This window comes from Crocodylus siamensis, chromosome 9, assembly GCF_052110815.1.
Source record: "Crocodylus siamensis isolate JL-2025a chromosome 9, ASM5211081v1, whole genome shotgun sequence".
NCBI classification, from domain to species: domain Eukaryota; kingdom Metazoa; phylum Chordata; order Crocodylia; family Crocodylidae; genus Crocodylus; species Crocodylus siamensis.
The window spans coordinates 71,517,338-71,979,622 of record NC_143403.1 but is presented as its reverse complement, the minus strand read 5'-3'; the positions used below and the strand labels follow the sequence as shown (position 1 = coordinate 71,979,622).

Here is a 462,285-nt window from a genome sequence, read left to right as displayed (position 1 = left end):
TTCCTGGTCGCCCAGGGGTGATCTGATCCGTGCACGCTGCGTGGGGAGGCTGGTGCTAGACGGGCAGGAACTTACTCGCTGGGCTTCTGTAAAGAGTCTTTCCGTGGGGTTGTGTTTTCCAGCCCGGAGCTGCCCCGAGGTCCCGGAGCACGGCTTGTGAATCACTCCAGGCTGTCATGGACATTTAAAATAGACCAAATGAATATGCCTTTCTCTGACCACCCCTGTTGTGGTAGCCCCTATTATTTTTAATTCTTTCCAGTTTAAAAAATATATTTTCTAGAATAAAGTACCCTTGTAACAAATGTATTTGAACAATTACTTTCCTGACGTTATCATTTCACCTAGGCTAACAGACGACAGCTTGGCACAATGACTGAACAGCAGTATATTTATACTTCAGAGCCATTAGGGGCTGCATCACTTTTTCAAACTACAAATCTAGTCTCTTTCCTTATAGTAAATATACAAAGTCTTCCGTCTTTGGGTTTGTCCACAGTGTTTCACAAGGATGTAGGACAAATACGTCTTGACACTTTTTGCATTATACAACATGAAGAAGGTTTGCTTACAAGAATGTGGACTACAGGAATAAAAGGATCAACTGGCTATTCTGTCAGGTAAACATCGGCAAGGATTATGGCAAAAAGTTCATAAGGATCTTGTAATAAATGGACATGGACATTTGTTTAGTTATTCACTTCTTACCTGTGTTTCATTTCCATTCATTCCACTGTTACACACCCTAAGAAGAGAGTTTGATCCTTGTCCTTCCTGCTTGCTGTGTGTGGGTGGATTGCTGTGCCCCCAAAGTCGAACGAGATCTCCAGACAGGCACATGAGCAATTGCTACGCAAAAACGTTGCAAGCGCAGGGTCCATAGCCATTGCAGAGTGGGTGGGACAGATTGTGGTGCTTCACATGAGCAAGGGTAAAAAAATATTCTGTGTAAAAAGGGAAATAAAATATGGTCTATAACATATGGTCTGAAATAAGCACTTGATGTAATAGAGTTATTCAAACCTATGAAGACAAAGATTTACTTGGAGGGGGGAGGGAACTATCTGATTCTAGTTAGTAATGGCATCTAGTGCCTTTTGCATGTAGGACACTAGCTTTAATCTAACCCAAAGTAATAGTGATCAAATGTTGATATCATGTGCCAGCAGTTTGGAGGCGGAAGTGGTCATTTTGGATTAGTTCCCAGATTTCCACATTGTTGTAGACTGAAGCGTTACATCTCTCTGAGCTGACACCTTAATCAAATGTTTAACCTTTGCTAAAATAAAAACAAAATCCAAACTGTATCTAAAAAATGTAGAAAAGTGTGCGAGTCACTCAAGCAGGCCACAAGCTGTGCACAGGCTTACAATAGAGAATTAGTTGCCATCCATTATCTCCATGCTGTTTCTCATCTCTTCTCACCAAAAGAAGACAGTCATTCCTAGAGACTAAGGTGAAACCCCTCTGCATTCACAATCATGTGGTTAAGCCTCAATAACCATATTTAAATATTTAAATATAATGCAAAGCATGCAACACATCACAAAAAAAACCCTTCCTAGGCCTTGTTGGAACTCTCCTCAGAAACACCAGGACCTAATACATCATGGTATACGTGGCAAGATAAGTAATTGTCCTGGAGGATATATTGGTCCAGGACTCAAAAGAGCCAGGTTCAATTACTGTATCCACTACAATTTGCTGGTATAACCTTGGGAACTCACTTGATCTTTCTGTCCATTTTCATATACATAAATTGGAGCAATGAAACATCTCTGTCTCACAGGAATGTAATATAAATTAATACATTGCAGATGGTGAGCATTCTAGATGTTCACTCTATATCAAAATATATATTCTCCCATAGTTGTGTTAAGATACCAATATTAAAAAGATTTAGGCACATTCTGGCCTTTAAGAAAGACTGCTCAATCCTTAACATTCAAAAAGACCAAAGGTCTGTCTGAGCCTAGCAGCCCTCTGGGTTGGCATGGTTAAGGGAGGCCACGCAACATCACACAAAGAGAAAAGGGATGATGGGACCAGCAACACAGCTCCTCACTATTGACACCCCAGCCCAAATGGTCAGGTAAGTACAGACTAGGGGCAGACTTGGGCAGGAGTCTGGAGCAGCAATCAAATTTATAATCCAGAGCTGCAGCAAGACTTTTTAATAATTGATGACCACACCCATTTTGCAGTTAGGTAAATATATTAATCCTTGCAGGATTGAGAACAGATAAATAGGTGCTACTAAGAATCATCAGAAAGAGATTCATCATTAAATAACCAATCCATGCTACAAAGTCCATTACAGCCAGAGAAAAAAACCAGATTTCTCTTAACTATTTTTCAAACCAGAATAATCTGGAATTCCTGGCATATAAAGGAACCACAACAAGGAATATATTCATCACACAAACACCAACAATATTAACATGCATGTTACTAATGTTTAGGAAGTAAAGATGCTGCAAGAGTATCATAGTCCAAGTCTAGATTTCCAGCATCAGAAAAGTGGCTGTTCATTATCTTGTACCCAGACAACAATTATGGATTTTAACACTTCCAGATGTTATGCTATGTCCCACTGTAACAAGTGAAAAACAACAGAATAGATTTGTACGGTTTAGTTTTTAAACTAAACATTTCTACGGATGCCGAGAAGATGCATGCTTGTGTTAGGATAACTACATTTAGAAGTGAAATAAACATCCATCCTTCAGGACATAAGTCAATCAATAATTGAAAAGGGGTTAGAGAGAGCCAGTTAACTGTATTAGTCTGAAGTTGGGCAGAAGGCAAGGTAGGGTGGCACCTTATAGACTAACTCATTCAGAGCAATGTGAGCTTTCTTAGACTACGGCCTACTTCATCAGATGCATCTGACAAAATAGATTGTAGCATATGAAATCTCATCCCTTGCTGAGCCAAGTTGGTCTCCAAGACACCACGGTGCTCTGCCATCTACCTAACTTCAGGCTAACTACCTCTCTTCCCCCAGACAGGTTATTCCACAATCATCCACCAGGGGCTTTCTCTGAGGTATACTGCCCCAGCTGCTGTCAGCCAGGCTACTGTCTTAGTTGGCAACTAGTACATCCATTTCAGTATTCCTGTATATTAAAAAAGTTAATATATTAATATTTTATTTTGGAAGATAGGCTACAGCACACTGTTAAAAAATCCTCTGCTTTTTTTTTAACTTGTTTTATATTCTAATTTTCCTCAAAGGTGCTAGATCCTCTTCACCAGAAACTAGTGGCTGGAGCTTTAAGAAAAACACTTCATATAGCAAGACTCCTGATAAAATCACAAGAGTGGTCATGCTGTTTACTCAGGCTGTGTGTGGGAACAGATTAATTTCACCCTTATTGAGCTCACAGACAAATTTATTTCCTGTTGGATAGAACAAGCCAGGCTGAAATCAGATCCTTGAATACTTTTTGTTTCCTCATAGACTGTAGTCTACCTGTTGGCATCCTAGCCTGGGTAGAGAGGGAAAGCTAGATATTTAACCATTCCACTGATGTAGGAAACTGTAAAACATGTGACACTAACTAGAGTGGATGAAAGCTTTTATGTGTAGAAAGTTCAAATATTACAACTGCAAGCTTGGTCCCATATCTTGAGTGCTATTGGACTGTATGTTTATCACAACTTCAGACTGCTGACAATTCTCTGTCACCTGCCTGTTGAATTTGTCACTCCTGCTGTATTGTCTTGAATGCAAAACTTTCCGTTGTTTCCATATAATGTAACAAAAGAATGGTTCTGTAAAAATTAGAACAAACAGAAGTGACAATTTGCATGTCTGCGTAAACATGCTTTAGAAAAGCTGATATGAACACACATATTTCTGCACCAAGTATTGAGTGATAAGCATATTAAGTGTTACAGGGTTATAATGTCTTTCTGAACTGTACCATACTGAGTCTTGTTCTAGGAAAAATGGGGGGAGTATAGTCTGACACAAAACTGCATGTACATCATTGCAGTAGTGTGTACACATCCTTCAACACCCTCTGGAGGGAATCCTGGAACTCAGTCAAATGTAGGCCATAGGTACAACTCCAACTAATAAGCAAGGTGAATCTCTATTAATTCTTAGCAGGAGTCAGGGCCAGCTCACGGGGGCATTCCACTCTTTAGGGTCAGCTCCCAAATGCCTCTTTAAGACGTTTATCCTTTTTTTGCTTTTTGACAGGAGGCAAAACTAAGTTTATTTTAAAACTCTAATGCTGGGCCTTGTAGGCCTAGCATAGGGCCTATTAGGTCTATTTTGATTTGGAAACATAGATGGGATGTGATATGTACAAACATGCATTAATTGGCTAGGGAATTAAATAGAGGGCTTGTACAGTGCACCAGAACACAGGCTTCTTGTCCCTTTCAATACCTTCCCTGCTACACAAAAAAAGTAAAAGATGGGCAGAGTAGAGCGACAAAGAGTTCAAAGCACTCTGATGTATGCCTGAGATCACAAAGGAAGTAAGCATCCTGGATTGCTTATTGGAAAGTCTCCGGTTTTTAATCAACTTTTAATCTTGCTTAGGCCCTGGAAAGCATTCATTAAATTGTATAGCAAACACACACAATCCTACAAGCAGCAGGATCCAAAAAACTACAGCAAGGGTATCCAACTTGTTAAGCAGCCCACTTTTGACATAACCTCTACCAAGAACAGATGATGTTTTGTTTATCTGAACAATCCTATCTTGGGTTTTTCTATAGCTCACAGAGCCAGAGTATTGGAGCGCTAATTAGGGCAATGGATAGACTTAACTAATGATGCATTCATAGCTTGTAATCATACCCAATTTTCCTCCATGCTATTAATTTTCACTTTCCAGATATCATTACTACATTTCAGATTTTTCATTGGACTCATAAATTACAATACAACATTGTTTTCAAATACAGAAAATCTGATTGTAGAAAATAGAGCATTTTTATGTGTTCCTAAATAAGATGTGGTAGTTTATTAAAGTCTTGAGTGTTTTTCATGGGTTGGCAGTCAGTTGTGCAGAATAGTCCCAATACATTTATTTATTTTCTGTGTATCTGTCATTAATTAAATTTCTACTTACAGAATTAGAAGTGAACAAAGAACAGTTTTATGAATACTTTGAATATATACAGAGCCTTTCATTCAAAGGGTTGTAAAGTTAAGTACACACAGCAATACTGAGATGCAGCCATGTCTTATTTGGAAAGCAGCAGTAAATCCATATTCAGTATATACCAAATATTCAGTATGTACCACAGCAAGAGAAGAAAGCGACATTTTTGGGGGAAAAAGGAGCCCAATTACAGAAAAATCCCAGTCTTACAGGTGCTGTTAGAGCTGTTTGTGTACAGCAGACAGGAACATAAAACTCTCTCGTCATACAAAGGTGCAGCTTATCTTCCAGAGAACAATGAAGGGCTGGGACAGTCCCGCTAAACTGGTCCCAGATAATGTAACTTGGAAGCATAGGGACTGATTTTTGTGCTGCAAAATGCTACCAAATCAGGATGGGAATAAAAAAAAGTGTAAAAGGACAAATAAAATTAATCTAGCAGTAACATTTCTATCTAATGCAACTAACAGTCATGCAAAACCCATTTATTTCTAGTATCTTAAATAAGAAGTTGTCCCCACCCCTCAGAGCCTATCCAAATCCACAAGGTCTTCATGACACAAGAAGTACCTTCATAGCTTTGTACTAGACCCCAATTTTCCTGTATCTTCTTCCTGGCTATGCTTGAGAAGTGCTATGCAACCTCTTTCTCTGCCTTGTCAGTTTGCTTCTCTGCATCTCACTTTTTTCCTTTGTGACAAACTAAAATAAGTATGATTTACCAGAGAGGGTAAATATGGAGGGGTCTTTATGTTCAAAATGCTCTAGAAGACATTAGTAGTACTATTACCCACTTCAGTGTGTCCAATACACTACTTTGAATATCAGTAAAAACAACTGAGGAGTACAATACCTGCATCATTTTGAAAGGCGCCTCCACAAAAATATCAAACTTCCTTCAGTTTTGCACTGGATCCAGCCTGCAAGCCATTCTCTCTCATCAGAAAAGATATGCATCTACTGACTATACACACTGAACTCTGAAAATCCAATGCATTCTGGATTAGTACAGAAGTTAACAGACTCATAAGACGGAAGTAGACTTGTTGCTATCTCAGGAAATTAAATGCTACATCCAAGGAGAATTGTGAATTTTTTTGCTGTTTTATATAATGTCAGCTCTCTGGGACAGTGGTTGTCATTTACTATATGTTTATATGACATTTGGCACCTCGACCTGGCTGCTTCTAGGCACATCCACAATGTAAATGCTCAGTAAGATTGTAGAACAATACAGTGCACCTCAGTCAAATCTGGTATTTTTGAAGATGTACCTGCTATATCAAAATCACTATAAAATGAAACAGCCAAATAAGAGTGATGTTTTGGAGCCTTGCCATGGCCATTAAAGATCTCCAAATCAGAGCTGTCACTGAAAAATTAATGTAAGCTGTTTATTATTAAACAAAGAGCCTCAATCTGTTTGAATGCATTACAAAGTGTGAAATGCACTAGCCGCATGGGAAGCACACTTTAATTGCACATTAACTGAAACTGTAAATTACTTTGAGAAATTAATGTTCACATAATGTAGCATAAGACCTAAGATATTTGAGAGTGTCGAAGAGTGAGTCACAGAAATAGAAATGGGACTTGGCAGGTCTAACTCCTGCCAATCAGCATGGCTGTTTTTTTACCATCGTAATGATTCTGAACCACAGTGCTCTGGCACCCCAGGGTGCCTTGAGATACTTTTGAGGGTGCTTTGGAAAGCCACATACTTCTGGGTGTGCAAAAATGATTCACAAGATAAATCCAGATTCTACTGAAAAATAAAGTCAATATGAGAGGTTTCCGTTGTATGAGACTCACCATTTAGTACAGCAGGTCTCAGGCTTTTTAGATGCGAGGCACCGCCAACAGACTGAAGGCACCCCTCACTAGACTCAAGGCTCCCCTCCACAACTTGTGTGAATCGAGTGGCGCCCATTTAAAGAACTAACGATGATTACAGCGCTTGACTCCTTGTAGAGGGGCCTAGCACTGACAGTGGGGCACTGGCCAAGCAGGCAAGAGCCTGAGCTTGCACTGCCTGTGTATCTCCTCCCACCTTGCGGCACCCTTCATAAGATTTTGCAGCCCCCCTCGGTGTCCTGGCACCCTAGTTGAGAATCACGGATTTAGTAAGATCATATTCTCAACTCCAGGTCTATTGAGGTCAAGGTCATTCTTAACTCAAGATCATACACAACTCAAACCTTTGCTGTTTTGCTTAACCACACTACAGAAACCTTCTGTGACGGCTCCGTCTTGGACTCCATTTTGTGGTATCGAAGAGCGAAAGGAACCATCCATTTACCCAATTCTAAAGCATCTGAATAGAGCTGAATAAAACTGGCCATTGCTGAGAATGATACACCCACGTGCAAAAAGACGGCAAGGTTGAGCAACAATGACATGACAAGCATAGTCAGTGTGCTATGCTGCTTCTCAGCCTGACTGGACCAGACCCAAAAGTGGTGTCCAGCCCATCCAGGGCCCCATGAGCGACGTGTGCCCTGGAAGCGGCGCGGTACAGCGAGGCCATCGCCCACAGGCAGCAGCGGTGGGGGCTGTTGGTGGCGAGCGGGAGCTCTCACAGGTGGCCACCGTGGCGGGGGCAGTGGCGAGGGCGTATGGGTGGTGTTGCGGTGGTGGGGAAGGAGGTGGCCTGCAGGCAGTGGTGGTGGTGGGGATGTGGTGGCGGGGAGTAGGGAGCTCCCGCAGGCGGTGGCGGCGGTGTGGTGGCAGCGACCACCTGCAGACACTGCCAGCAGCGTGGGCAGCGTCCAGCAGTGACCAGTGCAGTGACCGCCGGCGCCGTCGGGAGCGCCAGGGGCGGCGAGCGTCGGTGGCGCTTCCCTCAGGGGGCGCAGCGCCCGTGTGAGGAGGTGCACGCGCACCCCTCCACCTCGCCAACGCAGCCCCCCGCAGCAGAGGGCGCGGCGCTGGGGACGTGGAGCGCCGAGGACCCGCGCCTGACGAGACGGGCCCTCAGGCCGCGGAGGGCGCGAACACCGCTGAGCTGCCTCAGCACAGCCAGGGGGCGGGGCAAGGGCTGCGCGTGCGGGTGCGCGTGCGCGGGGCGGGGCGGGGCGGGGCCTCCCGGCTGCCCGAAGAGCCGGGCCGGGCGCCGCCATGACGCGGTAGCTGCTGCCGCCGCTGACCCGAGTCCGGCCGGTGCAGCCGGCGCTGCTGGAGGGCCCATGAGCCTGAGCGAGCACTCGATGCAGGCGCTGTCCTGGCGGAAGCTCTACCTCAGCCGGGCCAAGCTCAAGGCGTCCAGCCGCACCTCCGCGCTGCTCTCGGGCTTCGCCATGGTGAGCGCCCCCCCGCTCTCCCGGGCCAGTGCAGCGCCTAGCACCGCGCGGGGCGGTTTCACGTGTCTTTCTGCCGCCCTCAGCACTGCTCCCGTTGCAGCCAGCAGGTCGGGCTGCGATGGGACGCGTGGTAGACATGAGGTCTTTTATGAAACCAAACCAGATTTTTGCCCCCCAAAATTGTTTCGTGGCCCGCGACGCCGCGCTCCTGTTCGACATCTCTTAAGTCCTGCCCACGAATACGGCGGGGGGGGGGGCGATGCTCCGTGGGGGTGCCCGGAAAGGGTCTCGAGGTCCCCAGGGTGCTGTGGCACCCTGCTCCCTTGTCATCTTGCTTGCTCGCTTCTCTGCCACTTGTCCCGTTGCTCTACTCTGGCGATGAGGAGTCCTGCTCGTGTAGCCGGCGGTGCTGTGTTCTGCTTTATTTAACTCCTCTTCTTTTGTTTTTTTTTAAATTAGAGGCAGTTTCCTCAGGATAGGTTCGAGTGAGTTGCAGTGCTTCACGTAGGATAGGGGGAGCGAAATAAAGTGCCTTTTGAAACCCAGTTGGTAACTCTGACAACCTTGGAGCCCTCTCATTAGAAACAAAACAACGGCTCTGCCTTCGCAATGAAGGCATGCCGCTGATGGGGGGGAGGGAATCCAACTTGTGTATGAAGCATTTTTCCTAGCGCTTGCCCTGCGTAATGCGAGCGGCTGCCGTAAATGAAAGGGGGTAAGACAGTTGTTTTTTCCTCGTCTTCCGTTTTGAAGTGTTTGATGGCACCACTGAGAATACGTGAGGTGTTTTTTTCTCATGTGTGACACTCTTTTTCCAGCAGCAGCCGGGAGGAAGGGGTATTAAAGGGGGAGGGGAGGGGAGAGGGAACCTTGCATTTCATGGATTTTTAGGGTCAGAAGGGACCTCGGTAGATCATCGAGTGTGACCCCCTGCCTTGGGCAGGAAAGAGTGCTGGGGTCAGATGGTAATGAAATCCCAAAGAAAAGGGGGGAAAAAACATGGGGCTAAAGGACAAATTCACAATGTTTTAACTTAAAGACTGATTCATGTGACTGTGTCCCTTTTAATTGCCTAATGTTTTTCCCCAAAGATTGCAATATCTCCAAATCTTATTTTTGAAAGGAAGATCTTGGCATATGAAATATCGATTAAAACATAGATGTTTATGTTTCTTAGCATCTAGAGAACCCTTTAATGTTCTCTTCATTCCTGAAAAGGTTTATTTAATATTACTATTTTCTTCTGCATATATTTTAGAATGCCTTTTTTTTTTTTTCTCCTTTGTTCTTTGTTCATGTGGGCGTGCTCCCTGTTATAGCAGCCTGGAGCCAGAGTTATTTGAAGTGAGAGCTAACGTAATGGTCTACAACAGGGGTGTCCAACCTTTTTGAATGTGGTGCCGGATCATGAACTTTTTATCACCCAGTGAGCCAAGCTATATTCAAAGACCTCACAGGAAGCAATATCACATTTCCCGCCCCCCCCAGTACAGTATTTACTTTCTGTTCCCATTGCAGTACCTTGGGCCTCAGAAAACAGCTTGGAGGGCCACCGCGGGTCATATGTTAGACAAGCCTGGTCTACAATACTATGATTCACTACTTCTATAGTCTGTCATTCAGCAAAAAATGCATCACATCTAAATCTGCGTCTTACAGGTCTGGTTTTTACACTGAATGAGAGAAGCAAAATGTTTCTAGCTTCTTAGGTTTATATTGTAGTTAGAACAATGGCACTTAAAATGAGGATGCTGTTTCGAAACACAGTTACTAGTGCAGAACAGTGTCCTGACGGTCAAATAAATGTCACTGTCGTTCTTCAATGGCTAAAAACAGAATACAACTCTTCAGAGCCATTGGTAGATTGTCATTCATTTGACTGACAAGCAACTGTGTTAGAGCAGTGGCACAGATGAGTTTTTTCTCACTGGGTAACATGCATCAGGCCAACAATTAATGTTAGTAGCACTGCAGTTATTCTTTCCATCTGCACATTCTGGTGCAGCAGAGTAGTTTTTCACTGCAGCTTCTTGTCTCGGTGTTTTGTCCTAGCTGTGATAGGAGGTGCAGGGTTTTTTGTTCATTACCACCTGTTTTCCATATCTTAAAAAAAAATTTTTAAAAAGGGCTGGGGGGTAGTATGACAGATTAAATGGCTCGCAACTCTGGAATTGGTAGGAAATTTGTAAGACCATGGAGACACTGCTTGTTTGCACAAGGAGCCCAACAGCATGATCCTACTTAGGTCCTGGATTTGTTGTAACTCTATGCAGTATGGACCATTTCAGACAAACAAAATAAATCCTTTGCTATGTTGTGCTGAGGGTGTGACTTCTGTGTTTGCACTGTGTAATGTCCTGTAGTTGCCAAGTAGTACTAATTACCCTGGTAACTTAGGATAAACCCACTGTTTGGTGTATGAGCAGAATCTCTCTCGTAGTGAGAAATGATTGTGTGAATATTCATCATGTTTGAACGTTCAGGAAATTGCCTCTCAGCGTCAACATTTTGGGGTTAATAAGCTGCCTTTGGGAATCAGTTCTTGACTCTGTTCCTTCCTTGTTTAAGTGAGACCCCCAAATCCTGCTATTAGTGGAGAAGACCATTTAAAAGTTTAATTTAAAAAAATCCTTTCATTTAAAAATGAAAAATTCAAGAAGCCTACAAATGTTTGGTGTCATGAAAATGTTTCTTGTACAGTTAAGCATCCACATCTTGTTTTTGGAAAGTTTTCTGTGAAAACTTAGGGGCTAAATTCTGTCTGTGCTGTTGGCATCTTAAAGGTCTTGGTCTTTTTCAGAGGGAAGATATGTGCCTAAAGCCAGCGGGTGAGTGTGAGGGCTGATTTTTAGGGGCTGCCAACATTACGGTTCAGCCATGGAAGGGAACTTTAATTAGAGTTTAGTTTTAACTCAATCTGAGTAAGGCTGCCCTGCTTTCTGCTTCCTACCCCATCTGCTGCTGTGCTTCCTGCCCCCTTCCTTACCTGCCATGTGCCCCACACGGGGGCTGCTCATGCCACAGGTTGGCCACCTGTGCTTTAAAAGATGGCTTACTGCCTCTCCTTTGTTTCTAGTTCCCTCTTAAGAGCTTGGAAATAACGTTTGCCTTTGTCCATCATGTGGCTGTGGTTTGTTTCCAGTGTTACAGAGATGGTCGTGGTCAACTTCTCATTGTGGATGCTGGAGCATTACTTGCTATGTGCAGTAACTATAAGCAGAGTATTCTGTTCTTCTACAATTAAAGCTGTTTACTAAAAGAATATAGTCTAGACAAAAAACGTGTGCATTTATAATCCAGTGCTGGTGGGTTATAGCACTAGTTTTAAATCCTGGGAATTTATATACTTAAATTATCGTTTCTCTGACTCTTCCTCCACTTGTTGCTTATTTGTACTCTTACATTTTGCTTTGCTTGAGCATTGAAGACGGGCTAGTCAGTACTGCCCTTTAAACAGTGTTCAATTGGCAAGTTCTTATGAACTAGTGCAATGCTATGGTATTTGGGTTGCAGATACTATAGGGAAATTCTTAAGTTTTAGTAGTCCTTGAAATAACTTCATGAATGTAAAAAGATTTTTTTTGATAAAGGTACTTATACTGCAATACAGTAACAAGACTACTGATTTATGTATGCAGTTCTCTAGCATCTGGGAGGTATTATCTACTGAATGATATTGATGAGCTTCTTAAATATAACTGGTGATTCAAACTTCGACTGTGTTGTCATCTAGCTATTAGTATACAAGCTTTTGCATCCAAGCAGTTTAAGAGGAACAACCCACTCTTGCCCTTTTGAAGTGTGTCAAATACAATCTTCTGAAGTCATTCCTCAGCTGTCAAGACTTCTAAAAACAGAACTGCACCAATAAAGATTTAAGAAAGTATTTCTATAATCCATATTTAATTTGCAGCTGCACCCAATCAAGATTAGAGTCCCAAGGGGCCTAGATCAGTGGTTCTTGGTTTAGATGACGACATCTTCCCTCCTCCTCTTTCTCACGTTTGGCTGATTCACAGATCTGAAGGCCATGGAGAGCAGCTGTGATGTGAGATCTGGTCTATGCCAGTGCAGTTCTGCAGGGCACATGAATCGGGTTCTGTAGCTGTACTGTCACATCACTACTGCAGCAGTCCATCGCAAAGTTGACCATAAACTTCTGGGACTGGATCTTCACCTTACCCTGATTGGAGAACAGTGCGGTCCCCAAATCGTTTTGGGGGGCTGCCTGTGTGTATTTGATAAAAAGCATTGTGAAACCTGAAGGGTGGGTGGGGAAACGAAAACAGCAGATTTATATAAATCTTTTTATAGCCAACTGAAAGATAACGTGGCTTTGAGTGTGGCTGAGTTGCTGCAAACACTCTTTTTTTCCCCATCTCCTGCAGGGTGTGTTTGGCATGTTAAATCCATTGAGTTTTACCTAGCTGTGCATTAGTGCTGGTGTTTGATGTTAACACAAAGGAAAGAAGACACGAGTGGGTCTGTATTGGTTGTGACCCATATGGGTCGGGCCCATTACCCCAGAGGAGCTGCTGCCTTGGGATGGGGCAGGAAGTCCTTTATAAATAGTTCTCAAATAATACAAATATGCGTGGCTTAGCAAATTCTGTTTCTTTTCCTCTTTCCGTAGAAAGTGACTAGCTGACTTCTGAACCAGATGTAAATGTGTGACTTGGCCAAAACCTTCCTGAAACAATGGTCCCTGTCCTTGTTCATGCAGATGGGAGCAAAAATAGATTACGTTTCCTCTGTCTTGAAGTATAGACCCCTGCTCTAAAACTCAGCCCTGCAGGAAGGAAGGGCTGATGGCAGTTTGTTATCTTTAATCTCTCTCTTGTTTTCCTGTAACACAAGTGGATGTTCACGGTTACCTTTATCTTTCCCCTTCAAATTCACTTTTTAAGTCCTAAAGAGGTGCATGTATAATAGCAATCCCCCTTGTTGCTTGTGGGTGCCTCTTACTTGGTTTGGAGAGTGTACAAAGCTCCTGTTTTTCTTTAGCCTATTGTTTTCTCATTCTTTGTTTTGCACTCTGCCAGCTTTTGGCTTCATTTAGTTCTCATTCTCCCTGGGCTGACTCGCTCTTTATTCCAGTCTTTTTCTCAGAAGAAAATGTTCCCCACATCAGTAGTGAAACTTCAAACCCTGTACTGTCCTGGAATGAGTCCAGATGTTAACCTACAGATCTGTGCCTTCCAACACCTGCAAATGGTGCTGAAATGGGAAGCAGAATATTAATTCACTGACTGTTGCCTTTGTGGTGCTGAACCAAGGGGCAGGCCAAGGAAGTCGTTTCTACCAAACTGCAGTAGATACGCAGACTTCTTTTACAGTCTCATGTCCAGCTGCAGCTTCTTTCTAAGCTGTTTTTTATTTTTCTGTTGCTGGGGGAAACTGTTATTACTATTAGTAAATTGTTACTGACTCCTTGCCAAGCATTGGAGCGCTGATTGCTATTGTCAGAAACACATAATGTTGTTTCTATCCAAGAGCACTTAAAAACACTGTATGTTGTTAGCAGAAAATGTTCGTTAGGCCACTCTGTGCCAAACTGTGCAGTAAGGGACAATGCAGCATTATACACAAGGAAATGATTTGGACTCACTTCTGAACTGTTAAAGTGTAACTGGAGTTGGCTTACAACTGCTTCCACAGGGCAAGCTGTCCGTGTTTGCAACAATGGGACAGGGTCTTCCCTTCATGTCAAATCAAGAATTCAAATGGGGATTTTTCAGGGGAGTCAACAGTAGTTATGTGCCCAAATCCAGTCAAATTTTAATAAGATTTGGCTGCCTGCCTCCTGTAGGCTGCTTTGAAAGGCCAGTCTCAAATTTTGACAGTGTAGGCCTTAATTTTGTCAAGCAGCTGTATTTCAGTCTTGGGGCGTGTCAAGGGATGCATTGGATCTTGCAGGTATATCAGTAAACTGACATGTCACAAGGAAAGATATTTTTGTTGCAGTCATGATGGTTGCAGAATGGGACTTGAGGGGGAAGGTGTCTAAAGGAACCTTTAACAGGGAAAAAGTGTGCTTGTAGCATTTAGGATTGATACCAATACCACCACACAGGGCACTGCTGCCAGTGGCCCAAGTGCTGGCTGAGCTCCCAGGTCCCTTCCAACCTCTGTCACTTCCCAAATGGTGCCAACTCATGCTCCCTTTCCAGACCAGCAGAAATCATCTCCCACCATTGGTCTGCTGCTTCTCGACTAATCTTTTCCTGGCTTGGCACCCGAAAGAGCTAGTTTCTATTCTGCTGGTTTTTCTGGGCGATAGTTGTGTTGGTCCAAGCTAACCAAAAGAGTGGTACTTGGACCAGCTGTAAAAGTGGTTTGACACCTAGTTGAAACACCTGTGCCTAAAAAACACCAAAACATGGAACCATCCAAGGTAATTCATTAAGTAGGGCATTTATTGTGAGTGAGAGGAAAATAACACCCTTCCTGCTATGTGATTTATTTGGTCATGCCTCTTTCAATGGCGTTACAGGTGCATGACAGAAATCTCCTATGTTCTGATACAATTAGAGGCTTCCTGCACAATTAAAACTTACTCTACTAAGCAACCACATTAGTAGTATCCTGTCTCTAAACTGCAGGTACCACTCTGCCCTGCCTTCTGCCTAGTTTCAGACTAATTGGGCTGACTACCTCTCTGTTCTATAAACTGCAGGTCTTGCCTTTGTGGATGAAGCTAAGGCAGGGGTAGGCAATCATTTAGGGCAAAGGGCTGCTTATTGAGTTTTGGCAAGCCATCAAGGGCCACATGACAGGCAGCCGAGGGCACATGCATATTAATTTTCTGAATTTTTTAGGGTCCCCGTGGGCCGGATAGGATGGTCTGTCAGGCCACATCTGGCCCGCAGGCCACGTTTTGCTCGTCCCTGCGCTTAAGGTATAATTTATTTACATTGGGTTACAAGGCATAGTGCGTTTCTTTAACGAGATCCTTGAAAGAATCCAATGCCATAAACATGGGGAGAAGGCAAAGTTATAACACATCTGCCATGGAGAAAAGTTATTTTTCCTGTCACCCACTTCTCTACTTCTCTATAGTTTATTGTGTCCTAATAGTCCATCTCTGCAGGATCAGATACAGAGCTAAAAGACTGAGTCTAAATGCTGTTTCACCCAAACTGGTTCCTTAACAGGTTGTGTGCACTGGGGAATATGTATTAAATCAATTTGGAAACAGTGTTGGAGCTGTTAGATCCAGTACGTTCACAATTCAGGATTGACTAATTGTACACAAAAAAGAGGAAGGAGAATTTCCTTCCTCTTCCTCCTCGTGTTCATGCTTAGACAAATGGGTTTGGAAGGAGAAACGAGCCTCCTCTTGAACAGAGGTAGGCTAGAATTATAAAATATTGGTGCCTGACTTTCAAGATGAGACGGTTTTAACTAGCATCCCATGGAGATATCAACTCACTGATGTGAGACTTCCTCTTCAAGCGTAAAGGAATTTAAATAATGGATCCTTAATACGCGATTTCCTAAAAAGCATCCAGTCTTTTCCATCTTATGAAGCTTGCTTTTTAGTAGGCTTAGAGTCTGGCTTCCAATGTGTTTAAAGTATTAGCATAGAGGATCTGAGCAATTTCTAAGTAAAGAGATGTTTTTGAGGTTTAAATAGATTTGCCACCTTAGCTGTCAAGCTCAAGACAAGCACTAGTAAGGTAATGGAGGAAAGGAATTGGATTGATATGCATAGAAACAAGATCCTTTGAATGAATTTGGGCTCTACAGGTAGAATGTAGCTGCTTGGCTGCTGACAGTGCTGGGTAAGCCACAGCATCCTGCTGAAGTCCTTGGGACAGTAACGAGCAATGCTGCAGAGAGAAGGTAGCATTGTGATTGAGAAGCTACCTTTGCACTCAGTTTCATCTAACTCCAGTTCAGTGTGGTCCAGTTGATGCTTTTTGTCTATAGGACAGTGTTTGAAAGAGCTATTCCTGGTGAAAGTGCTTCATGCGGTGTCCAAGGGAGTGACTGCAGAGACAGGTGTGGGTATTCCTTTCCTTGGGCTTGTTTTTCCCCCCAAATTTTATTTTTCACAGTTGAAAAACCGTAGGTTGTGTGTTTTAGGTTTTTTAAAAACAAATATCACTGGATACCAAACTGTAAGCGATAAGGGACCGCCTGTTCTTTTCACAAGTGTATTGTAACATGTGGAATTATTTACTGACCGTGCTTGAAACTCTCATTGAAAAAACATTTTTGGCAGCAGACCTTGAATGCATGTTGAAACAAGTTTGTCTAAAAGCACAGGTTGGCTAATGCATCCTGTGCTTTAGCTGTTGGGATTTGTAGTGTCATCAGATATCTCAGTGTAGACATGCCATGAAACTGGACATCTAAGTAGACTAAGCTTGATGCAGCTAAGACAAAGCAGTGAATGTTAAGTGTCTTGTTGCTACTTGTGGCCCCATTTTGTCTTTGCTTCTGTAGCTTGCTCTCTTCATCGTGCTCATCCAAGAACCTGCGTTTCATAACGTGCTTCATTTGACTAACCTCTGTTTTGTTGTGCCAAGTACTTCTTGGAGCCTCCTTTGCTCCTGCATTTGCGATTAAGCGGAGGAATTTTAAATTGAGAGTCCTGATATGAGTGGAAGCAAGGTAATCTTTTTGGTGAAGGGCTTCTGTTGTTTGGGAATTTGTGTCCACCCCTTTTGGCTTTTTTGCTGAAGTGCTTTTGGAGTTGGAAGCACCAAGGTTACTGCCAGTCGTTCCATTTATTTTTTATACTCTTTACAGCTCAGTAAAAGGTAGATCTGAGAACTTGTCTAAACGGAGTGTCCCGTTTCACAACGCAGACCCCAGATGATTAAATGTTTCAACTGCAGCCAACATGAACAGAATCTTTTCAAATGGAAAGCTTTCTTGGTTTTCAGTTTAGACTTTGCTGCGGTGTTTGGAGCCCAGACTTTGCAGCATTGTGTATGAGAACCGGTGAATGATGTTGACAAGTGTGTTTTTCATTGTCCCAGCTTGAATGGTGAGAATGAAACTGTATTGTTAAATGCTGTATTATCCTAAAATGGAAATGTTTAAGCCTCCTTGTGCATAGTCAAATACTGTACACTTTCGGATATTCCTTTACTCATTTTTATTTCTTCTTCCTTTCCAGGTGGCTATGGTAGAGGTGCAGATAGAGTCCAATACTGCCTACCCTGCAGGTCTTTTGATTGCTTTCAGTGCGTGTACTACTGTGCTTGTTGCAGTTCATCTTTTTGCCCTCATGATAAGTACCTGCATCCTTCCAAACATAGAGGCTGTGAGCAATGTGCATAACCTCAACTCTGTAAAGGAGTCCCCTCATGAGCGCATGCACCGGCACATTGAGCTCGCCTGGGCGTTCTCCACAGTCATTGGCACTCTGCTTTTTCTGGCAGAGGTGGTGCTGCTGTGTTGGGTGAAATTTCTTCCGCTCCAGAACCCTGTTGTTCCAGTCCCTAATGCCACTTACACCATGACCCCTGGAAAGGCAGCAGCCATTGCCTCAACATCCATCATGGTTCCTTTCGGATTAGTTTTCATCGTATTTGCGGTCCACTTCTATAGGTCGCTGGTGAGCCACAAAACAGACAGGCAGTTCCAAGAACTGAATGAACTTGCAGAGTTTGCACGGCTTCAGGATCAGCTGGATCACAGAGGCGACACCATGCCACCTCCTGGCAGTCATTTTGCATAAAACCTGTACTATTTTCTTTTTCTCTTCTTCTTTTTTTTAAATCTGCTTCTCAGCTTCTGCTATGTTAACTCCCCCATGCATGAATTGCCTGTACTGTCTATTTGTTTTCAAAGAGAGATTTAGAAGCACTGTTTCAGTTTTTCACAGTAGAAAGCACCAAACATTGCACTATCCAGTTATCCAGAAATGCTATGACATGTAGAGGGCTGGGTGTTGAGGCATGGCCATATTGAGCATGCTTTTCTCATCCCTCCTCCTGCTGGATTATTCAACATCAGAAGGAAACAGTGGCTGTGTAAATGTGTCAGGAAAATTTAAATTCTAAGTCTTGGTGTTCAATGGGGTGGGTTGGGAAGCCTGATTTCTCCCTTCATTTGATGTTGGTGTTTGCTAGAACGTATTGCTTGTCCAGTACATGTTGCATGGGAAGATACAAATTACTTGGGACATGCAGTAGTTAGCACTCTGCTTCAGTGCTAGTGCTGAGCTTGCTAAAAGTCTGATCTTGCTAAAAGATGCTGGAAGTGAAAGCTTTCCCTACCTCCCTTTTCCCTAGGCCTCCCCAAGTCGTATTTTGCTGCCAGGTAATTACTCCTAGCACCATTTGCTGTGGCAGCTATGAGTTATCTAACCCTTCAGGACCAGTCTTTTTATGATGTGATATGAGCCACATCAGTAGGACTGAGGCCCTACCTGTATTCTTCTTTGGAAGAAAATGTACAGAAAAGCAATAACTGCTGTAATATCTTTGAGCCAGCACATGTTATCTGAAAAGATAAAAGTGCTTGTTTCTATTTAGGAACCTTTTAAAAAAAGAAAAGAAGAAAGCTAAATGGAAATTATCACTGGACTTTTTTTTGCTTGAGAACTTGTTGCTAGTAGTGTGATTGGGGGGGTGTTTATTGGGGAGGGATCCTATCCATGGCAAAAACTGGTAGACACCTAATTATGTCAGAACAATTGCTGTTCTTCCAAGCCAAAGTAGCAATTATTTTCTACTTTTTTGTATAAAAATATATTTTGAATAAATTCTCTGCTACAGACAGTAAAAGGCACTTAAAAAGTCTGTGTTAGATTCCCAAGTAATTAACTATGCCTTGGTTTTGTTGGAAAAAACTGCTTGCTCAAATGTTGGTGTATTTAGGATTTTAATAATTTTTGTCTTCTATGATCATGCTTCCAAGAGGTGCTGGAAGACTACTACTTTCTATATAGATTTATTTATGAAAATGGGTGATTTGTAATACTGCTGCTTACTTTTTTTTAGACACGTGCATCTTTAATAGAATGAGGCTACTGTTTTTAACTTCAAGCTGTTATCTCAAATTTCAAAGTTTCTTCCTCGAATATATTGTATAGTTCCTCAGGTGAAAACTTCTTTTCACTGACTTAAATGAGAAGGGTTATTTTGCCTGAGGACTGCAAGTTTTGTCCCTGATTCTTTCAGAGTGGGTTTGATTCCAGGTCTGTTTACGAGTAAATGTTTTTTGCAGGGTTTTCCTGACATTGCTGAAAGATGAAAGTGATTTGGTTTTAATGTGAAAAGGAATTTTTTTATTTATTTATTTTTTAAATCCAGGAAATACTGATTTGTGACTCTTCAAATCCACTGGAAAAGAACAGGGACCCCACTCAGCTTATGCTAGAGAGGGTAATCCTGGAATTTTGAGATTTATTATATCAAATTCAGCCTGATGGAAGTTGTGCCTTTTTTATGCCTGGTTTAAATTTAGTCCATTACACCCAGCCCCTTTATTCCCAGATATCTCAATGCGCTTTATAAATAAGGTCCTAATTTTGCAAAGAATTCCTGTCACTGAAGTGAATGGGACTAGTTTCTTGGAACCACACTTGCTAGACAGGCTACACCAAAAGTGCAGTTTATATTCAGAAGTGATGTCAAAAGAGGAGTACCATGGTTGTCTTAAACAGTCTTGGATCCAGTATACTTTTGTTAATTAGCAAGAAAAAAAGAACGCTTCCCAAATGCCATCCCCCACAATTTTTTCTTGGACTCTGAAAGTTGAACTGGATTCATTCTGGTTCTGATGTTGCTGGCTTATAGTCTTTGTAGCCGAAATAAAATGAATGATTTTGTTTATGACCAGAATCCTTCCAGTTGTGCCACAGCTGTTCCATCCTACAGTGCTGATGGGATTAAATTAGTAAACATTTACCTCAGTTGTTGGAGCAGCACTCTAAACCAGTTATGCAAATTGTAGCAGCCTAGGCCTAAACTCTAGTCCAGTGATTCTCAACCAGAGCGGCGGGACAGAAGTGCAGGCTACAGATCTTCCCTGCCTGGTTCTGGCAGGGAACCCTGAGTCTAATGAGAGGTGTCTTGAGTCTGTCAAGGATGCCTGAAATCAAAAAAAGTTGAGAGCCACTGATCTAGCTTCCCATCCTCTAGTAAGATTGACAGTACTAAAGCTAACAATATCTACCTTTTCCTGGGGAAACTAGCTTTTTCCAAAGCCATTGTAAAGCCAGCCTGAATTATTTGCACTAGTGTACAAAACAGAATCAAAGTGACACTATCAAGTATGGACATACTTCCCGCTGAAAATGTTGTGTCCACAATTGCAACTCGTAAAATGATTGTGAATGAGAAGTTAGCACTTTTTTTCCCAGCTCGTTCCATGTAATCACTTTCACTGTTTGCCTGGACAAGTAGTCTGTATGTTGCAGGTCTTTCATACAGCAGTAGAGGAAAATGGGGAGCTACAAGTAACACTGTCCTTTTAAGTGAGTGTCATTATGACCATATGTTTTCTGACTATAACTGCACTTTTAAACACAGCTCTTGTGTTTCTTCCATTTGACAACTGGGTAAATGGCAGAGTTGTCTTGTGCAGCCATGCACCTGAGTGGCAGGCAAACAAAAGGCCAGAACTTACATTGCCAAGTGTGTGCTCTAAACATTAGAGCACACCATTTTGGTTTTATTCCTTATTTATACTAATGGTATTAAGCATTTACCTCAGACACTTTAAACATCAGTTACTGTATACAGCTTTTACTTGGCTATAAATGACTTTATAATAAATAAAAATATACTTGGTTGGCATGGTTATTTTATCTTGTCAAGGTGCCAGACAATGCACACCTTCAGTACTTGCTGTAACCCCAGATTCCTGTGGATGTCCTCTTAAACATGTTCAGTGTTTAGTCATTCAGAGTGTCAGATACCAGGTTCTCTCTAGTCTTCTAGACAAAGGCATAATCCTTTCTGGCTGCTAGTAAGCATAACAAGCTTAATATAGTCTCAGCATGTTTCCTAATTCTGACACTGCTTGTTTCTTGGGCTCTTGGGATGAAGAATTATGTTGGTATTATTCTCTATGGAGTGTCTGAAAAAGAAGACCCTTACTCAATTGAGAGCCAGGAAAAGTTAAAAGAACGGTAAACAAAGTGATCGATATTTGGAAGTGTGGTGTAAACAGATAATCTCATGATATGGTCCCTGACTCATAACACTGGCTCTTGTTCTTGTTGACTGATTGCAATGCCACATGCAAGTAGTGTGCTCTGGTACATACCACCAACACATACAAAACCTAGTGGCAGTGTGCTAACCAATATAAAAATGAAGCTACTGGTGTGGCTCCACTGACTTCAAAGTAGCAATCCCACTTGAAAGATATGACTTACTGGGTGTGTCTACACATCACCGTATTTTAGTACTTCCTTTTGGAAGTACTAAAACACGGCACAGTAACTGCCCCTACTGCACCTGTACAGGCGGCGCATGTGAAGATTTCCCTGCTACATTGCCATAGTGGTGCACTATAAGCAGGGACTGCGCTGCTACAGCAACATAACCATCGCGTGTAGACTCCCATGAACATTGTCTCTGCAGGGTGGCGTAGTGCATCACTATGTCGCCATACGGCAACATGTAGGTGCACGCACTGAAGACCAGAAGGATGTGATGATAGACTTGCTGCTAAAATCGGCAGTGGTGAGTTTTGGGCACAGAGTGGTTAAATTTTCTCATCCTTATTTGTATTAAATGTAGAGAGAAAGATGCAATCTTATATCAATGGCGGGGGTGGGGGGGAATTAGAACTTTGTTTGTTCCAGTGCCTGTTTTGGTTTGTTGCAACATCCGTTCCCAGATCTGTCAGCCCTGCTTGACATTTGTGTGAAGCTCAGCTTCTGTGTGCAATGGTGGGTTCTACCATAAGTGTCGTTATGGGAGGTGAGAGGGGTGCAGGGAAGAGGTGCAAGAGAGGGCATTTTGTTTTTTTTCTAATGTTCCAGTTTGCTACAGCATGTTGGAGAAATCTTGCCTCCCATCTCATGTGCAAGTGGGAAAAGGCCCTGAAAAGAAGTAACTTGTACTGAGCTAAGACATTGTGCCCATCTCTCCCAGTTGTTCAATGAAAAAGTTCACTCTGCAGAAGTGAGTATGGTCATGTGACCGGTGCAGCTGGGTGTCATGATCTGGCTAGACTGCAGTACTGAAGCTAAATCAGAGGGCAGATTAAATAGATGATGCAAGTGTGGCTCTATAGGCTGTGCAGAGAACTCTAACTCCAATTTACCTTGTTCATCCACAAAAAGCTTATTCACTCGGGCTTGAATGAGAATACTCCTCAAAGGTGCAAAGGCTTAGTCATTGCATTCAAGCTCAGCTCAAAAAAAAAGTATCCTGTAAGATAGTGGGGTGTTTTTGAAAAGAAACCAGCACTGTTGGGTCAGTTCTATTTAATTAACTGGACATGGAGAGCAGGGATAGCACCTGGTGCTCTTGCTTTAGAGTTAGCTGTTCCACTGACGACTAACTTCATGCCACTGTGATGCAGGAGTCCTGAGTCTGAGTCAGGCTGCAAACCAGACTTGTGTTTGTTTAGTTAGTATATAATCCAGCAAAAAAATTATTCTTATAAAGTGCCAGGACAGCTACCAGGAATTTGTAAGCTGATTTTTAAATCCAACAACTACCATCATTGAACTGTACTAGGAAGAAATTCAGGCTGCTGTAACTGCTTTCTTCTGCGGCCACCAGTAGACATGGTCTTGTTCTTCAATAGTAGGCTGACAACTGTCAGCCATGTCTCCGGCTGATGTGAGTATGCAATGCTGGCATCTGCGCATCCCTTATTTAACACTAGGACTAAATTAACTTAGTGTTTGTGGCTTGAAGAACAGAAAATAGGCATCTTCCAAGATTCTGCCATGACTCAAATTCTTGCAACTGGAAGACAGTGTAAAGGGCGTGTGCTTGGCTTTCAGTCTATTTGACTGTATTGTATGCCATTAAAACAGCCTAGAAGTTGGTTTCCTGTTTCAAAAGAGAGAGCCACTAACTTTAGTATATTTGTGGGCAGGATTATTTCTTCCTACAAGGTCTCTTCAGCTTCCAAACTCACAAGCAAAATAATTCATTTGGAAATATGAATACAGAAAGAAGTCCACACAGACAGTTTAGAGGTGCTAGCAAAGTGTTTGGAAACAGAGTGAGCTTGCAGATCTCTCTGCTTTACAGAACACCGCCTGATATGCTGCTATACAGACCTAGGACAGTGTTCCAAATGAGGAAACCAAGGACTGCATTCTCTCATCTCCCAGCATCCATTTGATCTTCTTGGCTGTCATCAAACATTCCCCAGACCTCTTCTAAAACACCATCTGGATTGGCCAATTCAATCTACATTAAAACACAAGTGAATTATGGTATATAATTAAAGAAAGGTCAGTTTTTGTAAATGCTGATTACTGGAGAGATACTGGAGAATATCCCTTTTAGTAGGAATTCAGTTTATCCTGCAGTGTTTCCAAACAGTACTTACACTTTCCTGCTTTTATTAGGATACCCAGTGTCTATTTCTCTCTCCTTTCCCTCTCTGCAGAGAATATGAGTGCTGTTGGCAAGTACACAGTATTAGCCAAAGTGTAACCAAGTCTTGCCTCAGTGGTTTGAATGGCAGGTACTACCAGGTACTGATATCTTGGGGTTTTTTCTCCTCTCTGTGATGTGCTAGGTGGCTGCAGTCAACCAATGAGTGCAGTTGTACTAAAGGAGACTAGAGGTCCCCCTAACCTAGTAACCTGTTGGTGGTGCTGAGTAGGATGGACACTGCTTCAGACTGAAGGTAGCTGTGGTAACTGTGTAATACCTAATGATTGCAGTTTCCTCCTGAATTCATTCATAGCAACAACAGATTCCATATGGACTTGGAGAAATAAATGTTACCCAGCTGTATGCTTTAAAACCTAATGGGAAGCACTTACCTTTGGGATTGGATACTGAGTAGGAGCTGGAGCTGCTTCCCTGCCACAATCAATCATAGTGCCAGATTTTGGCACATCTGCAACCCAGAAACCTTCAAACAACTGTCCTTTGTCCAAGTAGAAGAACTTCCCTGGACCATGTTTCTTTCCATCTTTCCAGGTTCCTTCATACCGATTTTCATTTGCTATAATGATGCAATAAAGAAAAGGAACAGATAATGAAATGGGCATGCTTTCACCAGGTGACCAGAGGTGAAACAAAACACAACATAACCTGGATAAACTACCATTAATGTAAGTCTTTATTCTAGCTCCACTTATAGGAGTAACTTGAGGAGACAGAGTATTGCATAGCAAAGTTCACAATAAAGCAGAGTTAGCAACCCTGTCTTAAAGTACAGCAAACTTGCACAGCTACTTACATTGGACTCTTGTTCCTTAAGACCTGTTAAGTCAGAAATATCAGGTGACCTTTGTGTCCGATGAACGTAACCTGAATTTCAAATATGACTTTCAAGTAACTTTTATGAATGACCTACAGACCAGGATATTCATGTGCCTATGTAGTGCCAAGAAATGTGCCCAGTACTAGTATGCCATATGGACACGTGGTACCTCTTTATATCCGTTTTGGCTGTTTAATAATAGGACCATGATTGACAAGAAGCACTTCTATAGGATACAGAGTTACAAGGAAATGAGATTCCTACTTGGGTCAAAAAGTAGCCACAACTTAAGGCTTTGCTTCTGAGGGAGGTTGGAATCATAGAAAAATAGGGTGGGAATGGTGTTCATCTAGTCTAACCCCCTGCTCTAAGCAGGACCAGCCCCAACCAGATGATCCCAGCCAATGGTTTGTCCAGCTGGGTCTTAAAAACCTCCAAAGGTAGAGATGCCACCACCTCTCTGGGGAGCCTGGTCTAGTGCTTCACTACCCTCCTCATTAAAAAGTTTTTCCTAATATCCAACCTAAATTTCCCTTGGTGCAACTTGAGCCCATTGCTCCTTGTCCTGTCATCTGCCCCCACTGAGAACAGTCCAGCTCCATCCTCTTTGCAAGGCTGCTTGTTGAAGGCTGCTATTCGATCCCCCTCAGTCTCCTCCATACTAAATCGGCCCAGTTCCCCCAGCCTCTCCTAGTAAGTCCTGTCCCCCAGCCCCACAACCATTTTCCTTGCCCTCTGCTGAACTTTTTCCAATCTGTCCACATTCTTTCTGCAGTGAGGGGCCCACAACTGGACACAGGACTCCAGATGTGGCCTCCCCAGTGCTGAATAGAGGGGAAGAATCACTTCCCTTCATCTGCTGACGGTGCTCCTGCTAATGCAGTCCAGGATGCTGTTAGCCTTCTTCACAAGGCCACACTGCTCGCTCCTGTTCAGCTTCTTGTCCCCTGCCACCCCCAAGCCCTTTTCTGCAGAGCAGCTGCCCAACCAGTCAGCCCCCAGCCTGAACAGGTGCATGGGATTGTTGTGTCCCAAGTGCAGGACTTTGCACTTATCCTTATTGAATCTCATGAGATTTCTTAAGATCTCTAAATCTTAACCCTACCCTCCAATGTATCTGCTACTCCCCCCCTCCCCCCAGCTTGGTGTCATCTGCAAACTTGGTAAGGGTACACTGCATCCCATCTTCCAGACCACTGAAGATATTGAACAAAGCTAAGCCCAGGACCAACTCCTGGGGCACTCCACTCGATACTGGCTGCCAACCTGACAGCAACCCTTTGAGCCCAACAATCCACCCAATTTCTATCCACCTGACAGTCCATTTATCCAACCTATATTGCCTTAGCTTGGTTGCCAAATGTTGTGGAAGACCTTGTCAAAAGCCTGGCTAAAGTCAAGGTATATCCTGTCCACTGCTCTCCCTACATCCACAAAGCCAGGCATCTCATCATAAAAAGCTACCAGATTGGCCAGGTCAAGTGACTTCTAAGCCCTTCTTTCTAGCTGTAATGTTTTGGGCCAAAACATACTTCCAAAATCATGTTTTGTTTTTAAGCTACTTATAACATGGGCTTTGAGGACCTTTGGATTTGAACCGCTGGAACTCCAGCCTCCTGTGTGATGGCAGTGGCAGCAGCAGCAGCTTTTCTGAGCTGACTGCAAAGGATGTGAGGGTGTCTGGAAATTGCTAACACTTGGTAAAAGCAACAGAAGAGAATCGGGGATGTGCTTTTGAACACATATGTGACAAAGATTAGATATGGGTTAGGTTTGTAGGAGGAAGTTCAGGATGGCGAGGGTGCTGCACTCTACCTTGGCACCTGCTCTGCAGTAGTCTCAAAAGGGGCCAACTACTCAGTCTGTGTACCTTTACATTCTCTCATGTCATCAGCCTGGAGTCCAACAAATCATGGGGTCAGCCTGGCCAACACTCTGGATTGATTGAAATGCACTGGGACTCCTTTCTGTTCCCTTTCCAAGGCAGCTGAAACACTGCATTGTTCACAGCCTTGTTTTCTGCTGCCAGTGAGCAATGGTCTAGTTTTAAAAACCTGTCTAAAGTGGAGCCAGAAAATCAGTGAGATTCCCAACTCTAAGATCACCCTCTCCAGGCATTGTGCCAGCACAAGCAATTTAATCTTGAGCTGCAGCTCATCATGACCTCCATTGAAGAACTGCTTTTCTTCCTATTGCAAAGCTTCCAGCATGTGAGCCTGCTTCCAGGGGCTGAGCTGAATATGTTAAGCTTGTGGGCATGAAATAATTGTGCTGCCTAATTTTAACCAAGAGAATCCAACTTATAATCAGTTCTAAGCCATGCTTGAAGTAGCACGAGCTCCGATAGTGAGTAAATATGCCTTGAGGGACATCTAATTTGTAATCCAGAGGTGGGTAATATTAAGGGGACCAAAGCAAATGAGCTATGTAACTTATACATGGGAGCCTGGTTTTGTTAATTTAATTAGGATAAACCGCTGGGTTAAGGTGACTTTACATGATAAAGGCAATCTCTCTGACTTAGATGAAGTTCATACTAAAGGTATTGCCTCTCCTTTTTCTCTGCTTTGCTGAATCAGTATGGAGTTCACTTGAGGAACTGACTGGATGGACAGCAGCATAGGAATGGAGATTGCCTTCCAGGACCATTTTAAGAGAAACTCTCCTTATATTGGAAGAAGATCAGGATTCTTGGCTTCAAGTTCAAACTGATCTAACTCCAAGCAGAACAATGAGCCAAAATGTCTATATTTAACCTGAGATTGCCTGCGACATTCCTGGTTCTGAAGGGTTCAATGTTATTTCCTATAAGGCTGAGCTCAGAGCTTACCAGTGAATACAGGGCTTTGGAGGGGGCGGGGGTAAAATATAACAGCAGGGAACGAGGGGCCCTCAAATGATACTTGAAACCAAAAACAAAAAAAAGTAAACAGACCTTAGAACTGAACATTGAAAACCAGATTGTGTTTTGCAATGCCCCCATTTAGAAAGTTCCTGGTTTGCTATGACGAGTTCTTCGCCCATCCTGGTAATTTAAGAATAAACAAACTGTGCGGTTTGTGCTGGCCTGAGTCACAGCATTGTTCTGGAGGGCAGCATCACAGAGGAAAAAAGACGAAAGAATCTGACCCAAGGTCTGAAGACAAGGAAGAGATTTGGGGGAAGAACCCATATTCCTAATACAAGGACATTATTAGGGAAGATGGTGGGACCACCCAGAGATCAGAGGTTTGTGGGTGTTGGAGGTCAATATGCAGTTTTCATATCCCAAGTGAAGGAACTGTTGGAACTTACATAGGCGAAGCATTCCCTGCCCGCTGTGCTGGTCTTTCAGCCATTGCCCTTCGTAGATGGATCCATCCTTGTAGTACATTCTACCCCAACCACTTCTTTGCCCATTGCTCCATTCCCCTTCATAATATTCGGTGTCTGAATAAAATCTAGTTCCGTAGCCCTAAAATGACAAGGTTTTGGTTCTCATTCCTTCAAGCTTAAGCATTCTCTGCATTCACAAGAGGCAGCTTATCTAGTGCATGGAGGCTGGATTCTTGGGGACTGCTTCCTGATAGCAATAATGAGCAAGTTAGTGGCCTATGTGTTTAACAGCATCTTGAATACATAGCGACATTTATTGAAAAACTATATAAACCAGAAAACCCTCATGTTTTTCACTTCTAGAAGGTGTTCAAAATGAATGCAAGGTTAGCCAAGTGTAATATATTTTTATTTTGGAGTTGCTCAAGTCCCTGATCCCCTTCTCCTGCCTGATCTACTGCTCTGCTTCCTGAACCATCTGTTGCTGTCCCCTCCCTGGTCCGCCCCAAGCCACACACAGAGGCTTCCTGTGCCACTTCTGGCATGTATGCTGCAAGTTATCCACCTTTTCCCTATAGCCTGGAGGTGAGTTCAATGCCTTCAAGTTCCCACAAGCCTTTTGAGAATCATGCTATTTATGAGCCTGTTGAGGCAAGGGCTGTCCCCTCCTTTCCTTAGAGTTTTATTACTACAATATATGTTCCAAAAAAAAACAAATCTAGAACTGTATCCACGCCCAAAACAGGAAACCCTGGGGATTAAAAAAAATCAGAAAATGGTGAAGAACCAGAACAAGGCTTGATAGCTAAGCTGTGGCACAAGAAAATGTCTGTAGTAGTGACTCTACAATCCTCTGGGCAAGGGGAAAAAAAAAACATGATAAAAGCTACATTGCTTTGAGGAGTGGTCTCAGTTTGTCTTTACTCCAAGGATCTGCATTGTTCTGACTCTTTTCCTTCCTAAAACACAATGTCCCAAACACCCTAAATTCCCCCAAACAACCTTAGTGTTTCCTTCCTTCTCCACCTCTCTGTTTTTTTTAGTTCCGTAATTAATTTAGCACTATCAAAAGCTGTTGGGGTGGCAGCCATGGAGAATTAAGTCTGTTTTGTCCAGTACATCTTTCCAAGCCACTTCTGTGCTGTCCCAAGCCAAAAGACCTCAACCCTGTCCCAGAGCAACCATTTTGGGACTAATAATTCTCCAGAAATTCTGACCTCCTTAGTGTCTCATCTGAAATGACAACCGGTTTGTGGCAGTGGTGGATTTTGGTTAGGAATTTCCTCAGAGAAGACCACGTATGTTATTTTATACAGGAAGCACCAGAGTTGTTTGGCTTAGGTATGTTCACCTGTTCCGAGGAGTCAAAAGCCTGCACTGCCCCAGAGATTTATATCCATCAGAACCATTTACATGGTGTTAATGAGTTTTCCCACAGAAGGAAAGCGGTAGCTTATCTCTGTAGAAAAATAAAATCAGTTCTGGAAAAAACTGATTTGTCAGAATGCTAATAGCATTGAGCTTCATGGATGCAAATGGAAAGCTTTCATATAACGAAAGGGCAAGTAAAATGAGGACATCGTCCTAAATAGTTCAGAGAAGCTCAATCATTCAATATATATCTTCAAAGAATGAAAAATGAGGCCTCCCTGAAGAGTTGAGAGCCATGGAAGTGCATGCCAATTAGATGTCACAGAGGCTGTTAATTTAATTTGAAAACAGACACAGAGGGTAACATGAAGTTTTCATCGGCAGATCAGGAAGTGTTTCTAAGAGGATTTTGCCTAGGAAACGGCAGTAACTTTTTTTTTTCAAGGATGACTTCCTTGGTATAAAGATACGTATGTATTCTCTGGCAACAATCTATTCCTAAAAGGACCTGTGTTACAGTCATAATGTATTGTGATGATTTGTGAAAGACCTATGTCGACAAGCTATAGCTTCTTGTAACACTTACATATATGCTCTTCCAACAAGCCTCGATTACTCAGTTCAAATGTGGAAGTAACTACACAGGCTATGAGGTTGAGCAAAGGCTATAAAACGTCTTACTTCTACACCATTCCCTTGAATATGACCTAGGTTTGTAGTCACTGCTGTGTGCAAGTCGTTTGGATATGTATGATCTCATTTCAGTTGTTGGGGAACAGGTGCCTACACTAACAAGATTTCCCAGTACAATTACCCCTCCTTGCTGTGAATTTCATTAGATACCAAGGATTCAGTGGTCTTGGAAAATTAAATGTCTATAGGGCTATGACTTATAGAAAGAACAATGAAGGAAAGCTAGTACTTCTATTGCCCAGGCTAAGCCTTTTCCGCAGATAATGCATTTTAGCCTCCAAGGCTGGCAATCTTTCAACAGCCCAAATGTCAATGCAAAATATAATGAAAATTAAAACTCTGAGGACAGCTTAATCTCATTCCTTCTCTCAGCAGCTACAGAATATTTCTTCTCCACTGCTGGCTTTGAGACTGACTACATCTTCTGTATCTAATATATAACAATTAAATAATGCTCTGAAGAATTTGTTTTGGAAGCCAAAAGCTCATAAAGAATTAGGGGGAGGTTCATGCTTTGGACCATCCTCTCAGCATGCCAACAGAACTTTTTTTTTTAATGTACATCCAAATCTGGCCCATGATTTTGTTCTCGTATCCAGACATCCATTAATAACCTCTTGCAAAGTAACCCTGTATAAGAGCCTTGGGGGAAGAATGGGAAATCACTTACACATTTTTTGTCATTTTTCCACCAGCCTGAATACACTTTCTTATATCCTTTAGTTACAGGATCAGGAATGCTGTATGTTCCATATCCATCCCGTTTTCCAAATTTCCAGTCACCATTATATATTGCTCCTGTGCGTTTCCAGATCTGCGTTCCTTTCCCTGTTTTAAAGTCCAAGAACTACAGTAAAGCATAACCTTTATTATTAGAAGCATTTCTGAAGGCATTCAACACAACAAGATCTGGGCACCTTTACAAGATTTATTGTGAGTCATTAATTATATCAACAGGAGAGACAGAACACTGTGCTCTTCTGCTACCCACATCTTTTAATCTACCCAGTCAGCTAGGAACATTGGTTTTACAGTTTAATCATGTATGAAAGCATAGAAAAACAAGTATGGCCTTGCAATCTTTCCTAAATGAAGCCAGGTTACTGCTTATGATTCTGACATACTTTGTAAGCTGCATGCACTGTTGATCTGATCAGAGCCTTCCTATGCAACTCTCATTGCTCAGTGCCTCAGTTTATTGTCTGTGAACTGGATATAAGAATACAAGGCTAATTCCTTGTTCCCATTCTTTTCTCTCTGACTACAAGATCTTTTGTGCAGGGGCTCCATCTTTCTCTGTTCACCACCTTGAACAGTAGGGCGCATCTTAAATGGAAACTTACATGCCACTGTATTACAAAAAAACATGATATTAAACTTGAAGTCAAATTAATCAGAATGCCATTCATGTGCTTGCTGTTTTGGGTGGGATATATTCACAGATTTTGCAAGTAGTCGGGAAGAACAATGGAAGTTTATACATGTGCTCTGGGTATTGGGGGTGGGGGAAGAGGCACTTTAATTGGAGTGTCTCCTAGAGCTGACCTAATTAAAGCACCCAGAGCATCTTGTGTATCAATGTCCCTGCCCTTAAAAGTGGTGGTGGGATCACTTTATCTAAAGCTTGTCGGATGAGCTCTAAAGTGCCCCTGCCACCATTTTTAAGCATGGGGGCACTGATACATGAGATGCTAGAGTCTGCTGCAGCACAGTAATTGCCATGCTCCAACAGACTTAAATAATTGAGCCTGCTCCCATCCACTGTAATTACAGCACCTTGGAGCAGCCTCACTGCACATGTATAGGCACCCAATAGTTTGTAGTTTCATTGTAGTTCTTCCTTCTGGCCATGCAAGGTCACTGCCCCTGTGAGATTGGGAGAGCAGATCTGTTTTTCTTTTTTCTCATCTTATACTCCATCACTGGCATTCATAAGCCATGACTAAGGTTATGGTTTTGGCACAGTCATTTTTAGTATGTTTCATAGCAGAGGTGTGAAAAACAGTGGGCTTTAGTTGTGGTAGGTATATTTCTTCACAAGAAAGGAGAAATTGTGAGGGGGCTCTGTCACCTGGGGTAGATCAGGAACATGGGGTCCCTCTGTGGGTGCTGACTGAATGCAGAAGAAGGAAAAAAGGGATAACAATCTACGTTTTTGTTTGCATTCAAATAGAAAAAGACAGATGTTCTTACAATAGGAAATATGACTGAGGAGAAATTAGTACAGCTAGATTTAACAATCAGTTCACCTCAACTTATGTTCTTAAAACCATTTCATTTTTTTTAAAGGTAGAACTTCACCTTTTAACATATTAAGGTTGAAATGATAGCATCTTTCTATCCTCCTATCTGCACGGGCACCAGACACCAGCCCTGACCAGTCCATATCACTTTCTTTAAGGTCAGGACTTAATCATAAACCCTTGATTTTATATTAAATGAGCGAATTAAATTAACTGAACTCCAACTAGCTTCAGGCATCAAGGACAACAAAAAGTCCTTTTTCAGATATGTGGGGAGCCGGAGGAAAAGCAAGGGCAATGTTGGACCCCTGCTAAACCAGATGGGGCAACTGACAACTGACGCCCAGGAAAAAGCCAACCTATTAAATAGGTACCTTGCGTCAGTCTTTCATCAGTCACACGGGATGCCCACGCCTGCTATGGGACAGGGAAATCTGGGTGTTGGGGATCCCCTACCCTCCATCAATGCTGACCTCATGAAGGAACACCTTGAGAAGCTGGATACCTTCAAGTCAGCCGGCCCTGACAACCTGCACCCCAGGGCACTCAAGGAGCTGGCGAGCGTCATAGCTCAGCCCCTGGCACGGGTCTTTGAAAACTCCTGGCGCTCTGGTGTAGTGCCCGAAGACTGGAAGAAGGCCAATGTGGTGCCGATCTTCAAGAAAGGGAGGAGAGTGGATCCGGCTAACTACAGGCCCATTAGCCTGACTTCTATCCTGGGGAAGATCTTAGAAAAGTTTATTAAGGAGGCCTTCCTTGAGGGACTGGCCCAGGCTAACATCCTAAGGGATAGCCAGCACAGGTTTGTTGCGGGTAGGTCTTGTTTGACCAATCTCATTTCCTTCTATGACCAGGTGACCTATCACCTGGACGAGGGAGAAGAGATTGATGTCATATATCTTGACTTCAAAAAACCTTTTGATCTGGTATCCCATGATCACCTCTTGGCCAAACTGGCCAGTTGTGGCCTTGGCTCCACCACGATCCGCTGGCTGGGAAATTGGCTCCGTGGTCGGACCCAGAGGGTTGTAATTGATGGCAGTCACTCATCATGGTGCCCTGTGACCAGTGGGGTCCCTCAAGGCTCTGTCTTGGGACCCATCCTGTTCAACATCTTCATTAATGATGTGGACATTGGAGTCAGGAGTGGGCTGGCCAAGTTCGCCGATGACACCAAACTTTGGGGCAAAGCATCCATGCCAGAAGATAGGCGGGTGATCCAGGCTGACCTGGACAAGCTCAGCAAATGGGCGGACAAGAACCTGATGGTGTTTAACACCGAAAAATGCAAGGTTCTCCACCTTGGGAGGAAAAACCTGCAGCTTTCTTATAGGCTCGGCAGTGCTACATTGGTTAGCACTACAGAAGAAAGAGACTTGGGGTCATCATTGACCACAAGATGAACATGAGCCTGCAATGCGATGCTGCGGCTAGTAAAGCGACCAAAATGCTGGCGTGCATCCATAGATGCTTCTCGAGCAAATCCCGGGACGTCATTCTCCCCTTGTACTCGGCCTTGTTGGGGCCGCAGCTGGAGTCCTGCGTCCAGTTTTGGGCTCCACAATTCAAAAAGGATGTGGAGAAGCTTGAGAGAGTCCAGAGGAGAGCCACGCGCATGATCAGAGGTCAGGAAAACAGATCTTATGATGACAGGCTGAGAGACATGGGGCTCTTTAGCCTGGAAAAGCGCAGGCTCAGGGGTGATCTGATGGCCACCTATAAGTTTATCAGGGGTGACCACCAGGATCTGGGGGAACGTCTGTTCACCAGAGCGCCCCAAGGGATGACGAGGTCGAACGGTCACAAACTCCTGCAAGACCGTTTCAGGCTGGACATAAGGAAGAATTTCTTTACGGTCCGAGCCCCCAAGGTCTGGAACAGTCTGCCAGCGGAGGTGGTTCAAGCACCTACATTGAACACCTTCAAGAGTAAATTGGATGCTTATCTTGCTGGGATCCTATGACCCCAGCTGACTTCCTGCCCTTTGGGCAGGGGGCTGGACTCGATGATCTCCCGAGGTCCCTTCCAGCCCTAATGTCTATGAAATCTATGAAATCTATGAAAGACTCATTTGTTTCCACTTAAAAATTCAACACCTCCCTGTCTTCAGTGCATTAGGGTTGCAAATTTATTTTCTTGTTATTAATTTTGCCATCACACAACCACAAACACATTTACTAAAAAAAATTAGCTCAAAATGAGCTGGTAATTTATAATACCTAACCTAAGTGTCTGAATACTTTTAAATTACATTTTCCTGTAAATTGAATTGTAACTTGAAATCTTACCTTAACATTTTAAATTTTGACCTAAATGTATCATACCACATGCAAATACATTGGCCTGCAGAAGTAAGTTAAAAAAACCCCAAAAACACAAGTCCCTGCAGAGGATCATAACAAATCTAAAAGTATATTATAGTTTCTAGGAAGCAGTATTTTTACCATGTTTTAAATTGTCCAGCCATTCCCCAGTATAGTGATCCCCATTTACAGCATAAATAGCGTGTCTTAATCCATTTTTCTGGGCTTTCCTGTCCCATTCATTCCAGAGAGGCTCTGCAGTCCTAGGATATTTTACAAAGGGCATGTTGTTCTTAGCTAGAAATAAAAACAAAAGGTTGTTAGACATAAATCAGACATTATCAAAGCAGGTACTAACAGGACGTGCAATTTCCAAGCCATTTAGGCTACTACTGGGAGGGGATGGGGACACTGCCTTCCCAGTTGTCAGCATCTCTTCTTCCACAGTCCCAAGAGAAAGCCTAATATGTGTAGGTGTTTTGCATGTAGCAAAGGGATCTGCATACGGTTTCCTTTCCCTTTGCCTGGGATGAATAGAGAATTGATTATGGCTCTTTGACCTTTTTAAAATAGCTTGTGTCCCTTCCAGGATATAGAGGATGGTCAGCACCGAGATATGGCTTAATTTAATCTTTAAGGGCCTATAGTGGGGTAATGTTTTAAATGGAGATGATAAGTACAAAACATATTTTGGGATACAGAAAAGAGGCCAAAATATATTAATAACTTAAAGACACATGAGAAGACATTTGTGATAATCACAAGTAGACTTGCTACCCTTTCTGTTATGCATCTTGTGATAACTAGTGTTTTCAAAGGCTCAGCTACTGGAACCATATGAATATGTGAGACTCTTAGCTTTCATTTGAAAATAAAGTTGAGTTTCTATGTTCATGGTTGAGGAGAAATATACTTAAAAAGAACAGCAGGAAAATAAAAAGAACACAATGCATTTTTATGTTGATAAATTTATTTTTAAGTAAATAATTATTACTTGGGGTGAGACGTCTGATTCATGATTTCTAAGATTTCTGAACAGCAATGCTGCAAAGGTCAAGTACAAGATGCTTTTCATTATAGGAGCACACTGCGGAAATACACTTCAGACAACTCAAAGGAGATCAAGATTGCTACAACATTAGAACATGGACCTAACCTCAGGCTGCTAACCTGCTTCTGAATAAATAAAGAGTTATTAAGTAATTAAATTAATAAATGGTAATCCATGGCTCAATTTTCAAAAGTCATTACCAAAGAGTAGCTTCCATTGATTTAAATAAAGATTCAGGAATTGCAGCTTTGGCACCTGTTTTTTTTTCCTTTTGCCTTTTTAAATTCATGGCTTGAGGGCACATTTGGGCACCCCCTGGGCCTGTTACAGCCATAGCATATTGTAAGAGCAGGTACTCCGGGAGCTGCAGTTCCCCAGTGGGGGGAGACTGGGAGCCCAGAATGGGAGCCAGCTTTGGAGCTGTATAAAAGCCTAAGCTGAGTAGGGGAATGTGATAGAGAGAGAAGTACCTTGAAGGGTAAGATAAGTTGTCTCCCTCCATTTCTTTCTTTTGAGAAGCTGGAGAAGACTGTCTTGGTTATTGACCAAGTTGTGTTAATTTTCTTGTTTGGGTATATTTTTTCTTACTAAATAATGGAAGGCCTGAGGAAAGAGAATGCAAATGGACTTGTCGCAGGACACTCCCATGCCCTGCTCCTAGGGAGTTGTGAACTTAAGGTGGGGAGGTGTGTCGCAGGGCACTGAAGTGCCCTGCTCCTAGGAAAAGTTACAGGTGCTGGTTCCAGCTGACCGAAAGGGGACAGGGCCTGCCCTATATAAACAGCTAAGGCCAAGCAGGCAGTTCCCCACTAACGACCATGGGAGAAGGTGGTCTGCTGAGTAGAGAAGCCCAATGGCCTGAACAGCTTCCGTGGGAAGAGACCGGGGAAGGAAGTCCTGGTAGGGATTTGGGATGATAAATTACCTGATGGCCTAGAGTTTGTTTTAGCCAGGAGGCTTAGCTTTGAGTTGGAGCAGATGGGCTCACGTTTTTGCATTCTGTTGTTTGTTGTGTAAGACCAGAGGACCAGGTGAGGCTGTAGAGGTTGGAGGAGGCCTGGCGCTGGAGAGGGTATCGCATTTTGGGGTGTATCAACCCCGGCCCCAGTGTGGGCAGTATCGTGAGGGTAAAGCCCCAGTGCAGGTGCAGGCGAGAAGCCCCAGTGGGGCGCAAGACCTGAGAAGGGTGTCTGGGGCCAGGCACGACTATGGCCACCTGAACCTCGATTGGGGAATCACGAGGCAGGGCCCCAGTGCGGGCAGACAGCCGCAGGAGAAGCCAGGGGGTGCCAGTGAGGGCGCAGGCGGGCAACGGAGACGAGCCCAGGGACCTGCAAGGGCACGGTTGACTGTAGGACTCACGTGTAGCCCCTAAGGCTAGAGTGCACTGGGGCAACTAGACAGAGCATTGGCCAAGTTACATCAGGGCACCGTGTCAAAGTAGATAGAAAAGGCAGCCTCCGCTAAACATTTAATGACATCAAAGACGTGGCGGGCAAGATTGGTGAGGGTGCGTTGACACCAACTTGACTGGTAGGGGGCGCTAGGGGAGTTCACGGCACTCCTAGGTTGCGCCCTGTCACAGGACTAAATGGAGTTTTATTTGTACTCCCTCAACCAAGAGAAACTGTACATCAGCTGATTAAGGAAGCTTGTAGCTCACAAAACATTCAGGCCTTGCTATTTGCTAAGATGTGCATTTAACTCCCTTTCTTTGCCTTTAGAGGCCATATGAGTTGCTGCCATAGTTTTAAGGTAATGCAAATATGCCATGCTGTATTAACGAAATGGCCATCCTGTAATAACTGGAGTCTAGCAGACCTACCCTGATTATGAGCTCAATTGTTGGAAAAATGGCTGAAGTTCAATATAAGTGACAATAATTTGTAACAACACAGCTAGTAAAAGAGTAGGAAAGGAAGACGGAAAGGTTGGATCTGAACAAACAATGCAAGATTACAAAAAGCCCTTTGGAGCAGAGGTGCCCAGTAGTACATGGCCCCCCTCAGAAAGAGGGCTGTCACCTGAAACGCATAAAACTTTCCATATGTCCATCATCTTAGGCCCTCCCCAGCAAAAATACAAGTCAGTACCTATGCCTTGGAGCAAGGAAAAGGAAGATAGAAGCAGATTTGCATATTTCATAGACAATTCCCTCTCATTCTGTCCCATCAAATCAGCATCTTCATGTCTCCCCCGCTGAAGCCGTTCGTAATTTAGCTGCTTCCTACTTGTCCATCCTATTACATGAATATGATTTTGAATGTTCCCTTCACTCCGGCAAAGACGGGAGCCTAGAACATCTGTTGGCTCAAAGTCAGCCTTTGCATTTTCCTCTCGTACTGCCCCGCTAGGTGGAAAAATGTCCCCTTCAAAATGTACTGTTCCTGTACTCACCTACTTCAGATCACTTGTTAAGAAACGCCTCCACTGTGCTACCAATGAAGAATTGCTACTTGACAGTAACCTAGCACCTGGTATGACAACTTCAAATTGCTGTGGACAATTGATGTCATCCATCAATGGACTGGACAAATGGCAAGTCTATCCTAATGGATCCTGTTATTACTCACTCATCCTGCCTGGTATTTTTTTTGTTTTCTGTTTGTTTTGTTTCACCCATGTGTTAACAGCTCATTTCCAGCCTGTGGGCTCTGAGAGTCAGGAGCTATCATTTTCTATGTACTTATACAATGTTAAGTACAATGGCCTACCAACCTGGTCCAGGCATCCCAGTGCTACTGCATACAAATAAATAATAATAATAATAATAATAATTAGCAGTCCCTACCTCAGTGCCTCTACTTTGTCTTTGTGAATGAGCAGCACACTTAAACATACAAGGGTGTTATTTTCCTGGACACTTCAGAAAGCAGGATTCCCATATTTTACTACCCAGTCCACTTGAAGCCTTCACAGTGTCTATTTAACTTAATTTACTACACAAGCAACTGGGGTCTATCTTGTTATGCACAGACATCATTGGGTTTTTATGACATCATGGTAATTATACAAGAAAAGCTAGGCTGGGTTGTGTTCACATCTTATCCCAAAAGATCCTGTTAGTTTTTCTCTGTTGTGCTATGTATGCTTAAAGGTATCATCAAATGAATATAGCCCTGCAAGTATACCTCTTTCTCCGTGGAATACTGTATGTAAAAGGAGCAATCGCGTGTCCACCATCTCAGAAACCATCACAGAAACATACTGAAGTCAGAGTAACAGGGTCATGCAGCACCAGGCCTTGTATCTGCAAAGTGTGCAGTCTTTGCTGGTGCTTTGTGCTGAAGACCAGCATGAGGGTGAGGAGGGTGGAGTATGAGTTGGAGTGTCTGCTGATTTGTGACAAACCTTAGGCAGTAAAAACAAGGGGTGGGAAGAGTCCCGCTGCCTTGCCTGACTTCACTGGAAGAGCAGCAGAGGAAACTGAATCCCACCTATTTGACTGCATGTGTGTAGATACTTGTACTGTCTGAACAACTTACAAATACTAGCATGACATCCTGTGAGATAAGGAAGTATTATTGGCTTCTTGTTGCAAAAGCGGAACCAAGGCATGGGAGGATTGGCCAGATAAACACGCTGTTCCTTCAGACACACTCAGATTAGACTTTTTCTACACGATCCACAATGTTCAGTGAGGCAAAGCATCCTCTCATCTGAGGGCAGGAACATGACTGTATGTACTCGGAACAAAGTCAAAGCCTCTCGTGCTTCACTCCAAGAGCACCACAGGTTGCAGCTACTTTAACTCCAAGGGTTGCAGCTACCATTTTTCCCCACCCCACAAAACAAAAATCACAAGAAAATTAAATACAGTAACTTATTTTAATACATTTCTAGGTTACAGTTTTAAATAAATGTGTTAAAGCTAAGAGTTTCATATAAGCAGCAATTCACCTCCATTCTGCGTATTACAAATTTATCTCTTAACTGTTTCTTTCAAAATTCCACCCGTAGAATACAGATGATTCGACATCGCTGTAGAAGGGAAAGTCATTTCCTGCTTTGATCTCCAAGTCTACAGGATGAATGTTGTATTATTGTTGGATTCTGTGTTAATTTTATATTGAGAACTCAAAATAACAAACATACAGTAACTCAGTGTTGAGGCTGCAGGTTTAAAAAGTTAAGAAATGCAAAACAAATAGATCTAAAAAATAAACTGAGGGTTTCGAAATGTTGTTCTCTGCCATTAATGGCTGGGAACTGACAAATTATTGTGCTGCAGTTCACAACTCTGACCAGTAGATGCTGCTGCTCCCACTAAAACCATCTCATTTGCTCTGCCATCCAGACCAGTTTTGTAATACTCCTTCCAAATCCTGCCTTGTGTTCTTACAGCACTATTTTTTTTGTTGTCTAATAATTTTGTCTCAATTCACATGGCTCCACAAGAGGCCTAGACTTTTTTTGCTTTTTCTTTCAGGAGGGTAAATCAGGCAAAAGCTAGAGGTACTCCACAGGAAACGATTTTTGTAGCTTCACCGCTGACCTTCTAAAGGGCTGTCTCTTGCAATTTCTCTGCATCACGTTCTCAGTGTCCATGTGGTGCCAGAATCCCTTTGCAACCCCAAAACCCCACAATTAAATCAGTGAGAAGAAGTTTAAGAAGTTTACACTTTAAGGCCAGATTTTCCGAACTGCTTAGCACCCAACGTACACCCAACTCTGCAAGCTGTTCTGAAACTCTGGCCACTTTTAGATGGCTCCATGGACACTGAGCTCCTTTGAACTTTCTAGCCTTACATACAGTTCAGGAGTTTGAGCGATAATAGCAGCGCGTTCATCTGGATTGCTCTAGCTCTGCTGAGAGGATCTGTGGGTTTGGGCTCCCAGTCAGCAATTGAGACCAGCACTAACAGGTGCCCTGCAGTTCTGCTGGGCTGCTGCATACAACTGAGTTCTCAGAATCAAGCAGGCTTTTTTTTCGCCTTCCTTTCACTCATAGCTGTTTAAATTTAGGCTGTTCTCTGCAACAAAGTTGGGGAGCTTGGTTCTTGCTCCTTCACCTCCTTTTGCCCTCATTTCATGGGTAACTGGCAGGAGAAGGTGGTCTTGCTAATTTTTTGTTCCACAGCTGCCAGTGATCTCTCTGCAACTCTCATCAATTTAGATGTTAATTGCTACAGTGGGACCGAGCTAGCAGCTTCTTACAGAATCAGACATTCCCCAACCTTAGCCCCAAAATAACTTTAATTTTTTTTTCCTATATAGTCTGTTGGACTAAATCAGAGGACAATGAGATGGAGGAAGACTCCTTTCCTTTTTTTGCATCCCTATGACAAGGAATTTAGCAGAATTTGCAGACTTTGTTTGAATCTAACAGCCCCTGCCCTGAGCACTTCTGCTATGGCCTCACATTTATGACAGCTGGCATGTCAGCTGTGTCCTTTAGCACCTGCACCACCCCAACCCCAAGAGAAGGACTAATGCAATCGGAAAAATCTTGACGTTAATCAGTGGGAACCTCTCTAAAGATAGCTGCCCCTTATTTTCCAGCCATTCCAAAGCAATGCAAAGAGATTAACAGGTAACTGTTAGCCCATGTTTCTAGACTAAAATAATTTCCATCTCCCCTCTTTTAATAGCAAATACGTGTAGACTAACCTCAGAGTCAGTTCAGAGGTGATCTGTTTGTGCGTCCTGCAGCGAACCGCCCAGGGACGGCTGGAGAACTACAGCATGATAGCAGCAGGAGCTGGAGTCTGTGTAGGTACTGCAAGCTCCAGCTGGGGTAGCCATAGCAACTCAAGCAAACTTTCACAACAGACAAGCCCATTTCTGCAGGGAAGAGATGTGAGAATTACATCCAGGGAACAACACTGTCAGGGTTTAAAGGCTCCATGAGGTTCATCACAGAGTTGGCAATCAAATCTAATTGCAGTCATTACTGGAGCAGTAAAAGCCTTTTTTTTTAAGTAAAACCTTGGCATTCACCTTGTGTATAGGTATCTATGTGTATAAATTTATATTTGATTTGTATTTAAACTAGAAAATTGATTGCTTAAGATAAATACATGCATTTTCCTTGTCCTTAGAAATGGAGGTAAACAGGTAGTTTCACTTATACAGGTCTAAAACAAATTCAGTGAGTAGATACTATTCTGTTACTTCACAGTCATAGCATATCTTTATTTTCAAAAAAGACTGAAAGCATTTAACAACTTCCAAAGAATATTTCCAATTTTGCTGGTCTAAATAGCTTCCCTTGGTGATTTCCAAAGGCTGGCCGCTAGCATAACTTCCATCGGGAAGCGTCTCCATGCGAGAGAAAACGCAGACTGGAAGGGATACCTTCCAGAGTAGGAAAGGGGCCTGTTCAAATTACCGGCAAGGCTCATATTTGATCTTTGAAAAGTGTTCCTACAGTGGGGTACCAATCTCTTTGGGGTGCCTAGGTGCTTTTGTCATAAAAATAGTAAACTTCAGCCCTCAATAATGAACTTCAACCCATGTTTCCATAAAGTTAGATTTGTTGTGGTTTGTTAAAGAGCAACGGGTGATTCCTCAAAGCTACAACTCCACTATATAAAAACGCATTTATTTCCTTCAGAGTGTCTGTAGGAAAGAGATGAAACCATAACCTTCTTAATATGACAGTTCAGTAGCATCTGACAAAGTCAGCTGTTCCCCACAGAAGCTTATGGCTCTGAACCAGTTAGTCTCTAAGGCTGCTTGCAGACACAAACAAAACAAAAACCACGCTTGACTTTAAATTTGGTGTGCTCCTGCGCTAAGCCCAGCACATGCCCAGAAGAGACAACACGTTACTTCGACCCAGCTCTGCAGCGTCTGCATAGATCTAGTGCTTTAGTGGAGCTTTTTTGGCACATTTATCAGCTATTAGATAAAAGTGCCAAAAAGCCCTGCTGGTGCATCCAATCCATACAGACACTGCAGAGCCGGGTCAAAGTAACACACTGCTTCTTCCAGTAAAGTTTTTTTTTTTACCATGTCTGCAAGCAGCCTAAGGTGTTATCCTGCCATGCCCTCTGCCTAACAGTTCCATAGGTTAGAATATACAGGATTGACTCACTGACCTAAAAATCAGACCACTGAGATATCCTGAGGGTTAAGGAACTTAAGATCCATGTTCATTTGTGCTGGTATTTAAATGACATCAAACGTTGGGGCTAAGTTCAGAAGTCAAAAAACTCAAAGCTGAATTGATTCAGCCGTTGCAGGTTAGTCTACGCTGTAGAGATTGAACCAATAAGCAAATGAACACACATTCACTTTTGATTCAGGTAATGCAGCCTCGTGTCTGCAGTGGCTCATGCCAGAACCTGGGGCATACTAGAGCACTCCTGCCAGGCAGTGCCAAAGGGAAGGGAAGACAAAAGGCCCTCCAAGGCTTTCCCCCCTCTCTGCTCAAGTGGAGAAGATGTGGCCAAGCCCTAGCCTGGAGCTAGCTGGAGGGTCATCAGGGTGGGGGCGCCAGCCAGGCTGAGGAGGGGTGGGTGGGGACAAAGGTAGTGGCATTGAATTCATAAAAGGTTGAACAAGAATAGTTCTTTCTCTGAAGTGAGCATTCAACACAGCTTGTCTGTGTGTTCACTTCTTCCTGCAGTACCCAAGGTCTCTGGGATTTGCAGTGCCTCTGGGATTTTTAGTCCACAGTCACAGCCAACAGTAAATTTAGCAGGGCATGGCAGCTCTGTATCCAGGGGAAGGGGAGTTTAACCCCCCTCCCTGGCCCCAGGCCCCAGGTCCCAGCTGGGGTTTGCCTGGGGTGGCCAGTGAAGCAGCCAGTGAGCTAGCCATCACTGCTCTGGCTAGGGACCAGAGGGGCGGGGCCAGCCCTGCTCTCTAGAGTAGCCAGCACAGCCCAGCCCAGGACTGCAAAGCATGTAGGGATACTGGGGGACTCTGACTTAACTTGAACCAGGAAAGGGGTCTGGGACAGAAGTTTCATAAACTGGTTTGACCTAAATCAGCTATATCTGATATTACATTCAACCAGGTTTATCTTAAACCAGTTTCAGTCATTTTGCAACTGGTTTATGTGCACTGAACTTCTGTTCTGTTACAGGTTTAAACCAGTTTCTGATTCCTTAAACTGGTTTATGTGTAACTTCTGTCCCTAGCCTGGATGTTTACCAAAACCTGCATCATTCTCTTTCTGAAGGGCTTTTGCAACAGTTTGATTCAGTAGTTTCTTAGCCTTCACATTATAAGTGTTGTGTTGATTTTGTTTTGCTTATATTTTCAAACATTTATGAAAGTGTGCTTGAAAGTAAAAGGATCTGAGCATTCTGTACATATACGCCACAACAGTTTTAGTGATGCAACAGTAAAGCAGGTTTTAAAATACCTTTTGGGTCAAAGGCTCAAGGGAATTAAACACATTTATTTGTCATAACAGTAAGTAGCCAATTCTGGGGACTGGAGTTGATAGCCTGGGAGACCCCTTCTAGTCCCCTCTTCCTGTCTTTAATACCTTGTTTTAGATGTTTTCTTCTGTATATGTTAATCAATCCATTTCCAAATTCTGGCATGAACTTTTGAGCTTGTTTACTCTGAAAATAATAGGCCAAAGACTCTAATTCAAAACTCTAAAGCCTGTTGAACTGTTTAATTTTGTACACAGCCAGGGTCACATTGACTTTTTTTACTCTTGAAGATGCTTTGTTCCACTGAAAATAACAGAACACTGGCTCCCCACTGGGACAGGTATAGCATGTGAACAAGTTTACCAGATCTGTCGAGGACCCTCCTTTCTGTCTCTTATTTTCCCTGTATGGTCATGGCCAAATTGATGGAATGAACAGGGCTGATGCAGAGTGAGGGTGAAGGCAGAGATCTGAACACACTTGAGGACAGAATACATAAAAGAGATTGTGTCAACATTTTAACCCATTTGTGTAATTAAGACATCTCTGATGGAATAGGAGAGAGTGAGAAAGAGTCTGAGAATTAAAACCTACATGAAAAATGTGAACAGGGCAACTGCACAACAGTGTTAGCTCCTGATGCATCTGTCAAGTGCCAGAACGTCTATTCTAAAATACTCCCCTACTAACATGCCTATGACACAGTGGTTATAACATACGAAGAACCCCAGGAGCAGGCGGCTGATGATACCTACTTCTGTGTTCTGGTACATACCTGACAATGATTAATGATTGGAATAGATTACACCATCTAGGCCAAAGTGCTGTCTGTCTCGCATACATTAGAGCTGCTGACTCTACAGCAGATGTTAAATTCAGGGAGATTAAAAAAAACCCTACCCAAGGTATGCTTCGAATAGGGGTTCAATGTTTGTGCCTCTCTCAGCAGTGCTCACTCGCTCCTTCCCTACCCTTTGTATTCCAGTCACTGCTTCCTGCAGCATCTACAGCATCAGGTGTAAGCCCAGTGCTTACAAATGCTCATGCTATACATTTCTTAGTTAGTCTATAAAGTACAAATCTGCCCTGCCTTCTGCCTGACTTCAGACTAACACAGCTAACTACCTCTATTCTATTTGTTATTAAAAGCATAAATGCTGCTAGCGTTGGAGACAACACAGATCCCATGAGAACTAAACAGCAAAAGGTTAAAGCATGTGGTTCACATTCGAGGAGAACAGAGCTTTTCTACTATATGGGTAAAGTTTAGTTCAAGCACATTACAGCTGTCTTACTGGAAATCCCAGACTGCAACAAACACCTGGAAGACCTAAAAACCACCACAAACCACAGCAAGACCCACTCCAAGTTTCAAGAGGGTTTATATGACATTGCCTTCAGTAATATAAACACATAATAGCATGCATATATTTATTAAATAAATTAAAGCCTACCAAAACATTATACCGCATGCACAATTTCTCCCTTGAGAAGAGGAGGAGAGGAAATTAATCATACATGACAGATGTTCGTCAAATCACTTAATGCACTGTGGGAAAGTACTCAGATATCCTTAGTGATGATGAGGGGAGTATAAGAATCTATACAGAAAAGAAATAAAACAATTTGTGCTGGAACTGGGTTAGTTTGTTAAAAATACAGGACTTCAAGAAGTGTAGAGGCACTGGTGGACTTTGGGGGGATGGGGAATGAAGGATGATATACCCTAAATTCTATGCTGTAGTGCTGTAGGGAGTGTAGAGACTAAGAGACAAAATGTCAGCTGCTCAACTGTTCTGTTTAGCTAAGAAAGAGTGTGCTGTTTTGCTATCTCAGCGGTCTTCAACTGTTTTTCATTTGCGGACTTCTTCGAAAATTTCAAATGGAGGCGTGGACCCCTTTAAATTGTAAGTGTGGGTATTCACATTCTTTTGATCATTTTTCACAGACCCCTTAGACATCATCTGCAGACCCAGGGGTCCGTGGGCCACAGGTTGAAAACCACTGTGCTATCTCACTCTGGTGGCCAGAGTTGTATACTGTTTGCTTTAAATAGATAGGTTGGATGATTTCTAACTTCTTAAAGACTGGACTTACAGTAGCTTTGTGTATAAATTACCTTGCTCCATTTGCCATTACAAGATGAGTAAACTACAAAATGGAGTGAAGTGATATGGTTCACATGGAAGTTAAATGCAAAGGAGAAGCACAGCAGAGAGTCAATGTAAAAATTATAGAAGGAGCTTTAGTGCTACAGAAAAAGGCCCCATCCTTAATTAAAATATAAATATTGAGATATCTGCAGATTAATTATCCTCAGTGGGGTGATAGTATGCACTTGTGGGATAGTTTTAGGCACATCACAAAATAAATGTCAGGCTGAAACAAGGCACATAATTCCCACAGAATCTGTAATAGGAGTGTAAAGTAGTTCTGCATGTAACTGAATACAGGAACACACTGCATTATACGTAAATTAGAGCAACAGCAAAAGTAGCTCTAACTTTAATTCTCTCACTTAAGCATGAAAGGTACAAGGAATACCAATGCAGTCAACCAAATTTTAAATATTTACACTGGACAAAAGATTTCCTGTAATTAAAAACATCCAATAAAGAAGTAAGGGAAGGATTTCCTCACACCACTTCCTCAAAACATCTTTCCGGAGAGAGCATAGGACATGAGTGAGGATGATGGCCTTATGTTTACAGCAGTCTTCAAGCCGATGAAAAGAAGGGGCACGGACTCATGGAGGAACTAGTAGGGGTCTGTGCAGTAATACCAAATAGTGGCTATTAATTGCCCTCCTTGTAAAAAAAGTGATTTTATTAATTATTTTCTTTATTCTAGTCCTGAAATTCTACGGCAGATAACAGTGCCAAAGGATCTGTCAGTTATTCATCAGTGATCACAAGCAGCAGTTACTGGTAATTACAGTATTCAGACACTATACTTGTAAGATATGTATCCTATTTGTTTGTCTTTTTAACTTACTTGCTTAGGTTTTTGTTTAATTCAGGGTGATTGATACTGCTGATCCTATGTGAGATCTGCAGCTACAGATAGTCTATAATTTGGAGGAATAAACAAGAACAAGCAGCTTTTGCAGTGATCTCAAATGCACAGCAGAGCACTTTTAATATACTTTTTATTACAAAGTTTCCCAAATAAAGTAGGCGTTTAAAATTAAAACAAAATAAAATATGAAAGCAAAAGATTAATATTTAACATTTAACATATTTGGACAAAGCAGAGGTGTAGGTTTCCTTGGATACATATGTTATGAGCATGGCATAAGATCTTGTATAGAAAAGGCTGGGGTAGGACTTTCTTTTTCTCTAATACAGAGTGGTTCCAGTTAATAATCTATAGTATTTAATATTAAAAAAGAAAAATGTTAAGCACTTTTGTTTTAACGGTTTACTTCAAAATTACTTTATGGTACTAAGGATAAATGAAACCCTGAAGCATTTTGCTTTGAAAATTATATTCCCTTCATTCTACTTACCCAAATGCAGGGCATAACTCCATACACCTGTAATGGATTATGTGTACGGGGGTGGGGGGTGGGGGGGTTGTACGTCAGATTACACCACTAAAGAATACATTAATCTGCACAAATTCATTAAAGTCCTTCCTTCAGAACTTCTGTGACAACTAAAAGAAGTAAGACAGAGGACTACTTTAGTATCTACCTCTCTGAAAACAAATCTTGACTGGTAGGCAGTCTACAGTGGAGACAGGTTTTACTTGTACTAAATTGCTGTATTATTTGTTTTAGATAGTATCTCTTGGTGATTAACGAGTATTGTGTTTTTATTTGAAAGATTCGACCAAACTCTGTTTTGTCAACTTCAACAAGGAACGATACCTTCTGGCAGGAATAGAGAATATTAAGTGTTTGGAGGGCTGAGCATAGAGCACAAAGAACGCAGACGGAAACATGCCTTTGGTATTGTTCTTGGAGCAAAGTATATTGCATCTGTAGGATTTTACAATTAAAAGCAAAAACAGATACTGATTTGTCCTTTCCAGACAGCACTATTGTGAATTCTGTTAAAAGCACTAGATGGCAATCATGCACCCTGTCAAATCCAGTGATGATGTCTGCTGGTGCAAGGCACCACCTGAGTTCTGACAATATTCATGGCACTATACTACTTGTGTATGCATCACCATAAAGGAATGAGCTAAATCCATCCTCTCTATGCTCCTTTTTGAGAAACCATACTTTGAAAGTTGGAGAACTGCCTCTTAAAGAGATCATGAAACACTGTATGCGTTTAGAAATAGAATCCCTACAGAATAATTTACTTTTAAAAGAGTTGTGCAAGATTAATGTTTACACAGTTTAAATCTTCTGTGTACAAGTAGAAGGAAGGACAAGTGGAAAGATTTGTCAGTTTTGTTCTGTGGACATGGCCACATTCAATAACAATACAAAATATGGAATGATAAATATCCAACAGAAGCCTAGCATGAACTGCAAATTATTATGATTATTTAATACATTTGTCTGCAATCAGTGTATTTGTATATATTCCACTTCCTAAGGGTAGAATGGTGCAAAAGTAAGACACTTGCTGCTGAAGTTAAGCTCAGAAACTGGTTACTGAGGTCCATGACCATACAAAATCTTCTCACATAGACTGAAAAACTTGACTAAAGGTAAAAGATAGTCATAAATTTAATGTCAGTGTCAAATGGCACTATAAATTAATGTCATTTTAACTGTATATAGCACAAGGAGCAGCTTTTCAAAACACCTTAAATAAAATGCTGATGAGATTTTTGGAAATAGATGCAGTTATCTGGAGTCCGCAATTCAGCATCAATGTTAGTTTTAGACCAGGATGTATCCAGACTTAACAAACAAATTCTCCTTATTAAAAAAAATGGCCTTTGTAATATAAGGCATGGAAGTTGCCATTAACCCTTTTTAACCCAGTAGTTTAACTACAACTTGTTGATTTGGGATTGAAAAATGAAAATCATGTTGTAGTCAGGTGTTTGACGCAATCCATTTTATTTACAAATCCGTTGCATTTACTCCCCCCACTCCTTGCTTTGCATGATGTGTATTTATTTTGGGTAGTATCATGTGCCTGCATTTGGGGGGCACTACCATTTTAGATTCCTGGTTCTAAAAGGAGCTGAATTTACTGCCATATTTATTATCAATGAGGGGCAAACATTACACCCAACACATTTCAAGGACCCAAGAACAAATTGAAATACTGCCAATACAGATAACTTCTGTTGGATTGATGTTATAGTGGACTTTAAGTAGTTAAGTCTTGAGTTGTTCTCTGTTTCCTAACATAAATGTCATTTTTGGTGGTTAACCACATTTTGTGTACAAACATTATTAAAGCAGAAGTAGGCAAACAGTGTGAAATACTATGCTTCAAGCTGTCGGAGGCAGAAGAATCTACTCATAATTAGGCATGTTGTGGGATAGCATTCCACAATGAACAACGGGCTTAAAAATATTTCAGATTAAACCAAGACACCTTTTCTTATCTGTATGAAATGAACATGCAGTATCCAAACATTGCACGACTGCTGAATTTGACAATTTTCGCAGTGATAATGGACAAAAATTCTTAGATGGCATTCTTTTTTCCTGCGCTGCTTCAAAAATAACCAATTAACCAAAGTGAAATCTTAAAACCAGGCAAAAAATATAATCATTGCAGGCTGAGAAGATAATGCTGAGAAGTTTTTAAATAAAGTTGTGATAATCATTACCACAAACATATGTATACATTCTTTAAGATGAAGACTATAACAAGTAGGAAGCCAAGGATTACGTTTTGTTATTATCACATTAAAAAAGAAGAAAAACCAGGGGGTGACATGGGAGATTTCTGGACTGTAACCAGCTATGTATGTTGGATTTAGAGAAAAATACACATAATGTGTCTGTTCACAGTTTTGTTTTAAATGCCATGATTAGCAGGATCTTGCTGAGGATTAGAGAGTTAATTGTTGGAGTACAAGCTGAGCCTTTATTGACTTTCACCTACAAAGGGGTGGTGTGGGAAGGCTGGCTTTCAAATCAGTGCCTCTTCCACCACTGCAGTTCTCCCAGACTGAGAAGTAAGTTTAAATCAAAAGAACTTAAAGTAAGAGGGTTTTAAAACGTGTTTTAATGCTTAAATACCTATATGTTCAGAAACAATGACAGGATCTTAAAGAAAAAAATGCATACTTTTTAAAGATGATTGTAGCCGTTTAATAGAGGCTAATTCTAACTGGGAGACTCATCAGAATATGTTTTTTCCCCCCCCTTGCCCATTTCTTCCTCTTGCAATATATTTACTTCCTATTTTTTTCCTTTTTTGAAGGAAGCCGAGATTGGTGAGGCTAAATCAGTTGATTTGTCTCAAGATACTGGAAATCCTTTTTTTCCCTGGCAACTGTATAGTGTTTTGTAACTTCTTCAATATAGTTTTAGAACACAGATGCTTTTGGTACATGCTACAAGATGCACTATCAGTGGAGAAAAGGTGAACCTGGGAAACCTTGAAAGCTTGTGCTTGAACTTGAGCATGTACTTAGCTGTCAGTTTTGACATATCCATAGAAAACCACAAGTATAAAGCTGGAGCCTTAGAGGTAGCTAGCTCGATTTCTTCATACTTTGCAGGGTTTGGAACGGTAAGATTTACAGAAGCTCTTCCAGGCCAAATTGCTACTAAGAACCTCATTTATATGTTATACTTTCTATTTTGGTGTTAGAAGTGAACATCTACTACTTTTACATGCATTTAAACAATTGTATTGTGTTACAAGTTGGGGAAAATTTCTGTTTGGGGGGTACTGAAAGTAGAAAATGCGCAGGGAAAATAGTTAAAATTAACCTTAAATTAATTCTTGCTGTTCTGTTAAGACTGTAAGCCAGTTAAAATGAACGCTACATAATGGATTTTAAACTCTTTCTCCGATTATATGATGGTGGGGATCAGGAAGCATATTTTGTGTACTGGATACTGACGACTTGTACAAAGGACCCCAATTGAGAGCAGGGTCTTCTGTTGTCACTGAGACTTCAACTGAACAAAACGTTTGCAACTATGGCTTTGGACAGTTGTTCATTTGGCTATGTGGTTAATTTTGATTTATTCCACCACTTGAGGACACTCTCCCAACAGGATGAACACCGACTGGCAGGGTGGCAACGTTTTAGGTAAACGTTAACAGAACGTTGTACTCCCTTGTTATTCAAGGCATAGGTTACATTTTTCAGACTAAAAGTATACCTAAAAAAACATGACCTACTAACTGACCTTTCCGTTCCTAGTACAGCTTGGAGAAGACAGGAAGAATGTTCTATGAGCAATTAAGTGTTTATTGTTAAAGCATTTTAAGGAGAAACCAATATCAAAAGAATACTACTCCAAATTTCACAATCATCCTTAACGTAAGTGATCCATTTCTGTGGGATCCTCTTGTAGCAGTGAATAGTGGTGAGCGATTGGATTCATTTCAGTTACATGTTAGGATAGCGGTGATACATCAGTAATTTCAGATCTAAAAATTCTTGAAGGAATGTTGCAGTAGTAAAAAGCAATCTTTAAGAAGCCAGTAAAGTAACTTATGACGAAGAAGAGTCCTTCATGACCAAAAACTTGTCCAGCGGTTCTCCCAACTGTACAGTTAGGCTAATAAAAGGTATCACACCACATCCTTGCCGCTGAGATACTTAAACAAGTTTAAAGCTTTCTGCCCTGTGAAAGGACAGAGTAAGTACACTTCACCTTGAAAAGCAGATGAAGCAGAAACAGGCAGGTGCGATATGCCGTGTGACTCGCTTTGCCTCCCTTCTCCCTGTCCTTGTAATGAGGTATTTGGCAGGCTTTGCAGATTCACTGCAATCAGAGCGCTTCTGCTTTGGCCTTGAACTTGCAACTGCTGGGCTGTCACCTGTGCGCCTTGCTTTGCCTTTGATAACATCAGTACATGTCCTCGCCGCTATTCATGTGTAAACGGACTGAGTGATTCATACACATCTCAGTTGCTTTCAATTAGAAGAAATCATCTTGATGAAACATCACGACAGAAGTGCACTGCTGTTTGTTCAGGATAAAATGTTATTTTATTTTTTCAAACCCTTCTAGAGTAAATTTGGGTGACGTATTCCAGCTTTTCTCTGCAGCCATGAGGGATAGAGAGAGAGATGCGTTATTCAAGAAGCTGGGATTTAAAACATTGCCTTTATTTTGCAATCAGTGCAACAAAAAGAGTAGGCAACCACTGCCTTCATCCTCAGGTTAATGGTAATGGGGGGAGCATTTTTTTTACAAGAAATCCTTTTTTATTCTGAAAAACTTTCAGCTGGGAGCAAGAGCTGAAATCCAAAATAAATTAATTCTGAAATAAAATGTACTCATTTGAGCAAGTTGTCCTGTTCCTCAAGTAAAATGCAGTGAGAGATTTCGACTATAAAGCCATACACACCTCAACTCCTTAATGTGTTTTGGCCAAGGAAACTGTTTAATCTCGAATGATTTTGCCAAAACCAACAATTTAGTCCTAAACCATTTAATTGCAACGCATCTTTTGTTGCAAGGTACTTGATAGACAGGGCAGTGACATATTTAAACAGAAAACATTGACGCTGAGGTCAAGAGAAATGAAGCAGCATCTCAGACAAGGAATCTCGTTATCTGGGGGAAGTGCCCGCAAAGCCGCAGGTAAAATGTTATCATGGAGGAGAAGGGATTTACAGCGCTTATATTCGCATATAAATCTGCCGCTGGAAAATGGCAGGTCAAGGGACAATACTTAGATTTCTAGATTCGAAAGAGAAATAACCCCAAAGCAATGCTCATTGCAATGTAAATGACAGCCCAGGCAGGGAAGCGTTTAATGACAGATCACTTGTTCTCATGGAAATGTGAAGAAAGGGGAACCTGAGCGAAACTATACCTTTAATTCTGAGGTACCTCTCAGGCAGGAAAGAGAAGGGGGAACCACAGGAATTTATTTTGTGGTATTTATTCAAGGCAAGTTGAGGTTGGATATTAGGAAAAACTTTTTCTGGAGGAGGGTGGTGAAGCACTGGACCAGAGTCCCCAGAGAGGCGGTGGCGTCTCCATCCTTGGAGGTATTTACGACCCGGGTAGACAAAGCCTTGGCTGGGATGATGTAGTTGGGGCTGGTCCTGCATGGAGCAGGGGTTGAACTAGATGGGACCTCCTGAGCTCCCTTCCACCCTCATTTTCCATTATTCTGAGGTAAACTTTGTTCAGGGTACATTAGGCATGCCCCTCGGAGGGACTGGCACGGGTAAATATAGTTTGAGAAACCCCAGTGGGCTTAACAAGCATGAGATGTGTCAAGTGCTCAGCTCAGCCAAGATGGTGGCACATCCAGGGATGTGTGTCAACATATGTGTCGGTGACCGTCAAGCCTGTTGACCATGGTGTATGCATAGGGTGGCCATCGTAGAGGACAGTCCAGTTGTCCTCTGTCCTCTATTGATACGAAACCCAACGCCTTTATGTCCCCTATTTTTCTGTTCATGATATGATATTTTTCTCTTCAAGATTTCTCTTGTTGTCCTCTATTTTTCTCTTCAAGATTTCTCTTGATGTCCTCTCTTTTCTCTTCAAGATATGATATTTTTCTCTTCAAGATTTCTCTTGATGTCCTCTCTTTTCTCTTCAAGATGAGTTATTTTTCTGGATGGCTGTCGATAAGAACAGCACCAGGGTGCATTTCTGTCAGGGCAACATCCCTTAGCCTTTCTCCAACACAGAAGTCCCCACAAAGCAGTGGGGGCTCGGGTTTTGAGGCACCCCAACCTCACCTTATGCTGGAGGTTGCAGCACTGAGATCTTGTATAGGGGTCCCCCACCACGAGTAGACCCACCATGTTGCTGCTGGGCCTTCTGGGTGGAAGCAGGTAATGGTCGTACCTGGCACTGAGCAGACTTAGCAACTTTCCAGGGGGAAGCCCACAAAGTCTCAGGTGATGAGGCCGAGTTTTTGTGGGTTAGCAGGTGAACGGAGGAGCTTGTGTATCTCAGGGAAATGCCATCTGTCAGTTGGGGAAAAATAAAAGAGAAATGTTAGACTACGGTTTTATCCTGAGGTACATTTTTCATGCCCAGGGAGTTTTAGCCTAGAAACACTTTTTTCATGAGGTAAATGTTTATCGGGCAGCACATATCATCCAACAACACGCATCTGGCTATCAGAAGATGGCCGTTCCTGCTGTTCCTCAGTCTGTGCTCAGTAAAATGTTTGAATGCAGATCCTCTGAGGTGGCCATGCCAGACCCGGGTCCCCACTCAGCTCCACATCTCTCCCACCTGCCATTTTGTGGAGGGGATGTCAAGTTCAAACACTTTTATTGTGAAGGAAATGTTAGCCAGGAACCGGTTTGGCTGCAAATACTTTTATTCTCAGGTAAATTTTGGTTGGAAGGGAGAGCTGAAACCTGCAGTGAATATTAAGAAATCCAGTAGGTAGACTGAAGAAAGGACTCTTTTTTTCCTGAGGTAAACATTACCTGAGGGTTTGGAGTTTGAACCACAAACATTTTGATTCAGAGGTAAATGTTGCCAGGAAATTAGCAGGAAAATGAGAGTGCTTTAGTTTGGGTTGTTTTTTTTTTCAGTCAATGGGTCAATTAAGCAAAAAACTTCTGGCAATCCAGTTTAAACTACAAATGATTTTATTTTGAAGTACATTTTTGTCCCCAGGGAGTTTTGATTTGGAAACATGATTATCCTGAATGTGAATCAAGGCAGAAAATGTAATTTGTAAACACCAGTTTGACGTAGAAAGGATGTGTTTGAGAGCCTGCCCTCTCCTCCTTGTCCTAAGCAAGGCACCTGAACCCAGAGCTGAGCCAAACCCAGGCTGAACCCCAACCCGCAATCTGGATTATCCTCCCAGGTCGAGCCCCAACCCGCAATCCAGATTCCCTTCCCTGGTCAAGCCTCAACCCACAATCCATATTATCTCCCCAGATCAAGCCCCAACTAGCAATCCAGATGATCTTCCTGGATTGAGCCCCAACTAGCAATCCAGATGATCTTCCCAGGTCGAGCCTCAACTAGCAATCCAGATGATCTCGCCTATCCTCTCAAACTTCCCCCCTCAAACAAAATGAAAGAGAATGACAGCTTGTCACCCAAATGTATTCAGTCAAGACCATGTTCCAACTATATGAACATTAAAAAAACCTACAATGAATATTGTCTCATTGCTGAGCCTACACAGCAGCTCTCTGCTATAAAATGGACTATTTCCTTCTTTACAGAGGGTGTGGGGCCTTCCCTTCTCTCCCTCTAGTGTTATTATGTATCCTCCTATTACCAAATATCATATTGGCCTTCTAATGTGGTGTCTATTAATTTAAAATCTCAATAATACTAATACTCAGAGCCATTAGGGAATTGTTTTTTTCTTGTGTAATTTCCTCCTCACTAACTGATCTTGAAATTTTAAACTTGTTTTAACATCCTGGTCCAAAGAGTAATTGATTCGGTCTTAAGAGACACATTAACTTTGAATCGAATGGAGCTACTCTCATAGCTCCTGTTCTAGAGATAGCTAAGCTGTAGACACTTCAGTCCTCAAGACAAAGCTGTTTTGCACATTTTGAATAATTTTCATTGTATTCATCCTTTCTGTATTGTGTGATGATGTACATTTGAGTGGAATCTCTAATCTTAAAATCTAAGAAGCACAGAGCTGAATTAATTGTACTCGGGACAGTTACCAAAAAGTAAAAATAAAGTTGGAAAGAGTTGGTGTTGTGACAGATGTGAGACTGCTCTCTAATGCTACGAAAGCTGTATGTCATCTGGTTATTATTGATACGCTTGCTTCATGAATATTCTGTGTTTAACTTTACATATCGGGCCGTCAGGAAAACAAGCAGAAAGAATGAAGAAAGGCTTAAGATAAGGCACCCTGAGATAAACAATCGAGGATTGTAAAGAGACAATACCCACAGTATTAACTGGGGAGGCTCCAGACATGTTGCAGAGCCAGTTTTTGACAAACAGAACAAAACACCTAAGAACTGAGCAGACAAAGGAGCTCTGGCAAGATAAAAGGTGAATCTCCCCCTCTCCAGGGACATTGCTGCTTTACTAAAGGTCTGTTTCACTACAATTGCCGCTGAACACAGCTCTTCCTTTTGGGAGTCTATGAATGTTGAACACAATCAGACTGACATAAGCACAGTGGGTATACGGAGTATTGTTGTCCAGGGCCTGGTCTAAGAGCATGAGATTTTTTTTTGTTTATGAATATATTTCATGGGAGTATGACATCATGATCAAGAAGGAGGTAGACAACAGACTCTCAACAGCTTGCACTGCCTTGGCAGACTCGACAAGTGAGCCTGGAATAGTTGTAGCCAAAGTCAAGGTGTACAGAGCTGTTATCTCCACCCTACCGTACGGTGCTGAATCATGGGTCTTAGATCACAGCCATGACCACCTCCTTGAGCACTTTCATCAGTGCTGCCTCAGCACCACTCTCAAGATTTCACAGATTTCATAGACATTAGGGCTGGAAGGGACCTCGGGAGATCATCGAGTCCAGCCCCCTGCACAAGGGGCAGGAAGTCAGCTGGGGTCACAGGATCCCAGCAAGATAAGCATCCAAATTTCTCTTGAAGGTGTTCAATGTGGGTGCTTGAACCACCTCTGATGGCAGACTGTTCCAGACCTTGGGGGCTCGGACAGTAAAGAAATTCTTCCTTATGTCCGGCCTGAAACAGTCTTGCTGGAGTTTATAACTGTTCAACTTTGTCCGGTTGGCAGTATTATGCCAAGATCCGGTGGCAGAATTATGTCACCAATATGGAGGTGCTACAAAGAGCCAGTACCACCAGTATTGAGGCAATTTGCCTGCAGACTCAGCTGCAGTGTGCAGGCCACGTGGCCGGGATGGATGACAACTGCCTACCAAAGGCCATGCTACACAGGGAACTGATGATAGGGAAACGCGACAGAGAGGGCCCATGCAAACGCTTCAAGGACACTCTGAAGAGGCCCTTTTCTGCCTGAGGTATTAACCACAAACTGTGGGAAACTCAGGCTGCAGATTGGGATGGCTGCTCCAAATAAAAAAGGCAACAGTCTTCTTTGAATGTCAGTGGAGAACCAGCATCGAGGAGAAGAGGAGCAGGAAGAAAGAGGCACCCTCATTTAGCAGTAATCAGCCATACATGTGTAACCATTGCAGCAGGATTTGCCTCTCTGCAATTGAACTGCTTAGTCACCAGCAGCCCTGTTACCTTCCTAGCATTATTGTCTGCAAAGAACCGCCAAGAATATATTTTGTGTTCCAGGTCAGATCAGCCAAATCAGTTTCAAATCATATTGATTGAGCAGAACTCAATCATTCAGAAAACCATATTGATTAAGCAGGCAAAACTCAATCATTCTAAATCCCATGTAGGGTGCTACAACTGGTGAGCATCCTCCATCTCAGGCTCTCACCCTGGGACTTCAGATATTTCCAAATCCACTGGCAGGCATCCTACTTGTAGGCCCAAGGCAGGAGGTCTTCGTATTCAGATACCCCCACACTTGATCTGAGTCAAAAGACCAAGAGCATGAGATCTGTTCTGGGAGAAGCGATGGCAAAGTCCTGATAGCTGAAGGGGTAGACTCAGAGACACTTGAGAAGGGGTAGAGGTGCAAAGAGCCCTACTAAGCACTACAGAGATTTGTTTTGTAATTCAAATATATTTCTATATATATATAGAGAGAGAGTTATATATATACATCCTCTATCATAAACTTTCCAGAGATGTTTAAGTTCAAGTAACCTTTTGTGAGGCAAATTTGAGTCAAGGGGAAGGAGGGAAGCACTTAAACCACAAAGCATTTTCTCTCAGGTTAGCAATCAGATGGGTGGATTAACCCACAACACCATTTTTCCCCTCAATAAATGGGGGAGAAGTTTAGCTAATAAACACTTTTCTTTGAAGGTACATTTCAGTTGGGGAAGAGAGATGCATTTCAGGGCTAATTTATGACCTCGTACAGAAACATATATGTGCCATGCTATTTGGTCTTTGAATACATTTGTACAACTGCTATGTTAGAAAATACGTAACTAGTCACGTTAGGTTGCTAGAACGAGTCAAAATCACTCCTACGTTAATCAGCTACAGCTAGATGTGACTAAAATAATGAGATTATACAACTGCTAGAACCCTCCAGTAGATAAAATGGGATTATGCATATTTCTGAAATCTTCTGCTCTGGCAATAAGATTAAATACACTTTAAATTCTCTGCAGAGATAACCAGATTACTTGCATACCATGCATGTTTGGTTAAATTCCTGCATATGAATCTCTTTGAAATGGATAAATATCTCACTAATTATTTAATTGTAGCTTCAAGTTTGAGGGTATCATTGTAGGCAGCATTAGTGCACATCAATATTGCTTATAACTGAGATGTAGGCCAAAGGCAAACCTGTATTGTTGCTTGGCAAGAGTTCTACATAAAATACTGCTTCACACGAACAGCCTTTCTCCAAAGTGCCCCACTTAAACGTTAAAAAAAAAGCAACAGAACGTGTAAATCTATGTATAACAGTCAACTAGTGACTCACCAAATAATATTGAATCCTCTCCATTTTCAAAAGACCTCCCAAGCTAGTCTAATTTGTAGTTGAGGAAAACATGTGATTTCCTGCTTTTGTGTGTGTTTCTTCTATAAGGGCCTGATGTAATGGGAGTCCAGGCAACAGTCTGACAAATATTTAACAAAGTTCCAAAATTATTACACAGGGCAGAGGATAGGGAAGGGGGGAGAAGGTAAAACTTTGGGGGAAGGGTTTACCTCCAAGAACTAAAGGAAATACTTAGTAAACCTTTCCTCACCCTTTCCCTATACTTAAATAACTTTGTATTCCTTTTTCTTTTGTACTCCTGCTCTCTGCAAGTCAATTCGTAGCATTTGATGAAGCAGGTGCCTATGAAAACTTGCCTCTCTGAACAAGTTAGTCTAGAAGGTGTCACTCTGCCTCACTGCTGATAATGGTGCAGGGAAGGAACATGCTGCCAGTTCCCTTTGAGGCCCTCTTTCAGGAAGCCAAGGTTCGACCTCTAACATGCACTGTCAAGAGATCTCAGTAGCCTGTTGGTACATTTGTTTTTATTTTTAGCACCCTGTGTTTTTTGTTTGTGAGAACAGAACATATCTGAGGACCAAATAATTTGCTCTTGTATAACTGGAAAGAAAGGGGACTTCCTGCAATGAATTTAGTGGCAAGAGCAGGATACGTTCAAAGGCGGAGGGGTTATTCTTACACAGGGTAGAAAAATATTTTGCCAGGGGAAAGTATTCCATTCCCAGGGGAATCAGAAAGTTTCTAATATGTAGTCACTCAAACTGTCATGCTGTGTGTGATTTAAGAAGTAATGGCCAAGCCCTTCCATTTTTTTTTTCTCAAAACCCCAGAAGTAAATCTAAATATTGCAGTATCACTCTGTGAAAGCAGTGGTATTCCAAAGCATACAACATACCCCGTAACACTTCACTTTGTATAATAACCTTAGTGTCCTGGGCCAAACTCCCCCTCCCTTCCCAGCTGTCCATGTGCCAGAGGTTGCTTCCTTCCTACTGTATTTGAGTGTTCAGAGACTTTAGTATCTCACTGGATTTGAAAATCATCAGAAAACAAAACTATCCTGTTCAAGTGAAGGAAAATAACCAGGGTGAAAAGAATGCCAACAATATGCTGTCCCTGACCATGATACCAGTTTCCATTTCATTATAAAGTTTACAGATGACCTGAGACAGGTTAAGGAGCTGCCATATAACTAAATTACTAGGGTGGAATAGTGTTCCTGTTATAAGTGATTTTGCATATGATACAAGTAGTAAACCTATGTACCTACAACAATGAATTAAGGAGATGTTTGAGTTTTGCTAATTTAAATTAGAACTTGAATATTTAATTTGCACCTGGAAGTAAATTAGCAGAATAGCTAAACAAATACAAGGTCAAACCAATGCAAGATATTTTACAGAACCAATTTGCTCAGCATTTCCAAACACAAAAAAATCTGTAAATTATTTTGTTATACACTAGTGTGAGAGGCATTGACAACTACAGAGAATTCAGAGAAAAGCAAGAGATGTCATCTTGGGGCTAGAAACCAATATATACAGACGGATAAGATGACTTGTTTTAGTGTCACCTGCCATGATAACATTAAAATTTGTCAGAAGTAAAAAACAACAAAGAGGAGGAATAATTAAATATGGTCAAAGGAGCTGTACATGGGATGAAATGATTACTATTACTAGTAATGCTTTTAATACAAATGCTGACTTGCAATCAACATGCCTTTCTATAGTTTAAATTGAGACATGAATGATACTGGTTACACAGACAAAACACCTAATTGCATTTATATCCATAAATTTTTATCTGGCCAGATAGTTAGGAGTTTAATCACTTGGAAAATCTAGGTTAAATAATCAGAAAAAACTTTCTGACCATGAAGCACACCAAGCAATCTGAATCTGTACCTCTTCACTTATTTCTGTACTGGAGGGTGTTGGCAGCTGCTAGCAAGCATGTCTTTGATTTACAGCAGAAAGAAGGGGAGATTTGGACCTTTAGGGCATTTATACACATACATTTTAGTGCCTGGACCTTGCTTCTGAACTAAAACACACAGAGACTGCTGCCATTTTCTGTGCGCTGACACACATTTTGCCACGTATACAACTGCAAGTGATGCAGCACTGGGCGCTTTTCAAAGTGCTTGCCGCTGCCGCGCTTGCGTATGTAAAAATGCCCTTACAGACTAAGTTGGAGATGTACAGCATACACTTTCATAAGCAGAGGACTTAGTTCATTAGCTGCTGTGGTGTATGGGCAATCAGACTTCACTGATCCTGATGGACTTGCTAGGTACCTTTCGCTGAAGTTAAATAAGAGCAATTAAGTGCCACTTTGGTCAGTGATAGTTGAACAAGAGAAGCCACCATCCAAGGCCTGAGTACATGCTAGGCCAGGGGTCAGCATGGTTTTTTGGTCAGAGTTCCCAAAACACCCACAACTTTGACTTGTAAGATGTTGGCATGCCAGGGGTGGACAGCAGGGTAACTGCAAGGGGCCCGATCCTTGTCGTGGCAGTCCACCCCAAGGCATTTTTCCACATGCCAAGCAAAATGCCTTTGTGCGCCACACTCTGGCACCCCCTGCCAGAGGTTGCCTACCCCTGAATGGATGTGTCTGGCAACTGAATGCAAATGTAGGAGTTGGATTATTGATCGGTTGCATCCATGGCTGCATGGACATGAATGTTTCAGGAGCCGGACACAAGGAAGTACGTCAGGCGGGGATGGGCAGCCTGAGTGCAGCTCTGGGAGAAAGCTACAGGACAGAACTTCTTTTAGGCAAAGAAACTCACTGAGAAACCAGACTTCTATTTCCAAACAAACCACCTCCTGTTGCCTATTCTTTCTGTGTACATGGTATCAGGACTGCAGACAGTCTCTGTAAATGGCCAGAGATGTTTACTTCATTTCCCTTCAGTCCTCCCCCACCTGTTTCCTCCATTTAGCTAAACTCCTGTGAAGGCTCACCCCCACAAACCAATATTTAAGGCCATCACAGTGTTTGCTCCCCTAGTGTGCTACACATCCTTATCCTTGTCCTTGTCCAACTAGACGAGTTTTTCAAGCCAGGGACTGTTTGCTGCCACATCTGTACAGTGGCCAAAAAAAGACCCCCCCAAAAGGGTCTGTAGCTAAAAAAAGACCCACTCCCAGCTGCTTTTTAGCTACTACTGAATTTAAAATGATTTTACACCTGACTTGCACTTGCAATGTTTCCTGTTAACATTAACCACTGGGCAAGGCCCCAAACACCCAGTAACTGCTTGGGCCAAGGGTCACTTGGGCTGGACCCATCACTGCAGTTATGTCTTCAGTAACAAGGAAGCATGGGTAAAACTGGGTCAGCTCTGTTAATGTGTGCTGTGGTCTCCCAAGGGGAGCTGTTCTCACTGCGCGGGACGCCTAAATATAGAACACGGAAAACCCTAGTGGCAGAGGGGTAATTTAGGTCAGGAAGGGAGTGCAGTGAATGGCCTCTTATAAGAGCGATGTTGCTGCGATGGTGCAGGGTTGATGCAAGAGGCAGGGATTTCTGAGGGGGTCTTCCATTGCAAAGCTCGTCTAACTTTATCCCAACTACAGAGCTTTTTATTTTTTATTTTGAAGAAAACTTTTTGTGCGTCTTGGGTCAAATTAGCCAGACCAGGTCCAAATCCGGTTGAATCATTCAAGAACCATAAGTGGTCCTGCTACTGGCAAGTATCCTCCACCCCAGCCTGGGTCTTCAGATACTTCCAAATCCTTTGGCCGGCATCCTATGTGCAAGCCCAAGCCTGGAGGCTCGGGGTTTCAACCGTATGGCCGCTGAAGCAAGATAGAGAGAAGTCTCCCATTTGCCTACAGTCGGCATGTAGCCCAGCTCCTCCCGCTGGAAGCTGACCATTGGGAGGCTGGCGATGAGGCTCTCATTAGGGTGCCCGGTCCGCAAGCAGACAAAAGTGCAACCCTCTACTACACGATGCCATTTTAACTGCACCACTTTGGTCAAGGCATTTCATCCGCCACCAGCCTGGTCCTGCCAGGTTAGGCACCGGAAATACCCACTACAGAGCCGTCCTAGAAAAGAGATCCTCGCTTCTACGAGGAGAGACTGAGGGGCCTGGATCTCTCCGGGTCTGTGCCCCCCACCACCCGAGAGGCCAGGTCTGATGCCGCCACGGTGACGTCAGCGCCTCGTGCGCCATCGCTGAGGCAGAAGCGGCCCGAGCCCAAGGGCAGCGGCGCGGACAAGGACGCCGCCCGCCCCACGCCCCACGCGTGCTCAGTGCCCGCCCCGGCCCCGGGCTTCGCGGGATGACGTCAGGTGCGCACGTGGCTCCCGGGCCAGCTGGGGGCTCGCGCCGCCGCCGCCGCCGCAGCTGCCCCGGCTGGGCCGGGCCGGGCCGGGCTCCCCGCACCATGCTGCTGCGGGAGTGGCAGGAGCTGGAGGCCGAGTTCCAGGAGCTGCAGGTGACGGCTCTGCCCGGCGGGGCGGGGCGGGGGGCTGCGGTCCCTTTGTGTCCCCGCTGCTCGGCGCAGGGCCGGGCTGCAGCACGAGCGGGGGATGCGTGGGAGCATGCCGCCCACCCCTCTGCCTTCCTCAGCCCAGCGGCTCTCGCTAAGCTCGCTGGTGGGGAGGGGGAGTGGGGTGTGCATTACAGGGCTGGCAAGGGAGCGGGGAGCCCCTGCGGGTTGCCTGGCATAGAAAGGTTTGATGCCCTGTTTCTTCTGGCCTCTGCCTCCTTTTATTCTTTTTTTTCCCCCCCTTTTTTTTTTCCTTCTCCGGCTGGGAAGTTACTGGAGAAAGTGAGAGGGTGCAGTATCGCTGCAATGTTTTGCTCATGAGCAGAGAAACTGAGTGGGTTGGGTCTGTTTTTTTTGGTTGTTTTTTTTTTTGTTTTTTGGCACCAGGGTATTTTAATTGTTATTTAGCTCTTGATCCTGCCCGTTGGCGTGGGAGGGCTAGTTGGTTCCTTAACAAGTTTGATGCCTAGCATCATGAATTGCCACTTCAGAGTGAAGAGTGTTTTTTTGCTTCTGGGGAAGTACTGTCTGGAGTGCGGCAGCCCTTCTGACAGCACCTGGGCAGAAATGTTGACGTGTGTGTTTGCTGGGCCAGGGCAAGGTGCGGTGGAATACCGATACTCTTCCAGATGCTGGTTCCCATTCTCATTCAGTGAGTGTGGAGTGTGTCACACCAGCGTAGTGCCTTGTACTTGGGAGAGGACCAGGTATTATCCTAGCTGGTGGTTTCTGGTGCTGTCTCCGGTCTACCACAGTTTCTTAGCACAGAAGGCTTTATTAGGCAGCATTCATCTTGTACGTACTCGGGGATGATCCTGCAGCAATAAAGTTGTCTTAAATTGCAGAAAGGCTTTTTGCTTTTTTGCATGGAAGAGAGACGGTGGGAATCCCATAGTATTTCTGGCTTGTCTTGGGGGCAGCTTTGGAATAATACTGTGATTAACCAGGGTTCTCATGATTTATATCCACGATGAGTCTCTGACAGAGATGGGCGCATGTGAAAGCGAGGAAGAAGTCTCCTTGGCTTTAAATGGCAATTAAGGAGCAAGCCTGGGTTGGTAGATGGTATGTAAAGTACATGTTTTGCTCCTGTGATGCTGCTGTAAATTATCCATGTATTTAGGTGGGGATGGTGAGGCAATATGTAATGTTAGGAAAATTATACTTCATGTTTCAGTATCTGCTTCCATACAGAAGATGGACAGCAAAGGGCACTTTATGCATTTGATACGGCTGATGCCCTGTATATCTGTCTCCTAAATGTAGCTACTGTATACCTTCAGCAGAAACCATCTCAGCAGAAACCAGGAAGTTTCAGGGAATAGCGTTAAATACCTTATCCTGCACTGCGAAAGATATGTAGAAAGCACAGCATTTATCCTGTGATATGTGATGGACTGTTTAGGGAACGCTTGCAAAATGTGCTGTGGTGCCCTATCTCAAGACTCAGGACCGTGCCTTTTATAAATGCGAAATACTACTTAATTTAAACATGACAGCAGCACTTAATCCCTTCCTTGTTATATAAAAATCCAGTGCCTTTAAATTGCCCCGTGGATTAAAAATGTAATATAAAAATATAGCTTTGTGTTCTCATATTGTTTAGGTGATTGACCTTTGAACTGTTAAGTGTAAGATGCACACAACTTTTGCAGTGTGCAGCGTGTAATCTTAAAATTGCATTTTTCAGTTCAGTTTGTCATCTTACTTAAAGTGGATTCACATAATACAACCTTGTATCACACTGTGAGAAGCTCCCACGGCCTGGTGGTTAGGACTGGGAGTCGGTTCTGCATTCATTACTAACTGCTATAGATTGCTATGATTTATTCTTGGTATTAAATATTGTGGTAGTGTCTACTCTAAAGGCACCAGCTGGAGTTGGGGCATCCTTGTGCTGGCTACTGTACAAACACACATCGTTTACCACATCTGTAAAATTATGATAATGATTATCTTAGAGATGTTGAGAACAATGGTTGGTCAAATGCATTGCAATCATCAGATAATACTGCTATAAAAGGACAAAATGTGATATCAATAACGATTACTGACATGTTTGTTATGCCCCATTATTGTCTTAGCCTAGAAGCTCAGTTTGTAATTGTACTTGCCAGTGCAGGAAGGACATATGTGTGTGGAAGTAACTGCTCTGTTCCAGTCATGGGAGCTACTTATAATTAATAACGAAGTGTGCATCAAGGAGAAGACTATATATTCTAAACAAATTAAACTGAATATTTTTTTTTCAGTTTTGCTACTTGTATTAAGCTAAACTCTCTTTGGATAATGAAAGGTACTTTGGTTTGAATATAAAGTTCTGACTAAACCCTCCATTGGTTGCAGTCTCTTGGATGCAGTCTGTTAGAGATGGGCTCTGTGTCACCCTTGAGGAACCCACCAGGAGATGTTGTCTTTCAAGGAAACGTTGCTGTGTTTTCTGTGCATGAAAACAGTGAAAGGTTTATTAAGAGCAAGAACTGTGTAGTGGTGAAAGCAAAGGGACTACACCAAAATCATGAAGTGGCTCTGTGTAGCATCTCTTATATCAGCCTTTGCCAACTGCGTGTGCTGCTTAAACTCTCCTCCAGGCTTTCATAATCTCACTTCATGATTACTGCTGCTTCCTTCTCTCAAGCCTCAACAAGCATAGCCTAATTCTGTTTTTCTGTCCAGTATCATCTGTTGTCTCTTTGTCATTTGGATTGTAAGCCCTCTAGGGCAGAGGCCATCTTTTGTCCTTGGTGCCTAGCAGGGTGACATCCTAGTCTGTGATAAGAGTCTCTGGGCATCATGATAATAAATGGATTCCTGGATCCTGTGATCTTCACTGCAGACTTTATGGGGAACCTTAAGTGAGTCAAGTCACTTAGATCTAAGTTTGCAACAACAAGTGTCTGGGGTACCTTAGTTTTTGAGGACCCAACTCTAAGACACTTTGAAGAAATCTGATAACTTTTTTTGTGTTTTGTTTCTTGTAAAGAAATCTAGAAAAGAGGTTCATTTAAGGTGCTGAAATCAGGAAATAAGGTGGTGAACCCAATGTTACTGGTTATTTTGCCTCCACTTTCCAGTCTGTAAATAGAAGACATGTAGTGAGTGTTTATAACCTGCTTTTGGTTGATTAACTCAATCCTCACTTCTGTTCAGCGTCTTTTGGATGTTGCATTCCCAAGCCACATCTCTCTCCTGGAGCCTTGAGGATTAGTTCTGGTACATAACACATGTTTTATATCCCACTCCTGCCTTGCAGTGCTTCTAGGCCTTCCTATTCCTCTTTGTAGCATAGCCACCCATTATCTCTGCCTACATGGGCCTTTTTGCATCTCTGGAACAAGTCCCATAGTGAGAGACTCTGAAGATGTTTGTGTATGTGTTAGGCACAGAAATATATCTATTGCAATATTCAAGCTTCTTTTACAGACATGAGCTTCATGTTTTTTAATGAAAATAAGCTTCATGACTTGCCATTTGTGTACATGTATGTATGTACCAGTGTAAGTAACCAAATTATGGTATGTTTCTATGTGTAGGAAGGACAGATTTCACTGCAACTGTTAAGCTTTAACATGCTGTTCTATATTAGTCACAAAAATAACTTGGGTTACTATTTTAACTAACCAAATAGAGAGGGAAACAACTTCTGTTTATACAAATGGCCAATCATTGAGGCCATGACTTACAAACTCAAGGAAACCTGCAGTGTTTGCACACCTGCAGAATTAGGGAGCTTCATGTGGGAACTTTCTGATGAAACTTAAGCCATTAAGTGCTTCTTATTGCCTACCCCAGAACTATGTACTAAAGTGAACCCTCCAGGAATGTATGTACTTGACCTTTTGGATTACTGTATTTTTGTTAATACAATAGAGTTGTGCACCTGCTGAGTTGTAAGTAGGTCCCTTTCGTACAATTTCCCAAGTTGTTTCTTAATCAATAATTTAACTGTCACATTTTGTTCTCTTGTGGACGTGGACGTGCCCAAGGCTGTAAAGAAGCTCTGAAACTCACAAGTTTTAAACTAACATGCTCAAGGCTTTGAAGAGTGATAATGAAGTCAAAGGGCACTATTTGTAACTGAAAATGGCTTTGAACACAGTTACAAACCCCAGCTTCCACAATGATTTAATGCCTGCAACGCAGAATTAGTTACAGTTGTGAGGTGTTCAAATGTATGTTTTTCAGCTTGTGTTGAAAATGTATTTCTTTTATTGACCTGGACCTAATCAACAAATGATGCATCATAACAAAACATGCTGCAGGCTTCTCCTGACTAATACACAGACGGGTTTGAGTCTTCTTTCTCTTTACCCTCATTAAAGGTAGTTCCATTGCACTGAAGGAGCAAAGCTGTCAGTGTTCAACATGGAGATCAAAGCTGGCCTTTAGTTCATCTCCTAGATATCTTAAGTCCTGCCATTGCATGCTTGACTGATTAAGGATCAAACCCTTGAACTGAATTCAGACTTGTAAGGGGAGATGAGAACACAAAAGATGAGTCTGAGCTTACTAGTTCTTTGCTAGTTTTGAGGGTTTCATGCAGCTGATGTACTTGCATTGCTGCCATCCAACACAGCACTAATGAAGGCTTCAGTAAATCAGGCCAGGTGATTTTTTGCCAGGATGACAGGGAGGGAGGGCTCTAGCCTGCTGGAGCAGGCAGAACATGTTACTCGTGCTCTCTTATGGCATCCACATGACAGTGAGGAATCCAGTCTTGATCTATGGACAGAATAGATGGTTTATGGTGTGTATCTTCAACGAAAAGAGGCTTTAACTTGCTCAGTGGCATTGTCATTGTCTTGTTTGGTTTAGCTTCAACCAGTTGCACTTCATCTATGAGTTGAACGTGTCCACATAGTGGGCCACTTCGTGGTTGTGATGCGGTTGAACATGGTGGAGGATCGGTAGTGGTGAAGCAGCTGTAGTATCTATGCTTTGAACGTTTCAGTGAGGATGAGGAAATGACCATGTTAGTCTGAAACCATGAGAAGCTGTGACGAACCCATCTTTTAAAGAGGGCCCTTGATACTGCATGGAGCGTTGACCTGTATCTCGTAACTAGAACGTGGTGAATTTGATTTCTGATCACTGAGATTGTGTTGAATTAGTAACAATGGTGAAGAGGTTTATATTTAAATAAGAGGATTTGGGGGGCTTTTTGCTTTTAAATTTCCAGGCTTTTCAAAACCTCCTTTTTCATGCTGCAGTGAAGCTGTGGCTCTTGATCTGTGATTTAACCAGTTGGTTCATAGCAACAGATTGGGATGAAAGGCAGGATTATGGCTTCAGTGTAGGATCAGACAGGAGGGGGGGAGCTTACTTTGAGTGGAAAAGCTCATTATGAAGTATAAATGACAAATGCAGACAACAGGAGAGAGTTATCTTTCCCTTCCTATAGGGCTATTTAAAATGAAATTCATACAGGCAACCTTTGCTTAATGCTGTTTTGCTATAACGCTCATTTTTAAATTGATACCTGATTTCACTTAGCGCTCAGCGAGTTGCGTTATAATGCTCGTGGTTGTTAAAAACAATTGTGGTTGCCATCTTGAGTTGCCAAATCCTTTTGGCTCAGTTTTTCAGGAACCAATTAAGGATGCTAAGCAGGGTTGTCTGTAATTGCTTAGACTTGGCACTTCCATGACATAGGTATTCTAAGAACTTTGCTCAAATAAAAATTAATTAATGATCAATGGAGCATTTATCTGCCTCTGAAAAATGCCTGCCTGCTTGAAACTGGTAGAGGGTCAGGTCAGAAGGAGCCAGAGAGCAGTTTGGGCATCACTGCCTCCTGGAACAAGAGGGTTATTTTTGTGTGTCCCCTTGCTCCCCCCAGTTTTTCTCCAAAGGTTTTTCTGGATTAGATATTGCATCACTATTTTTCTGCCAACCATATCTGTTCCCTTACAGGAAACTCACAAGGTCTATAGGCAGAAACTGGAAGAACTTAATAACCTGCAGACGGCATGCAGCAGCTCCATACATAAACAGAAGAGGAAATTAAAAGACTTGAAATATAGCCTTCAGCGGTAATGGCACGCTCTTGGGTGGGAGGGTTCTCCATATTGAGTTGCTGAAATGTCTATGTATTTGTTGTTTCAAATGCAGGATATGTCCTGTTCAGTTGTTTTGCTGGATGTTAGTCTTGAATCCCCAGAAAAGCAAAGAGCCTCATCTTACCACAGCTGCTTAATGTGTGTTTAAATTAACTGGCATCAGCATCCAGCCAAGGAAAGGGAGACATAAAAAAAGGCCCCCTGGACCCTCTAGTGTTAACCTTGGAAGCCAATACAGAGCTGCTCCCTTTGTAGAGCTTGCCTTAATCATCCTGTCACCTGGTGTGCTATCAGGCAGATGAAGCCTCAGTCCTTTAAAGTACAGTGAAAGTTGCATCAAATCACTGTCAGTCATATGGTTGCATCCAAAGGCAGAATTCAACCTTCAGCAGTGCTTGATTACTCATCTCCCATCAGTGACCGCAGAAGTTATAAACTTAATCCACTCTGTGCTGGGCTAAAGACATTGCCCTCTAGTGTCTTTCAAATGTGAAATTGAGAAGGGTGGAAGTAGGAGCCTCTTTCAGACATCAGAGGCTGCTACTTCCACCCTTCTCGGTTTCACAGTACTTGGTAAAACTGCAATTTTGGCTGTAAATGGTTGGCTCTGACAAACCACACGCAGCCTAGTAATGTTGTAAGCTCCCAAATTATAACTGCAAAGCTGTGTTCTTGTTAAAATTGCAGAACAGGTATTATGATTCAGAGCTAAATCTCTTCCATTGCTTCTTGGGGAGTTTTTTAAAACTACATCATGTCTTGGAGGAAGATTAATATTGTACCTGGTAACCTGGGACTCAATAATTGCTTTTGGATCCCACTAGAGCTGTAATATTTTTATCAGTTAACATTGACTTTCTAGTTCATCAACTGTATTTTCTGGTGTTTACTATCTGTGATGGATCTCCTGTAAAGAGTATAGCCCTGATTAGCTTCCTGCCACATCTCTGTTCTTTAGAGAGCAGACAAGGAAGAATTGTTGCATCTGTGATATGATGGATGGACTTCAAGTCATCTTCCAGCATCTGATTTATTTATTTTTTTAGAATTCCTTGACATGACCTGATTTATCGTTGTACTGTTTCAGCGCTCAGGTGGTAAAGGTTGAAGGTAGAACTCCATACTTCCTCTTGTCAGAAAACTGCATTTCCCTCTTTGTTTTGAGCTCTGGGATGCTGCTCCCCTACCTCAGTCACAGAGGTTACCAGAGTAACCTCTCTTCAAAGCTGGAAACAAACTAAAAATCCCTAGAAGGGCTTTCTTGCTTTTTGCATAGTTTGAAGATTGACGCTTATCCTCCCTAAGATCTGCCTTTAGTTTGCCTTTGGAATAGGAAGGTAAAGATGGTGAGCTTCCTTTTGATAATCTGCTGTTGTGTCCAGTACTGCAGTATTTCAGCACGTGTGATGTATGTTCCTCCTATCCCTCGGGTTCCCACTGTTGAAGGAAATATGAATTTTGTATGCTAAGAAGTAATACGATTGAGGTTAGGGCCACAAAACAATTGCTGCAAAAGCCCTCCTGTTGCTTTAATATTGCCTGTATTCAGCACTGCTTACACTGGCACCACCTGCTGTGTCCAAAACTCTTGATTTCAGAGGACACACAGCAGGAAGAGCAGATCAGGAGGTCCCTTTTCCCCGCCTTTCTCCATCTAACCTACTATTAATTGTGCTGGGACTAAATTGATCTCTAGGATTTAAATGAGTTTGACGTCCTTTCACTTGTGCCTCCGTAGGATGCATGATGTCAGTTTTTTAAAGGCTAGACAGTGTGCTTTTGTCTTCAGAGTGCCTTTCACGCGGAGCTTGTAGTTTGGATGGGAATTTTTTTTTAAATTTAAAAGGGCACTTGTCAGTATAGAACTTGTAAAAGCAAGCTAATTTTAAACATCTGCAGAATTGTTTTACATGGTTTAGAAAACAAAGTGGGTGGGGGGCAAGTTCCTTTTGAAAAGTGACAGCATTGGCCAGTATCTTTTGGGATACAAACACTGCAGCATCCTACTTCCTCGTAAAGAAAGAAAAGGTGAAACTACTTAAATACAGGCTGTAACCTAAAGTGAAATACACTTGCTAGTTTGTTGTTTAATTTAATTTTCAAGCTGAGCATTATTATTGGAGTAAAGCAACAGACTAAATGGAGAGGTAAACATATAGTTAACATGGAAATGGTTCTTCATTGTTCAGCTGATGCTATTAAAGCACTGGGGAAGCTACCCCCCCCCCCCAAAAAAAAAAAAAAAAAGTGTATGCATTTTAAAATGGCAAGGTTCTTTGGGTAGATGTCATATCTTTTATTAGACCAACTAAATAGTTGGAAAAAAGTTCTTCACAAGCTTTTGGACACAAACACCCTTCTTCAGGCATAGGGAGACTCTGCTGGTGTTATATGTTCTCCGAGGTAGAAAAGAAGCTAATTTACAACATTTAGGTTTGTGAAAATGCGTTTTAAGATGGCATTAGCTCCTTTCCACACGTGTGTAAAAAAGAAAAAAAAAGTGATTTTTGTGTTTTGCAGATGCAAACGGGCAGCTAGTCCTGAAGAATCTGACCTCATCCAGCAAATAAATACCCAAATTAAAGAGAGGCAAAATGTTTTCTTTGATATGGAAGCCTATTTGCCAAAGAAAAATGGGTATGTATTTTCTAGCAATTATTTTTTGAAACAAGAAAACTGATCTAAAGGCTCATAACAGTTTAGTTCCCAAAGCAGTGTAACGTGTCTAAGAAATCCATGTATGATTTTATTTTCCATAACCATAAACTCCTAGCTGAGTTGCCACTTTAGCAAGTAGTGTCTGCCATTGCCTCATTTTGTGCGAAACCCACATTTTAAAGTATATTTAAACTTTCTGTGCTCATGCCCAGATTTTTATTTTAAAGCCAAAAATGTGATTCCTGAAGAGCTGCTAGTCTGCACTGGGGGATGAAAATACATTCCAGTTGTACATATGGAATATCCATAACTATTTTCAAAAGGGACATTTTTGAAAAGGAAAAAGATACATGCTCAAAACCACAAGGGCATCTCCCTTGCACGCTCTTTGTGGTCTTCCTGTTCGTACACGATCCTCAAAGATGTTTGAATTATTTTTAGAAAAAATCTGAAGTGCCCAACATGTAATTTTAAATACTTCAGAGAGTAAATTAGATGCACATTTTTTAAACTTGTTCAACTAATTTTACATTTGCACTGTACCTGTCAGTGCAGAAGTGATGTTAATATAAACACAACAAAACCTGCCAGTCTGGCCTGAAGCGAGTCGTGAGCATTTCCTTCCATCCTCCAAAGTTGACGTCTTTCATAAAACAGGACTGGGACGCTGAAGATACGGATCCATCCTCCAGCTGTTTTCAGATCTATCCCCTACTTCCTGTGTGAACTTACTTTCTGAATGTTGGTTTTCCTCTCTTTAAGGAGGGCATAGTAATGCTTCATTTCCTAGCAAGTTTTGAGGTTCAGTTTTTTAATATCTCTAAGGTGCTTTGGATTCAGGGTGTTGCAGAACTGCAAAGAATGGAAGTGCAAGGTAAGATGAACCAAACAGTAACAGAAATTGCAGAGGATCTGATGAGTGACCGTATCTACTTTAAAGAGGGGCTGCAGTGGAGAAGCAGCGGTTGTTCAGAAGTATGTTTAATGTGGATGTGAAAGGAGCTGTGCTGGGGCTGAGGCTTTGCTAATCTGTACCGTCATTATTTGGAATATTCACATAAACACTCCCACCACTTCTCTGTTTGGGACTAAGAGATTTGTCTGCAGCTCCTTCTCTCAACTGTAGTATTTTATTGTCTTAATGATATTGGGATGCAGTCACAAATTGGTTTTTTGGTTTTTTTTGCAGATGTAACTTGTATATTAAAGTCTGTTTCACTTCCACCCCCAGGAGCATGTATCTGATTTTAACTGATTTCTTAGAGGCCTCCCACCAGGAACTTCTTACCTGAATTACTCATTTAAGTATTGACTCATTTTAAAAATACTAATACTGTGGATCAATCTGAAGAGTGATTGATGTGTATTCCCAGTGAGCCTTCAGCATTTTAAATTAGCATCTGTGGTTTTCTCTTGGTTGCTGTAATTAGCCAATCTGTCTTCTGGTTGTTTATCTTTCAGTTTGTACTTAAATCTGGTGCTGGGAAATGTGAATGTAACTCTTCTGAGTAATCAGGCAAAGTAAGTATTCTTTTGTTGTTGTTTTTTCCCAGTTAGTAAAAGACATATTGAAGTCCAGTTTAATTGGAAGAGCAGAGATGTCTTGGTTGTACAGGGTGCTGGTGGATTTTCCATCCATATTCCAATTTGTTCAAGATTTTGGACCAAATTTGTCAATGGTGTGACTCCATTGAGGTCAGCCTCACCACTTGTCAGGAATCAACTGGTTTAAAAATGTTTGTGAGGTTTTTGGGGATTTTTTTTTTGCTTATTTTAACAATACAAAGGGGCTTCCGTTCTGGTTTTACCATAAAATGGCATTGTAAGGCTCCAGGTACATTGAGTATCAGTAGCTTCTGGAATACATTTGGTCGGTTTGTAAGTGTGGGGGGGAAAAATAGTTGCGGGTTTGGTTGTTTTTGTTGTTGTTGTTTTTTTAACTGCCAGCCCTGAAACTGGCCCTTGGGAACTTAGAGCCCAGCTGGGTTTGGTCTGGCTTCTGCATGTCAGTCAGTAAAATAAGGCTCTGCATATGGGATATTTCTTTCGGTTAAACCTCCATAGCCACACTGTCTTCACATCACTGTGAGGGTTGAGCCCCTGTTGTCGTGCATATGGTTGCACAGGCATTATCGAGCATAGACTGAGGCCTCACTGGAAAATCTCATTTTGCCTTTGAGTAAAACTTTGATATAGGTTAGCAGTTATACCACCATAACTCATTTAAGCTTGTTCTGCCACAGTTAGTCTACTTGTAAAATTAATAATTTATTTACCTATGCTGAGATTTAAATTAATTCAGTGTATGAAAAGACTTTTCTGTCAGGTTTACTATGTCAGTAAGGGTCTTATGTCCACTGTACTGTGCTTCCATTCCTTTAGTGGTAGAAGAATTAAACCTTGTGGCCATTTTCTATGTGTGTGTGGTGCTTTTTTGTGGAGCGAGGAGGCAAGGGAAAACTGGGTGAGGAAGGCATAATCTTCAGGAACATTTTAAAACCAGTTGGCTGTTTCCCAGCTTACATGTTATCATCCAAGATTTAAAAAACCCAGTAATATTAGAGGCCTTCCAGTTTGTACAAAGACAATTTCTGTGTACTGTAAGTGTGTATGGCGTGCTTATAGATAAAACAAGGTCATTTCACCTGTAGAAATGTAAATCAGCTTGCAGTATTTGTCCTGGATATAATTTTAATTTGTTAATGTTAGAAATATTAATGCTTTTGCATTATTGCAATGTCACTCCAGGTTTGCCTACAAAGATGAATATGAGAAATTCAAACTTTATTTGACAATAATCTTGTTACTTGGTGCTGTAGCATGCAGGTTTATTCTTCATTACAGGTAAGATGGTATTCTGCTTTCTAACTAAGCTCTTTTACTGAAAATGCAATGGATCCCAACTATTCAGAATTAGTCCCTTTGCAACTTAGTAGCACAAGGTTAATAAGTAGACAGCAGTGTTTAATTCTCTATTTTAAGAGATACTATCAAGTAAAAAATCATGAGACTGAGTCCTGCAAAAAAAAAGAGACTTATTAAGTCCTATTTACATAAATAGGACTATTTATGCGAATAAAATAATTTGTTTGCACTTACTAATTGAATTGTTTTAATCCTTTGTTGCAAGTAACAGCTGAGATTTGATTTTTTTTCCTTCAATTTTAGTGTATTTCCTCATTATTCCCCTCTTCTTCATTTTGCTCAGTTATGACAGTAATGGGCTAATTAGTTTTGCTTTCTTTGTGAGCATCATAGAAGAGTGTTTGCTTAAAAAAAGACTAATATTTGAGTAGTGAAGTTTAAAAACATGACAACAATATCTCTTGGCCCCTATAGCACTTCCTGGTGATTCTTAAAAAAAACCTAACTTGGTTGACCCTTGTGTTCGCTTTGCTTTTAACTTTGCCATTAATGCAGGATCACCTGCTGAGAAAAAAATTGCACACGTTCCATGCAACATGCAAACACTGTTGGGTGTCTCTTGGCTTCCCAGACTTGAGGATGTCAAAAATAAAGGATTTTCCAGACCTTTAAAATTAAGTATGATGCTCTTTTGCCTTTTAGTTGATTGGATTTAGAAAGATTTAATGGAATCTCCTTGCTGAATTAACTTGGAAACACCTGTGCAAATTGGATCAGCTATTTCTTCTGTGGTGCAGATGCTTCTTCAAAAGGAATTAATGTCATCTCTCTCTGCCTGCTTCTCTGCCTGGAATCCCAGCTCTTTTAGCGCATTGCCCTTCCCCAGAATTATGGACTTTTAAACCCCTTTTTTCCCCCCTCGCCTGCCCTAGATTTATGTGACTTGTTGGTTTGAATAAAGGCACAGGGGGGCTTTTCAGCAAGTTTACTTCTGTGATCCTGCCTAAAGACTTGTGTGACTAGGGTCTTTCTTTCTGTCATGACACAAGAACTAGTTTTCATTTATATTTTTACTTGAGAGAGGGAGAACAATAGTGCTGAAATGGGTGTTTATAATGAATCATTCTTTTCTTACTCTCCTGCCTTTTTTCAAAGGGTGACAGATGAAGTATTTAACTTTTTGTTGGTATGGTATTACTGCACATTGACGATAAGGGAAAGTATTCTCATCAGTAATGGATCAAGGTATGATAAGATGTTTCAAAGTAAATCAAACCCTACGATTCACTTGGTGGGAGGTGGGGGAAGGGGCAGGGGGAACCATCCCTCAGTCAGTTTGGTATTAGAATTGCAATCCATTTGTGATTTAAAAATCCAGCTGAACTGGGTCTTTTGGATCTGATTTTTGTACATTAATTTTCAAATGCTGGGAAGTGTGCTTTGGTCCTTTCCTTCAAAATGCTGAAGGCTTTTTTATTAGCAACAAGCTAATCAAAGGGGCAGCACAGATAATGAATGCAGAGGAGGTTTTTCACAAATTCAATAGATTAACAATCCAAATATAGAATAATGTTTCACCCTTCTGTTAATAGCTCCCCACACGTTTTAACTCAGTTTTAAGGTAACACTACAGTAAGCTTTGCTATAGTTGCAGATCATCCATGCCCTTGATTCCATCCCCCTGGAATTAGCTTCAGACTCCCTCTCCCACAGACAAAATATGTATGTTATTAAGCTGAAGCTTATCTTGCTCTTAGTCATAAGGCTGAGAAGACTGGTTATGTAATTTTTCAGGATGCTTATATTTTTTGGAATTGCAGTATTACCTTTTGTACTTCAAATTAGTTGTACAAACCCTGATTTTTTGCTAAAAAGGATGATGTATAAAAAAGCTTGACCCAGAAGTGAAAAGAAAGGCATATGTTATTGATTTATATGCTTGAACTAGCCATGGTATATATTACAGTTAGTTCAAGCATATAAATCAATAATGTATGTCTTTCTTTTCACTTCCGGGTGAAGCTTATACCACATACCTAAAAACATTTGCTTAAACTACAACATCATTAGATATTAAAAGAGGATATCCACTCTAGTATTGTACTTCTATGTTAATACCAGTGATATTATTAAATGCTGCTGATTCGCTATAATATTCAAGTTGCATTTGGTAGGTAAAATATACAATCTTTTCCATCTTTCAGTTATATTACTTAGGCATCTGACAGCACTTTTTTATACCCAGTTTTCCCGTTTCCCTACAGAGAGAATCTGTACCTTTCTTGAAGAGATTTTTATATGGAAAAAGAATGGAAGAACAGAAAAAAAATGTAGATTTTACTTTAATAAAAAAATTGATTTTAGAGGAGGCGTCATCAGAAATAGATACATAAACCAAACTAGTACAACTCTGCCAGTCAACATAAACCAAGGTGACCGTGGGTTTTTTTAGATCAAGTCCTGTAACTGTAGCACTCCTAGGGGACAGACTTCCTGACCAAACAGATCCTTTCCCTTTTATCTTTGGCAGCACTGAGACTGGGGAATCCAACTGGAGAAGCCTGGGCTAATTCCTACAGCATTCTCAGGAAATGTTACTGTTAGTGGCATTGGACTTGGCCTCTCACATTCCCCCTCTTTCTGGCTGGAAATGCAGTGATAAAGAGACTCAGTTCCTAACAAAAGATGGGGAGATGGGACTTTTTCCTCATGCTGTTGTTTAAGTCCTGTGTGTATGTCACTAGAGACCTGTAACAAATGCTACAACATGCTGCACGAGCATATGGTTTTAGCAATGATTAAACTTGAGTATGATTTCAGGAGCCTCCTCTCCCAGCATCTTGGTAGTCATCCAAATCACTGCTTAAAAAAGAAGGAAGGTAACTAAAGATGGTAACAGGCTTGTTGCGTCTAATTCTTTGTGCTCACCAGTTGGAAACATGGTGCAATTCTCACTCCTGACTGAAAGCAGCATCTGCTCATTGTTGCTTATGAAAACCAGCGTGACGCCTGTGTGGTCTAAGTTGCTTCACATCCACTATAAATGGGTTCATGCTAGGGGAGGAGAAAAGATAGTGGTGCAAGACCCACAATGCGTAATGCAGATTGTAAATCTAACACATGCGCACACACACACACACACACACACACACCTGCTGTTGCAAATCCTGTGGCAGCAGATTGCCCAGTTTCCTGTTTTATTAGTTCCCCTCATTTGGCTTGGCGGCCACACTTTGAACAAGCAGCATTTACTTTAAGATCATGTACTCCTCCTTGCCCAGTAAACACCACTCTGAGACCCATATAACTATGAACTCCTATTTAATTGAACATAATAAATGACTAGGCCAGGCACTAAAGTGGTGATGGTGGTCGGAGTCCTGTGTTGACAGCCTGCTGCACATCTAATTAAGCACTAATGATTGAGGTGCCTTTTGGTTACTATAGGTTTAACAACAAGCTTGGAGCAGTTGACAACTAATTATCTCAACTAGGCATTATCCTCAAGAAAAGCCCCCTAGGGAGGATGTTTCCCCTGTGATATGCTCAACAGGGAGTCACAAGGAACCTCATTATGTGTGGTGGTTGGGAGTGTGGGGTGTTGCATGGGTGCAGCATTCAAAGAAATCAAAGCAGGCATTCTGGAATAACAAGGTGGTCCAGAGACTCTCAAGAGTGCATCCTGGTCATACTCCTTCATTACTGGTGCAACTACTGCTTTGTGACTTGGAATTGCAGGCTTGAACCCTGCTACAGATACAAGATGAACAATTGTAGGAGTAAGGGGTCTTGAAAACTTCACCCGTATAAGCAAGAGATTTGCTTCTAATTCCCAGGCAAGCTGGTCAATTGACTGGTAAAATGTTGTCAATTGGCCAGTCAGTTGACAGCATAATTTTTTTGACTGGTGAAAGATCAGTCAAATATTATAGGAAAGCTTTGTGCCCAGGTCCTGGGCAGCCTGCAGCCAAGTGCTCGGTGTGGAATGGGGAAGGTGCCACCCCAACCATCACTTTTACTGGGTGTGAGCAGGGGAGGAGGGAAGAGCACTCCTCCTCTGTGATGGCCAGAGACGCAATATTATCTGACTGTATTTGGCAATTTTTGACCAATAGTTGACCAGTCAATTGGTCAAATTTTATTTGACAAGTCTAATGCACAACCCTAGGAATTCCACTTCATGCAAGTGATTCTCTTGGGCACCAGTGATGATGTCAAATGATTTGTAGTTAACTGACACATCAGTGCTAGAAGGGCTGTATTGCAGCATGCTCCTGTACCTCAGTGGGTGGTCCCCATTCTTGTGACTGGGCATCAGTTGTTGGGTCCCACATGTTCCTAAACCACCTGGGTGTGAGTAGAGTGTATAGTTTGTTGATAGCATCTTGGCAGCTGCTGTCAGTAATATTATCTAATGTTACTTTGACAGCTGCTTTCCTCCTATGGTAAATAGTCACTCTGCATGTAAAATGCTTCCAGCCCCAACTCCTATACAGAGTTAGTGCACGTGGGGCGTTCTGTGTGTTGCAAACAGTGCTGCTGCTTAGAGCAATAGGAGCTTAGTCCTGTATTTATTCCTCCTCCTGGTGGAAACATGGCATTGCCCCTGGAGGGGTGCTCTTGTAATGCGCTACACATGTCCCCAGAGACTTTGGGAAGATGGACCTGTCTGCCACGTCACTTCCTTTTGCTAACTCCTCATGAGTTCCCTTCTTGCATTTTTGATGCATTCAGTAGAGTTTCAATAAGAAAACAAGATGGGGGAGTTCTGGCTCTATTACATCGTAGCTTTTTCTGCTGCTAGTAGTTGCATGCTAGCTGAGGAAGATCGAGTGTAAATTAAGCTCCCTTAACAGGACATTGTGAAGCTTGATATTCGTGAAGTGCTTTGAAAAGGACAAGGACTGTATGGAGGCCCTGTACTCCATTAGAAGTGCAGTTGCTGCATGTGGTAAATGGAAAAGCAAAAATAACCTAAACCAAAGTTTAATGTAGTCTTAACCAGCTCCCCATGCAACTCAAATGAGATGAGGCTTTTGCTGTCTGTGATGGGGAGCATTCTCTGGCTTGCTTTCTACCTTTTATTCCATTTATTCTGCTCCCACAAGCTTCTGGGGAACCTCCTGATAATCCTCTGGAGAGGAGGATGTGGCTTTCTTGAGAGCCTTTCAGAACTGCTCTGGACACTGGTCAGTCCACGGGTCTGTGGAAACGTATTGTAGGCCAAGAGGACTTGTTGCTTCTAATCCTTGAGTGGAAGGTTGTTCCTGCTGGGACTGGGTCAGGGAGGAGTGCGCCTGGTACTTGTTTGGTGAGTGAATAGGTGTGAGGTCTGCTATTGCTTGCCATCAGGTTGACTTATAGCTGTGAACTGCGGAAACAAAAGCTATGGTTATTTTTTTGCCTTCCAGCAGCATCTTATAACATGGAATTAGTTTGGAAGTGGGAGTTTTATGACTTCTCTGCCTTGTAAGGTGTTCCTCTTGGTCAGACTCGCTCTCTACATGCTAGAAGAATGATATTGCCTGTAGTCTCAGGTCAGAAATCACTCTCAGGATATGTGACCAGACCAAACTATTTGAGTTCAGTTTGCTCAGGCTGAAAATGTTCATCACGTCATGCCAGACCCTAGAGCCACTGTCCATTTCAGTGTTAGAAGAGTCATTTTAAAATTAAGATGTACCTCCCTCTGCTAATAACTTTGTTTGTTTTCAGGATTAAGGGCTGGTGGGTGTCTCATCATTATGTTTCCACATTTCTATCTGGAGTGATGTTAACATGGTGAGTTTTCTTTTTAACCTGATTTTTTTTCTTGGGGGAGTGGGGAGGACGACCCTCAGCCCCAAGTGATCTGTTTTAAACTGTCAGATGAGGCAGTCTGAAGGGGCCTGGTGCAAAGGTCTGTACTGGCACAGGATGGAAGCTTTGAACCTTTTATGCGCTTTTTCCTGACATGTCAGTTTGCCTGATAAACATGATGTTACAGGAGAGTTCACATTTGCCTTAAATAAGAAACCAAACCGTAGCAGCTGTACCAGTAAACTGTCTTTGTTGCCCATTTCCTGCTGTGTAGAAAGTGTTAAGAAATTTGTGAGAAAATAAGCAAATTAATGCCTTTATATAGACGGTGAATGGCATGAGCTGAATTTATATTTAGAACCCTTTTCACTTGGTTTATAATCTGGGTTCAGCAAAGTGAAAGTAACCTTCACACGGATGCTTTGTAGTGAGTTTAATTTTTATCTCCTGCTTTTTGAAACTTCTGCAGTGTTATCTTTCTTAATAAAGAAACCTTGGTTTAAGTTCTCTCATTTCTTACATGAAAATTTAATATAAAGATCTTTCCACTTACTTTAGGCACCATACAGCTTAATTAAAAATCAGACACAGAACTGCTCTGATTTGACTAATAGATAGAGACGGCATTTTAAGGTATCACCTAGGAATGGCTGATGACATGAATTGCCTACAACCCAGAACCGGAACTGGGATGTCTGGATATTACTGACGTCATAAGCTTTGCCATATACTCAGGTGTAAGTTAAGATTTGTACCCTATTAGCTGTTTTTGTTCTCCAGTATGCATATGCTCTGCTTGCTTTTAGCACTCATGGGCTCACACTTGACTGAAAGAAAGGGAAAGCCCCCTATGCTAATGATCTCTTAAACTAATACAGCATGTGTGTGTTTTTTGTTTTTTTTTTTGCTCTCGTAGGCCAGATGGACTCATGTATCAAATGTTTCGCAATCAATTTTTAGCATTTTCAATTTTTCAAAGTAAGTATATCTTTTTTTGCCAATGCTTAGAATTGGAGGCTTCTTCCATATTAGTGTTGTGTGCCTAGAGGAACCTGAATATTAATCTAAGTTAACTGATAATTTTATTAATTCTTCTTGGTGTTTGTGCTGAAGTAGCTAGTTCAACTTGATTTTTTTCCCTTGCTCCCAATGCACGAAAGGACTCGTTGTCTTATTTTCCAGGCTGTGTTCAGTTCCTACAATATTATTACCAAAGTGGCTGCCTTTATAGACTTCGTGCGTTAGGGGAAAGAAACCACTTGGATCTTACAGTAGGTGAGGTTTTCGTAATATTTAACTTGCAAGTACCTGTTTTTGGGGGGTTGTATTTAGCAGCTGATTGATTTGAAGCCTTATATCCCTCTTTTTCCTCCCCCCCCACCTTTTTTCCTGTTAACTCTGGGAGTGGATCAAAACCTTTGTAGCGTCATTCCAGTACCAGCCTCTTTCCTGTCTATCTTAATCTGACTCTGTAGGTGCAAGTGGTATAGATGTTTTATGACGTAAACTGGAAACATTCTAGTTTTACATAGTTTTTAATACCGAGCCTTGTCTGTGTTGCATTTACACAGAATGCAAAATTCCATGCTTTGAAAATTTGCAATCTGAAGATGCAACAAGCGATGATACAAGATGGTGCTGGAAGGTGATAGGTCAGAAGAGAGTTAAACCAAACTTAAGTTCCCTTCTCTCTTTCCCACCACAACTTTTGTCACAGTCTTTTCTAATATTAATTTTGTCCTCCATCTTCTTTTCCAGTTTAGGCTGAAGTGCAGCAGGGGGTGGTTGGCAGGACTTGATAGTCTCTGCTGGGTTGGAGTTTAGATTTCAGGGTTAAAATCAAGCCTAGGTGGGATATTGCTTCTGGAGAGTAATTCCAGGTATGCAGGGGTTGGGGTGATTGTTATTTATAAACAAGAATAGTTTTAGTTATTGTTAATAGCTTGGTTCCTCTGTGTAGGTGTGTATTGGCCCTTAAGCTCACATCCTCTCTTGTGTGTTTACAGAAGGATTTCAGTCTTGGATGTGGCGAGGGCTGACGTTTCTCCTTCCCTTCCTGTTCTTTGGGCATGTGAGTTGCACAAAGTACCTGCTGCATCTTACACTGTTACATGTGTACCCAAAGTGACAATCCGTGCTGTACCACTAGGATACTAGACATTGTCTTAGATCACAGTGCGCATAGTAACTGCATCCCAGAACTGAAAATAGTGTCCCTTGCAGAAAGATGCTGCAAAATGGTTGAAATTAAGACAACAAAATGTAGCCCAGATTATTCCAGAATCTGTAGTCACTAGAATTTGCTTTCCTTTCCTTTTGTAATGAGGATACATCTAGTTGATCTGTGTTTGAGATTACAGCTCTTCTTTCCTGTCAGAGAAGTTTGGCCTTGATGATGGTTCTAGCAATTAAAATAAACAGGATACTTCTTGTGGTTGTCCAGTAAGGCTTTCTTATTAGAAGGCTGTCAGTTCTACAGATGAATCCTGCTCACAGTCCTCCACAACCCATAACTTTCTTAGGACAAATTGGTCTAACTTTTTTCTTTCTGTTGTGGTTGCCTTTTAATTTGGACCTGCATTTAGGAATGAGAGTATTTTATTCTCTTTGTCAGGGGCAGGGATATATTTGATCAATGACGATTGATTGCATTTTGTAGTATAGGCTTAGATACAATAATTTTAAGTGCTTTAGTTTCATAACCATGCCCAGCTCCTCCGCCACCTAAATTTCTGCCCTCGTTTTCCCCACAGCTACCTATGCTTCCCAAATGCTACCCTTCTGAATACCTCGGGTATTCTCTCAGATTGCCTTTCTTGCTCTCCATCATGCATGAAGCTCCATTCCTTTCTTTGAGTATTAGCTAGATCCTCCTGCTTTTGCTGAATCTTTAGGGATTTTCCACAGAGCTTTTAAGTCAAGTGTGTGATTTAAATTTAATAAATATAAGGTCCATTCCACGTTGTGACTTGGACTGTCATCTAGTATCTGGTATGTTAAATGTTTGACTAGGATTTTCTTTGTTTAACTGTAGCCTCAGTCCTGCAGCCTTTACTCGCTTGAGTAATCTCTGTGAAATCTAAATCGAGCACTAGGCTCCCTGGGACAGAATAGTGTCCTGTCCCACTAGTCCCAGTTGACTGTACAGCAGGCACCACACACTACATGCTACACATTAGTTAAGATGATACAGCCTTCCAGATACCAAATTCTGATTAAGAAAAAGAACTAAAACTTAAGATTTTTTTCCTCTTCTAGACAAAATTACAGATGGAAAATCTATCCAGGATGAATTGATCATTCTTTATTTTTGTTGGTTTAATGGTTGATCGTAATTAACTGGGAACTAATTTCTACAGCCAATTTAAACTTTTAAAATACTTGTCTCTTTCTAAATGATGCTTAGATTTCCCCTGTTGTATTAACATTTGCTAATTTACAGTAGCTTGAAACTGTTTAAGCCTGAAATGCTTGTTTTTTAAATTTTTAATTAAATTGTTTCTCTTCCTTTTTTTCAGTTTTGGCAGCTGTATAACGCAGTCACACTTTTTGGACTTTCTAGGCATAAGGAATGCAAAGAATGGCAGGTGGGTGTTTGGAATCAAAATGTCACCTCTGTTTACAAGAGACAAGAATAATGGTTTCTAAGTCTGTTAACAGAAAGTAACATTTGTTGGAGTGAGTGCCCTAGTATCTGATATAAATTAATAACAAAAAGATATAAAAAAAGGAGACAGTGTCCATTTTATGATTGTATCTTTAAGGATTCCCATGACATTTTGTCCATGGTGCATCATTGCTGACATTGTGTACGTATTCTCTGGCATTCACATACTTGTATTGATCCAAATGAATCTGGAAGGGTGATGGGGGAGACTTTCTGGAGCTTGCCCAACAGTGGAGGGAATCTGGTGTGCTTTTCACAGCTAGCCCAATGCTCATTAGCTCTCTGTAGCATTCAGCTTTGTTTCCAGCTGTAAGGGAACAAACATTCTCCAGGATAAACTTCCTATTGTTGCATTATATGTGTAGCTTGTGTCTTATATGAATGGATGTTTCTCCATATGCTAACATATGGAATTAAATATAGATCTGGCATAAGCAACTGCACTGACTTTTTAGAACAGTTGTAGTATCCCAAGGCTGGACGTACTTTGAAAATAACCTTCACACCAATGTAACTAACTGCTTAATGTCAAAGGCAGTGAAGTCCCCTTTAAATAATCATGATTAAAATATACGCTTGTTAGTAGAGCATGCCTTTGTGCCATGGGTTCTTTATGTACCTTGGACCAGGATCTTCTTCCCTCATGTTCCTGTCACTGCTAACAGAATCAATATTTGTTCTATCACATCAGACCAGATATTTATGTGATTCTGAAATGTTTTTTCCCTCTGCTAATCCACCTAATCAGTTGTGCAGCCAGGTAAGTGATGATGGGATGACAGACTGAACAGTCTTTGCCAATTTCTCTAAGGATCAGAGTACAACATAAGCCATGAGAACTGGTTACCTCCTTTTTATTTACTTAACCAACGTTTGTCTCAGTTAGAAATGGGACACTAGAAAGCCGAGCTTTTATCCTATTGCATGGAGAAAATAATCTCACTTGACAGAGCTCATATTCAAAGGAATAGGTGTTACCTTGCACAAAATTTATACATTTATAGTGGCAGATTCAAATTGAGACTTTGTCAAATGATGCTTTGTCAGAACCACCAGTATTAAAGTGTGTGTAAGATTTTTCTGCTCTCAGAATATCTTTCTATAAGAGATGATCACTGTTTTATCCTTTTTCCTCCCCCAGGTTTTTGTCCTGGCTCTTACGTTTCTGCTGCTTTTTCTTGGAAACTTCCTTACTACTTTAAAGGTTGTGCACACTAAACTTCAGAAAAACAAAGGCAAAATGAAGAAACTGTGAAACTGGCAGGGATGGACAGTCAGATTTGGATTCTCATCTGCCTACTCCTACTGGTGTGTTTTTTTTTCAGACCGGACCATTTAAACTGCAGCTATATTGCAAACAAACCTTGGAAAGAATCCTGTTGGTGTTATGATAAGAACATGAACTCTCCCAGCACAGCCTGCTGTACAGTATTATGCAAGCACTGCTCTCCGATCTGCAGTCCTACTATTTATGTATATTTAATACAGAACATTTTTGCTTTTTGTTTTGTTTTGTTTGTGTGTATACAGCAGCATGCACCTGCCAGAAGAAATATAAGTATTGGGAGAAAGTGATGTCTACTGTAATTCCATTTCTCATAATGATCTTCCTTTTTTTCCTGTCCTGTGCCATTTCTGGAGCCCCAGGTACTGCACTAGCAAAACTTTTAAATGCTTATGGTCAACCAGTAGAGCAGACCAGCTGCTGCCTTGAAAGCTTTCTGAAACACATTTTTCAGTGACATATGCCAACTCATGTGTACTGTGGAAAACCTTGGTGATCTCTGTACATCTTGCTGCTCTATACACTTTTAAAAAATTATTTAAGAAATAGAACAGAAACCCATTTATTTTTTAAGAAAATGAATGGCTTAAATTTTATGTTTTGTTACTGACTTTGTTTGGAGGGAAGACTGTTGATATTCATCCAGAGAGATCAGGTAATCTGTTCAACCCTGAAAAGGGCCCAAAATAAATAATAAAATACACAGCTGTTTCACTACCTTTTTTTCAATAGTTTCTAGATTCTGAGGTTTTCTGAAACATTCTTCCTGAAAATGTCTGAACAGTGGCAATAAGTATCTAATTACTTTTACTCCTAATGCCATTACTGAAAGACACATGCAGCATATGTGGAAACAGAACTGATGAGAAGTATTAATACCTTCACTTGCATTTTTTCCTTTACATGGGATCTTGAGTCACCAGCTCAGTTTAATTGAACTTAAATCTTCCTCCAGCAGAAACGTTGAAGGGAAGGTGATACTTGTTCACATTCATTCCTTTTTGTTTCTTGGCTTTCTGACTTTAAACTTGCTTATTCAGCTGCAGCTAATTGAGTTGTGTTCCATGAATGCCTACATGTCCTAAAACAATTTATAGATGCTGTATCTTGACCTATATGCTGTTCAAATGCAGTGACCTCACTTGGGTTAGCACAAGGCACACATTGGAACTGAATTTGGCCAAATGTGGTGATGTTTAAAATGGGCCTTTTAACATGATCATATAGAAATATATGTGCATTACAGGCTCTCAATTGTTCCATTCCATTTGTTCCCACAATGCTAGCAAAACTGTTTCCTGACATCTTATTGTTTTATACTTGTTAATATATACCACTCAATGAATTTCTGCAAAAAGATGTAATTTTTGATAGTTTGTTTGGGTTTTTCCCCCAGAAAAATAAGCTGATACGTGGGTATTGGTTATAGTGTGATTAATAAATTGCAGTTCACGTATTTTAAACAACTGTTGCACTCTACTTTACAATACCACTGGCTTAAACCTTGTATATCCTGTAAGTTTGCTTTCGTAGACCCTTCACGTCTGAAAAGCAAATTGCTGCTCACTTTGAGAATAATACTAGATTCTATGGGATCTGACCAATAAAGTTTGTAATTTCTAAGAAAAAAATAACTTGAATTTTTAGCAGGTAACCTAACTTCACGTTCCATGTGATTAGGTTAATAGTATTCTGCAGAATGACAAAGTTTAAAAGAAACGCCTGTGATTCTCGCTCAGCTCTTTACTTATAAATTACAGCTTGCCCTGTATTAACATTTTTAATTCCTCATTACTAAGCACAGATGTTACTGAGATAAATGTCTTTTTCCTTAACAAGTGTGGCATAGCACTTGAACTCGACATTGGTTGATTCATCCTTTCTAGACTAAATGTGTCTCTCAGTTTACAGAGTATTCCATTATAAGCTACATAGAGGCCTCTGTGCATCTTAACTGAACCTGAACCATGTCTCCAAAAATCTGAGGATCAAGTTTAACAACCTTTGAATCCCACCCAAAAGAAACAGGAAAGTCCTTTGGAGTGGTCCATCGCATAACAGTGTGTTATGCAACCAAATGAAGAGAAATCAGTTATAAAACTTGCTGTTTCTAACTTAAAAAGACATGTGTAGCTTGAAAATTCAATATTTTAACGTGCAGTGTTTGACACGCTATGACTTGCAGACAAGATCAGCTGTTAGTTTCCTGAGCAGGAGGTTCCCTCTGACTTAGTGAAAAATAGCTGGGATACCTGCAGCCATTACTGAGCAAACATCAGTGAAATGGAAATTCAGCTTGAGGCAGCAAGGATGATTTCACCATGTAATAAACATGCAACTCCTATTTATGTTAAAACAGACACTGTTATGGAGTCAATTGCACTTGTTTATTGCAAAACTAGTTTTGCCCTATTGCACGTAATCCCTCTCAGGGGACTAAGTATCTACTTTAACAGGGTTCATCATTTCGGCGTTGTTTTGAATGGTGTTGAGTACACTATAACCAATGGTGTTGAACACATCCCTTACCATAAAGCTGACAAAGAGGCTTCTAGGTCAGTAGATCTGCAGAGCTGCCCTTGTAATACAGCTAGAGTAGAACTGTATGTATACATAGTTGGGGAAGTTGCTTGAGGTGGTTTCATACTTCTGTTGCTATAAATACAACTCGAAGCTTCCCTGAGTGTGATTGGCAGTCTGCTCTAACTTTGCTTTTCCTTAAAGAAAAGTACTCAGTTCTACCCTTTCTAAATTAGTCCGTTGGTGAACAGTCACAATAAATCAAAGCCATAAATGTCAAGGGCTACGTTTTAGAGGGGGGTGGGAAAAAACGTTAAGCAGTACAAGTACCAGCAGTCAAGCAGCCAGCACACAATTAAAAGATAGCAGGCTGATGGTCATTTGTGGTTGGGAGTAAAAGCCAGATGTCCACCATTAACAAACAGGGAAAAAATGCTTTCAAGTCTTCATGACAAGTACAACAGAAGTGCAAAAATATGAGGAAAATCAATTTTTAAAAACAAAAACAAAGTAGGAGTAAAAACGTAATGAAAATGGTCTCTGACACTGAACTATTTGGTAATATGCAGTTCAAGTGGTTGGAAGTTCTTTACAGTCCTAGAGATCTAGATCATAATATTAAGCACCGCTTCTGTTTTTTTTGGCGCTTGGCTTTTTTTATGGCATTCAGTGCAATAGTTGTTGCTTCTTTAAAAACATCCTCTACATTTTCACGAAATTTAGCTGAACACTCCAGATAAACTTCTGCATTCATTTGGCGACAGGTTGCTTCCCCCTAGAAGGAAAAATATACAAGTTAACTTGGACTTACAGTAGAGAGAAGTGAATATTTAAGAACAGGCTTTTATATGATGGAGGCAGATCCTTCTGTTTGTGGGGTAAGGAACAAGTGGTATTAGTAAAATTATGAAGGACTGTATAGAGAAACTACTGCTTTTTACAATTTTAATGAAGATGCCAGCTTAGCTGTATGATGCAGCAGAAAGTTCTTAGCACTGGCTCTGCCTACTTGTGAGCTGAAGGACACAGTTTCTCAAAGTGTATCCCTGAACAGAATGCTTGTTCTCATAAGCAGATGTACAAATTATCACCCAATTTCTCAGATCAGCACTGGAAGGTCAGGATTGTAATATTTATCTAGTACAGTAAAGTTGACCTGATCACAACTTTTCATGAGGATTTTCTGCTTTCAGACATCGGTGGGCTTCAGCAGTGGACAACTGCTGTTTTGATTCCAAAATTCTCAGCTTTTCTGTGCCTGGAATCAGAAGTCTCCTGTACTGCATGAGTGAACTCCTACAGGAGCTTGTGAGGCATCTGCTCCCAGCTCAGACTTGCTCTAAGATATTTAGAGGTCAAAGCAATAGTTCTAGATCTTAAGTTGAATGAGGCTGTCCTGTTGGAGCACCTGAATGCTACTGTAAGAAATTTTAGTTTGCTTGCTTGTAAAGGGTCTGAAGAGTTTGATCTAGGTCTTTATAAATCATAGTGGCAGACTCTGGCTGCAAACAGATGTCACCTTAGTGCCACCATGAACATTTTTATGGCGGCACAAAAGCCAAAAGATGTTACAACCCTGTTGCACCACAAATGCCCACATTTGTGACTTCAACTATACCTAGTACTAGTTTGTGCTAGCAGGGGATTCCCCAAGCACATGCATCATAGGCCATGCCCCAACTCAGGGTGCGTCTCTGCAAATGACAGAGCTCCTGGGCCTGGCCCTGTGGGACAGCTTCCTGAGTTATGTTTGTGGATGCTGCAGAAAGCATATCAGTTGTGCTGGGGGACATCCTGGCGCAACTGATCCTGCTCCAAAGAAGACATCTGTTGATGCTCCAAAACACAGAAACATGATTTCATAAGCTTCTCCAATTTACTGGAAGTAATAGTTTCAAGACTCATGGTACACAAAAAAATACCTTCTTGGAGTTGAGGAGGAATGATTGAAAAGCAGAACAGGTTAACAATGATGCAACACTAGTCTCTTTTCACAGCGTTTATTTAGCAGTAGACAGTTCCCCTTAATAATATTGCATAACCATGCTACACTATGAACTGAACTTGCCCAAACCTGAACACAGAATAGTCTGCAATGTTGCTAAAATGTCTCCTTGACCTCTGACAAAAAGCGAAAAGGTATTCTGAGGCAAAATAAGAGCAGGCAGACAAGAAGTCTTTCTGTGAGATGCAGGACAGGCAGTCTACCTGCCTGGCTAATTTTCCCTGTGTGTAAAATGAGGAAGTCAATATTCACCTAAGTCCTCCTAGTAATGTGCTTTTGGGTCCATGGATGGCAGATATTTGATAATGCAAAGTGTGATGTTTTTAAGCACTGATAAGCAGTAGCTTGCTGAAGCGACATATTGCTTTTGAGCCACAATTTGAGAGTGAATATTTTTGCCTCCAAAAATGTTTTCTGACATTTTTCTTGAAATGCTTCATTTCAAAAAGGGACTGCAAAACAGTTCTTGCAGACTTACTACTCAGTGTTTCTATCCCATAGGTTGTATCCTATATTCTAATGTATTTAAACTTCATCACAACTAAGGCCAAAATGTCACTAATGGAAGCAATACACTATCAAAAAACAAAAAAGTGGAGGAAGTCCATGCAAACTCAGTGGCTTGTCTAAGCCATCTATGAGTTCATGGCAGCAAAAGAGGCATGTTAAAAAAAGAGCAAGGCAGGACCAGTAATATGAAATAGTCTATTCTCGGTGGCCTGCATCTCAATAGGAATTAAAAAGCCCACAAAGAGCCAAGCCAACCTCTCTTCTTCCTAAGGAGGAAACCTTTTTTTCCCCCAGATTTGAGCATTTTTGAATTACCCTTCTAAAAATATCTAAATGCATCTAGAACCTTCTCCAAACACATCTAGTGTCTTTTGTTTAGTTGCCATGTTTAATCCCCCCACTTCCAGAAAAGGACATAAAACCTCACATACAACCCCACACAATTTATGCTAAAGTATCCAAATCACCAGCTTATCCAGTTTACCTGCTTTTGGAACTGTGGGTGTCCCTTTGCTACCTGTAGTTGCTATTCCTGATCACTCAGACCATTCCCTATTACAGTAAAGTAGGGAGACCTTTAAAACGCCGTCTTCTTTACCTGGGTATATGTGATGGGTTCCTGCTGAGAAGACCTGAGTTTCCGTAAATGTTCCTTGTCTTTTCGAAGGTCTGTTTTACAGCCGATGAGTACTAAGGGGACGCCCCGGCAGAAGTGACTGACTTCAGGATACCACTGGTGGCAGAAAAGGAAACATTTAAAAAAAGTTAGAATGATAATGCCAAGGAATAAAGTCAGTGTTTTATGTACATCTAAAGTCCAGAAAGGTAAAGAAGTCCTTCATCCCATGCTGTGAATGGAGTGGGATAGTAATGTGTTGTTTAAGGAAGTGTTTATAGATGTACCACCACCTCCCTGGCAAAAATGTGGAAAGCCTCTTTCCATTAAAGAATCAGTGAATAATAGTTCTGTGACTACAGAGTGTTAACTCTTGCAGTGGTGTTTCTATATACCCTCTTAAGTATTTTTTTAGCGTATGTGCTCAGGTCAAGATGGAGTAGTCTGCAAAAGCTAACTGCTTTTTCAAAGCACAAGCTTGTATTACCACCCAAGACGTGGGCAAGACAATATTCCTAATGACTTCAAGAAAGCCGGATTTGACCCCTACATAAGCAGACTGGTATATAAAATGTTATTGAAGCTGATATAGGAGAGAGAAGACTTCAGTAAGTCAAGTAGCTGCCAGTGCTAGAGAAAGCTGCATTTAACTGATATGATGAAGCCCCAAGCAGGACTGGATGCTGTGCAAACCTAGAAGTAAAATGCAGTCTGTGCCACAGCTTGCTTATCCATTATAATAAGCTCAGAATGCTCTGAAGACACCTGTGGAATCAGCACCAGGACTTTCATTTGCCTTTGTTAATTTGGTTTTAGTTACAGAAGCTCCTAAACTTTGCAGTATCACAAAGAGTAGAAATGCTAAACTCAACAGATACAAATAGGTGCTTAAACTTAGAATAAAACCAGCCTCTGTTGCACACGCATTTGGCATTATCATACTGGGCCATCTTGAAGCAGATAACTGCTTAAATACGTTAAAGAGACACTGACAATTTTACATTCCTAGAATTGGAGGGCGGGCCAATTCACTCTTCAGTGTTTAATGGCTTCCTTAAAAATTAGAAGTCCTCTTCATGCTGAGTGTTGTCCTCTTATTTCTAGACTGGGAGCAGGAATGATTGCAGCACTGACATTTGTGTTTCATGAAGAGAGAGCGGAAAACAAGAATGCAGAGCTCTTTATAAGATCTGCAAAGAAGAAAATAGATTTTTCTTTCTTTAAAGTCAAGAGTGGAACAGTGAATTGTAACTAACTATATTTTATAAATCCAGATTTACAATTTACAATGGAATTCTCCCTAATTTATGATCATTCTAAGCAACTGTAGTTCATATTTTGGACCTAAAGTCTGACAGTGTGGCTTCACAGATCATTAGGCTCCTCTCTAACCAACTGCAGCCCTGTCAGTGACTACATTTGCATAGATATAACCATGTTAATTGCAAAATAGCTGCAAAATCTGCCTGAGACCTGGGGTAAATAAAGACTAGGGCACACTGAGCTCTGTGCTGATGATGAAGCTATGTTGTTAACCGTTACTTGAGCTGGCTAGTTCAAAGCTCATGCAGATATGTTTTCCATCCAGCCTTACTTCTCTATGGTAACAATTACAGTACTCCATGACAGCAGCAGGCCCAGAAATAGGAGGACAACACTCAACATGAAGAAGACTTCTCATTTTTAAGGAAGGCATTAAACACTGAAGAGTAAATTGGACCTCTCCCCACCACACACAATTCTAGAAATGTAAATTCTCTCTCAGCACCCAGAAACTGGCAGTACCTCCTTGAACTTTGTCTTTCTGATGGCGGATCCTACCCAACAAGGTGCTGGGCATCCTAATGTCCCATCCCGCCTTGCAGGAAGGGGCTCACAAATCATTTGAAAGCCAGGACTAGGGACTGCTTGGAGAGAGAGAAGGTAAAATTTAATGTTACCATTTTGTGCTCTCTCATTTTTAGATCGTTTCTTGCTCTTTTCATTTCACATACAAAACCAGCCCTCAGTTCAGAACCTTGGAGCAGCTGAGGTTCAGATCCAAGCACTTTGGTTTAGGCCAGGGGTGGGCAAAATGCGGCCTGGGGGCTGGTTACGGCCTGCCAGGCCATTCTGTCTGAGCTGCAAGGCCCCTAAAAAATTTAGAAAATTAATATTTATCTACCCTGGGCTGCCTGTCATGTGGCCCTTGATGGCTTGCCAAAACTCAGTAAGCAGCCCTCTGCCCAAAATAATCACCCGCCTCTGGTTTAGGCCCATTGGTCCATGTGTGGTGATAAACCAATTTATCCATTATAATACTGGGGACTTGGCTTGCCAAAAGCATCACATTTATAGATGGGTTATCCTGGCACCCAGCTAATATATTACATTTCATATGAAAGGGTCAAACAATTATGAAGGAAGGTCTCTTACCTTAATTAAAACATTATCATAGCTGGTAGGGCTCATAACATCATAACAAATTAAGACTACATTTGCATTCTGGTAAGAAAGTGGCCGTAGCCGGTCGTAATCCTCCTGCCCTGAAACACAGAAAAAGAGTAATGATGACTTGGATAAAAGAAACTCATTTTTAACAGGTATTATAATAAGACTAATCTCAAGGCCATGAAGAATGTGTCTTTATTTCTTAAAAAGTAATTGTGTGGACTGAAAATGTACATAACTCAATTATGAGTATCTTGTTATTTTGAAAAGGCAAGAATGTATTGTTTAAATGCATTAATCCAATAGTAAAAAAGGGCAGATACGTGTGACCTGGGAAAACTCAGCACAAAAGCTTATTTTGTCTAATTCTTTAAGACTTTGAAACAACTACAAGTACAAACAGTGTACTGCAGGATCTGAAACGTGGTTTCTGGGAAATTATGAAAGCAGAAGCCTGGGACCAGTAGCTTATTGCTCATTATGTTACTCATGACTTGACAAGGCTCTTTCTCCTCTCAGACATGCAGGCAGACAGGCAGTGAAGGAAAAAGCAGGACCAGGTAGATGCTGAAGAAGTTTTAAATAGCCAATGCCTCTCTCCTAGGTTGGCAGATAAGAAAAAGTGATTAGCATGACAAGCGACTACTTTTCCTCAAATAGGGTATAATCCATGGTCTCCCAGCACTATGCTGTGCAGCCTGCCTACTTCTAAAAGAGCACCTAAATCTACACTTGAGTGGATTTTAGAAGGTACACAGCAGCACGAACTAACGTTAACTGATTTCTGAAACAGACTTAAGCAACAGATCGTAGCTGCTGATACCACCTGCAAAGTGTGATATGCATCCTGGTGCCCCACTTTGACCACCTGAGGCTGCCTTTCAGGAAGTCCCTCAAGCAGTGAAGCTCTTAAGAAACCAAAGATCCTGTTTTCAAAGGCCAACATTTCAATGCCATGTTTTCCTGGAGACACCAGCTGACATTTAAGCAGCCAGCAGAAGACTTTCTTAACAAGTTCAGTGCTGTCCCCCATCGCTCCACGCCCCCCCCAGCCACGTGTCTGTGAAACAGACTGTTCAAAAAGCGAGTCAGGAGTGCCAGTATTTACTGAGCAGAGGATGTGCCTGGTGCTGTTCATAGGTTCAAAGACATTAGGGCTTGAAGGGACCTCGCAAGATCATCGGGTCCAGCCCCCTGCCCAAGGGCAGGAAGTCAGCTGGGGTCAAGACAGAGACGATTCAAGTTCCATTAAATCCTGTAACTTGATTCCAATCATGGTGTTGTAAAGGGAGCTTCAGATGCAGGAAATCCAACCTCTCTCTAGAAAATACGAATTTTCTATCTCCTATATATAATCCCTTGGTGCCAGTTAATGAGGTATCATGTATGGGAGATCCCCACTGAAAACCCTATCACTCATCTTGCCATAGCTATTTGCATCAGGGGATACTGAGGTAGGACCCAGGTCTATGCCATGCTGAGAGCTCTTACTCTCAATACGTCACCGGATGCCTGCAAAACAAGGCAGGGTTGAACCCTTAAACTTTTAATCCAGAAATAAACAATTAAGGGTTGCCTTGCTCTCTGCTGCATTTATAGAATGTAAAATGACTTTGTCTCATTCTCCAAAAGCCACCTACTTGTTTGCAATAGATGTGCTGCAGTTTCTGGGAAATGTCATTTAAGCACATCAAGAGGGAAAAAAAGGAAGTTTAGTTGTAAAGCACTATCAGTATGTGTTGATTTGCATGCACACTGTTTTTACTCTTACATGTTTTGCTCTGAGCCTCCAAAGGTCGCTTTACGAAATCAAGCTATCTTCTACGGTGACTCAATCACTGATGGTAACCACTCCAGCTTCTCAACTTGTTTGCTGTCACTTTGCAGTAACACTGGTGATTTGTGAAGCAGATAGATGAATGTTCTTTAATACGCCTTGACAGTCTCGCTGGAGTTAGGGTATGAAGAACACGCTCTGTCAGGTAACCATGATGGAGATGCCCTTTTTTGCAAGTGAAACTAATGTGACTCTGAAAGTCAGCAGCGGAACATATGCACCAGTCCTTTGTGGCTTCATCTGCCTAGTCTAAGCTGACCTAGGTAGGCAGAGAAGAACCACATCATTATTTTTAATTGTAAACTGAGAAAATAACTCTGAGGACAAGAGGAAATGTACATTTGCACAGCAGCAAACTGTTCCTCTGCAGTTCTCACATGTCTAGAATGCCAAATGCAGAGCACAGAAAAAGCAAATACTCAAAAGTCCTCTGAGTGCCAACTAAATATTTTTTGGCTCCAGATGACTAGTTTATTTTTACAGAAGTGTGCGTGCTGCAGTGAACCTGTTGGCTGGTTACCATATTCACCTGCCAGAATCAGTACAGTCACAAGCATTCTGGGAACAGGGATCCAGAGCAGTAGCTAACTGCTTCAGGACACCATGTGCCAAATCCTCACTAGTATTCAGGCTCTTAACTCTTGCTTATTTTGATGAGTTAGACACCTAAATATCTTTGATCTGGGCCCATGTGATCCAGACTGATCAAGTACAAATAATATCCTGAGGCAGAGAGGATTAGGTTTAGGGAAAATACAGCAACAAATTGACATCACAAATAAACAATCTCACATTCCTCACATTTCAAATCTACCTCAGCAAATTGATGTCAGAGGTGGCTTGTGTACCGTGTACCACTGTCATTCTTTAACTTAAACCAATGAACAATAATGACATGATTGTGACTTTTGGTTTGTTTGCAGTGCCTGTGTTTGGCAAGAAGCTATTATTTACATGTTATTTAAGGAACCATGATCTGGGCTCTTAAATTACTCTTGGTTTGATTAGCTACAACGCAAGCTATACATGTCTTTCTTTTCTTTTCCCATAAGCACAACTGTAAGAATTTGTCAAAATGGCAGAAGCACCATATTTTTGCCCTCCTCCCTTGCACAAAACCTCATCAAAGATTTGACCTCACGATGGAGGGCAAGTCCCAATGATAAAATGGAGGCCTAGCTGTAAAGGGCTGAGAGAGAACACATTCTTGCTTAGTAATACTACACAGATGGTGCTCAAAGTTTCTGCAGCATGGATTTAAAAAGAGGTCTGCAAGACCAGCTAAAACAAAGTTATAGGATTGAACAGAAATGGCCATTGAGCTCACATGCAAAATCCTTGATTACATGTGATCAGTCTTGTGTATCCATTTCAGTTCTCCTTTCACTGTTAAATGAAAGAGACAAAACAATGTCAAATTATGAGACTGTGAATCTCCCCTTTGGCTGCTCTGAATTAACGGGAGAAAATATGACTAAGTTGTTTTTTTAAGACATCACTAATGTATTTTACACTATTTCTTTAAAAATTTTCAAAATTTATTTTACAATAAATGTTACAATAAATATTGTAAAATAACTGATAGTTAACATTACTTTCCTGCATCTCTGTGCCTATAACAAACTCACTGTTTCATTTGTTATGTATCTTTCCGTGAGGTCCCCTTTTTCTTGACAAAGACTTCATGCTTGCCCTGAATGTCAACTAACTCAATATGCCACAAGCTGATGGCAAAAGGGAAACGGAGGAGGAAATTATGCCATGAGTTGTTTCTCTCACTAGTGAAACTGCCAAAAAGGGAAAGTGACCCAGCCTATGAATTGCTCAGTCCACACATTGGTCCAGACAGACCCTTGATGCAATAGCTGCTCTGCTCCTCTGCAAGGGGACAGAATGAAAACTGTCCCTTACACGCAGCATGATACTTGCCATCCGGCCTCTCTGGAAACCTATGTACCACGTCACACACAGATTCATCCAGTCGGCTCTCAAAGGAGGGCATTAAACTCCCAGAACAGACAATTATATAATAACCTGCCCAACAGGAATACTTCTTTCCAACACTACCTAATTAATGCCTAGCTTCTGTCCCAAAGGGTGAAAGTTTCTCTCTCATATATTCACTGGAGAACACAGAACACCAGCAGTCTCCCTATGCCTGATGAAGGATGTTTGTGCCTGAAAGGTTGCAAAGCTATGGAGTTAGTCTAATAAAAGATATCACATCTACCCAAAGAGCCTTGCCTGCCTCATGCATTTTAATCCTGGTTGGTGTTACTGCAGTTTATGCCATTCTTACGAATATCTGAATCCTGGTAAGCTTGCTCCTTCATAAATATCTTAGGGCAGTGAGTTCTAGAGTCTTCATGCACTGTGTAATGAAGTGTTTTATTTTATCAGTTTGAAATGTATTGCCTGTATTTCATAATATGCTGAAAAGACTAAGCAGGCAGGGGAGAGAAAAAGAAACTTCTTTTCAGATTTCCTGGATACTTTAATTAGAAAAGCCATGTATAGTTACAAATAGGATACTCTCAGAGTGGAAAACTTCCTCTGGGACTACTGTTGACAGGAAAGACAAAAAAATATTTATGTAAAGCTAATTATCAATGGCATCCTATGACTACAGGCAGGAGTGCTGTTCTTCGTCTCACAATTAGTGTTGCCCATTGCTGCCAACCTGGAAGAGATTTTCTCCCTTCACGTAGTTGGGACACTGCATGTCACTCCAAAGGTCAAGCCAACGTGCTGTCTCAAATGAGGCACATTTCCTATTAAAATGGAAATGTAATCATATAACGAAGAACCTACGAAGTTAAAGGAAAAAACCTAAATTTTTATTTTGTTAGTCAAGGTTTTAGAGTTACTGCAAATTTGTTGAGACTATTTCCAGCACTCCATTTGGGAAGTTTTGGGAAACTAACTTTTTGGCAGAGATGAATCAAGCATGAAATGTGGCTCAACATTTTACAGATTTTCATTTTTTCTCACGACTCTTCTTCCTGGGTCCATGTTCCGGCCCTTCCGAAACATTAAGAAATCAGGCCCTCCTATGCCTTCATTTAAAAATTTTCTCAAAGCTTGATGCTAATCATCATTCTGGCCGCACAGAACTGGAAGGGACTTCATGTGGAGACTGATAGTGTCACTCCTTAATTAGCCAGACTGGGCACCCAGAGTGATAAGATGCTGAACATGCCCTTTTACCAAGCTGTGCACTCAGAGATAGCCTTGGAGTGAGAAACCTGCATCAGAAATTAAATCCTGAACTACAGCAGAAAGCATCAGCACTATTGGATGTTTCCTTACTTGACTGTCAGGTACAGGACAAAAAGGAGATTTAATTGAGTAAGTAGTTGCAAAGCATTTCTGCAGGAGAAACAATAGCTATTACAAACGCTGTGGAGGTTACAGTGCACTGACCGCTAACTTCCTGCTAGAGCAGGAAGATATTTCTGATAAGGACGATCATAGAGCAAGCAGCATGCAATAATACAGCATCTTGTAAACAATCTAAGTTCTAGCCAGTGTTAGTCCAAGTTATGATTCTTACTTAGTCCTAAAATGCTTATGTAAAATTATACACATGGAAAATATATTTCATGGGCATATTTCTCCTCTGATGTTACTTCTAGCACAGGGGTAGGCAACCCCTACCACAGGTGCCAGAGCATGGCGTGTGAACGCATTTTGCTTGGCATGCATGCCTCGGGGTGGACGGCAGGGAAGGGGCCGGGGCTGCGCTGCCACAAAAAGGATCGGGCCCTTTGTGGCTCCCCTGCTATCCTCCCCCAGCACACCATTATCTTAGAAGTTGAGGTTGGGGATGTTTTTGGCATGCTGGCCAAAAACATTGCTAAGCCCTGGTCTAATATTTCTATACAACCCTGCTGGTCATGTCTTCCTCTCAATGGGCGAGAGAACAGGTTAGAGATCTCAACATCAGGTCAGAATGCAGTCCTTGAAACAGCTGGCAGAGTTGAATCAGGCTTCATCTTTCAGAGGGAATGAGAGGCATGCAGCTCAATTTAATGTACAAGGGTGTCTTGGAAAGCACCTATAAAACCTGAGGTCCCCTCACACTCTATGGTACTGCTGGAAAATGGGGATTTCCTTCATTATTTCCACCTTCTATTGTGGTATGCGTCTGTTAGTTGCAGCCCTTCACCCCCAAGATGACTGATTTTGAACTTTGTGAAGTTCCTTCCAAATGAAAAGCACTCCAGAAATTAAGACTCTTATTAAAGTATCTTTCTGGTTGTGCACTTTGGTTGCCATCCTGTGCTAGACAAAATAGCTTCTGCATTTCTAACTCCTGCTTAAGGATGAGGGGGGAAAAAGAAATATTCAAAACTAGGTAGTTATTTATAAAGTAGCTTTTACTAAGTCTCAATGTTTTGTTTCATTAAAAAAAAAAATCAGCGTCTTGTTTAAATACATTATACAGGAATGAAACTGCTCCAATATTATTTAAGTTACTACTTGAATGCCAATATTTATCTTCCTTTTTCACTGGACAGGATAGAAATCTCCCATCATGACCCTGATATCATTTGTGACACAGAAGTTGGCTATTTTCATATTTACAGAAGTATCTAGGGAGTCTGGACTCAATCTCAAATTCTTGTAACTATTTGAATCTTTTCAGACAAGCTCTTCCATGACCCTAGTAACAGTTTATTTTAAAGCCATCATGTTTAAAATAGAGTGGGGGTTTTCTTCAGATAAGTCCTACTAATCTTATGTTAGCTAAACACTTCCTACACTTATATACTGAAAAGAGAAAACACCCACTGGCTGACATCCTCCACTTCAAGTGTTAACCTCTTCTTTAGCAACAAAAATGTTAATTATACACGCTTCGGGTCTTTGAACTGCCTTGGACTTCTACATACTACTGCAGTGTAAATGTAAAATGTAATAATACAGTTCCAGAGACATTAAATGGTCACCCATTGCCTAATTACTAGTTTAAATAGAAAATGAGGCACATTTTCCTTCTCACATGGATAAAGTGTATTTATGGTGTATGTTTAGTGTATTCTCATCTTCTCTGGAATTGTGTTCATTATAAAGATCTAATCTGACACCAGAAAAATAGTTTATCATCACTGATATGCTTTACATCAGAGGTATCTGAGATAAATAGGAAAAGAAACTCCAAGAGTGAGTAAGTTTGCACATGTAAGCCCCAGACATTAATTCAGCTCATTGCTATTCAAAACAGGCCACTGACACTGTTCAGTCTGTATCTGGAAGGACTTTCCTACTGGCTTTGAGACAATTTAAAGGGAAGAACTGTCCAATGGTTAGGTCAATTTCCAGAGCAAGTCACTTAGGCTCTCTATGCCTTATCCCTTTGTTACAGATGGTACTTCCATACCTCATGGTAGTGTTGTTATGAATAAATGCATTAAAGATTGTGAAGCACTCAGATATGACAGCCATGGGGCCATATAAATAGCTAAGAAAGACAGTTTAACTTTACTAATGCAGCTTACAAAATGGCATACCTATAGATGCCCCAATCATAATAAAATGCATCAAGGAGAATTTTCAAAAGTTATCAGGTGAGACTGGACACCCGTCTTGAGTGAGCTTAGTAGGCTGATGACCTGCTGAGTATCTTGCCTGTAAAAACGAGACCCTTGAGGGGCCTCAGGTTGGGTACTGAAAAAGGGGGCATCCCATAATCACTTGGCACTCTTGAAAATGCAGACCAGTATGCAAGTAGTAACTGGGTCAGCTAGTCAGATGGCAGCATGACCGGGATAAAATTAAAACTCAAGAGCCCAAGCAATCAACTTCTTTTTTCATAAACTGCAGCCAATATACTACGCTTTCAAATCATTTTACTTTTATGACTAAGCTGATTTCCACTGGGTTGTGGCCTGCACTTGTTCCTCTCTCTGCGCCAACAGAAATGCAGCATTTCCATAATTCTACCAGACACAGCTGCCACTGTGGTGCATCTACATTCATCTGATGAAATGATTTAGCATCCCTTCGTTGTAGGATATGACAGAAATAAAATCAATGTAATGGAACAGTGATCATGTAATAACATCTCCTGTCTGAAAACAAATACCTCGGCATTTACTTTTCAGAAGATCAAACGTCATTCTCCGATACGGTTCTGTTCTACTGAAAAGGTTTTTTAAACCTACTTCTTGTATGGCACTATCAAGATTTGCAAGATGAGAGACACAATTCTTGTCCTCAAACCTGCACATGAAGAAATCAATTGGAGTTTTGCCTGTTAGAAGAGGACTGGACATACTGGGCACATCTCCACGAGACACTATGGCAACAAAGTGTCGGCAGGCACAAACTGCGATGCCGATGCTACTGCGTAGTAACGAGCTGCTGCGCAGTAGGGTTGTGCCGCCGGGACCGCGCAGTTAGTACTAAATGGTACAGGGGGGAGCACATGTAGACGCATCTTATGTGAAGTAAACAACGAAGTTCAGGAAAGGTGAATCTGATGGGCCAGGCTGTTCAACTTGGGGGGACAATCTTAACAAGCAGATCTGTGAGGGTGGATCACAACATCCAGGGCTTGTCCCTACCCACTAGGCTACAGAGTCACGATCAGTCTCTTTCCTCCTCTCTGATCCAATTAATCTCGTGAATCTTGAATTCTTTTCAGCAAAGTGGAACAAGCTTTGATGGGAGGGGCAGAGCCTGCCCCAAACCCAGAGCAGCCTGCCATTTCGGGCACTCACCTGCAAAGTGGGAGACTGAGTTTAAACTCTCATGCAGAGGAGGACTGAGTCAGAGCCTGCCATGTGGTGGGGGCAAGGGCTCTAGCAACAAAAGGGAGGATGATGGCACCACCTCCTCAGATGCATTTTTTCAAGAAAAAAAGAAGATCCCTTTTGAGATATAACTTAGGTATTTAACTCCAGAGTGTAACACTCAATAAAGAGAGCCTGCTGCACAGTAGGGCAGATACTATCTGTATCATTTTGTTTCTTGATGCTCTCGTTATTAAGCACAGAGGAATTTCTTAAGAGAAATGTGGGCAATTAAGACCTTACTGCACTGGATAAAAAGTTTCCTGTAAAGATAATTTCTCTATCAAAGGGTACCACTAAAAGATGATTCAAATGCCTTACAGTGGATTCAAAAGCACAAATGCACTAGTATAAATAACAACAATCCCCTTAGTGGCCCAAATTCACCTTTCCATCACACACGTGTATATTGGGAGAACTCCACTCAATTTCCCAGCTCGCGCTGTCTGAAATGTTGAGGCTCTTACGAACGCGACTGGACGAGCAAGATTCGCTGACCCCGTAAATCGAATACAAACCGTTCCACGGATCCCCGAGAGGAAACCACAAAAAAACCCAAACCTATCAAAGTTTGCAAATACATTTAGCACTCGGGGCTTTCTAATTTGAACACTAATGGGTTTTTTAAAAACCTCTTTCATTGTTTTTGATTACACATGGTAGGAAATTAACGCATTTTCCTGGCTGATTACATTACATTTTGCTTCCGGGCACTGGATTTTTAATACCTTCAGATATATTTCGCTATTAAGTGCCACTTCCCTCGTCGACTGTACCATTAAGAACAAATCCATGAGTAAAAATGCAAATTCATTTAGGCAGCAACAGTCTTTTCACTAGTCGCAACAGCCGTGATTTCATTATTTCGGGGCGTTTGGGCCTCTCTTAAATTTCAACATGAACGCAAAGCACTACACTTAAATGGAACAAACTGACCCGAAACGAGCTTTGCCATCGGCCCAGCCTGGTCAAGCGTGGCAATGAGGATCGTGGAGCCCGACCCGAGTCGCTGCCCCCTCCAGCGCTGAGACGACAGCCCCCCGACCCCCCCCGCCAGGTGGCGACTGCCTCACCTGCGGTGTCATACAAGTCGAGGGCGACCGTCTTGCTGCCCACCTGGACCGTGGTGCTGTACTTCTCGAACACGGACGGGGCGTAGCGCTGTGCGCGAGGAAACGCGGGGATCAGTCTCCAGCCTCAACCTTCCTCGCTGCAGTCCGAGCCCATTGCCCCTTGTGCTGTCACCCGCCCCCCGCCCGCTCCGGCCCCTCTGTGGTGCCCGGCCCCGGGGGCGCGGCTCACCTCGGGGAAGGCGCCCTCGGCGTAGACCAGCAGCAGCGAGGTCTTGCCGCAGCCGCCGTCGCCCACGACCACCAGCTTCAGGCGGGCCGCCATGAGGCGGCAGCGCGGCAAGGCGGCGGCTGAGGGGACGGCCCCGCCCCGCAGCGGATTGGCTGCGGCGCGGCCGAGCGGCGGGGCGCGGCGGGGATTGGCTGGGGCGCGGCCGGGCGGGGCGCGCGGCGGGGATTGGCTGGGCGCGGCGGCAGTGGCGGGAGCCGGGCCACGTGCGAAGCCGTCGCGCCGCGGGCAGGGCCCGGGGAGCCGCCGCCGCAAGGCGCGGGCAGGGCTCCCCGCGCCGACTGGGGGTTGCCTTCTGCCCCGGCCCCGCACAGGGGGAGCTGCTCCCGCAGTGCTCAGCGCAGGAAGGGATCCCCCCTACCCCTGCTCGGCCCACCCTGCCTGGGGGCCCTGCTTCCCTCCAGCGCCTGACCCCATTTCCTTCCGCACCGCGCTTTTATCTCCCTGCTGGGGGGAGTGCGGGTCGTGGGACAGGGCCCAGCCTGCCGCTCTGGCGTGCAGCGAAGGTCGGCCTCTGCAAAAGCCCCCGCGCCCCCCTGCCAGCTCCTCCCTCCGCTCGCCTGTGTGGCTGCAGGAAGCGGCTTCTCCTCTCGACCCTTGTGACACGGCGGTGAGGTTTCTGCCTCCCCTGCGCGGTTGTGTCACTAGGTGGCCTTGCAGGCTGCGTGAGAAACGCCGCCCTCGCTCAGCGCTCGCCCAGCTGCCTTTTGTAGAGGGACAGGCGGCAGAGAGATGACAGCCACCTACCCGCACCCAGCTAGAAGCTGCGGGGTAAGATGCTCAAGGCGACTCAGTTCCTGCCGATCCGCTTTTATTCCTTTGAGTAAAAAGCAGCACGGACCTTGAAATGTATTTCTGTCTCTCAGAAATAAAATCTTATTAACCTGTGGGCTTATCCATGCCCCAAACATCTTGCAGGAGACTTTCCGCACTGAAGAAGAACATCTCAGCACATGGCTGATTAGACCTTTAAAGGGTCTGCGCTGGGCACCCAGCTGAAATAATGGATAGAAGTTAAATACGTTCGGTCACGTCTGCTTCTGGAATTACGGTGTTATGGGCTTTTAATTAAATTCCACAGCAACTGTTTCCTTTTTTGCCAAAGTTTTATGAAACGCACCCTCTCTGAGCTTACAGCGAATCCCTCTTTTCCTTTTCACAGCTCGTCAGGCCAGAAGGGACCTTGGAAGATCATTGGGTGCAGCCCCCTGCACGGAGCAGAAAAGAGAACTGGGGGTCAGGTGACTGTCTAGTCTCCTCTTGAAATAAGTGGGCTTATTTTGTGTGAATCGGTATTTAAGACTACCATATTATAGTACAGGGCTGTCTGCTTTTGGGGAGACCCCCCAGGGCTGCACTACTGGGGGGCATAGGCCATGTCAGCTGCCCCAGGTGAGGCATGGGCCACAGCACTGCACGCTGTGCAGACGTGCTACGTGTCTGCACCCCCACCTGCACACACCCTCAGCTCCCCGAGCTGCACCACACTGCCCTGTTACCGTTTCCCGTGATGCGTTTAAATCCTATACACACTCCTGAATCATGGACTGATTCTGGATTATTTAAGGCAACAGGAGTATTGCCATTGACTTCAGTGGGAGCAGTTGCAGGCCCTTTATTAAACACAACTCAAATATAATTAACAACAACTTTAAGGACATTTATCCCATTTCTCTCTCTGGCGTCTATAGCAGGCCTGGCACCAGAGCATTTGAGCTCCAGTTTTATTCATTTGCAGATTGTGAGGCAATAAGCATATCAAGACTTGCAATCACTCCAGTAAGATCAAGAACCTATCATTAGCAGTAAGTAAATGGTTTTGTCTATATTCTACTTTTGTTACAACAAACACCAGTTACCAAATTATGGTAAATTGGTGTTGCTCAACAATTCATGAATGGATATAACAAAGTTCTGCTTACTACAGCGTTCGTACTGTCCATTCAGATTGGACCCCTTCGATGCTAGCATCAAAGTGACATTATAGACACTTTTTAACATAACGATAAGAAAAGGGTGCCCTTGCGAACAAGGATTTTTGCCCTTAAGCCTGGGATACACAGCTATGCTACAGCATGCTTAGTGGAAGGAAACTCTATCAGGATTTGGCTGCATATTTATCAGGGGGATGGAGGGAGAGAAAGAAGAGGAAACCCTTACCCATCTTGTCCAGAAAATTCATGCTAGTACCCTATCAGCAGAAATGTTTAGACATGATTTAGCTCTGATCTGTATTTGCCCGGTACACTGCCTTTTAAGAATTCCTGTCACCCTCCCCTTCTAGCTGCCATTTAAGAAAACATTAAAAACACTACTTCCAGACTCTAGGTAACATATTGATGAGTAATGTCTGAGAACCTAGATATACATTTTTAATATGAAGAGATTTGACAAAAACTCTCCTTGCAAGTACCACTTTTCTATTTGCAGCATCCTTGAAAGCTGTGGTCATGTTTAATCTCCCAGCCATGTAACGCTGGAAATTAATGAAAAACTGTGGCTTGCCATGAGATTTCTAATAGAAAAATCTCTCCCTTTAATTAACCAACAAGGTGATGCACTTGTAAATGTCTTTTGTACACAAAACTATAATAAGAAATAGCAACAGATGCCATCTGCTATATACTCACATTATCAACTTGCACTAAAATGAGAAGACAAACACACACTTAATTTTTCTTTCTGAAGTAAACCTTTAAACTTACTTGTACTGATCATTCTTGGGCGGTTTTCTTTTATGAACATAGATGATTTCAGGACCTAACCCTGCAGACGATGCACAAACTTAAAGGAACTCTATAAAAGTCGCATTTGATTAATACGTGGGGGTGACCTACAGTGAGGCGTTTTACAGTCTCGACTTCTGTGCTTGCAGAATTTTTGTGAGTGTAATAAAAAACACCAAGTCACATTTTTCAATGCAGCGTTTATTTTACTATTTTTACCGTGTTTAACCCTTCAGGTCCTTACCTTGATTGTTTGATTCCCCTGAGTTTGCCAAGGCAATAGCAGTCCAGGGTCCTGGTAGCTACTGATTCATGTTCAGGGAAAAAAAAAAGGGCTGCTTTTTTCCTACAGTTGAACCTGAAAATGTGAGGTCATCGTACGTGCAGTGTCAATTTAGTTAGTATATAAAAGGTGCATATCTACTCTTCCTTCCAACTTGAAAAAGTGGAACAATACAGTGTAAGAAAAAGAGACACCTATTAAATTAGTGAAATTATCCACATGCTTGAATTAAGGATGTGCATAAGCCACTATGGGATTGGAACTTTAAATACCTGTATTTTTGTAAAAAGATCCAATTACCTTAATGTTCATTACTTGTATCAGTAGTGCTCAAAAGCCACATTGAATTATTTGCTGGGTGTGCATGGTACAAGGTGTCCAATCTAAATGAACAAGACAGACAAAAGGAGTGAGAAGAAGAGATATAACACACAGGCAGTGAGCACAATGTAATGTATTATTAGCACTGTTTTGTTCACTGTACACATACACACCTAGAAATTGCCTCTGATATGAAGAATGTAATGGACAAGACAAAGGACGGTAAGAGAAATGTGGGGAGAGAGTGCACTTTTGGTACCGTGTCCGTGCCAGGCCAGGGTGTATTCAGGAAGGAGGCTGTTTCCTCTCCGTCAGTCCACATGCCCAGCCACAGGACTACATCAGCTCTTCTCTTACAACGGGTTATCTATGGGACAAAGCACCCAAGCTGGATGTCATTTCATAGCAATTGCGTGTACTGTGCTAGTTTCCACGTGGAAAAAGAGCAGGTTTATTTGTTAGATATGTACCATGAAGTGCTGAAATAAAAAAACAATGGCGATGGGAGAAATTGTAGGTGTTACCATTCTATGGAGAGTGCGTCTCCACTTAAAAACCTGCCAGCAATAAATATAAAAAGTAAGAAGTGATGGATTTTCCTTTAAATACTTGGTTCTCTGGATTGCGATACAGACCCAGTTTAAATCTAGATCAGACTGGGATTTACTACAAGACGCATAAAACTTTAAGGTCAGGGGGACATGGGATTGGTCCAACCAGCGCACTTCTCTGTGATGATGCATCTGTTGTGTGAAGGCCTAACTGGCCATTTTAACAGAGGACAAGGATTGAATGGGTGCAAAGACTTTCAAACTCCTCTCTCCTCCAAGGTCGTGGGACTGCAGCATGTGGAGTTTGAGACAACACCGGGCCAGGATGGGGAATTCCACTTACCCTTACTGACCCACAAATCAATCTAACCGGTAGTAAAAGAGTGTATTTCATTGACAAAAGCTGTCAATCCAGTACTTTCCATTAGCACTGAAGTCACCTTAAACATGAAAATACACAGGCAACTGCAGTTTCCATTATGTTTCAAACAGTTCCAAGTTTGATTGGTCAGATCACGCATTTTTCCTATTGTATGGACAAATTGTCCAAGGTCTGTCACGGGTCTGGCAGGATCTGTCTGAATTCAGAGCATAAAATACACTCACGCAGAGTGGAATGAGCTAAAAATCAAAGAGATTCCAACCAGCCAGCAGGAAACTGTTGTTTCAATCACTGATTTTGATCTCGTTTTGCATGTGTGCTTCTCTGGCATTGTCCTAAAGACACGCACATAAATGTAGCCCTTACACTAAGGCCTCCTACTTCTGCTGAGTGTATAGCTGTATACATTTAATTCATTCTTGAGTAAAATCTAGCTTAATTCACCTATTTATTCAGACCCTTAATTTTTACTTTCATACATTAGAAAATCGTGAATGACTCCCTTCTTATTTACTAATGTTGGATTTTTGAATTTTTTCACTCAGGATTTATGTCAAGTTGTATGTGGATGGAAATCAGAATTAAATAAAAATAGACCTAAATACAACTAATTTTAAAATGTGGCTCATCTAAATATAAACAAACCTAAAATAATAAGATACATAATGAAGAAAGCAAGTTAATTAAATCTCTTTTGCATGTAAAACTAGCTGATTGAGTAAACAAACCATAGCGAATAAGCAGACAGATGTTTCTGGTCACCATGGACTACATCTTCAAAGGTATTTTGAAAATTCAGATAGGCACGATGTGGGATTTTCATACGTGCCTCCCCTTCAGCACCAAGTGTCTTCTGGCCTCTGTACAGTCTTTGTAAACAGACAGGATTGCATCAAAGATGCCGGACCCAAACACGCGTTTCCCCAGAAAACCTGCCTGGTCCCAACTTCAACAATCCCTTATGTAAAAGCGTGTAACATTTATTCAGTGTAGTATGTGACAGTATGACCCATCTATGAAAGATCAACTTAGAAAGCACCTTTATATGTTTAGGCTACCTAAACCTTCACTAATTAAAAAAAGTGGCACCACTTAAGCCATTAAAAAAGACTCACTGCAGCATATTTTAATTTGTAATGTGTTTAGGCTTTGGCATCAATTATTTTAAAATTTAAGGTGTCGGTCATTTTTTTTAAACAAATACATTTAAATAAGGTATCTGATTTGAACAACATATAAATAACATTCAGATATGTGGGATAGATCATTCTGGCCAAAATTAATACAAAAGCCATGTGCACTAAGCTAGGACTTGCATATACAATTCTGAAAGCGCCCGACATCCACTCACAGATGTTGCGCTTGTCAAGTTATCAGTGGGGCAGAGGAGGGGTGGAAATGTTCAATCTGAAATACGGTTTATAGAAAATAGATGTCAGATACTAAAAAGTCTCTCACATTCAGGAATATCTATAAAATTGTCACTAAAATGTTTTAAGCTACACGTGTCCTTTTAGAGAGACAGATTCAACATCATTATGTTTAGTGCATACAAGAAATAGCTTTAACACATGCACAGTATATTAAATGCATGTTATATTGTATATACCATTCAATGCACAACAAAATATATAACTTTGTGTATGATGCAATTGTTAGCATGATTCATGTTCAGTAAATGATAGCACATCATTTTGACTCTTTTTTTTTTGGACCCCAGGGGTTAGCTAATTTTCAAAGTCCTGCAAATTTTTCTTGATGAGGGATAGAAATTGATACTGAAGCCAGGTATTTTTGAGGCATTCCTACTTATTTACAAAGAACACAAAGTCCAGTTTCCACTAACACAACAGGACTCTGGAAAAGCAGACAGTCTCTTTGCTTGCAGCCTTTTTCAGTCAGGTCTCAGCCCCCCAAAAAAATCTCTCTAGGCTTTTTCTCAGGGCCACAATCTTGCACTCATTCTGCTTTCTCCTTGGCTGTCAGCTGCTTTGATCAGGTTTCTTCCTTCTGTCTTGCACAAGTGTGCCTCCACCAAATTATGCTCTTAACCTTGCATTTGTTCCCCCAAACAGGCAAAAGCATTTCTCCTCCAGGCTTGCTATGCACCCGTCTTCCGGGTGGTGTGTTCATTTTCCAGCTAGCTGGTTCCAGTAGGGACTTGTTCTGCTTTAGACACTTGCCCTGAAGGAAAGGCAGCTGGGGCACTGATCAGTCCCCTGAAGTTCTCCCAGAGTCTAAGTGTTTAAATAACACTTGGCCAAGTAGGAACTAGCTTGTGCAATTCTTTTGATAGACCTGCCAGAACTGTATTCATTTTCTAGCCCATAAAATAATGTGGAAAAAATAAATTTCAGCGAGATAATATCCCATCTGCCTTTTCATGTCTCGGGAACGAGAGTTCCCGTTCCACTTGGCTCCAAGTGCTTCACACGGTAAACCTGTGCAAAGACATTAGGTGAATTTGGTGCAGAGCGATTCAAGTGCTATCATATGGATCAGAGGGCACCAAGGAGGAAAAAAAGAAGGAAAGAAAGAAAACTGGGCCACCACACGTCAGGAGTGTGGATCTTGTAGCTGGTTAAGAAGCACAACTCCACAAAGCCAGTGGGGAATATTAAATAATGATGCAGCAGGGGGAGATTTGACTCAAACCACAGACTATTGCCTAGACTGGCTATTTAAACACGTGCCGGTCTTTTGGTTACTTTCTTTGGCATTGCACGGGTGGCAAACTGGTGGATTAAATCTGGTTCACCTGGTGTATTTAAGTGATCAATGTGTTATACTGTGAATCTCAGTTTCATTATAAATGTATGATTATGGAGAAAATCTTTCTGATGTGAATAGGGAGTAAAACAGCAAAGTGAGGCCAGTGAGCCTACGGACAGACTGGTACCATAGCTTCTTTACTGGGGGATGAGCTGCCCTATTCCTCGCTGGAACATCCCCTCCAAAGCCCAGCTAACAAAGGACTGCAATATCATGGAGTTGCCACTGCCCTGGCAGGGGCAACACAGCATTCAACGCCACTCACACTCCAGACACGGAGGAAAGGCAATGCTGAAGAATACACCGACATCACCTTAACTCTGCCCCCTTGGAGCTGGGAATTCGCTGCATATGCTCACCTGCATTTACCTCGCTAGTAGCGTGGTATTGAACGGCGACTGGCAGAAGTTCACCAAGACAGGCTGGCAGAGCTCTGATTGCAGTACAAGGCGGCCCAGGGACTAGTCTGAGGACTGTGCCAAGCTGTAGCAGAGTCAGGAGGAGCTGGGTAAAAACCCCACCCTTCATACGTGACCAATAGCATGGGCTGCACACGTGTACCTGGAACGGCCACTACATCTCATCCGAGCGCCCGGTACGAGAGCACAGGGCTCTCCCCCTGCCCAGGAGATTGGCAGCAGCGAAGCGGGTTGGGAGAGGTCTGTTACTGTAAGGACGGACAAGTGGCAGTACAATGCTGTGCTAGTCATATATTAAATTAATCACCATCTACAACCGTGCTGCATCCAAATCCTCAGTGCAGGATAATGTGGGAGGGGGGGGACTTTTTAAAAAGGGAAGATGGGGGAGATGAACAAAAGGGCTCTACAGATCCATCTGTGGCACAGGAGGCTCAGATAGGTGTGAAGTGGTTCATTCATCTCTGTGAGATGTTCAGCAGCTGAATGAGGACACCCCATGGAGATGAATGCAGCCGGAAACAATCACTCGGAGATATATTAACTGCTCCATTCATCTCGGTAGCTGTTCTTATGCCTCCTCCCACTGCCACTGTTTGAGAGCCTGGGGTAGGCATCAAGCAGGCCTGCTCCTCCCCCAGCCTCGGCCCTGCTCGCCTCCAATGTTCCTGGTCTCCGCTCTGCGCAGCGGGGCAGGTCTGCCCTAAAAAGCCAGCTCGCCGGGGCACAGGGAGAGGCATTTTAAGATCCCTCCAGAGGGATGGGGCCTCAAGATGCTGGCTCACCTGGGCACGGGGACAGGGAGAGAGGCAGGAGGAGCAGGGCTCTTTGCACACACATAAGAGAGCTGGAAGAGGAGCTCGGACAAACCCCAGGGGGGCACAGATGGTTGTTGGCCTGCAGGGGGGCTGAGGAAGGACACAGCCCTCCAGCTTCTGGCGTACACATTGGAGAGAAAAAAGATGAGCTGACAGACCCCTACCCATCTCTAAATTTTCCTTCCCCTGCCCTTCAACCCGGTGTCCCACGCACCCCCACCAGCCTTCTCGAGCCGAGGGGTTGTTCCCAGGGTCGAGCCCGGACAGATGAATAACTTACCCGGAGCCCAGAATGAAGCCTAGCAGGGATAAAGGATCCTTCATTTCATATTTGTTTTGGCACTGTAACGTCGGGTCTCGGCTCTGCTGGCGGGAAGTAGAGGGGGTCGATTGTTTGTAGTGATCTGTCAGGACAGCTGAGCCAGAAGCCAGAGCCAACGCGACATGCTGCTGGGGAAACTCAGGCAGAACTGCCGTAGCTTTGTCCTCGGCCAAGAGGAGGCACATGGAGAATAGTGATCTGGCCACACTCTGACCTGTAGATCAAAAGCAAACAGGGGATTCAGCCTTGTCTTTAGACAACAGGCATTTTTTTCTTTGCAGATTTTTCTCCCTAGAGAAAGTTCGCCCTTCCCAAAACTCACTGTAGCAACCCACACATCTCACAGCCTTGTACAAGAGTCAGAATGCAGGAGCATTGTTCTGCACCTGGTTAAATCCTGCTCTCCTCCCCCCACACCCCCAAACCATCCTAATTAGCTTATCTGGAAAGAGATTAGGTGACCAGTAACTTCCTGTAAAACTGCGGCTACCATTACACTGCAAACAGTTGTAGGCACTTGTTTCTTGAAGGCAAAGTCAGGCTCGAAAAAGAAATGTTGATACCCCCCCCCGAACTACCAGCACCAATACTTCTTTTTCCCAGTTCTGTATTTTAAATGTAGTATAGATGATATTCAGGCAAAGACACAGGACCCTGATGGAAGGATGTAAATACAGAATTACTTCAAAACTGAAAGAATGGGAGGAACAGAATTGAGAGAGATGTTGTTCACATATTTATCAAGGTTTGTATTGGCTTGCAAAAAACCCCAACACACAATGAAAAGACCCACAAACAGACCCACTATCAACTCTGATCCAAAACAATTGGAGGAGGAAAGTAGCATCTCCCCATCCTCGATTTCTCCACCAGCCGTGGTGGTATTTTCTATGATGTGGACAGCTGCTCAGTAGGAGCTGAACCCGCTGAGTGATCACATTTTATCAAAATGGATCGATTCCTCAAATATTTGTTGCACTACACACCCAGCACAAGGCACCAGGATACCTGGGGCTTGAGTACCTCCCTGCTCCCATGGACAAGTGAATAATCAAGTCCCCATCAGAAGAAAGGCAGAACAATCTTGGGAAGAAACCAGAAGACGCCATCCTCTAGTATCGGCAGGTCTCAAGCAAACCCTTACCCCTCTCTCATCAGGTTGGGGAGGGACAATGCTCAGGCGGCAGGAGACGGCGTTAGGATGAAGCCGTGTCCTCTCGCTTCCCAGAGAAGAGGTAGGCAGGTACAGTCGTGGCTTTCTGGGGTTGGATGAGACTTGCGTTGGAGATGGCTTGCCATAAGAGAGTGGCCTTCAAGTGCCACCATAAATGAAGTATTTGGGAACAGTCTTCCAAAAAAGGAAAAAAGTACAGAAATACTTAAGGGCGAACCCAATTTGAAACCGAGCACTAGAACAGCGACAGAAACGAGACTAGGGTTCAACTACAAAAACCAAACAAGCAACAGTCAATTATAAATAAGTCATAAGGACTGGAAAGTGAAGAAGGTAAAAACCCTGTAAACGGTAGGCGTTAAAAATACCAACGCAAGTATGATTCCTCAGATATGTCTGCACTTTAAGCAAGGACCACAAACCAAGGAAAGACGCCTTTCCAACCTGGTTGTACATGCACCTACTTTTCATTAGTACCAGAGCAAAAAAACCCCCGAAAAACAAAAACAAAAAACCAATCCCTTCTTCCCTCTTCTGGAAATGTTTGAGTCAGTAATTTGGAGGCTCAAAGTGCTGCTTTATTTCCTCTTCCCAGGCACGCCACTCTGCTCCTCTTTCTTTGTTTTCAATCTGGAGCTGTGCAGTGCAGCTGGCCTCTCTCCCATTTCTTTTTCCACAGCTTCTCTCCGATTTCTTTTCTCCTCTGCACGCCCCTGCATCGTGTGCGACGTGCTTTCTTTGTAAGCTACGCTGTGCACAAATGCTAGTTCTCCCCCTCCCCTGCCGTCGGCTCGTCTTTCCTCTGCACCCAGCCTCTTCAAGCGTCCCTTCCCTTCGCCCTCAAGCATCTTTGCCAGGGGCCCACCAACCCCCTGGAAAAAGCAGCAATTTTGCCAATGCCCCCCTCCTGTCTTCACGCTGCCTACTCCTCTCAACGGATCACAGGGAACGGACGTTCGCCTCGCCGATGGGCTGATCAGTAGCTACAGCAGAGACGAATCTACAGCTGCGTAGCAATTGCTACGTTCTGCAGCAGAGCGGGGCGAGAGCGGATGGGCCGACATCAGCTACAACTGCACATCCCTGCCGGCTCTGCCGACAAAACCCTGGTTTAGTACCACGGCTGGCACGGCCAGCTCGGCTATTGGCAACGAACACCCAGCTGGGCACCGACGGTGGTCATATGAAAGGGCCGATAATGCTGCTTGATTTCACGTCACAAGCAGAGTGGCAGGACACCAGCTGGACTCACAAGCTACACAGATCTGACATGAAAGTCATCCCGAGAGAAAGGAAGAGCCCTTGCGTGTTTTTGCCACAATTACCTTGTGAACAACAAGCCGGTTTCAGTGACAGCACTCAGTTGGCACGAGACCTGGTAGAAAACACTAAGCAGTCCCCCAAGCAGAATCAAGTCTGGGCTTATAACTGAGTCTCAATATGTGAATATGTTGATCCAAAACCGTGTCAAGTTTAACAACAGCAGTTCAAGTTCATGCCATTTCCTGACAAAGCACAAGGTCTATAAATACCACGATTCATAAAACATGGGCCCTGAAGCATTCATCTACACATTTTGGAGTACTTCACTGACTTCAGAGTACTGGTAGATTTTCAAGTCCTAGCGATTTATGTAACACCTGTAAATTGCAAAGGCCTTTCCACAATTAACAGCTGCCTGTGCAACACGGACTATTTTATTTATTTCAATGGCGAGCGAAGCGAGACACAACGATCTGTATGACGGGAGCTGAATTTCTTTTTCAGTTATTTTATAGCCCCAAAATGCTTTTTAAAAAAAAGACGACCAAAAACCTACTAATTCTCAGACTGCCTAGAATGATACACAGCTCTTACTTGATCTCTCTAGAAATAGGATGACTGGCCAAGGTTTAAAAAAGAAATTCAGTGAGGGCACATCCACACATCAAATATCAGCTGGATTTTCAGTCCAGACTTCAGTGTGTTACCTTCCATATGCAATGATATGCTGCTCAGTCTGTAGACAGGGCTCCCTATGCCAAGACAGCTGAAACAATGAAGTAGGCTGCTGATTTCAAGACTCCTGTAAGATCATAGGTATATCCTCAGCAAGTGTAATACAGGGCAGGAGAGAAAGGAAGGGCTGCCCCATTTGGAAAGGCAAAATTTGTTCAGTAATACCTTTTATTGGACTAACTACCACATCTAGTCCAATACATGCATCTCGCGTATCCCCTGGACCATCACGGCCACAGCAACTCTAGAGCCCTGCTATTTGGAGAAGGCATACTCTGGCTGACAAAGCACATACAGGCATCTCATCTGTCCTGTTCGGAAGGAGGGGCCAGCATTAGAGCGATCGGGATCACGTGGTAGCTGGGGAAGCATGCACAATTTTCAGTACAGCCAAGTGTATGTTAAGACACCTAGGGACAAACAAATGCATGCCATATGTGCAGGACAGGAGATTCAAAGTCCTTGCTGCTCAGGGTAGAAAGAGATGCATGAGTCATAGTGGAAAAGTCAACTGAACGGCAGCTTGCACTGCTGCATCACAGCCAAAAGGCCTAACGAAAGCCTTACTTGCATAAACAAAGGAAAGTCAAGTAGGAAAAGTCTGCATTCAGCCCCGATGCAAACCCTGCTGCAATAACTGTGTCCTGCTCTGGCGGGCACACCCCATGAACAACACCGAAAATTGGGGAAGGTTTAAGAGTAAGTAAAGACTAATTAAGGCCTCAGTTTATAGTATATTTGAGTCTCTCACCCTTTAGTTCAAAGAGGTTAACTGCTGATTTGACCACAACTATCTATATGGGAAGTGTTGTTGTAGCGGTGATGGCCCAGGAAATCACTGAGGTGAGGGTTTTATAATATCTTTTAACTGGAGTGTCTGTAGAGTTGGGAGAGACGTTGGACAAGCTTCTGGGCATAAAAATGTCCTCCCTCATCAGGACTGCCCAATAGCTTGCCCAACTATACAGCTGGTCCAGTAAAAGATACCACAACAACAACCACCCACTGCTTCTCATATGCCAGAAAAGAAACTTCATACTAGCAGGTGCCTTCAGATATGCATATGAAAATGGGAGGCTGAAGCTCAACCATTTCAGATAAGAATCAGCATGCGAATTTTTACCCGTGCGAGTAATTAATCACGGGAACGACTTTGAAGTTCTCCGGTGGATTCCCTACCACCTGCCATTTTTAAAATAGGACATCACATTTTAGAAAAATAGATGTGCTAATGTTCAGCTGCATCTAGAACTGAAGTCGAAATTAATTCTAGCAGTCCCATGGCCCACGTACACTTGAAGCCAGTCTAAGCAAGCCTCGGGCTTTGGGTCCTACGTCATTCGTGGATTTCACGGAAACGGGGAAATCCAGGATTATCTGCAAAATCAAAAGAAATAAATAAAATACTGGCTCCCCAGTGCCAGCCAAAGGTCCTCGCTGCCGGGAGGGGAAGGCACTGGCTGGTGGGGAGGGCAGCAGACGAGGCAGCTGCCCCTCATGCCCCACCAGGGCCTCTGCCGACGGCACCGCGGGACAGCGCCGCACCGAGCGCATCCAGCACGCGAGACACGGCTGCCCCTCGTCCCTCCTCCCCACGCAGCGCCTCTCCACCAGTCAGCGCCAAGCGAAGCCGAGCACGGGGCTGGAGCTCTGCGCTGCGAGCGACCGACAACAATGGGGGAGCCCCCTGCGACCCTTACGGCCCGCCTGATCCGCACATCAAGCGTCCCGAGCAGGGCAAGCCGCGCTGCCTTTACCTGCACTCTCAACGGAGCTGGCGTAAGAAACTACACAGTCGAGACTCAACGTTACCACTCACTGGCATAGCCACACCAGTCCAGGAAAGAAGTGCTGCCTTTTCTTTTTTTTTTCTTCTGCCTTTCACTTACAGTATTTCAGCTACTTCTTAGTCACAGGAATGCAGCTATCCCTGGGGTGCAGCCAAAAGCCATTTAAGACTGGCCCAGAGGCTACAGCTCAATAAAAAGGGGAGGGATATTATGGGCAAGAATAACCCTTTTCCTTTGGGAAGGGACACGGCATCGTTTAAAAATACCCGCTGGTCGCGGTCCCGCAACATCCTTGTGCAGCGAAACCAAGTCAGTAACTTAAAAACGAAAGTCTGGGCCGAGCCGCCTGGGACTCGGCCACGCAGCGCTGGGCTCGTGTTTCAGCTGCGTGCCTGGCCGCTGAGCCAACCACTCCCCGAGCGAGGCCGCTCTCAGCCGCCTGCCAATGACCAAGTTTCGAAATAACTAATATTTGACGAGGAAGAAAATACAACTCGAAGTACAGAAGCAGGCTGCAGCTGAGGCCCAGGGCGCCCACGCCCGCTCCCGAAAGCTGCAGGTGCTCGCTCCTTCGGGAACGCGAGCCAGGCCCTGCGAGGCTGAGGTGCGTTAGGCCTCACGAACATCCCGCGCAGAGCTGATGTTTTGCAAGTGTCCAACGAACGACGCGGCGGGCAGGGAGCCGGGCCGCACCCTGGTCCCGTGCCCAGTGGCTAGGCCCGGCCCGGCCCGGGGGGCGCCCGCCCCGCCTTTGTCCGCAGGCCCCTCTCCCCGCCGCGCCTCCCCGGCCCCTTTAAGAGCGCAGCCAGCCGGGCCCGGCCCCCCCGCCCCGCAGAGCCGCTCGCACGAAATGGCAACCCCCCCCCAGCCCCACAACGCCCGCCCCTCCCGGGGGAAGGCCCCCGCCCGCGTGCCAGCGCCCGGCCCGGCGGCCCCGGCCCCGCCTCAGGCCCGGGGCGAGGGGCAGATCCCCCGCTCCGGCCCGGCAGGGGCCGCCGCTTCACGTGCCCCAGCCGGCTGGGCGCGCAGCCCCGCCTGCGTCACTGCCCAGCGGGACGGAGCCGCCGCCATTACGGGCGCCTCAGCGCGAATCTGTTCGCAGGCCCCCCCCCGGGAAGCAGCGTTGACGGGGGGGTTTCGGGCCGGGGGCTCTTAGGGAGCCTCGGTGAGCTCGGCCCCGTGCACACAGCCTCCCCCCGCGTTGTTTTTTCTCTCTCTTTTCCGGAAAGCCCGGCTGGTCCCCAGCGGCCTGGCGCACCGGCCCTCGGCTCTGCTCCCTCGTCCCCCGCGTAGGCAGGCTCCCCGCTCGCGGGCGCCGTCGGGGCGGCGAGCGGCGGCCGCGCCCGCGCCAGCGTGGACCTGCAGCGCCTGGACACGCGCACGCAGGAGCAGGACTACTGACGAGCGCAGCGCCTGGCGGAGCAGAGCGCGACCCTCTCCCTCGCCCCTGGAGCGGCCCCTCTGGCGCGGGCACGCTGGCTACGGGCTGCGGAAGCCACTGGCCCCCTCCGCCTAGGACAAGACCACCTCGCCGCGTAGGCCTGGCAAGGGCAAAAGGCTCTACTTACCCGCGCACCACAGCTGAATGGCGGTCTGGAGGTGACGTTGTGTTGTTTGGCTTTTTAGGACAACAGGGGCAGATCTCTAGGATCTGTAGCACCACTTCTCTCGGAAGCCTCGTTTGGACACTGAGCCGTCTTTATGTGGCAGTGGTGTGGCACCAGAACCACGAATGGAAAAAAACCAAAAAAAGGAAAAAAAACCAGGCACCAAAAAACCCCAAGGCAAACAAAAAACCCTACAGAAAATGTTGTCCAGTGAGGCTGCCTGGCTGGATCCACTTAGGGCTCGCACTCGAGGCTTAGATCTACATTCCCGTGACAGATTTACTCTGTACATGGAGGAGGAAGAAGAAGAGGAGAGGAGAGGAGGAAAAAAAAAAAGGACATTCAGTGTTTTTCCACAGCTCCACAGACACTGAAAATGTCCTCCCTAGGTATTGTTAGCCGATCCATGTTAGTGTGAAACGCCTGGCTAACGTTTCCTGGATGTAAGCGGCTCGAAACACTTCTAGCTACAGAGACTTTGCTGTAGAGGTAAAAAAAAAAAATACTTCAAAAGCATCAACTGGTTTAGATCAAATAGACAAAAAACATCAGACATGCAAATGAAGGCTCGGAAATCAGGACAACTCGAGTAACATTAACATGAAAACTACACTTAGCAAGGACAGAATGGATTGGGTACTTACAATGTCAAAGAAACAAAAAAGTTTATCAAAGAGCTTTTTTTTGTTGCCACAATTCCTACGTCTAGATTAAAACGTTACCTTAGCAAAGCACCAAAGGAGTGAACTACGGAAAAAAACAAAACCGAAAAAAAAGAAAAAAAGAAAAAAACAGAACGACTGGCCAGGTATTAAGTGTTTCATACAGGAAAGACTTTTTTTTTTCTCTTGTTAAATGTATTGTTCGGCCCCTAGCTCGCCCTGCAGCTGAAAAACCCCCCACAAAAACATGTTCTTGACTGCTTTTTGCATTCAAAATTGTTACTGCTGACATAAGGGTGTGCCATGACCTAGTTACACAAGACAAAGATGGATTCCAAGTCATAGGGAAAAATCCAAATCTTTTTTATCTTCCTCCTTCGGCGAGTCCTCTAACAGGCTGCCAGGCACTACACCCCGCGCCGAGCCGCCCGGCCCGGCCCGGCCCGGCCCGGCGGCTCCCCGCGCAGGATCCCCTTTAGGAACAAAGGAAAGCCCAGTTGGCCATTTAATTCCATTGCAGAAAAATGGCTCCCTGATCTGTTGGCCTCTCCTTAGCTGTCTGGTGAAGGATGTTTTTAGATCCGCGTCTAATAACTCAAGCCCGATGCAAGCTGCGCGCCGATTGGCTGCGGGCGCCTGCTGCCTGCCACCAGCCAATTACCTAGCCGGGGCCAAATTACAAACCCAAAAAGCACCGGCGCAGCCGAGCCGAGAGGCAGCCGCCGGGGCCCCGCTTCCTCTGCCAGCGGGGACAAGATGGAAGCCGGCCGCTGATTGGCCGAGCCCCGCTCAGGACCTTGCCGGAGCACAAAATCGCTACTTTCCCCGCGGCTTCCCCATCCGCGGAAATTGACACATTGTCCCCGCTCGGAGCCGCCCTCGCCCCGGCCCGGCCCCGCGTAGTGCCCCACACTTGCCCCCCTCTGCCCGTCTTGCATTAGAAACACTTTGCACCCAGGTAAATGCAGCCTGCAGATTCCAGGCACCGTCCTGCATGCGGGGCCCCCGGGGCCCGGCCCCCGCGCACGGCCGGGGGAAAAATGCGCCGGCTTTTATTTGCGGCGGGGAGGCGCGGCGGGGCGGCCGGGCTGGGGGTTTTGCAGCGCGCTGCAGCTGCCGTGAATGTGCAGTCGGTGGAGGGCGGTTAGCCATTAGCCGAGCTCCGGAGTGGTGTATTGTGGGATGCCTGAGAAGCAAGCAGAAAGCACAATATGTGTTGGCTCGCGAAAAAAAGGAGGCAGGAGCCTTTCCCGAGCAATGTAATGTAACCAGCCCGATGCGAGAAGGAGCTCGCCTTTGGCGGCCGGCAGGCGATCGGCCACCCCATGCAATGTCTTTCAAAGAGATCCAGGCAGGAGAGAAAGCCGCGCACCCTTGAAGATCCAGGCAAAAAACAGAGTTCAAGTGAGATGGGGTCTTTCTTGTTTTTTCCTCCCCTTGGCTGCCTCCGCTCTCCCCGGGCTGGGGGGAGGCTGGAGATCCGTGCCCGGGCGGGAGCCTGCCCGGCCGCCGGGCATCTCCCCCCGGCTCGGCCGATCCTGAAAATGGGCTCCGTGGCCAGCAGGGTGGTGGTGGGTTTTTTTTAACTTTGGGTGTATTTTTTTTTGTCTCTCTCTCTTTTTTTTTTTTTTTTTTTTCGGTTGTGTTGTGTTTCCCCTCCAGGTCGGAGCCGCGGCATGGAGAACAACGCACCCGCCGGCGCGGCTGTCGAGAAGAGGAATCACCATTGGAGAAGTTACAAGTTGATTATTGACCCGGCTCTGAAAAAAGGACAGCACAAACTCTATCGTTACGATGGGCAGCATTTTAGCATGCCTGTGAGTGGCGGGGGGGCGGGGGGCGGGGGGCGCGTTTCAGGATTGCTTTTCGGGGAAGTGCTGGTGCTGGTGCCCCCCTCCCCCGCCCGCACCCCGGCGTGCGGCACCCCCGGGCCGGGCCGGGCTCAGCTCGCCGGGTTGTCACACCCGCCGGGAGGAGGGGGCGAGCCACGAGAGTTGCTGCCACCTGACACAACGTATTCAACTGTCAGCATCCCGGGCAGGAGCTGGGCTGCAGCTTCCCCTCCTGCCCAGTCCCAGCAGCATTGCAACCCGACACATGTGTGTGTCTGCCTCCTCCCGGGAGATGTCCCAGCTTCCTTGTAGATGGGGGGGGCTTTTTCATTATTGTTATTGGCTTCAATCCCAACCAGCATTTGTGCCTTTTTTGTTTTTATTCTGCTCCTCCCAGAACTCGGGAATCGCCCCAGTGGACTGTGTCCGAGATCCCAGGATAGGACGGATATGGACCAAAACCAAGGAGCTGGAGCTCTCTGTTCCCAAATTCAAGGTACCTGCCTGGCTTTTCCTGGGTGTTTGGGTTTCCTCGGGTATGGGGCTTGGCGCTGCCAGCCACTTAACGTGGCAGCCAGGTTCCCCCCCTTACCAACAGTCCTGCTCCAGGAAGGCAACCAGAAATCAGTGCCTGCCAGGGCCCAGGTGAGGGTTGGGGAGACAGCTTCATGCTTCTGGGGAGAGGTGTGTGCTTGTTGATCCAGGAGCTGAAAATGCCACTTTGCATGAGAAAGGAGCCATTTCCCAATGAATTACTGACAGGGTGGAGGCTAAATTTCTTCTGTGACATTGTTGGAAGACAGTTGCTCTCCCCCGTGCTGGGTGGCTTGGGTGTCTGGCGGGCCCCTGACCGCCTCCGCGTCTGCCTCTCCAGATCGACGAGTTCTACGTGGGGCCGGTGCCCCCCAAGCAGGTCACCTTCGCCAAGCTGAACGACAACATCCGAGAGAACTTCCTGACCGACATGTGCAAGAAATACGGGGAGGTGGAAGAGGTGGAGATCCTCTACAACCCCAAGAACAAGAAGCACCTGGGCATTGCCAAAGTGATCTTTGCCACTGTCAAGGGGGCGCGAGAAGCCGTCCAGCACCTGCACAACACCTCGGTCATGGGCAACATCATCCACGTGGAGCTGGACACCAAAGGTGAGAGGCCGCCTGGGGGGCTCCCCCCCCGCCAGCCCCAAAATGAGCGGGTCCCTGGGGCTGGAGGACTTAAAAACGCTGCTCGGTGCCTGCTGCTCCCTCCCCCTCCTGTGTCTCGGCTGTTCCCTGGGCCAGTGGCAGTCACGTGGAGCCGAATGTGTTGTCTGTTGCTAGGAGACGGGCCTGTAATTTACAAAATGCTGCCATCCTGTCCATGTCACCCGCCCCCCTCCCCACCCCCCCCCCGGCACAGGGCTTGGCGAGCTCTGCCCTGGCCATCGCCCGTGTCCCTTGGGGTGCTCTTCCCACCTGCCCTGCCAGTGAGCTGGGGAGGCTTGCACAGGGCTTCCAATATGGGTGCAAAGTTTCTTCCTTCCCTTGGAAGCTGCTGTGTCCTTTATAAAAGCACACCGAGCTGTGCCGGCCTGCAGCCTAGTCCCAGCTCCTGGCATTTCATTGATACCGAGCAGCAAACCCGAGGCTGGCAGGAAAATGTGTGGAGCATTTGACACTTGTACGTGAGTCCCTTTCCCCTTCTTAAAGGGCCAGTAGCACTCTTAATCCTCTGTGCGGCCCAGCCAGCAACATGCTGAATCGTCCGTGTAGCCCAGCCCAACCTTAGAAATGGACAGTGCAGCATCCAGTAAAGTCCTGAGAATATTTACAAGCTGCATATGATCACGTGTGTGTGTGTGTTTTGTTTTAATTCTCCCCAAAGTGTTAGTAAAGGACCTTCCAAAATGGATTTGTTTTAGAACCTTATTCCATTGCCAGCGGACATTTCTAACATCGGAGCATGTTGCACTGGTTTTCTTAAGAGCCCCCAACCCTTTTTTGTGCACCATGCAAAGTGAAACATCAAAAATACAAGGCACACATTTCAGTAATTGTTTAGCATGTTGTTTACATAGTACGTGGTATTTTCTGTAGTAGTTGGTGGGCAGAACGGAACGGTTTCTCATATCAGTCTCTAGTTAGTAAAAGAAGCAGCCACGGAAGTTTTAGAATTGTGTGTCATTGTCAAGTAAACCTTGACTGCTCAATGTGTATACTCGTGTGTTGGGACTTAGTATTTTAGCATCGTTTCATTTTTAAATCAAGGTATTTTATTTTTCTCTCCTCACTTTGAAATTCAAAGTTGCCAACACATCTTGCAATAGGGCAGCAGCAATCTTACAATTATAATGACAATTATTGAAAGGGATTCACGCAAGGCAAAATGTCAGTATTGGTGAGTGACTTTTTAAGCAAACTGATTGGAGGTTTTACTCCCTCCTTTGTTTTCAAGTCATAATTCAGGACTAAGTCGTGAGCAGGCTGTTGTTTAAGAAAGTTAACTTTGTGTTACAGAATGTGGTGGCCTCAGATGTGTCCATTACTTTGGGAAGGCAATGGCATGTCTGCATTTTTGTTTCTGTGCAACAAGCCATCTGTGTACCTCTAAATTTACCTTTTTCAAGGTTTCTGGCTACTTGATTTTATACTTTTTAAGAGAAGTAATAAGGGACATCAATGCGCTAACATCCAGCAAGAACATTAAAAATATAAAGCCAAAATACAGCATTAGCAGGTTAGAATATTTTTGGATATGCATCTTACTTCTCCATTTTTCCTCAATATTCAGCTCTTCAAGACCTGGTAATAGGATTTAAAAACAAATTAAAAATTAAAAATCAGTTTCCAAATTTTAGCAAAAGTAATAACAGCATAAAAAGGAGCGTGTATTTAATGATTTATTGTTTTTAATGCATCTGGCACAAGATTAGCTGCATAATTTTGACTCTGAGATGGAATCTCCCTATAGCCTAAAGCAACTTTTCTACCTTCGTTTTCTTCCACCTGGAAAATGGATATAGTAGTTAATTATCTAACTGCCTAGCTGTGATTGACAATCATTTGACACTTGTAAAGCTCTTTTGAAAAGAAGGTAGATAAGCACCAAATATTTATTTATGAAGTAGATAAAAAGAGTGAGTGAAGAAGCTTTTATAAAGATCCATTGCACTATTTAAAAATAATACTGATATTAAAAAAAATACTTTATAAACCACATTTGGATGGCAAGCATTATCATTTCATGATGATTCTGTACATTGGCCACTCCAGGCCACATTTCTCCATGCAAGTTGTCATGGCTTCTTTGACTTCATCTGAGTTAGGACGAGTACACACATATGGGAAGCCGTATCATGAAATTAAACCGTGTTGTACCATGTGTTCAAGAGCATTGACTTTGGCTGGCTTTTTCCCCAAGTAATGCAGGCTCACACAGACCAGTGCATTGAGATTGGGTGTTTGATCCTGCAGCGCTAACTCATGCCAAGTAGTCTCACGGGGGGGAAGCACTTGCAGACACACATGCTGCATGTGTGTGGGCTGCAGCCCACGCCCTGGGTTTATGCATTCCACTCTATATCATTTCTTTTTGCAATTGGATGTTGTTTCTTCATTAAAAGGACAGAGAGAAGAACCCCACATAAGATTAATCTCCTGCAATGCTGACGTAGGCTGAACTTTCAGTTTAAATAATTTTTCTGACGGTTTAAAAGAATCCATGGTTGGTATATGCAGTCTCCAGGGTATCGCTAAGGGTCTGCTGCTTTTGAAGTCACTTGCAGGCTTCCATTGACTGGAAAGCGTGCAGAATCACATCCAGAGTAATCGTGCACCTCTGATATTAGGAAATCGTGTGCTAGCTAAAATTCAGCAGCCTAAAAATGAAAAGTTTTGTAGCACTGCCTGATCATTATTTAGCATGTTTGTTTGCATTAGGAAAGTGCTAAATATACTTGATTATGTTGCAAAAAAGGTGCATCGCTACCTTCTTGAATGAGAAGCAGTAAAATACGTACATGGAAAAGACCGCTAAGTTGGCTGCAGATATTGGCAGGGTTCATTGTTGCACTGACTGAAACGAAGCTTTTATAAAAGTTACAGTTTTAAAATGTGTAAACAGTTTGGCACTGCTGAGAAGAGGGAAATTCCTGCTCCAGAGAAAGCATGAATAGAAACACAGCTGGCAAGTAGGATGAGAAGAGGGGAAAAAAAACCTGTTTAGAAACCTCCCTGTCCCCTGAGGGAGAGGAGAGTGTGTTACATCACTTGTCCAGCTGATTTCAAGGAACAGCGCTTGACTGATCTCACTGAGTGCAGACCTGGGCTTTTGCTGCAGAAAGCATGGCGTCGAAGGAGCTGGAGGGTGGGGGTGAGGGTCAGCGAGAGTGCTGGGCAGGGTGGGGAAGCCCCGGTGAAGAGCCTCCTATGTCGTATATGGTGTGTGTATTGTTTTGCTTTTTTCAAAAGTTTTCTCCCTATGGTTTTTTGTGCAGGTGAAACCCGCATGCGGTTCTATGGCTTGCTGGTGAGTGGTCTTTACACTCCTCAGACCCTTCCTGTAGGCAACGAACAGGATGCCTCGCCGACGGTGAATGAAAATCTGCAGGTATAGCGTGCTTCGATGCATTTGAATAGTACGTTGTAGAATCTGACAGACAGACAGGCCTTCACGGAGGGAGCGTCTCTTCTTGCATTGAAGTTGATTTTGTTCCCTCTCCGCAGAGGTGGTAGTCGTTCATATTTATATAGGTTTCAGTCGAGAGTGGGAGCGTGTTCCTCACAAGTGCTGTGTGCAGCATCGCTCTGGACAAGACCGTCTCCATCTTTGGGGCAGGGGTCTGTGCCCTGGTGGCAATGCGTGCACAGCCACTGGGCTGCAGTTCAGCTCGCTCGGCTGGGGCTGTCCATAGAGGTAGCCCCACTGTTCTGGGACTGGTGGCAGGTTCGCAAGGACACATTTGGTCCCTTGCATGGGCGACTGGTGCCTTACAAGTCTCGGGGGGCGCCGGATCGCCAACTGGGGCAGGGGGGTCCCCCAGCGGCCAATCACCAAGCCAGCGGCAAAACTGGAAGTGCGCTTCCAGTTTCGCAGTTGGCGCTTTCAGGGGGTGCACGGCCGATCTCCAGGGGTGCGTGTGCACCCGCGTGCACCCCCTACGCATCACCTGTGGTCCCTTGCCTGAAGAGCTACCTCCAGTGGGTGCATGTGTTTAGGTTTTGCTGGAAGGGTGTATATTTATTATTATTCTTTTTAAAGGTTAAAATGTCGTTCCTACCTGCTTCCTATCTTAGAAATATCAGGCACATTCAGCTTGGTTCTTCCCCAGGCTCTCTAGGGAACTGACGGTGTTTCTCTCATGCTCCAAAATGAAAAGATCATCGAGGTGTTGCAGCCTTAAAAATGATATCGCTTCTCCATTAGTCATCAGAGTCAAACAGGTGTTAACAAAAACCAAAGCCAAAATTTCCCAACCTGGGATTCCTAATGCTAGGGTCCCCGTGTACCCTTCTGTGCTAGGTTGCCCGCTCCCGCATAGAGCCTGTTGAGATCTGAGAGACGGGAGGGTCAACTTGCCTTTGTTGGACTCACTTTCCGGGTTGGGGCCCAGCCATGATGAGTATACCGAGTTCCTGTGACTTGCCCACATTTATTTAGGCTCCTGGTTGTTGAGTTAGGAGCTGAACTTTAGGCATCCAGGTGTGAAAGATTTGCTAAAGGTCTTAAACCTGTTAACCATAAATCATTTCCCTTCTTAGCTGCTCTGATTTCCTTCCTTCAACTCTTCTCATGCCCCAGTTGCACTACTTCTGAGGTTGCCACAGAGATTTATGCAACAGGCAACATTTGATTACTGGCTGCAAGAGCCAAAATGGGGGGAGGGAGAAGAAACTATTTATTTCTTTCCCCATTCAAGTTCAGTACCCCAATATAAACCCTCCAAATCCATCACTCGGCCAAAACCTGTGAGGCCTTCTCTGTATCATAAGGAGGCCTAGTATTCTCTCCCCTCCAGCAAGTCCCCTTAAAACGTGGGAAGAAAGAGGTTGCACTTTTACGAGGACCTGGTCCTACAAAGGTGCCAAGTGCTTGCTCTTGGGCACCTTCTACTCCAGCTCACTTCAAAAGGAGCGATCAGCGTTCGGCATTTCGCAGGGGCTGCTGCTTGCCACCTTTCACTGCGACTACTGGGCACAGTTCACAGTGAAACACCTGATGCTTATGGCTAGCAGTGAGCTTTGGGACACAGTCGCAGCCCAGTTGTGGTCAAAAGGTTCTCATCCACGTGTTGGGTTACTGGAATTTAATGAATATATTACTGGGGATTCATTGATTCCTTGACTGATTTATTCTTTTAAATTTTTTTTCCACCCATGGGAGTTTACCCACCAAACGATAGCTTTCTGGTAAAGCTATTAGGAAATTATTCATTAGATACCTTTTATTCGGTTTTTTATTTTTTTATTTTTATTTTTTTGCCATGAAACCTGCTAATACGCTGTACAAATTACAGTACGGTGGCTTGAAATGCCTTAATTTCCTTCCTTTCCCCTGTTACAGTTCCCTTAGCCTCCTGAAAGCCCCCTTCTTTGCTTGGGGTGGACCCAAAACCTGTTGAAGTTGGTGAAAAGACTCCCGTTGAGTTTGGCGTGGTGGGTTTTGGACCTGGTTTGCAGGTGTCACTAGAGGAGCAGTCCCAGACAGCAGCAGCCTAAGGCAAAGGGGATTGATACACAAGTGGGATTGTAGGAGCAGACACGACCTAGGCTGGCCTTTAAACCGTGTGAGGACACAGGTGGGAGATCTTTAAAGAGGAAAATGTACCAACTCCCTGATCTGTTTGGCTTACAATAGTCAAACTGTGCTGTGCACTGGCAATAAGCAAGCCAGCCTGATGGGAGGTGTGTGCGAGTGTCAGACAGGTGGGAGCCTCAGGGAAAGCCTGGCCCTGCTGCTGAGTTTGTAAAACCATTGGCATGCAAAATGTATGGAAACTATCAGCAGGTAATTCAAGGGTCCCATTTAGAAACTAATACTTGACAGGGGAGTAGCCAGACTACCATCTCAATAACTTCTCTTGCCTGGCTGGTCCTTTGTTTGTCTTGCTGTGATCTTCAAACCCAGTCCAGCACTCGCTACCTTGAGTGGGATTGGGCTCGTGCCTGCTGTCTGGCCTATCCACCTTCCTGAAAATTGCTTGGAGGTCTGGTGTTTGGCACAACACCAAGATGACAGAACCATTGGAGAGATCCCCCGCCCATTCGATTGGCTTCAGATTTGAATTGGACGCTTCCTATAACCCTCCAGGTGTGCCTTTGAAGTAAATCTCATTGAGGCAGGTGACTTGGCTGTTCTGCTATATCCGTGGATTTGTTTTTCAAGCTCCCTGATGCATTAGTGTTTGCGGGGTTTCTTTTTCTTTGTGAAAAACACCAGGGTTTTTAGGAGTTCAGACCCAAGCTCTTTCCATGTGGTAGAGAAACGTACCCCCTTTCTCTCCTGCTGGAGCTTCGCAAGCAGTGGACGGGGAGATCCTGCTCCTGCGGTCACCCCAACAAGAAGCCCTGTGGACTTCAGCCGCTCCCAGCCTTGCAGATAGGCCGGCTTTTTGGTCTGATTGCAGCCCCCGGCCCAGTGCGTGCATGCCTTTGGCTTGGCTTTGTTCACAAGTCAACTGGTTGACCCAAGTCTCTTCTAGCTTCAGAAAAAGTTCTTGGCCTCTTGTTTCAGGGGCACTTGTCTTTATTGACATATTTATTTATTCCCTAGTTAATCCTAAAATAGCCAAACTATTGGTGGCCAATTTGTATGTACTTACCTGAAGCATTTTCTGTGCACACATTTGTATTTATTTGATGCTCTGGACCTTTAACAAAAGAATAAATAGCATTTGCCCATTCTTTTTTCCTACAGATAGTTTCCTTGTGTTTTTTCCCCAAGTAACTACCTCTAGACTCTTTCTTAGAGATGCTAGCACTGCTGCTGCTGTTAAAATCAACAGGTAGTTTGGTTGGGCTACCTCTCTGGAAATCAGACAAAAACGGTTTTTAAAATTGCATTATATAGATTTTTTTTTTCTTTTTTTATAGCTGACGGAGTCTCTAAAACGCCTGAAAGACAGTAACCTTTCTTCTGCGGGATCATCCGTTACCCCAAACAGTAGCACCCCATTTTCCCATGACACAGCCTATTCCAGCTGTCGGCAAGACACCCCCAATTCATACAGCCAATATACCCCACAGTCCCAAGGCACCCCCCTCACCCCGCGACTGGGGACGCCGTTTTCCCAAGACTCAACCTATTCCAGTCGTCAGACGACACCGGTGTACCATTACGGACAGGACTCTGGGTATAAACCCAGGAGACACGACACAAAATTTACAGATGCCTACAACAGACGGCAAGGACATCACTATGTCCATAACTCGGCAGGCGTTTACAGGGGGTCAGAGCATCAGTTCAACACGTACAAATCTCATCAGCAAGAGCCAGTACAATATTCTCACACTCCTTCCTTGAGCCATTCTGGCTCTTCGAGTTACAAATCCGCCTTCTCTCCGTACCAAGCGCCAGCTGTGTTTCCTCAGTCGGAGGAGCAGCAGTTTCCCCAGACTTCCAGAGATGCCGAATACCGAAGGCCTGCGCCACCTCCGGCTGAGACGGCAGCAGAAGGTAGCGCCGCTACCAATCTAGATTTTGTCCCTGTGAAAGAAAAACAGGAGGAGCCCCCGCCCCTGCCAGAATCGAACTGTGTTACTGAACAAAGTACGGCGTCCTTCTCTCAGACTCCAGAAAGGAGCGAGACGCCCGGCACCCCAACCATGGAGTCTGAAATGCAGCATAACAGTTTAGACTCCAGGATCGAGATGCTCTTGAAGGAGCAGAGAACAAAGTTACCTTTCCTCAACGAGCACGACTCGGACACCGAGATCCGCATGGAAGGCAGTCCCATCTCGTCGTCCTCCTCCCAGCTCTCCCCCATCCCCATGTATAGTTCTAACTCCCAGCCCAGTTACAGAGGTCAGACGCCGTCCTCGCGCCCCTCCAGCACTGGCTTGGAAGGATATTAGTCCCACACCATTACCAGACTCCGATGATGACGAGCCAATCCTTGGGGCACCTGCCCTGGGCCCGAATTCAAGAGGAACATCAGAGGCCAGTATGACTCCTATTGATCAGCTGAATAGGACGTCCAAACCTGAGACCTCCGAAACCAAGGAAATGGTGCCTGGTGACCGGACTCCAACATCAGAAAAAATGGATGAGGTAAGTGAGACAGACTACGAAAGTTGAACGTGCATTGGGGTAAAGAGAATAGGGGCAGGCTCCCGTGTGCGTAGGTTGTGGTCTTTAGAGCCTTGCACGGGGGGAGCGTTGCATTAAAGCCTGGCATGACTCGGGCTGCCGGTAACGGGGTAGAGGAGACACGACTTGACAGCGCCGGTTGACAAGTGTTTGTGTTTCAAGAACAGCCCCTGCACTGGGCTGTTGCAGTAGAGAGCTCCAGGATTGAACAGGCTTAAGGGATTCAACTCCCCACTTGCCCTTGGGGTGACCCCCCACAGATTGAGTGGGACATTGGATTGCTACTGCTCGCCTTGTGCTTGGCCTGTGAAGCAACAGCTTTTTGGGATGCCAGAGCTGTCCATCTCCTCACCAGCTCTGATGTCCCTTTTGAAATCCTTCTCTCTTGGTCCAGTGGCTGTCAGAGCATTTGTACCACCGGGTTTGAACAGGAGGCAGTTGCCAGGTTGCCCTATGCTCTCTCCCCAAGCCACTGAACAGTGCAGAGGTGCTGACCCACTGGGCATGGCTTTGAATGGCAGGCAGAGCTTTCAGCCTCTAACGGGGCGTTTGGGGGTGAAGGACATCAGGAGCTTAACTGTGTGGAATGGTGCCAGAGAAGCTGCTTTGCAGTACGTGTTTCTTTGCTAGTTCAGTGACAATAAACGGGAGTAATTTACTACAACAGACATTTGGGCCCCAGGAAAAAATGTCAGTTATAGTCAAAGGATAGCCATTCAGGAGGGCCGGACCCCATGATTTTTTCTTATAACAGCAACTTGAGCAGGTGACAGTGGTGTATCATTTGAGTGCAGGGAAGAAAGCTATTCAGAGGCCTGGCTCGTTTTCTAGATTGTGTTCCTTTATTAGATAGCACCAGTGTAAAAGATCGAATGCAATTTTTTCTGCATTCATTTTTGAATGCAATTAAATTGAATTTAAGATCCATGCCATGTATTTCTTATTTGGCTGAAAATATTGCCATGAACTAGTAAACAGTTGCCCTACATTTCCACCCCAGAGGTAGCTGCATTTTGGGAGACTGCACAGCTGTTTTTGCACAGCTCTACTTTGCAAAGTGTTGTGGACTCTTTGGACGAAAGACGCTATAATAATAATGCAAGGCATGTCGAAATGTTAACAGGCTGGGAGAAATGTCTCCCTCCTGGCTTCTGGTTGTTTGTTTTACACTTGGAAATGATGCCAGCTATTTTGTGTGTGTTGTAAGTACACTTCCAAACCTCTCTGAACTTGGAGCTGCAGGGCTAGCCTTAGCACCGGTTCAGCTGTTGCTGTTGGGGCTCCATGCCTCGCGCAAGCTGAGCCGGGTTTCCCCCTCCTCCTCCCCCCTGCAAAACGCCCATGGCAGTGTGACTGGAAAGGAAGCAACTGGTACTACGCCTTTCCCCAATATGGTTTGGAAAACAGGTTTCTGAACCATCACACTGGCCCTTGCACATTGTGAGAGGGATGCTCTAGTATCCTGAAAACCCGGAACGATTTGCAGCAGGCAATTCTGTATGATCGCTTGAACACGAGGGGCTTGAATCTACTCTCCTGCCTTTTCTTGCTTTTTTTCTTCAACTGCTGAGTGTTTCAGCCACTATTTAAGAAAAACAAGTGAATGCCAACCAGGCATGTTGGGACTTTCTAACATCCCTTACCAGCCTCGGAAAAGCTTGCTGACCCGTTACACTGGCCGCCCATAGTATGGGGCAAGACTCTGCCTAGGCTGTAGCCTGCATTCAATCTTTGTCTCTTCTCGTTGAAATGCAGGTATCAGTTTATCTCTACAGGCTTTTTGTCCCAAGAAGAGCAGTTTCTAGGAGCCTGGTTTAAAAGTCAAAAAGATGGTGATGGCGTCTAGCCCCTGCAGACCTACATTCCTGCTGCCGTTTCCTAACCCACACAGCAAGCTTTTCTTTGCAGATCTGGTTGTTTCGAGTACTGTGTTCTTCAAGTATCGTCCTTAGCTCCTCCCGGGCATTCGGAAACCCATGCGCACCCTCCACTGCTTGGTTTGGATGCACAAGAACAGCTCCCTTTCCTTTCCCCCCCTTCCCATTGTTTTTCGCATTAGGAATGGTAGATCTTGGCTTCCCTCTCTCTCGCTGGAGGAGAGGAGTTGAATAGTGCCTCCACCGTGGGTTGAAATTTGAGCTGCAGCTTTCCAGGCGAGCTAGAAAGGAGTGTTGAGCCTTACGCTGTCTAAAGGGCTGGGAAAGCTGAAACTTGGGCTTCAGCCCATTGTGCCGTATCACTGCTCGGCTCCAATCCTTCAAAGAGCCCTTCAGCCAAGCAGAGGGAAGCCGGCACCTCATATGCAGTCAGCGTGAAGGGGGAGCGGGGAAGAGCAGAGCAGCAGTCCTGTACTGGGGACGGAGGCAGGGCCTGTAGTTCTCGTTTTTATGCATGGTAAAAAGGCAAGAAGTGGCAGATACATGGGACCTTTGTTTCCTTCATAATCCACTTTTTAAGCTTTGGAACGTGGCCTGATCCGCAGGCTGAGAGCACTCTCCTTAGCAGGTGGCACACTGGCCATGAAATCTCAGTACTCGTGAAGATTACAAAAAAAAAGAGTACTAAGGAAGCCTTTATATGAGGTGGCGGCAGCAGCAGGAGGTTTTCCAGGGACCGCTCCATCAGAGTGGAAGGAAGTTTTACTTGCGACTGCCACGGGGTTTGGCCCTCCATCCAAGTCCCATCTACGAGTAGCAAGACTTGTCCTGTAGCTAGAAGCACTGTGCGCTCCACATCCAGGCAAAGGGGCTCAGGCTTGCAATGACTGAGGTTATAATGAAGAAAGCGAGACCTGACTCCCATTAATGACTACTTCCATTTACCAGGCAACACCCCTGAGTTTAATTCCAGCTGTGGTCTGTCCCTCCCAGAGCTGGCCAGACTCGGCTGAGCGTAGCGCCACGCACCTATCTGCGCACACATTTCTGGTTAAGTGATTATGGTTCGCAGACAGTCTCATTTAAGACCAGCCAGAGGAAGGGAGCTAGGAAGGAAAGCCTGGAGCAGAGATGAAATGTGGGTAGAGAGAAAAAAGGGAGGAATCCTACACACACAAATCCCAAGCAGTGTTTGGGGAGTATCGGCATTGTCCTGGCCAAGGGAATAGAAACCAGGGTGTAAAGCCGGTTAGCTGCAGTGCTGGCTCAGGAAGATTGTGAAGCCGACACCAACCCAACTCTTCCTGTCTTTCTAGTAAACCGGGAGGTGGTGGCTGCAATCAGCAGTGTTACTTGTTCTTTCCAGCTGCGGGGTTTTGGAAGCGCAAGAGTTAAGCGTGCAACGTCCCAGCTGAGCCAGGGCGTGTTTTTGCTCGGCCTGTTACAGGAAGAGGCCCCGTGCGTGTGCTCGGGAGGGCGGGAAGATTAGAACAAGCCGTTTCCATGTTTTGACAGTGCCTTTCATGTCCCCATGCGTGGAGACACTGGGTTTTTATTCCGGTAACAATGGTGTCATCTGGTTAGACCTTCCCCAGTGCAAAATATCTCGGTGTCCTTGTGATTTGGATAAACCCTGAGACACCGTAACCTTGCGCGCTTTATAAATACGTGTGCTAGTCATGAGAAGAGGGCTCCTCTGCAATAATAATGAGGCAGCATAACCGCTCGGTGCTGCTGCCGTGCTCACCGTGACTTGAACAAATGGTTTGTGAGAGAAATGGAAACGGTACCAGATGCAGCAGACCTGTTGACACCTAGAAAGTGCTGCTGGAACCGGCTCCCCTTTCAGACCGCTTTGGTTTCCATGCGGCGCCTGGTTTTTTCTTTGTCAGTCGATGCCAGGGTGCCTCCTCGCAGGCCTGTGTCAGCTCTCTGTGACAAATCACATTTGCATAACAGCGTGGTCTTTTCCAAGCGATTTGAAGATGCTTTCTACATCTGAAGTTGCAGATCAGCATGAATTAAAAGCGCCAGACTCATTCCAGTACTGCTGTGCCATGGAAGTCCCTGAAGATTTGCCCTTTGAGTTCGGATGCAGTCGAGATTTGTTTCTGCCTGGCCATCCCGAGAGTTGGAAGAGGCAAATGTGGAAATACTAGACAGGGCAACTCGCTTTCACCCCCTTAACATCCCCCTGCAGGTTTAACTGGTCTGACAGTCTTCTTCCTTACCGCCTCCTGTTCAGGAGCTGCTGGACTCCTGTTCCCAAACCCGAATGGCAAGTGGATTCCTGATTTCAATCCTGCCATTGACAGGAGTGATTGTTCAAGGGAGGAAAAGCAATGCCAGCTCTGCTTCTAATACAGGAGCTACCCAGCCAGCAATGGGACGGCCCTGAACCGCCTAAGACGTCCTCTTTTCATGGCCCGTGCTGCACAGTCCAGCCGGTCGCTCTGGGTTTTAATGCTGCTGACCCAGGTGGAAGAGCCTCTCTCCTCAAGCGAGGTGCCCATACCAGGCTGGGTAGGATCTGCCTTGTTATATGTCAAGTGTAGTGGGATCCTTTTAAAGACATACAATCACAGCCAGCGAGGGCTGGAACGGACCCCAGGAGGTCACATCTAGCCCAACTCCCCCTGCTTTAAGCAGGACCAGCCCCAACTACATCGTCCCAGCCAGGGCTTTGTCTACCCGGGTCTTCAAAATCTCTGAGGATAGAGAGTCCACCACCTCTCTGGGTTGCCGGATCCAGTGTTTTAGTGAGAAAATATCTTCCTAATATCTAACCTAACATCCCTTATTGCAACTTGAGATGGTTGCTCCTAGTTGTGTCGGGAGAACATGCTGCTGTATAAGTGCGTACAGGCCACCCTCCTATTCAGGTTTGTTGAGGCTGGGCTGTATGTTTTTACTGAAGAGCACAAGGTATTTATTCAAGGCAAAAAATCCCGACAACGTAAATGCACATTTAAGCCGTAAGAGCTAGTAGGTTCAAAGCCGTAGTTTCCACAGTAACAGTAGCACAGCCCCCAGGCCCCTTGTGTGCACAAGTAGGTGTTATATAGGTATGTAACATATATGCACACCTGGGATCCAGGTTATAATAAGAGTGGGTATTGTCACTCGCAGAGGGGGTAGTTGAATGGATTTGCTTTAATTGTGGCAACCAAAAAAAAAGGCCTTGAGAGTTGTGACTTACTGCCCAGTCTCATAAGCACATTGTGTGATTCAAATACAACCAACTTTTCCCGAGTTCTCAGGCTTTAGGCTGTGCCAGTTGGAGCTGGAGACTGAAGAATATGTGCGTGCAACCGTGAATTTCCATACAAGCGACCAGCCGGTGCCCCCGGAGCAGAGGCTGGGACGGCTGCTCGGTTGTATGTGCGACTTCAACCGTTCGTGCCCCGCTCGTGGCAGTTAGCAAGAGCGTGCGCGTTCTCCTTCCTCTCTGGCCGCACGCGCATCTTCTCCCCTCGAAGAAAACTCCTCGTGGTGCGGGGGCCTGCAGGGCTGCAGCCCCGGAGCTCGAGGTTGCTCGGAAGAAGGCAGATGCAGAAACCCATCCCAGGCTCCCTGCAGCACAGCGGGACATTGGCCTTTTGCAAGTCCTCCAGTGCCTGCTGGATTGCAGAATGCGATCCTGCGCTGCCAAAGGGTCGTGCAAAATCTCTCCACGCTCCTTCGGGCAAGCGCGGCAGCCTGCGCGGGTTACGCGGCGCCTGCGGATGGGCTGGGAGAGCGGTCCTGTTGCAGGCACTGGTGCCCGTGCTCTTCCTCCGGAGCAGCATCGCGGGCCCAGATGTTGCAGGTGTCCGAGCCCCCCGGCTCTGTGAATGTGGGGCCCCTGAGCCTGGCTTCCTCGTGGGATCCCGAGGGGATAATGGTGACTTGCAGGTGCCTTTCCTCCGGACGCCTCCCCACACTGCTTTTCATGGAGGTCCAGCGCAGACCGTCACCCTCTGTGTCCGGCCAGCATCCTCTTGACTGACTGAAATGCCGGAAAATAAGCCATTGCTCTTCTGTTACTGCTGCTGAGCTACATGCCAGCGAGCAGGGTCCTGTTCCTCGTGGTCTCGGGTTTGCTCGCTGAACTCCCTGAGCCTTGCTGGAAGCAAAGGAGTCGTCTCATTATCACCACAGCTGTATTGTGCTCATAGGATTTTCCTTACCTGTGATGTGCACAAGTGAGGACCCAGCTTCGTTCTCAGTCCCCGCTGCATTGGTGGGACTGGTAGTTAACGACGATGCTTTCCTAACGAGCGGAGCCCATTTGGGAGGGGGCTGGAGGGAGATAACAAAGCGGGAGCCTTACTTTGGAGGCACACATGATTCCCCAGCTCTCCTCCTGGAGGATATCGTTAGGCTTGTGCACGCATACATAAAAACGTGTTTTAATTGAAGGTGCACAGCTCCATGGTTTTACACGGAGCCCTGTCAGCAAAGGAGAGGAGCGAAGAAGCTCATCTCTTGTTGGTGACAAAAGCAGAACTGGCAAATGCTTTTGAGTGTCGCTGAAAAATAGAAAGCACGCTGTGGTTGAGAGGCTCGATGCCTCTTTCACTCTCTGGTATCACGCTAGGACTTTGAGGCTTTGAAAGTTTGCATATCTAATAGAAGTGACATTACCATACCCCTTTATAAATCACTGTTGCCAATTATAATGATTCTCTCATTTAGTCTTCTCTCGGTGTTACCAGCTGTCGTTCTCTGAAAGTTTTCTGCCCCACGATCTATATAAAATTCCCTTTTCAGTAGTCCATAGGAATACAGCTCCGGTTGTGCCCTGCGAGATCGGTGCAGGTTCACAATACCCAAGTGCTTAGGGCTGCACTGGAGTATTTTATCTGCAGCCTCTGCTAATATGCTGGGGGGGAGGCGGTATACAGTCCCTTCCCACCAGGATTTCCCATGGGGAAGCATGTACCTCTGGGGCCAGCATGCACTCCCTTCTGGAGTTGCTTTTTGAGTTAGAGATTCAGGACCAACTGTCAGCGGGGGGTAATATCAGGAAATGCTGACTTGGCTACACAAAGGGCTATGATCCAGCCCCTGTCTTGTCAATGCAATCCTCTTCTCTAGGGATCTGCATTCTGCCCTTAGTAGATAGGGGCGTGCAAAAGAGAGGCAGCAGTGATTCCCACGTGGGCCGCGGCTGGCTGCCCAAGCCGACCAGAGAGCACGCTTGTGGGCACGCTGCAGGACTTGTGTTCCCATCCCGGAGCGAGCGGTCATTGCCACGCGAGCGGATGTTGAACTCTCACAAACACGCGGGCCAGACCTCCTGCTGCAAGGTGTCTCTCGCCGCTCTCTTTCGCCCCGCGCTTGAAGTTGAGCAGTAAAAAGTGACCGAGTGAGAGCCAACCTTTCGGTAGCACCACGCGGCAGCAAGCAGCGGCAATCAGAAAGGGTGCCAGCCTATTAGGTAATCAGTAGAAATATTGAGAAAATAACTGCTGGTAACATATTGTGCTGTTCTGCCTGCTGCCAGTACTCTCTTCTGCGTAGGGCTTTCAAGAAAGGCGAACAGCCGTTGCACCATGCACGCAGCGCGCCCTCTCACCGGCTCCACCGCGGGAGCAGCGGGTCAGCTAGCGCGCAGTCGGTTGCTGCTGCTGCTTTCCCTGGCAGCCTCTGAATAGACGCGAGCAAAGCCATCGGGGCTGGGCCCCACAGCTCGTCACCCCACACTTCAGATTTCGGCTTGGGGCCCTGTTTGCGCCTCACGTCTCAATGGCAAAACACGAAACGAAGCCAGCAAGCTCTTTACACGCTGTAGCGTGCCACATACCTGTGGACAAACACTTCTCTGAGCCGGCCACTGGCACGGGTCTCGCTGTGAAGCTGCCGCTCGTACAAAAGAAAATCCGTCTAGGGACCGAGCGTTTTGCTTTCGGCAGAAGTGAAAGGTTGAGAGGCCTTTTTAAAAAAAAAAAAAAAAAGTGCCTATTTTCACTGTTTCCGAGTGTAGCCCTGGCACTGGGTAGAAATCAGAGAAAACAGTGAGCCGGTTTGCTCTGAGAAGCTTCCCGTGCAGGAGACTATCTGGAGTAGATGGGTTGGGCTTCTCATTTGTTTCTCTAACTTGCAACAGGCTCTCTTCTCTTTGTGTCTTGCAAAAGAAGTTAATCTTGTAGGAGCAATCACTTCTAAGGAAGCTGTTGGTGGCTGGGGCTCCAGAGATCATTTTGTGCATAGAGGGCAGTTTGAGCAGTGCACAGAGAGAGTTTCATTTCCTCCTCTCTCCTAATGGCTTCATTTCAGTGCTTGAACTTAGTGCTGGCAGTGTTTCTTGTGGTTTGGTTGCAAAAGGGTCACACAGCTGTGCTAAAGGTTCCTAATCGCAGACTTCTGTGACTTGGGTCATTTGACTTTTGTGTTTTGTTAGAGGTTTAATGGGGTGTATTTGTTTTACATAAGAGCTGCTCTACTGGGTCAGACCAGAGGTCCATCTTGCCTGGGATGCTGGTGTCTCTCCGACAGCGGCAAGCGGGAGCTGCGTGATAGGAAGAGAATAAGACTCAGGGCATGTGTGGAGTGACCTGTCGCCTGCCCCGTCCTGCCTGTCCCAGCGGGTAATGGCTAGGGATGTCTTGAGCTCGGTCTCTGCCTTGACTGCTGTGTTTAATAGCCCCTGCTAGAGCTCTCCTCTCTTTTGTTGTACCACATATTTATATCTTATATGGAGACAATAACAATGTAATAAATCTCCCTTGCACCTTTGACCAGCTCTCCTGTTCTCTGCCCACTAACCCACTATCAAGATGAGGCAGTAAGTTGATTATCAAAAAAAAGAGCCCTGGAGACCTAATCTGATACCTGAACCAGTAGCCTGCAAGTTAGAGACACTTTCTTCTATTAAGACTTATCCAGAAAGAAGGATAATTCTGGCTGTCACGCCACTTTATGCTTATGTTCAGGCAGCGTCTACTTTTCCTGTGACTGCATGTAGTCAGGATGCAGCGAACGGCTCCTTTTTCATTCAAGCAGACCGGTGTTTTCCGTATCCGGGCTCCTTGCGGCTCTTCCTTTTCCCAGCCTCCTTTTGCAGGGCCTGTTCCAGCTGCTCCGTGGGTTTCCCCAGGCTCTGAGCATTAATCTAGATGACACCACTGGTATTTATACTGGCACTAAATGTGGCCAGATGACGTCTCAGCTGATGCTTGAGAAGCCACTTCTCGGGTCGTGCACCATTCAGGTCCTGGAGCTGAGCTGTCACTCGCTGGGACCCCAGCAGTCAGAGGATGTGATGAAATGCTCCAAGTACAGATAGAGCCGATGTTTGAGGGATGCAGATAATATGGGGAATCCTCCCCCCCAAACCTCTCCCTGCATCATTGTGATACAAGCTGTATGCTGGTGTCCAAGAGGCATGTCAGCCTGAAGATGCACAAGTCCTTAGCACTGAACTAAAATGTTCAAGTCCATGTGAAATGTAAAGAGAAGTCGGGTACTAGACGTTAGTCAAAGGAACGGGCACTTAAAGTGATGCCTTTTAATTGGGGATCCAGCTTGGAGTCTTGTCTTGTTTTTTGAAGGGGATGCGTCCAGTCCGACGCAGCCCCACGTTTAGATTTAAAAATGATGCTGAATTTCAAAAAGGCTGTGCAGAACCTAACAAATGCAGATGTTTGCACGGATCGGTGCTGTGCTGCGCTGGTCCAGCCCTGCACCCCTGCCCAGCCCTGTTGCAGGAGTGAGGCCTTGCACTGCATTTGCCTTTATGTTCTGACAGAAACCGTTTTTATTCCAGCAAAGTGCACTGCAGGCTTGCAGTAGGCCATGGGAGCCGGGAAGTGAAACTAGCTCTGTGCCAGAGTGACCCGTCCTGCCCTAGCACGCTTATTTTCCACCATCACCCCCAGCGTACAAGGCACTAGCAACACTCACGGCCCCAGGTGTCCCAGAGCTGCGGGATTTACATGGTGCAAGCTGAGAAAAATGCAAATATTAGAGAGTATAAAAAGCAACATGCAAATTAAATGCGTGTTTGTAATGAATAATCACTGGTCTTATTGCTAGACACGAGGGTTAAATTAGGAGCCAGAGTCATTTTAAACAGGTATGAGGTTAGCGTCCTTCCTGGCAAAGCTCTTGGCTCCACCAAGTTCATGTCTGCACCTGGTCACATCACTTTAAAGGGTCCAGCAAATTTTCTGTCTATACCGGTGGCTTCCGACCCTTTGAGATGCAAGGCACCTCTTGTTGGAGCCAAGGCACCCCTCGGACAATGTCAGCTCTTAGTTTTCACTTGGCTTTTGACCCCAGAGAAATAATAGAGCGATTCATCTGTTCGGAGAACTTGGAGAGCCCAGAAAGCGTTAACACCCAAGTTCTGATTTGACATCTCTAGGTTTTATCTCGTGGACCACGCTTGCACACCCAGCAGCACTCATGTAGCGTGGTGTCCCGCAGTACCCTTGAAAGGCTCTGGTTGGCGGCAGGGGTCCTGCAGCCCTTGGTTGAGAATCACTGATCTCTACCTTTTTGACCCCCACATTCGGCAGTCTTTCAGTAATGCCCTCCTCCTGTCACTACTTTGTAGTAGGATGCAGCATTAACATTATCTCCAGCGTCTTGACTGTATTGATTACAGTGTGGAATAAACTGTAGAGAGCTGCTGCTCAGTGTCGTTATGTCTAGAGGAAGGTAGGGTACATAAACTGAAGTAAAGCTATTGACGGAAAAGAAATGCCTGGACGCTTTTCTTGCTGGCCCCAGCTGCCTTCCAGCCCAAACGCCTGTGGACCCTGTGCTTTCAGCCTTGGCAGCTGATGGCCTGAAACAAGTAAGCGGGCTGTGACGGCCACAATGCTGAATACTCGAAGCAAAGGGCTGTCTTCAGCATGGCCTGAGCTTTTCCAGATTTGTATGCAGGTCTTTGGGTGCATCCTGTGTCTATTTGAGGTGGTCGTCTGCATTTCAGAACTAATAACCTGATTGAAAGGAAAGGGTTTTTGGTTGTTGTTTTTCATTGCACATGACCCCTCTGCCAGGGGCCTGGTTTATCCCCATTCTTGCCTTTTCCGAGCAGGTGTGTGTAGCCTGCCAACATCATATACATGGGCAGAACGTGCACCCCCCCGCCTTCCTAGTTTAGCACCTTCGGGTCCTCCGTGGGCACTGGGAGGCGAATGTGCACTTCCACAGCGTGTTTTAGGCAGGATCCTCAGTCATTTTAGCCAGGTGTCTTAAGCATCATTGCCTGGACAGAGAGGCCCAAAGCCATGCAGCGGTCCTGGGAAGGCTGGGACTCCTGGCTCGCCGCCGGTCCCTTTCCCGTCCTGTGTAGCCTGTTTGCAGTGACTCCTTCCCACGGTGACTGTGAGGCAGCTCTACCTGGATCGTGAGTTTGTCACAGGAGGCAGGGGAAACCTGGGGTTATCCAGGCACAGACGAGCACAGCCCAGCCAGGTGTGTTTCTTCAGGTCTGCATGCTCTCGGGAGGCTGGAGTGCTTGACCCTGCCGTGCCTTTGACCTGCAGCGCCTTTTCCACTGAAATCTGGCTATTCGAGTTTGCTTCTGTACTGGCTTTTATGGTTTGGGCCTGAGCGAATGCCGGTGGAAACGCCGTCCCAGGGCTGGGATGCGCTGGAACCATATTTAGTTTGTGACAGTTGCCACTACGTAGTTTATGTGCCGCTTCCTGTCTATATTAAGCATCGTTTAATTGGGCAGATATAATATCTGCAGGGAACCCAGGGGAAGCTTGTTATTCTGCTATTTGCGCTCTCTTGCTCCGAGTTCAGCCCGGCATTGCCAGCTGCAGTGATGTAAAGAGTCTCTGCTTCCCGTCTTCCTCCTGCTGTGACCCTCCATGATCTGGAGAGGAATAACATCCAGGAGGAAGTCGCCTGCCACAGCAAAGCCCCGGTTCATTGGGCAGGGCCGATGTTTCTGGCTGTAGGTTGCTATAGGCAACCGTGAAGAACGAGGGAGATCTGAAGTATATTTGCAAATAGTGCGATACTCCCCTATTTCCCTGCTTTCTCTTATTCTGCCTGACTTGGCTCGAGTGAGCACGGGGCAGTTGGGAAAGAAAAAAGGAAATGAAACGGTGAGGATGAGATTCCTGCAGAAAGGATACTGGGAATCTCGCTGAGGACAGCGGAGGTGGGGAAGTGCTTACCTGCCTGGCCCCTGAACAGGGTTTTCCATTAGGCGCCGTCAGATCAGAAGTAATTAAACCACTGGAAAACCCCAGCCTGGACTGGAAGGAGGGGCAGCGGGCAGCTGCAGCTTGCAGCCTCCCGGGCATGGCCGTTTGTTGGTCAGCATGCAGTCACGGGGTCAGGGACGCTCTGCAGTCTGTTCGGTTCATCCTCTCTCTGCAAAGTTTCCCCAGCAAGGGGCTGCCGGGCGCGTCATGCTGTGCAGGCCGGTCTCAGGAAGTGCAGCGCGCCTGCCAGATTCGGTTCAGGAAGGGCTGCAGTCAGAGCGAGCGGTGACTCTGGGGCGGCTCTCAGCAGCGTCGCAAGGAGCCAGCCGAGAAGTGAAAGGCTCAGTATCTCCTAACGAGTGTCTTGACCTAGCAAGTTCCCCATTTCTGCACTGATGCTTCCCCCGGGTTTCACCATCGGCTTCAGCCATTTCTCCCAAAGAAGCAATTTAGTGTGTCTGCTTTCCTGAGCATAGAGGTTTTGGCCCGCATGCCGCTGAAACATCAGGCCGGTTGCGACTCTCCTGCTTTGGAAAAGATGCAAGACTTTGTATCTTGAGCTAATGGGAAGGCTCTTTCCAAATACCAATCTTACTCGGTCTGGGCATTAAGGATGCGTCTGAGAAATGCATCTTATCCGAAGCAGTTGTGTTGGAGTCCTCGTGTTTCACAAGAGCGGCCCCATCCCATCTCAGATCGGTGTGGCCAGTTCTTCATCTTGCACGAGTGTCACAAGCCGTCTTCTCGGAAACCATAGTTGCAGTCGTTATGATTGCAGCCAGGATTATAGCAAAGCCTCAAGATCATCCTTCCCCTTCCCTTTAAAGAATTCTTCCCGGCCCCTTGAAGGAAGAAAGTGCCGTCCCGGCCGACAGAGAGAAGAGGCATGCAGGCGGCCTGCCGGCCCTCCTAGCTCCGAGCGGGCTGAGCAGGACTGCCCAAACGCTCGCGGGGAAGGGAAGGCGCTGGTGAAGCCCAGGCATACAGGTCTCTTGCTCTCTGCGCCTTTTTTGCTGTGTTTCTGTTGTGCCTTTTGGGGAATAGACCGCTCACGTCTTCGGTGCGAGAGAGCTGTTTTGAGTTGCTTTAAGGAGCTGCTGCTCACAAGCTCACGGACAGAAGTTTTCTTGAAGGGAAGTAACACAGCTGGGCTTGCTGGGCTTTGCACCACGGGATTCAGAGAGGGAAAATGATTTATCAAATGCTTTTCTCCCTGGTTGCCCACTGCATCCCAACACCAGTTTTGAGCTCCTAGCTGGGGAAAGCCCTGTGGGTGTGAACTGGCAACACATTATAGATCAGACTCCTTTGTTTGCAGACGGTGGGAGTTCAGCAGAGATGCCCGACCGGAGCCAGACAGTCCGACCGGTCGACGCCTGCCAGCCAGGAGTTGGTATCTCTGCAAGACCAAGCGGACTTTATAGGCAGTTCCCAGCTGGCAGGCTAGGACGCTTTGCAAGTTTATCTGCTTTATTCCATGTGTTGGAGAGCAAAAACTGACCTCACGAGTCACTTTGATGTAGCCACTTAAAATTAAAATGCTGCAAAAGCAGCAGAGAATAATATGAAAGTAAATTCAGAAGTCTGGGAAGTCACGCTCGGATCTAGCTGGTACTAAACTGTGTGATGTGTAGTGGGGGTGTTTGTACGTGGACTCCAGCCTGAGTTTCCATCTTGTAACTTTGATTCTGAAGTGCCACAAACTTTTGGTTGCTAAAACAGTCCTGGTGCGTTTCTGCCACTTGGGGACCCCACTGCGGCGCCCTGGAGCACGCGCGCAGTGTCGCCGGAGGTGGAAACGCTGCCGGGGTTCGCCTTCACCCGGGTGCCGAGGACTCCGAGTCCACCTCGCTTTCTTGCCCGCTGCAGTCTTCCGCAGCCAAGTCTGCAGGGGGGAAGAGGCGGCCTCAGATTCCTGCTCTTTCCAGCCTGGAAAGGCCTTAGATGCAATGCACTGATAGTAGAAATAATGTCAGTAAGCGACACAGAGAAACTCGTTTTGTAGAGATGCCCTCTAGGTCCTGGACCGGCTGGATTTGCCTTGCTTGTTCCCAGCACTGAAGCCCCCGGGCCTTACCTGGGCTCCCCCCAGCCAGCTCAGCCGCTCTGCAATGAAGCAGGGCAGGCTCCCTGACTGATTTAGCACTAGGGGGCCTCTTCACCATCCGTTTATACGTGATTTAACTTGGCTACAGCCTTTGAAGTTAAAGCACAGCCGAAATAGGGAAAGCAGGGCAAAGCGCTCCAAGGCTGACGAGGGACTGGCTCCCCTGGCCTCCTCACCGGGCTCCAAGCAAACAAAGCGCCCACCTGGGAAGCAGCACGGGCCAAACCTTTGCTTTCCTTTTCCTCAGAGCTTGTCCCTGCAGACGCCTGGGAGGCTGCTGTGCGTGACGGCATCCCAGGGGAAGCAGGAAGCGTATTCCCTTCCGGAGAAAGTGCCTTCCTTGCCAGGGATGTCACTAAATGACTGAATATTAAGCCCCCAGCTCAGCTCTTGTTCTGGAAATTGCCCGCTCGCAGAGGGAGGAAAGACTTGACTAAGTCGCATCTGTGCCCGGCAGCGACACTTGTTCAGGATGGGTGAGCCCTGCTGCCAGGTACATCCTCCCCCCACGCAAAGCCCCCAGGCGCTCCTGACCGAGAGTTTAGGGCCTTGGTCGCAGGGAAGTGCACGCCAGCTACTTACACCGGTGTCGCATCTCTTTCTGCGAAGACGTTCTCTGGTCTTTACTTTGAGAGACTGGCTCCCACTGAAGTCCCGCCGGCCCCAGGAGTTCAGCCTCCCGCTCGGACCCGCAGCCCCGCATCCTGCCAGGCTCCTTCACAGATATCGCCCCCACGCACACTTCAAAAATAGCATCCCATGATTTACATGCTAGTCTCTTGATTATTTTTGTTGTTGTAAGCATTCATCTCATGATTTGCGGATCGGGGGGTTGGCAATACTGTGTCCCAGCTTTTCACTGTGGACCGCCAGGAAGCATTTTCATGCCATCGTGCGTCCCTTCACCATCTTAGTTTCCTGGATTGAACTCTTCCAACGCTTCAGCCCAGCTCTTTCAACAATCTAATGCTTTTGAGTAGAAAGAAGACATTTGCCGTGAATAAGTGGCTCTCCCGCCTGTGTTGGCATTAGTCCTACACATTTCTTCGCCCCTCCCCACGAGAGAGCGGGTCTGCTGCTTATTAAAATGCTCAGGTGAGCTGGGCTTGGCTAGCCAACTTGCTTAGATGTTTCCCAGCGCCCTTATCCTGGCTTCTTGCTGCGCGAGGCACGCTCTAATTAGGAACCCGCACCTGAGCCTGGCACATTGTGAGACACAAACACGCGCCAGGGTGGCATTTCTTTACATAGCCGGTCGTCCTTGGAGGGAGCCCCGGCGCGCTGGGGAACCGCACCTTCCAGCCCTCTGCGTTTTGAGGTGGCAGCTGAAGGTTTCCTCTGAGCATTTAAATGAAGCAGTGTCAATTAGGGTGACGGCATTTGATTTTTCTCCTCTCGTTCCAGGAGGGCCCTTTCTGTTTTAATGAGTATGTTCATATTATTATTGCTGTTGTCCTGCTGCAGGAGCGCACCAGACTCTGATCAGTGCTAAGCAGACCACGTGTCCTTTCAGCAAATAACTAACGGTCTAAGGGCATAAGTGGGAACCAGCTAAGACAGAGCATGTGTCAAGTGAGATCCTGCCATTATTTAGTGCTTGGATTGTGGCTGTAGTGTCTGCCCTTAGGTTTACGGTGAGCAGTCAGGATCTAAAGAAGTCTAGCACATCGACAGCCTACCTTTCTGTAACCCAATACAGAGTCTGTCCGGGGCAAGCTTGTTAGCGTTGTCTGCTTTCCTTGCCTAGATTGCTTTCCACTTCTTATGGCACTTCCTTTGAATAACCCACGCTATGAAGGCTTATAAAAACGTAGACTTGTGCGGGTGCCCTTCTTTGATTAAGATAATTTGTTGTTAACACAAGTTACCAGCTAGAAATAATCTTATCATCATCTTACAGCTTATCTGCCCATATACATTTTTCAGTAGTGAAAGCACATGTGACAAAGGAGAAGAACAGGGAACCTTTAAAAAGCATCTTGACGCCCATCTTGCCGGGGTCATCAGACCCCAGCAGTCTTTCCTGCCCAAGTCCCAGGGGGGCTGGACCTGACGACACTCTGAAGTCATCGTCCTAAGAGCAGAGAGCTTGAAGCCACACTGATGCCATGCGGAGCCCAGTCGGCACGAGCGGTGGGTAATGTTGACCAGGAGCAGGAGTCGGGTGGCAGGATGGGTGTAGTGGGCAAATAAAACCAGTGGAGCTCTTGGGAGAAGACCGTTAGCAGAATTTAAGGAGACTGATATAATCCGTGTACTTCCTTGAAGAGCAGCAGAAGTCAAGAGCAGCATGCATGCCGTCTAGGCGAGATGCAGGACTCAAGTAACCAATGTGTCGGGTATTGGGAGAAGGCCGTAATCCGTTGTACCCTCTCTTGAGTATGTGTCTACAGTGTTGTAACTGCAGTGTAGCAGAGAAGTACCTGAGCTCTTCTTAAACTAGCCTTGGGTGCCTGGTTCCTCAAAAGAGCCCAAAAGGGAGTAAAGGATCATTGCCTCACTGTCTAACCAGCTTCTCGGGTGGGTTTTGTAGCCCACACTGAGCTGCATGTTGCCCCAGGCAGGCTGCCGCCAGCTTGCTGCCATCGCAGAGAACATCGGCTCCCAGACAGCCTACAGGACAGGTACGTTGATCAAAGAAAGGTTCATCTCAGGATTGCCGGTAAAATGGAGTAGCTGCTTGCATGTGTCATAAATAGGCGTTTTAGCATTTGTTTCAACCCCATGCTTAGCACCACAAAGCACAATGCACTTCGTGCTAGGTCATGCCGCTGCATCGTTGCACTTCCCGAAAGGCAGCGTGTCGCTCGGAGCTGGGCTGTCTGCTTGACGCGCGGTTCTCCCTGGCAGCATGGGCTAGAGGAAAACCAGACTGGCAGACACCTACAGCCAGCACCTCCCCTCTCTGATTTGGATGATGTGCGGCAAACCGTGCTTTACTGTCGGTGAAAGGGAAGAGGCTGGGTGTGTTGAGTGTGATTTTTTTTTTTTTTTTTTTTTAAGCGCACACATGCACACAATCAAGAAAATCGGTCAGGGCGGGATGTATGCAAGAGAACCACGAGCCACTGTCTTCCCTGGGCCACAGGCTTATCCTTCCCTTGTCGAGCGCAGAGAGCCGGCTGGCAGGAGCACACCCATCAAATCCTGTGCAAAGCAGTGGCGGTAGTCTGGTGGAAGGACCGGGGCTCTGGTCTTACTTTCCACTCCCGACGTGCTGTGCGACCTGGTTACGTCGCACAAGTGCCAGCCCCCAGTGCCGTCGCCTGCAGAGCGCGTGGGCCGTTTGTTTCAGCAGACGAATGCTGCTACGTGCTCCCTTCATGAAGCCTGCTGAGGTCTTCACTTGTCCAAAGTCCAGTGAAATCCTTTAAGTGCTAGGCCTTTTATTATTCTGCAGAGTTATAACAAGTGTTTCTTCACGAAGCAGTATTGATGCCTATTCTAGCTTGCTTGTGAAGCCTTCATGAGATTTGAAATTCCTAAGAATGTTGCCATTTAACTATGAAATATTTGGATTTGTAGTCAGTAGTTTTAAGGACTAAATTCTGCCCCCCATTCACCAGGAGGTGTAGACGAAGGAGGATTTTTGGCTCACTTATCGTATTAAAAAAAGTGTTCCAGTTGGTAAATTTGAAATAATTTGAATGACTGCTTTTTATATTCCACATGCACTTAGATGCAGGGAGCATTTTTTTAACGTGATAAAAAGGAATTTTTGTTTTTGAAACTACGGGAGAAGGAAGTTGAATGCAACATTTTGTTTTCTAAGATGCATGTTGTTGAAGGAGACGGAGAAAGCAAAACTGTTCCCTGGTTTCTGGGGGGGGTTTTGATTGCTAGCTGGAGCGGCCTGTGGACTCGCCACGTCTTGCAAGCAAGTGATGCTTTGTGTCTTCATCAATATTCATGAGCACTTATTACATCATGTCAAATGCTGTTTAACCCGCATTTCATTTTCTTAGTGCTGGATAGTTCATGAGGGATTGCTGACCCTGTGCCGTTCGCCGCACGGTTTTGGGGGAGCAGTCTTTGGCACTGGGTGGTGCAGGCTGCCTTGCACACCTGCACGATGGTCCCGCAGTGCAGATTTGAGCACAAGTGGCTGCAAGCTGTCGGGTTCAGATGACCTGTCAGAGGGCGTGTAGCTGGGATCTCAACACAAGTACCTGGTCAGACTCGTTTAACTTAAAACGAAGTGAATGTATGTGAAATGCACCCGAGTTAGTTCCAGTGAAAGCTTTGACGGGTGAGATGGCCACTCTCAGGCCTCGTCTTCCTGCGTTCACGCTGGCGAGCGCTGTGCTCTAGCTGGGCAGGCCACTGCTTTGGGCCATCAAGTAGTGACTACTTTTGGTCACTGCTCGGAGTTACGCTTGGCTCTGGGATCAGATCTCAAGATGTCATCTTCCTTTTCCTTAACCCTAAAAAGCTCTGCCTGTTGGCAGCTCTCTGTACTGGTATCGGGCATGACAGCTGCTGTTCCGGATGAGCAATGAGGGAGGCTATTTAAAACCAGTTATGCTGAAATGAATCTAAGCAAAGTTGCCTGCCTAAAGCACCTGTGAAACCTGTGCCAGGCGTATAATCAAAGACCTGTTTTGCTAACTCCCGATCTCACCAATGCAAAGTGGGGAGGGCAGTGCCAGTGTCTCGAGTGCGGCACAGCTTGATACCGTTGAAAATGGCTTTTGCTTTTCCTGTGGCAGAAGCGGGCTGCCCTGAAGTCCCTTACAAACTGGCTCTTTGAAATACGAAGATAAGATCCAGAACACGGCCCGAATACGGCCCCGGGGGCTGGTGGAAGTGGGGTGCCCAGGTGGTGCGGGTGCTGCCTGCTTGTTCATTCCCCCCGGGGGGGGACCGCTTGCATCCCGAGCAGAGCGGGTGTGGGGAGAGGGTGCTGCTGCGTCTCGGGCATCCCAGAGAAAACGTTCAGCTTTGTCCGCTGCAAACTGCTGACCCTGGCAAACCCTGGGTCCTGGAAGTCGAATAAAGGATCTCAGTACAGCAGTGTTATTTTCTTTGTGTCTTCCTTTGATTTCTTGCTTCTGTACCGTGATGTCTTTCTTCCCGTTCTTTTTCAGCATTCATGCTTCCCTCCCTTGAACAGAACTTTTCTGTGACTATTCATCCTCTTCAAACGTTTCACCTCTCTTAGCTTCCTTGAAAGCCTCTTTCTTCTAGACGACTGTCTCTTGATTTGACCTCTCTCTCCTAACTTCATGTGGGTTTTTTTTTCCTTTTCCCTTGGTGTCCCCCTGCCGTTTTCTTTCTTCTCTCACTTTCCAGCCCTTTGGGGATAAAAATATCCTGTCCACTCTCCGTAGTCGAGTGAATTGCCAGCCCTGCCGTTGTCAAAAGTCTGGAAATCTGCTGCAGCTTCCCCCCCGCTACAAATGTCAGCCTTCCCATTAAATTACAGCAGTCCTTCAGCCGTGCACCAACCCAAAACCTTGCGTTTGCACTTCTCATTTAAGCGTAGCTTAAAACACCAAATAAAGCTGTTTAAGGGACAAAGTTCTTTAGTAAGTTTGTTTCAGAGAAGCCAGGGTAGCCCTGTTGCCATTCATCTAATTTCACCTTGTAGGTAAGGCCGCCCAAGACGGTGACCTCTGGCTGAATTGGCCCTCGCAGGGTGGCGGGAAGCCAACGAGCACGTCTTTGCGTTATGCTATGAATAGCCCGACGGCGCGGCATTAGTGCAAGCGAGAGGCTTGCTGCTGATTTTTGGCACCTCGCCTTGCTCCATAAAGGCGGTGGCTTGGACTGGATCCTCGGGACCCGGCCGGCCAGCTGCCCAGTGCTGCGGTGGGCTTGGGCGCCCGTGCAGAAGAGGCGGGATGGGAAGACGGCGTCTGCCCAGGGCCACTGACGATGCAGTACCTTCGTTTTCTGCCTTCCTGTCTGGTACTCATGCTCCACCTTGAGGCCGTGCGCTGACTTTCCCATCAGGTCTCGGCACCGCTCGGGCGTCGGGGCGTAGAGCCACTTCTGTCGTAGCTCAGCAAGCCAGACGCGCCAGGCTCTGTAGCCAGTGACAGATATTTTACACTCAGCACCACTTTCGACTGGCCCCGGAGGCTTTTAATGACACTTTTCTCGCTTTGCTTGCTGAAAAATGGGTTTGGTTTCAGAGCAAGCTCCCTGACAGCCTGTCTGCCCGTTCGCCGTGCCCCATTCGCTGCAGCCCTGCCGCTGGGCATGGCAGCGCCGCCCCGACTCGCAGCAGCCCTCGTGCGCGGCGGGCCGTCCGCTGCCTCTCCAGGCGCCAGGAGGGGCTGGGGCAAGGCTGCGAGGTCTCTGAAACGCAACTGGAAATGTTAGGGAGTAAGTCGAGGGCTGCTTGGGATAAAAAGGGTGAGCAGCTGGAAAGCAGGTTGCTGTTCCCCGCCGCAGGCGCGCTCGGTCGTGCAGTGTCAGCCGGTCACCCGGAGCGTGCCGGGGTGGATTTGCACGCTCCCCTGGCAGTGCAGCACCCGCTCTCGGTGGAGCCATTTCCACCTGGGGCACAGAAGAGCTGCAACGGGGGCAGACACAGACTGCTGTTACCTGCCTTTCGGAGGCATCCCTTGCACCTTGCAGGCACTTTTACATGTATGCCGGTGGTTCCTTGCCACTTCCTTGCTTTTTTTTACCATCTCTTCTTTGCCGAGTGGTGGGTTTTAGGTGAGTCACGTTTGGCACTGCCTGGCGCTTCGTTGTTGAGGGACTTGCTGTGGTTGAAAGGTTTCCCTGCCCGATGTTACAAGGCTTGCATTCAGCCTGTTCTCTTGCACTAGAGATGATGTTGGATTAAACCTGCCTAATGCTTCACTTTTTTTTTTTTGCAGCTCTTTTCCAAGTCCCACCAGGTCCAGATTCACAATGGAGCTGGTTCAGCAGGCTTGCCGGCATGTTTGCCCCTCTGCAAGCACAATTCCCAGTTGCGAGCTCCCTGGCGGCTGGCGCAAAGCGGGGGCAGGCGCGGTGGGCTTCGACCGGTCACCGTCTCTTGGGCTGTGAGGTCGGGGGGCTCTTTATTCAGTTCACTTCATGGCAAATGTCGGCTGCTGCTTCTGCCTTCCTGCGCGCGACTCTTGGGAAGGAGGAACTGCTTGCAAAAAATGTATAAGAAAGTGGGTCCAGTAGTGTTCATGCATTGGCTGCGGTCCTACTTCTCAGTGCTGTTAGCTGGAAGAGGGCGAGCTGAAACTGGTGTCCTCCCTATGGGGTCAGAGAGAGGGGAGCATTGCTCAACGTGTTAGTACCAAGACCTGGTTAATAAGGAGCTTCATCCCACTGCGATTGAACTGCCTCTGTGTATCGTGCAGCCCTTGTGCTTTGTTGCTGGAAATCCCTACTCTGTTTCTGTATTTGTCGTGGGCGGGCTCTGATCCTCCTACCTCTGCTTCTAGCGTGACAGGCAGATTTCAAGCCTCGGGTACCCTCCTGGCCCGTGAGATCTCGTTACATGGGACCAGGCCCTGAATGGATGTAGCTGCCCAGTTACTTTTCTGCTGCATCAAGGTATCTCCGCCAGGAGCTTTATGAATCTCAGAACAAGCCATGCCCTTGATTTTTCTTTAATTTATTTGCATAATAGCACCCTTGACCGTTGAGGTGGGACTTAGTATAAAATGCAAAATCTCTTTCCATATTCTGTGCGGTTCAACAGCGTTTGTCCTACGTAGACACGGAGCCAGAGTTTCTTTCTCTTCCCTTTCTTCTGCTCAGAGGATTGCAGGGTTCGGTGTGCAATGCACAGACATTTTCAGTGGATTTGAGGTTCATTTCTAAGTCTGAATCACTCTGGGGTAGTTACAAAGCCTCAGTTCAACAGCAGCAAACATTTAATGCGAGACTAACGTCTTCCTTCTAGTGAGGGATAAATATTGACTGCAGGGGAGAGCTAGGGATTATGATTTAACTTATGCAAGCACTGCCTTATTGGATATCGGTTACCTTTCTTGTAGTTTATTCTCTGTTTTACAATTTATCAGTAGTCTATAAGTAAAGTCTCCACGTCTTTCCCACCAAGTGAGGTCTGGGCTGTGTGTGTTTAACTGAATGCGAGAGCGCTCGCTTGCAGTGTGTAGAAACACGCTGCATAACCTGGGTGGGGAAGGATGTTTCTCTGTCGGACAGCTTCTACCGAAGCACGTCCCAGTATTTCTTTGTGTCCTCTGCCACGTGCCCAGCGGGACCCACCTTCCTGTACGTTGCATTCCTTTAGATGGTTTGCAATTAAAACATGATCCTTGTTTCAAGCAGCCGTTTTACCTTCGCAATACCTTGACCAAAGTTAAAAGCCCGTGTTTCTTCTTCCTTCTCTCCTCTGCTGCAGGGTCAGCATTCGTCAGGGGAGGACATGGAAATATCCGACGATGAAATGAATTCTGCACCAATCACCAGTGCAGAGTGTGCCAAAACCATCGTGGTGAACTCCTCCGTTAACAACTCGGCTGTGATGGCTCCCTCAATACCCATGCCCCCGCCGGGGTTCCCACCTCTTCCGCCCCCGCCCCCGCCCCAGCCAGGCTTCCCGATGCCACCGCCTCTCCCACCGCCGCCTCCACCGACTCACCCAGCGGTCACTGTCCCTCCCCCTCCGCTCCCTGCACCGCCTGGGGTCCCCCCACCTCACATCTTGCCTCCCCTTCCTCCGTTCCACCCGGGCATGTTTCCCGTCATGCAGGTGGATATGATAAGCGTCTTGGGCAACCAGTGGGGTGGCATGCCCATGTCCTTTCAGATGCAAACTCAGATGCTGAGCCGGATGATGCAGGGCCAGAACACCTACCAGTACCCACCGTTCATGGGGGGCCGCATGCAGTTTGTGAATCTTCCTCCCTACCGCCCCTTCTCCATGGGGGCAGTCATTGGCCGCGGGCAGCAGTGGCCCCCGTTGCCCAAGTTTGACCCCTCTGTTCCTCCGCCGGGTTACGAGCCAAAGAAGGAAGACCCGCACAAAGCTACCGTGGACGGCGTCCTCTTGGTGATTGTGAAAGAACTGAAAGCAATCATGAAAAGGGACTTGAACCGCAAGATGGTCGAGGTGGTGGCATTCAGGGCGTTCGATGACTGGTGGGACAAGAAAGAACGTCTGGCAAAGGTAAGAGCTGTCTCTTGCTGTTGTGCGTCGCACCTCTGTGCACGGGGCTGTAGGGGAGGCCCAGGCTCTCCCTTCTCCCAAGAAGTGGTGATTCCTAGCTAGCCACGAGGTTTTCCCTTGGTCATGTGTCCTGTCACCTGCAGGGCTCTGGGCCAGGACTTCAGTGGCAGGCGGGTGTTTCCCAACCCCGCCGTGTAGTTGGGGGACTTCGACTAACATGAAAGCCGAGTGCAGGTAGATTAAAGTTGTAGGGGTCTCTCTAAGAAATACTTGAGCACAGAGTGTCTGATCCTCTCGTGGCCGATTTTAAGGTATATCCCAAGCAGTGAACTGGGCTTGGCAAACACCCCCGTAAAAATGGTGGCCCTCTGAAAATCAATATAAGCCTCAAAACTCTCCTTCTTACAACCTCCAGTTTGTTGCAATAAAACATTTTGCAGCACAGTTACTGAATACCCATCCCCAGTTTGCAAGAATCCCTGCCATGGGGGCTGACTGCAGCGAATGGTCTAATAAGATTGAAGTATAAAATTGCACTATGAAAATGAGATATGAAGTTAACCTACTGCCAATCAGGACTGCCAGAGCTGTTGGCACTTCAGGCCGTAAGCTGATCGTCAGCTGACATCTGGGGAAGCCTCCCTTTACACTGTGCAAGGTATAACGATGACACAATTAGAGGATTTTTGTAGATTTGAAACCTTCTTTAGCATCGGTCATTTTTTAGCATGACACTGGGTGAAGCAGGATTCTTTTGCAATGTCGTAATGGCAGCGGTGTAGCACTGCATCCACTGACACAGTTTAGAGGAAGGACTTAACCAAATAGCAGCAGAACCAGAGGTCCAAACCCAACCCGCACGCTGCCTGGGCCAGGGTTAGCTTCTCAGGCCAGCTGTTTTGAGGTGGGAAGACGGCCTGATAATCAAGCGCTACCCATATTCCGCATTTGATATTCTTGTTCGGTTTGCTCCTTGTTAGCAAATGAGCTGACCTTGTAATTGCCACTTGGCATTTACAGGGAACGTGGGAAAATTGCGTCCATTAACAGCAGTCCAAGGATTCAACCTTCAGATACTGGTTGTGAGGTCACTTTTTTGGCTGTTTGATAATGGATTTTTCAGATTCATTCTTTAGACTCCATTAGATCTAATACGAATCGGATCCTATTGCCCCTCGCTTCAAACCTGTCAGGTCAAAACATGTATATTCTCTTTCAATCCCCCCCAAAGTCTCATGAGCAAGTCTCTGAAGAACTAAAAGGTTCCAGTTATATATTTTCCATTTCGGGTTATAGCGGCCTCTGATGTTCTTTATCGATACGAACTGAGACCCTGGTAACCAAAATCAGACACATCGTTTTTCTTTGGCTTGTATCATTTTGGCCCTATCATGCTGTGCCTACGTTAAAACGCAAGGGAAACCTTCATTAACAGTCTTGGTTTCACTTACAAATTCTGTATGACAGCAAATGAAACCTAATCTTACGTAGGTTTAGGTTTTAAAGGCGTTTGCTTTCTGAATCCATGCAAGGCACACTAGTACTGTTCAGTGCAGATCGCTCCGTCATGACACGGGTGCAGCCCGGTTACTCGGGTAGACATGCGCACCCAGGAAGAACAGCAGGGACAAGTTTCTGGGCTCAGAGGACAAATTGGGACCGTTCCCTCTGAAAGGTAAGTATCCTCCTTTGCGGGTTGTGAGGTCCGGGTGCAGGAATCATTCAAAAAGTTTGCATGTTCACTTCTTCATCAGTGGACGTAGGAGGGTAAGTGATGTGGATCACGATCGCTTCTGCTCATGTCTTTTATGAGGCTGCCTCTTAGATCTAGGTCTGTCGTGTGTGTTTTTCTTTCTTTTCTCCTTTAATGTGAGTTCTGGGTTCGGTCTTCCTCTGCAAGTGGCAGTTTAGGCTGCCACCTTTCTCTGAAGGTGGCAGCCTGAACTGAGGCCCTCGACTTGGTGGTGCTGCCCAGTTGCCTTGTCCAGTGGTCTGAAAGGCTTTGATCCACCCCCTGTTTTAAGTGTGACCTGCCAGCGAGGGGCATTGGCAAGCACGGCTTGGTCCGGAGCAATACGTGGGCGCGGTGAGAACGTTCACTGCTTTCCTTCATCAGGAGCGGCAAAGACAGCTCCACACCTAGTTACTGCTCCCGGAAAAGGCTGCGCGGCACTGCGTATTTGGCAGCAGGAAATCTAAGACGTGCTCTGACTGTTTCTCAAAGCATCTAGTGTGTCACGGTCAGAGAAAACTGCTTATTAAAATGCCCCATGGAAGAAGATTATATACGGTGTATGAGGCGTAGCCAGGTCATTTTCCCCAGCCATTTTAAACCATGGCTTCAGAGAGATCCCAGACCCAACAGGAGGGATCTGAATGCGTTAAAGAGTTTTGCCGCCTTGCTGAGGTTCGCAAAGCTGACGCAGGCCGTCCAGTCTTGCCTGGACTTCATCTTGCCTGTCTCAGCTCTCTGCACCGGTTACCACTGGGAGCAGCTGAGGTTGCAGTGCTCCTGGACATCAAGTGTCTTCGCTTGGGCCTTCAGCACCAGAAAGTAACAGGCAGTTTTAAAAGCTGCTCTCAAGCTTGCCAGGTGAAATTTGGGCTGGTCGGCTTTGCTTTTTCTTTTTCTTTACAAACCCAAATGTCTTCTCAATAATGCGGTGATGAATTCGTTTTGGAAAAAGTGCAAATTGTCCCAAGCGGCACCGCATGCAGGAGGGCCATACACGGGGCACGCCAGCACGTGCGTGTCTGTGGACATGCAGCGCCATGTCACATTTGGCCGGTGGAAACCTGAGCAAGCGCATTCTGTACGCGACGTGTTCCCAGCTGGCCGACGTTCAGACTTTCGAACGAGCTCTTGTATCCCCTGTTTTGAATGGATGCGGCATCCTGGTGCATCTCGAGGAGCTGCCACCCTCAGGAAAACTACCTGTGGTCGTCCTTCCCAGAGCGCTCGAGCTGAGGTGTTTCCTGAGCTTGCGCACCCGCCTGCGTTTTGCCCTTCCTTTAAGTCTGGTTTCTCTCATGCAGGCATCACTCACTCCAGTGAAGTCAGGAGGAGAAATGGAGGAGAAACCAAAGCCGAAGGATCGGATCACATCCTGTCTCTTGGAGAACTGGAACAAAGGAGAAGGGCTGGGCTACGAGGGAATTGGCTTGGGCATTGGGTTGCGAGGGGCCATCCGCCTGCCGTCTTTCAAGGTGAGTCAAAAACCAGCGTGGCAATCATGGCCTCCTTCCTCCCTCCGCATCCCCAGGAGCTGGTAGCACCAGCAGCTCTTTCCCTTTTCTGCTTAGCTTGTTTCCCAGCTGCAAATATAAGAGTCGGGTAAGAAATGAGAAAGGCAGAATCTCATTGCTTTTTGAACCCAAAGTGAATACGTAACATAACATCCAGCCCTGATTACTTCTGCCCTCACTTCTAACCATTACCAGTAGCCTGTGGGAAGGGGGGTCTCTCTCCTCAGGGAAGCTGGGGGTTGCCTGGAGCAGAGGAAATGCTGCGGTGCTAGTTTAAAACCTTGCTTCTGCTAACTAGGACCCAGATTGCTCCCGTGGTTATGGGACCTACTTACACCAGGGTGGGCATGGGTCATATATTCCTTCATTAACACAGTTTAAACTTTCTTGCCAGGTAAACTGCCTAATTTGCGTTAGCAGAAAGAGTGTAAAGTTTGACACGTGTGGATTTTCAAATTGAGTGGGGAGGAGCTGAGGTAGCTGAAGCCTGGTTGCAAAATCCTAGGTTAGCACCGACCATGCTTAGCAGTTTCTTTGAGCTGCCTCTGGCTCTGTTGCATTTCCCCGAGCATCATGGTGGGTGCAAGTTTTCTTCAGGCTGGATTCGTGTATTGGCGTCAGATGCCCATGGGAGACGCCGACCTGATCGTGCCGAGATGGGTGTTAGTCAGGGCAGAATTTCATTCACAGAAATGTTATTTGTGACCAGAACAAAACTGATCAGTCGCTTTTGAGAGGCAGGTGATGCTTTCTGGACCTGCATCGCTCCAGCAAAATAAAGCCACTGCAGTGCTTGCGAAGTTGGTTTCTTGTGTTTTTCGAGCCCTTTGAGACATGCTAATTCTGTTCTTTGCTCAGGTGAAGAGAAAGGAGCCGCCCGAAGCTGCCTCCGCAGGGGATCAGAAGAGGATTAGACCCTCTACTTCTATTGACGATGAAGATGAAGGTTTGCAAACCCTCTGGTCTGTGATTGAAACGCAAAAGCAAATGCAGAACTGTATCAAAGCAGAATCCTTTAAACTGTGTTCGTTTCCAGTTTATCCACCACACCCCAGCACGGTGCCACTGATACGAAAGGTGTCGTGGAAGTCAGCCAGAAAAAGCTGGTTTGCCAGGCACTTGATTTTAAAAATCAGTAATTTGCTGAATTGGGACCATACCCTCCCCCCCACACACACTCAGCATTTTAAAATAGTGTGACCTTGGTAACTTATTTTGCTGCAGACAGAGAAAGCTGCTGCTCCAGGTGGAAGCAGCCTCCCGCCCCCTGGCTCTCCCAGAAGGGCCCAAGTCTTTGGCACCAAATGCCATCTTCCAGCTCTTTCAAGACAAATACAGGTTATATTATAAACTTGCAGCCTGCGAAGGGTGAACACTGTGCCCGTGCACGAAGGACAGGCCTAGGACGCAGCTACGGTAACCAGAGGGCAGCCAGCATAGCAATGGTTCAGCACAAAATCAAGCTTGTACCAGGGGCAGGCTTGGAAAGGAGGTGTGGTAGAGCAGTCTGGCTGGGAGAGGGTGCCAAGGAGTCAGCAGTAGCTGGACGGTGGCTGAGGTTTACTGAGCTTTTGCTTCCTTCTCCCAACTTTGGGCCCGTTCGGTTGGGGTGCCCTGGGGTGGAGCATGTCCCGTTGGCACGTACAGCCTCAGCGAGTGTCGTCACTCCAAGGTGCTGCGTACTACTTCACACTCCAGCCTTTTCTCCCATGTCCGCACTACTAAAACTCTCGCCCAGGCCCTTGCCACCTTCTCTTCTCACTTCTCCAGGCTTCTCTCGCTCACCTTGTCTCCTCCACATCAACTCCAGTCTCCGTTTGTCATCGTCCCGCTCTGTCACTTCACTTGCGCAGCTCCATGCACGGCTCCTTTCTCTCCATCCTTTCGAATGTGGGTCTTTCCACCCCCACCTTCCCAGCAGGGATCAGTAGTCCCGCTCTGCTTCTCCGCCCTAACCCCCTCTTGTGTCACCTTCTCCATCGCGTTCCTCCCCTCTCACCAGCTTCCACAACAGATGTTGTCTTTCTTTCCTGCTGCCCCTTTTGCATGGGACATCCAACCCGAGCAGGCCCAGGTCTTGCTCCCCTTTAAACTCCCTCTCGAGATGTAGGAGCATAGGACTGGAAGGGACCTTGTGGGCCAGCGTCTCCGGTCCTCTACCTTTGCTGGGGACCTTTTATCTATATGGGCCCACAAGAGGAGCCAAGTTTTGTGGGAGAGGGCACAAAGAAATACCAGGAAGTGCTTAGGTAGAAGCTGTTTGATAGAGAAATGTCACTGCCCACCTGTACTACACAGCATGTTTCTATGCAATGCAGGCGAGTGCCCTTTAACTCGGCTCTAAGGAGAGACAAGGGCACCGCCTAGGCACCAAATGTAAAATAAAGCCCAGGAAGCCTGTGATAAGTTGCACCGGCTGCTGGTCCCCCCAGGACACCTATATAATCACTGTTTTTGTTCATCTGTATCAAAATGAAACCCACAAACCACTAGACACCTGCCACAGTAACACTGCTCCTTTCTCGTCCACATACGTCCTCTCCTTCTGCTTGTTGCACCCACCCATTGTGTCATTTGTTAAATTGCAAGGTGAATTTGGAGCAGAGGTGGCCTTTCCCATAGCACCCTGGCCTTGCTGCTCTTGAGAGGCCAGTGTGAGGAGCTTACATGCGCTGTCTGACCCCTTCATAGTCTTTGTGTGAGAGTGTCCATTGCAACTGTCTCCTCTTGTCTTCGTCCACCAGAATCTGAGAGGGACAGAGATGTGCCCGACGTATCTTCCGACCTGTCCAAGAGCAATGCAGAAGCAGTAGGAGTTCGGAGGCGGCCAGCAAGACCACTGGAACTGGACAGCGAGGGGGAGGAAGGTGATGAGACTTCGGGCAAAGAAGAAGAATCCTCATCAGAAAAGGAAGAAGAGCCGGAGGAAGAGGGAGGACTGGTGAAAGCAGTGCCTAGCAAGGTGCGTGGCATTTCCTACCAAGGTTTTATTTAATTAACCTGGGGAGCTCTGCTCTCAGCTCGGAGACTCTGCTTTTGACTAAGATCAGTGTCTGAGTCGAGAGTCTTGGTCAGGAATCTCAGTAAATGTCATTCCTCGCAGATTCATCATCTGTTAATACGCCTTTTATTTGATATTATTGGAGCCGAATGGCAGCCACTGGTTTACTGGTGCACAGTCAGATTGTGTCCCCCACACCACTGCCTGCTTAGGCTGGTTTGTGCACTTGTTACCGGGATACTCTAAATCCTTAGGAATGTATTGAAGCAGATGCAGTTTTCGAAAAGGGAAAGTTGTCATAAAATGTTCAACTTCTTTCTCCCAAAGGAGGAAGAGGAGGAAGATGCTGATGAAGAGGAAGAGGAGGAGGAGGATGAAGAAGCAGGCATAGAAATGAATGAAAAGGAAGAGGAGCCAGACTCTGAGGAAGGTGAGCAGTCACTCTGGAAATGGGGGGAACAGGAGTTTGGGGTTCAGATTCATGGTTTGGCAGCAGCAAGGCCAATCAGGAGGCCCTCCTGTACCACCTTATCATGTATTTCTGCACACATTGGATACTTGGAGTAGTGAAAATAGTTATGAGCCTGGGGGACAGGACTGGTGAGGAGAGGCTGAGGGAAATGGGCTGATTTAGTCTGCAGAAGAGAAAGCTGAGGGGGACTGAACAGCAGCCGTCAACCTTTAATAGCAGCCTTTGGAAGGCGAGGTCCAAAGAGGCTGGGGCTGGGCTGGTCTCAGTGGGGGCAGATGACAGGACAAGGAGCAATGGGCTTGGGCTGCAGCAAGGAAAGTTGAGGTTGGATATTAGGGAAAACTTTCTCATGAGGAGGGTGGTGAAGCACTGGGACAGGCTCCCCAGAGAGGTGGTGGCATCTCTGTCCTTAGAGGCTTTTAAGGCCCATAAAGCCTTGGCTGGGATGTTATACTTGGAGCTGGTCCTGCTTTGAGCAGGAGGTTGGACAAGATGACCCCCCTTCCAGCCCTCATTTTCTGTGTTTCTATGATACTGTTTGGTGGCTTTTCCTTGGGAGCACAGAGCTTCAGAGCGACGATATTTCTGTTTCATGTAATTGAAGAATATGGGTTTTTCTGCATTGATTTTCAGACTTCTAGGAATAAGCTTTTGCCTTAAAAAAAAAGCCTGAAAATCAAGGTGGGGGGAGGAAATCCTGAAAGCCTAAGGAGTGGAAAGTAAGTTCTGTGGTTTCCTTTTATGACCTCTGCATAAACGGGAAAGCAGTAACAACTTCTTGTCCTTGTAGAAGATGCAGCGAGCCCCTCATCTTCCAAAGCTGAAGTCGAATCCTCTGATGAAAGCGAGGACTCCTCGGAGTTTGAGTCCAGTTCTGATTCTGATGAAGATGAGGAGGAAGACGAGGAGGAGGAGGAAGATGAGGAGGAAGAGGAAGAAGAAGATGAGGTGGAAGAGGAGGCAGTGGCTGAAGACCAAGACAGAGAAGGCATGATGGCTGAAACCGAGCTTCAGCCTGCCAATCAAGAACCACCCGATGAAGAAAAAGAGACCATCCTGGAGCTGTATCCGGTGGATGACTACATGGATGCAACCAGCCTGGAGCTAGGGGGACCAGCCTTGGTTGAAAAAACAGAAGAAATGGAAGAAATCAAGCCAGGAGAAAATGAATGTAGTGAAGTGCCAGAAGCGTCTATCGCTGCTGAAACGCTGGTGGACATGGAGCGAGAACAGGAAGAAAAGCTCATGCCGTCCCCGATCTGCGTGCCAGGTATGGCTTTTCACGGGGCTTTTTTGTCACCACTGAATCCAAGGACTGTATTCTCGCGCTGCCCAGTACACATGCTGTACGTGTCTCTCTCGTTCAGTCCTGCGAGGACTTGAAATTTAACACCACAGTGCTTGCCCCCGTAGGACAAAGCAGCAGCTTTCTAGCACAGACTTGTGTCTTTGGAGGACACAGAGCATTTTTGGTGGATTCTGGAGACAGCTGCAGGAAATGTGGGCAGGCAGCAGGGCATCGCGTTGGAGGCGGGCTGTGGAAATGGGGGTGAATTCATCTGTGCTTTCTTTTAAGACACTCCAGCTGTGTCACTCAAAAGTCAAGTGATTAGACCTTCCTGTGCAGATCAGCCATCCCTCTGCATGCCTTAGTTCAGGCTGGGGAGGACTTTCCCTCTGACTTTCCAGACACTTCCACACTCTTTTTAATTGCACTTGAAAATGTTATTTCAAGATGCCTGGTAGATCCTGCGCTGGGTCCTTTTGGCCTGGGCCCTGAGGAGGTAAATAAAATCCAGACAAATGAGAGTGTTACTGCTAGAGCAGCATATAAATTGCCTCATTGATACAATCTGAATGTATCCTCATTCATTACAAGGGCTTCCCATTTCTTTCACGTCATGTTCAAGAGCATTAAACTTCTCTCTTCCCTGCCCTGTTCCCATCCTTGGAGAGCTGAGCTCTTTTGTTGGCCCTGCAGTTAGTTTACCTCCTCCATTAAAAAAAATAATTGACAGCTCAAGGCTCTGACAACCTGTAAACTAATACCCTCTCCCGACATCCACTAAAGCTTTTTCTGGCCATAAAAAGCCAGCCGAGGGTTTTGTAAGCAGGAAGCCTTAGTTTTACCCTGTATAGTACCTAATGCTCAAATTAATAGTATGGTGTTTTTTTTTCCTGGTCCATTAGGGATATCTGCGGTGGCTTCTAATTACTCTGCTGTATGTGCTTCCAAAACGCGAAGTGCTGGAGCTTCGTAGCCTCCCCATGGATCTGAGCTGGCTGCGTGCTCGCAGCGTCTTTAGCACGTGCGCTGGGACGCGCTTAGTGACTGGGCGGAGGTAACTCTCTTCTCTTTTCCCGCAGTGGGGGAGTCTGAACCAGATGCCGAGCTCGAGCCTGAAGCACTAGAAGGTCCAAAGCCTGAATCTCACGGTGAAGAAGAGAGCACCTGTCCCCCGACACCAGTGGGAGCATTTGGAGAACCTCTGCCCAGCAAGAGCAGCTTCTTCAGCAAGTCCGACGACAGCGATGTAGAAGCGCGAGTGAAGGTGAGGGTTTCCTCTGCAGCAGAGGAAGAGGACAGACTGCCTCGGACTCCTGGACGGGAGGCGATGGTCCATTCAGATCCTGATACTCCCATACTTCCCGCTCATAAGGTGCCACCCTCCACGCTTCCCCTGCCATCCACACCCAGCAAAGAGGATCCTTTGCTCCCTCCGGAGAGGTTCCCAGAACAGCTGACTGTGACCAAAACATCCCTGGAGGAGGATATCCCCCGGACACCTGGGCGGGACATTGCAGCCAAGTCTCCGCATGTCCTTGCAAAGTCGCAGAGTACCGACACTATTCCAGTCACCCCCGGCAGCGATGGCCCGCTCACAGGGAGCAGCCTGGCCTTAAGTTCTCCCCAGGTCCCAGGGAGCCCCTTTTCCTACCCATCCCAGTCTCCTGGGATCAACAGTGGCATTCCTCGAACTCCCGGGAGGGATTTTAACTTCACGCCTACGTTCTCAGAGACCGGTGCTACCATTCCTTGCCTGTTGTCTGGCAAGAAGCCATCCGAGGATGAGCTAGATGAGAAACCTTTTAAAGAACCTCCTAGTGCTTCCTTAATGGTCAGCGTGAACAGTGTTCCTTCCCCCATTCCCTTCGCCAGCCCTCCCAACGCAGATTTCCACACAGACCTAGAGTTGCCACCCGTCGAGGTGGTCCCGGGATCAGCTCTGCCATGCACACCAGCAGACGGGAAGGTATCCCGAGAGGAATGCAAGGCAGAAGCAAAATCCGTTTTGCTCTTGCCAGAAGCACCTCTCATTGCTGCTGCTATTCTTCCTCCCCCTCCTCCTCCTCCTCCTTCCGTTCTGCCCCCCAAAAGGAAACCGGGTCGGCCGAAACGATCGCCCCCTTCTGTCCTTTCGCTCGATGCCTATTCTGGCAGACCCGTGGATCCTCCTCCTGTCCCAGTTGCCTTGATGGAAAGTGCTGTGAGCAAAGAGCTGCTGGGTGGACATCCCGATGCTTTTTATGGATTGAAAGTTCCCGAAGCGGTCACCCTGGACTTCAGGAATGACGGCTTCCACGAGAAGGTGCCCCCAGAGGCTGTAGCAGAGAAACTCCCGTTTAAGGAACTGGAGAACCAGTGGAACGAGGATTTCAAAGAAGAAGAGCTTCACGTGAAACCTAAAAGACAGTGGCGAAGGCAGAAGAAGACACCTGAGGACATCCCACTTATTCCTTCCCCAGAGTATTCCCCACCCCGGCCTGTCTTCAGGCCCCGCTCCGAGTTTGAGGAGATGACCATTTTGTACGATATTTGGAACGGAGGAATAGATGAAGAAGATATCAAGTTCATGTGTATCACGTATGACCGCTTGTTGCAGCAGGATAATGGTATGGACTGGCTCAACGATACCCTTTGGGTATACCATCCTCATATCCTTTCTCGCCGGCGTTGTGTATTCTGCAGAAATACCGTTTTCCATGCAGTGGTTATTGTTCTAATCATAGTCTTCCCTTACAGGACCCAATTAATTGCTGGCGTAACCGTAGACTTAATAGGATTGCATTTATTTATCAGCTGCGAATTCAGCTCACGAAGAATGTTTTAATCACAGAAGTGGGCAAGCCCAGATTTGGTGGACAAGATTTCTGATTTCTGTATTTCAAGCTGAACAAGAAGCAAGCACTGCAAGAAAATCTGTATGCACAGCCCTTCTTGGGAAATTGCCATTCCAGACTGAAGCTCTTCTGTCTGGGTCTAAACCAGACCTTTCTTAGGTTTGCCCGGTGTTCGTTTCTGTGCCTCAGCTGGAGGATGCTTTCGCTGGGGTAGAATTTGCTGTAGGAAATCTCACCATCTGCCCCCAAATAGTTTTCTTTCAGTGCTTGCAGCTTAACAGGCTTTGACTTAAAATAGTAATGATACGAGTGCTGACGTGTAGAGACACGTGAGCAGGTAGTCGAACAGCCCATGCTGTAGTTGATGGCTTTTGGTACTTTGGTGAGAGCAGTAGGATTCAAAGTGCTAACTGCTCATTGGCAACAATAAGCTTTAATGCGTATTTTGATATCCCTCTCCGAAACAAGTGCAAAGGTCCTGTAGCTGCCCGGACGTAATCTTAAAATGCTCATTACATTTTTAGCCTGAAAATACACATTGAGGGAAAATATCCCATCCCATCCCATTTGGCCACAGGTAAAATGGTGTTTTGTTTTGGGGTTTTGTAGAAAATGTATGTAAAACATGCCTCAGACTAGTAAGAGTGACAAAACTGGTACGGGCTTTTCTAATTCTTTGTTTTGTTTCCTAATTCAAAGGGCACAATTTAATGACACCACATCAGACTAACCTCTGATTCTCTGCCTTTTGGGGGCATATGTCATATCTTTGGAAAAGTATTTATTTTACTTGTTAGGGAAAATCCAGCTGGAGAGAAAATTAACTGTCCCTCATAGTTTTTGGCATATGGCCATTATAAAACCACTTATTTTAAAATATCTTTTGCCGTCCTCCTTTGAAAACTCAGTCACAAGAATAAATCTGTTATAAAATTAAAGGTAACTGGCTTCCACTTCTAGCGTTTCATGTGGCAGGGAAGGGGTGGGCAGGACAGCGGAAGGCAGACGTGATTTCCTTTAAAGAAGTTTTATGCACAGTGGTATTTTGGCAACTTGCATAATAGCGACGTTTGAGATTTTGAACTCTACCAGCAGAAGTTACTCTGCCACCAGCCCCACAGCCACTTTCTGATCCAGTTATAAGTAATCTGTAATTTCCCAGTGAAGCCTCCAGTACTACACCATTACATAGGTGACTTTATACAAGTATTATTTCAGGGCTTATATTTCTTACAGCAAAGCTGTAATCCAAGTTGTGGAAGATTTTCATGGCTGTTTGTTCTTGTTATAAGCGTTTTGATTCAATCCCACAGTGTAAGAGCCCGTGATATAAATGCAGAAAGCATCCTTCAGTGGACCAAAAGGGTCACGAGCATCATCGAGCACACGTTTATGGCACAAGCTCCCAGATGATACAACTCCACGGCCGTGCATATATCACTTATTCTGGAAGCGGGCGTGCTTGGGAGTGTAAACCAGCTGCCACCTGAATACAGATGTGTTTTAACATTGGCTGACGGACGTTTTGTTAAAAGATGAGGCATTTTCAAGGTGTAAGGAGTCGGTTATGTTTTGCCAGGTTAACTGTAGTCCCCAAAACCTTCTTTAGGTTAGATACACCTTTGAGAGTGAATGAAATAGTTTTTCAAGCTAATTATTCCTCATCTTTTCCTTGTGGTGGTAAACTGTGCTGGTTATTTCACTTGTACATCCAGTTTCCTTGTTCACTTCTCTTGCATTAACACAGCCTGCAAAGATGGGAAAGTTGTTTTTTAAAGTAAAAAATACAATCTCTGTTAGCAGGGAAAATCCTGCAAGTAGTTGGCTTTCCCAAGGGGAAAAAGACTAAATGTGGCTGGCTGACATCCTTTTAATTAATTTTACTTTTCATGCAGCTGGGGAAAAAGTTTGGCCAATCATTTTCTTCTTTTTCTGATTAAATATGAAACATTTAAAGATGCCGCTAACCAATGCGCATACACAAAGCAGCTGAGGACAGTCAGTAATGGGCATCCATCTGGTAATAGTTGAAATGGTTGCTGAACTCAAAAGCTCATTTTAAGACTGTATGGTGAAAATGAAGAGTGGTGTCAGTTTTTTGTCTTCTGGTTTGATGGTGCATAACAATGCTTTGTCTTCCTGTATTACCTTACCCTAGGACCTGCAAAAGAAAGACTCTTGTCCCAGCCTCCTAGTGCCAGGGTCTCACCCCCGGCAGACAGGGCCAGTGGCAGAGCTGGTCCCAGCCCTGCCCTCTGCGCAGCACCTCTTCCCAGACCCACGTTAAGGGGAGAAGAGGGGCTCTGAATGATTCCTGTTCTGTTTTCCAACCAGGGTCGCCTGGCTTTAGGTTTGAATTGACTGAACAGCTCAGAAGGGGTTTGGGAATGTGGGCACAGGGTCTGTCCGAGTCTATGGGAGCCTGCTGTCGATGCATGGACCTTGGGCTATTTTTCTCTGCTTCATTGTGTATCTTCATATTCCTTTTCTCCTTTGCTGTCCCAGAGCATCGCAGGTACAAATGAAGGGAGTGTGCCAGGCTCCTGTAGGCAGGCAGGGCATTTGGGGTTTGTTTACAAACCTGAACACCTCTCTTGTTTCTGGAGCCCATGGAGGGGGCCAGATTGTCGTCCTTGGACACAGATGTCCGTGCGGTAATGGCGCATCATGTGCAGCACAGATAGTGTCAGGATAAACTTGCCCCATGCTGCCGCATCCCCAGCCTAGCAGCGAGACTTTAGATGGACTTCCTCTGGCCATTCAGTCCCTCTTTGATGAGATGGCTAGCTAGCAGTGACGGTGGTGGCATTTGTCCTGAAGCAGATGTCTTGGGTCACGTCATGTCCTTTTCCGTTCTCTAGCCACTTGCTTTGGTTTTTTTAGCATTGGATGTGCTTATGCGCCTGCAAGAACCAACCTCTTGTGTTGGTGCTGCTTTCCATGCGTAGCCTGTTTTCTCCTTAACTTCATTCCACCTACCAGCTTTTCCACCCCTAAGAAGAAGAAGCGGGATGACGGGATGCGGGAGCACGTTACTGGCTGTGCGCGAAGCGAAGGCTATTACAAAATCGATAAGAAGGACAAACTTAAATACCTCAACAACAGCCGTGCGTTCGCAGAGGAGCCACCAGCTGATACACAGGTGAGGAGCTGCATACCACTGCTTACTCCCTTACCTTACCAGGATCGGGCTTGAACTCTTCTGTTGGCAACGCGGGAACAATGCTTTTCTCTCCAGTGTGGAATGAAGTTAGTCTCCCAGCCCAGTTGCAGGGGGGCCGTATTATCTTTCAGAGGTGAGAGACCTCCATTTCTCTTAGTTGAGCATCACTAACTGCTCCTGGGATTTGTATCATAGCTGGTTTATTCTTCCCCAAATGCTTGGGGACATTTCACTGGTAGCTGTACTGAGTCGGTCCTGATGTCCGCTCATATTTTGCGGTGCTTTGCAATGTTCCATAAATCTATCCGAAAGGCCGCATGAGGGTTGTGAGGTATTACGCTGCAGACAAGGAGCTGATACGCAGTGATTAGAGGCATGGAAGGGTCTCTACGTGATGATGAGGAGACTGAGTTGAATGCACATATATACACATTGGCCAAAGATAAAAGCAGGTAAACCGAGCACTCCAGTGCGCTAGAAAGAGCGGTCGCTGGGTGAAGCTGAAAAGCACTGAATTTAAGACGCAGGCCATAAACCACTGCTTGACACGAAGCTTAAATAAATAACCTACTGAACCGCTGTCCACCTGGCGTCAGGACGGCCAAGAGTTCAGTAGGGTTCAAGAAAGGATTAGACTTTGCATGGGTAATGTTGAAGTCTGGACTCGATTTAAAACGTTTGTGTTGTAAACCCTGTACGCTGAGGGATAAACTGGCCACCGACTGACTAGGATTAGGGAGCAACCTACACCAGGTGCACGTGAAGCAGAACTTGTGCGCCGCGAGAGACCTGGGCCTTCCCTGGAAATATCTGGCACGGGCGCCCATCGGCCTGGGCAACAGGCTGCACGAACTGTTGATTAGCTCAAGTCTGCTCCTGTGGCAGTGACGGGAGCCCAGCCTCTCCGATGCACCCAGCTGCTAGTCCCCACTGCCGAGAGTCGAGGGAGGGAGGGCTAGCCTTGCCGACCGGTAGTAAGAAATGTGCTGGTTGCTGGGGCACGTAACATGGCTCCTCTGGCTCAGGTTTGGCATCTCACCTGCCTTCAGCAAACGTGTGATTCAGTTTAACAAGTGGATTGCTCTAAATCTGACTTCTTTTTCTCTCCTTGATCTCAGGGAATGAGCATCCCTGCTCAGCCTCATGCTTCCACCCGGGCTGGCTCTGAGAGGAGGTCGGAGCAGCGCAGGCTTCTCTCGTCTTTCACCGGGAGCTGCGACAGCGACTTACTCAAATTCAACCAGCTCAAGGTAAGTCACACAGCCAGGCTTTCCCTCTGTGTGCTGGAAAGTGCAGGGGAGGGTGGGGGCAGACTAGAGCAAGCTGACGCAAGAAGCCGCAGCACCCCATGACTCGTAAATCTAGCACTGATTTTCCTGTGCCACGTTGCATTGCGTAGTGTTCCTTACTGTGTCCGGGAGCAAGAGCTCCTCAGAATAATCTGCGTCCCATGGCAGAAAGCTCTTTGCTGAGAGTGATTTGACTGCATGAGCAAGGGGGCTGTGATGGGTTGCTCCTAGCTGGAGGCAGTTTCAAGGCATTTGGCGATTTGAGGGAAGTTCCTGGTGGACTGGCACTCGCGTCCCAGAGAACACCTCTGCATTTGGGTACCCTGGCTTGTAGTCTTAATGAAGGACCGACCAGGCCCGGCAAAGCAGCTGTCCTCTCACACCGCAGCTGTGGTCTCTTCTCAGGACTGTGCTGTGGTGCTTCGGCGTGGCGTGCCATGGAGAGCCGGCTCTGTTGACCGTGCTGTTACGGTAGCTCTCACGGGGGGTTGAAACCACCTGTCTGTGGCTCCCTCACTGCGATGCCTTCTAAGGGCACTAAACTCATTTAAAATATTAAAAAGTTCAAGCCCTTGACACAGATGTGACGTTGGCCACCGGGTTCCCTTGTGTGCTGTTGGCTATAGAAACAGGCGTCTTAACCACATTGGCCCCACGGGCCCCTGGGCTTGGACAGATCAGTGGCAGTCCCTCAACCTTGTTGATCTAGCATTCAGATGACTAAAGGAAGGAAAGATGAAAGAGAAACCCATGGGACAGAGGTTGGTGTCCACACCCAGTGAGGTGGCACATGTGACAGGCGTTGGGACAGGCACAACCAGTGAACGGGTGGACCTGTGCTTGGGATGAAAACCGTGTGCTTGTTGCAACCAGGCAGCATGCACGAGCAGCAGAAAGCGCCCTCAAGGGTCTGCTTCAGCAACCTGCACAGCATCACGTAGTGAATGGGTGGCAGAGCTGGGAAGCCAAGAAAGGTGACTTTGGTTTCCACGTATAGTGGCTCGGCCACCTCCTTGTGACGGCTGGCACGGAGGTAAAGGACGGTCTGCCATAACTGCTGGGGCAGCCTCTGCATTTGTGGCCTGGAACATGCCGAATGCTATTTCTCACGTACTATGTGGCTCGTCATTGTGTTTTGTGGCTAACAAGGGCTTTGGGGGGGTGTCTGTACGCAGTTCCGGAAGAAAAAACTAAAATTCTGCAAGAGCCACATTCACGACTGGGGACTTTTTGCTATGGAGCCCATCGCAGCTGATGAGATGGTGATCGAATACGTGGGCCAGAACATCAGACAGGTAAACTGGATTTCCCCAGGGCTGATGATTACTTGCGATGTTGAAATCCGTACACTTGGGTATAACTTGTGTTTTCTTCTGGCTGTTTCTCTGTAAGGCTCAATACACTCTGCTCCTCTCCTCTATACGTCCTGTTCCCTGGAAACTGTTTGAGAGAGTAAAATACACAGTTACAGCTTCTTCTTAATCAGCGTACAGGATCTCATTGATTGTAGCATGTTGCATCCACAGGGAAATAAAGAAAATAAGATAAAAAAGGAAGGTTGTATTATTTTTGGCACTAGATATTTTAGCAACTGTGTTCGCATGCTGGGTGAGATGGTGCTTTTAAACTGAGCGATAAAGCCTTGGTGCTTTAGAACAAACCATTGTTTTACAATGTAGAAGGGAACAGGGTTTCTCAAAACAGAATTAAATCCAGGCTGAATCATTATCTTATTTTATGCTGCACCGTGCATTTGCAGAGCCCACAAAGCAAGGTTCGCTTACTGCTCCGGACGACAGATGAGAAGCAATGCAAACATACGTAGGACAGCTCCACTATAGCTCAGGTTCAAGATCATTTGCCCTTTAAAAGGCCATTCACCTAAAGGGACTTGAATCCACGTTTGGTGTCGTTTGAGCAGGGGGTGCCTGGGATGCTGCTCTCCCTAGGACAGCAGGATTTCCAGACTCACCTGGTTTACATCAAGTTTGCATTTTACTGCCCGCAGCAGGAGCTCAACCCCCCTTCGGGATTCGTAGCTCTGCCCTGTGGGGAAGCAATACTGAAAAAGGTTCCTGAAGCCGAGCTACCGAGCCCCAGGGGCCCTTGTGCCGAAATGCAGATCAGTGCACCCCAGGCCCTGGTCAGCTGAAAATGCAGGTGGGGGTGACCTTGTGTTTGAATAACTCGCTGAATATCTCTGAGAAAGTACGGCTGTCCTTTCTGCTGCACTAAATATGGACGAGTAAGATGAGCAATGCCAGTAATCGTTTATCTGTCTAGAAGACATATGGATGGTAATGTTAACGAACTATCTAGGTATGAGCTTGCTTTCTTTTTTTAGAAATTTGAAAAAAAAAAAGCAAGTCTAACATATATCTGAGATGTAAAGAGTATAAGAAGCTGTAGTATTTGCAGATCCTTCCTGGCTCCTCTGTAGTAGTTGCTGGCAGCCCAGGCATAAAGTGCCCTGCTCCGTTTTGGGGGTTGTCCCTTTGGTGGCCATGGAGGAGATGTGGCATTGTAAACTCCAGCCTTGGCAGATAACGAAGAGAAATGTTATTCTGACTATCGCACTTCATAAACTCAGTGACCCAGCAAGCAGCCCCCACAGCTGCATCATCAAGAGGAATTGGTTGTCCGACCTAGCTGCTTCTCCAGCAAGCAGGAGTTGGATTCTTTGCAATTCCCATGAGAGAGATGCTCCAAATAATCTCTGAGGTCTCCCTAGGTCGTGGTTTTGAAAGATAAGGCTGGGATTTCCAAGAATTGAGGAGAAGTGACACCCACCAAATCCCATGGAAACTCAGTGTCTCATCCCCTCCCACCCTTTTTGAGACTCCTGTCCTAGGTGTTGGCAGTTTGGATGTTAAATCTATGTCCCCCTGACTCCTTTTGGATCAGAAATAGTTTTTAAAATATAAACAGCAGAGCTTTGCTTTGTGCCTTTTTGAGTAACAGCACTCTCCCGTGCTTTACTGGGGATCTGCTGACCTCACATTCGGGGGTTTTTTGCAGGTCATTGCTGACATGCGAGAGAAACGATATGAAGATGAAGGCATTGGGAGCAGCTACATGTTCAGGGTCGACCATGACACCATCATCGATGCCACAAAATGTGGAAACTTTGCCAGGTTTATTAATCACAGCTGCAATGTAAGTACCACACGGCTCGTGTTTTGGGTGTTTGACTGCTGCTCATAGGTAACCAGTCCAACACTTAATTATGTGAAGGAGCCAGCTGCAGTGATGTTGGCCCTGGATGCATTAATGACCTGTGGTGGAACTGGAGCGAATCTAAGCTATGTAAGGAAGGGCTCAGAGGGGACTTTAAGCAATATAAAGTCTACTCAGGATTTGGTCGTAAAGTCTTGACTTCCTGAGTGCAGCTGTTCACTGGTTTCTAGAGAACGCGTTAGCACGAACGAATTAGTTTTAATTCACAGTGTGAGAGTAAAAGGAGGCAGGTAAAATGGTTTGCAATAAATGAAAGTTAGCACAAAGCTAAAAGCCCTGGCCTCGGAGCTGCCTGGGTTTGGATGTTTGTGGATGAACAACACTGTACATCTCCTGGGGGTGGTATATCTGCCTCCCCTGTGCCGTGGGCAGACTGTCTGAGCCCTAGATGTCATAAAACTTTAAGTCTTGGTGACGGTCGCTCCTCACCTGCGATCTTAGAGGCTCTGCACCCTGGCTGTACAAACTACCGTGACCATGACGAGTACCATTTGGAAAACTCTCGTTGTGTCTGGCTTAACTCCCCCTTCTAAACTTCCCATTCCTCCTTGATGTTGGGGACAATAGGGAAAAGTTGAAATCTTTGCACCCCAGACCCTGGAAATGGACTTGTGCCCCTCTCTGGAAACGACTGCAACAAATCAGCTTGATCTTTAGACGGCCTCTTTCCGCGCCTGAAAAATTGTATTTAACCCTTCTCCTGTTTTGTCATCTCTACAGCCAAACTGCTACGCGAAAGTCATCACTGTGGAGTCCCAGAAGAAGATTGTCATCTACTCGAAGCAGCACATCAATGTGAACGAGGAAATTACCTACGACTACAAGTTTCCAATCGAGGACGTAAAAATCCCGTGTTTGTGTGGCTCTGAGAACTGCAGAGGGACCCTGAACTAGCCCCAAGGCTCCTCGTCAGACTTGCACCTTCAGCCATGTCAGGACTGTGGTAACCAGGTGTGGTTGCACTTTGCCAAAAAACAAAACACACACACACACACACACACACACACACACGTGCACGTACACACACACACACACACACACCAAAAAATATAAGAAAGAGAAGAAAACGGAGCAAGTTTCGCACTTCTGTCAGGATCATGAATGAAAGCAAAACGCACACATGCACACAAGGACTGTTCATGTTTCAGGTGCTCTTCCTCTTCAGATCCAACATGCGCACAGAAAGGTGATTACCATTTTGTGGCACAGTATATCCAAACACTAGCTTTTCTCTGTTCGGTCCCTACTTTATCGCTCACAGAGGGGATAACGGTACCTTTTTTTTTGTCGTCGTTGTTGTACAAACCTTTGTCTTTCCATAAATGCTGCTACCTTTTTCTCATCAATTTTGTTGGTTGAAAAAGATATTCAATGTTTAAATGTGAAGCAGAGACTGAAAAATGCCATATAGGTTTGCTGGGAGCTTGATTGGCTGAAATTGCACAGACTTCTCAGAGTAAGCTGTAAATAAGTGTAAGGTCGATGTTACAGAGCCAGCCAGTGGCTTGGAGGATGCATGTGTTCGTGTGCATGGGTGTGGGTGTGTGTTTGGTTGTGTCCACGGTGAGACTAGCGATGAACTGTCCTGTCTTTTCATTAGAGATGAGCCTGAACAACCCCCAGACGTGCTGGGAAACGCTCAGATCTGTAACGGACCTGAGCTGCGAGCCTTGGGCTCATCTCTAATTTTCATACATCATGCTGGTATTTCGGGGGGATCAATACCTCTGCACCCATCCAGGAAAAAACAGTTGAGACCATAATCTATGTAACTAATACACTGAATCATTTACTCAGCCCCTATTTGCAAAAAGCAGCCCAACAAATGGCCTCTTCTGTATCCACATTGCTAGTGGATCTCCTTGTCTTGCCTCCGCAGCACTGTGGCTGAAATAAAACGATCATTACAGTCATTGCTCACAGTGTAGAAATCCTGCCCTCCTTTTAAGCATACACTACTCCAGCTGTTCATCGAGGATGGCACTGAGATTTCTTCTCCTGCGGCGAGCAGCCGATGGGTGGGTTTCTCCCGCTGATTTTTCTCCCAGCTTCTTCCTCTCCTGCCGTGACAGCTTCGCATGCGGCGCATACGAGTGAAACTCCTGCCGTGCTACTAGTGGACAGTAGCCTGCTGGCCTCTCTCACAGTCCCGAGCAAATGGTGCCAGGGTTGGTCCTGTTCATTGCAGTAGGACCAGGGGTAAGGTAGCATTCGGTGAGGGGAGCAGGATCTGTCCCATACTGCCTACAGCACGAAAATCAGTCGTTCTATTTGGAAGGCCTCTCTTTTAAAAAAAAAAAAAAGTGTTTTCTCTTGAGGATATATTTGATCATTGTAAGCGTACTTTGAAATGAAATCCTCAGAGTTACAAAAGGGGTTTCCAGTGCAGATTAGCCAGAATCCCACCGAAGCTTTTCTTTGGTTATGGTCTCACCATATGAGCTGACTGTTCGCCAATAGACATAATTAGTCTTTCAACCTATATTGAATTCTTTCTGCTTAAAAGTTACACTTCTTGTACCAAGCAATTTTCCAAATTAATTCACAGGGAAAATTCTCAAATGTAATTGTGACACCACCGTTATCACGGTAGCAAAGAAGCTTTTCCCACACAAAGCTGGACAATGCAATCCCAACCCCTTTTCTGGTTGGCGACAATTATTGTCTGACCACAGCTCAGCGACCGGTTGTCAGTAAGTTTCCTAGAAGCTCTCGCTCTTGTATACAGATTTCCCAGGCCCGCGTTGCTGAACGTAGCGCATGGGGAGAGGTGGGGGCTGGATTCCAGTTTTGTTCTTCAAAAGGCCTAGAGGAACAGGAACACGTGAGCTGATGCAAGCTGCCTTAATACCCTGCATGTCTAGCTCAGGACAGTGAAATTGTTCTTGCTACTGGACAGTTCGTAGTCTCTTGTTTTCGTGTTGCTTTGTTTTCTTCGATGAAATGCTCTCTTGAAAATCTCTTCTGCAATTGGATAGTCATGACCCAAAGGTCTACATTTTTTATTAGAAGCACAAATGGTTTCTGTCTGAGAGTTGGCTACTGTGGCTGTTAAATTAAACCAGACACTTTTTCTTGAGTATGGTTCTACTTACTTGCTCTAATTAGCATGTCTGCAGCTTGGCCTTTTATACTTCCAAATCTTCGGAAATGCCCCTAAGTTTCATGTATTTCAGAAAAGAAGTCCTAAATATTAAATTTTTGCTAATTTCTAAGCCTTCCTCATCCCATCAAACCAGTTTAGAAATGCATCCTGAGTCTGTGTTAACAATATAATGTGTCCTATTACATCGATGGCCCTGCTGGATTGTGAGAGATGATGGGTCTGTCTGCATTACGGAGAAGCAGACCGTACAGATTTTTCTGAGATTTTTAAAAGCAGAGAGTGAACATATAGTTTCCTCTGATAAAATGTCGAGAAGCACCTACATGGTTTAGGTTCTGAATTCAATAGGTTTCTAAGTCACTTAGGCACTTTTGACTCTTAAATAACTAACCTGTTTTTTTTCCAAAGTGCTGATCATCCTTCAGCTTCCACTGAAGTCAGCTGGAGCTGTTCAGTGCTTCGCACTTTTGAGAAAACCCGGTGTCTGTCTTAATCTAAATGTGGGCTCAGAGCATGAAATAAGACTTCTGGGGTCGGCCCCCCCCCCACATTTTGGCCTTCAGGTCCCAGAATACACAGCTTCCATCTTTGACCGAGCATCTTATGGTGAGACTTGTGGTCTGCAGTGGATGTCTTGGTTAATATTAAGCGAGCGACTGTAACCACCTGCATCTGATGCAGACGAGTTGCAGCTTTCTCCTTCCTGACAAGTCACCTGGGGGGTCATGGTGGGCGCTCAGCAGATACGAATGTGTTTGTAGACTGTTGCACCAGTTACACACATCTCTGATTCCTCCTCGTTCCTACAGCCAGTTTCTCCAAGGACTTGAGATGATAGAGCAAAAGGAAGAAAGCAGATTCTGTGCAATGTAAAGACATCAGCCGAAGGCTGACACAGCATCACGCCTTGCTAACCGGGGTTTGGTGACACCGTCAGAGGCACGTGTGCGATAAACGGATGTAAGGTGGACAGTTTCTGGGTGGGGGAGAAGAGCTGAGATTAACATTTACAAAACATTTTGCTTGGTGAAGGTATTTCTGGAAATGTGTGTCCTTCTGGAAGAGCACATCCCAAATTGTGTCCTAAAACCAAACCAAAATTAAAATAAGATGAATTGCGTTCCCTATTAAAATGTCACCCTTGAAAAGATCACATTTAATGTCTCTGCTGAATTAAACAGTCCCGGAGAACAGTGCAAACGTTTTGGAAATGTAACCACAAGTCTGATTTTTCCCGAGTGTGAATGAACTGGTTTGAGTTAAGTACGTAACGGTGTTAGCCGTTGGCATATATAGGAGACGCGGTCTGTGCTTGAAAACCCTGCATGCCCTTGCCTGCCACGGTCGCTTATCTCTTCGTTTCACACCCACGGTCTCCACTTCCAAAACCACGTTGGGTCCCAATAACTGATCAGTAACTATCGGGGCGGGCGGGAGGGATGGAGAAAAAGGGTCTCGTCTTGCAGATATTTATATTGTATAGAGCAGCTTATTTCTACAAGAAAAAAAGCATTTTTTTAACTCTGACAAAAGTATACAGCCGTTTCAGTTCTGGTTTTTGTGACCTTTTTCAGGGATCATTTCAGTGCATTTCTGTATAAAATTAAAATTTAAGGAAAAAAGGATTTTGAAGTTTAAAAAAAATGCATCTTCTGTACATAGGCAAACTTAAGAATCTTCTCTTCAAACACTGTTTCTTGTAGAAACATGTTGAAATTTTTTTGCTGATTTCTTTGTACTTCAAGAGCATGTAAATAATTTATTAAAAGTGACTATTGTAATTTGGAGTTCTTTTTAAAAAGATTCCAGCTCTAACTCGTGTCAGGACGACAGGGAGGGGGAAGGAATGCGTATCGAAAAAGAGCTGGCGGCATTTACAGCTTGTGTCAAGCTTTGTATAATGTACATTCTGTATAAATTTCTTTTTTTTGTCAAATAAGTAGATGAAATTAGAAGCATTAAGAAACTGAAGACAAAAAAATGCCAAGTTGAGGCTTCCTTTTTTTTTTTTTTTTTTTTTTTGGCAGTCTGAAACCTAACGTGCAAAATCTATTTATTTCAAGTGAGGAAATATGTATAGTCTATGAATAGACAACCTAAAATGTATTTAAGCAAATTTGCAACTGGATTTTTTTTTTGTTTAATGCCCTCCTTAATTGCCACTATTGTATTTGTCCAAGTGAAAAGAAACACATTGTAAAGGACACTCTAAATCCAATAGGCAGTTTAAAAAATGAAATCTAAAAACTGCCCTCATTCCTTGCTGTTTCATGGCTTATGTAAACAGGTTGTTTTAATTCACAGTGTGAAAGTAAAAGGCCTCCTTTAAAAGGAGGCAGGTAAAATGGTTTGCAATAAATAAAAATTCTGCTTTTTTTTAAGTTCCTTTTTTAAAAAACAAAACAAAACAAAACTGCTTTGAAGATTTAGGATTTCTGCTTTTTTTTGTTAAGCAAATTTATAAATTTAGGGATGTTTTGTGCATATAGAATCTGTCATCAGTATGTATCTTGTTTTGAAGAAAGTGTTTTTGTTGTGGATGTGTCATGCTGTATATATTTGTTCATATTTTTGTGAATTGAATACTATGTACCATTGTATTATAGTAACTTTTATAAAGCAAACCATAAATATACTGACTTTTCTTACAGAAAAAACGACGTTGTGCTTATGATTTTATTACAGTAGCGCCTAGTGGTAGGTCCCTGCAGAGACTGGGACTCACCAGTGCACCAGCCCAGTAAGGCTGCCCCGCTCCGAGGTGTGCTCATGTTCACAGGTGGGGCACGGCACAGGATTAGTGCGAGAATGTAGAGCCCAGCCCGTAGCCCTTTTCCACGTGAGTATTCCCATCGACCAACGTGCAATCCTGTACTGATGCACTAATGTACAGTCACATATACCACGCTGGTAAGGACTGACTCGAATCCCAGGTTGTGAGATTGCGCCCAGGCTTTGCACCCTCGTATCCAAGGGTCTCACCAATGAACTCATGGAAACATAGATGCCTAGATTTGCAGGCCAGAAGGGGCCGTTACGATCACCCAGTCTGACCAACTGCATACGTCTTCCTGAGCTACCGTTGCAAGCTGGTTTTCCCTTTACGGCTGCTTTTTAGTGCTTGTGGTTGATCGTGGTTATGTTGGAAGCGTCACGGAGCCACGATCTTATTGTTTGCATATTTTGTTTGCTGGGTTAAACCGAAAACGAATGTTGCCTGCCTTTGACAGGAGAAGGAAACCGAGCGGCTTGATCCATCAAGGAAGTGGCAGAGCCGAAGAGAACAAACATGGGTGCCTTGACGCTGTTCAATCATTTACCCCTTCTAATAATTATTTTTAATAGTGTGGCAATACCCAAAAGATGCTAGCTTCTCCACATGCTTGTCAGAAGAGACGGACGCTGCCTCCAAGAGCTTTCAATTGGGGAAGAAAATGCAGCCGGGGAGAGCAGGAGCCTGGGGAAGACGGCTTCCAGCAGCCGAGCTCTGGACTAAGGTGAGACGCCGTCTCCATCCAACTCCCCCTTCCTCGCCTCTACAGGGGGTCATAATGGCCAGAAATTTCACAGGGGAAGACACAGCCGCTTAGGTGCCTAGAAGGGGGGTTTGCCGTACGGTTGTGCAAGGCTTCTTCGAAACCAGCCCGTGCAGCCCAAGCCTGCTGTCCACTGCGCAGGGCAGCGCGTGGCCCCGGGGATGCTCGAAGCGGGAGGAAGCCCCTCCGTGGGGACGGGCTGGCGTGGTCCCACCAGGGTGTGGGTATTTACCTGGGGAAGGGCGAGCGGGATTTACCTGCTGGGCTCGTCCTGCTGCTCTTCCACCCCGTCCACAGGTAATGTGGCCAGGTCCGGCCCCTGCTCCCCTTCGCCGTCCTCCTCACCCCCCGTTCCGACCAGGCTGGAGCCGAGCAGGGAAGGTCAATCAGCTCTGCCAGGGCTACCTCGGGGCCAGGCGGACACGCTGATGGCCCTGGGTGAGGGGCTCGGGGGAGCAAGCGATAACCGCTACGCTGGTTATCCCCCCTCCGGCCTCCTTGCCAGCAGGCGAGGGCTCCTTCTCCCTCCATCCTCTTCCTTCCCTTCCCTTCACTATGGACCATTATGGAGTTTCTGACAGCACGAACGGGGATTTGCAAATGCCGCGTGTTTGCTGCCAGGAGCGCGAGAGCTGAAGAGCAGATGTCCACAGCATTCAGTCAGTCAGTTGACTTTTGCACTTAGTCATGCAGGATGGATTCAACCTCTTTGTTATGCATGAAAAGTGCAGTGTATCCTCCCCCAAATCACAGTAACGACTTTTTTTTTTTAGTACAACATTAATTTTCTAGGGAGCAACTTCTGTAATTTTGTTCAGGTTTTTAAAACTATTGGGCAATAGCTACATTGCACTGGAGTTAAGGTTGGATGTGTGTATCAGTAATGTATCGCAGGGTTGATGCAATTATCCCAAAAGCAAGTGCTATCACTGTGGAAATTCTCAACAAAAAAAGAAAGGTGACTTTTATGGCATTAAATAAGTAGTCACCAGCAACCCCAGCATTCAGACTCTTCAAACTTCCCCAAGTTAAAATCAGTTTTATTAGGATTAGCAGTAATTTCCCCTCCTTCACCTCGTAACATTGTTTTTAATTCAGAGATGCCCTCCAATGGTGATTTAGGAACTCAGATGAAGCTGATTGTGAAAAATGCATTTGATTTCTTTTAATTTTGTTCCTCCTCTCAGGACAGCAAGTTCGAGATGTTTCTGTTTCTGAACCAGAATAGGTTTAGATTTTGTGTCAGTTTAAACTTCACTTTGAATTTGCTTGCATTTGCAACGCCTGATTACGGGTTAATTGCCCAAGTGACTAGGAATTTCTTTGCTTTTGCTGCTGCTGCTGTTTTTCCATGCGTAGCTTGTGGCTGCTGCTGATCTCTTGCTGGAAAGCGCTAGATGAAATTATTTTCCACGTTTGATGTCAGGAGAGTCAGGTTTCCTCTGGCATCCTGGTCGGCTTCTATCGCTTCAAACAAAGACTTGAAGTTTCCGGCCCCAAATCCCTGCGCAGGAAGGAAAGGACAGTGGAAGACTGATGCACGCGGCAAACAAAAGTGTTGGCTGTGGAGTCACAGGGCCAGACCAAGCAGCAAAAGGCTGAGCTTTTGCGCCACGGGGATATGGATGACTACTGATAGAGAACGGGATTACTGCTAGATACTTCTGACTTCGGCGTGCTCCCACCACTGCCGGTCACTGCGGTGCTAGAGGAGCACCTCTTTGTGCCTCAGGTCTTCACATCCACGCTTGGGATGACAGCCCTTGTCTCTTCTACTAGGATTCCTGAGTTAATCTTTCCTAATGGGACCTGCTGTGCTAGCCATGGTGATTTACACATCAGCAAACGCTCAGTGACGCGTGGAGGCGTCTCTGAGCAGTAACAGCACTCGGGCAGTCATTCTGCGGCAGCAAGGGGCGAGGCGCTACCAGCACAGGAGACTCTCCTGGGCTAGCCTCAATCTCTCAGTATATCTCTGGGGTAGCCGTCTCCATGGCTGTCTGGAGAGAGGCTGTTTTTTCGCCCTCCTCCAGTGCTTCCAGGCTGGCAGGAGTGCTGCAGGGAAGGAAATCTCTCGCCCGCCATATAGTCTCCTTTTCAGAAGCGTTTTCACCGGCAGGCCAGATCCGGCTTGTGGAGCCTTTGGATCCGGCGTGCGGCTGTGGGGCCTTGGCAGCACTCTGCAATGGGGGGTGCTTCCTACCACCGAGACAACCCAGCACCCACCTGCCTGCTCAGGGCCCGGCAGCTGGAAGCGGTTGCCCACCCCTGCTCCAGAGGAACTTAGCTTTGCAGAAAGTTTGGCAGCTGACAGGTCTCGTAGGGCCTGAAAAGCTCCATGCTGCTTACAGCAGCTGCTTAGATCGGCTGTTCTGGAGTGCCAGGTCCTCTGCAGTGGCCTTGATGGTATTTTTTTTCCAAAGCTTTGCTTTTCAAAGCAGAGTGAGCTTGCAGGGACAGTGGGCAGAGGCACCTCCAGGACCAGGTGTGGTTTTTTTTTTTGGTTTTTTTTTTAATTATCATTTAAAAAAAGTCCTAATCTCTTTAGTTCAGATTAGCTCGGAATGACTATTTCAAACAGACCTGGTGGTTATAGCGTTGTATGACCTCCAGAAAGAGAGTGGGTCTATCTTGAACTGGTTTGGTGAAGATCTGGAGCAGGTATCCTTTCTCGTCAAAGTCAACTAAGATTTTCAGTTCCTGGGAAACAAAAGTAAGAAGATCAATGGGGTGAAGAACTGCCGAGAGTTTCCCACAGGGCGCTGGTGAGCGCCCGCGCCCAGTCGAATCCCGGCGTCTGATGTGAACTGACCACTCAGAGCATCTGGAATAAGGGTCGCATGAGGATTTTTGGAAGATGATAATTTAAGGGCAATCCTGTCCTGCCCCGCACTGAACGGGGGGCGTTTGCTTATGGAAAACACCCTTTCCGGCTCCAAAGGGATCTGTCGCTGCCTCCCTCCTCCCCTGAATGACTGCCCAGTCACTGGGTGGTTAAAACACTGCTCAGCTCTACCTGGACCCCAAACTGACCTCCAGTTTGTCGATGCTCTCCTTAACCTCGATCTTGGCAGTTTTCAGCCTCTGCCGCAGTTGCTGGTAGTAGGTGGCCGGCACTGACATGAACTCCATGCCGCGCTGTTTCAAGTTTGTGATCTACAGCACAAGGTGAGCGCCAGTTGGGTGCACGGGGGTGCTGGGCCCGTTGTCTCCTCTGCCCCACTGACCACGCTGCATATCCTTTCGGAGCAGCAGAGGCTTTGCAAGCTCAGGGCTTTGTCCTTGCAAGTGCCAGGAGCTGGTCTGGAGCAAGACCCCATGCAGCCTGGCAGGCAGTGTCCCACCCTCCTAATCTTGCACATGTTTCTACTCCAAAGAGTCACCAGATGCCAAGCTACTCTCGCTAAACTGGCCCTTGCAGTGGAAGTGGGAAGAAACGTGAAGAGTTTCTGGGGGAAACCGCTCTATGGTCACACCTGGGGACTTGCATGCATGGGAACAGAGAGAAATATGTTGTGAGAAAGGAGTTTCTGCTGTCCCAAGAGCCCCCGGCGCTCTGTGTCCCTAGCGGGACGGGAGGAGAGATGGCACCAGGATGTCTGCAGGATGCAGACCCAGTGTTTCTACCCACGCGGCCTCCACAAAGCAAGCACAGCCCAGGCCAGGGAGCCTCCCCCGCAAAATGCCTCTTGAAGGGGAAAGTCCTCCTGCCCCACCAGAGCTTGCCCCTTCTGCTCTGACAGCCAGCAACGGGGGTGCTCCGCGCCACGGGGGGAAGGGGTTTTGTGAAGTCAGCGCTGCACTGAGAGCCGCCAAGCTCGCTTCACGCGGGCTGCTGGGCAGGCGGGTGCCGGCCAGGGCACGAGGAACGCAACACCTGTGCGCTGGTCCGACCTGCCGCACCCAGGCGCCAAGCGAGCCGGGGGCTCTCAGCCCAAGTCTGCATCTGAAACCCACGCTCTTTTGTTCGATGCAAAGTAGTCAGGGAGGACGGTGGCCTTTGCCCTGAAGACCAACTTGAAAAGTCTGGGAAATCAACTGGGTTTCCCTTAAAAAAAAAAAAAAATTAAGTCGCTAGCAGCATTCAGCCGCCGCACTTACAGCTGAAATAATGTCGGAGGTATTCAAAGCGATGTGCTGGACCCCGGGTCCTCCGTAATAGTCGATGTATTCCTAGAAAGAGACGCGCGCAGTCAGTGCACGTGTGGTGTAAACGATGCTTGTGCATCTTCAAACTGGATTTTAGGCCTAATGCAAAACCAGCTGCAGCTGAAACCAAGGTCTCCTCTCAGACCTGCCCGTGGAAGGGAAAATTAAACACTCAGGCATTTTACTGGTAAAACTAGAGGTAGGGGCCATGGCAGCTATCTTCCTGGTGGTGCAATAGCCTTCCTGTTGGGCAAGCAGAGCTTTGTGGAGCTGTTGAACAAGGAGGAGCCCGAACCCAGGGCCCGCTCTGCGCTGCGGCCAGAGGCAGACCCAGCGGTATGTGGGGCCCTGGCCATCGCTGCAGCCGGGACAGACTCTTATGTAGGTTTGGGTTTGCACAGAGACGCTCCTCCGACCGTCCCGGTGGATTTTAACCCTCTCCATCGACCGCCATCAGCATCTGCCGCCCCAAGAGCCCTCCTGAACCGTCAGAGCTGAGACGAGCTCCTCGGAGCAGGACCTGAAAAGCTGTGAAGGGTGACGGCCCTACGTCGAGATCCACCTTTCCAGAGCGCTTACCTGAATCTGGGATTTTTTCTTGCCCACTGCAGGCTCGTTTATGGGCATTTTTATCGTCTCCTCGTAGTTGGCCACCACGATGGACCGGAGGGCGCTGAATTCGGTGTGCAGCTGTTTGTCATCCACAGACCAGAACCGATGAAACAGCAGGTTCCTCTGGTACCTGCCGGGAGGGGGAAGGCGGCTTTCACTGCGCCGAGCCAACGTTTGCAGGCTTCAGGCCTGGCCCGCTTCTGCCAACGCCCCCCAAAATACCGAGAACCTCAAATCAGCTAGGTCCAACCCGGGCTACTGCTGTCCCTGATGTCTGGCCAAATCCAGCCCTGGGTGTCACTGGGAAAGAGGACGACAGAAGCCGGCAAGCACGTCTCCCGTGCTGGGCTGGGAGGTTTGCTGGTGGAGAAGGGCACTGGCAGCCAGCGGTATGACCACTCGCCGTCCGGGTGGGCCGGGCTGCCCCTCGCCAACGGACAGCCCTCCCCTCGGGGCCCTCGCGGCGGGACGTGCCCCAGGGGACCCTGGTGCTGCTCGTGCCTGGAAGCACTGAAAGCGGTCCCCAGCACCCTGCTGCTAAGACGATGCCATCGGTAGAAACGGCAATGGCGACGGCGACGGGAAGGGAAGGGAAGGGAAGGACAGCGCGTGGCGGCAGGACCCGGGGGAACAGCTTTCCTAAGCGCGCCAGCTCTCACCACTCCGCCACCGGGACCATCTCCAGGTCGGGCTGGTTTCCCACCACGTGGTCGATGAAGCGCAGCTTCGTGCTTGGCCTGCCGAAGAAGCCCCGGGTCAGTTCGCGCCCGGCGGCCGTGCTCCTGCGGACACGACCGTTCACCTTCCTGGCGCTGGCCAGGTCAAAAAGGGAGAGAGGCGCCGGGGCCTCGGGGGCGAGACGCTCACCCGATGCAAGCCTTCCTAACCGCAGGAAACGCACTAGTAACCCCTCGGGGAAGCCCCTCTCTAGCCCTTTCCTTGGGGATCGGCTCTGCCCCGAGGACGCGAGCAGCCTGGCTGGACGTGTCGGGAGCTTCCCCGGGGCCGTTTCATCTCTGGCCTCCTGCTACCGCGTGCGACCGCGTCACCCCTGCATGCCCGAGCTCTCGGGCGGGGGTCCCCGTGCCCTTAATGAGACGGACCAGCCCCCAAGTCCTGGCACCACGGACCCGTGGCTTTGGTCGCTGAGGCCCAGCTTTAGCTCTGACCAGCTTGCTTTGAATCTTGTAGATGGAAAAGAGCCTGCAACTCCAAGCAACAGCAGGCAGGCGCGGAGCTGAAATCTGAAGAAGGTAAAACGAGACGTCCGGGGGCAGCCGCCCGGCGCTGGACCGTGCTGACGGCAGAGCGGGATCTGCGCGCCTCCCTCTGGAGACGGGAACGGCCGCGAGTTACTTACAGCTTTGGCAACAGCTGGTCCTTGAAGAGGGGAGCCTCAAAGCCGGGCAAGAAGAGCCCTCCGTAGTTCAGCTTCTCAACGAGCGTGTGGGTCGTGTCCCCGTACTGGGAGGGGAACACACAAGAAACATTGCTGAGCCTTTTCCTTTCGGCCGCGTCTCGGACAGCGTCCAGAGCAGACCCCTGCGCGCACGAGGCTGGTCCGGAGGGAGACTTCGGACATCTGGAAGGGCCTCCATCACTCCCTCCACTCGCCCCAAGTTAGCCACCGGCCCTGGGGTCGCTCCAGCCTAGAGCAGCCCCCCACGTGCTTCGGGGCCGCTCAGCCGCGTATGCAAACCGCCCGCCCGCCGGGGCTGCGGCCAAGCCCAGGCCCGGGGCAGGACGCGAAGCCCTGGGGCGCTGAAGCGGCTGCTCCCTTCCCCTTCCCCCCCGGGCGCTGCAGCCAGCAGCCCCGCACGGCCCGGGGACCGGCTCTCCCAGCCCGCTCACCGTCTGGATGACTGCAAATTTCACTCTCCCGTGCTTGTCCTCCTCCACCCACGGCTCTTTCACGATCGCAGCCCCGCGCTCCCGAGCTTCCTGTGAAGGAGAACAGAATTGCCACCCTGGACCAGACCTGCCGGGCCAGGCCGGGCGCTTCGGGTGAGGGTGCGCAGCTTCGACGGCGGCACCGGCTGGGAAGTCCTGGCTTGGCCCTCCCAGCCCGGCGGCGCTCGCCGGGCCACGGAAATCCCGCGGAGACCTGCTGGGGCAAACGGGGAGCGCTGCGATCCAGCCAGAACTGCACCTGGGACACTTCGAGACCAATTCACAACCCAGCTGCTGGGACCCCCTCGGATTTGTGGCTTATGTTTCTCCAAAGTAACCGGTTGTTTTGGGGCCAGGACTGCAGCGCTGCCTACGAGCACGAAGGAACGGGGCATTGCACCGACCCGACCCAGCGGGGGCCCTCAGCCCCGCGGGACGTGGAGATGCCCGGCCCTGCCTTCACCTGCACAATGAAGTCGCAGTCCTCTACTTCAAACGCGACGTCTTTTACTCCATCTCCGTGCTTCACTAAGTGCGCTCCCATTTCTGTGCAAAGGGGAGAGAGCAAACGAGCGTGTGACCGACACCAGGAACGCTTCCCGGGCAGGCGCCGGGGGGACCCGCGAGCAAGCGTGAGGGCGTGGGCTGGCTGCTTCCTCCCGGTGAGATGCAGACTCCGGGCTGGTTTCCAAAGTTTCCTTGGGACGTGGGAGAATTGCAGATTTACAAAGAAAGGACTGACATCCCAACGGACTGGAGAGCAGCGCTCAGCCCACGCTCGCAGCCGCCCTTGTCGCGAGCCCGGAGCTAAGCTCGCCCTCCCCGAGTCTTGCTCAGCAGGTCGGAGCCGAAGCAGGCAGAGACTAAGAGAGTTGGGCAGCGAGACAGGCGGGGAGGACGGCTCTCCGTACGAATCACAGCGCGGGATGTTCGGATGCTCTGGCCCTGAATCCGCCCAGGCCTTGTTTTCACTTACCTTCGTTTCCGGGGTTGAGAGCGGACGAGAGGACAAATATGATCTGAGAATTAGGAAAAACACGAGAAGTCAGCTTGCTCTGAGGAGTTCAGCAGGAGCGTTGCGTGGCAGGGCTGGGCTCGGTCCCTCCGAAAAGCGCGCTGAAGATGCGCGTGCCGCAGCCGCACGAACACCGGTGAAAATGTCCGCGCGGTAGTCGCGCCGCTTGAGAGTGAGAAAGCACCCGCGTGCAGACGTGGATGCCGTCTCGCCCCGGCAGCGAGCCCTGCCTCTGCCCGCGTCCCGGGGGCGCAGCGGATCGGCCTGACACCCCCCCGCGCGCCCTGCGGCGCAACGGGCTGGGACCGAGTCCAGGCCCGGCAGCTAGCGGCTCAGGCAGTCGCGCGAGCTGGGAACCGAGGCACGCGGGCACACGTCTTGCCCAAAGCGAGAGAGAGAAACCCAGGGTCGCAGCGCGCGGTTCCCAGCCCCGACCCGACCGCGGCGCGGCGCGGCGCGGCGCATCGCTCGCGCGGCATCCCAGGGCACCGCGCCCCCCGCGCTCTTACCTTGTCCTGCCTTATCACGTGGGACACCACTTCTCTGCTGCCGGTTTCCAGGCCCCGATAGGCCATTTCCTCAAAGCCCATTTTGTTACAATAATACGAGGCAGCCTTGGAAGCACACAGAACATGCACCGGGTTAAAAACCGGAGGGGTTCCCGTCCCGCTGGTTCTTCACCGGCCCTCCCCAGCCACGGGCCGCCTTTTCTGAACCCGCCCAGGCTCAGGCCTCAGCAAACGGCAGGAGCCAGACGCTGAACGAGCCGCAGCGTGGCCCTCGGGGCCGAGCGAAGCCCGGGCTGTGCCGGGGCCAGCCAGCCGCGCGCCTGGCGCTGCAGGCGTACAAGGCGCACCCAGCTTCCTCGCGTCGCCGAGCCTTTCACGGGCGACGGCCCTGAGCGTCCACACCGCAGGACCACGCACGCCGCGTGCCCCGGCTGCTCGTGTCCGCACGCGCCCGGCGCTGGGATTTTGGAGGGCACGTCCTAGGGCTGAGTGACGCCGCTCGGGGGCACGGCGCGCGACCAGCGCAGAAGGCAACCCCGCCGGTTTAGCGGGAGCCACCTCGATCCGCGCCACGAGCTGTTTTCTGGTGTGCGAGGATGCAGGCTCCGGCTGCGGGCCGGGGGGAGGGAAACCCTGCCTGCGTGTGTCCGGAGTCAGCTGCAGCGTCCCAATAAATGCTCTGATTTCTACCAGCGAGCGCTACGATGGCTTTCGGATGGCGAAAGCGCTGCTGCCCGAGAAGCAGCGCCCTGGGCCTGCCGGCAGCTGAAAGCCTGAGCGCCGGCGCGGTGACGGCAGGGAGCCGACGGCTGCCCCCCGCTAGTGCTGAGCCCCGCGCCCGCGCCCAGGGGCCCGGTCCTGCCGACGCGCCCGGCGGCACGGCCCGCCGCGGTTATTCGCACGCACCAAGGGGATTACTGGGCAGAGAGGGCTCGTCTGTCCCAGGGGCTGCGCAGGCCGCAGCGGGCTCGGCCACCAGCTCGCCTGGCTGAGGCTCTTCTGACTCGCTTACGCCGCGGCTCAGACTGGGCAGAGCTCGCCCGCGCGCGCGGGCTGACGCTGTCGCAGCGCCGGGCACCAGCTCACAGCACGCACAGGGCAGAGCACAGAGGCTGCTCGAGGCCTCGTCCCGATGAACGGTATTAACGTGACCGGAGGCTCGCGGCACAGGGGGTGTCCTGGAGGTCCGGCGCGAACGAGCCGAGCTGCGCGCGTGCCAGGCTCAGCACACCCGCCGGCGGGAACAGTGCGCCGGGCCCTGCTCCGCACAGTGGGCCTGGGGCAGGAGCTACCCCTGGCGACGCAGGAGAGAGCAGGCCCGGCGGGCAGAGCTGCCGGCTCGCAGGATGCTGCGTGACCCCTGGGATGCTCTTTCCAAACTCCTTACTGACCTCTCACGCACGCCCCTACCCTCACTGACATGCAGAGAAGCGTTTGCAGGCGTGGGCTGGCCCAGGCTGTCTGCACAAGTGCTTCCATGCGTGTGCAAAGAGTGAAACGCTCCTTTTGGAAGTGCAGCCTGGGACGGGGACCGAAAGCAGGTGCACCCCCTCGTCCCTGGCATGCAGTGTATCACCTCCAGCTGGCTTTCCAGTTGCAGAGGTGCTCTGGGAGAGCGGGGCTCGGAGAGGCAGACCGTGGTCCAGACACCTGGGCTTGATCGCCCAGGATGGGCTGGACCGAACTCCCTGCTGGCAGTGACGGTGGCTTTCTGCGGCGCCTTCCCAGCCGCCTGCAGAGAGTCACTGCGTTTTGTAACCTTCCCCTGCATCTACTGTCTGAGATCTTTCACTTCGGTGGGAGCTAACAGGACCAACCCAAACCCAGGAGAGATGGTGTAAATACAGTCCCTCATATGACACGGAAAGGAGTCCAGCAGCTCAACTTCACGCCAAAATCTAGCCTGTGGAAAGTCAAACAGTGAAAGAAAAGGTTTCTGGGTAAATCAATGGAAAGAAAAACATATGTTCCCCAGTTGTTGCAACCCCCATGCTGCAACGTGAAGCTAAAGCAGGAGAACTGGAAAGAGAAGCTGACAAGCTGAGTACAAACATGAAACTGGGTGATCTGCTTTTATTTTCCACACGCCATATAAAGGCAAAGAGACATACAAAGAAGTGCGACATTAAAATGACCTTTGTAATATTTTCTATGAATCTTGGACATGGTTAGAAACAAGATTTTTAATATGGGATGATTTATCTGCCTGTGAGATCAGCCAAAATCAATATCTTATCACTTCGCAAACAAGGCTGCCTTTGACTAAGTCCATCTGAACAAGTCCCAAAGGTTGGGAACGGGCAGCAGCCAGGAACTCCCTTCCCTTTCAAACAGGGGCGGCTGCGTATCTTTTGTGGGTTAACTTATTTTGGTTTTGCACTTGGTTGGAGGGGGCGGTTTTTAAACAATTTTTCTGAATTTCCGCTCAGGAATGGAGAAACCTGTGCAGGCAAACGTACCCATCGGCTCCCCACTGCAGGATGAGCAGCCCGCTCACCCGTTGCACAACGGTGGTCCAAAGACCATCCGGGAGAGCGCTCCACCCAGGGCAAGTGCTGAAACGCTTCCATCTGCGCAGGATCATCCCAGCCAGTCACTGACGGGATTTTAATTGGAAACACGTCCCCCGGACCGTCCCGACGCCACATGCCAGATCCTCCCCCCGCCCCAGCCAATAGCGAGGGCCGACTACGCCATACCCCTGCTCTCCAAACAATGACTGTGCAAGCGGGGAACAGCACATGCAAGCAAGCGAGTTGTCTCTACGCACCTGCTTGGCATTTCCAACCCAGAACGTGATCGAGTGGAAGTGGAGGAATCGGCCCCTTTCAGGCTGAAACAAAAATTCTGGTGACTGAACCATACTTCAGTGCCGTAAAACCACACGTTAAGGCTGAGGCTGTTTCTGCTTCAGCGTGGCGTGATGGGTGGGCTCCGTTACAGAAGTATGGCAGAGTTGTGCATTTCTTGTTCAACCTAAGTTAATTAACTCCTAGGCAAACCACAAATTTGAGCGCGGAGTTTTATAGTCTGTACAAAAAAGATCTGGATGGGACCACTGAGGTGCAAGGCTTATTTCCATGACTTCTAGCCAGAGGGACTTTCGGGCGGGCTGGGAAGCCGTACTGGGAGCTGACCCCCAGAACAAGCAAAGCAATTATTCTTCCTTCCTGAGCCCCGCACAGAACAAGTCCGAGTCATCTGGGTCAGGGAAGGCAGCGAATGGAGCGACCGGAGAGTCGAGCTCTGCTCCCAGTTCCTGGACTGGAGCAGGATACCGGAGAGTAACAGCAAACAGGACCTGTCCTGCTCTACGTGCAACCTCCACCGTTGTTCGGCTCCAACGTGATTTTGCTAACTTAGCGTTAAAAATTAATTTTCCTCTGGGAAAGCTCTTACCCAACTGCAAATGGGAAGCCAAATCAGAGGTGACAAACCCATGCTCAAAAAGGAGATGTTAACAAACCTCTTTGCAGTATTTCTTAACGTTAGCTGAGCATCAGCTATGCTTCCTTGCCTGGAATTTGACATCCGCCGTCTCCTGTCTCATAATTTTTAACACTGTTCATGATTAGTGGGCGTAGTTTGCAGGAAAGGCAATATATAAAGACAAGTCGTGCTGTATGGAATGGTATTTAACAATTAACTGTAACTCTGGCGTATGCATCACTAGTTTTAGAACGTTATTTCAGGTCTTAAAAATATTTAAATATACATTTATAGTATTTAGAGAGAAGTATTGCAACAAGTCCTGCTTATGGTTAGGCATGGATGGGTTAGATTTTAATTAGTAATCCTTTCTTCCCCCTCACTCCAAAACAGTGAGGTAAAACGTGTGTGTAAGTAATTGTGATTTATGGAGAGCAGAAGTTATGAAGCTAAGTCCTACGGCAACATTATGTGATCAGAGCCCATTTTTGCTTTTAATTCCACCCAGCAATCAATTAGTAATAAATTAATATAATCAGTACAGTATTAATAGTACCAAAAATTATTTTGGGAGGAAACCTATTCCATGCAATTGTATTCTTACCTTTTGTCCTTTGTCTGTGTACGTTGTCTAAAGAGAAAGAATACGTATACGTATATGTTAGCATTTAACAAATGCAAATTCATTCTCCAAATATTACAATCCCTGCTGAGTTTAGAGAAAGCAAGTTTACTGCATTGAGTTCCACATGCTGATTAAAAAGTTTAATTTTTCAAAGTATAAAAAATGTACCAGTAAATTCACAGAATAAAAGATGTACAAATACAGTGGAAGATGTACTCATCTTCCTCCATAGTACACTAATGGCAAAATTGAAAAATGAGTAATTTCTAAGCCTCACCATTTTTGGAAGTTGATTGGTATGATGGCACCAAGAGAAAGTGTAACTCCAAATGCATTCAATATATCTGCAGGGTGAGCGAAAGCCCCTCCCTGGCTCCACCTTCCCCAGCTTGTAATCTGAAACATTTTAAACCAAATTATTTACTTGGTTTGGACTGTAGTCATTCTGCCCTTGGGAGTGGGGGGAGTTCAATAAAACTGACCCTGGGGGTGAAAGGACCCGTATTTATTTGAAAAGCAAGAGGAGAGGCTGTTTATCAAATGCAAGACCAGAACCCCTGTGGCTCTAGCCACGTTAACCCAAGCAAAGCATACTACGAACCGATTCTGATCTCGCCGCCGCGTGAACCCAGACCCCCGTACTCCGGGTTGACACCAGACTTCGCTAAGATCAGACTGTGGCCCAGGCACGTTGGGTAGCGGGCACCAGCTCCTTCAAACAGCATGGGCGCAGTAGCACGGGTACAGGCGCTTGTTCCAGAAAGACTTTCAAATTTACTGGGAGGCTCAGCTGGATTGGTCAGGACGCCAGTCCTGGGAAAGCGCCTTTCAGTCCCGGGTTGCTTTGCACAGCCAGAATATTCTAGCAGTGACCAAAGTACCTGTGACAACCCCAGGTCACTGGGACCCGCAGCAAAATTACTCCTGGCTTCGCCTCTCCAGACTGCACGGCCTGGGGACCACCGCCTTGCAAACCACCGCTGAATCTGAACACCATTGTCATGATTGGCAGGCATGGCTCTTTGGGTAGACGGGATATCTTTTATTAGACCAACTGAGTCGTTGGTCTTTGCAAGCTTTTGGGCACAGTCACCCTTCGTCAGGCGTAGGGAGTCTCTGCTGGTCTATGCTGAAAGCTTGCAAAGAACTTTTTTCTAACTACTCAGTTGGTCTAATAAAAGAGATTGCATCTACCCAAAGAACCTAGGCCGCCTATGTCCGTTGACCGGGGCGGGCAATTATTTTGGGCGGAGGGCTGCTTACCGAGTTTTGGCAAGCTGTCGAGGGACACATTTCCCTCACCGGCGGAGGGAAGCAGGAACAGCCCCACAGTCCCAGGCCAGAAGCAGGGGCTTCTGGGTCCTGCTGTCAGCTTCCCCTGGGTGCTACTGCCCCTGGCTCCAGTCATCTTTGACAGGCAGCCAAGAACAAATAAATATTAATTTTCTAAATTTGTTAGGGGCCCTGTGGGCCAGACAGAATTGCCTGGAGGGTCAGATCTGGCCCGCGGGCCATATATTGCCCACCCCTGCCTTAGACCAACAGGGCTACAACCAAAAAACCTTGTCACTATTGGGTTTTTAACAAAGTTTTGCAGCTAGTGGGGGCAGGGAATTGTCTGCGGGCCAGCCCACCACAGACGTGGGCTATCACAAACCCTTTCTGATCGCAGAGTCCAGCCTGCGATTTGGCCAGACACTGCGGCATGATATTGGGCGACACCACCGTTAGTCACGGCGGGGAGCTGGGGAGTCTCATCTCTGGTGTCTGTTAGCGACTGGAGCCCCAGCGCTGCCCACGATGCTCTTCTGCTGGGCTCAGCTGCGCCTCCGTATAGCTGGAAGCGGGCAGGGGCTGGGGGGGAGGTAGCACAGGTGCAACGGAGAGCACGATCTTTGCCGACTATTGCAATAAACGCCCTCTGCGCCGGCTCAGGGGAGCGCTAGGAGGACCAGCCCGTCTCAGTCCTCGGTCTAGTCTGGAAGGCGCGGCGAGCGGGTCGAGAGTGCCGCGGGGCTCGGGCAGAAACGTGAATGCGCCTCGTCCGCGCCGGCTCCGCTTCGCTGGGTAAAGGGGCCCGGTAGGTGCGCGGCGTTCCCTCCCCCGCGTGGACAGAAACCAGCGTGCTGCAGCGAGGCATCGCCCGGGGCCGCCGCGAGCGAGGCGGCGTCTCCCGGGGCACGAGGACCCCCCCGGCCGGCGGCCGTGCATTCGGTTTTGCGGGCGTTGGTGGGTTTCGATGCCTCGCCTTGCACGAGGAGTCCTGCGAAGACCCAGCTGACAGCGCTGGGCTCTGATCTTTCTGCTGAGCCCTTGCAGCAGGTCACAGGATCGGCCCCTCCGGGCTGGCGCCCCAAAGCCGGGCCCCTTGGTGCTGGTGGCAGGCAGCCCGTCCCCCTGGTTGGCACGGGCAGGGGCGCAGCTCTGACCGAGTCAGCCCCTCCGGTGCAACCCCGCCTGCCCCGCCCCGCCCTGCAGCGCCTCGCGCCCCGCGCACGTGCTCTGCAGCCCGCCCCGCCCCGCCCCTTCCGCGTTGTTGACTGCCAGTTAGGTTTGCCCTGCCCCGGCCACCGTCGCTGCGCCCTCGGCCCCGCCCCCCGCCGCCGGCCCCGCCTTTTCGCGTTGTTGTTTACTGTGACGCGCGGGCTGTCCTGCCCCGGCCGCCGTCGCCACCTCGCTGCAGTGCGGCCATGGCGGAGCCGCCCGTGAGCGCGCAGGACGTGCAGAGCCTGGTGCGCAGGAAGGACGAGATCGAGGCGCAGATCCGGGCCTGCTACGAGCTCCTGGAGGACGTGAGTGTGCGCTGGGCCGCGTGTGCGTGCACGCACGTGGGGTGGTTGCGTGTGTGCCTGAGTGTATAGCAGGGGCTTGTGTGTGTATGTGCAGGGGTTGTGCATGTGACTGAGTGTAACAGGGGCGTGTGTGCGCGCACGTGCCTGGGTTTGCGTCTGTGGGGGTGTGCCTGAGTGTGTGGCAGGAGGTCTGCACACGGGTGTGTGTCTGCGTGGGGGGGGTTGTGCGTGCGCCTGTGTCTCTGCGTGCGTGCGCGCGCGGGGGTGTCGGAGGCTCTCGGGCAGTGCGAGGGTGGGGTCGGCGGTGCCCTCGAGCGAGCGTGCACGCGCGCACGCGCACAGCCTGCTCCGGGGGCCGGCGCGGAGGGGCTCCTCGTGGTGCTCGGGGCCGTGGATTGTACCGGGCTGAGACTGGGGCTTGCCGAGCGCGGCTGCCTCGCTCTGTCCCTCCTGAAACGCGGCGCTGGGGGCAGCGGGCACCATGCGAGCGCGCTTCTCCCTTGCAGCAGAAAGGAGTCGGGATGAGCGAGCCGCTGGTGGATGCGGAAGGCTACCCGCGGGCAGACGTCGACCTGTACCAGGTCCGCACGGCACGGCACAGCATTATCTGTAAGCAGCGCCGTCTTCGCGGGGCTTTCTTGGGGCCCTGGTGAACGATGCAGACCGCGTGTTGCCAAAGCTTGGCTTACGTCGTGTCCCCCGGGGCAACTATGAATAGACTTAGTGGCGTACAATGTCTGGAGACTCAGACCATGGGAAGGACACGATTCCCTAGAGCCTCAGCTTCAGTCGTTAGAGTGAAAAAGGTGGCAGGGCTCCGGGCCATGGTTTGCCCTTTGCATTTAGCTCAATTTGGAGTATAAAGAAAAGGTGAGGGAGTCGAGTTCGAGTTTTGTTTGTAACCAGGTTTGCTCCCTGCCTGGAACTAGGAGACAGGGCAGGGAATGAGTCGGTGAGTGACACTATTTGCATTAACGGGCAGCATGCAGAGTGGTTAGGACGCTTCTTATTCTGTGAACAAACCTTGTGTTTAATAAATAAAAATAATATAGTCAAATCTCTTATGTATACAACAAACATGGGGCCGAAAACTAGGTGATGTCTCCTTTGAATGAATCCTGGTGACGGATTTATAATGAATTGGTCCCTGTGTGAAAATACTTTGATGGAAAGGGAGTTTGGTTGCTTAATTTTTTTACGTTGCTGTTGATCTCTCCAGCTCCCGTTCCCCTCTAAGGGGTTATCCACCCCTAGGTGTTCTTACCGCTGTTATAACATGGCTGTCCCTGTGTGAGAGTGATGTTAATTCATAAGGAGCCCTGTTTGTGCACTCTGTGGCCACCGATTGACAGCTGTTTCGTGGCCCTGCTCACAGCCTGTATGCAGGGCAGTGTTCAGTGGTGACCGTGTTTATAATCTGGAGCTGCCCTGCCATAGGGGACCTGGTAGTGTACTGGGAAACACGGGCTGATTCCCATAGGGTAATACATCGTGTGCAGGAACACTGCGTGCTCATTCCTCCCATCTCTGAGTCAACCTCCCTCTGCCCAGGTCTGCAGAATGATCACAAGGCCGTGATGAGGCAGGTGGAAGAAGCGCTCCACCAGCTGCATGCACGGGAGAAGGAGAAGCGTGCCAGAGACGAGGCAGAGGCACAAGCCGAGGCAGTGAGTCGGAACCAGAGCCTGCCTCAGCCCTTCGCCAGAGTGAATGCTGTCACACCGGGATCTCCTGCCAGTCTTGCGGCAAGTCTGGTGTTCTTCCTGCCCGGGGAGCAAACGCCCGTGAACTGTGTTCTGTCCCAGAGACGGCGGGTGGTTCTTGCCACCTACCTGTAGTCAGAGCCAGGGTTTGAGCTACTGTTCTTCATCCTCCTTCTTGTTAGGTGCTCGGTACCTTTCCCCAGGGACATAATGTTTCATGGCAGCCTTTGCGGAGTGAAATAACTTAGTTAACGTTTATAGCACCTTGCAGGGGGGAGCATCCAGTGAGGGAAGTCCGTGTGGGGCTGGCATCAGAAGACGTGTACTGCTCCTAGCTGCACCACTGACGTGCTGATGGCTTTGGATAAGGTCGCATTAAGGCTGTATGCCTTAGATTCCTTATCTGTGTGACGGGGATGAAAAATAATACTGCCTTATCTCGCTGTGGGTTTGTGAGGCTCGCATGTTGAGAAGGGTCTTAAGACCCTTGAAGGGAGCACCTGACTAGCGCTTTGGGTGAGAGGTGCGCCACAAACCCTAAGCACCGTGTGTCCTTTGAGGAGGAAGATTCTTAGTCTCCTGCTTTCTCTCTCTAAAGGGATTACAGGTCGATGATGAGATCGTTGAGTTTGGCTCTGTCAACGCGCACAACTTCCAGACTCTGCAGAACATCGCCACTGTTGTGCAGCACAGTGAAGGGGTGAGCAGGTTACTGGCTTCTCTGGTCTGATGGGCTTTTCTCTAGTGATACTTAATAGAGTTCATTAGTCTCACGTCTCTGCTCCAGACACTGTGTGTCAGCTTCTGGGCTTGACTGTTGGTTTCATCACATGCCACCCCCAGGCTCTTCAGTGAGAGAGCTCACACTTAACTTCTCTTTCCTGGACTGATGGAGCTGGTAGTAATGTGAAGGCATCAGGCTTTGCTTCTCATGGAAGCTCCCCATGCCGAACATTTGAGAAGTTCTCTTCAGAGGTCTTGTTTTTTATTTGTATTCTCACAGGAGCCTGTGCTGAATGACGGCGTGTTACTTCACTAGTATTCATGGACATGCTCTATGGAGGAAACTTCCCTGCAGTCCTTCATGCCCCCCTGTAGCTAGAGGTTCAGTGTTACATGTGCGGTAGCTCTCTGGCTCCTATGCAGCCAGGCAAACAGAAGAACTCGGGCAGCGTGATGGGAAAAGGTGCCATTCATCTGTTTGTTCGTTTCAGAAACCGCTGAGCGTGAGCGTGATCCGTGGAGGCGAGAAAGTCCACCTTGGGCTTACACCAAAGCGCTGGGCAGGGAAAGGCCTCCTGGGGTAAGCTTCCCAGTATCTTCTGCAGCTTTGTCCATCTGCACTCATGCAACTCACCTGCCTTACGCTGGAGAATCTCACTGCCAGCCTGAATGGAGCCTGGGCCTGCTTGCAAGCACTCCGGTCTTCCTGCTCTGTCCCAGATCACTGTTCCCTGGGAATCCCCTTTGTGCTTCTCAGCTTGATGCTTAAAGCTAAGGGGACAGACACCATGTGTTGCCCTTGGGATCTGGCTTGCTTTGGCTCCAGAATCTCATATGTGCCCTTATAGTTGAAAGTCAGATCAATTCCTGCCCTTTCTGAGTGCCTCCTCGCTCATTCTCAAGGGGGAATCTTATGATCTGTCCAGCTGGTTCTGTTACCGAGGCTGTGCAATCACGGGTGCATCCAAGTACAACACATGTGCCCAGCCACTCGATGGGGGGGAATCATCACACTATGTAGATTGGCCCAAACTATGTTGTCATATTACTGGATCCTGTAACAGCTCCGGGTCTAATTCTTTTGCTGCAGGAATTGTTTATCACTTGTACCACGTGTATATGCAGAGGGAGATGGGGCCTTTGATCTTTTTCAGGGTGTAGCATGTTTCTTTCAACACTGTTATAACCAGGCTTTCCACTCCATGCAGGAAAAGTCAGATAGGCATGCAGCTATAGAGTATCTGTGCTGTGGAGCATAAAATGGTTGGGATTCTAGTCTAGCCCGGATCCTCCCTCTTCACAATATGGTATGCTTCTCCACTTAGCAGAGTGGATGGACATTTGCACAGGATGGGAGCCAGGCTCTCTTCAGCAAGGAGAGAACTAATACGGCAGAGTCTGTTGGTCGCTCTCTGTTCTGTGTTCTAATCTCCTCCTTGGATTTGCTGCGTACTTTGTGCTTCATTGAAAGGCACTCTAAAATCTGTTAGTATTAACTCCTTAAAAGCTGGCTGTTCCTGTAGGGAGAGCTAAGGAGATGTGTGGGGGGTTTGGTTAACAGGGGGAGCAGAGTGGAGCTAAGGCTCTTTACAGGTGAGTTCAGAATTCTCTGCAGTGATGCAGGAAGCCTAATTTAGTTCTTCATTTTTTTTTTTTTCCAGCTGCAATATTGTCCCATTGCAAAGATGACTGAGGCGTGGAAAACAGTAACCCTGAAGTTGCTTCTGCTTTTATAACCTCCGATCTGGTTTGAAGAGTTCCCTTATGACGTGCATCTTCTTGCTAAATCTAGAATGTTTGTGGTGGGCTCAGGGGCTTTGACTTCAAGTAATCAGATATACTGAACCTAAACGGGTTTCAGCACACCTGTGCACAGGCCTTGCTAAGGAATTGTACCAACTCGTAGGGGATCGTTCATAGAATTAAAGGATTTCACTGACGCTCGTATAAATGTGAGCTCAGATGCAGTCCAGGCTTCTCTTCAGTTAAACTTCCACAAATAATTCCATGCCCTTTATTGAGTATTGTCTTGTGTGTGATCACAAGAAAGTAGCTTTTGACAATAAAGATTTAAGCACTTTTTGTGATAATATATTCATTTTCAGTTCTTTCATATTCCTTCCTGGACAGGTGGTACTTTTTGTCAAATATGCGGCGATGTTACAAGAATCTCCTGGTAGCGTTACTATGTATTACAGCAAATTACCAAAACAGCTTCAAGAAATGTAATATGTAAAAAATTCAAACCATATGGATACAAGTTATTTTTGAGGTCACTACATTGGAAAGAATTTTTAAAAATACCCAAGTATTTATTCTGTTTTAAGTGAGTGAGTGGGATAAGGAAAGTTGGTGTTGGTGTGTTTTTGTGTCAATATATATTTTTCATGGTTTGGACTATGAAAATTATAGCCTCATTTTCTATTCCCCAACTTTTCAACTTGTAAACACTTTCAGGGTTTTTTTTTATTGGCTTTGGTTTGTTTTAAATGTGTTTCCATTTGGATTTTTAAAACATGAATAGAATTTTTTACCTGATTTCATTACAACTGTCATACTTTTTGGAAAAAAGTTATTTTCATGAATGCTTGATTTTTTTTTTTTTTTTTTTTTTTTTTTTTTTTGTCCAGGTGTACAAAGACAGTCCCTCTAAAGAACCAGCCAGAACCAGCTTGGTTTTAGTATTGAAAGATCAGGTTTTTTGTTCAGGGTCCATAGACTGCAAAGGTTTAATAAATTATTTATGTTATAACCACACTCAACATACTAGTCCTGTCTGTTTTACATGGTTTGAAACGCCTCCATGGAAGATTTTATAAGCCAGGGCAATTAGCAACTTCTTGATCTGTTTGAACTCTGAAACAAAAACACTGATAAATGTATCGGATTAAATATTTATGAATCCTTTGTAAGTGGGATCTTCATTGAAGTGTGACTGTCTGGCTTTTATTCAGGAAATATTTGTATTACCGCTGTGTAAACCAGTTTGTGGCTGGATAGTAAACTTTTCAAGAAAGGTTGATTTGCTTTATAGCGCTACTTCTAGGAAGTAGAGAGAGGTTTTGGAGGCAGTTGCCTGATGTGGATATACTGACACCTAATCTTATACTGATCTACACCCCATCTAGCTCTCTTGCCTTCTTTTGGGTTGCTCTGAAGTAGCTAAGGTCTGGTGATTAGGCTTGACCTCTTTTCTTGGAAAACGAATGTGAAAATGAGGTTTTCAAGTTTGACCTGTGGTGCACAGATACTGTGTTTGTCAATGTTTGATTGCAGGAAATGACAGTATGGGAAGTGCTGAGCTGTAACCCCTGCCAGGACTGAACCCATAGCTTTGACCAGTTAAAAGGATCCCTTTGTTAAAATGGATTGCTGAATCTCCTTGCCAGCAAAAGGAACGCAGTGAACTCTTTCCTGGTCACGCATAATGTAGTGGAGAAGAGCTGAAACCAGCACTAGTTGTCCAAAGATTTTTGGAGGGGGGAATAAAACAGCCAAATGAGCAAACGCAAGTATAGGGGCTTAATGCTGGGAAGAGGATTCTTCCTCTGTACTTGCAATTTTACAGATGCCGGTGATGTCCTTGGAAAACAGAGGTGACTGTACCTACATATCAAGCAGAGGTAGATGTCAGTGGAGCCCATAGTTTTTACCTGTAAAATACAAGGTTGCCTATGCACCTGTCTGATACAAAGCAACAGGAGTTACAGCACAGCAGGGATAAAATCCCATGCCACTTGCAACATGAGCGTCCGTGTATTGGTGGATTTGTTATTAGAAGTATGTTTCCCTTCCCACCTTTCCCTTCAGCATTTCCCCGGGTTGTTGCTAAAGTGTGGCAAAACGCCATATTTCTGATGGGCAAAGGGCTGATTGCTGCCCTGTCGGGCTTCACACGAGTCCGTTTGTGCCACTTGGGAGCTACAGAGAAAACGGAAGCCCCTGGCAAATCCCTGCTGAGGGATTCCCCCGCGTGCGAGAGCTGCCGGAGCCTCTGCATCCTGCACCCCGCTCCTGCTCTCCGCCCCGGGGCTGGGAGCCCCGCTTGCCCCCTGCAAGGCTGGGGATGGAGGTAAGTGGGAGCAGGGGGGCAGGTGCCACCTTCTTGCCAGAGCCTGTGGCTTCTATCTCAAGCCTCAAACCAGCAGGTCTTTTTCGGAAGCCTGTGGCGACCAGAGGGAATGAAAAGGGGCGACGGGGGGCCACAAACTTGCGGTGAAGGCTTAAAAAAAGCACGGATGCTGCGGGCCATGTTGGAGGCAGGGCTGCCACCCCCCAGTGCTGCTCTTGTGATGAGTTGTGTCCTACCAGTCCCAAGGGTGGGTGGACAGGGAGGCCCCTGGTGTCCCGTGGGGCTCGCAAAGTGGGTGCCTCTGTGAGCCTGAACGGCAAGGGGGCTGCCGCGGGGGAGCAAGGGCCCCCCCGTGGTGCTTGAATGACCCTCTTCCCCTCCACGCAGCAGCTTCCCCTGCAGCAGCTCCGTATTTCCGGCCTGCCGGCAGCGGTTACCATGGGAACGGGCATCGCCACAAACAGAAGCCGGGGCGAGCTGCGGCGGGTGAGTCGGGGAAGGGGCTGGGGGCAGCTGGGCTGGGCCCTGTGGAGAGGCCGGGGGAGAGCGGGGTGGCGGCTCGACCCCAAGGAAGTGGGGTGTGCGGGAGCCTGGCAGCATGGGGGGGCTCGGGGGGCCGGGCTGCTGCGGGAGCATCCCCTGGGGGCGGGCAGAGCTGGCCGGGAGAGGGGCAGCGGGGGGTTCCTGTCCTGCAGCTGGGTGGGCAGGCAACTGCCGGGCCTGGCTTCTGGCACGGGGGAGTCGCTAACGAGTTAAACCCTGCTCAGTCATGGGCCTCCCTCAGGATGACTGTGGCTTGGCTGGTGCAGAAAAATGTGCTGAGCTGGAGGAAAGCAGGCCGGGTGTTGGGGGTAAAAGCAAAATGTGTCGCCCATATGTGTGTGTGTACGTGCCGGGTGCGCGCGTGACATACGCCCCGCTCTTGGCACCGTGGCCCACTGACCCAGACCTGCACGTCCCTCCTGTGGCTCTGCCTGTAGGACTGATGCTGTGTCCATCAGGCGCGCTAAGGGACACGGGCTCAGAAATGCCTCCCAGGGGAAGAGGCCCCCGAGCCTGACACTGCTGGAACGGTTTTATGTTGGAATGGGCCCAAACTAGGCCCCTCCGTTCCCATGTTGAGCCAGGTTTCTTGGCTCGGATTGGAAGGGCCTGCTACAAACAGGCTTTAAGACCTGGGTTCCAGTTGCTTGCTACGTAGCATCTGTTTAGGAAATGTGCCAGGGAGGAACAGTTAAGTGCTGAGAACTGAGAGGCTGTGCTGGGCTTTTAACCCACTGACGTGTGTTTTGGAAGAACGTGTGTAGGAGCGGATGGACGATGATTCTGGTGAAACCCCGTTGAAGGGATCAGCAAGAGGAGGCACTGAAGATGGTGCAGATCCACCAGGAGCTCTGCAGGAAGAAGCAGCATCTCGGGAGGCAGAGTCACCAAAGCAGGTCACAGAAACCTCCCTTGAGGGGACGCAAGGTGACCCGGGGCCCATGGACATGGCGCAGGCAGACTCTGCTGCTCCCGAGGCACCGCCTGAAGAGAGCAAGCTGCGCACCATGATTTCACATGTGAGTCTGAATATAGCAGGCATCCACAGCAAGGTCCCTGCACCTGCTGCATGGGATGTCACAGAGAAGGGTACAGGAGGCTTGAAACGGGCTCATCACCTATAGTGCAACTTAGCACTGAAAGCAGCTTTAATAACCAGTAGGACTGCAGCGTACAAATGAGTGACAGTCCACGGCATGATAATTGGCTGAGGGGCTGGGGCGGCAGAGGGAATGATGTGGGATGGATGAGATGATTTTGCAAAACATGTATTGAAGCCTCTGTTCATTTTAAAGGATGCCGTAGCTGACGTCCTGGAGACTCCATCCAACGAACGAGAAGAAGCCACAGAAATACTGGAGGATGCGGATCAAGGTGAACAGCTTCCCCCAGCAGAGACTCAGCCTGAGAGCGTGGCTCCCACTGTACTCTTGAGTCCTGTCGGCAGGGAGCAGGTGTGTGATGCTGCTGAGCTCCCATCTGTGGGGAGAGCAGAAGAACCTGCAGAAACAAGGGGGACATCGGAGGGTACAGGACCAGATGAAGAGCAGACTCCTGCAGAGCCTCCACCAGGGAGCGAGAGGCTGACACCTCCACGCCCCACCAGCAGCGAGCAGGAAATGCAGCAGCTGGGTCAGGAAGGCCAAGAAAGTCACCAGAAAGGTCTGGGAGGCCAAGACCAGGGAAGCTCAGCGGAGCAGGAATCCCGGAGCAGTGAAGGAGGTGCTGTCCTGGGCCAGGAAGAGGCGGGGGCATCAGCGGTGTCCTCAGCCACTCCAGGCTTGTTGTTTGAGGAGCAGAAGCATGAGAAAACTCATCCGCTCGTGAGTATCTCACATGCAGTCCAGAGCCCTGCCACCCTCAATGGGAACACCAAGCCTGGGGATATCTGAGAGAGACTTCCCCCATGAAATCAGTGTTTAGCTTCCAGAGGGAAATGGCTTTGCCTATCAGACTCACTTTTTCAGCTGAAAGTCAGGATGCCTCTGTAAGGGGCTGAAATCCGGGTCCGAACGTTCTGCCAAAGCAGCTGGAATGGGTCAGAGGGCAGTTTGCTGCGGGGAAGGGTTTCGCTCTGGTGTGGCACCATGTGCTCCTACCCTTCACCGTAGGGGTGGCTGCATTTTGGAGGGCAGTGAGGCCACCACAAGCGAGGTGCAGTGAGCTCCTTCAAGGTGAAAGGTGCCAGCAAGATGGAGGAGACCGCTTCAGAAATGTTCTCATGCTGCCTGGCATAAATGAGCACGACCATGTTTTTCTTATAGAGCTTGTCTTGGGTGTTCGGTTACAACAGCAAACTCCCCGTTTACAGCCTGCTCGATGAGGAGAACAGGGTGATCCTGTATGTTTCCGCTCACACTGCTGTGATCCACGATGTTGTCAGGAACAGGCAATATCACCTGCAGGTACAGAGCGCCTTTCCTTCCCCGCCCTGTCCTACAAGGGCAGGCCCCAACCCCACAAAATGATCTGCAAGTACTGAATCCAGCAAGGGAAATGGAAGACTCCTGTACAGTTTGTGTGTATGAAATCTAGCTGGTGCCAGCTGCATTTTTATTCCTCTGTCAGTCAGAGCATTCATGAGTCCTGCTTATAATCAAATATCTCGCTGTCCTGTGGTGTTATGGTCTCATCTCACCTGGTTCTTATTTACAGGGGAATATTTACAGCCTGCTTGTGTTTGTGGCTATGGAGCCCCCTGCATGATTTGGGCAGTTCTTTATGAATTCCTTATTTTCTGCCATATAACATGCCCAAATAAAATAGAACACATACTTCTATTTTTTTGGAGGCTGTAAACCCCACTCACTGTCCCATTGCAATGTGCAGTTAGGGAAGGAGCTTCCCAGGGGCTCTGGAAATTTGGCAGGGGCATGGGGAAGGGAGGGAGTGGTGGCAGCATTGATGGCTATGCTCCTCCCCCCCCCCCGCAAAAAAGAAAAAAAAAACACCCAAAAAACAAAACAAAACAACAAAAACTGCTTGAGCTATAGGGAGCCCTTTTTGTTGTGCATAATGTGCACCCAATTTCCCTCAGCTAGTTCTGGCAGGCAAAGTTGTAAGTTATGTGATAAAATGCAGCGTTGATAACAGTGCTCTCACTTAATGCTGATCTCTGAAACAGATCTACATTAGATGGCAGCCTTGTTAAAGATGCTGTTTTGTTATGAACATTATGCAGTCAATGGCCTCCATGCTTCAGGCACAACATGGTCAAGACAGGAGTGAGGGGTTTATTGAAGGGGTAGAGAAAGGGGGAAGTGGTGGCAGCTAAGGTGAGTGTGAAGGAATGAGATGCAGGGCCTGGAGGCCTCTTCAGGTGCAGGGGAAAGGATGTGAGGTTTAATTAAACCTTTTTCTGCATCTTTCATGGCGGACTTCTTCTCACTCTGCAGGGTCACTCAAATTCTATTTCTTGCCTGTGCGTGAGTGTAGACAAGCGGTGGATTGTGACGGCTGACCAAGGACCTGATAATCTGGTTATTGTGTGGGACGCTTTCTCTGGGTAAGATCAAGCCCCTGTTTGTAAACCTTTCGATTTAGCAATTCCAGCTTCTGGTTCAATCTAAAATAACAGCATGGGCTAAGCGAGCAAGCAAGGAAAATGGACAAGGCTGCAAAGGAGCTGATGATGGAGTAGAGGATTCGGTGTAAAAGTGCCTCCATGCTGATGCTCCTTGGGATAGGTCAAAACCCCCTCACTAAGCCTAAGATTTGCAAGCATCCTTGCCCAGGGTCAAGCTCCTAGTCCTTGGAATTGCAGAGGACTAATTTTTCCTGCTTGAATGGCCGCACATGCACAGGAGTCTGTCTCCTGCTGATGTTGGGAAGGGTTGTTGGGATCCTATTTGAATTAGTTTATGACAGTTCAGGGTAGTTTGGGTAGAATTTTTTTCATTATGATGAAAAAGGGCTCCCAAAATGGCAGGCCATGGAATCTGCCTGGAGTGGGGAGGAAAAAAGAAAGCAAAAATGAATACAGCAAGAAATGCAAAAGTGAATACTGTCACTATACTTAGCCTCTGTGCTTGCTTTGCTTTGCAGGATTCCTGTGCACACTATATTCGGCCATCCAGGAGATGGGGTCAGTGCTATTGCTATTTCCCATGATGCTAAGTATTTGGCAACCATCAGCGCTGGCAAAATACAGGTAAAGGAAATGTTTTCTCTGCTGTGTCTTGCAGTGACTAAAGCCAGTGAACTGGCACTAGTGTAACTAAGAGGGGGATGTGAACTGGAGATCAGCAGAACCAGGGTGGGCTCAGTTTTGCAAAACCACCTTGGCAGGTTTTGATTTTTGTAAGTAGTGCATACTGGGCTATCGTTTCCATGAGTGCTGCCAAGTTCAGATGCAAGCTTAAGCCACAAATGGAGATGCTGTCTTTGACGCCTCTCTAACTGAATAACTCGAGTACAGCAGGAAGTCCAGTTGCTTTACGCTGCAGACAGGAGAACGGCAGGGATTTCTTTGTTGTTTTCTGTCTACATTGCTATTCTGTTTTAAGATCTGAGCAAAGAGGGAATGGGAGCTCAGCTGGAAAGGGAGTTCCCCTCAAAGACAATCTTGCTATACAATATACATCCCACTTGGAAGCCAGGAACTGTGCCAGGAATTAGGCTAGTGGGAGACTGAACTCAGTGTTGATGATGTCCCTTCCTTCTTTTTCATCGTTAGAGATCAGGAAGAGACAATCAGGCTCCTTTTCACCTGAGTCCTAAAACCACAGCTAGTATCATAATTTCCCACATGATCCTGCGCACTCAGGCCAGTCTACAGTGGTCCAAGAGTTAGTGGTTTGTACAGAGGAAGGAACAGCAAAAGTAGTTTATAACGTGTGTGAGGAGCAGAGACCCATCTCTCTCGCTTTGCAGTTCCAGACAGTGTGTGAGCAAAGGCTTGACAATGCCGGATGTTTGCTCGTGACTTGGCCTACCCTGGGTGTGGAGCTCTGCCACTTAGTGTAAACGTTTTGCTTGCCAGTGAGGCCAGGCTGGACTCGGTTTTCTTGGTTTCCCCTGTGACACCCCACAGCAGGAGCTGCTGCACTGTGTATGAGCAGGATTTGGCCTCCTGAGTTGAGTAGGTTGTAGAAAGTCACCTTGGTGTAACCCTGCTCTCCCCTTTGTGTCAGAGAGCATGCATTTGGAAGTGGACTTCGCCTGAAGAGAAACCTCAGTGTAGCATAGAGCTGGAGCCCAGATTTGGGTACCAGGTGAGTGATCTGGTTGTTAAAGGGGGTTGGCATTGTGGGAACCCATTGTAAAGTACAGAGGAGCTGGTCTCAGTTGCTCCAGTCCAGCACCTGGGGCTTGGGGCTGGGGCAGGGTAGATGGGGACTAAGCTGGCTTTGTGTTCTGGGGCTGTGCAGGGCCATGCTCAGCCAGGGAGACAGCCTCATGGCTGCTGTAGTTTCCACTCTGCTTCCAGTGATTCTGGGAGGACTTGAGAACCAACGACTAGCCATAAAGCAGTACACTGCAACCACGTCTGTGACTGCTGCAGCTGGGGTGACCTCTGGAACAGGTCCATTTTTCATAGTCTTCTATGTAGGGGCCTAGTTCTGTCCACTTGACATTCAGAGAGGCAAAGGAGAACCATAGTGGAACCGGGAGTCGTGCCCCAGGTGATGAATTCAGTGATGAGGGACATTTCAAACAGGAGCAGATAATAGTTGAAGCGTGGCAAGCTTCCCTGCCAGCGAGTTAGGGTGCTGATTTATATGAACACCATGGCCAACATGGTTTTTGACATGATTTTACCCTTTTACTTTCAGAACTACATTACTTTCAATCCAAAAGATCATGGAGAGTTTGTCAGTAACAGTAAAACTCAAGTGATATTTTATCTGTGGGTAAGTGGGAATGGTGGGGAATGATGTTCTCTAGACCTTGTGACACAAGAACAGGTGAATCCTGCCAGGGAAAAGTCAGCCCAGCACTTTATCCACAGACCTTGGACCCCAGTGTGCACTGAGCATGCGGAGGTCCTGGGTGGGAAGGCATATGGGAACGCTGCCTTCTCGGGAGGCAGTATGGTCTACGGAAAGGACACCTGCCTGGCTGCAGGATTCCTGCCTGCTCTTCCTGGTTCTGCCACTGACCTGTTGTGTGACCTTGGACAAGTCACTTCTCTTCTTCCTTCTTATATTTGTCTTGTTTGCTCCTCAGGGCAAGGGATGCTGCTCCCAATCTGCTTGCAGAGTGCCCAGCTCAGAAGGCCCCCCACCTTGGTTGGGCCTCTGAAGGCTGCTGTCATACAATAATAATAATCAACCTGATGCAAAGTTGGTGCCCAGATAACACAGCAATGGGCATGTTCAGTAGAGCCTCTCTTTTGATTGAAGTCTGTTTTGAAAATGATTGTCTCTGAGTAACCTGCTCTCTGTGTGTCTCCTCAGGACAGTGATGGGTTGCGGTACAGTGCCCCTCTTCTAACTGACAGAGTGAGTATTGTAGATGAGCAGCAAGGTTTCCCCTGCTTTGCTTTTCTTTTGGCTGTGATGCCTGTCTGCCTCATTCAGCAAGCACAAGGTCTTGTCTGGAGTGATCTTGCTAAGTCCCAGTGCATCACGGTGTGTCCCTGGGTCTCTAGCGTAGAGGATATGCTGACTCGTGGAGGGGATAATCCGCGGTGGGAGATGAGCTCAGGGTGGGACTCCGGAAGTCCTGGTATATTTGTGGCTGAGACCCACTGCCTTTGGCCTGCACGATAGACCTTCCTCTGCTGGTGGAGTGTCCCTGCCTTGGGACTAGACCTCAGCAGTTCCCAGCTCCCACGCTTGGCTCCCAACCACACTGCCTCACCTAGGCAGGGACCTAGAAAACCCAGTAACAACTCCCCACTCAGCCAGCTGGTCAAACATTTCTCTAATGGGACCATCTGCCACTTTGGACTCTTCTTTGTGGAAGACCAATACAATTCCTCTGGCCTGGGTAGAATTTTACCCCCTGGGGGCAGTAGCAGCAGCAGGCTGAAGGGGCCAAGTCCTTCAGCAGACACAAACAAGGCATTTTGTTTCCTATGAGGCCGTTTCAAAGGTTTTTTTCCTCCTGTTTTATAGTTGCTTAATATATTACCTCTCTGGAGGAGTGGGTCTGCGTACACCTTGCAGAGAACCTCATGGTTGCGGGGGGGGGGGGTCTGTGCTTCTTTTGCAGACCTTCAACAAGGTGGTAGGACTCTTCAGTCAGTCCATTTTCCATTTTAAGAACTTGCAAGCTTTGACGGGCACTTCAGGTGGGAAGCTGGTGGTGTGGGATGCAGTCTGCCCGCCGTCCGGGCCTGCCAACTTGTCCGTCAAGCCATATAATATGAAGGCTATTAAACTGATGCACCTGCAGAAAGATGCCCTCACTGTGCTGACAGTATCTGACAGGTAACAGATTACATCCTTCCTGGTTCACCATCTTGCACTTTGCAAACCGAGCTATATAAAAGCTCAGTGTATGTGGCTGGCATGTAAAATGTGTGTGTGTGTGTGTTGCTTTCCACCTGGCATGTACACCGTTCCACATGTGTGTACATGAAGCCAAACTCCTTGGGCAATGGATGGGAATGAAAGCAGGACTTTCATGGACCTGCTGGAGTCCGATGTGATTGTTCTCTGCGGGTTATTGTGTGCTGTGACTCGGTGGTGAGTTTTGTGGCTTACCTCAAACAAGTGAGGGTGACACGCTCGGTTTTGCAGCGTACTCTCTTTTGCTTACACACATTGTAAAGCTGTTTCTGTTAGGATTGCTTTCAGTGTCAAGGCGGGATTCTTAATAGCCCTTTGTGCAGCGGCCTTGCTCTGCTCCCGACAGGGTTTTGTTCAAGTGAGGCCGACACGGAGCACTCTTGAAAATCCCACTGAAAATGCTCCTCTAAGTACTGTTCCTCATAGCCGCTCATGTGCAGAGCTAATGGGCCTTCGTAATATTGTGCTCAGTTCAGGACTGGGAGCACCAGAAAACTTGTTGCTCACAACTGAACTATCTTTTATGAACATCCAAATGTTGCACTTTTAAGGAACTTGGCAGCCTGCTGGGGTTACATAAAAAGGGTCAAATTCCTGCAGGAAAACTCGATGGATGTCAGAGGACTTGGGCTGTTTCGCCAGCAGGGAGTGTGGTGGGAATGTAGAGAACCACGATCCCCAGTGGGATAAAGCAGATCTTTGCAACCCCTGCAGGCAGGGAGTGTTGGACCTTACCACCTTAGAAAAGCAATGGGGAAACTGAGTTCATTCAGAGGGGAAAGGACAGTGCTGTGTCTTGCTTAACCAATGCTGTCTGCATTTGTGAAACTCCCCAGTCCTGTGCCCCACACACAAGCACCAGGGCTCCCTAGTATCCAAGTGGGATCGGAGCAAATGGGTTTTGGCTGTCGGGTTAATTCCCTACCTTAACCAGTAGAGGGAACCAATACACACGCAACATCCGTGATCTGAAGGGTCCCATGAAGTAACAAGTCGCAGCACGTACCTTGCAGTGTAAGCCGTTTATTCCAGCCCCTTGGTACGGGGCATTACTGTGCTTTCCATACAACTGTACACTTTCAAAATACTGTCCAAGCATTAACTGCCCTTCACGGTGCTCCTGGGAAAGGGAGTGAGTGAGTGAAGTGATGTGACCCTCACGTTACAGATGAGGGGAGCGAGACATGGAATGCTTAAGTGACTTGCCCAAGGTTGCAGTGAGTCGGTGGCAGGCTCAGGAGCAGGACTTGGGAACTCTTGGCTCCTAGTTCCAAGCTTAAACCTCTAGACAGTGTCGTCTCCTGGGGAACTAAGCACATGTTTAGCTTGTGCGCAGCAACTAGAGCATCTTCAGATGGTAATTCAGTGTTGTGAGGCTGTGTCCAGAGGTTTAAGTAACAGTCTGGAGATCAAGACTCCTGGGTTCTGTGCATTTGTGGATGCATGGTTTATAGATGCCAGGGAGGAAGAGGGGATATAGATCCTTCTAGATATACCCTGTTCACATGCTGTGTCTTTAACGCATCTACTTGTGCCACTGCTGGAGACATGATACTGGGTTAGATGGACCATTGGTCTGGCCCAATAGGGCACTTTTTATACACTGCATTTTATTAGTTCTTACTAATACACTGCATTATTCCCACTACTTGGAGCGTCAGTTTTCTCCTGTGTGATGTGGACCTGACACAGCCTATCCAGCAGCAGGTCTCGTGAGAAAAGGTCTGATTCTGAACACTAGGTTTCCATGAAAGTCATTCTGTTGTCTTCAGTGGGGATAGCTCTGAGTTACATCAGGGGAAGTGAGAGCAGGATCAGGTTGTGAGTCTTGAAGTAACTCAGGACAGGGCCCCCTGAAGCGTGCTCCCTCCTAATATGCCCTAGGACCACAGAACATCAGCTTGCCTGGAACTCTCTTAAAAATGCTTTCCTTAATAGACCCGTGTTCTTCCTTTCAGCTATTTTGTAATGTGTGATGTCAAAGGTCACATCAAATTCTATGACGGCCAGCTGCAGCTCGTGAACTGGTACAGCCACTTCAACCTGGGGCCCATCTACTCCATTTCCTTTTCCAAAAGCCCTCCTGATCCCGGTAGCTGCCGCTCAAACTACTCCAGTTCTTGCACCATAGGTGGCCAGCCCTTTATTGTCAGGTGAGCATCCTCCTGAGACTGAGCTAACCCACTGCCTGGCGCAGAACTGTTGAAATGAGTTAGTGGCTGACAGGCTTTCCTGCTGTGTTTCTGCCTGGAGACCTGGGTGTGAAGCTGTGGCTGTTGAGCCTCATGTCTGCTGCAGCTTCTTGGCCCTGGCGGCCCCTTCGGGAAACGTGCAAGGGTGGCAAAGCACAGGGAAGCCTCACGCTGGCTCCTGCTGCCAGACTCCCAGTAGCAGTGGAGATCTCGGCTGGGGACAGTGGTTCTGCCTAGCCAGGGACTGCGGCATCTGCTTTGGTCAGGCAGGATATGGCTTCTCCCTCCCTCCTCCCTGGCTCTCTGCGCCAAATGCAGGAAACCAATCTCTCCCGCAGAACAGGTGGCTGGAAGGGCCTCCAGCCCTGCCGCGTCACAGCGGGCAGCATCTGGTACTTGCTTACAGAAGAGGGAGAGCGAGGAGGTTTGGGCTGAGCACAGGACTGAGAGCAAGGAGCCCCCGGGTTCTGTTGCCAGAGCTTCTCTAACAGCCATGGTGGCTTTGGGTGTGAGCTAGTAGGTGACCACGCCAGGAGTCGCACTCGTGTCGGCCACTGACTGGGGTGGGGGCTGGGACTCGGTACTGCTCGGACTGTGTATAGTAGCAATACTGAGACCTGAGTAAAGATCTCAGAATTTGTCCCTCTAATTGAAACCAGCCCCTCCCTTGCAGGCCAGCTGGTGACCACTGACCCGTAACAGTTTGGTGACATACCCGTCCCATAGTCTGGTTTGTGCGCCGTTCACCTGGTACACAGGGAAACTGCATTATACGCACTGCTGAGTGAATGGATGAGCAGCCATTCTTGTGCAGGGTGAGACTAGCTGTTCACACAGTTATCAGGAAGGAAGACGCACTCTTTCTAGTCTGCACCTGTGCAATTTGGCCATTGGCTTCTCTCTCACTTCATGCCAAACAGGAATTTTATCCTCTCCACGTTGGCTGCGACCGTGCTGCATGTTACGCCAGAGGGAACCAAGCTGGAGAAACTGGTGGAGGAGGCCAAGGAAGCTGTTAATGCCATCTCTTGCCATCCTACCCAGCCACTTCTTACCATAGGAAGTCACTGTGGGCTGCTGAAGGTGTGGGACTACCAGCAAACCCAGTACCTCACTAGCAGAATATTTACTGGGGCCAGCATCCAATGTCTGTCCTATGACCCAGAAGGTATTTTTATCTTGATGTCTTGCTACACGTTAAGCCTCAGGCTTCTTGAGATGACTGAACCACAGAGTAGTGATTCTCTGGTGCATGTTTTAGGTTCTTCCCTGGCGGCTGGTTTTACTGATGGAAGCCTTCGCATCCTTGATAGTATTTCTCTGGACGATGACTGTAAAGAGTTCAAGTACTCGAGAGGCTCGCTGACTCATCTTTGCTTCTCCCACGACTCCCAGTATCTTGCTACTGCTGTAAGTTTCTCTGTTGATGTATGGCTCTTGTCCTTGTAACATCTTCTGGTGGGACTGGAGCTTTCAGACCATCCCATAGTGTAATTCTGAGAGGACAGCTGGGCCAGGGGCTCACAAGCAGGTTAAATAGATGCTTGGCTCGGATGGTTTAATCAGGGAAGATCGTGTCTTGAGCAGGGGTCTGGACTAGATGACCTCGAGGGATCCCTTCCACCCCTACTTTCCTGTGATCCTGTGCCTTTGGAATGGTCTCCTTCTCTTAGAGCTGTTTTGCTCAGAGGACCAACTGTGTTCAAATGGCACCACCCTCCTTAAGAGACCTGCACCCTGTATCCGGTCAGAGCCTTATCTCCTGACTCCAGTGACAAAAGCACATTTTGACTATTCTCCACTCCTGTGATCCCTGCAGAACTGGCTTTGGGAGAGTGAGGAATCTGTTCTGGCTTTAATCACCATCAGGTGAATTAACCCGGTTCCTCATGTCAGTGTAATGGAGGGCAGTGTTTAAAGGCGCCAGGGCTGCTTTGGGCTTGTAGAATCGTAATTATTGATAACAATCTGTGAGTAAGAAAGACCCTACACACTCGGTCATTGGGTGCTCAGATCCACGGGGGGCTGGAAGTCCTGAAAAGCATGGTTTTGACTTCTGTTTTATAACTGCAAGTTGATCATGTTTGCTCTAGAGTCGTTGAGGCAAGGTGAGTCTCCCAGGTTCAGTGTTAGCAGACCCTCTGCACAGCAGAAGCCTGTATTTATATATCGCAGACTGGTCGGTGGCTTTGCTCAGAGCAAGGCTGAACTTCATGTTTGTTACTTGTTAATCACGGCATGTGTGAGTCCTGTTCAGATTCTTTCTGCTTGATCACATGTTTTATCATGTTTGCCATTCTGCTCCTTTCCTCTTTTGTGGCTATCTTAGCATGCAGCTAAAAAGGCAGAAAGGTTGGTGTGATGGGCAGACAGCCAGGGACCCGATGGACACACCTTTTATGTGACACTGAGATGCTTTTGTTGTTGTTACAGGATGAGAAATTCTCAGTGACTATTTACAAAGTAACCCTGAGAAACGGCAGAAAGTCCTGGGAACATCTTGCAGGGCTTCACGCGCACTATAAGCCGATTCGAAGTGTAATGTTTGGTGTCCAGTTGGACAGCAATGAACCCAGGCTCTTAAGCCTTGGGGAGGACAGACTGTTGGTAAGACATTAACCTGAAAGACAGCAAAGTGTACTGATTAGTGCAGAGGCTATGGAGGGAAGGACTCCTGGATCACATTCCCAGCCTGGACACAACATTTGATCTCGGGCAGATGACATTATCCCCTCTGTGTCTTTGATTACCCAGTGTGCTGAGGGGGCCTCAGAAATGCTTCTCCATCTCACATTTGGGAGCTGCTCCACCACTCTTGTTGGCCGTGAATGGATCTGTCCCTTTCCATGTCTGGAGGTCACAGCTTGGTGCTTGACTTTGCATCCTGCACTAATTTTTTTTGGCCAGGCAGCGCCTCCCTTTGACAGCCGGAACCCTTTCCAAGGCCTGCCTGTTTGCTCAGAGTCTAACCCTGTCCCTGTGCTCCCTACTAGTCTTCCTTGGGGAAGTGATGTTACACTGGGCTCGGACATATCTCCTCCCTGCCACTGTAGAGCAGCAGCAAAGGGTGTAACAGATCCAATCTGCAGCTCCTCCATGCTCCACGGGAGACTGTTACCTGTAGATGTGTGTTGCAGCCCAGCCCCCCAAAACCTAGTGCATAGGAGCACCGAAGGGGTCCCTGTGGAGTGAAGAGTCCCACACCCGGCGTAGGCTTCCAGATCCTTCCCACTTGCCCTTGCAGTACAGGCCTCCCCTTCCCACTGCAGGGGAATTCTTCCTCCAGATCTGGCCTGTCGAGGTGACCAACTCAAGGATTCAGCATGTTGGGGTGTGCGTGGCAGGAGCTGAGTCTCTTGGGGTTCCTGGGTGGGCATTGCACTAGCTTAGAGAGTTTGAATCCATATGGTGTGTAATAATTATGAAGGTGCAGGTGGGGGTTGCATCACAGCAGATTGCAGGGCTGCTGCAAGGGTTAAAGCATTAGCATTTTTAAAACAGAATGTGCTGGAGAGGCAGAAACAGCTGAATGCGAACAGGCCTGGGCTGCCCTCTCACAGATGCTGTCATGTGTTGTCTCCCCATCAGGTGGAATATGATCTGGGCAGCAGCAGCAAAGATCAGCTGGCGATCCTGAGAAGGGACCGCATCGAGCAGTGCGCCGTCCCCTTGTCTCTGGCCTGGTACCCGCCCTTCACGACGGAGTCCTTCATCCTCACGACTAACAATCAGTACAAAATGAAGCTTTATAATGCAACGACCAAAATGTGCAGGTACCTGGGAGACCTCTGCCCTCACTGAATTTTCACACTCGGAGGTCATTCTCTCTGCCTCCCCACTTCCTCTCTTGGGGGACGCCAAGTATTAGGGGACTCTGCTGAAAAGCTTGAGCTAAGAGCTCTGGAGTCTGTGGGCTGCATTCAAGCCACCACCAGATCCCACTTTCTAGAGAGGAGGAAAACAGTGAACACTGTAGCATCCCACATGGTGTTCCCCCATAACTGTTTGTGTTATCGTGCACCTGCGTGTCTGTCTCCAGTGTGCTTTTACTAGCAGTAAAGTCACGCCTTCAGCCTCACACGTGCAGTTCCATACCAGCGCACAGAAGCGTTCTAGAGGAGAAATGCATCACGGTCCATAGAGCAACTGAAAATGTTGTATTTTGCTTTAGAAAGACGCTTCTGGGACCAACCTATGGTTCCCCTCTTGAGAAGATACAGATCCTTCCAGTAACAGAAAGTCAGGATCCTCAGAAGCGATACCTGGCCTATATTGCAAAAGATAAGGTACGGAGTCCCTGTATGTCTGGTCAGATGTATCTGTTGGAGTGTTTAGCAGTGACATTGCATGCTGCCCCATCCTGCAGTTACCGCATCTTTCCTAACTTTCTCTCCAGGTGGGTCTGCAGATTTTGCCTATGGATGGTAACCCGCACAAATCCTCAGCTTTCATCTGCCACCCAGGAGGTGTCTCCAACCTTGCTAGTTCCTATGATGGATGCTATGTCTTTACAGCTGGGGGTAATGACCGCACCGTGATGAAGTGGGAAATTAATTTGAAGTAAGTAAAAGCTGAGAGAAGCGGCACACTGTGGTGTGCACTTCACACATCTGTGCAATCAACACAGCTAAAGAAAACATTCTCCTGGCAGTGAATGTAAGCCCATAAAGGGATTTTCATTCTCAAGGATCCCATTCCACCTCAGAAAAACTTCCAATTCAGACCCTGGCTATTTGTAGTCATTCAGGGCAAGGGTGAAGCGGTAGCCTGACTAATCCCCCTGTGTGTATAAGCGCTCTTTCTTGCAAGCCCTTTTATTACATAGCACTGACATTGCAGAATTGCTCCTGCATCCCACACTGCAGGTGCCTGTGTTCAAGAGACTTGGTGTAAAATGGCGCAGCACTGGTTTGCGAGAAGGGTTATGGTTAAAGCAGGGGGAGAGAATGTCCAGAAATGCTTTGGACACATAACAGGGGCTTGATTTTTATTTTTGTATTATGATTCTTTTTCCCCAAACGTGCTCAGCTCCCACGAGGCACCTCAGTGAAGTGACCAGATTCACAATATGAGCCACCAGGTGCTGAACTCACTGAACTTTGCTTTATCATGAAATCTCTTGGGAATTGCAACTGTGAGAGGCCTGATGCCTGGCAGTGCAGAAGCCTGGAAAGTAAAGACACTGAATGCCTGTAACACAGTGTTGCAGGCTGGAGTGGTGATTAATGCATTGGTGTGTATAAAACCCTTCATATGGGAGAGAGGCTGTGTCAGTACTTTGGAGAACCCTTCCTGCTGGTCCGTAGAGGGGGGGAATCTTAAAACCAGGCAGTGGGAGTGGGGGGTTCGGGAAGGAAGGTGGTTTCTGGAGGAAAGTGGCACCTCCTTCCTCTGAAGTAGCTGCAGGACAGAGACACTGGAACAGCACGGATATAATGCACCGCGTCTTCAGCTGGGAGCAACGGCATGTTCCTGGGAAGTCCCCACTATGTTGAAAGAATGGATTTAGCAGCCATAATCCTGCAGGGCCCCCCCCCCCCCCCCGCATGAGTAGACACACTGAGGTCATCGGGACTGCTTGCGTCTGTGAGGACCGCTTTGTGAGAACGAGGCTTTGCAGCCTCAGTCCCTGACTGCAGCAGGGCATTGAACACCATCCCTGTCTGTATGGCCCTTCGGTGCTGCCTTGGCTCAGGCACCTGGGATTTCCCTTTGCAGGCTTCCCACTGAAGGGCTGTGCCACGTCGGTGTCCGGGGCCTGGAGGGAGAGGCCTGGTTATACTGCTTGCTTGGTAAAGGTGACACACACAGAGGAGAGGCGTCAGAGGCTGAAGCCATTCATTGCAGTGGGGGTGTCAGGGCAGGAAGGATCTCCAGTACCAGCCTGGCAGCAGGTGGCTGGAGAGAGGTGCTCATACGTCCAGCACTACCTGCAACTGGGGAGCCTATCCTACATGGCAGAGCAACCTCAGGCTTAAAAAAGAAGGGGATGGAGCTTTCTGCTTGCAAGCTGGAATTGAATGGCTGTGGGGTGTGCATGTCTCTTTTTTGTAGTGCTGGTTGTCCCCCCGCGTCTAAAATGGGAATGTATCCTCCTCTCTGCTTTGTGATAACTCAGCCCTGCTGAGCATTGCTTTTCTCTCTGGCTGGATTCTTTTTTCTCTGCCCCCACCCTTTTTTTTTTAGAGGGCAAGGAATGGTGTGAATTTACAAAATTAAGAGCTCTCCTCCTCCAACTCCTTCCCCAGCAGAGGGGCTTTACTCCTCTGACACACACATGTACCTTGCAAATCACTGAGTTGCAACATTGCTCACTTCAACTATGGCAGGTCCTGATGCTTCCCTGGTGATGGCCCTGCAAAAGTGCAGTGCTAACGTTTGTTGAACCCGAGTGCCAGAGCAGAGGAGACCTGACTGGGGAAGCAGTGCTTTTGTTTATTTGTGTTTCCCACTTCATGTGCCAGTCAGCTGGGGGGTGGGGGGTGTCAGAAAGGACAACGTTTTAACCAAGGGGATAGAATATAAATGATCCTTTTTTATAAAGTTTGGCCAGCGTCCAGGCAACATTGAATTTCTTTGTAATTTGTTTTTGGAACAAAGCTCTTTACGAGCTAATTATCACATTATTGCTGTTTCTGGCATCTGTGGTGTCTCCGCTATGTTTAGTGTCCAAATAACTTAATTATAAAAGCTTGTCAAAAGCGCAGTGAGCAGTGCAACAAAGGTGCGGGGCACAGCTGGTTGTTACGCGTGGGGCCACGCGCACTGGCGTTACCAGTGTGGTGGCAGCACCCGGCTCTGTGTTTTGTTCCGTTTTCACTGTGGGAGCTGCTGCTTTTTTGCATCCTCACTGACCCACGTGGCTCTTCTGGCTCCAGCTGCCTGCAACACTGAAATGTAGAGCAGAGATGATAGCGCTCGAGCATTTTTAGCATATGTCTGCCAGATGTGGGCCACTGTCATTTGCTGGAGGGAACACAGAGCCTGGGTAACTGATACCGGTGACGAACAGGGAGGGAGCATGTGGAATGGTTAGAGCAAGGGAACACAAGGCGAGAGTATGTGTGTTCTGCCGTGAGCTCAGCACCTGAGCCCTTCATGTGTTCAAAATGCTGCCCTGACGTTAGCTACCATCTCTGGGAGGTACCATGGTTAAATACCAAACAATGAGGCTTCAGCGAGTCAGCGGTGAAGCCAGGATTAAAATCCAGGAGCTCCTGGCTCCCAGCCCTGTGCTCGTTCCTGTAGGTTTGGAGGACTAGTTAATAATCATTACTTCCCTGGGTACGTAAAATATCGTGGAGATCCTTGGATGAGAAGTGCTCATGCAGTGCGGGCTGGTGATGGAGGAGCACTTGGCTCGGGGCAGAACCGCCTCTCCTGTTTGCTCGGAGGTGGGCAGATCTGACTGACTTGGCAGTTGTAATGGGCAGAGGGGGGAGAATGACATCCCTCCTTGCACAAATGCATTCAAAGCTCTCCCTCTTTTCTCATCCCAGTGCTTTGGAGGCTGCTGTTTCCCTGGGTGGTGAGGATTTGATCCCATTCTACAACCTGCTGGATGGTGGCAGAGATGGCGAATTCTTCAGGGTAACTTAAACTCACAACAAACGTTATGTGGTAACATCTGGTTAAGATTTTAGATTTAATTCATAGCAGTCTGGCAATTTTTTTGTGTCCAAATCTGCTTTAACAACAATCTCATTGATATTCCTGTTAGTAAATCTTAAAAGAAGCTTATCTTCTGTGCCTATTGGGTAACTGCTCTTTACTTTATTTCACTTAATTCCTTCTCAGGAGCTGGAGGACTATTTTTACTATGCACAGCTGCGGAGCCAGGGCATCGATACAATGGAGACCAGACAGGTGTCAACTCACATTCCCTTGGAGGAAGTTCCTTTTGTAATGCGAGCAATGGGGTATTATCCATCAGAGGAAAAGGTTTGTGTGGCTTTGTTATAGAGCATGATTATGTTTATGGAGTATGTGTGCAGGCATATCCCGATTTCTGGACTTAAGCTGTTCAGTCTGGACGCAGGGTGCTATGACTGTGGTAAGAATTTGGCTCTTTACTTTGCCCTATGCATTTTTTTTTTTTAAATACTCAGTGCTTTTTGGGAACTGGGTGGCTCCAGGAACTTGAGATCAATCCTGTCCAGGTCAGGAGAGCTCACAGGTTTTCCTCTGATAGCTGAGCAGTGGCCTAGGTCTAGTTCCCAGTGGAATAAACATTGAAGCACAAAAATCATCCACAGAGGAAACGTTCTGTGCTTTGGAAGGAACTGGGAGGGCATGGAGAACGATTTGAGACCCACTTGGAGTGTCATCTGCTGGTGTTTAGCCATAAACAAAGAGGATCTGAAACTCCTGGCTCTTTATACCATACTTGAAAACCTCTTGCTCACCCCTTGTGCCTTGCAAGGACACTGAGAATAATCTTATGTGGAAAAAGCACCTATAGGTGTGTATGTTGCTGTGTTGCTAGATATCTTCCTTGGCTCATCGTGGGGGAGGATGGAATGTATTTTTCTAGAGCGTGGTGGCTGCAGGAAGCCTGAAGAGTATCTCTTAAGAAGGTGTAACAGTAATACATCTCAGAGCAGCATCTCAGTCAAGAAAGCAGACACTAAACCGCCTTGAAACTAGGCAACCTTCAATCCATTGCACAAAGCAGAGGGGACAAATCTAAAAGCACAGAGGGATCATCTGTCTCCAGAGCATTTTCATAAAGAAAAAGCAGAAGGGGAAAAAAAATCAGCATGGGCCCACTAACAGGGCTTCTGGGAATTGGTGCTTTTCTTTTGTGCTTTGCTCAGGCTGGTATGAAACTGAAGCCCAGACCAGCTCACGGTGAATTCAAGTTGCTGTTTTTGCCCGGCACATTCATAGGAGGAATATAAGTCCATATTTCCATCTTCCCTGGGCCCCATTCAGTGGAAAAACTTGTAACATGAGGACAAAGGCCCAGGGCTGAATGCAAAAGCTTCCCCAGGGAGCTCTTGCGTCAGCGTCCCTTCCTGGGGAGTAGAATGCTTGGTACGTGTTGGCACTGGGAATTGTCCCAGCGTTTAGCTCTGCTTGTCTCTGCAAGGAGGCTGGCTCTTCAAGCGGAGCACAAAGAAGGCATGGAACAGAACCTGCCTTTTGAGCAAACATCTGCAAGGCTGTGTGCTGCTCTGACACAGTGCCAGGTTTCAGGGAGACTGCTAGTGACAAGGACAGGCCTGGACTGCCTGACTGCCCAACAGAAGAGCTTCTTTATGAGTGATGCAGGGGAATAAAGGGCAGGATGTGGGACCCTTTGAGCAAATTCCAGCTCTGTCTTCTGCAGTTGCAGAGGGCCCCAGAGGCAGTTCAGCTCCGGATGTGTGTGCGCTGGGAGTGGGGGCAGGGAGAAGAGGCTTTCTGAAGCTCATCCAGGGTGTGCACATCATGTAACCCAGCTGTAGAGAGACGAGTCCTAGACACAGTTGTGTCGTGGGGTGGATTCACTGCTTTGTGCACTGACTGCCTGAAATCCCCTGACTGGAGATGCAGCTGCAAGGGAGGGTTGCAGGAGCAGCCACGGGGTACTGCACCTCTGCGTGGCATGGCCAGACTGATTCCCACCCCCCATCTCGTTTTGATTTCTCGACATATTTCACAACCAAAGATTTCCCCAGTATATTGCATGCCAGGCAAAATGCTTTCCTGAGACGCGAAAGACCCTGGAGTATTGCAGGAGTTGTACTGCTGGAGTGGATGTAATTTGTGATTGTAATGAACAACAACTGCTCTAAAGTGACATGGTCAGCTAATCTGAGGCTGGATTCTAATCATAGTGATACTTGCGCAAACCCCGGGTAGCTCAGCTGGCTCCCGTGGAAGAGTCTGGATTTGTCCTGGCATCGCTGAGATCAGAAGCTAGCCTCGTACTTTTAAAATAAAAGAAACCTTTTTATAGCAGTGTTTCTTGCCTTGACTTTTAGATTGAAGATATAATAAATGAAGTAAAATTCAGTGAGTACATGGCTACTGGGAAGCAGGTTACCAAAATCAATTTGGGAGATTTTATCAAACTCTACATAAATCATCGACCAGCATTTGGCTTGTCAGTTAAAGAAATACAAAGTGCCTTTCAAGTTCTTGGCTATGAAAATGAGAACGGAGAAAAAGTTATTAAGAGAGGAGACTTGCTACAGTTGCTTCAGTGTAGAGGTGAGCAATTATTTTTCCTGACATTAGCATGAGGTTTGCTGGTTCTGTCCCCCATTTCAAAAGTATCAGTGCCAGAAAAAAAGGGGAGTCAGAGACCTAGCTCTGTCCCTATGGTGTTACCCCATCTGTCTCAAAACTTAACATTAAATAATTAAACACATTGTAGTCTCCTCTTTGGAAATCACTACAAGCTTGAAGCACCCCCACTGCTGCATGGAGAGTTCCAGACCTTGAAAATTTATTAAAGTGACATTTTATACATTGATACACTCTCCAAGAAATCAGTAGCATGAATTGAAAGGGAATCCAGAGGTGAGTGAGGAAAGCAATTAGAGGCCTGGAATGAACTCTACAAAGCGGTACTGTTTGGCTTAAAAATCACATGAATGAAAGGGACTTGAACAAAGTAACCGAACATTATGAGTGATCCCAACCTTGAGAAGGTAAATACTGGTAAGGTACTTCTACTTCCATTTTTTTATTATAAGAAGTTGGACGTTCAATTAAGCTTAAAAGGCAGCAAGCTTAAAAACAGGCGCAAAGAAATATTGTTTATTCAGCAACAAATCAATCTGTAAAGCCCATTGTCACAAGGCTTCATCAAGCTGAAGGGCTTCTTTACAGAACTAGACATTGATATGAATGGTGATAACATCCACAAGTAGGTATACAAAGCAGGATAAAACATTTGTGTAAGAGAGAGAAACACTTGTGCTTTAGGACAAAACCATTAACTGGGTTGGGTCAGGAATACATTGTTCTGTGCAAGTTATTCCATATGAGCTGGCCAAAGAGTTTCTTGCTCCTGCTGTGAATGTGTGTGACACTGGCCTGTGCCACAGCCAGAGTACTGGACTGCATGGGCTACTGGGATTTCCTTTGAAAAGGAAATTGCAAAATGATTTCAACAAACCAGTTCCAGTAGAGCCCCTCCCCCACTCCCCCCCCAGATATGAGACACTTTTATAGTGCACAAGAACAATTTTCTCTAGGATTAAATTTCTTCCATGAGGATCACTCAGTATGAGTGATGCTGGCAGCACCTTGAAGGAGCCCCATGACTTTTTCAAACCATGTTACTTTGGCTTCCCACTATTGCTCCAGATGTGGGTTAGGTTTGCATGAAAGATATTGAAATCTTAATAAGAGACTGTTCGTTTTTATTTTACTGTATGCAGGGGAGCACATGACAGAGGAGGAACTGGCAGAGTGTCTTTCCACCCTGCTGGGCATGAATCCTGAGGGAGGAACATCTGAGCTAGGTACTTGTGACCCTGCAGGTAAACGTTTAATATTCTGCAAAGCACAGAAGTTAAATTTCTTTAGCTCCTTTAACACAATAATGCAACTTGCAAGCCCTATCGCCCTCTGTCCAACACCTGTCAAAAATGTGCATTTGAGATTGCAAGTGCAGTCGGAGTGCACGGATCAAAGATAGTGCATAGCCCTAACTTCCATGGGTATTGGATATTCATGCCCAGTCTATGAATCAAGTGTGCCAATGTGTAACAGTCTAAAATAGCATCCAGTGAGAGTTTTCTGCAGAAGATCTCTGCCTGCTGAAGGTGCTGTTAGAAGGAACTGCTTAGTGGCATAAGCCCCAGCCTTGATTAAAATAAAATCAGAGTAGGGTAGAAATACCACTGTTTCATTCTGAGGTAGATCCATTAGGTGCCGCACAATTTTCTGGCTTGCAGATGAGACTTTGCTAACCAAAGACCAGTATATTCTACACATCCCAGGCCGCCTTTGTAAGAATTAAAGCTTAAATCTGTTCTTTTCCCCCTACATTACTTGAAACAGGAAGTTGCTTTAGTCGTTAAAGCAAATGACTACAGTTTTCTGAAATCTGAATAACCGTATCTGAGATTGAGCACATTAATAATGACATTAGAACCATCTTAAAGGAATTCATGGACAAGGAGTGAAAATAACCTCATCGTGATTCGCACGGTCAGAACTGGAAGAGACCAATTACAGTGCTGTAGATCACTTAGTCTATGTCTAGTCCTCAGTGGCTGTAGGAAATGTGCTGCATCTCATAGGATCAGGCCCTTTTCTTCTCCTCACAGGAGATGTATCACTTTAACACTTAACACTATTTAAGACCTCTTTTGTATACCTTTGTAGACATTCTACTCCCAAACTACTGGTTACCAGTGTTCTTGATCGGGAAACTTGATGGTTTTGTCGGGGGGTGTTTGGCTTTTTTTTTTCCCTCTAGGTGCAGCAGGTTTGATTGAAGAAGAAATTCCAGAGGAAATCACAGCAGAGAGATTCACTGCTGATATTCTTGGCTTACCTATTCCTGAACCAGAAAAAAACAAACTAGAAAAAACAGATGAACGCATTAGCAGTGAAAGGTCTGGAAAGGTATAATTGCCACGGCATTCGTAGTTCCCTTGTATTTTTTTAAGAAATAAAGAGAATTTCAGGTGTATGGAATTCCAGGGGATCCTATCAGTTCAGTGTTATCAAGAGATTAGAAATACTCCCGAAGACTGGCCAAACAGCACTGTGGCTTGGGTGGGTGATTAAGAGGAAGTGGCTTGCTCCATGCGCAGGGGTAGGAAACACTTTGGCGGCCCAGTAAATGCCCTGAAAGATGCAAAATCAGGAAGGGTTAAATGAACTTGCAGCTAACGCCAGCATTGCAGCTTCCACTGCTGGTGCCTTTCCAAGGGGTAATGCTGCGGTCCTGCTCCCAGACCATCCAGGCCCATTAGAGATGCATCCGTTTCAGGGAGAAGGCAACCTGAACTGTTGTAGTTGCTTTATGCCATTAATAATCCTCCTTCCCAAGGGGGTTCTTCCTGTGCCTGGTAATGCTGGTGTCAAGGCAGGTTTACATCAGGGCTCAGTGCAAAGCTGTGGTAATGTATTCCAGTCTCAGCACGTTAAAGTTTGTTCACAAAAAACAGATGGTCAAATAGCAATTAATAAGTACAGTATCTGATGATATGCATTGATAAGTGCGGTATATGTTATGCCTGGATGGTTAATTAGACGCAGATCCAACAAATCTTGGTCAAAGGAAGCACATTCTATTTAGGGACAGAGATTAAAAATTGAGTTCCCTTTTTTTGCTCCTTGTATTTTGTTTTTCTCTCTAGAAGTGTTAATTCTAATTAGCTGTGTAATACCAATGGGACAGCATCTTACTTGGTGTGTGTATATAAACAGCATAATGAAGCTGATGCAAGTTGCTGTAGAAAGATTCAGTGAAGAGCTGTTGAGCACATTTCCTTCTTTACATCATCCTCAGCATCAATTTGAATAATAATGTAGACCCTTGTGAAGTGTTCCTTTCAGCGGCAATGCTTGTAGGATGGAGATTAGCATTGGATTGAGCAGAAAGAGCAGGATATAAAGGGTGTCGTTTGCTTTCCAGCCGCCGTGCAACGAAGGGTCCGATAGTGCCGGGATGTGATAGTAAAGGGGCGTCACTTTGCATGATTCCCCCCCAGTCCTCTTTATTGATGTCTCCCCCCCTTTCATGGATGGTGTTGATGTCTCCCCCCCTTTATTGATGCCATTGATGTCTTCCCCCCCTTTATGGATGCCTATATGGATAAATGACGCTATCCATGCACATATGCTTAAACGTCTCTCTCCGGGCCGTGCCTCGCGTCGGGTCCTCAGTGGCTCTAAACCGGCGCAAGTCCGCCGTCTCGGCGGGGTCAAGCTGGGGCTCTGGCTGAGCACTAGTCGCAACGTCTCCGCTGGGGCGTGCGCCGCACTTTCAGTCGTACGCCGCAGGCCCTCGCCCTCCGTGACCAGTCGCGCCACACAAGCGCTGCCACTGCACTGGGGCAATAAGCGTGGGGGTCAGGCCCCGGCGCAGTGGTGCGAGGGTCGGGGCGCAGGCCTGGCGAGGGGCAGGGGCCACCTCAGGCCTGGCAGGTGCCGGTGTTTTGGGGCGAGGGGGTCGGGCTTGAGGCCCAGGCCCAGCTGGCTGGCCCGCGGCCTGAGGCGCGGCGCGGCGCGAGCGGGACCCCCCGCCCGGCGGCAGGCCGCGGAGCCCGCGCTGGGCCGGCGCGTGCGCGGTGCGGGCGGGGCGGGGCGGGGCGGGCGGAGCCGGCGGCGGGCGGGCGCGGCATTGTGCGTGCGGGGCCGCGAGCCGAGCCGAGCCGGGCCGGGCCGGGCCGAGCGCCGCAGTCTCCGCCGCCGTCTCGTCGTCGGCCGCAGCCGCAGCATGTCGGGCCGGTCGGTGCGGGCCGAGACCCGCAGCCGCGCCAAGGATGACATCAAGCGGGTCATGGCGGCCATCGAGAAAGTGCGCAAATGGTGAGCGGACCCGGCCCGGCCCGGCCCGGCCCCGGCGCGCGAGACCCCGGCCCGGCCCGGCCCCGGCCCCGGCCCCAGCGCCGCCCGGCAGCCATTGCGCCGCCTCAGCGCGGCCCCGGCCCCGGCGGCCGCTCCATTGTGCGGCCGCGGCCCGGCTTTGTCTGCGCCTCGGCCCGCCCGGAGCCCGCACGCGGCCCGGCCCCCGCCCGGCTGCGGGGCGCAGGAGGCAGGGAGGGAGCGCGGGCCGGGTGTGCCGGCCCCGACAGGCCGGCGGCCGGTGTCCCGTGCCCGGGGCGCGGGCCTGGGGCCGGGGGCGGCTCTGCCCCAGCGCCCGGGCCGGGCCCGCCGCCCGCGCCCGCGCCTCCCGACCCGCACGGCTGTGCGACTACACACCTGTCCCGCTGTCGCCCGTCTCTGCACCTACACATCTGTCCACCTACCTCTGCATCCGTGTGCCTGACTATATTGATCTATCCATCTGTAGCCTATCTAAGTATGCCTCTGTCTGTCTGTACATCCATGGATCTGTCCAACTATACATCCGTCTGTCTCTCTGTCTGTCTGACTATACATGTATTTATCTGTCTACCTAACGATATGCTTATCTGTATATACATCTGTCGATCTATTTATCTATGCCATCTATCGATAGGCAGGCAGATAATTACATAATTATGGCGATCAGTTATGGCATAGCAGGGTGGTTGGGTTTTCTTTCCGCTTATTTTCTTGATATTTCCTTACACCCCTGTACTTGTCCGATCACGCTGTATAGGAGACTCAGAGGCGAGAGTGACAGAAGTTTGACCTTTTCTTCATAGTCGACAAAAAGGCATTTTTAAATCTTATTTCTTTCTTTTTGGCCGGTGGTGTTTTTTGTTTTGTGCTATCATAAAAATTCTGCTCAGATCTGCCAGGCAGGCTCATGGCTCCATGAGGGGAGTTTTTTTAGGATTGAAGTGGACTTGATGCAACTTAATCCTGCAGCGATGATTTGTTTCTGAAGGGTGACCCGGTAGAATTAGTGAGAGCTCCTGTTTTGCTCACTTCAGAACTGGCTCCTGTCACAGTTGGCGCCCGGGTCTGACAAGCGCTGATGTGTACCAGGTACCGACAGATTTGTTGAAAGTTTGCTGGGAATAATTTTTAGCAAACCCAGGGTCTCTAGTTGTTTCTGTTGTCTTCTCCTCTCAGACCAGTAGGATGGGAAGACACTGGGGACCTTCCGGTATTTTGCGAGTTAAACGCTTTTGGTGCTTTATACCCCCGAAGCAAGCACAGTTTGTGAGGAGGTGCGTATGCAGCGTGCCATGCGCGTGAGGACCGAACCCGCTTTTGAAGAACGGGGAACAGTTTATCCCCACAGCTTACTGTGGGAATACAGCCACCACAGGCTGCAATCCCAGCGTGCAGCGATCCCAGTTTGGATCAAGATGGGAGTGTTGCATAGTGGATCCCGTCATCTTTGAGTGCTGAACTTCAGTATTAAACCTGACTGCAGGGGCACAGCACTCTCCAGAAGTGACGGTGGCTCTGGTGTATGTTCCTCTTACTGGTGAAGGAGGACGTGCCGTAGCCTTGCACGTGAACGCAGGTGCACGCAGATGCTGCTGCGTACCTTACGGGGCTCGCTTGTCTCAGTGCAGGATTCGTCCCTTTGACAAGAGTACATTTAAGTAGTCAACTTGCTGTCAGAGGGACGTATCTTTAGATGTGTTTGCGAAGTGCCTAGCACGGGGAGGCCTCGATCTGATTGGAGCTTCTGGGCATTATTGAAACACTATGAGCAGGAATAAAGACTAGGGGTGCACCAATAACTATTTTTAACTAACCCAAAAGCGGACAGTTAACCATATTGGCTGATGCTGATCCAATAACCAATATTTAGTAATAGTGCAAGGCATTTTAACCTACTGACATAAAACTTGTTTTTGTTTGTTTTGCATTTCTAGCACATGCACACACACGCCTCCTGCCTGCTCCAGGCCTCGGTGAGGAAGGCGGTTACCACCTTATTCCCATGCATGTTGCCCCCTTGCCCACGGCTCCAACCCCCTCCCCGCGCAGCCCGTGACGCCATCCCAGGGGTGTAGGGCGGGCCCTTGTGCAGATAGCGGTGCTGGCCGTGTTTGGAGCCCCAGATCATGCTGCTGTGTCACAGCTGGTGGGCCCCGCACAGCTGAGCCCCCCTGGCCATGGGGTAAAGCCACTTTTGCAAGTGCACTTGGTGCCTTACCCCGCCGCGCGTAGTCCATCTCCGCAACAGCCCCAACTCAGGCCCCTGCTGCGCGTGTTGCATTGCAATGGCAGCGGCAGCAGGACCTGGTAACAGTCCCTTTGTCGCTGTGCGTGGCACCCTGTAACTGCTCCCTAGCGCCTGCCCTCCCGCTGCTCACGGGGACCTGTAGGCTGGGGCTGGCGAGGGCTCACCAGGATGCTCTGAGCACAGAGCCTTAATTATCAGCTACAAGAAGCTAAAAAAGCCAGTAACTAAGAACCTCATTTCTCTTTTTACTGGTGCTGATCCAATAGCCAACTGATATATCGGTGCACCCCTAATAAAGTCATTGACTAAATGGTTTTGATCTTTGCGGGATGTGCTGCCAAGTGTTACTTAACCGGGTTGCTTTAAACTACTCCATCAAGGGTACTCTGTTGTAGAAAAACCTCAGGTGCGCATCAGACGAGGTATTTGTGCTTAAAATCTGTTCCGTTTGAGTGTGCGGTGGAAGTGCTGGCCATCTATAGCTAAAAGGGATAAACCTTTTTTTTGGATAAAAATATTTATCATTTTCTACTAAGCCTACCCAAAGAATGATCCCAGGTCAGTGCATCTCAGTGGGTTTGCATGTTGTGTGTCTGTTTCTTACCCCCACTCTCCAAAATGCATCACTTGTTGCTTTCAAAAAGTTGACAGAAATACATAGATTTTGAGGTGGAATCAGTCGTTTTTAGTGGCACTGAGGTGATGTTGAGAGGCCTGAAGAAGGTACCATGATACCTGAAAGCTTGCCAGTTATTGGACCAACTGCATAGTCGGGATAGACAAAGATATCACCCACAAGAATTCTTTCTTCTCTCTAATAATGTTTATACGTTTTTATTGAAGAAGGGCTAAACATCAGACAGTTTGTGATACCAGGAAGAAAATTAAAAGTCTCTTCCTTGATGAAAATCAGGTGTCCTTATTAAAAAAATTAAGTATTTATTTACTAAAGGCATTTGTAAAATGTCCCTAATGAAACCATGGTGCATCATACGTGTCTCAGACTAAGCTCAGAAACCCCCCAAGTGTAGGGTTGAGCACTTCTCAACTCCCACAGAGCAAGTAAGGATGGAGACAAGCAGAGACGGAGCTAGCACTTGGACAGGAAGCATGACCCAAACAACGGGGCACTAGACCAAGACTGAGGAAACTTGTTTGGCTCTGGCTGCTCTTGACTTGCTTGGTGGTTGCGGGTATGTCATTGACCACTTTGGCTCATTTTTCCCAAGCAGTAATTTAAGGACAATGCTAGTTTTCCTGCTTTAATAAAATAGATTTGGAAATCTGTTGGTAAAAATCATGAGAAACATTTTCAGGATTTATTGTGGCAAAGAATCATCTGTGGGGTCCAACTTAAAGAGGGTTAAAAGTAGTGAATGTGTGAGTGAAGGGGCAAGCGGTGCGTTCGTTAGATCCCAGTACCTCCCCACTGGAGGATCCTTGTAGGCTCTAGGGATAGCTCTTCTGAGCGGTGCAGCTGGAGCATCTCTGCTCACTGTCTCACTTGGCCTGTAGAAATTGTGCGGTTTAACCCCTGGAGGTTGAAGAGATCATCTTCAGATCTTGCAGCAGGGCCTTCTCCCTTGAAACAATTTCCATTTGTAAGAACTTAAAAACTTTCCTTTCCCCTTTTCTTTCTCTCCTGCAAATGTAGTTGAAACATGGGATTTTTTGTTGGCACCCTGAAGAAAGCTTTTGCTGACTACCTTTTTTGGTGGGTAATTGTAGTGTAGCCATGTTGTTGGCTCCTACCAGTATTTTAGACCTCTCTTCTAATCCTGTACACAGCAGGATATATGAAAACAGACTGCAGTTGGGTCTGTCCAGCCCTGTTGCTCTCAACATTGTTAGCACTGGTAAAGCTGAAATGGGGTTGGTCTAATAAAAGATATCAGATTTACCCAAATAACATGGTCTGCTGAAATGGGGTAGCACTTCTAATACCGGCAGGACATCTATTTGAGATGTAATGGTCTACAGTGCAGCCTTCATGTGCTTGGCTTGTACTTTTTTTATGTATCACATTACACCCGAACGGACTGGTGGGAGTTATTGGGCATTTATTTCCAGGGAAAAATTTGGCCTTTCATAAATGTACCCTTTTGATTACTGTAGGCAACAGGCGCCATCCCTGCATTTTGGAGGTCGATAAAACTTGCATAAAAATACATTCTTACATATATAAGTGAAATGGTGGTTTTACCACTGGAACACGTTTCGGGGAAGAAAACTTCAAAATGAAGGAGAGATCCTTGGCCAGCGCTTTTGTCTGTTCTTTCTGAGGCTGTCACAGGTGTTACTTGAGCATGTTGCAGTAGGGCCTGGGGGCCCTTCTTGCTACGCACAGACACACCTATGGGCAGAGCCACACCTCTAAAGAGTGAACTCAGAATCCGTTTTCAGTGTTACTTTATGCATTTGGCAGCAGCTTGCGTGTGTGGTTGTAATTCTGATTTTCACCAAACTCTGTTGCAATGCAAGTGAGCGTGATGTGATAAATTCAGCGTTATGGCGTCACTTTGTGATCATCAGGACAAGATGGGGTATGCAGGTGGTGGTCTATACTGCTATGGGGACTATCATAAGAAGCAATTTGTGTTTAAACAGCAGACATGGGAAGAAACTAGCAAGCTGACTGATCATTTTGAAAGCCCCTTTTTAAGTGATGCAGCTATATTGGCAGCAAAGGCTTTCAGTTCTTGTTTCCTCAGACATTTTGGTTTTTACATATGGCACTCATGCAAAAGCCCCCTTGATATTTCATGTGTAAATGTAACACAAGCTATTCTGTTTTACCCTGTAATTTATTCCATTGATATGTGGAATTTGATGCTAATTTAACTTTGGGGGCTCTGAGGCTTTTTAATTTTCTTCTTTATTTCCAGAAAGTGTTGTCTGTTTAAAATTAGACCTTGAGTAATGTGATTACATAACTTGGGAGACGCACTGGTATCCTGGAACCTTAAAATGAAAAAAATACTAATATTTAATCATGCGTAGTGCTTATGTACCTTTGCCTGCCTTTAAAATACTGTATAAATAAAGGAACGCTGTCAACCTTTAAAATGTTTCACCCTAAAGTGTGATTTCCCCCCCCCGGTATTGTATCAACCAGCTTATAAGTTTGCTTTTCCTCCTGTGGATCTTTAACTTATAATCATCTCTTTTTTTTCAGTTTTTACTTTTCACCCAGAGGTAGGACTTGATATATCACTAGTTTCACTGTTTCCCATAACTGTGACAACAAGGAGGATTTAAAAATAGAAAAATGACTTATGAAGTCAGAATATTGACAGACAGACCTGGGCAATAGGAGTTGGAAATTACAGTGCTTTAGATGAATAACTCTCAGCTCAGTGGTCCCTTTAACAAAAATACCTAATGAGGTAGGTTAGTAGAGAGACCAGTTTTCTTCGTGACTATGTAAAAATGATAAAAAATAAATTGCTAATCAAAGGTGGCTATGTTCAAATGGAGTAGAACTGTCATCCAGGGAAATTTTGGATTAGCCTCTGAAAATAAGAGGCTTAAGTGTGTCCCACAGACAGTGTACTGTCACGTCCATTTTACAGATGGACATACTGGGACAGAGAGGTACATTATCTGGGGTCACACACACAGGGACAAAGACTTTTCCTCACTCCTGCTCTTGTGCTCAGTCAGCCAGCACATTCTGCCATTCAGACAGCGCCCCACACATTTTGGGTGTTACTGGCCAAATAAATGTGTATTTTATGTTGATTCAATTTAATGTAAAATGGGATGTTTCTCAGTTGCAGTTTAGGGGGGATTTTTTTTGCACAATAAATAAAAGGGAGAGCATTAGAACAGATATAGGGTTTGTGCTAACATGTCAGATGAAAACATTCTGGGAAGGTTTTTTTAGGGTAAGCATTCATCTTTACCTGCGTATGAAGCTGAGATCCCTGGCTTGTTCCTTAGATCCTAAAAGGTGTTTAGTGTTTGAAACCAGTTAAGTTTCTTCACCCCTTTCTAAGTTTGTTGCTTACATTGGCAGCCGTTTCAGTCAGAGGCTGTTAAAGAAGCTTGTCTTCTCTGCTCATATTAACACTTATATGTTCTATAAAGCTGCAATATTGCAAGCACTTACACATGTAAAAGAAAGTATATGTGAGTAGTCCCAGTCAGTTCATTGTTATTGCTCTTTATGTACATGTGCCTGCAAAACTGGGGCATTGGCATATTTCCATTGAAAATTATTTTTATCCCCCTTCTGTTGTTTGGATGACTGTTTTTTGGGTTTTGTTTTTTTTTAATTCTGTTAGTTGGGAGGTTGTTAAAGGCTAAGAGATTGCTTGGCAGTTTTAAAATAATTGAAATGTCAGGGCTAATTTTAATACGAGAAGGAAAAAGTTACTAATATAGGTTTCCTCCTGTGTTCTACAGTCTGTCCAGTGAAGATGCTGTGTGAGGCTGCTTTGAGATGCTAACAGGTATCTTGAACTTTTGGTTTTCCAGTGCAGCATCTCTGAGTAATATTTTGATGTAGGAGAAGACCGAAATATCGGGTGCTATTTATTCACCAAGGAAAAAACTTTCAGTTAGTTATTCCTGTATCACTTTTCAAAAGTTTTCTTAACTAGAAATACATTTAGGTTTTTCTATATCCTTAAAAAAATCTACATCATCATGATGTCTTCACAGTTCTCATCATTTACATGCTGTCATCTCCACACCCATTTTTACCATGGCTAGGAACAGAGTTCAAATCAAGTTCCAGTTAACTTCTGCCATGCCTTAGTTGTCTGTTGTAGATGAATTTCATAGATTTCATAGACATCAGGGCTGGAAGGGACCTCGGGAGATCATCGAGTCCAGCCCCCTGCCCAAAGGGCAGGAAGTCAGCTGGGGTCATAGGATCCCAGCAAGATAAGCATCCAATTTACTCTTGAAGGTGTTCAGCGTAGGTCCTTGAACCACCTCCGATGGCAGGCTGTTCCAGACCTTGGGGGTTCGGACAGTAAAGAAATTCTTTCTTATGTCCAGCCTGAAAAACGGTCTCGCAGGAGTTTATGATCGTTTGACCTTGTCATCCCTTGGGGCGCTCTGGTGAACAAACTTTTAATGGAGCTAAGCCACGTATACAAAACTGGAAATCAGTTCATCTGAACTGAAGCTTAAACAGTGTTTTTAAAAAAAGTCATTGTAGGGAAAGCCCAAACTTGTTACCGGAGTGCCATGGCTAGTTCCTTTTCTAAGCACAGAAGAGTATCCCTTAAAGGAAGACAGAGATCAAAGTTGACATTGCCTGCATTTTGGCCACTAACAATCAGGAGGGTGTCAGTGGCACTCAAATGTGATCACAAGCCTCTCTGAATAGATCACAAATGCACTGGACAAGGATCATCCAGCCTCTTCCTTCCTGCAGTGAACAGTTTTAAATATATACTTAAATGATAGGTTTGGCATGCAGCTGTCATGTGTATCTTTGTTTAAAAAAAAAAAAAGACAAAACAGAACTCAAAGCAGCATATGTTTTAGAATCTTAAATTAATACCAATTGTTCCTGGATAAGTAGCCAGTAGTGTTTCTGTTGGTTTGTAATGGATCTGTTTGCAGAAATGTATTTTGAATCTACAAACCAATAGTGATCCACTGTGCCTTGAGAAACCTGATCGCCAGCGACTAGGTGAAGTTTCTCTGGTGGTATGGACCTGCCTTTAGCGTTCTGCTTCTCCAGGAGTTTGGTTCCTGAACTCCCAATTTTTGGCATCCTCCCCATTTTGTATCTGCCTGGCCTCCCACAGCAGTGGTGCCCTCTGGCCAGATTTTCTTCACAGGTCACCAGTCTCGCTGTGACTGGGTGGCAGAGTCTGCACGGGTGCCGCAGGCTGTGCTGTCCGCTCTTGCAGCTCGTGCTCAGGCCCTGCTGGTCCAGGGAGCCAGGACCTGATGAATCTGTTTCTAGCCTTCTGCATGGCAGTGCGTAGTGCTTCTTAGTAGTCCTTTGTTTAAAAAATATTTGCTGTTGGTATTGAGTGAACACCAAAATCGTTACAAGGTTCTCTCCAAAAAAAAAAGTCATCTGGTCACAGTGCATGCAGATTTCCAGTATCAATAAGCACAGCTCTTGAGAGTAGCCCAGGTCTGAAAACCTCTGCTGCTGCATGCAATGTTAAATGACAGCTGTAACTGTTTTAACTTCGGTAGAAGTCTGCATAACCATATCTCTTGCCCAGGCCTCGTTACTGCTACTGCAGTCCCTCAGCCAGACAAGTAAGAGCCCTCAGAATTGTGAAGCAGTTTATTTGCAGGCTTCAATCTTTTGGTTTTGTTTTTTTTAAAGTGAATAATTGTATATATGTGTTTGAGGTGGTGTAATAGTATCTTACTGGAGTGATAGCCTATTTATATCCTTGAGAGCATACAGTGGTAGGTCTTTTTATTCTGAATATAAAGATTTTAATTTTAACTTCTCCTGCATTGTAATTTTGTAGGGAGAAGAAGTGGGTGACAGTTGGTGACACATCCCTCAGGATTTACAAATGGGTACCAGTAACAGAGCCCAAAGTTGATGATGTAAGTATCGCTGCACATCCTACAGGTATCTTGTGTTTAGTTGGGGTTTACAGGAAATACCCTAGCCCTCCCCAGATCTTGCAAGCTACGGCTGGGTTGGCTAGGTTGGTAGCACTTGAATGGAAGATCTTGAGAAATCTAGGCTGCTGCAGAAAGTGCTGTTGGTGATTCAGTAGGTGGCTCTCTTCTGCCTGGATCAGCATACAGGCTGTGCTCTTTACCATGTAATTCCTGGGGACATCATGCATGCAAAGGTCCTTCAATGGATCTTTCAGAAAAAGTCTCGGGCCTTTATCCATATTGATCAAAGTCCAGCTTCCAGGCCCAGCTCTGTCCTTGATTAAGGATGTGTTATAAAGCAAGCCTTTCTTTTTCCATGGCTTCATCTGACTGAAGACTTCACTGGCTGAAGATAAGCATTTCTGTAGTGTCTGTTATATTTAAAAGTGCCTTAAAACTGAACTAGATATGTGAGAAATAACCTCTCATGAATTTCTTTGTGGAAAAAATACAACCAGTATATGAACACGGTCATTTTTAACTCCTTAATAAGTGTTTGTGCTAATTGGACTATTTGTGACACAAGAGACAGTGATCATTGTGCTGCAGTTAGGTCGGGTTTGTTAAATATATTTCTGACCTGAGTGTTGCAATTGCTGGGGCATTCTGGGTCCACTTTCTTACATCTAAGTTTGCAGCCAAGAGGATGCTAGCGGTGTATTTTCCCAAATGTCCTGCATAGTACGCTTCTGTAATGGAGACCTGGAATGGAGTTTGATGTGGTTCCAGGGTGCCTAAGGCCCCAGTTCTGCAGTTCGTTCTGCATAAATACCTGCTAAGTCAGTGAGGTTCTGTGATTGTACAGAGTCTTTCTACATAGAACCAGTTCCAATATTTGGGTGGTAATTTGGACATATTGGGCAAATATCCCTAGATTTTGGGCCTACGCTTAATTGTCACCATCTCCTTGAAACTAGGTCATTCTAACATCTACGTCAAATGCTGCTTATCCCCAGTAGGCACAGTCATGCTGCTGCAGCAAATTGCAGTCTAGTTTAAGGTTAAAGGGTGTCTGCGTTGTTTCTTTGATTAAGGGGAGGTCTTTTTGAACAGAAGAAAAATCTGTACTGACAGTAAAGTGAATGGGAGAGGGTGCAAAATCTTTGCATGTTCTACTTGGTCTCAAGGATCTTTTTTGCACCAGCCCTTGGCCTGCTCTATAGGAGCAGACCAGGGTCCTCTTCGACTGATCATTTGAATATGACATGGGGGCTTCTTAATGTGCTGCAGTGTTTCATGGTCCCAAGGGAATATTGCCTAATATTTTAGGGATCGTGATATACTCCTCTTTCCCTTGCGCGTGCAGAAGAGATGATTTAGGAGTTCCTCATTCAAGTGTTACCACTTTGATCCTTCCAAAAAGAAAACCCAAGTATTTGGGAATGTGGCGTCCTTGATTCAGAGCAGGCAGTTCTGTACCTAACTTTCTGAAATGCGTGCACGTGAGTGTGCATATTTAAAGTGTTCTGCCCCACTGCTCCTACTGGAAAGCCATTCCAGAACCTCACAGCCCTGATGGTTAGAGGCCACCTTACAATCACCAGCCTAAACTTGTTCACGGTGAGTTTTTGTGTGTTCTTGTGCCAAAATTGTTGTTATGTTAAATAGTTTTTCCTCTCCTTGAAGTTTATCCCCTTGATGTAGTTATAGAAAAGTCCTAGCTCCTTCAGCCTTTTTGTTCCGCTAAATAAGCTGAGTTCATGCAAAGATTTACCTTTTCTCTATGTGTAACTTTTCCACCTATTCTGTTACAAGTTAAAAGAAGGAAAAGACCTATATTTGTCTTGTTGAATCCTTCAGGTTTTATTGAGTGCCATCTTGTTTGTGTCTCTTTGGAAGATGCTGCCTAACCCTAATGGGCTGCTGGTTTAGCTTTTCCTACATTAGAAGCTGGCTTTTCATTCTCACAGCAAGCATTGGTTCTCCACAAGCAGTGTAGCTGGTACTTTCTCTTTGGGGATTAATTACATCATGTTTTAATTGGAAATGTTTCATCCCTTTCCAGCCCCAGATTTTTCCCTGCTTTGGATGCATACTACCATCTTTCCCTTTGTATTAATGCTTGCAGCTCCTTCTGTTACTGTAGTGTAATGTGCTGTATGTTCATGCAGGACAGTCTTGCTGCTGTGAGTTGGTTCTTTCTCTCATGCTGGCTGATCTTTCCTACTCTATTATTAATGTAGAACCTACATTAGATGTGGAGTAGGAGAAAGTCTCCACGGCCTGGGTCAGCAAGAGGGAGGCAAAGGCCATTGTTTCATAGAAGGAATTCTGAATTACCTTTGTATACACATTCAAGAATTCATGCGAAGGTTAAGATGCTCCTTCCACAGGGACAGGTGGGAGCCCAGCCTGGGGAAAGCCCTGTCACCTCATGATATGGCTTTCCAAGGAGATCAGAGTGGAAGCTGAGGTAGGGCAGAGAGTTGATTTACCCATGAGCAAGGCTGCAGAGTCAGAAATTAAGTAAAGACCTTCTGATTCTTAGCACCTGTCTATTCTGATCAATGCCATTGCCTCCCTGTCTGTCTTGATGGGAAATCTTGACTTTGTCTTCCCTTTCCCAGTTAAAGTTTTAGCTGTTGGAAGAGGGAGGGAAAAGCAATAAAAACACTAATGCCCCCAAAGGCCACCATAATGGGTGCATAATTAATCAAAATGTGCACCTATTGCAGTACTTTGCTGAATTAGATGTCTTCAAACCATCAATAACAATATGCCATACTGGACAGCAGTCTTATTTCTCAAAGTCTCTGTCACCTTAGTGGTCCAGATGCGTGGAAGAATTCCACGTGAGCAGACACCATGTTGAGAACCACATGGAGAGCTGTTTCTCTGACCTTGTAACACCAGCATCACTGGTATTGGCAATTCTTGACTTGGGTTTATTTTCCACTTGAAAGTTGTGAGTGTGAGACACAAGACTAAAATGCCAAGCTTGAAAGTCCTACACTAAATGTGGATTAATCTCATTTGTAACGCTAATCTTTAGGGGATGTCTTTGCTTTTTCAGAAAAATAAAAATAAGAAAAAAGGCAAAGATGAAAAATGTGGATCTGAAGTGACAACTCCAGAGAATAGTTCCTCTCCAGGGATGATGGACATGCATGGTGAGTAGGAGAGCATCAGACTCAGCTACCTCATGGTACTGTTGTGAAGAACCATTTTTGTATTGCTCATTGTAACTGTGGGCATGATTTGCTCAAGCGGTAATTCAGAATAGAAGTAAACTGCCCCAAATCAATGCATTAGCATCAGCAATGTCAGATGCAGGGTCTAAAATAAGATGTCTTTGTCTGTTGTGCGTGGAGCCAAATTATACAATAAAAAGGGGAAGGGACAAAACTTAAATTCAGTGCGTGGTAGTGCTTTTAGTGATTACTGATTTCTTTTGAGCATGTTTGGTAACTTAGACTAGCTCCATGTGCCTGCAAAGAGTGTCTGTCCTTAAAAAGTTCACAGCTAGTGGCTTAGTGAAAGACCCCATTCCACATTTCACACCTTAATAACTTGATCTTGGAGCCATCAGATGTAAATAACTGCAGACTGTAGTAACCCATGCAAGAGAGAAATGCATTTCTCTATCACCATCTCTCTTCCCCACTTCCCTCTTGCCCCACCACCCCTCCCTCCCAGACTGAAAAAGGTGTTTAATAAGCTCAAAATTAGCTGAAAGAATTCTGCCTCAAAAAAAACAACAGAAACTAAACATGCAAATTCACCTCCAAAATCAGTCATCTGTAAGGCATCAAAGCATGATAGCAGAGGGCTGGAATGGAAGCTCGTTTATGGCCTTAATTGTGGTGGTCTATACTGCTATGGGGACTTTTGTAACACGCACGAGAGAAATGCCATGATTCTTAACTTAGGATTTTAAGGCACTGAAGTATTCTGGATGGAAGATTATAGAAGTGCAAAAGACATGGCTGCAAGACTTTATGGTTGATTATCTTTAGTTTAATGTGTACAGTAGGTTATGTCAAACAAAATTCCTAACTGAGCTGCGACGTGAATGGTCATAACACTGGGCAGTTTCTTTCTAGCATTTGAAATTTCAGCAACATTTTAAGTTCCTAGGAATCTTTGTAAGTAAAATTCCTTGAAGAATGTGAGTGTCTTTACAGCATAATTTGTATTTTGACATGAGCATATTGGCTTAATGTTATGAAAAAAGAGGAAGCTATGTTTTCAGATAGTCTTCTTTCTCATATCACTTATGTCATTTCTGTGTGTTTTTAACCCCGTTAGTTTAATGGAGTTTATTCTGATTCTCACTGGTGTGATGTGAATCAGGGCAACAGTATTCATTCCCCATCCTAACACAAAGAAAAAAAAGTTAGGCTCCTGAAATATCTGCCCCCTGGAAGACTTTTGCGTGATACAATTAAATAACAGAAAAAGTAAAATGTTTAATTTCCCACAAAGAAATGCAGGCAGTTTAACAAAAGCAACCTGCGTTGTCTACCATGCTGCAAGTTTTTTTTTTGTGTGTGTATGTTTTACCCTGGCTGGACAAAACTCACAGCTGAGCTGGACCAGAGGTGTGGCCTTCTTTGGATGCAGAGCTCTTGCTTTAGCTATTTGCACTTCTGATATCTTCCTGTTGCATTACTGGTCTGTTTGGCTCATAATATACAGTTTTGGCTTCTGTTCAGAGGCATATACAGTAAATACAAGACTTTTGTCTGTTAGAATACTTCTAATTACTGTACCTGCCTTGGTTGCCATATCTGCAGAGATGTACACTAGAAGTATGCTGCAGGGTTTACAGCAGAGACCATCAGCAGGGTACTGGGGTCTTAAGTGTAAAAAGTCCTACTTGATTATGTGCCTCAGTGAACATGAGCGCAGCCCAAAATTCCCTCTAATGTCTCGCTAAGAGTCTCAGGTGTGCAAGGCATGTGGGATTAAGATCTATCTTGACTAGTTTTTCAGTAATGCCTGAAAAACTAAATGCAAGAAAAGCCAAAATGTCCTTTTGTATTCACTTTTCATCAAGGCAGAATTTTCTTCCAGATGACAATAGCAACCAGAGTTCAATAGCTGATGCTTCTCCAATAAAACAGGAGAACAGTAGTAACTCCAGTCCAGCACCAGAGCAGAACTCAGCAACACAAGCAGATGGCACTGAAGTAAAGTCTGATGAAATTCAGACAGATCCAAAGGAGCAGCCTGGTTCAGAAGGTAATAACATGCAGATACCTGTCTCTGTGCCTATGGCTTTTCCAGTTCCGATCACCAGTTTAAGTGATTATTTCAGTTCAAAATTTGTCATAAGAAAGACGCTTAAATGAAGTGGAATAGACTGGCTGGCTTGTCACATGAAACACAACTGTCTTTCTCCAGCACCAACAAAACAATAAATATGTTGTGAGAAGTCAGCCGTGATGAGTTGCAGCAGTCCGCCTGGGATTAGCAGTTTAACTTATCCATAAACATTTCCAGTTGGCTTGCGTTTTTTAAACTCCGTTTCATTAACATTGCATGAATTGAAGCACAGTCCTTCGCATGGATTTTGCTTTCGTACATGAAGTCTCACTGAAATAATTAGCAATTTTGTGTGCTCTTGCTCCTCTGGAAGGCAAGAGTAATTTTGTCACTGACCTTAGGGGTGGCTGGATCAGACCTAAATCCTGCCTGCAGGTAGAAGTCCTGTGCCCTGAGGATCCAAAGAGGACAAAGCCTCATTTCAGAAATGACTTTGTATTTTATTTTCACATTGATTTAGAATTGCTTTCAAAAGCTTAAAGGTGACTTCCAAATAAAAACGTTGGACCTGTTCTTTTTTTGCTGCCTTATGATGCATAGAAAGGTCTGAATATCTTTTTTAACTTCTTTCCTATTTGTTTTTAAACATTGGGAATTCAGGTCCTGTCTGTGGTCACAGTGTTGATTGGGACTCCCCCTGGCGGGTGATCCGAGTAACTATGCTGCTTCCCAGGCCGCTGGCAAAAAGAGTTCCTTAGCTCAGTGGCAGAAGCTGTTCTTGTGGTGCTGGAGCTAATGAATTTGATCCCCAGTGATGACTCGTGTCATTGGGTATGTGATTACCAGTGATTATGCTTGGATGAAACTTCTGTTTGTGTTTAGTGTTGGAATGTAAAATGGTTTAGGAGTTCTTATTTCAAGTTGATTTCACTTCTTAAACAAGTCTACTCTTGCAGATACTTCTGACGAGCAGAATTCACAGTCTTCAATGGATAATTCCATGAATAGTTCAGAGAAAGCAGACATTCAGACCTCTGGAGAAAATGATATAACATCAGAGGCATCTAAAAATTCTCAGGTAATTGTATTTAAGTACAAAGGAATGTTAGAATTTTTTTCTTCCAAATTCAGTCAACCTTTTTGTAAACATGAGGAACCAAAGGAAAATGGTCAGGAAAGGAGCTGTGTGTTACCTTCATTTCCTTCACTGTGGTCCTAATAATACATGTAGGCCGGGGGTGTCCAAGATACATTCTGGGGGCTGGATCTTGCCAATAGCTGTCATCCAGCCTGTGGGGCTCCTACAGGGGCTTGGAATTTGAAGGTGAGACCTGCTGCTGAAATCTGGGATGTGGAGCAAGGGGGCAAAGGCAGCTGTGTTAACCCCTGTGGTTTCCTGATGCTGTCCACCCTGCTTCTTCAGGTGGGTTTGGATCTGGCTTATGAAGAGCCGTATAGTCTGGATCCAATGTGGGGGGCCAGTTCCTTGTTTAGTGAAATGCTAAAAGCTAAATCAAGATTTTTACTGATATACATTTTGGGCCTAATCTATTGAATCGTGTCTCTTTAAGGATGTTTTGGACACATTTATGTCCATTATAAAGCAGAACACTGAGTGCATCTGGAAAGGTGCAGCGTTAAGAAACTCAAAGGGCCAAATGTGGCTTGAAGCATGTATATGTACATACCTACAAAGCCATGGGTGTGGGGGGAAATGGGGCTCCTCAGATATTGTCTCTTTTGTATCCTCTCTGAGATGCCGGTGGTAGTTGGTTCAGTTGTTGCTGCACACATGCCCACTCCAAACCCCACGTGCATTGTCCTTTGCAGATTGCATTACTGTTAGCAGGAGCAACTTCCACGAGCGTGGTGTAGGCCATGGCTGAGTGTGCAGCTAAAGGAAGCAAGAGCATGACTGCTTGTAAATGCTGTTGATTTTGGAGTAGCATACGGTGGGCTTTGTGGCTGCAACCAGAAGTTTTTGCCCTGTGTTAACAAGGAAAAAGTGTAAGCAGATTGTTGGTTAAAAGGGTGATTCCTGGAAGTGTGTTCATTTGGTTACGTCACTTGCGTCCTAAAATGCTTTTTGAGTATATGCTCATAAGTTTTTTATCTGATGTCTACAGGACCTAAAATTCAGTTCAATGATAACATGAATTCTTTCTTTTTCCCCCCTGTTAAGGACTCTGAAGGAGTGCCACCTTCTAAAAAGATGAAAGTAGAGGCTTCCCAACAAAATGTTGAAGAGATTTAGACTATAGATTTTCCTGGTCAGTTTTTATGTAAGGTACATCAGTGGGCTTAATTATAGAACAACCTTACTTAAGCATCTTCTCTTGGATGAGGACAGAACTCCTAACTTTTCAAGTTACCAAGCAAAAATCCAAGAAAACCTAACAAAGGTTTAACTTCTCAGACACTGAAAACTTTTTCCTGTGAAACAAACATTGAGAACTTTTAAGTTACTGTCTCTGAAATGGTTGGAGTAAACAACTCAGGAGGGGTCTACGCACTGTTTCTAAAGTCAAAATTACAATTATGTTGCTGCTGTATTTTTTTTTCATTTCTCTATTTAACAATGTAAGATATTTAAGGATGGTACAGGTCAGGTATTAGCTTTCATGTGAAGTTCATTGTTCTGGCGTGATGTCTGCTTTTGTTTTGTGCCTTGTGTTCTGAAAACAGTGCTAACTTTTAAAGTTGTTTTGCAACTGTCTCCTTTGCAAAGTGACCTATGTTTGTATAATGCCATGTAGTAAGTTTTGTTTGATTTTTTTGGTTTTGTTTTGTTTCTTTCTTTTCTTTTCTTTTTTTTAATTTTCAATCCCTGGTGCTTAAAAATTAACAAAAGGAGATGAGAGAGATTAGGAAGCCATTTTCACACTTGGAGTCCAAGGAGACAAAGAAGCTTGATATTTTATTTTTCTGCAGCTACAGTGGACACCTTTTATTGAATGCACAGCATTCACAAATTGTAAATCTGGTCTTTTAAACACTTGACTTCAGCAGAAGTTAACAATTTATTTACCATTTATAGGCCGGATCTACATAGATAACGAAACGATTCAAGTAGGTTAAATATTAGGTCCAGATCTCTGTACTGGGTACAGTGTACATTTTACAGAAGGGTTCCACTATAAATAAAGGATCAAAGGGACTGATACATAGCAAATGTATTTGAAATGGTTTATTTTGATTATCAGGTTTTCACTGAACTGGATTTCATTGTACTGTTCTTTGATAAGATGTTTACTGATATGTTCCAATCTATACTGTATTGGGGTGTGTTGTTTTTTTTTTTTTTTAATTTTCACCAAATCTTTGTAAATAAGTCTTGTTTCCATGAACTGCGTTGGTAGGAAAGTTCCTTCCTTTTCGATTATGTTGAAGTCTGCTCATTCTAGACTTGAATGAGAGGTGCTGAGCATGTGCAACTCCCTTCGAGTCAACAGCATTTAGAGGTGCAGAGCATCGACAAGGATCAGGTCCTGAACGCCTGCTCTTGCAGTAGGCTTAGTACTTCCGTAGTGGTGCCGAGTCATCTCAGCACCCAGCAACAGCAGTAGGAATTACTTGTGTGAGTAAGGAATATTCACATGAGAAATATGTGTTGATGGATTGGGTCCTTAATCTTCTTTTGCTCGGTGCAGGAGATGGACCTGGTAATTCAAATCAAGATCCCACAGCTATGAAAATGGTTGCATATAGTTTGTAAGCTAAGAACTGTAGATATTTTTTAATGATAAAATTGCTTCCAGTCGATACATTTTCATACTTAGCTCTTTGTAATCTTATTTATTTCTGAATTCTCCAATGGTGAAAATGGCTTGAGCTTTGACTACTGCATTGCATTTGCAATTACCACTTTAATTATGAAACACAGCATGGGGCGGGAAAAGTGGGGAGCCAATGCTGACCTTCTATAAGATGTTTGCGGGATTCAACTCCAAATAACTTGCTACGCTAAGTTTGGGATTTTTTCCTTTATGTTGAAATAAACTTTTTGGATCTTAACTAAATAAAATTTGGTTGCAAATCATTCATGAAAGCAGTGTGCTCCCTAATAAGTTTTTGAATTCTCTGGTCAGATCATAAAGTTCATTAACATTCTGGAAATAAGGAAATAAGGAGCCAATAGTTATGTTTGCACAATATACATAATGAAATGGAAGAAGTATCTCTCTTGAATTGTGTGTATGCTTAAAAATGTGGATGATAACTGGTCAACGGCTATCAGTTTGTATGTATATTACACTCAGAATTAATTAATATTTTGTGAGAAAAATTCTATTTGATATATTAAATGAGTAAATTTAAAGAAATTCAAATTTTTAAAAACACTTTGATTCACTCATTTTAATTTTTAATACTAAAACGACATGAATCTGATGCCACCTTTGACAAGTAGTCATGTTTACTAATTGCTATCTTCAGATTGTTCATGTTTTTGATTTTTCTGTAAGTTTCCAAGGGACTAAATAGGGTGGGGAGGTTGTTTGTTTTGTTTTGTTTTGTTTTTTGGTTTAAAAACTGATTCCTGTACTTTAGGAAGAAAAAATATATAAATAGCACTAAAATACCTCAAATTTTTCATTAGGTAGAAACATTTATTGGCATTACTGACACCAACAGGTTAACTATAAAATTCCGTTTTTCTCCTCTGGCTTCTGCTCAGAACCGTGTCCATTGTTCTGTGGCTTGGAAAACAAAGCAGCATAACCATTTTGCCTAGTCGCTTTATTTCTAAAATAGTAACTTTTAAATTTACAGCTTATACAAAATACATTCAGAACTTTTTTTTAATCAGATTCTAGTGACAACAGACAATTGAACAAGCAGATAGATTTGGGTTCCTTAAACCTGTTAATGTCAGTCTCTTTCTTAGAGACTTTGACATTACCTGGTGTGAAGAAATCCAAAATAGAGTATAAGACTGTTATTAGTCTTTCTTTGAAGTGCCTAATAACACATATGGGCCAATGGATGTGAGTAAACACATTTTAATGCCAGAAAGTACAGATGGGATCAAACCAGAACATAGGATCCAAGCCCTGTTTAGGGTTGGAACCAGATCTAAATCCAGCTTATTGGCTTGGACCATCTCTACCTGAAATCTGTTTTATGAACTCACTGTAAAAGGGTGAATTGAAACCATTGCGATGTGGAGCAGAAGGGGAGTTGTAATTTACTTCAAGGTGACTGAAAGTTCTCATACAGCTCACGTTCTAGAAATAGTGCAAATATCATGAAGTGCTTCCTTGCTACAATGCTGAATGTTGGAGCTTCAGTTACAAAAACAAAAGAAACTAGAAGCAAGTAAATTAGTTGAGGTTGTGGAACACTTGGGAAGGCCTTCCGAATAAGAGATTTACTCAGCCAAACATTTTATAGCAGAACTATTCCTTGGAATTTTTATGCTTGGGAAAGTAGTTGTTAAACATTCCAAAAAGTGCTGGCACTTACAAAACAACAAAAAAATCAACACGGCAGTATACGAGATTGGTTTTGGGTGGCTATCTTCATACATAAACATTGTCATGTTTTGGAATGTTCTTTATATCTAAGGGCCTGTTAGAAGGTGTAAAGAATTTTTGTTTTCTTCAATACCTAATCGTTTTCCATCTTATGATTTATGTGTGTGTGTGTTGTACAGCAGTATAATTTTTTTCACTTATTTATTCCATCAGTAGCTATGGTTTGTACAATGTACAATGGTTTCATTTCAGAAATAAATAAAAAAAATCACAACATGAATGCTGCGTGAATAATTTTATCAAGGAATTTTAATTTTAAGCAATTCTCAGTTTGTCTGTTGTTTTAAATTTTTTAAATAAATAATTCAGTTTATGAATAGTTTTTAAAATGTGTGCATTCTATGGTCTCATTTGGCAATGCGTAAGACAGTATAACCTTCCAGTCTCTCAACGGACTAAAGTGCGCTGATATCCTTATAGCAGGACCTTCCTTTCTTGCATGAGTGACTTGGAGAATGTCTGGAATGAGCGAACCAGTGAGCTCACAAATCCAGTAAAATAGTAAGATTGCTACATCCCTCTGTTCCGGGCATGTGAAATGCCAAATACTACTTACGCTACACCTCTTCACATTGGGGGGGGGGGGGGGGGAGTTGGTTTTTGTTTGTTTGTTTGTTTGTTTTTTACAAAAACAAACATCATGGTAGCAGCATCTTTTTAGTGATTCTTTGCTAGGATGTAAGGAAGTCATCCGTGCAGTTCATGTCAAGGGATTGTAGACTAGTGAAGTTCTGCGTGTTTCCTTGCTCCCTGTTGGTTTGCTCTGCAGTATATGAAGAGGGCACGGGCCTTGTCTCTCCTTTCGTGTTCATATGCCTATAAAGCATCTCAGTTCTCACTTTGTTTAGTCTGGATAATTCTTCCAGGCACTTAGGACTCAGTAGAACTTGCTTCAAGTTTACTAGGACCCCACTCGGTTTAATGGAATCAGATGCCAAACGTGATGAACAGTGAATGGGAAAGTTGGGGGTATTTATAATATCCAAGTTACCCTTTTCTCAAAGAAAGTGTTAACTAATAATATTTAGCTTTTCAGGGTAAGCTCATTTTAGATGCCATTACTAAAAGAAAACCCTTTGCTTAGAAATGTGTCTATTGAGTTGGAAGCCAGCCACGGTGATGTCTGCAAATACTTTTACAATGTTCTCTTAGTCATGAAATATGCAAGTCACTTAAAGGTATGTTTCTGTTGAAAATCTGGTCATATTATCCCTGTCCCAAAGGTCCTGCATTTGAGTGCTTGTTACAGACTGGAGGGCCTGACAAGTTGAGTCTCAAAGTCATGCTGACCGGGTTAGCACATTGTTCAAAGCCTTAGTGAATTGCCCCAAAAAGGAGGATGCCAAGGAGGAGATTTTTCATGAAAAGAGGGTGCTTGCCTGCCTGTACAGAAAGGGAAGCTTTTCCAAGCTTAAGGACTGGTTTGTAAAGAGACCCGAGCAGGTTCAAGTTATTCTGTCGGCTGCAGAAGCACAGTTTTGAATTAAATTCTCTAGGCTTCTAATCCTGGCTGTGTCCCAGAACCTGGGTAGCTGTAGGTGATCCACCTTACCTCTCTTTTCTGTAGAGTGGGGAGATTCGCCTTCCCATGGGTCAGTTTGAGCAGAAGAGTTCCTAATTTGCAGCGTATTGTGTAAATGCTTAGTAGTTGTATCAGGTGTCCGGGTTGTAGCCTAGAGACGAAAGGAGTCAGAACTTGTGGTAGAGGTGATATCTTTTATTAGACCAACTAGATTTTTGCAAAAAAAATAACATTTCTAGTGGTTTAATAAAAGATATCACCTTCACTATGAGGTCCGATTCCTTGGTAGTTGTGTGTTAAATTCAAAAGTGCTTAGTCCGGAAAAGGAAGGTGAGCAAGGGGCCTTTGGTCTTGCTTCTCTGCACATTTCAAATGTGATTGAATTAAATAAACAGCTATCTCATCTGTGATACCAGTCCAGTCTCCGCTGGGAGGCATCAGCAGATAACGATGGGCTGGAACATTTCATTAGCACCGCAGCTGCTAAAAGAATTAACAAAAGGCATATGCAAAAGCAAGGCCATCAATCTGTCTCTCTCTGCTGTGGCCTTTGCAATTACCTCGATCTCTCCTGGAATGCCCTGTTCTAGAGCACTCATCCTTGAAGTGCAGCGTTTAGGTTGGGCAGGTCCAAACAGGCTTCACACAAAGAAAAGGAAAACACCACACCTGCAAAAAGTCTTTCCTCTGCATCCTTGCTTGGTTTCATCTATAACATGTTGACGTAGACCAAATACAAGAGGGGAAAATGCTCTGATCTGAAGGTGTCCTTCAAAACCTGTGGGACACAAGGCTTTTTAGGGATCACTTTAATTGCACCAACAGTATAGTTGGGAGAGTGGTTGGACAAGCTTTTGAGTATCAAGTGCCCTTTTTTGGGTTTAAGAAAGAGGCAGACGCAGGCTGAGCACATATCAAAGGAAGCCCACATGCAAATACAGACAGACTGCTTGGAGAGACAGGACGCACAAAAGAAATGCAGTGGACCAGGCAATCTGCTGAGTGGCAGAGCTAGAGCATTCAAGAGGGGAGGGGAGATATTTCCTGCAAAGTGCATGGAGATTCCTAACGGAGTCTGATAGGTTGTAATGAGCCATGCAGCCACTCTCTATCTAGTAGGGTTATTAATTTCTATTCTTGGGCCCGTCGTCTGCAGTTGTTTTGTAAATTCCCTTTGAGCAAAAGGGAAGAGGTTGGAGAAGGAATGGTTGTTCTGTGAAAAATGTGCTCCTGGTGTTCCCATGTTGCTTTCTGTAAGGGTTCATAGTTTCTAGAGTCGGAAGGGACCTGAGCAGATCATCTAGTCCGACCCCCTGCCATGGCAGGAAAGAGTACTGGGGTCAAACGACCCCAGCAAGATGTTCCTTCTTGGTCATTCCTCCTTCCTGTCTGGTTTCACCACGTGCTTTCCATGAGGACAGACACCTGGTATGATGCGTGAGTCCTGCATTCTGGGACATATGTATGTAGGACCCATGCACTCTGATGGGGGCGTTTTGTGGGGTGCCAATTGTCAGGGCAGTGGAGATGTAGTGACAGGCTTTGCATTTACTGCTAAGGCTGGGCTGTGTCCCATTTGAACTCTGTTGACAGGAGGGAGAGTTTTGCTGCTGCTGCTGAGTTGGGCATGTTTTGGGATTGCTCAAAGGCCAGGAATGCAGGCTTTGGGAGCATTTCCCTCAAGGTCTGACCTTTTTTTGATGAGGGGCTGTAATTGTTTCATAATCCTCCTTTATGAGTTCCAGCATGTAACAGCTGGGCAGGGGTTTTTTTTTGCATTGCAATAGGTGGCGTGTTTGTGTGGCTAGCTCCAAAATGCAATCTGTTTCTCTGCTGGTGCATCCTCGCCTGGGAACATCATTTTTCAGGCAGGTGAATTGCGTGTCGGCAATTTCATAGTTTCTAGGGTCGGAAGGGACCTGAGCAGATCATCTAGTCTGACCCCCTGCCATGGCAGGGAAGAGCACGGGGGTCAAACAACCCCAGGTAGGTGTCTGTCCAGCCTCCTCTTAAAGCCCCCCAGGGTAGGGGCCAGCACCACTTCTCTTGGAAGTTGGTTCCAGATCCTAGCCACCCTGACCGTGAAGTAGCGCCTTCTGATATCTAACCTAAACCTACCCTCTGCCAGCTTGTCACCATTATTCCTGGTCACTCCTGGCAGTGCTCGGGGAAACAGTGACTCCCCCAATGCCTGCTGGTCCCCCCTGACTAGTTTATAACAGGCCACAAGATCCCCCCTCACCCTTCTCTTGTGGAGGCTGAACAGGTTCAGGTCCCATCGCCTCTCCTGGTAGGGCCTGCCCTGCTGTCCCCTGACCATGTGAGTGGCCTCCTCTGGACCCTCTCCATGCTGTCCACATCCCTCCTGCAGTGCGGCGCCCAGAACTGGACGCAGTCCTCCAGCTGGGGCCTGACCAGTGCGGCATAGAGGGGGAGGATCACCTCCCTGGACCTGCTCCAGATGCATCTGTGGATGCAGGACAAGGTGCGGTTGGCCTTCCTGACCGCGTCCCCACACTGCCGGCCCGTGTTCATCTTGGCATCAATGATGACCCCCAGATCCCTTTCCGCCTCCGTGCTGACAAGAGGGGAGTCCCCCAACCTGTAGGTATGGTGCCGGTTGTTCCTCCCCAGGTGCAGCACCTTGCACTTGTCTGTGTTGAAGCCCATCCTATTCTCTTCCGCCCACCCTTGTAACCTGTCTAGGTCTGATTGTAGCCTGTTGCATCCTTCCAATGTACCCACGTCCCCCCACATCTTAGTGTCATCAGCAAATTTGAACAGGGTGCTTTTCACACCCTCATCCAAATCGCTGATGAAGATGTTGAACAGTGCGGGCCTGAGGACTGAGCCCTGCGGAGCCCCACTGCCCACGTCCTTCCAGGCTGAGAAGGACCCATCCACTACCATCCTCTGGGTGCGGCCCTCCAGCCAGTTGGCGACCCATTTGACTGTGTGGGTGTCTATACCACAGCCCCCAGTTTCTTAATGAGAATGGGGTGAGCAGAGGAGGTGGTATCCAGGGGCCTGACTATAGATGAGTTTTTTTGGTGTGCCTGGGGCTGTTGCTGTTTTTGTGGACACTGTGGTGGGCCATGAGTTTTCTGTACATAGTGGTTTGTAGGGTGTCATCCTGGATGCGGATTGTGGCATGTAGGCGTATGCCAGAGAGAATTCAGTCAAAGGAGGGTAGTTGCTGAATATCACTTGATGAATCCAGATGTTCAGCAGAGGAAAATGTCATCTAGGTAGTGCAGGTTTGATGGCACAGTTTTGTAAATAGTCTTCTCAGTGGCTCCTGAAGATGGTGGCCTAGCAGGGGAGGCATCTTTGTGCTATGTGTACAGAAAACTATTAGCACTCCATATATAGAAAAGACTACAATGTTTCAAGCAACCTGATTAAACTTGCACTAGGCAGGAAGACAACTGGAGTGAGGTGACCGGCCAGTCTCCAGTCTCCATCCCTCAGACGTGAATCTCTCGCTCAGCCGTTCAGGATTGCCCTTCTGGCTTGCAGGACTCCTAGTAGAGATGATATCTTTTATTACACCAACAAGATTTTTGCCATAAAAACATTTTTTAATTGCAAATGAAAGGAGAAAATCTTGTAGTAGAGGTGATACTGTTTATTAAACCAACAAGACTTTTGCCAACAAAATTCTTTAATTGCAAAGTAAAGTAGTGGCAAAAATCTTGTTGACATCTTTACTACAAGATTTTTGCCAAAATAATTGCAAATTAAAGAAATTTGTTAGTAAAAATCTAGTTGGTCCAATAAAAGATCTCATCTCTCCTAAGATTTTGGCTAAAAAATGTCCTTAATTCCCAGTTATTCTGTCCAAAATCTTGTTAGTCTAATAAAAGACTTCGCTTCTACTACAAGGTTTTTGCCAAAAATTTGCAATGAAAAAATTGGTTGGCCAAAATCTTATTGGTCCAATAAAAGATCTCATCTCTACTACAAGATTTTTTTTTGTTGTGAACTTGCAATGAAATAATTTTTTTGGCCAAAATCTTGTTTGTCCAATTAAAGATGTCACCTCTGCTGTAAGATTTTGGCCAAAATAATTGAAAATTTAAAGCTGGCAAAAATCTGGTAGTAGGGGTGATCTCTTTCATTAGACCCAGAAGATTTTGGCCAACCAATGCACATTTTTGGCCAAAATCATCTAGGTCTAATGAAAGAGATCATCTCTACTACAAGATTTGGGCCAAAAATTTGCACTTAAAGACATTGGTTAGCAAAAATTTGGTAGTAGAGGTGTTATATTTTTATTAGATCAACAAGATTTTGGCCAAAATAATTCCAAATTAAAGACATTGGTTGGCCAAAATCCTGTTGGTCTTAATGAAAGATATCTCTGCTACAAGATTTTGGCCAACCAATGTCTTTAATTTGCGAATGTTTAGCCAAAATCTTGTAGAGATGGTCTTTCATTAGATGAAGATTTTTGCCCCCAAAATTATTTACTTGCAAATTTTGGGCAAAAATCTTGTAGAGATGACATCTTTCATTAGCCCAAGAAGATTTTTGCCATAAAAAATTCTTTCATTGCAAGTTTTGGCAATAATATTGTAGCAGAGATGATATCAACAAGATTTGTTCCCCCCCCCCCAAAAAAAAAAAATTAATTTGCAATGGAAGAACTTTTGATGGCCCAAATCCTGTTGGTCTGATAAAAGAGATCACCTCTACTACCAGATTTTTTTTTCCCCTTTCATTTGCGGTGAGAGAGGGTTTTTGATGGCTAAACTCGTGCCGGACTGGTACGAAATGCCATGCTCCCCCTCCCTCCCTCCTTCCTGCAGGGGGCGGGGCGAGGCGGCGGGGGGCGGGGCGGGTCTGTGTGAGGCGGCGGGGGCGGGGCCAGCCCCGGGGGGCGGGGCGGGTCTGTGTGAGGCGGCGGAGCTGGGCGGCGGCGGCGGCGGCGGCGGGCCATGGCCGCGGACGTGCTCATGCGGCCGGGCCGGCGGCGGGCGGACGAGGACTCGTCGGACACGGACGAGGCGGGGTCGCGGGGCGGGGGGCCGCGGCGGGCGGCAGGGGCCGGCGCGCAGATCATCCACTCGGGCCACTTCATGGTGTCGTCGCCACACAGCGAGCACCCGCCCAAGAAAGGCTACGACTTCGATACGGTCAACGAGCAGACGTGCCAGACCTACCGCTTCGGCGGCGCGCGGGCCGGCGGCCGCCTCAGCATCGACGCCTCCCTCACCAAGCTCTTCGAGTGCATGAGCCTGGCCTACAGGTGGGCGCGGCCGGGGGCTCCTCGCGGCCTTGCAGCAGGGTGCGCGGGCCCCTCGCGGGCGGGCCCCTCCGAGCCGCCCCCGGCCTAGCGGGTGGGGCCCGGGGCTCGTGCCAGCGTCCTGGGCCCGACGTGTCACCGCTGCTGTCGCGTGCAGGTGGCTCGTCCGCGCGGGCGCGTCCAAGGGGTAAAATAGTAGCAGGCCATCATAGGGGCAGTATCTTATTGGACTAGCAAGACTTCTGCATGCATCATTTTCTTTCTGTTGCAAGCTTTTGGTCACTATATCTTTTATCAGACCAGTGAGACTTTTGCACGTACCATTTTCTTTCATCGCAGGCTTTCGGGCACAAATGCCCTTGGTCATGTGTCGGAGAAAAGATTGTAAAACTTCTCTCTGCGATTCACCCCATCCAGGAAGAGCGCATGCACGCCAAGTGGAGAGGCCTGACGGAGGGTTTTTCAACCCGAAAGCTTGCTAAGAAAACGCTTTTCCAACTATTCAAGTTGGTTTAATAAAAGATATCAGATTTACCCAAAGAACCTTGTCTGCCTGGGCAGAAATGAAATTTCATAGGATTTCACAGAAGATAGATGGAAAAACTCTTCTGGTAGCAGAGGACTTGGGGGTGTGGGGGTTGCAGCAGAAAAGCCCTCCTCATTGACAGAATGCAAAGCCTGTCAATATGTCTCTGCTGCTCTGACAATTTGCACCCCACAAACCCCCCCGTCAGAACGCATGGGTCCTACATGCATGGTACATGCTTATGGCTGAACACAGAGTTCTCTCTTGTGTTGTAACGTGAAGGAATGGGGTCAGTTTCAGGATAAGAAATGAAAATAAAAGCACCTGGTCTTGACAGGATCCAAGACCACGTTGAGCTGTCTGTCTGCAGCAGCTCTAGACTCCAGCAAGTGATGCAGATGCTCAGCCTCTTGGTATCAAAGTTAGCGGTATTGTATTAGTAAAGCCTCTTTGAGGAGGAATATGCAAAGGGCGGATTAAAGGTTGATGCCTGTTTTGGGGTTTTTTTTGCCCTATTCCAAATGAAAAAATTCAACAAGTATTTGGGGGGAAATTTTTTTTAATTTGCATTTTTTTTTCCTTAGCAGGTGTAAGGAATGGTGGTTAGCCAGCATGTTTCCTAACATTTCATTTCCTTTGTTCTGGAACTCGAGTTTGTTGTTGATACTTCCTGAATTTATTCAGGCCTGCAACTCAACTTCAGTGTTTCCTTCCCCCTGCTCAGTAAGATACCATCCTCATGCATATCCCCTTTGTCTGCCTTCCAACATGGAGGCAGGGAAAGAAGGGAGTTGTGCTGTGGAATAAAAGACTGTTTGGGAAAGATGAGCTTGCGATCCATGTGACACTGCTGAGATTAAGGATCAGCAGCAGTTTGGATCCACATTTTTAGATTTCTGATGAAAAGGGGAGGGGAGTTTTTGAGAACATATGCATGAAAATATTTTTTTTCCATTTATAAGCACCATTAGTTTGAAATCTACTCAAAGCAAATGTGTTTCTTTACCCAGAGTTCCTCTGCCATTTATTTTTCAAACGTTGCTGTATAAAAGGAGCCATAGAGGCAGGAGTGGGAGCAGTGAACTTGGCTAGGTGCGGAGGTTTATGAAATGCAAACTGTATTGATCCAACTGTTTTCTTTTGATTATTATCCTAACAATTGCTAGTGGGCAAATCATTTTCCTGTGGAGAGTGAATTTTCAATTATGTGTGAATAGATGTTTGAATTCATATTTATACACAAGAGAGTTGTGTGCTAATGTAGTAGAACCAAGTTGTGACACTGAAACAGAATTAACCAGACTGCCAACCTCAGAGAAATACAAAAAGGAAACCCACAGCACACAGCGGTGACGTAGCAAACTAGAACTTCAGCATGCTTAATTTTTTAAATCTCTACTGTCTGGTTATGTTAGGTTTTATACATTTTCTGTCATATCAGTAAGGTGATGCATAACATGAGAGAGCAAATATGGGGTGGTAATGGTGAAAAATTGTTATACAAATCTTAAATAAACTCTAAATTTTTGTAGCAGAAGTCATGATTCTGATGTAAAGGCCCTACGTATTGAGCAAAGAATATGGCAAAGTTTAGAAAAAACCTTCTTGGTGGCTCTCCAGTCGAAGGTTTGTCTTTGTGTAGGTGATTCTTAAAGCTGGTTAGGTGCATGTCATGAATTACCCTGTCCGGGTGTCTGGTAAGCAGGTGGAGCCTTTCTGTCATCGGCACACTACATGGAGAGCAAAGTTTGCACCTTTGAATGTTAATGTGTTTTAATGTTTTATGTAAGACTGTTAGGTGACCTGTCCAATAGATGTGTGGTGCATTTGGACATTAGTGACACTGGAGGCTTGTTCACCATTCAGGAAATGATGGATTGAGCATGCAGACAGCTCGTGTCCTCATCAGCAGTCTCTCTGGAGGATAAGGAAGTGGAGAAAATTGGACACTCATTCACCAGCAGTGCAGCTGCTCTGATGAAGAATTATGGGACTGAATTTTGCCACTTAAGATGCAGCTTGCAAATTAGTTGAAGCCACAGTGGTTGGTATGTAGGGAAACTCACTGGTGCTTCTGAACCTTTCCTGTGAGCCTTAGCATTTATTATGTTCTCCAGTAAAAAGGGCGGACAGAGATAAAGGGTATTTTAGTCTCATCTGGCACCTTTGCTGGCAGGGAAGTCCATCAGTGCTAGGCTTGTTTTTAACTGAGGGAACTGAAAGAGGAAAAAACGAGTTGTTCATAAAAGACTCGTGATGTTTACACTGTGCTGCTGCTGTAGAGCCAGCAAGGCAGACTTAGTGACTAGCTCTAGTCATAGAGCTGGCCTGACACAGCTTAGTCAGGTCCAATAACTGAAGTGCCAGGGTAAAGCCATATTTGTATTTCTTACTGATTTTGCACACCCATCACTAGTAGCTGGACATTCCAGCTCTTGATAGGGGAAAGCAATTAGTATACTATGCTGAAGCTTTGCCAGTCAGCTAGGAAATCAGGATTTAATTAAGTGGGAAGACTTGGTGAAGGGAGTCTGCTGTACCCATGATCTGAAAGTTTCTGTGTTTAGACTTAATCATGTTTCTGCAGGAAGAGCTTCCCAAAGCATGCTTTTAGTTTTGTCTCCTAGCTTAGTGTCCTGTAATACAGCTGTATACTGTTAAACAGCTGGCATGTTCCCCACTGAAGAAAGCTGTGTTTCAGGATGAGGTAATTTTTTCTTTCCTCTGCAAATAGAACAGGCAAAATTGAACTTAACCTTCTGTTGTATTTCAGTGACTTCACGGATTACTTGGTTAGAAAAGTCTAATTTCAGATCAGTCTCTTCACATGGAAAAGTAGGATAAGAGTGTACTTTCCATGTGCAGTTGAGGAGATCAAAACAGGTTTATAAATCAATGTCACCGAGCAATAGAAAGTGTATACTACAACTGTTACATGTTCTGTACTGTACACTTTATCTGAATGGCCATTGCTCCCAAAAAAAAGAAAAGAAAAAAGGCTTCTAGCTATAACTTACCTAGAACAGATTTTTTACCTTTCTTGCTGCAGAGACCAGGACACAGACCAGTGGCTTGAAGCTGCACCAAAATAGGTCTAGACTGGACACAAGGAAAATCTTCCTCACTGTTAGAGCAATGATGCAGTGGACTAGACTGCCTAGGGAAGCTGGACCTCTCTTGAGTTATCTTATCAACCCTCTCAGCAGCAGCACATTGGCTGCCATTGTCCCACTACCTTGCCTGTGGCAGGTTAAGGCGTTATGCCTTGTAGTTGTATCAGGGCCAACTGTAGTTTTACTAGTACGTCAGACAGTGGATTTGTATAGGATTGTTTGGAGAGGAAAGATTCTGCCTCTGGCAGGGGTTTGGACTAGATGACTTGTGAAGGTCCCTTCCAGCCCAACGTCTATGATTTTCCTTGGTTTATACTATAATATATATTATAATCTCTTCCCAGCCTTTTGTGGGCTCAGATCAAGTGTACTAACTGAAAAGAAAATTAGCTTTAACTGCACCATTCCTTCTAATTATTATTTCCAAATAAGCAATTGTACTTACAATTACATGGTCCAAACCTGTCATCAAACCTGACTTTCTATAGTATTAGGTCAAATGATATGTAATTTTAATACTTAATGTACCCCCGCCCCAAATAGCTTAACAGAATTATTAAAACGATCCAAAATGTCCTTGAGTAAAAATAGCATACAAAACTGGATTGTATTCTAGGAAGCTTCTAGCCATAGCAAAAGCCACCCCAATTATGTTTTAGAGCTCCTTTCTTTTGTGGGGGTAGAATCAGGCCTGAATCCACAAACATTTTGGTCAGGGAAGTACTTGCAATAGACAATTTAGATTTCAAAGAATTAGCAGACATCTTATAGTATCATAGTAGCTAGGGTCAGGAGGGACCTGAACAGATCATCTCGCCTGACCCCCTGCCACAGGCAGGAATGAATGCTGGGTTCACAAGACCCCAGACAGGTGATTATACAACTTCCTCTTGAATTTGCCCCAAGGTAGGGGCGAGGACCACTTCCCTGGGAAGCTGGTTCCAGATTTTGGCCGCCCTAACTGTAAAATATTGCCTTCTGATCTCTAACCTAAACCTGTTCTCCATCAGCTTATTACCATTGTTCCTCATCACCCCCAGTGGTGCTGGGGAGAAAGGGGCTCTGCCTATTTGCTGTTGATCTCCCATGATGAGTTTGTAGGCAGTCACCAGGTCCCCCACCTCAGCCTCCTCTTGCTGAGGCTGAACGGGTTCAGGTCCCTCAGTCTCTCAGGGCCTGTCCTGCTGTCCTCTCACCAAATGGGTCGCCCTCCTCTGAACTCTCTCCAGGCTGGCCACATCCCTTTTGAAATGCGGCACCCAGTACTGGATGCAGTACTCCAGCTGTGGCCTGACCAAAGTCGCATAGAGGGGAAGCATCACCTCTCTGGACCGGCTTGAGATGCACCTTTGGATGCATGACAAGGTATGGCTGGCCTTGCTGACTGTGGTCTGGCATTGCTGGCTCATGTTCATCTTGGAGTCAATAATGACTCCAAGATCCCTTTCTGCCTCTGTGCTTTCAAGAGGGGAACTCCCCAGCCTGTATGTATGCTGTGGATTCCTTCTCCCGAGGTGTAGCACCCTGCATTTGTCTACATTGAACCCCATCCTATTCTCATCTGCCCACTTTTGTAGTCTGTCTAAATCTATTTGCAGCCTCTCTCTCCTTTCAAGTGTGTCCACCTTGCCCCACATCTTAGTGTCATCAGCAAACTTGTACAGTGTGCTTTCCACCCCCTTGTCCAAGTCACTGATGAAGATGTTAAGCAATGCGGGCCTGAGGACTGAGCCCTGGGGTACCCCACTGCTCACATCTTGCCAGGTTGAGTGCAACCCGTCCACCACTACTCTCTTGGGTGTGCCCCATCAGCCAATTTTTTACCCATCCAACTGTGCAGGCATCAGTGCTACAGTCGCTTAATTTATTGCTGAGGATGGGGTGAGAGACAGTGTCAAAGGCCTTCTTAAAGTCTACAAAGACTATGTCCACGGCGACACCATCATCCAAGGATTTAGTTACTTGGTCATAAAAGGCAACCAGGTTGGTCAGGCAGGATCTGCCTATGGTGAACCCATGCTGATTGCCCCTGAGCATGATCTCCCCTGCAGGCCCCCCACATATGTGCTCCTTGATGATTCTCTCCAAGATGTTCCTGAGCACCGAGGTGAGGCTTACAGGCCTATAGTTACTTGGCCCTTCTTCCTCCCTTTCTTGAAAATTGGGGCCACATTAGCCAGTTTCCAATCCCCCGGCACCTGGCCAGATGAGCATGAATGCTCATAACAGCCAGGCCAAGGGCTCCGTGATGACCCCTGCCAGCTCCCTCAACACTCTTGGGTGGAGGGCATCTGGACCTGCAGATTTAAAAATGTCCAGGCCTTCCAGAAGATCCCTAACTACATCTGCACTGACTGAAGGCCTGACAGAGCTATCCCTAAGATTGTCCCTACCTCTGGTAGGTGGGATATCCCAGTCCCTGTTCAAGAAAATGGAGGCAAAGAAATGGTTAACAATACCAGCTTTCTTGTCTGGCGTAGCCAAAAGATTACTGTTTGCATCTTGCAAGGACCCTACATTGCCTGGTGTCCTCGTCTTGCTCCCAATGTACTTGAAAAAGGACTTTTTGTTGTCCTTAATCCTGGACGCTAGCCTGAGTGCCATCTCTGCCTTGGCCTTGCTAATAGCCCTCCTGCACTCCCAGGCCTAGGAGGAGTACTCCTCCTTGGTGATAGCTCCTCTCTTCCACTGGTTGTACGCCCCTCTTTTAGTCCTCAGGAATTGCTGAATGCCCTTGCTGAGCCAAGGGGGTTTCTAAGCACTCTTACCCCCCTTTGCTTCTCTCAGGGACTGTTATCCTTTGGGCTTGGAGGATCGCCCCCTTAAGGTACGACCATCCCTCATGGACTCCCACCTCCTCTACCGTCTGGGCCCTCAGTGCCTCCCCCACTAGTCTCCTAAGCTCATTAAAGTTGCCCCTTCTGAAGTCAAGGGCTTTAGCCTTGGTGTGAGCCCTTGATGCCCTGCATTGGATAGTGAAATTGAGCAGGTGATGATCACAATTACCCAGGTGGTCAAGGACCTGCAGTCCCCTCACCAGGTCATCCCCCATGGCCAGGACCAGGTCCAACAAGGCGTTACCCCTAGTGGGGCTGACTCTTTGGGATACTCTTACCACACTAACAAGCCAAAGTATCAGGATGTGGAAAGCTCTCCATTTCTAAAAGCGGACTGTTACTTGTTCAAGGACTACAGCAAAGAATTCACACTTGCACATACAGATTTGCAGATGTTCTCCATATATTGCGAATGGGACTCCATACTAACTGCATATTTTGTAGGATTCAGTAGCATTGTTGTCTCAACCTTCTCTTGGGTGAAAAATTTGTTCAGGACACCTCAGCCTTTCTGCTAGGTCTGAGTATTGGGACTGGCAGCTGCTGCTAGTGGGGTGGGTGAGGAGGTTGCTTGTGGAATGGTTGGTCTGCTGTGTTCTCTTATGAGGTCATGGGTGCAGATTTTGGGTAGCTACCATAGTCATGCCAGGAGGATTTGAACTTTGTAGGATTGGAAAGTATTTTATAGTCATTGAAAAACAGGTTAATAATATCACTGGTAGTGATGGTTATCTTCAGAACAGGTCTAACATGGGAAATGATGGTGCAGGGTGCTCAGTGGGATGCCATTGTGCCTCAGCCATGTCTTGAAGGGTCACTGCTTGTGGAGAGGAAGTTTTGCTGTACTTTTTGTTAATGTTGGAGTTCTTTTAATAAAAGTACGTAATCATTTTTAGTGTGATTTTTGAGTAGGTTTTTAAAAAATATATTCAATTTTTAACAGTTTGCCAGTTGCAGTCCATCTTATGCATCAATGTGAAAGGATGTCTTTGTAGGCCTAGATGCAAGTTTTTCTGTAACTAAGGAGCATCAGAGGGCCTCAACCAATAAGCACGTGAAAGGGGTTGCTGTTTAGTTAAGAGTGCTAAGACTGATGTTAGATACTTGTTTAAACCATCTGGATCCTGTGTGTTGAGGTTGTGCAAATCAGGAAAATGAAGGCTTAGACCAGAGAAAAAGATTTGCTTGGAAATTGCTAGCTGGGTCATTTTGAAATCTCTTCAATTATAGCTGTCTGACTAGAGAGACAGCCTGTTGGTCTTCTGCAGATGTAGGCCAAATTCATCATTGTGTCAGTGGATTGACATAAGGGATAGATTGATTCCAAAATGCCCCTGTCGTATGTCTTACTTTGTTAAAGCACCGTGTATTGTAGAAACTCCTTGAGCTTCGTCTCTGCCTTCACGTCCAGCAGATCTGGAATACCAAGGTTCATGAGACTTTCCCAGATTGTGAAGGCTGCCTTATAGGAACTACTGAATAGTGTCCTGATACTGAGCCCAGTTTGCAGCAGGGAATTGCTGTTGAGCTGCCTTGTGTAAAGTGTTCAGGAATGAAAAGACTTTCCAGGTGAAGACAGTGCTGCTTACCCCAGGTGCAGCACAATGAATGAAGACATTACACGATCTGGCTTATTACCTTGCTTCAGACAAGGGGAAACCATGTCTCACACTTGATATAGCTACAGGATACGAAGCTTAATTTAAGAAGGACTTACTTGCAAATTCCACTTATGTGACATTGCATATTGGGAAGCCATGCAAAAAGCTTGATGAAGGATGTTAGAAGTATTGGTTTGATTTTTCCCTAAATATTTATATTATGATTTCATAGATTTCATAGATTTTCATAGACATTAGGGCTGGAAGGGACCTCGGGAGATCATCGAGTCCAGCCCCCGCCCAAAGGGCAGGAAGTCAGCTGGGGTCATAGGATCCCAGCAAGATAAGCATCCAATTTACTCTTGAAGGTGTTCAATGTAGGTGCTTGAACCACCTCCGCTGGCAGACTGTTCCGGACCTTGGGGGCTCGGACAGTAAAGAAATTCTTCCTTATGTCCAGCCTGAAACGGTCTTGCAGGAGTTTGTGACCGTTCGACCTCGTCATCCCTTGGGGCGCTCTGGTGAACAGACGTTCCCCCAGATCCTGGTGGTCACCCCTGATAAACTTATAGGTGGCCATCAGATCACCCCTGAGCCTGCGCTTTTCCAGGCTAAAGAGTCCCATGGCTCTCAGCCTGTCATCGTAAGATCTGTTTTCCTGAAAAAATAACCTGAAAAAAGCTGCAATCAAGACCGGGGTCCTGCTGCGTCAAAGACTAGCTTAAAAAAAGCTATACAATAACTTGGCTTTCCTAGAAGTGACACAGCCTTTTGGATTGGGAGTGGCTTTCCTGAGTTCTGATCCAACGGGGGCCCAGTTTCCCCATCTTTGAGTTAGTTCTGTTAGAAGGCAGGGTGTACCTTATTTCTGTTTGTCACCCTCACAGAGATGTGGCGCAGAGTAATCACGTTTTTCGTAGAAGAGTCAAACCACATTGCTGATGCGTCAGTTTCCAACCTACCTTGTGATCTGTGTGTGGCATAGTAAGTCCATTATCCTATATTTTTGTGTAGTGAACAGAGTTCATTTTGTGGTTTAAGCATAACATGGATTTCATAATTGTTTATTTCTGGACGGTTTGCTAAAATAGGCAAAGGAGGGGAGTCGGCTTGTCCTTGGCTTGCTAATGCAATGCACTGTGCTATATTCAAAGCAGATGTAGGATAAACTAGTTGGCTTGGAAGGTCCTTTTCACAAAGGATGTGCTATTGCATAGTTCTTAAATGACAGGCTTTAAAGTGGACTCTCAAGTTTCACAACAACAGATTTTAGTGTCCCCTCCTCCCATTCTCTTCAACTCTTGCCCCTGGTAGAAGTGTGATAAAATGGCCTAAATGTGACAGGAAACTGAGAACTCCTGAATTATTATCGTTGCTCTGTTAATATGTGTGTGAGCTTGGATAAGTTATTTAACTCCTCTCTGTTTGTTGTTCTCTTATATGGAAAGTGATTTTGGCCTTCGGAGCCCAGGGATGATATGGGCTGTGCACTAATCAGTTCTGCAGATCACTACTCTCAGATTATTCTGATTGTGCAAATTCTTGCACTTTGGTTGGGTGCTACCTCAGAATGAAACAAAGAAGAATGCCGTGGCATCTGCCTTCAGCTACCCCAATTAGGGCAGCACCTGAGAGGAGCTAAGCAAGATGTGTCAACATAGAGTTGCTTGTATGGAGCCATTGAAACAGTTCTGTAACACTTCATGTGCAGTCAGATCGCTTCAGCATGTTGGGCTTTGCATTTGAAAGTCTTTTCCCACCATACCTGTGGAAAATAAGGTGCTCAACTGCGGAGAGAATTGGCAAAGTTGGATGAATTTGTTTTGGAATTTGCCGAGAAATGAGGTATAGAGAAAGGTACGTGTGATGGGGACCAAGGAAAGAGCTTTGTGACCTTGCCCCCCAGTGTTGCAGTCAAGGCAAGACACTAATGGCAGTTTGGAATTCCTCAGGTATTTTTTCCCTGTCCATGATGGGAGTATGGAGAAAATACGGAAGTCCCTGGAATGAATACTAGTGCAGCAAAAGCACAGAGGTCAGTCTCCCATTGAAGTAAGTTGCTGGGGTAGCTGGCAGGTAAGCAGTTGTGGAAGGCCTCGAATGAAAAAGTACCTTACTCATTCTGGAAGTGGAGCCCCAGGAGGGACATGCGGGAGTTGATGTTTCGGAGCAACAGGCCCCGCAAACCTCTTTGGAAGCTACATTCCACACAGCCTGCAGGTAGCACGGCTGCATTAGTGAAAACAGTATGTAACAGCAGTTGAGATGTGAAGTGAGGGCTTGGCCCAGAGTTTTGCCTGCCTAATTTTTTGCCATCTCTAAAATTATAAAACAGGATGAATATGTGGGTATAATGAGAAAAGTGAGTCAAAGGTGATGCTTATATTGTGAACTTGAGCGCCAAGGAAGATGATGGTAATTTTCACAGCGAGAAAGTGTCAAGGGGAGGACTTGAAGAAAGAAGGATGTGTGGTTATAGAGGAGAGAGAGATGCAGCTTACAGATCTGTCTGTTCTAGTAAATACTAGTCTTCAAAGAACACAAATCACTGAGTAACATAACCAGACCAGTCTTACACTAGTAATATGTTGGTGGGCACTGCTCTGTACGTGGCTTTCAGCATCAGTTAAAATATGTAAGCGGGCACCCACTCTCATGTGGAAATTTCTATTATATTTGTGAGAAGAAGCATAATTCTTTTTGAATTGAGGAGCTGCCCTGCTTTGGAAAAAGCAATGTCTAGCAACTACAGTGTTAATTCTGGGTTTGTAGATCCACAGGTGGTGAAAGGAGGAGGTGTTCTGCAGAGTTGGGAAAACTCTTCTGATCTCAGAACAAAGAGGTGCTCTGTTTTTCATAGTGACAGATTTTCTACCTGCTAGACTCCCAAGATCTCTGTTTGACAGGGCATTGATGCCAGAATAATTCTCTTCTACTTAAGTGGTCAGAAGCTGAATTTTTATTTGAAGCACAGTTCCTTTCTAAGGAGAAATGAGTTACAGTCTTTAGAATGAGTGAGTCTCAGTGCCTGTCAAGAAACCTGGTTTACTCTGCAAATACAAATGATCAGGCTGTTTGCATGATTTTTGCCCCTTGCTTAATACTCTTTGTGCTTTTCTGAATTTCTTCACATCGTGTTAAATGTTTTGTTTGCTTTTAAAATTACAATTTTGTAATGCAGTAGTCTGTCAGAAAAGGATTCATATCTCCACAGCAGCTAGATTTAGTAAGCACATCCCGATTGGATCAAAAGGAAACGGCCATAATGACCGCAACATGTCTTAAACATTGCACGTTGTTAGAACTTTCCAAGAAATACAAAGAAGTGCAGAAGGTCTGATTCAGACTCCAGACGGGGAGGCAGAATTCCTGGGTTCTGTCTCCACTTCTGCCATGGACCCATTTTGCAACCCTCTTCAGGTCATTCAACTGCTTAGTGCTTCACTTTCTCACCTATAAAATGGGACAATACAAAAAGTTACTTCCCTAGGCCTGGGGGAAGATTCCTTATCAAGCATCTACATGAGACCTGGCTGAATTCCCCCAGATCCTTTTAACCTTCCCATTTATAAATAATCTTCACGACACTGGTGAAGTGGCAAACCTTTATTACTGCTATTTATGCCTGCCTGTGTGGAAAGAGATTAAGTGCGAGTGGGACAGTATAGTGGAGTCAGGAGTAGCACTGTGATCATGCGGATTTACTGGCTCCTCTTCTACACAGTATACCACAAACCCTGGGCCAGGCATTCTGAACTCCTGGCCCTTACTGAAGTTAATGTAGGTTTTGCATAAGTAAAGAGTGCTTGAAGAATTAAGGCCCTACATGTGGAGAGCAGCAACATTTGATTGTCATGATTGTGGTGTTAATTCACAGCTGAAAAGGCAAGTGCCATGTGACCCAGAATAAAACACTTAATTTTTACAGCTGCATGCTTGTTAATCAGTACTGCCTACGATATCTCTGACTTTTCAACATACTCTTCCCCTCCCAAATCAATGTGCTGTCCTGGGGGAGGTTCCCTGAAAGTTAAGGGCAGCAATTGCCATTTTCCAAGGGGTGCAAATTGCCAGTTTGGGTTAATAACATCCGGTATATGCCTTCAGTCCCCTGCTGTTTCAAGTCTGCATCCCTTAATTGCAGCCAAGCAGATGGTTTGAGTCAGCCTTCTGCTGAATGACTCCTGTTGGGAGGATGTATATATATTACTGTCATTTTCTTTTGTTTCTAATGATCATTGTTGGTGGATTTTCTCCAGCCTCTGTGTCCCTGCTGAATAGTTGAGGGAATCATAGGAAGAGAGCTCTGATTTCTGTTTCCATCTCTGGCACTGGCTCAGTGCCCCTCATTTGTAAAAAGCCTGTACAATATTTTCAAGATCTCTCTCTTCTAAATAGGTTAGAATAAGAGGTTGTGAAGTTCTTTTGCATCCTCAGAACAGCAGGTGATCAAAGAGCAGGCCCATCCACATGATGTAGCCACTTTTATTTATGAATGATATTTTTCATATAGTTCATAAAGCTACACCACTGGATGTGATACCTCTCTTGGTTTATTATTCTAATTGCAAGTAATGACACAAGGTAGTTGATGTAGTAAGATATGAATTAATTGGTCAGGTTTTCTTCAACAGGAATTAGTTACAGAAGTCTGTTTAGACTTGACCCCTCATTACAGTACTCCCATGTATTCCTCCTTCCCACCCCTGGATCAGTGGTGTGGGTTGGTGCATTTTATAAGCAGGGCTCAGTGCTCTATTTAGAGCATTTAATAATTCAAGCTTGGGTAATGCCATGCCTTATTAGGGCACTTTATAATAATTACTATGTAATAAATATTTGAGGCATCTTCTGACTGTGTGTGACTGGGATCTAGGAACTCCCAAATTCTGATTTTGACTCTGACACAGATCCTGTGTCAGTAATTTAATTTTTCTGCCTCGATTTCCCTGTTGCTAAGGCAGCCTCAAGAATTGACGTGTTCTTTGCCTAGTTAATGTTTGCCAGAGGCTTAAGGATTAGAAGTGAGGACAGTCATTGTTAGTGAACCAAAAAGACAGCGAGGCTCAGTGCAATGTGTTTAGTTCTGTGGCTCCTGAGTGATAACAATTGGAGCAGCTCTGGACAGGAAGATTACACTTTGCACTTGTCCTACGACTGAGTGTTTTATAAGCTTTGCTAAGTTAATGCCGCATTTTCCCCAGGATGTAAAGGGTAAGTCATGGTAAGAAAGGGGAAACAATGAAGTAGGAAGGTGCAGTTACTTAGTGGGGTGTCGTTGGCCTGCCAGGGTTGTGATGCACTCATGCACAGTAAGTGCATGCTGTGCCACCACTTCCTGATTTCACCCTTGGGGGTGGGTGAAATGCTGCTGTCTGCAATGAGGTGACAGCTCCGATGGCTGGGTTTTTCTTGTTGTTTTTACTAAGTCTGCTGTTTGTCTTGCCTCAAATCCTTCTGGTTGGAAGTATCTTGCTGCAGGCGGGAGACATTCTGGGTTCATTTGGGATTGCTCCTCTTGTTTGTATTTTCTACCATGCCAAAGCAAACACAGCAGAACTTCATTATAAGCGATAGAGGCTCCTGCACTGTGCGCTCTTTCTCTAGCTGCAGATAAAGCAAAGAGAGTGAAGGGTTCCCACACTTGGACTGTCTTATAATCTGAGAAATGGAGGCCAACATTTCTAGACCCTTTTCTGGGAGATGTTGTATAAGGGAGCTGAGGAAGAGGAGACAGTGGCCTCAGTTAGGGTTCCAGAGAGGGCTGCCTGTGTTTCCATCCAAGCAAGAGCTGCCAGTGCACTACTCATGACAATCCTGTTTTGTTTCTTATCACATGCTTGTTACAACTTCTGTTTCTGTAAGGACAGATAAGCAGCCTGAGTGATGAAAGAACCCTTTCACCTTGAGTCAGGAAGTGGATCGTCTTATGTTTGATTGTGTGTAGACAGGGAGTAAATGGGGTCTTCCTGTGCAGGAGTTGGCTAGACTATATACAGTGATTGAACAAGGCTGTGCCTCTGGGATGACTTGTGAGGAGTCTGCCTGGTCCTGCTCATGCATAAGGTATTTAACCCTGAAGAACAAGATGTCATTTTTAGTTTTGGAAGTGAAACAGAAACCACATTGCTTGCAGCTGGGCTTTGCAGACCAGGGCCTTGGTTACCAGCCTGTATTCTTTCTATCTACCCACTTTTGTGCATGGCACTTGCTTGTGGGCCTCTTGTGTTGCCTGCTCCAGAGACCTTGCTTACACTAGTTTTCTAATTGTCCCATCTGTGCAGTATACCATGTCACACAGATGGGATCCAAGCAGCTGCCAGTGCTTTTCTCTCATGATCAGCTATGGCAAATACAACAAACTGAGCTTGGGGCTGTCATGCTAGATGCTGCACAAGCACAGAAGAGATCATCTTTCCCCTGCAGGGCTGGTATCTTGTCCTCTAAATCTGCCCCAAGCAGGTTCTCCAAAGTGGTGCTGAAATGGTTGGGGGCTCTTGCTTCGGTGCCCCCAGCCATGAAGCCAGCTCACCCTGGTGGGGCAGCGGGAGACTTAAACAACAGTATAACAAGACTGTTGTAGCTGTTCAGACCAGTTTCCCTTAGCTCTTTGTTTTCCCACCTGTCCGGGATGTTTACCTGGAGCCTGTCTCCTTTTCACTCCTTAGCTTTATCTATGTTCTCTTCCCTCAAGGTCTCCTAGCAGCTGGCACCATGCCCTTGGAGCAGTCAAGGGCATGTCTACCCATGTGAGCTATGCCAGTGTAGCTGTCAGCAGAGCCACTAGTGGAGGCACATGTAAGCTAGGAGAGGGCATTTTCCTTCCAGTGTAGCACCACCATCTTCAGAATGGCAAGCTAAGCTAGCTATAGCCCTCACTGTGTTGGCATAGCTGCTCTGCACTCCGGCACTTGCCACCCTAGTTGTCTAGTAGAGGGTAAGTCCAAGCCAGGAATTAGACCCAAGAGTCAAACCATGCATGCTGATATAGGACCCTTGCTAAGTCAGATCCTTCTGTACATCATGGTGCTCCTGCCTATCTGAAGCAGCATGGGTCTTACGGAAATGAAACAGCATTGCGATTGCACAGTAAACTCTAAAAATAGTTGAGCCCCATTCAGCCCTTCATTAGTGTGTAACAAATAGTATTTTCATGTGATGTGCAAGGAGAGCCCTCACCCTCTGTACAGCTAGACTCAGTCACGCTGTATCTTACATTTAGAGTTTAGTCTGTCGCTGACTTTTTTATTAGTTTGCAGTCGGTGCCATTTCCAAAAGAGCTTAAAAAGCCAAAGGGGAAGTTGGGCAGAATGTTTCAGTCCAATTTTCTCTCCCTTTTTGAGGCCCTCTGCTGCTCTGTTTTGCATGTTCCTTACAGAGAGACCTTTATTTTCAGTGCGAGGGTCATTTGAAGTGGCCTGAATTACTGACAAGAAAATAGATTGCTTTGTCCGAGTGCAAATAGCCTTGAGTTGGTGAGAGGGGTGAGAAGTCAGCCAAATGGAAAGGAAGTATCAAGAGAAGAAATATGTAGGAACTGCCAAACAGGAACAGGCCAGTAGAAGGGCCTTTTGCCATTTCTAGCATGTCCATCACCGAATGCAGATAAAATCAAGGCTTCTCTTCTCTCCTCCCAGTCCAAAGGAGTTCTCTTGAACTGATCATCTTCCAGGACAGTTTAGAGATCTATAATAGGAGATATACAATCTAAATTAGCAGTGATTCTCAGGCCTAATGGCTGGAGTGCTGTCTGCATATATGGGATGACATACATATTCTGGGCGACCACAATGCACACTCCATAGAGTCCCTGAAATATGTGTTAGGCCTATGTGGAGGACTTATCATTAGCATTGAGTCGCCGTGGTTTAGTCAGCCTGGCCTCTCCTGAATTGCCAACAAGAGGGCATGCTGCAGTGGTAAGCTTGTGATGCTGACACACCTGTCCTTTGGGGACTAGACTGAGGTCACAAGCTTACTTTGAGTCCACTGCCCTAGAACATCTCAGCGAGGATCCCTGAGCTTTACCCCAGGCCCATGTGGAAGAGTGCAGGTGCACCAAGGTTAAGAAAATGCAGGAAAAGCTTTGAAAAAAAACAGCTGCAAGTCCTGTGTCCTTACTCCTAGTCCAGTCTTGAGCCACCAGTTAACTCTCTCTGCCGTACCTAGAGATGAGCCTCCTGGCTGGGGAAAGTGCACCTTCAGAAGAGGAGACCTGACAAGAAAATGCCTGTTGGACACTCGTTCTCTTCTGTGTTAGATGTGACTTCGGAGTTTTAGAGGCCTGCACATAAGCTGTTTGCTGTCTAGTTGACATCTGATGTCCATATATCCTCTGTAGCTGTCTGAAGGTGCAGGCAAAGAACAATCTGAGCTGTAGAGTTTTACCTTCATTTTTTGGTGGGGCAAGAAGCTGAGGTCCAAGAGGAGTAAGTGGCCTTGCCTGTTCTGCCCTAGGATTTGCAGATGAGTGAATGACTTCATTAAATTTCTGAAGCTGTCACATCACCAGATATTTTCATTATGTCTTTACTAATCCGCTGGCTGTCTGGGAGTGAATTGCTGGCTTTGTCAATTGGTACTACAATAGGACCAAATGTCTCACTGACACTCGTCACATTATAGCATGATTAAGTACTACTTGATAAAGTTAATTGCTGTGAAGTGTTCCTGAGAGCCCGGGGCTGCTGTTGATGCTGAGCAATCCTACTTCAGTTCTTTGGTTGCCCTAGCCATTCAGTTAGGACAAAAACAACCGTAAACTTCTGAGAACTTCACAACTTTAGCTCACTTTCGTATGTAGCTACATCCTAACCAGGATATTTAGGTCCCTAGATATTGTAGTAGTGGAGTAATTAGAAATGTAGATGGCTGTTGTTTGAGAGCGCAGGGCACCCATACATGTGCCGGATGCTTGCTCTGATTGCATGCTGATTAGCACGTGTTGGAGTCTGCTGGAGCATTCTGATTAGTACACTCCAGCAACCTCCGCATCATGTGTATTCAGGGGCACTTTAAGTAAAGCTCGTCAAACAAGTTTTAGTTAAAGTGCCTCTGTCCCCATTTTGAAGTGCAGGGACACTGAATACATGTGACACGGGGGCATTTTAATTAGAGCAGCTCTCAGAGTCATTCTAATTGAAGCATGCCCCTCCCCCCATCCCAGAGCATGTGTAAAGATGCCCATAGGCACTAAAGGTGTGGCAAGATGTTATGGTTGCTCATTTGCCTCATTTTTACACCTGATTATTCCAATCACATGCAGCTGACATGAAAAACAGTCCAAGCACAGATCTCATGATGATGCAAAATGATTAGTCGAGTGCCCTTAACTCCCATGTTAAATCAAATCAATACCAGTCAGGACTCTGCATGGTACATCCTTTAAAGGCAATATCTAAGGTTATTGGAGCGGTCACGAGAGAAGAGAAATGCATCAATCTCATGCTGTGTGTTGCTCCCTTAAGGCTCTGACTCCTGAAGCCAGTTGGACTGTGTGGTGTTCTTGAATGTTTTTTAACCCATGTATATGAAAACAGTGGAAGCAAGACACCATTTATATATGGCCTTTCATTCTGAGAACCCCAAAGGACCCACAATTTTATATTCAAGATTTGCACAGACCTGCCTGGGTTGAGGTGACAGGAAGGTGTGGCCATCATATTGCAGTAGTGGAAGAAGTGCAGTATCTGGAACAAGCCACAAGGATCAGAACTCGTGGTAGAGGTGATATCTTTTATTAGACCAACTAGACACAGCACACACAGCAACAGTTCCAAATTCAACAGCTCATCGCAAGCGTGATCACCATTTTTTCACAAGGTGAAAGTGAGGCAAGGAAGGAAAATTTTTTTGCCCAAAGTCATGGACAAAGTCTATCAAATGAGATTAGAATTGGGACACAACCCTTTACTACCTGCTTTTTATCTTCAGGATAGTCTCTTTACTTCCCGAAGCATTAAGGAAAGACTTGTCATCTCAGGGAAGGTTTTCTCTCTCGGTTGCGAAAGTAGAAAGCATATTAACTATAACATAACCCACCTGACCAGTGTGTTTCTTAACATATAAATGTTTCGTTATCTCCTGGCACCAGTCCCCAGAAGGTGTGAGAATACGCAGGTTAGATGCTTTTGACCTTGGTTTTAAGCATCTGTTGGAAACAGGTTTTTTTGTTTTAACCCTTTGGAAACATGGCACTAACCTTTGTGTTTCTCTCAGTGGGGAGCTGGGCAGTATCAGAAGTACGAGCACTTCTCAGTAGTGAGGGTGAAATTCCCGTGGGGGATTCAGCACTGGGCATTCACCAAGGAAACACCTCCTGCATCTCATCCTCGCAGAAGGGGTAATTCAGCCAAAATGGCAGAGTGGTGTTCAGGGAGGCCCCTCAGTCTGTGTAGTTGTGCTTCTGACTGCTGCCTAGCACTTTCGTCGTTCCCCTTGCCATACACAGATTGCTCATGTTCCTGGCATGGCTAATCAGCACACGGATGGGAAAGTGTTAGGTGGGATTGTAGCCCTCGAAAATGAATCATACGGTACCAGTATTTTGTAGTATATGTGCATAGCAGTCAAGGAAGCTATGACATCTAATTCAGACCTTTCCCAGTGACTCCTTGTAGAGCCTAGGCCAAGTGGCACAACATCTGGGAAATGGGGTATTTTTGTGCCTGCCCAGGGTGTTGGGAGGAGTGACTAGTGCTCATGAAGTATTTTGAGCTCCCTTTGTATGAACTGTAGAGTGCACCACTAACACTGTTCCTTGCTTCTGTGGATGGATTATACCCGAGTGTTTTTTCCTTTTACACTATTTTCTATAAAATGCATTATATCCTTTACGATTAAGGGCATTTTTACACTTGCTTGGGAGGGACATTTTATTTAGAACAGCAATGAGAGCCACTCTAATTAAAGCACCCACAGTGTCTCATGTATTCCGCATCCTGCACTTCAAAATGGTAACGGGGCTGCTTAAATTAAAGCTCATTTGACAAACTAATTAGCATGCTCCACGACGCACTGTAATTGCAGTATGTTGGAGCAGCTACCTGCACATCTACAGGGACCTTAAGTTTTGAGTTGAAAGATTCTTCTAAAATAATTCACTATTTTTAAACCTAGTTATAAATAGCAAAACCACTTCTGCCCATTAAAAAGGGCCACTATCAGTGGCCACAGCGCAAGCTGTCTGCACCCACTAATCCCCACCCTCTGCCAGTGTCCTGAAATTGGGAATTCCCACGGCCTGTCCCTTGGCTGACAGCACAAGAGACATGGGGCAAATGTTGTGGTGAGTTCTGTGTCTCTGGCATGTGTAGGCTAAAAGTTAGTTGGATGCATTTCCCCCATAGTAAATTTTATACAGATGTAACTAAACAGCCTTCAGATAATGGCTTTCAGCAGCTGTTATGCTGAGTTTTTTAACCTGAAATTTAGAGGTGAAAGTTTTTTCATTACCCATCTTCTAAGCCAGGGGTTTTCCACCTGTGGTCTGCAGAGCCTGGGGGCTGCAGACTATGTCTGAAGAGTTGGTAAAAGAAAACTATGATCAATCAAAAGTATGTGAATACCCACACTTACAATTCAAAGGAGTCTGCACCTTCATCTGACATTTCCAAAAGCGTCCACAACTCCATTTGAATTTTTGGTGGGGTTTGCAAATGAAAAAAAAAGCTGAAAACCACTGCTCTAAGCTTTATAGCCCTCTTGTAAGGCAGTGCTAAAGGAAAACCTAAGTTCTATCTAAGGCATCATGGAATCCATTTCCTAACACATTTCCTTTTAGTGTGTTGGGTAGCTGGATGGATCCTGTCTCAGGAATACACGGAGGCATCAACATTTTTTTTGTTACTAAATGTAGTGTTGACCTCATTGCACTCCTGGCTGCAGTCACCTTATTTCTTGTTTCTGTTGTGTTTTAGTTGGTATGAAATTATTGCAAAGTGACATGTTCTGTTCAAGCCTTGAGCCTTCACATCCTACACTGGCAGTCAAAAGTCTGGAGTTTTCCAGTGGGGGGAACTGGGATGCAGGCAGATGCTGTGAGCCCTTGTTCAGCCCAGGAAAGCCGCACAGTCTCCCATGCATTCTTTTTAGAAGCCTGAAGTCATTTTTAGAACAAGATCCTGGTGGATATTTATAGGCCTGCCACGTTGTGCAGAGTATGGTATGTTATCCTCAGCGAGAGAAGAGCCGGTTTCCAGTTTCTCTGCCTGTTACACATGGTAAACAGTTCTCCAGCCTCCAGACAAGTACATTTTCCTGAGCAGCGTCTGTCCAGAGCAAGAGAGATGTGCAGTGCTCAGTGTAATTTGGTTTACTCTGGGTTCTGCGAGACTGAATAGGAACATTTTTTCATCATAACTCAGCACAACCAAATAACCTGTGGCCTTAGCTCAGGTCGGCCTACTTATTAGTCTAGGTCAATGCTGACCATACCACAGGATCTTTTAGTGTTCTCATTTTTCCTACAGTTGCCTGATTGCCAGTAGCCACCATCTGCCAAGAATTGGAGTGATGTCTTCCAATTCAGTAGTGTCACTATTTAAAAACAACCCTGTGATGCAAGCACGGTGAAGCTAAGAATCGGAGCAAAAGCCAAATGCAGAAATTTACCTGGGAGGGAGTGGAACGGTGGAAAATACAAAAGGACAATAGGGTCGCATCATTTTGCTGATATTGTTGACAGTTATTCGCATTGGCGAGTTTTCTAGAGACTTGAGGCATTTACATTTTTTCAGATATATGAGAGTTCGAGAAAAAACACCCAAGCCAAGTGAAGCCATAATCAAACATGAATCACAGAGTTGGTATGTCTGTAAATACTCATCAAAACACTTGATACAACAACAGCAAAGTTGCTGCTGTTGCCAGCGCGGCTTATCTGCAAAGCTGTTTGACATCACTGCTCCAAGTGTCCTCTGCGAGCCAACCCCGGCTTCATTGGCTGTATAGAATTGTCTTTTGCATCTCAGAAATCTCTCTAATCTTGCTTGAGCTGCAGATGAGGAGAAGGAAAAATACAGAGGGAGAATGGAGGGTGCTGGGATTATGGTGGCTGTTTTTAAAGGTGGAGGCGTGGCAGGAAGGAAGCTGAAAATAAAGCTTGTGCCTGGTAGTGATGCAGCAGGGAAAATCCAGTGCGTGTCCTCTCCCTCCCTGCGCCTGCCTTGGCCGAGCTCCGAGGTGAAGTGGTTGTTGTGACCCAGTGAAGGATCAGGGCAGCGTGATTGGGGCTAGGATCATGATTGAGTCCTATTTGTCACTTTAAGCAGGAATTTACCTTGGTTTTGATGAAAGAAAGTATATCCTCCTCCAGGTTGAAAATTCCCAGGGCTAAATATGTTCTGGTAGTTACAGTGAGAGTTTATACTGATACTTGAGAGAGCTGAGGGCATACCATACACACAACCAGACTGTTGTAACAATCCCAAAATCAGGCATATCACATTTATAAATGTAAGAAATTCAGAATTAGGGTTTCAATTAAAAGAAATCAAATGTATTAAAGTAAGAAATGTTTGGAGGAGGCACCTAAATAACTACAGAACGGAGAGAAGATAATGTCACGAGGAGAAAGCCCATCTTTTAAAAATCAGGTGCACATAAAAGTGCTGATCACAAATACTAAAGTACAGTAATCACGTGGTGATTAGGTTGTCTAATAACAGGACCGATGTAAGGCTTTTTGTGGTATCTGAACTGTGCTTAAAATTAAATTTCTTTTAAGTATAACACTAACTCTGACTTATCTAAATTTATAAGTTTTTATTTTTTGGGGGGGTTATTATAACATCCCAATTTGGCTTATTGATATTCTCATTCTTAATTCTTCCTTAATGTAACTTTTTATTTAGGATTTTTTTTTATATCATGAACGGTTTACCTAAAGGAGGACTGATGACTGGTGAACCAAAGGCAGATTAGTCAGGAAATTAAATATGGAATTGTTGTTTCTGATTGGTTTGTACTAGAACTGAAAGGTTATGCATCGCTCAGTTTGTTCTTTTGTATGCTTAAGGGATGTACCTCTGTCCCCATCTCCTTTCCAAAGTGCATTGTGGATTAGTTCAAAACCGTGCTGGGATCCCATTACCCAACTCTGATCTGCAGCCCCTTAGTGTGTCATATGGCTGATGCCTATTAGCAACATTATGGAATAATATGGGACAAAAGTTAAGGGACTGAGACCATGGGCAGTTGGAATGCAGGTGTAATTCAGGTAAAAAGAATGTGGCATTTCTTGCTCCCAGGAGAGGAACTGCTTCTGGCTTTACCAGTTCATCGTGTCAGGAACAAGTCAAATAGGAGACTTTTAAAAGACCCAGGGTGTTCATCAGTATGGGACAGACACTGCATTCTCATTAATCTGTCATTCTGGTGCCAGGTTCAGTGGCTTGCTGGAGAGAAGGGGATGGATTTGAAGTTTCACATCTCTAAGAGATTATCTTCCAGTTACATGGCCTCGAGCCTGCATTCTTTTGCAATGCTGAGGACAGCTGTCTGGCACTCTGTTAGGCAGTCTCCTACTGACCTACTGCTTCATAGGCAGAGAGAGCATGCCCATTTTGTTGCAAGAGTCAGTCATTTAAATAGATGTGAGGCTATGCTGCAGGTTAAAAACCATTAAAAAAACCCTGATTTCTACCCTGTTACACAATATTATAAGCAGTACTAGCAGTGGCACCTACTCATTCTTCAAAGCTGGACTTGTGTATAGTACGCATCCTGAATTATGCCTTTTCTTAACTTTGGGGGCTTAATTTGGACAACTTGGCATTCTTTTAATGAAGGTGTTGGTGTGTAGTTCAACATTTACTTTGCAGCAGTACATGGAGAACCCAATATCGGATACAAGCCCCAGTATGTTAAGGAAAATTTACAAAGGTGCAATTGCCGTCCTGAATTAATATGTCGGATCATTCAGAGTCAGCATTAGAAAAAATCTCATTTACTTTTCACCGTTTACGCATCTTATTTACATCTCACCTCAGATCACAAAAATAAATTGGTTAGTTCACTTCATATTCTCATTAGTTTTTCAGCTCATTTCATTTTCTTGTTCTTGTGTCCCAGAACAAAGGTACAATTTTGCATCACAAACACAGCAGGACAGTGTATGCTTAAAAACAATTGCAGTTTTATTTTCAAACTAAATAGAAAGACTTGTCTTTCTGTGGGTTTTTATAAGTCTTATTTCTACAAACCTAAGTACAGTGGAATTTTTAATGTCTCTGTGATAATATCTACAGGGATGCCTTGTTTTCAAAATCTGATGCGTTTCCCATCACAGTATGTGGCTGGTAAGTATGTTCTCATTGTTCCCTGGAAACATTATACATTAGGTGTGGTACTGTTATAAGAAAAGGAAAAAAATAGCAACATGTATCTGGGTGCCAAATGGGTAGAAGTTGATTCTATTTTGGATAGCTTTGTAGCCAACTTGGAAAGAGGTTAAAACATGTCTCTCAGTGTGTGATTACAATCTACACTTTTCCCAAAGCCTGATGAAGGGACTTGGATCCCAAAAGCTTGCAGAGAAGGACAGTTTTCTTGCCATTTCCGAGTTGGTCTAATAGAAGGTGTCATTTTGGAACTAAGAGTTCTAGTTTTTTGTATGTCTTCTTGTCTCAGACCAACACGGCTACCAAGTACACCCCTGATTAGTCAAATAAAAGTGCAAAGATGTGCATGCTGGGAAAATGATTGTACAGGTAGAAGTCAGCTTGGGTTTAACATGTGAACCTTTCTCTAGTGCAGTCAGCCTGAAGATATTAAAGCATTTCACAGGCGTTCAGTTTCCTGGTACCCCTTCCCACATGGCAAGAAAGCTTGTAAAGAACTAAAGAATATGTAGTCTTCAAAAAGCTTTTGCAAAAGTAACCATGCCCCCCCACACACATGCACCAAGACCGTAATAGATCACCTTTAACATTTGATTACAAGCATGAATAATGATCTTGTTGAAAGGAACCATACTTTGTAGAGGGTGCGGTTCTGTCCAGCAGGTAATAAATAGGACTGGAATTTGTAGGCCTAGTTTCGCATCCATGCTGCTGCTTCAGTGTCTGTGAAATAAACGTGTAGGTACCTAGTCCCATATGATAAATACTCTAAGATTTAAGAGACCAAGATAGCATCCTGTAGCTCATATGAGCATTTACCAGTCTTTTATAAATATTAAGTCTTAAGATGTTCCCATAGAGCAGGCAAACATTATCCGCATTTTACAAATAAGTGCATTAAGGTACAGAGGAGGCAGGGGGAGGTTTGCCCAAGTCATGTGCTGAGTTGATGGCCATGAGAGGTGCCCAGAAGTCGTGACTGCTACCCTCCTCAGCCACTCATTAGGTAACACTGGCTTCAGAGCCTTAGGAAGCCATTCCAGTTTTCTGGCCGTCTTAGGTAAACCAAGCTCATAGTGAATATATGACTGGTGGGAGTGTTGGCCAAAACCCATTCTTTGGTCACACTCATTAAACAGTTCCCTGCAGCAGGCTGAACGTTTTGTGTATTCCCTTTGCTGGGGGACTTCATCAGAGGTGTGTCCTAAGTGTCTGCTTGGTGAAGAGTGCTACAGGCTTCAGCTTCTTTAACAGTTGCACTGCCTTTTACGGAGCCCCTGGTCAAGGAATGGCCTCCTGTTTCAAGGCACTCTTGTTCTCTGTTGTGTCTCTTCACAGAACCCATTTCTTCCCAGGCTTTTTTCCTCTGCTGTTCCCCAAGCTGTCTCCAAACGGCCAGTTCAGATTATCTTATTTGGCCAGCTGTGCACCACAAACTTTTGACAGCATAGTTATCTTGCTTGGTCAAGGGTGTTATGAGGTGTGGTTGCTGGTGTAGCTATGCTAGCAAAAGGCCGTAGTGTAGACACAGGTATGTTGGCCAAGCTGAAAGGAGAGGTGGGGATGGTATCGGCTTTGCTGGTGAAGGAGGTGTTTAACAGCGTGCTGGGCTTAGCATCAGCATTGAGATCCAGGCTGTAGTTTGTGAAGTAGCATCTTTTGTGCCCTGGATCTGCTCTCGCAGAGGGTTGACAGCTTGGGGAACACCGAGACAAGGAGCTGCCCCGGTGCTTTCCTTTAAAATGAGCTCTGGCTGCATTCAGCTTTCTGGTTCGTGTGGATGGACAGTAATGCGAGTCAGCATGAGAGTGTGGCTTTTACACAGTCCTACGCATATTTGCTCGACAGAAGAATGTTTTTGTTCCACTCTCCTGCCTCTGCTCCAACACACAAAGTGTATAATCTGATCTACTGAATGAATCTTTGTTTGGGGAAATATTGTTAGTTTTGGCTCTTAGACAGCTGATGTGACAGGCCTAGCCCCTCAACAAAACTGAAAACTTCTCCTGTGCAGTTGTTCTGGGCAGAAGCCAAGCAAACCTTTTCCTTTTGTCACAGCAAAAACTAATCCATTTAACTGCTTATTTCATATTGGACAGTGCATTACAAACACCTGAAAAGAAAATAGCCTTCTCTCGGGGTCTGTACAGATTACTCCTGACAACGCAAAATGAACCAGCACTGAAGGGATCATTTTACTTTGAAGAAAATAGATTTTGAGGAAGCATTTGGTGGAGAAAGGGCTTTTAGCATGAGAAAGCAGGAGACTGTGATATAAACAGACAAATAAAATCTAGTCCTACATTTTGCTCCTATAACCTGAATGTGACTTTGTTTTCAAAACTGAAACGTGCTCTATAGGTGGTCTCTAATCTCACTTCCTTTTGTTTACAGCTATAATAGGCAAGATATTTGTGGTTTGAAAAGCGGCGCTTACAAGTATGTAAGAGCTACTTTTCAAGGCATCTTTGCTATGTATACTGAGAATGGTTTTGTGGGCAGCTGGGTCTGAACTGTGGAGTCTGAACTTCGGGGCCGGGAGATTTATGTTGAAATTCCACCCACAGCAGATGAAGACCAGGTGCAGCGTGAGTCCGACTGGAGAAAATAACTGACCTGGAGCACCACGTCCAACAAGCTTTGCTTTTTGCATTCTGGTTAGTTGTGAATGCTTTCCCTTAGGAAAAGGAGTGAGATCTTCCAGTGTAAAGCACAGACCTGCAGGTCAAGAGAGCTGTGGATTCTGTTCCCTGATATGCGGTGTGACCTTGGGCTTGTAATTTAAACTCACTCCTTCAGCTTTCTCATCTGTGCATAGGGGTTGACCCTAATGCCTTGCCTTACAGCAAAGGAGTGTGCTTGATTGAGACTGTTTGCAAAACACTGTCCACTGTATCCATCATTTATACAGGCTGCCTCTTCACTTAGAAATATTACTGGCCTGCCTGATTTGTCCTGCACCAAGTGCTCCAGTTTTATTTGAGGGTTTCTTCCCACTCATCCATATGCTTTTCTTCTAGCCATGCTTAATTATTTTAATTTATGGTACACGTCAGTGCAGAGGCAGAAAAGGATCACTGATGCCAAGATGAACATGGGCCAGCAGTGTGGGGACGCGGTCAGGAAGGCCAGCCGCACCTTGTTGTGCATCCACAGATGCATCTCGAGCAGGTCCAGGGAGGTGATCCTCCCCCTCTATGCGGCACTGGTCAGGCCGCAGCTGGAGTACTGCGTCCAGTTCTGGGCGCCGCACTTCAGGAGGGATGTGGACAGCAGGGAGAGGGTCCAGAGGAGGGCCACTCGCGTGGTCAGGGAGCAGCAGGGCAGGCCCTACGAGGAAAGGCGACGAGACCTGAACCTGTTCAGCCTCCACAGGAGAAGGCTGAAGGGGGATCTTGTGGCCTGTTACAAACTAGTCGGTGGTACCAGCAGGCACTGGGGGAGTCCCTGTTCCCCCGAGCACTGCCAGGAGTGACCAGGAATAACGGTCGCAAGCTGGCAGAGGGGAGATTCAGACTAGACATCAGGAGGCGCGACTTCACAGGGCAGCTAGGATCTGGAACCAACTTCCAAGACAAGTGGTGCTGGCTTCTACCCTGGGGGTCTTTAAGAGGAGGCTGGACAAACACCTTGCTGGGGTCGTATGACCCCAGTACCCTTTCTTGCCATGGCAGGGGGTCGGACTTGATCTGCTCTGGTCCCTTCCAACCCTACTAACTATGAAACTGTGAAACGTCTACCACAGGCTTCTCCAGACCCCTGCACGGTATAGAAACCAATCTTGAATTTGGAAGCTGATCAATATAACCTGCCTTTTCCCGTCCACCCACCCACCCACGTCCCTTGTTCCCTTTGTAGCCCAGCGAAGGTACATTAAACCTCCCAGGAAAAAATACTGGAATAGGATATCTGAGTGGGATTATCAGATGGACTTGAATGTTGCTAGACCAAAGCTTAGAACTGAAAGCAAAATGCTCCGTCCCCAGTCCCATTATGTTTAAGCTGTGGAGCTGAAGTGTCTTGGGGTACCAGTGCCACAATATTTCTTGGGACGAGGGATCCCTGGTGTCTTCACTACCGATGTCCCTTCAGTGAGAACAGTACGGCTGTTCTTCCATCCAGGAAGGGTTATTTTTTTGCTTGGTAACTAAATTTTTCATTTTGAAACCAAAATAACCATAGTGGTTTTCTTGCTGACTTCTTTGTTCAACAGCAGCTGCAGTCGGGAGGTGGGGGATACGTTAGCCTCTAGCAGATGAGGGGAAAGCTCTTCAGGTTGATTTTTAAGGCAAACAGCATAATATAGGTTCCTTCTAGTATATTAGGTTAGAGGGGACTCTGAATGAGAGCTAATTAACAAATGGCAAGAGCTATATTGGCAGCTTTCTGAGGCAGATTAGACTGAGAAACTAGGTTAGAAATGTCTTGCAGTGTCAAATGTGTGCGTACAGTAAAATTTATTTGGTTTATATTATTTTAACAGATTACCATTTCTTGAATGGAGCCTCCCCTGTCTCTGTCCTAATCTGTTTTATTAGTCAAGCATGTGCTGGGAAGTCCATTTATGTGCACAGTTAAGAATCACAAGCATGTCTCAACTGAAGACCGGAGCCCTGCTCACTGCATGGAGATAGTGCTCTAGGGACAGGTGTTGGGGGTGTGATGAGAATTCATTTCTCATAAACACTCTCTCTGGTCCAGTAAGAAATGAGTACACTTCCAGATCAAAATGGATGAGGATTGGAGTAACACAAGGACTCGTACACTTGTTATCCAGCTGAAGCACTGTTGTCCAAGGGAGAGACCTTTTACTGCATGTAATGGCTTAATCCAAGTTTCAGTGATGTTGGCATGAGTGGTTCCACTGCCTCCAGCAGAAGTTGGCTTGAACTTCTAATGAGTTTTTTAAATTTCTGATGGCCTCTAGCTTAAACAAGAAGTTGTTGAAACAGTCATTAGTTTTACATGTTCCTAACCTTATAGTGCAAGTCAAACTATTTGCCTACCTAGCATCTTCATGAGCCAGCAGTTTTCCCAAGTGTCTGAAAGAATTATGAGTAAATTTCAATATTGGGTGTGCTATCAGATTACCATGCATTTCAAATTATTGTTATAAGTAATTGTCAATGGAAAGCTCCTCAAACACATTTCAGAGAGTTTTCTGAGGGTTTGGTAAAGAATCGGGGGGAAAACTTCATGGCTATTTTTCATGTTAAAATGAGGTGTTAGACAATGCAATGCCATAGCCAGCAAAGCAAATCAAACTCTGGCATGCATCCACCAGTGCATCTCAAGCAAAACCAGAAGTGTCATTCTCCCGCTCTACTCAGCCTTGATGAGGCTGCAGCTGGAGTGGTGTGCCCAGGTTTGGGCCCCCCACTTCAGGAGGGATGTGGATAGGCTTGAGAGAGTCCGAAGGAGAGCCACCCACATGATCAAAGGCCAAGAGAGCAAGCCTTATGCGGAAAGGCTGAGGATTCTTCAGCCTGGAGAAGAGAAGGCTCGGGGGGACTTGGTGGCTGCCCATAAGTATATAAGAAGGGTGCACCAGGATCTGGGAGAACAGTTGTTCACCAGGGCTCCCTAAGGGATAACTAGGTCTGATGGCCACAAACTCCTGGAAGGCCGATTTTAGACTGGACATAAGAAAAAACTTCTTTACAGTCCGAGTGTCCAGGGGCTAGAACAGTCTCCCCCCAGAGGTGGTGCAAGCACCTACTCTGGACTCATTCAAAAGGCGTTTGGATGCATAGCTTGCTGGGATAATTTAACCCCAGCAGACTTCCTGCCTGTGGCGGAGGGGCTGGACTCAGTGATCTTGTAAGGTCCCTTCCAGTCTATGAAATCTATGAAATCATAATTGATCATTGTATGGCCTAAAGTGAATTATATATATATTACTTGCCAAGTGGGCTGCCCATCAGGTTTTTTTGGCCAATCAGAAATCTTGATGCTGAACAGAATGATTAAATTGGTATCTGTATGTTGTTAGCACTTCAAGCCCTGGGAGTGGAGGCCACATATTCAAACCAATGCAAATACGTATTGTTTTAAAGACAGTTTATTCTGCATTTTCTAAATGCAAAGCAAAACTCTTTACCCAAGTGGTGAATACCTTCCAACAATGTTTATCTGTAACCTTAGATTATTAAATTCAAATATAAAGTTCTGACACATTTATTTGTATTGATTGATCTGTATTTGCATTGTGTGTTCAGGCTTGGGCCCAGAACATCTGTTTCAGCATGCAGCATCACAGTGGTTCAGTGTTTGGGGTATGGTTAAGCTTTGTTTGGGTTTTTTAGGATCTTTGTATTGGAATGGTAAAAAATTGGAGACCGTTTTGTTGGCCTTAGGAATTGAAAGTCAGTTTGCTGTTACACAGTCTAATCAGTGTTGCATATCTTCCTGAACTAGGCCTTGTGACAAGTGCCTGAAGCTCTTTTTAGGCTGGAGGGGCGAACGTTGTGTTAGACAAACTTTAGGGCAGGTTCCAGCCTTCTTTGGAAGCACTTGTATTTCATGTGACAAGTAATGACCCTAACCCATCAATAACTTTCCCTTACTTTTTTTGTTTGTGTAGGTGGATGGTGCTCAGTGCAGAGCACTACTGAAAGTGGCCACTAGTTCATCCTCAGAACAGATGTGCTTTGGGCTTCATAATCTGGTTTAGCAACATGATTCACCCTCAACATGTAGGGACCCCCTTTGTGGATCAGAGGGGAATTCTGTCCCTGTGGCCAGCGTCTTGGAGGTCTTTTGAATAAGACTGCCGGAAAGAGCAGTGCTGTCATGTTAATTTGTGATTTGACTACAGAAGTGTTGACGGTGAACAGAGACCTTGACATTTTGTACATCAGCTGCAAAACTATTTTCAATAACTCTTGGCCTGGGCTAGATTTGATAGAGTAAATTCATACTTACTGTTTTGTTGTCACCACGCTTCTGAGTGGTATGTGCTCTGTAGCGCAAGTTGCTCTGCTATATGTAAGAAATGTAAAACTATTAGAAGAGTATATGTGCATCATCCTTGAAAACTCTTTTTTTACTCTTTATCTCACTGTGTATCTGATCTCTCTCCCTCTAGTTTTACCAATCATAACATGTACAAGTGCCCTTTATACTCAGGCCCCCTTCAGACATGGCACATCTACTGCTTCCATTAGTGTTCTTTCAGTGCAGGGACTGTACGGGATCACACTGGACATGACCAAGCCTCTTAAATTTTGGGGAACTTTGCTCATTCCCTGTTTGGGAGCTGTTCTCCCAGGGAGTTATATCCAGGGCTGTCCCTGGGGGGAGCGAACTGGGGTGACTGTCCTAGGCCTCGCACTTTGGCAGGCCCTGCAGAGCAGTGGCTCTGCGTCCAGCTGCTCACTCCTCCTCCCTCCCCCCCGCCACTGATGCCACCGCTGCCAATGACGGCAGCAGCTTCGGGTTTGGGATCTGTAGGATCGGAGTGGGGGCAGGGCCCAGCTTGGGCTGATTTACCCCGGGCCTCGCACCCTGCTTTGGTCAGCTGTGGTTACGTCCATGACTGTGGAATGACTGAGGGTCATGAAAATGCTGGCATCCTGTGCCAAGATTAATAGTTTGACTGTGTAATTGGTAAGAGGAATCGATAGGCATTTGCTTGCTTGTGAGAGTAGTGCTGCTCTTGAAGGCCAGGAGCTGCACTTTCAGCCTCTGGAGTTGAAAGTGGGGAAGGGGGTCTGTATGCCTTTCCAGAACCCAGAAGTCATAGACTTGCAGGGCTGGAAGGGACCCTAGGGATCAGCTAGTCCAACCCCCTGCACAAAGGCAGGGAGCAAGTCTGTTTCAGTCAGGGAGCTGCCCTCAAGTACTGTACCCAGGAGACTGTTTTCTCTCTCTGGCTTCCAGAGCAGAGATGGATGTTAGGGTGACCAACTCCCTAGTCAGGGACACAATTGTATAGCATGTCTGACACCCACAAGGGGAATGTGTTCTCTTGTTAAGTAATACAGTTGTGCGGGGAGAGAGGAAGCTGAAGCATAGGAATTTATATTTGTGTTTTCTGCTATTTAAAAATACCCATCTCACCCCCAAGTCTCATAGTCTGCACCAGCTTTTGGGATTTTTTTAGGAAAACTATCGCAGATTTACACCTTTAGCTCAGAGTGCCACATGCAGGTCCCGTGGGAACCATGTTAAATGTAACAGCCGTGAAATTGTCACTGACCTATTCTCTGCCTGTTAAATCAGTCTGATCCTTTTGGCGCACCTGCTGTCTGGGCTCTGCACCTGGTTCACTGGTTATACAGTTTAAAAACAAAAACCCACCCTGGGCAGATCTTTGAAAAGGAAGCTACAGTGGAAAGGTTTCTCTCTGCATCCTAGGGCAGCACCTCATCTGTCTGATACGGATTACAGTAAGGTTACAGCTAGCATTGTAAAACAGAAGTTGGAATGAAGAGGAAACTAATTGGCTTGTCTTTCCCTGTGAGCTTAGCTGAGGCCTGGCAGCTGTTCATTGGCTGTTGTAGCGGTTGTGGATTACCTGGGTAGCAATGTCAGCTGCACTGCAAACAGGAGAAACAAAGGCAAGCTGAATAACCCAAGGCAGCAGTGATTTAAGAGTGTCTTGCTGTTGGCAAGCGTGGAGCTCTCTCCCAATACCCATTACTTTTGTATTAGTAATGGGTATTGGGAAATCTTTACTGTAAGTCCCGCTGAGTTGACTCATGTAATATTAATAGGCTTCTTTAAAGAGAACTTTGTACGTGCACATAGGTACATACACATGATGTTATATATAGACCGAGTAGACTGAGTACGGGGCTGGACTCCCTCAGGAGTCAGCTGATTCAAACTGCCTGTACTTCTGTCTGAAAATTACTTGTTGTCATTGAAAGTAACCAATAAGAAGATAAAATTCAAGGACATTAAAGAAAAATATCTAATCTTTTTGGTTTGTTCACATCCTGTGTTTCACATGTTCTGTATAGTTGGTTGTGGTGTTTCCCTTGGGTAACAGGTCAGTTGCACCTTCCTAATAATGGTTAGCAAAGCTGTGGAAGAAGCCTTGGAGCCTGGAGTTCCCTCCCAACCATCCCAGTTGGCTGGGCAGCAGCAGGTAGAATAGTGCTTTGTTGCAAACCAAGTTTCACTTGCTCTGTAGTTTCCAAGTTGGTCACTATGGTGTTTCTACTAGTTGTCTATTTGCCTTAAAAGTCTGAAAGTCAAAATGATTGTTTTTCTGTTTTATTTCAGTGGCAAATTGGTTTCACCAAAATGGAAGAATTTTAAAGGCTTAAAACTTCAGTGGAGAGATAAAATCCGTCTCAATAACGCTATCTGGAGGGCGTGGTATATGCAGTGTAAGTAACTTTCATAATGCATTTGGTTTTGTGTAACTATCTCACATTCAGTAGAGAATTGCTGAAATCACTCATTTTACAACGAATCCAAGAGATCTGCTGAGGTCCAGATTCTGTCAAGAGCAGTCCTGAACTCCGGTCTCCATGGAATTTAGTATTTTGGTTGGAGCCTGAGGTCCACCCCTGAGTACAATGCAGTCTGCAATAACCTCTACCCTACTGATGATCTGGAGGGGACTCCAGAAGGATGGATGGGGTTCCTACAAAGCATGAACACACCCAGCAAGCTTGGGCTTTTTTCTCTTTCAGATCTGGAGAAACGCAAGAACCCAGTGTGCCATTTTGTGACTCCACTGGATGGCTCTGTGGAGGTAGAGGAACATCGCAGGCCAGAAGTAAGTGAAGCTTGAGTTCCTGTTTAAAATGGGGCTTCAGCAGCATCACGTTTCTTGTACCTCCATCTTGATGCAAAAGCTCCTTAGCATTATGTTGCTGCGGTATCCTGTCTGTAGTGAAAAATATTAATGTGTGCTGTTGAGCCAGCTGTTATAAATCTACCACACCGGGCTGCTCAGTATGCGGCCCACGGTCCATTTATGTCTGTGGATAAATGGGCAGTCTAAGTCTGCCCTTCACTCTGGTGAATCGTATGTTGTAGAGGTGAAGTTCAGATAGACAGTGATTCTGACAGGCCAGACGTTGTCTTCCTTCCTAAGGACCCTTTTCTCGGTGTTCCTGAAGTCAGTGGAAGATGAGGGTGCAGAGGAGTGATTCTACTGGATCAAGCCCAAGTGGCCTAATGATAGATTTTTCAATATTATTTTTTATTTAATTTCTTTGAATTCAAACCAGCAAACGATTTCTGCTTCTCTGTCAAGGAAACAGTAAGCACGAGAGGGTGATTTAGGTCTGCTCAAGTTCATTCTGTTTAGTTACATGCAGACATACACGCAGCCCTCTGGCACCTGGCAGAAAGCTGGCAAGGCCCTTGATGGGGCAAAGTTTAATTTGTGCACCTAGTACCGTGAGACACTGCAAAAGCATAAACCCACCTGTTGAACCTGCAAAGCAGAAATGGGCCACAGGTGCACATGTGGAAGTGTCTTGATACTTTTTTGAAATATGATGTTTGAGGTGAGGCCTAAGCTGGGAAAAACAGGAATGTTGCATGAAAGCTCTCTCCAGTCTTGTGAACTCACCCTACTGTCCCAGCATGCTGCAGAACTTATGATGCCTTGAAAGCTGTGTGCTAAAGGCTTAATAGTCTTGGTATACGTGTGCGTGTTCATGCAGCCTTGTAAAACACCACCTCCTTCAGAAGAGGGAGTCGCTCTTGTTTGTTTGCTCTGGTAAGTTTTATTTCATAATTGTCCTGTCATGAAGGATGGATTGATAGACTTTGTACCTGGGCTAGTGAATTTCCATACCGTTTCTGTTTTCCCTTGTTAAAATCCACAATAATCCTTCCAAAATAATTTGCTGTAGTATAAAGCATTTTTTCATTTGTGCCATGTTGTTTTGAAATATTGGTTACCTGTAACCCATTGATGTCATGTGCTGTGGCACTTACTATTGAGTATTAGTGCTTGTTTGCTAGTTATGTGAAAGCTGACATGGTTCTTGTGTTTCATTTGCCCTGCGATACCTGGATTTGAACACAGCATCTCTGCTGGCTTATGAGCTCAAATAGAATTAGTGTGCCTACCTTGTATACTCAGTTTGTTTGAAAATTGGTTTTGGATACTTTTTAAACATCTCAATGTGACTTGTATGCCTTTGTTTTTTTCAGGCCATTGCGACAGAAGGGGAATACTGGAAACGAAGAATTGAGATAGTCATCAGGGAATATCACAAGTGGAGAACATACTTCAAGAAAAGGGTCTGTCTTTTTGCACCTGCAGAAGTACCTTGTGTAAAATAATTGCTTATTGTTTCATTAGCTGGATAGCTGATATTTTACTAGCATTAAAAGGTGGTGGAAATTCAAATATATTAGTGTATATATTTAGTCCACTAATGTCTCTAGAGTTATATGCATAGTCCAGGGATTAAAAATTGCTTGTCTGAAGAAATCTACTCTGTAAACAAGTTGCTGGACCAGGCCTTTTTTGAGTTTATTTTTAAAAATCTCCTTTGTTCTTCCTCTGCAGTTACAGAAACACAGAGATGAAGATCTGTCAAGCTTGGTCCGGGTAAGTACTGTTTGTGATGGAGGCGACAGCATTCCTGTTTTTGAAGCTGTGACAAGTAGTAAAGCTGTAGTAGCATGGCAGCTGGTGGTGTCTTAAACCTAAAGCCTAATGCTGATTAGGAAGAGGGCACATTTTTTGCTTAGAGTTCAGTTGTATAAAGGGGAACTGTTAACATTTTCTAGATTAAACTGGGGGAAGGGGGTTGCAAAGCTTTAGTCTAGAATCCTGTGGCAGGAGAAGAGAAACAATGAGTTCAAGCAGATACATCTCTTTGACCTACTATGGAAGCTTGCCACTGGCACCGTTATGCTCCCTGGGGAACTGGAAAGGAACACATTTTGGACAGCACAGCAGAACCCAATGAGTTTTTCTGTCATATGGTGGACAATTACATTTAAAAGGTAGGGAGATGCATAGAGGAATAGAAGCATGTACATTTTAAATTCTTAGGATTAAACCCAGAATTTCCTTCAAGTGTACTTCAGGTATAAAAGGGTCACAAGGAGGACTGTTTAGCTCTTTAGCTCTTTGTAGCTAAGCATAATTCCAGTCCAGATTTGATTCTTTGTTATATGTCCAGAACTGCCCAGCAGGTCAAAGAGCTTGCTAAGATTCTGATTACACCTAAGCTATTTCTCACAAGATTTCATTGTAATGTTAAGGGTCACTTAAACTCAAGAATCAGTGAAACTCTTGAGTTGCAAAACTCCACATATCCAGCGAGGGGGAAAAGCACTGGCAAAGCCACCATGGTTTTTTTCCACTTCTAATCGCCACCTGGAATATGGGGGAAATTTCCCCACAAGGTATATTGTCATCCAGCAGCAAGACATTTCACTGCAGGTGATTTGATGTAGTAGAAGGGGGAATGTCAAACCAGATGATTTTTGATGGGCTCCATGTCATAGGAAGCAGGATGCTAGAGCAGGCTAACAATTGGTCTAATCCATTATGGCTCCTCCAGAATGCTCTTGGCTATTAAAATGATGGGGTGCAGGGGAGGGAAGTAAATAAAAGATTTTCTGACTGCTGCTCACATAACTGCATGTACTAGTGGTGGCTGCTTAAAACTACGCTTGTTTTTCTTTCTTCTGGCAGGATGACGATGTGGTTCCCTGGCAAGAAAGAAACTATGACAGGGAAACCCCTGTCCCTATGGAGGAAGGCTCCCTGCTGGACGCGGATATGCTTATGTCAGAATTCACAGACACCCTCTTCTCCACGCTCTCTTCGCATCAGCCGGTTTCCTGGCCAAATCCCAGGGAGATAGGTATTGTGTTTGCTCTTACCTGGCAGGGAGAGCAACTGAGAGATTTTGTATTTGTTGTCTTACTTCTCTAGCCTCACTTATTTTTGGAGTGGAGCAAGTGACCTACTCTTTCTGCTGATCTAGTCCCCTGAGCTGTTTATACTTGCCATGGTTTAACAGTAGTACCCAGCATAAACATTTTAAAGGCATGAAAAAGGTTCATCAGGGTCAGGAATCCTTTGCTGATATTTCCCTTAAAACTTTCTTTTATGTCTCTATGGGCACTTTTACACGTGCTTTGGAGCTGAGGGGGCTGGCACTTTAATTAGAGTGGCTCTGAGAGTCACACTAATTAAAGTGCCACCGTGTCTTATCTAAAGACCCGATGAGTTTGGGATGAACTTTATTTCAAGCGTCTCCACCACCATTTTTAAGCATGGGGATGCTGATACACTAGATGCAGGAGGTTGCTGGAGCATACTAATTGCTGTTCTTGACTAATGGAGTCTGCTCCATTGCACTAAATTCCAGCCTGTCAGAGCAGCCTCCGTGCTCGTGTATAGGCACCCCATACACAAGTTAATTTCTAGTTGCTGGTGTACCATCCTGCATTACCTTACATAAATCTGTGTATAAGTTTTACAGAAGAACATTGATGCCTATGACAATGATTTTTTTTTAATCTCAGATCTTATTTCCTTTATGTTGAAAGGAATATTCTTTAATTTCTATATCTCCATAAACTTACAGAATAAATCCCTGTCCCTATAGACATCTATCCAAATATCTATTCAGTTCCATCAAGCTGTCACTTCGATTAAGGAGCTGGACCCTTCAGAAAATGACCATTGCTAGCCTCGGTCTGTTTTATTAGATGAAGTCTTCCATCCCCAGCAGGCTTCAGTTCACATTTTTGTAGCCAAAACTCAAGACTGCACTTAAAGGACCTGTTGCCTAAATTGCTTCAGCTGGATTTCTCTGCACGGAGTGCTTACAGAATCTGGGCCTGAGGCTTTGAGTGTTCCACGTATGCTTTGTAATTGGTCTGCGTGCTGCAAAGTTGATCTCTGTCTCTCTTGAACTTCATAGGACACTTAGGAAATGCTGACATGATTCAGCCAGGACTCTTTCCTCTCCAGCCAAATCTGGATTTCATGGATACTTTTGAACCTTTTCAGGGTAAGAATTAGGGAAAAGAAATGAGTTTACTGTATTTGTGAATATTATGGCAATTTATAATGTAGTCACTAATGGAAAAATAAATAATGCAAACTAATATTTACTATTTTGATTAAAGTATGACAATAAAGTCAGAACAGATGTGCATTTGAAATCTATTTTTAAGCACTTCAGTCTAATAAGCATGTAGAGAAAGACCCCCTTAAGGCTGCAGAATCAGTTCTTTGCTTCACTGGGTTTTGAACACATTTTGAGATTCTATGTTCCAAGACTTGGACATGGCAGAAAGCTGCATCTTCAAGAAAAAGTGGTATTTGGACCTTTCACCACTGAGTGGTAGGGCAGAACTATGAAACCTAATGCATCAGCAAAGAACCTTAAAGCAGAACCTTACTCATTTGTGACTTTTAATCCTCACGCCCTCTAGTGATACCATCATCCGGCTCTCCCCACTTAACACAAATGTAATAACGAAAAGGCCAAGACTCATCCTTCCAAAACCAGATTTTTTCTCTGATTGACTCTAGGACATTTACTGGTAACCAAAGGTTTATTCACTGACACCAAACTTTCCCTGTTAAATATATTGATGTAGTCTTTCACATAAAGCAAAATTCATGTCTGTAAGCCATCAAAAGAGAGATAAATTGGTGGGTAGGCACTGTGTTGCTCAAGTCCACAGAGGTGTATGTTGCTCAGTCCCCTGAATTTGTATGGCATCTCATAAGAATAGCTGAGAAATTACTTCTTCCCCCAAGAGTTTCTTATCTGAGTGAGAAAGAGACATCTCTTTGTATATATGAGTAAAGCACATTTTGTCGTACAGAAAGGAAGGGGTTTCAGTTGTTCATTTATTGTTGATTTGCAGCAATTTAATTTGTGCCACTTTAGTTATGTCCTGCCAAAATAGGGAGACCAAAAGATCTATTTATATATTGCCATATTTCAGATCTCTTCGCCTCCAGTCGTTCCAGTAATTATTTTCCTTCTGCGTCTGCTGTTCCTACTGTCAGTTCTGCTACAACAGATTCTGGCAGCCATGCTTCCCAGGTAAGGAAGTTTAATGTGTTTTAAACCGTCTAGATGCAGATTCTTGGGAAAGTCACAGAATTTCTGTGAGCCTCAGTTTTCCTGTCTGTAAAATGAGGCTGTTGATAATTGTCTTGGAGACTTTCTGCCAAGATGAGTCAGGGAGAAATGGTCAAATGCAGAGGAAGTTTCCCTCTTCCAGCACTCGGTCAGTAGAGGCTAGCTTTGGCAAAGCAGGCACAGCTGGCGGTAAGAGGAGATGCTGATAAAAGCTGCTGTTGGCCCATCTCCAATGGTGTCCATTCATTTACAGTGGTTTTTTTCTTCCACCAGTCCCCTGTCCTGCCCTCGGGTTCTTTACCCAGCACACTCCCAGCAGGAAACCTCAGCGATGAACTGATTGCCTCATCGGTCCCTGCTTCTGTCATTCCTGACGTTGGTGCTGACCAGTGTTCTGGCATTAGAGGTGGGGGATCTTTCATCCAGCCGGCAGATTTCAACTCTGATTCATCTCTAAGTGGCAAGCCATCATTCGTGCAAGTGTTCCAGACTTCAATGCCATTACTTCAGCCTTCTGCCTCACCGCACCAGACCCCTCTGCCTGCAGTGCCTCTGAATGCTGGCTTGAACTCCCAGCTCTCTGCTTTCATGGCTCCAGAAACCCAGAAATTTGGCCTCTGCACATCTACTGTGATCACCCACACTGCTTCTGCTACACTGACCCACAATGCTCCTGCCACCACCTTCAGCCAGAGCCAAAACCTCGTCCTGGCAACGCAGCAGCCAGGGGGAGGAGTGCCTTGTAACCTGGCTTTACAGACTACTGTCATGTCGGGGCAGCCCCAACCCCAGCTGCAGCCTCAGCGGACTTTTGCACTCCCCAAAGCTGTTCCCCTGGCAAATGCTGGGACTAGGCCCAGACAGCCACAAAAAATAGTGCCTGCTCCGAAGCCTGAAACAGTGTCTTTAGTGTTAAAAAATGCCTTCATTGCCCCAGGTGAGCTTCCAGGAGGCTTTTCTTTCTCTCTTAGGAGGGGCAGCATGGGAGGTGGCACATTTGCTTTGGGGGTATAGAGTGACATGTTTTGCTCTCTCTGATATCAACTGCCCTGAAAAATCTTCAGGGCAATTAACATATCAGCTAAACGCATATTGGTCATTGCATTTACCCTGATCCAGAATTCAGGAATGTTGTTGTGCAGTGAAACCACTACTTTGCCTTTCTTGTAGCAATGCTAAGCAGAGACCAAGTTCCTTTCAGAGGGTCCTGAATTAATATACTAGTGAATATACCACTGAATTAGTATACATGCAGAAAGATTCTGATTCCCATTTTACAGATGGGAACACTCAAGCTAAGAATTAAGCACTGTGCCAAAGTGCATCACTGTCTTGGGCATCCTTCCAGGATAAATGTGGTGTGCTCTATAAAGATTTTTCTATGAAGGCATCTTTGTCTGATTCCATAGCTGTTACTTGCTGTAGATGACAGACAAATGAGGGCACATAACACCAGCCCCTGTGCTCTACCCTGTCTCCTTGTCTGTTTTGAGTTCACCACAGCATTGTGGTCCTAATCTTGAAAGCGTTCTGTTGGTTGGGATCCAGTGGTCTTAGTCTCTGCCTCTTCAGCACACTGTATCATGACTAAGGCAAAGGGAGACCAGGATGAGAGGAGCCTGGGGTGAAGCTCAGCAGTTTGGGTCTTGAACTTCTCAAGATGAGCCTGTTTCTTGTCATATTCAGAGCACAAAAGGTGTCTCTTCATAGTGCTTCACTCTGGGGTAATGCAGAGTGGCAGCAAAGTCCTGGAGGGGAGGGAAGAGGTGTGTGTATGTTTGTGTATGCAGAACCTAAATACTGCAGTAATATTTCTAGTAGAAATAGCTCACTCACAACCAGGATCCCTGGTTCCAGTCCCTAGAGCAAACTTGCTGCTGACTAATGGAAGGACTCTGTCCGCTCTGATTTGGTCAAAACCTGATGGCTTTGCTCTGAACTTGTTGATGAGGGGAAGACTGAGGTCACAGACTGCTTGTGCTGTCTACCCACTGATGCCAAATTGCAGCTGCTTTAGCCTAGTTCCTAGGAAATTGGTATTGGTCAAAAATCATATGAAACTGCTGTGTTGGGTTAAACAGCTGCGTAACCAAACTTTGGCCTTCTGAGAAGCCACCTCAAGGAGTGAGCAGATGGGGAATAAATGTAGTATGTGCACAAGCAAGTGTGAACATGGTGGATGGCTATGGGTAGGTTTCTGTCAGTGGCCAGTGGACCAGTTTGTTGTCCTTTTAATCTCTTTTGGGTGGTCTGGGGAACCAGAACTGAATGGTAAGGCCACATCCAGATGAGCAAGGCTGTGTGATATGTGGCACCACAGATGCTGCACATTCTGGTGTGTAGAAATCAGAAGATCCTGGGGTCAAAAAGCCACTCAAAAAAAAGCAGGGTAGCACATGTGGGGGCACAACACCCAAAACTGGAGCCTGGTTGGCCAGAGCCATGCTCTGGCTTCCAGCCAAGAGGATATTTCCCTTATTAAACAACTGTGAGAATAAGCTGGATGCTTCCCTATCATTGCTCTGTTTATGAAGTGCACCTGTCACAGCCTCTGGGTGCATTTACATCTACGGTAAAACCACACAGATTAAAATACTGCATCTGTTGTCAGCTTGCAGGTCTAGACACTACATGATAACTGAAGCTGCTAAAGCCCTGTTTTGTATCTTGATGCCATCTCGTGGCAACGCTCTGTATTGCAAGGTGATCTTTGGAGGAAATGTACAATACCCATACTGTACCCCTTACGTCCTGCTTAGAACATTCTCCTATTCAACACAAGTTTCTTCCCTACAGAACATTTTCCAACTCATTTTTCTCAATAACTGTTCTAACTTTAATTGTGTATTCTTCAGCTGCCTTTCAGGGACAGCCCAGAGCTGTGATTGTAACCCCAGCACCTATAAAAAGAGAAGGGATTTTGACTCCAACCATGTCTCAGCCAAACGTTGTAATTGCACCAGCTGGAATCACCAGGGTAAGAAGTTCTTCCATAGGATTGTAGTTTTCATGCTGTGTTAAAGTATGGTTAGGCTTTGGAAAGTGACCATTTATAAATACCCTGTTATTACGCAGCAGAGCTGTGATATTCACACTTGAATTTACTTATTTTTTGTTTTAAATTCTCTATAGCTTTTAACAACACTGTATTCATGCATCTTCAGGGTACTGAGCTGGTTTGTTTTCTGGCTCAAATGTCAGTGGAATTATTAACAGCCACCATTTGCACAGATGTGGGGTTTTATTATTGTCTTATTTTATTGAAGATGCAACAGATAAAATCAGGTTTGAGTTTTCCAGTTGCAGGTCCTCTTGAAGGTGGAACTGTTTATCCAATGGATTGTAAGCATGGGGAGGGGAAGTGTCTGGCAGTCTGATAGGTGCTGACATACTATAATATTTCATTAAATTGTTGGACTCTTCCCAGAAGTCTGACACCAGCACCTGACAGTCCCTATTAAGCCTAATCTGGGGAGTTTGTTTCGCCAGATTGTTAAACATGTCCTGATTTAATACTGTAACCTCCCAGTGAAAGACAAGGTGGTGAATCTTTGTATCTTCTTTCCACAATATTTCCATGCTCTTCCTAGGCTCCTGGGGTGGCAGAATTCCATAGTGGCATTCTGGTTGGTCAAGCACAACAAGCTCCAATTACCCAGCAAGCCCAGCCTGCTGTCTCGCACCTCTTCTCTCCCAGTGTAGTCCAGGATGCACTGGTGAAAGGGGAGCAAATCCCTTCCCACAGTACCAGTTCACAAGTCCCCTCACCTACGCCTAGTAAGTCAAAGAGAGACTGCAGCCTTCTTTCTGCTCTGCATGTGCATGTATAGGTGGATATTAGCGAAACATGTATGTGTGTAAAGCTGTCTTTTGGGTGGCTTGTAAAATGTGTCTGGGGCAGTTGAGGTCCTTACAAATCCCAGGAGATTTTTATCGGAACACATTTTAAAGCCTCTATTCCCTCCAGCTGCAGTATTGCACTCCAGCAATGATTGCATTTTCAGTGCTTCGTGCAGTGATTTTACTCCCATATTTACGGTGAAACAGAGAAAGCAATTTGGAAAGAGTCTTGAAAAATGTTCTGTTTAAGCTTGTTGAGCTAGTACATTGTATCACTGCAATTACAGCTTTCTTCAGAGGATCTCAAAAAAAATTAATTGTAATTAAGCAGAGAGTTGTCTTTGGTGTATGTCATGATACAGAGGGTGTGGTTTAGCTTTACAGCTGCTGGGGTTCCCTTCCCTTAAGAGCCCTGGTCTGAATGTTCATCTCACTAGGATTGGGAGGAAGGACTAGTGAAAACCTTCTATTTTTCTTCGGCATTAGGAAAGGAGAAGGTCAGTGTGTGCTAGTTGGTTTAGAGCAGGGGTGGGCAATTTTTTTGGGCAGAGGGCTGCTTACTGAGTTTTGGCAAGCCATCAAGGGCCGCATGACAGGCAGCCCAGGGCAGATAAATATTAATTTTCTAAATTTTTTTAGGGGCTCCACAAGCCAGATAGAATGGCCTGGCAGGCTGCATCTGGCCCCTGGGCTGCATTTTGCCCACCCCTGGTTTAGAGCCCTGTCACCCACCTCCACCTTCTTAAAGTTTGGAGGTCTAAGGTGAAGTGTATTGCCACATGGGATTCATTTAGCCATTTCTGATTAAATTGTTGGGTTTCCAAGCTATCCAAATATATCTCCAGTGTGTTGGCATTACAATGCTCAGTTCTGTAGAAATGAAGCCAGTGGTGATGTGGGTAGAAGCTGCTCCTCCACAGGTCAGGCTGTTTCTGGCAGTTGCTGCATAAGTGACTTGATGTTTCCATTTTGAAGGCCGAGACTGTCAGAACTCAGGACAGGCCTCACCCTGCACCTCGGAGCAGAGCCCCAGTCCTCAGTCTCCACAGAACAGTTGCTCAGGAAAAGCCACGACCAATCCTCAGATGTCTGCCTTTAAGGTACATAGTCCACCCCTATGGGGCTCTCTCATTTGCCTCTGTAGCACAGTGATTTCCTGATTCCTGCCATGTGTGACTGTGCAGTATATAGTGCTGCATGAAATAGGGTGTTTATCTGGTTGTGGCACAGTCTTCATTACACTTGCATTGCTGTTTTTCATTTTGACTATCATTGTGACTTCCTGCTTAGTAATGAAATCAAGTCTGCCTTGCTCCTCAGTGATGTGTTATCTCATGGAGACGGGAGTATGCTGTCTGCTTGTCCTTACCAGCCATGACATCATTTCCAGCAGTGCTTCCTGGAAGAGCTACAGTTAACTGGGACATCTGTGGTTTTAGCCTTTTTTTTTCTGAAGCAGAGCTATGCAGCTGGCAGCTGGCAGCCCATCAGCCACATGCAGCCTATGAGGGGTTAAGGTGCAGTCTCATGGCTCTCACCTGGCCACTGCTCTCTCTATTGCTCTGGCAGCCAGAGCCCCCAGACTCCCTCATCACTCCTTGTGCTGCTTTGCGCCAGGGGGCAGGGCACAGCATCAGGGTGGGGAGCTCAGGGTGAGTCTGGGGCCATGATTGGAGGGTGGTTTGCACAGTGCAGTAGTTGGGGGAGTGCATGGCGAATGGGGCTTGGAAAGGAAACGCATCTACATGGTGTACCTGGTGCAGCCCCCAGGGCATGTGGCTCCCAGACGCTTAAAAGTTGGACAGCCCTATTGTAAATGATTTCCATTTGGTCTGTGTACGTGTGGTGGGGTTGTTGGGTTTTTTTGGGTGGTTTTTTTTTTGTTTTTGTTTTTTTTTGGGGTGGGGGGATTGTTTTTTCTGTTGGGAGTTCTCCCATCTGTTTGGTTTCATGGACTTTCAGTCCTCTGTGTGTTTTTTCTAAAGTGATTAATTATCTGAATGGCTGTGTTGAATTTACCTGGGGTCTTGTCCCAGGTCCTGATCAAAGTGCAAGACTTGGATGCTCTAGACTTCATTTAAAGTTTAATGCTCATTAAACAGCAAGTTGCTTAATGGAAACAGAACCCTACCTGATTGCCTTTCCTGCCAATTTCTTTATTAGTAGTTTTTGGTCACGGTGGAGTTTTCACAGCTGCCAGGTGCTTGCCTTGGTGTCCTGGCCCCTTAAAGATTTATTGCAACATGGTATCTCGATTGCTTTTCATACATGTAGTGTTTCTGTGTGCAGTAGAGGTGACTGTGCTTCACTGGTGGACATGTTCCTGGCTGTGTGAATTGACCCTCTTAAAATGAAATGCACTTTTTACAAAAGCATTGCTACAGATGGAATTTAATTGAGATTCCAGCCCAGTAAGAAATCCGAAAAGCCATCCTTGCTTCTTGTGAGGGCAGCTGTCTCCAGACATGGAGCAGCTGCAGCATGAATGGGAATTAGGGATTCTTTCTCAACCCTTCTCCACCCTCCCTTGTGAAGTTTTCTTTTTTCACTCTCCTTGAAATGCAGCACTTTACACCTTCTTGGGAAGATAACTAAGTGCTGCATTCCAAGAGGGTTAGCACAGTGGGATCTGCTGCATTGGAAGCCCTTTGAAAATGCACTGAAATCCCTCAACTGTAAAGTGCATATTGTTATAATCACAGTGACTATAAGGCTTTCTCCGCACTGATTTCTAACTTTGATTGTGTTCAGTGTTGAGGAACATTTAACCAAATATCAGCTAGGGTGCCATGGGATTTCTTAAGAACCTTTCAAGAGTGCCATGGGGTGCTACGCAGTGTTAGCACTGTTAGGTGTGCAAACATGATTCACAAGATAACACCAATCCATAATGTTAAAAACCACCCTAACCTATTGTGAGCTTTCTGCATTGTTTACAACAGAAAATTGTCCTGTGTGTTTTCTATAGCCAAAGAACAAGTAAAAACTAGGAGCTGACATTTTCTAGGGGTGCCTCAAGTGTAAAAATGTTGAGAACCCCTGCTTTAACTGGTTACAGGTAACAGCCTGTTTATACACTGCCATAGGCAGAATAGCAGGTGAGAGAACACACGTGTGGACTTGAGCTCCAGGTAGCCATAAAGATTTCCTTGCCTGTGGGGAGCTAGTAGGATGGAGGACTGTCTGCCCAGGTTACACGTGGATGGGAGTTCCCATCTGTGAAAGAAACAGAACATGCTCCCTGAGTTGTAAGAAGTCAGCCCATTGCCAGACTAGGCCTTCAGTAGTAGTGAAACACATCAGAGCCATGGCTATCGAGAAAGTTTTAACCCTGTGCTGTACAAGCACAAATGTTTACAGTGCATCCATATGAAAAGTGGATCACAAGCTTTCTTATATGTTTTAGTGTGGCCTTGATGCCAGTTGCAACCATGAAGCGTGTGTTGTCCTTTGGGACAAGAGTCAGTTTTAAGTGCAGCAGCCAAGTCAGATTGCTGGAAATCTTGGCTGTGTCTCACAAACAGATTGTTTTTTATTGAAAGGCTTTGATTGATTGTACAAGAAGTTCGGTAATGAAAACCACAGTAGAATCTAGAATATTATCAACACTGCCATCTGTTACTTTGCGTAGAAGAAAGCAGCAGCCGCTAGATGGTGTGGTGTCCTTGGAGAGCAGACTGAATCAAATTTTGTAGCAGATTTGGCATAAATATCTGTGAAACGGAATGTTTTGTATTTGAAACATTATATATACCAATATGGTGGTAAGTAGCCAGAAGGTTAGCAATACTTGTGGGTTAGTGATCTTTCTAAAACTAAAAAGAGATTAAACCAGTATGGGGGTTGAATTTAGTACAGTGAATGATTCTACAGTTGTTTAAATTGTTACTTGCATGTTATTGACATTCCTGTGATGCTTGCAGTATTGGGAGAGTTGAGAGTACCACAGTAACTTTAATTCCACAAAAGATGAAATTGTAAGTGACCCTAATAAATAGGGACAGAAGCCAGTAAGCCAGCATACGTTGAGCTCATTTTATGTGTTTATACAGAATCGAAGAATAAAGAATATTTCAGCAGAACAAAAGAGAAGGTGTAATATCAAGGCTGGTTTTAATACACTGAACAGCTTGGTGTCCTCTAACTCCAAATCTGTAAGTAACATTTTTAACATAGCAAAATAAGAACCGTGTAGTTATGGAAACCAGTAGCCATTTTGAAAAAAAAGATTATTAATCAACCTGGACAGCTCCACTCTTCACTGGAAAATACAAAGTGCAATTAATGAATTTAATTTCATAGTTCCATAGTTGTTAGGGGCTGGAAGGGACCTTACAGATCATTGGGTCCAGCTGCCCTGTACTTGGGCAGGAAAGACTGCTGGGTAGTTACTTGAATCATAGGAGTTAAGAGATGGGACCATAATGCAGTAAGAAAATAATCCATTATTACATGTCAGATAATGGGAGAGCACATGCCAGGTGTTGTGGTCCTGATTGTACCACTGGTTTGATTCCAAAAGCAGAGGAGTTCTATTTGCTCAGGGGCTTTAACTCTCAGACTTAAGGGGAAAGAACAGAAGCTGGGCACTGTAGTCCTCCTTGCTTCTGGGACTCCTGGGTTAAGGGCTTGATCACATTTGCTGTACAATAACACTTTGAACATATTTTGTAGAGCTTTGTAGAACTTCATGGAATATTTTATAAATATTCCATGCTGTTTCTGGTTGCTAATGCCCAGACTTCCAAAGATGTGGAGGTGCCCAGTTGAATTTTCAAAATTGCCTGAAGAGCATAGATGACCAACTCATTAACTTGGGGCCTAACCCAGGAATCAGCAACTTTTGCCCTGCAGGCCAGATTCAGCAGAGGCATTTTATCCAGCCCATGGAGTGGAGAGGCTTTGGCACTCCAGCAACAGAGAGCTTTGCACACACAGCAGCCAGGCAGCAGGGAGAAGCGGCAGTGGCTCAGTGGAAAGCGCCAGCCTGCCTCTGACCCAAGGCAGGTGGTTTCAGTCCACTGCTTGTTAACCATTGCTAACCACTTGCCTAATCTGTTTGGACATTTTTGAAAATGCTATTGAACCTGTAATCTGGCTGTGTGCACTTCAGAGTTTTAAAATGATTGGGTCTTATCCCCTCCCAGTGTTTCATATTCCTAGATGGACAGAGAAAATCAGAGCTTCCTGTATTTTCATTTCCCAGTTGGTTTCTCAACTCTGAATGGACTAGTTCAAATAACTGAGTGCCCATTGATACGGCATTTTTTCATCTGTTTAAACAGCTTTGGTAATTAAAAAAAGGGCTAAACATGGGCTGTTCTCATTCCATGTGTGACTTTAGTCAGTTTTATTTAAGCAAAAGAAAAATATATTTAATTGCAAGTAAACGAATCTGATTTGAATAAAAAGTCTTATAAAAAACTAGATTATCTGCCTTGGTACAACTGCAGACAGAGGCAGCTCCTAAAATAGAAACCAGTAGTACTATCTTGGTCTCCTTTGATAACAGCTTGACCATGTTCCCTTCTGTTTAATAATGTGAAAACCTCAAAGCCTTTCAGATCTGATGTGTTCTGAATTACCTCTGCAACTAGATACATTTAGTAATGTGCTAAATATATCAAAAGAGGTATTGATTCCTCTTATTCAGGTCTTATTTAATGTGGGAAAATAATTTGTGAACATTTAAAATTGTTGAAATATTTTCTTCAAGAAATTAGCCAAAGTCTCATTTGGGGAAGAGAGGGCAAGCTGGATAGTGACTAACTGTTCAGGATGATACTGAACAGTTAGTCACTGTGCTGTGGCACCTTGCAACCATAAATCCCAAAGTTCTTTAGCATGGGCAAGGAGTCTGATGATAAAGGGGCTGACATGCTTTTGTAGGTGTTATGTTAAGTTGGGCCAAACTCAGCCTGCTTAGATGAATTCCAGAATAACAGTTTTGCATTTGCTTTGGCACAGATCAGCCATGCAATCACACTCCAAAAGACTGTGGAATATATTGCTAAACTACAGCAAGAGAGAATACAGATGCAGGAAGAAACCAGGCGTCTCCGGGAAGAAATTGAGGAACTGAATGCTACCATCATGTAAGATGTTCTCCGGAAATTGTTATTGTTGCTTCCTGTGCAGCTCTGCTTTGGTTAATAACAGTAGGCATTTGTATCAGGTAGTATGCCAACTGGCAGTTGGGCATTGAAAATAAGCAGAGTATCAGTGGATTACAATGAAAACACAAAATAGCTACAAAATGAGCATTGTGTTTATCTTCAGTAAGCTCTGGGCATCAATGCAGAAGTGATAACATGATCAAAAATAGATTGGAATGCTTCTCAGTACTGACAAATGAGAACTATTTTAAATCAGAAATCCTACTCTGTGCAGCAGCATAGGTGCAACTGTCTTTTGGTATGTAAACTTTCCTTCTTGGGAACAAATATGGTTGAATAAAAAGGGCACAAAAAGTGACATCAGGAACTGACTCAGTCTGACCGTGGTCAAATTACTTCACTTTTCTGTGTTCTAGTTTCCATACCTTTTAAATGGTATTTTTGGGTCCATAATGTGCTTTTATTCATAGAAATATTGAATAATATATAATGAGCAAATAAAACCCCCCTAATATTTTAGGACATGATCACAGCAATTCATCTGATTTTAAATTTATCTTTAAACTGAACCATCTTCTTAAACTTTAAAAATTTGAAGAAATTATGCAATATTAGCCAATAAGTAAGTTTTTCTCTGCTTTCTAGTTTTACTGTTCTTCTTTCTTGTGAAGCAGAGACAGAAATCTTATTTGTTCTAGGTCAGTGGTTTTCCACCTGGAGTCCACATACTATGTCTACGGGGTCCACAAAAGATGACTATGATCAATCAAAAGTATGTGAATACTCACACTTACAATCCAGAGGGGTCCATGCCTCCATTCGAAATTTGTAGCGGTCTGCAAATGAAAAAGGTTGAAAACCACTGTTCTAGGTTATATTTTGTTTCTAACTCTTGTTATTTATAATAATAAAAAAATCTTAATACTTTGAAAATCTTCCCTTTGCTAAATGGATGAGAGCAGAATTGATAGGAAAATACTGTGTTGCACAACAGAGGTTGCTGAGCTTAAAAAGAACTGATCCACTAAGAAACAACATCAGTTCTGGCACTGTGAATGGATACTTGCCTCACATTAGCTTTTAATGTAGAAGAGAAGTGTCACTTGTCTTCAGAGACTTGACCTCTGGGTTGGTTTTTTTTCAGATCATGTCAACAGCAACTCCCTGCTACTGGGGTTCCCATAACAAGACAAAGATTTGATCATATGAGGAGTATGTTTGATGAGTATGTGAAAAACAGGACCCTCCAAAACTGGAAGTTTTGGATTGTATCCTTTCGTCACAGCATTAAATATAGAGTTTATATTGAGCAAACTCTAGGTGTCTCATGGGTATGGGTATGTGACTATCAGACAGGAAAGGGAGTTAAGAACTTTAAAATAAAATCAAAAGTGGCACTGTCAAAAAAAATGCTGTTTAAGTTTCTTTCTGATAACCACTAAGGTTATTTAGTATCATAGTTTTAAAATTTCCAGTTTCACTATTTATCAAAAGGGGGGTTTTTGCCCTTCATTGGACACTGTCAGGCATAATTAGTTTCTCTTTCTGGTGCTTGCATTAGTTGCTCTTCTGAGTTGCAGACACTTCGGGGAAAGGTTTTTTCTCTCCATATATGTGCATAAATAAATTTATTATTTTAAATGCATAGTCTCCTGAAAACACCAGGTTTTTATGTGCTCTTCAATAAGCTTGACCTTCTGCTTCTGACAGGAGCCTCAGATTCCTGTAGCTTTCCTAGTACAGGAACTTCTGGGATAGCTTCATATAAATCAGAGAAATAGTAGTCTTTAATGGGTATAACTGAAAATGACTCAAATTAATGGCTCAGCTTCTCAAGCATCAGTTTATTGGTTCTATATTTTTACACTGCCCCAAATTTTTCAATTGCTGTCAAATTTGATACTGACAAGGCTGAGAGCATTATAGCAGCCATGTAGAGAATACTGGGTGTTTTGGCAGCTTGATGGGAGGCAGTTACAGCTTCTGGTATCCAGGATGGTGTGGGGGGAAGTTGGAAAGCTGGAAAAGGACAGAAGTTAGATGCATCTCCTTAACACTTCAACGGAATATGGTTCAGTTTGGGGGCTTAAATGCAGGATGCTGGTTTTCAGATTCAACATCTTATTGACATGAACTGTTTTTCAGTGCTGCTGTTTATTAACTAGACAATCTGTAGCAGGAAGAGAGCAGTGCAGGAATGCTTATCAACTCAGGTGAGAGATTTTCTTCAGAATTGTTAAGGGCTGGAAAGTTAATTTTTAATGGCTTAAAGTATGGGTTCTGGAGCCTTCTTTTTATGACATGGGAAGGAATGCGGCATTCAACACATTTCGCAGTCATACTACAAAGGAATACAGAGGGTCCTGCTTTTAGGTACTAGTGGTAATTTTTCTGGTCTGTTTTAATTAATTTTCAGCAAAAGGCTCCAGTGACTCTGAATATGCATTGCATTATTTAAAAACCAGTCACCTGTAGGATGCACAGGGCTAGAAACACGATGCTCTTGCTAGGTGTTTTGTCTTCCTTTTTCTTTGCACTTTGGGCATTTTTACACGTATTCTGGGAGGCATAGGGTGGGGGGCACTTTAATTAGTGAGCTGCAGTAATTAAAAGCGCCTAAGCATCACGTGTATCAGCATCCCCATGCTGAAAAATGACAGTGGGGTGCTTTGAACTAAAGCTTATCAAATGAGCTAGGGTCTGCTGGACTGTGTTAATTTCCACACCCCAGCAGGGAGCAGGATCCCTGCACGTGTGTAGGAGCCATTTGTTCCTCTATCTCAGTCAGTTGGTTTATAGTCTGCAAATGAACATTAATAGCAAATTGATCCTCACTTTTCCATTTTAACAAAGTGCTGCTGAAACTTTCTGTCCTGCTCCCCTCCACTAATATGTGCATATTTTCATAGTTGGTCAGGTCAGAAGAGACCTGAGCAGATCATCAAGTCCAACCCCCTGCCATGGCAGGAAAGAGTACTGGGGTCAAATGACCCCAGCAAGGTGTTCATCTAGCCTCCTCTTAAACACCCCCAGGGTGGGAGCCTGCACCACTTCTCTTGGAAGTTGGATCCAGATCCTAGTCACCCTGACAGTGAAGTAGCGCCGCCTGATGTCTAATCTGAATTTAACCTCTGCCAGCTTGTGACTGTTATTTCTAGTCACTCCTGGCGGTGCTCGGGGGAACAGGGACTCCCCCAGTGCCTTCTGGTCCCCTCGGACTCGTTTGTAACAGGCCACTAGATTCCCCCTCAGCCTTCTCTTGTGGAGGCTGAACAGGTTCAGGTCCCGCAGCCTCTCCTCATAGGGCCTGCCCTGCTGCCCCCTGATCATACGAGTGGCCTCCTCTGGACCCTCTCCATGCTGTCCACATCCCTCCTGCAGTGCGGCGCCCAGAACTGGATGCAGTACTCCAGCTGCAGCCTGACCAGTGTGGCATAGAGGGGGAGGATCACCTCCCTGGACCTGCTCGAGATGCATCTGTGGATGCAGGACAAGGTGCAGTCGGCCTTCCTGACTGTGTCCCCACACTGCCGGCCCATGTTCATTTTGGCATCAGTGATGACTCCAAGATCCTTTTCTGCCTCTGCCCTGACGAGGAGGGAGTTCCCCAACCTGTAGCTATGGTGACGGTTGTTCCTCCCGAGGTTCATCACCTTGCACTTGTCAGTGTTGAATCCCATCCTGTTCTCATCCGCCCACCCCTGTAACCTGTCTAGATCTGATTGCAGCCTGTTCCTCCCTTCTAGCGTGCCCACATCCCCCCCCCATCTTAGTGTCATCAGCAAATTTGAACAGGTGCTTTTTACCCCCTTGTCCAAGTCGCTGATGAAGATGTTGAACAGTGCGGGCCTGAGGACCAAGCCCTGGGGGACCCCATTGCCCACATCCCTCCAGGTCGAATAAGACCCATCCACCACCGCTGTCTGGGTGCGGCCCTCCAGCCAGTTGGTGACCCATCTGACCGTGTAGGTGTCAACGCCACAGTCCCCTAGTTCTTTAATGAGAATGGGAGCATGTTCTGTGGGAGAAGGGAATGGGTGTAGTGCCTGGGTAGTACTCTCAGAGAACCACAGTTTACCTCAGTAGGAAATGCCCCTAAAGGAACTTTCTAGCAATTGGATTTAACCTGTAGTGCACACTGATACTTACTAGGATATCATCCAGTGAAAATTTACAAGTCTGTATGTGCCTGTAGTTTCCAGGGGTGAGAGGTGGTTCAGAGAAACCTCTCTCACCATTATGAAATGACTGTAAAGGGAAGATGGAGGTGGACATTTTCAATAGCAATCTGAAAAGCTCACATGAAGGAAGCAAGTGAATAATCTTGGGCCACTAGAGATAGCAGAATACTCTGCATTGTATCTTTATATGGTACTCAACCATCACAGGAATCTGTTAGATTTATCTTAATCCTTTATGTCAAAAGGTACTGGAGTGCTGAGACTGATGCAAGCTTTATTCTTGCACATTGCCCGGGTTTTTTGGGTTTTTTTATTTTTTAGAAGTTGTGAGAGATGAAAGATAACAGTAGTCTCTAGGATCTTAGACCTTCAAATCCATGTGGCTCTTTCAGAAACTGTTTTCACTGACATTCATATTACGTTCTCGTTTACTGGGAATTTTTGACGTCCTGCTCTGGAGTTTTCCACTAGCATAGCAAATCAGCATGGATGTTTCCTATGGTAGGATGGCCCATATTGCAAAAGTAAATGGCTCAGTTGAAGAGAGCTGTAGTTAATTTTTATTTTATTTTGGTATCTCAGCTTTCTTTAAACACTGAAGCCCCTTTACTGTGGAAAACCTTCTGTTTTCCCCTCTTAGCACTTCTATTATTTCCTTTAACTCCCAGTGATTTGCAGTTCAGTATTATCATTAAACCGTTATTTGAGTCCTTCAATGGAATGGTGTCTACAACCAGCTTTGAGGACCTGAATCAGACTGCAATGGCATGGCTGGATCAGCACTGCACCCTCCCTGTTTTGAGGCCAAGTAAGTAGAGTTCTAGCTATCTGTAGTTTAGTGGCACAGAAATTGAAACCATAATCACTAGTTTCATCTCTGAAGGTCAGTATAGATTAGGGAAAGAAGTTGTGACAGTGTAGGTTTTTTCCCCCTCAAACTTTTTGTATTGTTGCAGTGGAAAGCTAAGAACTGCTGCTGGCCATACATTTTGGCTTTGAGCATTTGTTGCTGTTATCAGTCACCAGAAATCAAATGTAGACTCAGCTACAGCATTTAAATAAGGATTTCAGACTCTCTGGAGCTGGGATAGAGTCCAAGGGTCTGGTTCATAATGAAAATAGAGGACATGTTAGATCTATGTTCAGTTTTCAAGTATCAGTGAAGTTTGCATATGATTGACACCCATTGCTTGTTTGTCCTCTATAAGGACACATCCAGTGCTCATGTTTATGGTTATTTCTGCATAGTGGTACAGGCAGTATCAGAGCAAGCTGGGATATTGTTTAAAAGAACAGTAAAATGGTAGACCCTTTGTAAACATGATCCTCTAGACAAAGTAATTGCATTTCCTTGTCTTTGATGGTATATTTGTAAGGGATACATCATGTGCATATGTACTGCAGGAGCATATGTATATTTGTGTATTACATCACCTATTACATCATAGATCATGTTCATCCTCACTGCTAAGGGCATGTGTATCTGTTTGCATTCAGCCTAATTTTTTTCCCTTGGTACTTTGTTCTGGCTTTTTATTTCAGTGGTGCTGAACACCCTTCGGCATCTAAGTACAACCACCTCCATTCTGACTGATCCATCGTGCTTGCCAGAACAAGCCACCGAGGCAGTTAGTAAAATGAACAAAACAGCTGGGGACACCTAACAACCAAAGAAGATGTGTTGCCTATCCAAGATGTGGAGAACAGACCCGCAGGTCTCCTTCAGGTGGTGCACTTTAGAAAAACTTCTCTCCATCGTGTAAGACATTGTCCAGGGCATGCAGCCTCTGTCTTCTGAGTATGCAGAGGTGCAGTGCAACACTGTCTAATGTTTGGGTTCCTCTCCAGTGCCACGTTAGGTTCAGCTAAATGAGAATGCCAAGCTCAGGTAAATAAGCAGGCTAGAATCCTGCAGGCAGCAATAGATCTCCTTCAATGCAGCATGCATAGATATGCAGTAAACGTCTTTATATGACATGCCTTTGAGTACTAAGCTCAGTGAGGTGTAACTCCTGTATGATAAGGAATGATCTGTTAAAGGGAAACACACTTTCATTTCATGAAATGTAATGTACTTTTCATTTTATTACCAGGTATTCAACTTCTTTGTTATTTTACTTGAACAGTAAAAGTTGATAAACAGAGTGATCAGCATATTAATAACCAAAGGAGAAAAATGTCCATCAAAGATGCAAAATCATGGTAAAGTACTAGAATTAAAATCTCAGGCTCTGTATCTACTTCTGTTCTGTTTTATATATTTTCTCCATATGATCAGCTGCAGGGCATGCTTTATTTCCTAGCAAATAAAGTAGCTAATATTTGTATTAGAATTTTTTCTAATGTAGCCATTGCAAGCGAGTAGCAGGACAGTTTGGTGAGTGCCCCTTATCTTTAGTTCACATGGGTTCCATACGTGTCAGCAGAGGCTGAAGTTCCATACAGGTTCAGACTGTGAGCTTTTTTTCTCTTACATGCTGCAGAGCTGAACTCTCTTCACCACAGCGTGCCCCTAACATGTGTGTGTGCAGATACTGTGGTTATACTTCAGAGACTGAGTTTGTGACATTAGGAAATTGGCATTTATGTTATCACAGAAATTAGACTAAAACCCTGTATTTATAAACTATCCTTCACTCTCATCTTTTTCTTTGCTGGTTCTCCCTGCCCTCAGCATCCCTTCCTTCCATCTTAAATTCCTGAGTTTTAGTCTAAAGCTGTAGTGCAGAGATGATGTTCAGTGAAAGACTTGGAACACTTCTTGTTTGCTATCTGAAATATTGCACGATGTTTTGTGATGCACCCCATGGAGCCATTGGATGTAGGGCTTCAGCAGCAGGTGTTCTCCATGTGCCGTCACCACGGGGACAAGTGCCAGGGGCAGCCAGGTCCTAGTGTCTGCCTACCTCTGACCCAGGGTAGGTTGTTCCAGCCCACAACCACAAAAGGTTGCCTGCCCCTGACTTTGATGGTTCCACTGCTTTCTGAACTGTAGTTATTAGGAACCAGAAGAACAGTACAGATAAGCCTCCTAGTATCTTCCCCTTCAGTTTCAAAACACTGATTTGAGATCATTGGGTCTAGGATGCCACAGTATTGAAAAAGGGAGTAGACTGAATTATTTTAACTGTATCTTCTAGAATGTGTCTGTGAAAGTATGTCAATAGGAAGCAAATCTTCTTGCTTTTTCTGCTATACAGTTTTCCAGAGAGGGCGGGGTGTTGAATATTACAAATCTGTCTACAAAATAAATTACTTGTTTTTCCTGTCCAGACAGTATTTCTATCCTCAACTTTCTACAGGTAAGGTTTTGCATAGGCAGAACCCCAATTTTGTATGCAAAAGGTGTTTGTGCATGCAAATTGAGAAACAGGTTGCTAACTGTGTGTTGTATCCAAATGTTGCACAAGATCATGAGGCTGAGGCAGCTGTGAAAAAATAAACTCTAGAAAATTCAGGCTTAAATTTTATTGAAATACTGCATAGAAACACTCATTATTAAACAGTGAAGTGGCTTTTCTAAATAGGTTTGTAGCTAGATATTTTGTACGGTGTGATAGTTAAATGAAAAAGGCAATATGTTCTGGGATTCATCTGAATAAGAGGTGCTGTACACATGTAAGGTATTTTCTATTTATATCTAAATTCATCCATCATTTTATCAATGAGCTTGAATTTCTGTCTAGCAAACTCTTTAACCTTCTGATTAGCTAGGGGGTTTCCTTCAAGTTCCTCATTTACTGGGCTGTCCTACTGAGAGAGAGATGCTTAGAAATCCTTTGGCAAAATGCTCAGGGCTTGATCACTTTTTTTTGTGGTACATTTCAGAGGAAATTTGGTTTATGGGTGCTGTTTTTAACATGTTCTCTAAATGACGCTGTCTCCTATCTGCTTTGCAGATATTATCTCAACCTGTAATAAATCAGAGGTAATTATAATTCTTTTTGTTTAGAAGTCTATGAAAAGCTCTTCAATATCATTGCATCGCTCAGCAGATTAAAATTGGAGAGACAAGGTTTATTTTTAGTGACTGGAGAAGTGGACTCCTAGCATTTCTGCTTTGCACACCTAGATCTGCTCTCTTTGTTGTTCCTTTTTGAATTAAAAAATGCTTGGCAGGCAGAAGGGGAAGGTGTAGGAGGATGAGGGTTGAGAAAAAATACTTCTAACCATTACCGAAAATGATCCAGCTCTCCGAAGTCTCTGATTTGAACATGATGATTCTCGCTCATGCTTTTTTGAAAACACAGGAAAAGGGAGGTTGTGTCTCAGCAGGGTACAGGTTCTAGGTACTGTCATGAAAAGAGCTTGACCCCAGCATGTATTACTTACAGCTAAGAGGAAATGTGTACTGGAAGCTTTGACTTCATTAGTCTTTTCTCCAGTTAAGGGGTTTAAAATACATTTTTCAAAAGATGCGTTTCTGTCTAGACTGGTCTTTTACAGCAGGGGTGCTCAGCCTTCAGCCCACAGGCCAAATGTGCCCCATAGAGGTATTGCTTCTGGCTGGCAGGGCTCTCCACAGGTCAGGAAACTTGGCAATGGTGTAGCAATGGCAATTAATACTGTCACCACTCCCTGGCTGCCCAATTCCAAAGCCTGTTGGCCAGATTAGAGCCAGACCATGCCCCATTCCCCAACATGGGGCCAGGCCAGGCCACGCTCCCTTCCCCATACTCAGCTGGATTGGGGCTGGGCCATACCCCTTCCCTCTGCATGGCTGGATCGGGGCCGGGCTGCCCCCCCACCCCCTCCATGCAGCAGGACGGGGCCCCACTGCATCCTCACTAGGTCCTGGATCAGGACCACTGGCCAGATCTGGCTTGCAGATGGACTGGGCATTGTCCATCCAGTCCACCGGGCAAAAAGTTTGAGCACTACTGTTATACAGTATTAACTAGTCCTAAATTGAATCTGCAAGGCACCAAGAAGGTCCAGTCTTGCAGCTAGAGCCCGCTGTCTGTCTGCTGTTTACAAAGAATTTCAGGTGACAGTCACCATCTACCTCTCCGTCAGTGGATCTGTGCTGGGAATTTCCGTCAAAAAGAATCCAGAGTGCAGAGATTCTTAGTTTCCCTAATAACAAGACTCGAGTCATACATTAGTCAAACTGAAACTAGTGGGGCACATTACAAAGTGGTCCGTGAGTGAAATATAATGGCCTAGGAGATGTAGGAAGTCAGACGTGATGGTCCCTGCTCATCTTAAATTCTAAATCTGTGGAACGTCACGCATTAGGAGATGTAGGTTTGAAGGCTCATATGTTTCTTGCCAATAGCATGAGTACAGGGAGCAAAAAACATCTGAAATGAGGATGAAGGATGAAGATAAAGGGCTCTTCTGGGCAGTACAGTCACCTCACCAAACCAGAGGGATTTCCCTGCAGGAGAACAGTGCTGGTCCTGCTGGCAGGTTCTGTCAAGCTGCTGGAAGGGAACGCTTGGGGAAAATGTTGAAGTTTGGATCATCCGCCTGAGTCTGCCTGCTCTCTGGAGGTGTCCCAAGCACCCTAAGATTTTTGCCCTGCCATTGAGTACCATAGGTGTGATGTGTCGTGATCCAGCCGTTTCTCCTTCCAAGAGGATGTTCCATGGAAAACACAGTGAGCAGGAGATTGTGGTCTTCCTGTGCCTTGTGTGAGCAGCCAGATTAGTAAAGTGAGGTGACATTTTCTATAGGACCAACTGTTTATCTGGGAGATGATGGCTTTCAGGTACAAAATGACTTTCCTTAGGTCTGCGTGCCCCACTTGATTATTTTCTGGAAATAAGAACAAAAAAAACCCCAAACCAGCAAAACCCCGGTGTGACTAGGCAGCATCTTTGTATCTAGATCTCTGCATCTGCAAGCGCTTGAAAAGGCAAAGGCCAAATAGATCACTGCTTAGCAATCTCTGATTGTCTCGCGTCAGTTCATTTGCTTTGCAAGTGTCAGCGTTCGACATTCCAGTACATGTTAGGTGTTGTCAAAAACTAAACCTCAGTGAGATCAGGCAGGGGTTGAGAGCAGTTTACAATATTCAGGGCAGGGAGATGTGATATAACTGCAGAAATGTTCCATGGTATGAAACTTTTGTAGTCCAAAATACTTGTAAATGGTTTCATCTTTTCTCTTTGTTCCTGGGATGGTTAATTCTTGCCTTGATGGTGTCAGTTGGTAGCAACTTCAAAGAAGAAAATTATTGTCCAGCCTCATAATGGTTTTTAGTTGTTTTTCTATTATCTGCAGTTAGCTTACAGTCCCTGCCGCCACATTTGATCATGCACCCTGATAGCACAGTAAAGTGATTGAAATAAAAATGTCATTAAATCACATGGTCTTAGGGACCCAGTACTGCCAGTCACTGAGTGCCCTTAACTCCTGTTGACTTGAATAAGATTTTTGACTGGGTAAAGTCTGTAGGATTTGGCCCATCACACTCCCCCAGTAATTTGTTCAATGTAGATTTGTGTGCTGCAGCAAGAGCCTTAACCCATTTACCACTGACTTTGGTTAAGGCTCTACATCACCATTTTTCCTGTTCATTAGACATAGTTTGTGCTATGTTATAAGGCTAGAGCAGAGTGGTAGTATACAAGTAGTTGTATATGGATACAATGATCCTGATATTATGGTATTAAAAGTGGCGTACCAAGGTATTTAATATAATGACTTGTGGCTGTTATTTGAATCACTTTTCTATCTAAACTCCTTTAAGCACAACTTATGAATAAGCAAGAATAAAGCTTTGAAAATGAAGAAATTAAGGTCAGAAGCAGACCTCCTCTTTAACGGTTTGTTGAACAAGTTGCTTCTTTTGCTTTCATAACAGTTTGAGGTTCATTTTAAATGAATCGATTTGATTTTTGTTATATAAAAGTTTGGAAGAATGAGGATTTGAGATGTGCTCTTGCTTCAGCCTTGTTGTATAAGGTTTTCTGTTCTCTTGCATGACACAACCTCCGTCGTGCTGCTGATATGTAGCACTTTTCAAGTAGATCTGTTAAACTGTGCAATGCATTTTTTATATTTACTACCAAAATAATAAATGTTATTTTTTGGAAGAAACTCTGCCTGTATTGCTTTTTCTGCACATTTGCAGCCCTTTTGAAAGAGCTAGGACTCAGCTTGGAAAAGGGGGAGGGAATGGGTGGTGACATACTTCCACTTTCATAATGAAAGCTCTGGTCACATGAAAAACCACTCTCAACAAACTGAAGCTAGTTGAAACGTGGTCATGTTCCCTTGGTTCCTTGGGCTCTGCTGCCAGCCAGCAGGATTCAGATGTATTCCTCAGCTCTGCTGGATTGCTGTCACTTGGCTTCCTCTCTGTAAAGTTTATAAGCTTTCCTGGGCTTCTGGAGTTTTGGTATTTTCCTTGGGCTTCCAGGCTTGATTGATGGTTCCATAATAGGCTGCCATGCACCTGTGGGGGAGAGACCTGGCCTCTCTTCTGGTTCATGTGTGGGGCTGTGAATTTAAATTCTAGTTAGCTACACTCATGGAAATCCGCTGAAGCCAGGGAAGAAGGTGCACAGGTGTCACGGTGACCCCATGTAGTCTGCAGAATCATGATTTCTGGTTATAGTGGTTCATAACCAGGAAGGGTCCCAGCTAGCTTCTTGGGCCCCAAGCTGATTTTGCAGTGATGTCAGAAAAAAAAAAACTTGTTACACTGTGAACTTTAACATGCTAGTTAGGCATTCTGCTTAAGGACAATAATTGCTGATTCCCACAGTGCTCCAGTTATGGTAACTATTCGGAGCAGAATCACATTTTATTCGCTCAGTTTCTGAGGCTCAAGTACACCCGTCAGCGAACAGTCAGGAAGTAGCTTGGATCGTGAGACAGAACGCTCGAACCAATCTAGTAAGTCTTTTACTAACACCTAGAGTTGTACACTAATGTTTAACATTTTTCATGGCACAATTTTCCAAATTTATCGAGGGTCTGATTTCTTCCCGTCAAAACAAAACAGGACCAAGCTCTGATTGCTGTTTTCTCTGCTTTAACAAGATGATAGAAGAGCCAGTGTCCCCAGCAAACAATGGATTGGATCTGTTTGCCTCCTTACCTGCTTTTGAATTCATTCCTATGCTTGTAATTCCAGGATGGTCCCAGTGTGTTGCTTTAAGCTAGAAGAAACATTTAAGCTGCACCATATACAGCACTACTGTCTTGAGCCTGATCATATTTGCCTGAGGTGAGGGGTTTGGTACAGATTCATAGCCACCCAGTGTAGTAATGGCTAAGCAGCAGATTCCACTGAAAAGTGATGAGGTTTGATTACAGACACTTCCGTAGGACAGGTACAGACATAAGGGTGGTGAACTATTTACATTATAAAGCTAATGAAAAAGAACATCATTTTAAAGGAGTGGGACTCTGAGGTTGCAATATGGATCCTTTCCTGAGCAGCTGTATGACTTTTAGTGAGACAGTTTGTATGTCTGACCCACAGTTCACGTCTGCTTGTCTTGCTGCCATACTTTCCCTTATGCATGTCAGCTAATGGGGATTTTTCCTGTTGTGTTCAATGGAAGCAGTATTGGACTGTGATGAGTGTTTCTTAAATGTGCTAGGTAAGTGCAAAGTAGTGATTTCTTTCTTCTTTTTTGAAGGGGTTGACGTTTTAATATCATTACTGATTTGTGGTTTTGATCTCAGCTTTCGTATCTTCTAAGAAATCAGATTTCTTCAGCTCTGCTTCATCAGAGCATCTTTTGTTTAGGCTTTAAACATACATTTAAGCCTCACTAGCCTTCATCAGAGCATCTTTTGTTTGGGTTTTAAACATGTATTTAAGCTTCACGAGCATTGCCTGGGACCAAATCAGTTTGGTAAAAGATGGCCCAGAGCAGGGAGGGGAAGAAGCACACTATATGAGTACAGAACTAGCATCCTAGGTCCTTAAAACTCACTTAGCTGCTAATAACATGAACACCACTGTTATTTCTGCAGCGATGCTATCAAACTTCTCTGGTGGATCATCAGAGGAAGCTGTGGCTAGGAGCTGTGTCTCTTTCCTACTGAGCAAAGAGATTTGAAAGTGAAACTTGTAAGAGCAGTCATCTCTACCAAAAAGCAGTGAGCAAACTTATCATTTTACTTCTGTCCCTGGACCTCTAAATACAGTAGAAATTCTCTGGCCATATGACAAATGGCCTTGTGTTTCATATACTGGGCATTAAGCCAAAGAAAATTAGTGTTAATCAGAGAGAGCATTTGGGGCACAAGTCCAGTCTTTCTCTTTCCTACTGGCACCTTTCCAACAGAACCACGTCTGGGCTTTTCTTTTTCCCTTGCTGGCTGTATGTGATGCAGATGAAGGATCGGTGCAGATGAAGTTGCTCCACCTTTGCGTGACCTCTTCTGTTCTCATCCCTTTATGACCTTGTGCCTGCAAGTACTTCATTTCTTCCTTTGTCTGGATGTCAAAACCCACCTGTATGGCACCCAAACACCCCATACATGTCAGGGTCATGCTGTGAGCACCTCACGCAGCACTGCCTCTACAGCCGTCGCTCCACCTGAGCATGTTTGCCCTGAGCGGCTCAGGAGTGAAGTCGGTCACTGCCTGGGGCCAAGTCAGGCCAAGAGGGAAGTGGGCTCGGGAGGGGAGGGCCCTTCTCTACCAGCCAGTCCCTCAGCAGGAAGCTGCCACTTCTGGCTGCTTCCCTCGACTGGCAGCTACTGCTTTGGGCTTGTCTTGGCTAATGGGGCCTCAGCTAGGCGCAGTGGTCTAGGCTCTTCCCTTTCCATGGGCCAGGAGCCAGACTGCATGTCACTTCTCCCACATGCTTCTCAGGGGATTACCCCCATCTTTCTGCACAGGCTTGAGTCACTGGAGTCACAGCCAGGGCTGGATGCAGCTTGAGGGGCTGTGCTTCTGCCCCAGCTTCAATCTCCGTGTAATTCATCAAGTACTGGCACCCCCGGAGCTGCTGACAAGGCAGCAGCCCCAAGCTTAAGCCAAAAGAGAAAAGCAATAAAAGAAAGTCCCCCCTCCACCAGCACCGTCTTCCCACAGGAGGTGGAAAGCCCTGCGCAAGAAGAAGCCTGCGCATGTGGCCAAGAGTGGGGAGGTGTGAGGGGGATGTCAGGAAGGGAGAAAGGCAAAAAGCACAGCCCTCACAGCTAGTGCGCATCCACTGCACCCAAATAAACTTTTTTGTTGGTACGGATGTGTTTGAGTTTTTGGTTGGTGTTTTTGCCGGAGGAGCCAGTAGAAAAATGTGCAGCCAGGACATGAAAGGTTCACTTCCAAGGAACAGAGCAGCCAGCAGCCCTCCCTTCCTCCTTGCTGAGACAGAACTGAACTGCCTTGGACCCTGTTGCTTGGCCTGGGTTTCAAACAAACCGTACTCCTTTCTTAAAGAAAAACTTTCTTCCCTTATTTAGTTATTAATGCTGTTCAGTTAAGTAGTTAAAAACAAAGGGAGGAAGCAAAAAAAAGATTGTTTGCCCTCCTGGGAGGATCAAAGGATTTCTCAGCAACGCAGAGGTCCTTGGTCATTTATGCTTCAGGACCCTTGAAAAGCAGCAAACACATTGCATCCTCAGGGCTGCCAACCTGAAGACCCACCAGGGAAGGGATGGCATCTTTCAGATGGCACCTTGCATGCTCCTGCTCCATTGTACCACTGTCCCACAGGCACTAGCTTTTATGAGAAGATCTGGAGTCCTGTCCAGACCTAAAGCCTACAGGCAACCTTCAGAATTTGCCTCTCCCCGTTCCTTCAGGCATCATCAGAGACCCTGACGTACAAGTGAGTGCTGGATGTTACCCTTTGCAGCCACCACCTGATTCATTTCCCCTTCCCTTGTCAGTGGCCCTTCTCACAGAAAAGCCTTTTGGAAAAAGAACTGGCCTCATTGCTCCATCTAGCAGCTCCTACGTTCTCTACAGAGGTCAAAAGCCCACAGGCTGCATGCACGCTCCAGTGAATCCTGTCATGCCAGAAAAACTCCATGCATGTGTTGCACCTATGGCAAGATCCACCCTGACCCCAGCATCTCAAAAGATTACAGCTTCTCTCAGGTAAGTAATGGATTTTTCCTGTAGCAAGAGACTCTGAAGGTCCTGGGGCATTGTACTTATGGCAGTTATATTAATCTTAGCACTCTGCAGGGTGATGCGCTCAAAACTTACGAGCTGAACTCATGGCGGAGTGAGGTCCTTTGGGACGGTCTGCAGCTGCTCTACAAGAAAGACGGTCAATGGAAGTGGGAGGACAGATCCAGCCTGATCTCATCTTGCTGGACACTCCCAGCAAAGCATTCTCCCTGAGCAAGGACCCTTGTTTTGCTGGGGGGGCAAGAGTGGGCACTTTGCAGTTCTGAACCCAACGATGATGTACAAAGTAACTTAAAAAAAAAATCAGAGTTTTTTGGGTTAAATTAGATTGCTTTTGAACACATTTTCTCTTTTAAAAATAAAAATATTTACTTGGAATTTCTAAACTGGCAATGTATGTTAAGGCAATGTATGTTAAGGCAGAAGCTAACTAAATAAATAGTAATATTTGAGTAGTATGTTTGGTGTTGAGGTATTAAAGTCAAGCTGGTGTATTAGAGGAGGTCATTGGCCAAGTGCTAAGGCAAGGCTTGACAGAAGTAGTTCCTTCTGCAGATGCAAAGGAAGTATTTACCTCATTTCAATTTGTTTAATTCAAATGTAGAGAAGCTCACTTAAACTTGAGAAATTAATTGGGAATGAATAGAGCAGGAAAGCTTGTTACCTTTCTTCCAGTCCAGGCCTAAAAAACTAGCTGGCATAAAATAAGATCTGTCAGTTCTGAAACCTTGAATGATGTGGTGACTAGAAACAAGTTGCTTCAATTTACTAAATTCAAATAATTTTCCTTTTATTTAAGAAAATACTTTGTTTTAAATGCAGAGCATACCTTGGTAAAATTACATACAAAATATTCAGGTAGTTTCCAAATATCCAGATAGTTTTATGAAAGACAAAATGGCACAGATGTTTCTGTGCATTTTAATTAAATTCCAATTTTAATTCAGGTGCAGATTAACACACATCACGATTCAAAATCATCTCCTAAGAAAGAAATGAATGCATCATTCCCCATTTAATCATAAAATGTAAATGTAAAAATAAAGTTGTTTTAAGGGGTACAATTGTTTCAATAAATGTATAAAGTATTCTCCTGGTTGTCAAAACTAATTACACAGTTAGACCAAAAATCTGACAGGAAACAACTACACAGCACAAATACAAGCAAGACTGAAATAATTTTAAATCAAGGTGTCCTATTGCTGACTAAAATCCATTATTTAAATCATTTTAGGTATATTAATCTGCCCTGTCAGTGCACCTAGTACAAATAAATACAGAATAAATAGATTTACAATAAATATCAATAAATTAAAAATGTACGCTTTAAATATTTAAATTTAAAACAGATCCTTTACTAAAAATATAAAAAGTAGGTAAATTATTCATTCTGTCTCTGACATTAAATTAATACGTAGAATCATTAATTAACCAGAAACTCAGAACACCCCAAATTTAAATATTTTTTCTCTAACCCTGTAAGGATTTTTCAAGGGACTGATATGCTTGGTTCATACAGGTTACATATTCCTTGAAAACCTTCCAGAAGTAAATTTGCTTGGCCCAGTCACTGCTGTGATGGATATCGAGACATTTTCTGCAGTTTTGGTGATTCGTGTTACCCAGGTGTGAATATGTTGTCTTCATTTGGTTGGTAATTGCTGTAATGGTGGTACCTATGTTACAAAAAGTAAAAATACTTTTGCTGTGGTTTAAAGAACAGTAATAAAAATGCAGGATCTGGTTATAGTTGTCTGCCTGCTTTGGATCACAGGCCGAGTACTGGAGCATGCAGGCCGAGGTAGTCAGATTGACGTGACTTTTTATCTCAGTACACCTCTCCTGTGGGACAGCGGAAAGAAACAACAAATGAGATGTTTTATATTATTCCACGGTAGTTTCCATCACCCCTAAGTAACAAGCACACTTCATTTTTGTTTCAGTGCACATATATTCAATATCTGGATTAATACTTATGGTCCTTTAAATGAATATATATAAATAATAGGTAATGTTATCTGCTGTATTTATAATATATGTTTATATATATAGTAAAATATATAGTCTAGCATTTTCTATCATATGTCCTTGTTTGCTGCTATTCACTTTGACAAATTTTAACAATGTGTGTTGGAATGTCCCATGGGAGAAATTTCAGGCTGATCTTTTTTATTTTATTTTATTTTTTATTTTGCAAAGTCTCACCAAAAATAATGGGTGGTTTCAAAAAAGTTATTTTTGGAAAACCGTTTTTGCCTTAGTGAAATGTTTTGAGAAGCCTTATTTTTTTGGAGCAGGGAATTCAAAACTGTCAGGGACATTTCCTTTGTCAGTGATGTGCCTTTGCCCATTCTCAAGAAAAACAGAGCCCCCTCTTTGGCCAAGGTGTGAGAGTTTTTAGAAAGTGTAATTATTTCATGCTCAGTTGCATAAAGAACAAGTGATGGATTTTGGAACTAGCTCAACCAAGGTCCCTGGTAGGTGCAACCTGTGGGGCGAACAGACTAGGAAAGCTAAGCTATGAGAAACAGGTGGGCAGAGGGAAGGAGATCAGGACTGGAAGCCCATTGAGGTGGAGAAACGGAGGCATGGTAGAGTTTGGCAGTGAGACTTTCTGAAGGCTCCCACCCCTCGAGCTGCCTCCCACAACCCAGCCGCTCCTGCATTGCAGCTGGACTGCACCTGCACCAACAGCACAGGTCACCTGAGCACACTTCATCCTGGGACGATAGAGGCTGAGCAGGATTTGCCTTCAAATTGTTCCTCCTTCCTGCTGGGGTACCTAGCACCAGAACCCGGAGTATGGAGGCTGTTCCTTTGTAGTGTCCGTGATCCCACAGCTTACACCCACGATTCGCACAGGAGAAAGCTACCTAACTCAAACCCAGGCTGAATAGGATAAAGAACTAATCAGGTGGACCAGAGATGGCTGGGCAAGGACACTGGGACTGAGAGCCATGGGACAAGCAAAGGACAGGGAGCTTGAGATAAGATTTAAGAGACAGAGGAGTGGGGTGCAGAAACAGACTGGGGGCCAATTGAGGCAGGAAAAACAGATTGGACAAGGATACAGAGGGACTCTGGAACTGGCTGACAAAGGAAAATGGGGCAAGAAGCTGCGGGGTGGGAGACTGAAATCAGACGATGAGCTCAGGGATGGGAAAGTTGGACTGCAAGCAACGAGTCTGCATTTCCTGAGTAAGGGAATAATGCAGTTAACAGAATATTATCGTAGTGTCAAGCCCCTCAAAGTTTGTAAATGGTGGAATGAAGTGGGCTCTGTACTGTTGCTGTGGCCCTGTCTCCAGGTGCAGTGCCCCCACCTATGTCTGGTTATAAGGTTGCAAGTGATGGGTTTGAGGTTGCGGCCACATCAGACGACCAGGCACCAGATAATGATAGCTCAGGGGAAGAGGACTCCACCAAGAAGGTCGGAGGAAGACTACAGCTAGGAGAGGTCTCTAGGGTGGGCCCAACACCCAACAGAATTACTCAGCTGGAAGTGACCAAGGAAGCTGAAAGGGAGCTGGTGTCCGGGGATCTGATATGAGGGTAACTGCAGTGATGGATGTGCAGGGGATCCAGAGGGTTCCCAGTGTCAGAAGGAATTAAAGTAGGGTCTTTTTCCAGATCAAAAGGCCTTGCTGGAACTGTTGGCAGAGGGGAACGGGCAGAAAGAAGCCTTAAGAGAAAGGGACATAAGGAAAAAGTTGGCAGCAGAACCTAAGCTTGGGAGCAAAAACTTGGTACCTACTGGAAGTAATAATCAAACATGCTCTTCTTTCCTTACTGGACTCTCCAAGCCGTACTCTCCTAAGTGCTGTGACACCGCTATATGTTAAAAGCAGTTCGGTCTAGAATACAAAGACCCGATTCTGTCTTCTTTAGAAACAACCTGAACCAAGCGCTTTTCCCAAATTGTCTTAAGTTATTGTAAGATATTAAAGAGCTTTCTGGAAAAATAAACACCAAAAACTACCTTATACTTACATAGTCTTGAAACAGTTTGGTTGCCTTATTCTTAAGCCAGGCTAGGGGTTCCAGTTTTATATTCCATTCTCGATTTGTAGCTATTGTTGGCAAGGTTGTACTTCCGCTGATCAGTCCAAAGACAATGATGAACCCAATGATTTCTGTGTACAAGGATGAAAAAAAATACAATGAATGCCATTGAACACCTCTGAATACATCTTTCATGCAATCTCTGCTTTTCCATTTCTTACCAAGCCTGCTAAAGCACACGTATTTCAACCTGGTAGCAGTTTCAGACTTGGTCAGCGCTTACCAAGAAGCATAGGGCATAGCAAACTAAAATTAAAACAAACCTGTCAGGGACTTCATGGCAAATGAGACAGATGAGTGCCTGAGCAGAGCGAACACTGGCTATCTTCAGTTTTCAGGCAACTCTTGGCTGTGTGTGTTAGCCATGGATTACAGAACGGTATTTAAATTCTATCTACATTTTTTAGCGTTATAAAAAATGTTGCCCTATACGTCAGCATGAAAAGCAGTTTCCTAACATTGGTAGTTTCCTTTATGATAAGCAAGATCAAATCTTGACTACAAGTTTCTGAAGCGATTGGTATCTTCAGGTTAAGGAAGGGAACATCCCACGGTCAGGGACGCAGACTAGGAGTTTGGAACTCTGGTTCTGATCCCGGCACTGCTCATCGTCTTGGAGCAATCTTCCAGTGCTGGTTTTTGGAGAATCACAGCCAGTGAGGGTTGGAGGGGACCTTAGCGAGTCATTTAGTAGTCCAGCCATCTGCTCAAAGCAGGACCAGCCCCAACTAGATCATCCAGCCTGGGCTTTGTCAAGCTGGGTCTTAAAATCCAAGGATGAAAGTCCACTACTTCTCTAGGTAACTTGTTCCAGTGCTTCACCACCGTCCTTGTGAGACAGTTCTTCCCAATATCCAACCTAAACCTCCCTTGCTGCAGCTGGAGCCCATTGCTCCTTGTCCTATCATCTACCCCCAGTGAGAACAGTCCAGCTCCATCCTCTTTGCAACCCCCCTGCAGGGAGGTGAAGATTGCTATCAAATCCCCGCTCAGTCTTCATACTTTCATAGTTAGTAGGGTGAGAAGGGACCTGAGCAGATCATCAAGTCTGACCCCCCGCCATGGCAGGAAAGAGTACTGGGGTCAAACGACCCCGGCAAGGTGTTCGTCCAGCCTCCTCTTAAACACCCCCAGGGTAGGGGCCAGCACCACTTCTCTTGGAAGTTGGTCCCAGACCCTAGCCGCCCTGACCGTGAAGTAGCATCTCCTGATGTCTAGTCTGAATCTCCCCTCTGCCAGATCGTGACTGTGACCGTTATTCCTGGTCACTCCTGGTCGTGCTCGGGGGAACAGGGACTCCCCCAGTGCCTGCTGGTCCCCCCTGACTGGTCTTCTCTTCTTCAGAATAAATAAACCCAGTTCCCATAGCCTCTCCTCACAAGTATTGTGCCCCAGCCCCCTGACCAATTGGCTATCAGTGAAAAGGGTATGATAATCAGAAAGGGTGGTTGTTGAATTCATTAATATGTCTCCTAAGGTACTTTGAACTCCTTAGCTGAAAAATGCTGTATCTTTATAAAGTATTATTACAATGTGCAGTTTAATATTTTGCACTAGCGTGGCAGCTTCTATCCAATAACCTGTGCTTAGCAAGTGTTACTGAACTAAAATACTTAGTTTCCCTGCAAGATGGGTAAGGATTGCACCCATCTGATAGGTGAAGACTGGAGCACAAGCATTGTTCAAGGTCCCAAAAAGCAAAACAGTGGCAGAGCTGGAACTAGAACTCGGGAGTTCCTGGCTTGCTGTCCTGTACCCCTAGGAGACACTGCTGCTCCCATAGTCAGATAGCTTCTTAAGCAGTCCTTTGCTTGGGGGACTAGTGCTACCAAAATCCATGCACCCATTAACAGAGTGCAAGTTCCACCTTCTCCTCCCATGTATGATCTTGTCATCTTTTTCATTAATGGAACAGTCTGCGTGGTATATTTTGAGGCAACATTCGATTTTATATGGAGGGGAAAGCTTGCCATAGCTACCAAATGTGGAGGGTCATCTGTTAGTACCAGTGGGTGGAACAGACAATGCCTGATCCAGATTGCTGCTTCGTCTAAACCCAAAATGATGCCACCAAACGAAGCTATATGTGTATACGGGACCACGATCAGGCCCATAGACCTTTTGGTCACATCATGAGGTATATCTCTGGTGGATTAATCCAGTTGTCCTGATGAATAAGGCAGGACTCAGGAAGTTCTCATTCAGAGCAAAACTATAGGGGTACACCCTTCCCATTACCTGGCGAAAGAAGCCTGATCTGTGCATCGTGGAGGATCACATCACTCAACACTCGACCCGCTGGAAAGTTTTAATCAAAGTACTCAACGGGAGCATCGTTGAAGCGACCCAAGGTTGGAGATTCCAAGATGTCACCTCCAGTGCCCGAGTGTCGCCAGCTGAACACATTTATTCAGGATCAGAATAAGAACTGGATTCAAAGGAGCCTTTATCAGATCAGTGTGACCCTAACCAGGGGTTTCCCTGATGCATGGAAGGGATCTGGATCTTTCATTCTCCCACACATGATGTGCCATGCCATTTGGTCTGAATCTGTTGTGGGGTCATGCTGCTTTTTGCCTTGTGAGGAGACCTCAGGGAAAAGCTGTCTCTCCAATAGGTCCCTGAAAAGGGCACTGAAAAACTTTCATGGGGGACTGAAAAAGGTAGTCACATTTCCTTGAAATCATAATGCTAAACGTGAAAATATAAAGTGATGTGAAGAAAGTAAAGGCAAATGAATCTGTGATAGGGGAGAGGAAGTGACAGATTAGACTCCGATAAGCAGTGGAAGAAAACCTCATAAGAAACAAGAGGTGAGCTGCAAGGATTTTCCTTCAGTGTCAGCATAATCAATCTTTCTGTTTTCCCCAAATGGCAAAATGTGACCCCAAACTCAAGGACTAGTGTGCCTCAGAGCTGAACAGATAAGTGCCATGGCCTGTTGGAAAATATTTATGCTTATGAGATGACCCTCCCAATTCCCTTATCACCAAAAGAAAAGGTTTCTGCGTAGGTGACCTCAGAGTGCCCCAAATATGGAATCAAAAGCATGGCCTCCAGAGAATGGAAATCACCAAGGTTGAAAGCGAGGTGCAAGTTATAGTGGAAAAAATAATCTGTTGCATTCGCATAAGCAGGTGGAATTACTATTACTCTGCTGTCGTTTTTTCCCCCTGAGGCACAATTGACAAGTTGTATTTCCCCAACCTGGCTTCGCGAGGGCCAGGTGGGAGGTGGAGGAGCAGCATCTGTTTGGGTGGGCCAGTGTTTTGAGGTAGGACTACGAATCCTACCTGTTACGTGTTTGGCTGGTGAGCCTTGCTCACAAGCTTGGTGTTGAAGCAATTGCCAGATCTGGAGTCAGGAAGACTTTTCCTCAAGATCTGATCACCAGGGACTTAGAGAGCTGGGGCTGTTGCCTTGCTCTGCAGCACAGAACGAGGATCTCCTGGTCGAATCACTAGGGTGCACCTCGCTTAACCAGGTCCCCGTTCCACTTACGGGAACTAAGACCGTCGTCAGTGAAGCTGCCCAATATTGTCTCATTGTTTCCTTGCACTCCCGTGTCTGCCTGTATTATAGCATACCTCAATGATGATTGTGATGGTGCGTTATTTGTATTGCCGTAATGCCTAGGACCGTGACTAGGATTCCTAGCACTGGTGGCAATATGCAATAAAAAGAACGGCTTTCCATGGAAGAAATCCCCTCTGCCACTGTAACTCTGCTTCTCAGTGATTATATTAGGTTTTAATGCATTTCCCATAGGAGTTGGGATTTTCCATTTGCACAGTTGTACCACCCCAGGCAACTATCTTGTGCGTGTGTGTGAGTGCACGTGCGCCTGCACACATCCGTTCCTTATCAGTGCGTGCTAGCGATAAGCAATGCTCAGTTGTGCTGATAAGGCGACAGATCAGCATCTGTCCAGCGCCGGTGGAAGTGGGGTGTTCCACGGCTTAAGTGGCGCATACAGCAGAGCGACTGGAAACTTGAGCTGCTGAAGTTTTAGCGATAATTAAGAGCTTGTGTGTGAGATGGGAGAATCTGGAGCTGCTGTGTAAATGCAAGAGGTGCTAAAGTTTCACTAACTTTTAGAAATAATTTTCTCCTTAAACGGAGAAATGTGAGCAACGTTCAGCAAGCAGATGGGTGAAGGGGGCCAGCCCCCACCAACAAATAAACGAGCCAGAGAACACTCCCTCTTACGAGGGCTACGCTGCCGTGTTTGCGATGGGGGAGGTAGTCCTGTACAGACATCGGTTGATCCCCACACACCTTGTGGGGGGCAGGAGTGTTACAGATGGGAAGATGCAGGTGCAAAGACGCGCAGTGGCTGGCTCCAATCCACAGGGAGAGCCCACGGAAGAGCTGGGATCAGAGCCGCAGAACTCGGGCCAGGCCTCGCTGGACACAGCTACAACTTCAGGAAAGCTGGTATGTTCTCCGTCCAGCATACTGAAGAAAGTGAAAATGAAGAGGGGAAAAACACCTTATTCCCAAAGCTCTGGTTTGCCCTTGAGGAGTAAGGCAGCGCAGCGGTCACAGGCCCGCTCTGTGCCGTCATCGTTGCATCTCCTGGCACTGGCCAGGCAATTATTTACAGGCCAGTGTGTACGCTGCGCCGGGCGAGCCCGTGGCCATCGTAGAAATCACCCCGGGGGATTTTCAGTGCCCGAAAGAATTGGTGCTGCCGGGTGGCCTAGCTCACCCCCTGGGAGGAGGCGGGGAAGCAGCTGCTGAGCCCAGACGCGTGCCTCCGCAAGTGTCACGGGCGCTTGTCCATACTGTCCCCCCACCGCCGTACCAGCCGGCAGGTGTGCAGACGTGCGCGGGCAGCTCCAGTGTGCGTGCGCAGCTGGCCCGAGCGTGCAAGGCGGTGCATCCTCGGGGCTGGGCGTGCCTGGAACACTACCACCCGCGTTGGCCAGCAACCAAGTCTGTCTCTTAGCAACCAGGACGCGGTGCTGTTGCAGGCCGTGGGACTCGTGACATCGCAGCCACGTGTGGCTCCCCGTCGGGCACAGCCCATGGCCGGCCTCCGCGCCTCGGCCGCCGTCGGGGCGCAGCTCCGTCGGCTGCACCTGTGGGAGTTCCCCGGCGGCACCGGGAGCTGGGTAAGGGCTGGCGCAGCTGCCTGCAAACCCGGCGGCACCCACGCCCGGGCTCTCCCTGGAGAGGGCTGTGGGCCTGGGGGTAGCCTGGAAAGCTGTATGCAGTCTCTTTAACCCTCGACAGACTAGGCTGTCCAGGAGAGGGGCTGGCCTTGTGGATCCTGGAGGCCCCTGGGGAGAGCGGCCTCACACACCTCCAGCCGGGGGACGCAGCTTGTGAAGCCCCCCGCCCCACAGCGGCGCGGAGGCGGGATGGCTCAGCCCCAGCCCCAGCCCCAGGGAGTCCCTCTGTCCTTGCTCCCCTGCGGACGTGCTCCTCTGCCTCCTTTTTGTCCCATGCAGAACAAATCCTGGTTGGAGTCGAGGAAAAAGGCACCTCGTGGAGACGTGGCCCGAAGAGCGGCAGGTGCAGCCCCGGGCGAGGAGGCCGACGTTCCCGGCGAGGAGAGCCTGGAGGCTTTGATGGAGTTTGTGAGCAGCCCGGGCTCGCCGTGGGCCCTGCCACCTGACTGCAGCCCTGAGGACCAGCACTTGAAGGGACTGGCTGTGCAGTCCCCACAGCTCATCCAGGACAGCTTCATCTTCTTGTTCTTCACATCCTTGCGGCTCGTGGACAAAGGAGTGAGTGCAGCCACCGGGATCTCCCCGATCTCGGCATAGGGAGAGAAGCTGAGCATAAGGTGGGGAGCCAGGGGCCCCCGAGGTCTCAGCCGTGCTCGCCTGGGAGCGCTGGCTCCGGATGGGTGCTGGGTGGACGCGGCCGTAGCACAAAGCGGCCTTTGCGCTGGTGCTGGGTGCCGGCAGCCTCCACCGAACGCAGTGGGAGCGGCAGGAGACCAGCGCTCTCTGGCTGCGCCCCAGGGTTTGGACGAAGCGCGGCTGTGATGCTGCTGTTCCCACCGGGGCAAAGCCACGTGAACTTCAGCACCCCGCCACAGCAGGTGCAGTCAGGGGTCTTACCTGGCCCGCAGGAAGCAAAACCAGGGTACGCTCCCACCGAACCCCAGGGGAGTGTTGCCAGCGTAAGGACCGCAGCATCAGGCCCCAGCATTTGCCCTGTGGGTTTGCATCATGGTGCTAGGATGTGTCAGTGCATCAGCGACAGGCAGCTGAAGGTGAATTTGGATCTCTTTCCAGGTCAGTGAAGTGGATGACGAGCTGCTAAAGTTTCAGAACCTGGAAGAGCTTGTGCTCAGCGCGAATAAAATCAGCAACATAAACTCAGCCAACCTCCCGAGAACGCTGAAAGTAAGCAAGCTGGGGCCTGTGCATCCTTCTGGGGTAAGGCCGTGGAGGCAGGACAGGTCGAGCCCCTCTCCCGCCTAACACACGGCACCGACAGGCTGTGCTGAAAGCAGCGGCACCGAAAACCAGCGTCAAAGCGCCCGGTCCCCCAGCTGATTCTTCTTTCCCTGGCAGGTCCTGGAGCTCTGCGGCAACAAGATTGTTGCCTTGCAGGATCTGTGCGCTCACCCGCCACCACGGCTCCAGCACTTGGGGCTGGGCTACAACCTGCTTGGCTCTTCGGAGGATGGGCATCTCACTGAGCAGTTCTGGTAACTCCACACGCTGAGCAGTGATCACGGCAGGGGTTAAAGTAGTCGGCGTAAGGCGATGCATCGGGATCTGCGCCGGCTCACTGTGATTCGAACTGTTGTTTTTTTTCAAATCTGAGTAACTCAGAGAGCACCGCAGTAATGTAGAAGTGAAATACTAGCTAACCTCACCTACTCACTCCTTTGCCCCGATGCCTAGTTTGACAACAGCTAGGCCGCTGGTGTACAGAGACTACTGCTTGTCATGCTGACCGCTGTAGTCCCATCTCTTATTCCGATGTCTGTACATCACCCGGCATAATGGGAGACCATGAGGAAAGCGCCGAGGCACTTGGGTGGTACAACGAAATAAGTGCTAACCGTGGCACTCAGTGAGGGGGGTTAGGAAACTGGTTCCCCTCTATAGGAGCTGCAAACTGTGGCCATAGGGCGAGGCGTGTAACACAGCAACGGGTAACTAGATTTCAGGGAGAGTCTTGCTTATGCTCCAGACTGCAACCAGTGATGTCTGTGCACGCACCCTAACATTTGTTCTGTTCCCTTTTAGGCCAAATCTTCTCTCTCTTGACCTAAGTTTTAATAATTTTACTGATCTGCTGGGTCTAGTCTCTAAACTGGCCACTCTGAGGAAGCTGCGAGTCCTCGTGCTGCAAGGCAATCCGCTCGCTCTTATTCCTGGTTACAGAGGTTTTATCATAGACAGCCTGCCCAAGCTCTGCATCCTGGACGACATGAGCATATTGCCTGATGAGAAGCATCGGTTCTGTGGCTTGTCTAGTCAGCCAGGTGAGACTTTGTTTCGTAAGTATATCAGTCATCGTTATTTTTGTCAACAGGTGACTAGGTTGAGTGGATTGAGGAATCCCCTCAATTCACTGACTGTAGAAGCAGAGGGTTGGAACGGGCCTGAAAAGTCTTGCAGCCCAGCCCCCAAAGCAGCCCAGAGTGACCCGAGTCCCTCATCAAACTCCAACCCATCGCCATTTCAGTAAAGAGCGCGTGGGAGTGGCTGCACCACACGCTCCGTGCAAGGAGAGACTCAGTGGGAGATGTCAGATTGGGAACTTGTAACCTCTTGGTTAGCGGGTAGATGCTGTCTCCTATGTCCTTCTCTGCTGATTGAGAAAACAGGGTTAATGGCTTCCTCTTTTCCCTTGCTCAGCTTACTCCCCTGCTCTCTGCCTTAGTTTTCCAAGCCATCAAATTAAAACCATTATCCCTGGATACCTGGCTCACAAGGTGGGTGCTAAGGTTTAATTAACCAATGTCTTTAAAACGAATGGGTGGAAGGGATGCCTCATCACTGGGTTTTTAAATCACGCTGAGTGTTAAGGCCAGTTGTGTGTTGTCTCAACTCTTCCAATTTTCATGCTAAAGCAAGTTGAAGAAGGACGAGAAACTCGTTATGCAGCCCATTATTTTACTAGGCCAGTGTCGCTGTGTTCCCAGTGCTGCAGCTTGCACACTCATGGCTTCCAGTGACATCGGTAGGAACTTTTCACCGACATCAGACACTGCAGAGATGGTGGTGTGACAGGCAGATAGCCAGCCAGCCCTGTTGGATGGTTAGACCAGTAGAACGGATCGGACCGCGGCTGTAGGTGGCCGAAATAATTTTTATGGGGAAAGAATTGCAGGTGAGAAATTGGTTTCCCAGAGGGGTTGCAGGGAGAGATGCGGAGGGAAAAGCTTCTGGGCCTGCAGCCTGCTTTGGCTGAGGGAGAAGCTTTGTTGGGGTGAGTCTTGCATGTACTCACCAAAGCTGTGCCCCGCCAGACGTTGGAAAGGGTGCTGGCCCTTCCTGCACGAGAGCATACAGGCCAGCGACCTGGCTGGAAGCCTCGTAACAGCCCAGCTAGAGGGTGACCCGTGTTCGTTTGTCTGGACGCAAGGATTTCAGACCCGCAGCCCAGCTGCTGTGAGGTGCTAACCTGCCTTCCTAGCAGCATCAGCTTTTTGCTATCCAAGGCATAGGCTGTCTCTGGTTAAGCATTACGGCCTCGCCTCAAGTGAATGATGACCCCAGGCTGAGAGAGAACCAAGCTGGTGGGCTGTAGACTTGTATGTGATTTTGGGTCGTGTTTTTGCCCTGTAGGTTGGTGAAGAATGAGGGTCCTAACTTGAGAAGCTTTTCCCCACATGCTGAACTTCCAGTAGGAAAATACCCCACGTGTAGGCGGCTGCATGCAGGCACCTGCCCGCTCCCCAGGACGTGGGGGTCACGTTCCCCTCGGCAAGGGAGCCCTTCTTCAAGCTCAGGATATTTGTTGCTTATGCACTTGGGCTTGCTTCCTGGAAGCGGGGTGATCATGCCAAACTGTATCTGGGAACATGGCAAGCCAGTGCTTGAGAAAAAGGAGCTGTTTGCATGGCTTGTGAGTGACCCCACGTGGCCTAAGCTCGCTATGGCATTAGCAGGCCACAAGCTACGGGGAGGCGGTGGTAGCAGGGATGGGTTGCTGAAGCAGAGGGTTTTCTACCGCTGTCCTAAGAGAGCTCGTACTCTGCGTGCTTCCTTTGTCGCCTTATTTTGGGACGTGCCCCTGGCAGCTCAGCGGTTGGATTGTCTTCTTTTCAGAGCTTATGGTAAATGAAGCACAAATAGTCGTGACGGTGGGGAAAATCGAGGGCATCCCCTGCCCCACCACCCTGGAGCAGCTGGAAAGCGGCGCAGACTCTCCAGTGATTGCCTACAGCTATTATGTGACGTATGAGTTCGCCGAGGGGGAAACCAGCAAGGGTGCTAAGAGCACTGAGGTCTGTGTGCACAGGGATTGCAGCATACAGCAAGGGAACTGGGGGAGGCAGAGGGTTCGAGGGATCGGCAGCCTTTTACCTCCAGGTCACACAGCCTGGGTCAGCAGTGACTGAAAGCTGTTCCCATCCAGTGGGTGTGCGAAATAAGTTTGGTGAGTTCCCAGCAGCCCGGGTCTGAGGGGACACCACCTATATCGCAGAGAACATGGGCCTGCAACTGTCTCCTTTTGGAGATCTCAGCAAAGACGATGACTTTGGAAACTAACTTCCCATCGCCCCTCTGGCGTTGGTCCCTGACAGCGCGGGGCAGCCGTGCTGCTGATTTCTATTGCCAGTCTCACCCACTGGAATAGCTCCGGGCCCTTGAGGCTTGTGAGCACCCCAGAATCTCAGCTCCAAATGAAAGAAAAGTAAGTTTCTGGTTTTCTCACTGCGGAGATCAATTTCAAACTGTGAACCAGAAAGGGAGAAAAGGAAGATAAAAAGTGCAAATGTAATCTCTTAAAATGTTGCAACATAGCGGCCCTGGTTGATGCCTAGCTAGGCTGCAAATGTGCCCTTGATGTTTTTCCACCGCCTTGTGCAGACCAGCCCCAAACCGTTCTGAACCGACTCTCTCCGGGCCCCAGCCCCAGCCCCGCGCGCTGTGCTGCTCCACCAGGCTGTGGTGTTGAGATAAGTTTTTTTGGGTAAACGTGATATCTTTTATTAGAGCAACTCAAATATTTGGAAACATTCTTCTTAGCCTCAGCCTGATGAAGCGTTTAAAAACCCTTTGTCAGGCTGAGGAAGCATCTGCAGCTGGTGTGAGCTCTTCCTGGATCTGCCAGTGCTTCCTCAGCGTGACAGAGGGTTTTCAAACCCAAAGGCTTGCTAAGAAGAATTTTTCCAACTATATGAGTCGGTCTAATAACAGATACCACGTTTACCCAAAGGACCTTGTCTGCGTGGACCAACACGGCTACAACCTACACCCCTGTACAGGGGGATGCTCTTATGTATTGAAGTATGTGGACTTAGTCCCCGGGGGCATCAGTAGGACCCTGCGCAGCATTACTGGCCTGCCAGTGCACCTTCCCGGGGTCTTGCAATGGAGGGAGACGGTGGCCTGGTATTTCAGCGCTGCCCCTTCCTCCCCTTGCATCCTGTGTCCTGCTGCAGTCTCAGCCATCACCTGGCCTCTCCCACAGCTGCTTTTCATGCCTTTCTGTTATAGGTACCCAAACTCCGGGAGAGCTGTGCTGCAGCTACCGCATACCCCAGGAGTCCAGAAAGGGGCACCCATGAAGGGGATGACGTGCAGTCTCTGTCCCAACAGGAGCCGTCTGCTAATCCTGGTAACCACATCAAGCGAATGCGGGGAGTACACCATAGTTTCATAGTTTCATAGTAGCTAGAGTCGGAAGGGACCTAGGTAGATCATCTAGTCCGACCCCCTGCCTTGGCAGGAAATAGCACCGGGGTCAGATGACCCCGGCAAGGTGCTCATCTAACTTCCTTTTAAAAATCCCCAGGCTAGGAGCCTGCACCACTTCCCCTGGAAGCTGGTTCCAGGCCCTAGCCACCCTGACTGTGAAGTAGCGCCTCCTAATATCTATTCTAAACTTACCCTCCGCCAGTTTGTGACCGTTATTCCTGGTCACTCCTGGCAGCGCACGGGGGAACAGGGACTCCCCCAATACCTGCTGATCCCCCCTGACCAGTTTGTAGCAGGCCACAAGGTCCCCCCTTAACCTTCTCTTGTGGAGGCTAAACAGGTTCAGGTCCCGTAGCCTCTCCTCATAAGGCCTGCCCTGCTGTCCCCTGACCATACGAGTGGCCCTCCTCTGAACTCTTTCCATATCGTCCACGTCCCTCCCGAAGTGCGGCGCCCAGAACTGGACGCAATACTCCAGCTGCGGCCTGACCAGTGCCGCATAGAGGGGGAGGATCCCCTCCCTGGACCTGCTCGAGATGCATCTGTGGATGCATGACAGGGTACGGTTGGCCTTCTTGACTGCCTCCCCACACTGCCGGCCCATGTTCATCGTGGAGTCAATGACGACTCCAAGATCCTTTTCCGTCTCCGTGCTGGCAAGAGGGGAGTTCCCCAACCTGTAAGTGTGGTGCCGGTTCTTCCTCCCCATGTGCAACACCTTGCACTTATCAGTGTTAAACCCCATCCTATTCTCATCCGCCCACCGTTGCAACCTGTCAAGGTCAGCTTGCAGCCTATTGCACCCTTCTAGTGCACCCACATCCCCCCACATCTTAGTGTCATCAGCAAACTTGAACAGGGTGCTTTCTACCCCCTCATCCAAGTCACTGATGAAGATGTTGAACAGTGCGGGCCCGAGGACCGAGCCCTGGGGGACCCCACTGCCCACGTCCTTCCAGGTCGAGAAGAACCCATCCACTACCACCCTCTGGGTGCGGCCCTCCAACCAGTTGGCGACCCATTTGACCGTGTGGGCATCGACACCACAGTCTCTCAGCTTTTTGACGAGGACAGGGTGAGAGACAGTGTCGAAAGCCTTCCGGAAGTCCAGAAAGACTACATCCACAGCAACCCCTGCGTCTAATGATTTGGTGACCTGATCGTAAAAGGCCACCAGGTTGGTCTGACAAGACCTGCCACTGATGAACCCATGTTGGTTGCCCCTGAGCATGCATTCCCCCGCAAGGCCCTCCTGGATGTGTGCCAGGATAATTTTTTCAAAGAGCTTACCCGGGATTGAGGTAAGACTAACTGGCCTGTAATTTCCCGGGTCCTCTTTTTTTCCCTTTTTGAAGATAGGGACCACATTGGCCCTCTTCCAGTCCTCCGGCACCTCGCCAGAGCACCACGAGTGCTCATACAGCCGCGCCAGGGGTCCCGCAATGACCTCGGCCAGTTCCTGTAGAGCCCTAGGGTGAAGATCGTCCGGACCAGCGGACTTGAACACGTCCAGCCTCTCCAGAAGTACCCTAACTAACTCCTCGCTAACCCCTGGCCCAGGCGTGTCTCTCCCGGGGCCCGAGGGGGCCCAGCAGGGAGGTGGCTGAACTGGTCCCTACTTAGGAAGACAGAGGCAAAGAAATCGTTAAATATGTTAGCTTTATCATCTGGCGTGATGACTAAGTTGCCCATCGTGTCCTGCAGGGGCCCCACATTACCCGGGACCCTCTTTTTACCCCCTATGTATTTGAAGAAGGACTTCTTATTGTCCTTAATCCGGGAAGTTAGTCCTATCTCCATCTCTGCCTTGGCCCTCCTGACTGCCCCCCTACATCCTCGGGCGACTGTAACATAGTCCTTCTTGGTGATGACCCCATCTCTCCATTGGGTGTATGCCTCCCTTTTAGCAAGGAGACATTCCCGGATGCTCTTAGTGAGCCATGGGGGTTTATGTGCCCTCCTGCTCCCTTTGACCCTTGTTGGGATTACCTCCCTTTGGGCATGGAGGATCGTCTCCTTAAGGAGCAACCACTCACCTTCGACATCTGATTCCCTTCCCCTCTGGGTCCTCAGCGCTTCCCCAACGATCCTCCTTAGCTTGTTGAAGTCAGTCCTCCTAAAGTCTAGGGCTGTTGCCTTGCTGCAGCCCTTTGCCACCTTACGCTGGATGGTGAATTCCAGCAAGCGATGATCACTGTCTCCCAGGTGGCCCATCACCCGCAGCCCCCTCACCAGGTCATCACCCGTGGCCAGCACCAGGTCCAACAAGGCATCCCCCCGGTGGGACTGTGCACCTCCTGGGTTAGATGGAGGTCCTGCAGTCTGGCTAAGAACCGACGTGAGCGATCAGACTTGGCTGACTGCTCCTCCCAGCAGATGTCTGGGAAGTTCAGGTCCCCCATGATGACCACATCCTTAGCCCTCACTGCCTCTGTGAGCTGACCCAAGAATTCCTGGTCGAACTCTTCTCCCTGGTTGGGAGGTCTGTAGTAGACTCCCACCGTTAAGTCTCTCTCCCCTGGACTGCCTTTTACTCTAACCCAGAGCACCATTCCCCTTGCTATGTCGTCCGCTGCCTCTTTTGAATGTGTTGCCATTAACAAGGTGCCCAGCGAAGCAGGCCACAGCCAGCTCCGTAATCAAGACCAGGCCTATCAATAATGAATGGGGGTATTAGTCTCCAGCAGGTCACCTGATCCGGGGCGGGTGTTGCTGCCCAAGCAATTCAGGTGAATGCAAACCAGATCCTCACGTCTTTGAGGGCTGCTTTGAATCTGTCCTTTCATTCAGCTGGATAGTGACAGTATTACAGGGTGGAGCTTACAGTGCGCTCCGTAACTGTAGGAGCGGTGGGCAGGTGGCTTGTTTCCATTGCTACTGTTGTGTTTTCTTTCCCAGCAAACACGCACCAAACTCTTCCAAAGCCCTGGGCAGAAACTATTGAGTGCAGCTACAGGAAGGAGCACGTGGTTACAGACCTTGTAGCCCTGAAGGGTTACCTGCAGGCTGGCACCACCGTCACCGTTATGGAAGAAAAGGTAGATGCCCTGCACGGTCTGGTTGCAGGGGGCCGAGTCAGGCTGGGAAGGGAAGGAGCAGTTCTTGACTGTGAACTGCAATGCCGACGTTCCCCTTTTCGTATGTGTTAACAAGTTCCCTCTCCTAGAGGAGGGCTTCTTGTGTTGGTCCCAGGCCAAATATTGCAGCACGAGAACCAGGCTCTTATGTCTCAATAGGTGCTTTCGTGGCCTGTTATTGCATCTCCGGTTGAAAATGCAAGCAAGAAGGGGAAGGCAGGGAAGGGCAAACAGAAGGACAGTGTCAAGGTAAAAGGATGAGAGACTGGCTGAGCTGACAAGACCAGCCCCTGCAAAGAGCAAGGAAATATGGGTGAAAAGGCCAGTTTACTTTTAACAAAGCTGCCAAGCTCACCGCTCCCCATCCCCGAGCAGAGACGACCTGTGTTTCTGCAGGACCCCTCAAAGGGGTGCCGACGCAACGGCTTGCCTCGTTCATATGATGGTTTTGGTTCCAGCTGGGGGCTGCCTTCAAAAATATTGGATGGAAAAGAGAAAAGCCCACCATGGGAGCCAAAAAAGACGAGAGCACATTTCCCCATCCTGTTGGGGTTTGCTTGGCGGAGGTCGTTCCCACACGCGACTGCGCCCCTCCTCCCTGGAGTGGCCAGGTTACAATCAGAGCTTTCATTTTTGAAAACCCTCTTACATGTTTCCAAAGCTCTTGCTAAAGCCCCCTTCACCTTCTTAGTCTGGGAGCGTGGCATCTGATGGCAGCCCTCGCGCTCAGTCCTGATTCGGGATGCAGAGCGCTGAGCCCGTGGTACCGAGTGTGTAAGCCTGGACTCGGGGGTGTCTTGATACCATCTCAAGCCTCAGGGCACTTGCCCGTGTTTTCCCATCTGTGCTGTGCAGGATGCTAAGCCCAGGGATAAGCCGAAACAAAAGAAGGAAGCCGCAGCTGAGCTCCGCAGCAACCCACCCATCCTGAGGACCCTGGGGTCCAGACACGTGAAGCTGGAAAGCCTCTTGGCAGGCGACAGCCCTGTGGCAGTGGTGTGCGACTTTGGAGTCCTGGTCCCCGAGAGCGTTACTCGACCACCCTCTCCAAAGGAGAAGGTACCAGCCTGCCCCCAGGACCCCGCTGCTTGCGGAGGCGCAGTGCCTCTCGGGATCTGCCCCAGGGCTTAGCTTGGTTTCACAGGCTAAGCTCTTGCCCTTGAGCCCCGTCCCGCTCAGCAAGGAAACGCTTCTGTTCTGCAGGAGGGAAAGAAGGGCAAAGACAGGAGCAAAAAGCCGAAACCAGAGGGAGAAAGCACAGCGGGCCAGAGACCCACGGCACCTGCCAAAGGTAACCGGGGGTGGGCCCGCGTAAGCTGTGACCATTTTTACTGCATGCACGGGAAACCCAGCTTGGCCTGGGGGAGCGGTAGCACGAGCTTCCACCCCCTCCCGGCTGCGCAGCAAGGTCCTCGCCCGGAGGACGCGGGGGCTTGCGCTGAGCTAGCGGGAACCGCTCTCGTGCTTACGGTTCAGCTGCGCCGGACCGGGGTCTGCACCCGCGCCGCCCGTCCGGGGCGCGAGCAGGTGCTGTACGTCTGCCTAGTCCAGGACGCGGACTAGCTGACCGAGGCGAGGGTGCTGCGTAGCAGCCGCGCACGGCCAGGGCTGACACCCAGCGCTCTCGCAGCGCTTTGCATCTGCAGAGCAAGATGCCCAGTGGACGGAGGTGGTCCCTGGGGCATGTGAAGGGGGAGTGACTTGACCGAGGTCGCACAGCGAGTCTGTGGCAGGGCTGGGCCTAGATCCCCAGGCTCCTGCTTGGCAGAGGGCTTCGCTGGACACATCCAGGGGGGCTGCGAGCTCCGGGAAGCCTCGCCCAAGCTGGGTCCCTGCCCAGGCACGGCCGGCGTCAGCCCGTCCCGCGCAGCCGCGTGCGGCAGACCGCCTCTCGAGCTGCTCGGGAGCCGGGCGCCGGCGGCGTCCGCCCCCCCCGCTGGTTGCACGGCTGCGGGGGCGAGCGCCGTGCCGGCAGCGGCTTGGCGAAGCCCGCGCAGAGAGCGGGTTCCAGCCTGGCGTTTCTTGCAGGTTTAGCAGACGAGGGCCTGCCGGGGCGGGGAGGCCGCAGCGCCCCGGGCCCGCCGCCCGGGCCCCGCTCTCCAGGACCGGGGCAGCCGCGGGACGCTCCCGAGGCGGCGGCGGCGGAGGCCCGGCCCCGGCCCGCGGCCCTGGCCGTCGACTTCCACGTGCAGCTGCTGCGCGGCCGCCCCTGAAATAAACGCCGCGGCTCGTGTGGCGCGGGGCGGGGCGGCGCGGGGCCGGCGGGAGCGGGGCGGGGCCGGCGGCGGCGGCGGCGCGGGGCCGGCGGGACCGGGGCGGGGCGGGGCCGGCGGCGGCGGGGCCGGCGGGAGCGGGGCGGGGCGGGGCCGGCCGGGCGGGGCGGGGCGGGGCCAGGGGCGGGGGGCGGGGCGGGCTGCCGGAGAAGCGGCCCGTGCGGGCGCGGCCGGCATCTCTCGGCTCCGTGGCTGCTGCCTTCAGCGGCGGCGCCGGGCGCGCAGGTGGGCGCCGCCTCTGCCGGGAAGCGGGGCGGGCCCCGCCGCTCCAGGAGGCTCCCGGCGGCGGCGGCGGCGGCGGGAGGAGCCCGCGGTCTCTCCCGGCGGCAGGTGCGCTGAGCCCGGGGCCGGCGCGACGGTGAGTGACGCCGAGGCGGCGGTTCGGCTCCTCTCGCAGACGGCGCGTCTCTTCCCCTGTGCGGGGGCCGGGCCCTGCCCCGCGCTCAGGATGCCTCCCCGGAGCAGGAGGCTCGCGCCGTACGCCCTCTCGCTCGCCGTGCTCGCGTGCCTCGCGTACCTGCGGAAGGAGGCCAGGCCCCCGGAGTCTCCGGCCGCCCCCGACCCCGGGGGCGCGTTTTGGGCCCCCGGGCAGCCGGGACCCAGCCGGTGCTTGCCAGACCCGGCCGTCGCCAACTCCTCGCAGGCTCTCCCGGAGCTTCACCGCACCTTCCTGATGTACAGGCACTGCAGGAGCTTCCCCCCGCTGCTGAGGCCCACGCGGTGCAGCCGAGAGACCTTCTTGCTGCTGGCGATCAAATCTCTCCCCATCAACGTGGACCGCCGGATCGCCATCCGCAACACGTGGGGGAAGGCAGTGCCCGTCGGCAGCAAGCCGGTCAGGCTGGTGTTCCTGCTGGGGCGGGCCGAGGCCGCGGCCCGGGCTCGCCCGCTCCGCCAGCTGCTGGCCTACGAGAGCCGGGAGTTTGACGACGTGCTCCAGTGGGATTTCACCGACAACTTCTTCAACCTGACGCTGAAGGAGCTGCACTTCCTCCGCTGGTTCGCGGCGGACTGCCCGCACGCCAGGTTCGTGCTGAAGGGCGACGACGACGTCTTCGTCAACACGGACAACATCGTCGAGTTCCTCGCAGAGCTGGACCCCGAGCAGGACCTCTTTGTCGGAGACGTGATCCACCAGGCCCGTCCCATCAGAGACACCAGGGCCAAGTATTTTATCCCGGAGGCGATGTACGGAATGCCCCACTATCCCCTCTACGCCGGCGGGGGCGGGTTCGTCATGTCCCGAAGGACAGTGCTGCGACTGCAGCTCGCCGCCGAGGACACGGCGCTCTTCCCGATCGATGACGTCTTTGTGGGAATGTGCCTGGCAAAGATGGCCGTGACCCCGGTGAAGCACCCGGGCTTCAAGACCTTTGGTATCCAGAGGCCGTTCAATCCCTTTGATCCCTGTTTGTACAAGGAACTGATGATCGTGCACAAACTCACCCCGACCGAGATGTGGATCATGTGGGCGCTGGTAAAGGACAACAGCATTAGGTGCGCTCGCTCGGTGACGCGCGGCTACAGGACCGGCTGAGAACGAGACTGCTGACGCCGAGCGGGAGTGAGATGTGGACTGCGGTGGTAGCGACAGGGTGCTTAAACTGATTAGAAACAAAGCTGCAGTGGAGGGTGCTCTTTTGTTTAACAGGCTGTAGCGGGATGGTAGGATAACACTTGCGGAGTCGCGTCTAGCGGGGCACGGGGCACGGCACGGCCGAATGCAGCGCGGGAAAGGGAGAGGTTAGCCTGGGGACTCTCCTTTCCTGTCCCACCCAGCCGAGACGTCCCGGTTACCCGGTGCTGTTAGTGTCTGCGTGGGGGGCGGCCTTGGCCAGGAAGTGGGGACTGAGGTTACGATTCAGCGCGGGCTGCCGGGCCCGTGAGAGCATGCGCTGTCTGGGGCTGTCAGTCTAGCAGACTCACTAGCACCATGTTCACCTTGGGGGTGGGAGGCAAAGACCACGCACAGGAAAAGATCCAGAAACTCCCTGCTTATGGACCTTGTTGCAGCCCCCGCAAGCAGGCTACCCAACACCAGCCCCCCAGATACCCTGTAAACCCATCTTTGACTTACTTGCACTGGAGTTTCTGCACACGAATGTCTGACACTGGGGCTGGGAGGAAAAACCAATCTTTGGGAATCACTGTAAACATTATGGCTTTTTTGGTTTTTTTACAGCAATAAGTAATACAGTTTTGAACACGTTTTCTTTCATGGGGGTGGGGAGCTGTTAGCTGTCGGCCACCCCCACCAGAGCTGACGGCTCTGAAGGAATCGAGCAGACAGCGGAAAGCACGAGAGCCTCGCGCCCCGGGAAGGGCCAGAGGGAGGTGGGGTATAAAAGCCTGGGCAGGCTCTGCTGCCTCGAGGCTATCTAAGAGCAAGACCAGTACTCTGTGGCGGTGGTGTAGTATCTCTCGGTTTCCAGTTCTGTGAAAAACCAAGTTGCTTCCTGCAGCAGGACAGGGCTGGGGCTGCATTCAAGGCTTAGTACGGTGCACGTATGCACTGGACTCCATGTCGTGACTTTCCACGGCCAGGCAGGGGTGGAGATGAGTGCTGTCCCGGAGGTTTGCACAGCGCTTGGAGGATCTCTTGGGGAGCTGAGCCACAGCAGGTTGAGGGCTGTCCTTGGGCAGACTGGAGCGGGGTGGGGTTGACACAGCTGGGATCAGAAGCAAGGTTTCTGCCTTTCCCTCTATGTTTCAGGGACAACTGTTCAGGCTACAGCTAGTTCAGAGGGTTTTCATGATTTGCTGGGCTCCTGCATGCCACTGCTGCTCTTTCCCTTGCTGCTGTCAGTCCCAATGCCCCTCCTTAGTCACAGCTGCCATTTGGAGGCCAGCTACGTTTTGCATCTGCTCTAGGGCTAACGGGGTGTAACATGAACCATTACACGTAATGCTTCTGTATTTGTAATCAAGGCATGAGCTGAGGTGGGGAGGCTTAATGCTTGCTTTGGGGAAGGTAACTTATTACCAGACCTGGTGACTTTCTGTGCATGCTTCCACACATGCGGTTTGTTGTAGCCTAGAGACGCGGGTGTCTGGCTCGTCACAACAGGTGGAGGAGCTCCAGTACCTTTGTTAAAACTGCTGTGTGGTGTTGTTCCACCAGCCCATGCCTAGTGCAGGCCTAATTGCCTCTCCCAGCTGTCTGAGCAACTGAATTAAGCAGCAGTAAGGTGTACACAAGAGGTGGCTTTGTCTCATCCATGGGGGATCTTCCAGCCCGCCGTGCCAAAATCAGAGCTGTTTACCAAGGCGCTGGGAGACTGCTAGAGCAAAACCCAGCTGCGAGGCTTCCCCTTTCTCTAAATATCTTGAAGTCTTTTGAAAGTATTCTTAGCGTCCACGTATATTTGATTATGGCTGCTCCTAGTACAGCAATGCAATTGCTGGGTGAAAAAGTTTTCCTTTGCAACTGTGTTTTGCCTTTTGGGGGGGTGCACACTCACTGCCTGGGCAGCAAGCGCAGGGAGAGCGTACCAAGGAGCAGGTGGTGGTTTTTGTGGGAGGCCTTTTCTCAGAAAGGGACCGAGGTTCTGCTTTCCAGCGGGATGTAGAGGAGAAGGCCGGTAACTGTCTGACAGCAATCTTCCACCCAGCAGCCTAGGACTAAGGGCTTTACGTGCACCTTGCAGGCAGGAGACACCTGCTCCCAATCACAGGCCAATTCAGCAAGATCTGGACCTGCAGTTGTGGACAGTAACTGTGACGGCCTCTGCTAACTAAACTGCAGCTGCTGAGTTGTTCGCATGCTGTGGTTGGAGCGGCTTGGCCCTTGGTTGCATTTGGCTCTGTGCAAGCAGTTGTGTGAACATCTGCAAGTGATTCTGCCCATAATCCTCCACCCTAGAGCTGTGGTCAGGGACCAGTGCATGCTACCACGACTATAACTAAGGAGCAGTAAACTAATTTCCTTCTAATTAAGCACAATGTGCTAGGACAGCATAGGCTGCAACCGTTGCCTCCTCTGTGTCCATTCTGAATGTGCAAATCTAGTGTTCATCCTCCCCAGATGGATGCAGTAGAGTGGTGAAAACTTTTTTTTGGGTAATGTTTTTTTCTTTCTACACAGAGAGAACAAGTATGTGGATTTGCACAAAGGCCATTGTGTAAGTAAGGAAAGCTTTTATTTGACCAACTCATGATGGTTATAAGTTGCCTCAGATTAAAGTATGACCGCAAAATACTTTGTAGTGTAGAAAACCTTCTGTTACCTATTGTTGTACAGGGAGGGGAAAGGTAAGCAGAGCTGAGGGGTGTCCTGGAGGATCAAAGAATTCTCAGTCTCTAAGTACAGATGGCAGAAACATGTGGAAGCAGCGCCCCGTGTCTGCAGCCCGTGTACAGAATCCACTGGTGTAGTCTTTGGACAGTGTCACGACCCCTGGGAGAAGGGGCCTCTATTGGGAGAAGGGGCCTCTATTGGTCCTTGACAATGTGGCACTTGGCAGAGGGGTAAAATATCACTCACTGATGCAGAGAAGTGAGTTGCTGAAAACCAGTTACTGTGGAGTGATGGATTAGACTTATGCTGGGTTTATTAGGTCAATAGTAAAATATCAAAGCCACAAGAGAATTTGGGAAAATAACTTCATACAGAAACACGAAGTCAGCAGAAGCTACAGTAAGATATGACTGTAGTAAAAAGCTCACATGAAGTTCCAGCATCCTGGTCTGTAGTGTAACCACTGCTGGCAGAGGAGAAAAGAAGGTTTTCCTGCCGTTTGGGTTGGTGGAAAGCTCCCAGTCCTGAATGCAGCGTTCTGCTGTGGGATACTGCACAATGGCTGCAGCTGTTTGTGGGACCTCTGCCTTCAAATGCTTCTTTATTAAGCAGGCAATTGCCACAAGCTTTCGGTTTTTAGGTAGTGTGGGTCAGCAACAAGCCTTCCTTTGCTACCAGCAGCTTCTCTGTGAATCACAAGTATTGCATCTGCCTAGTAGTGTACTGTAAGTCTGTGTGCAGTTGTTGTATTCTCCTGAGGAGTGGCAATCCCGTGTGTCCCTGAACCCAAACACTCTTAGGCAGTCCCTTGGCTATAATTAAGGGCAGTTTAGACTTCAGTATCTTGACTCTTTTTATTAAGAGGCCTGAAGGGGAAAGAGTTCTGCTGTGATTTGTCAGAGTCCAGATAACTAGAAAACCAGGATTTAAAACAAGTGAGAAAGTGTCTGTTTGGGTAACCGTTCTGGAAATGAAATGCCTCTTGTGGAGCTCAGGTATTTAATGATGAGATTTTACAGGCTAAAAGTACTTAGATTTCAGCCAAAAATGTAGCTTAAATTTACACTTAATAACCTTAACAAGTGGGCAGTCCCACTGTCTAAGTCACCTGAATCAGGCCCTCACATTCACAGATTCAAGCACCCAGCAACATGTTACTCTGAAAGGCGAATTTCACAGTTGCACAGTGGAACACTTGAATAAAAATAGATTATCTGTGCCCGTAATTAACAAGATAAATTACAAAACAGAAACTTCAACTAGCTGGAATTGGCTTGTTTCATAAAGCAAAAATCACTGGAAACAGCCTGCCCCACCACTGCTAAATATAAAACAGAGAACCCCTCTTCATTATCCAACCTCTAGTTTAAAGCATGAGAAGTTCGGGATGCCTGAATCCGCAGGCATCATCCAATACTCCAAGGTGACACTTGCTTTTTTTCAGTCCTCCCTCAGATAAGGCTCATCTTTGCTGCTTTCTGAGAGTTGCGATCCTTCCTCTCCCTTCATTTTAATGAGCTCCTCTGTTTGCACTTCAGCTAATTTGGACTCTGCCTTCTGCGATAGCTGCCGTACTTCTTGCACATGTGTTTTCACCAGCTGAATGTGGTTGTAGGCTGTCACAGAAGCTAGATCTGCACCTGAAAGCACAGAAATCTAAGTGCATCACTGCTGGAAGAGCTCTTGACACCATCCATTATGGCTGATTAGGCTGGAAATTGAATATCATGTTTATATAGCTTGTGTTTACTAAACTGGATAACTTAAAAGTTAAAATATTTGTTCCTCTCACTGTTGAGAGAGAGGTGAATGTGGTAAATACTGTTTGCTTATCTTAGTTCATATTGTGGTATTACTTGGACATTTCCCCCCCCCATTCTCACCAAAGGTTATTTCTGACTAATGACAAGTCAGATCAGGACCTAAGCACTGTTTTCTGAGAAGTCAGGGGACCAAAAGACCACAATTTTAATATCAAATGTTGGCTATTTTTAGGCCCATTTGATCTGTTCCAGCTGTAAACTTGTAGGCTCAAGGTGCACAACTGCCCTAGGACAAAACATCCTCCCACTTTATTACAACAGGCTAACATCCAAGAATATTTTAAAACAGTGCTGAAACGTTCAGTTGTCTCACGCAGCAATCTAATCAGAGCAGTGTCACATTGTGAGACTCATTATTAAAAGCGCCAAGTGCTTCAGCCAAGATAAAGTGCTCTCTGAGGACTCAGATCTAACAACACGCATGTCAGCTGTGCATATCCCGAGTCAGTCACAACTGCATTTTTTCCCCATAAAATGCCAGTGGCATGTGCCAAGAACTGCCCATTTGACCCAACATGCAAGAACAAACTATCCCCAATCCCAAAATACCTGACTGATACGCAGCCTCTGCTGCCCTCTCTGAAAGCTGCAAGGCAGTCATCCAAAAGCCCTCCAGCTTCAGGTATTCCTGCTGCTTTGTCGTCATCTGTAATGTGCATGGGGGGAGACGCTGCATCACTACCTGAGCTTACGTTTTGGCGCGTGTGAAATGAACCATTTCACCAGGGCGAGGGCTGCATGCCACAAGCGTCGACAGCAACTCCTTACCTCGGCTCTAGCTCCTATGATCACCTGCCACACCCCATCCACCTCCTGGGAACTCATTTTCCCCAGCAGGGTCGTGTATCGCTGATAGAGGGACACCACCATGTACACGGCCTGCAACACAGAACACGCGCAGAGAACTCTTTGCCGGCAGCGCTTACAGGCGGGCGTACGCCACGTGCACGGCTGCAGACTAGCTTTTGCCGCTCTCTTGGGACGGGTGCTGGCAAAGGGAACCCATCTCGCGCGTCCCCGCGTTTGAATCCCTCGCAGCACGCCTCGCTCCGTCTGTCGGCGACCAAACCGCGTTGCGCCGGGGGTTCGGCGCCCCTCGGCACCCCCCGCTCCAGCAGCAAGGCGCCGGGAAGCCGTGAGGAGCGCGTCGCTGCAAACCCCAGGAGGAAACCGCCTGCCCCTACCTTGGTGTACTCCGTCAGCGCTTCGATGAGCGCGTGGGTGGCCTGCGAGAGCAGCGCGGACGTGCTGTCGGTCACCGCGGACACCGCCCGGCGCACCAGGGCCTCGCTGCTGAGCGCCGCCGGGTCGCGCTGCTGAGGAAACGCCAGATGTCACGGGCCGGGCGGCATGGAGCCGCGCGGGGGTCGGCTGCGGTGAGTGCGCGTGAGCCCGCGGGGCGGGGGGGGGGCCGGACCCGGGGTTTGGGAGGCCTTTTTTTCCCCCTATGAAAACTCCGCCCGGCCTCGCTCGGGGGCGGCTCCCGGGGCGGTTACCTGGGCCACGGGCACCGCGCACAGCCCCAGGCCCAGGCCCAGGCCCGGCGCCGCGCTGCCGCGGGGGGGGCGGGATCGGAGCCGGGCGGGGCCTGCGCGGCCCCGCACCAGCGCCCAGCAACGTCGCCCCCAGCGCGCCGCCATCTTGGTGCCGGGCGGCGCCCCGGAAGTGACGCCCGCCGTGCGCCCCGGAAGCACGTGGCGGGAGGAGACACGTGGCGGCGACGGCCAGCGGGGCGGGGCCTGGAGTGCCCCCCTGCGGTCGCGGGCTGCCCCCGTCGGACCGGTCCAGGACGGGGAGCGGCTCGACGCCTCGGGGCGGGGGAGGCCTGCGCTGTGCTTGGGCGGAGCTGAGGGGATGGATCAGCCCGGGCGGCTTCATAGCGGCAGGGCTGGCAGGGCCGAGCCCAGCCCCCGGCCTAGGGGCGGGAAGGCAGCTGGGTCGCAGGATCCCGAGAGCTGAACATCCGGCTGTCTCTTGCAGGTGCTGCCATGTGGCCCCCCCCGCGCCCGCGGGCAGAGCCCAGCCCTTCCCTGGTGCCTCCTTCCGGGCCCGTGCGCGCGGGTCCGGCTGCGCCTGGGTCAGACCGCCTCGGGCCCGTCCGACACGGGCGCGGAGACGCTCCGCTGCGGCCGGCTGCGAGGGGCCGGGCCCGGCCCGCCCCCACCGCTCCCGGCTGGCGTGCAGGCCCAGGGAGTCGCGCTGGAGCGGTGCCAGGCCGCCTCCCCCACCCGGGAGCGGGGAGGAGGCTGGACCCTGGCTCTGGGCTGCCTGCACCGCTCCGGTCTTTCTTGGAGCGGGACTGAGCCCGGGGGCAGAATGAGAGAGCTGGCGGGCAGCAAAGGGGGAGATGATTTTAATCTTTGTGTCTTACAGCAGGAGACGTGGCTGCGCTGGGCGCGGAGGCGGCCCCAGGAGCAGGGCTCACGGGGTGCTGCTCGCCCATGCTGGGGGACAGAAGAGACTCTCACTTGAGCACCAGGAAGTACGTGGTCCAGCCGGCCAGCAGCAGTGCCCCGATCAGCACCGTGTAGCTGAACAGCACGAAGGCCAGGAGCTCCTTCAGCACCTTGAGGAAGTGAACAGCAAAGGGCTCCTGCATGGTTCCTGCGGGCCGGGCCGGGCGCGGGCGTCCGCCGTGCCCTCTGCTTCCCCGCCGGCGCCTCCTGGTCTCTGCGGAGGAAGGGGCAGGGTGAGTGCCTGGGGAAGGGGCTGGACGGACTTAGCAGCACCTCTGAGGTGTGGGGCCGGGGCAGGCAGCTCCTGGCATGCTTCCCCTGCCTCCATTGATCCGTGGCCAGGAAGCTTCATGTTTGGAGCATTCGCTGATGGCGCATTAGTACCAACAAATGCTCCGATCAAAGCAGTCGGTCCCTCCAGGGAAGATGCTGTTAATATTTAATATGATAATTGCTTGTAATGGCCGCACAGGCATAAGCGGAGCCTTTTGTTTAGGATCAGGGGAAAATTTGGGTTAAGTCAGAGTTTGTTCAGCTAAAAGCTTCATAGCTCACGTTAAAAATAACCCTTCCCTGTAAGGGGATGGGACCAAGATGTCCCGAGCTCATGTCCCGTCCTGCGGTGACTGTGCTAGGCTGGAGCTGCCACCTCTGCTAGTGAATCAGTGGACACATTCACCAGAAGTTTTTCCTCTTGTAACGTCCCCCAAAATTCTCCCCTCACCCCCGCTGCAGGGTCGCTCAGCTTCCATCAGAACATTACAGATCAGAAATGCTGTCCCTCTTCATCATGCGCACACACAGGAGACGAAAGCAGGGTCAGGATAAAGCTGCCCTGATAGGATTATTTCTCTCCCAGACAGTAAAAAGCCTGGGGCGCAAAAGGACTTTCCCTCCTGCCACCTAATTTTCAAAAGAGCTGTGGCCAGAGCCCACTCCCCCTTTTTTTTTTCCTCATGAAATTTCTCCTTTGTTCTCTTAATGGTCTTCTTAAGGGTCCCTGGTTGCCTCTGCCTGTATTGGGTATAAGACATTGCGGGGTAGACCCTTGCTCTAGATCCTGGGGATTTCTGCGCAGGGAGATCATTTCTCAGTGTTTTCTTTGAGCTTTGTTTTAGAACAAAACGTATGCTGATGGGGAGAGAAATCTCTGCTTACCCGGAGAGATGGTTGAATCCACCGCTGAAAGTTTGTTCTCCTCCACTGCTGTTGCTGTGTGCTCTCCCCTCAGTGTCTGGCTTCTGAGAGGTTTGTGATGTATTTTGATCCCTTCTGATCTGCTAATCCGGAGAGCAGGAGGAGTGAGGTTGCGTTTACAGGCTGCCCAAGGATGCTAATGGACTAGGTGTGGTCAGGAACCGATTATTATCTATGACATAGACCCTTTGCTTTCTCTGTGCTGACGGCACAATGGGGCAGAACCAGCCAAACACCAGTGTTGCCACGAAGCCTCGGGAGGTTTGGTAAGCTGCGGCCCCTATTTGAGAGCGCCTGCCCCTTCCCCGCTGTGCTTTTCAGCACCCCCAGGATGCCCCGCAATTCTTCTGTAGCAGTCCTGAGGGGCATCTCGCTTTGCCACTTGGGTTCCTTGGGGGTCAGAGAGGTTATTGCGTTTGCTCCCCCAGTGTAGGACTGTCTGTTGTCTTAGAGCCTCCTGTGCCCAGAGGAACTGTGAGGAGGAGGACACTGGAGCGCAGCTGGGGCTCTCCAGAGATCAGTGCAACATGACAGGCTGGATGGCTGTGGGCGTAGCAAGTCCCACCGCGCAGTGCCAGAGGCAGGCTGGCTGGCTTCCCTGTGGAGCAGCACCAGCCCCATTCTGTCTGCTGCCCTTCCAGCCCGTGCGCACACACACAGACTGTTCCCAGCAGCCAAGGGGGAGGTGGTTTTTGGTTTTTAAACCCTGTTACCAACAAATATAAAACAGAGAACCCCTCTGAAGTCAAGCTCAGCCTGCGCTTAGCTCGTTGCTTTCTGCTGATCTGATTGGAAAGGTAAGGTGCATCCTGCTTTGCTCCTGAGCAACTAGACAATTGCAGGCAGCAGAGAAGCAAGAGCATCTCCTGCAAATCCAATCTCTTGACATTAGGGCTTGGCAAATGGCCTCTTAATTGAATTTGGATCTCTTGTTATCAAATTATTACCCGGGTGGCCAGCAAGGCCTCAGACAGCGGCAGGGGATAATCAAGCTACTCAGGAAGCCTGTTAGGAAATAATTGCTCCTCCAGAGAATTGGTCAACTCCAGCCTTCCTTGCTTTTTCAGGGAAAGGCCATCAATACCTGGCCTCTGGTTAAGGAAGTCCTCCCCCCTCAGCCAGGACAGCCTGAGCTTGGGCATTGGGTGATATGTGATGAGATGCACGCTACAAATGGTTTTTGATGCGGCAAAGCCAGCGACTGTTGTCCCCGATGCGCTCGTTTGTTGGTATGAATGAAGAAGGTAAGCACTGGTTTGTTTTTAAATTCCCCCTTTTGTGAATCACGGAGCTTGGCTGAGCCACAGAGCCTGGGCTCTTTCACTCAGCCTCTACATAGCATCACAGACTCAGTCTTGAGCAGTAACAAAGATGCGGTATTGTAGGAAAAATGTGAAGCCAAACAAACTGGCCTCTGAGTAAGCCCGTGAAATTTATTTATTTTTCAAAACCCTTGTTTTTTGAACCCAAAAGCCTTGGTGTGCTCTCAGCAGTGCTCTCACTTAGCTGCTAGCTGGATGGCTCACATGCAGTTTAACTGTAATCCAAGGCCCATTGCCATGGTACTGCAAGCATGCTGCGTGATCTGCCAAGCCTGTGGCCCACAGAGCAACTGGAATGTGGGGTGCCCAAACCCTTCAACCAGTGCAAGCATTTAAGGCTGAAGGGACAGGCAAGCTCTTCGGAGACAGTGTCAGTGCCTAGTGCTGTGGAGGGGAAGCTTTGCTTTTGTAAGGGAGTTTGCCACATGCTTTCCTGCCTCAGCTGGATGACCTACACATAGGAGTGCAGGGCTAGAAGAGGTTGTGCGTGCAGCGGGCCTGTGGGGGCAACAAAGTAAATGGAGCCAAATGCCCACGTGCCACGAGCTGCGTGATGGTAGGGAGAGAAGAGGGGGCCACCTGGGAGAAAGGGCTCTCAGGTGGGCATTCCGGTGCAGCTGCTGGTGCGTTGGTGGGCCAGGACTTGTGTACAGGCAAGGATTTATTTATTGTGGGGTGCTGCTGTTTATTGGCCACCTGCAGAGCTCAGCCAGGCACCCAGGCTTTTTGTACCCTGCTTCCTGCATTCAAAAGCTTGTCTGACATTTTGCAGTGTGCAATAAAAGCTATGACACTACCTGCTTCCCCAAAAAAGCCTTGCCTCTCTTTTTAGAGGAAGAACCCTTGCGCTGAGGCTAATGCTCCTGAAGGGGAAGGGGTGGGTGTTGTCAGGCCTTTGCAGAACAACTCTGCCGTGTTGTGCTACGTGGCTGAAGCAATGCTGCTTCTACCCTCTCCCTTGGGAGCCTCCCACAGGCTAATCTCACTCCCCTGTTCTCTCCCCAATTCATCTGTCAGCCTCCTGAGGGTGCTGCAGGGGCTGACTGCCAGACAGGGTAACTTCTGCCAACTGCAAAGCCCCCAAGCTGCAGTGTGTCAGCAGCTGGAAGCATTGTTGCAGCTGTAGCTGTAGTTGTACTGAAGCCAGGGCCTGTTGGGTTGCTGCTGCTCCTCACACTGCACCGCAAGCTCCTTCGCCATCTTGGTCCTCAGCTCTACCAGCCCTCCTCACCCCTGCTCCACCCTGGTGATATCGGGCTGCAGCCCCCCTGTGAGCTCTCCTGTGCAAACTGCAGAGACCAGCACCAACAGAGCGGGAAACTGGAGAGGCCTTGTTCTAAGAATAGGCCATGGCTGTTATTAAAAGAGAATTTGAAAACATAGCCTCTTTCTTTGTGTGCATGCACACACCATTTGGAAGAACTCACTGGCAGCAGAGCCTCTTATCTCTCCTAGTGCTATGCAGCTTCCAGCCCAGGGCAAGCGCCAGGCCTCTGCCTCCAGGATCGCTGGGACTGGCCACCTGTGTCATGCCTTTGCTGCTGGCTGGGTTCCCCTAATAGTTTGGGGAAGGGAGAAGCACTACCATCCTGCCTGGGCTCCTGTGTACTCCGAGTACCTACTCCTCCCAGGATAACTGGCTCTTCAGACACTGCCTCACTTAGGCAGTAGCAAAACAAAGCACCGTCAAGCCTCACTCCTGGCTCTGCTGCTGTCTCAGCCCTTCACAGGACGGGCAGCTGATATAGTTTTTCTATTCGCCCCTTGGTCCTGGGCACACAGGCCCCTTACAATGTGCTTGCCAATAAGAAAAAGCACTTAGGCCTTCCCCATTGTCCTCTCATTACTGCCCAAACCCCAGCTGCTCTTTGCTGCCTCGGAAAACATAAGGAGAAAAATTGGTCAGGGGAGGTAAAAGGTAGTGTGTTGCCTTTTACCACAAGGCCAGATGGGGAGGAGAAGGTGGAAGCAGCTCTGGACTAAACTGCAGCGAGTGTGCCTGCTCCCAAGTGCTGGACACCACTGGGCAGTGGGGTTGCATGTTACACACAAAAAAGGTAGGGCTCAGTGCTGGGAGTTTAAGGCATAAACCATGTGGACAGGCAAGACCCAGAGCTCCCTGCTCGTAGGAGCACCATAACCACTGGGTCAGGACAGTAGGATGCTGCCACAAGGTTATAGGGTAAGAGGCTGCACTGTCCTTCCCCAAGTTTGTGCAAGCGCTGCACTTAAGCACCCTGTGCCATAGCACATGGGGTGTCACACCTTAATGCTATTTCAAGGAAGCTACTTCCTCCTGCTTGCAATGCAGTGGTAACCCTGGTCAGAGACCAAGGGTGCAAAGGCTGACAGATGAATTGGGGAGAGAACAGGGGAGTGAGATTAGCCTGTGGGAGGCTCCCAAGGGAGAGGGTAGAAGCAGCATTGCTTCAGCCACGTAGCACAACACTGCAGAGTTGTTCTGCTGCTTACAGCAGCAGCAGGGGACAGACCAGAAACTAGCACCTTCCCTCCACCTAGCTCCAAGATCACCAGATGCATACTTTAGTCACCATTTATTTCCTCTCCAGCTGCTTGTGGCTTAAATGCAGTGTTCTGTACAGCAAGAACAGAACAGGAAATGCAAGGAGAGAAGTGCAACCATGATACCGGCTAGTGCAGAAAGGACAGTCCCCACTCACAGTCCGTTCTCCAACTACTGCTGTTTCTCTTGGCCTTTTCACATCCAGCTGTGATGGCCAAAGACAGTCACGTCCCAGGCAGCCTTGGAAGGTGCTGATGCTCCGATCCTAGAAAGGGGCTGGCTCCAGCTTCTCCATGAGGGATTTGATCCAGCTTGTCCCATTGATTAACTTGGTGGTGGCGATGATGTACTCTGTGCCTCCATCTTCCATCTGGGACAGAAACCTCAGTGCTGCAATCTCTGCATAGGTCACACCTCCCAGGAAGAAGACCAGAGTGACACGGTTCTCCCCATGCTGACCTACATGTAGAGGGGTTTGCAGTGCATCAGTCAACTACATGAAAAAATGGGGGGAAGGGGGTGCAAAGAAACAGTGCTAGTAGGAGGGGGCTAACCCAGGCCTGGGGCCCATGCTGCACTGCCCTCTCTGCTCCTCAGCTCCCCCATCTGCAATGGGGTGACTACAGTGAGCGCCCTGGAAAAGCTATGCCTGCTTATTCCAAAAGAGAAAAGATGCCACATGCAAGCTCTTACGTTTTTTTTGCAGGCCCGTGGGGAGTTGCTGCCTCTCTTCAAAGTGGGGGCCTGGGAGCATCTTCAGAACCTCTTCTATGCTACGCCAGCCCGGGCGTGCGAGCAGCTGGGCCAGACGCACACTTAATGGAGCATAACCACTGTACACGTAGGAGATGTCATTGGGATTCTGGGGAAGAAAGAGAGGGGAGCGTGACTGCAAGTCAACAAGGTTATCAGACTCACGGAAGTACAAGACAACCCCTACACCCCCCCCCGCTGTTGTGCACAGGTCAGTGTGTTCAGGGCAGACCAGTCAGACAATAAAATTCTCAGTTTACCTGTTCATTAACATCATCCATCCACAACCGCAAGGTTTTTCTGATGGTTGGGTAGTTGTTTCTTCCACTTGTCTGAGATTTTAAGAGTCCAGCTTTTTCCAGGTTGTTTAAAGTCAATATATGTTCATAGCCGTAAGTCTGTAACATGAAGATGCAGTGCCAGTCAATATATATGCAGAGGTGAAACCAAGCAATTTTACACCAGCTCCTTCAAAGGAAATGAGCAACTGGGTGTCCTCAAGTTCCCAGAGCCCTCACCAAGGTTTCCTGAGTGACATGCTTTAAACAAAACATTCAGTAAAACAATTCTGGTATTTTAAGACTGTGTGATGCTACTTAGTGTGCAGAGTTGAAATACATGCTCACAACTACCTACCTTTTGTCAGAAAGCAAAAACTGCAGATAGACAATAGACTAAAACATGAGAAAAAGCGATACGTAGTTTCAATAAAATGAAGCAGTGAGCTACTTTGATTTAAAATGTTCCTCAGGGAGTAAATTACTGGCTATAAAACTTCCCCCCTGCACTCTCTCAGATACTAAACAATAGCGTAAAAACAGACAGGCATGGATGCTTTTGTCCTGTCAAGATTTACAAATGGTGCTTAACTTTGTACACATGAATAGTCTCAAAGAAATCCCCAGGATCACACACCTGAAGAGGTGCAGGGGGTGCAGCTGTCTAGCACTGCGGCTTTAATGTGGCTTTGCACTGTGATTTATTGACTCTGAATAATGACAGCCTGACCTGGATAATCTCTCTCTTATAGTGGTCCAACACCTTCTGTTTGAGCCCGCTGTTGCATACTGACTGCAGGCAAACGAGTCGTAGTATCTTGATCAATGGATGTTTTTGAGCGATGCAGTCTTCAACATAATTGTTAACCTATAAAACAAATGAGCTCTGAGAATTTAACACACCTGAAAAAGAAGCTCCTAATAGTACAAGTAAAACGAAGGGGGATGCTTTCATCTCCACGTCAGGCGCTAAAGAGCAACAGAACAGAGGTCGCAGTGGCAGTGTAGGCAGCTTAGATATTTGCGTAAGAGCCCTGGTTCCATGTCACAAGCAGTAGTGACTCCATGATCAAGCCTTGGGTCACGTTTGACAGGCTGGAAGCAGTTTGCCAGAACTCAGACTAGCCTCACCCTCACACCATCCATAGATCACTGTCCAAGGCAAAGTGCAGGTCTTTCAGGGGAGCCAAGGCTCAGACTGACAACCACAGCTCCCCTGCCCTCCCAGGAAGTATGCTCAGCACCCTGCATCCCCTCCGTCTGCAGGGTTGCCTGGTGCATTCGGGAAAGCTCCCAGAACTCTAGCACTGAAAAGCAGTCAACCTCTGTTCAGGCTTTTCTCTTTTAAAAAGTACCCAACCTTTTAGCAAGGCATCACAGAAGTCTGTATCTGCAACAGAATTAGCCTTGCAACTCACCTTGTCCGTGTCTATTCCCGACATAAACTCTTGTTCCACCGTTAAATTATCAAAGAAATCTTCTGATGCTAAGATGGAAAGGAAATCAAAACATTAGCACATCAGTACTTAAAAATAACATTTAACATTTTCTGTGTTAAATGCCTTCAGTAATTCTAGTTTTAGTTACATATAGACAAATTTAGCACTCAACAGTGGAGTGAATTAAACTGCATCTCTCCCCAACAAAAGGTGCAACACAAAACCAGCTGTAGAGGGAAGACTTAGAAATTCACTCACTAGTAATGTCTTTGATTAGCTCTGCAATTGAGGTATGGTTTGCCAGAGAACTCCTTGCTGCCTGCATGTGGGGCAGCTGTGAGACAAACTGTTTAATCTCTCCAACTGTTTTCGCATGGTGCCTCTCCTAAGGAAACACAGCGGTTACAGCTTAGACAGCAGCACCTGTCACATCACTTCATCAACAATAGACTTTTGGGCAGAAGTTAGTGCTTTGTGTAAGCAACGGTGAAACACATGAGCTTCGTTGCACAGTTTGATTTCCTTGCGCAGTATCAGTAATGTCTGATCACTGGACAGCCGGTCCGGCTTTGCCATTGACTGAAATAATGCTCCTGCTCCCCGTCAACTGATAGCACAGTCTCCTACTGCAGCAGGAGAAAATGCTCAACCATGACCCTGGAATAAATTTTCTCTACATATGGAGGCTGCCCCTCTTACTGCAATTTGCATCTGGACTCTACCCTACTGTGCAGTCCAGCCAGGGACCAAAGAGGGTGTAATCTGCACATTTATTAATTAAGCCAGATGACTGTCCTCTGAAGCTGGAAGGTATTACTATACTTCTTCAAGAGTACAGAAACCATGGCTGGGCTGTAGCTAGAGTAACCTTGTCCCAAGGGCTTAACGTACAGGAGATGTCAACCAAGTGGATAAAATACTGGCTCACATGGCAAATATTACATAAAGTTCTTGTCTGTAGTGCTGTCACATATGATGGGAATCCTTCCAGAAAGCAGAGGAATAGAGAGATGGAACAGTAAGCATCTCAGTGCTCTCTCGCCCTGCTTTGTTCTAGTCCAGAAGTGGGAAACAATTCCAGCCTTGGAGGGAGTAAGTGCAGAGAAGAAATTCGGAACTTAAGAACTCCCATTACAGAGCAGGGTCAGATGGAACAACAGAGGCAGGCATCAGGGCTAGAGCAGGGAGGTGTCAGAAGTGTGTGTGTGTGTGGGGGGGGGGGGGGGGTTCACATGCTGCCTGCCTCTAAGCCTGTCAGTCCTGGTTCAGTTTCCTCACCCACAAAACAGAGGTACCACTTAGCTCTCTGCAGAGGTGGTGAGGCCAGCAAGCCCTTTGTGGACCATCACCCCCAGCTGAATACTCAGGCAGACTCAGGGCTTTCACCTCCATTTGAGCTGCCGTGCTCTGGTGCCATGTAACACACTCATAGAAGGGGCTGCCCCCCAAACCACTCCTCAAGCTGCCAGCTCACTTGCAACACTTCCAGGTCTGCCTCAGGTTCTGTCATACGCTATCTGCACGGGATCAAGACAAAGGGCAGATACAGCCTCTTGTGCCAGAATAATCCAGAAGTTTGCATGTTGCCCCCCCCCCCCGGGCCTATCCACATCTTTTTTAAATTTAAATTTGCAACAAGCTTCGTTACAAATAAACTTGACTAAATGAGAATGATCTACATGGGCATGTGTAGGCAGGCAAGTGCTAATGAAGTCTGCCATTTAAAAAGTCCTCTGCTGCTGATGTGCTGCTGTTTCATTATCACCCATTACATCTGAATCTCTCACATCTCTTCCGTCCCCTTCCACTGTGAAGTACTTTAAACTCTGGGAGCTTCCAGCACTAATGCCCCAGTAAATAGCTATTCCTACAAGTTCAAATTCGAATGCGCTCTAGAATTTGATACACAGTACATCTACTTTGTCTTAAGGCTGGCAGAGGGGAAAGCCAAATACTAAGGGAGTTAGCATGAGGCTGTGCAGCAAAGCCCTCAACAGCTGAGAAACATGGGAGCTCAGTGCAGTCCTTCAGAGTAGAGATGTCACAGCACACCAGATCACACAGCTCTGGGAGCCACGAGTCTCTTCCCCGCTCTTCCAGTCACGCTTTTTCTGAGGGCACACTGTGGCAAACCACATGTTCATGCCTGAAGGTAACACCTACACAGCAAGTCCTGCCTACCACAGAACTGCTTTCACATTTCTTGGCTGTTCAGTGCCCAATGTCACTGCACAAATGCAACTTTCAGCCACTGCATTTCCTGGGAAGGGCTGCCAGCTCCTTTCTCCAAGGGGTCCCAGTTGACAAAGGTCAACTGGATGGAGTCTTTCGATGTCTGCAGTAAGTCCTACACCCAGCTGAAAAGGTCACCAGCATCTTTTAGTTGTGTGGGCTGAAGGACAATCCCTACATGCGACTATGCACAGGGACTGTGACAGCACCTGGAGCCTCTAGGTAGGGTCCCAGCCTGCCAGGCCCTGTGTACACCCGACACCATGACAAATCTGTGCTGAGTCTGCAGTTTGAGAAGCCTGCATTGCAGCCCGGTTGCCTCCCTGGTCTTCTGGCCCCACATTCCTCAAGCTGCCAGTTCTGGTGCTTACAATTTTGAGGACAGCCAGGCCAGTACTGAGGCAGGAGCCCAGAGCACCGTGCTCAGCCACACCCCCTGGATAAGTCACTCGGGGTGAAACCCCAACACTGCTGACACAAGGGTTTTGTCCTTCAGGTCTGTGCTTGAGCTCCCAACAGTAAGAGGGATCTAAGGTGCTCCAGCACTGCGTGAAGGGAACCAGGCACATGCCCCAACTGTGGTACTTTAACATACTCTCAGCCTCATTTAGACTGTAAGTCCTAGAACAGGCTTTCCCCCTCGTGCTTCTACAAAGCACCTTCCAAGGTGTTAACAAGGCTTTAATTCAGGGTAGACCCTCTACAGCCTCTTAAAATAGGGTTTTCATTTGAGTCCCTCAAACACCTGCAGGCTGAGCGACACAATCTGGATCCCACCCGCTCAGTTTTCTATGAACGGGCAGCTCAGGAATAAAATGCCAAGCCCATGATAGAGCAGCCACAAGATCAGACAAACAGCAGGGCTCAGAATAGACTCACGGGCTGACTGCAGATCCAGACACCCTCCTGCCTACAGCACCTACCTCAAAGGCTGCAGATATGACCTTGGCCTTCTTGCTCAGCACCGAGCCCACGGCGTTGAAGTTCTTGTCCCGGATTTCAGCGTACAGCTCCTCGGCAGAGTTCAGCTGCAGCTTCTTAGGCTCCGTGGGGAGATCCTTACCACCCTCTCCCTGCTTCTTAGGGGCAAATTTCTCAGGAGGGAGTTTTACATAAGCTATTGATATCAGAGACGGACAATGACGGACACTTCATACGCCTGACATAACCCCAAGAGTTATGACAAACCGCTACACACAAAGCTTTCCTGAGGCAAAAATGCAGCTCTCCACAGAGAACTTAGAGTAAATGGTTACCGCACAACTTGAAAGAAGTATTCTTGCCAGGGATGAGCTGATTAGATCAAAAGGGGAAAATCCCTCCTAGTCAGGCAGAAACCACACCGAGATAGAGGGCATTTGAGATGCTTGCCAAGGTGGTAGCTCACTCCTGGGCAGGTGAAGAGAAGCATCCTACACGCTCTTCAGTGCAGCGTGGGGAAGTTACAGGTGCTACTGGCTTCTGGCCTAGGGAGCTAAGGGGACGCACCCCGAGTCATTTGACAAATGATGGGCAGGGGCTGAGGCTGGAAGCTGTTTACTGTAATGAACAGTGAGGGAAAGAGAAGTTTATATACATTTCCTACTCCAATGAGAAGTACACTGGGACTGCTAATGCCAGCACACAGACTCATGCCTCGTAAAGGGCAGGGGTTCAATTAGTCTTCACAAGAAGCAGGATCTAAACCAAAGTTTCTAATTGCCTCAAGCATTTACGCCAGCCCTTCTCTAATGAGGTTTTTCTCACCCACCCCCATCTCAAACTCATCTGGAGCAAAATTCCCTTTGGCACACTGCCACTTCTCCCAGCTCTCAGGAATTTCACCCTATCCCCAAACCCACAGGGGCTCGCTCTAGGTTTGTCAGTACTTACTGTTCTGAATTCCATAAATTTCGTCAATAAGCCCTTCATATGTAAGCTGAGTAGCCAGCGGCGTCAACAGATCGACGTTGCGGTCCAGCAACAAGAGGGTATCGAAGACAGGAAATATTGAGTTCTGGCTTCCAGGGAACTCTCTCTTCATCCTGATCATCATATTAGCCACATGCTGAAACAAAATGTTCCTTGGTCATGGCTCGGGGGGGGGTGCTATGATGACTAGATACACCTACATGTCTTAAGAAGTAGGGCTAGTGCAGACCTTCTGAGGTCACCTGCTCCAACCCCCTTTTCAAGACAGGTTCATCCCTATCCCCATCTCTATTGCATGTGTTTGTTTAATTTACTAGAATTGCACAGAGAGTAAATGGCAGGAATGGCAAGTTGCAGGTCTGTTACAACAGGAGCCAGAGACAGGAAGGTGCAAACCAAGCCACCCTACGCTAGCTCTTGCTGTGACTACGCTTGTAACCCTCTCCTCTACCCGCCCTCCTTGAACACGGGAAGTTCAGAGGAGATGAACAAAAAAAAGATCAGGCTAAAGGGACTGCCTTACAGCCAGAGACCCAAAGTATGAGACACATACAACTTTGCTAAGTGTTGAATAATGGGCAAGGATAAAGGCAAAGGTGGTCTCACATGATGGCAAAAGGATACTAGGAAAAATTTACATCAAATGCAAGGGAAACTTCCTGACAGCAAGATCTGTTTGTCTGCAGTCTCCTAGAGGAAGCCAAGAAGCCCAGTTACTCAAGATATTTGTGAATGGACAATGCGCTCTAGAACCACTGGCCAAAACCCCTTCCCTCAGCTCTCCTAGATGTTAAAACAGTCGTGAAACAAAAACATTCACTGGCTGAATCCCTCTGAAACACATGAGAAGAGGTGTTAATCTCAGCAGCCAGCTGACATTTTATACAGTGGATAACTATTGGGAGAATTTAAAAAAAATGTAGTTAACACTTACGAAGCTCCTTATACTGCTCAGAAGAGTAAAGTCCTCAGCAGGAGGCTGAGTGAGATTTCATTTGACAGGAGCAAACTGCAGCTTATGATTAAGAGCGTCAGTGAACCATGCACATACTAACGACAGCTACACAAGCACAGGAGGGATTTGGCAACTAAGACATGGAGCAAGATAGAGTTGGTTTTACCCTTGCACACTCGCCCTTCCCAAAGATCTGTGGGATTGTCCCATAAAGCGCCTGCAGAGTCATCAGGCCCTTGGCTGCGTGGTACAGACTTGTCTGGTCACTCTCCAAGTAGCATTCCTGACAAGGAAAGGAAGGTTAAGAAACAGGCCATTTCAGAGGCACCATCACCACAGCAGTACAGCAGGCTGAATCAGATGGGTCAAGGGACTGCTAAGATGACTCAGATTCTCCCACCTCTTTAAGCCTTGGGATGAGCAATCCCCAACACACCTACAGGTTTGGTGGCACCAAACTGACTAGCACCACAAATGAAAGGGACCTGGGGGTAGTAACAGACCACAGTATAAATATGAGCTGGCAGTTTGATGCTGTAGCCAGCAGGGCAAATAATACTCTGGCATGCATCAATCAATGCATCTCCAGCAAAACTACGGAGGTGATTCTTCCACTCTACTCAGCACTGGTGAGACCACAGCTGGAGTACTGCATCCAGTTCTGGGCACTGCACTTTAACATGGACAAGCTTGAGAGAGTCCAAAGAAGAGTCACCCGTATGATCAGAGTCTTAAAAGGCAAGCCGTACAGGGAAGGACCTGGGACTCTTCAGCCTGAGGAAAAGAAGGCTGAGAGGGAACCTGGTAGCACCTTACTGCGACACTAGGGGAGTACATGAAGGGCTCGGTGAGCAACTGTTCACCAGGGCACCTGGAGGGATAACTAGAACTAATGGCCACAAACTCCTGGAAGATTCAGGCTCAACATTAGGAAAAACTTCCTCACAGTCAGGGTGTCCAGACTCTGGAATAAGCTTCCTCCAGAGGTGGTACAATCGCCTACCCTGGAAATCTTCAAGAGGAGACTAGACAGTCAAGTGACTGCCAGTTATCTTTCCTGCTTGGTGCAGGGGGCTGGACCTGGTAATCTTCCGAGGTCCCTACTGGCCTTATGATCTATGAAACCTGGCCCAAGTCAGCACTAACACAGAGTTACTAACTAGCCAGTTGCTTAGCTTGCCCAGGGACACAAGCTGGCAGAGGAAGTTTCCTTTGGATGAAGGAGGTTTATGCTCCCTGGCCATCTCTGTTCTGCAACTGACAGGACAGCCATCTCCTGTGATGCCAACCGTAGACCCTTTCTGCACCAAACTTAGAGCACGGAGCCAGTGCAGGTTCCAGCTGCACACACATGGCCCCATGGGACAAAAGTCAGCTTTTAAAGGGAAACATGAGATGAATCCCACTGCCTTCCCCTCAAAGGGGGAGGGACATGCTCACATGGAGCAGAGGAGGAGGAAACTTGTGATGGGTGCAATGATGAATGAGATTTTTATTTCTGGGAAACTGCTGCTGTGACCCCTTCCCCTTGCAAATCCACAGCACAAATGCTAAAGCAACACAGCTTTACTGCTCATGTATCTCAGGTGAAATGGGAACCCACTGAGTCATACCCAGCACAACTCTACACACAGGGGGCTCTTCTTGCTAACACATTAGGCCTGAACACATGATCCAAGCAATTAGTTTCTGTTCAGAAACACTTAGCTCATGAACCTTGTTACTTTATACTTTTCCAATCCAGCATGCCACTCTCCGTGTGCTGTCACAGCATAGCATTGCTGGGAAGCCACTTCCTCCCTCTCTTTCCAGTGGCCAATTACAGAATGCGTCACCAAGTAATACATGCTTCCAGGCTCTGTCATGTTCCAACTCATCCTCTGTGCTGCTCAGACAATTCAATTCAACAGGCCTGTAAGCAGAGATGGCAAGAGGAAGCCTATAGTAGGTTTGTGCCACTGAGCAATCAGTCCAGGGGTTCCTGTAGTGCAAAGTATCTTTTTCTCGGGGGGAGAAATAAGCATGTACCTTGAATGCACTTTCTGACTCCATAGACAACAGGTCTCCATCAAATGGAATGAGGTCCAGACTGTACTGCTCTTTGTGGATGAAGGACCCCAGAACACCCTGGTCCTTCAGCCACTGCTCGCACAGCAGGCTGCGACGGGGCACGAACAAGATGTGGAAGTCCCTCTGCGGAGAGCGGCCTCGGTCTTCACTGGAAAAAAAAGTCACCATGGCAAGTTACAGGAACAAGCACAGCAACCCAGTAAACACAGGCTGCGGTAGCTCAGATCAGGAGTACGGAGCACAGCACCTGAGCAAAGGGGCACTGACTTCTAGGGAAGCAAACGTCATCTACAATTTAGAGCTCCTGCTCATGGGCTTTTGCTACATAATGTTTTACAGCACTTACCACCTGCAAAAAGGTAATGGTCTATGGGGTAAACAGCAGATTTGCATGATCTCACACCGCCCAGAGCCTGTGGTTCAAATCTTGGCCTCTCAGCACTTTACAATGGACAAGCCTTTCCAACTAACCTACTGGATGAGGGACAGAGGTTTCCCTTCAAGCCTTTTGCTAGTCTGCCCTGTCCTCACCCTCAAGGGAGCTGCATTTCTGTGCTACAGGATGCATGTCCCTGACTCTGATCCTACACAATTTATTGCCAAAACAGCTGAAATGCACCTAACTCAGGTTGTTTGGAACTGAAGCTTGATGTAAACCAAAAGGGGTGGAAAGTGGAACAGATTTAACTCCCTGAAGCCTTCAGAAATGGCTATGGTCTTTCAGCCAGAACAGGCTTTACCTGAGTATATTTTCAGTAATTATATCCATGAGCTCTAGCTTGGGCCTGACAAAGAAAATAATGTTCTTGACATCAGCTGTGGGCAGGCGGCCTGGCTTGAGGGTGAACATCTTCTCCACCTCGTGTTCCTGCGAGGAAACAAACCACTGACCAGTCACTGCCACCTCCGTCACACCAAAAGTTTCCACGGAGACTGTCGCAGCGAACATTTCCCAGGCATCCCTCCCCGTCTAAAGAGGATGTGGCTCTCCTCCTCTCCTTCCCCAGACTGACTGGGAAAGGAGCTAGTTTCATGCGCCATCGCTCTCCTGGCAAAACCAGGCTGCCGCTGCCCGCTGGCTCGAGGGCAGGGCAAGTCAATCAGCAGCAGGGCAGGGCAGGGAGGGGGTCATTTAAAAAAAAGGCACTGCCTGTGGCTGAAGACTGTGCGTCTTTCTCTGCTCTCAAAACACCTCCGTGCTCTGCTTCCAGGCGTCAGCAGGAGACTGGCAGAGGCGCTGGCCACCGCAAAGCTGCGCGGGTCTGGCAAGGCCGAGCCATTGCCCAGACTGGGGAGTCGAAAGGCAAAAAAGGACAGCAGCTCGAGGCCGCTGAGGAGTGACCCTCACGGTAGCTTTGGGGCACGCGTGCACGCAGACACACATGCACACACGCCTTTCACGCACAGGATGCGAGCAGCCCTGGCGTTTACCTTGAGCAGCGAGTACTGGGCGATGAGGCCGAAGGGCCCGGTGAGATACTCGTCCCACACGATGGCCTGGGGAGAGAGGAGAGGAGAACAGAGCTGAGCTGCGTCGCCGCCCGCGTGCAAGGCAGGGCAGGAAGGAGGCGCCATCCCCAGACCAATGCCGCCCGCGAGGGGAAAGGAGGCGCGGCGCGGCGCGGCGCCCACCTTGGAGCCCGCGCACTTGTCGAGGAACTCGCGCAGCTCGCGCCGCCCGGCCTCCCGCAGCGCCGTCAGGTTGACGCGGCCCGAGCTGAGGTGCGCCGCCATGGCTGCCGCTCACGTGACCCACTTGCCACAACCGCCGCCGGTCACGTGAAGGCGCCGGACCACGTGACCCCCGCCCTCCCCCGCGCATGCGCGCCGGGGCCGTGCTGCTAGCCCACGTGGTTCTCTAGCCGCCCCCCCCCCCCCTTAGATGCTTAGCCAGCAGGCGGGGGCCAGCCCCGGGCGGGGCAGCCGCTGGGGCAGGGGTCGCATCAGCGCCCGTTGGTTTCTTTGGCGTGGGAGCCGGGTACCAACCAGCTCTGAAGTTGGGCAGCGCTCCAAGCACTAACTTCTGGGCTGGTGGGCTTTAGGCAGGTGCCCTGTCTTCACACAGGCGGCTGGTGTAAAATTTACTGCGCCATGCACTAGGCGACTGCATGATGTACGTAATGGGTGGCAGAAGCCTGAGCTGCCAGCAGCGCTGCCCCGGGCAGGGAGAAAGGAGGCATGCGACACAGCAGTGACAATAAACATTTATTCAGGAAGGTACAGGAGACGCCATTCTTCCCGTTAATACTGATTCCCTGCTTTTGTTCCTGTTGTTTCTATAATACATTCGTTGCCCGGGATTTAAAATGACTACAGAAGATTTACTTTATACTCATAGGCCAAATACGCAGTTGTTCATTTTGAGAAAAAAAATACATCAAAGGCATATATATATATATATATGTGTATATACACACAGTTGTAGAAGAGTCAATCCCAGATCTCTGGTACAGGTAGCAAGGAAGATACAGTACAATTTGTTCTTTTTACATACACCAGAAGACATTCAAAAGAGAAGATTTAAACCAAGCTGAATCAGTGGTTTAAAGCCACTTTGTTCCACACTTGCTCATGTTTGAATCGCACCTTGCTAGCAGTAGCCCCCCCCCGACAAAGCTTTAGCTATCCATGTAGTGAGGTACCCAGAACATATCACTATTCCATCAGGTTAGATTTCTTCACCCCTTGTTTTTGGTTATAACAAAATCCACAACTGGTAATTTTCCATGATACATTCATCTGAAAATGAAACACAAAAACTGAAATAACCTGTTTTTGAGATGGACTTGACTGAAAACCTGCTATAGAAGGCAAATTTGCTGGAGAGATTCTCACAAAAAAAGTCTCTTCCAATACTGAGGTGGTTTGGTTTACTTGTTGACTTCCAAGTAAAGCCATGTAGTCACGCTGTAATGTTTGTCCCATAAACAGGTCGCATGAAGAATTGAATAAAATTTAAAAATGTGAAAGAAGACACTTTTTTTCCAAAATATAAATTTTAATATATATTTATGTATATACACACACACATACACACACACACACACACACACACACACACACACACACACTGTATAGAGCAGAAATAATGCAAAAAAGGGATGTCACACATACTGCAGTAAGTGTGCACAGCATAGTTTTCTAATAAATCCCCACAGTAGCTTATGTTTTCTTACCTGTCTCATGATTTTAAGTCTCACACTGTAACCAAACAGAAATCAAGGCACTACTGATAGGTAGTGCAGAGCTCGTGTTCTTTGATCACGAGCACAGTAAAATAGTTAAATGAGCAGATGAAAAATAAAGATGAAACATTTCTCAACTCATTCCAGTGTCAAAAGCTTAAAAATCTAAATGTACAAATGCAGCCTTAAAATGTTTTAGTGCAAATATCAAAATTAACAGTATAATTTTAAGGTATTTAAATAAGCTTTACCATACTATAGTGCTTTGCTCCTATACCTTTTTCCCATAGGATAATGTAACAGTGTAGGGGACTTTTCTTTTTAAAGATGGGACAAAACCAAAAGTTGGGAAATAAATGGCAAAAAGTCATCTATTAAATTATGTATATTTCACTTTAGTTTATTATGGGGGATAATAGAGTATTTGTTAGCAGAGAAACAAAATATCTATAGGTTTGCTGATTCCAGAGTAGGTGGGAGTCAAGAGCCATTGTCCCTTTTCCTGATGCCTGCGCATACAAATGCTGGTGGTGTAAAGTGTCCAATTAGTGCATACAAACAAGATTTGCTTTCCTGGCCTTGTATTGGGTTAGAAGGTCTCATCATCATTGCAATTGGTTGTCCAGTGCCCAAACACCTCGCAGATGTCACAATAGGGGCGCTCTTCTTTTCTGCTGCCATGATAAGTTGAATGGGGAGGCTCATCTGACATCTGTGCCTGAGTTGGACAGTCTTCTGTGTCATGGAGATCAAAGCAGTCACAAATGTCACAGAAGAGGCGAGGTTTCTTCTTCGACAGGCTTTCTTCCTCGCTGTAAGATCAACATTAGCACAAGTTAGGTTGGATATTCTCTTAATATAGGAGGGGTGAGGGGAAAGACCAAAGGACATCATTAATTGTTTTGTGCTGCTTAAAAATTACAGGTTATCCTATGGACTGCAAGCAGCAGAAAGAATCAGTACCTTTCAGAAAAAGATTCTGGAATTGCTGTTCCCCATTCAGTGATAGCAATTTACCTTAGTCATTGAATTAATTGTTGCAGTTTTCATACACACAAATATAAACCCACCATTTCAAAGCCACTCATATCCTGGTTTGGAGGGGCCAGGCCCACATTTGGGCACAATAGCAAATGAAGGTGTACTAATATTTCCCCTCAGCCTCTGTCTAGCCACCCAGGTCATGTAAGGAAGGAAGCTATGCTCGCACTGCATGCAACAAGGCTTCTCTGTTAACAGACAGGTTCAAAGCACCAACTGCTAGTGCCACCAGCAAAGCTCAACCCAAATCAATTTTCCACATAATATTTATACCTGTCGTAATTATTTATCTCCTCCTCATTGCCATTGAGAGCTGCTTCAGACATTGTTTCCACCTTCAGCTTCAATTCTTCATTTTTCCTCTGAAGATCCACTATCACCGAATTCAGGAAATCAATCTGGGGTGTTTAGAATAAAAGACAGTTAGATTTAGGATTGCACAGTACAGCAAACATTAGTGAAAAGAGACTGCAACATATCAACATGCAGCACAAACATGGCATCTGAAAGCCACAGAAGAGTTGCATTTGCTTTTCACCTTTAAACGACCACAATGGCACAAGGCAAGAGCACAAGGTTGGGCATCAAGAGGGGAAGCTTACAAACTAGTAACAGCTCAAGGAGCATGCCTGAGCTGTCAGTGTAAATTCTGACTGGGGACTCAACAGTTTCCACCCAACAGTTTGAAATGAGTTGGTGGACAAGTGCCTGTAGCACAGATCATCTTCCATGCCAGCTGCTGTTGCAAGCTGTTTCAGCAGGACTACACCAGTTCCTACAGGAAATGGGGAGGAGCATGAGGGAAGCCTAAATTGCCAATGTCCATGTTGTACCTATTCTACCATACGGACAGAACATCAATTTCCAGACCATCAGATTTTCTGGAAATCTGAGAAGCCTGAAGTAAGGAAATAAATTCAGTATTGATAACCCAGGGAACAAGTGGACCAGAACATGGCGTTCTGTTCCATCCTAATACAACCCCACTTGCAGAAAAGTGAGGACTACCAAGACTGCAAGCAAACTGAAATGTTCATGCTATTTGTCTCTCTAATGGTTCAGCAGGCCCTCCTTTAAATGGAGCAGTACCTACTAACTACGTAACAGGCTAACAGATTAAACCTGTATCTGTTTAGTGTCTGTCTGTGCCCAGATCAATAAAGAGCAGAGGTAAACTGCTCAGCTATTGTTATATAAGCATTATTTAAATGCATTTGTGGAGAAACATTAATATTCTACTGAAATGCGCACACACACACACACACACACACGCACGCACGCACCCTTCTATGATTTGTATAGCAAGGTGCATCATTCTTATCCAGCTCTCATGCCTCCTCTGGTCCTGCCCTCACCAGTCAATGTACCATGGAGAATCACAAGTGAAAGGAGTCATTCCCAGAACCCTCCCCTCCAGAGAGCAGTAGAATGGCACAGAGCATGCATGCTCTCTGAACAGTCTTCCAAACCAAGTCTGAGTTCTCAGACTGGAATGCAGACATTTGATTGCGCTGTGCAGAAACACCATGTAAAGTCTTCCCCACAGCTGAAAAGAAAGTAACCAGTGTAATACCCAGCAAATTAAACACAGCTAATAAAAAAAGCAGAGAAAGCAGAAACAAACCATATGCTGATTGGAAGAAAGTGTTGCCAGCAGCAGATGAAAGCAAGGGACATGAGGAAGGGGAAAAAAACAACAGAAAGAAACCGGTGATTAGTATGTTAATAATACTGTTACTTATCTAAACACATGCTATATTACCAGGAAACAGACCTTCAACTAAACACAACACTCTAGTTAGATAACTCACTTCTTTAAACAGGGTGAAATTTATTCATTGTTGTGGGCACTTTTGTTATAACCTTTTCTCCAAGGCATTTGTCTTCATGGGTGGTAATGCAGATTGTACATTATATTAACAAAAATAGTTTGATTGCTTAAGTACATTTATGCCTCTTTGTATAATTTGTTGCCTAAGCCTTTTACTGACCACATACCATTTATATCTGAGTAACTGCCACCCATCCACTGTTCCAAGTGAAATGCTACAGGTTGATTAACAAGCAGCTTAGATGAATGCTTTCAAAAGTAGGCATCCAAGGTAGACACCTAGACACAAGTGGCTAGATTTTATGAGATGGCAAACACCACAATTCTTCTCAGGTCAGAGGCTGATCATTAGAACTGACAAACCAATCTTCATTCCTGCTTCACAGGGAGATTGGGGAGAAGAGGTCAAAAAATATATCAATCTGTTATAACCCTGTTTAGATAGCCATCAGCTTTGGAAAGGTATTTAACTCAAGTACAGGCCACTACAAGTATATTAGAGAGCACATATTCCAGACCAAATACCTGGCTCTCCTTTGCACTTTCTTCTTGGAGTAGATTAGCAGCAGTGTCACCTTCAAAGAGAAAAGGCAGGCATTAAGATTCTGCAGCCTCACCATGCAGCACTGGTTCAACACCAGAAATCATACTTTATTTGCTGCACTGTCCCCGGTACTCTCATTTTGAGATATTTCTAACCACTCAACAGGAGACCCCAGAGTTCTTGATGTGAACCTACTTTATATTTCATGCTGGCACCTTACACAGAAGCATTTTCAGGACTTAATAGTACTTGCACAGTGATTACATACTTCAGATTCCCTAAGAGGAAAGTAGTCTGGGAATGGAGGCAGAACATGTAAAGGACTTGGCCTATATAGCATCAGAAATCAGGGAGTCTTGGCTCCCAATACTGTGCTCAGACCAGGTCTAATTGCTTTTCAGGGAATCCGTGAAGAAGTCTGCAGGAGTCGTAACAGAATTCATGAAAATACTCTCTCTCAGAGTGGGGAAAAATTATACAGGCAGAAGCTTGGGATGCTTGTATTTCAGGCAAAATTCATTTATAAAATGCAAGTAGGAGCAACTGGTGACAACAGCAGACCATGTCAACAGCTTTGTGCTGTAGCATAACTAGGGATGTGTGAAAGAGGCACCTGCCCCAGGTAATAAGCTAGGAGGGATGCTGAAATCACCCCCTACCACTACAGTGTCTGCACCCTGGCAGCATTGTCATGCCAGGAGCTTCAAAATTCTTCCCAGCTGCAGCTGCTTGCTTTGAAGAGCAATGGAGCTGGGGTGGGAAGAGGATGCAAAGCAGCAGCTCAGCTGGGCCTGTTTAGAAGTTTGCGGATGGGTAAAGCTGCTGCTCCCTTCCCACTCAGAACCTGCATTCCTCACCCCCACACCCTCCATGTGCCCACCCCCACCTGCAGGGTTTGCCACGCCACTGGCTTTGTTCTGGACTGAGTCAGATTTTCTTTATTCAAAAGTCTCGCACACAACTCTAACCGGGTAAAGCTACATCTCTGTAGAAAGGGGTTTCAAACATAATAAGCCCCCTCTTGACATGTGGGTTTGCAGGTTACAGCAATGGTATGGACATCTTTGAGAAGACGAAAGCGGAACACATTGAAGCAGTAAGTGAACTGTCTTTGTTTTACCTGAGGAGCTAGTTACAGTTAAAGGCTGTTTCTTGTTCTCTTTGAGTTTCTGCTCCAAGTTCTTCACCTTTTCCTCAAGTTTCAACTTATCAGACTCCAGTGACTGAACTACTGACTGCAAGGTTTTTGCAGAGGCATTTTCTCCACGGAGCACTGTGATCTGCAATAATTAGAGAGACAGTGTAGGAAATTTGGAGGAAAGTCAAATGTAATAAAGGAAAACTGGTTGTAGCAAATGTTAGATTATCGGCTTGTTTTTTTTAGTGGTAAACATATGACTAAAGCATAGAAATCATTAGGCGTACCGCCTATGTTTGATCAAAAGAAAGTAAAGACAGAAACAGCAGCCTACACTTCAAAAACACCACACTCAAACTAGATGTTTATATCCATATTTTAAACACCTAAATAAGAAAGTGACCTAATTTTCATAAGTATGTAGCACCAGTAACTTGTAAAAAAAACAATGAAAACTATGGATGCTCAGTGCCTCTTATTTGGAATGTATTTAGATACCTAAGCAAAAATGTAGAAGCTCATCTTTAGAAAAAAAATGGGGAAAAAACTGTGCCTTTCTTAACGTTTTATAAATGAGTTGTGAAAGATAAAGATCCACGACAGTCTAGAGTAGCATAATTCTAAAAACGATACCTCATTTCTGAGTTTTTCCAGTTCTGCATCTTTCTCTGTGATCAAGGCACTAGTAACACTGATGGATTTTTGTAAAGAAGCTCTTTCTTCATCAATTTCCTTTTTAAATGCAGATTCTCTAAAAGAAAATCAAAGGTTCAGAAATCATCTAAAGAAACTGTTAGGTTAGGCCTGCTTAAATCAACCCAAGAACGTTACATTTTAAATTAAAGTATCAGACTAGTGTTAGAAGTTGTTCTTAAAAACAAGTTTCAGTTCTATATTTGACTGAGAGTTTACGTTTGAAAAAAATAATTTCGGATTGTACCACTGTGGAAACAAAACAAAAAGTTTACCTATGTAGACACATGCCAGAATCTGCATATCATCGCATCCATTTGAATTTAAAGAAACAAGTTAATAGATTTGGGAAATACAGAATTAAAAAACCATGTTGCACAAGATGATCCACAAAAACCTAACTTCAGAGTTTTGTTACTTCTTGGAATAATTATTAATACGCAACAAAAAGTACATGCAAAGCTTATTATACAGTCATCATGCAAAGCATTGATGATGCTGGAAATATCAGCTGGTCCTCGCTAATTTCAGTAACTTCATGAATTCCAGAGAGAGATACTTTCAGAGGTTACTGGGCCTTGATAACTCTCATCTTAGCAGAAGGTCACTGGGAATCTGTTTTGCTACATGGAAGAACACATGAAAAATAAAAACCTGAAGTGGCAAACCACAACGCTTGCAAATGCTTGGTGCATCAGAAAAGCACTCCTTTTTATATTCATAAGCAAATTACTACAAAATTAACCCAAGAGTTAGCAGGTGATGTAAATCGATACTCTCCAAGTACCAGGTTTAAAATTGACCTCACGCTGAGACGGTTTTGAAGCTCCACCATCTGAGCGTGTGGATGGTGAAAGGAACGTTCATATCGTCTGTCGCATCCAACGATGGAACAGCACCGAGGAAATCATTTACCTGCTCAGTATCAAGGAAATCTAGCCTTTAGTTCTCCAGCAGAATGGGGATAGCATCCCGTATTAAGGGATACAGCAAAGTCTTGCATTTTAACCTTAACAAAGCTTTCAAGTGCATCCAGGCGGAAAGCTTATATTTGGACATGAGCCAGCTACTTGCTATAGAAATACTTCAAAATGGCAAAATAGTGTTTTTGTGACAGGCCATATTTCTTAAAAACTGAACCTTTCATTTAGGCTCCTAATCCATATTTAGCCATTTAGAAAAGTGGCCCAGTTCCAGAACAATGGAGTACACGGCAGCTTCGACCGATGCCCTTCAGCAGAGACTGCTGGGTGCTCCCTGCTTCTGAAAAATCAGGCCTCTCTTCTGTGTAATTCTGAGAACCACAGCCATATTTTTCCAAATTCTTAACAACCTTTCCTTTTGAAACTTTAGAGGTAACTGTGTTGAATGGTTCTCTCATATGCTGCTTTCAGTAGAAAAGAGGCATAATCCTTAAGGAGAAAGAACAACATGATCATCAGCCAAGTAACGAAATACACTCAGAACATGTTGGGACTGCTCAATCTCCAAGTGTGGAACACTTCCCTACATAGCACACTACACATTAGTTAAGGAAATACTCTTTGGTCCAGGTTAAAGATTTTTAATATTCATGACATCTACTGTTAGTGAGGCCCAGGATATCCAGTCCATGAAATACAATCATCTCAAATGACTCAGAATAAATAGAAAACTGAACAATGAGAGCACAAGTGCTGTCATTCTTTCATTGTTAAGATTATGTTTATACTCAGGAATGGAAGCAGTAAGTGGAGAATCTGGGGTTTACAGACAGCATATACCACTCAAGACTGAGGTTGATTTTTTTTTTTCCATGAAAGGTTATACTGAACTGCTGACTAAGAAAACTCTTTACAAATATAAATCTCTCCTTTCATTAATAAAAAGGGCAATGGCACTTAATGCATCTCTCAATTGTTTCCACAAGCCCTGATTCAGCAAAGCACTTCACACATGAGCAGTCTTGCTCTCTATTAAGCACATTCTTAACTGAACTAGGGCAGCTGTGCAGTGGGAACAGGGTATAAAAGAGCAGCAGGGCAGCAAAAACCTGCATGGGTTTGTCAGGAGTTGGGGAGCGATGGAATGACAATGCTATGCAACTCCATCAACTCATGGGGCATTTTTGTATATATGTGTTCTGGGATGCAGCACCAGGTGGTTTAATTAGTGAGCCATACTAATTAAGTGTCTGTGCATCACATGCATCAGCGTGCCTGTGCTGAAAAATGGTGGCAGGGTGCTTTGAACTAAAGCTCACTGAACATGTTTTAGTTCAAAGCACTCCACCACCATTTTTTCAGCAGGGGAACACTGATGCACGCGATGCAGAAGGCGGCTGGAGTGCGTCAGAGCAGGCTCCCCACACATCTGTAGGAGCCCATGGAGCCATGGCTCCATAGTGCACATGAAAGACTGGAGAAAGGGAAGCTCTGCCATGCAGTTACTGCTCCTGGGGGCAGAGTACAAGTGGGTTTGCCTGGATCCTTTGTGCTGGAGTAGCAAGGAGACCCCACATTGACTTGTCTCATGTTCAAGGGCTTAGTGCCCAACACTTCAGCTTCCTAGCTAAACCTTTATCTCATATAATGTTTTGTCTGGTTCTGGCTAACTTGTAGCACTAAACAAGCAAGTTTAAGCCACGTGAAGCACTATGAATTTTACAGCCATCCACACCCACACAAAACTCTGGACATCCGACTATTGTGTTAACAGTTAAAGGGGACATGCAGCATAAGCAGCAGGGTGTCTGTTACTTAAAGGCAGGTAAACCAGTGGGACAGTTTTCATAATGGCATAAGTGTCATATGTGCCATATTTATAATGCTTTTAACTGATATATTATACAAAGAAAGGGAGAGAGGCAAGAGGAGAGAAATCAAAAGGAGATTAAAAGCCCCTTTCCTCTACCATTGACTTATTGTCTCTAGGAAGAACATACTGATTCACAGATCACTCAGACATTCTTAAAGGACAAATGGAAAGCCAACAAATACTATAGGTATGTTACATTGAGCCTTTTCACTTGAATCCGAATCACGATACCCTTTCAGCGTCCCCAGATAATCCTCCCAGTTGATAATCTCAACTTCAATACCACCTGCAATATCAGTGGCATTAAGGATACTTAAACTTGAAGGATGCACGCCAAACATGAATTAGCTATATATAAATGACTTGCAAGAAAAATTACGTGCATAACACTTAATGACCATCTGCAGTAAGGAGAAAACTGTTGCATTTAACATAACATTCATCATTCCAGACCATAAGTATCTGCTTACCAGCAGGACCCAAGAGTTTCATATAGCACGTAGATGTGCAAAATTATTAACATTTTATGCAATCATTCCAAAAAGCCAGGAAAAGAACACCTTTATGAGGAGGGGCAAACTACACTCTGCAAAGTATGTGAAAAGTATGTGGTACATGGATTACTTTTTGCATAAAATTACCCAGATTCTTCCCTTACTACAAAAATAAGAAATTCCAAGAATGAAGCAAGTACCTTAAAGTGTTACTGGGCAAGCTTTAAAAATGCAAGATAACAAGAACCACATGTTAGAAACATGGAAGAGAAATGCAAAATACTGTAAGGAAGAACGAAATTTGCACCGAAAGTTTTCTTTTGTTTTAAAAAATATAGATATATATATATATGTATATATACTGCTGAGTATTTTACAAAACAAAAGCAAGACACTGAGGGACAAAGGCAGCCAAAATATGTACAACAACTCTACTTAAAAAAAATTTATTTATTGTAACGTGGATAGACTTTCTTGAGTCTTACCATTAAAGACACACAGATATAGCAAAGGAAGCAAGGGTAGGAAAGGGAAGAGAGAGGAATGAAATGAGTATTGATAAATAGCGCAAGCTCAAAGACAGTAAGACAGTTAGCAATCCACAATGAATCTAATGAGCTGAAGTAACATAGAACCCCCTTAGTTTTAGATTAATAAATATCAAATCTCTGTCACTCCTAACTGGAATATTTCATATGGAAAATTCAACGACAGAGAACTCTTATAAGTGGAAGGTAAGTGGGGAAATTGTTCTTAGCTGGATGCTTGGCCCAATTAAAATAAAAGATGTCTCTGCTTCCGTATCGTGGAAGGGATGGGGTGGGGCAGGGGAGAGAAGGGAAATAAATCACCGTATTTTTATTGAGTTTCTAGGATTCAGAGAGACATTTTTTATTTAATTAGATCTTATTTTAACCCAACCCTTTTATCTGGTAGCATACAATTAATGTCGTATCTGCATATCCTAACATTCAGTGGATTGCATTGTTTGCATAAAAACTGACTCTTGCTCTGCTGCTTGCTTTGGTCTTCATATCATAGCCCATACCAAGAAACAGAGTAGTCATCATTGACAAATATATTACTAAGATGCTGAAGTTAAGTGCATCTGTATCAGCAAAAGCAAAGGAAGGTAAGCAAAGATGAGTAAGTTTGGCAACCTAGACAGCCCACAGATTGCACAGATGTCTATGTCTATTTTCGGCAGCTTCCATCGAGAAACAACATCCACAAAAATTAAAAAATGGGTTATTAATAAAATGTGTGCCAAAGGACAACAGTTTGCTTTCTGCAATATGGGTTCTAATTACACTGTCATTGATTGTACAGCTTTGCAGAAGACTACCCATAACTGTACCCTCAGCTGTATTTTTATTTGTTCCTCTGCTGTCATCATTTGATAACAACTTTCATATCTGCTGTCGGGGCAACAAGCCTAATATTTTCCTAACTATGATCTTGGAGAATTTAAAGATGACCTTCAGTTTTCCCTAAGCTCCCCAAGTTGGAGCTCTCAGAATATACCAATGTTGTGTCATCCCTCATTTAAGGAGGATGCCATCCTAAAATTAACTTAAGAACCCTGTATTTTCCTTGAGGCTGTTTTCAGTTTTCCACTACGATCCGTTTTCAGATAATTCTATACTGTCAGAAGTATATTCCACCCTGGAATGGACCCTATAACAAAAATCTGTTTAGATTGATATACTCTCTCTCTAATTTATAATCCCCGTCTCCAAAATTATTTTAAGACACACTATGTTGATTGCATTCTCCTTGTAACCCGTTTATAAAGGCCTCGTGTTTTACAAGTTAAGTTTTTCAAACAAAGGAGCTGTTGAAGGCTACAGAGTCAATCACAGGGCCCTACTCCTTTTTTCTCTGCATGTGTCAGGGACCTTTTGAAACATTAGGGTTCCCCCCCCCACCCTGCAAAGAGCTTGTAAATCTGAATTTTAATATGTATTCAACAGATGGACCTTAATCAGCTGCAATGGAGGCAATACTATTTAACCTTCTAATTTCTTTCTGTATTAGGCATTCCAGAGAAGATCAACAGCTAGTTTAAACTGTCACTGAAATCAGATGAACTATAACAGTTTACACTACTGAAGATGCATTTCCCTATAGATTTTATGAGGCTCTCACTCTTCTCATTTCTCCCCAAAAGTCCTGTGCTTAAGATTTTAGGTGTTTCCAGGTATCGGATGATTCTAGTGATCAAAGTTAAGATCTGATCACTAGAAGGAAGTTAAGACCCGAGTTTCAGCTTATCAGATCCTTAAGCTACATGAACCTTTGCTGATGTAATATTAGACATACACACTGGTCTCTGGAAAAGTGCTAGATGTAAGAGAGTAGGACACACTCGAAAGGAAAGCAAATTATGGGGCCAAAATAATATAACAGGGCCAAAAGACAGAAGAGGAACATTAAGAATCTGTCTGAATTTTAAGATGACTATTGATACTCTTTGCCATTAAAGCTGTTTTACAGGGAATTAGAGGCAAAGGGATTTGTATTACTTTATTGTTCATTTTTAACCAGAGAATCAGGTCTCTGAAAAGCAGCACCTTTCCCCAGCACTTTATACAATTTCCTCAGACAAAAATATTTTTAAGTGTAGTTCATATCATGAGACTTGGATTCAAGTGAATTTTCCTTTACAAATATTATATTAATCAGGAATAGACTAACTTTTAGACTCTGAGAACATTCATTAGATAATGATTCCCACAGGGAGACCCTGGTAACCTAACCCAATCTCAAGGGAGCCAGAAGTAGGGCTGATAAACTACAACCAAGCACTCCCCTAATTAATACCCCAAACTGTGGAACACTGGACTAAAAGCTGTGTCGCTGCCTCCATATACATTTCATAATGATAACCTGACCCTGCACAGTACTAACATTTTAAGCTATTTATTAAGCACACCATTCATTAGGGCTGCGTGTGTACACTTGTCAGATCTATAAGCCATCTAATTTTTGAAGGAAGACTAAAAAACCACTAAGTTATTTGGTTGCTGAAATCAGGAGAGTTTAGCATTAGTAAAATGCAGGAGACATTTAGCTGAGCAGGAGGTGATAAATACTAGAGTTAAGTGCTGCTGAACATGTCCTATTATTAAGCCAATTACATTTTCATTCAAATTCTAGTAAGGAAAACACGAAAAATATTGTTTACATATATTTGTTAGTGTTTCATCAACAACATTACTTAAATGCCACTCTGTAGAAGTCACAACACATGTCACTAACATAAGAAGAGCCACGTTTTCCCTGAACTATTAATTTTGCATCAGATTTTGCTATATTTTCCATAGGACTAGACTAGAACACACATCAGGAAAAGCTTACCTCTTTTTCATCTCTAACAACTGGTTATTGAGTACAGATCTCTCCTCTTCCAGCTAAGGAAAAAAACACATACAAACATAAAAGGTAGCAGTTAGTGAGCACATTAAGGATCAAATGGTTTTTTCAGTTTAACATATCCTAATGTATGCAAATTTGTAGAAGCTACTGGACCACGAAATGCTTTCAGCAAAAGTAATTAGCTTTTTCCAAGGGCAACACAGATATGATCCCAAATTGCTCAGTGAGCAGGAATATTCACTAGAACACTTGTGAACACAGCCAGGACCCGTCAGCACAGAAAATGGTCTCCAGTTGTTCCTTCAGCCTGATTCAATGAGTACGCATCTGCAAACTATTTGAGCTTGAGTTCAGGCACCTATAGGCTCATTATCAATAAAAGCTGTGACCATGCTCACCACTTTTGTGCCATGTTCAGTGCAAAATGGCATGTGGACTAAATCTGACTTTACTAGAGAGGTAAAAATCTATATAATATCCAATCCAATGAAATCCTTCCACATTTCAGTAGTCCTTGTTTCAGTACCAAATAAGCATTATCTTGGGTGCAGCGTTGGTAAGGTTTGGAATACTACTGAACTGAGCCCTCTGGGGAATGCTAGGGGCAACGGCACACACCCAAAGAAACTGCTCACAGCAGCAACCATGTCTTCCCTCTGTTTAGTTTCCAATCACATTTTTCTAAGATTTGTAATGAAAACCCAAAGGGGCTGTGAACATACACATTTTAAACTTCTGTCCACTTGATCTTAAATGAGGTACTAAATGAGAGCAAAGGGTGCCTGCTGTCATCCAGCCCTATATTAAACACTCCTCACGTGGATTATTTACTATGGCATTGTCCAGCTTCCCGATTTAGGACTTAGTGCTGGGGTGCAATGTCAAAGTCCTTGATAGAACAGCAGCAGAAGGGAGAGAGAAGATTAAAAGTCAACCTTGTGAAAGAGCCTTCTGACAGCAGCAATACAAGCTAGGGTGAGATTACTGCTTGCCGTAATGCTTCTGTGAGCCTGCTGGAAGTCAAAAATAGAGATTTCACTGACGGCAGAGCGCACGCCCCATGTTACAGAGGATTTTTTGTCTCACTCCTACGCAGAGGCAGCTTACATTATTGCTTCGAGTATCATGCTTCATATACACTACTGAAAAGCGGGGAAAAGTGGGGAATTTGGAAAGAAGCTGCATTCTGTTTGTGAAGTTTCTTCTCCAAGATATATTTTTAAATTGCCTTCCCTCTTCTGTGCGTCTTCCTCAAACTATTAGATTAAAAACCTTGCACATCAAACCCTTTTATGTTGAATCTTTTTGGACTCGCTTTCCTCCATCTGCAGGCATCATTTGCAGCTCCCCACAGGCAGCCTACACAGCTTTAGCCTCTAACCAGCAAACAATACAGTCCAGTGCCTGGTTGCTTAAATTTCCCCTGGCATGACCTAACTTCTCAGAAGCAAGGCTCTCTATCCACAGAGTCTGAAAATCCCTGCAAGTCGCATCCTTCAGCAGCCATGCCCATAACAGCCAAACCTCGGTATCATTTCTTCATCAGGCACAGCCACCTCGCTCTCACTTCAGCTGCCTTTTGGAAAAACTTCAAGGGTGTAAGAGCTTCCCCCACACCAATCAAGCCTGGAAAATCCCACAGCATTTACGACCGCATAGAAATAGAAGGTAAAAGATAGATGAAGCTGGAGTTCCGCATTCTTATCCACAAAGTTTGGGCCTCCCTTCCTGCTACCTGGCTGGCTGGGATGAGCCAGCAAACAGCCTGTTTTATGGACCAAGTACAAGGAATAGCCACAGAGTATATCCCATCTTTCTTTCAACTTTCTCCCAACTCCCAAATTGGGTTGCGTACTTTTTAAGCAGCAACATCAGATAAGCAACACAACACGTCTTATTGAGCAGGGATGAAAGAGCTGGACAAGGTAGACTAAGAGATCTTTTCTACAAGATCTCCCCTGAAATTAAAAAACTCATGGGATTGAAATTTTGTTACAATTCTGCAACAAAATATATATGTAGCCAGAAATTCCCCTGCTCCGAGCACCATAACCATCTGACTGGGAACCCTTCAACTAATTACAAATAGCCAATTATTTATAGATTGATACAGATGGAAATCCCTCAGTATCTGCAGTATAAGCCACTTTAACCTTTTGATGTCAGGATGAATCATTCATAAAAGGTATTAATTAATGTTGTAAATGTGTCACATGTGTCCACATATTCACTAACTCAGTTGACTAATGCTTTTGATAGAATTTATACGGTTGCTATAGTGACTGCTCAAAATACTTGCAATATGTGCTTCATACCTTTCTTACTGCATCTTACAAGTCATAAAGAAATCAGAATGAAACAAAACAAACACAAAAAAAAATCACCATATTTTGTTCCTTACATTATATTTTAAATAATAGCCACTGGACAGAGAGAAATTAGTTATATGGACAATTATGTGTATGGTCACTTGACATCAAGGCTGCTGCTCCTGGTTTAGACAGCATTTTATTATCTAAAGTGCATCAAATCTACCAATTCTCTATATTAAGAACCCACTTGTATGGATTTTCTTCCTCGGTGTCACTTGGCCTGAGGGCGCTCCTACATTTCCTACCTGAGCTCCATGAGAACAAAGGGGACAAGACGACATAATCTGATATGGTCACTCCGTTTGCCACATTTTGACTCCAAACTGGGCAGTATCCAGCCCCTTGCTGGAGCTCCTGAGCAGTTTTACTGTTACCTCCTTAGAGAAAGGCATGAATCTGCACTCAGGCAGCTTGAAACGTGAGAGCAGCAATGCTAAACAGCACTGGCCTGGTATGGTACAACAAGTGGTAGTAAAATGGAGGTAGGGAATGCATGCCAAGCCTTCAAGAGCTAGAGCTTTTGTGGAAGGCAAGTTGCTTCCGCAGTGGCTTCATGATGAATCTCTCACAGTTGGGAGCACAGCTGCTTTTTTAGACTACTGATCTAGACATCTGGGAGGTGCTCTGCAGGGGACTCTGTTCTTAAGGGAAGGCACTACATTTCTCTCTCAATGGAGGCTTGTTAGTAGTTTATGAACCCCCAGGCAAGACTCCAAACATTGTTCAGGAGGCCCCTGGTCTTCATTTCTAAGTAGCCAGTCTCTAAGCAAAGTATATAAGGTTCTGCTATGCAGCAGTGTAGAGGATACAGCTTCAAGCTAAACTATGCTAAGCTGAGAAAAACCACATTCAATAGTTGTGCAGTGTTATAATCTGCATTTTCCATAGCACCATTTTTCATTTGCTTCTTAGTACCATGATAACATTTGCATGTAGCCCTTTGAGTCGGTGCCTCTAGTATTCCATCAGGCCTGGTGAACTACACTGCCTATGGCATGACTTCTGAAAGTCACTATCCTCTGGACAGATAAAGCCAGAAGCTGCAGGGACTACTGCGGTCTCAAGTAAGGGCGCAGTCTGTGCCCTTGGGATACATGGGCAAGGTTCCCATCTCCTTGGAACCTCTTCAGTGCAAGCCAGGGTATCTGGGCTGCGCAGTGAAGATAAGACTCGATCAATGGGATGGCCCCAGTGCTGAGAAGCCTCAAGTGTTGGTTGGTCTGAAGGAGAGATGTTGCCTTCAAAAGACTTTGAAAATGTGGGGGAAAGCTTCCACTGGTTGTTTAAGGAGACAGCAGCCTGGTACCACACCACTATTCAGATAGAGCATGAGTCACTGATAAAGTCCCACATGTCTGGGATAGTCGATAGTCTTCAATTATCTTTCAAAACACTCTTAAGATAGAGGATTCCTTATATGACTCCTGTTGCAGCAGCTGGGAGGATCTAGAAACTGCAAAGGCTTATGGCTATCCATCCTCAACCCCTCAGCAAGAAAGAGGTCCTTTGGGGAAGTCTGCTCGACTCCTGCAGGTGCATCAGGTGTTGCAGCAGGGAGGAAAGGAGACTCCCAGGGAAGCTTGGAAACCAGCCACAACAAGCTCTGGCACACAGATACAGGGTCTAAGCTATAAAGATACCTGGTTGAGAGACAGACACAACTTGCAATAGCTTTAGTTTTATATCACAGTATAACAACCTAGAACTAGACCCCTGAGTGACACAAGAGATCAGGTACCAAATGTAACCCAAACCTTCTTCTCTTTTTTTTTTTTTAATAAATGTAAGTAGCCGTATTTCAGGAAAAAGGCGTAGTAATGACTCTGGAGGTGTCCTACATAGAGATTTAATTGCTCACAGTTAAAAGCTGCAGCCCCAGCATCTTTCTGGGCAAGTACTAAATGTCTAAGCTCCATCTACAAAATAAGTATTTTAACATTCTACTGACATGTGCAAAGCAGTAGGGAGCTCTCCAGGTCTTATGCTGCCACCAGAAAAAATCTCATGTCTGTTCCAGCCCTTCCAGCCCTCTAATACCAGCTATTTGGATGCAATGAGATTCAGTTATCCAGAGATGCAGAAGTTTAAGCATGTCAACATGTGTATTTACACCATCATTTTAATACAGACCTCAATAGTTGTTCTGAACAGCACTCTAACCACCCTGAAATCACCTCTGTACAGTAGGGTTTAAAAAGTCACATTGTCTCTTCCTATGGGAGGGATATGCATCAAATAGAGTTGTTATATTTGAAAAAATAGAAATACTTCCAGTAGAAACACAGTTACATTTACACTTATTTGCAAGTTTTCAAATAGACTGCTCCTTTATAAAGGATTCTTCATGGGTTCTAACACTCTGTCACCCTGTAGTTTTAACCTTCTGATCCAGATGGCTTTCAAATATATTTACATAGCCCCAAAATGAAAATCGCTTGAGATTGCACACATGCATTACGATTTAACATGGGCATCAGTGGAAACAGCATGCCTATCACTACAAGTTGCACATCCCGTCAAATGGCAACCTCCTCTAAGCACAGAACAGGAAGCATTCCAGCCACCCTACCTTTTGGTGACTTGTGACTTCGTCCCTGCTCCTGCCCAGCTCTTCAGCAAGTTTAACGTTTTCCTCTTGCAGGGCTGCAAGCTGCTGGGACTTCTGAGCGGCTGCCAGCTTCAGCGCTTCTCTGCAAGGACAGAGTGCATGGTTACCATAGGAACAAGACAGCAAGGAAAAAACTGGGGGAGAGAATCAGCCTGGCAGCTTGGAAAATTACATCTAGGTCACGTGTCTAATGGGAGCTATAATAAAGGTAACAATCTACACCTCAAGCGCATATGGCAGCTTTAACTCTAAAAAGCACAGCAGTGGGCGCACACTGCACAATTAATTCCTTTTCCTTTAAATGCATCTGATACCCACGGAAGGGAAAGTCTACTCAGAGCATCACGTTACCAGCTCTACATGGCTCCTATGTTTTAAAAATCCCCAGATTTGGAAACTCTTACAAATGGTACAGTTTGACAACTGTTGTTCCAGAGCCGCACCTCTCACACATGCACATAAATACACCTGCATGGTTTGTAGTCCAAGATTTTTATAAACCAAAAGTGTTTATAAAATTAAAAATATCAGTGAAAAGTAACTTGTTTCGATTTAAATCTCTCTCTCCTGCAAGGTCTTACAGCCCAAACATTTAAGAACTTACAGGGTTAGGTGGACCAAAATGTGAAGCTGACAAACTAAATTTTCATTATTCTGACACAGTGAAATGCATAAGAGTGAAACGCAAATTAGGATTTCCAGGTTTCATTAATCCATTTTGCTACTGATCAGTTTGGCTTTTTGTTTCTTTTTTTTAAATTAGACTTAACCATTGCATATATTTATAAAACAAAAACCTTTGTATGTTTTGAGACCCATGAACATATCACTAAAGGAATTTCTAGAGGAATTAGTGGGGTCCTTTTGAAGAGCTATACTTTATTTCATCTAAATTATGTTCTTTTTCCATTATATTTTGTTTTTCTAAAAAGAGACTCAATAGACCTATGTGCCAATATTTCACTAAACCAAACACTGACTAGCATACACAAATATTTTTATGATGACCAAAGACTGAAGTGACCCAGCGGGAAAATTTGTTTAATAGGTTTCATAAAACAAGCTCACTATCATTAAATGAATTTAAACAAGAATGATTTTATACTACATAATAAACACTGAAAATATCCAGACTTTATAGGTTTTAAATATAACCTCAAATATCTTTCAGCATATTATTTCCATTTTATACTCTGGCTATGTTAATTCTTAAAAATCAGGTTCTACTGCAACCAATTTTTGGTGCACTTTTTCCATTTTAGGTGACTAAGGACTAGTTAAACTGGATTAAATGCACTGCCTCACATCACTGAACACTGAATCAAATTATCTTGGTATGAGTCTGCTTGCTAATACAGGAACACATCTATTTTTAACTTCAACTGTCAGCTGCAGTGCATTAGTACTCTGCCTTTTGATTTTGGCATTATGGTGTCAGCAGCCAGATCCTCAACATGCAGACACATAAATACTGGTGTATTCTTGTGTAAAACTGCAGAACTCCTGTGTCATTCATTTGTATGTGGAAGTTTTAACTGATGGTCTGAAGAGCATTTGACAGCGTGCAATATTGACAGGCTAAGTAACCTGTGGACATCATCAGTATTTCACCAGTACCCAGTTTTGTACATTTAGCGCTCTTGCAAAAACAACTACCTTACCGAAACGTGTCCGACTAGTCACAGCTTGCACTGAAAAAGCTCACCAGATTTATTCTCCCTGACAAATGTAGGAGTTTTATCATCATCTGCTGTACCTCACAAGAGGCATTTTCGCAACAGATCACTGAAGATGTCAAGAAAAGCTGCTGTTAACAATTCAATTTCATCCTACTGCAACATTAATTACATGGTTTGTGTGTAACCAAATATTTCTGATACCGACAACCAAGACAGATTTAAAAACTATATAAATAATTGATCAGGCAAACTGGATTAGCTTGGGTCTAACCATCGATGTTCAAAATCATTGGTAAGACAGACCAGCAATTGCCTAGGACTAAGGTTCGGTTTAAACAGAATCCTAAAAAGGACCAAGCGAGAGAAATAAATCTCATCGCTCCAAAATCCTTTGCACTGAAGCAATTTCTACAAATAATTTTTGCCTGTCAAGCCACAGTAGAATGATTTTTAATAAAAAAACAGGAGCTGTAACTCCCTGGTGTTCTAGGATTGGAATAACCATTCTGGAAATAATTACTTGGCTGTGGCAGTTTCTGTAAGCTCCAATGCAGGTGGGAATTGCTCACAGAATGCAATTCTGTCACACCAGAAGGGGCCTCTCTCTCAAAACAGGCCTTCAGGTTTTTAAGAGGACAGCAATAAAATGGGTACACTCATGCAAAAATGTAGTATGAATGCCGTGTTGGTCTCCCAGAAATGCTCTCTCCTGGTCTGGTCTTCCTGGACCTCTGAGCACTGGTCAGGTCTGTGCCAAGTCTCTTGCACTGCCCTGAAAGATCAAGGCCTCTCTCTGCCCTGCAGTCCCAATGACAAGTTCTGAATCTCACCCAGCAGAGATGGAGTGGGATAGGAAAGCTTGTGGTTTAGTGCCAAATCTATGAAGCTTGGGTATCCAAGCTTGAGGAGAGACAATGGATTTTACACCACAGGCGACCAAATGTTTTATTCAGTCAAAGGGCACGTCTACACTGGGGGGAGGAGGCGGCAAATGGGCGTTCTTAACTCAGGTTTGGTTAAACCCAATTTAGCCACCTTGGGTTGAAATAGCAAAGAAGTCATTGCAACTCAGGCTTTATGTCTGGTGAGCAGTTCAAGCTTCCCTAGAGTCCCCTATAAGGTTTAATTCAACCTGCTAGTTCACTGTTATTTTAAAACCAACCCAATAAAGAATAGTTCTTTTTTGCATGGCAAGCACATTCAGTGGGACTTGCAGTGGTTTCATTTCACCCTGGCCTGGAGCAGCACATTGTTACTGCTCTGTATATTTTCTTTGGAGTCCTACTGGTTTAGTTTACTGAAAAGACAAGGGTTTAAATGACTGCTGCAAGAGCCCAGAGAATCTCTCTTGCCCCCTGCCAACTCCATCTCAATTTCAGACTCTAGGAGGAGGATCTATGCAGACTAAGAGAGGGCTATGATCAGCTGACACCTGAACGCACAATTAAATCTGTTTGCACCAGAAGCTATGTGGTGTTTAACAATATGTTTCATAGATTTCATAGACATTAGGGCTGGAAGGGACCTCGGGAGATCATCGAGTCCGGCCCCCTGCCCAAAGGGCAGCAAGTCAGCTGGGGTCATAGGATCCCAGCAAGATAAGCATCCAATTTGCTCTTGAAGGTGTTCAATGTAGGTGCTTGAACCACCTCCGCTGGCAGGCTGTTCCAGACCTTGGGGGCTCGGACAGTAAAGAAATTCTTCCTTATGTCCAGCCTGAAACGGTCTTGCAGGAGTTTGTGACCGTTCGACCTCGTCATCCCTTGGGGCGCTCTGGTGAACAAACGTTCCCCAGATCCTGGTGTTCACCCCTGATAAACTTATAGGTGGCCATCAGATCACCCCTGAGCCTACGCTTTTCCAGGCTAAAGAGTCCCATGGCTCTCACCCTGTCGTCGTAAGGTCTGTTTTCCTGACCTCTGATCATGCGCATGGCTCTCCTCTGGACTCTCTCAAGCTTCTCCACATCCTTTTTGAATTGTGGAGCCCAAAACTGGACGCAGTACTCCAGCTGCGGCCTCACCAAGGCCGAGTACAAGGGGAGAATGACGTCCCGGGATTTGCTCGAGAAGCATCTATGGATGCACGCCAGCATTTTGGTCGCTTTACTAGCCGCAGCATCACATTGCAGGCTCATGTTCATCTTGTGGTCAATGATGACCCCCAAGTCTCTTTCTTCTGTAGTGCTAACCAACGTAGCACTGCTGAGCCTATAAGGGTGCTGCAGGTTTTTCCTCCCAAGGTGGAGAACCTTGCATTTTTCGGTGTTAAACACCATCAGGTTCTCGTCTGCCCATTTGCTGAGCTTGTCCAGGTCAGCCTGGATCACCCGCCTATCTTCTGACATGGATGCTTTGCCCCAAAGTTTGGTGTCATCGGCGAACTTGGCCAGTCCACTCCTGACTCCAATGTCCACATCATTAATGAAGATGTTGAACAGTATGGGTCCCAGGACAGAGCCTTGAGGGACCCCACTGGTCACAGGGCACCATGATGAGTGACTGCCATTAATCACAACCCTCTGGGTCCGACCACGGAGCCAATTTCCCAGCCAGCGGATCGTGGTGGAGCCAAGGCCACAACTGGGCAGTTTGGCCAAGAGGTGATCATGGGATACCAGATCAAAAGCTTTTTTGAAGTCAAGATATATGACATCAATCTCTTCTCCCTTGTCCAGGTGATAGGTCACCTGGTCATAGAAGGAAATGAGATTGGTCAAACAAGACCTACCCGCAACAAACCCGTGCTGGCTATCCCTTAGGATGTTAGCCTGGGCCAGTCCCTCAAGAATGGCCTCCTTAATAAACTTTTCTAAGATCTTCCCCAGGATAGAAGTCAGGCTACTGGGCCTGTAGTTAGCCGGATCCACTCTCCTCCCTTTCTTGAAGATCGGCACCACATTGGCCTTCTTCCAGTCTTCGGGCACTACACCAGAGCGCCAGGAGTTTTCAAAGACCCGTGCCAGGGGCTGGGCTATGACGCTCGCCAGCTCCTTGAGTGCCCTGGGGTGCAGGTTGTCAGGGCCAGCTGACTTGAAGGTATCCAGCTTCTCAAGGTGTTCCTTCACGAGGTCAGCATTGATGGAGGGTAGGGGATCCCCCTCACCCGGATCTCCCTGTCCCATAGCAGGCATGGGCATCCCGTGTGACTGATGAAAGACTGACGCGAAGTACCTATTTAATAGGTTGGCTTTTTCCTGGGTGTCAGTTGTCAGTTGCCCCATCTGGTTTAGCAGGGGTCCAACATTGCCCTTGCTTTTCCTCCGGCTCCCCACATATCTGAAAAAGGACTTTTTGTTGTCCTTGATGCCTGAAGCTAGTTGGAGTTCAGTTGCAGCCTTGGCTTTCCTGGCTTGCTCCCTGCAGGACCGGACCAGCACGGAGTAATCCTCCTTGGAGGTGAATCCCGTCCTCCATCCTTTGTAGGCTTTCCTTTTTAGCCACAGTAGGTCCGCTAGGTCTCTGGAGAGCCAGGGGGGCTGCTGTGCCTTCTTGCTGCAAACAACATTTGAAAAAACAGCACGCTTTCTTCAGCTAGACATGCCCAAAGAGGAGAAGGCAGGCAAATGACTTGCTTTTCACATACTATCTTGAGTTTACTCTAAAATTAACTCAGAAGAAAAAAAGCAAAAATCACACTTTGCCTGGCAGGACATGGAAGTCCGATAAAGTTTCCCTGTGCACAGAAGTCATTCTACCATTAACAGTTTAATTATAAACGTGTTTTAAACACACTACCAGATTTCTTTGGCTACAAGCATCCTAAAGTAAACTGGCGCCCCCACGTGGCACAACTGTATGCTGCTTTAAAATGACAATACAGAATGCTGATTAATATAACCATTTCAAATATCTGCACAAATAATCCCATAATCTTCAGTGAGCAAGAACTGTGTTCTGTTTTTGCTCCGTATGTGTGTTTCAGAAGCCAGTAGCTGATTTCAACATACTGTTTTGTAATGAACACTATAAAATGAACTGATAGAAAGGACTTTTTCATTAAATTAAACTCCAAATTGTCATACAATAATTCGATGTAACCATTTAACAGATCAAACATTTAACATACTTACAGTTCTTTTCTAAATTCTTCCATTTTCTTGTTCTCTAGATTTAGAAGTTCTTTTGACTTGTTGAGTTCCTCTTCATTTTTCAGGTTATTTTGTTTAAGTATGTTCACCTTAAGAAAAAAAAAAATCTCCCATTAAATTTGGGGAATTTTACAATTCTCAAAAGGAAAGTTTTGAAAATAGTTTATATTTTTTGTGAAATTTGAGGCCAGAATGTTTGAACCTTTTCACCCTTTTGATTTTTGTCTTGCAAATGAAAGAAAACATGTCGTCTTTTTGCACTAAGAAATATTCATCTAACAAAAAGTACACACAGCTTTCCTATATTCAGTGCAATTTCAGTAGCATGGTAAATTAATCAGTAAAAACATTTGAACTCTATCTACCTTTCACACAAAACACTTCCATTTTTGCATACTTTTAAGATCAACACTTTTAGCAAAATGAAATCAGTCCACAGTATTTCCTAGTTATACCTTATTGTACCTTTATCTGCCAGAAATAAGAGGGTGAAATTTGTGTTTGCAATATCGAGAAATCCATTCTTTTGGGAGGTTTTTTGTTTTGGCACTGATCACAGAGTGCCTTGCAGTCCGTACTGTGCTTGCATTTATCATGTAAATCTCCTCTGTTTACCAGCACTTGTTAATAAATCATATTACATAACAGATAATCTTCAGTCACTCTGATGGCATTACAAGACACTGGATTTCTATTTTAAACAATCCAGAAAAACCAACTGCTTTCATTAAGGGCCTCCGCTTTTAATTTGCAAGCCATCAGCACTTCTTGGAAATAATTACATTTCAACAGTATCCTAAGGCATTAAGTTAGCTGAGCTTTTTCCATTAAAACTGCCTACTGTCCTAAGAACTAAAGAAAGTGTTATGCATGGTCAGCATAGCCTGTACCAAAATAATCAGTGTGCTCAAGTTTGAGGCAAAGGTTAAAAAAAGAAAGTTAATTTAAGATCTGGATCCCTGCAACCTAGTTCCAAGCAAAGAAGAGCCATTAGCCTGCCAGTGAAGACACCTGTCCCCAAAAAGTTGCAGTTTCACAACCGAGGAAAGGTTTCACAACCTATGAGGAGAGGCTACGGGACCTGAACCTGTTCAACCTCCAAAAGAGAAGACTGAGGGGGATCTTGTGGCCTGTTATAAACTAGTCGGGGGGGACCAGCAGGCACTGGGGGAGTCCCTGTTCCCCCGAGCACCGCCAGGAGTGACCAGGAATAACAGTCACAAGCTGGCAGAGGGTAGGTTTAGGCTAGACATCAGGAGGAGCTACTTCATGGTGAGGGCAGCTAGGATCTGGGACCAGCTTCCAAGAGAAGTGGTGCAGGTTCCTACCCTGGGGGTTTTTAAGAGGAGGTTAGATGAACACCTTGCTGGGGTCGTTTGACCCCACTACTCTTTCCTGCCATTGCAAGGGGTCGGACTTGATGATCTGCTCAGGTCCCTTCCGACCCTAGAAACTATGAAACTGAACACAAGAAGGGAGTGTCTGTCCCAGAATTGGTACTGAAGAGAACTCTGTATTTTCAGATTGGAAGCTCTCTGGTCAGAGACTTAATCAGTATTTGTACAGAGTTTTTCACACTGTGGTCCTTATTCCAGACTCCCAGGGAAAGATACTACAGAAGACAGAGGAGGAAAGGTGAAGATACTTCAGTGAAACTGGAGATCAGAGGAAGGATTTCTGAGTGGACACGTACAAAGCCAGATGACTTTTGCAAGTTAAAATGGGAAGGGAGAACTTGGCACGTTATTGATATTATACTTATTTAGAACATCTGTGGTGTTTTGTTTTTTTTTATTGGCATGGCAGTCCCATCCCCATATTGAGGCTGAGGAGGCTAGAGCACCAAAACGGTTGCTGTAAGTGCCTAGTCCAAGGTCACATAGTGATTCACAATGAAGCCAGGATTAGAACCTGGGTCTCCCAAGTCTGACCAACACCTTGGCTACTGGACCATGTTGTATCTTCAAGATGGTGCAAGGTAAGCACTACTGTAGCACCATGAAAAGTTCCATAAGCATACACAACAGGACATTTATCATTATAGCTTGGCACACCACGTCCAAGCTGTAAGGCATATCGTTTGTATGGCTGCATTGGATACAAAGAGTTAAGAGATATAAAAGTATCTGGTATACCAGGGCGAGGTGGCCATATTCAGTTATGTGACAGGACAGTGGTTAAAAAGGTATTCAGCCAATTCTTCTCCTTTCCTCTATTTCCACATTTTTACTATTCTTTTCTCTTCCCCTCAATTTAATGTTTAACACTGCACTGTGATCCTAGGTCTTTAAGGACTTTTGAACTGCACAGTCAAAATTAAATCTGCATCTAGGCATTTTTCTCTTTATATATTCTATTCTTCTATTTTCCATCAAAAAAATGGGATTCAAACATCCCAGGCTCCAGAGGTTTCATCTGATTTGATTGTAGCACCATGTCAAGTGTCAAACATGTCAGTCAATCAGCATGTGTATAATTCAGCATATGACAGAAATAATATCAGACTGGTGGATACATCAGAAGCGCATTCACTGGTAAATTGTAGTGCCTGGTGACTATTTGGATGAAGATTGTACATGACAGTTTTCACATATGAACATTTAAACGTGGTTACTTCATTTTGTAGCTTCTGATTGGTGTGTTTAGAATCCTCCAAAGAGGCCAGAGTTTCAGTCTTCTCTTTATGAAGGGCGTCCTTCTCTTTGGTCACTTGCTCCACCATCTGCAAAGCGTCTTCTGCCATTTTAGCAACCTATATGAGAGAAAAGTTTTACTGAAAGGAATGTCAATAGAGTATACTAGCACCTATAGAACATTATGTATGCTTTATGCAGAACTCAGTTATTTATCAACAACTTTTCTTTTAAATAAAGTGTTGGACAATACATTAATTTCTTTTTAAAATGGGATATTAAAATGTATTTGCCTTCTGACGCTGCATAAAACATATCTCAGAAATTATAAAACCATGCAGAACTTAATTACAACCTCATGCTTGTGCCATCACCAACATTTAATTTTTTTTTTTAATTCCTCAATGGCCCTAACTGTATCCATTATGATTACTCTTATATGTCCAAAAAAATGACAACAGTAGTTCAACAGATATTCACTACCAACAGGCTTGTCTGTACTGTCAGAAGGTTAAGGTGCAATAGAGTCAATGGCCCTGAATTTACTTTGAGAGATCTCAAAATCTTAAAGAGTGCAAAAATCTAGCTTGGTAGTTGAGCTAAGTATTATATACTTCAGTACTATTAACTAGGGTTTGTCTTTGTGAACTGAGAAATATTTGGGATTAACCCCCCCTAAAAAAATTCACATCAAATTGTCTTACCACCTACAAGTCAAAAACGGACATGAAAAAGTCCATTTAATACTCTGTTGGTAGTGAATACAAACATTACTGTGAACAAAAAAGAACATGCAAAGTGCCAATTTCTTTGCTATTAACACTTGAAAGCCCAACAAAGCAAACCTTGCAATTTGTTTTGTCCAATTCCTTTTTTTTTTAATCCCCATGTATTTTTAGATTACATTCTTCCTTATTTTAATTTAACATGAAAAGATATGGTAAACCCAATTCTAAAAATTTATTAAATTTCTGCCCATTTACTGTTAGCTGTGAACTAGCTGAAAAAAAAGTTACTACATTTCTTCAACAGGATTTGGAAAAACCTTCCTTTTTATTCACAGTTTAAAACTTGTTTTCTTGCAGCATTCAGCAACAACATAGATCCTTATAATTAGACACAGATTTTTTTGTTTTAAATATTATAGGTGTTAAGATCTTTCACACTTATTGTTACAGACAACGTGAGACAGACAGGTAACATACTGAGATGGAAAATAATTCCACTGAGATAAAGTGCTGATCGTGCAATTAAGTGCAGATACTAAAACCATTGCGTTAGTGCTCAGTGTTAGTAACTATATTTCATTGGTTTAACGATGTGTTTCAATACCTCAGATTTTTGCATTACTGTTTGTGCCTGAAGAACCTCAATTTCTTTTAGTTTCAAAGCAAGATTGTTCATTTCGTTCAGCAGCATCTGATTTTTGTTCTCTGACACCAGTAGCTTGGCTGAGAGGTCACTGTTAGCTTGTGCTAAGGCTGTCATTTCCTCATGGAGTTTGTAACAGTCCTCAGAGAACTTCTCTTTCTCCTTCAGTATTTCTTCCTTGATCAAGATCAGCTTCTTCTGCTCAGCAAGCAAGCTCTCATTTTCTTGGAGCAGCTTTGCTCTCTCCACTTCTGTCACCTCATGGCTGCAGCGAAGGTCTTCTAGGATCTTGGAGAGGCAGCTGTGCAAGTCCTGAAGCTCTGCTTTCGATTTAGACAAGGACACAAAGTCACTCTTTAGCTGTTCAATGTTGGAGGCAAGCTGCTCTGTCTCTGCACTTAGGATTTCCTTTTCTTTCATAATCTCCTCCAGTTTGGATTCAGACCTGTCTTTCTCCTGAACCAGCTGCTGTCTCTCCATCAGCAATTCCTTATTTTTATCTGCTAGCTGCTCTTTCCCCCTCTCCAAGGAGCTGATGGTGCTCTGAAGTGCTGCACGTTCCAATAAAAATGAATCCTTCTCTAGCTTTCTAGCTTCCTTTTCTCTGGTTAAATTCTCCTCCATAATCTGAACCTCTTCAATCAGTTTCTGACATTTTTCTTGCAATTCGGTCCTTTCCTGGGCCACTGCTTCCTTTTCAGAGGAACAGGTTTGGAGTGAAGTTGCGAGAACCTGTTTGGCATGGGATACAGCAAAAAGTTCATTTTCTAGTGTTGTCTTGGCATTTTGAGTTTCTTTCAGAAGCTTTGCAAGTTCACTTTTATAGTCCATCAGTTCTTGATTTTCTTGTTTTTTGCTGTCCAGGTCTCTCTCGAGGGTCTCGATGCAATCCTGGAGCTCAGTCTTCTCTTGGAGCAGCACTCTCGTAGCAGACATGTCCGACTCGTGCTTTCTTTTCAAGTCAAAGAGTGCACTTGCAGAAGACTGCTTTTCCGTAAGAAGCTCCGAGTATTTGATTTCCAAGGAGTCCTTTTCTTTGAGGAGAGCATCATTCTGCTTTTTAAGTTTCAATGATTTTTGAGAAGCCAATTCCTGATCTACGCTCAGTTGACTTACTTTCTCATTAAGAGCTCTCTCAGCAAGGGTGACTGTGGTAAGCTTTTCTGTAATTGCCTTATTTTCACTTAAAAGTTTATCCCTCTCAGCCAAAAGCCTCCGTTCAGATGAAGAAAGAGCTTCCTTCTCTTGTAGCAACTGGATACACTCAGAGTCCGATGTCTCTCTACTCGCCTTAATGTCTTCAAGAAGCTTAGAGAGACTAGAATGAGAAGCCTGCAACTCTGCATTGTCTTGAGTGGCCTTTTTAAGTTCTTTACTCACAGTTTGCAGCTCTTCTTGGAGACCTGCAATTTCTACATTCAGTGTCTGATTCTCACTCAGAGCAGTTCCTATGCTTAGTTGTAGCTCCTCAGCCCTCCTAAGGAGTGTTTCCTTTTCAGATTGCAAGTCCTGGCTTCTTTGCCATAGATCATCCCTCTCTTTTTTTAAAGCTACATATGTATTTTCAAGAGCCAAATGTTTACTCAAGACTGAATCTCTCTCTATAGACAGAGCAGCCGCTTCTTGCAGCAGCTCCTTTTGATCTCTGGCCAAGTCCTCATAAGAGCTTTTCAGCTTCTGAATGATACCATCTTTGTCTTTAACAAGAGCAGCATTCTCCTCAGAAAGTTTTTTCTGACAATCGTCCAGTTCTTCTTTTTCTTTAATGTGCTTCTGACATTCCACAACCAGGGCATCTCTGTTGGTCTGAAGTTCTTCTAGCTGCTGGAGCAGGGTTGATTTTGAAGAGCGGAGCATATCATTTTCCCTAGTTATCTTCAGAAGATCTTCCTGCGCCGCCTCAATTTCAGACCGTAACTTTTCTTGCTCAGAAATTAAAGTTAACTTTTCTGCGCTTTCCTGGTGAATTCTAGCCTCAGCTTTCTGCTTCTCAGCTAGGATCTTTTTATTTTCTGTATTAAGTTCTTCATTCATTGTCTGAAGCTTTTCCTGGTCTTGTTGCAAAACCAAAATCTTGGACTCCAACTCTACAAGTTTTGATAACAGTGAACCTTTCTCTAACATTAAAGCATTCCCCTCCTGTGTCAGCGTCTCTTTTTCTGATATTAAACCCCTCATTTCGTCTGACATTTGTTCAAGATCTTTTCTGGCTGATGCTAACACAGAGGTTAAGGACTAAAGAAATAAAGTTGGGGAAAAGGAAACAAAAATGAAGTCAAGCAGACAAATGAGAAATGTGGATTAAAGACAAACAGAGCTATTATAGTTTAAATAAAAAAGTGCATATACTGACACACAAGTCCCTGTATATTTTCAATTGATGAAAACATCAAGGCAATTTAAGAATGATGATGATGATGATGATGATGATGATAACAACAACAACAATAATAAAAATAAACAACAAACCTGGGGATATAGCTAATAACAATCAAATGAAGAGATGTAGCATAGTTTGAGTGCTCATGTATACTAAAGCTTGGCTTCTTACTAAGGCTACTCCAGTAAAACCCATTAGTGATTTAAATGGCAAAAATTAAATAAATTAAGAATGAAGCAACATCAAAAAGCTACCGTAGAAAGCAAGAATAGCCAAAAAGCCTTATTTAGCCAATAAGTAGATGAATTTTGCCATAATTAACTGAGGCAGTTGTACCAAATGCTAGCTCCAATTCTATGAGTTACTTTTTATAGCTTCTTCCCCTGTATGAAAAATCTACCCATACCCTGTAATATTTTAATTAGATATGTTATTAAATATCAGAATTATGTCTGAAACTCTCACTTGTGTATCAATTTATTCACCAAATATTTTGCTAGAGCAAAACATAACACAAAGTTTGAGGCAAATACACAATGAATGAGAGATGAAAGCAAGCAAAAATGTCAAGGAAATGGGAAAAGAAAGTTACTGAAGTAAACCTAAAGTCAAAATAGTTATATACAACATGGAATTGTTTTTACAAAACAATGCAACAGACCTGTAAAGAAAATATTCCTCAATTAACTTGATTATTTCAAATTCAGGTGCTTGTTAAAAAAAAATGAGACTCTATTCTATCCCAACTGGTTGTACTGAACCAGAAATGTACCAAAAACTTATCATCATAGTTTATATTTATGCAATTTTTGTAATTACCTAAGTCAGTAGCTTATGTTTTATTCCTCTAATATTCATTAACTAAGTCTGATAGGTTCCTTGAGCAAATACCAAAAAATTACAATTACCAGAGAGGTGTTGGGTTAAACAATGAAAGAACAATTAACTGAAAAAGAAAGTTAACTTCAGTTACTTGCATCAGGGTTATACATACTTTGGCCTGTTCTGCTTGTTTTTGAAGCTCCTCAGCCTGTTTTTCCAAGTCACTGTTTTTCTTTTGTGCAGTTTTCAGCATCTCTTCCATGTCCAGCAGATTCTGTTTAAGATCTTTGATGGTTGTATCATGTTTAGCAATCATCTCAGAATTATATTTTTCATGTTCTGCCTGCAGATCTTTATATTGATTTTGGATCTTCTCTAATTGCTTTCCCTGTCAGAATATAGAGCAATTTGAAAGTGATCAGAATCTAGTTTTGTAATATTCTCCCCCTGAAACCAGCTGTCATTTTCTATAATAGTTCTTACCAGGTCTACTAGTTTGTCCTGCATTTTTTTCAGTTCATTTTGATGATTCTTATCTGCTTCAAGCTGGTTCTGTTCAGCTTTCTTTGTTGTCTGCTCCATGCTTTCCTTCAGCTGAGCAGCCCTTTCATTTGCTTTTGTAAACTCAAGTTGTAATTCTTCTAGCTGCCTTTAAAAAGCCAAAAGAAAAAGTAAAATGGACTTTTTGCCGACAGTATAAACTACAAATGAATGGTTCTCTCTAAATTACAGTATGCTTCGATTAAGCCTTTGGTACCAATCAGAAAAAGGATCATTTGATTCTGAACACATGCGGAACATTTTGTTAAGTTACATCATAGCTAGCAAGATCAAATATTTTCTCATGCACATAGCATGCCATCATGGTTAGTTTGGCCCCGAGTTCAGCGTTTTCTAAAGATAAGCTACAAATAAATGCTTGGATGAAATTTGTTTGAAACAAACACGTACTGCATTTGCAGTGCTTATCTTACAAGCACTGTCCAAGTGTATGACTCTTACAAATTAAATAGCATCTTTTGAGTACCCAAGCTGGGGGTGGGGGAAAATCAAGCAAGATTAAATGAATGCAAAATGACATCTACTTTTGTCAGTGTAAGAGGTCATTTGATACATACATAGGAAATTGTAATAAGATTTTTTAAACCAGATGTCTTTTTAATCCACTACACAGAGTGCCATGACAAACTGAATTTGATGGCACAAATTCAGCTGTCACATCAATGTGAAAGACATTTGAATCAGGAAAGCTTTCACAGCTATTTACAAAAAGCATAGAATAAATAGTGGGGAGGGATGGGGGGGGAGTTGCATTAAAATGCTCCAACAGCAATGAGATACCTCTCTTTTAACCGTAGCTCATCATTCATCTTTGTAAGCTGAGACGAACTATCTCCTGAGGATTTCATGATCTCTGCTATGTCATTTTCAAGTTTGGCTTTAGCTTCAATCAACTGCTGCTCTTTTTCTTCCCGCTCCTTCAGTTTTTTCTCCATAACTGAACATAAAGAAACAGGTTTATACTCTAAGTTAACTCAGTACACAAGCCACAAACAACATGCTTAGAAGCTCACTAGAGACTGGAAATGGAGTAAACTTGTTTTATAAATCTACCATGTTGAACATGTAAAATATTGTGCTTGGGTTTGAACTTAGAACAATAGTCTATGGAGTAATGATAAGGTGCACCACTCCCAGAGGAATGCAATATTGCACAGACACACAAAGGAAAAACAAATGATCAAGAATTCTGTTTTCTCCAGATGCTTCACTTAACTCTTAGCAGCATTCTGCCGAAAGTTAATGAGGTTCTCCTAGAAGAGAATTCCAGCAGATATATTTGGACATACTTCCTTAAGTCAGAGATATGTACATCTAAAAGGGAGAATACTGAACTAATTGTTTAAAAAAAACAAAACTCAATGAATGAGAGTTACTGACGAAAATGGCTCTTCTTGCATCCAGCCCAGATACCTTCTCCAGGCAGGAGAGCAGAAAGGGGACCTTTGTAAGCTTGTAAGATCAATTTAGAACTTGTAGTATCATTCTACCTACATTGTAAGATAAAGCAAGCTGAAAGGCCACAAAGTTAGGAAGAACTTGACAACCAAACCAAGTAGTCGATACTGATGTCATGAATCACGTCTTGACCCATCCATTACAAGAACGTGGTATGGGCATGACTTCTTTGTGACCTAAATTAATCTTACACTTGAAGCAAGTTAGTCTTAATTTCCAGCTTTCACTGTGATACATTTCTACTATCATCCCGCTTAGATCAGCTGCTACATTAATACACATTTAAGTGGGCATTTTTGTTGGTAAATGTTAATACTGAGAAATGCTTAAAGCAAGGCTTCAGTTATTTGTCTGGAGCAGACTCATGCAAACAGCAAGTAAAGCCAGAAAATATATTTGATCACTGCTGCCCTGATGTCAGTCACTTTGCCCAGTGTCACTATATATAGTCTTTCAGTTGTGCTTACCAAATGGTCACACAAATGACCTGATTTGCATTTTGGGTTGGGGCTAGAAACTAGGATGGTGTCTGATGTGCTAGCTTCCAAAAAAGGTATCTCCCATTGTGGAGGTATCAGCTACCATGTTATAAGAGGAGTAGGAGGCTGCATGAAAGCATAGGAGGCTGCATGAAAGCGCTGCTCGACTTGGTACTGGCTATGGGGGACGACCTAATCGGCAACCTAGTGATCGATGGGAAGCTGGGTGACAGCGACCACGACCTGATCACCTTCACCATCCTCCATAAAGCTGGCAAGTCAGTCAGCAACACAGAAGTCCTTGACTTAGAAAAGCCAACTCTGACAAGCTCAAGAGGCTTGTCGGTCAGGCCCTCAGGGACCGTGACCCCAGGGAGATGGGAGTTCAAGAAGAGTGGTTGCTTCTCAAGGAAGCAATCCTCAATTCACAAGCTAAATCTATTCCAACACGGAGGAAAGGCAGCAAGAAGGCACAGCAGCCCCCCTGGCTCTCCAGGGACCTAGCGGACCTCCTACGGCTAAAAAGGAAAGCCTACAAAGGATGGAGGACGGGATTCACCTCCAAAGAGGATTATTCTGCACTGGTCCGGTCCTGCAGGGAGCAAGCCAGGAAAGCCAAGGCTGCAAATGAATTCCAACTAGCTTCAGGCATCAAGGACAACAAAAAGTCCTTTTTCAGATATGTGGGGAGCCGGAGGAAAAGCAAGGGCAATGTTGGACCCCTGCTAAACCAGATGGGGCAACTGACAACTGACACCCAGGAAAAAGCCAACCTATTAAATAGGTACTTTGCGTCAGTCTTTCATCAGTCACACGGGATGCCCATGCCTGCTATGGGACAGGGAGATCCAGGTGATGGGGATCCCCTACCCTCCATAAATGCTGACATCATGAAGGAACACCTTGAGAAGCTAGATATCTTAAAGTCAGCCGGCCCTGACAACCTGCACCCCAGGAGCTGGCGAACGTCATAGCCCAGCCCCTGGCGCAGATCTTTGAAAACTCCTGGCACTCTGGTGTAGTGCCCGAAGACTGGAAGAAGGCCAATGTGGTGCCGATCTTCAAGAAAGGGAGGAGAGTGGATCCAGCTAACTACAGGCCCATTAGCCTGACTTCTATCCTGGGGAAGATCTTAGAAAAGTTTATTAAGGAGGCCATTCTTGAGGGACTGGCCCAGGCTAACATCCTAAGGGATAGCCAGCACAGGTTTGTTGCGGGTAGGTCTTGTTTGACCAATCTCATTTCCTTCTATGACCAGGTGACCTATCACCTGGACAAGGGAGAAGAGATTGATGTCATATATCTTGACTTCAAAAAAGCTTTTGATCTGGTATCCCATGATCACCTCTTGGCCAAACTGCCCAGTTGTGGCCTTGGCTCCACCACGATCCGCTGGCTGGGAAACTGGCTCCGTGGTCGGACCCAGAGGGTTGTAATTGATGGCAGTCACTCATCGTGGTGCCCTGTGACCAGTGGGGTCCCTCAAGGCTCTGTCCTTGGACCCATACTGTTCAACATTTTCATTAATGATGTGGACACTGGAGTCAGGAGTGGACTGGCCAAGTTCGCCGATGACACCAAACTTTGGGGCTAAGCATCCACGCCAGAAGATAGGCGGGTGATCCAGGCTGACCTGGACAAGCTCAGCAAATGGGCAGATGAGAACCTCATGGTGTTTAACACCGAAAAATGCAAGGGTCTCCACCTTGGGAGGAAAAGCCTGCTGCATCCTTATAGGCTCGGCAGTGCTATGTTGGATAGCACTACAGAAGAAAGAGACTTGGGGGTCATCATTGACCACAAGATGAACATGAGCCTGCAATGCGATGCTGCAGCTAGTAAAGCGACCAAAACGCTGGCATGCATCCATAGATGCTTCTCGAGCAAATCCCGGGACGTCATTCTCCCCTTGTACTCGGCCTTGTTGGGGCCGCAGCTGGAGTACTGCGTCCAGTTTTGGGCTCCACAATTCAAAAAGGATGTGGAGAAGCTTGAGAGAGTCCAGAGGAGAGCCACGCGCATGATCACAGGTCAGGAAAACAGATCTTATGATGATAGGCTGAGAGACATGGGACTCTTTAGCCTGGAAAAGCGCAGGCTCAGGGGTGATCTGATGGCCACCTATAAGTTTATCAGGGGTGACCACCAGGATCTGGGGGAAAGTTTGTTCACCAGAGCGCCCCAAGGGATGACGAGGTCGAATGGTCACAAACTCCTGCAAGACCGTTTCAGGCTGGACATAAGGAAGAATTTCTTTACTGTCCGAGCCCCCAAGGTCTGGAACAGTCTGCCAGCGGAGGTGGTTCAAGCACCTACATTGAACACCTTCGAGAGTAAATTGGATGCTTATCTTGCTGGGATCCTATGACCCCAGCTGACTTCCTGCCCTTTGGGCAGGGGGCTGGACTCGATGATCTCCCGAGGTCCCTTCCAGCCCTGATGTCTATGAAGTCTATGAAACTGGCATTTTGTTTACAAGTACTCCATTTTCTCATTTCCTTACCTGTCAAACTAGATTTCAACTGTTCCAGTTCTGAGGACATAAGTGCAAACTGCTCTTCTTTTTGGTTTAGTTTTTTAATAGTTTCTATGGGAATAAAATGCAAAATTAGTCACCAGCTTAACAGCAACTCAACTTTTTGAGCAAGTCTCATTGACAGGGCATGCATATTACTCTCAAACAAAGAGACCACAAATAATCCTGTTTTATTCCTAATACTTGTCAAACCAAGTACTGTACTGTTGAATTACGCCATGTTCATGAAAAATTTAAATTTTGCAAGATATAATTTTCTGAAGCATTGGAAAAGTTGGGTTTAGATTTTAGGAAAACGTACCTTGCATAGATTTTTTAACACTTTCTGCCTCATCAGCGGCATCTGTGAACTTCTCTTTCTAGAAAAGAATGAAAGCCCAAGACAAGTTTACATTTGATAAAGAGACATTATTTTGAAAGTATGGGCACTATTTACCATTTACCAATGATAGAATTATGACTGATGACTGTCACAGACATATTGTGAATTTCTGACTTGTAGCATTAGATATTTTAAATTTGGCAGGAAGAAAAAAATCCCTGTACATATTCTTCCAGCTTCTCTTTAAGCTGGGATAGTGGTACAGAAACAGTGCAAATTTGTATGGGAAACATGGTTCACACACAGGCCTATCAAGACAAGTGAACCAGTTATAACTCAATTATAACTGATAACTCAGTTAATCAGTTATAAACTTCTGGTTCAAAGATTGTGGTGGATTCATGACCTCAACCAACTTTTGCAAGCTTATGACCCTCTCATACCAGACTTTTCTTGCCTTACTGGGAAGACAAAATAAAAAAGTATGGATACCTAAGAAAAGGCCAGGATACAGAGGAAGATTCCACAAGGGACCTCTTCACATCAGCTTCTTAAACAACTGTGACCAAGAAAGGACCAGATGGCAAAATAAAACCACTATATACGTATCTTGGTTTCACTTAAATCTCATGATAGGTCTCAGGAGGAATTACCGTATGCTTTTGAATATAAGAAGTCCTTGAATTTACAACGCATCTACGTTTTCTGACTCTTAAGAAATATAAAGCCATTAATAATTATTATTTTCAAATGGAGTTGTATAATGCCTATGATCTGGCTCAATGTTTTATCTGAAGCCAGTAGAAGCTGAGCTCTGCTTACGTAAAAATTTAATGCAATAAAAAGTACTATGAGTATCTTACCTTGAGGTGAGATGTACTGAAAAATTTTGCATCAAAACTTAACTTGGGCAAAACTCCCTTTGAAATGACCTTAGGCTTTTGCCATGGCGAGGGCAGTTCTCACTCGTGTAATTCAGTTATGATTTTCCCATAAAAGAACAAAGTGAACCCAATGGCTAGAGAGAATTTCTGAGAACTACTCACCAAAACTTGCAGCTCCTTTTCCAAAGAATCTTTAACTTGATTTACTGCACTTAAGTTTGTCTCAAGGTCTAGAAGTTTTTGCTCTTTGCTCTGCAGGTCTTTGGCCAGATTACTAGCCTAACAAGGTGATTAAATGGCATAAACAAAAATTATGAACATGAATAATATAAAAAAAATGAAGAACCTAAAACAATGAGTTTCAAAGAAATTAAGATGTTTAAACAATCAAATAAAAAAATTAAGATGATGAACAAAAACTGAAGGAAAAATGTTCTGTGTTAATTAAATAAAAGTAAATTTCTGCTGAAGGCTGCATTAACGTATTAGCTGCATCTCTGAATCAGTCCAAGATGATAAGCATAACTCGTAAGTTGTCTAAATGTAGTATTCTTAGAACTGTGCAGCAGATATTTAAAAAAATGTTTTTGGGGTATAGTCAAATATTTTGAATTATATTTATAGCCAACAGAATTAGGGTTTTTTATTACTAAATAAAGAGAACTGTACTGAACTGCCAGCCTAACACTGAAAATGTTTAATGCTTATACTGCCCATTGACAGTCCTGGGAATTGTGGGCATTCAACATTATCTCCAAAAATCATGCCAAAATGTTCAAGCAGATGTAGTATTTTGGCACCATTTGTAGAAAGGTTTAGGAAAACTACCAAGTCACTTATACTGCTACTATGATTACAGAGTCAACTTGCTGGGTCTTGGATAAAGGAGGGGAAAGCTCAGATATTAAACCATGCCTTTTCCCCCCGAAACAAGAGAACTTCTTTTCCCATCTACGGAATTCAAACCTAGACCAATGCTTCATTAGTTAATAGCCTGAGCACAAGCAAAACTACTGAGCCATGCACCATGTTGCAAACTTTGCTTCAATACACTTCACATGATGAAGCTGTCACAAAACACATGCCATCACATAGATGCTCCATCAGCATGGTCTCACTGATTTTATGGCTCTTCTTAGTTCTTAGATATAGCATGATCCCTCATCTCTTTCTCTCTCATATCTGCTAAGATGAGTAACCCTTTTCTCCCCTTTCTGCTTCTGGGTAATTGAGAGATAAAGAATCACTCCTTCATCCTTTTCAGCCCTTTTAAATAAGCGACTGATTTTAGAGACCACCAGAAGACTAAATTTAAAGACTGATCATTTCGTAGCTTGCTGCACTGGTCTCTCAGCTATAGGAAGAACAGGACATACTTTTTCTGACCAGCAATTTACTTTTGCTTAGGACCTAGGCAGAGCTGTGAAGCCTTGATTGCAAGACCATCATTCAAAGAGGTACTCAACCTTTAGGAGGCATCAGTAATGCGAAGGAACCCGTGTCCACATCAATACAATCATCAAGCAGGAAAGACTTTCCTACTGAGTTTCATTTCACTTAACCTAAAATACGTTCACCATGAGAGTTGTAACACATGGAATTAACCATGTCAGCTTTTCTTGTTCATTGGACCCATATGCAACACAGCTTGCCCCAGTATAACTTCAGAACAGGAGTCTTAAATCCATGGCAAAACACACACAAGACTTAAGTGTCTGGCAGTAATCTACCAAACAAGGACCTGTGGAGAACCTGCCTTCCAGATTTAGCGTAGGGTACAGTTTCGCTAAACCTCCTCAGATGGCACAAAAAATACCACAATTCATAAAACCCGCATTTTTCCTCTGTGATGAGCTGACTGCTGAACATTAAAAGTGGTATAAGGGTAAAATAAAATAAAACAAATTAAAGTAAGATGGATGTTGATACAAACCTTGCTACTTCCATCACTTTTTTCTGCCTCTAAGATCTGTATCTGTTTCTCAGCTGTCTCAAGCTGCTTACTAAGTTTCTGGATTTCCAATTTACCTTCAGAATTGGCTTTCTGAAGTGCATCAAGGTCCAAAATCTTTTCTTCAGCAGCTTTGATCTGTGTTGTAAGACTATCAATAACCTTGGTTTGTTCACTGAACTTGGCTTGCAGTACCTCTAGCTCCTTTACCTTTATTTCAGCTTCCTGCAATTTGTTTAAAGCATCTTCCATTTCTACTAGATGTTGATCTTCTGCACTTTCCAGTTTCATCTTCAGGTTTTCCAGGCTTCGCTCTCTCTCCTCTGTGACTGCCAACAGCTTTGCTTTCAGCCCTTCAATCTCTTTCAGATTATAAGATCGTTCATTCTCATGTTTTAATTTTAAATTGGAGGTTTCGTTTTCAAACTCTAATTTCATTTTCTCAATCTGTGTCTTCAGCTCTGCAAATTCAGCAGTCTGAGCCCCAACTCCTTTGCTGAAAGAAACCTTTAGTTCTTCCATGGCTTGCTGATGTGAAGCAATAGCAGATTCCAACTTTGACTTCCACAGCAATATCGCATCTGAATTCTCCTTGTTAGCATGATCTAGTTTAGTTTTCAATGACTCATTCTCTTTTGTAATTCTATCGTTTGAAGCTGAAAGTGTTTTGATTTCTTTCTGACAAGCTTCTTCACTGATACCAAACTTCTCTTTCAGTGAATTCATTTCATTTTGATGCTCTTTGCTAATGGCTGCCATTTTTTCTTGCAAAGAACTTATTTCTTGTAACAAGGCAAGAGAAGTGTCCACATCACCAACTGGTTTGTTAGACTCTAATCTTCCTTGGAGCTCTGCAACTTCCTTCACACGTAATGCTAGATCTCTTTCTAGTTCCATGATGCGAGATTTTTCTGAAACTGTGGCCACCTATGATCAACAGCATTTTAAAAGAAAGAAATAATTATAGAACATTTAAGACACAAAGAAATTTAACTTGTTACTGTAAACTAACCTCATTCATATAGCCTAACTAGATTTTTTGACAAACTGGACAAAGTCAGAGATAATCTAATCCAAACTCCTCCTCTTCTCGACACTGGTAATGGAACATGAATTAAAGCATAGGCTGTCTTTACACGGAAGGCTATGAAACACAGCAATCCAAAATACTTGATTCAGTTTACCCTGATCCTTTAATTTTAAATCAAAATACCAGTCATTTTATGTAACCCCTAGTACATACATTCCATTATTAACAACAGTTAAGTTGTACTTTATGAAGTTACTTGTTAAGCAGTGAACAATTTGTTAAGCAACAGATTAAAACTGCGTCTTCTGCAGGTTATCAAGGTTCAGTAAAATGCTTCTAAAAGCCATTTTTAGAAGTGACAAAGAAAGAAGGAGAATTCTCAGCCTTTATTTGTTCAGGAAATTCCTTCCCTACACTACGTATACTCACTTTGAGACTGGCAAAGAAATGCAAATCTGGTTGATCTCCATGTAAACACAGATGAAATACACATTTCCCTCATCCCTAGTTCATCTGTTGATACTACCCAAGGCTTTCACAGGATGTCAAAGCCTCATTACTTTTCTTAGCCTTTGGAATAAAGCCTATGTAAAATCCCTTAACAACTGTTTCTGATCAGAAAGTTATTGTCTCCTTCCTAGTTTTACCTACATCACAAATAAGGATACTACTTACCTGCAATTATTTGTTTAAGTATTTTCTATAGATCCTATTCTTGGTGTTATATGATTCCAATTATGACTTCAAGAAAAAAAAATCTGTAAGCCCCTCCCACAAATTCCATCAGGCATGTTTTTTGCAGTGTACATTGTGACCCCTTTCAAAAAACACTTTCCTGAGCTCACCAAGAACTACCTGCTATCAAAAGGAGGTTGAATAAACAAGAATGAATGGAAGAGGAGACAACAGTGCCACCAGTGGGATGCATTACTGAAGCCAGAAACATTTTGTAGAAGTATTTAAGTGACTGACTGCCGTTTCTCATACAAAAGCTGTCAACTGTATTATTGCAGAGTCAACTTATAAACAGAGCAAGAAAATACACAACATGCAGATAACTAGTTAGGTGGTCTTCTTAGATAAATGCTCACTTAATTAAAGAAAAAAATAAAACAGTAAGAACCTGAAGAAACCAGTTGACTGTTTAGCAAAGAATTGTAACATGTTCGTCCATTGGAACTCTCTGGCTAAACCAAAAGCTTGATAGGAATTAAAAAAAAAAATACAACCTTGAGGACTTACTACATTAATGAATGAAATGCAGAAGCACTTTTCTCTCTCTCAGGAAGAAAAATTGCATTAACTGTATTTAATGATTTTCCCAATGCATAAAACAGAAAGCTCATCTGAGCAACAAAAAAAACAAGCTCTCAATGCTTTCCAGTTTAAGGAAAAAAGATGAAGATAATTATCAGCTCTTTGATTCATAGATGATTTTTAAAAAGTATCAATACACCAACTGGTCTTGAAATGTGTGTTGCAAATGTGTCATAATAGAAGTAGTATTCATCAGGCCATTTCCACACCTGGTAGATTTCTTCACATGGGAAACTGATATCATTCATCACTTCTTGGAGCAGATTTGCAGGCTTTTGGGTATTTTCTTTCAGCACAAAGATTGGCAGTGTATTATTAAAGTTATCCTCATCTCTCTGTTACTGATGTTCCACAAACGTAGAAGCCATTAATAAAGGCTTGTCAACCCAGCATGGCTATAGGCATGCATGTGTAAAGAATTCAAGAACAAGGCAACTTAACCAGTCTGTAACAAGACCCAGAATCCATTCACGTAAAAGGTAACCTTATGCTCTGTCTTGGGTAACCACTGACTTCCTGGTAATATTTGGGCAAAAATATTAACATCACTTGATCAGGTCTGGTGAGGCTTTTCCTGAGTGTGGCCAGAAATTGTGAACATATTAATAAGCCCAAATATAAAATTCTTATTAGTTTTTCCTCTAGAGATGAAGGTTTCTTATCTTCTCTCAGTAAAAATGTTTGGACCAGTTGTGCCCCAAAGACCAAGGTTTTAGGCTGTATGTTGCCAACTTAATTGGGTAGAATCAAGCATACCTAAAGTACTTCTCCCTAGAAATACAGATCTCACATCTCCATAGCATGGACCTGAGCATTTGTGTATAATCCTCTTGAAATCTCTCCACATATCAATGCTGTCCCAGAAGGGTCCTAAAGGTACAGTTGCTCTGTATTTTTCTTTAACATGAAATTAGGTAAAAGTATCACCTGTGTGTTCCTCTACCATTCAGGTTCTTCTATCATCTTAACAAAACAACGAGTTAGGAAACACCTGTTCCTCTTTTGCATAAGTTGGAGAGCCGGAAAAGCTTTAGTGTCTTGCTGTTTTGTTTTGAGTAGTAAGGGCCTGACATTTTTTTACACTTCACAAATATGCACATCTCCAGCTAAATGGAAGTTCATTCTCCGCAGAATGGCCCTCCCACCCCGCGAGACAATGCAGCTAGTTTATGTTGCACCTACTAACTGATAGCTGGATAACAAGAGGATCCAAAATGAGAGTGTAATGTTTTGAGTGAATGATGAAGAAACCATGCTTAGAGCAGAATATCATATTGCCTATAGGAAGGCTACAGTATTGTATTCATATTATAGACAAGCATAATTCTTATTTATCTGTGGGAATTTTAATGATTTTCTATTTTCCAAATAGCTCAAAATCACCATGAAAACCTGGATCCATTAATCCCATCAATTTACTGGATTCCCATAAATTTAAAGGATTGCTCCCTGCTACATAGAAGCAATCCATTCTTTCAGTTTTATAATCCAAGAGTAGGATCTATAGAATATTCTCTTCTCAGAAAAGAGGTCTTACAGGACTCTGGCAAAACCCAAATTTAAAATTTCACACTGATACTACAAAGTTCTGCCTTTATTCTTTAGGATCCATAAATGCAAGCCTTTTGATAGGCAAATGTTGGGATTAACTCAGTGGTAATTAAATTAAATAACTTCTTATTAAAATTTAACAGGAACCAAACAGTAGCTGTCCACATCTTCCTTTTCTTCGCTTAAATCTTTTGGATTTAGAAAAATAATTAGCTGCCAATCCACAGTCACTGATATGGTACCATTTACTTGTCATTCCATCTTAATTAATTATAGCATTTTCTGGTTTGGAGAGAAGATTCGGTTTCAATTAAATCAACAAGCTTTAAACTGACAGAAGAAAGCTGATTGGACAACTGCAAGTTCATTTTAAGAACAATGACTGCCAATGATTTGATATTCATTATGGACTGATATTTAAAATCATCTAAATCAACCTTAAGCAAGCAAAGGTTTAGACCTGAACAGAGCAGTTTTAAATTACTGGAAAGTTTCACAACCAAAACGATTAATGCTTTCAAGTACAAAAATCAAAAAAGTTTCCTTTCTTGTATCTGCACAGAGCACCAATTAAGGAACTTTAAAAAGTATTTTTTGATGCTTCCTGGAGCTTGACCATAAAGAAACCTCAGGTCAAATTATGATGTAGAAGAGCATGTTCTACTAAAAAGACCTGTATAAAGCAATACTGGAATCAGCCATTTAGCTTATGTTGCCCCTGTCTCCACTAAAATTTGATACAGGGTTAATACCTTTCAAGAGAAGGATTAATATGGTTCTTGCAAGAAAGATATTAACATAATTTCAAGTCTGAGCACAGGCAGAGCTTTTACACCTTTGACAAAGGCATCACAAAAAAGTCTTAAAGGTGTAAACTGATGGAAAGACCACACAGGTTGAGAGGGAGAAAAAAACTGTATGGCATTATACGCTTGTATAAATAACTATTGCAACTTGTTCTCAAGGGCCAGATAATTGAGAACTTCACCCCCTACCCTCCCACAAGCTTCTCAACTGGAAGAACTAAGAAATGAACATGTTGGTTTAGACCCAGAAAGTCAGTAAATTTTAGCATTTCCTGACGAGCACAAAGAACAGTGCTATCTGCTACAAGTAGATAGTGAACACTGATAAATGAACTCACAATTTTGTTTGTGGCTTTGGATCTGTATTCAAGTGATACTTTTCCTGTGTGAAGAGATCTTACCTGGGTTGAAGAAATATCTATATATTAAATATATAGATATTTCTTCAAAGGATTCCTTTGAAGAAATATTTATAAATATATATGCAAGTTACTAATGGTCACAATCATTTTAATGGTAATGTTAGGGGTGTTTTGTGCACTTTCGTGGATATTCTGATCAAGGCAGAACTAAGGCACTCCTGCAAATTTGTATTTACCCAGCACTGTGTCATGAGAAAGCCTCCACATTACAAACAGGTCTCGTTCATTTAAATAGCGAAAACCATTACCCTAGTGTCTTCTAACTCCCTCTGGAGTTTGTCAGCTTTGGTCTTTTCAAAGAGCAGGCTCTGTTCAAGCTCCTTAATGCGGGCATGCTCCAGTTTGGTCTGCGTCTGTTAGTAAAAAGGGAAAGGAAGAGAACACAACAGTGCCACCATCACATGCCAGCACAAAAGGAAGGAGCCACATGCAGGCCGTGCTGCCAGTATCTTCTACCAATGATGAGCAGAGAAGATGCAGTGGTAAAATGAACAGGGAAATGCTATGGATGAAAGCAACGGACTCAAAGTGTAAATGGACTGACAAAAAAAAACAAAACCCAAAACAAACGAGAAGAAGTATGGACAAAAGGTAGATTCATGCAGCCAAGTAGAAGTTATTTATCAGTACGTGAAGTTGATCAGCACAAATTAGAATAGTTAATTCTTGTTTTTACAGAACTATACGCCCCTTCCCTTGCCACTCCCATTAACACTGACTTTGTTTTTAACAATTTATTTATGAATCAAGGGGTGGAAAATTCAGACCTGGTTTTTAGTGGCTGAAGTTCATAGAATAAGAAACAGCTCACAACAGGTCTGAACTTGGATATTTGTTCAGATTTCTGCAGAACACTAGTAGGCTCTCATGGTTTCCAAAACTTTGCCACAAAAGTCTCTGTAGCAAGTCACAGGAAGGTCAAAGTATTTTTCACTAGGATATGTGCAATGTAAATTCAAATGTAGAGAATGTGGGTCACTCAGAACGTCTTTTCCCAGCTCTTCCAGAAAGGAACCACAGACAAGCATCATTCTCCAAAACTACTGGGAGGAATGCAACTGACTTAGTCTGGTTGTTTTGCAACTAAAATGCTGATTTTTGCCCACAGCACATCACTCAAGTCTAAACTGTTTAGGACAAGTAGCAGTAGTAACAAAGGACTTGGGCCTTTTGTACTTCTAAGAGACGCCGTTCCAAAAAAATAAAAGAAAAAGAAAGAACCAGACCAAGCTAAGCCACCGGGTAACTTCTGCCTTTTGCATCCAAAAGCAGTACAAGTTTTATAAGGGAGTAGGGAATATCTGAATGCTTCATTCCCAGATATTCAACAAGGAAACTTGCAAGAATTCCCAGAAATTTGCAAGAAAGCCTGAAGTTTAAGAGGAATGAAGGAGAGTCCAACAGCTGTTCCATTCTTGGCTTGCACAAGAGGGAGCAAGGGTGAAAGCAAGAAGAGAAGTGCATCCAGAGTTAAAAACTAGGTGTCCCACTTCTCTATGAATTACAAAATGGGGTACATGGTCTCATTCTTAGCACATGCCCATAATGAACTATGGAAAGTTAGTTTTAAAAATACAATATTCTTGCCTGTTGGTTTATCAAAGAAGAGATGCTATTTGAAGAGACCTGACCACTTCAACAAGAGAGAGAGCCCACCCAGGTGGTGATAGAAAGAATTCAATCCCATCTGTGTATGGCAAAAGATATCCCTCACTTCAAGAATACCTGTCAGGCAGGGGCAATGCTCTTCTACATACTTTAACCACGGCAGGTAATTTAGTGCAGAGCAGAGTCGATAGATGGAAATAGCAAGGGAAATACCGATTAGAATGGGTAGGTCTACAGCATGCAGAACCTGCCATAGGCTGGAAAGACTCTGAAGTGAAGAAGAAAGTAGGGGATCCCAACAAGGCACTAATTCCACTTCAAACCATCTTATATGCATATGGTAGTACAACCAGTATAGTAAAGACAGTGAGAAATCCCTGAAGAGTAGCATTTAAGAAGGAAAAAACAAACAAACACACACATACCACACAATAAGCTGATTAGGACTTCTTCAAACCAGACCTAACTGTCCAAGACTATTAGGTTGTCTTTGCAGAGGAGGTGAGATGGGGAGGGGAGCCCTTATTTTGCTTCAAGTTTATTATTCTCCACCCATCAACTAATCAAATTATATTTTAACCTGAGTATTTCAATCTGATGCAATCAGGTTGCTTCTCTGTCTAAAAAGTTGACAGTTCACTGGTGCTTTTCCAAAGAACAAAAAACAAAACAAAAATCTGTATCTGTCAAGGTAAAACAAGGTATGCTAATTCTACTAATATAATTAATAGATGCAAAATGCAAGGATCCAAAAAGCAGTAAAACTTCCTTCAAACGATAAGCATTCAATAGTTCCTTGTGTTAGCTGAGTTTCTATAAGGCTCCATGCCTGCTTTGTTCCTGCACCAGTTGTATATCAGAAGAGAAAGGATTGTCTTTACTGTCACCAAGAGCCTTATACAATATGGCTAGATATTCTCAGGGGAAATAACAGATGCTAACAAAAGCTGTAAATACCTAATTGATCTAAATACAATAGCTTTAATTAAGACCCTTTGTGTGACTGCACAGTATTATTTGAGTCCATTAAACAAAAAGACAAAACCAACAAGTCATCCTAAAATGTTTTAATTTTTTTAGCCAGTGGTTTAAAATAAATTCTTACGCATCCTGTACCACATTCCCCAAGGAAGATCTATATAGAAAGCATATATACTTCTCCAGAGTCCCCTGGAATTCACTGATAGAACCCTTGTCTATCACACAGGAGACTGGGGTTCGATTCCATCTGGACTCAGTCTGGTCTTTGGATTTTATCTCAGTGGGCTAAAGGGAGGATGGACGGTCTGGGTTGCCTCCACTCCTCCAAAAATTCCTGCCCAGGCATATGCATCAAAGGTCTGGGTGGCTCTCATGCATATACAATAATCCAGGGGGATCAGTGGTCACCACCATAGAGTTCTCCTCAGATAAAAAATTTCTCTATCAAAATACACTACCTTAAGGTTTTCTCTTGCACTTATCCTAAACTAAAAGCCTTCTTGTTTAATTCATCACTTATAAGAATTGTAAACCATATATCTAGCTGCTAATACTAGACAGACATCAATTCAATCAGAACTGATTAAAAAAAATCTCATCTATTATTTAAAAACATGCAGCTGACAATAAGAGAAGCTCCATGCAAGAGAACCTTCAGCAAGATTTTTGAGAGCTTATTGTTTTTATTACTTGGGATTTATCATTCAAAAGAGTCTGCTTTCTATGACAAAGATTTATTGTAGTGTACTGTAAGGGAGAGAAGGATTTGAACTTAAAATTCAACCCAAATGTATAAAAAGCAAAAAAGCAAACAAACCAGCAAAAATCCCCAACTCAAAACAGGAGCCTCTCCTTTCTCTGAAGTGTTGCAATCAGAGATGAGCGGTGAGAGACAAATCCTAACTTGGACCTGATTTATACTCTGTACAACTCCACTAAGTGACTGCAGAGCCATTAGTCACCAATAAAGTTCAGCATCTGTACACTGTGGGTGCTCTCCTCCTCTCCAAGCTGAAATTCAAAGTCAAGTTTTGCATCTCTTGATCGAGCTGTCAAAGCTATGCCACTGTCCAATGTCCTGTGACTATGACAGGAGGTCCTCCTGTTCCCCACACTGCCTCCCATGGTGGGGTGATCACTAAACAATGCAACCTGAGCGGTTTCTTAGCTAGGGCTCCATTAAATAATTAATACCACGCTCTGCTCAGATGGACAGCAGCAAAGATTTTTTTTCCCCCCTCAGGAAAGAAGAAGGCCACATGCAAGTTTACTTCCATCACACCATGGAGCCAGACATGGAAGGACAGAAGAGACCCAGATCACTGAAGTAGTTTTAGAAAAGAAACACCTAGGAATGCATAGTTGGAAACCATTTTTAGTCTTGAGTGCTGTCTACTTGGGATAGGGAAGGGGAGTCTAAGCAAAAGGAGAGAGCTTTGGAATTCCATCAGTACCAGAGAAAGAGCAGAGGGCATTTATTTTAATTACTTGCAAAGCAATTTTCCCTAACCAGTGTAACACAATTCCTCTCCATGACTCAGGGCTGAAGTCCCATTATACTAGAATGAAAAATCCATTTCTTTGTTCACTATAAATAGTGAGATAATTATGGTTCTCCTAGCTTAAAGCTCTCTCATCAGCATTTCATGGGGGGAAAAAAAAAAAGGTAATGAGTCTAAGGCATGTGGGAGGGACATCAAATTTGTTCTCAGAAGAAACGTAATAAAATGCTGTACAGTGTCCTCCACTGAACAGTAGTGGGAGCTCACGGGAAAGCGTGTAGGATTTTGTGATGAATGCAAGCTGCAGCCTGTTTTTAAGTGAGGGACATTTCAGGGAGCGTGACTAGTTTCCTACAAGCTCCTGTTACTTTCCAATCATTTCCACTGTATTAAGTTTGTGGTTTCATATTTGAAAAAGACTCTAAGGATGATGCATTCTCCCACACTTCAGTTAAGGGGGATTACAGTGTTTAGTCATTACATACATTCCTTTTGATAAATGTTGTAATTGCTCTGAAAGCAACATGCACACATACTACAGTCAATGTTTCAATAACAGATTATGCAGTTAGTGATTAAGTTTATCAATAAGCATTTATTTGTACACAATCTGTTAATGGGAATATCTTTGCACACGCAAGTGCCCTCTTACATTCTCAGGATCTTCAGAAATCTGCCTCTTTCGCTATCAGTAAAAATTAAAAACAAAAACAAAAATATTTTACCTCAACACTTAACACTATTATTTCCAATACAAGCAACAGGAGACATTTAGTTAACCTGAATTCAATTTAAACTTTAAGATATGCATCTTGACAAACCAACTCTGGTCTGCTGTGACTTCAAACACTGTTTTAAACATCATAATAATAATAATAATAATAATAATAATAATAAATAATATGTCATTCACTAAAAATAAAGAAGATTTCTATGAAAAGTTTAGACAGATATTTTTAAATGGATGGAAGACTAAAAGGTAGAACTAAAAAGGAAATGTTATATGAAATGGACCACTTAAGGCTAGCACTTTTGGGCATTAAGGGTTCATAGTGTCACAAGTCAGTTTAAATTTGTATTTCTCTACATCCTGGGATAAGAGCATTCAATATCTTTCAGATTAAACAAGAACATGTTAGAGATACAAGAGGGAATCCAAGAATTTAAATTTTAAAATTTGGATTATGAAACTGGCAGTGTTTACACTGACTCAGACCATTTCTTGCTAATTAATCCTATGTACATTATAACGTTAGACTAGAGCTCAGCACAGGGACCAGAAAAAGCAGGAAGGTAAACAGTGGGAAGAGCAAGTTTTTGACTCTTCAGTGATGCATTCTTAGTTCTGAGCTCTTACCAAAGCGCAGTGTGATGGTAAGCTTACTGAGAAGTGTACAAGGATGAAATAATTTTTCAGTGTCAGTCAGCCAGAAGACAAATGTGATTCATTTTCAGTGCCCATTTAACTGGGATGCAGCTAACAACTGTCAGTTTCATAAAACTTTAACACTGATTTCTGTTTGTTGATTTCACTACAAGAATTTTGGAAGCATTAGCAAGACATACTATAAAACAGCAAAAAGGGTAGAATTTTACCAAGAACTAAAGTACTCTGACAAAACCCACCACCATTCAACTCTAGAAGCCATGCTGAGTAATTCAATTTGCTTAAGGGTCCAATCCTGAAATGTCTGAGCATTTAACTTAAACAAGGACTGCAGAATTGGGAACGATCTTCATGTGTTATGTGCGCTTCTGGACTACCAACATGCAGTTTTAATCATTTCTATTATTTTCTGAGACTACTTGTACTACTACCTCTAGAACTGTTTGCATTTCGAAATCCTACAGCATGTGAAGCTTACGAAGTTGGGGGTATTTTACCTCTAGGTCTCCTTTGGTAATGGATTCTTCTTCTACACGGAACTGAAGGTCCTCTACCTTCCTGTGAAGCATAAAATAATGACAATTTTGAAAGAGACTGGATTTTCACACTTGCTTTTCCCAAGAAATAAAGTCTACAGTAAAATTACGGATTACTTCAGTCTGTAGCAGGAAAAAGTGGAAGAGAAGAAAAACAACATGGGAAACTCTATGGAGAACTCTGAATGACAAATTAAAGCCAAAATATGACAATAATACCTTTCTGGCAGTTCTACAAGTAGAAGACAGAAAATATTTCAAGGTAACTGGTCGCCAATTCATTCATTCCTTAAATCCTTCGAAGGTTCTCAGACTATCGCCTGGACACACAACTTTATCTAATACACCATTATAATCTCTAATTTATGCACAAAATGAGGAAGAAAATAGGAAATGTTAAAAAGATGAAAAGAACCAGATTTAAGAGCATGTAAACTAGCAGGCAAACCAGGGTGATCTTCAGAACATGCTGGATGCTCAATATGATGCATGGGGCAAATAAGAAAGGAACCAACTCTTGCTCAAGTACAACTGGCCTTGTCTATATTAGATTTTTCAGAGATGTAGTCAGAAAGTGTTGGCCAACAATTTAAGAAACCCATTTCTCCCTATTTATATTTTACTAAGTGACTTGAATGGTCTAGGGATAGCATATTTCAATTAGAGGGTTCTGCAGTCAGATTCTGAGCTATATTAGACTAGCTCCCTAGTCCTTTCAGCTCCACAAAAGAGTGCAAAAGAGAGAAAAAGGTGCCTATTACTCCTTGAATGGCATGTACCGGCTGATAACTGGAGGTTGGCTGACTGACTGGGGAAGACCACATTAACATCTCCTTAGTCTAAACAGGGCTCATTGGAATTAAAGGACTTTTTGGAGAAAAAGGAAGAAAGGAAAAGTACAATATGTATTTAAGTTTATACAAAGCTGTATATGGCACAATTCTATATTTTTTTCTGAGCAAAGCCTTTATCATTGCTGGATTTCAAGCTGCTGCATGGGTCGTTCGCACAGAACAGAGAACTTTCCTAGAAAAAATAACTGTAGACTGTTTAGGAAGGAGAGGCAGAAATATTCATGGCTTCAGCAGTGTAGTATTTCCCAAGTGGTAAAATGCCACTTCAGTTAATGTGTGTCAGGCATACACAGTGATCCTGTTACGTTGCCTAGCAACGTGGTGAAGGTGAGCTCAAGGCCAACGAGGACCAGACTTAAAGTAGTCCCTGCTGCCCTGGCATTCACAACCAAGCTGTGAGACGGAGAGCGTCTACTACATGTTCATTTCTAGGGGTGGATTCAAACAACATTACACTCACCGAGAACAGTGAGCAACACATTGTGAAAATCCAAACAGACCAGAGCTAATGGGGCCATGAATGCTGCACAGAGTTGGCTGAGATTTTTTTCTGTGATCCATACACCAGGAATGTTGAGTTTTTAAGAAAAGCAATTTTCCGCGACAGTTTTCCATAAAGTCAGTTTCACAGAAATGGGTGTAACTGGTGCAAAGCTAGAAGCCTGCCTGTGCTGTTTCTAGATAGGCTCCTGCTTCTCAAGAGATTCCAAAAAGCACTCTGAATGCACGAAGACAGCAAATTAATTAAGACAGCAAATTAATCACCTTCCAGCACTCTCCAAAACATACCCAATTCACCACTGTTGGAACTACATGGAATCAGGAATCTCAACTCCTTTTTCACCAACAGTTCAGGATGGAAGTTAGGAAAGACGTAAAGCTTAAAAGGGTTTGATGATTTTTCCCCCCCGCCCCCAGAAAGGGGAAATGAGCATGCACCTGACAGAAATGAAGACTAACTTATAAGTTCCTGATTTGGCCACCTCAAGAAACAAAACTATAAAGCTATCCTGTGACGTTGGAGAAATTACCCTTTCAGGAATCAGAGCATGAGCTAAAAACACTTTATTAGGAGGAATAAAAGTCCTTTATAAAAAGAGAGAGAAGTAGTATAAAGGAATGATCTGCTTGAAGTTCAGGTGGAGGCTAAGTAGAGAGAGAAATTTAAAAAAGTCTCAGCAAGGCAATCTAGTCCAACTCTCTCCCTTTGAAAAGGTGAGCAATAAATGAGTGTAAAACTCCAAACATGAACAAACAAACAAAAACTTCAGAAGCATATGCAGACTGTCATCTGATATCCTTCATACCTGACTATTAACATCAAACATTAAACTCATTGAAACCTCACAAAATCCGTTTGCCAGTCACAACCTGTTGATCTAAGCAACTCCATAACAGCATGAATTATGTTGGAGTTCTTATACCAGCTACATACTTGCCTATTGGGGCAGGGAGCGTGTTTTTAGTAGCATTTTATCAGAACAGCACTGGTTTTACAAAAAGCACTCCCTAGATCACTAGGTCACAGCTACAATTTGTTTAAATATGGAGTTAATCTGTTACTTGTAAGCCACCACATTTGAAACACAAAGCCTTGACTGTGACAGAAATACTGAGTAAAACATTTCGGGTTCACCTTTTCTCTTCTTCAAGTTGGTTGAGAAGCTCCACTTTCTCCCTATCAGCAGCTTCAACCATAGCCCGTAACTGATCCATCTTCGCTTCCACTTCCACCACATGCTATATTTGTAGCAATGACAGAATTCAGTGAGTAAGTGAAATCATACATTAAAGCAATTTAAGCAGGGATATATCTAAGAGGAAAAAGCAAACCACCCAGTTCACAGGAAAAGAAAAGCATATCAGGCTTAACCATTTTCTATGGAAGCATATCAGGAAAGAGGAGCAACAAAGACATATAATTCAGTAAGTGATCACCCAAAGGATAACCCCCTCACCCCCACCCCTAAAAAGGTGGGTGGGGCCCCAAAACCTTACTTTCAACAAAACCAGAATCATGCTTTACCCGGTCATGTCCATCTCGAACAAGTGCTAGCTCCTGCTCTATTTCCCCAACATGACTAGTTGCTTTAGCAACTTCTGCTCTCTCCAGGTCTCTCTCTGCCAGAAGCTGTTCAATGTGCTGCTGCTTCTCCTTCAGGGCCTCCTGCAAGGCTGTGGTGCCAGAAATTTTTCTTGCATATCGGGAAGATGTTTCTGTCAACTTCAGAAAGTGAAGTAAAAAAACCCCACAGTTATACAAGTGGAAAAAAAAAAATCAGGAACATCATTTGACTGCACAAGAATTTTGGTGCACTTGCTACCTAAGCAAATGTTATCCATACCCGGTAACAGATTCCCCCAATATGTCATATGCCAATTAAAGAAAAGGAAAATAGTCTACTTCAATTAGCTTTTCTGGAAGTTAACAGCAAACATACCCCTGTGGCAAGACTGTTAGGTGGCAATCAGCAAGTGCTGTGTGGGAGAGAAGAGCTCAAGTGAAAACAAAGGGCTGGCCTCAATCTTGTATCACTACTGGAGGCTCACTCAAAGGCTAGCTTATTAGGTTGCTAAACATCTTTTTATACGGGCACTGGCTAGAGTTAAAAATGTCCTCACAGTAAGTTAAAGACATTTTTCCTCTATTCACTCAATCCATCTTGGGTCACTTGCAGAATCTAGAAACATCAAGTTTCCAAATGCTGTATGAAACATTACTCCTATGAACTCTCACTCCCATACTATCAGTTTTTATTTAGAGAAGGGTAAATATGTAGGGTCAAATTCTGCTGTGTACTTGACTTGAGCTTTCCAAGGCCAACACAAATTTACCTCAAATAAAATGACAAATTCTATGGTCCTTGTAATGCTACTTAACATTTTGAAGCAGAATCCTCAATTCAAATTGCCCTGAGGATGAAGATAGCTTTCAGAAAGAACTACTTTGAAGGATCTGAATTAAAAAGTAGAGAGAAAAGCAGAATCAAGCTGGAAAATGTGAAAACTTCTGAAGTGAGACGGAAGGTTTGGCCTGGTTATGTTGCTTCATCTGAGGAATTAGTCATTACAAATACTCAAAGTTAGCATCTCTTTATCCTCCGCATCAAGACTTTTTAAATGACAAAGGGAAAAACGGAAGAACTAAAACTACAATAGGAACTGGCACTAAAGTGAGCAAACAAGTTGTGGGTTCAGGAGATATGACTGTAAGGCTGCAGACACGTAAAAACTGCCCTGAACTTCTGTAGTTCAGACAGTTTCTTGTCAAGTGTTAAAATATGACATCTTTCATCTACTCCTCAGTAGATTAGTCTTAAATTCTACCACACCAGACTTAGGCTGTCTCCTCCAGAAAATATCTGCCCATATTTCCCTTTCCATGTTCTGAGCTAAAAGGCTTCTTTATACCATTCTCTTCTTTTAGAGCCAGCTCTTCCAGAACACAAAGCAAGCAATGTACATCAAGTAACCTGAGAAACATCAGGAAGAACTGCATTAGCTTCTTATAAAAAAAAGATGGGTTCAGTTTGATGTTTGGATGACATGCTACCATATTTCCTCAGCTACCAAAGCTGTCAAACTCCAGATCAGAGAGAAAAGTTACACAAAAACACTGCTTCTGGAATATCAGAGTAGCAGAAACCTGCTGTGACTAATGTTTGAGTATAAGCAAGGATATACCGGGCTTCGTCAATAATCAGCATTTTACTCCTCATGAGGAAAATGTCAAAAAGGTTCTTTTGAAAAACGGAGTCTCCACTTGGACACAACCAAAGCATTCATGCCTATTGAGGACAGCATGCAAGGAAGTGGGCTGGAGCCTGCACTTTGAAAATATTTAACTGTGGAAGAATGATGTTTATGGTCAAAACATCCGAAAGCACTGAAGGAAAGCACTAGAGAGAAAAATCAAAAGAGTTATTATAGTCTGCAGCCACTCCCATGTCAACAAGAAGCTAAGCAGAGTAAGTTCATGCTTGTACTTGGATGGAAGCACTTCAGCAAATACAAACATAAAATTTCTTCTGAGGCAATACAGATTAAAATACTAGCCTGGGGGGCACGATGCTGCTGACAGAGCAACTTTCAAATTACTTGAGAGTCATCCAGCTCCAGCTGAATAAAGGTGCCATGAGCTCTCTCCTAAACGTACTCACCCTGTTGTTCTGAGAAAGTGGTGGATTTGGGGAAGTATTTCTGCTCAACTCCCTTGCCCTATAAAAGATGGCTGGTATCCAGCTTTAAAGTTTCCTTTTTACTACATGTGACCCAAGGCTGGAACGTTTCTTTAACAGACGAAACTCAAAATAAATAAATGAATAGAGCTTGAAGTACATTAGACAGAATTAGTGTTATGTTAAAATCTCTATAAAACAGTTTCTACTCTATCAGCTCATGAGGTTAACATTCAACTGAAAAGAAAAAGAAAAGGGGCTTATTTCACCAGAGGCACACATGACATTCTCACACTGCATCTTTTCTTTTGTTCATTACATACAAACTTCTCTTTGCTGGGGAAGGAAGCACTTCCATTTTGGCTTATCTGATGCCCCCCTACTATTGGTTTTAATGAAACAAGATTATCTCTGGAAGTTTTAACACATGCTAAGTCTGCAAACAAACTTTGTGTCAACACAGAAACAGCTTCAGAAAAAAATGGATCATCTACAGTGCCAGTGCCAGGCAGAGCATGACGATGTAATTCATTTTGCTGGTAACATAAGCCACTTTCCTACTGCAACAATTTCAGTTAGTCTGAGTTAACTGTTAAGCATACAACAAAACACACAAATATTTATCTGTTCTTCAGGGCTAGCTAAGATTTCCTTCATGCATGCTTTAAGTGAAAGAAAGGGGAGGGGGGAGAAAAGAGCACAATAAAACAAATACGGTACTCTTCAAGATCTGTTCTATTCTCAGTTTAATTTCTGTAAGCAAGCCACCAGCATATGCCATGTGGATTCCTGCTGGGGACCGTAAAGCATGCAGTAGAAAAACAGCTTACTAGTCCTGTACGGCTTGGCTTGCTGCTTACTGATGATGCCACAGAACTGAGAGAACTAAGGGAGGATGCACTTGGACTACGTTTCAGAGTCGATGGCGTTGCAACCACTTTCCTCACAGTTGTCTTGGCTTTTGCTGGTGTGGTTGATGGAAACCCAATCTTGGTAACTTTGTGGACTGGGGCAAACAAACCATATTTTGCCTGACACTGAAAATACCTTTAGAAAAAAACAAACCAGAGGAGAGCATTAATAAGACTGCAGACAGCTACTTTCTCATGTAGAGTAAAGCAACTATTAAAGAAACACAGGTCAACAGCCTAAAGAGGCAAGGCATAGGTTGGTCGCAATCCAGCCTGTATTTAGACTGCCCAGAACTTTTTACAATAAGATTTTTTCAACTTTTCTTTTTTTGAGAGAGAGGCTTTATCACCACTTATGACAGACTTCAGAAATTTATATAGGAAAAAACCACTGGGCTAGAGAAATGCTCATTTGTCTCATGAAATCCCATCCACATTTTAAAGTGTGCATGTGCATTTCTCCAAGCAGATGAGGGCAGATAACACTTGGATAAAATTCTGATTTTAAGTTCAAAATTCAGGACTTTTTTAAAGTACATTTACAAAAACCCAAATAAATCTTTTTAACTATAAATGTATGACAGCCTGTTTTAGAACACAACCTTAGTATAACCTACCAATCATTTAAATATGCTGCATAATATATATGCTGAATTAACAAACATTCTTCAAAATGCTGATGAGTTAAGAGGTCCTTTCTTTTCTTTCCTTTAAATAAATAGAGCAGTGATTCTCACCCAGGGTGCTGCATAGTATTAGCTATTAGGTATGCAAACACCTACACAATTGACAAGATAAACCCAAAAGTTCCAGATAGGAATCTATTCACGTCAAACAAATTCTGCCTTGTTGTGATCTTGCTGCATTCGTTGCAACAGAATTGCTCTGTTATTTTTCTGTAGTTAAAAATGAGTGAAAGGTAATAACTGGCTTTTCCTGAGGGGTGCCTTGAATTTAAAAAGGTTGGGAACCATTGAAATGGAGAATTCAGGCAGAAACACCTAACCTGTGAGGTGAAGTCAAGCTTTATACATATCAGTGTCACATACACCACTGTAATGAGTGAAGGTATTGATAACTCTGAAGCGAATGGTAGTAAGTACTTCCAGTTGCACAGAAAAGCTTTTACTTCATTTTAGCTAGAAGGTGCAGAGTATTTTCTTTATTAGGATAAGTTATACAAGGTTGAGAAACCAGTTAGGTGACTGAAAAAGCTGGAAAGCTTGTTTTGCTGTGCAATCTATAAGGAAAGATCTCATCCAGGTGAAAAAGGATGCGATCTATTCATTCTAAGAACTTGAAGGGCAGGGGCCCATACTTTCAAAGAGATTTAGCTGCCTCAATATGCAGATATAGGTCCAATAAAATTTTCAAAGTTCCCTACTCAGATCAGGTACTTGATTTTTACTGATTTTGAAACATACATAAAACCAAGATTAGATGCTCAAGAAATCTGGTTTGACACTGGTGTATGAACTAACCTTGTTCCTGCCACCGCTCCATCATTCTTTCCCAAAGGTTCATCTAATTCTACTCCGCACCACTCTCCCTTAGCAAAGTCAGTTTCTCCTAGAAAACGTACTACTCCAGCTTTTGTTCCACCAACCTGAAGTGAGAAAAGAGATCCAATTATTTTTACTGAGTTAGCAAATGAAGCGCCAAACCAGATGTAAAAATGTTCAGCATTATCAAGTTTTTATGATCACATGAGTTAGGAATACAATATTTAATCCAGGCTGCTCTTATTTATAGATAATCCAGCCTTAAGCACAGCCTTTATTTTAATATGTTGAATATTTCTTCATTACAAGTTTGTGTACAGGGGGAAAAATGCCTTGGAGGCAGTTTGGCTCCTACAAAAGACATTTTAGTATTCAGCACAAGCTTTGATGATCTACAAGTCTGTCACATGAATTGATAAAAACACAACCCTGACTGCATGACTAAAAATACATTTACTAAGACCTGCTGCAGACTATATGAATTGAATGCATTAGAACCAAACTGTATCCATTTTTCACAGGCACCTATTTAAAACACCTAATTAAGCACCTCTCCAAAATTATTTAATGTACTGAGCTCCTGGGAAAAGGCCAAGGGAAATTAAAGGAGAAAAACAAAGCTGCTCATTTTCCTCAGCAGGCTAATTCAGATGAACTATGTAGCAAAACTATTCATGCATTAACAAAATATTGAAATTGTAAGGTTTTGCAGATTTATAGATAAGAAGAATCTATTTGAATTGTATAGGGCCAAAAGCAATTTCTTGGCTTTTCCTTCAGTGTACAACTCTTGAATGATGTGTTATATACTATCAATTTTCTATTGGAAACATTCTTAGGAAGCCTTTGTAGACCCTGGGATTGTGCTCCACTCACCAACAAAGCACCTGTGCAAGTCAAGATTATCCAAACTAAGAGGGAAAGAAGGGGAAAAATAATGTTAAATAAGTTTGACAGGAAACAGTCTGTGGCTAGGAGAGGCCCAGACCTGGAACTGCAGCCGCAGCTCTGCAGGTCAGAAAGACTGTGTCATGGTCTAATTGTGAAAGGGTTGCGGAGGGAGAAACAGGGAGGTAGAAGCCTACAGTGCCTGCCATGAAAATTTCAAAAGCACCAAATGTTAATGGGAACTCCTTTTTCAAGTGGTTACCTGCACATACACCATGGACATTTTGGGGGTATTATTTACACCTACAACTCCCAGTACACATTAAAATGAAGAATGAACCTTGTAACCTTGACAGAAAGCTTAAAAGTGATCTCCCAAGACAAAAAAAAAAAAAGCCTGTGTGCCACTTTCCTCCTTTATCATGTGGAAAACCTAATCATGCTTTAAAGCACAACTCTTTATGTTGGTATTTCAGATCTCCTGGTTTTTGCTTGGAAACTTGGAGAAGAGTAGCTTAATGAAGGGTGTGAAATGCATTTGAGAGAGAAGTTATTTTTATGAAAAGTTTCTGGTTGTGTCTGGAGAGGATCAACAGGTGCAAACAGCTGGAAGAACCCTGGAGGTCTGTCTGTACAACGAATTCCTGTGCAGTAAGATATGGTATGAATTTACCCAGAACAGGCTATGTGTTAATTTCTCCTGTGGACAGCATCCTTGCAAATGGAGTGAGCTACCTTGCACATGCAGTCATCCACTTTTACTACGTAGAACATAACCACCATGCAGCTAGTGCCCTATAAACTCACCCCCAGGTCTACCATACAGGAACTTCCCTATGCAGACAAACCTTTGTTAAAAAGTTTACAATCAAATGTTTCAAACCACCCCATAGGTCCTTTGATGAATTGCAAAGGAGGCAGACAGGTGTTTCCCCAGCTTCTGAATGCTGTTAAAGATGCCCTCTCATCTGTTTACCTGCTGGTATAGCAAGTCATTTTACCCTGTGGATGAAAAACACTTGAAAGTTACAGCTATCAAAACACAGGTAAATACAGCACTAGGAAATCTTTGGTATATAGTGTTCTTGGTTCAGAACAGCAAGAAGTTCTCTCATTGTTAAAAGTGCTGTATTAAGAAAACAAGACTAAACTGTTTGGTCAGATGGGCTCTGCAACCGCTCTTACACTACTGTCTAATAACCACACTTCACATTCAGTATCGACTCTGAAGCCCTCATTTGCATTTCTACTCCCTCAGAATCATTCTACTTTTTCTACAGTAGAAACAGTAACACAAGGATAAACTATTCTCACGGGGAAATCTAAATTCGGGGATAGGAGTTAGGGGGAGTGGGACAGGACACCAGGACCCAAGGTGCCCCCTATTCTGCCTGAAACTTTCCAGTCATTTATTTTACAGAAATACTAGCTTTCAGTTTCCACTGTAAATCCAGTTGCACTGAAGATCTATTGTATCTCGTAGAAAATCTGCCTCAAAAATAGGTTCTAATAGGTTATTTGTTAAATATTTTGCAAGCAACAGGAGATTACAAGTGGTTTTAAAGTCTATATGTAGAAAATAATATGCAAAGGGTCTGTCTTGCTTAATATTATTTTGAAAATTATTTTCTACTTACCAACTTCAGAACCATTTGTAATCTCCTGTTGCTTGTAAAACATTTAACAAATAACCTATTAGGATTTAATTCTTACTAAAGCTGACTTGGCGAGACAGTGTAATTTGCTCCTGTGGAATACGGGAAACCCTGGCATTCTTCACGTAGGACTTACTGCTTCAACTATACTATACCTATATACTTAACAGAGTATTCCTACTGCAAATGCAGTGGGGCTGAGGTAAAAATGGTTAAAATATACAAAGGAAAAGAAACTCAACAGCATGAGTCACCTTGTGTTGGTATAACTGCACCCAGGCCAGGGCTTTTATCAGTATAAACACATTTTTCAGAAAAATCCCACCCCTACGTGAAGTAACTTCTGAAGGGTTAGACTAGACCGTACCGTCATACGACTAAAGAGCGAGCAAGTGATCCTGTTATTAAAATATTCCTCGTTGGGGAGAACAGGGAACAGCATTTACAAAAGCAACTAAAATAGGGAAAAGGAATGACTGGAGAACTCCACAAAAAGGTGTGCAATATGCATATTTGCTGCATTTGGTTGCCTGCTTATTTCTAATGGGGCACAAATGAGTTAAAGCCTTGTACAACAGCTTGAAGGCTTCCAGGAAAAACAGGGCATCATTACCATATCATGAAGACAGCCACTTCACAACCTTCCTTCACAGAGGCAGGTCCCTAAATAATTGAGCACTGAAGATGAGACTTGCCAAATGTTTTTTAGCTGTGTGTTGTACTCTACACACTCAGAACAGATGATATAAAATAATAATACAGTATATTAATATGGCAAGTCTAGACAGCTGGCCTTTATGGGATGTAAAAGTTTAGACTGGGGTTTTATCAAACATGTGGGAAAATGATGTGATTAAACGTAATTTGTCACGTATTCTAAAACTACTGAGTTTACCACAATGTGGGATTAAAGAATAAACCAAAGGCAAATCAACCCTTTACTCTAAAAATTTCCTGCAAACAGGTTGGCACAGGCAAGCCAAACCAGACATATGAACATCTTCACAATTCTGTTTCTAAACAGAAACAGGAAACAACAAAACCCTACAGATTTTTTAAATAATGGAAATAAAGAAAACCCTCACTCATCTGCAGATGGCTAGAACTGCCTCCTTTTAGACTCCCTCATTCCCATGGGGTAAGATATCGAGTAATCAACAGTGAGATATTAAAAGGGAAGTTATTTACCTGCTGCTGGAGCTCTCAGAGTATCCCATCCTCTAAAGCTCTGGGGAACTCTCTATCTTCCCAAATTCAAAACAGTTTAGACTGTTTCCTGATGCAAGCCTGTTAGGCTTTCCTCACCCATTCCTCAAGCAAGGGAAGAGTCAGAAAAAAGGTACTGTAAAGGTGCCAGAATCACCTTTGCTCTAGCAGGCAACCTTCCTTTCTTGTCCCTCAAAGAGCCTGGCAGTGATAAGAAATACAAGGCAGGACAATGGACTAGTTAAAGCACCTGAAAAAGGTGGGGGGGGGAAAAATCTCTCACTTAAACTTACACTGGGTCTAAGCTGCCAGCCAGGCCTTTCAAAGAAGGAACCAAATGAAAAAAAACGTAAGAGATCCTATGGGTTGACAGTTTAAAAATACAAGCTTATCCAAGGGCTCTAGGACACTAGATACTGTATAGAAGTGGGCATAGTAGTTGTCTTGAAGAACGTCCAGTCTAAGGAGACAAGCAGCAAATGAAAGGATGAGGAGAGGGATGAAAAAGCAGCGGAGGAAAAGGATAAGCAAGTACAGCTCTGTGCAGAGATGCTTCTGAAATTCCCCTTCACGAGTAGTGTCAGTCTGCTCTGCAACTAAGATTGCATTGCCCACAGCACTTTGTTACAATAAAAAGTTCTTGGCAAGAAAATCCATTAAAATGACCACATTCCAATAAGCGATTCCAGCAATTCCACCGTAAAGTCTGTAATCCAGAGATCAAAAGTTTGAAAGCAAGCAGGTGAATTTCAGAAACAAGACAGCTATTGAGATACTAGTAAAGACCAGTGCCTTTGAAAAGGAGAATGTACTAGTGGTCATAATCTTCCCTCGTACGTTTGTCAGCATTTAGGCAAGGTGTTCCCAGTTTAGATAGGTGTCTTACTTCCAAATATTCAATTTTAAGACAAGAGAAACCATTAAACCAACCAATCCAACCCTCAGTTTTACCACAGGCCATCCAATTTTGCTGCTATCCCTGTACTACGCTCAATAACTGTCCAATTAAAGAGACAGCAAATCTTGTTTTGACATCAGAAAAAAAAGACCCACCACTTTCCTGGGTGGCACGTTCCAGTGGTTATATCACCTTCTCTGTTTAAAAAACACCACCACAAAACAAGCAAACAAAACAAAGCTAGCTCTTGTTACACTTTTCTTCAGTAGATAAGCGAGCCCTTCAGTGATCAGTATTTCCTTCCAAGACAGGCCCCCGCACATTGTAATGAAGTTCACCCCCCAGTATTTGTTTGGACAAAATAAACAGATTGAGCTCTTCAGGTGTCTCAACACAAGAGGCCTTCTCTAGCTGAATCCTGTTCAATTTTTCAACACTGTTTTCAGAAGACAGGCAGCAGAACAGCATGTAGTTTTCCTGCATTGTAAATTCTGACCTTGTGTTCCTGGGACATATTTCCCCTTTTGGGGGAGGTTGGGGGAAAATCCACAAACCCCAACAAAAACAAAATATTTATGACTGGGTATGAGATTTTACTTACTTATATGGCCCAACTGTTATTAAGCTTGCCACCTCCCACATACATTCAAATTTAACAGCTGTAAATCATTCAAATTAGATGACTCAATTTGACATAATTCATACCTTTTTGCAGTGATACTGAAAAAGGCATGCATCTTATTTGCTTATCTAAGTAGAAAGCAACAGTAAAGTGAAAAGGCTGTTTTACAAAAAGAATCACCAGGATCTCATGATATGCACAATTAAGGTTTTATTAAATATTCTTGAATCTAGCATCAGAGGACTGGTTAACTGCAGTATTCCTACGTACATAGTATCTAGTGAATATGAGGGGTGTGGCAACTACTTTGACCACTTGATGCTACCTCTAATCACACAAACGGAAATATAAAACTGCACATTGTCCTCAAGTTAACATAAGCATCACCAAAAGTACACTGAATACAACTCCTGATGCAAGAGCTTGAGTCAACAGTTAAGCTTCTCAGCACTTCTGCAAGGACATTAAGAAAGACAGAAGCAGGGGGGAAACCATGGCAGGGCCACAAACGCAGCTCATGAAGTTCCCTTCCTGCTCTCAGCCCTCCCTCTGCCTGGCTTTGTGTTGCTTCACTGCTAAATTATGCCTCTGAATTTGCCTTGCTTTTTCAAAGAACTAAATCCTGGCAATTTTTTTTTCTTAGCAGAACGAAATTTCAGACCTTTGCCTTTAGAGCTGCATGCAGCTGTCATAATGCCAACACGGAAAGTTCATCTCTAGGCTGTCATGTTGATCAAACGGCCCTGCTTGCCAAGAGGCATGTTCCCTTTTTGTATGCATGCTTTAAAAAGGATTTTTTTTTTTACAAGCAAAAATCTTTCACTGTGTATTAACTAGATTTTTGGCATATTCACTTGGAAAAAATGATTTCAGGAGGAAAATGACAAGTAAGCAAGTCCCTTATGTAGTGGACAGAGACTGACAAGGAAATGACTGTTGCTAATAACTTACGAGTAGCAGCAAATCTGATAAAAATGAGAAGAATTCACCACATCAGTATATGCTTGCAAATCTATATTGCAAAGATATGGAGACTGGCTCAAGTTGCAGATTTACAAATCATCTGCAGCCACGTCAGATTTGGCAGGCCACAACAAAGCTGTCAGTAGTTAAATAAATGCAAGATCTTGAATCTTTCAAGGTTGGAATCCTTTACCTCGACAAGTTTTTAATACACTATTCGGCCCACTCAGGTTTGAGAATGTCTAAGATGAAGCCTTTTTTGTTTCAACCCTGTGGAATATGCAGTGCTCTTAAGCAAGGAATGTCCAAAATTATTTCCTCGCTAATGCTGGTACTGCAGATGGCAGGGCAGCATGGCAATGTACCGACTAACACATTCACAGAACCAGGAGTTTTCATAAAAGGTACAACCAACTTTGTCAGATGCTATGAATTAGACAAAGTAGGTGGTGGCCTACAAAAAGCTCATTCCTTTCTAAATGGAGTTGTTAGTAGATTCTCCTTCCCCCTCATATGAAGTTATCATATTTTACAGTAACAGTAAAGAGGTAGTTAGCTGCCTTAGTCTGAAGTTAGGCAGAAGGCATGGCAGTGTGACACCTTACAGACCGTCCCCCATACATCCAATAAAAAGTACTTTTAGGAACAAACTCTGATTTTCAGTAGGTTTAACAACCTGCTATTCTCAAAAATCAGGACAGTATCAGTAATCCAATTATTGTGGAACAGCCCAGGGAAAGAGAAAAGAATGCCATCAACCAATCTTTGGTATTTTGCAATAATCCAAAATCATAAGATTTCAGGCTGCCTAGAGTTAACCCTCCCCCCCATGGAAAAAAGCCTGCTGAATGACAACTAGATTTTGGAACATACTTTACATACCGAGTACTGTCATGGTCATAATTTCCATTCTATCTGAACTACCTCAGTGCCTTACTACAGTTCCCTTCAGTTTAACTATTGATTTTTATTAAGAAGTCAGACACCAGAAAAAAGAATGCGAAGATCCAAACAAGTCACCAGCATTTAAGAGTGGGAAAATAAAGTGGTGCCTTTAACACATTTCCATATACTAATAAGCTGCAACATATCTTTTTGCTAGAAAACATTTAAAACATTAATCACAAATACACTTTAAATCAACCAGGTAGCTAGACAGTCTCACTGGGTCTGGCTCCCTTCAATCCTGGTTTATCAGGAACGAGAAGGTATTTCAGTTACATCAGTGATCTTATCTACTGCTGTAACTGAATCCTCCCTCTTCTGAGGAGTAAATTACAATGATCCAAGGCCAATTTACTCTGAAAGGAAGCATCCACTCAGGGATAGAACAGGCTTTAATTTATGTGCACTGACTTCACCCCTTGGCTGATTCACTTTAGCGGTCCTTGCAGTCCCAGTGCAGGCAAGTCCTAAGGAACCACAAGTTTGATTTCTTAGTTATTCTACATATTTAGTGCTAAAAAGGGGAGAAAAATAATAAACTATTTTCTAGTTGTAGTGGTTGCTTCTAGCATTAGTGATCTGAAGTCCATCTGCCTCAGCTAAAAGATGGAAAAACTGTTGACTGGTGAAAGCAAATACATCCTGGAGATTTTCCTACAGCCTTCACTATGCATGAGAATACCATTTGGCTGAGATACCACATGCCCTGGAGCACTGTCTGCCTGCCTCAATATTCATCAAAGTTTTTATATGCAAGACCTTTAGGGACAAGATGTTTTCCTCCCACTGAAAAATAAGTCTGCATTTTAGCAAAGAGCTCTGCCTCTTACATGCCTTGTTCACTCAGGTGTGACACTGGTTCACATCACCTCGCCATGAGGTCTTCCCAGATGATTTTGCAACATCAACAGTGCTGAGTGATGGCCTCACAATACAATTTGGTTGTTACAGTTGCATTTCTTCTCTTCCCACAAGCACTAAAACCAAACAAATGTCCCCAAGGCTTACCTTGCATCTATCATCACTCTTAACAGAATCTTAAGTAAGACACTCCTTTAGGGCTTTGTCTTTGGGTCTAAAATTATCATCAGGGACCAATGCATATTGGAAACTTGTTGAACAACACTACCTACGTTTGCTTTACAGAAGGCAAGCAGGGTGGTACCTTATAGAGTTAGTCTTACAGACCTTATAAGACACCCGGCCTCCCTTCAGCCTAACATAGCTAACTGCCTCTTTCTGTATTTCCCAGCAGAATTATTTGAGACTATGTGCATATAACAACGTATAGCATTATGAAGTTCAGCTTGAAAAATGACACAAACACATGCATACAAAAATAATAATAAAAGCCACCAAAACAAGGATGAAGCATAAAAACCTCTCTCCATTTTGAATTTGCCTCAGAACTGGATTTCCTTATAAAGTACCTAATCAGGACTCCCAAATGAGCAACTGTCTGAAAAGAAACTAGACAGCTCCAGGGGATTATAGTTCTGTATACTTGAAAGCTTACCATTTTTGTGCTGCAGTTTGAATTGGGTTCTCCTCTGAGAATTGGAATGGGACATAACAATCATCTTCACTAGGTCATTGCTATTATTAGCACATTTACACAGATTTTCAACAGCTGGTGGCCCGACTGGCAGCAACAGAAGAAGAATGCAGCCTGTATTGCAGTTTTAAGTATTTGTGTTAGCATCAAACTATAGAATACCACATGCATCCCACAGGCTAAGAGATTATGCCATCCCCTGGAGGAGAAATCACCATCCTGTAGTGAGGTGACAAAAGAACAAACTATGACACCTGCAGTGTTATACTGTGTAAGAAACAGCGCAGAAAAGCTGTCAATGTGGACGACAGCAATACTCCGGAGTGGTCTGGCTACATTTATATTGCCCAATAGAGACTGAATATTCAGACAAATTATAGTAGGTGATGGCCTGGTCCTTCCTAGAAACTAGTTCTGATGGATAATTCTGAAGACTGATCTCCAGTGTTCAGGCAACGAGAGTCTGGAACAGACTGACTAGGAAAAAAAATTGCTTTTAAAAATGGACACAGCTGCAGTCTTCAGTTGGGTTTGCTGATTTTTGTCCTCAAGAAATCAAGTCTGGAGATTTAAATTAGAAGTCTTGTTTGGGGGTAACATCTACAAGAGAGCACACCAAATTCGCCCAGGAAGTTAGTTTTAGGCTCTCCATTTGATGCTGTTTTGTTTTGAAGATGTGCACATCCCCACACTCAAAATGCAAGCTGTGAGGTTCATTTCTCCAAAACTCAAAGGGTTGAAAAACAGCCATGGGGAGGTAAACCCTGACTACTTAATGTCTGTAGCTTATTTGGATTACAGCTAGTCTAGTGTTCCCATCAAAGAATAGGACCCCATAATGCTGGGCATTGTGCAAAAAGACATTGCCTGGCAAATTTAATCACGAAGTAGGGTGAGGCAACAGGAGTATGAAAGGCAAATGAAGGAGCAAGGAGGATGAAGCAATGGGCATGTTTTGCATAATAAACAGCACTCTGCTAAGCACTGGAGTAATCATTATCAGACTGTGGCATTCAGCAGGGACAATGGTAGGGAGGCATCAAAAGGAAATATCTGGAGAAGGGCAAAGTAAGGTAGTGGTTATACAGAATCTGATAAGAAATTTCCTGCCTGTGCATAGGCAGCACAGAACTCACAAATATTCTTAAGAAAGAAATGGATTAATAGGTGGGCAAGGAATGGGCTGGCATTCTTAAGGAGAAAAGGCAGGATAAGGTTTACAATAAGATCGTAAAGTGATAGGTGCAGGACATGGGGAGCAGGGTGGGAAAAGAAGAAGGGACTGATTGTTTTCTTTGCAATAGCAGAAGAGACCCATCTCAGCTTCAGTCCACCAGTAAAACTAAACATCACTCACTTCCTTTCAAATCTCCTTTGCACCTTTTGTTCACACTGGCTTCATACTCAGACACCCCTCCCTATTCTAATGTGCAAAGCAGTTACTCCCACCTGTCGAATCCCTCTTTCAAAAATGCACCTCTCTCCCCTCCATGAAGTGCAAACACATTAACCCTCGTCTTCAAAATACTACCATCCCACCTAAATCTCATGTGAAGATAAAAGGTTCTTTGCTGCCAATCTAATTAGAACATAAGCTCCTCAGGTGAAGAGTTTTATAAACACCAACTCCACACAGCGAGCGTATAAATAGCTCTGACTAGCAAGCAGATATTCTTTATGGAGAACTGCCCAAGTCCTCTTCCACCCATACATTGTTTTGTTTTGTTTTTTTAAAGATAGGAGACAAAAAAAGTTCCTATTTCTTTTTAAACATGAGTAAGCTTTGAAGTGGACCATGGTTTACTCAATGCATGCAATAATACTTTGTCAGTAGTACCCCAGGGTGTCAAGCCACAGACACCGCATGGGTGTCCATGCGGACAAAAGAGTAAATACGCATGACATTTTCTGTAAGGAACGGTCACAGTTTATTCTGAGAGGCTCTCTATTCCAGAAGCAATCCTGCCCACTCCGGATGTTCTCCTTCCCCATCTTCGCAAATAGAAATTTAAAGTATTACAGAGAATAAGGTACAATGTCCATTCTAAACACGAAAGTTATGGTAAAGTAAATCTAAACTTCCTGCTCTAAGAGTCTATTGCTCAAGTTATTTATTTAAACAAATGACTGACCAAACCCCAAATCTAACCTATGGTAAAATGACTATAAATTTGGTGAGATTTACCCTTCACCTATCATTTTGGTTTTATTTTAAATATTCAGCTTAGTTCCTTAGATTTTGTAAAACGTCCTGTAAAAAAGGTGAATGCTCAATTTTGGAGGCCTACCCATAAACAGTTCAGGGCTCACGTGCAGCAGCTGAGCAGTCTTTTCAAACATGTGCTAATAGGAGAATGGCACAGATTCACCAAAGAGGTTAATGAAAGGGGCCATGTTCTACTGCAGCCTACCAACTAGAGACCAAAACTAAGCAGATAGAATTTTAAAGCTTTTAAAAAGTTCTACTCTCAAGGGACCACAACTATCTTAAAAATTACTATTATACTTGATAGAAAAGATTTGGATTCCAAAGCTTATGAAGTGCATTCAAAAAGTCACATAAGCACCAGAACATGTAATCCCCCGGTGATCACTGGTATTAGGAGACTGCTTCTGTTGCTGCCCAGCACTACTAATAGGAATCATTAAGCACTCTACTGCGGGAAAAACGGCTGGAGATGCTGAACCTTCAATGAGGAAAGGAAAGACTGGCTGGAAACCTGGCAATTTTGCCATTTGTATTTAGCATGATTGCAATTCTTAGAATTAGGGCAAGATTATAAGCTATAAATAGGTTGTTAAAGCACAATTAAGGGTTTTACCGAACATTGGCAGCTTTTCCTTGATTGCACTTTTGCCAAACAGCTTCTTGTTCTCCACCATGGCTAATCTGCATGGCAAAAGGACTGAATTCACTCCTAGCTCATTCTGCAGAGTGTACAAGTACTCTGCATTGATTCCCATGGGGACACTGACCACATCAAGTGCAGAACCACCTCTGAGGTGAGGAACATGTCCTGCTCAGATATGTTCCAAAACCTGGGATCAGGTCAGATCGTTTAGAGTGGCTTTAAGTGCACACCACAAAGCATACCTGAGAGCACACAGTGCTGGGGTGCACCCTCAAAGATGCTCTCACATGGCTAATTTTGGGGCATTGGTGTTGTTCACTGAGCAGGCAAAATATGCTTCTTGACAAAGCCCTAGGCTCAGTGTAGACAAATCAGAGGGGAGTCAGAGACTGAGGATTTACATTGTGTAACTGAGATTACACTGCAATATTAATAACAGTAATGCCAACACCACTACTAATATAGCTGATGCACAGAAACCCCACCTAGAATAACTTTATCTATGCTGTACTACTGCTAAAAAAAAAGTCTACTAAACAATGGTTCAGCTGTCATTTAGCAGAAAGATAATACAATAGCCAACACATAAGCTACCTTGGGATAGTTATACATCTGTCCATTTCTGATCCCAATATAATTTATACTGGCATACACATCAGAGTAAGTCATACAGGGGTATATATACACACATCTGTCAGTTTTATTAGTCTACACTAGCTTAATTCCACTCTTAGCATGGGGCAAAAACGTCCGCACAGTGAAATGACTATCCGTTAGTTTTTAGCAGTGAGGGTCTGATTCAGGACAGCAAAAAAATCAGACACCAACCTGTGCAGCTATGTACTGTATTATTCTTATTTCCCAGAGCAGAAATCTCACCTCTGAAGAGTGTTATAGTTTAAATTGCAGTCCATATGATTTTTAGATCATCAGAAGATATACTGCATTAGGTAGAAACTAAATAATGTAGGAAGAGCCTTACCAAAACTCGATCTCCGATTTTTAGTTCTCTTTCCCCTTTCTTCACAGATCCAGTTTCAGAGAGGTTTGATATAGATTCACTTGCAGTTTTTGAAAGGTTGCTCACTGGGGAAGGAGCCGAGTGTTCCTTAGCAGCAGGTGGAGAAGTTTTATGGGGAATTCCTGTAGGAGGAGCTGGTGCAGAAGAAGATACCACACTAGCGGCTGATGTAGAGGTTGGAGAAGTAGCTCTAGATGCATGAGCTGTCTGCGTACCATTGGCTTCATCTTCTGCCACCACTTTTCTGGTCAGCTTAGATGGCCTTGTAAATATTCCTCTTAAGGGTTCACATTGGAAATACCGAACTCCAGCCACAGAACCATCATTTTTACCAATTGGTTCATCTAAAACGATTCCTGCCCACTGTCCTGGTGCAAACTGTGTTTCACCAAGAAACTGAATAAAGCCAGGTTTGTTTCCATTGACCCAGACACGCTCCCCAACCCTGAAGTCATCCACAAACTCTTCGTGTGCCTCTGCAGCGGGTATGCTGGATGACTTTTCACTAGGTGCTGCTTTTTCTTCAGGAGCTGGAGTCAAACATAAAAAGGAAATATTATCAGTGAAGAAACACAGCTAAAGCCCAACATTACACAGTTTCCACTTGATGAACATTTAGTAAAGTATCATTCTAAAAAGAGAAAGCAACCTGGTATTTTCTTACTATTGAATATACTGTAATCATGGTGCACAATTTCTTAACTAATTTAAGGAATTAACAACAAACTCCTTTATACCTAATCTCACAATACCAGCCCAACCCAGGGGCAGAATAAACATCTTCTCAGTTTAGTGGGGTTTCCTGACAAGGCAGTCAGGCAGCAACTGCTACTTATAATGACTACACCTTTGTCTTAAAGCCTTTCTGCTTTGTGTCCTAGTTCGTACATTTAGTGTCATAGTATTGCCGATACATTTTTGATCTTTCAGAACATTCTGTCCGCTGAGTTCAAAACGCCTACAGTTATTTCAGTAACTGCTCAGACCAGTTTGCTGTACTGGCAAATGTATGCTTCCAAGTAACGTACAACTGATAATATGTATGTAAGCATGTTATCTACCTTCCCACTAGACTTCATTTGTTGCTTACAAATGATAGCTCACAGTTTTTACATCTGGAAATATTGAGATCAAAATGCTTTTTCCTAAACTGTACAGTGCTTTGAACATTATAGCTTTTTTAAAGCATCTCTTCTTTCAAAGTAAATTATGTTCTATTTGTAAATCCAAATTTTACTGCATATTGCACATACCAATTTAGTTAGACAAGACTTATGAGCAGAAGTAGATTTACATACAATCACAACCTTCAGATTACTTTTTGAGAACATGATCAAAAAATATATTGAAATGCTGATTATCATTACCAGGCACAGCAGCTGCAGACGCCTTTAGTAATGTACTTCCAGGCTTGCTGATCTTAGTAGGAGCCTTCAGTCCACTTGGTTTCAACATACTCATCTTCCTTGTGCTGTCAATGTCTATTCCCTTTGTCTGTAGTAACTATCTTTTCCCACACATGGATGCAATATGTACTTTTATATTGTCTGCCTTTAGGTTAAACCTGTATAGAAAATGTCAGAGACAAGATAAATATAACTCCTACAGAACAGGAGATTGAGAAAGAAACTGGCTTACGTAAATTTTGTATCCCAGTACTGCAATAAAAACTCATTCCTCCAGTTTGTACCGGGGATAGACAGGCAATTCTCACATTTTAGATGCCTGTTTCCTAATAAGAGAGGTCTCAAGTCTGCAGCAAAAACATTAAGAGATGTCATGGCATTAAAACACTGCTCTGTTCATCTTGAACTTTAAACCAAAGGGCTATTTTAAGAAGGAAAAACAAAGCCTTTAACAGCATTACTAACAACACTACACATGGATACAATCATTCTATGCAGTCAACAGTGTGAAGTCACATATTTTTCAAGTGTTGCAACAGCTCAGCAAAAGCAAATTTAGATGAGCAAGAAGGCTAACAGCAAGATAGCAAAAATCCTGGAGCTATTAGAACAAACAGAGCCCTTTTAAAATTTTATTTTAATTTTAAAGCTAAAGATGGATCAGCAGACAGTTAGATGACAGCTAATAAGTAAACACCTACTTTAATTCTTTGAGAATCCCTTATTTAGGATCACAAGACTCATTAGCTCATTATACAGTCCCCAAATAGTGCCCCAGCTCCAACCCTCTGAATCAGAGTTCAGAGGAGGGATTTCTTTCTAGGTTGCTAAGGTAGACAGCAGCTCTGACTTGGAAGCCGGCTATAGGCTTTTCATGCAGGCATGCCATGAGAGTTTTGCTCCAGGAGAAGGCATCGTCCTCCTTATTACAAAAGCCTTTGAATCTGTTTTGTACAGCTATGCTGGAATTGAAACCCAAGCTTTTAGCCATTTTCTTTCCTTCTAAAACTACACACATTTCTGCACCTACTACATCCTGAATATTTCCTACATTTTACAAAGGCCATGACAGAGCAATCACAATGGTTATTTAAAGGGGGAAACATTCATGTTAGGAAGCTAAACCAAAGCCTGAAAAGGACAAAAGAAATTTAGGCATGTAGAAATTGCACTGTGCTTGCTCAACTGTTTTCTCTGAACATGACAAGCAGGAACCGAAAGGCAGGTCTTGACCCTGCCGTTTACATAGCGTCTTGGGTCCAGCCTGTGCATGTGTGCGCTTGCTAAAAACTCTCTCGGTACAAATGCTACAAGCATCCATGCCTTAAAGTCTTGCACACTATAAACTCTAAAAGCAGAGAAGAAAAGCAAATAATAAAGGAGAGATGTCTATTCTATGGTAACAAAGGCTAAGGAAGGAGAACCATCAATGCCTTCTACCTCCCGATGTAAATGTTACTCTTCATGTATTATTAATGGACAGCAGGCTAGATTTGCTTAAAAAAGGAAGAAAGAAATCAATTCACTGTGAAACAAAAAGTATCAGTTATGCTGCCTCATGGACTTAATAAGTGAAGCACTCTTTTACTATTTCAAGGTCAGCACTACCAAATTCAAAGTTCCACACAATCTGTGAAAACCTTGCACTTTCAACTGCAATTACCACCGCTTCTGCTTGCCGTTCGCCTACCATTCAGATTATGCACATAAATAAGAATATTCTGAAGCCACAAAAAGTAATGGAGTGCAGACTGTGGGGTGAACCTTTCCCTACTGAGCCTGTTCCCAGTAGCATGCCTCCTACCCATTTGTTAGAGTTAGGACTAATGAAAAGAGTCTCCAGGGTCCATCCACTGAGAGAGGCACAGTCACATCTCCCATTAATTTTAAAATAGCTTTCATATGCATCAACAGAAGAGAGCTCTCAGAAGAAAGCAGAGAGAGAGTGCTGACAAAAATACAGATGGAACTGTGAAAGAACAGAAAGGCTTGGTTCAAAGGAGTAAGTCACCGAAGTGTGCCCTTTCTGTGGCTTGTACAGGCCAGGGGACTGCATACCCCAGGGATCCTTGTACTCCACCCTCTCTCCTTCATGTCGGGGCTGAGATCCCTGGTCCCCCCCACCCCATCAGAACCTGTCCCATATTCCTCTCTGTGCCAGCAGCAGATTTATTTCCCTCCATTCGCAAAGTGCTGTGTGAATTCCAGACACACTCACAAGAGGCTCCACCATTCCCCTTTTTCTCCCCCCATGCCAGGGTCCAAGTGTCTACATTTTCCCCATGCTATTCTCATGTCTTCCTCCCTCCTCTGCAGCTCCAGTTTGTTGTTCTCTTGCCATGCCAGCCAGGGATGCTGTGTGCCCCTTTCTCCATCACATATCTATTCTGCCTGGGAGAGAGATAAGTGATGCAGGCTGTCCACATCATTAAACCACAAAGAAACTTTGGCAAGATCCAAGATGCAGGATCCTGTTATGCTGACGTTATGGAACTGACTGGATGTGGAATTCAAAAGACAAAATGTTCCAGAAAGACAGGGTGTGCTGCTGAATTTAATGCAAGATTACTTAAAAAAAAATTCAAACAGTTCTCAATATCTCATCAAGCTCTAAAAAGACTTGGAAATAATTTAAACCTAATTTAGCTCTTCTCATACTAAATCAAGAAAGATTCTAAATCTATTTTTAAATTACCCATCATACAATTGACTAATCTAAAGATGTCTATACAACTGTGAACAATTAGGAAACAGGCTCATTTAACTTACTCAAAGACAGTTATTGTTATCCAAGTAAACACACGTAGCTTAATGCATCCCTGATTAGTTGTAGCCAGCTTTAACAATACACTTATGCACTGCATTATGCAGGGCAACAAAACACTTGCTCTTCAAATAGTTTCAAATTACAATTGCAAAAATCCTCATTAATCCCAGCCGCAGAAGTGAATTTTTATAGGCTCCTGCCATGTGGCCAATTCTCACATGGGATGGGCCACAGAGAGAGAACACACACAGCTTAGCATTGAACCCAAAGTGAAGGATGTTGATGCTTCACTAAAAATGAGCACTTTAAAAATCAGAGTTCACTACTTCAGTTCATTCCCAGGCTCAGAATAATAAAGTAGTTCATAGGCTTTTCTGCCTACATTTGTCTTCTCCCCCGGGTTTCAAGATATTTTTTGGAAGATCTATATATCTCCATCAAGATTCTGCTACATAAAAAGCATCTCTGGATCTTGCTAAAATCCCACAGAAGGGACAAAGAAAAGATATACGGTTGGACAGTACTTAACCGAGAAACTCAACTTGGAAAGTAATTTGTACTCAACCCATCTCTTATTAACAGCAATTAAGTGGAAAGATAACCTTATATAGTCCTCCGAAGAAAAAGGTCACAAGGACTTTGATATCATGGGATGAACACAAGAGAAGGACAAAATGTCAAGATCTGTGACATTCACAGATTTGAGATACCAGGTTTTAGGATCATAGAAAATAGGGCTGGAAGTGACTTCACAAGGTCATCTAGTCCAGCCCCATGCTCAAGGACAGAATCAACTCAATTAAACCATCCTAGTCAAGTATCTGTCCAACCTGCTCTTGAAAATTTCCAAGGATGGAGGATTTCATAACTTCTCTAGGTAGCTTGTTCTGACCATCCTCCTGGTCAGATCTTGATGCAGTATACTGACTTTTCTTGAGGCGTTCAATAACTGCATGCCACAGGTTAACCTGGAAGAAAATAAGCAGGACAAAGACAACAATGCTACCTGCACAGACCTAAAAGTACTAGTGCAGTTTAGTATTTTGTTTAGTTTCACTTTATCTGATTCTGCCGTTTAACGTTGCAAGTCCAAGTTACAATAAAGAAAGATTCAAGAGGAAGGCAGAAACACACAAAATGCCATACCTGAACTAACTTTTCTGTCTAACTTGATTCTAAGTGCAATGACAACCATGGAACAACCTGCACCCAAGGAGAGTTGCTTCCCACAAACCAAGTTAGAAACTGACTCATCCTAAACCATGGGGGTTTTCCCCCCCCCACCTCCATTCCTTCCTGAAATTGTCATTACCAACATCACTCTTTCTTGGAAACCTACTAAACTCTTTCAACTCAATACAAAAAAAAAAAATCTGTGGCTTCAAGTCCTACAGATTAACTGTGTTGTATTAAAACAAACAAACAAACAAATTCCCTGAATCTATTTTAAATTTACTGCTTTCAATTTGCATTAACTGCTTCCCTCTTCTTGTACAAAGAAAAATAAACCAGGTGTTCCCAATTACCTTCTCTATATCATTTATCATCTAACAGATCATCTCATCACATCTAAAAGCCCTTAAAAGCCACTAATTTTTCCCACTCTGTTCACACATGAAACTTCTAATAATTTGGTTGCTCATCTCTGAAAGCTCTATTTCTGTTACAGTTCCTCACTGTACACTGCTCTTCACTACGTAGTCCAGCAGTGGATTACAGGAACTGCACATGGCCACCAAGGAGGGAACTGCATGGCTCAGCAATTATGAACAAGCTGAATGACTTACTCTACTACCCAAGTTCCTTTCCTTTGTTGGTTTGTGCTTCTGTCATCAACTCCATTTTAAAAAGTATGTTCTGCTGTTGGAGTTTTTAAATTTTGGCCTATCCAGACTGAAAACTTACAACAAACCTCTCCACTATACGCTATAGTATATATCAGTTGTCCCAGTAAAAGAGAAATCTCTTCATGAAACAAACAAAAAAAAAATTATTTCCTTCCAAAACCAGCTTTTTAAACTCTGATGGAGTTAAGTGAGCTGAAAAGGGTACATTCTTCTCCCCAGGGTCAGATTTACATGACTTGTCTGATCAGTCTTGAAATTGTTTTCAAGATCAGTTATTAAAGAAACATACAAGCTACTTACAGTAGGCTGTGTGTACACATGCATGTGTGCACACGTAGCCATGTTACATGAAATTCAACATCTGACCTTGACAACCATTTCAAGACACCAGGCAATTCTGTAGAAAGAGTCAAAATGGAAAAAGCCCTGTTTGTAGTTTTCTAATGCTGACAGATGTTGATTGGAACTCTGTAGCTTTTCATTGTCTGGGACATTTCATTTCTTCATTCAGAAAGGCATATTTTTAATACCTTCCTTGTCTCCTTAACTTCAGAAAGAATTCCTCCCTTCAAGGGAGAGACAAAGACATTCCTTGCTCTCCTCCCCTCCCTCGCATGAAAAAGCTTCCCAAGACACTTACTCAATAGTTGGCACAATGGTAAATGCTGTGGTGCTGTTCACTGCTTTCCTCCCAAGGGAACAATTAACAAAGCAGGAAGCCCATACCATGTAAAGTAGGAAGATTAAGGAACACTTTTCCACAGACTGAAGCTATTCCTCACCTGACCAATCAAGACTGAAGTATCAGACAAGCTTCACAGAGTTATCCTGATACCTACTTCATGGTATTAAGTTCCTACTCATACCAGCAACATAAATTCTACTTTGCCTTCCTGGTGAACAAATAGTGGTATTTTCTATTGAAATAATGCAAATGCACTAAGTGTCAGATAATCTGCACTGTTAATTAAATCAAGGCTAAAAGCAGCACGACTAGTCAGCTTTTTAACCTGTACTGGAGAAAAATCTCTTCAGGAAAAACGTGCCCAAGAACTCTAGGGAGCCCATTTCATTGATACAAAAAACCCCAAAATGTTTACTCAGGAATTAAGCAGGTGAAAGCACGTGGATAGAGTTAAGCAGTCATTATTAACCCTCCCTCCCTTTTTTTAATTACAAAATTGAAATTAATGTACTAGTGGACACGTTATTTTAGGGCTGTAGCTTCCCCCAGCATGCTTATTTGCAGATCTCCAACATTAAATCATTGCCTGCCATTCAAAGCAGCCATTCAGTCCTTTGCTCACCGGTCTGCTAGATGCAAGACACCACACTTTTTAGTTTAAACTGGTACACTCCAGCTTCTGTTTTTAAGGCAAGTCAGAAGGAAAGGTCATATCCATAGTATACTGTAAAGCCTCTCCCAAGCCATAAACACCCTAAAGCGGACAAGGTTTCCCACTGTGGCTTGCTCCACCTGCAATATTAACTGAGCCCACTAGATTGTGTTTGAACCAACAAACAGCACCAGAGATTAGGGACTGAGTCACTTTTACCTTTGTTCAGAGTATGCACTCAAAACTACAGATCACGAGTGAGAGTGACTTCATATTATAGCACAGAACCATTCAGCTGAAAAGCAACAGCTCAAGACACTAGCAAAGCAGAGACCTTTTCACTGATAAACTCAGATGAGTCTAATACAGTTCTTTTCAGTTCTAATAGCTCAACACTTCGCCCACCAGTAGCAACCTATGACAGCTGGGGTCCAACCTGAAATCTCTGGCAAGGTATTCCACCTTAAAGGAGACATTTAAATTCCCAAAAGGAGCAAAAACAGGTCCTGGGGCAGGCAGGGGGGTGCGAGAGAGAGTCTTAAACAAAAGGCTGTGGTTTTGTGTGACATTTCTCCATAGGAATGTCCTGGCAACACTACCACTCTGGGGAAGGTGCAAGCTTCATGGGTGGTCACAGAGATGGGAAGGGACTGGAGGATGTTGGTAATAATCTGTCAAACAGTACAACTCAAACTTTTGGATTCCCCATTTCTCATAGCCTTTGACTGGTACCCTTGCATAAAGGAAGCTGAATAAATAATTGTGGGGCAGTTTAGTTGCCATGTAATAGTTTTATTCCAAATGCTTCCCTACATGAGAATTAGTTGAGAGAGACCTGCTAGAATATGCTTGAAGCAGGAAATCTGCCTTTTAATTTTAGCATTCAGAGTAATTATGACACACACAGTTATAACATAAACCATATTATTATTACAAACTCAAAACCATTTAAATTTTGTTCTTATGGTTTCCTCTATAATATTCAATGAACAGCAGAATACACGAAACTTTCAGGGAACAGAAACTGCACCCTATTTGTCTAACTAAATCAACCCTTTGCTGGAGACTAGTATTTCTCTACTAATAGCTAGGGCAAGGGAAGATGAGATCTGTCACTTGATCGGCCTCCTTATGCATGCTCTTGCTGCATTACACAGCTCCATTTCATTAGATATCCTACTTAAAAACTTTACTAAATAACATACTTAAAGCAAACTATTTTGAAATAGAAGTCAGATTCTGACTATTTTTCCTTAAATATTAAAAAGATTTACTTTTTTAGTGTTGCAAAGAGCTATTCAATAAAAGAAATTCTGCAGTAAAAAACAGTTGATATTTTTATTAGTGTATTCCAGCAACACCCAAATACTGATGGAGATATAATTCCTCTCCATAGGATCTACAATCTATCCCTCCATTCCAGCAATTGACCCATTAGGACAGATGCCTACATCTGTGCAAAAGCTCCTTGAAGTCAATGACACTCTCAACAGGCCCAAACTATGGTGTATCTCATTCCAAATTAAGAGGACAAGCTACATATAGAGGGTTAGGGTTCAGCCAATACAGCCAAAACAAATACTGTACATTTTAATCTACATTCTTCCCTTCAAGAGACATCAGCTAAATATGACTGCTTTTCAGCCTGTTCTTTCAGTCACTCTCCTGTGGGTGTCACATTTTAGGAGTTGAAACTTCAGATTTGCGGTATCTTTTTAACCATTAAGAAGTAAACACAATGGTTGTGAGCAGGTAAAAAGTGAGCTGTCATTTTGAAATGGTGCCAATTTAACTAAACATGTAGCACTGAATATTACAAGTGTATTGTTAAAGAAATGAAAATCTGATCTTCCTTCTTTTACCTGCCAAGTTCTGCGTACTCGCTAGTCACAAGACTAATGCCCAGAACAGCAACCAAAAGGTACAGATGGTTGTATAGCATGTAACAACGTCAACTTTGGCAAGCAGAGAACCCCTGAACTTGGGCTCTTAGGGTGCAGCCATAGGCAATACAGAAGTTAAGAACGCATTAATAGGATTTTTCTCTCTATATTGTGACCTCATTGGATCTGATGTCATAAATAAGGAGACTGGCTGCCAGAATGCCTGCAAGAACTCTTCACAGAATGGTATCAATGCCACCTTCAATTTAACAGATGCCTTATCCCCTCCAGTTTAAGAGTCACATTAGCCTTTCCATTCCCATCTTACAAGAAGAACAGTGGCTGGTTGAAATCTGAAATATTTGGCTGTTAAATATATGTAATTTTGGAAAAGAAAACAGCATTTATTGCTGAGGTTCTCCAAAGACAGAGCTTAACTGACCAAAGGGAGAATTTTTCATGTTTCTCTGAAAAAGATTATATTAGCAGAAAAGCTTTCTGTGCATCCACTACTATAGATTTTAAAATCTATAACAAATACATGAATTTGCAGAGGATGCATACTGGCTTTTATGTTGATTATTTTGTACCTTAAAAATGAGGGGGAAAAAACAAAAACAAAAATCAGTGCAAACTACAGGTCAGTGTTCTGCTACATTCTTCATGCTAGCATTTCTTATTTTTAAACAAGGAAAATAATTCCTGGAGGGATAATTAACTTTTGTAAATATCTGTGCTGGTTTTCTACAGTGCTCACTATATTAGAGACTGAGATTATCAGCAACCTGTGAAGAAATACAATAAAATGGAAGATATAATCTGTGGGGAAATTTGAAGGTAGCAAGAGTGCTGAAAACATAATAGTTGGTAGACTTTTCTCCCTGGGAAAGAGACTGAATTAACCTAAATCAGAAAGTTTTCTTTTGTTTCTGCCAAAGCATGATGTGCTGGAACAAAAACGAAAGGATGCAGGGGCCGAGAGAAATATAAATCTCCTTTGCTACAAGAGGAAGAGGACTTTTGTCTCCAGTGCTTACTGAGTCCTCCTTTTCTTCCAAACCAAGGGGCCAAGCTACCAGCAAACAAGGTTTCTACTTACATGAGCTAACAGCAGCATCACATCAGCAATCTTTTTAGTAATGTAGTCATCTATCTTCTGTCTGGAGAGGTATAAAGCTCTTATTTCTACCAACTTATATCAAACACGGAGAATGTTGCATTTTGGTTTTGCATAGGTAGCTTCCATGAATAATTTTCAAAGAAGTCGTTAAACTTAATGTAGACAGGATGCAAGAACATTCTAATATTGAATTTCTTGGCTTAGGGTGCTCATTCATATTTTAATCCTGTTCTCTGCAGTCATGGCTTATATATCTGCTGTGTCATTTGTTTTCTTCAATATATAGGCCTTCAATCTGGCCAAAAGTAACACAATCCCTTGTATACTTAAGTCCAGGGAACTCTATGTTACTCAATATACCAAGCCAGCAACAGCAATAAAATTTACCAAAAATGTATCTGTACAGTTAGAAGTGCAGCCACATGTTAAAGGGGCAGCACCTTCTTTTCCCATTACCATCTCCTGGTGGAGCTTAGGACACATGGAAATGTTTTCCTTTGCAAAGACTGACTTAAACAGTTGTACACTTAATTTTTTTCTCTGGGGCCTGACATAATATTCTGCTTCTGATACCTAAAATGATACAAGAACTAACTTGCTTCTTTGATTTTTATATTCTCCTTTCTCCATTTCCTTTGGCTCCCCTGCAAAATAATCTTAAATAGGAACACACAGTATGTTGAGCCAAATAACATATAAAGAAACAAGCAGAAAGTTTAAGGTGGCTACTGTCACATACTGTGCATTGTTTCAGCATTACAGAAACAACACGTTCCACTGAAATTGAACAAAAGCTAAGAAGAAACTCTGGGTCTGTGATGTTACCAGCTGGGAACCCCATAGGTACCTGTATCTGTCTGCTGGATACAAAAAACCATGAACTCAATATAGACATTGGATTTATGACATTACAACCTGCCTGATACCTGATTCACCAGGTACCTGCCTGCCCTTACCATTTATACCCCACCCTTCTTTCCCTCCTCTCTACCCTTTGTCTTACTAATTTCCAGCTATTTACTTTTTTCACACACTGCCTCTTTTCTACCTTGGAGAACTCAATTACATCCCAGTCTCCTTTGCTTACCTTTGGCATTCCTTCACCCACTATTTCCTTGTTGGTTCCACCCCGCCCTCCCTTCTCTACCCCTTGTTTTCCTAATTTCCACCCATTTACATTCTCACCGACCTTCTGCCACACTTTTAGCTTCTTTCATTCCTTGGAGATCTCAGAACAACAGCAGTCTCCCTATACATGAAGAACGGTGCTTGTGCCTGAAAGCTCATAAAGAACTTTTTCCCAACAACTCAGTTGGTTTAATAAAAGATATCACATTTACCCAAAAACCTCACCTGCACAAATAAATTGCATTTGAAGACAACAGCATAGGATGCATCCACACATGACCAAAATGCAATTCCCAACCTATGAATGTACTGAACATTGTAGTCCATCACACTCCCATCACCACAGAAATGCAAAAAAGAAAGAAAATTACACTTAAAAAGATCTGGCTGGCAAAGCGTACACCAGTTGCCTTGATGCAATTTTGCGGTCTGTGTAATGTAGGTAAGCTCTCCAGAACCTCAATTTTCACAGAAAATGTTTCTAACCCTCATCATAAGCGTGAGCAAGCCTTCTAAATATAGATTCATGAAACAACATAGCCATGTTGCCCGAGCTTGCAAGGATCCTGCACGCAACATGACACAATTTTGAGTGTTAACTCTCCAGATTCTCAATCATCTCCTTGGAACGTCGGCTCCTTAAACCCACAACAGCATCTTTTTAAAACAGACTGCTATAAATATTTATATTAGGGTAATGTTCACATGCTCTAGCTGGCACTGGGGCCCCATTAGGCTGGGTGGCAGACAAACAAGAGTTGAGCCATGTACCCAATGGTATTCCTGGTCATCCTAAATGGATGGGATGTGAAAGATAGGTTGGGACGCAATGTCCTCAAGAAAGGACCAGAAGCTGCTACAAAGAAAAAAAAATGTAAGAAGAAACACAGCGAGCCCTGCAAAGATAGGGGAAGAGGGAGAGAAAGAAAGGTCAAATTAGAGAGAGCACTCAAACATCAGTGGCTTAAAAGGAATCTGATTTTCTTGACAAGTGATGCTGAAGAAACACAAACATTAAGTTGCTACAGAAAGTCTCTGTAACCTCCTTCCTTTAATTAATATCTGTGGGGGAAATCTGCTGGAGTTCAAAGAGAAAAATTAAATTCTAAATTTGCATCCCATCTCTCAGACCAGAATTAAACATACAATTTGACCCTTTGCAAATGGGTCTGACGCTCCTACTTTGAGGCATCTCCCTTAATTGGCCATAACCTACAAGGTAATAAAAGATGAACCTTGTGGCCTTAAGACTAGGAACTCACAATATTAAGAAGTATTAAATATCCAGAGACATCACTTTATTTTACAAGGCGTACATTTTTAATTAAAGTGTTTTCTCTCCGGACTTGGTGCTGCAGATCACTACTTTCTCCTCCCCATTTTTGTAGGAAGATGCATTGTACAAGAGGGAGAAACCACAGGAAAACGAAAAACACTGCCATTACTTTTTCCATAGTAACTTGATTTATTTTAAAATACAGGATAGCAGAAGAGAATGTCCAAGAGAATAAATACTCTTATATTGCCAAAGCAAGTGATTTCTCTTCCTGCTATCAGCTTGTGATTTGTTCTTTAAAATACACAATCCTAAATTAGATAAAACAACTTAATCGTTTGTAAAGTTTCACCAATCACTGTTAATACCAAGGATGCTTACAGCTCTTGAATTTTGCAGGATAAATTTTGAGATGAAGAGTATTTTTAGAAACCTAAATTTTCATGAGTGATTGCTAACAGAGGGCCTCAAATTTTGGGTGTTCAATCTGAATAATCTTTAATCTTCCAGAGGTAAGACACTAATTTTCTGAAAAAATCCATCTCCTTCAGGAAACTTGAGTTGGGCACTCAAGAAGTTAGAACGTGAAAAATCTCTAGTCGTTTTGAAAAATGCAGGACAGATTACAAAGGCACATTACAAGATGCACATTTTGACCTAGCAGATCATATAAACTGCTGTTAAAATTCAAAATACGTATTTCAGCATGTTGATATTTTATAGCTATTATAGTCAACTGCTTTAAGTTCCAAGAATTTAGTCATTCCCCTTAAGAAATTATAAGAAGAGAGATTATAGAGCTATAAAAACTTAGCTGACAACACCCAACAGAGCAGAGTACTGTAACCACTCCTAGACTCTCTCAAGGGCAGTACTGTCACTGATACTGTTTTACTAGTAACTGGGACCTTGAGCCTTGTACAATTCAAGGTAGGAACCTTCTCTGATGGTGTTGTGGCTGACTTAAGCCACAAAATTAAATGTAGATTCCATGTGGAAACAGAGAGTGTGGAGAGAGAGATATGGAAGAGGACTATCTAGCATGAAACAGCACAATGCCTGAATCGACTTAAAACCTGCACTCCACGTCAGTCTCCTACAGACATTACATCTACATGCATGTGCATACACCTTAACTCTTCATGCCTGCTCTTAGAGCACCACTTCTCATGTGCAGTGTACTTGTAAAATTAGCTACGGGTGACAATTATTTTATGTAAATTCATCCATAATTGGTCATGCATGAATTCTTTAAAATATTACAATTAAAATTAAGCCAACAGTTTAAGAAATGAAATACCTTGGCACATGTTTCTTCATGCCAACACATTTCTAAATTCTAAGAGTAGAAACTACTTTCAGCCTGTTAATTTTGTTAATCATACTGATTCTTTGTGAAATATGCATGAATAGTATCTACTTTATGCACACATCTTATTTAATCAACTACCCATAAAAATTCACTACATAATTGGTTAAATATGTATTTCTCCACAGTGCTATGACTAGCTTGAGTCTGAAAGAAAACTCTAAAACACTGGAGAAAAATAACTATAATATGTAGGAAAAAAGCAAGTGATTTCTTTTGTTTAAGGTAGCAAAAAGTTATGGGAAAAAAAAAAAAAACACTTTAACATCTCACACAGTGCTTATGCTGCCAACTCTAACATCATGACATTTTTCTTAAAACCCTGGCAGCTTGTTTCTAAGTATCTAGCCCTCATGCCTGCAAAGGAAAGTATGAAAAATTGAACTCAACAGATGAAATAAGCAAGAATGCAAAGTTAATAAAAGGAATTTGCTTAAAAACCTTAGTTTTTTTTGGATGCTTGGGGTTGGCACTCTTGATTTGCAAACCTGCAAGCTTACTGTTTGTTATTTAAGGTGTCCAACTTAATACAGTTTACAGGGACCTAATGTTACTGAGGTACTGCACACCTACCTCATATTAACTTGTGTACTGGATTACATAGGAACAATTTTAACATTTACTATTTAATTATAAATAATTCTAAATAAAGGAAATCACCCCAGAATCTATGTGTACATATGTATTAAAGACCAATATCCCAACAGCAACTAGATGCTTTTCTGCACTTGAAGAGCATGAGGCTCCGCACAAGATACAGCATGCATTTTCAGCTGCAAAACTTTATGGAAACAGTAACAAGTTGAAACTAGAAACAAACCAGGAAGAACAAAGCTTGTGTGATGCAACCTCCTTTACAGAAGTGGTTACTTTTAAATCCTCATTTGATTGTTGCTAAAATTTTAATTATATTGTTAGTGATGGACTAGGGGTACCTACAACCTTGGCTACACATCTTTAGGTACTACTTAAATTGAAATGCAGAGAATTTATGACTGTATCATATACAGCTTGGCCTTATTTGGATAGTCATATTTAACTAGGAGTAACTAGAAGAAAACAGCAATGAATGACCCAGGTAATCCATCTGGTATTATGAATGACCCCAAATGTCTTACAATTTATACTTATTTGAATATGCTGTGAAATGCAGGGTGGGGGGAGATGGACTCTATCTCCACACATTACTTATCTATATATTTCTATATCTATGCGTGCAACAGTAAAATACTCTGCATCATGCTGCCCCAGGTTTGTTTCTTAGTGACACTAGATCACATTTACTCAGTTTACAAGACGTTTTGCTAACTACCCGCACCAAGCATTCAGCTGAGTATACGACTGTCAGACGATTGAGTTTTTTGTACTTCATGCTCAACAGGAAAGATTTTGCATTTGTAACTTGGTAAACAATTTAGCTGATTGGGCATAAGGCAAAAAGGAAACCAGCTCGTTCTCCTTCAACAGTCCTCTGCAAGGCTGGAAAGAATACAAACCTAAGTCTAGGCCCCTAAAAGTTATTTAAGCACCTAAACAGAAATTGGGTATGGATCTGGATTCATATTTAACCAGCAAACTGAGGATAACTGCTCTCTTAAAGACAAGAAACAGAACTGGTGAAGAGAAGTTATCAATGGACCAACTCACTTCTCTAAGCATAACTGCACTCAAATATATTCCAGTCAGGTCTACAGTACTTCTACCATCAGCTAGGGAAATATACTTGGCCTAAAAACAGACATCCATCCTACTTAGAGCACAGGACATAAATTTCTTTTGCTACTTTCTAAGACTTGGATCAGAAAAGCATTGCTAGCGATTCACATTTTATAAGATAAGTTAAATCCATTCTTTAGGGATTATTCCTGGATAAATGCACCTCTGATAATATAACAGTTATGTCTAGCTAATGTAAATGAAATTAAATTTGATTTGGTCTTCTGCTTCTCTGAACTGCCTTTGAAAGATACTGTTATAATCACTGGAGAAAGATGCATTTGCTATGGAGTTCTTCGTATGTGTACAGACTGGACTAAATTATATCAATTTGTTTTAAAAGAGAAATCAAAGATCTTCACTATCTGGCTAAGAAGTTCTTCCATAAACACTGCACACTCTGATTAATAACACGAGTTATGTTTGAACACAATAATACCACTCACAGGATAAATCAGTCAACAGAATTTCTTCTGATAACTGGGTAACAAGTCTTGTGGGTAGGGGAAAAACAGATTTAAATTAGGCTTTTAACACTGCCTAATTAACTTCTCATAAATAAGCCAGGAAAACGTAGACTAGATTAAACTACTATAAAAATGGGCTTGAAAATAACATTCTACATTTACAAGATGGTTGCCTCTCAGACTGGAGTGTGTTTTAAATGGGGTTCTGTCTCAGGTGAGGTATTATTCAATATTGTCAATAACGACTCAAATGATGAATTACTAAATTTGCAGCAGATACCAAGCTGGGAGGGAATCAAGAACTTTGAAAGAGAGAATTAGAATTCATAATAATCTTAAGTAGAGAAATAGTCCAAAATAAACACGACAATTCAATAAAAACAAGTGCAAGGAATTACGTTTTGCTAATATCAACTGCACAAATACAAAGTAGGTATTTGCTGATTTGTCAGTACTTCTGCAGCAAATCATACTGTTGGAAAAAAGCATATGCTATCTTGGGATGTATAAACAGGAATGCCACATGCATGACACATTTAGTAATCCTTCTACTCTGTTTAGCACTGGTAAAGCCTCATCTTGAGTATTATATCTAGTATTGGTTTAAGAAAGATGTAAACCAGTTGCAGAGGATCTAGAGCAGTAAAAGTGATAGGAGGTCTAGAAAGCATGACCTACGAGGAAAGTTTGAAAGAGCATTTTTAGTCCAAAGAGAATGTAGAGGGGAGACACAGTAACAGCCTTCAAATCTGTTACTGCAAAGAGGAACCATTCCTTGTGACCACTGGAGAGAGCACAAGTAGTAATGGACTTAGCTTATAGGAAGGGATATTTCAATTACCATTCAAAGGGCGAGAATGTTTAAGCATGGGAATAATTACTCAGAAGTCTGTGAAATCCCAATTACTGGAATTTTTAAAGAATATGTTAGATATGTGACGGACAGAGGGGACAAGGCTGAACTCCTCAACGAGTTCTTCGCCTCAGTGTTCCTAAGCGAGAGGCACAACAAGTCTCTCCCTGGGAGTGTAGGGAGGCAGCAGCAAGGCACCAGACTTCCATGCGTGGACCCTGAGGTGGTGCAGGGTCACTTGGAAGAACTGGATGCCTTTAAGTCGGCAGGCCCGGATGAGCTCCATCCGAGGGTACTGAAGGCACTGGCCGACATCATTGCAGAGCCACTGGCGGGAATATTTGAACGCTCGTGGCGCACGGGTCAAGTCCCGGAGGACTGGAAAAGGGCCAATGTGGTTCCCATTTTCAAGAAGGGGAGGAAGGAGGACCCGGGTAACTATAGGCCAGTCAGTCTCATCTCCATCCTTGGCAAAATCTTTGAGAAAATCATCAAGGCTCACATTTGTGAGAGCCCGGCAGGACAAATTATGCTGAGGGGAAACCAGCACGGGTTCGTGGCAGGTAGATCATGCCTGACCAATCTAGTCTCTTTTTATGACCAGGTCACAAAACGCCTCGACGCAGGAGGAGGGGTGGATGTCGTATACTTGGACTTCAGGAAGGCCTTTGACACGGTATCCCACCCCATACTGGTGAACAAGTTAAGGGGCTGTGACTTGGATTACTGCACAGTCCGGTGGGTGGAGAATTGGCTGGAGGGTCGCACCCAGAGAGTTGTGGTGGATGGGTCGGTTTCGACCTGGAAGAGTGTGGGCAGTGGGGTCCCGCAGGGCTCGGTGCTTGGACCGATACTCTTTAATGTCTTCATCAGCGACTTGGACGAGGGGGTGAAATGTACTCTGTCCAAGTTTGCAGATGACACTAAGCTATGGGGCGAAGTGGACACGCCGGAGGGCAGGGAACGTTGCAAGCAGACCTGGACAGGTTAGACAAGTGGGCAGAAAACAACAGAATGCAGTTCAACAAGGAGAAATGCAAAGTGCTGCATCTAGGGAGGAAAAATGTCCAGCACACCTACAGCCTAGGAAATGACCTGCTGGGTGGCACGGAAGTGGAAAGGGATCTTGGAGTCCTAGTAGACTCCAAGATGAACATGAGTCGGCAGTGTGACGAAACCATCAGAAAAGCCAATGGCACTTTATTGTGCATCAGCAGATGCATGACAAATAGGTCCAAGGAGGTGATACTTCCCCTCTATCGGGCGCTGGTCAGACCGCAGCTGGAGTACTGCGTGCAATTCTGGGCGCCGCACTTCAAGAAGGATGCGGATAACCTGGAGAGGGTCCAGAGAAGGGCCACTCGTATGGTTAAGGGCCTGCAGGCCAAGCCCTATGAGGAGAGATTAGAGAAACTGGACCTTTTCAGCCTCCGCAAGAGAAGGTTGAGAGGCGACCTGGTGGCTGCCTATAAGTTCGTCAGGGGGGCACAGAAGGGAATTGGTGAGTATTTATTCACCAAGGCGCCCCCGGGGGTTACAAGAAATAATGGCCACAAGCTAGAAGAGAGCAGATTTAGATTGGATATTAGGAGGAACTTCTTCACGGTTCGAGTGGCCAAGGTCTGGAACGGGCTCCCAAGGGAGGTGGTGCTCTCCCCTACCCTGGGGGTATTCAAGAGAAGGTTGGATGTGTATCTAGCTGGGGTAATGTAGGCCCAGCACTCTTTCCTGCTTATGCAGGGGGTCGGACTCGATGATCTGTTGAGGTCCCTTCCGACCCTAGCATCTATGAATCTATGAATATTTGCCAGCAACTGTTTAGATATAGTTGATCAAGTGAACAGATAAACTGACCTCAATGCCCTTTTCAACTTTCTTTTCTATCATTCTCTGTTTATGGACACTAAAGTATAACATGCATCTCACACTATTATGATCACTTGAGAGGACGCTACAAATCTTAAAGTTAAACAACCAGGCCACAGGCTTAGACCACAGGTGCTCAAGGCCTGGTCCACAAGGCAGATCTGGCCCCTGGTGCATATTCAGCCCATGGGGAACCCTGTTGGCTGTAACCCTGCATGCTGGATCTGAGGTGCAGGGCGGTACAGGGCCCTCGGCCTGGCGTAAGGAGCTGGATGGAGGCAATGCAATTTAGATCCAGGCACGCAGGCCCAATCCCACCCATGGACACACACAAACAAACAATCAGACACTCCCATTTTAATAATCAAACATTTGAAAGTTGAAGAGGTCTGCAAGGGATAAAAATTGCTTCTAGCTAACAACATTATGAGTCATTATTTGCCATGCTATGTTGCTATTTGAAGACAATCTGCTAAGATTTTGAGAAAAGTTCCCACCTTTAATTAACAAAAGGGGAAGAACTGATAAGTGCTCAAAAGCTAAAATTTGCAGAAAGCAAGGTGTAAATTATAACACTCTGCTTCAGTTGTTAATGCAGAATCTTGGTTACTTAAGGCCCCACAGATGTTATAAAATCCATAGCTGCTATCATCTATTAAAAGGCTACAGGGTCCCTTCTTCTCAGTCCATACCACTCCATCCAGACAGTCAGAAACTGTTAAGAACTTTTTCCTGGTTTCCAACCTAGAAAACAATTCATACTAGCCCTTCAATGAGAATTAGCTATTCTTTCCAAGAGGAACTCCAGCAAAGCATCTCAGCCTTCCACATAGGTATTTTACGCTGCAGAAAACAGGTGTCTTTTCCTACCTATAACCAGGGATGGAATTACCAAAACAATTTATTTTCAACATTTAGTCCTAATGATAAAATACTAGTCCAGGAGCAGAATGATAACAACAGAACAAAGGGAAGAGAGAACATAACCAACTGAAAGATCTTTGATCCCATTAATATACAAGCTAACAACCATTTGCAACCCATTTTTAAATAGCAACCTCCCTTAACTTCCTCCTGAAATCTTATGGGAAGAGTAAAGAGAATGAAAAATCCTGCAAGTCACTAAGAGAGGACTTGCTATAGTCTTACATTTAACTCTGTGTGCATATTTGTACACTTACACACATGGCTGGTTTGTTTACCTACAGAGTTTGGTAGGCTCCTGGGAAAAAAAACAAACTTAATCCTCCTTGCTAATAAGTACATTCAGTCCATGAAGAGACCTGACTTGCATCACTCTGAGCATCTCTCAGTTGTTTAAAGTCTGAAATTCTGACAGAAATTAGACATTAAAAAATGATTTAGAAACAGAAGGTGGGAACTGACTTCAAGAATACCATTTCCCGTTATTCTCAACTACAGAACATGTCTGAACAAGGACATCCAGGTCCCCAGGCATCTAACTGATGTAACTGTAAGTGAGGGACTAAAACAAGGAAGCCACAGCAAACAACACAGATAGATTTTTGGTCCTGGGGCACAGAAAGTGGTTAGGTCAATTCATATTGTCAAAATAAGACTCCCTCCCTTCCTAGCTCTCAGCCTTCTTCCTAGCTCTCAGCCTTCTTAGTCTTTTAAATTAGTGGTGTCATAATCATGGAGCTGCTATGTAAGCTAGCAACTGAGATGGACTGTATAATTTACATGCTCGTTATATGCTTGTATTGACTGAATTTACTGGGCCCTGGTGGGGAGTGGAAAAAGCACAGAAACTGCACAAGGGACCTGGATAAACCACCTTTGAACAAACAGTCAGCAGGTAATTACAAGACAATGGAAGAGGATATCAATGTCAAGTATCCTATAGCCCGTCTCCAAACAAGATGCGGGCCCGGTTTTGCCCCACTAAGAATTTCTATGAAGAAATCACATTTCTTAGTTAAAGAAATGTATTATGCCAACCAGCCTATAGGGCTTTCAAAAGGGTCTACAGAAAACTCGGACTTATCAAGAGCTACTTATGGAGGATGTCCGGACACCGGGCAAGACAGACATTTGCGCATTTTATCATGTAAAAGCCATTTTCTACACAGGGTTCAAATTACACTTTGACTCTTGGAGGGGGAAGAGGTCTGCAAAAAAAGAGGGGGAGCTGCCCATCCCAATGTACTAATAAAATCAGAGAAGGTTATGATTTTCAGATCTTACAGAGGGGCTCTCATCTCTTACGGAGTGGGGGCTCACCCCCACCAAGGTTCCCTGTAATTCAAGCCCTGATCTTACATGCTTTTACTCTAAATAAGTAATTTGCTTTAATGAAACTACTTAGTTAGTACTCAGCATTATCACTGCTCCCAGAAGGAAGAGAATTGGCAAGTGCAGGACATAAGGCAGCCCTGCTAAGGCAATAACTGCAATCCTGACCCAGTTTCAAAGCAGAATCGAGCAATTCCATGTCACAAGTCTAGGGAAGTGGTTCTCAACCTTTTTAGACTTGAGGCACCTCTTGATAACTTTGAGACATCCTTCAATAGATGCAAAGCACCCTTCAGAAAATACCTGCTCAGCTACAAGGTTAAACTTGTTCAACTGAAAATTTAAGAGAGACAGTCTATAATACTCCAACTAGCTCTGACTCTTCAACATCCATCATTTCTTAATTGAATTGTCTCCAGCAAGCAGTACGGAAGAGCCCCAAACACATCAAGAACTGCTGAGCAAGCAATAAAGATTATAACAACTTTAAGCTATTAACTGAGGCTTGCCAGCAGGTAGAAGAAATGTAGGGTGCAGACATTCCACCATTTCCCCCTCACTTCCCTTACTACCTCCCAGACCCTCAAGCTGCAGCTGGCATAAGAGTGTCTGCTAGATTGACTTTGGACATTTCATAAAGAAGAGAGGCAGACTGGCTCAATTACTCCATTAAGTACTGAAGCACAGCTCAGAGCATGAGATCAGAACCAATATTATACATACACCTATTATTAAATAACAGAAACCCAAACATTTTTGGGATCCCAAAACATTTTTAGCATGCATACCTATCATTTTCATGCATTAGAAAAGTTGAGTTAGGGTTATATGGAAAGCATTTGACCAGAGTCTTTCAGACAAAGACAGAAGAAAAAAAAAAGGAGAACAGGAACAGTTCCACAGGGAAGACTGATGACTCAAGTTCTTCTGAAAGGAGATCTAAAATGAGGTATTCACAATCAATACCAAAGAAAACCTTAGAATAATTAACAGAATAAAGGAGGAACCACTAAAATAGCTGAACAAGTGTAACCTACCATTAAGAGAGAAGCTGTCCTGGATATTGGACACTGTCAATGGTCACAGCCGAAGACAGCTTGGGCTAGATCAATATTTGGGCAGGAAAGGAGATTCTCCCCTCCTCCATGCCACCAATTAATACCCAAACTCTACATCAAAGGGTTCTAAGGATCCTGTAAGTACACTTTCCCCTAAAGTTTGTAAAAGTAAAAATGTTCCCTTAAAGTATTTAACACCTGTACTCTATAGCAAAAAGACTCAAACACAAGCATTAAAAAAAAAATAATCAACCTATCCCCCAAAATAAAGCCGTAAAGACCTTTTTGGTGTTCACATCTTTAAGCTTTGCTCAAAACCTTAAAGGCTAGGAATGCCTTAACAAAATACATAAAAACTCATATTCACAAATAGTCAACTCACTCCAGGGCTCTAAGGAAAAGTGCCAACTATCACAAGACTCCTGATAAAAATCAGCAGAATTGGCAACACTGAGAAGCTGGGCCTAAACATGAATCCTGAGATGCTTTGACTGTTTAAGCAGAAATGAACAAAATAAGTTGAACTAAAACAAAATGTCACCTTTCGTGAAGCTGCTCGTTAACATGCCTTTTTTTATAAATAGAAACCAAGTCTACGCAGCCTTATGCACATCCTTAACTTTACTAAGTGGGTAGTTCTATTGACAGCAATAGAACAACTCGCATGTAGCAATTTGAGGCCATGAGTAAGCATTTCCAGAAGCAGGACCTAAAACTGGTCTGGTGAGGCACACAGCAGAGAGCCACCCGGCACTTGATGGGGAAGGGAACAACCAGACGGGGCATCGCAGACCTCCCCCGTCCCCCCCACAATGCAGGGATGCCGTGCGGGATTTAACAAAAACAGGCTGACTCCTACAGTTTAATGTGTGCGTGCGTATAGTATGTATGTATGCAATTCTATCCTATATATATGTATATATGTGTGTGTGTGTGTATACACACACATATAAACATACGTGTGTGTGTTTCTTGACATTACCCATCTTCGTCCCAACTACCTGCACTTAGCGAGCCTTGGAGAAAAGGGTGCTGTCAGCCTGACAGCACTTTCAAAACGAGACTGTCACACTACTGCACTTCCTGTCGCATCGACTACATCAACGCAGCCGGCCCGCCGGCCGGCCCTCCAACTCCTCACACCTGGCAATGAAGAGAGCGCACATTTTGCGTCCCCGCCACCCATAGCCACCTCCCCAGCCCCGAGGCAGGCGTGCAAGGCCAGCCAGAAAACCACCAAAAACACGAGACAAAAGCACGGGCGAGGCCGCGCTGACACCAGTCAGCCAGGGCCGGGGCAAACCTTTGGTGCTGTAGGAGAGACAGATGCAGACGCACACACAGACTGTCACCCTCCCGCGCGACGCAGCCCAAGAAACCCTTCAGCGGAGGCACAAAAAAAAGGCAGACTGTCTGGCTGCCATTTCAAACCGACCCCTCCCAGCCCCTCAGCCTGGGTTTGGGGGAAAAAAAGAAGCGGACCGGGGGGGAGGGGGGGCTGGCCACGACCGTCCCTCGGCCCCGCGCGCTGAGGGGGCGGCGGACCCAACCTGTTGCTCAGCGTGTCTCCGTGTCGCTGTACTTGCCCCGGCGGCAGCCGCCGCCGCCGCCGCCGCCTCCCCCGGCCCGGCCCGGCCCGGCCTCCACCCGCCCCCCACTCCCGCGGGGTCCCGCCCGAGCAGGCCCCGCGCCCGGCCTCACCGCTGCCGCCTCCTGCCCCTCTACAGCGGCCGCGGCACCTCCCGCTCCGGGGCGGGGACTGCAGCAGCACCGCCCCCTCCCGCCGCCTTTGTTCGCCCGCGCCTCGGCGCGAGGGAGCCGCCTCCCGGCCGGGAGAGCCGCCGCCGCCGCCGCTCCTCGCACGGCCTCCCCCTCGCGGCGGGGCTGCAGCGCCCAACCGGCCCCCCGCGCTCCCCTCACGGGCGGCAGCGGGCGGGCAGGCCCGCAGCGGCGCCCGGGCTCACCGCGGCCTCGCGCTTCGCCGGGAGCCCCGCCTGGGCCCGGCGCCGCCCCGCCCAGGTCGCGGCTTCCGCGGACCCCCGCCCCCGGGAGCACGGCCCTCGCCCCCGGGAGCGCTGCGGGGGAGCGGGGCGACGTGCCACGCTCACGTAACATTTCAACCAAACGTGATAACTGTCACCGGAAGGTAACAGCTCAACCAAGCGCGGCGACGCTTCAGTGAAACGTGGTCAGATTTCAATCAAAAATATCAGCGCGCGGTAGCGTTTCAGTGCGAGGTGACGCTTCAGGCAAGCGTGGCAACATTTCAGCGCACCCTGAGACTTCAACGAAACCACATTTCAGAGAAAGGTGGTAACATTTCAGTGAAACATAGATGTTACATGTGATTGAAATGGTCAGTGCAACATGGTCAAATTTCAGTGAAACAACGTTTCAATCAAATGTATTTCAGTGAAACGTAAGCTTTCAATCAAGCGCGGCAACATTTCAGTGCTGCAACGTAAAATTTCAGTGAAAAGTAAAATTTCAGTGAGGCAAAATTTCAATCAAACATGGTAACATTTCAGTCATGTGCGGTTAGCAGGACTTGTCATAGAGATGATCTCTTAGACCAACAAGCTTTTTGCCAAATAAATTAATAAATACATTCTTTAATTGCATGCTTTCAGGGGGTGTTTGTGCCCAAAAGCTTGCAATTAAAGGTTTTATTTTTGCCAAAATGTTGTTGGTCTAATTAAAGAGACCATCTCTACTACAAGCCCTGATTGCCTTTTCCTCTAGACCCATAGGGCTACAACCTGGAAACGTGATATGATCAAGTGTGGTAACATTTCAATCAAATGTGGAAAAATCTCAATGAAACATAGTAAAATTTGAATTAAACATGGTAGAGCTTCAATCAAGTGCTAACCTCATTTGTGTTGCTGCCACTAGGTATGAAGGAGCCCACTGCTTGGATCCAAGGTCTGACAAGGCTCGATTTCCGCCCCCCCCCCCCAGACCTCTGTGTACCAAGTTCTTATTAATGCAGATATTTTCACTGAGTTTAATAGAAACCCTCATGGTTTCTAGAACTAAGGGTCGCCCTTTCTAACCACAATTTTGTATTTGATTGCATGTGGTATTTTATAAGGCATCCATCATTCACAGCCTATAAAGCGGGAGCCTCACCCCTGGACCACAATGCTTGGGGCTGTACAGGGACAGAACGTGCCACATTTGGTGGATAGACAAGCAATGCTCTTTATTAGCATGGAGCACTTTTCAGATTGGATTTCATGACAGTGCTGAACCAAAGTATTTTCTCCCTTTTAGTCTGCATTTATTTTCCCCTTGTTCTTTACACAGGATCTTAACTTACTGCACGTATAAAGTAACTAGGGTTTAGATTTGATTGAGTTTTAGACTCGTCTCTACCCTCACAGCCTCCTAGAAAAATCTACAAATGAATACAAATCAAGGTGTAATACCCAAAAAGCCAAGTGAGATGGCTTAGTCCTCCTTCCATTGAACTCAACAGAAGCAAGTGTTCAGCAAATTTAATTGGGAATAGGTCTTATTCCCATGTAGGAAGACTAATTCAAGGGCTGAATAGTGTTTATTGAATGTAAGATTGATTGCTATTGTCCTATGCAGTTGAAACAAACACTCTTCTTTTTTTTTTTTTTACATGCCTTTTCCTGACACTTTATGAAAATCCAAAAACCTTAATTATTCTAATGCATAGGGATTAAAGAAAAAGTAGTGACTAATAGAAGATATTACTTTTAATTTGCCAGTTTTAATAATGTATTTAAGCTCAGGAAAACGCAAATAGTAAAGGACAACAGTAAGTGCTGGAATACACAGAAGTAACTTGATGTAAATATTGAGTTTGATATGTAACATTAAACATATTGTAACATTAAATAACATGTAAATATCTTATTCTTCCATGGAAACTAAGCTGGCTTTGAGAACTGGTAATGGCTAAAATAGCTTGTGCTGATAAATATATCTTGCAATTGTTTTGCATGTAATGCCAGCTGATTGAATCACAGTTTCAAGAGCAGAGCTATCTTGTGGGAATAAAGAGTGTTATATATACCCAGAGAGCTAGAAGTGATCACTCCTGAGTTTTTCAAGTTTTATCGCCATCCAATTAAAGTAGACTTTTAAAAGAATGTTGAAGTCAAACTTCTGAAAATTGTGGATTCATCCACATTACTGGTGGTTTCAATCGGTTTATATACAACTATACATGCATTCATTGCAAAAATATCCAGTCTGTATTCAAGTACTGTGCTGACCTGTAAAGAATTCACATTAGTGACAGCATAGTACAATAGTGGATTAGACAGGACTGGAAGCCAGAAATTCTTGGATTCAAGCAAAATTGTAGAGCTAGCACTTATCTGTACGACCTTAGGCAAATCATTTAACCCATACCTTTTTTTCCTAACCCCTTAAAAATAGGAATCACTCAACATTTCAGTAATAAGCTCTTAGAACACTGCCAGCATCCTAACCACATAATAAAATGTCAATAAAATGGACTGGTTTTAATCCTGGGGGACTTTCCCCTTAACTAAATGCAGCACAATGACTCATTCCTCTTTCTGCCATTTTTGCCTCTTTCTTAACTTTACTAACAAAATGGCTAAGGAAAACATGGGAAGTGATCTCTTTAGAAATCTAGCCTACATCTTGAGACAGTTTCCATTATAAATAGTCTAGTGTCCTTTACAGTTTTCTTACTATTTTCTTAGAATATGTATATTATTCCCTTACTGCCCTTTACAGAATTGTAGGTTATAGTTGACCAAGTAGAAGTAATCCTTCTCTAGCAATGGAGCTCTACTATATAAACTACAGTACAGAAATCTGTAGTAATGTCTGTCCTAGTGCTCACGTCCTATAGATTCTGTACCCTACTGTTGCTCCAAGCAAGCATTAGTATTGGTGCTCAGAGGTCCCATTGTGCTGGAAATTACAAAATTATTAGTAAGAGATTGACCATATCCCTATCATAGATTCAGTCTTGGTTATAAGGAAGCATGGAATAAATTGAAGGATTGTATCTGGCACAAATTAATCTATTTTGGAGGTTACAGGTAGTATTTGGATGGGTTTTATATACCAGTTAGTGAAGCACAGTTTTAGCTCTTCAGTTATAGTTGCTATAGTTAATCCAAACAGAACTGATTTTTTGTAATTGCTATAGAATATGCAGACATTTCCAAGTGAGGCTGTCTTACCATAACGAGGGTCTCGATGTAAACAAAAAAAAAAATTTTATTAGAAAAAAATAAAGAGCAGTTTACAAGTGACCTATACAAAGCCAAGTGTGAAATCAGTAGTCCTCTGAAGTAAATGATATAGTGTTGGTTTATGCCAGATGCCGTTTTTTTCTTCTATAACTTGAGGAGTACAGAATCACATTCCAAAATAGGACATTGTGCACAAAGAAGCAAGCACAGACAATGACCATCTATGAAGAGGCTTGCCCACTGTAGACTTTCATCAATATAAGCAGCAGCACTAGGCATGCAAGAGAAAATATTCTGTCAACGAGAAAAATAGCCAAGCTTGCAGAATGTAGCATAAGAAACTAATTTCCACTTCATGTCTTGGCTACCCACTCTTCTGCCTCTTCTGACATAGTGCTGAGGCAAGGCTGAATTATCTGGGATTTCCTATTGTTTCCTCCTCCTTTGTAATAGGCCTCTCTATTTAGTACAGGCAGGCTCTGGAGCAGGTTGCTTGTTATCCCGTAAGTACCATTTGATCAAGTTATAACAAATATGATAATTAAAAGGCAGGCACTGGTTTAATTTCCATTTTACTTTCTGTTCTGGTTTGTATTTAATCACCTCCTTGCTTCCTCCATAGCTTGTACATGCGATAGTTTTCATCTGATCCAGCTGAATGCTACTGTGCTAGCTTGAAAAAAATCAGTAACAGGACGACAATTCTTGTATTACACTAAGTTGCATGAAGTCCAATGAGCAGAGCAGAGCAGAGCAGAGCAGAGCAGAGCAGATAAAACAGCAGGGAGGAAAGGAAGAGAGAGCAAGTTTTTCGAATACATACCAGCATGCCAAGTAAGTTTTTATTTGCAAACGAGGCTCCTGAAATACTAGACTTGGGGAACAAGCCAAAGAATCAGAGGGTTAGAAGGGATCTCAGCAATCATCTAGTCCAACCCCCTGAACAAATGATATGCTAGTTCTGGATGAAGACAAATGCCCATCTAGCACACCCTTGAAACTTCCAGGGAAGGAGATTCCACAGCTTCCCTAGGCAGTGTGTTCCACTGTCCTACTGTTCTGACAGTAAGGAAGGCTCTCCTCCTCCCCTAAAATGAAATCTAAATTTGCTTCGTTTCAGTTTAAACCTACTGCTTTGTGTCCTGCCCTGTGCACCAGGAGAGAACCATAGCAAAAGCAAGTACTCAGAATTTTCTTTTCCCTACAAGGCTTCCCACATTATAATCAAATCTCATGCTTCTAGTTCAGGCAAATAGTCTACTAGGAAAGGAAGGAATTATTTTTCAGACATACAATTGTCTAAAGGTATTCTATTCCTTAACCTCACATTCCTCCAAAGCATTAGAAACTGGCCATATGTGGAGGCAGGAAACTGAGCAGGGTAGTACCAAGAATCCTTTCGCCTAGATACCTGGCTGACATCCTTCTTCTATCTTCACAGTTATACTGTTGGCCATGAGACAGCTGACTCTCTGGAGGATGGAAATAGTCTAATGCCTTTGGTTTTATATTCGGCACCCAGGTGAAATTTGATAGCCTGTGATATATGGGTGTCAGACTAGACAATCCACAAGCTTTTCAGTATACAAAAGCTAGGGATGTTGCTGTTCTTTGCCGTCGTCTCATGTTTCGTCTGTGGTGCTTAACCATTTGGTGTAGAGATCTGAACTTACCCAAGAGCCTGACATTCCCTGTTTTGTACAGTATGGCACACAGAACTGGGTAAACAGCAACCAAGAACTTTCAGGGAATTCGTGCCCCTGGTAAACCAATTGCAGACACAAGCATTCTTCTTACAGCTAAACTAGCTCAAAAGCCTGCATAGGCTTGTCCACTTTTGACTCTCCTAAAAATTTTACTTTCCTCCTTCTGTTCACCAATAAAAAGCCAGTTTTCTAAATCCATGCCTCTGTTTTTAGAGTTCTCCAGAAAAGACAGTCTATCCAATATAACAGCATTTGAAAAAAACCATGGGTTGGGGGTGTAATATAGAATCACTGAGTTGGAAGGGACCTAGACAGATGGAGTCCGACACCCTGTCATGGGCAGGAATGACACTGGGGATGGCAGGGGTCATAAGACCCCATCCAGGTACCTGTCCAGTCTCCTCTTGAAGATCTCCAGGGAAGGTGAGAGCACCACCTCTCTGGGAAGCCTATTCCAGGCTCTGGCCACCCTTACTGTGAAGTAGTTCTTCCTAATATCCAACCTAAATCTGTCCTCCCTCAGCTTGTGGCCACTGTTCCTGGTGACTCCAAGGGGGGCCCTGATGAACAGGCTTTCCCCCAAGTCCCTGCTGCTGGCCCCTGATAAGGTTGTAGGCAGCCACAAGACCCCCCTCAGTCTCCTCTTGTGGAGACTGAAGAGATTCAGGTCCCTCAGCCTCTCCTCATAGGGCTGGCCACGGAGGCCCCCAACTATATGAGTGGCCTCCTCTGGACCCTCTCCAGGTTCTCCACGTCCTTGTTGAAGTGCGGCGCCCAGGACTGGACACAGTACTCCAGCTGTGGCCTGACCAGCGCCGCATAGAGGGGGAGCAAGACCTCTCTGGACCTGTTAGTGACGCCCCTCTTGATGCAGGACAAGGTGTGGTTGGCTCTGCCTGTTGCTTCGTCACGCTGGAGACTCATATTCATCCTGGAGTCAATCCTGACTCCAAGATCCCTCTCTGCCTCTGTGCTGCCAAGGGGGGCAGCCCCTAACCTATAACCATAATGCTGGTTCCCTCTCCCCAGGTACAGCACCCTGCACTTGTCCTTGTTGAACCGCATCCTGTTCAGATCCGCCCACTTCTCCAACCTATCCAGGTCTGCCTGGACGCGGTCCCTGCCTGCGGTGTATTCACTTTACCCCACACCCTGGTGTCATCAGCGAACTTGAACAGGGTGGTCTCCACCCCCTCGTCCAGGTCACTGATGAAGATGTGGGGGACTCCACTGCCCACACCCTCCCAGGCTGACATCGACCCATCCACCACCACCCTCTGGGTGCGCCCCTGGAGCCAGTTTGCCACTCACGTGACTGTGCATTCATCCATGCTGCAGCCCCTCAGCTTGCCCACCAGAATTGGCTGGGACAGTGTGTCGAAGGCGTTCTGGAAGTCCAAGAAGACGACATCGACTTCCTCCTTCCCATCTAAGCTGTTTGTTACCTGGTCACAGAAAGAGACCAGGTTAGTCAGGCAGGCTTGGCCTGGCATGAACCCATACTGGTTACCCCTCAACATCACTTCCCCTGCAGGGCTCTCACAAATGTGGCCCTTGATAATGTTTTCAAAGACCTTCCCCAGGATAGAAGCAAGGCTGACTGGCCTGTAGTTGCCAGGCTCTTCCTTCCTCCCCTTCCTGAAAATATGGACCACATTGGCCCTTTTCCAGTCCTCAGGGACTTGGCCCGAGCACCAGGAGTCCTCGAACAGCCGTGCCAAATGGCTCCGCAATGACACCAGCCAATTCCCTCAGCGCCCATGGATGAAGGTCATCCAGGTCCCTCGACCTGGACACATCTAAGCCCTCCAGGTAATCCTTAACTAGGTCTGAATCAACAGTCGGGGGGACTTGCATCCTTCCTGGGCCTCTCTACACTATCACCCGAGAGCACCCCAT

At 45.2% G+C, this 462,285-nt stretch overlaps 16 protein-coding genes across 50 annotated transcripts; 9 read left to right on the top strand and 7 right to left on the bottom strand.

The window, feature by feature from the left end:
* The first annotated feature begins 8,189 nt into the window (after window positions 1-8,189).
* LOC149857894 (calcium release-activated calcium channel protein 1) lies at window positions 8,190-21,180 on the top strand. The gene is made up of 2 exons (XM_090063189.1): window positions 8,190-8,425; window positions 17,556-21,180. Exons 1-2 carry the CDS (start codon window positions 8,312-8,314, stop codon window positions 18,117-18,119), a joined length of 678 nt encoding a protein of 225 aa, XP_089919315.1. The 5' UTR covers window positions 8,190-8,311; the 3' UTR covers window positions 18,120-21,180.
* Window positions 21,181-23,562: 2,382 nt separating this feature from the next.
* On the bottom strand, window positions 23,563-41,490 carry MORN3 (MORN repeat containing 3). Its single transcript, XM_090062855.1, has 6 exons — window positions 41,389-41,490; window positions 34,869-35,024; window positions 30,852-31,009; window positions 28,097-28,256; window positions 24,357-24,541; window positions 23,563-23,772 (listed from the first exon to the last, which is right to left on the bottom strand). The coding sequence occupies exons 2-6, from the start codon at window positions 35,011-35,013 to the stop codon at window positions 23,683-23,685; spliced, it is 738 nt and encodes a 245-aa protein (XP_089918981.1). The 5' UTR covers window positions 35,014-35,024; window positions 41,389-41,490; the 3' UTR covers window positions 23,563-23,682.
* A 21,421-nt stretch (window positions 41,491-62,911) lies between these two features.
* Window positions 62,912-86,281, top strand: TMEM120B (transmembrane protein 120B). Of its 2 annotated transcripts, none has more exons than XM_090062212.1 (12): window positions 62,912-63,191; window positions 69,159-69,277; window positions 71,825-71,941; window positions 73,424-73,483; window positions 74,711-74,806; window positions 75,983-76,072; window positions 80,543-80,608; window positions 81,543-81,604; window positions 81,809-81,901; window positions 82,633-82,697; window positions 84,145-84,217; window positions 85,435-86,281. In XM_090062212.1, exons 1-12 carry the CDS (start codon window positions 63,036-63,038, stop codon window positions 85,509-85,511), a joined length of 1,074 nt encoding a protein of 357 aa, XP_089918338.1. In that variant the 5' UTR covers window positions 62,912-63,035; the 3' UTR covers window positions 85,512-86,281. The 2 variants fall into 2 exon arrangements, with proteins under 2 accessions (XP_089918338.1, XP_089918337.1); XM_090062211.1 differs by having other exon boundaries at window positions 62,913-63,191; window positions 84,145-84,213.
* A 1,662-nt stretch (window positions 86,282-87,943) lies between these two features.
* RHOF (ras homolog family member F, filopodia associated) lies at window positions 87,944-121,078 on the bottom strand. 18 transcript variants are annotated; one of them, XR_016444100.1, is made up of 7 exons: window positions 118,777-121,078; window positions 106,962-112,460; window positions 104,773-104,860; window positions 103,367-103,454; window positions 95,431-95,607; window positions 93,645-93,754; window positions 91,318-91,346 (listed from the first exon to the last, which is right to left on the bottom strand). XR_016444100.1 is itself a non-coding variant. In XM_090062213.1 (5 exons), exons 1-5 carry the CDS (start codon window positions 103,686-103,688, stop codon window positions 88,709-88,711), a joined length of 591 nt encoding a protein of 196 aa, XP_089918339.1. In that variant the 5' UTR covers window positions 103,689-104,046; the 3' UTR covers window positions 87,944-88,708. The 18 variants fall into 18 exon arrangements, 1 of the variants encoding a protein (XP_089918339.1); XR_016444105.1 differs by lacking the exons at window positions 103,367-103,454; window positions 104,773-104,860 and having other exon boundaries at window positions 106,962-107,044; window positions 107,156-112,460; XM_090062213.1 differs by lacking the exons at window positions 95,431-95,607; window positions 104,773-104,860; window positions 106,962-112,460; window positions 118,777-121,078 and adding exons at window positions 87,944-88,873; window positions 103,596-104,046 and having other exon boundaries at window positions 91,212-91,346.
* On the top strand, window positions 120,808-173,836 carry SETD1B (SET domain containing 1B, histone lysine methyltransferase). The gene is given in 20 exon segments (XM_090062210.1): window positions 120,808-120,852; window positions 120,854-120,881; window positions 121,140-121,294; window positions 121,707-121,805; window positions 122,184-122,454; window positions 125,784-125,896; window positions 129,379-130,350; window positions 130,352-130,555; window positions 153,062-153,829; window positions 156,866-157,036; window positions 157,934-158,021; window positions 159,820-160,037; window positions 160,404-160,506; window positions 161,339-161,818; window positions 162,916-164,484; window positions 167,646-167,812; window positions 168,952-169,083; window positions 170,298-170,417; window positions 172,141-172,278; window positions 173,080-173,836. Coding segments are annotated over 20 exon segments (6,015 nt in total). The 3' UTR covers window positions 173,254-173,836.
* Window positions 173,837-180,024: 6,188 nt separating this feature from the next.
* HPD (4-hydroxyphenylpyruvate dioxygenase) lies at window positions 180,025-191,593 on the bottom strand. Its single transcript, XM_090063070.1, has 14 exons — window positions 191,508-191,593; window positions 191,210-191,236; window positions 189,947-190,009; window positions 187,177-187,281; window positions 186,629-186,671; window positions 186,116-186,198; window positions 185,614-185,703; window positions 185,123-185,226; window positions 184,422-184,499; window positions 183,730-183,892; window positions 183,103-183,174; window positions 182,035-182,157; window positions 181,585-181,701; window positions 180,025-180,505 (listed from the first exon to the last, which is right to left on the bottom strand). Exons 1-14 carry the CDS (start codon window positions 191,508-191,510, stop codon window positions 180,395-180,397), a joined length of 1,182 nt encoding a protein of 393 aa, XP_089919196.1. The 5' UTR covers window positions 191,511-191,593; the 3' UTR covers window positions 180,025-180,394.
* A 2,249-nt stretch (window positions 191,594-193,842) lies between these two features.
* On the top strand, window positions 193,843-198,540 carry PSMD9 (proteasome 26S subunit, non-ATPase 9). Of its 2 annotated transcripts, none has more exons than XM_090063981.1 (6): window positions 193,843-194,022; window positions 194,532-194,631; window positions 195,574-195,767; window positions 196,324-196,425; window positions 196,940-197,028; window positions 198,110-198,540. In XM_090063981.1, exons 1-6 carry the CDS (start codon window positions 193,921-193,923, stop codon window positions 198,135-198,137), a joined length of 615 nt encoding a protein of 204 aa, XP_089920107.1. In that variant the 5' UTR covers window positions 193,843-193,920; the 3' UTR covers window positions 198,138-198,540. The 2 variants fall into 2 exon arrangements, with proteins under 2 accessions (XP_089920107.1, XP_089920106.1); XM_090063980.1 differs by having other exon boundaries at window positions 194,529-194,631.
* A 136-nt stretch (window positions 198,541-198,676) lies between these two features.
* Window positions 198,677-231,908, top strand: CFAP251 (cilia and flagella associated protein 251). 5 transcript variants are annotated; one of them, XM_090063976.1, is made up of 23 exons: window positions 198,677-201,006; window positions 201,828-202,082; window positions 202,359-202,886; window positions 203,328-203,468; window positions 204,459-204,568; window positions 205,108-205,213; window positions 206,196-206,276; window positions 206,838-206,915; window positions 207,462-207,506; window positions 208,222-208,439; window positions 210,479-210,673; window positions 211,633-211,880; window positions 211,974-212,122; window positions 213,146-213,319; window positions 214,301-214,485; window positions 214,884-214,998; window positions 215,109-215,272; window positions 218,212-218,302; window positions 218,510-218,653; window positions 220,681-220,909; window positions 222,088-222,171; window positions 223,134-223,282; window positions 231,870-231,908. In XM_090063976.1, the coding sequence occupies exons 1-23, from the start codon at window positions 200,884-200,886 to the stop codon at window positions 231,879-231,881; spliced, it is 3,624 nt and encodes a 1,207-aa protein (XP_089920102.1). In that variant the 5' UTR covers window positions 198,677-200,883; the 3' UTR covers window positions 231,882-231,908. The 5 variants fall into 5 exon arrangements, with proteins under 5 accessions (XP_089920102.1, XP_089920099.1, XP_089920100.1 ...); XM_090063973.1 differs by having other exon boundaries at window positions 222,088-222,189; XM_090063974.1 differs by lacking the exon at window positions 231,870-231,908 and adding an exon at window positions 224,023-224,641 and having other exon boundaries at window positions 222,088-222,189.
* Window positions 224,970-245,024, top strand: BCL7A (BAF chromatin remodeling complex subunit BCL7A). Its single transcript, XM_090063979.1, has 6 exons — window positions 224,970-225,196; window positions 233,921-234,002; window positions 237,076-237,172; window positions 239,079-239,246; window positions 240,227-240,348; window positions 241,453-245,024. The coding sequence occupies exons 1-6, from the start codon at window positions 225,105-225,107 to the stop codon at window positions 241,522-241,524; spliced, it is 633 nt and encodes a 210-aa protein (XP_089920105.1). The 5' UTR covers window positions 224,970-225,104; the 3' UTR covers window positions 241,525-245,024.
* Window positions 245,025-251,235: 6,211 nt separating this feature from the next.
* On the top strand, window positions 251,236-326,645 carry MLXIP (MLX interacting protein). Of its 3 annotated transcripts, none has more exons than XR_016444123.1 (18): window positions 251,236-251,577; window positions 284,224-284,330; window positions 284,640-284,725; window positions 286,120-286,209; window positions 286,481-286,522; window positions 287,621-287,792; window positions 288,861-288,950; window positions 289,900-290,000; window positions 290,313-290,976; window positions 292,895-293,016; window positions 293,630-293,816; window positions 294,855-294,979; window positions 297,932-298,033; window positions 299,847-299,974; window positions 301,140-301,263; window positions 304,855-304,984; window positions 305,719-305,902; window positions 326,512-326,645. XR_016444123.1 is itself a non-coding variant. In XM_090062436.1 (17 exons), exons 1-17 carry the CDS (start codon window positions 251,267-251,269, stop codon window positions 305,838-305,840), a joined length of 2,703 nt encoding a protein of 900 aa, XP_089918562.1. In that variant the 5' UTR covers window positions 251,236-251,266; the 3' UTR covers window positions 305,841-311,223. The 3 variants fall into 3 exon arrangements, 1 of the variants encoding a protein (XP_089918562.1); XR_016444122.1 differs by lacking the exon at window positions 326,512-326,645 and adding an exon at window positions 306,270-311,223; XM_090062436.1 differs by lacking the exon at window positions 326,512-326,645 and having other exon boundaries at window positions 305,719-311,223.
* Window positions 323,606-335,508, top strand: LRRC43 (leucine rich repeat containing 43). The gene is made up of 13 exons (XM_090063964.1): window positions 323,606-323,731; window positions 324,001-324,411; window positions 324,751-325,029; window positions 325,546-325,656; window positions 325,828-325,964; window positions 326,512-326,750; window positions 328,543-328,721; window positions 329,938-330,058; window positions 333,037-333,176; window positions 333,375-333,464; window positions 334,071-334,274; window positions 334,419-334,506; window positions 335,319-335,508. Exons 1-13 carry the CDS (start codon window positions 323,606-323,608, stop codon window positions 335,426-335,428), a joined length of 2,235 nt encoding a protein of 744 aa, XP_089920090.1. The 3' UTR covers window positions 335,429-335,508.
* Window positions 335,509-335,804: 296 nt separating this feature from the next.
* B3GNT4 (UDP-GlcNAc:betaGal beta-1,3-N-acetylglucosaminyltransferase 4) lies at window positions 335,805-339,871 on the top strand. The gene has a single exon (XM_090061922.1). The coding sequence runs from the start codon at window positions 335,937-335,939 to the stop codon at window positions 337,023-337,025; it is 1,089 nt and encodes a 362-aa protein (XP_089918048.1). The 5' UTR covers window positions 335,805-335,936; the 3' UTR covers window positions 337,026-339,871.
* Window positions 339,872-340,020: 149 nt separating this feature from the next.
* DIABLO (diablo IAP-binding mitochondrial protein) lies at window positions 340,021-343,228 on the bottom strand. Of its 2 annotated transcripts, none has more exons than XM_090061923.1 (5): window positions 343,045-343,228; window positions 342,733-342,864; window positions 342,317-342,427; window positions 342,098-342,194; window positions 340,021-341,365 (listed from the first exon to the last, which is right to left on the bottom strand). In XM_090061923.1, the coding sequence occupies exons 1-5, from the start codon at window positions 343,186-343,188 to the stop codon at window positions 341,166-341,168; spliced, it is 684 nt and encodes a 227-aa protein (XP_089918049.1). In that variant the 5' UTR covers window positions 343,189-343,228; the 3' UTR covers window positions 340,021-341,165. The 2 variants fall into 2 exon arrangements, with proteins under 2 accessions (XP_089918049.1, XP_089918050.1); XM_090061924.1 differs by having other exon boundaries at window positions 342,733-342,861.
* A 696-nt stretch (window positions 343,229-343,924) lies between these two features.
* On the bottom strand, window positions 343,925-346,444 carry LOC149857881 (uncharacterized). Its single transcript, XM_090061926.1, has one exon. It carries the CDS (start codon window positions 344,145-344,147, stop codon window positions 344,013-344,015), a length of 135 nt encoding a protein of 44 aa, XP_089918052.1. The 5' UTR covers window positions 344,148-346,444; the 3' UTR covers window positions 343,925-344,012.
* A 2,619-nt stretch (window positions 346,445-349,063) lies between these two features.
* VPS33A (VPS33A core subunit of CORVET and HOPS complexes) lies at window positions 349,064-360,475 on the bottom strand. Its single transcript, XM_090061921.1, has 13 exons — window positions 360,318-360,475; window positions 360,117-360,182; window positions 359,426-359,553; window positions 358,644-358,833; window positions 356,782-356,898; window positions 355,622-355,796; window positions 354,673-354,866; window positions 351,776-351,902; window positions 351,497-351,564; window positions 350,809-350,946; window positions 350,061-350,198; window positions 349,741-349,909; window positions 349,064-349,506 (listed from the first exon to the last, which is right to left on the bottom strand). Exons 1-13 carry the CDS (start codon window positions 360,417-360,419, stop codon window positions 349,313-349,315), a joined length of 1,806 nt encoding a protein of 601 aa, XP_089918047.1. The 5' UTR covers window positions 360,420-360,475; the 3' UTR covers window positions 349,064-349,312.
* Window positions 360,476-360,877: 402 nt separating this feature from the next.
* CLIP1 (CAP-Gly domain containing linker protein 1) lies at window positions 360,878-455,573 on the bottom strand. 9 transcript variants are annotated; one of them, XM_090063874.1, is made up of 27 exons: window positions 455,435-455,573; window positions 432,489-432,685; window positions 431,083-431,651; window positions 418,496-418,620; window positions 416,934-417,150; window positions 413,952-414,149; window positions 413,562-413,665; window positions 411,033-411,093; window positions 409,801-409,833; window positions 405,306-405,410; window positions 399,914-400,858; window positions 398,143-398,259; window positions 397,076-397,133; window positions 396,742-396,825; window positions 393,082-393,238; window positions 392,224-392,389; window positions 391,913-392,128; window positions 388,500-390,773; window positions 387,149-387,286; window positions 384,517-384,623; window positions 378,727-378,847; window positions 373,768-373,820; window positions 367,058-367,175; window positions 366,407-366,566; window positions 365,268-365,317; window positions 363,185-363,309; window positions 360,878-362,682 (listed from the first exon to the last, which is right to left on the bottom strand). In XM_090063874.1, exons 2-27 carry the CDS (start codon window positions 432,580-432,582, stop codon window positions 362,460-362,462), a joined length of 6,618 nt encoding a protein of 2,205 aa, XP_089920000.1. In that variant the 5' UTR covers window positions 432,583-432,685; window positions 455,435-455,573; the 3' UTR covers window positions 360,878-362,459. The 9 variants fall into 9 exon arrangements, with proteins under 9 accessions (XP_089920000.1, XP_089919999.1, XP_089919997.1 ...); XM_090063873.1 differs by lacking the exon at window positions 455,435-455,573 and adding an exon at window positions 455,172-455,316; XM_090063871.1 differs by lacking the exon at window positions 455,435-455,573 and adding an exon at window positions 455,021-455,122.
* Window positions 455,574-462,285: the final 6,712 nt, after the last annotated feature.

What these genes read in the sequence shown, in the direction of transcription:
- CFAP251 (XM_090063973.1), top strand. Translation starts at nt 200,884, where the DNA reads ATGACCCTCTTCCCCTCCACGCAGCAGCTTCCCCTGCAGCAGCTCCGT. An exon ending in TGCGCACCATGATTTCACAT is followed by an intron (nt 202,083 to 202,358) that starts GTGAGTCTGAAT and finishes TTCATTTTAAAG; the next exon opens with GATGCCGTAGCTGACGTCCT. An exon ending in ATGAGAAAACTCATCCGCTC is followed by an intron (nt 202,887 to 203,327) that starts GTGAGTATCTCA and finishes TTTTTCTTATAG; the next exon opens with AGCTTGTCTTGGGTGTTCGG.
- MORN3 (XM_090062855.1), bottom strand. Translation starts at nt 35,013, where the DNA reads ATGCCCTTTGTAAAATATCCTAGGACTGCAGAGCCTCTCTGGAATGAA. An exon ending in GGAAAAATGACAAAAAATGT is followed by an intron (nt 28,257 to 30,851) that starts GTAAGTGATTTC and finishes TTGTCATTTTAG; the next exon opens with GGCTACGGAACTAGATTTTA. An exon ending in GCAGGGAATGCTTCGCCTAT is followed by an intron (nt 24,542 to 28,096) that starts GTAAGTTCCAAC and finishes GCATCATTATAG; the next exon opens with CAAATGAAAATCGGTATGAA.
- DIABLO (XM_090061923.1), bottom strand. Translation starts at nt 343,188, where the DNA reads ATGGCGGCGCGCTGGGGGCGACGTTGCTGGGCGCTGGTGCGGGGCCGC. An exon ending in TCATAGGAGCTAGAGCCGAG is followed by an intron (nt 342,195 to 342,316) that starts GTAAGGAGTTGC and finishes TGCACATTACAG; the next exon opens with ATGACGACAAAGCAGCAGGA. An exon ending in AGAGGCTGCGTATCAGTCAG is followed by an intron (nt 341,366 to 342,097) that starts GTATTTTGGGAT and finishes CTGTGCTTTCAG; the next exon opens with GTGCAGATCTAGCTTCTGTG.
- LRRC43 (XM_090063964.1), top strand. Translation starts at nt 323,606, where the DNA reads ATGCAGGTGCAAAGACGCGCAGTGGCTGGCTCCAATCCACAGGGAGAG. An exon ending in CCGGCGGCACCGGGAGCTGG is followed by an intron (nt 324,412 to 324,750) that starts GTAAGGGCTGGC and finishes TGTCCCATGCAG; the next exon opens with AACAAATCCTGGTTGGAGTC. An exon ending in AGGGTGCTAAGAGCACTGAG is followed by an intron (nt 328,722 to 329,937) that starts GTCTGTGTGCAC and finishes TTTCTGTTATAG; the next exon opens with GTACCCAAACTCCGGGAGAG.
- BCL7A (XM_090063979.1), top strand. Translation starts at nt 225,105, where the DNA reads ATGTCGGGCCGGTCGGTGCGGGCCGAGACCCGCAGCCGCGCCAAGGAT. An exon ending in ATCGAGAAAGTGCGCAAATG is followed by an intron (nt 225,197 to 233,920) that starts GTGAGCGGACCC and finishes GTAATTTTGTAG; the next exon opens with GGAGAAGAAGTGGGTGACAG. An exon ending in CAGAGCCCAAAGTTGATGAT is followed by an intron (nt 234,003 to 237,075) that starts GTAAGTATCGCT and finishes TTGCTTTTTCAG; the next exon opens with AAAAATAAAAATAAGAAAAA.
- MLXIP (XM_090062436.1), top strand. Translation starts at nt 251,267, where the DNA reads ATGGCCGCGGACGTGCTCATGCGGCCGGGCCGGCGGCGGGCGGACGAG. An exon ending in GAACATACTTCAAGAAAAGG is followed by an intron (nt 286,210 to 286,480) that starts GTCTGTCTTTTT and finishes CTTCCTCTGCAG; the next exon opens with TTACAGAAACACAGAGATGA. An exon ending in TGTCCTCTAACTCCAAATCT is followed by an intron (nt 298,034 to 299,846) that starts GTAAGTAACATT and finishes GCTTTGGCACAG; the next exon opens with ATCAGCCATGCAATCACACT.
- RHOF (XM_090062213.1), bottom strand. Translation starts at nt 103,688, where the DNA reads ATGGCGGCCCGCCTGAAGCTGGTGGTCGTGGGCGACGGCGGCTGCGGC. An exon ending in CCGAGGGCGCCTTCCCCGAG is followed by an intron (nt 103,455 to 103,595) that starts GTGAGCCGCGCC and finishes CCTCGCGCACAG; the next exon opens with CGCTACGCCCCGTCCGTGTT. An exon ending in CGACTTGTATGACACCGCAG is followed by an intron (nt 93,755 to 103,366) that starts GTGAGGCAGTCG and finishes TCTGTGTTTCAG; the next exon opens with GGCAGGAGGATTACGACCGG.
- HPD (XM_090063070.1), bottom strand. An exon ending in TCTCAACCCCGGAAACGAAG is followed by an intron (nt 186,199 to 186,628) that starts GTAAGTGAAAAC and finishes CCCTTTGCACAG; the next exon opens with AAATGGGAGCGCACTTAGTG. An exon ending in AGAGCATCGACAAACTGGAG is followed by an intron (nt 181,702 to 182,034) that starts GTCAGTTTGGGG and finishes TTTGTTTCCCAG; the next exon opens with GAACTGAAAATCTTAGTTGA.
- LOC149857881 (XM_090061926.1), bottom strand. Translation starts at nt 344,147, where the DNA reads ATGCAGGAGCCCTTTGCTGTTCACTTCCTCAAGGTGCTGAAGGAGCTC.
- B3GNT4 (XM_090061922.1), top strand. Translation starts at nt 335,937, where the DNA reads ATGCCTCCCCGGAGCAGGAGGCTCGCGCCGTACGCCCTCTCGCTCGCC.
- PSMD9 (XM_090063980.1), top strand. Translation starts at nt 193,921, where the DNA reads ATGGCGGAGCCGCCCGTGAGCGCGCAGGACGTGCAGAGCCTGGTGCGC. An exon ending in GATCTCCTGCCAGTCTTGCG is followed by an intron (nt 195,768 to 196,323) that starts GCAAGTCTGGTG and finishes CTCTCTCTAAAG; the next exon opens with GGATTACAGGTCGATGATGA. An exon ending in GCAGGGAAAGGCCTCCTGGG is followed by an intron (nt 197,029 to 198,109) that starts GTAAGCTTCCCA and finishes TTTTTTTTCCAG; the next exon opens with CTGCAATATTGTCCCATTGC.
- CLIP1 (XM_090063874.1), bottom strand. Translation starts at nt 432,582, where the DNA reads ATGAGTATGTTGAAACCAAGTGGACTGAAGGCTCCTACTAAGATCAGC. An exon ending in GGAGCGGTGGCAGGAACAAG is followed by an intron (nt 417,151 to 418,495) that starts GTTAGTTCATAC and finishes TTTTTTCTAAAG; the next exon opens with GTATTTTCAGTGTCAGGCAA. An exon ending in CAGTAATGCAAAAATCTGAG is followed by an intron (nt 387,287 to 388,499) that starts GTATTGAAACAC and finishes TCTCTCATATAG; the next exon opens with GTTGCTAAAATGGCAGAAGA.
- TMEM120B (XM_090062211.1), top strand. Translation starts at nt 63,036, where the DNA reads ATGACGTCAGGTGCGCACGTGGCTCCCGGGCCAGCTGGGGGCTCGCGC. An exon ending in CTTCTGAGTAATCAGGCAAA is followed by an intron (nt 73,484 to 74,710) that starts GTAAGTATTCTT and finishes ATGTCACTCCAG; the next exon opens with GTTTGCCTACAAAGATGAAT. An exon ending in CCTTCCTGTTCTTTGGGCAT is followed by an intron (nt 82,698 to 84,144) that starts GTGAGTTGCACA and finishes CCTTTTTTTCAG; the next exon opens with TTTTGGCAGCTGTATAACGC.
- VPS33A (XM_090061921.1), bottom strand. Translation starts at nt 360,419, where the DNA reads ATGGCGGCGCACCTCAGCTCGGGCCGCGTCAACCTGACGGCGCTGCGG. An exon ending in CGGGAATAGACACGGACAAG is followed by an intron (nt 350,947 to 351,496) that starts GTGAGTTGCAAG and finishes TTTGTTTTATAG; the next exon opens with GTTAACAATTATGTTGAAGA. An exon ending in ATAAGAGAGAGATTATCCAG is followed by an intron (nt 350,199 to 350,808) that starts GTCAGGCTGTCA and finishes TTCATGTTACAG; the next exon opens with ACTTACGGCTATGAACATAT.
- LOC149857894 (XM_090063189.1), top strand. Translation starts at nt 8,312, where the DNA reads ATGAGCCTGAGCGAGCACTCGATGCAGGCGCTGTCCTGGCGGAAGCTC. An exon ending in TGCTCTCGGGCTTCGCCATG is followed by an intron (nt 8,426 to 17,555) that starts GTGAGCGCCCCC and finishes CTTCCTTTCCAG; the next exon opens with GTGGCTATGGTAGAGGTGCA.